This window comes from Archocentrus centrarchus, chromosome 17 (assembly GCF_007364275.1).
Source record: "Archocentrus centrarchus isolate MPI-CPG fArcCen1 chromosome 17, fArcCen1, whole genome shotgun sequence".
Classification (NCBI taxonomy): domain Eukaryota; kingdom Metazoa; phylum Chordata; class Actinopteri; order Cichliformes; family Cichlidae; genus Archocentrus; species Archocentrus centrarchus.
The window spans coordinates 25,596,198-26,172,913 of NC_044362.1; the positions used below are offsets into that span (position 1 = coordinate 25,596,198).

Genomic DNA, 576,716 nt, shown 5'->3' on the forward strand with positions numbered 1-576,716 from the left:
AAGAGCAGTTGCTATTTTGTGCTTGAGTTCTCAGTTTGGTGCAGAGTTAATCAAGAATGACTCATAATGACAGTGGGGAGTTACATGAGTTTTTATGATTAATTATAACTAATGATTCACTAATATATCTCAGCATGTTCCTTAGTGAATAATCTTTAGCTCCAGTTTTCTCATTCCAACATGTTTTCCAGCAGAGACGCTCTCTGTCTCTCTCAATGATGTTTACAGCATCCAAATGTAAAACCTTTAATGAGTGGCACCAACCGTCAAAACAGATTTATTGATGTGGAAAGTTCTTTTTATTGCATTAAACTTTCATCTCTCCAAAGCTCTGCCATAAATAAGGATGTCATCGATGTGTGTGGTTTTCGAAAAAAAAAAAAAATCTTTAAAAAAGTTCCACTAATTTACTAAATCTCCTAAAAATGGTGGCACGGACTTTAAATGTAAATGATGGATGTCTTTTGGGCTCTGTCCACCTTCGAGCGTCAGCCTGATTTGCCATGACTTCTTGCAGTGAGATGTGTGATTTGAGAGCATGCACTGCCATCGTCTTCCTGCCACTTGTGTGCAGGACGTTCTTTGATGCTTGCAGCTGTCGGACACACCGACAAGTTGAACTCTTTGCATGTGGCTTTGAGCCCTCTGCCTTTGTTTAAAAAATGTTGCTATTTTGAATTTCTGGCTATTTTAATCTGCAGAGCTAGAAACAGGTTATAGTTTCTGTGATTTTCTGTAGCCTATGGCCTTTCAACAATAGATGACACTACAACAATAATATTAAAATTGCTCTAGTCCAAGGATTCATATGGTGGGTGTCCACTGGGCATTTGCTTACATATTTAAATCTCTTCAAATTATTACTTACCACCAGAGCCAAATTGCAGCAGGTTATGCAACAGGGCTGAAGCAAACAAGGTTAGAAGTGTTTGGGACTAGAAAAGAGCAAAGTGAGTTGTCCAATTGGACATTGGTAGGCAGATGCACATGGAGTTTACATAATCAAATTACCAAAAAAAATAAATAAATAACTATAACAGATGGTTAATATTTGAAAAACTGTGTAATTAAAGTTGCATTGCCAAGAATTACTTGATTACTTTTTGATGGCTTCAATCAATACTATTGACTCATCCAAACTGCATCAGACATACAGGAATGTGGAAAACTAAGTGCACCCTTACTGCTTCATTAGGAGTTAAGAGGGTAAGCAGCAGCCAGGTGCAGCTAATCAAATGGACTTCATTAACTGATCATCAGCAAATGTGAGCACCTCTGTATAAGCAGATGCTTTGGCAGTTTGCTGGTCTGGAGCATCCAGGTGTGTGTTAACACAATGCCACAATCTTCCCAGTACTGGAGGTCCCAGCAAATTCACTCCAAAGGTCAGACTGTGCAGTGCTCACAGAAACTGCAAAAAAACTCAAGAGCTTCATCTCAGATTCAGTTAGAATGTTAAATGTTAATGTTCAATGTTTGTTTGGAAAGGCTACCTGATGAAAAATTCTTCTCTAAAAAAAAAAGAATATGGCTGCATGGTTTAGGTTTGCAAAGTTGCATCTGAACAAACCACAAGACTTCTGGAACAATGTCCTTTGGATAAATGAGACCAATATTGGCCATAATGCACAGTGCCACGTTTGCTGGAAACTGTGAAGCACGATGATGGAGGGGTGATGTTTTCAGTTTGTTTTACAGCCACAGGACCTGGGCACCTTGCAGTCAGTGAGTTGACCATAAACTCCTCTGTATACCAAAGTGCTCTAGAGTCAAACATGAGGCTATTTGTCTGGGAGGTAAAATTTGGCGGAAAGTGGGTCATCCAATAGGACAATGATCCCAAGCACAGCAACAAATCTACAACAGAATGACTGAAACAGAAAAGAATCAAAGTGCCTGCAAACTTCAATGAACTGGAACAACACTGTACAGCAAAGTGGACCAAAATTCCTCCATAACAAGGTGACAGACTTATGAAATCACACAGAAAACAGTGCTGCTTAGGGTGGTACTACTAGCTACTGAACCATGGGGTAGTTAGTACTCAGTTTTTCATAGGACTGTACAGAGTACTGTGAAAACTTTCTTTATTGCATACTGCAATATGTTTTGATTTTTTTTGTGTTCTTTTCATGTTTAAAGAGAAAAAAGACTGTTTATTATGAGATGTCAAATTTTGTGGCTAGATCCATTTTTGTGTAAAAAAGTGTTTTTGAAGTTATCCAAATGTGTCCGGATTGGATTACATGTTTTATGTAAGCCACTGGATTCCTTTGATATTACAAAAAAATTGCAACGTGAAATGCATTTTGAATTCAGTTACCAATTATATTTGAAAGTAATGTGAGTGATCTGTCACGGAGAGAGGTGTGGCTGACATTTTCAAGCTCTCTCCTCAAAGATATTTCTATCATTTCATTTGATATTGCCAGAAAAGAGACAGGAATAATTATACAACAGATGAAAAAAAAAGCATGTGTGAGATAGGAGTTCAAACCAAGCACATTTTCTGACATTCCCAAAACTGTTCATGCTCAAAACTGAAGCTTTTTCACCAGCCAACATTCACTCTTAATAAAGTGCACTTGTATGTATCTTTTTTCTTTTTTTTTACTTGTGCATCTTCTTTTCAGACATGTTAAAATAATTCATCATCTATGTTACAATCAGACCTTCAGCACAAACCTCTGCAGCTTCCACTGGCTGAAGACCTCTGCTTCATACAGAGCAGGATGGTGCCAAGTCAGCCTGTGTGTTCGCAAGCAGCTGGCACCAGGAAGGACAAACAGTGGCCTGTCAGAGAAGGCCAGAGGCCCCTGGATGGGCCAGAGGCCACAGAAACCACAAGAATCCTGACTCTGGCAAGGCAGAGCAACAGCTTAGACCTCTTTTAGGTCAGTTTAGATGGAGAAACAAGCATGCTGCATCACGGATCTCAGTGAATTTTCAAGAATTTTACCTTTTCATGGCTTGTGCACAGTAATTAAGCTTCTCTCCTGGTTTTGTGTTTTGTTCACATTGAACCTTTTGCTGCAGCTCATTCTTATCCACTGTGAAAAAAAAAAAAACAGCCTCTGCAGCCCTGAAAACCGCCCAAGGTAAACAATCCATCACAGAAAACATGACAGCTCATGGGTTCTGTCAGTTTTTCAGTTTTATCATTATTCCCGTGTGCCGAGCAGAGTGTTTTCATATCAGTGTTGCGTTACAATATGCTCTGCTAACTGTCAGTCACCTTACACCTGCAGAAAAACCTGGAGGTCTCTGGGAGGAAGTTACTGCTCAAAGGCTTGTTGCCTGAGAAATGTACTGTAACATATGGGGTTTTTCTGAGGGAGGGCAGATTATTTCAAGCTTCTGAAGGCTGAAGATGAAAGCCTGGGTTTGGAAATGATAAAATATCTGCTAAATGACTGATGGAAACAAAGCCAGATGAAGTAAATGTGTTTCTTCAGTCTTGGCATGTTCAAACTTGCTTGTTGTCCTTTTATTTTCTCTCAGCCATTTCTGGGTTGTATACATATATACTTTCAGGGACAGTTTATCCTTGGCCCTGCAGGCCGCTTTATTTCAGAGACATTCTACAAAATGGCATCTCTGATTGCACATGGTAGTATTTACCAAGGCAACACAGATGAAAAGACCTCCCTCCCTCCCTCCCCTCGTCTCCTACCTCCTTCTTCCTTTCTGTCTCTGCTTCCCTCTCCCATTCTTGGTTAACTGTCTCTGCAGCAGCATATGTTGGCCATACTGGAACTGTACTCGGAGCCAGGCCTTTTCAGCTGGGCTACCTCACGTGTTTGACTCATTGTCTGACTGGGAGGGTACCACCAGAGATGGTAGAGAATCACTGTTATACCCCTGCATTTGGAGCCAACATGAGTTAAACTGTGTTTTCCAATAGTGTTTGCTACACATTAATAATACTAATACTAGTACATGAATGTGTATATGTCATTTCATAGAGAGAAGGTGGAAGTATCAGACTCTTTAGGCTTCACTTACACAGGTCTAGAGACCACTGGCAACCTCCAGTCACCAGGGAAAATTGCAAAGAGCATGCTGCACCAAAAACCTCCTTCTAATTGCTTTGGTTGCTAGCAGATCGCCATGTCATCTGTAGCTGGCAGTGAAGATGTCGACCTGTTTGCAAACATTCGGCAACTAACCACTGGATAAAGTTTGCCTTCTCAGTAAATGTTGTGCCTTACTGCTTAAATCGACGTGTTTCAAAAAGCAAAGCTTTTCATTTGAAAGCAAATGGTCTCTGTTTCTAGTTTGCATTCCTCTCCACAGTTTCACTACCACTTTGCAAGTAGTTGGCAAGTATTTGCGAACAAGTTAGCATCTTCTATACAAACTATGGGTAATCGCAGCAACCTGCTAAAGACTAAAGCAATCACAAAGAGGTTTTCAGTGCAGCACTGTATACCTCTTTGCAAAAAAAATTATTTAGTGACACTAAGCAAATCCCTGCAAACAATTCAATTCAATTTATTCATATAGCGCCAAATCACAACAACTAGTCGCCTCAAGGCGCTTTATATTGTAAGGTAAAGACCCTACAACTGTTCACCAACCAGTCTCTAGGCCTGTGTGACTGGAGCCTCAGTGTCTTTTAGTATCACCCAATGCTAAACAAGGCAAAATTATACCAAATTGTTGCTCAAAATGGGCAGCAGTCATGTGTAACTTTCATCCTTAATACAATTTAAATGAGTGAGTTATATAAAATAATTCCCCTTGTACAGTGTCATGTTGACATGTTATGAGACTCCAGGTTTAATATAGCTGCACAATTCCACTAGAATTACTCCTTTTCTTGTGAATCCTTTTTTTTTTTAAACACATATCTTCAAAATTCTGAAATTTATATGTACAAGAAACTTATGTGGATGCGTGCAATGTTTGGCTGCACCCCTCTAGTTTTATTGACCCACCACAAAGTTGCTGTCAGTGACTCCTCTGACCTGATATGCAGTAACAAATAATCAACAGTTAAACAATTAATGTCTCATAACTCAACATGAGTTTAATGTTCACTGTGCCACTCCCTTCTCATTCTGCTTTTCACAGCACCCTCCAGAAATGACACAAATGTCTGCAGGGAGACATGAAGAATGAGGCAAACAGAAAACAGCGCAGTCATCCAGTTCTCCAGAACACATGCTTAATCAGAAACAGAGAGAAAGCATCTTTGAAATGTCCCCTCTTACAATTATCTGCTCTGACATGTTTAGCGACACTGATGATACTTAATGCAAAAAACATGTTCGAAAGATCCAGGGTGTTTTAAAGAGCGAATAAGAACTTTTATCATTTGCAGATAAAATCATAATTAAGGCAGAGTTGTTTTTTTTTGTTTTTTTTTAAGATGTAATATCATCTCTTCCTCGAGAAAATAAGACACCAGAATGCCTCAGATACAGGCTTTCAGGGTTTTACTGTCCCACTGAGCCTTTTGACAACCAAAGCAGCTTTATTTCCACTTCTCATAGATCACATTCCTGCAGCAACACAAAGAGGGTGCAGTGATGCTTTGATTAGCCACACAGGACAACACAGGGGTCAACACACCAGAACAAGCCTCCCCAGTTTCACCTCCCTGCCTCCAGCCTCTCCTCTATACAGCCTTCTTATTAATACTCCTTCCAGGCTTCCTCTAAATCCCATCACCTTGTTTGTCCGGATCTTTCTCGACGGCTTTTCCGGATCCTGAGAAAAGAAGAAACTGAGAAAGGGGAGAGAGAGGAGGCCTGGAATCACTCTCCCAGAGCGTAGATCCAGGATTAGAGGAAAAAGAGCAAATACCGTGGAGCGTACTGAGGGGAGGCAGCAGTGAGGGTTAAGACTCCAAACAATAGAAATTAATTAGAACTCCCTCAGTGGACCATTGCTCTACTGATTAAGGATTGAAGGATTACTGGATAAGCAAAAGAAATACTTTTTTTTCAGAAGGTGGGGCCTCCTTCAATAAGCCTACGTTTTAAACTTGAAAGCATGGATATAAGCTTCACACCACAAATCATGTTTTAGCACCTTGCAACACAAACTGCACCTGGTGTCAAAGCTTGTTACACATTTTTAAGGTTGGAGGGAAAAAGCATCAGAATAAAGATTCAAATCAAATAATAGAAAATCAAGCTCTCTGTGAGGATTTGCTACTACTATATATTTATTATCTCTTTAAATTGACTATTATTATCCAACTGATACCTTGAGTTGCTCTTTGATCACAGAGGACAATTTTCTGGAATGATAACTGACTAAAAAATTTGACTTTATGTTTTGCAAGTCTTTGATTTTTCTCCACACAAGAGATATCCTGTAAATGTCCTATACTTTAAATTCTTGGGATCATTGTGCCCTACAGAATTTTAATGTTTTGCCAAGTGGTTTAAAAATAAGGATAGAATAGATGTGATACAGCCACCATTCAGTAGGGAAAAATGTGCATTCCCTAACCAGAAATTGGTGTCAAAGCGGGTGCTGCACCAAAAATCTCTCGGTGATTGCTTTGGTCACTAGCAGATTGAAGCAGTCACCTGTACTTTGCACAGAAGATGCTGACTTGTCTGCAAACACCCTCTAACTGCTTCCCGTGCTGTAATAGAATTTGAAAAAGTGTGACACAAACCAGAAACCACAAAACATGGCAGGTACATATGTGGTTTCACAGGGCGTCCCATAATTTTGAAACACTGCCTGGAGAGGAAAAACAAGGCTCCTGCTGCCTGACAGTTCTTTGTGCCAGCTTTGTTTAGCTAAAATGAAGGGTAGTTGTCAGAATAATTACTTATTTAGGTCAAAAATTCATAGAAACGTGTGCACCTTTGCACGCTTTTCTTCTGGCAGTGGTTTAAGGGAAGGAGTTCCCCACAATGTAAGGGTCAAATCTCACCAACGTGAAGTTTTGGTGATACTTGACCATGCCACTTGAAGCTGGTTTGTCATACCAGGACATCAAATACTATTGTTCAGTTAGGTTCTAAATTGTGTACAAGATGTCCTTTGGTATCAGTGCACCTGTTCCAGTATTGCACACCTTTTATAAAATTGCAGAGTCTACATTTGAATGCTAGAGTGGTGGTGGTGGTGGTGGAATAAGTCAGTTTTTACTTTTTGCTTTTCTCCAATGTTTGGATGTTTGCACCCAAAACTACTTAATTAAGATTATGAAAAGACTGTGGTTTGGGTTAAGATACACTCCTTCACAGCATTAAAATTTAAAAATGTTGGGTTTTGCACTTGGATTGAACTAAAAGGAGAGTTTACGAGTGTCCATATGCGATGAATCATGCGTGAATGTCCTGTTTAACACTGAAGGACACAAAATGCACGAATTGACAAAACCTTCACCCTCCTGCTGCCATTTTGTAAGAAGAAACTGACAAAACAGCAGCAGCTGACACCCTGGGGATGAGACTGGGTTGATCAGTCATGTGCTGCAGTGGAGTGTGTGGTGTAATACCAAATTATTTTATTATTTTGAATATTTAAATAGATTTGGTGATTTTGCACAGATACAATCAAAGTCTGGAAGCAAATATACCACAGGTGGCTCAGCCGCCAACCTTCAGGCTGGGTGAATGACTAGGACCTGGATTGTGGCCTCGGGGTCAAAAGATCAGAGAGACAAAAGAACCGCAAGTTGAAAAGAGAGTCGGAAACTCAAGGCCAATGTTTCTCCCCATCAAACACACATGCACACACAGGCATGTGCACCCACACACAGGCATACACATGCACACACAGGCATGCACACACACACATGACAGGTGTTGTAGAAGAAAAAGGCACTGAAGCTCTGGTGTTGATTCTCCCTCCAGGCAGACAGGATGTGATGAGAAGGCGTATAATTTGAGAGCCATGGTCAAGAAAAATGTGTAGCATCCATCATGAATGATAACAAGGAACAAATGAAAGGAGGAAACAGTAAAAACTAATCTCAAACAGCACAAGAACTTTTTTCTTTTTTTAAATTTATTTACCCCTTCGTGTTCAGTGTGAGGCTTTTATAAACGTTTTTTTTTTTTTTGAGCTTGTGCAAAAAAATAAAGAAATAATAATAAAATAAAATAAAAACAGAAAAATCCCAAATTGTCTCCAATTCTGGACAATAGCTTTCTCTAATGTGGAGTGTGTTTTCTTATGACCTTACAAAGTTATCTCATTCTATACTTTTCCAAGTATCACAATATTTGAATGGCATTTAATTTTCCAGCCACATTTATTTCTAAAAGGAGAAAAATATATTGAAGCCCAAAATAAAGGAAAATGTACTCCTAAGATAGATAGATAGATAGATAGATAGATAGATAGATAGATAGATAGATAGATAGATAGATAGATAGATAGATAGATAGATAGAAAACTTGGGAAAACTGGGAAAACTTGAGCACCCTCTCCACGCCCATAAAATATCTAGATGGGCGGGGTGAGTCCAATCTCTGGACACACGTCCAAACACTCCTCCAGGGCGCAGCACACAGGACGCACAGAGAACGCGCGTAATAGTAAGCAAGCCGAGTCATTTGAACGCTGAACCACAATCTTTGATTGTTTCGGGGTGGCTTGCTGTGAAGTTTAAACTTTGATTTCCAAGTGATTCTTTGTTCTGATGCTCAAGTACCGCCGGCTTCTTATTCTCTCCTGCTTTTCGACGGTATTCTTCATATGATGCTCGGATTTTGCACAAGTGTTTTCTCCACGCCTTGCATCCAAAATGTGAGGACTTCTGTCGGAATAACTAAGGACGCTGAATAAAGGAAAGCTTGAACTCTTCGTTGTGACCAACGTGAAGCTCGTTTCATTCCAACCAAGTCTGAAATGGGGCCGTCATCTCGGCTGCTTCTTGTTTTTCTGGGTAAGAAACTTTTCCATGTGCGGTGGTGTTTGTTATTCTGAGGTTTCGTGTGGTGCAACAAGTGTCGTTTAAAACACGTTTTACTCCATGCGCGCTTCCAAACATGCTTATGTTTTATATTTGTTTTGTTGTACAAGATGTGACACTTGTAGTAAAATTTCATCCGATCATTCAAGTTCATTTATTTGGTTTGTAAACACGATTTATTTTACTAACCGTTTAAAGCACATATATGTAAGACGTGTACCTCGCAGGCCTTAAGTTCACCTCATCACACCTGCTTACATCTTTGCTTCCATTAAGGACTAACGTTGCATTAACTTATGCCTTATGCCACAGTGATGTATAAAGGTTAGGAGACAATAAAAATCTTCCCTGAGGCTGCCGGGCAGATGAAAGCTCTGGGAGAGTTAAGAGCCACTTAAAACATCCAATCCTGATGAAAACCCTGTCAGAGCAGCAGAGGATTATGGGACTGCAGTTGACCCAATCCATCTGTTGCCAGTGACAGTGGAAGGCAACATTTGGCAGCAACTTCAAATAACCTGGTTGAGATAAAAACGACATTTTGGAGTCCACTTATCCTTAAGTGTGTTTAAGTGAATCCGAACGTTCAATTAAGTGGTGCGTTATTGCAGCCTTTCAGAGTGGCAATGAAAATGCACTGTCAAACTAGATTAGAGTGCGCTGTAAATTTACTGGGGGGAGAAAAACCTCAGCATGTCTTCGGAGAGCAAAGCGGAAAGGTTTTTTTTTTTTGTTTTTAAAGGGGGGGGGGGGGGGGGGGGGGGGGGCAAGAATTGGACCCATGGAGGAGCAGCTGCTTATATTTCACCTTTTTACTGAATCTAGTCTACTGCTCGGTGGACCTCCACGGGACCCCTAAAGTTTTTTATTGTATCTGTAAATACTTATTTGCTTAACTGACAGCTTTACAGTTTAATGTTCATCTCAAAGTTGGAATTTATTTTATATCATTTTATTATTTGTGTGTGAGTTACAAACAAAATGTGCACGTTTCTCTCAACTTTCAGTGAAGTCAAAACAATACAGTAGCAATAAAAATAAATTATACCCACATCTGCTATAACCTGACTAATATTGCAACATTAGATGCCAAAACTGGCATCCTGAACTTAAACTCACAGTAAAGTTACAGTAAAAATTTTAAAGTAACTTTAAGGAAAATTAATTAAATTTAGTGGTAATGCACAAATGAAACTTGTGCAAGCATGATCGCAGGTATATTACTGACATATGATGACTGAAATAATTAAAAGGAGTTTCTAATGATAACATGAAGGTTCATAAAAACATCTGTGCAAAATAACTCAAATATAAAACCGTATCTGCTGGTGCTGTCAGTCTGCTGATACGTTGGTCTGGCTCTGCAAAAGCTGCTGTAATTTGGGGTTGCATTGGGTTGGATGCCAGTTACCAGCATTTATCAGCTGTTAAAGCGGTCTGGAAGTCAAAGAAGTTTGAGACTAACGAAACTCCAAAGATGCCAAATAATCATTGCTGTAATTGCATAGCATCAGTCAGACAATTTGCACAATGATTTCATAACAAGAGGGAGAGTTGTGAAAGTCATGCAGGCATAACTAAATGCATCAAAGTGCAGCAGCTGAAAGAAGAAAGCGGGGAAGGACGGAGGAAGTAGGAGGCACAATTTGTAGCCTAGTTTGTCTCACATCTGTATCAGCAGCCAGTGTATGAATGCAGTAAAAGTGCTGGTAGTGAAGTTTGGATCCCTTACAAAACAAACTCATCTCAAGGTCCATTTAATCACTTTTCTGGAGCTTTTATATGTAGCATGGTCTTCATCAGCAGATGGAGGTGTTGTTGTCACTGAAATGCAGATGTTCAAATTTCCTTTTTTCCTCTTGAAGGTTTTTTATTTTTTTTATTTTTTTCATGCATGTGTGTTCTAAGGTTGAGCTGCAGAGTTGTTTTTTTGAAATTCGAATTCGAATCAGATAGCGTCCAAGAAAAACCCCCCAAAAGCTTTAAAGCTTCAGAGCAGCTGCTAAATACTCTAAAATGAGACTGCAGGGGCCCTGAGAAATTCTTGTTCCATTTGTGTGTGGTCCATGTTGGTGTATTTTTTTAGGAATTAAAAAATTGAATAGTAATGATGGTGGTGATTTATTATTATTATTTTTTTTAAATTTCCTCAACATTTTTGAAAACAGTCAAGATTTAGGATTAAGCAGATTGGATAAGTGGAAGAAAATGGATGGATGGATTTATCCCAAAGGTGGAAAAAAATCTGAACTAATATAGAAAATGGAGTTTCAGACTGAAATATCTCATCAGCCTCATTACCTTGAAAATCTGTGCATACAATCATGCCCCCCCCCCCCCCCCCCCCCGAGACTGAGTCCTACTGTTCTTGATAGCTTTTCACTTGGCACCTTCATGATGTTGACAGTCATGGTTTTGAGAGAATTGTCTTGGCAACTGATGGATGAATTGGCTTGAAATTTGTTATCGATAAGCTTATCCCGCTGAGGATGAATTAAAATTGTGCCATCTTCAGGTCTTAAACTTAAGATAGAAGCAGTGACATTCCCACCAGGCTCAGCCTTCTTTGTTTAATGCTCACTGCTAGAATGCATTACACCTGCTAAACATTAGCTTTATCTGTGCCATATTACAGCCTCACAGAGCCATAAGTATGGCTGTAGCCTATTACTCTTATTCTTCTCTGAAGTTTTTATTGTTTCTTTTTTCCCCCCTTCTAAATAACCAATATATCTAAAACACAAAAACAGGGAGTCAAGTTTAGCTCATATCTTCTCTTTTCTTTGACGTTGTGTTGGCACTTCCCCCATGTAAGTGGAGTCTGACAGCTGGCTCTACTTTCTTGTTACTGAACCAAAGCAGTATTTTATGGTTTCTACTTCCTAATCTGTGCAAGTAACTTAGATAAATGTGTACTGGTGTTCAAAAAGTGCTATTTTCCTTCTGATGTCCAAGTAGAAAGTCTTCCAACACAGTCTTTTCAACAGCGTACTCTCTAACTTCCCACCTCTGTTTGTAGGTGCCCCGAAGTTCATGTGTCATTTTCTCTACCCTCTTCAATTCCTGCGTGGTCACTGCCAGACTCTGAGATAACAAGAAGAACAGTCCTTTGTCTGGTCTCTGCTCTGACAATTTAGGATTTTTCTCTTCCCATAAATGCTGTACAGTCTCGCTTCTTGTCAGGGGTCCCAGTGTTCTTACCTCACCAGTGGGATCAGGCCAACTGGAAATGTTCGCCGTGGTTTGGGGCTCTGGGAGTTTTGTGGGTGCTTTGATTTAGATAGAGCGGCAGTTTGGGAAAGTAGCAACATTGAAGGGCCAGAAAGAGTTTGAGTGGAGCCGTTCTGATTACTGCCTTCATGAGGGAAGTTTAAAAAAAAAACTACTGGAAGAAACTCACACATTCAACACTCGAATGTGTAAAGAAGGCGATGCTTGATGCCTCCTCCTTAAAAAGTAATTTTTAACAAGCTACACGTAACCTCCATATAATCATTTCCTCATTCTGAGTCTGTTTTCCATTTTGGGTAGGTTCACATTTGTCTTTGATGTAATGTAAGAAGATTTGTAACTGTGGTGCGAAACTGGTCAAAATGAAGCTCGCATTTCATTATTATCTTGATATTTGCACAGGCTTAGTTATAACACTGCTGACTCTGGATCAGGTCTGTGTAACATCATGACAGAAAGATATCAGAGATGTAATTCAGTCGTATCAAAAACCCTGACTTAAGACAACATTTATGGAGATATCTAATGGTCTTTTAATCTAACGAGTGAGCAGATTTTCACCCAAACAAAGATTTATTTTACTCCTCCTTGTTCCCAGTCTTTTGCGTAAATCAAGTATTAATGTTCGTGTGAAGAAAAGCTTTAGTACCCTTTAGAAACTCGTGAGAGATTCAGGACACTGCCGCTATACTGTTAAGAAAATTTTCCCATAAACTTCCATTCAGGATTCTTCTTAGTGCCATGTTTTTCTTATATAATGTTTCTGAACAGATTCCAAAAAACGTGATCAGATTGGGGCCACCCATTGTAGCAAATGGGCTCAAATCCCCGTTCAGTTTCCGGACTGTTTGCTGCATGTTATTCCTCTGTTTTCCACATGTTCCCTGGTTCCGCTGCTATTATGTAACAAAGGTGTAACATGCACAAAATGTAATGTACTGTTGAACTGTGCGCAAACTTGCAGCTTCCAAAAATAAAATGTTAACAGATTAAAGAGTAAAACTGTTAGAAAAGAATTGTTACAAATAGGATAGTTGTACAGCTTTGTAATAACTTAAGTTTAAGAAAACTAATATAAACTAGAAGGAGGCCCCGCTGCTAAGGCCAGTGATAAATTTTGGCCCACTCGTCTTTACAACATTGTTTCAGTTCATTGGCGTTTCAACACATTTGTTTATGCACAGCTCTCTTAAGGTCCCACCACAGCATTTAAATCTGGTCACTGTCTGGGCTTTAACTGCAACACATCGATTCTTTGTTGTAGATTTGCTGCTGTGCTTGGGGCCGCTGTCCTGTTCCATGACCCACTTTCAGCCAAACTTCAGCTGTCAGACAGATGGCCTCACATTTGACTCTAGAACACTTTGGTATACAGAGGAGTTCATGCTAAACTCAATGATGCAAGGTGCCCAGGTCCTGTGACTGCAAAACAAACCCAAATCATCACCCCTCCACCACCATGCTTGAGGTGTTTGTGCTGTTATGCTGTTTGTTTTTCTCCAAACATAGTGTTGTGCATCCTGGGTCTCATGGTGTATACTTGTGTATTCAATGGCAATAAAGGAATCTTGAATTATGGCCAGACATTTTCAACGTAGTCTCTTCTGTCCAATGGACATTGTTACAGAAGTCTCATGGCTTATTATAATATAGATATAATTTTGCAAACCTAAGCTGTGCTGCCATGTTTTTTTTTTTTTGGTTCTTTTTTTAGAGAGAAGAGGCTTTCTCCAGGCAACCCTTCCAAACAAGTCATACTTGTTCAGTCTTTTTCTAATTGTACTGTCATGAACTTTAACATTTAACATGCTAACTGAGGCCTGCAGAGTCTGAGATGCAACTCTTGGGTTTTTTGCAATTTCTGAGTATTGCACACTCTGACCTTGGGGTGAATTTGCTGGGACGTCCACTCCTGGGAAGATTGGTTGCAGTCTTGAATGTTTTGCACTTGTGAATAAACTTTCCCACTACATAATGATAGACTTCAAATTGTTTGGAACTGGCCCTTCCCAGATTAATGGGCAGCAACAATTGCTTCTCTGAGATCATTGCTGACTTCTTTCCTCCTTGAATGCTTCAGACCAGCAAACTCCCAAACAGTCTGCTTTTAAAGAGGCGCCCACACGTCCTGATCATCAGTTGATCAAGTGCATTTGGTTAGCAGCATCGGGCTGCTTCTTACCCTCTTAATTGAAGCAATAAGGGTATAGCATGGTGTAAAATGTCATGTGTTGATGTCAATTTGAGGTTCTATTTACCTAATACCCTGATACAAAAAAACCTTAGATTTGAACTCTAATCCTGCTGCAAATACTGAGACAGCAATAATCATGTATGTGCACATTCAAGATGAATATTTGTGATTTTAATGCTTCACTTTCAGTATCCAAATGTGTTAGATTCCTGTCTGGATTGCTGTTTTTCATATGTGCTCAATCCTGAACTTCACCTGCTATGAATCCTGAGGGGCTGCATAAAAGTGTTAAGTGTGCTTTGGATTATACAACCACGTCAGGTTTCCTATTTTAAATTCTCACTCACACACTGCTAGATTTTGCTCTCATCATTGTGAAAACAAGCTGTTGGCAGCCACTTGGCTCTTTATTGTGGTCCAAACCGAATACAGGTGCAAAAAACACCCCCAAGATCTTCACATATGTACACGCATTGCATGCTGCACACTGCGAAGTGGCTCGTTTGATTTTAAGGCAGCTATAGTAAAAAAAAAAGAGCGGCGTTACTAATGCCACCAGCTGAGTTGGAGGATCAAGTCTCCTTACTGTCCAGTGTTTCCACTGAGCAGTGCTGTGATGTGGTGATTTACACACAAGCCTGGACTAGCTCTCATAGGAGCTGTCTGGCTGGGTGTAAAACAGCTGGATGTAGCTTTGTTCTTCATGGAGCTTTTGGCTTCTTTTAATCAGATGGGGTTTTTTTGTCCCTCCTTCAGTGTTATTAGTCTCAAATTAAAAGCTCAGAGGCGACCACAGTAGCATTCCTGGGGATTAAATGATATTGCCAGGCAAGTCAGGTCTGATAGAAAGAATTCATGGCAAAGTCTTCATATTTCAAGGTAGATTTTGATGATATCGCAGTATTACATGGCATAAATCCTTGAGGGAATGTGAGCTTCGGGGCTTTTCTTTGGCTGCAGGCTTTTTAAGTACTTTCATTTCCGACATTTTATCCCTTTAAGCTTAATTTATTGTTTTTCCATGTGCTGCGTCAAGGGCACGCAGGCAGTGTGGGAACTGAGAATATGAATCGGTGCAATCTTCTCATTTGTCTTGGTTTGTTTTAAAGTTGTTAAAATCGGTTGTGGGAGCAGAAATTCACTAATTAGACCTTCAACCCATCTTGTGATCTGTTAATTTTCACCCATAAAGCCTCCATTCATGGCAGGTGTTACAGGTTGCTGGAATAACCATGTAATTTCTGGTGATGACATGAGTTAAAATGACGAATTTAAACCCTCTAAGCACTTCAAAGCGGCCTGGCAGATTGAAAGCATGAGGGAGACGGCTGTTTCGTTTGATGTTGGTGTAATTGGCTTTCCCAGTCGTCCTAAAAGCAGTAATTTATTAGGAGGTAAAGATTTGCCAGAATAAACAGATTCCTCGGTGGTTTATCTAGCTTTTCAACCTCAGTGACCCAAACATTTGGTGTTCAAACACTGCTCAAAGGTAAAGGTAAACAACTATTTAAAATGTAATTTTTCTATTTGAGTGTTTCGCATTTATTATTGTACGTAAAGACTCATCATCTTTGTTTGCTCACCATGTTTTCCCCACAGTTTGGGCTGAAGGTTCCTCCCTTCATTACTCAGAGAGCCGCTCAAGTCGTGTCTACCCGGAGAAGACCTTTGGCCGGTCCATCAAAGACTCTCAGTGCCAGCACATGCTGAAACACCTTCACAATGGGGCCCGAATCACTGTGCAGATGCCTCCCACCGTGGAAGGCCACTGGGTGTCCACAAGGTTGGCTTCTTTTCTATGTAACTGCCCCTAACGGTAACTTTTAGAATGACGCATTACTCTCTGGTCATTTCATTATAGTGAAAGTAGCGGTTGATGCTTATGCTAAGAAAATCTTAGCAGGAAATTATTTTTTAAAGGTGTTGCTTGTTGCTGCATTTGTGGCAGTTTGAGGTCAGTGGCAGAATTTTTTTTTTTTTTTTTTTTTTATTTTAGGAGGATAAGACAGTTAAACAAAACAATTCATTATCATTTTCTAACCCCTTCAATTTTACTGATGTCAATATTTTTGACCCATGTACACTTGATTCTTCAATCAGTCAATTCTTGGGAGCTCCATGAGCTTTATTATAACTTTTTTGGTATTAAAGCTTTACTATCACTGTGAGCCAATATGTGTTCACCAACCCCTTGCAAACAACAGGTTTGAACAGCAGGTGGATGGGGCTTTTGCGCTCACTGCTAGAGCTGCGTGGCTGGGATGACTATATTAGGGATGACCACTCTTACAGATATTATACAGAGCCAAGGCAAGGAAAAAACTGCCTGAAACCAAGCACTTAGTAGTTGTTTGAGTGCTCTTGCCTGGTTTGCTCGTACATAAATTGACCTCATAATTTGAAACTTTGGGCATGTTTAACATGAACATCGACTACTGTCACAGTGTGTACATGTATATCACAGTAAAAGGAAAAGTATCATAGGTCCCTTTTAAATTGTTTTGTGATCCTTGGCTAATATCAAGGAAATTAAATCACAACACATGTGAAACTAATGCTTAGTGGCAGCCTCAGGTCTCACATGTCTGAGCTTCTTTGAATGAACCAGCAAAGAGAAATTTTCAAAATTTGTAGAACTAGGTCGTGTAAGGTTTCAAGTCTCTGCAAATTGTTTTTGGTTGATTTTTCCTCTCAGAAGAATGAATGGATTCCTGTAAGATACAGACAAAAAAAAAATATTACTGGTTGACACTAGTCAGCTTTCCACTCGGGTAAATTACTACAGACATGCTGCTGGTTAAAGTCAAGGCAAGGAACAAAAATACTACTCAGCTCTTCACATGAACGTGAATGTTTTGAAACGGCCATCTGTCCTCTTTTGCAGCTGTGAAGTCAGACCAGGCCCAGAGTTCCTGACACGCTCCTACAGGTTTTACCCCAACAACACCTTCCAGGCTCACCAGTTTTACTATGAGGACAACCATTGCACCAAGCCCACTTACACGCTGGTAATTCGGGGCCGACTGCGCTTGCGCCAGGCCTCCTGGATCATCCGCGGTGGCACAGAGGCAGAGTACCACCTCCATCATGTCCAGATGGTGTGTCACACAGCCACCGTGGCCAAAGAGCTGAGCCAGAGGCTCAACCGCAGCTGCCGAGGGGCAGTGAAGGGCGCCTGGGAACCCAACATGATGTACGAGCTGGTGAGCGAGGAGGGTGGCTACGATTGTTCCAGAGAGCTTAACTTTGCCATGCATGAGCTGCAGCTGCTGAGAGTAGAAAAGCAGTACCTGCACCACAACCTGGATCATCTGGTGGAAGCGCTGTTTCTAGGAGACATACACACTGACCCATCACAGAGGTTGTACTACAAGCCATCCAGCTACCAGACCGCCCTGCAGAATGCCAAGGCAAGTGCCTAATGATCCTCTCGCACTTAGAGCTTAGTAGAATGGCGGTAATATGTAGTTTTAGGTTCTCTTATAGAGCAAAGTTTGTCCACCGATGGGTCACAAGATGAAACTTTGAGCAAACTATTGAATGACATGCCCTTATAATTTTGTATAAATCTTCATTCCATAACTTTTCATAGTAACATGGCCTTAAAAGTCTATAACTTTAACTTCTCACCTTGATGTAGGGATATGTAGGTATACTCCTGTACTCCAGCAAAATATGTTGGCTGTGGTTAAATGCACAACATTCATTAGTGATGCTGAACATGGTCAAAGGTTAAAAAGCTTGAATTTTTTTCAATGAAGCCATGGTGAGACTGTATATAAAAGATGGCCATAACCACCATGACAGCACTTATCTTTTCGTGAAGTCCCGTCATGAAGACTCGAGCTGAGCATCATCTCTGTTGACACCTTCGTGTTTTGAAACTGGACATAATGAGGGAGGAGTGGATAGACTGAGAAACGGACATACACTGTACCCTCACATGGTATTTATGTGAGGGTGACCTGTTTTATCCCCTTTTTTGACTCTAGTGGGGACCATAGTTTACAAAATGAATATTATGTTGTATTCAATAAGGTTTGAAAACTAGCAACTGACACCATAGGACAATGTTTGTCATAGAAAAGGGTGCCAAAGGGATCATTTTCCCATGGGTTTCTATGCAACCAGGGTTCTTTTTGAAACCACAAGTCTCCCCCTTCTGGCCACTGGAAAGAATGTCCACATTGGTTTCACATTTCATATCTGGAAGCTGCTTCCATCTTTTATCCACAGTCTGTGGTTAAGTCACCAAATTTCAGCTCATTGTGAGGGGACTGTATTTATTTATTTATTTATTTTAAAGTTGGTAAGTGGGGATTATGTTGAAGTTTGTAGCCGTGCAGAATCTCTGCTAGTAACAACAGCTAATACCTGTAGGGGGCAGCCGACCCACTGTGCAAGACCCCTGACATATGAGTAGGAATCTCTAGTTCAGCGCCAGGGGCGAGAACTCTTCCCACCGAGAAACTTGACGTTTGTGTTTGTTGGAACGTTCGAACAAGCCGAGGTAGGGTTTTGTTTTCTGTCCCGAGCATGGGGGGGGGCTCAGTGTGCAACCTCAGCTGAACTCCACCCCTGCTGTGTTGACCCTCCACACCACAAAGACCACACACGCCAGAAAGATATGAGTTGACCTTAAAAACATACGTTTTAATTGGGGATTTATCCAGTGGAGAGACCTAAGCAAACTGTCTTACTAATTTTGTTTATTGTGTTTTAGAGAGGGAACTAGTGGGTTTTTTTTTTTTTTTTTTTTTTTTTTGGGGGGGGGTTGTTCTTTTAAAAAAGAAAAAAAAAAAGTTGTTATTCTGTTGAGTTATTGTTGTACAATCTGAATTATTCTGAGGTGGTTAAGCCACCTGTCTGTCGTACCCAACCCACATCTATTTAGAAAACCGTAATCCGTGTTAGGATCTCTGTGTAAGTCAATAATCTTGAGCTTAGACCTTTGCACACTAAATATTTGTAGTGATGGAAACCAGAAACTATGTACATACTGATTTCATCTCTGCTCAGCTTACGGGTTGTAATTTCTGTATTTACACTGCTGAACAGGAGTTTCCCGCTGGCTGAAACCCTAGAGTGATGTTTTCACTGTCACCCTCTACAAAGATTACAATGAAATCCTGTTCAGGTCCACTGTCCAAATAAACATTCATTTGTATGGGGATGATGGGTCTTGGTGTTGCTGATCATAATGTAAACAGTGTGTGGAGTGAGGAGCTGTGATCAAACAAGCTCCCCTGTGGCGCTGTAATGACCAGAACTTGCTCTCCTTAAGCCCCTCTGGCCTGCAGAGGTGCAATGTGAAACCAAGCCTATCTCTGGGAGCAATCAACATGTGGTATTCCTAGAATTTGGATTGATGCAGCCATATGAATTATTCCAGCAACCACATACCAGCTCCGATCTCACGCGTGCCTGAGGCTCAGTTCAGTCTGTTGCATGTGCTCGGTTTGTATTCGGTCTTTTAGGAATAAAAAGGAAGTTGGGGTGTTGGTGCAACTTTCAAACTTACAGTTAATCATACAGTTGTAGTCTTGAAGGGGGGAAAAAAAAAGAATTTCTTCAGATAAGTTTTGTTTGTCACTTTGATTTCTGCTACCACTCCAGTTTAGTTAATGTCTGTGGAACTCAGTTTTTAAATAACTTTTGAAAATTCTCTTCCCTAAAACACTGCCAATCTTCTTGTGTACTTTCAAAATGTCATGCTGTCAAGTTTTAACAGGGACCGTTTCTTTGCCAGAAATCAGTTCCAATAAAACGCTTCAGTGTGTTCTTCAGCTTACAGAATAACAAAGATGGTCTTTATTTGGATGTATGTAACATTTTGATTAGTGCAGCTTTTAAGAAATTAAGAATGGTATTTCTGTTGCACAAAGACACCTTTTTAGGGATGAACAGAAGATTGACGATCACTGCAGTTCCACTCATCTTTAAACCATTTTAATCAGATATAAACTGGATGTAACTGAGACTAATGCTTAATTGTGTCCATTTGTGTATATATTTGCCTGTGGAGAGGGGGTTTCAACCAACATAAACAAGCGTCCATCCTCCAAAATCTCAACTGCATGGTGCTCAACGTGGATGACGCTGTACGCTGGTCAAATGCTGACTGGTTGGCAAGCTGGAACAGGGAAGGAAGTGAAAGAACTTCACTCTTCTCTGCGGCTGCCTGATGGACCAGTAACAGCATTAGCAAGAGTAGCCTATAGACTGGTTGTACCACGTATTTTTGACACTGCCCCCATCTGACAACAGACACTCGCTGCAGGTGGATGGGCAGTCCATAGCCGCTAACAGACTGCCAACGCACAGCCACCACTGAGCCATAATTTCCCCTTAAAAGATGAAGCCAGTGTCAAAGTGTGTTAAACCTGCATTCTTTCTAATGGCCAAGAGGGGGCGCTTCCTCTGGTCGCAAATAGAAATCTGATTGCATAGAAATCTATTACAAAATGACCCTAGAACGTAATTGTTTGTTTCCGCTCTTATTGAACATGACATGATGCTTGTCTTGTAAATTATCGTCCCATTTAGAGTCAAATATGACTCCATGATCAAGTGGTAAACGCATTCACCACATACACGAAAGACCCCTGGTTGGAGATCGGGTGGCGACACAAACCCAGCTTCAGGAACTCACAAGCCGATATACTTGTAGCTCCCAAGCCCAAATCAAACGTGCAGCTCCACCTGCTGTGGTGGTCGCTTGGTAAATATGGGAGCAGCTGAAACTACCAGTCCCATTTAGACTAGACTGGACAACGTGCATACTGTAAAGTTTTAATAGTTTAAAAAAAATTGAGAATAAATTCTCGTAAACTCCACTGTATTTAAGTAAAAACCAAAATCTTGAATGTGGATATAACACAAATCTACATTACAAGTATTGTTTTTCAAGTCATTTTACAGCAACATTCAGTTTTGTTTTTTTGTCATCAGTTACAGTAAATTAGGTTTTGAATTGTATATTTTCTTGGTGAAGCAGCAGTACAGAATACCACCCTCCTTTCCTACTCAAAAAGCACTTAACTGGACCATCTCTTGATTTTGTAATGGTTTATTTTCTAGGATTTTTTTTTTTTTTTTAATTGCCATGGTGACGATCCAATCCATTAATCTTGAGTAGTGTACCCAGGGCTGGTCCCAGGCCAGAACATTTGCTGGTGCCAGCACGTTCATTTGTGGTTCCTGGGTGGAACTCAGCAACTCAGCAGTGATGCAAGAACGAAGCAGGGGCCTTTTTTTTTTTTTTTTTTTACATTTCCTGTCGCCCTGGCTCATTGCTGCGTCGCTGAGGCGACGTAATGACCACTTGATAATGATCCTTGTTAGGAAGGGATCTGTGGTTTTACATTGTTGCTTTTTAAGTGTTTTGTTGGTCATTTTGTGTGTCCACTTGCAGATCTGTGCTTTCTCTATCTTGATTTTGTGTTTCTGTCTGTTTTGAGTCTGTAACTATCTTGAAATACACTTAAAACCTGCGCTATAAAGCCAGATAAGTGTTTATTATGAATTTCCAGGAAGTTCCCTTACAGAAGGGATGCTGCTGTAACTAGAAGACACTTTAAAAAAAAAAAAAAAAAGAAGAAAAAAAAACATCAGTGGTGTCTGTTTTGCCGACAGGTCCTTACAGAAGGGTTTTTAAAGTCTGATGTGGTTTCAGTTTCTCATAAAATATTTGCTTCTGGACATCATCTTCCCCTGAACTATGGCGGTAATGCTTAGAAGTCCCAAATGGAAGAATTCAGCTCTAATGCTCCTTTATCTGCCATGGCTTGGATTGCACCTTATTTGTGCTTCACTTCTGTCCAGTATAGTAAAAAATGAAATAAAAAAAAAAAAAAGTCACTTGTGTGCAGCAAGAGTAGTAATATCCCCCCCCAACCCCCCTTCATTTCCCCCTTTTTCTTCATTTCCAGTAAAGTTATAAAATGCTTTGCTTCTAGCAAAAAGTGCATCCAGCTTTTCATGGCAACTCGGACACTGTAGATGCACTGCAGAAAAGAAGCCTGCCTGCTAATGATTTCCTGTTAAATACAAAGTCGTTGTTCATTTACAGCACAGCTGCACTGTCACGGTGAAAATCCAAAATACGCACTCAAAATAGTTTGCAGCAGTTTTTAGTTGAGAATGTGTTTATCCACATGTTTAACAGGGAACTACTCTGAGGTAGTTGCCTATTATTTAATTGTAGTTTTTGACTGAACAAGCTCATTAACTCAGAAATGTTCTCTACTTCCACCTGCTTAGCTGCAAGTAGTATTTAAACATTTAACACATGCTTTATAACACTAGATTATTATATATGCAGAATTAGGGTACAGTATTTATAATTGTAACTAAATTCAGGGTTGGAGAGAAGAAATTGGAGAAAGAGTTGGAAATTTATATTAATTTGGGCGTGGGGGCGTTACAATCTGGACTGTGGCTAAGATGATCCCTGTCAGGTCTGTGCACTGGAGATTTTTTTTTTGTTTGTTTTTACTCAAAAGGTACAACCATTAAATTAGCTTCATCTCCATCTTCTTCATGTTCCCCTTTTCTTCTTATCATTACAGCTCCCTTTAGGAGTTTAGGTGTTGCCACAGTAGCTCATCTGCCACCATCTCTCCCTCTCCTTGACATTCCCCGTCACCAACTCTCTGCATGTCCTCCTTCACTACATCCATAAATCTTTTATGTGGTCTTTGTTTCCTCCTGCCTGGCAGCTCCATGTTCAGCATCCTTTGTCCAGTATATCCACTATCCCTCCTCTGCACATGTTCAAACCATCTCAGCCTTGCATCTGTCTCCAAACCGAGCAGCCTGAGCTGTGTCTCTGATATTCTCATTTCTAATCCTGTACAAACTGGTCACTCCCAACAAAAATCTTCACCTCTGCCTCCTGTCTCTAAACCAAACATCATAGCAGGTCTCACTACCATCTTGTAAACACTCCACTCTGCCTGGACTCTCCTCTTCACCTCTTGTGTACTGTTCGTACTTCTACTCCTTGCAGCTTCACTGGTACACCTGTCTCCCTCTCATTCACACACATTCACACACACACTCATTTCTGCTGACTTTAATTCCTCTTGTCGCTGCCTCTCCAGGCTCTCTTCCACCTGCTCCCCACTCACTACAGATCACAATGTCATCTGTGATCATCGTGGTCCATGTAGCAGCCTGCTGCTCCTGTTAACCGTTTTTACACATTGATAAATATAAAGGAATTTGGAAAAAAAGATTAAAGAACCAAGTAAAATAACTTTCAACTTTCAACTGTAGAGCTGTTTCCACTAATCAAGATAGAAAAAAATCATTAATAGTCCTTTTGTGAATGAGATCATCTGTGATTCGAGCCTCTCCTCCTGGTATGTATAAATTTTACTCTTTATGTGGAGGTGGGAAATAAACTCCCTGAGTGGATTATCTGTCTTTGTCCATTCTCCAATCTGAGCTTTTCATGCCCCCACTGTTTATATTTTTTAATGATCACCATTACAACAGTTAAATATTGCTATATTAATCGCATTTGCCAATTCAAACAGCCTTTTATGGTTGAAGCTCTGGGCTTGTAATGTCATTTTGTTTGATTTGCATTTAGAGATAACGTTATCAGGAAAATAAATGAGAAAATGAAAAAAAACAAAGCACACCCTGCACTGGTTTAAATCATCAGTAGTATCCTGATATATGGGGGGAGATTGGTATCAGTAGGAGGAGGACATGTTCATTGTTAGGCCAGACAGGAAGTCTGTGTTTTATGGGCTTTGAGTCCCTCCAGATACAAAACATTTTCCACACCTGCAACTGAAACTCTCCTGATTCCTGATTTTTCTCATGTCCACACATATATGTGCTAAAACATACACACATGCTGTATTTTTTTTTCTTTCCATATGCATTTCTTACCCATATACATACACACAATAAGTACACAACCTTAAAAGCACACTGTGCTCTCACACACATACACTGGTGGATTCACAGGAGGCCTCCCTTCCAGTCGTCCCATTAACCTCTCGCTCCGAGGCGGTTACAGAGCTGCACTGGGATTATCTCATCTGCAGGATGTAGTGATGCTCCAGCTTTTTCTCCTTGTTTTACCATTCTCCATTTTCTTTCTTTTTTAAATTTCCCATAAATCTCACGCAGGCAAAATGCTGTCCTGGAAAAGAATGATTGAGTTGAGGAGGTCAGGTCTTAAATTTTGACCACCCTCAAATAACACAAACTCAATTGCCTCCCTGGAGTTCAGTCTTTGGAAGAGATTTTGTGGAATATGGGATGTAGATTTCCAACTCTAAGTCCCAGCTGCCCTGTCTGTGGACACATGCTGCTCTACTTGACTAGTGATATTAACTGAATATGATTAAATGTCTTTTATGCATTTATAAACCTGTAAAGGTACGCTGCAGTGATGTTTGTGAGAGGCATTAGAGTTCAGTAGTTCATTAAGTAGTCCAGAAATCTCTCACTGTAACACAATGTGTTCTCTTTGGCTCCAAACACTCCAGAGGTTCGGACTGAATGAAATAGTTTCCTCACTCACCTCTGAACACATTCCAGCCATGCTGTGTGAATTTCACGAAAGCGTGCACTGATGGGTTGAAATGTTTTCAGGACAAACAGTGAATGTGCCTTCCTTTCAGTAGCAGGGTAAACTTTGCTTTTTTTTTGAACGGTCTACACTCTCATAAGATTGATTGATTGCTTCATAAATGTTTTACTGTAAAACTTTCAGAGCCTCTTGCTCTGGAGCCCCAAAATGTTCTCGACATCAACCACCTGTAAAAATGCAAATGTTGGATGCAGTTGGACCATAGACCATGTAAAAGATGGACGTAACCACTGTGTCACCCACTGGTTTGTGAACTCCTTTATGAAGCCTCAAGCTGAGAGTTTTTTGTGGTTTGAACTCAGACATAATTAGTGAGGGATGGTTCTCCGGCAAAGTGTCGTGCGCACTTTGCTGGAGAGTTGTTTGCCAATTTAGACGCAATATAACCACTGACGTGTATTTCCGACTGGTCTTTTTAAGTGTTTTGTTGGTCATTTTGTGTGTCCACTTGCAGATCTGTGCTTTCTCTATCTTGATTTTGTGTTTCTGTCTGTTTTGAGTCTGTAACTATCTTGAAATGTCTTTCATGCATGTCTTAAGCAGTGTCCACTTATGAAATGATTAGCTCATCATCGTTGTCACTGGCATAAGTTTAAGATCTGGAATACATAGGTATCCTCTCATATAGTCCCCGCTTTGCAGTATATTTACACCAATCCTCACAGTCAGAATCAGTTTAACTCAGGACACAGTACCCACCCACTTGGTTCAGCCAACGGTTGTTTGGACTGTCATCATCCATAACATGTCATCAATTGCCAGAATCCATTTTGACATCCCATGACCTCTGGAGGCCACAGTCATTAGTCTCCTCCTGTGTGTACATCCCTTTAATCACATGGTATATCCCACAGAGAGCAATGAAGAGTTTATTGTTCAAGCGATAAGATTATGTTCAGTACTTCCTTTTATATTTGTTTGTATTCTTGATTTCCATCCCCCCTAAAACATTTGCAATGCAGATTTTTTTTTTTTTAAGTGTATTGTTTACTTTTTTTCTTTTTTTTTTTTTTTTTAGTTTTTTAGTTTTGTTTCCTTGAGAGACTTTTTTTTTTTTTTTGTGCTTTCATGTTTATCAGAATCCTTCTTTCACATCTGTACAAATATTTGTCAGAATAAAAATTTAAACTATATTAAAGAAAAACACTAAAACCTAACACAAAATTCAATCCAAAGGGAACTGTTTGTGACTGGTTGGTGATTTCAGTGCGTATTTGAGAGCTGGGTGGTTACGCTGAGCAGCAGCCTCACTTTTATGGACATCTGAGTTGATGTTGGAAAGTCCACGTTAGCAACCATTCATGCATTGTTTTTCTTGGCCTTCATGCCAAGAAAAATAATTATACAGCAGTTTGCGTGGCTTCTCAGGTGGTTGAATACATTAGTTGTGTTGCTTTGGGTTACAGACACACAGCACTCTTTGCATGATTTTTCTTGGTTAACATCACACGCTAAAGCTGAAGTATTTCCATACATGAAATCATGATCCTCTTTGAGGGACAAATTCTTAATGTTTTTGCTTTGCCAGACATCTGATTTCTGCTGTACATCTGTCTTTTAATGCAGTGTTACTCAACCAGAGTAGTCCAGGAAGCTTCAAGCTGAGCTCTGCAGGAAACAGCTGTGATGGCACATGAAAGGCACATCGTCAGGCAGTGATTTAGGGAGCACCTTATTATTTATTTTTGCATTTTAAATAGCAGAAAATAGCATTTTTAATGTTGCTCGCACATGCTCATTTAGTTGTGGGAAGCCACAATTGTGACTGAGATTAAAACTGGATGCATTGTGCAGTCCTAGTTTGCATGTTTTCAGTTTATTTAACTCACCAGTGTTGACATTTCATAATAGCTTTATTTTATTAGTGAGAATATTTGAGTCAGAATCATTTGATAGTTTTGGACTGAGCAGCTGCAAAAAGATCTTTTACTGATTAAGAGTGCTAGTAAAACTTATTATTATTATTATTATTATTATTATTATTATTATTATTATTATTATTATTATTATTATTTTCAGAATCACGACCAAAGCTGCATCGCCTGTCGTATCATTTACCGCTCGGACGAGTTCCACCCTCCCATCCTGCCGCCACGGGCGGACCTGACGGTCGGGCTGTACGGTCAGTGGGTGAGCCAGCACTGTGAAGTTCGCCCAGAGGTCCTCTTCCTGACCCGCCACTTCATCTTCCACGATAACAACCACACCTGGGAGGGCCACTACTACCACTACTCGGACCCCATCTGTAAACACCCCACCTTCACCATCTACGCCCGCGGGCGCTACAGCCGAGGGCTTCACTCCACCCGCGTCATGGGCGGAACAGATTTTATCTTCAAAGGTAATTGACTGGTGTCCTCACATTTTACTGTAATAGTGTTTGTTAAAAATACAAATAGACCCTAATTTGACTGTTTACTGTTGGCTTTAATTAAGTCTGTCAGGAACACTTTCAAACCGAAGGATGTGCTTTAAAATCAAATGTCCCTTTTCTCAAGTACATCTTCCAGCAGAAAAAAAGAGTTTGAATGGCACATCATTTCAAGCCTTCAGGTCTGTATCTACCACTTGGAGACAGTATAAAAGATGGACAGAGCTACTGTGGTGGGTTTGTGAAGTCCTGCTTTGAAGCCTCAAGATTAGCATTTCCATTGTCGCCATCTTGGTGTTTTGAAACCTGATGTGAGTGGGAGAGTGAGGCCCTTCTGTGTTGGCATCACTTTTTAGAAAAAGAAGGTACCAGCACTCTCTGGTGATCAGAGTACTACTTCTCTCCCATGTTTCTTTAAGATGGAACACCCTGTATATCTTCAAAGATTTGGGGTTCAGCACACTGTTACTTTGTATCCTGGACAGGCTTCATTTTTTTAAGACCAAGAAGCAATGCGCATCTTTTATACTGTCTGTGCACAGAGGTTTCAACAAGTAATATCTGTGTGACAAAAGCTCAGGCTGCTTCAAAAGTTGTGTTTCCAAGAATTTGGCTGTGTGTGATGTCAGTTGTATCAGACTCAGAGCTCTGGCTGTGAGAACAGCAGCTCCACCACCTGCTGTTCAGACCTTCTGCTTCAGCAAAGTTGGCTTAAAAAGAGAGGAAATAAAATATTTTGAAAAAGGATGAAATTAGGGGCTCACCACAGACCCAGTGCAAGATAAATATCTATGACTTTGAACTGTGAATCACCCAAAGCTACTCTGGTAGTCTGGGTATAAAAAAAAAAAAATAGAAGTTGGAAAAAGCATAATAAGATCCCTTTTAAAGGTCTTGTGTCTTCTTCTTTTAGTGAACCACATGAGAGTGACTCCCATGGACTTAGCCACCACCTCCCTCCTCAATGTCTTCAACGGTAATGAGTGTGGAGTACAGGGGTCATGGCAGGTCGGGGTGGAGCAGGATGTCACAGTAACCAATGGCTGCGTAGCGTTGGGCATCCGGCTGCCTCACACGGAGTACGAGCTCTTCCGCATGGAGCAAGATGCCCATGGACGCTACCTTCTCTACAATGGCCAGCGCCCCAGCGACGGCTCCAGTCCGGACCGCCCTGAGAAGCGGGCCACCTCCTACCAGATGCCCCTGGTGCAGTGCTCATCAAGCAGCCAGCCATCAGATCCCAACCAAGGAAATGACGCAGACAGGCCTGTGCCGCGCCATAACGACTGCACGGGATGGCACAGAGGCTGCCAGAAATGCATCGCTGTGGCCATTGCCGCGTTTGTTACTGCTCTGCTTCTCTTCAGGCAAAGCTAGAGAGCACAAAGACATGACAGAAGAAGAGTTTGGATTTATGAGAGAACCCTGAGGGGCTCACGGAGACTGCATAAGTAGACTACGTTTACATTTGTTTTAATAGGTAAAGGATCATAAAAACTGGTCCCTGAACCTCTGAACTCTTTACCAAAGACTTGAGACTGCTGCACCGCAGAAACTGCACTTTAGAGTGGAACCAAAGACCGACCTGTGTTTCTACAAGCATACAACGATGTCTTTATATCCACACAGACATGAGAATATGTTTTATATGAGCTATTTACCTACAACTATCAAATCAAGCTTCTTTTTTTTTTTAACTGCATAGAGAACCACACTCATGCATCAAAACATTTCTCTTCCTGACTTTTAGTTTGTCACCATTTACACTAAAATGTACTTAATGTGTAAAAACTTTTTTTTTCCTACATATAGCTTTGAAGTATGGTGATGTCAGCAGCAGGTATCGGCCTTGTGTTCCAAGTAATGATCATGCTGTTGTCTTGAATTAAATAAAAAGCTTTCATGTGCCAACAGTTATCCTCCGTGTAATCTAGAGAGATGTTTTATTCCCTCACCGCTCAAACAGCTGCATCCTCGCTGGCAGACACTCGACCTTGAGTCCAATGAGGCTGTTTATGCAATGCAATACAGGGAATAGTTTTGTTTAATCAGCAGTCAAACATTCAAAGAATTTCAGTCCATATGACTGGGAAACTGGACTGAGGAAATATTTGGCATTTTCTGCTTGAAAAATAACCTTAAAACTGGCAGTATGATGAGGTACCTGTACCTCTATCTATACTTCATCATACTGCCAGTAATTTCTAACAAATCAATACTATAATAATTACCATCAATGTAACTGCAACTTAAATGTTTCATCTACAAGGAAAAATAAATCTAGTTCTCTGATTCACAAATGCCAAAAACAGATTTTTGAAATGGTAATGCTGTTCACAGAACAAACTGAGTGAAACCAAAAGTAACATACTAGAGTTATTTTATGGTCTCAAATGAGCAAGCATTTTCATGCATTTTTAATTCAATTACTTCATAATTAACTCTCGCACATCACTGATGAGGTACCATAATTGCACAGCATTACCCCAGCAGCAAACTGCCGCACTAAAAATTTCGCACATCTGCACATTTCTGTAAAGGAAAAATAACTAGATAGGTCAATATGATTTTTGGACAATGGCAGTTTTTTGTTTGTTTTGCTTTTGAACAGCAATCCAGTGGATTTTTAAATCAAACTAATATCTGACTTTCAGCTTTAATTCAAGGGCTTTAATAAAAACAATTTAACAATTGACAACAGGTTTCATGCTCAGGTGAGGCTTGTTCCTTGTTATTCCATGACAAATAGAGAATTAGAATCAATTCCAAGTACAGAACTTACTTTTGTATCAGTTCACAGGAACTCTCTGAGGTCCAACGAGATGCCAATGTAAGTGAAGGTGGCCATCAGTAGGGTGGGAAAAAAATAAATATAAACAAATAAACCTATCAGAGCTAGAAAAAAGTGTAGGAGTGGCCAGATCAGCAATCTTGTACATTCCTGCCTGTACTGTAAAAGCAACCCAGAGTTTCTCAAGGTAAAGGAATGGGATGTTCCTCAGTGTCCAAATCAGTCACCTGATCTCAACCCAACAAAGCAGCTTTTCAGTTACTGAAGATGAACGTGAAGGCAGAGAGACCCAAAAACAAGCAGCAGCTGTTTTGGGTTTTAGACGTCAGGCAGTGGTCGACATCATATTTTGATCCAAGTATTAAAAAAATACCCTCTTATTTAAAATTGTTTGTCCAATAAATTTTGGGCATGTGTATAAAAACGGCTGTAATTTCTAAACAGTTGCATTTTGTGTTTGTATGTGTGTGCGTTAGTTAAAATCTCTGAACAAAAAAAAGGTAAGTCTTCAGTCACATCTTGATTGTTTGATTTCCACTGTGATGGTGTAAAGAAAAACTGTCATCATTCAAACACTAACAGACCTTACTATACACGAATGATTCTGAACTGAGCCAAAGACTCCCACTCCATCTAACATGATTAACAAAATATTTGTATACTTATAACAAAGGATCAATTGTTATACCTTGCTGTGTAGTCGGCCACATTTCCCATCAATAATGTGGAGCTGACAGCAGTCTTATAGCGAAGAATCTGCAGTACAAAACACATCAACAAAAAGATTAGTGCTTGTTGCTTCTTTCAGGTGGTTTCTGAACTTGAGGGTAGAATAAATTCAAAATACCTTATTGGGATTAAGGTCCTCGTGTGTGGCTCAGTATCAAAACTCCAGTTCTTCAGTCCTAATTAAGATCATGGGGATTCAGTCGTCATTATCATAACTGTCATTACAATCTCCCTCTGGGTCACGCACCAGGATTTGTTCTATCACACAAACTTGACGGCACTGCAGCGACTTAAAATCCAGTGTGATCATTAATAGTGCATCATTTTGTTCAGTGTTCCTAGACTAAAGAAGCCGTAATGGGCTCCAAGAAATGTGTCTATAACTGGATACATTTATGAGATTAAAAAGTTTGATACTCTTGTGTTCAATCCTGTTATTACAAGCAGATTTTGTATTATTGAAGCTTACTGAACATTCAACAGGGAACATATTTTTGTTAATTCATTTGTTACACTTTATGGTTCCCAACAGAGCTTTTAAAGGCCCTCAGTTTTATGGGGTTGCAGAGTGGATGTACGAGGGAGTTGTACATGGAATTTGCCAAGGACAAACTGTCCACCGAGCAGCTTTACAGGAGCAGATGGAGGCAAAATTTGTCCTCATACTGTTAGCATGTTTTTTTTCATCATCATAATAACGTCACATTCTGTACAATTCAGCCGTTTTTGGGAAGGAGCTGTAATTCACGTTTTCAGTGTACAAACTTGTTTTGTACGAGGGAGTTATTTTGATCATATAATTTATTTTGATCATATAATTTGTAGAAAAACAAAAATTAAGGATATAACTGGGGGGTGGGCAGCAGCTGTGCAGTAGATGACAGAAACCTTGGATGGTAGGAATTCTGATATACATGCAATTAGAGTCCGATATTAAACCGTGACATATTTCTAACATTAACCATGTACTCCATCTGTGAGCCAAATATTGTGTGTTCCAACTCACTGCACGCTCATTTAAGCCAGTGTTTATATTAGCATGTTCACATTGCTATAGCAACAAATGAAATACACTCAAACATGACAGGACAAATCATAAATATGGTAGATTTTTGAGATGCTATTCTCATGGAGAAGCCACTCACAGCTTGGAAGAAACTTTTAGCTTTTGGGGGGAAAACATAATTTCCTTTCTCTTTGTGAAATTAATTGGCAGTAACATTTCAAAGGAATAGTTTGTACAAATCATTACCTATTTGGATAAAATGATGAAGCAAGCTGAAATTATGTAGACTGGGCATGTCACAAACCTCACCATACCCATGTTTTGTTTTTGTTTTCTCTCTGCTCATTTCACAATGCACCACACTCAAATTTTTATACATATTCATTATTTAAATCTCTACTTAGTCAAATATTTCTGCTAGAATCCTGGGTTTGGAGACTGATGTTAGGAAAAAAAAAATCTAAGAATCCTCCAACATATCAACCAGTATCTTGTCAAAGGTCCTTTAACTTTTGACATTTAGGAATTTTGCCATAATATGCTGCATGAAGCAGAAAAGTAAAGCTGTCAGTACTCCAGCCAGTTGCACGGAGGCAATTCAGGTAGACACAGTCAAGATGACCTGATGGAGATTACACCAAGCATCAGAATGGGGAAGAAAGGTGGTTTAAGCGACTTTGAATGTGGCGTGGTTGTTGGGAGTATTTCAGAAACTGCTGATTTACTGGGAGTTACCCATTCAACCATCTCTAGGGTTTACAGAGAATGGTCTGAAAAAGAAACTATTCAGTGAGCAGCAGTTCTCTTGGCAAAAATGACTTGCTGATGTCAGAGGAGAATAGCTACACTGCTTTAAGCAGACAGGAAGGCAATAGTAACTCAAATAACTACACCTTACAACCAAGGTATGCAGGAGAGCATCTCTGAATTGCACATGTTGAACCTTGAAGCACAAGCTCACCAAAATTGGACAACAGAAGATTGATAGAACATTGCCTGGTCTGATGGGTCTCAATTTCTAGTTGTGATAATTACATAGTAGGGTCAGAATTTGATGTAAACATGAAAACATTGATCCATCCTGCCTTGTATTAATGGTGGGCCCCTTTGGGCCCGAGTACCAGCTGGTCATCATTTAAATGCCACCGCCTGACCGAGTATTGTTGCAGACCATGTCCATCCCTTTATGGCCAGTTTACAAATTTTCTGATGGCTGCTTCCAGCAGGATAACCCAACATGGCACAAAGCTCAAATCATTTCCAACTGGTTTCTTGAACATGACAATGAGTTCTCCATACTCAAATGGCCTCCACAATAACTAGATCTCAAACCAATAGAGCACCTTTGGGATGTGGGGGGAACAGGAGATTCGTCACAGATGTACAACCAACAAATCTGCAGCAACCGTGTGAGGCTACCATGTCAAAAGGGGATCTAATCCTGTGCTAGCAGGGTTATCTAAGTGTGTGTACATTAAGCACACAATTATGTAACTTTCAGCTCATCTCTTAACACTACAGTCATACAGTCAAAGTCTAACATGTAATTCTCCCACTCTGCCAAACAGAAGAGGGGGAAAAAAAGTGGTCTTTTAGCATGCTCCCATATCCTGCAGTGAATCGCATTACTTCACGCTTTAACAGAATAATTGTAGGCTTCAACTTTGTGCCAAAAAAATAAATAATAAACAGCATCTTGAAAAGAAAGTTTCCTCATTTTACCAATCGTGCTAAAATAAGTTTAGGAACAAGCTTACCACAGATGTTTTTCTCATCCAGAATTCTATAATGTACCAGAAACGCATAAAATTACTTTGGCCTAACCGGCTCACAAACACTGAGTGACAGCGCCTACTTTGTGGAAGCTCAAACCACTAAAAATGTACAACAGTCCCTTCCTTGCTAACAAAAGAAAAAAAAAAAAAAGGCAAAATGTTGGCAGCGGCAGTATGTTCACTGAGGGTGCGCTGTTCAAAAGAGACACAGGATAAGACAGCTATGAAAACCACATTTTTAATTTTTATTTTTCAATGTTGAATACCATGGAACAGGATTTTAAGAATGGAAACCTTACTTCAGTCAATAACTGCCTCAGAGGGATATATGATTTGTATATTAATAGTAGTAGTAATAATAGCAATAATAATAACAATAATAATAAAGTCTGTATGCGTGATGTGAGGAAAGGACAAATGTACAAGGAGGAGGCACCTATATCCCCAGCTGGGCCTGAACATTCCACCACAAGAAGTAGAAATTACAAACTGAACAGGTTTTTATTTCAGAAACAATCCAGCAACAGGTAGAAATGTCTTTTTGAGGGGAGTTTTCCTTTTTTGGTTAAAAGGATTTAAAACAACATTTACAAGACACCTAACATTCAATTCAATTCCTAATAAAAACAGAAGAGAAAAAAAAAAAAAAAAAATTACATTTTTTGAGTGCTTCTTGCCCATGGTTTACTCTGTGTGCATTTCCCCATGTTGACTGATAGTATATAACTTTTATTGTCCCACCACATTTGCCTGTATGAATCAGATCTTCAAAACAAAACAAAACAAAAAAAAAAAAAAAAAAAGGGGGGGGGGGGGGGGGGGGGGGGGGGGGTCGCTTTTTGTTGCCTTTCCTTACTCAACTCTGTGCATACTGTGAGAGACCATAAAAAGCCAGCGCCTTCAAATGATATTGTACAGATGCGTTCACTGTAGGCCACACTACCAATGATATGGCAAAAGTCAACAGAAAGACTTCTCGGTTTTTCCAGGCCTTTTTAATTCCAGAGTCGGGGCGTGGGATACAGCTGGCACGCTTCTCCCAGTCTACAAGATGAACTTCCCTATGAAAAATCCGATGAAGATGGCCGCTATGACAACAAGGAGGGACGGTAGGGAGGCGGCGCTGGTTTCCCGGCCGAGCAGGCTAGTTGAGTTTGAAGTCATGTGATCTGAGCGGGGCATCTTTCTCATTCTCAAAGTATCCTCCTGTTATTTAAAAAAAAAAAAAGGATGAAGTAAAATGGTTAGTAAAGACAGGCATGTTTTTGTAATTAAACTTATGGAGCTCTCGCTGTTCTGTGAGACCGGAGCTTCAAAATGAGCACCCACAATTATTCCAAGATAGCTGTCGAGTTCCAAGATTTGCATCTAGAAGGAAAGTTATGACGTAAGCCATCCATTCATAGTGATACCAAGGAAGGGACCAAGTTGTTCATATAAGCAGAGAGAAATAAAAAAAAAAAAAAAAAAAAAAAAAAAGGTGTCCTGCATCCTGTTGGGTTCCCATAACACAGACTCCAAGGTCAAAAATAGTTGAGGCTGGTGTTGAGCTTGTTCAGCTTTTTTTAACATACGTACTCTAGATAAGCCACACTTTCCAAAACCATTCCCCTTGACCTTATCTCTCCTAGTGGGAAAGCAGATGCTCAAAGTCTGCTCTTATTCCTTGCAAAGCTCTCCGCAGAGCTCTGCTATATGAGAGAGGTCACCACTGACAACTGCATCAAAAACCTCTCAGAAATTTCTCTAAGTACTTTATGACCTCATGGTGAAGACAGAGCTTAATTTTCACACTTAAGTACATGATCATCAAACCCAGATGGACATCCTGTCATACTCTGTACAAATGCCAACAATTCATTCAATAAAGATTCAAATAATTAATAAATAAATAAATAAATAAATAATATATATATACACACATACATATACACACCTCAATCATATCTGGTGGTGGTAAGCTACTAATGTAGCCACAGCTGCCCTGGGGCAGTCTGACAGAGGCGTGGCTGCCAATTTGCAATGTGGGTTAAGTGTCTTGCCCAGGGACACAATGACAGCATGCGATCAGACGGGGACTCGAACCAGCAACCCTCCAGTTGCAAGGTGAGCACCTGCCCGCTGCGCCACTGCCACCCGTAGTGTGGCAGTGTCTAAAACCTTGAAAATGTCCTCTCCCTATTCCAGCTTGTCACAGGAAATTCCTCTTTGATGTCATCACCACTTATCAAACTTGCGCAACTAACAGAAGAATAACATACAAATCTGTGAAATATAATATTTTATTTCAACTGGCCAGAGGTGAGAAGTACCCAACAAAACACACCCACACATGATGACCACAATATGTTGTGTTGCCTCCAAAGATGCTGAAGTCACCAACTTCTACAAAGTTAGAAACAAACACACCCAAAACCACCAGAGAGTAGTATGATGTTTGTGTGTATTCGCCAGTTCGTGCAATTACATTTACTGTAAAACACTGTTCACCCGTTCGCATTTTGTTTTAGTTTTATTCTGTGTGAAATACATTAGAACTAAAAATGAAAAGTATTTGACTACAATTAGCTGCCAGCACATCTAACCTTTAATTGCCGGTTCTCCTCATTCAGCTTGTTCATCTCAGCTTGCAGTCTCTTGCACTTCTCCACCATTTTCTTCATCTCTGTGTCGTCCGCTGCGGCAGCAATGGGCACCGCGGCTGCCGATGGCTCAGTCTTCACAGAGTTCATCACAGGGGCGGATCGGGTCACCTCCACGTCATTCTGCCCAACAAAGAGGATGAGGTGAAATCCAGCTTGCCTTCAGCTAAGCATGGAGGTTAGCCTCTAGACAGAAGCATGAGCCAAAAGAAAGGCAGCCTTGTTTGAGGGCCCAGAGGCTCGTGGTGCCAGATCAAAGAGACAAGGGGGGAAAAAACATGTCTTTCCAAAAGTCATGGTGGATGTGGCTTTGTTTAGTGGCACAGACAGCATGACGACATGAGGGGTGGAAAAAAGGGCTGCATAATAGTAGATGAAAGTTGACAATCAATACAAGGGCAGGAGCAGGGTTTTTCCTGGCTCAAAAATGGACCTTTGGGGTGTGACTATGCTCTTAAGGATGATTGGTCTGCACATACTTAAGGCATTGAGTATTACTTAACAAAAGTTTATCCTAATATATTTGGCCATTTGTTAACCAAAAATGTATTTTAACCACACTGTCAAAGAAGAATGGTATAAAGATTTTTTATAAATCACAGTTCTGGCTATCTTGAGTGCCAAATAAAACCCTGAGGACACGATGGCTTCACTCCCACATCCAAGTCAAGCATTTATATCGAGGCCCATTAAGGCCCAGATTAAGCTTTGAACTAAAGGATACTAAACAAGAAAACAACACGAGGATGACCAGTCGTAAATAAACAGGACCAGACGTGTGAGTGTGTATTCTGAGGTTATCTAGTGGAGACTTTTATAATTAGGCACTACCAAAATTTTTAAAAAAGGTAGCTGTATAAAGATAAAATCTAAACCAATCTTAAGCTAAGGGGACATACAGTGGTTGGAGGGAATGAGTTGCCCTCATGTTATTTCTTTGTTTATTCCATATGGCTTTCATGTCCTTTTCTTCCCGTGAAAAAGTTAGAGGCTGCACTTGTTGTTAACGCTGGGTTTCATGTCAGCATTACAAAGTTAGCTGCTGAAATGCACCAACCAGCCACAGTGTGTATGCATCTCCCATTGATCGGTATTTGGGTAGCTATGTGTAACTATAAAACATATTGCTGTATTCTTTCACTATGAAACCACCTTTGTTCTTACCTGCCAGTGTACCAAGGTTTTATTGTATCTTTTTAAGCCATTAGATTATGGTGGCTGCCACCAAGCGCAGAGCTTTAACATATTTAAACAGGAATTACAATCCAGTTCAGTCCAACCATTTTCTACATTTTCCAAAAGTACCACAAGTGTTGTCATTGCCAACACCTGGAGCTACCAGATGGTCCATTTACATAACACTCAGTAGTTTCAGTGATCTCTGAGCAGATCTTTTTTGGAAAACTGACAACACAGCACGACACAATTAATATATTTTAGGGGAGACTTCAGGTTGTGAAGGTTACTTTTACATAGAGATAAGCAGCACAAGCATTCAGAAATAATTGTCGAGGCATATGGCCTGATTCAAACATATATTCAGAGTCATAAGAGATAAGAGAACAATGAGACCAAAACTAAGTTTAAAACATTTACACTTATCAAACAAGTAGATTATACTAATTATTTAAGCACAGTTTAGGATTAAAAAAAGTCTTTTTTCTATTTGAGAAAACTTTAAAAAAAAAAAAAAAAAAAAAAAAGGAGGTGCCATTTCACTGCCTCTGTCTTTTCTCCATCCAAACGACATCTGACCAGGCCTAAATATAAAACACTACACTACAGTAGAGCGAGACTGATCAAATTAAGGCCAGGTTTTTGATCTGGACAGATTGCTTTTTTAACTGCCAGCACTAAAAAAAGATTTTAAACAAGGTTAAGGTTCAGTGAGACATACTGATGTCCTCACATAAATAAGAGGACAAATACTGGCAAGCTTCCACTCAACAGTCCCCATAACAACCATGAATCCTGCTCATGTTTGCATATCATAGATTAGGGACTTACCCCGTGATCTACATTATGAGGGCTACATTCTACGCAAGGAAAATGTGCTCCAATTTGCACACAGCTCGCATTCATTTAACTCCAGTTGCTGTAAACAACAGCGCACACAAACCTGAAGCACATGAGAACACAGGCAAATCATCCTAAGCAAACACAACACTGTTGCTAAAAAACTTAACTTTTTGTTTAAACAGTTGACACTGATTAGTACAGATGAAAGTCCTAGCCCTACAGGTGAAAGCACATTCATTTCATAAGGTGTTTAAAAGTAAAACTTGGTACCAGTGACTCAATGTAGGGTTTTTTTTGTTTGTTTTTTCAGCGATCAGTTCACTCACGACTTGCTGGCTGTCTGCAGTATTGATCTGATCCAGCTTTTAGCTTTGACCATTTTTACCAACCTGACGTGATTTCACATGTCTATAAACCACTGCTCCATTTGGAGTGTTTCAGGCTGGAAATCATCACCCTGCTATTCTAACTGCATCTAGTCCCTGAACACTGTTTCAGCTGCAAGATGCTGTGTAGACCTTACACTCTGCTTGCAGCATAAGATGACAATCCTAAAACTCTGAAAGAATTGGTAAAATATCCTGCAATTTTCATTTTTTCCAGAGTTTTGAGAAGTAAATGTTGAGTCTAAAACATTCCATGGAAGCGCCCCCCTCTTACCACTTTATCATTTTCAGAAGGCAGCTCAAAAACGCATCTCAGCTTGGAATCCATGAGATCATCTGGTTTTGCATCTTTCCACTGGTGGAGATAAAGAAAGAAAGAAAAAAAAAAAAAGTGTTATCATCCATCAAATTACACTTCTAGTTGCACACGTTAAAACTGTGCCAAGTCATATTATATGCACATGCAATGTAGCCTTAAATCTACAGTACAATAAAGAAACATGCATAGCTTCATGCCCTTATGTTGATTTGACCCATTTTAAACATATTTCCAACAGGCCACCTCCCAACTCTGAATTTGTAAAGAAATTAATTATAAAGTGGAAAGGTATAATACATAACATATAAAGCAATAGCACTGAGCATAGCAACAGAAGAGACTTTTGACTAATTTGTAACATGAGCCTCCAGTCTATTTATCAGCACCAGTCAGACCTTTGTTCCTCTATACTTCCTGAATTTCGAGCCTCATTCAAGACAAGCCAGTTCATGAATACTATGACAAGGAATGTACAGGTTTTACTGGCTGGCCAAGTATTTGCTGTCCTCTGGTGGATACCTAGAGAATGCATCCCCATTTGTTTGACATTAAGCTAAGGCAATTAGCTCAGCACATGGTAATAACTCTTTAACTTAAGGCTAATAAGAGACTTTGTACTATCAAATTTGATATATATATATATATATATATATATATATATATATATATATATATATATATATATATATATATATATATATATATATATATATACACACACACACACATTTTTTTTTCTTCTTTTTTTTCTTCTTTTTATTACATGTAGTGATCACGGCACCAAGAGGAGCCCAGGCACACACACACAAAAAAAGACAAAAAAAAAAAAAAATCATTGTGAACTGTCTCTGTGCAACAGAAAAGATGACATTGGGATATGTTATGAACACATTTAAATAGGGATATTTTAAAATTCATCAGCTCCTTTTTTATGTGAACAAATTCAATAAAACAAATTTAATTACTAAAATGTATTGTTTTAACTAATGTAAACACTGTCATGCTTCCACTTTGACACAATTAAATTACTTAGGAGCTGCAACATTTTAAGCAAAATCTGGGATCAAAAGTAAGTCACTTACCAATGAATCCATGTCGGTGACATTTGGTGGGGCAAAAATAGTCTGCACCATGAATTTGTGTTTACTTTTCTCATTGGGGTCATAGTCAAAGGGCTGTAGCATGACTATAAAACAGAGATGAACAATGAGAAAATGTCTGAATAAAAGCTTCTGTATACACAGAAAACAGACTGCCTAAACAGCCAGCATACTAAACCTCAGACAGCACTGTGCAAACATTTGAGGCACTGCTTTTATTAAAATTCTTTTCTGTCAGTGATTGTTTTTATCCTCTTTACATTTATTAAAAGATCCCTTTGCTTTAAAAACAGGTACATTTTCAGTTTTTTGAGGTACTTTGCAGATCAGCTGTTCCAAGCTCTTGGAGAACTTGCCACTGTTATTTTGTGAATTCAGACCTTGTCAGTGTCCCTTTATACTTCATGAAGTTAAGATCAGGACACTGAGGCCACACCATCTCCTGCAGGAGTCCTTATTGCACTTGTCTTGCTCTTTTGGACTGTAGTTGTGTAAGACCAATGAGGCACCTCCCTGACGACACAGTGACCGATAAGAATCTAACTTCCATAGCTCCTAAAAACTTCTATTTGTAATACACTTGAGTGGTAATGTTTTCAAAGAAGCTGTTCAGTCACTATAAGACCAACAAATGGGAGCAATGCATTTAACCACATTTACCATGGCACATTATAGAATATATTTAAATTAAAAAAAATAAATAACAGCAAATATGAAGGGAACTATACTGCAGAAGTGCTTTAAAAGGTTTCTATAGGCATTCAACTAATACTTTCGCAGAGAGGGAAACTTAACACTTAAATACGCTGCAGCTCAAATAAATTTGACTTGTCTACAGCCACTGCAGGAAAACTGCCACCATTTAAAAAAAAAAAAAAAAAAAAAAAGCAAGCAATTTTTATTTCACTGTAGTCAGTTGAAACAGTGCTGTAGATAATCCCTTTAAAATGACTTAACCAGCCGAATTAAAACTAATCTGGCCACATGAAATACAAAAAAACAAAAAAAACAAATTTACATTTCAAAAAAAATTTTTTTTAATTATAACCACTGATCAAAGTAATGGATTACTTCAATTAAGATACCAACATGTGTTGCTTTCAGAGGCATTCCATTAATATTCCTCATTAAGCACAGTTTTATTTAATCTCAACTTCTGTTAGGCCCCAGTGGCCCCCCTGTACGACTTCTGAAATGCCTCGTTTCCACTAGTACCTACTCAGTGCAGCTCTACTCTGCTTGATTTTGGTCGTTTTATATTACAATTGAGTATCACCTCAATATGGGTGGAGTCGTTCTAGCGAAGCAGCCCAAAAGTCCTGTAACGTCATTTATATATAACACAAACACAAGTGATCACTCTGTCTAACTGCCTCTGGATGCTGCCACCAAGGACAAAAATGTCTGCACAACGTCGTTGGTAGCCATTTCCCTCATTGTCAGGTTTCAAAAACGGGAGGTTTGATTCTAGTGAAGAAGTCGCTTGCATGACTCATTCAGTGATCAACTCCCTGGCCAATCAGTGGCACACAGACTACATCACATTTTCAACTCGACTCAGCTAGCTGAGAGCCCCCCCCAAAAAAAAAAAAAAAAAAAAAAAAAAAAAAAAAAAAAAGGACTTCATGCCAGGTACTACCACCTAATAGAAAACCATAAAAACCCAAGTACAGTCAAGTCAGGTCGGTACTAGTGGAAAACATTTTGGAGCCTAAACACAACAAACTGATAGTACTCATCAGCAATCATAAGCTAAAACAACATGGTAATGTCTGAATTCTTATATTATAAATACCCTCTAATAACCTAAAATTAGAGTACTCTGCATATGCAATTATGGCCATTCTGAATTTAAGATAAGTGTCAAACAATAGTGTTTTTGGACTCTACTCTACTCGACTCACTTTTCAGTCTTATTTGTATTATAACTTCCCAACTGCTGTGTTTAGCGCAAGTTTTCAGTTGTTTTAAACAAAATAAGATTCATTTCAAGTATATTCTAAAATTCAAAATATATAGTCAACAGTATCTCAGACACATGGACTTGTTTAAATGAAAGCTGCTGAAACAGTAGAGGTTGCCAGCACAACTTTGCCTACTCCCAACGTGCACAGAGAAGAGGATAAAGTCTGAAGTTAAAGCTCCAGAGCAACACTATTGATTAATCATGTTTTTGGCTTGTGGCTTTCATTAGGATCATCACAAAACACACATATTACACACATTTTAAACTGGATAGGCATAAATGCACAAGAACATAGCACTTTGATTCCCCCCCCTCCTAACTGAAAACTGAAACTAGGAACGTGGGCTTCTTGATCTACCATTCTTTACCTTTTCCCTCCCACTCAGTCTACAACAACATGTGCAAATCAGGATTTAAAAAGACAGTTAATAAATAAAAACTTACCAGAGATGCTGACACTTGCTCCGGCATCAATGACACCGCTGTTTGGCCGTACGCAGTACCTGCGAGGCGCTGTTGTTTTCACTTTGAAACACACTCTTCTGTCAGAAGGGTTCTTCAGTTTGAGGTTGGTGGTGACGACATCTGTGAAAGGACCTGTTGAACCAAAAAAAAAAAAAAAAAAGAGCAGTGTTAGCTTTGTATGTTAGAGCACACTCTCTGAGACTCTGGTACGATGTAAATCCAAAATTTAACACACTTCAGTGATGACTGAAATTGCAAAAAAAGATGCCATTTTTCCCCCAGTAAGTGAGCTGGATTTACAAAGCCACAATCCTGAGGAAGAAGGCTGCATGTTTACACAGAAGTTCAGAAATTCAATATTTCAGGTTACACCTCCTCCCTGGAAGACAGAGAGGCATGCTGTGTTTTGGTGCCAAGCTTCAAAAAGACATTTAAAAAGATTAGCTGAAACATACTGACAGGTAACTCAATTACAACAATATGATTAAGAAACCTTATTGAATACAAAGTTTCTTGGCTTGAGGCTAAATTGTAACTCAAGCTGTGCCGTAAGTATAAAGACAGAGATTCACCAGCTGTGAAATTCTTGACAGATGTTTGTTTTTAAATCCCTCTTTTCTGCTAGAGAAATTAGCATGTCTTCATCATCATAATACTAGTACATGGCTGTAGGTACCATATCGCCTCTTTAACAGGTGGACCAATCCAAACAAAATTTTGCACAAACACCATCACACATACAGGAATTATTAACGTCTATACATTTTTTAAAATGATTTCTTATAAATCTCAAGGATATCTCGGTGCATTCCTCCTAACAAGGAGGGTGTTTTGAAGACACCCACTTATTACTATGGCTTGCAGTATATTCAAATCATTTTTATAGTGCGTAAAAATATCCCGATATTTTGCTTCACCAATTTCTTCCAGTTTTACCCCCCATCTTGTTTGCACACCTCTTGTAAAATAAGATTCATGTCCTTGTTTAAAAATGAAGTGTTTTGCAATATTAAAATCTTAAATATTTTTAATTCAACTATCCAACTCTGTTGAAGGTGTGCAACGACCGACAAAATCATAGCTTTGCTCAGAATCTCAGATTACTTCAACTTCCTGCGCATCGCTCAAGAAGTGATGGGGCCAAACCATCTGAATCAATTAGGCTTTGTTTTTTCAAAAACAGCTAATTTCATATAGACATCCCATGATGATGCTGATTGGTCACATATCAGGAGATCAGAAGTTGCACAACAGCACTCCATCTTGTGACAGGACTGGCTTTAAATTAGATCCTCAACCACGATCAGCACTATCTAGCTTTGACTAGTCATACCATGTTGAAGGAAAAAAAACAAACAAAACCTCATCCCAAGTCACAGGCACCCCAAACTCAATCAGTGCAGTTAGGCAAGGAGCCTGGACAGTGTCCCATGATGTTTGGTTAGCTGGGAGCACAGCATGGATATTAGGCATCAGCATGGATGTTTATGAAGTTTACCTGCAAGACTATTTGAAGCTGTCATTGTATGATTATTCTGGTGTCACAACTGCCAAACTATCCAAACCTCTGAATGTAGACAGCTACAACTTAATATTTGTGAATGGACTCTTATCATGACTGCAGGTGTACACAGACAGTATAAGAGATGGACGTAACCTCCGTGACATCACCCACTGGTTAGTGAAGTCCCATCATGAAGCATCAAGCCGTGCATTTTCAGCCCCTGACATTTTGGTGTTTTGAATCCAGTCGTGATGATGGAGGGGTGGATCTCACACCGCATGGTCGTTAGCTAACAACTTATACTTAATAAGCTGAAAAGCTGCGTCCACACAGAACGATTCACTTGTCGCACATCACTTTGAAGCTGACCGTGGTTGCGGTTGCCTAGGTAACCCTCACTGGTAGTCGCTTCAATCAAAGTTAGGAAAGTTTACCTCGGGACTCACACACTTTCTGTTGCCAGCATTTCTTTTCACCCGCAGTCACTTAAAGTTACCAGTTGTCACTGACTTTTAAATGCTCTCTGGTCACCACATTGCTGTGCATTACTCCGCGTGTGAAAAAGTTTAGCCTTTGAGTATACCCTGGACGCACAAAAGGAAAGTGTTAACTGAGGTCACAAAGTGAGGGAACTGTGGGCCGTTTTTCCCATAAACTTCTAAACAACCGATACTCTTTTTACAACCAGAAGAATTTCTCCCTGCCCGCCACTGGCTTTAATATCGAGATGAGATTCTGCAACCATAGGCAATCAAATATCTCCACAGTCAGACTAAACTCTATCCTCCAAGAAGACAACATTCACTCCCACAGAGCGGGTTATATCAGAGACTACCTCCAGAATTTGGGAGTGGAAAGGATGGAATGGTCTGCCTGCAGCCCTGACCTCAACCCCATTGAACACTTGTGGGATCAGCTTGGCAGTGCTGTTCGTCCCAGAGTGACCAACACAAGCACATTAGCTGACTTGCAGCAAATGATGGTTGAAGAATAGGATGCCACCCCACAGCAGTGCGTGACCAAGCTGATGACCAGCAAAAGGAGGATGTGCTAGGCTGTTGTGGCTGTGTATGGTTCTTCCACGTTACGGAGGTCACGGTTTGTTAAAAATCAATAAATTTATAAATTGCCCATGTTTTGTTTCTTCAAACTTCAATCAACCAATTCGATGAATGACACCGAACAAGAGTCAATAACAGAATATGCTGTTTGGCACTGGCGGAGAACATTTTGCAAGTTTTCAAGGGTGCAGCCGACATATTCAACTCTGCTGCTCAACCCACAAATGTGTCTTTTGGCACAGAACAAAAGCTCATGGCAGGCATCATTATTTTAGCCTCTCATTCATTTCTGCTCATTTTCACTATTCCTGAAGCTTTTGTAAGTTGGACTATTCAAACTGATGCTGGCAAAAGAAGGTAAAAACCATGAGTTTTTATTTTATAGAAAGATAAGTAATTGCTTCTATAAATTGGAAATTAAGTGAATAAAAGACATTTCTACCTTGCATGTATTTTACACACTGTATTCACCACTAGACTCGAGCCTGAAACAGATGAAACAGTTGTGTGCATCAGATACACCACCCACATACTGTAGCTTGCATCCACTGCCCAACACTGAGATGCCACCTTTGCTTGAGCAGCATTAGCAGCACCTCTCATCTTTTTGCATGTATGCTGCGTTAGGGTCCCCCAGGCCAGTCCTGCTCTAAAAATACCATCCAAGGAAAGGAGGGCTGCCCCCTCTAGCTTGCTGGAGGAGTCCCAGCGGAGCCTCTAAAACAGTCCAGCTCTCTGATACACACAGACCGATTTAGCTCGGTCTCTGTGACAGTAAAGGAGTTATGGTCATCCTCCTCCTCCTAATATTGCTTCTTGACATCAAAAACAGGAGCCACTTCATTTCGTGCGATGTTCCTCCTTAATTACAAAAAAAAAAAAAAAAAAAAAATCCTCCCAAATTTAAGTGATGCAGCCTTTTGGGATTTGATTTTCTCCCAGTTTAAGATTTATGCTGTGATGATGCTGGTTAAACAACAGGTTAAACTGCCAAAGGGCTTAACATGTAGACTTGAGCCTCAAAACATGAGGTTAAAAATATGACAAAAATCTGCTTTGTATGAAAGCAAATGTGCTACTATACAGGAATTTTCATGCATTTTTATTTTTTTATTTTTTTTTAAAGAGGCACCACAAAAAGAGGTTTTAGCTTTACTGATATTTAACCCATTTTTCTAAACTGGCATTTCATTTACTGAAACACAAAAAGCATTTTTGTTTATCAGATAGCCAGAAATAGAAAAGTTCAGACTTCTGGTTAAATAAGGTAATACAAAATTCATACATATGTGCAGTTCCCCCCAAAAAAAGAAAAACCTTGATACACATTTACAATCAGCTTTCAAGTTCTCCTGCTGGGAAAAATATATTTGCATTATAATTTACATTTCACATCAAATCATTAGAATGGGTTTTATAACCGAGGAACTGGGATTTTCTTACGTATGTAATGAATTAGAAATTTTGGCCTCAGTGCCAAACAATAGAATGAGGCAATGATTAGCAATAAATTATTATCAGTATGAACAGCATCACTGTCATACTGATGCTATTTAGCCTTGCATTCAATCCAGAATATAAAAAGGGCAAAAGTTTAATCTGATGAGGGAAAATGCAAACCGTGTGATCAGTAATAGGAATAAGTCAAATTAGAGCAGATTTTCTTAAATCAGGTAAAATACTGGAGGTCCATGATCAGATTATGATGAACCGTGTGTCTGCCATCAGGCTAAATGCCCATGAAAATTCAGGTTCAGCTGAAGAATATTTTTAATTTATGTATTTGGGTTTACCAGATAGAAAGCCAACAGTTGAAATCTAACAAAATGATTAAAAAATGTGATCATAATAGCACCATTAACCTGCTGATTGATGCTGCTATTATGATACAATAAATGTGAGCTTAAATCAGATGTTAACTACCCTTCTTCCAACTGGATTTAAACTTAATCCAGAGCAAGTTTTTACTGATTTTCATCCTTATCCCTGTGCAGTTACAATGTCAGCCTGCTGCAAAAAGGCCCCATTCACCATCACAACTTCTTCTACACCTTGCATGAGAAAAACATTTCCCAATTTAAAAAAAAAAAAAAAACAAAAATTTTGTGAGTATGAGGGTTTTAATATGAGGTTTTCTTATGTTTTTTTCCACCCGTGTCATCATCAGGTACAGGCCATGAACTCTGTATTAATGCAGAAAAAAAATGCTCCCAGTTTCACCCTGAACACCTCATCCCCAAAACATTCTAATTACTGAACCCAACCCAAAGACACTGTTGATCTGGAATTTGAGCTTCTGTCCTTCCTAATGATCCGGTCAAGTCCAGGCTACAACCACTATCCAAATGCACTTTGTCCAAACACGACAAGTGGCCTCTTATAACCTCTTCCAGGACAGTGGTGAATTCAGCAAAAAAAAAAAAAAAAAAAAAAAAAGCTGTCTACTTCGCAAAAATGCCTGCAGCAGACATAGAGCTTAGTAACTGGGACAAATGCAAGAAATGCTGAGCGGAATTCTGGGTCAAAATGAATAATGATGAGGATATATCGTCCCAACTGTGGGGACTGTTGTGTCACCCATGGCCTGGGTGGGCTAGCTTCACTGAAATCAGCACCATTTACTGTCAATTGGTTCACTTTAACACAAGAGCAACAGTTGGATTTTCACAAATGACCAAAACTTACCTTGTATGTAGGACTTAAAAAAAATATGGCTCCAGTCTTAGAGGTCTGTTACAGCCAAAACAACACGGTTATACAACTACACAGCTACACATCAACTTTTGCATTAGCAGGCTAGCTAAGCTATCGTTAGCCAACGGTTAACTGACACATCACTGGACGTTATCACTACCAGGAACAGCAATCAGTGCCACCCGAATGCGTGGATCACTCTCCTTTCCTATGAATGTGTTGTGAAAACAACAATTTTGTCCAGGATGCGAACATACACTCAAAATTGTGGAATATATGGCTAATGGGTTTAGGTCAAACGAACTAACGTTAGCCCGGTGTTGCTAAATAAATGTAATTAAAAAAAAAAAAAGAAGTTCTGCATGTTGTTACAGTTCACCTTAGTTAACCAAGTTTGTCATTCCAACTGTCAGTCACTTTACTGGCGTCCCAAATTCCTGCCACAGGTGCATCAAGCTGGACACTATATTTGTTACTCTCAAGTTAATTTCCGTCCAGGGAATAGCCTGAGCCCCAAGAAACAACAATTTACTGCTCCTAATATAACTAGCAACAGCATAGTAACTGATGTTAAAAGTGAAGATACAAGCAAATATGCTGCGTAATGTGTTGACTTTAACCCTTTGTTTTTAAAAAATAAAAAAAAAAAGTCACTGGCAGCCACATTCTTGCACCGCTTTGCCTGGTAATGTCAGTTAGCTGGTACTGAACAGCAGGCCGCCTGGATGTACGCCTCCCCGGCTATCCACGTCACTACAGCGCGGGGCTGCAGCGGCCGGTCCGGCTCCCTGGCTAACTTAAAATGGCGGTGGATGCTAGCTAGCCTGCTAACAACGAAATTCGCTTGAGGGAGTGTGAAATAATTTCTTCACCACTACTACTTCTCGCTGGACATTTCACACGGCGGCAACAACAACAACAACAGAAAAACAGTAAATAAATAATATTTCATTCACCTACCTTTAAATCTGAGGTCAGACGGAGGGTCGAGGATAAGGACCTGATCCAACTTTGACATGTTGGCTGAAGGGATGCACTTGATTTCGGTATCGCGGAGTTAACTGACAAGTGAAAATCCTGGATCCCCTCTGCCACCACTGAGTCAAAGGCTGACTGAGCTCTGCGAGCGAGCATGTGAGTGCTAATACTTGAACGCGCGAGTGCACAGCCCTCTCTTGCGCGTACTCGTGGTCTAGCAACTGATGCGATTATGATACAGTAAACGAGTTATAATGCGTGGACACTAAAACATACGTACAGGGAAGGAAATATATCTTAAATTGTGCTTTATTGATTTATCAAGAATTTTAATTGTGAAGTTTCATTGAACTCTTAATCGCATTTAGATCCGATGAAACTTATTTCTACAATATATACATGCACAATAACACAGGCAAGTCACGCTATCAGCAGTCTCACATAAACAGTGATCTAGTTAAGCAGTTAAAAGTATCAATCAGTGTCCCACTGGCAGTGTAGTTAACCCTATAAATGTAAGTTACTGTTTATGTGGTTTTAATGGCATTTACACAAAAAAAAGATGCACAGACAAATAAAATGTGGTACTGTCGCTACAATTTAAAAATCGCTTGTTGCCCTGATAACTATATTGGACTGATCACGCTTTAAAACTGTTTGTTTAAAACGTAAACAATGTTTACATTTCAACTAAACCATAGAATACTTAATCAGTAGTCCCCTAGTAGTATCCTTATTTCAAATCTTGTAGAAGAGCATATCAAAATTTATGTGGTGCATATTTTCACAGAAATTGCTTGTTTGTTTGTTTGTTTTTTTCATTCAAAATTTTATGATTCTGGATATGAGTCAATACCTGCATTAATTTGTTAGATTTTTAATCAGGTTCTTTAATCTACAATGCCAATTCCAAAATAATAAAAAAAAAAGTTGGGATGGGACCATGTTTACCACTATATAGCATCCTCTCTTCTTTTAACAACAGTCTGGGAGCTGAGGAGACCCGTTGCTGGACTCTTCTGAAATAGGATTCGAGCTGCTCAACAGTCCAGGTGTCGTATTTTTTTTGTTTCATAATCCTCCAAATTTTTTTCAGTTGATGAAAAGTCTTAACTGAAGACAGGCCAGTTCAGCACCCAGACTCTTCTACTACAAGGCTATGCTGTTGCAATATGCAGATTAGCATTGTCTGCAAAATGCATGGCCTTCCCTGTCTTTTTTTTTAATTTCTTGCATTTATCTGGGGCCTTATCATGGGGGCAGCAGCCTAAGCAGAGAAGCCCAGACCTCCCTCTCCCCAGCCACCTCCTCACCTCATCCATTCCCAGGCCAGCCAAGAGATGTAATCTCTCCAGTGTCTTGGGTCTTCTCCCGGTGGGACATGCACGGAACATCTCACCCAGGAAGTGCAGCAGGCATCCTTTTCAGATGCCCAAACCACCTCAACTGGTTCTTTTCAATGTGGAAGAGTAGCAGCTCTACTCTGAGCCCCTCTTGAATGACTGAAAAACTGTCTCAGTTTAAACATTTGTTTTCTAAGTTCCACTGTGAATGAAATATGGGTTTATTAGATTTGCAAATCACTGCATTCAGCTTTTATTTAGATTTTTATTAATTTAGCTCTTTTATTTTCTTTCACCCTTTTCCATCATTTTTACCTTAATGAGCTATTTTGTTTTGGTTGTGCTTAATGTTTTGGCTGCACACACACATTATTATTATTATTTATTCATTTTTTTGGCAGATACAATTACAGCACCACCAGCAGCAGCTTGACCTGTTGATACAAGGCAGGATGGATGGATCCATGCTTCCATGTTGTTCGCACCAAATTCTGACCCTACTGTCTATGGCCCAATTTTGGTGTCCTGTGCAAATCCCACAATTTCCTGTTCTTAGCTGGCAGGAGTGACTGCTCCTGTAGTCCATCTGCTTTGTTCTGTTGTGATGCTCTTTTGTATTTTTTGTGGTTGTTGGAGTTACTGTTGCCTTCCTAGTAAAAGTGTTAAACAAACGAAAATATGTTTTAGGTTCTTCAAAGTAGGCACCTTTTGCTTTGATTACAGCTTTGCACACTCTTGGCATTCTCTCAGTCAGCTTCAGGAGGTAATCACCTGAAATGATTTTCCAACAGTCTTGAAGGAGCACCTGTTGGCTGCTTTGCCTTCACTCTGTGGTCCAACTTATCCCAAACCATCTCAGTTGGGTTTAGATGAGGTGATTGTGGATGCAACACTCATCGCCCTCTTTCTTGGTCAGATAGCCCTTACATAGCCTGGAGGTATGTTTGGGGTCATTGTCGTGTTGAAAACAAATGATGGTCCAGACCCGTCACTATGGGCGGGCCCTAGGGGGCCGTGCCCGCCCACTGATACCCTTGGGCCCGCCCTGGCCCGCCCACCCAAGCCAGATCACTAATCAAGCTAATAATAGTGGTGCCCCCCCCGTTGGATTTCATAAGCCCCCCTTAAGACTGAGATCTGGCAACGGGACTGTGATGGTCCCACTACCACCCACTGCAGAATGCTGTGGTAGCCATGCTGGATAATGTTGCCTTGGATTTTGAATAAATCTCCAATGTGGGAACTACACATGTAGGAACCATTCGCTTATCTTTTCTGTGTCTTACAAAGAAATGGCATTCGAACCAAAAATCTGAAATTTGGACTCATCAGACCAAAGGACATATTTCCACTGGTCTAATGTCCATTCCTTGTGTTCCTTGGCCCAAGCCATTCTCTTCCTCTTGTTGTTCTTCCTTAGAAGTGGCTTCTTTGCAGCAATTCAGCCATGAAGTCCAGATTCACGCAGTCTTCTCTGAACAGCTCATGTTGAGATGTGTGTGCTACTTGAACTCTGTGAAGCATTTAGGTGGGCTCTTATCTGGGGTGCTGTTAACTTGCGGTTTCTGAGGCTGGTAACTCTGATAAACTTATCCTCTGCAGCAGAGGGAACTCTTGGTCTTTCTTTCCTGGGGCGGTCCTGATGAGAGTCAGTTTCATCGTAACGTCTGATGGTCTTTGCGACTGCACTTGAGGATACTTTCAAAGTTCTTGAAATGTTTCAGACTGACTGACCTTCATTTCTTAAAGTGGACTGTTGTTTTTCTTTACTTAGTTGAGTAGTTTTTGTCATAATATGGATTAGAACATTACTCAAGTAGGACTATACCGACTCTTACCTCTTCACAGCATAATTGATGGTATCAAACACATTGAGAGGGCAGGAAATTCAAGAAATTAACTCTTGACGAGGCACAGCTGTTAACTGAAAGCCATTCCAGGTGACTACCACATAGAGCCGACTGAGAAAATGCCAACATGTGCAAAGCTGTCATCTAAGCAAGAGATGCCTACTTGGAAGAATCTAAAGTATAAAACATATTCAGGTTTAATATTTTTTTGTTTAGTAAATAATTCCATATGTATTTCTTCATAGTTTGGATGACTTTAGTATTGCTCTACAATGCAGACAATTTTTAAATAAAAAAAAAAAAAAACACTGAATAAGAATGTGTGTGCAAACTTTTGAGTGGTACTGAATATGCAGTTAAGATACAAATTATTAAAGATTTTTTGAGGGTATTGTTAAGGCAAATTAAGTTTAATGACTTTCTATCTGTCTATCAGCAGTCCATTATGATTATAAAAATAATGACAATAATTTCCAAAGGTACACATTATGGTAAACTCACAAAAAAAAAAAAAAAATTACATGTAAGTATTTATGTTCAAGCCAGATTCGAAAAGAAGAAAAATTCATTTTGCAACGGTTCTTCATCAGAGATGTAAACATGCAGTGTTCGGGCTGCTGTTGTTAGCCAGCTCAAACTGCAAGATAACCTTAGGATTTGTCTGGATTCTGGTCATTAAGTGTATGAATGGTGAAGTCTGTGCAGAAGAAAGCTTAAGGATACAGGATGTCTCAAAGAAGTCATATAAAAGAGAAAAATTCTTACTCGAGAAATAAAACACATTTTGTACAATCATGTGAGCACAGATGAAAAGGGGAATATTACTTTAGTTATTTGCGAGGAATCCAGAGCGTTTATGCAGTGTGTGTGTGCTCACTGTGCACTATTAATATCCTAAGCTTACCATCTTTGAGACCATTGACAGCTGTGATCTGTCTTCATAATAGGAAATGAGGACCTGCCCTCTGTAAGCTGTACTGAATAGGACACTGTGGAATGCTCCAGTCTACATGTGATTTGAGCTGTTTACAGCTTTTCAAAGGGTCACATTTGTACATGTTCAGAAAAAAGAGCCATTTGTCGGTGTTAAAAATAGGTTTAGACTGATGTAGTTTCTTTAAGTGATATCAGAAAGCTCGGCATTTGTTCCCCCGTAATATAACTTATAATTACTGTACACTGATTATACTGTTAAATCTTTCCCATATGACTCCTGCAAGAAGCTGCATACGCTGTTTTCACAACATCAAGATGTTAATGTGATGTCACAACCCTTTGTTAGTGACCGCCTCGTCTCGCTCATCTACCCACTATCAAAACTTGAACCACGACACACAGCTTCGGTTGTAATCCTTTGACAGTGTTTGAGATCTTTCGCGAACATTTCAAAAACATATTTCATTATTGGAGGGAGTAAAAATGTCACAGTAACAAAACAGAAATTGACTATTTACTTCTTTATTACACTGATTAATATACAGATGTTAATCTGGTCTACAGAGCAAACAGAGAAGCATGACTTCTGCAGCAAACCGTATGAGGGTGACTGTTAGAATGGCAGTTTTATGTATATGTTTAGTCTGATTGAAACTAGTAATTAATGCATTATTCTAACAATATGCACGCTTTAGCCATATCATACATTTTAGTTTAGAAAAAGATATAAGAGCCACTTCTGTAGCTATGAAAAGGCACGTGTGCAGCTGGGAATCTCAACTCCAAAAGGGGGTCATAACAAAGTGCACTGAGAAATCCAATCCGCGATTTTATAAAGGTTGTTTTCAATCATAACTCTTGCAGCTGATTTAACATTCTTTACATCTGGTGACAGGAAGCTCTTATTTCAGTTTTCATTTTAAGTCAATTACTGTTTTATAGTTTAGTGGAAGATTGTAGTCACATGCCTAATTGCTACAAATTAACCTCAGAGGTAAAAACTGCATCACATACCTAAAGGTGTGCACTGTATGTTTTTGTTTGGCATGATTTTACACATAGATATCATTTATCCCATCATACATGTTGGTAAAAACTGTGCACATTTGTAACTTAAGTACAAATGTAAACATGTTTTTAAGCTATGCATATGCAGAACCAATTGTTCACTAAGGTCATTTTCATGTTCATTCAAATATTTTACCATATACTGAAATTAAGGAGAACTGTAATAGTAAACATTTTCACTCTTAAAGTAACTCCTAGCTAATATTGTGTTAAATATATGCAAAAGTGCTGCTATAAACATTGTAACATTTAAATGGTTAGGGCTATGCACCCCACAGTTCTTTTAGAGGTTGGTAAGTATATGCAATCTAACAGCTATACACATGTTTAAAGTCAAATACATGCAGTTCTTTTCTCTAATTAACAATACAAATGTAACCCCCTTTTTAAGGTAAAATATATGGGGGAAAAAAAAAAACACATTTGGCAGTTGTATACAGTCACTCCCTGTAACAAAATCTCAATACATTTCAGCATGTAGAAAACATCTTTAACAAATCACCATGTAAACAATTCTAGCATTGGTCACAGTGTTTCAGCAGGGGGTGTCATGCTGTAATTGCGATTTAGGCCTCTAAGCTGTTCCTTCTGCTGCATTACAGTTAAAACCTTTCTAAAGCGAATGTGCATAAAAACATATGAGGAATGTAAATCCGCCGTGTTTGAGTTACACAGCTAAATGCTCGTCTAAGGGTTGTTCTTAACGACCTCTTATTCAAATGCTTCATGGGTAGAAGAGTTAGACTTGCTAAAGATTAATATTAAGAACTTCGATGTGTGCTGTTTGGAAGTCTACAGAGAATATGAGTCTTGAAATTAACAATCAAATCCTGCCTTTATAAAACAGGTCAGCTTCCACTTGTTCTTAATTTGTGCTCAATTTAAAAGCTACTACAAAAAATGGGGCAAAATTTGAGCTTCTGCATCTATCACACCACACAGTAATTCAGCCAGAACACCACCTGAGGGGGCCAAACCGAAGGCTTTCGGCTTCATGGCTTCAGCAGATCTGAAACTGCTGCAGTTAAATAAATGTGCTTGTTCAAACTGGTGCATTGACCCATATAATACTGCTGGCAGGTTTTTCTGTTTCATGTTGCAATCAACCATACGTGCAGACCAACTTTAGTCTATCCACCGTCTTGTAAGACGCTGTGTGCATTGTGGACTAAGTGCTATGCTGGTGGGGTCTGTAGTGCGGAAGGAAGTGATCTCATCAAACGCTGAGGGTACTAGCAGCACCTCCTGGTGGACGGAGCAGGCTGTCTTGTGAGTTTAAAAGAATCATTGCTGTCCACCTCTGAGTTTTCCAGGGGCGGAATCTGTTTACCTAAAAACACAGGCATTCATAGAGTTTCCACATCAGAGTTACCTATCTTAAGCGTACAGAGTGTTTTATCATTTAACTGTGCTGCATTGGGTACTGATTGCCACATTAAAATACCAAGAACACAGTTTAGCTTAGAATACACCCTCTAAAACCAAACATTATCAGTTATTTAGATGAAATAATAATAAAACTGTCACGGTAAATTTCATTTAAAATGTTTGCTCAATATTATAGCAGAATTTAAATGTAATTAAAACAGAAAGCCTGCATTACAAACAAACTGAATGTTTCATATCATCATTTGGAGTTGCTGTGCTGCAGTATGGGGAAATGCATCCAGGTTTTATTTGCAACTGATCAAATAAAGTGAGAGCCTCTCCATCTCCACTGCTTCTATTCTGAATAGAAAATGCTCTCTGGTCACATTTATCCACTTTCTTAACTGATTATCCAATTCAGGGCATATCCCAGCTGTCATAGGGTGAGTGGCAGTGTATATATCCTGGACAGGTCACCTCTAACACAGGGCCTGTGGTCAATTTAGAATTGCCAGTCAACCTAACAAACATGTTTTGGACTGTGAGAGGAAGCTGGAGTACCCGTAGGCAACCCACACAGGCATAAGAAGAACATGCAGGCTCCATACAGGAAGGCCCCAGCTGGACAGCAGGTTCAAAACCAGAGGTGACAGTGCTAACCCCTTCATCATCATACCGCCCCTCTTTTCATATTTAGTTATCTGTGAACCATCAAGCTGTTATGGTAGGGTTTCTTTCTTGTCTTGTTTTCTTGTTTTTTGACCCTGAACCTTCCCTTAGTTATGCTGCATTAGGCCTAGGCTGCTGGGGATTTCCCATAATGCACTGAGTGTTTCTTATTCATTCACTTGTTTTCACTCTGTGTTTATTATTAATTTCATGCTGTGGAAGAGAGCCAGAGATTAATAATAAACACAGAGTGAAAACTCCCTCCCCTCACCCCCAGATGGCTGCCCCTCCCTGAGCCTGATTCTGCCGGAGGTTTCTTCCTGTTAAAAGGGAGTTTTTCTTCCCACTGTCACCAAGTGCTTGCTCGTAGGGGTAATCTGATTGTTGTTTTTTTTCTGTATTATTGTATGGTCTGTAAAGCACCTTGACTTTCACCGAGACCTGAGAATCTACATTTCATTCACACTATGTCTCACAGTCTGAATGACAATAAAGCTGAGTCTGAGCTTTGAGGCGACTGTTGTTGTGATTTGGCACAGCATAAATAAAATAAAATTGAATTGAATTTAGATTCAATGCAGTACTCTAAATCAAGCTTAGGACAGGGTATACTAGTACTTATTACAGACAAAACTAAAAACCACAAAACCTACTGATTTTCTGAAAGAGCTCCTCAACATTGACAGCATTTCTGGCACTTGTCTCAATGAAAATAGCTGCAATTGATTCAGCAAACTCCTTAGCTTCCTTCATAGGAACTTCCCTGTAAATAAGAAGAACAGGTTTCAGATGGAAAATCTAAGTTTTCATCAATGACTTTCATTCATTCAGTTTCTAACTGGACTGATCTGAGCAACAACTCAAGGGTAACACATAGAATAAGAGGACACAGGTCATTCTTGCTGCTGCATACAGATTCTAAAAAAAGCAATGTGAACAGAGACCTCACTGCCTTTACATGCAGTGCTGTGCAAAAGTATTAAATCAAACTTCATTTCTTCATATTTTGCTCCGAAAATGGGAAATATGTGCATTGCAACTGTAAACATACATGGAAATCCAGTTTATAATGCAAAAACAGTTTGAGCTTGAGAAATACAATTTAAAATTGGTTCTTTGCTAAGTTGTCTGTAATGTGCAGAGTTTATGCCATTGTATGCTTGGCATAAACTCTGCACATTACACTGATTCATAGGTCAGTGTTAAGTGGCTTAACAAACAAACAAAAAAAAATAAAAAAACATTCCTCTGAAAATAGTCAGGTACAAGGACTGGATTGAAAATGAGTGAAAAAGCAGCAAATGTCCAAAGAAAAACTATGAAAGACCTTCAGAAAGCCTGGAGAACTATTGCTCAAGACCATTTTTAAAAATTCCAAGAAAATCCAGCTCCTTGGAAGCAAAATATGAAGAAATGAGGGGTGGTTCAAGACTTTTTCACAGTACTGCACATAAATAGTTGAAGGAAAACAATAAAACAAGAGTTATAAGTGGGACCACAGTGAATAATAAACAATGGCTTTATCACTGATCATAAATGTTATGTTACACTGTACACTTACACATTTGTATTAATCCCACAGACCTTGTACAACAGGGATGTCAGAATTAGTTTAAATCATGGGCTGCATACAGACCATTTTGGTGGGCCAGTAAAAAAAAAAAAAAAAATACTATTTATAAAACATATGATGAAAATCCTCAGAATAAAGGTCTGAGGAAAAATTGACTGAATTAATTCAGTCTACTGTCATTACAAAGAACTTCTACAGTCATAAATTCAACACACTGGCACAGTTTCTTGGCTTAACCACCTTACTTCAGTGTGGTATGACAGGATGTGGGCAGAGAATTTGTAAATGATGAGGATGTAAAATGCTTTCTAGTGCAACAAACACCCTTCTTGTCTGCAGTGTTCTCAACATGAAAAGCCCTGATTGGACCCTTCTGGAGGTCAAGTCTGGACTTTGTAAAGTATGTTTTTCAAATCTCTAGAAGTCTCTAGAAACCTCTCTTCTTTCCCCCTTTTTTTTTTTTTTTAACACCTGTGGAACCAAAGAGAATAAAAATAGCCCACCTGATGTCTCCTAAATCACTCTTATTCCCTGCTATGGCTACAACAATGTCATCTGGACCATGTTCCTTCAGTTCCTTCACCCATTTCTTCAGCGTCTGGAACGAATCCTGGACAACAAGACATTATGATAAATTCTGGGATAGATCCTTAAAGAGAATATGCCCAACAGTTTGTTTTTTCAGCTCCTGTCATATATTCATCGCACAGTTTTTTTTTTCCCCCAGACAAGTTTCCATTAACAAACCAGGAAAGAATGACATTTGTAGGTCATGAAACAGCATCCCAGAGTGACAGAAACGTAGCAAAATTCTTCGGTTACAAATATTCAGGACAGCTGCTACTGATGTTTTTCACTTTTTTTTTCCACAGATCTGACACCAGTGACAATGATAGGAAATGTCATGTTACACTTACCAGTTTAGTTATGTCATAGACAATGACAGCAGCAGCTGATCCTCTGTAGTACATAGGGGCTAGTGAATGAAACTAAAAAAGATAAAATATTTATATTAGTTAGCACGATCATTTTTTTTTGTATATCACACAGAAATATTACCCAAAGTGTTGAGTCTATGACGATTAAATGGGGAAAAAAAGCTTCGAAAAGGCAGCCACAGTCCTATGCCCATACATTCTTACATGATGAGTTGTTTATGGAAAAAATGACTTCCTCAAGTCCCCAGGCCTTCTTAACTCACAGTAACCTTTTAAAGCCTTCACACTGACTTGACAAACTGTGTTCAAAGGTAGCTTGTGAAGAAATGCTGAATATAGAAGTCACCTCTGTAAATGTCAGCCAATTGCAGACAAGTGTTGAGCGAAAACGTCGGCCTATTGACGTGTAATGTGCTAAATTCATCGCAGTTCTCTAACCAAACAGGACTGGCCATTTACATATAAATATCACACTCAGCTTGTATCTTGGTCGCATTTATTAGAAAAATTAATGGTGTCAGTTTTGTACTGAAATTGGTCACAAATTTTCTATCATCCGTCAAGCTACATGTACTTTATCTCAAACTTACAGCAATTCAAATTAAGTTAAGAAACATAAAAAATTCCTTAAATCAGTAGAATATTATGTATTTCAATGAAGTAGAATATAACTTTTCATGAAGTTGACAGATTTCCTCAGGTAGCTCATTGCACCTGTGTATAAGGCGCGTCACCAAATTCAGAAGCTATTTCCTCTGAAACTGCCGGTGATTTAAACCTTTGCCTGTATGTCTGTGTTACGATGCTCGTGTTCTGTCTTCAGGACTTTGCTGCGCAGCGTTTCCTGCTGTGTGACGCAGTGATGCACCAGTGGCGGCTCCAGAAATATTTTTCTGCAGGTGCTAAGAGGGGGCTAAGCATTTTACTGAGGATGCTATGATGTTCTTTCAGTTCTCAACACACAGAGACACAAGCTATTTTCTTGGGGATGCTACGGGGGGTGCTATAACTTTTCCAGGGGGAGCTATAGCACCCCCTAGCGCCCCCCGGCACCACCACTGGGATGCACTGTCAGCTCACCTTTGCATTTTCACCCACATTTGTCCCACCAATCCGCTCTTTTCCCTGTACCTTGCAGGCGAGGAAAAGAGACATATGGTTTTGGAAAATCCCCGTTTTCCACTTTTCATTTGGCCATTTTTGGGGGTCAGGCAGCTTAAATGTCACTGTAAAAAGTGCTGACCGATGTTGTTATCCACTGATCAATGTGTCATTGGCAGCACAGAAAAAGGGTTAGCGCACAGGTCGTGGCCTTCGCGGCAGCTGTTGCGGTGCATTGTGGGATTTGTAGCATAAGTTGTGGAGCTCTATTTACCCACGTGCTGTTAATAATAGCTATATGAAATTATATAAGGCCTATAAAATTATATGGCAGGCTGGATGTTCGCCGCAGGCCTTGAGTCTAATACGTGCTTTAATCACTGATTGACTATTGCGGACGCTAGACGTTGCACAAACGGGTCTCAGTGAACGCAAACCAAGAAAAGATCTATGGACTTATTTTCAATATAACCCATTTGAAAGGAAAACTGAATGCATTGTCCAGGGAGATGGTGGTAACTGTGGATTAAAACTTGGTGGATAAAACACCACAAATCTTAAGCGACTGAAGGCTCACCACCCTGATATTTTGCACTAGCTAAGGATAGCCCAGTGTTGTGTGGTGTCTGCTTTTATATATAATATACAACTGAACTGCCCTGGCAGACAAGGTCAAGTTAAGCATGTGTTCCTCAACAGTTGCTTATATTTTGAGCATATATATGTTCATGCACTTTAGCTAATTCTGAGAAATAAAGCCCCAATTGCCAAAGTGAGAATGTTTTTGTTTACTGCATTTTTGTAGTAATTGATTCCACTGTTACCACTAATTATTCAAATTAATTTGTAAAGACTAATACTTTCTTCTTTTTTTTCCCCACTAAAGCTGACTAAAACTTTTCTGAGTTTTTGTCAACTAAAACTGACTAAAACTAGAAATGACTAAAATTGACTAAAACTAAGAAGCATTTTCATCCAAAAGACTAAAACTAAAACGGTTGCCAAAAACAACAATGCATGACAGTGAGATCAAAATAAAAGGAAGTGCCTTCTTCAGGGTTTTCATTGTTGTATTGTTCACAGACTACCTTCAGTATGACTGGCCATGCAAGATCAGCATCAACCAGTCAAATGTAATAAGAGAACCCTGGTAACAGAGGTCCCAACATACCGTTTTCATACACAAGCAGGAAATACTTGCATTACTTTTTCCATGCAGTAAGCAGGTTTGGCAAGCTTCAGTCTCCTCCCCAGCCATCGAATTAAGCCCTATGATGTCTCACGACCTTGGAAACCTGTGTGAATCATCCTTTTCATACCCTATAAATAACTACATGACATAAGTACCAGCTTTCTGATGCAAAGTGTGATGGAAAATCAACATCACATGTTAACTTAAAGCTAACAGTGAGTGAATGAGGAGTTTCTGTTGTGCACACACTCACCCGTTCCTGTCCAGCTGTGTCCCAGATCAGAAATTTGTGTAGCTCATTTCCACATGGCACTGTCTTGGTCAGGAATGACGCTCTGTGGATAATTTAAAGCATTTCACAACAGTTTTTTTTTTTGGTTTTGTTTTTTAAGTCACTCTTTAAAAATAAAGGAAACAAATATTTGCAAGTCAGCAGGAAACTAAAAACACTGAGAACAAGGAAGTTTGGCACAGAATGCTTATTGCTACAGAGGAATATAAAACTACGCTCAAACAAATATGGAAAAATATAGTCACAAAAATGGGTTCAGAGACTGGTACAGATGACAAAAACTGAAGTTACAGGTAATCATCCAATCTGTTTCGGTTTTTACTGCACTATGAAGGGTATACTAAAAACACACACACATTGTTTTATTTATTTATTTTTGAAAAAAAATGTTAAGACAAAAGTGGTTTTTTTTCTTCTATTTTATATTTTTATGTTGTTTTCAGCAACTATGCTTACCGTGTTAAGAAAAGCTAGTGACACTTAATTAGAATTTGAACTTCAAAAATTTCACCATATAACATGTTTGTCATAAAATGTAAATATCTGTGTATTACAAAAATTAATGGAGTTGTGAATCTGAAAACAGATGGGTCCTGGGTGGTGTTTGTCTTTATTTCGGATGCTGTCAAAATTAGCCCCATAACTAGGGTGGCCCAGAGGTGGCAGGTCAAATACAAAAGCCGCAACACAAATACAAAAACCGCAACAGAAATACAAAAGCTGCAACACAAATACAAAAACCGCAACACAAATACAAAAGCCACAACAGAAATACAAAAACCGCAACACAAATACAAAAGCCACAACAGAAATACAAAAGCTGCAACACAAATACAAAAACCGCAACACAAATACAAAAGCCACAACAGAAATACAAAAGCTGCAACACAAATACAAAAGCTGCAACACAAATACAAAAGCCACAACAGAAATACAAAAGCTGCAACACAAATACAAAAGCCACAACAGAAATACAAAAGCTGCAACACAAATACAAAAGCTGCAACACAAATACAAAAACCGCAACACAAATACAAAAGCCACAACAGAAATACAAAAACCGCAACACAATACAAAAGCCACAACAGAAATACAAAAGCTGCAACACAAATACAAAAGCCACAACACAAATACAAAAGCTGCAACACAAATACAAAAGCTGCAACACAAATACAAAAGCCACAACAGAAATAGAAAACCACAACACAAATACAAAAGCCACAACGGAAATAGAAAACCACAACGGAAGTGACGCAACCTGCAACATAAGTAGCAGTGCCCGTTGAATGAAACAACGCGAAGAGAAGCTTTGCTTACTGACAGAGACGAGAGACGCAGCAGATAGAGCACATGTGTCAGACTCAAGGTCCGCGGGCCACATCCAGGTCGCAATATAATTTTATACGTCCGCAAGATGATTTCATATCGCTATTATTAATGGCCAGCAGGTAAACTGCACTCCCACCATATACTACAAATCTCACAATGCAATGAACAGCTGCCGCGCAGGCCAAGACCTGTGCACTAACTCATTTTCCGTTACCAATGACACAATGATCAGTTATCAGCTGATAAAAACAACAATCATCGCGTTTTACAGTGACATTTAAGCTGGCCTGACACCCCCCCCAACCCCCCACCCCCACCCCCACCCCCAAAAAAAAAGAAAAAAAAAAAAGGGCCAAATAGAGAATGGATCTTTCGAAACAGGCAAGGTAAAGGACCTGATCGCTAACATCGGAGGTAAACCGTGTGTTTCTTTTCCTCGCCTGCTATGTTCGGGGAAAGGATACGGGAGAAGATGCAGAGGGAGACCTGCACAGGTGAGCTGACAGTGCATCACTGTGTCACACACCAGGAAGCGCGCAGCAAAGTCCTGAGGACAAAACACGTCATAAGCACCGAAACACAGGAAGTGAACTTTATAAGAGGCAAAGGTTTAAATCACTGGCAGTTTCGGAGGAAATAGTTTCTGAATTTGGTAATGTTCTTTATCACACAGGTGCCATGAGAAAATCTGTCAAGTTCATGAAAAGTAAAGGCTGAAGTCCCAGCAGGGCTTCGGCATGAAAGGCGGCTGTGTGAGTCGGCTTCTCTCCGCAACACAATGAAGCAATTTCAGATAATTTGCATTGCTTGGCGACAGTATGGTGCAAAAAACGGAGAATTGATCACTCACAAACTCCCGAATTGGAAGCTATAACTTCAAATATATTCTATGCTTTGGCAAAATTGTTTAAATCATCTCCATGGACTCCTTGAGTTGTTCATTACAGTTACCGTCTTTATTGAAAGTTCTGAAAAAAAAAGAAAAAAAAAAAAAAAAGCTTATGTTGCGTCACTTCCGTTGTGGTTTTCTATTTCCGTTGCGGCTTTCGTATTTGTGTTGCGGCTTTTGTATTTGTATTGTGGCTTTTGTATTTGACCTGACACCTCTGGGCCACCGTAGATAACAGACTAACTCTTGGTTAGAATAAGCTACGCGTTACCTTTCCTTACAGGAAGCTGCCCTTCTGGGTAAGCTGTATTTAACTTACATTCACAAAGTTCCTGCTGTTGGAAGTGGGTTTGACATTGCCATGACTGTCACACCTCAGCCCAAATTTTGTGTAAACCAAAGGAATACAAAATAATAAAACTGCTGTTAAGTTTTAACAATCTTCTAATAGGGGTCTGAGCACTTCCTTTAAAACTGATATAAACCATTAGTGCTGAGCTAAAAGAGCCAAAGGAACTGAGGCCCATTCAGTTTTATCTCTTAAGTAATCCGTTTTTCTGCCATTAGGTTTAACTTCTGTGGTTTATAGACAGTTGTTGACATTATCAATTTGCCCATTAGTACAAATGATATGACCTGACATCACTAAAAGACATGAACTTCACTTGACCTTGCACACAGTTTCATTCAGCCACATTACTGATTGACTAACTAAATCTCCCTGTACACAGTTTGAGATACAAACACGTTTTTGTTTCAGCTTCGTGTCCAATCACGATTGATTAGTCTCCTGCTGTTAAGGCCTTCTCGTGGTTAGTACTCACCCTATGGTTGGACTTATGTTGTGATCGAAATGGTCCTGAACAAATCGGCAAACAATGCTGGATTTCCCAACTCCAGTGTCCTGCAAAGAGAATCAGTCACAGAACATGCACACACAGAGTGAGCGGTCACTATTGAACCCATTAGATTATACAACTGTAGCATATACAACAGTATACAACAGCAGCATTTAAGTACTTGAAATTATCTCCAGCTCCAACATCAAAGTGATTTATAACTTTCGCTTTAGATAGTTTAAATATATTTTGACAGTAAAATTTTTATACTGTAATTTTTGATTTATGTAAAGAGTCTAAATATTTATTTCACCACACTGCAAAACAGTTATCGAATAAAAAAATTGTCAGGCGCACAGTCCTAGAGACCGGTCAGTGACACCCTGGAAACCACCAGTCATGTAGGAAAAACATGAACTCCCAACCAGTTGGTAAAAACCTCTGTGCAACTGCTTTAGTCACTAGCAGACTGCCACGATCACCCATAGTTTGCATGAAAGACCCCAACTTGTCTCGCAAGCTACGTTCCAAGCGGTAGAAAAACTGAAAAGTGTGACAAAAACCGTTAACAGTGAATATTTACCTTCAAAGTAGAAGCCGCAACCTCCAGGAACCACTCACCAACCAGTCTGGGAATACACATTTTCCCTTGCAAGCAGTACCTGTATCATATCCAATAGGACTGTGTCACATCATATCATCTGATGCAACACAGTCCTATAAATTTTTAAGTGATGTCATGAAAAATTGTCGTATTGCAGTATCATAGCAATGCCATGCCTTTCCATTCCTCAGTGCACACAATAAGACAAGCCCGGGCATGTCTGAGTGAGAGCTACTTCAAGAGCCTCCAACAAAACCCGCCAAAGGTGGAAACAAAAAAGACTTGTTTCACCACTTGAGGCAAAAACACACCACTGAATACAACCAGACTACAAAGAAGATGCTAGCAGCTGGTGATGTGTAAGCCAAATGTAAACAAATGACTCCACTGAGCGTTTCTGGACCACTCACTAGCTGCACTCCATATGACAGGATGGCAACAGTGGATGCAAATGTAACTGATGTAGTTACATGGTGGGAAAGCAGGATTTTAAGCAGGTGGTTAAAAAGCTTGATCCAAAATACACCATCCCAGGTAGAAAATATTTTTCAATTTTATTTCATCACAATATTGTGCAGGCTCCTGTAGTGTTACAAGATTAAGTTACTTCAGTTATTGTTAAACTAAAGTGCTAAGGAGTTATTTTTAGGTGTGTAATGGTACAAAATACTGCTTCAAAATACTTCATACTGCTGTACAGAAGCCACAGTTCAGTTCATTTGCATATACGAAATAGTTATTTCTGGATCAAATCATGATTTGTGACTAAAACAAACACATTATTTAGAACTTCTTTATTCCTTGCAAACAATAACAAAACAAAAAAAAAAACTGTCAATGAACATAAAAGCCGCATTTGACAAGAAAGCAAATGAAAATTGAGTAAAGAAAATAACTGATGATCAATTTAGCGGTGCCTACTTCATATCACCTGAGAGGTGTGTTATTGTTTTACTACTAAAACACAATGCAACACAAAATTCATCAGAAAATAAAGCAGACAAAATAACCTCTTCTAATGGGGTTCATGAGAATAAAATTAATCAGTATTTACATATCACCTTATTATCACCTCATGCCCATTTATGCAGATTAGACATGCAACCCTTCGTATGCCAGCTAATGGTAGGCTCAATCTCCTAAAAATCACACATTTCCCTCTGATAAAAAGTTTGATTACATTCTCACATCATATGAGTTTATGTGCTAAGTGTCTGAGTCGTCCACAACATCAGATCCACCTCCAAGAAAGTTTTAGCAACCCAGGCTAACAGCAACCAAATCAGCAGCGGATACTGACAGAGAAGTCCTGGAAATCCTCAGTAACCCACCTCAGTATCACTGTCATTGGACAGAAGTGAGCTTCTCTGACTCACTGACTCATTTTGGACTCTTTTCACAAAGTTTTACAGCCTCCTTCAGAGTAAATATACATAGATGCTTTATGAGGTAAACGATGATCTTAGAGTCTGCGCTCACTAGATAAATGCCAGCCAGAGCATTTGAGGGGATTTGAGAGTAAAAACGTAAAATATCATTAATATTTAATTAACACGTCTGTTTTTTACAAACAAAAGTTAAAACACATTGGCACAGACCGAACTCGAATTTATATTAACCGTATGATTCCTTCATGGTTCATCAAAATGCATTTACATTTGACTTATTCTGTGTCACAGCTATTGCACCATAATGCTGCCTCTGCTGGCACCTTGTTTCAATAGATTCACACTTCATCAGTGACAATAGCTCACTGGGGGAAAAAAAAGGATGAAAATACCCTTCATTTACTTACAGTTATAAATAGGCATAAATAAAACTTTGTTCAGTGGTTGTTTTCCCCCCTGTATCATCAGAAATATTGTTTTAACTTTTTTTTTTTTTTCGTGACATAATTTTGAGACTACATCATCTACCTCTAATGTCCAGCAATGTGCACGACTTCTCACAAAAGCCCTTAGCTGTGACACTTTCCTAATGTATTTATGGGCTCACTTGCTTTTTACATGCATTTTTATATGCATGCAATCCACCCCTGACTTATCACACCTGGTTTCAAAACACAAAGACCTCGACAGCTCCCTGTGACTACATCTGTACTGTCTATGGTTTAAACTCATGCAGTGCCCCCTTACACACACACACACACACACACACACACACACACTCCTAGTTCCGCCCCGCTGCCCCCCCCCCCCCCCCCCCCCCCCCCCCCCGTGGCACCCCATTTTTAAAAATCCTGAAAACGCCCCTGTATCGGCTTATATTACTTTAAATATGCATTAAAATCTGCTATAACCGCTTGTTACAAGCATGCAGAGGTGTAACAAAAGATGGGTAAGGTCAGCGTATGGTTGGGCAAACTCAAAAAAATATTTTAGTGAGCGTGTCAGGGGCCTGAGGCGGCATGTACAGGCCTAAAAACGTTATGTAGCTCCGAAAAGTTCCCATCTGCCGCTTTAACATCATTGATAAAGCAGCGGTTTTCAGTCCAAACCGCTCTCACCGTCACTGTCACCGTTTGTACAGACAGACTGGCGCGTTTCGCTAACGCAGCAAGAAATCTAACGGCTCGCTGGCTCCGATGATGACGTAATGGCCGATATAAACTGTCAGAAAGTAAAGGTTAAGACTACAAAGTAAAACATAATCTCTTAAGAACTACAAAATACACGCAAGAAGACATATTCAAAAATGACTGCCGACCCATGAGCGTGGTTTTAAGCCAAGTACTAGCCACCAACATTAGTTAAATTCCCAAGTTATCTCACTAACACGACAAAGTAGTTTAAAAAATAGATAAATACCGTAACTGACAGAATATCCACTCTACCATTCGGCTGTTGATGAGCAGTTAACGACAACATGTTGTCGGCTTTTGCAGTCTCGCAGCAGGCTAAAGGAATTTGCCCCAAAATGGATCAACAAAAACATCAACCACTTACCCCTAAAAGGCAAACCTTGAGCTCCCTTATAGCCATGGTAAGTTTTGGAAAGTTTTTAAATCATCATTTGTCAGTGTATACTCAATGTATTTGTTTCATCATGCTTGAAACTAAATTATTTTCCTCTTCTTGGATAAAATAGAAACCCAGCCCCTGATACAGACAGACATCTCCACTAAGCGATCAACAAGCCGCATTAGTTAAAATTACAGCATCCGGCAGTGACTTTCAAAATAAATGTACTTTACTGCCGTGGTCACAAATGATGGTAAATAGCTGCATAACCAATTTTGTTCGTAATTTTATCGCTGCCTGTTAATTACATCTTTATATTTAAAAATAAAATATGGAAGTGGTGGTGAAAGAAGTATGACTCTGTCATTCAAAACTGTACTCAAGAGTAGATAAAAGTGCATACATTGGCCTTCATTCCCCTAAAACTATAACAGGACCATGAAATTTCAATCTACTCTTAACATACTTTTGCAATTGATTTAACTAATTTAACTAAAGCTAATGAAGACCGTGACCATGAATTACAAGCCATGTTTTTTGTTTTATTCTGTTTTAACTCAAATGCAAATGCCTAAAAGAGGAAAAGCATCACACAGGCCAGCTATGCCCTGGCAGCCAAAAATGAGTCAGCTCCAGCCCAGTAATGGTTACCAGATTTGGGTAGGTTTTTGATATGTGGATTTGAGACTGAGAATTAGCACACTAAATGCACACACACTGCATTTAGACAGACAACTGACCATGGTTGGTGACCTGATTTTGACAAGCTAAAGACCTGGTTCCCTTTCAACACCCAGACTAGTACCACACTTGGGCCAAGCTATTTCTAATAGGCCAGTTTGATTTGGGCTATTAATGTGCCAAACCATTTTGTATAGCCAACTAATCCTGTTAACATACCTTACAAGAGCAAGCACTGTAAATATTTCAAGCAAAAATAATAACAATAATAATTAAAAAGTAACCATTTTGATTATGCACGTAAATGTCTCCCAAAGGGTTACCATGTGTCACACATAATATGGGACTGCACAGCATTTTTTATCCCTTGTCCAGGTGCACCTGGTCACCTGCTTATCAATGCAAATATCTAATCAGCCCATCATATGGTAGCATCTCAGTGCTTTTAGGATTTTCCCACACAACTACCTCTAGAGTTGTACAAAAAAGAGAAAATATCCAATGAGCAGCATGCCACGCCTATCAGCTAAGAACAGGAAACTGAGGCTGCAATTCACACAGGCTCACCAAAACTATGTAAAATGAACACAAAAACAACGCCTCGTCTGATAAGTCTTGATTTCTGGCGTGACATTCAGATGGTAGGGTCAGAATTTGGTACATGGATGCAGCCTGTCTTCTATCAACAATTCAGGCTGCTGCCGGTGGTGTAATAGTGTGGAGGATATTTTCTTGGCACATTTTGGGCCTCTTAGTACCAAGTGAGCATCTTTTAAAGATCACAGCCTACCTGAGGAAGGTTGCTGATTGTGTTAATGTTCATATTAATTTAGAAGAAAATGTGTTGGGCAAAAATCTCCAATATCTCCTGAAATGCTGTAGAGCATGTAAATCTACTCTTTTAAATTACAACAATTATTTCTCTCCAAGAGAAAATCGTCACACTTTGTGAATTAAAGTCAGGCTTTAATTTTGAAAAGACAATTCCTTACATCCCTTCTTTTCGTAGCTGTTTTAGTCCCACTTGACAAGTCTACTTTCCAAATCGGAAACCAGTTAAAGCTCTGACAAAAAAGTTGGGTGGTTCCACTATCTCTTGAATAATTTGTTTTCAGAGTCAAAGTCCATCTTTCACTTCCCTCAAAATGGATGCTCAGGATTTTATTTCTAACATCATAATGCTGGGAGAGAAAACTCTATCCAGATATTGTATAATGGAAAATGGGAAGCACTAAATATGGAATCCATGTCCAGTCATACATAGTTGAGTGAAAAGGTAAACTTAAGGAAAAGAGACATTCAGATAATCATTTTAGATTGACACTTTATTCTTCACAGCATTACTCTGTCTGCAACAATCAGCTACAAAAGCTCAGAACATTATGAAAAATAACCTCACGAGAAGCTTCTGAGCCCAATCTAGCAGTTATCCGTTTCACAGGATTAATGAGACAGAATCATGAGTCGAGATTGCATGAATTTGCCTGTGACTGAAGCAGGGCAGTCGCATTAGCATGAACTCCATACAGGTCATTAATGGTAGAAAAAAAAAACAAAAAAAAAACACCACCACATGACAAAACACAAAGAGCTGAAAATACAGCATGTTTGCAATTTTACAACAATATACAGAAAATTTAAGTAAGTCAGGCCATATCTTTGCCTTTAATATCATAGAACAATGACTTTATTTTGCAGTAGACACGATCAGCTATGAAATGAAATGACTGATGAAGACCTCCATACATGAAGAGTAAAAAAAACCCAAATAAAAAAACAAAACAAGCCTCCTGTGTGTCTCTGCACACATTTGAGGCAAAAATCATCACCAGATATGTTATATTCTCATAAAACTGGATTGAATCTCCCACTCTTCATTTGTGCAGTACAGGCAAAGGTAACAGAGAAGATGACTGCACTATGGAGCAAAGTGTGGCCTCCAACTCTTTGCATTTTGCAGTGATGAATACGCATTTATTGTTTGGCTGTTCATGTTTTCATGCGAGATGCAACACTTTTCTGTGTGGATCTGCCGTTCAAAGAAAAGAAAGCCTCTACAATATATTTGTTCATATATTTATATATTACTAAAAAGCTGTAACTTAAATTTAACGTACTTCTTGAATAGTCATCTGTATTCTTCAGAATATTAATTAAATATATAATATATAGACAGAGCGATCATAAATTCTTCATTATTCAAAAAGCTTTTGTGTCAGTGGTTCTCTGGGGCATCCTCAAGTTATGGCACAGTGGTCTCTATCCAAACAAGTCAAATTTGCATCAAGGTAAGGGACGAAACCGAGTGACAGGGACTGACGTCATCTGTGGTCTAGTAATCATTTCCTGACTCACTCAACAGTGAAAAATAATCTGTAATCTACTCTCTCTTCCTCTCTTCAGAATTCCTTTCATTTCCTACCCCTCTTTCCTTCATACAGGGTTGGCACTGCAGATTTGAAAACGTGGTCCCTCCTCGTCTCTCGGAGTGGTAGTCAGTTACATCCTGAGCCTATGTTTTTTTGAGGGTGATGTTTTGCATGAAGATATGAGAAAGAAGGTCAGGACACCAAAGACAACATGAAAGTTTTTTCCTTGCCTGCCACTTAGTGGACACGGTCACTAATGAACTCTGCAATGTGAAATCTCCAGTGGGGTAGCGAGCAAAGCTACAGGACAGCTGACCAGCGGTAGAAAAGTACACCCGCACAGACAGCCGCCACCAAGCGTCACAGAGATCTCACATGTTGGTGTCTCTCTTGTCTTTGCTCGGTGACGGTTTTGAAGGATCCTTAGCTGCCTTTCCATTGGTGGAGGCAGCAGCTGTGTCGGTGGTAGAAGCCACGGCAGCAACGGAGCGCTTGGTTTGCTCCTCGCTTCGGGCCTCTGGGCTCGGCTGTGTGGGAGGAACCTGCTCAGCTGGCGGCTGGACGGTTAGTTCTTGCTGTAGTTTGTGACTCTGCAGGAGACGAAGCTGGACGCGGAGTTCCAAGATGGCTTCCTGCTCCTCGTGGATGGCCTGGTTCAAGTGGGTGTTTTTGTTCTGCATGGCAACAAAACACAGATTTTACATTTTCAAACTTATATCCTGTAGAACTCCAGTCAATTCTAAAAATAAAAAAAAACTCCAGGAACAAAAAAAAATTCACAATTTTATCAACAAAAGCAGCAGTGTGGCATACTTTCGGACATTACTCTGAATAATAACACTTTTGCCAAACACCACAGGAGCTGTATTCAACAGGTAGTGTAGGCCGAATCCATTCTTACCTCCAGTTCCTCATTTTGCTTCTGCAGATCTTCCAGTATCATCTGCAGCTCTTCCTCATCCTCGCTCTCACTTTCGCTGTCTGACGAATATTCCTCTGTCTCACTGCGACCCTGCTGCCGACTGAGGAGGAACATAACGCTCAGTTAGTGCTTCAACCTAATGTAATGCTTTACTCTTACCTGATCTACCAACATGTGAGGTGTGCCCAAAAAGTCCAGGACCAGCCAATAGAAAAAAAATAAATACTTAACCCCATGTGAATTAGGCACAATTTCACCTCAGACCTCAAGCTCGTGCAGAGAACAAACATCAATTTTGTCTTTCAGACTGGCCAAGATTTTACGAGATGTGTGATTGCTAATGAAGAGAGCCGATCTCAAGCTACAACAGTGCAGTTTTCAGTCAAGAGTCCACAGTGTCCAAGCCCAAAAGAAGCACATCAGGTGAAGAGCATGACCATGAGCATGCTTGTTATGTTTTTTTCACAATTAAACGGTTCCCTGGGGGTGTGACTGTCAACACAGAGTACTGTCCTGGGGCAGGACAGATCTTGTAAAAACAGTCCAAAATGTGGTGCATGCCAGCACACGCAACTTAAGGGACATGACGAGAATTCCACTGAGTGATCTAAAAACATCAGCCACACTGAAAACAAGCTAAACGTGCTCAAGAATTTCATGATGCATTTCTTTTTCATTCACCTCTCTTCGGTCTGTTTATACACCACTCTGCATTTAATCACTAGTAATTATTAATCTCCGGCTCGCTTCCACAGATTGTCTTTTGTCCCATCTCCCTCCCCTCACCCCCAACCGGTCGTGGCAGATGACTGCCCCTCCCTGAGCCTGGTTCTGCTGGAGGTTTCTTCCTGTAAAAGGAAGTTTTTCCTTCCCACTGTTGCCATGTGCTTGCTCATAGGGGGTTGTTTTGATTGTTGCACTTTCTCTGGAATTACTGCATGGTCTTTATCTTACAATATAGGCGACTGTTTGTTGTGATTTGGCACTACATAAATAAAATTGAATTCTTACCTCTGTATGTCTGCAATCTCTGCCCGCAGCCTCTCGATTTCTTCCTTCTCGGTAGCAATCTGTCTACGCAGCACCTGCTCAAGAGAGATCAGCTCCTCCTGTTCTGTCAGGATCTCGTTCTCCTGATTGCAGAGAGAAGGCGGGTAGAACAAGAAGACATTTATACGTTTTTTTGACAATTTTTTTGAGTGAAGCAGATCAATGCATCTGTACGACTGACTCACCTGTGCTAAGAGGAGGTTGATGACTTCCTCTTCATTCTCAGTCATTTCTTCCTTCGAAACATCTTCCTTTGACAGGCTTGCTATCTCCTGGGCTATTTTACTCTCACACTCCTACAGTCCCACAGAGAGCAGACACAAAGTATAGCTGGCAAGTAGTTCTGGTTGAAACAAGACTATGCTTTAATCTTAAATTCTGATAGTCAAGGAGGGGTTGAATAATCTCCATTTGCCTTTTTGATGTTATTGTGTAATACACCCACACGCCAGTTTAAGAACTCCTAGCTAGATCTAATACAGATGAAAGAAACAGTCCTGCAGTAGTTCCCTACCTTAATGAAGGCTACAATTTCTATACTTTAGAAAAGGTGAAAATTCTGGGGTTTATTACTGGGGTGGATGAATAATTATTATAACCATTGGGAGAAACCATTAGGGGAACCTAAGAGAACCCTCTGACTGGCATGGGAAAATTGAGGTAGTGAGGGTGAAGCGTCGCCACCTATCTCCATTCTCATTAGTACCCCTGTGGGCCCTTGAGCAAGGCCCTTAACCCCCCCAGTTGCTCCATGGGCGCTTTCTAGCTGCCCCCTGCTCCACATGTTGTGTACTACGTACTGCATGTGTGATGGGTTAAATGCAGAGACTGAATTTCACTGCATGTATATGTGTATGTGGCAATTAAAGTTGTTCTTCTACTAACAAGAGATACATAAAGAGAGTGATAAAGAGTGATTACCTGCCGTTTGGCCTCCCTCAGTTTGCGTTTCAGAGCAGTTAGGATTCTCTGGACCTCCCAGAGCCGCTCCTCTTTGGACAAGTCCTTCACCCCCGCCTGAAGGTCCCGGTGCAGACAATTCAGGAGGAACTCCTAAACACAAACACTTTCATATTATAGGCTGAAATTTACTTGATGACAATCAGTTTAAAATAAGCGGAGGAGACAAACACATATAATAAGTCAATACAAAACTGTATTGACTGTAATACAAAAAAAATACAAAACTGAAACGTCACAGTATTAAGTGACAAACTAAACCTTATCTTTCAAAAAGCGTGGTCTGAGATTCATGCATATCATTTTAATATTCAAACCATCACACAGAGAGTCACTTATTAGCTACACCAACATTTCAGCATATTGTAATTCAAGTGCTCTAAGAGGGACTGAGATGTGTGAACCTCCACTGGGATTTTTTTTTAATGTTTTAGAAATCCTGGACATGAAGGGACACTTTAACGTTAAAAGACTCAGTTTCACCTGAGAGACTGCGGTTCAAATCAACAGATCAAACCATCTGAAGTTTAGGATTTTGTTTGTACTAAGGTGTACTTCATCTGACAGAAACTAACTAAACTTCTGAATCACATGGTGACTAAATGCTGAGCCCTGGCACACTGAGAAACAACCCTCAAGATAAAAAATGTGCACTGCTGACGAGACACTTTTCTATAAATAGAAAAGGCTTACTTAGCTCAATTACTGCTGCATTACTATGCTTGTATTTTGTAACACTTTAAAACCTGCTCTAAAAGGATAATCATCTGTTTGCAGCAGATATTGAGATATAAAACAAAAAAAACACAAAAAAAAAAACACATTCACATTTAAGAAGCTGCGCTCATTGTTTCAAACACTATTAAACACATTAGCTGCAGTGGGACCAAACCCACCTGCCGTCGAATCTCCTCTTTGATGCTCTCCTGGGTCTCGGGCAGAGCTGGCATCGTTGCCATATTGGACCAGCGGAGTGGCCGCACCACTGGCTTCAAGTTTACATCTCCAAACAGCTCCTTCACGTGGGTGAAGAACATGTAAAGGACACGATTCCCAATCTGAAGAGGAGACACAGCAATCACCAGAGGGAAATGAACACAAAGCTGAATTGTATCTGCACCAGTTTCTCCACAGTACAAATTCCTTCATGTTTATTTAGCCTGATTAAACTGACCCTGGATTCTGCTCATTAATTGGAAGAACTGTTTATTTAACAGTGTTGTGGCAGTGGCTGCTGCTGGTGGTTCAGAATAAGTGGAGCAGCAACAGAGATGTCCCCTATGGGAATAAATTAGCTTTACTAAACTGGGCCAGGGTTTCAGAGATGAACTGACTCTTTGAGCCAATAAAAATTCACTGGTTTGTTGCTAAGGGGAGGGTTAATATATTCTTGGTCTATTTGAGCCTGAGCCAAAATTCCACATTATTATTTGATGTTTAGTTTGCCTGTTGCTGTAAAACTGATGTTCTCTGCACCAGTTCATGAGCTTTTTTTGTATTTCTTCCATCTTTTGCCATCTTACTATAGATTTGCATTTTTACAGGTTGATCTTTTTCTCGCTGACCTGTATGGTGGGGTTAAGGACGATGGAGATATTCTGAATATTCATCTTCGTGTCTGTCTCCCTGGCAATGACGTGGTCCATGTGCGTGATGAGCCAGGAGAGAAGGAGTCGGCTCTCCGGCGGCACTTCGGCCAGCAGCCTCTGGAACTCCATCACCTTTTCAGCCTCCACCTGCCGACCGCAAGCGTCCTCGAACCGCTGGACCAGGTCTCGACCCAGAACGTTGTCGGGCAGCTCACGGAGGTACTGCTTCAACAGGCTGGCGACCGTGTGAGGGTCATACTCCTCCAGGCATGGGCACTCCTCTCGGTCATACGCAGCTTTCAATTCATCTACCTTGGATTTCATACCTGAAAGGGAAAAAAAAACATTGTGAGTAATCAAAGATATTTTGGTTTGTTTAAAGAGTAAAATCAACATGTTTGATACCTGAGACCCGGTAGATGCCCTCACACTTCATTCCATAATTTTCAATGTAGTCCACACACTCTCTGAAGATGGCTGGCAGCTGGATGCCATCATACAGAGCTGTCCTCTTGATAGCTTCAGCCAGCGGGACTCCAAAGATGGGCCTGAAGGTCGGGGTCTCCACTGGGACTGGCTCTGCCTCTGTGGTTGGTTTCTTCTTCTTCTTCTTCTCTTTCCACTGTTTCACCACATCTGCAGCTGTCAGGTCCTTTGACTTTTTATCCTTGGCTTTGTCCTCTTTGGGACCCTTCTCTTTCACCTTAAAATCCTTTTCTTTCTTCTTGGAGAAGCTAGGCTTCTTGAACACGTGGATTCCCTTGGAGCGCTTCATTTTGGATGGGCTCTCTGCTTCGTCTGCAGAACTGTCCTCCTGGAAGGCGGCGTATCCTTCCGCTGTGAAAGTAAATAAAGAGTAAGAAGAGGCAGAAACCAGGTTAGATCTAAAGGGAGTAACACCCCTGTTTTCTAATCTCGTCCTATGACTGAACTATGATAGCAGTAAAACAGAAACAGGAAGAGAGACGGGTGAGAGAGAGAAGATAGCAGAGGAGGAGGAGAATGAGGACTAGGAAAAGAGGTCAGCCACTGATTTAGCATAGCTCCCACTGCACGTTACAATGCTCCTCTCCCAAACAGCTCAGTTTAAGCATTTTTCCTCAGTGGCCTCTTGTCAGTTTAAACCTCCTGTAATTTTATTTGCCCTGGGTTTCCCCAAGAATGGGCTCTGCGTATCACACCGCTGCCTGAGACACACCTTCCCTGGGTTCAGTGGGTGTACACTGAATCTGTCCATCTCTTCCTCTCTCCCACCATATCCTGGTGTAAGAGCTAAATCCAGACATGGAAAAATCATGACACAAAATGGACAACAGTGAAAAACATCCCCAGCAGGGGAACATTTCTCACCACTATGGCCAGCAACAGCCAACAGGACAGAAATGTGGGAGGAATTCTTCTAATTAGTACTGATGTGATCTTTAGCTCCCACGGTAGCTCCCAGATGTTAAAATATAATGTTTGATGTATTGGGCATTTTTCTTCCTTTTAACAAATAACAATGAAAAAGGTGCTAATCCTCAGCTGAATTCAAGGATTTTGTTCAAACTAGATTACAGGTAATGTAAACTTCAGTGATTTCCATTATGTAAAACCTGTGCTCCTGAACCTGTTTGCAAATACATCAATGACTTGCAGAGGTGCAGCGGACTCGTGAGAGCAACATCTTTTCCTCTGACAGTTTTTCATCACCAGACCTCACTTTGATTGAAATTTGTTGCAAAGCTGCAAATTCCCGGTTGTTACATGAACCACCTTATACCCATGTCTGATTTTAAATGTGTGCCCGTTTGTGTCCTGCTGTCTCATAAGAGATGGGTGTTGCATCTGTAAACTCTATGGCGCTCAATAACTATTTTGACTTTATCTAAGTATGTGTACTGTATCAGTTCACTATAAATTATCTCCTTCATATACTGCCCATCAATATAAGCTGGTGTTCAATGCAAGTAAAATTTGCACAACTATAGCAGGGTTGCCATAATGCTATTTCTATTTTACAATTATAATTACCACAGTTTATTACAGTGTGAAACACAGCACAAGCAGGCACGGTGATACTACAATCTATACGGCAGACTCTATACTGCAGAGTCTGGCCACCCTGCTTGCCTGCTGTTACATGAAGACTTACATGAACTCTGGACAACACTGGTCTCATCAGATCTTGATACTGTCTGAAGTTGCCCTTTCCCACATGTAGCACACAGCAGGAGATGATAAAGTCAAGTTCTCACTCATGGTGTTTAGACTAGGATGTCGCCAGGATAAAGTGTTCACTCACTCTCTTTGAAGTCACCAAATAATTACATTCTCTGTTCCCACAACTGGACATCAATCGCACTTTGTACTAGGGAGCTAATAGTTAAATGTCAGATCTAACATTTGTGCTCTCACGTGCACCTTTGTCACGTGCTCCTATTTATAGGTAATATCTAGACTAAAAAATTTTAGTCAAACTTCTATTTCGAAATTCAAAAATAAACCTTTAATCCCAAATAGTTCACTTGTGCTGTACTCCCTTCTCCCTCCCTCAACCCATGTTTCCCAAAAATAAAAAATAAATAACCATCTTACTCCTTTTCTCCTTTTTCTTGAACTTGTTCTTCTTCTTGCTATGCTCTTTATCATCGTCTGAGACGTAGGCGTCAGGGGGCTCGTGGTGATGCCCATCATGAGGCGGCGACGGTTCGCCAGTGCGATACAGCCCGGGGAATTTGGTGGGGCTGATTTCTTCAGAGCTGGGGGTGCGGGCCACGCCCCCGGGGTGCTCGGCCCTGCGCTGCTCTGCAGGGCTGCTGCTGGGGGGCAGGAAGCATTCAGTCATGGCTGCTGTGGCCAGATCACTCCTCCGACTCGCACATCACCTCTCCATCACACCTGCAATGGACAGAAGTATGAGACTCTGACTTACACCAGTGTATAAACTTATTTTCATCTTTTCTACATAACTTCAGTAACTGTGCACCTTTTCAGCCATATAATCAGATTAGAGTGGTACTTAGCTCATTTGTCAATGATTAGGTTTAATCTCAGGACCAATCAGAAAATAGTATTGAATGTTTTAGATGCATCTTGCGTATATTGTATGCTTTAATTGCTTGTATGACTTAACTATGTTTGTGCCACTGTAGGTTAAAGGGTTAGGGATTGCAAGACCTTTAGTTGCCCAATGATAAAAGCTGTCTTTTTAAACCTCTGCAGCATAACAGAAGTTAATTTTCTATGTTACAGCACACTGTAGCAATACAAATATAATTTAGCGACAACACACAAACTCAAAGCAGAATCCAGTCATTGTCAGAGAAGCATGTCCATCACCAAAAGGAACTCCTAATCTTAAGACCAAGTTATTCAAGTGAACAACATAGTTATAACACAATTAACCACTTAAAGCTGAACATGTTCAACATAAGACATGGCAGACAGCTGGGATAATGTGGTCAAAATAATCATAATATGTAACTGATCTGATAGATCCTAAAACTGAGGTAGCAGCACAGTAAAACAAGCTGGAATTATTTCCTGTGTTGTCTTCTTTTGTGTATAAATATTTTGTTGACAATTCCTTGAACAGCATAACTGCACCAGTAATGTCCACCCACCAGATGGGGCTTCTGCCATTTAAACAATCCCATATCTAATATGTCAAATCCAGACAGCCGGAGTCAGCAAAAACCAAATGACCACTTCAACAGTCACAGAGATAGAGACTTATCTGAAGCACATCATCTCTGATTACAGTAAATCATGTGGCAGGCTGCATACAGGCAGCCACCTGAAACAGCCCAATGGGCTACGCAGAAAAAGGAAGTCCTGAGCAGTTCTAAGTGTTTAAGGAAGAGGGTTAATTTTATGTGACTACACCTATTTACTCTGAAACATTTCTCACACTCACAGTAGGCTGAACATCATGATTATGATAGTTAACTAAAACTAGATGTACAAAGTAAACATTTTAGGTACCTGAGATATAAGTATAATAAATGAAACCTATCTTAAACAATTCTGAGCACCTATAAAACGAGCTAAAAGAAAAATAAGCACATACAGGAAATGTCTTTAGGTTTAGTTTTTTCCCCAGTTTGGCCAAGTCTAAATAAATATGATTGCTGTGATTCAATAGTGTTGTGCTTCTATTATCAGAGCTATTACTGACAAATCCCCACCAAATTATATATAATAAAACGGCTATTGTTGAATAAAAACTGCACAATTCAAAAGTAAAGACCAAACTGATACAGGCAAACCCACTCTGGAAGTTAATTAAAACTAAATTGGCTTGAAAAAAATAAGAATTTAAATACAGAAAACTAATGAAAAATATAAAACTCTGAAAACCTTGTTCAACATCTCATTGTACACGGATAATTGACAAAAAGAACTTCATTCAGGTGCGATGAATTCAAGTTTTTCAAAGAAATAAGCTGCCTTGTGTTCTTTTAAAGTGTCCTAAACGAAATCTGGTTACAAACCGATTAATCAAGCTCGGCTCTCTTAATCTTCCTTCGCTTTATGCAAATTACTCTCACCATTTTCTGTTTCCTTAAAAAATAAATTAACAGAGCTGGCTACATATTAACTGCTTGCTTATTTAAATGGTAAGGTCAGTTTCTGTACCTTCGACGAGTTTAAAATGAATGTACAGTCAAACTGTCACAGAGAGCAGCCCTCCTCTGAATGGAGGGCCCTAGATGCTAACGACAATTTAGCTAGCTGCCGTCCTGCTAAGCTAGCTGGTTAGCCAGGGTATCAGTCACGGGGAAAAAAAAACGAACATTCATTCGGACAAAAGTCAACATCAGATATACAGTTATTGAGAGATGGTAAACTACATTCTGCAACCTCTGCAGTATGTTTAAACGGGCAAAACACAGAAGGTAAGAAACTTTACCAAATAATATCCCGTTCCGTTTATTTCACAGTAGAGCTTCCGGTTGCCCGTGTACCAAATAAACCCATCTGCGCTTGCGCTGACGCTCAAGTGCGTGTCGGGAAATTGAGTTAAAGGGAAATGCTTTCAATTCAAGTGAAAGAGAGCGAAACAGTTCTAAATACGACGAAAAAAAATAACAGGAGAGAGATTAGTTTGGATAATATGTCGCAAGTGGATATAAACGGTGGTAGGGAAGTAGTTTTTGAAAGCTGAAATAATTAACTGTACGTATAAGATAGCAATGTAAATAGATTTGCATGTTTCACAGTGTTTGTGTGTGCGGGGGGGGGGGGGGGGGGGGGGGGGGGTGAGAATATAAGCACGGGTTTGTGCAACAAGACATATTACACATTTCAGAATCTTTGTGGAAGAATGGAACTTCTCATCCACTGCAAAGTCCTGTGACTAAAGGATGGATTTGACATCGCCCTTCAATTGGTCAGATCCTGGGTAGGATGACACAAAAATTAGATTGTTTTATTATTTTTTTTTTTTTAATGAAATATCATGGTCTTCTTTTTTTGGGTGCTCCCTTTACGGGTCGCCACAGAGGATCATTTGCCTCCATCTCACCATATTCCTAGGCATTTGGACGGGCTCTCTTCGACCGTAACTGAAACCATCAGTTGATGTATACTACAGCAAAGTTGATCCTTGAGATGCTTGGCTATAAGATGAACAGCCACAAGTAGCAGTACCCCCCATGGAAAAGACGGCTAGAGGCTGAGATCAAGGTAGCGTGAAAGTAAGTTAGCCAGCTATCAGAGCTGCAGAAAGGTGTGATGAAGGAAGGCTTACCTCTTGAGGAGGTATACCAAAGAGATAGAAGCCAGGAGAATAAACCAGATCTTCTCCACTGAACCATTCAATGTGTGCTCTCAGTGGCAAGGGAACAATATGAGAAAAGCACCCCCACCAAGGCTGGAGACAGAGCAGTACTGGAAGAGCATATGGGAGAAGGATGCAACACACAATACCAATGCTCAGTGACTAGTGGACCTAAGAGCAGACCACACGAACCTGAGCGCCACCTGGATTGATTACAAGAAAACCTATGACTCAATGCCACACACATGGATCCTGGCATGCCCAAAACTGTACAAGATCAACAGGACTCAAATCCCGTGTTTCCACCAGTACCTACTCAGCGAAGCTCGACTCCACTTGGCACAGTTTATAGGTTTTTCCATTTTTAGTACCCACTCAGCCGGGGTTCCGAGCGATCCGGTGTTGAAATTCTGTTCCCCCCTGAAAATCTGTTCCCCCTGTCGGGAGCACAAACTGCAGCCAGAGAGGCAGATCCGACTGTCTTCACGGCGCTGTTGATCGATTTCTCTAAAATGACACTGTAAAAGACTTGCTGGTAAATTAATTTATTCCCATGTGATGGAGGGGGAACACAATATTTTGGATGGCTGAAATATTTGCCCCCTGCCCCCTTGTAACTTTGGCAAATAAAGAGCAAATGTTTTCATATTCACAGGAGTTGTTGTTCTTGATGAGAGGAATAAACACTGTAAAATACTTTTACCGAGAAATTGATCAGAAGCGCCGTGAAGATTGTAGGATCCACCACTCTGGCTGCTCTCCCAAAACAGGGAGAACAGATTTTCACAGGGGAACAGAATTTCGTACAACAAAGCTCACATCAGTTCGTGGTGAGATGCAGGCTGAGGATACACATCCAGCTGCTCCTCAGTGAGGCTCGTGAGACGAGGCAGCAAGAGGCTACCTTAAGGAGGGAGGAGATGGCACAGGGTGCTGCCTTCAATCAGGCATTCCTGGGTGTGCTGGGCGACCTTGTGTGGGTGATGAGTGACTGGTATGTGTGATCCACTCCAAGATTCCACATCAAGGATGTGGAAAAATGTATATAGTTTTTTCTAGCACTTTGTTTCAGGAGAAGCGCACAACTGTTTTGATTTTCCACATTGTACATAGTTTGGATTTTGCTTTCTGTAATAAATTATTTTATGACTGCTATATATGTCTCCATGATTTTCTATGCAGTATGTTATTACACTGGTGGAAGAAGAGTCAACAGTGGGAACTAAACATTCATTGGTGACTTTTTGTTGTGACGGTCACTCACATTTAAGAATATGCAGCCAAAACAGTTATTTTCCTACTGTGTCCAGTCATTGCAGAACAGAATGTATTCTGGGACATTCCAGTGCAGAAGATACTTCACACTTTAGCACCAGTATACAAGGAATTCTGGGCCATAATAGCATCTATTTCCTAAAGGGATATAACAAACCACTTCTGGGCTTATATTTCTTATGCATCTGTATTATTGGACAGTTTTTCTAATCTGTTAGCTGGTCTCTAAATATACAAGATCAGTGGAGTCCGGGGTCTACCACACAAGGCAAGACCCCAGGTGCAGGCTGTGCAGAGGTGCCCCTAAGACAATCCAGCAGGGTAACAAGTTGTTAGCAGGCAGGGCATACATGGAGCGCCATAACCAAGTGGCTGGCATAGTATACAGGAACATGGGAAATGGGATATGCTCTCAGGGTTGTATGAGAATGACAGAGCTAAGATCCTGTGGGACAAACTTGTGATGGCTAACCAACTGGACATAGTAGTGATGGACAAGCAGAGGAAGAAAGCCGTAGTGATAGACGTTGCAATACCAAGTGATGGCAACATCAAGAAGAAAGAACACGAGAAGCTTGATAAATACCAAGGGCTCAGAGAAGAGCTAGAGAGGATGGTGAAGGTAACAGTGGTCCCCGTGGTAATCAGATCACTTATGGCAGTGACCCCCAAAACTGGGAGAATGGCTCCAGCAGATTCCAGGAACATTATCTGAGATCTCTGTCCAGTCTAACAGTCTGCCTGTTAGCTTTTAGGTTACATGTTATCCTACTTTGTCACTTTGTGCTGTTTCAAAGTGCAGCTTTTAAAGAAACTGCACTTTGGTACTTTAACTTTAAGTAACACATATTTGCCTCAGCAGGTTTCCTGTTACTCTGCCTGCAGGTTTTTAATCTGAAAATCCTCCAAACAGCGGTCACAGTCCCTCTCTTGTCCACAAGTTATTTTGAAGCACCTCTGGACACTTTCATTTTCCATCTGTCTTTGCTTTTTCTGAATGCAGCACAGAACCCCTGCCAGCTGTTAACACACTGTTATGCTACTTGCATGGTGAGCAATGCCCCAGCATGCAGGCCAAATGTACAATTACACTTAAGTCCATAAGTCTTTGGACAGTGATACATCATTTTTTTTTTTTTTTTTTTTTTTTTAAATGAAGGATTAGGCATCATCTGGTCATGAAACTGCTTGCCAGTTACTTGAAGCTCTAGAAGCTACTAGTCTATTACTAGCACTCTAGGAAAGCAGGTGGCAAAAGTTCACCTAGTTGTTGGTAGGAGGAGTAAATGCTTAATTTATTTGGAGATCCTATTTTCTTTAGTGGTTTCTTGGCTGATAATGGTCTGGAACTAATGGCGTATGTTTAGGCTGCGGTATCATTTTGATCTTAGCCACAAGTTCACGGTTACTCAAGCCAGTACACAAGAGAAACTGTCAAACTGTTTTAAAAAGCAGCTACAATCTAAATTTGGTGAAACCACATGCTATTCTGAATCATGTGTACTTTCCCCAAGTGCTGCGGTTGGACTCAGAAGACTGGTGGTCATCCTCACATATGAAACACATTATCCCTCTGATGATCTTTCTTGGCACTGTCTGCTCCAAACCACACAGCTGCAGTGGTGAAATGAGGTCGTGATTCAATATCAAAAAGGAAAAAAAGAGAGAAGACAAACAAGGTCTCATTGTGTTGCCCGGTGGAGGAGTCTGCGCAAACTGCTGTTGCATGCCAATTGGGAACACAATCAGTGATAGGGCACCCTGCTGCCTTTTGAAAATGCACTGGCATTACAAAGAGCATTTGTGTGTGGCGGTGAGAGATTGGCATCAGTAAATGTTCCCTCCCTCCCCGGCTTTGCTTGCATGAGACGGTCCATGAGCAGTGGAACACCTGTGGACCAGAATGGTATAATAACAACTTTGTTTCCCCAGGAAATGATGCGTTTCCTGACTTGGGCAACACAAGAGTTGGAGACAGGCAACTAAAGACAAATATTTACCATTTCACTCATGCAATAAGCTTTTCACACTTTTTTTTTCCCCACTGCCCAGAAGATAAAAGAAAAAAGGACAAGACTTTCTTAGAGACAAAAACAGTCACCAAAACATATCTTTATTTGGGATCAGACTGGGATTTAGCAGACCATAACTGTAAAAATACATTATTCATATACAACTCTAGTTTTTAAAAAAAAAAAAAAAAAAAAAGCTATTTAGACAGATCTAAAAATATACAGTGAAAAACAGCAGAATAAAAATTTGCAGGGGTAGGAGGAGGGCTGCAGGGGGCATTTTACAAGGTAACTGAGGAATGCTAGCACATAACAGTTTCCTCTGCCCTCAGTCCTGTGGTATGGCACAGACATTTGGTACCAATATGTGCCCACATTTCAGAAGAGACAGTTCATGCACTTCACAAGCTTGCTGCCGTAGTCCACGCACTCCGGTCCGATGCACTGGCAGCAGGCGTTGTGAAACCAGCGGTACTTGGATCCTCCCATTGACTCACAGTATAGTTTACACTGACGAATGGAGACGCAGTCGTCAAAGTAGACCACAGTGCACATGCTCTCTGAAACGAAAGAACAGGCAAGGACGACGGCATAAATCACAGATCCAGTAAACGAAACCTTTAACCTTCAATGAACCTGCCTTGAAGGGTGATGTTAATTTGCTGCATCTAAGTGGGACCATGTGTTCCCGTGAGCTTAATGAGTTAACAGCTCAGCTCTGAGGGATCGCTGCTATTATTGCTTTATAGCTAATAAAGCAATGGCGGTTGAGAGCCAAAACTGGCCTCAAAGGAAAATAAAAAATGGCCACATAACACTTTCAACACAGTTATGATTTCCTTAACTGGAGATCGTCTGGCAGCACAGTCTGACTCCAGTGATGCAAAAATCAGACCTGACCCAAACGGGTTGCCGTTCAACACTTTGTAGCCTTCTTCAGCTATGGGTTGGGTCACATTTTATTACTGCAGCTCTCAGTGAGCGCACAAACGTAGATGAAAAGCATCACTAGAGATGACGGGACCAAAAGTCATGTGATTTATGTGACCTATTCAAAAACTACATGAACTTTACAGCAATATGAGACCAATATGAGCCGACTCATTCCCTCCTCCATTATTCCATCCACTTTGTGCAGTGTACCAGTACCACATAGGCACCACTATGCTTGACAGCTGGTACAGTGTCCTTAGGTCAAAAGGCCTCACCTTTACTGCACATAACATACCCTTTGTCATATGTCATTAAAGAATTTGATCTTTGCTTGTCTGACCATAACACATTTCTCTAGAAAGCCATTTGGCTTGTCCATGTGGTGTTGATGTTGAAACAGGGCTTTTCTAGGTCAGCACCCTCTCGGTCCATAGAGATGTAAAGCTTACGTCACTGGACAGTGACACTGGCGTTCCAGCAGTTTCCAATTCATGGCAGGCTTTAGTCTTGGTGGTTCCTCAACGTCCCAACCAATTTCTTCTCATCTGAGGGTGACAATTTGGGTTGTGGCGACACATCTGAATAATCTGCGTACAATTGTTTGAACTGATGATCTTGGGATTCTGCAGAAATGGCTCCAAGAGACCTTCCCAACTTATAAATCTACAACTCTCCTTAGATCTTCACTGAGTTCCTTGGACTTTCCTATTGTTTTCAGTATTGTATTGAGTGCTGTCAAACAAATCTTTTATGCTGGCAAAGTTAATCTACCAGTTTTAGTCAATCACGATTACACACGAGAAGGTAACAGGCCTCAGCCTTGTCAAGTTAAAGACACTGTGGAACCTTTAGCACCACTCATTAAAAGATTTGAGTATGAATACTTTTGACCCTGTGTGGATCAAAGAAAAAAAAAAAAATTCAAACTTTTGCACCCAATTCTTGCTTTTTAAATGTCGTTAAAGATGTATTCTGTACAATCATTCCACACTGGAAAAAGAACAGTTTAAAGATCATTAAAAGCCCCCAAATTATTATGATGTTCATGTCGATGATAAGTGCATGTAAACCTCTGACCACAACTGTATAATCTGTTATTAAAGTATCAAAAGATGCCACAGAGATAAATATTACAGCTTTATTTACTTTAAATGTGCAGGTCTTTTGCTTTAATTGCTAAAATACATTTTATTGCACAAGCTCGCTTTCAATTTGCAGTTTGTGACAGCAGCACTGAGTGAAAGCATGTCACTGTAACGGTTTTAAAATTATCGATCAGTGATTCAACTTATTTCAGCACCACACGCTTTTGTACTGACTATGAAACCTTTATATTATTATGCAAGCATCTCTAGGCACGAGACAACATTTTCAGTACTCCATGCTTTCTGGTTTTTATTCATAGTCCAAGTTTTATTGAATGAAATGGTTTTACTGAACAATCACATTTGAGTGGGTTTTGCTTGCGTGCAGGTAAACCATCTGTGCAGAGAGGAGGACAGATTACATCTGCAAAAATGTCATTTTTAAAAAAAAAAAAAATCATCTACTTTTGTAAACAATTTGCAGGCAGAAGAGGAAGTCTTGTACTGGATATCAGCTGGCTACACCGGACACCACAAAAAAAAAAAAAAAAAAAAAATTGGCTGTTCCCCATGAGACTAGATGGGTTCGCAGATTGCTGACGCACTGACATGTACACAGCATTTTAACTGGACACTGAGTGTGAGCTGGTTACCAGAGGGCCTAAGAGCAGCTGGAAGCATTGAAATCTTAACACCTACCTCTGCAGCATGATTTACACACATTTTCTTTACCTCATTGTATCTAAATGGTAGTTTTATTCAAATTAATTTTTTTTTTGGGGGGGGGGGGGGGGTATTTTCTTTTAATCTTAACTTTTATCCAGCACTGTTATTTTCCTCAAAAGTTTGAGTTGGTAAGCTCAAATTTTGAGATGCATAACATAACTCCTCCAATGGTGGAATTCTTCCATATTCAAATATGTTTCCACACCAACACAGCAGCGTTACCTTGACTGTCGAGGCTGCCGTGGATGCTGTTCCCAGGCACGGTTACGTTCTCGTGCTGGCTGTTGAGCGTCTCTAGGAAGGACACCAGGTTCTCGTGATGCGACAGCTCCTCAGAGATGGGGAAGGACACGACCATCATGTTGATCTGCACGTCGCCTTCCGTGAGGGCGCGGAACAGCGAGGGGATCGGATTTTGCAGCTCCTCCACGGTGCTCTTCGACGTGGCTGGAGAGTCACTGTAGTTCTTGGGGTTACACATCCCTGACATGAAAAAGATGAACGGTCAGTTCACAGGAATTAGCTAAGAAAACATTAACTACTGGTAGTCCTTGTTTGAGACTCAGGTTTTGGTGGGTTTCCCCAAAGGAATTTCTTTTCTTCAAGTCCTACAAAATTTCCGTTTTACTAAACGGTCAGACTCAAGACTGTTCCAAAAATACTGTTACTCGAGTACCGACTCCTCAAGTGCCCAATTTCTTCTTTAAAAGTTCTCGGGTCCTGTGCACACATGCATGGGTATTTTAGACAGCATAGATTTTGCTATGCATTTTGGTCTTTAGTCCACATGTTGAAAACAGAGCTTCTGAAAAACTCCTTTTAGGGTGAAGATGTTCAGAGTTGGTGTGTAAATATGAAATAAGGAAAAAAAGAGTCCGTCTTGCAACATTAAAAAGGTGTACACCTTTATCTCCTTTTATGACAGACTATGCAGCCGGTTACTGTTTGCAGGCCTCTGATTGGCCAACTTTTCTTCACAGTTATGGTTATGTCACCACCTGCTGCTTTGGGATGCTCAACAGACACCCAAGATCACATTTAAGACAAAAGCTGAATATCCCCATTTTAAGAAATACCCATGTACGCGTGGATGTAGCCTCAGAAAGCCGTTTTAGGATTTCTCAAATGTGTTGTGAAGAACAAATTTTGCCAGATTCCTGTTTTAAAAAAAAAAAAAAAAAAAAAAAAAAAAAAAAATTGGGCTGCATGTAACCCTACTCACTGAGCATTATGCAATTCTATTAAAGAGCTACATTTTTTATTCAGCTATATTATACAATATACAGGTACATGACTGTGGAGGTCACAAATGTACTTTGAGACCTGAGTGAGGTAATGTGTGTGCACGCCCCCCCCCAAAAAAAGCATAAAAGTTTTTTGCCGCTTTTAAACCAGAACAAATCTGTATATTTCAAATTAATAAGGTCACTCAAGATGGTAAAGAAAAGAAGTCTCTCACACACACACACACACACACACACACACACGGTCGTCCCATAAAACCACTGTCATCAAAAAGAAGAAAAAAAAAAAAAAAAAAAAAAAAGTCATCTCAATTAAGGCCTTTTTAACACTTCATTTAATTTCCAAATACAGTAGTAAAAATCACTTGACAAAGTGACCACATCAAGATATGATCTTCCTAACTCTTCAAACGAGTCAAAGTGAATTAGAGTTAATGGCTAAATCATTTAATGGGGAATGGAGTTTGACAGGAATTGGATTACAAAACTGATGCTAAAAGCAGAGCCAGAACAGCTGTTTTAGATAAAATGTACACATGGGTCCTCCCTCCATGTCCTCCCTCCCTCCTTCCTCTAAAATACAAACTGTCCTCTCCCCTCCGCTCCTCCACTGGGCCGCTCTAAACACTCTCAGACACACACTTCAAAGTAGTTGGAATTTGGCAAAGGGAGCATGTTTAGAGTGAAAACGTACTTAAAGTAGACATAAGGCTAGAGGCAAGGAGGAAAAGTAAAAACACAAACGACGAGTATAAACTGCTCAAAGCTAAAAGCCATCCTCGGTGTGTTGTAAAAGGCCCGTCCAGGAGGAAAACAGCACGTAACATCTGTGCAGCAGCAGTAGCAGCGAGTTCAGCGCTCAGTGTCAGAGTCTTGTATTCATGTTCCACATGAAAGAACTTTATTAAAGCTTCCTTGTCAACACAAAGCAATATCTACCTGTCGGAGCTGATCTGAGAGTATACTGGTTTACAATGGCAGGCAGCCGCAACCTGGTGGCCCCCCCCCCCCTCCAGAGTCAGAAGGTCACGGCTTCTTAGTATCGCGAGCATTTTTCACATAAACACCGAACGACATCAGGTCGAAACGTGCCCCCTTTCACGTGTAGCACACAGCTTCAACATTTTAATCAACTGTGTGTGTTATCACTACTGGAAATGAGTTTTATCTAGATGAAGATGCGGCACGCAGTTCCACCGGGTAACGTGAAGAAAAGTCCGGGGCTGCAGTGCAGTGTGTGAAAACAGCCACGGATAAAATTCTTAACAGATGCAGCCACCCTCTGCAGGAGGTCCTGGAGGGGGGGCAACACACACACACACACACACAAAGTGCAAAATACAAATGCACAACAAACAAATCTAAAAGGATTAGGGAGAGCCACAAAACCAAAAAGACAGAAACAAATCTAAAACAAGAGAAATGGAAAATCAAGTACAGAACAGCAAAACAAGAGCACTTAAATCATGAAAGGCAAAACATGCAAAACAACTAAAGAAGAGCAGAATAACAAGGAGTTGACCAAAAAAAAAAAAAGACACCTAGAATAAAACCAAGACATTAAACCTTTGAGATACAAGAACAGCCACAAAGTGACAAATATACCTGCAAAAGTCAGAGGCACAAAATGAGACGAGATAATAACGAGATCCATAGTTACGTGAGTTAAGAAAAGTGATGAGATGTGTTTATAGCATTTTCTCGCCTCTTACAGTCTGGATCTTTTGCTGCCATGTAGCAGGGGTGGGATGCCTTTAACAGTTCTGAGTCAGGGTCTTAAACTTTGACTCTACACCGGTTCTCTTGTTTTACCAATCTGCCTTCAAATCAGTTTTTCAAAGCGCTCCTGCTGGTTTGAAGCGAGTTACAGATCAAGAGAGGATTTAACCAAGAGTCTGAAAGTCAGAGTTCATTTTAGCAGGCTGACCTCTCCGTCCCCTCCTCCTTCATGGCCTCTTCATCCTTTGATCTCCTGGAGCACCTCGAGACTTCCTGTCCATATGTGGAAGTGCTACTTTAATTTCCTGTGCGCTGATAAACAGCCGTCCTCTTTGCTCTGCCTCGCCTCCACGCTGAGGCCGACACGCAGTCGGTATCTGGCTCTGCTCACCTCGCACTCATCTCGTATCAGAGCAGCAACACTCTGAACAAACTGCAGCGGTTTAAACCTGCATGCTGCTCAGCTGTTGAGTGAATTATAGCTTTGGTCTCAAGCTTTTACCGCGAGGAGGACCTCATAGGTGACTTAAATGATGACTGACATTTCTCATGTATGGAAAGAGACCAGTGACAGAATTATTTGAACTACATTAAAAACCAGAATATGAGCAATAGTGCTCAAGTTCTGTGTTTTCACTTGCTGTTGTCTGAGGTATATTCTGCTGTATGTAATGGCTTCTTTTGACCCTGTACACACACACACACACACACACACACACACACACACACACACACACACACACACACACACACTTGTTTATGCTACAGTACACCCTTCATAAAAACACACTGCACTACTAGATACTAGATAAATGAGTAATTTGCTACTGTATTGTAGTTGAAATTTTTTAACTGCTATAACAACTTTACATTTGACTGTGGATAAGCTCTGGCCACCGCCACCACCGTCTCCCCTTCTCTGTTCCAGCCTACTCAGCCAATCAGCATTTAGCAAATGCACAGTGTCGTCCACGTCAAGCACCATGCAGTTGGGGCTTTGGAGGACTGCACGGGGACATGTTTACATAGTTTGAAAGCCCCCTTTTTGTAGGATGTCCGTAGACAAAGACCTCTGCAAATAGATGCACTTGTAGGAACATAAATTAAGGGTTACATGAGGTCTGTTTCTCTGACACTGCATATCCAGCAAATTTTGTTCCATTCTTCTCACACACTCACACTTGAGATCACACCTGGACTGTTACAGATCAGGAGTGTTTGGTCTGCACAGAATTTTTTGCCACTTTTTCCCCTCATGTCAATCCACTCCCTTAAAAAGGACCCAGAGACATTTTTACAACACAGGAGCTTCTGATGGACTCATAAGCAATGTCTTGAGTTGGCAAGATAACAATAAACTCAGTGCATGCCTATGTTTCTGGGTACTTTTCACTGCTACGTAGCCCTCAACATAGGCAGGATTCTTAGCTGAGTGCCATACAGCACCACGTAAAGCTTCCGTGGCATCATCTTAAACCTGAAACACTGAATGAGTGGAGGAATGATAAATGATTAACCATCTGTCACAACAAGGAGGAAAACTGCTTCAGAAAAGGCAGCAAAACAAGAGATTTTGGATGAGGGAGAAAAATAAAATAAAATTAAAAAATGCAGGAGAGTTTGGGTAGGTTTGATGTCCTGCATCACACGTCCCATCAGCATTTTCATGATGAGTGATGGGTTGAGTTATACAGTTCAGATGGTGACCGAATAAAATTTTATGTGCTACTCTGTGTGTCTCTTAACCAATATCCTACACACACACACACACACACACACACACACACACACACACACACACACTGAGCTCAACGGTCATCACCAACCTGAACAGTAAAGTTTTCCAAATCTAAAACAATGCGGACCAACTTTCTGTCAGCTTTAAAATATGTTGATAGTAAAAATCAAGTCCCCTGCACTCACCCACACAGTCGCAGCACTCTTCCCAAAGATTCCCGAGACACAGCATGCACTCTTTACAGCAGGAGCAGTTCCCATCGGACGGACGACACTGGCACAGCTCCTGCGGGAGACAAACAAACGTGCATCAGCAAAGCGGAACGATCAAACCAAACCGACTGCTGAGGAGGACACCACACAGCTCAATACTCTTCTTACCAAAACACTGGACAGTACTGCATGATGTCCTGATTATTGTACTACTGCTTTTTCAAGTATATTTGTTAGTATACTCTGGTTTAGTCACTGATAAAGAGATGTGGGCAGTGAGGGTAGAAGTAGACCATTGCACAGACCTGTGCAGGACCTGGTACATGTCAAATCAACACTGTCTTAACCCATTTCATCCACCTTATGTGTTCTGTTGACGCTGGTATTAAATCAATCATAACCATATTCAAGAAGCATATTGCCACAAACTGGACATATTTTATGAAGGTAAAAAGTAAACTAAAAACTATATTGATAGGTCGTTCATTAGGTGCCAGTATGAGGACTTATTTTTGCCCCAGAACATAATGCAGAAACACTTATGTGAAATGGTATCATCACAGTGTGTCCAGCAGTGATTGACATCATTGTTTTCAACACTATACATACCACAGACTAGCATCACAGCTGTACAATGGTACAGAGTCAAGAGGTGTTCTTGGAGGGTGACTGTACATGAGCATAATTGTTTCACATACAATTAAAGCAATGAGTCTGTGTTACCTTTTGTGACAGGAGTCTATATAGGCATGAAAGTTTCCACAGGACTCTATGCAGTCGTGTGAAAAATTAAGTACACCCCTTGCTGCTTCCATAGGATTTAAGAGGGTAAGTAGCAGCCAGGATAGGCGAATCAAATACACTTGATTAATCAGCAAGATCACCTCTATAAAAGCAGAAGTTTGACAGCATTACTGGTCTGGAGCATTCAGATGTGTTAATCCAATTTCAGTCTTCCCAGGAGTGGACACCCCAACAAATTCACAACTAGGTCAGACCACTCAATGCTGAGAGAAACTGCAAAGCAAGATGCATCACCAATGGGAATATCCTCCCACGATTACTGAAAATATAACAAATGTACAAGTCAGGACAACAAGCAGTCTACAGCTGATGTTACTATAAATAGACTGGCTTTTTACCTCTACTTCAGATAAATACAGCTACTGTACAAAAGGGTACCAAACATCCAGGAATATGATGTGTTGCACATCTTTGTAGAGTAAAGAGCACATATGCCAAATTCCATGGCTCAACTTCTCGTGGTTTTGGAGTCTATAGATTGGAAAGGTAAAACCTCACAGACTGAAGGTAGGATGAAAATAACCTCCCACTTTATGTTAAAAAAAAAAAATGTTAAATGGTTAAAAAAAAAAAAAAAAAAAAACCCAAGAGCTGGATCTCAGACTATACAGTCCTCAGTTACTATGTTAAATGTTAAAGTTCAGCAGAACAAACCACGACAGCAGCAGACCTACAACAGAATGACAAGAGTCAAGGAGCGGCAACGGTCCAGTTAAAGTCCAGACTAAAATGGTCTTAAAAGCCCTGAAGCAATGCTGCAAAGAAGAGCGGAGCAAAATTTCTCCACAACCATGTGAGTCTGAAAGTCATGCAAAAAATGATTACCTCAAGTTATTGCTGTTAAAAGTGGCTCTATAAGCTACTGAACTGGGGTGGACTTGGTCTACACAGGAATGCGCGCATTAAACCTCACTTTAAAATGATTAACTGATTAAACTTTTCAGTCCTGATGAACTTCCTTTGGAAGGTCAAAACTTGGTGGGTGCCAACTGTTTATATGCAGGAAGAAAGAGGAAAAAAAAAAAAATGTTACTGAGTCAAATCTGTAACATTTTCACAGTTTAGGCTTCATGCATCCAGCTTTGAGCATAACAGTAGGGAGGAAAACTGTCCATGTTTAGCTTAGAGAACATGATGGACACTGAAATTAACAATTTGCTCTTTTTTGGGGCCCGGGGGGTCCTGACAGGGACAGTAGATGCTTCAAAAGGTTAAAAGAGCAAAACATACCATTAAATCACTACACAATGCACACACGCAGGCCATTACAAGACTGCTCTGTGTGTGGCATGTGTGGTATCTATCGAAGAATGTGAGATGTTACCGCACACACATAACGGGTAAAAAAAAAAAAAAAAAAAGAAGCAGCAGCGTTTCCTTCATGACCAGAGCAGGTCTGCACACGTTAACCTGTTCAAGAAAATGATTTCAGTGCTGCATTGGTTCATGTCACAGCTCTCAGGTTCTGCCTGAGTGAAGCTTTTTTTTTTTTTTTAAAGAATCACTGCAGTACCAATTTATTTAGTGATAATGTAAATCAATAAAACTATCAAAGATGGACAAGCCTGTTCAAGGCAGGGACCCAAACTGATTTTAGAGCAAATCCAAGTCTTGAAACTCTTTACATGAGAAGTACAGGTTTAAATAAAGCCTACAAGCCGCAAAAGACTGAAGATTTGTTGCATGTCTGATCTGTTTCAGTTGTTCTAAATATTGCCAGATAGCTTAAAGATGAATTCATTTTTTGGCTTGTCCACGGGTAAATGCAGAAAGTTTGACAATCTCCACCTGAAGGTGAAGCATTAAATTGGTGTTTACATGTGGACGAAAGGCCAAAAAACAGGACTTTAACCAAAGCAGCCCTCTACGCATGGACAGGACTATAGTCACATTGAATATTTAGCAATGTACACCAACACAATAAACGCAAGGAGCTTGTTCTTATAGTGAGAGCAAGAAAGAATACTGATAGTCTTTCAAACATAAGTGATATTAAGAAGATTTAATGGTCATTTGTCTTATTTCTAGTTTGTGTATACATGTGGCTCAGCAGAGTTTTGTACTGCTTCGTACAGGAGGCTTGTTAACGCAAAAAAATAAATAAATACAATAAATAGCTTGAGCTGAGTTTCTCACACTGCTTTTTATAGATGGAAGGTAATTTTACAAGCTTCTGCAAACATCCCAAAAAAAAAAAAACAGTACTGATGCAATACCACTGAGCAAACACGAAAACAGCACTCCTGTGCTTCAGTGCAGTTTGTGTTAAAAAGCAGGTGAGACTGCCAGAGGAGCTCCTCTTCCTCCCTTCTGTTCCCTCCTGACACTGAACAGGGAGCACATTCCTCCACGTCAAGGTCACTGGGATGGGGGAGGAACAGGAGGGAGGGAGAAGAAAACACCTGGAGAACAGAACATGGCTGCTCCCTCCTCAACAGCACATTTTACCCTCCGTGACTCCCGTTCTCCTTTGTTTCTTCCTCCCGTTCTATCCCACTTCTTTCCATCTCCCTGCTGCGTCTCCTTCACGGAGTCGCAGAAACCATCTTTTACACGTCGACAGTCTCAGCAACGATAAAAAGACTCCAGTGACTCACCAGTGAGGGACTGCAAAAAACACACACACACACACACACACACACACACACACACAGAGCTCACTTAATCACCAGCCTCACAATCCCCAAACCTCTGATCAACATCAGCTCCCATGAGTAATTATGACTCTCAAGGGTGAAATTATCAAAAACTAAACAGCTGCTCCTGAGAACAAAACATGCAGCTTTATTTCACAAATCAGACAAAACTTAACAATTAGTTATTAATGAACATGGGGCCTGGTTTTAAACTAGAAACAGCTGACCGCTAGAATCCTCTTGTGTTTAAATTTACGTAGCCGCCTTTTCTTTTAAAGGAATATTTCAGTGTTATTACAGAGACATTTTAGCACTTTTTAACCCCGAATCTCAGACGTGAACACTGATACGCCTCAAATCAGTGTATGAAGTATGGCACTAAAGCGAGGAGGCCTTTAATTAGCTTAATTTACTGCTACTATTTTTTACATTTACATTTCTACAGAGCAGCCCCTCCACCTCTTTAGAAATGCTCTTGGAAATTTTGCTTCCAAAATTGTTAAGGTTTTGAAACTTGCGTCAAGTCTGGATCCAAAACTAGGAGACAACTGATTAGCTTACATTTAAAAACTTGAAAATAAACTAAATAAGCTTGAAATCTACACACCTGATTTCACCTGATTTTCAGGAATGTTTTGGAGAAACCTCTACATGAAGACTTTGTTCTGATTGGCCGACTAGCAGAAGCCTGCTGAGAGGTAGCACCTAGCACCTGGTGCAGGTTAGTATTTTTATCCCAGTAAAATAAGGGTCTTATCACTTGTCTAAACCTACCTCAGTTACCTGAACTTGTTTTTTTTGGTCACAGTCCTTTTCCCCCCTTAACTTTATTCCCTTTCATGAGCGTTGGTGGTTTGACGGATACTGAAGGTCTGTGCGGCTCAGCTGGCTGGTATTTTTACCAGCATTTTTAACCAGTCCCTGAGCCAGGCTGCTGTCCCTTCCTGCCTGAAGTCCTCCATTATCGTCCCCATCCCCAAGAAGAACACTATCAGAGGTTTGAATGACTACAGGCCAGTAGCACTCACACCAATTGTTATGAAGTGCTTTGAAAAGCTTGTCCGGGCTCACGTCATCTCCAGTCTCTCTCCCAGACTAGACCCCCACCAGTTTGCCTACAGAGCCAACCGGTCCACAGAGGACGCCATTGCCACGGCCCTCCACTCTGCCTTCTCTCACCTGGAGCAGGGGGGGAACTACGCTCGGCTGCTCTTTGTGGACTTCAGCTCGGCGTTTAACACCATCCTTCCTGGCAGACTGGTGACTAAACTGTCAGATCTGGGGATACCACGCTCCACCTGTCTTTGGATCAAGGACTTCCTGACAGACCGTTCCCAGAGGGTAAGAGTAGGTCCCCACCTCTCTTCAGCCATCAGCCTCAGCACCGGCTCTCCACAGGGCTGTGTGCTGAGTCCCCTACTCTTCACCCTCTACACACATGACTGCACCTCCATACATGCCAGTAACTGCATCATTAAGTTTGCGGATGACACCACTGTGGTGGGGCTCATATCAGGCGGGGATGAGTCAGCATACCGGGACGAGGTGCAGCGGCTGTCAAGGTGGTGCAGTGAGAATAACTTGATCCTGAACACCACTAAGACAAAGGAGATGGTAGTAGACTTTAGGAGGACAACACATGTCATTCAACCTCTGTTCATCGAGGGGGATGAAGTGGAGCTGGTTTCAGATTTTAGGTTCCTGGGAGTACATCTGCAGGATGATTTGACCTGGAGTATCAATACGACCAGCATTGTCAGGAAGGCCCAACAGAGACTGCATTTCCTGAGGGTTCTTAGGAGCAACTATCTGACCCAGAATCTGCTGGTGTCCTTCTACCGTTGCTGTGTAGAGAGCATCCTGACCTACTGTCTGTGCGTGTGGTTCAACAGCTGCACAGCAGCAGACAGGAAAACACTCCAGCGAATCATCAACACGGCTCAAAGATCATAGGCTGTCCCCTGCCCTCCCTCCAGGAACTGTTCAATGCCCGCTGCCAGAGGAGGGCACAGAACATCCTCCAGGACCCCTCACACCCTGGACACTCCTTGTTTCAGCTACTGCCATCAGGCAGACGTTTCAGGACAATGAAGGCCAGAACAAACAGACTGAGGAACAGCTTTTATGCCAGGGCTATCATTGAACTGAACTCTGTGTGGTTTGGACAGTGATGTGGGGTGGTAGTGCTGACTGTGTGCGTGCGTTCGTGTGTGTATTGGGGCTAGATTCGTCTTAATTTACTATTGTGCACTGTATTTTAGTAATCATTTTTATCACTCATATTTTTTATTATTTTATTATTTATTGTCTGAGGCACCTAGAAAGGAATGCATTTTAAATTTCGTTGTGCAACTTCTGTGTACAATGACAATAAAGATTCTGATTCTGATTCTGATTCTTGAGGGACAGCAGCAGTGCTCTTACTATAATAAAGCAACATAATACATTGTTCCCGTTTGAAAATGGCAACTTCTCAAAATCCATCCACACAGGTTTGAAGCCTTAATCTGATCCAGAATATCAGTGGACAACATGAACGATTACAGTGCAGAGTCAGTATCTGTAAGGCAATCAGACCTGCTTACTGTGTGAAACAACAGGATTTATTCTTTAAATCTCAAATCATTTACCAAAAACGGGGTAGATGTAGGAAATGACCTCAAATGCAAACTGAACTGGAAAACCTCTGGAAATACCAAAAGGCGACAGAGCTGGTATGTTAGCTGTACAGCATCTCCCTGACCTGTCAGTTATTTGGATGCTGCAGTACACCGACTGCCTGCAATACTACTGAGGTAGGTCGTTTTGGGGAAAACGGTGTACATGTGGCAACAAGGGTTAGGCTGAACTCTGACAAGCTGTTGGCTCAGGCTGGTGCTGCGCCTGCAGCAGATGACCACAAAGACAAATCAGGTGTTGGCAGACATTTAAAAAAATAAATAAATAAACCAAGCCAAGTCATTTGCCTTTTGACTCCAGCTTTATATTTAAAGCAACAACATTAGTCAGTTAGATCTCATCCAACTACATAGGAAAGTACATGTTCCATTGTTATCATGGGGGGGGGGGGGGGGGGGGGGGGGGTGATCAGATGCATGAGCTTTCTGACAACTACTGTAACCTATTAAAATCCTTCGCCTCTTCCTGACATTTTAGGGAACAGCTTGAAAACTAATGGACAGACTAATCAGCACAAGCGGTAGTTGCAACCCTCCTAACAACAATTCCCCCACTGAGGTGGATGAGGTTATCTTAATGGCTTAAAGAGCTCTTATTAGGCTACCCTTGCTCTCAAGTGGAAACTGCTGCAATCAGTCAGAGCTCAGCTGCAGCGAGACAAAAAGACTCCAGAGAGAAAGTGAACATGCACTGCCTCGTCCTGCAGAGCGACTGCTGTTGTGTGTCAGCTTTGAAATCTGCTGCCCCACCCTGCTAAACAGCCTGGTCTGGAGTCCTGGACAGAGCTGGCTTGTGAATCTTTGCACACTCCTCAGACTCAAAATTGTACATTTCCCTTCAGCCAACCTTCCCCCCACAGACACACACACACACACCCCTCCTCCTCCTCCTGACCTTAACCTTCCCTCCCTCCTCTTCGACCTCCTGCTCTCGTGTTCCCCCACCTCTCGGGGGTTTTCAAGACAAATGACTTGAGATGGCAGCGGAGTGCAAAACCGGGCGTCGGACATCCCACTAATCACAAGCAACATGGAGCGTCTACAGAGGGGCTATAGAGGCAGAAAAGTTTCTCCTTCACAACACACACACACACACACACACACACACACACACACACGAATGAGATTGCTCTCGGCTCTGACAGCTAGCAAGTTAGTGTCGGTGGGGTCGCGGAAGCTACAGAGCCTGTTGTCTGGAGCAGTGATTCATCAGGCGAAATAAGTCACCTGGAAGTAAAGACCAATAGAGGGCCTCAAATGTTCTGGGGAAACGTGAGCCAAAAAGGGGATTTGTTTAGGAGTTTAAGCCAAAAAGAAAGCCACTAGAGGCTTTACTTCCTATGAAGATTTTTGGAAAAGTATGCAATTTTCCTCAGCCATTTTTACATCACTTAGAAAGTTAAGACATTTTTAAAAACAACACTGTCCAGGAATTTCCTGGCTACAGCGTGTGAGGATTTCTCAATTTTCCTGAGGCGTTTTCACACATGAACTCTGGAAGATGTTTGTAGAATTAGTTTGTGACACCGTCTTAAGTTTCCTTTATCCCTCAGCCACGTTGTCTCTACTGGAAATACTCCATCAGGTTTAACTGCGGGTGCTGCCTGACCAGAACTGACAAAGCCAGACACAACGCGACCAATCAGTAGCCGTGTATTCGCCACACCATTACCTGCACTACTATCAGTGCAAATCATCATACAGACTTTGTACCAAGGAGCTGGGTGCTTAAAGACCAGCCTCTTCTGACTGTATCAGATACTCATGTGCACCCTCAGCGGGTCCCTTCTAGAAAAATTCAGCACATAAAATTCTTGTTAAAAAAGAAGTTTTGTGGGTGCCTGGGTGGCTTAGTGGTTAAGCTGGCGACCACATACACACGCCGCGTTGCGGTGCAGGCGGCGCGGGTTCGTGTCCCGGCCCGGCGCCGATTTGCCCGCGTGTCTTCCCCTGTATCGTTCCCCCATTTCCCGTCTCTCTCCACTGTCACGAAAAGCCGCTGTGGCCAAAAATGAAAAAAATAAATAAATAAATAAAAAGTTTTGTTTCTAAAGCTGCACATTTTACATTTATGAATTCATCTCCTGCTTCTAAATTTGTTTTTGAAACCCACTGCTTATGAGTTACATTTAAACATGTCCTGCATGCCTTTTGTTGTACTTTTGGTAGTTTCTGCAAGAAGAGTCTCCATCGAAGCAACATAGTGATCAAATGGGGCAAGGTTGGATTAGCAACACGTGTTTGATAAAGTAAGACATGAAGACCAAACTAAAATGAAAACATCCAAGTCTTATGGAGGAGTTTGGCATTTTGCTTCCCATTCAAAGGCTCAAAACTGAATAGAAAAAACAGCCGATTCAACCTCCTGCAAACAAAATTCTCTTTGCATAGAATGCTTCAAACGTCCCGCTCCAAAAATACAGCTTGGTGCAAAACATACCTGCAGCTCACAAAAGGTCACAAAAGGTCAAACAGGTGGAATAGCCACTGAGGATAATGACAGTACTTTAAAGATCGTAATGGAAGAGGCAGGACGGCTAAACACACAGGGCTGACCTACAGGACAGAGGCTGAGCAAAAATCTAACTTCACAGGAGGAGCAAAGGCAGGCCAACTCTTCGCTTGATTTAGAAAAAAGAAAAAACTCAAAACAAGAATTCATGAAGGAATTTGTGTTCGTTTGTGGGTTGAACCCCTCATCCAAACACTCGCTGGGACGTCACGTGTGAGGAAAAAGTGACACGGAGGAACTGATGTTAAAAAGTCAACAACAGTCAGAGGGTTGTGTTGAATTTTAAAAGAAGAGCCAAAAGAATCTCACTAAAAACAAAAACAAGCAGAACAGAATAAATAAATCCAACTACCCATCAGGCAAAAGCTGGATAACTTCACGTCTGCTCCCTTTCAGGCTCCTCCAGGATTATCTTGGGAATGCATCTGCATTCTTCACAACAGATTCCATCTTTGTTCCCAGGTCCAAATCTTCATCTTGTCCTGGCAGATATTTAGACTTGACTTTGGCTGCTGCAGGATATTTGCAGTTATGAGAACAACTTGTGCAAGACAGGCCGACTGCAGAGGCATTATTTCCCCTCACTGAATTCAGCTACAGCGCCAGTGAACGCCACTGTAAGAGCTTTGCTGCTTTTATGGAAATTTCAGGAAGCAGAACAGCAAAACCGGACTCCCCGTCCACCTACCGCTGTCAGGGTAAACTCCTGACTTGTCTTTTAGCCAAGAGACTGAGCCTTGCCTGTTTACACAAAACAGCTGTAACCCTGGAGGATGAAAAGCTTGAACTTGGCTGCACTTTCCCACGTTAATCTCCAGAGAAGATTGCACATTCATGAGTTAAATGCATCATCCACCTGAGATTATGTGTCTGCAACGACCTCAGCGAGGTCAAGCCTGCTTGCAGAGCAGTCCCTTCATGCAGTTCAAACACTGTCTGACCACAACACCCAGTACTTGGTGCACTATACACTAAATTTAAGGCGGAAAAACTAAAAGCGGCTTGTAGGTTTCACGTCGCTTACCTGGATGAGACATTTGCTGACGTCGCTGGCGCAGAGAGCTTTATTGCAGCCGGAGGTCAGAGATAGTATTGACAGGAGGAAGAGGAGGACGGCGACGGTGGAGAGGACCAGCTCACCAGGCCTCATCCTGACAGCTCACCAGCAAGGCACTGGGAAACTCCTACCTCAGCATGAGACACAGCACAGGAGCTCGGATCAGGGATGGAGAATAAATGCAAACAACAATTAAATTACAGTAAGAGGAAAGTGGAAATCTGATCAACTGGAGATTTCTCCCCTCTACCTTCTACTGCCTTCTACCTGGGGGGGGGGGGGGGGGGGTGTAATAAAGTACATGCAAATGTGTAGAAAACCAGTTTTGCCAAACTGTGAAGTCTTGAGTTTTAACTTTCCTGAAACGCCTGCGTCACATTTCATTCAAAGCCAGCACTGCTTACTTTACTGAAAACACACACACACACACACACACACACACACACACACACACACATCTGGCAACATCAGCTCCGTTTCTCCCCCCTCTCTACTTTTGTAGCGCTTTAACACCCGCTCCCATCTCGCTGCTCCGCTTTTACACTTCAACACATGCTGCACATTGTTCCATTTCACATGACGGTGGGACCAAACATGTGAGGAACATTAGCTCCGAGTCCTCAACGCGTTTCTTCACCACACACACACACACACACACACAGCTCAAAACTTTGTCTCACTCGCACGCAGCCACAAGAGAATCGAGTGAAAAGGGGGGGGGGGGAGCACCGAGACAAATGCAGATATTACAGGTTCTCATACTTACCGCAACGCAGTGAGCGAGCTCGCGATTTTACTTTGTAAGGAGCACCGGAGCCGTTTTCTCTTTGCACCTCTCCAGGATGGTGTTCTACCGCCGCTCAAGTGTCCACTGTGTCCAGAGGGCGTCAGTCTCTCAGCAGCACAAAGCGACAGGCAGTCGGGCGCCTTAAAGGCACACACACACTTTCTTTTCTATCCAGCGGTCTGTGCAGGAAAACACCGGGCCTCGGGTCACACGCTCAGCGGCTCAGCGTGCGCGGGGCGACGTGCATGAATTATCCCGCTCGCCTTTAACAGAAATATAAGCCGAGAGCAAAGTTAGAGGTCCGTGCGCAAAATTCGCCTCGGCCAACGCAGGTGAGTTATGTTTGCCCGTTCTTCAACAAAGGAAGTATTTACTTTTCACTCCACCCCCCATCCAATTAAATACCCCGTTGTCTCCACTCTCATTAGTGGCCTTGTGGGTTGCTCATTAGGTCATCTGAAGCTGCGAAGCTGATCAGGCTTCCTGCGGCGACGCCACCCTTGGCTCGTTTGTTGCCGCCACAGAAACCCTCTGATGGGCCTTTTAACTCCACAGGTGTTTACACGGCTTTTTGTTAAACGCCATCAAAGCCCCAAATGGTCCCACCACCATAGCTGCAGGGGAGGTAGACTTTGATCAGGCAAATTTCAATTTGAATCAGATTTTGGAGAAATTAAAAAGAAACTGAAGGTCAAGTAAACAAAGGTGTTTTTTTTTTTTTTAATTATTATTTCACATTGATCAATTTTTTTTAACTCTTAACACAAGTAAATGAACTATCAGTCTGTGATGAGTTATGTTTTGGGCTGAAATTGTGTTAAAATTCACTTTTTTTTTTCCCCCACATAATTTGAATCAATTATTCAGCAATTACTCAATTTAGTTTTAAAGTGCAAGTCTGATAGAGAATCTGATAGAGCCGTGTTCTGAGTCATTAAGCTGCAGGTTATCTGATGATGAGGCATACACACCCGTCAACCCAATATTTGATCAGCAAAAGTGTAGAAAATGTATGTAATACAGATGTGTTACAAGAAAAGTGTAAAAATCCTATACATTATATTATTGGATCATAATTTGATTCATTGATATGTGTCACTTTAGGGCTACAGCTACAGACAATTTTATATGCCTGATTGTCTATAATAACACTGATATAATATGATTGATTTTTATTTTAAAATCTGCAAAAAGTAACTGAAGCTCCAAAATAAATTATAGAGATGAAAAATATATTTGCATCTAAAATATAGAAGAGTAGAAAAAGTATATAGTGTATATATGATAATGTATCCATACAAGTACACTGAAGTGTCAAGTTTATCATATATTGGGATGAAGTGCAGAGCCAGGATATGTGCAGGAGACCACACAAGATGAAGACAGAACAACACAAGAACAGGGTGAAAAATATTTTAGGGAAGGCTGGTGCCACATTATGCCTTCATTTTGGACAAGCCCCTGTAAAGGCACATCTTATCTTTTTGAAAACATACTGAAGTGATGGGAAAGGTACACACTAATAAAACCTCTGTAGTCCAGTGCAACAGTCCTGCAGTAAATCCTATCTTCATAAAAATGATGAACAGGAATGATGGAAATGACAAATAAAATTCCTCAGTGATTTCTGTTGAGGCCAAATAACACAAAATGACCAAAGCTTCCATTAAAAAAAAAAAAAAAAAAGTTATATCAGTCTACTGCAGTTTTCAGCACATACTGCATATATTTGTGATTAGGTGTGTCTGTCAGTGGTAATGGTGAAACTAGCAGTAGTAATATGTTAAAAAATACTCCTATAAATATCTTACTGGAATAATAACGCTGATGCAATCATGTGTAAGCAGCTTGTTGACATTGTTCCACCCAAAGAGGTTTTTCTTCTTGCTACTTGTCTCAGCAAAGCCTGACATTAATAGAATTTCTTCACCTTCATCTGCCGGAGGAGGAAACTTTGTCTGAGCTGAGTTTAAGGCACGCATGTATGAGCAGGACCTGCCTGACATAAACAGTTTTGAAAGCGGTCACATGAGTTTAATTTTTGAGATAATCATTTTCTATCCTCATTGTGGATGTTTTGGTGATAACTTAAAAAGCTATATTTTTATGATATACACAAGTTACTGTTCCAAGCAGAGTTATTTAATGTAATGTAAAAAACATGCATGCTAACATTAGACAGCATGATAGCTGAGACCTGCCTTGTTGACTGTTGTCTACAAATGACAGAATTTGGCATTTGCCTAAATGAGTATTGTTTACATACCCACCCCTTTATGAACACAGTGTACCCATCTTCTGATGGCTGCTTTCAGCAGGATAACGCACCATGTCACAAACCTCCAATCATCTCAAACCGCTTTCTTGAACATGACTGCTCATCGTTACTTGGTCTCAATCCACTCAAATCAGTTATGCTGGCAGTCCAATGACACTCTTCCTGAATATTTGTAAGGTCAAAGGTTTAAGAAGAGAAACGAAGGCTTCAATAGCCTTTCTTACTCTTAAGACTTATTTTACAGTGGTAGCAAAAAGCTGCTCTTTTGTGGAGATGCTTTTTATTTTATGCTATCTGTAACAGAACAATTTTTTCCAAAATGACAAATTAAGTCGGTTGTGTAACTGCACATAGAGCAGAGTGGAGGTGCAGTGCTGTTTACAGTGACATCTACTGGCTGAACATAGTACCACCTCTAAATACGGTTTAGCCGAGGTGAATGAAAAGAACTTGGATTGTTACAAAGAACGAAGAATTACACCAACAAGAATGTAATTTCACAACAAATAAAATTTATTCAATTATATATTACAAATATCTACAAGTCATGTAACAAGTAAATATTAAAATAGACTTTTTTAGAACCATCGTTCAAAAGGCATTATGTTGAAAAAATAGGATTTGTTGTGATCTCACATTGAAACTGTAAAAGTATGTTTTTTTTTTTGTTTTTTTTTTGTTTCCTTGGAAGCCACAACAGACTTTAATGTGCACAAGACACAATGAACAACACATGAGGAGTGAGGCCACAAAAAGGACATAACACTATGGTGCAAAAAAAAGGGGGAGAAAAAAAAAAAAAAAAAAAAAGTTGAAACACTTAAGTAAACCTCACAATTAAGTCCACAGTACAGCTCTTTAGGAAAAAAGTACAAACAACGCAACGCATGCACAGCATTTAATTGCCAAAGTCAAAGAACACCAGCTGTGGGCGTGGATCTCCAGATGAGGAAGGAACAAACAGTAAAAACAAAACAGAAGAAAAAAAAAAAAAAAAAACAGAAGCCAACACATGCTTAAGATTTTAAGCCAACAACAACGAGAACATCACGGACAAAGAGGACACGCGATATATTAAAAAAAAAAAGAAAAAAAGAAAACTTTGGTCCATTAAAACATCAGACGGAAGAAGTTTACAATCAAAATATCTATCATTTTTTGTTTTTTTACAAGTTTAAAACAATAATTACATGGCTATTTACAAATGCACAATTTATGTATAAAATAAGTTAAAAAAAATTAAGAGCACAATCTGTACACAATGTATGAACACTCAGTTTGAAAACAATTGAAATCTTTCACTTGTGTGACCCTGCTTGATGAGGTGTTGTTGTCCACATGGTGCCTCCTCTTTGCTGCACCACCCGGCCCAGCTTCTGGTCTCGGCTCCCTGGGCTCTGTCTGTGGCCCGGCCGGTGCTCGTTCCCCGTCCTCGTGGGTGGGTGGCCGGCCTGTTTTGGACTCTAAAAGCTCTGGAATAAAATCGTCTCTTTTCTAAGTGCTCTTTTGTATTACTGCCTCCTTCTAAGTGCTTCACATTTTTTCCTTTCCTGCTCCCCCAACTGTGCAGGCTGCCGCTCGCGTCAGTAATTTGGCCGCCGCTGTGGCAAAGCGCGTCTGTCCTACGGCTCATATCGGGGTCAGGTCAAAGTCGTCGTTGACCTCCACGAGCGGGATGTAGAACTCGGGGATCTCAAAGATGCTGGTGGACTTGTAGGTGGCCGGGTCCAGCTCCTGCAGCTTGAGCTGCCATTCCAAACGCTGCACCGCGTTCAGAGCTGCCGCCTCATGCTGCTGCCTCATCAGAAGACACGTCTGTGGAGGGAAGAAAAAAGTTCATTACTTCATCCAACAGCTGTTCTCGTTTATGTTAAATGTCCATTTCCAAGAAGGAACTGGTGGAGTGACTAGGAGAAAAAAACAAAAACAAAATCAAAAGTAACCAGAAAGAAAAAACATTTTTCCCCACCCTGCTGTTAAACCCAGGCCAGACTGCTCCAAGCTGATAGGAAGGCAACAGTAACTCAAAAACACTCACTACGACAAAAGTTTGCAGAAGAGCATCTCTGAATGCAAAGCATATTGAACCCTGAAATAGATGGGCTGCAGCAGCAGAAGACCACACCAGGTGCCACTCCTGGCAGCTAAGAACAGGACACTGAGGCTACAAGTCACACAGGCTCACCAAAAACCGACAACACAAGACTGGAAAAAATGTTGCCTGATCTGATGAGTCTCAATTTCTGCTGTAATATTCAGATGGTAGGATTTTAATTTTGGGTCCCTCAGTACCAATTGAGCATTATTTTAAGTATTTAAACAGCCTACCTGAGTGTTGTTGCTGAACCTGTCCACCCCTTTATGACCACAGGGTATCTGATGGCTGCTTCCAGTAAAATAACGCGCCATATCACAAAGCTAAAATCATCACAAACTGGTTTCTTGAACATGACAATGAGTTCAGTGTACTCAAATGGCCTCCACAGTCGCCAGATCTCAATCCAATAGAGCACCTTTAGGATGTAGTGGAACTGGAGTTTTGCATCATGGATGTGCAGCAACTGTTTGATGCTTTCATGCCAATATGGATCAAAATCTGAGGAATGTTTCCAGCACCCTGTTGAATCTGTGCCATGAAGAATTAATGCTGTTCTGAAGGCAAAAAAGGGGGTCCAACCTGGTACTAGCGAGATGTACCCAACAAAGTGATCGGAAGTATAGCTGGTGACTCCTTTTTGGCATTAACCCCGTCTGCCCACAATCCTTCTCAGAGAACAAAGGCATATGAAATCAATTTGCTGCCTTGCTCTTAATTTGGAAGTTTGCTGCTAAATGATTACCCTGATCCTTCCCATCTTTTAACTTCCTGGCTCACTCCTGGCTTCCTGGGAATGGAAGCCAAGACATCACAAGATAAATCTCAGATGTATGATTTAAAAAAAAAAAAAAAACAAAAAACAAAAAACCCTCCAACATCTTTATCTCAGATGTAAAACGCAACAACCGACTAAAGCAACTGGTACAAAAACCAAGGATTACACTCACTGATGGACAAAAGAAAGTATTCACATATGAGATATTAAGCCCCAGCCAAAAAGTAATTGGCATATTTCTGACAATCTGCTCACGGCTTACCTTTAGTTTATCAAACTTGTCGTCGACATCTTGTAACCAGGACATGAACTGCCTGGCGTTGAATCGATCCCTTACTGAGGTTTTGCCATCATCACTCTGTAAAACAAAAATGATAAACTCAAACACACTCACTCTACCCCCATCACATTAACCAGAGAACATTTTCACCCACGTGAAAGTGATAGTGTTACAAAACTCACCTTAGTGTTCTACAGTTAAGCACACTGAACTGTAAAATACAAAACTCACAGACGTTGCTGAGCGTTACTGACCTGGACGTCCTGTGGCATGTTGTACACTTCAGCATCCAATAAAACTGTGCAGGCACTGAAAGGCAGAGTCTGATTGGCTAGTGTTCTTGCTGCCCGGTAATGGACTCGTAAGACTTCCTGTTCATTTGAAACAATCAGCTTTTCCTAAGAGAAGGAAAGAAGCCCAGTCATAAATCATGTGTGCCAGTGTGAAACATTTATTTAAGAAAAAACAAACAAAAAACAAACAAAAAACAATTGTTATATATATATATATATATATATATATATATATATATATATATATATATATATATATATAGGTCAGTTAAAATATTAGCTCTTAAAATATCTGAAGGTATAACACTGCTGACATTTAACAATGTGAAGATCCAACAGTGGGACTATGTACCCTTTCAATGCTGTGTTGCAGTCGTAGTTTCATACGGACAACCTCCTGCTGTTTGAACATCTCTTTCAGCTGCTCAGGTAACGACGGAGGTGGAGTTATCTGTTCAAACAATTTAAAAAAGGACAGACTGTTAAAAACACCATCAGCATTGCAGTCTGACGTCTGAGAGATGATTAAATAGTATCAGGTAAAGTTTAGTGCTCTAAACTAATTGGGTTTGTAGCAGTGACACTGTATATATGCAGAAAATACAGTGAGCAGCACGTAGACCCCCTTGACGCTTTAAAATGCTTTTGGCTGCTGCAGCTGTGCTGATAAATGACCAGTCCGTCAGGTAAGTGTGACACTCGCTATCAAATGCTTAAAACAGATGACAACACACGTTGAGAATAAACTGGTATGTTGGAGAAACCCTTTTATTTTTTGATATACCAACACTTTAACTTCTACTGCTCTTATTTTCTTGACCCTGTTACAAGTTTACTTATGTCACCACTTTATTTTTTACGTCTTTAACTCTTTTTTATTTTTTAAACTACATTTGTTCTAGGATGGTGCTGTGGTTAGCACTGTAGCCAGCCAGCTGCAGCCTCTGAGTGGAATTTACATGTTCTCCTTGTGCCTGTGTAGGTCCTCTCCAGATACTCTTGCTTCCTCTCACAGACCATAAAAACATCCTGGACAGTTTAACTGGTGATTCTAAATCGGCCCTAGGTGTGAATGTGAGGGAGAATTTTCTGTCTCTCTGTGTTGGCCCTGCGATGAGCCGGCAACCTGTCCAGGGTGTACCCGACCCGATACTGTTGTGGATGGACAGCTGGACAGCTCACCATGGAATGAGCTCATCAGTCCTTTGGCCAGATGAGCCATAAATGGATGGACTGCTCTTTCTCACTGCTCTGTTTCACTAAAATTTTAATCTAAATGTGTGGAGCTTTGAATACTTGCAAATACATGGATACATTTTTTTCTGGTATACATTTTCTGCCTAAGAATGCAAAAAAAAAAAAAAGCAAACGAATAAAGACAAGGCATACACATTGCTGATGACTTTACAGATTTGTTAAAGTGGTGACACTGTTATTCAGACCTGGGTCACGCTCCTCACAGCTTCATTAACACACAACAGTGGCAGGGAGAGCACATGGCCCAAAACACTTTATTCCTTTTGATGTTTTTACATTCCTTAATATTTAACCACAATTTCAGAAGTTTACCCCTGCCAAACACAACATGCAACAATCAAAGTACAGCTACGCAACTGGTCAGAATGTATATTCAACTACAGTTATGGCTCAGCTTATGAAACTTACTGTGATTTGTTCTTTTTAGCATGCGCTCACATTTTTTTTCAGCAGCTTAATTTTGAATCAAATGAGAATTCCTTGATACGGTTTGACTAAAAATCAGAAAAAATGATGACTCACAGTTGGTATACAGAGTTTGCTGAGTGGGTTCCCGTCTAGGAGGTAGGATCCATTAAAAGTCACGTATTCGTCATAATACTGTGGTGGCTGCGGGGTGACACTGCACAACACTTTGCGCTTCTCCTCGATCTTCTTGCGGATGTGCAGGAACTCGTAGTATGGGTTAGCCCTCTCTGTCTGGTAGGGTTCAATCTCCTCCAACTTTACAGAGTCCACAATAGCTGCTAGTGACTGCTGCTCCCTCTCTTGTTGAGTGGTGGAGCACGGCTGGGAGATCGACACCTTCGGCATCTTCCTCTTACGTGGGTGGGGCACGTGGATGTCCACTTCCTCATCTGCTGAACGAACCTTGAGCTTCGCTCCTGAGAATTCAGACTCCTGGTCTCCAGACTGTGGAGATGAACTCCCTGAAGTGTTGCTACTGACGTCTGTCGAAGCTGCCGGCTGGATGGTGCTTTGGCTCTGCTCTTCTAAAGCTGAAGATGACTCTGGTTCCTCCTCGGCAGGTGTGACCTCCATCGGCTCAGAGGAGGCCTCTGCTTTGGATTCAGATGAGCAGTCTGTACTCAGGCTACCTTCAATGGATGTACTCTCAGTTGTAGGAGAGACAGCAACACCGCTGCTGTTCTGCGAGTTTTGTGGTACATCTGTTGTCTCGTCAGCCTTGTGCTCAGGGGTCGTGCAGGACACGCTTTCCTTCTCCATCGGAGCATCGAGACATGGGCCTACAATGTCACTGGAAGGTCGTGATTTCTTGCAGTCTGGGTTATTTACATCCAAATCCTCTTGAGAAGGCTTTGACTCATCAGATTTGCTGAAACCTGGCAAGGACTCCCCTGCAGTGGAGGTGAGAATGTGCGAGCTGGTGGATGGTACAGGACTCCCGACCCCTTCTGTTCTCAAGTTTTCTGAATCCGTTTCCATATTTTCCAGTTCTGTTTTGTGAGCGTTCTCCACAAGTTTGTCTTTATGGTCAGAAACCTGCGTGATACCAGATTCTGTCTGCTGCTGATTCTCAATACCAGAAGACGGGAGTGGTTCTCTCTGCTGGAAGATTTTTGCGTTTGCGAGTGCTGACGGCTCAGCAGCTTGAGAAACTGTAGGTACTAATAGCTGATCAGATTCTTTAGTACCACATTCTATCTGTGAATTTTCCATCTGACAGTGGACATCTTGCACAACAGGGGGATCAGATACAGGAAGAGGTTTCTGTTCCGCAGACCCTGTTTGAGAACTACTGCACTGTAAGCTGCTGCACTGTGGAAGTGTCACGGTTTTACTCGGAAGATCTTTGTTTAACAGCTGTGTTGTCGAGCATCCAGCAGTGCTTCCTTCCCTCTCTATGACTGAATCAGTTACTGAACTTGAATTTTGTTGTGTACTCAGGCTCTCCTCAGTTTCTGAGATCTCCTTTACTCTCAGCTCCTCTCCTGGGATCGCAGTCAGGTTGGATTTTGACAGATTTTCAACAGCTTTACCTTCAGTTGATGAGTTGGCATCCTCATCCAGAATAGCCCTAAGGTAAGGAGATTCATGCCTCCCGGATATCATTCGACTACCTTGTGACACATCTGGAAGACTGTTGCAATCTTTATCGTGAACAGACGGCGACCTGGTAGCTTGAATGACGAGGGAAGACTGGAGAAATGCAGGTTGGGAGTCTGAGGCTTCCATGTTCACGTCAGAATCGTATTCTGCATTTCTGGGCGTTAATGTTGTTGCCTGACATGAATCCTCTGAGCTGGCAACAGAGACTAAAGAAACAGACCTGGACATGACTCCACAGCGGTCGCCCTCAGGGCGGGGTGATCTGGCCAGACAGTTTTCCACAGCTGAAATGACCTTTGCGCTCACAGAGGGCAGACTCTTCCCATCAAGTGACACGGTTCTGGGGCTAGTGCCGTCCTTCAGGGGTTTCTCTCTGCTGTGGATATCAGATGTTTCAGAGCTTTTCGATCGCGTTAGCTCCTTATTCAAGCATGGTTCTGTTTTTGTTCTGTCTTTAGGCTTGGACTTCCCCAGATCTGCCAGAGGCCGCTGTTTAAGCCTTTCCCGCTCTTTCTGTTTGAGTTTTTCTAGGTGCTTCCGATGCCACTGCTCAATCTCTTGGTCCTTCATGCTGAGCATGCGTTCAAAGCTGGTCTGCATCAGGTCATCGTTCACAAGCCTCTTTTCTTTGGGCTTGGCGTCTCGCGTTGCTGGCGGGGCTTTCAGTTTGGCCTTTTCTGCATCAGTCTCATTGGGTTTGGCCTTGCTGATTTTGGCCTGCTGAGAGCGGTCTTTGTGTCGCTCTTTATCCTTGTCTTTGTGTCTATCAGAGTCTCTGTCACGGTCTCGCCTATCGCGATCCTTCTCTGGCGTTCTCACAACTTCCTCCTTTGATTTTGTAGATAAGGACTTGCCGCTCTCAGAGAGATAGCTCTTCTTCTCTTCTAAAAGTAATTTCAGATTGGAGCTTGAGGAGAGAGTTCCATCTTTTATTTTATCTCTTCTTTTCCTGTCACAGTCCTTTTCTTTGGAGCGATCAGATTTACTGTGGTCTGTGGCCTTCTCTAGAGGTTTTCCTTTTCTATCAGAGTTTGTGCGATCCTTTTCTCTGTGATCTCCGACATTATAGTCTCTGTCCTGCCTCTCCTTATCAGACCGTTTGTCAAACTTATCTTTACTTTTCCTGCTGTCTTCATGCTTTTTTGTTGTGGTTAAAGATTTCAGCTTTTCATTTTCTTTGTAGCTTTTCTCTCCAGGCGAAATGGAAGAAATGGATCCTGCTCGCTCTTTTTCCTTCCAACGATCCACTAAATTCTGTGGTTCGGTTTTGTCAGTGTGTTCCGTTTTGACCTTTTTTTCCTTGTCGAGATGCCTTTTCTCCATTTTGTCTGAATCCTTTTCCTTTCCTGGGAGCCTCTTGTCAGTTTTCTCGCGTGAGCCTTTTTCTGAAGGCTCCAGCTGTTCTTGATCAGCTGTGATCCCACTTATGGGTTTATCCTCTGTCTCTTCTTTCATGCTGTTGCTCTGCAGCGACTCCTCAGGAATCCGCCCTGAGCCGTGGCAGTCCACCTTTTCGTCACGCTCGCTCAGCTTTGAATCCTTTACCTTCTCTTCTCTTCCAGCAGCCTCCTTCCGCTCTTTTTTCACGGTTTTGTCTTTTTCTCGCTCCTCTCTTGGCTTCTTTTCCTTGCTGCTGGAGTGTTTCTCCTTTGGGTTTCGCTCATCTTTCACAGGAGAGGAATCAGCAGTCTTCTGAAACGAGCTGTTGTCTTCACTTTCCTTTTTACTGGCAAAGGTTCATCTGTCTCATCACTTTTGAAAAAATTTTCTTTCCAGAACTCTCTGTCAAATTCCAAATTCCTGTGGCTGTCTTTCCTGGCCTCTTTTGCCTGTGGCGGCTCCGCTCTGCCTCGTATTCCCTCCGGTGTTTGTCTTTCTCTTTGTGTTTAAGTTTATGCTTCTTCACGACTTTGCCATCTAAATCCGTCTTCCGCAAGGCACCTTCATTATCTATACTGTTTCCTATGCTGCTGTCTTTGTAGGGGCTCAAATGACTGTCATCTCCATCCACACTGGAGTCTTTTTGTTGATGTTTGCTCTTTTCTTTGTGTTTACACCCCTTCGTGCTGGAGCCTTCAGTGCAGTAGTCTGTGTCTGTGTAGTGGTTGTATTTGACACCGTCCACCGGACATGAGCTGTCGCTGATGGAAACGCACATCTTTGTATTTTCCTGTTTGAGTGGTGTCTGTTTATCTGTCAGGCTGTGATTCAGTTTAGGAGATTTCATGGATGACAAGTGGAAGAGGTGGACGGATGAGTCATCTTTAGGACTGAAGGACATCTTGAAGGAGTCTTCCTCCCGACCCTTTTCTGTGCTTTCGGACACAGTCGCAAGAGAGAGGACTAATGTTTTACTGTTCTCCTTCCCATCCTCTTGGTTTTCCTTGTTTTTATTCTGGCTTTTGCTCTTCCTCTTAACTTTCCCTTTGTCCTTTTGCTCAGCGTTGTCCTTTTTTGACCTTGTGTCCGGCTTGACGCTCTCTGAGCTGTGAGAGCAGGTGGGGGAACTTCTTTTTTCCGAGAGGCTCTCCGTTTCGTCGCTGGACGTATCCGAGCTGCACTGGACGCGAGACGTCTTCTGCTTTTTGGACTTTGACAAGGAATCCCCCTTGCTGCTTTGTTTTACTGCCACGTGATTCCTGTCTTTGTCCTCCTTCTCCGACTGTCGCAGTTCCCTCCTGAGGATGTGTCTGTCATTCAGGGCTTTACTGAGGTCATCCTCCTCTTCTTCATCCTTAAATTCGTACTCATCCATCCCCGGCATGGACGACGATGCTTTTGTGGCTGAGTCCTTTTCAGTATCCGAGTCTTCCATGTTGTCATCTACGCTGGATGGATTGACAGACGGTGGGTCTTCAGATTCTGTGGAGTACAGCAGATCACTTTTAAATTGATACAATAACCAAACCAAACAAAAAAAAGAAAAATCAATGAAACACTTCATACTTTGACATAAATAGAGGCTGTTACTGCAGAGTAAATGGTATCGCAAATACAGAAACTTATTACACTATGTTACTAGTTTGATTTATTTCTACTGGTGAAAAACATGATAGTATAATCCTTCATATTATTCCTTATGTGTATTCATTCTGTGACAGTTAAGGGCTAAGCCTCATCTATGATGGATGTATTACTGGACGTCCTTATAAGGGTGTAAAAACAGAAATATTTTACAGGAAGGACGATCACCTGAAGAGCTGTCATCGTGGTCTGACACTGGCGCTTCTTCCCTTTAAAAGCTGTTCCAGCTCCTGAGAGTCTGCCACATCCACCGGGCGCTCTCCACGCTTGTTGGCTTGGAAAGCGTTACCGCCGTGACGAAGCAGTAGTTTCACAATCTACAGAAAACATAATGACAATTAAACTGATAAACTTTAGACAGTCAGACACACCTCACATAAAAAAAAGGTAAAAAAACAAATGCATATAAGAAAATACTTTACAGTTTAATTTAAAATGTGATAAAATACACTTCACTACAATTCCATACAATGCACTACTTTCAAAAATCAATGTAAAAACAAATTTAATGCCTACTGATTAAGGGTGACTTTATTCTTATTATAACGAGAAAAAGGTACAGATAATTTACAAAGGGATTAATAATACAATGTGCTACATGTGAATGCAATAACTGGCCATGTTTAAAATTTTAAATGAAATTTTCAAGCAAAATATTTATTTCCATTGATTGCATAACATTTAAAAACAAGCAAACATGTATTCAGTGTCGGCTGAGCCAGACAACATCTGAATGTAACAGCACTCTTTGACTCGTACTGTACTGTGATTGACTTGTACACCCATCTCATACATCCTTTATATTGGCAGTGCAATCCAAACAGAATTGGACTGCACGCAAGTATACCCGATTAAAATTTGGCTGATCTTGCTTTAAGGTCATCTTCTTGGGTCCGCTTTCAGTCCTGCTGCTATTTTTAGGTCGTTCACGAAGTCCCATTCTGATCACTTGCATATGCGGTCTACGATTTCACCACAGTCCTCAAACTTGCAGCATCCAAATTCCATGTCAGACTGGCTCTGCTTTCATGGCGGGTGGGGTGGGGTGGTGTACAACCAGCTATGACCAAGCAGTTTTCTGTAGTTTTCAGTTACAGAGTCCACAGTTTCCAAGCCTGAGTGTGTTAGGTCAGGAGTGCAAACAGGAGCATGCTTGTCAACTTTCACAAGGTTGTTATTCACTGTAAATTTATCCCAAGGTGAAACCGTCAACTCGCTCAAGTTCATCTAACATCCTGAGGCGTCTAAGGAAAACATTAAGCAGAAACAACCTGAACTGTGATGCGTGCCATCCTCTGCCGGCACACAGCGCATTAAAAACACAGTATTTCTGGTCACGTTGACATAATCTTGGCTCACCCTCCGCTCTACTTGCCAGATATGCCTCCATGCCAAATCCACAAATTCTACAAAATAAAATCCAAGTTGAAAGGTCGCCGTCTTGAAAAACTGGAGGCGATGCACCACACATCTCAGAGGCAGAAGAGCAAGAAGATAGAACAGGACTTCCGCTGAGTGGCCTTAAAGTAGCAGCTGCCTGGTAGCTGTCCAGGCATGAGCCCCTGAAGGGGTGATCAGCCAAATTTAAATCAAGTCGGGTTTACTTTTATTGTTTTAGGCTGATTTACGGAACTTTGAATCAAACTTTGTAAGTGCACTAAAACAACTTTTTTTTTTTTTTTTTTTTTTAAATATCCTGTAACAATTTTACGTCAGCCCTGGGCAGAGGCCTTAAACCGAGTTTGTAAGTGCAATATACTTTTAAGACCTGCGGTTAGGGACAAACTCAAAGCTCTTACATCTTTGTGCCCACTGCTGGAAGCATCATGAAGTGGTGTGTCGTCATCCAGACCCTGCGTATTCACCTCTGCGCCTGCTGCTATTAAGACCTTGGCCACATCATAATAACCAAGATTACAGGCTTCATGGAGAGGAGTCCAACCTGGTGAGGACAGGAGCAGAGTCGTCAAAAAATTACCAGCCGTTTTCTCCGTTTTGCTACATGAAATACTAACACCTGCATAGGCAGTAGCATTACGCAGACTGATTACAGCTCATCTTGAGAGATTAGCTTTGCATCAGCATCTGTTACTCAGGCTAATGTCATTATTAACAACTGCAGAGACACGATGAAAGCTGTTAAATGATCATCTGCTGCGGCGCCATACCTGCAAAGTCTTTGACATTGACATCAGCCCCCAGGCTAATGAGCTCTTTAACTTGCTTGGCGTCTCCTCGTATGGCTGCCATGTGAAGGGGAGTCTCCCCTCGCTCGTTCCTCTTGTTGACCTTGTCTTTCTGCCGAGACGAGGCACTGCTGGGGACTTTCTTCGGCACAGGGGTTGTTTGTGAGGGGTGACTGGGCGTAGAGTCTGGACATATGGGGAGGAGGAGGAGATAGAGAGGTGGGGAGAGAGATTTAACTGATGTTAATTGGGGTTGGGGTGCTTTCCTTTCTAGACTGAGCAACTACAGTGAATAAAGTTCAACTAAAACAAAATATATCTATTACGCTGCCCTACAATTTCAGGCTGTAGACACTTCAAGCAGCAACGGTTGAAGGGACGACTATGGAAACATGAAACGTGTTGCCACAATATTGGAAAATGAATATCACTAATGGAACCGGCATGGTTGTGCGTTGGTCCTAAACAGAGCCTACGCACAGCTTTGAGGACTGTCATTTATGAGACGTAGCTGTATGCTGTCACATTATTGAACAATGATGTTTTTTGGTGCACCTTTTCTTTGTGGTGAACTCTGCAGTCTCTCCCTTTCCTGTTCAAACCCACTTTTCAACCAATCAGCATTTGACCTATGCATAGCATCATCTTCGTCAGCTGCAGGCTGTTGGTTATTTTGGAGGACTGCCCATAAGCACATTTGCATAGGTTGCATACCCAGAATTCTGCGTAGCCAAATATCTATGCAAATGCACACAAATGCAGTGTCAGAATTTCCATTTAAGCAATACTAATATTTAGAAGAGCTAATTTACTAAGAAATGGAGACGGTCTTCATATGTGCTGTAGGACTATTTAACATCAGATCATCTGACGACTTAGTACAGCACCACAGACAGTATCATACATAGCTCAGGCAGACTGTGTGATGGAGAAAGTATATGTGCATTTCATTGGGATTGCTGGTCTTTTTGCAAAGAACTGTGTTCCCTTCACAACACAGTTTTAACCCCCTTCAAGCCCGGCTGCTTAATTCCCAAATATCCCAACCTGATTCTCTTAAATTCTGAGTTATTTACATAATTTATCAATTTTGAGAAATGCATCTCTTTGCTCTCAGAAACATTGAGAAGGTTATAGGTTTTTGCAGGCCTCACAATGTCAAACAGTTCCTTTAGTGATAAAAATGGAATGACTGGTTTTAACTAGAAAGCTTACACATGGACTTTCAGAAAATATACAGCAACCCTAACCCTTCCCTGAGGCAGCCATTTCCAGATCTAGTCTCCAGCACCAGCACAGTATCACTAACAAACAGCACGGATAAGATTTTTAAGCAGAAATATTAGATTGTTGTCCTACAATGAAAAACAAATGCCATCCTGAAGTATGACTCATCCAGCAGTAAATAAACACTGAGCCTTCTTGAAGAGAAGGTGAGAGGCTGGGTACACAAACCTGGACTGTTGGCTGTCATCTGCATTAGGAGAGCCATCTGTTTGCGCTCTGACAGTGGATACCCAAACAAGAAGTTTGGTGCCTGGGATTTCTTACCCCCAGCTTCCTTTTTCACCTTCTTCTTGTCTGGTCCATCTTTATCTGGAACAAGAATGAGTTTAGAGAAAAGTTTAAAAAAAAAAAAGCTTATCTTTGACAAGCTGCAATTTCATTGTGATTTTTTTCTCCTCTTTTTTTCTCCTCCCCTTGTATCTGTGAGCACGCAGAGAAACAGATGACAAGCATGAGGTTTAAAAAAGGGACGAATTAAAAAAAAAAAAAAAAAGAAGACAGCATTCTCTTAAGCCAGCCAAGTGCAGACGGCACTCCTTGGGCACCCCCCAGTCTCCGCCGATCGGTTGTTACTAAACACAGACATGCGTGAACTATAACAGGGGAAAGATGCAAGGCGAAAACACACACACGTGCATGTGTGTATGTGTGTTTACAGCAGAATAGTAGCGCAAAGTGGATGGACACGGGGGCTGAGGATCGGGCTGCAGCGATTACCTGCATATATCCTGCAGGGAGGCATTAATCTCTCTCCCCAGGTCTCACTCGACTGGCCTGGGTCTGAGTCATCTACAGTGCAAAGCAGAGAGGATGGGGAGGGGGGGTAGAGAGGAGGGAAAGGAGAGCAAGGAAGGGGTGGAAGGGTGGGAAAGCACTGCATTAACGCTCGCTCCCGCTCTCTCACTCTCCTCGTTTCACATGAACTCAAATACAGACAGCCACAAAGGCACACTCGCACTCCACGCATAGATTATGAGTCATGGCAACACAGGAGACAGGAGAGGAGATCCAGTCCGAGGCGGTCACTGAGGTTGCTTCTTTGCTTCGTTCTACAGCTGCCCAACAAAAAGGAACAGGGGAAGCTGCTGGAAAGCAAAGCCACTCTCCGAGCTAGTTTATTACGTGTGCAACATAAATTATACTTCCAAAATTGAGGGTTTTCATCTGTTAGAATGACACAGGACCACACAATGAAAATGATCATGCTGAGCTTTGCTCTACAGAGGAGATGAAGGCAAACCTGCAGGACTTCAAGCAGTCCATAAACATGGACTTTATTTATTATAATTACAGCCTTAGGATACCGTAACCTATTTTTAGGCCTTGAATCTGATAAACATATAGTTAAACTTTAACTAAACGAGGGAGGCAGAACAGTGTTTACACAAGTGAAAGAGAGGAAGAATGAGACATCTAATACTAAGCTGAGCACCTGAGTGAGCATTTTTATCAATAGTGACAGTTATTGGAAAATCTGTACACCATCAGTGAGATTCAAGTGCTTTTTACTGTGATGTTAAAACAAAAACTCAACCAACCAACCAACAAACCCCTAAACAAAAAACAAACTAAAACCTGTGTACAAATATTAAATACAGCAGTTACTGCACTGCATTTTCTTAAAAATTAATAAAAAAATGTCAGGTCTTACACAGTGCATTTGTAGGGGATTTATGTGACATTGGGGACCGAAAAGCTGCACTGCCAGTATTCATAACGAAGGAACGTGTAAACCAGTGCAACACTGTGACCTCTTGGTGGGCTTTTAACAGTTTGGGAGGAACAGTGGATATCACACTCTGGCTACACAGTTTTTGCTGGGCTTGGTCTTTGTTAATGGGTTTTGTAGCTAAGGGCAGAATTAAAGTATTGCCTAAACTATCAGGTGGGCAAGAGACATAAGAAAGAACATACTCATGAGTCTTCTACAGTCTCACAATACACACAACAGGCCACAAGTTCATCAGTGTGATCTGACTTAGACCCGTTTGCTAAACAAGCTTGACCCATTGTTGAGCACCTGAAGGAAGTGTTTAACCGGCCACCAGGGGGCAGTGTGCAGACATGGCATCGAGCCAGCAGCAGGGATGTCAGAAGGGGAAACAGCTACACTCCTTACCCGTGTCTGAGTCTCGCTCCTCTGTCCGGGGCGGACTGGTAGTGAAGGAGAGCTTGCGCTTCATGGAAGACCTTGCTTTCCCTTCCTTCCCCAGCAATTCACTCCGGTCCAACTTTGGAGTTTTGGTGAAAGGCGACAACTTGTCTTTGCTCTGTCAGAGGTGAGGAGGGAAAAAATCAAAACAAAAACAACACACACACAAAGAATAAAAATCAGGCACGTCAAGTGCAGCAGAGGTGTGGCCTCAGCTGAGTGAGTCTGGGTATGTAAACAAAGGAGCGATGGCCGCAAATAAACTCTGGCAGTCTCATTTTAAAAGCTGTGTCAACTAGTCTGACAACAAAAAGAATCGAGCTTAGTATGCAGGTGGTAGTTTCAGCTTCATGTGATTATACTGCAGGCCATGTTATCTCTGCAATATACAGTGCTTAGATGCTGCCTGCATGACTCACTTAAATCTCATTCCCAATGCAAAGTATCAAGGGAAGCCTAAGATCAGTTGACAGTTTATATAAGACTATAAACTGTCAACTGGATTTTAGCCTGTTGGTCAGACAAAACAAGATGATGGCAAATAATCTCAGATGTGTCATAAGTTTCAGACATTTATTAGCTAAACTGAGACAGAGATTAATGGATGTTGCTGTGATAAATAGTTTCTAGTGCAAAACAACATTTTAAATTTAATGGCTACAATAAAGAAAAAGCATAAAGCAAGGTTGGCCATGCATATTCTGAACTGTAAAGCTAAATCAAGAAAATTACCTACACACACAGGATGGCTTCCTATTGAACACAAGTACCACCTCATTTTGGTAATTTGCATTTCTTTAGTTGGCCAAAATCTGAGCCATAATTGAGCAGAAAACCCCCCGACAACACCCACTTCAAAAGACACAAGATGTTAAATATGATCCCTCCCACTTGCATCTGCTAATTGCATCTATGGTTATAATTTTTGGTTTTTGCTGTCTGAATTGAAATTAGTTTTACATGTGCGTAGAGGGACTATCTGATCCTACAGAAAATACACTAAGTCACGATGGAGGAGGGGCAAAACACTCCCGTATCAAACAAAACCTACAGCAATACCACTAATCTCTGCATTATCGCTGTGTCTTTCAGTTATGGGATTATTTTGCACTCTGAGCTGCAGACAAAGGGTTTTTTTTCAGTATCATTACTTTTAGTGTGCCGCACTTTGGTGCAGTAAAATACATTTCTGGCAGAAGGAAAATGTCTGCAGCGTGGTGCTTCTTTGATCTCACTGAAGCAATGTGCCAGCTGTGCAAAGCTGAAGTGTCTGGCACGGCTGAAAGTAGATGAGAGCTAAGATGTGAAGCACCTTTGCCTTAAAAACAAAAGCAGACACAAATTCTCCCCTGCATTTACGCAGAAAAGAGTAATGAAGCCGTGATTGTATAGCAATATAGGGGATAGGTTGTCAGCTGTTTTGCATGCAAATCATTTCAGTGCATCAGCTGGCTTAAAGCAAAAATAAATAAATACTGTGATAAGAATATGCTGTTGATAAACCGCAAGATTTTTCTTGTTCTATAGGTGGTAAACTAAATATGATCAAATAACATAGGCCAAACATGACAGCATCAATATTAACATGTACATGCATGGTAGCTGAAGTGTTTGACATTTACAGAACAAACTGAAATTAAAGAGCAGCTAGGAGGTTTGATGTGCTCCCTGCTGGTGCCCAGATGTTAGTGTTTCCAGTAAGCGGGTGCATTTACACATTGTAGCTCTAAAATCAAGAAATATTCATGCAGATGTTTGTGAAAGAGGGTAAAAAAAAAAAAAAACAGTCACTAATGAAGCAAAGCGATCCACACTTCAGCACTAAAAGAAAGACCGAAGCATAATAAAAGTCAGTTGTGTTGGCCTCTTGTAGGCTAACAGTGACTAAGGAAAACTTAAATTATGGCCACTCTTTACACTGGATTTACCATTTTGCGCCACCATATGACTTGGAATTTAATTTTATTTTATCTAGTTTACTCCCGGATGGTATCTTTAAAAATGCCAAAAAGAAAATGTGAATAAACTAGAACAAACTTCTACAATATCATACAATGTCAACTGAGCAATCGATATTTGCTTGTTCTAATATCATTTTCAGTGATCACGTGATTATTATGAAAAATGCAATTTCTGCTTGAAAAGGAAACTTTCTGCCAGACTCGAAAGTATTTTGTTCTAGTTAAGAGTTTTCTGTGCACAGTTTGGGGATCCAGTTTTGTACAGCATTTCCCCAACATAATTTAAAGGAAAGCAAATTATAATTTTTGTAAAACTTGCACTAAATATTCATTATGTTTAACATAGGATAGAAAAAAGAAGCTTCTATTTGAAGTACAAGAGTCACATACCTTCTTCCCCGCCTGCTTATCCACCATGGCTCCATCTCTGTCGCTCCCAGGTTTTGCCATGGTGAGGCAACCTGACTAGCTTAGAGAGCTACAGCACAGTAGGTTCATCATGCACCTGGAGACAGAAACCACAGCAGCAGTGAGGAGGATTTCAACCCTGCCACATCACTGCCTGAATGAATGCCTGACCTAGTAATTCTTGCTGCAAACAGAGCACGCCTGCACCAGACAGTGGCAAGAACGAGAGATGATTTTAACATGCACGTACAATTAAATGACATTTCTTCAGAAGCTGTTTAGAGGCTTTCAGCAAATGTTTGTGTCATAGAGGAAATGAGCTAAGTAAAGAAACGTAACTTAACCCCACAGAGCAGTGGAGCGGCAGGGTATAAAATCGTGCCCCAACCAAGAGCAACTCAGCTGTGTTTCAGGATGTAGGTTGAGTGGATCGGTAATCAGGGATTTTTAATGAAATTTCCACTGCACCTCTTGAGACTGACCTTAAAGCACAGGCAGGAAAAACTACATGAGACAGCATGAATCACAGCGTTAGGGACTCTTAGGTTTCTGAGAGGAAAACGTCCCCCTCTGCATGTTGTCACTGCGGCATACTCATCAGTGTAACCGAGCTCGTTTCTGATGTGGTTTGTGACAGTGTAGTAACAAGCTGCAGAGTCACTGGGGTGCAGTGTGGGTGCCAGAGCTTTAGAGAAAGTACAACACTGAATCTGAACCTGCAACTGAAGCCAAGATGGCATATGTCAGTTATATTGCCACATGAAGATTGTAGCTTTCAGTCATGAGGCCCCCTGTTATCTAGTACTTTGAATGAACTTTCCCTGCTTCCTTTTTTCACACACATATGCACACACCCAGTATCATGGTGACTGAGCAGAAATAGCCTCTTGCTCTTTATGAAAGTTCCACTTTTACTCTAAATTAAGAAACCTGAGAACCATTGATTAGCTGTTAAGCAGCCTCCAAAATGAATGGGGCAGCCCCATTACTCATAAGCATCCAAATACAACTGAACTATAAATTTCATAGTAGAAGCTTAATTTTCCAAGAAAAGAACAAGTATGATAGTAGTTTTAGTATTGCACTTATTCATAAAACAACCACAGCTTTTATCATTGACCTTTTTTCCTATTTACCATCTCTGTGAATAGCATGGTTCTGGTGTTCCAGGTTGAATAAGTGTCTGGCACTGGCAGGCAAGTTTTTCTGGTATTTACCTAAAGGCAGGCATTTCACAGGAAAAACTAGTCCATATTTACTGGGAACTAGACAAAGATTCTTTAAAGATAACTTCCCAACCACAGACAATATACAAGATGGACATAGCCACCACTATGGCTACTATCACTAAGAAAGAGCATATTTTACAAAAAGAACTTAGTGTTTTATTCAATATGGGCTAAAACCAGTGACTTAGCCCACAAAGATATGAGAAAATTTTTACAGGTTTCCAAGCAAGGGAGTCTTTTTAGTGGCCAAGAATGCAGATTTGTGGTCCTGCTTTGGCTTTACTTTTCAAACACAGAAGTTAAATCCATAATTTTTTTATTGTGTCAAATGACAACACACAGATGTGGAAGACTTGCGAGGGACTAGCTTTACCTGGGTTTGCACTGGACTGCGTGTTTTGCACAGAAAACTTCCTAGCTGCAGTCACCTTTATGCTTTGCATGTTTCTCCTGTATTTATAATATCATGTAATCGCACAAGTGTATTACTGGTCCAAAGCCTGGAAGGTAGTAACAAGTTCTTCTATTTTTGGTGGCCGACAAACAGCTTTTAGGTGCATTACCATCATACTGTGGAGGTAGAAGCGTGTTACATACTAAAGCCTGGATTATTCTTGCTGAGTCTTTGAGTCAGCAAAGGTCCGTGTGACTTAAATTTTATCATTAGATGGTGAGCACAAGGATCATGCATACGTCTGCATGCCTGCCAATTTTTTTGTGACTGCACGGACTTGTCTGGAGACTTGACTTTACAATGCACCTATTATGCATGTGACCCACGCAGCGTACTTTAAGAGGATTTCAAAGAAGTATAACAGGAATGACTGCTCAACCGTGGTGTCTCCAGGTGTTTGTGTCTGTAACAATCAAGGCTTAAGAGGCTGCGGTAATGACCAGAAAAATATCCACTTTTAGACAAGAAATAGCCGAATAAAATGATTGTATAATTTATTTACAATTCGAGTATTTGAATAGCAAGACCATCCTCAGATTTTATGGAAGTATGCATCTTAAAAACAGAGGTTCTACCCTTCAAATGCTTTAACCCTCTGAACTTGTTCGTTTTTACTACCCTTTCAGCTTGTTCGTGGCCAAAAATGGCCACTAACAAACAGAGGGCATAATTTTTTACTTTTTTCTTGTTTTTTGATTTTTTTTTGCATAACGTTCTTAACTAACATCAGTTCTTCACGTAAATGTAAAATGTTCATTCCTTTTTTATTTATTAACCCTTCAAATGCCAGCTTGTTTGAACAATGCACTTGTTGGCAAATTACCTCAAACTGAGTACTTCATATATTCGCAGTGCTATGGGATTCTCTTGTATTATCAAAAGTACAGCCTGAGATATGTAACTGATTAATAAGAACACTGATTATTATGCATTAATATTTTTTTGCAGGGAAGGCAAATTGAAGAAACTCCCTTTCAGCTTGTTCGTGGCAAAAAATTGCCACCTCATGTTTATATTCAAAAAATGTTCTAAAATTAACATTTTTAACCAATTTTCACACTTTCACAACTTGATTTTTTAAATTAGCATCGGTCCTTGTCATTAGAACCAAAATTTGATTCAAACTCTATATTTTAACCTTTTAAATCCCAGTTATATCATGTAGTCCTAATAATTTATAAAATGAGAAAATTATAAATTTACATTTTTTTACCAAATAACACATGCAACCTGATTTATTTTTTTAACCTTCATTGCAGCTAAATGCATGTCAATTATCAGCAGTATCATTGATTTTATGAATCATTACTTTTTGTGCAGTGATGAAAAAACCTAAAAACTCCCTCTCAGCTTGTTCGTGGCCAAAAATGGCCACCTCATGTTTATATTCAAAAAATGTTCTAAAATTAACATTTTTAACCAATTTTCACACTTTCACAACTTGATTTTTTAAATTAGCATCAGTCCTTGTCATTAGAACCAAAATTTGATTCAAACTCTATATTTTAACCTTTTAAATCCCAGTTATATCATGTAGTCCTAATAATTTATAAAATGAGAAAATTATAAATTTACATTTTTTTACCAAATAACACATGCAACCTGATTTATTTTTTTAACCTTCATTGCAGCTAAATGCATGTCAATTATCAGCAGTATCATTGATTTTTATGAATCATTACTTTTTGTGCAGTGATGAAAAAAACCTAAAAACTCCCTTTCAGCTTGTTCGTGGCCAAAATGGCCACCTCCTTTTGTGCTCTAAAATGCTCTAAAATAAATATTTTTTAACTGATTTTCTCACTTTCAAAACTTGAATTTTAAAATTTGCATCAGTCCTTGTCATTAAAACTAAAATTTCATTCAAACGCAGAATTTTAACCCTTTAAATCCCAGTTATATCATATAACTGCTATAGGCTTCCTCTATTCCCCGTCGCTGACCGCTGGTTGCCTGGGGTTTGTGCACAAAAGAAGCACATTCTTCCCTCGCTTGGGCATGTAGGATACTGCCATGTTAGTTTGTGAAAAGAAAGACAGATGACAGAATCTTGTGCTGTCACAGTTGGAGGAGGTGGGGAGGTAGCTCTGGTTTGTTTCTCCTTGATTGTACCAACCAGAGCCAGTTGTCTTCTGAGGAGTTCCAAGAAAAATGAAGTAAAGATGTTTTCACATGTGACAGTGTGTCCTTGTAGCTCCTGTCAGTTGGAATGTGACCCTCATTCCATGGTTAACTTCCCAAATCAGAATTCCAATGTAGGCTCTCATCTCCACTTCATCCACATCCTTCCAAACCTCACACCTTCTCCTCCCATGCAGGTTTGTGTGGGTGCACAGAAGATGAATGATCTCTTCTGTGACAACAGGTCAAAGGCAGACTTCAAGTTGCTGATGTGGGCAATTGCATACAGGGTGGGCCCTGGGGTGAGACCAGCAGATACTGGATTGTAATGCAGGGTCTCTTCAGCAGTGGGAAACCACATAAGTTTCCAATCATGAGACATCCACTGATCCAACTGCTGTGTCTGTATTGTCCTCACACCCTAAAGAAGTAGAATCAGGCACTGGCTGGTACTCTTCATCATCAGTGCTGATGCTGTCAACCTCTGAGGAAGGTGTGCCCTCATCTTCAGGAGTTGATGTGTCTTCAAGTACAGAGGATTTCTCCCCATCTTCGCTCTTTGAGCACATTACATAGTCAAGTGCTTGAAGCAGTGAATATGACCTTCTTGCTGGAGAAAATACGATCTTGAAGCTGCTAAGTTTACTTCTGGCAGCAGTCTTTGCTGCACCTGCACAAACTCCGGGACAGATTTACAAACAGTGCCAGAGGTTGTTGTTGTTTACCCTGCAGCTGCAACTCTGCAAGATGGCCAGTGAATTTTTTTTAAACTTTTTTTAGAGGTTAGATATTTGGGTGTGGTATTTTTTTTAATGAAAAGAACAAAGCTACAAGTGCTTTGAACATGTGCATCAAAGCCAAGTTTACCTGGGAAACTCAAAGCTGAATAGCTGGTAACTTGGAGGTCATAATTTATTTCAGTCTGTCTTTCAAATACATATTTCTGCTAGAATGTCACATAAAGGAATAATTATTTTCATGCACACACACAAAAAATTATGTGACATCACTCCTATGTCAAAATTGTGTGATTTATTTGCTCCACTGGAGTGTAGTAAGCCATCATACGCCCCATTGGAAACTAAGAATATACATAAAATTGCCTGCTCAGCAAAAATTAATAAATTATCTAATCTGGTAGAAACTGTTAAAAATTACAAATTCCATGTCTTGAGTTAGAATGAAAGCAGTTGTGCCCAAAATGCATGCTTTTATGTGCATATAACAAGAGATTTAAAAATGTAGTTTTAATGGGTTTTAATGGGCCAAAAGTTGCCACGATAGAGCCAAGAGGAACAATTTGATGTACACACTACATTATTGACATATTTCAGTAGCTGAAGTGGAAAATTAAAAAATCAGAATGAAATCTAGACCCTTGTGAAATTTATTCCATATGCATTAACACAGTTAAAATGGTTAAAAAAAGAGAGTGAAGTGGCAGCAAATGGCCAGCATAGAGCTCAGAGGGTTAAAAATCTCCTCTGCCTATTAATTACAAGCAAACCAGTTATGCCTTTTCTTGATGAAAATAGATGAACAATTAACTATCTGCATGATGTCAACTTGGGCATTTCTCATCATATTGTGACATTATGGGGGGGGGGGTAATAAAAAAAAGTTCTGATTAACTGGTATGAAGTAACTGCTGTTGTGGATTTCCACTTTATTTCTTGTGGACAAAAAGAAAATGCTACTTTGTCCATCAAAATCATTCCCATTCATTTTTGCTAAAACCACGATCTGATAATGAACACTGACAAGCTCAGCCCCGTGTGTTCTTGTGCGATCCTCTCATGTACAGGGCTAAAATTGGAAGGACACGGACAACCAGTATCCTTGGAAGACTAGCATCGTTTCTACACCGTAGTAGTGAGGAGTCACTGTTTGCAGGCATACAAGTGATGATAATTTCCATTACATTCATTGTCTACAAAATGTCAATCGCAAGTCCAAAACAATATGTTTTCATGAGTTTTCTAAAAGCAATTGGTTATGCTAAAGAGTCTGCTACTGCCAAATGTTCAGCATTTTACCTTAAAAGATAGGCATATCACAACCTACTCAACACAGCAATGTTTCCAGAAACAGCCAGTGTAAATCTGAATGTGCTGTTTATATCTACTTAGACAGCCATCCTGTCATGGATCTCTGACTATCGCAGTGATTACAAAACAATAATCCTGTGGGACTAAGCTACACACTACACTACACTGGCTTAGGTGCACTACACGCAAGATTAGTGAGGGGTTTGCCAGGCTGACCTGCCTAGGATGCAAATGATATCTTTGAAATAAAAGAAAAAGCAAATTTAAGTGTTTGCTTTTTATTTAACACCTTTAGCACCAAACATGCCACTCCTATAAACAGCACACTACTTAAAATGTGCAAAGCAGTCCATCTCCAACATACCAGTGGGGCTAAAGAGACCAGATCAGATACAGACCTTCAATTAAAACATACCATCCAGATGCAAGCTGAACAACAAGCATGTACTGGCATTAGATATGACAACATTTCATGTAATTACCTTTACGAGAGGCCATTTTGTGGCATACTGAGGATGTATGTGAAAACCACAACTCAAAGTTTAATCAGCTACTCCAAGACAAAAGATGTGACTGGCGTAAACAAAGCGACAATGCTGACGTATGTTGAGGAGGAAACTGCTGTTGTCGTAACCTGTTTTGTGGTTGACATTTGTTTAATGTGTTCTACTGTAAACTTTCAGGTTCACAGGACTTATTTGAATATGGCATCATTGTAATGCATAGGAATTGAATATGATGGTTGCTTAGAGTTCAAGTGATTCACGGCTATAAAATATTATATTATTAAATAAGCTTCTCTCTCTTAGACTGTTTTATAAATCAATATCCATTCTTAAAATTTGTGACATTTTTTTTCCAATTATATTTCATCTTAATTTATCATTCAATTAGAAAAAAAAGAGTTAATGTATACTGAATACATTTCTGTCCTCGTCTTGACAAAAAAAAAAAAATGTGCATTTAATCATAATCTTACTACGCGATTCATAAAATGCTATAAAAACCAGCACTGATAAATGGTAAGCAGTGCACATTTAAGCAGTTACACAAGCCATTCACCTTTCCAGAGAGAAACCAGTCATGCTAGTTTTAGCACTAAATCACAATGAATAAGACCTTTAAGGAATCCTACATTCTGTTTCTTCTGATACCTTTTATGACCTTTGCTGATCCTGGTTGATAATGCTGTGTTGACAGGGACCGTTTTTCCAACACATAGCCCTCCTGCACAGTCGAGGCCAGTGAGAGGTCTGTCATTAGTCAGCAGATAGCCAGTATGCAGCAGCATTGTCATTCAGGCAGCTGAAAGGGAGAACTGAGCTGCCTACAGTGAGCATGTTGGTGTAAAGAGGCTGCTGTATTGGGAGGTATTAAAGCAGTGCGGACAGGCCAGGACCAAACCAGAAAACAAACGCTGACAGGACTCCAATCTGGTGCAGAGAACAGGCAAGGAGGGTGGTGACAATTACAGAGGTATTTGGGCACTCGCCAATTTGGCATTCGCATTTACTGCGTTTCATGTGCAGCTCAGGGCTGGATACGCCGCTGCACGCTCTGCCATTAACCTCGGGCTGTTTCAAGTCTAGATCAAACCTTGCCTTGATGACTACTACAGTTCACTGAGACTAAAGCGGAGATTAGTTTGGCATGATATCTTATACTGTGGAAAACAGCGTTAGCAACAATTTTCCAACCCACTTACTATCACTGAACCAGGTTTATCAAACTGCAAAAGATCATGACTGGAAAAAGGTTGAAAGCTGTAACAACAAAGTCCCTCAGGTTGGCTGGTTTTCTTGGTCCCAACAGCTGCAATGGAAAGGACAACTGTTGAGCAACAATAATATATGAGTCGATTTAAAATGTTTCCAGTATTCATTAATCTAATGGATATTGCTCTCAGCTAATATTAAAAAAAAAAAAAAAAAAAGTGTAAAATGTTAGAAAATTATAACCAAAAATTTTACCTATCAGTTTCTTCTTATAACTGAACAGTGCAATAAGTTACAGGGAATATAAAGAGACGAAAATTAAGAGAATTAAAAAACAAAAAACAAAAAAAGCAAAACAAGCAGAAGCGGCAGCAAAACTGTGGGCAATAAGTCTTTGCCATTCAGATATTATTTGCCTCTGTCCCTTTTAAACCAAAAACACCCCAAATTTTTATTAGTTATGAGGATTTTTTGTTCCTTTACATGTTTGCTAATAAACGTAATTAATATCTTTGGATATTAATTACGTTTATTAGCAAACATGTAAAGGAACGTAATTAATATCTTTGGATTTTATACATTTAAAATGTCACATTCAGATAGCAGTGGGGAGATTTTTCCTTTTATGTTGTTTTAGAGAGCAAATTATTATTTCTGAACGATTTAGCCATAATTAAAATGACAACTTTCTGTAAACCTAAAGCGCTATAATATACTGCATCCCAGGCAATAATGGAAATAACCAATATATATTATACACACACACACACACACACACACACACACACACACACACACAATAAGTACATTTAATATTTATTTGTTTTGACTAGTGTTCCTTAATGTGCGCATTTATTGTATAGCTTATGTTATTGCTTTTTTTTCTCCTCTGTATATGTTTTAAATAAACTAGCGTAGGCTCTAACATTCCTATAAAAATAAACTACAACCAAAATGAGACATTTACCATCAGAGCTGAAGATCAAATATTCCATTATTAATATAACCATTTACTTATTAGCAGCATGGTGGTGTGGTGTTAGCACTGAAGCCCCACAGCTAGAAGAACAGAAGGTCTGGGTTCAAATCCACCTTGGCCCGGGCCTTTCTGTGTGGAGTTTGCGTGTTCTCTGTGTCTGCGTAGGTTTCCTCTGGGTACTTCCGGTTTCCCCACAGTCCAAAGACATGCAGTTAGGTTAACTGGTGATTCTAATTGCCCATAGGTGTGAATGGGTTGTCTGTCTCTCCCTGCGACAGGCTGGCGACCTGTACAGTTGTTCTTGTACCCTGCCTCTTGCCCTATGACAGCTGGGATACGCTCCAGATCCTGAACAGGATAAGCGGAAGAGAATGGATGGATGGCATTTACTCTTCTCCCATTAACATGTCAACAACTTGGTGGTTTAAACCCCTTAACTGGCAGCAAAAAAATCACCTGACAAAAACTACATAACGCCTTCTGGTTATTATTGGCTCTGAACAACCCATTTCATAGCCTATTAATCAGCTGCGTCTGGTCCGTGGGCCGAATGAAGTGCATTTATATGGCAGGCTAGACCCGCCCATTTTGACTGACACCTCATTCTGCCAATAATGTTAAGAAATGGGGTTTCCCAGAGCCAATAATACTCAGAGGGCGTCACGTAGCTTTTCAGGTGATTTGGTGCAGCCAGTTACATGATTGGCCGAATGACGTGTCAATAAAAATGGGTGGGTCTAGCCTGCCATATAAAAGGGGACTACAACCGGCCCTCACCGGGCCCTTGCCAGTTAAGGGGTTAAAAAAAAAATAAAATAAAATAATATAATAATCTAAGTATACATCTGATGAAAACCCAGCTGAGTGGTGCCCGCTGCACTGCTGGTCTTGGTCTCCATTTATTTATAACCTAGTACTCCTGCATTTTAACTCCACTGGTTTCCTGACTAACACAATAACAGCCATTTCCCTGTATTGCCGAGGACGTCGCCCTGACAGCAGAGTGGCTACTAGTGCATGTCCTTGCGCAAGGGAGGCGGATTTCTGGTAAAGCAGGGGGTGTTGGGGTATATTCAATTGGGGGTGGGGGTGGAAAAGAGTGTGTGATGGAGATGTAGCCGGGAAGGATGAAGAGCACAGAGTATGGTAACCTGATCCACTGACTGCAAGATGGGACAGGGAGGGAAGAGGGGCTAAGAATAGCATTGAGCCTGACACACAGCATGCAGAGCAGAGTACGCTGCCACCAGCAGCAGCAGAAACATTACTCCGCTACAGCTTCCAGAGTACTGCCTGCTGTGAGCGCTCACACACACACACACCATGTGGAACATACATGTGATTTTTCCCTGGTCTCCCATGTGGCTGCACTTTCGACTGCATGCACACACAACCCAAAAATCTCTACTGAAAAGAAAGCTCCGAGTAAACAACTGGGTTACACAGCAGTAGAAATAAAAGTACCTAAATTACAAATCTAGAGAAGATACATTCAGCTTTCCTTACAATAGGAGGTAGGGAAGTCTGTGACATACTCAAGGAGATGCACTACGCTTGCTGCAAGGGTAAACAGCTGGTCACGTGGTGTGGTCCTACGTGCTATCAGGCTAAATGATGGGGGAGGTCTCTCTCAGCTGCACATTCACTCCCTGCCTTCATCCTCCTCCTCTGACAACGACTCCCTAATAAGTAGCAGGACAAAGGCAACCGCAAAGGCCTGATTCTGGAGGGGCAGGAGAGGTACAATACCCAGCAAAGAGCAAGACATCCCTGACATACATATCTGTATTATAAGCAGAATTATATGCCTGTAAGATACCTTACACAAAATCTATATGAAAAGGACCCTTATATTTTTCTCCTGTTCCACTCCCCATCCTCAAAAAAACAAAACAAAAAAACAGAACAAACAATATATCGGGACGAGTTTATTATTTGTATCTGTAATGGCCTGACTATATAGTTAAATTAGGAATTTGTGATTTCTGGTTAGAGTAAGCAAGCAATTTAAAAACAAAAACAAATGCTGTTAGGTTACTATTATCCATATTACAACTGATATTTCTAAATGGGCTCAAGACTTATTCCAGGAGGAATAACTTATTATTTGCAGCCACAGACTTTAAGCCTGACATCAAAATGTAATCACAACCTGTGTGGGGCATTCCACAGTATTTTGCATGTCATGGAGGAATTTGAAAATTGTAATTCCTGTATCATTTGCAGTAATAAAAGGTTAATAGTGACTATAAGGGACAACAGCCCCAACACCTATTTGAACAAGAAATTTCGGGACAGTGTATCAAAAATATTAGAATATATTCAGGTTTAAGTGGCCTGTTATAGAGGGGACCAAGAAAATCAGAAATTATGAGATACAAAAATTAATTACATACTATTAGACAAGTTAGATTTATAGTTATATTTAATTTATTATTTATATATTTTAAGGCTTTATGAACCCTTCCAACACTCCTATAAACCTTTCCCACTCTCTTACTACAACTTGAATGATGAATTATGTAGCTGTGCAGTACTGATGGCGATGAAGGCGGTGCAGTTTTTCGCCCTCGGCAGTAACTTCTATTTCCGCTAAAGGTGCAACTTATCTCTCCATTCGAGCGATTTTTTAAATTTATTTATTTTTTAATCCACGATACAGTGTAGCCACAATAAGTGAACCGCGATATAGCAAGGGATGACTGTACGTTAAAATGAAAAGGAAAAAAAAAAAAAAAAAGTCTAACGTCACAAGTGAGGTTGTGCTTTAGACAATGACACCAAGCAAGGCAAGGTAAACAGTATTTAACCCTTTAACGGTGGCGATACACCTGTTACCTGTTCTTAATTGCTGTGAACAGTTGGTTAACGAGGAGTGCGTCATCGCTGAGACGTCTGAGACATCAAACGCACTTTGAATTACTGTAATTACACTAACGTTTGTCCTATCGCAAAAATTTGAATGTTTCGGAAAGCTGAGAAACTGCATATGGTTATTACAGTAATTGTTGCCGGAAGTCTGCGAATGGTGGCACTTTTGAAGTTCACGGACCCGCTGGCATGCCTGTGGTAAATAAATGGTTATGGTGAAATATAAAGGTAAAATCAAAAGTAGTTTGTCCCCTCCCTCACATTTAATTTTGTTTACTCAAAGCCAGAAAATTTAAGTATCAAATTTATTTGTTATATCTGGTTGAAATAGCCGCTAAAGTTAATAGTTCACAAGAGGTTAAGAATTTTACTCAAAAAAATGTTTTTGTTTTTACCTCATTTTGTCATGGACATTTTGTACTTGGATATGGTGTTATTTATGTTGTTAGTATATGCAAGGTACATCTTTACCTATTACTGAATGGGAGACTTCAAGAAAAGAAATACTCGAGCCATTTTAACAGTTGTCCTCCTCTGTGACAGTGATTTTTGACTTTTGGCTAAATTTATTAGTTTATAACATAAAAAGAAATGCCATAATCACACACACACACACACAACACACACACACACACACACACACACACACACACACACACACACACACACACACACACACACACACACACACACACACACACACACAGCTAAATATCTGAAATCTCATTTTCAACTTTGTTTGTCCCAGTTACTGTGAAATGACCTGTCTCTTTCTTAAATGCAGAGTCACAAGAACACATTTTATAAGCCTCGTGTCTTTGGGCTCTTAAATCAGTGCCTTGTCATTCTCTTGTCTCAACTATGGACCAAATTCAAAGCAGCATAACATTTCCAGCACAATGCAAGTGCAGCTTTCTTCCTCCTGCCACAGAGTCATCTTAACTGAAGGCGCATTTCGACAAACAGCAAAAGAGACATTGGATGCCTCGAGGAGGCTGTTCACCTCTCACTACCCTAACCCCAGACAGACGAAACACGGCGCCGCCAACCAGAGCGTCTGGCCTTCGTTCCAGTAGTTTTTGGATTGCATAAAATAAGCCAGGCACATTACTGGGAAGAGGCAGAGAGCATTGGTTTAACCTCTCTGGCATAGGAAAAGCATATTAAGTAAAAGTTCAAACCTATACCAGTCAACTGCTGCCAAACCTAAACTGAACTCAATAAATTTTGTCAGTACGATAGCAACTTTTACATGTGTATTTACGTAGCTAAAACTAATGTAAAAATTTTTTTACTGTCAACACCTAAATCTGTAACTTAATACTATTGAAGAAATAAATTAATTAATTTAAGACCAGAAATATTTGTGTCTTATTATGCAAGACTGAGTGCTGAACAATTTCAGTCTTATCCGTCACTTCAAGTTTACATTTAAAAAAAAAAAAAAAAATCCCTCTAAATCTACAAGGAAGAGGCTCAGGGTATGGCTTAGACACAAAGAAAAAGCCTCATAAAAAATATGTTTGTACAGGAAAGGCGTAAATAGGGTTAACTTCACTAGAAGGAGAATAAGGCTCTGCCCCAACTCATGAAACATGTCCATTAAACTGGTCTGAGAGAGTCTGAAAGCATTAAGAAGCCTACTGCCACTGCTCTGAATGTAGGTTAATGATCAGATACCCAAGCAGAGGCCAAGAACAATGAAGCCTTTACTGCTGATTACGGGTTAAAAGGAGGGGGGTGGAGGGGTGGGAGGGATTAGAGCAAAGGTTAGGACCCAGGCGTGGGTCTTGCTCTTATTCCACACATGGCCAAGCTCACATGACTCAACCAAACACTGTAGAACTGTTGCTGCTCAAGGCAATGTCGATATCCACAAGTAGGGTTAGAGAATTTAAAGAATATTAACTTTGAATTAGTAAAAGCCTGGACTTGGCAGAGATGAGTGTGAGCTATAGCTATATATATATATATCTATATATATATATATATATATATATATTATATATATCTATTATATCTCTCTCTCTCCTCTCTCTGCTCTCTCTATCCAGCTCCTCTCTCTATCTCTCTCTCTCTCTCTCTCTCTCTCTCTCTCTCTATCTCTCTCATCTCTCTCCCTCCCCTCTCTCTCCCCTCTCTCTCTCCCTCTCTCTCCCCCTCTCTCATCTCCCCTCTCTCTCCCCCTCACTTCTGGAACCCTCAATGTGCCACGCCACAACCCCTCCATTGACACAACACCATTTCTGCATGCCACATACCACCATTTTTATGACATGCCTCATCACGTTCCCCTCCTTTAAAGCAGCACACCCTCCTTTTCCTTTCACAGAAGTTGTAGGCAATGATTTAAAGCCCCTGGTGGCAAAGACACCACCTACATGACTACGAAACAAAACACCATCTGCAGCTTACAAGGTGTCACAACCACAAACAATCCCATGTACTCAGTTCCATATGAGCAACAAGCTGGCCACACTGAAAAATAAACTGAGGGAAATATTGTGTCAGTTTTCATTATGACATTCAAGATATGACTCTAGCTACACCTGTCACATCCTATTAAGTTTGATGAGCTGTCGATCCGATCACGGGGCTGACACATGCTGCCTGTGCAGTGCCAAAACCACAACTCTTCAGTGCCAGAGTAAGCTTAGATGAGACTAGTGTGTGTGCAAAGGCTGAAAAAGAAACTTCATTTCAGAATATGAGGAATCTGCAGATTACACGGCACACAATCCATTTTACCTTTGATTTAAATCTCTCAAGTCAATGATCAAAAAACCAAATTGCTCTTAAGGCCTGCTTCAGTGTTAACCCTCTGGAGTCAACGGACACGTGGCGCATCCAACTGACATCACTTTTTTAAGATGACATAGCAGCAGGAAGCTCCTTTGCCGAGTCTCTGTTTCAACTTCAATTGAAAGTACAGACTTCAAACTATATACCAGTTTTAAATTGAGTTGACAGGCCAAGTAAAACAAGACTTATAACAAAAAAAAAAAAAAAAAAAACATACGCCATGCTTTTCCTGATTATCATCATGCTTGATGCATGTTTGCAAGCATAAAATTCTTGCGAGCAAAAAAAAAATGATGACATCCCTTTTCCACTTGTGGAAAAATGCACCACATCAACCAATCAAAAAATTATTTGGCAAAGTGCAGGATTTGGTTGGTGAGAAACAGGTTAAAGTTGTGAGAATGAAGGGGTGAAAGAGAGACAGCATTATTGATAGCGAGTTCTGAAATTTGAGAGATTTGTGGCAATTAGTGTATCTGTAGTGTATAATTAGTGTAGTGTAATATGTTTAGTGCGTTGTGTAGTCATGGATAAGGCAGATACTAGCCAAAAAGCCACCAAAGGCAGACTTGAATGTAAACACTGTCTCCGTTGTACAACAGGAGGAGTGACACACCTGAAAGTGTCAGGCCTGTGATGGTCTCCTCTGTTTTGTGGTGGACAGGAAATGTCTTTTTTGGAGTGGCAGAAATAATTTGTGTTGCATCTTATTTTAACGCCTGACTGTTGTGTAAATAGGTGTCCAAAAAACACCAGAGGCATAAACATTTAAACCCATCTTTATTTCACCATTACATTTTTAATGCTTAAGAAGAGTGAAGATGTCTGGAGTCAACAACTCAGTCGCAACAACCATTTTCAGCCAATGCTGGCTTTTTCAGAGTTGGTGTGTTTTTACAGTTAGCCCCACAACAGATCCAGCATATTAATATTTTTATGCCAATTTGTATTCTAAAGTGTTCTCTCTAAAGCACGAGGTTGTGTGGAGCTAAAGGACACTCAAATCCAGCAACATTAGATATTCACTGTAAAGGAGTTAACCATTTACCTTCATTCTTACATTTTACACTGAAAGTAGATGACCTTGGTACTAAAATGCATCAATTAGCTTAACAATTACATGATGTTTAACAGCATTTAGGACAGCTGGTTAGCTTTCTCCACATTTCAGTGCACTCAGTGCTTCATTGTGATTTTCAGTGTTTGATGAGATGGCTGATACTGGAAAACACTACATATATCTATGGTCCATAATACCCAGCAACACCATTAAAACCACTAAGAGGTAAAGTAAATAACACTAATTACCTTGGTTCAATGTAATGTTCTGCACTGAAACCTGAATCCTGGGATTCATGTGCTGGTTATGGGAGACTTAAGATCCTGCACTGGCCTGTTTTCATAGCTCTTCGGCTACACTGATGGTTGACTTCCCACAGTCGCGCTAACACAGAGGCTACAGAGACATACCTTTGTGCAGTCCTCCAAACTAATAACAGCACATAGTTTGATGGGAATTATGCTTTGCTATTGGTTAAAACAGCGTTTTTAACACTGTTTTGCTTCAGTGGGAAGTTCTTTGTTTATTAATACTTCTGTCTTCTCCACAGCAGAGGCTAACATAAGACAACAGCATGATCATAAAATATGAGTAGCCCACATTGTTCCACATATTTATGACACTACCACCTGGTGACAGTTGATATCTGCAATATTTTGAGCTACAGAGCTGTACGTACATTGCATTACCACATTGAGCGCCTGACTTTAACATGTAAACACCAATTCAACACTGTTGCAGATGACTGGTAGCAGCACACTGACTGCAACAGCCTCCCTGTCAGGACACCATGCCCAACCAAACTGCAAAACCTGTGAGAGTATGATCCTCAGAATGTGTAAGAACATATCTTAATGGATATCTTCAACATGTAAAATCTGTTTACAAGGCAAAGAATTTTTAGCACTGCAAGATTTCTGGCTTCTGTTTGCAGTCTGAGCTGTATTATAACTCACTGTGTTGGGGCAGCTGGTGGCTGCATGCAGGTCAAAAGACAAACGCCATACAAATCTTTTGGCAGACTCCAAAAGACACTCCCAAAGGTCCCATATCTACTTTGGTGGCACAAGAGGGACCTACACAGTAGGTTTTTTCAATGTTGTGGCTTATTAGTGTTATCTGTCAGCCTTTCTCAAGTTTGTTTAATCTTTACTAATCTCTGGCACTATTTCACCCTGTGTCTTTTGTCATGTCTCCCTCCAATTACCCCCAACTGGTTGCGGCTGATCACTGCCCCTCCCCTGAGCCTGATTCTCCCAGGGGTTTCTTCCTGTTAAAAAGGGAGTTTTTCCTTCGCACTGTTGCCAAGTGCTTGCTCACAGGGGTTGTCTGATTTTTGGGGTTCTCTCTATATTATTGCAGGGTCCTTTACCTTGCAATATAAAGCGCCTTGAGGCCACTGTTGTTGTGATTTGGCACTATATAAATAAAACTGAACTGAATTTACAGTAATAATATGCAGAACCATATGAGAATTTCAAGATCCTCCAAAACTCCAGTCAACATATCTGACTCTAAACTGTTTGGTATTTAGAAAAAAGGCCCCTGTTGACTTACTTCAAACAAACGAGCTAAACCCATTTTTCTTTGTTTTCATGTTATTTAAATCAATAAATGCTTGTTTCCAATTGTGCCAACAAAAAGCACTATGAAACTTATTATGGCATGAAGGTATGAATTGTGCCACATGTGTGTATTTATCTTAACATCCCCACATTGCCCCCAAAAAGCCAAAACACTGCATTGTCAAATGCTAAATAGACTCCAAATAATGGTTAACAGCTAGTAAGACATAAAATGCATACACAAACCAACCCTAACTTATGTAAAATAGCAATTTTGTTGAAGAATACGTCCTGTATGGATTTAAATGTCATCCGTAGCTTTAAATCCATTTAAAATGGAAACTAGCACAGTTATGGGATAATATCATAGCAGCATGTCAATTATTAACACAATCTGATCACATTTCTCCCCTAAAAAAAAAATAAATAAATAAAGCTCAGTGGTACAGTAATGGCTCGATTTATTCTACAACCAAAAGGAACCCACAGAAATTGTCCTGTGAATGAAACTCTCATTAACCTATTTACAGCAGGAAGGTCCTCAGCCCTCCAAAAGCATGGTCACAAAACAGAGCCAGGGTAAACAGGATATGACTGCTTTCTTTGGCATCAGTGAAGTGAAAGCAGTCCATGAAGAATGCAAAGCACACACCCACTGTCAAATTGTCTTTTTCCACCGTAACTACAACAGACATATCTCCCTCACTGCTCATTCATAAATAAAACTTTAAGGGCTCTTTAATAATTAAAAACCTACAGCATTGTAATATTGCAACCCCATCGCTTCCTTCCTTCCTGTGCACTCGTGGTGCATTCAGAGTCACGTAGGAAGGTCACAAGCTCTCAAACTGTCTGTCCTTAAAGCATACAGTGGATTATCAAGTTGTTACACAGGATACTGCACTCAACGTACCAAACAAAAAAAACAACACACTGCACACATTCAGCTGCTGGCAAAGACCAGCACATGTTGTGAAATCAGGAGGCTCCGCCCTCTTCACACAGATACATGCACAAATCACACGCTTGCCGAGCCTCTCGAAGACGCAGATACTGGGCTGATGGAGCCAACTGCAGATAGGTTCTGGTCTAGCTAGAGGCACGGTGTATCATAAGCAGCACCACTGCTTGCTTTCATGCTCCCTTTTGAACTGCCACTCAGTAAGTGCAATCGACAAGTTGAAGCGAAAGTGATACAGAGCAGAATTGTAAGCTGCCTCAAATAGAGGAAACAGATGATTTCTTTGGCCTATTGTGTTTAGATTTGTTACCCTCACATTTGTTGTAACCCTTTCAAATTCCACTCCATCTTCTAAGCTGATGGACCTTCAATGACACAGCCACAACGCTCTCAATGACCATTAATGGAAGTTTATCAACACTTAACAGGCACTGGTCGTCAATTCGCTGAGGAGAGGAGAGTCAAACAAAAACTGACTGTTTTGGGGGGTTCCCTGATGATATAGCCCCACTGTGAGTGCTCAAAACAAAAAAAGAGGAACTCCAATCAGAGTGTTAGTAGAGTAAAACAGCTTTATTACGGCCATAAGTCTTCTTGCCCTGTGTTGCTGGTAAAATGCTGCAACATGACAAAATTAGACCAAGTAGACAATATATAGGCCAAAAATTCCAAGATAGCCAAGTTAAACCTCTCAGTGTGAAGGAGTCTTGAGCACAAAGGGCACCAGTTTAGTTCTCAAAGACTGCTTATGATTCACATGAAAGGAACCCATACATTTACTAAGTGCAGGCTCATAATGAAGTCATTGTTTTTTCTTCCTTTTACCCTGTGATATCCAAATCATCATCAATGACTAGTACCTCAACCCTAACCCCTAATCTCTAACACTATCAGGACAGGTGATTTGGGGCTTTGAGCTCAAATTTTTTGCAACGAGGGAACCAAAATGCAAAACTGGAACATCAAAAGAAGAAGAAAAAATTTTTCTGTTTCTCAGAATTGCATAGAGTAAGGCCTAACCCTAAACCTGTGAAGGGTCAACACCCCTGTCTTCTTCAAGAGACGATGTCTGCTAAATGCTTAAGACATTTTCCATTCCACTGATCTGCATTTAGATCCCTCTGCCTCAATGTGAAGGTTACTTCTTTAATCTGGTGCCTCTTATTTCCCCCTTAAATTACTTGTCACCCAAAAAAATATGTAATGTACAAAAAAATGATACAGCAGATCAGTTTGTTAGGAAAGCATCAAATTACAAAAACAAAATCTAAAACCAATAAAAGCCAAAAAAAAATATAGTCTTTTCAACCTATGAAAAATAATCCAAATAATCCAAATGAACTAAGTAATGAAAACTAACTTTCTAAAAGGAGCGCACGTAAAGAGGGACTACCTTATGTCCATATAATTGCTCCAGCATTACAGAACCTAGTCAATAGTTCTATTCTCTAAGAAGCTTATAGCCTGTCTGGAAAGGCTTTATACTACAGAAGCCATGGCATGGTTACCCAGCTAAAAAAGAGTCCTTTTCGGTGCTTGCTAAGCGGAAAAATTGGAAGAGTTTAAAAATAATCTAAGAAATGTGAAAAATGTAGCTGGAACCAATAGTATTAACAGTATACTGTGCCCCATTTCTTTTCGTGCATCTGCATGGCTCTAAGCACGTCTCTCTCAGTGCCTGTATGAAGATTTGCCTGGACGGCACGTGTAAAACTGATGTGACTGCAGAGCCTCCCACCATCTGATTCTCATGATCTGGCAGAAATAGGAGGAAAATCTGATTTTTGAGGATCCAGATCTGTCACTGTGTGCATGCGAGTGTGATCAGGAGATGAATGCTGGCATTAAATGTTGCCAAGACAGCCAGAGAAAATATTTCACACTGACCAAATCTACTCCATAATTAATGTCACAACCACAGCAGGATAATAGTATGTGACATATTGCTATAATGTTAAACACAAAAATAAAATGCTATTAAAAATGACAAAAACTGACTACCAGCTAAACCATTCCAAATCATTTAATCTATGCAATTGTAACTATTTTTAACGTGCTTAATGGCATTACTTTTAAATAACATTTTTTTTTCTGTAACTCTCTGTAAATAGCCACTCAGTGGCTAATTTGCACACGCCCACATACAAAAATGATATATACTATGTATAACACATCACATAGAAATATGGCTCAGTACACAGTTGTCACGATTGAATAGCTGTCTAACATGTCCCTCCTTTATGGCTAATTCTCACCAGCAATTAACTGCACCATGAGATGGACTCTGCAAAGGCTTTGTAGATGAGCAATAAAAGCTAATCTAGTGTCAGAAGGAAAGCAGGATGGGTGAAAGAAAAGCTTTGGAAGTGCAACAAAAACAAGATCTAACTGATGAGAAAGAGGAAATTAACATATCCAATGCCAGTTCTTACAAAATACTCTCAGAAAGCAACAGGTCATATTCTCTTGTGGGAAATGGTTGGATTTTAAATAAATAAATAATAAATAAATATAATAATAATAATATAATAATATAATAATAATAATAATAATAATAATAATAATAATAATAATAAAACCTGGCAGCTGGCTTGTGAAATTGACAGTCATGCTCAATGTCAACTAATATTTGGCCACTGGCTGTTCACCCCATACATGTGGTGCACATTGAAATTTGACGATGGCGTCAGCCAGCTGATTGTCACAATTAAAATGCCATTTAAAAGTTATGTTAGTCACCTACTGTGAGTATATACACTGTAATATCACTAGCTATCAATGCAGTTAAAACCACCAGAGTTGGTGCAGTGCAATCATAACGGAAGTCAGATGTTTGTTTTTCTGAACAGCTACACTGGAAAGGATGGACAAACTGGCTGCCATGGGTAAGACAACGAAGCACATTTATAGGTTTCAGAATAATGAGCAACACCTGCTAGGTTAACTGGATAAGGTGTAAATTTTTTGATATAAGCTCCCTATCAATATTGGTAGGCTTTTAATTTCATTTTATCAAGCACACCTATTTGTAATATTGTGCCAAGCTGCTGTTAATCATTTTAACAAAAGCGCAGCAAAACAAAGTAATGCAATCCAACACAGTAGTCCAGTTATATTGCTGCCTTTGTAAAGAGGTGCTGGTTCAAGCTTTTAACGTTAGTGCAGCTCAATTGCTCTGTCATTTGACACCTGTGACCATCTCAGTTCCCACAACAGGACAATTTGGCTTTCGACAATTATGAAAACAATACACTTGGGATAAAAACTACAGTAGAAATCACCTAAGTCGAAGTCGCACAAATTGTTTTCGCTCTAGTTGGATGGATTCTGCAGGTCCGGATTTTTCCTAATGTTAATTCCAATAAAAATCATCCCCTAAATCAGACCATACAAGTTGGATTTTTGCCTACCTTGGATGAAAACTCTGGTCCTATTGTAATGAATTTCATATTAAATGTGATCACATAAATTGGATGAGTTTAGCGCTAAAGCCCTCCACAGCTCCCAACACACCTACACCCCACTAACAATGCCTGGAAGATCACCTGAGTGTCTATACAGTCATGTGATGTCTGGATTGGCTGCACTGGGTTTATCAGTTCATTTCACCGGAGACAATCATGGCAAGCGCAGGAGTCAAGCGTAAGCTACAAACTCACACTTACGAGCAAAAACATGAGATTATAAAATTTGCAGAAGCAGATCCAGGGATGAAGCAGAAAGCTATTGCTGCAAAATTCAATATTAGACCCCAAACTGTCTGATATTTTGAAGAATCGGATTTTATCCGACTTAAAAAATAAGGCTGATTTTTTTTTTTACAAGTCGGATAAAATTCCATGGGCCATCTGAATCCAACTTAGGCAATTTCTACTTTATTAGTCTTTCAGATTAATTTTCACTATGAAGTACTGGTTTCTTTTTGTTTGTTATAAATCATGACATTTCTTTACAGGAATCTGCTTTTAGCCCCTCCCTAAAAGATGAAATTTACTTGCTGTTTCATGCACCACAAACCAAGATGGCTAAAATGGAGCCTTTGGTAGATAAGATCTCTCTCAGTGAATTAAAATTTGTCGAGTTTCCGAAGATCAACATGTGATCCTTCAGTCAGTGACTGTCTTTGTCTCTAGGTTGCTAGGGGTCTCGCCCCTGGTCCACTTACAGCAGCATCCAACAGTTGGCCATTTGCTATGAGTTTCTGCTGCTCCCCCATAGCTAACTTGCATGCCTTGAGAGGCTTGCAAGTCCTCTTTAGCCTGGGGCTCTTTTCGCTACCATATGCAACTGGAAACATCTTGCACTAAGGCTAAAGATGAGCTTTACTGTCAAAAATGCTCACTGGTCTGGACCTACAACTCCTTACCTTCTGAATGTACTACCCCTACCTTTCCCTCTGTCACCGTTTTGTTTGTTTTTTTAAATACAATGCATTTGTTTTAAATTTGAATTACATCTAAAGCTCAATGAAACCCACTGAATAAAAACATTCTTAAGTTCAATTACTATACATGACTTTCAAGTTAATTTACCAATTTAGTTTTACAGTGCTGACCAAAACAATGATTATGATTTTTACTATAACTGAGCTATTAGCCCACCAACAACAAAAGCAGTCAAGGCAGAAACAGAAGAAGGAACATGGTAAATATGCTCCTCTTCTGGAGCTCTAGCACTGCAGACATATCAATAAGGGAAACGTAACACTGGTGTATCCTAATGCGGTTAAGTGTGACGTGCTGAAAATTTGAATGAGATAGTAATATTTACACAGCTTTTGTGTTGTACTGGGGATTCCTGCTTTGGGGTCATTCAGTTCATCCGCAAATCTTTTATTACTATAGCAAAATCCTTGTAGAGGCAAGTCTCACAAGATCCCAAAATGCTTCCAGCCACTTGTTTAGGCAGCTATTTTGAAGCATTAACTAACTTTAATTTCATATGGTTATATAGCAAGAAAGACTCTCTCTCTCAGATATAGAATCAATCAAAAACCGGTCAAATCTGATTTTGGGAAAGAAAAAAAAATGGTTTGCCAAATTTGTGCCAAAATAGGTAAAGTTACTTCTACCACCATTTTTGTTATTGCTGTTCTTCCATAGATTTGAATTCATGATTCTTTGCCAGTCATGAGTTTCTCTTATAATCTCTGACAAATTTAAACAAGGTAATAATATCACCTACCAAACACAACATCAAACCCACTGACAGGTCAACAATGCAATACTTTTCTGGAAAACCTTTTATATTAATTATTTTTAAAATAATATGAAAACACTAACAGCTACCACGCACCTGATCATTGTTACACTTGCACATGGCTGAGACTATACACTAATGCACCTTGGCCCTGATTTCTATCAAACAAAAACAAAAAAAGTTATTGCGGCCCGAGCAACCAAGTGTCTCCAGTAGCACTACCCTCAGGTGCAGTAGTCCAGTGGGACAATGTACCCCACCAACCCACAAATATGCAGAAGAGTTAAAGGCACTGAGTTGGCCTACAAACTCTCTGGACCCCTATGTAATCTATCCTCCATGTGATGCACCACAACAAGCCCAATCCATGAAGCCCTACCCTAGGTGTGCTCAATTATGGCTAAATAAATGAATAAAATCATGATTATTTTGCTCAATACTGAAATCACAAACAAAAACACTGAGCACGAAATGCCAGTACAAAAGTGGACTGACATTCAGTGCTCCTTCCCAGTGGCTCCACAGTGTAGCGGTTTACACATTTGCCTAACAAGCAAAAGCTCCCCGGTTTGATACCAAGAGATGAGACAAATCCCTTTGGGGTTGTGTCAGGAAGGGTATCCGGTGCAAAAAAAATCTGCCAAACCAAACATCTGGAGCTACCAGCTGTGGCAACCCCCCCCCCCCCCCCCCTTTTTTTTTTTTTTTTAAATTTGATGCTGCTTTCTGTACTTGTTGAAACCAAACTGTTTTCAGGCAACCAAAATGGTTTTAATATTACTGCTAACCAAAAGCTGAACTAAATCTGCTATAGCATGTCAAGGAGTGAATTTGGGGTTTTAGAGAAGGGGATAACACTCGATTTATGCTTCTGTGTTGAATCTATGTAAAGCTTAAGATGTAGCTTATGCTGGCTGCGTTGATGGCGAAGTGTAGTTACATTTCTAGGGAGGTGCACGTCAGGTCACAGCATAGCTTTAACACATGAGTATAAATCCCCTCTTTAACACACACTGCAAATGAAAGGGTGCACTGGATTTAAAACATGAGACAAAATGAGAGCACAAATGTGAGAAAGAAGGCAGCACCTTAATAATTTTATCCCATTTAAAAATCACTGGATTAAATATAAATTTAGATTAACTGCAGAGCACTACCTCACCCTGAAACCCATATGACCCAAAGAACTCCCTGTCATTGTCCCAATATTCAACAGCTCCTTTTCTACATTAAATCATCAGTATCTTTATCTTTTGTAGAGAATCATTGCTTGAAACTGAAATTACTTGTTTGTTTGTTTTTTAAGGATTACAATTTAAGTCAAACAATTCAATAAATGCAGCTTATTTAAAAAAACAAAACCAGGTTTGTGGCTTTCTGTTATTCAAAACTAATATGTAACATCAGATCCTAACATTTAATTTACTTAATCAGTATCAAATAGCATAAACTGTCAGAAAACTGAACTAAGCAAAGGCAAACATTTTCAAACACATTCTCTTCAATGGCACCACAAAAAGGTACCTATGATGAACTGCAAGAAAGAGCTTGGTAATATACTGCAGTGTCAATTATCATGTGTCCTACTCGTACTGTCATAACCTTTAGTGCTGCGGGAGGTCCATTCATCCTCAGCAATCATCATCACATGATCCTCAGTTGCCAGAAGAGAGATGTTAGTACAAACTCATTACAGTCACTGTAAGAGTAATATATATATATATATATATATATATATATATATATATATATATATATATATATATTATATATATATATATATATATAAATAAATGTATATATATAAATATATATAAATATATAAATGTTTTTCAAATTGGGTGACACTGGTACACTAACAAAAAACGCATTAATCCCATTGTGTACAATTACCAAAACAGCAATGACTATCAAGCCTGGGAGCAGATACCAACACCTGAGAAATCATTATCTTAATACCAGAGTAATGTGCTCTATTCATAAAAACAGTCCTTCCCATTCAAGGCTATGATTAACATTTTATTTATTGTGCTGTCTATATAAAAAGGGTACACAAAGAAAGAAAACCAGGGAAAAGCAGATTAATGGTCGACCTGGATTAAATAAAACATTAATTTGAACAAATAAACAACCTAAACTTTACCTTACTTATAACCCTTAATACATTGATGAGAAACAATTAATTGAACCTTGGTCATCCTCATTTATCTAAACTGCGATAGAGATTCAGAAGTAGTAAATATGTTAATTTAACAAGATTACTTCTAAAGGACTTTGAATTATAGTGTATAAGCATTTACACATAATTGAGGACCCAAACTTATGGTAATAAAGTGCTGGTCTTTAGAGTAGTAAGATCAAATATGATGTGTCATGGCTGACTGGAAGTATGCTTGTTGTCATTCTGCCGTCTAACACATTCAGTTTAATTGATTAGTTCATGGTTTAAGGTAAGCTAACGAATGAAAATTACTATATTAATTTTAATTGAAATGAAAACCAGCAAAACTCGGTGCCTTCTGTGGTATTTTGAAAACCTGACCACCTTGTCAGAGTATTTTAATGCATTACTGTAAGATTTAGGTGCCTAAAAGGTGATAGACTTATGCTACCATCAAGCCTCAGTAAAATAAGCCACTATTTGTCACAATTCACCTATTGTGCTATCAATTTCTACATAGAAGCTTCTAGAGTGCTAGCAGTATTCATGTCTCCAAAATCAAATAAACAAAAAAGAGACAATAGGAGCATGTATTTCTGACTGATGATTTCTTATGATTTTATTTTTGATGTAAACCTTAAGCAGCTACTTGAAATAATGAGTGATCGTAGCACACTTCATGTGTAGAAGTGGGATGTAAGCCTATAGAGCGTTCATCTTTACAACCCCAAAATTAATATTTCTTGTAGTACTGTTATTTTAAAATGCTACCTTTCTCAATGCACCCAGTTTCTGCATTTGTGTCCTCTTCCTTACAAAGACATAAAATATTTTACATTTAGTGTTGTTGTATTTAAATTACTGTGTGAGTAACAGATTAGTTCCACATAATTTATACCATTACATTGTCTATATATCGCATTTAAGCATATTTTATTAGCAGATAATGAATACACAGTATATGTATGACACAAATGCTACTTAAAATAGTGCTTTCATACTATTTTAGCTTTTTAATCTTCATCTAAGTGTGTATAAACGCTGCAATGCAGCATAACTCTTTAACTTCACCTATGTTTCAATTCAAGGTTGACATTTTGGTTGATTCAGACCGGTCGCTGCACAGACAGCCATGTAAAGACAGGCAGGCTTTTGTATCAGGCAACACACCCCCAAGATGTCACAGTCGCTGTCTGTGAGGCTCAAGCTCCGGGTTTTACAAGCTATGCTAGTTCCTTGTGAGAATTACAAATCATGACTACATTTTACACTACGTTGACTGCTATTGTCCCGTCAAACTGAGCTGGTTGCAAATAAATAAACTGGCATTAGCTCGATCATTGCAGACACCACCACCCACCTCAGAGAAACGTTAATGACGCTCGTGCTTCCAATAAGCAGAAAGTAATATTGCTGAGCGCTAAAATTCGCAACTTGGACATAGACAATAAACACAAGGTGTGGTGTTATTATTTTTGTGGTGAAATTCGTTTGGCGGGTAAATATTTTTGTCTCATGCTACTGCGTGTCCAACGTAAGGTAATTCAAGTTCACGTTTCGCGATTTAACGGCAATAATCAACACAGCAAGCACAGCACAGCCGGAGACAAAAGCCCACTGCAGCTCCTTCACTGCCCTCACAACGTTCCCCCTCCCCAGCGCTTAATCTAAGCTAGCTAGCGAGCTTGTTCCCAGCCCTACACAGCCTCGTTGGCTGGCTGGCTGGCTGAAGCTACCTCAGCTCGCTCTGCTTCGCCCCGACATTTTCCTATCAGCGCTCTGTATCCTTGCTTTGAAAGCACCTACTAAAGGCAGTTACCGGAGTGGAAATTTCAGTTAACGGAGAAGAAAGTCCTCAATGTGTGTAACGCACGTGGCACTCAACTATACCAAGCCCACGCAAACACATAACATTCCCATTTTCGCACGCAGTTTTACGTCAAGTTAGCTTAACGTTAGCCAGCTTGCAGAACAACTTAGCCAGATTGCTAGGATTTTTTATCCATCCTGATCCGAAGGAATCAAAACAACAAACCTCGTTTTGCGCTTACCTTTAAACGGGGTTACACGTTCCCACCGACTCATTCAGGTTCCGCTATATGTGAATATTGCGCAATATTAACAGTTATTTCCTAAATACTGGACGTTAACCGTAGCCTACGGCTGTGTGACGTTCATCGCTGGTTTTGAAAACATCCAAGCCGTTCGTCGCTCGTCCTCTCGGAGAAAAACCTAGCAAAACATGCAAGCGTCGTTGTCATTGGTGGAGAGGAGTCATGTGACCGCCTGAGCCCCACCGAGCTTATAAGGTCTGCGTCTGCTGGATAGACTAGATGGGTATGTGTCAAACGTTTTAACGTTCATTTAACCGAAACTGTGAGTAAATTCGCGTATTTAATTTTAAGAATGCGCTTCTTGCTGTCACCTTTTGTGAGCTAGCGGTGTGTGTAACATCTGAAAGTGGCTTTTAATCGTGTGTGTTTGTACTGAAAGGAATGGAGAGAGAGAGAAAAAAAGAGAGAGAGAGAACAGGAATGGGCACTTGACGTCATCTTTTCCGCCGCTGTGCTGCGGTCAGTAGGAACTTTCTCGAAGATCACGGCTGAGGTTAACAGGAATGGCGTTTCCTTCTTCCTCGTGAGCATGGCCGCGCAGTTAGGCAGCAATTTCAGTAATTAGTCTATCTGGTTAAGTCGCCCTATTAGCCCGCCAATTCTGTGTATGAGCCAGTTTAGAATTGGTTGCGCAGTGACATTTGCATCTGTTGGATGTACTGCGCATGCGTCACCATGCATAACGTTTTATGTTGCAGAGCAGAGATGGGCTGAGGTGGGGGAGGGGCACCGGCTAGACATGAAAACGGCCTCGGGATGGGATGGAAATGAAAGGATAGTTATAGGAAGCGGGCTGTGTTGTTCAAGGCCAGGGGGGTTGTGTTTATCATGTAATGGCTTGAACGAATTCATTTTAATGGTGTTGAACCAGCCATATTCTTAAGGTCAATATGTGGTTCTTTTGTCATTAAAAGCAGCCATATTAATACTACCTATAATCTAATCTAGTTTGGAGTATATTCATTGGCGATCTCCTTGAAATAATTTTTCATTTTATTTCTATCAGAAACATCTATTAGTGTCTAACCAAAGATGCTAATTAATTGCACAACACTCATTTGTGAAATGAATTCAGTAGAGGTAACATGTAATAAAATAACGATTTAATAATAATTTGTTACACCATTTGTAGCATTTCTAACAAGCAGTTATCTGGCTGTACCTGCTGCTTACCAAAGATTTTCATTAAGAATAAACAGTTTAAAATGTTACTTGTACATATATACAAGAAAACCCACACTAGTCGAAAGTCAATTTTTACATCCAGTAACATTCATAACTAAATAGTAAGGGCCAGAAATGCAAATGCAGATATCCATTAAGGACATAAATCTAGCAATGTGTAATTTAAAAAAAAAAAAAAAAAAAAAAAAAAAAAAAAAGCTTAATACTTTTTGTTACATTGTGTAGCACTTCAACAAACATCTATTTGCTGTATTGTGAGTTTTTAATCAGATTATTTTTTATAGGGGAATAAAATAGTAGGAACAGGTATCTTAATGTGGATATGCTCGATTATCATTTTGAGGGGTCATATTTGATTTGAATGTATTATGTATATAGGTTATGATTCTTAGTTAAGTTAAAAACCCTTCAGAAGTTTGCCATAGTCACTTAAGTTAAGTATAGGAATATACACGATATAGTTAGCTTTACATGTAGCTATAATCCATGCGTCACGTTTCCTTGATGTAAGGCATTTAAGTGAGACACTGACACCTTGAGAACATGTACAGGAACATTTTATTTACACAGTATGTTTGAGTTAAACATAACAGTTTCACTGACAGCTTGCCTTTGTGGCACGCAGACAGTGGCCCAGAAATGTCTACAGGTCCGGTCTTACACCAAATCCTGGCCCTTTAGGAGGTTCTGTCAGTGAAGTCAGTCCACCTGCAGGCTCGCAGGAGAAACGGCCCACTCCTGTAGAAAAGAACAAAAGTCTTCATTTACAATCAATTTGCATATGACATTAAAATTATTTAAGAATCTATAATGCAGATTTTGCAGGTACCTGGGTCCTGGTGGAGGGATTCTGCCTGCCTTAAGCTCATCAATAATATCCTCAATGTCCTTAGGTGTAAGGTCCTCCTAGAATAAGAAATGAAAGTAGCATACCTTTAAGTCATCAGATGGTCTAATTTTTAATTTTCACATCCTTCTGTAATCTGTAAGAAGACCTATTAAATTATATTCTTAAGAGAGAGGGAATTGCTCTGAATGCTATCTTTGTAATTAAAAAGGCCTTATGATGATTAATTTAAAAATTAGTGCATGAACGTAAGACTGACCCAGTCAGTCAGTGAGTGACTGGATTTCAACCAACAACTTTTCCCAAATTTCAAAATATTTTGTTAGTGATTTTTAGGCCATGCAGAGCTTTACTGCACCCATATATCAAGAGTTAGATGTATGAATGTACAAATATATGAGCCAGTATCAGCCTTGTTCACTAAAATCAGAATATTGACATCTGTAATGATATTTACAAGTATTGGTGGCTCATATTTATCTGTTGTATCGTATCAGTTTTCCCTGGCTATAAATGTTTGAATACAGCACAACAAAAAGCTAAATAACTTTAAAAGAGTCAAGTATTTTCAAAATGAATATTTCTTGGTTAACCTGCAAGAGGAAACCAAGAAGAGGAAGTAAACAACAGAGAAACCATAACCAGAAAAATCTTTATTTCTTCATTGGCTATAGGTCAAATTCTTATTTTAAACATCTGTATCATCCCAGAGTTTCCTGATCAGTCCATCCCCAGATTTCCAATCTTTTTTTTTTTGATGACCTGTAATCTGTTGTATTTGGCTTATTTTTTAAACACTGACTGTACATGCAAAAGATAATAGCACTTGCTTTAATTGTCAGTTAAGTATAAACCAGCTCAGCTTTTTTTGTTGTTGTTGTTCTAGTAAGCGCTACAAGTGTGTCAAACAGTGGATCTTTTATTTTATTTTCACTTGGGCAACCAAAGCACAGATAATCTGTTTTATGACAGAGCTGAAACATGGTGTTAAAGAAATTACAAATTAATGTAGACTTATCCAACAACATGGCAGAGTTTCAATTCTCATAATGTCAGTATGTACAAAGGCCGAATCTGATGGTCTGTTTAATTAATGCTGCCTCGCTGCTGCTCTGTAGTTGCTTCCGCCTTCATATTTATTTATAAACAACCCGACACAAGTTCAAGCTCTTATTTTCAAACTGTATTATCTCGAGTAAAAAAAATGTGTGTAATTGATGACTGAATTAATCTAATTCCCAAAGGCTATGTGCAATTTCTCAGTATTAATTATGCACATAGAAATGCCAAACTCAGCACAAGGTACTCTTGCTGTTAACACATTGTACCTTTTCTCACTAACGATCACACCTCAGCAGCTTGAGGTGTTGCAGAGAATTCCTCTTTTGTCGTTGTCTTGTCTTTAATTGGGTAATTCACTTACGCTCAGCTTACAATAACTAAATTTCCCATGGTAACTGAGTGCATAGTTAGTTTCATGTGCTTAAGCACAAAAAATCCAAAAAGAAAACTTTAGATCATATTTGGTTCATATTTGTCCAAACTAAGTTTATGAATAAGACAACACTTATGGCCGATTATTTCTCAGTTTTCCCTTTTTAAGTTCTTTGGAACCTTGCATGTGTAGAGTGTGCCGCACCTGCACTGGCTTCCACATGACAAACACTCTAGAAATGGTGCTGAGAGCTGAATTCTCTGTACGCGTTATTCTGAAAACTTGTTTGAGCTTTAACCTAATTTAGTTAACTTAGTTACATTGATCAGAATGGAAGCCATCTGCACAGAGTACTCAAGCACTCACATAATAGTTGTCGTTGATCTGGACCATTGGAGCATTCACACAGGCACCCAGGCATTCCACTTCTATTAGAGGTGAACATCTTGTCTGGCGTAGTCTCCCCAACTTTGATACCTGTGGAGAAGCAAATGGAGAAATGCTTTATATTCATCTACACTCATCTGACACTCTACAGATTGTCTTACTAAAACAACATATTTTTAACTCAAGCAGTAAACCCTGACGTGGCACAGCTGTTAATCACATATGTGAGTTAAAAAAAAACTAAAGTAAAACTTCACTCTTCGGTTGACTTAAAGGACAAACAGTGTCATCTATTAAGTGTAACATGCTCAAGTATGTTTGCAGTTTTCTTGCTTGATTTCAGTCTTCTTGTTTGCTGCTACAGCTTGATGTTGTCAGAATACCACTGTATATTTATACATTTGTTCCCAGTCTCGGTTTATCTCAAACATACACAATAAAAAAGTTTGTTTTCATCTGTTTTCATCTCTTCATTGGTTTCTCAGCATAAAATGGAAAATCAATCTATTACCCAGTTTGTTTTGGATGGCCTCCAGGATGCTGTCCGAGTTGCAGAGCATGCAGGGTGTTGTCGTGCAGATCTGAATGAAGTGTTTTCCCACAGGCTTGCGCAGGAACATAGTATAGAACGTCGCTACTTCATACACTCTCATTGGAGGGATTTCCAGCACCTCAGCAACCTGCAATACAACATTAGCATAAAATGTGTTTGTTCTTATCAGAAAAGCTTGATGGGCTTCACTCTACTGGAAAACAAACCAAAAAATATAATTGTGCCTTGTTCATGGCAGAAATGGGGAGCCATCCATGTTGCCTCTGGGCCACATCCAACACAGGGATGGTGGCTGCTTGCTTGTGTCCTTCTGGGTACATTGAAAGGATCGCCTCAATCCTCTACAGTGAACAACAACAACAAAAAAAAAGACATTTTACCAAAACTGCATTTCTCATTTTAACAATAAGGCCAATTTATACAGTGAAATAATGGAGATATAATTCACATACATACCTGCAGGTATGTACATGAATTTAAGGATACTATAATATTTTAGTGTACAGTACAGTGGTAGGTAGACCGTATAATCTATGAGCTTTGTATGATGAAAAACCACATCAGTGAATCCCTCAAAAATACTGTTCAACACAGACGTGAGCTTCACCTTCTTGTTCTCCTCAGTGAACTCAAAAGGAGTGTCAGGGTTGTTGTCAGGAGTATCTCTGTGCTAAAATAGAAAAAACCCACAATGTTAGCATAAGAATTATTTATAACACACATGATTGTCTTCAGTAAAGATTTAACTACGTATGTATTAAATCCTGTGAAGCTGCTACTGAGGTAGAATTTTTCAAACAGCTACCACTTTCATGTGTGAGTAACAGATCTGTGAGCAGCAAATAGTATCTGATAAAATATTAACAGTTCATCATGTAAGCCCAGAGGGGGAAACAGGTGCTACTACCCAACGATGGAAAAGACTCAACACAGATAACTCTTTTTTTCTGCTTCTGCACACACTGCCCCTTGTGAGTAGCAAGGCTCCTTTGTGCAATTAACAAAAAGTGTGTGTGTGTGTGTGGGGGGGGGGGGGGGGGGGGGGGGGGGGGCTGAAATGTAATGGTTTTTAAATTTAAAGCTGTCAAGCACTATGTCCCCAGTTAAAGAAGAGCACCATAACCATTAAAAAAAATAATAAGCACAGGTTAAAAAAAACAAAAACTACCAAGGGACTATGGAACCAAGGAGAGTTTCCACTGCACTGAAAATATCACAAGATGTTTTTGTGTGGCTGTAACGGTAGCTCCCTGGATAAATTAAGGTCTTGTGGAAAATGGATACCACTGGGATTAATCTTGCACAAACATACTGCAGAGTTATGTCTTGAATTAATGGCTTATGATTTCTTAAATAATTTTAAACAAAGTCTGATGTAAAAGGTAATACAGTGTGTAAAACTCGAGTGAATAAAGTCCACGCTTGTGAAAATTTGGTTTACACATGCACAAAGTAAAGAAAGCTGATATAGCGTTGCTGGTTATTCCTGATTTATGAGACCCAGCAGCAAATATTTTTTTAAACCCTTCTAAAGTATTAAGATGAATAATTTCATCTTAATACATCTCTCCCAGTGTAACTCACAAAAATAACAGTGTGATATAGTAACAGCTGGACTGACTGCACTGAAGAAGGACAATAATAATTAACAGTAACATAAATCTAGACAATATTAGAAATTACAATAAATTGTTTATAGTCATTAATTTCCTTTACAAATTTCGCCATGAGCAGCTGGTTTATTGTAACCCACCATGATGAGATCAACAGTGAAAAACCAAGTCTTCACCATACAGTTAATAAGGAAGCCTGTCTGTACAGCATCAGTGGGTACCCTTTGCTTTTGTCTGTCACCTTCTGTACATTTTGTGCCTCAAGTAACAGAAAGTGCAACTCACCACAAAAATACCACCAGCTCCAGCACGTACAGCAGACTGATGCAGACTTCTGACCTGCCTGGCCTACAAAACAGAAGACAACAGGTAACATATCTACTAACGTCACTGGACTAAACTAAACCAAAACAACCAACATCACTATACAACAAACAGGTCACTGACATGAAATGTATATTTTTTGCACATCATTTCTGTTTAAAAGAATTCATTCAATTCGTGACTTGCAGTTTCTAAAAACCTTTTTAGTTTGAATACATTTTCAGTGGACTCAAATGATACATATTCTTTTACATTCTGGTATCTAAACCCCAAAAATATCAGGTGGTGCAACCATAAACATAAGACTTTTATTATGAAATAAAAAAGTAATAATAGTAAAAAGGATATAGTGGACCACGCTGAAAAGGACTGTAGCTCTCTCTTAAGTATAGTTACACGTAGCTAAACTCAGCTGATGTAAGCTCATATACTTTCAATGTCAGGTAGTACAACTATGAAAATGCTAACTTGAAAATCTTTATTTAATTTTAAAAATTATACGTATAATTTTGGTAAGTTAATACAGGTGTCTGAATAAAAGGCTGTTTAAAGGGAAACAGGAAGTGAGGTTGTGCAACTGCAAAAAATGTCAAATCAATAGTTATTTTAAAACTTAAGATCATCTGTTAGTTTATAGTTTAAACTCCTACAAGTCATGAATTGAATAAATTGTTTTGAAGAGAAATGATGCACTTGGACACAAAAATATGCATCTCACATTAGTGAACCAAACACTGCAGGACTGTGTTCACTTTAAAAGGTGAGACGGATATGCCTTGATTCTCACAATCAGAACTACCTAAAAAAAGTCACAGACGTTAAAACTAATGATGTTGCCACTGATCACCTTCATACCATCAGTGTGAAGCCCTTGAATTACTGTACACAAGAGTTGCAGATCACAACACAAACATCTTTAGGTGAGAGCAAGGTAACACTACAGGGGAACAGATTAAAAAAAAAAAAAAACAACTTATACATATCAACCTAAAAACATGCTCAGCTGATCACTTACATAAGACTTTTTTTCTTTTCTTTTTTTTAGAAATACTAATCAGGTTAGTATAGTTTTCCAGAGCAGAAATCTACCATTAAAACATGCCAGATTTAAAATTCTTGTTTAATTCTGATGATCATTACAGTGAAAAGTTTATACAGAGGAGATTTAAACAAAGCTATAAACTGGCAAATGCCACTGACTCACTGATTTGAAAGCAAATGTACTACTGCCTTTGGGTTAAATCTTTAGCTTCAAATAATTCTGCAGCACTATAATATTAAATACACATCTTGTAATAAATGATGCTTTACTAACAAAGTTTAAGCTACCAAGCTGCATGCAAAGCAATTAAAGTAAGCTCCAACTGCAATGTTGGATTGATGTAGGAATTATTTAATCATTAATTATGCTCTAATAATACTGTACTAAATTGATGGAAAATGGATCTAAAAACCCACGCAAACAATTATTAAACACAAAACAATTTCAAGATTCTTGTGCAGCGCCATCGCAATCAGTGTTACCTGACTTTATTTTATTTTCTAGCTATATTAATATGTGTTGATTCAAATGGCTGTGCTTTGCCACACTGTACATATAGTAGCAAGCAGCTAGATCAGGTGAGCTAAACACAAACTTAGTTGTCATACAGAAATCATAGCGATAGTCAGTGGCATGTAAACGGCCCTGATAAAGCCCATTCTAGTACGCAATTCTTCCTTGCACTGTTCATTTTTCCAGCGATCACCTTTAAAAGTTTGACAGCAGCAAGCTAAGTTAGCTTGCATGCTAGTGTTACCCAACATCAATCCGCTGAGCGGCCTCCACTACGTGCCCTTGTGAAGAGTCATAACATTTTCTCTCCAATTAACCGAAAACTGCAATCAAACGTTTCCCCAGAACCATAGAAAATATCACAACTATACCGCCTGCGACACTGCGGAGCGAACAGCAGCAGACAGAAACATCTCGGGGCTTGAATTTGGTCCCGGTGCGTCAGGAAAGGAACGGGACAGCAGAAGCTAACATCAGCACAGGCGCGTTCAGGCTCGATTCACACTGTCTGACGCACCATGTAACGTCTGTTTGCCGCTGCGCCACTGAATCGAGCCCAGATTCAAGTTTGCACTCGGAAATAGATGGCTGTTAGTTCCCGTTGATCGTTACGAGCGTTTTTCCTGGATTAAAAAAAAACAAAAAAAAAAAACAAGTGCATATTTGTAATCACGCGTATAAAATATTGAAATTATGTAACTATATAAAGAATATTTTAAAATTTAAAATATGATTTGGGCAGTCAAAATGCTGATATAAATTTAGAGGGATTACATCAGGGATCGACCATGAGCCCCCTTTTGGTTGCAGTGGTGATGGACAGGTTGACAGATGGGGTCAGGCAGGAGTCCCGTGGATTATGATGTTGGCACTGAGAGCAGGGAGCAGGTGGAAGAAAGCCTGGAGAGGTGGAAGCATGCGCTGCAGAGAGGAGGAATGCATATTTATGAATGAGAGAGAGACAGGTCTAACACTGAAGCTGGAAGGAGCAGAGGCAGTGAAGGTAGATTAGTATAAATTCCTGAGGTCAACCATCCAACCAAATAACCAATGGACAGCACACAAGAGAGGTGAAGAAGTCCAGGCAGGGTGGAGAGGCGTGTCAGAGGTGAGTTGTGAAAGAAGGATAGCAGTGAGAGTGAAAAGGAAGGTTGTGATGGTAGTTAAACTTGCTATGATGTATGGTTTGGAGACGGTGGCACTGACAAAAAGACAGGAGGTGGAGCTGGAGATGGAAGAGTTGCAGATGCTAAGACTTTCGTGGGGATTGACCATGAGGGACAGGATTAGAAATGAGTACATCAGAGGGCAGTTTGGCAACAAAGTCAAAGAAGCATGGCTGATTTGGTTCGGACATGTGCAGAGGACGGATGGTAGATATATTGGGCAAAGGATGTTGAAGATGGAGCTGCCAGGTATGAGGAAAAGAGGAAGCCCACATGGAAGATTTATGGATGTAGTGAAGGAGGACATGCAGAGGGTTGGTGAGACAGGCTTCATCCAAAAGAATGACAGAGGAGGATGTTGGGGATAGGGTGAGACTGAGGCAGATGATCCGTTATGGTGACCCCTAAAGGGAGCAGCTGAAAGAAGAGAAATTGGAACATTATAAAATTGTGGATAATAACCTAATTTGTCTGAGATTAAATCATGATAATTGAATTTTCAGTGGGTACAAAACATTTTATATTTTATTACTTCTATCTTTTTTCCTTAGTCACTGGAATATGGTTGGCTTTTAGCATGTTTTTTGTCAGTACAAATATTTTTTTTCTCTTCCCTCATGCTATTTTTAAATTTTGCTATTTTTTTAAATGTTTGCCAGGTCAGAGAGTAAAAGTGAAGCAGGGTGACAGCAAGGGTTTTACAGTGAACATGCCTATAAGCAAATAAAAAAAAAAACAATAAAAAACAACAAACTTTAATTGTGTGAAAGATGAATGTAAAACTGATCCAGGAGCTGTAGTCTTCCATACAAAAACTCCTTGAGGATTGGGAAGTTTGCTTGTTCATTCGGACAGTTTTTTTTTTTTCTCTCTTTTACCAAGAGCACCCATCATCATCCTCCTCAAAACAAATGTTTGCCAGCATTCATCTTGCTGTACACTGCCTCATGGTCCTCCTCCTCCACCTACTTGCTTAGAAACATAATGTGATCAGCAGGCCAGGGATGGCACATCCAATGAAAAAGTGGGAGTGCTGCACTCCGTGACCCGATTGGCTGTCCTGACTCTAAGCAGACTGAGCCAGAGCCTGCAGATCGGGGATTAGAGGCGGGGTCTTTCTGCATGCTGAATTGTGTTGGTTCAGTACTAGGCCTTATAGTGTTCTTATCTCACCCAGGAGGCTCCAGACAGATCAGCAGGGACTCCAGATTTCTCCATTTTCTGACTCACTCTCAGGTGATATAGGCCTGTCTGCATCTGTATTCCCACAATGGTTGTTCCTGAGTCTCGGGACAAAATGTACCACCCTCCCAATGACCTGCAGAAGGATGCTCATGTGCCTGACTTTAACTCATACCTGGAATTGTACAGGAAGTCTCTCGAGAATCCAGAAGGTAGGCCAAACTTGCCTGTATTTTTAGTACAGTGCTTGCAGTGCTTCCTTACCATTCATCTCTCTTTGAGCCTGTCTGCATATAGTATCTCTGTGCTAGTCTGCCTTATCTGAAGCCTGTAACACTGAAAAAGTGTAACTCTTTTTTAGCTTTCTGGAAGGAGGTTGCTGATGAGTTCTTTTGGAAGAAGCCTGCAACAGGACCAATGCTGCAGTACAACTTGATGTGACAAAAGGGAGCATATATGTGAAATGCATGGAAGGGGCCAAAACCAACATGTGCTATAATGTCTTGGACAGGCATGTGAGGGAGGGGAGCCTTGGTGAAAAGGTTGCCTATTACTGGTAAGCAGCAGCATGCCCCCAGAGGAAACAATACCTCTGATGGGGGAAATACCGCCTGGAGTTATGCAAGGTATTCCAGACAAAAACAACTGTTGTGTCCCCTGTGCTGACCCCAGAGCACCAAAACAATCCACAATCAACACACAGCACGATAGCAGTGCTTTAGTCTTCTTCCTGTCAGAATCAGATATAACAGTTTCCAGATTTTTGTATGATTTAGGGCCAACAGCTTCTATTTGTTTAATTAATGCAAAAGCCAGTTTCTATTTGAATAATCAAAACTCTAGTTAGAGCAAATAACTTCACTTGATAGATGGACGAACATGCACACAGTATATTTTAAACTTTTTCTAGCCTCTAATTTTTAAGCCCTTTAAATGATTTAAACCTGCTATTGTTTGCTGCTATCCTCACAGCCTTGACAAATTACAATACAGCCTCTACTTTATGATGTTTTACCATCATAGTATGAAAGTTATTGTTTGCTCTGTCACAGTTAAGCTTAGCAAACAAGAAGGTCATTCTGCAGGTTCAGCAGGAAAATGGTTTGATGGAACTTGCCATACTGGAAATCACCCGTATAAGTGTATTAATGCTGTTGCACTAAAACAAAGCACTTCTACAATATACCTGCTTAAGCGTTTGATATAACAATTTTTGCACACTCCATGAGGCAATTATAACTGTCGACTGTGCTGATGTACTACCGGTTTCCACATTCATTTCACTCACATGACTTTAGCTCACGCTTTGTCCAAGCATAATTTGCAATACTGTTTAAAATGGTAGGACAGTGCAAAAAATAGAACAACAAAAAAGTGTAAAAGAGTACCAAGGAGTGCCATTTCAATAAACATATAAAATTCTTACTCTCAAGTAGAAATTAGAGGAACTGGTGTCAGGGGTTTTTACGCTTTAATGCTGCTGTGAAAGTTGAAGTTGAGTGACAAATAAAACCAAAAATATACATGTGTCAGTGTAAGAGTAATCCCTTCTACAGCATTTGTATAAATCAGTATGGATTTAATGTGGGAAATATTGATGATTATCAGGTTTTACATACACAATATAACAATTTTAAGCCTGTAATGTGAAAGGAACAAATGGCTTAGAGTTCACGTATGCTCATCCAGATGTTGAGTGTGCCAGTGGGTGAGTGATTAAATTGAGGAAGCACCAACATCCATGAATGTGTTTTGGTATCAGCTGATTAATAAAAAAAAAAAAAAAAGGACAATCTTCCTCAAATTGCACTGTGGAGTTTTTTTTTTTTTTTTTTTTTTTTTTTTTTGGAGAGAATCTTATCACAATTCAATTTCATGACTTTGCCTAGCTATCATCATATTTCAGTAGTTATTTCTTCTATACATGCTTCTAGAGTCTTTATTATTTATTTATTTATTTTTAGATCTTTGAGTTTTGACACTGAATCATTTTATTTTCTTTTTTTAGAGGAATTTCCCAGTCAGTCTTTGGAGTTTTCAGGAATTATCTAAATGTTGGAATTAAAGAGGTCTGATGATCAGTAGCTGTTGCATTTTGCGATGACAAAGTTCCATCTCTGCAATCATTTATTTCACAATTCCCATCCTGGAGATAAGATTGCAACAACTGCCAGGTTATTGCAGTGTTTTGGCTTGGTACCATGTGTTCTGATGCCTCTTCAAGTGTGCCAGATTGTTTTACAAATAACTATCCTGACAAACATCCAAACCTAATATAGACTCATGAACAACAGGAACAGGTTATCTTTACTGTGAACTCAAAGAACTCACAGGACATCCTACTGAAAGGAAAGTACTTCTGTGTGCAATTGGTTACCAACACAGACATTTAGGCCTCTGCAGAATCAGAGATAAAATTTGTAATCCATTTATAGATTTGTGTGTGCTGTCTATTCAGGGAGGGAAACTCACCTGACCATCATGTGGCCATCACTTACAGCCAGCTGCTGAGCCACGTCTGCCGCTGTGCTAATGTCCTGAAGCAAATGGGTGAGAACCTGAACTCATGGTCAGATAATTAAACATGTAAAGAGTGTTTCTTACACATGTCCATGTAATAGCTCAAATGGACAGAATCATAACTAGTAATTTTAGCCATAGGAAAACAAAAAAGAAAATGAATTATGTATCTTTTAGTCATTACCTTATTAATGCACTTTTACTTTGAGAATTAATAGTATTTGGAGAGAAGCAGAAGCAGTAATCTCCATTATTCACTCCATCCATCATATATATATATATATATATATATATATATATATATATATATATATATATATATATATGACCCATTTCTTTCATTAAGGTGTGAAAAAGGGAGACAAGGTGTCTATCTACCTGCCCATGATCCCAGAGCTTGTCTACACCATGCTGGCCTGTGCCAGGATAGGTGCTGTTCACTCCATTGTGGTAAGTAGTATTATGACTATGCACCATATTCAGAAAACTTTACAGGATTCAAAAAAAGGTGGTGGAAATCCTGCATGTTTGCAAACAGTCGGCATGTGCTATAGGATGCTGGTTCTTGCTGCTCCAGTTTCCACAAGAAAACATCATCTGAAGCCGAACTCTTGCTGCTGTTAGTGCAGACCGCCCTGCTCTGGTAGTTATCAGCCGTCTCCTGTGTGAACACCACACCAGCAGCACCTGTACTTAGTATATAGGTCAGACATTTGCTGGCTGTTTCCACTTTGAGAAGGCGCTAGAGTCACTGCAGTTTTGCAAGCAAGCCAACACTCTTAGTTATTTAACCTTGCTCTTCAATGTAAAGGCTAGTAACTCTGCTAAAAATATCTCCAGATTGTGAGTCCAAGCTAAGCTCTTTTATAACTCACAACTGCCCATCTTTGGCAGACTTAGGGATAAGTGACCTTGTCTTTGCTTAGTCATTGTTGTATATCATTCAAATCTCAGTTTTTATGTTTAATTCATTTTACACAGGAACAACACTTGGCACATAACAATCTCTGAGAGAGTGCCAGCCTGTTACATTCTCCTGTGACTGCTAATATTAATCATGATTTAGCTTGGCATAACATTCAGTCATAAAAGATTGGTGGATGGAGTCTGGCAGGAGAGCCAATGCCACTCATGAAGTGACATTTTGCTGAGTCCAGAGTCCTCAGTGACCCAATTCATAATGCTGTCATCAACACTGAAACTTGATGCTCTGTGAACTATTAACCCTGTCCAGAAATCAAGGCATCTGGCAGGGAATGCAGTGAATGCCACTCGTATAAAAGAGCAATTAATGGCTGTCTGGTTCGTTATGTAAGATTAAACAAGGACAATAAATCTGTAAGTGATGATGAGTGGGAGCAGCATACACCGTAATTTCTGAGAGCCCACAGCTTAATATTAGATTTTTTTTTTAGATTGCACACTTCTTACATCTTCCAACCTTAAAAATAAAACAACTTGGAAATGAACATGTTGGCAGCAACATATGCTAGTCTAGCTCAAAGGGCTACTCTGACTCTTATAAATGATAATTCCTAATAATTGTGACTTATTTTTTATGCTACCATTTACCCCACACTAAACTCTGTGGGCCAAAAAAATAAACAGTTTTACAATCAGACAGGTTTTGAAGCTGCTATAATCATTACTTTTCATATATACTGTGGAAACAACAGAAAATCATCACTTGACTGTAGTTTTTCCAGCTCTATGAAGCATGTCAGCATTTTTTTTCCTCTTATCTCAGTGTTTTGGTTTTGTGAGCATTTCATTTTTTTTTTTTAACAAGAAGTTGCAAAAAAACTCTCAACACCCATCCTTTGCTACCTGGTGGATCCAGTCAACATACACACTCATTGATTAGCTGGTGGGTGGTCAAAGTGGAGCATTTAGAAGATCAAGAGCCAGTGCCTCCATATCACCCTATCCCTAGCATCTTCTTTGGTCATGCCAACCCTCGCCACATCTTCTCTCGTGACACCCATGAACCTCTTCTGTGGCTTCTTTTTTTCCTAATGCCTGGCAGCTCCGTATTCAACATCCTTTGTCTAGCATATCCGCTATTTGTCCTGTCTTTGTGTCAGTAACCGCTGACTTCAAACCATGCATCATAGCAGGTCTCGCTATACCATCTTGTAAACCTTCCTTTTCACTCTTGCTGCTATCCGTCTGTTTCAAATCACCCCCAACACTCGTCTCCACCTGCTACTTTGCTTTAGATGGTTGACCCCAGGTAGTCAAACTCATCTACTTTCACTGCATCTAGTCCTCACATCAGCATTTCCACCTGTCTCCCTCTCATTCACATGCATGTATTCTGTCTTTCTGTCTTGCTTCTACTGACTTTCATTCCTCTTCTCTCCAGAGCATACCTCCATCTCTGCAGGCTCTCTTCCACCTGCTCTGTATTCTCACTAGAGGAATAAGGGTGCAGATTCTCAGTCAATGTTTGATGAGTACATAAACAATAGAAACGATTGTTTCTATATTTAACTTCCTTTGTTTTCTCTTTGCATGTTCAGTTTGCAGGGTTCTCCTGTGAGTCTCTATGTGAACGGATTATGGATGCCCATAGCAGTGTACTAGTGACAGCAGGTAGGTCTTCAGGCAGCCTAGCATTGTCCTGTCCTGGGATTCTCAAAGTGTGGCCCAATGATTCATTTATTAATTCACACAAACTTTGACAGCCCTCGTGCCCGATTATTTAAAACATGTGTGCCAACGTGGCAGCACCAGAATGAGATGTTTTGTAGTGCCAGAGGCTGTAAAGATGACTCCCTGCTGTTTATTTTATTTTCTCATCATGTCTCTATCTCCGCCTGTGCCTCCCTCTGTCTCTTTTTAGATGGTGTGTACAGAGGAGAGAAGTTGATCAACCTGAAGCAGATTGCAACCGAGGCTCTGGAGAAGTGCAGGGAAAGGTAGGCCCTGCTTACAAAGCCAACAGTTTCCCAGATTTCAGTAACCACCCTTATTTACGCTGGCTGCAGCTGGTAATAGGAGTCCGCCCCTGGAATATGAGTCATTATACACACACATAGAGCAATCAGCTGTTATCAGAGATGTTAAAGAAACACACTGCAGGGCTTTTACGTTATAGGGTTGCTGAGCAACATGGAGCACCTAGCAGCTTGGGAGGCCCAAGCTTCTCATCTTCCATAGCAACGTGCCTATGGGGAATGTGAGCTGAGAAGCAAGGCACATTGGGAAGAGTTATTTGGGAGTGTCAGGGGTACAGATGTGTTTAGGGTACCTTTAAGACAAATGGAGGAAAAATATGTTTAAAATCGTTTCACTTTTTATACCAAATGCTTAATCCCTGTTATAATTACTAGCACTTAAATTCAAAGTCAAGTCAAAGTCTCTTTATTCTTAGTACCATATATGTAAGGGGTATACAGAGGATTGAAATTGCACTGCTCTCAGACCCATGGGTGGAACGGTGTAAACATAAATCTGAATTTGCATAGTATATATAAATATAGAGGTATTAAATTTAGCCCTCACAGCCTGGTGTATGAAGCTGTCCCTCAGTCTGCTGGTCCTTAAGAACAAGTATCTGCTGTACTGAATACGCTGATTTTGAGTACAATTGAAATTGCAGTTTAGAACACATAAAAGTTGTCTCAAGATACTGTTTATATATACGTTTTATATTTATATGCAGTAGGTCCCCTATCTATGGAGCTCCTGAAGTCCCATGAAGTAAACTTTTTATCTTGTGCGCAGAGTAACTATCTTAGGTGACCAGACTGGTGATGCATGCAGCAACCAAACAGTAGCAATATTTCCTTCTTTGAGGGGGAAAACAACGTTATTATCTGCATTCTGTATGCATCTGAAGATATATTAAATTATCACGATAAATAACTTGTGCACACGCGATAAAATATGTTATGGAACTTCAGGCGCTTTTATATGCGAAAACCAAGACATGACCCAAATCTAATATTTGTAAATCCCTGGAAATCAGAGCAACACGTGCACACACTCAGTAGCCATTAAGCAAAGCTTTTATGCTTTTACTACCTCTCACTGCATTTTTTTTCCCCTCTTTATAGGGGGTCACCTGGTGTCACCAAATGCCTCGTCATCAAGCACCATGCACTGAGGACAAAAAGTGGAGCTGCATGCAACAAACTGCAGGTTTGTCAGCTTTAAAAATCATCTTCTTGTTTCTTTTTTTACAGCTGAATTCTTAAGATTAAAGGTCTAAATTAATGAAAGCAAATCAAATTTTTCAGCCCCATCTGCTGTGTCATAATTCAATAAAGAAACTAAGGTACTTATTTAGTATCTTACTGAGTTCTTTAATTGTGATACAAATTTCACATTTAAATCCATCACAACAGTGAAATGGAATAGACTTCTTCACTTGCATATATACCCGGCCTAATAAAACCCTATTTTAAATACATAACTGTGTATTGTATATTACTTCATGGTTGTTCTTTCAAATTTGCACTAATTTAGGCCTTTGAAATTGTTGTAATATTGACTAGTCTTATAGTATTTATTACCATAAGCATTTTAAATAATAGCCGACTGGCTGCCTGAAAGTGTATAAAGAAGAAGAGCACACAGCAACAAACACACATTTGTTGCACTGTAAAACCTTACTGTGTAAATATATATTTGTTTTTTATATTATATATAATATAGACACATTATATATCTCTCAGAACCAAAAAATGGTTCTGTCATATTTTTCCAAATATTTAGCCTTCGTCTCCTCAGGGCACACTAAATTAGAGTCAAAAGTGGCATGTCGCACTCCTGCTGGTGGGCTTGGCAAGCAGAATGAGCAGCTGTAATGATCCGGTTTATGAGTTTGATTTGTTTCCCGTTGTTGTGATGCTTTCAGACCCCCTGGGACTCACAGTGTGATGTTGGTGGGATGAGGCGATGAGAGACTCCTCCGAGGAGTGTGAGCCCGAGTGGCTGGATGCCGAGGACCCCGCTCTTCATCCTCTACACCAGCGGCTCCACCGGCAAACCCAAGGCGAGACAGGGGCTCACACAGACACGGGTTTATTCCACAAACACAACAAGAAGCATGAGTGAAATCTTATCTTTTACACAAATCACAGCATCTATTTTCTGCTGTGATAAGCCTGTAATGAACTTTATAACCGGGCCAGCGTTACATAATCTGCCATGAAATAGTGAGAATTAATGGTTTTCTATTGCTCAGAGGTATAAATGTAATCCTTGAAAGTTATCTGTTTTCTGCAAGCTCCACTATTGCGTTTGTGTATTGTGTGTGTTGTTTATATAAAACGCAGTATTTATGGCTTTCTCTTTCAAACATATGTGTTTCTATCATTCAAGACATAAACATAAACCTGAAACTTTAAAATGTACCTTATGGGAGCTTCTTGTCCCCAGAAGGAATAATTTCCCCACTACAAGAATGTGCAAACAAAACATGACTATATGCACACATAAACACACCTGCATACATGTGTTTTCTGCCAGCAGTAACAGATCCCTTATTTTGCTATCTTCTGTCTCTGTGTTGACCGATTTTTCTTCTCGCTCTGCACAGGGTGTTCTCCACACTGTTTCTGGCTATCTGCTCTACACGTCGCTGTCCTTCAGTATGTTTTCGATCATCACCACGATGATGTCTACTGGTGCACGGCCGACATCGGCTGGATCACCGGCCACTCCTACATCACCTATGGCCCACTTGCAAACGGCGCTACGAGTGTGCTAGTGAGTCAATCACTTTAGAGCATATTTAGCAAGAATGAAAAACCTAACCTCAGTGTATATACACGTCTGTATGTTTTTCAGTTTGAAGGGATCCCTGTCCACCCTCATGTTGGCCGTTCTGGGAGATAATTGAGAAGTACAAAGTGACCAAGTTTTACACAGCTCCTACAGCAATCCGTCTGCTGATGACGTACGGGCACGAACCACTGCAGAAGTACGTGATCGCATCTGCCGAAAGTCACCGCGCTCAGTCAAATGCATAATTGCAACAAGATTAATCCAGAGCTGCAGGATCATTTGACTTTAAAACCACAGCTTGACCCTGGCAGGTGGTGCGAGTGATGTGGTGCTTCTCTTGATTTTGAAGACCTCCATCACCTTGCTCCAAACCAAATATTTTCTAACTCGAGTGTTATGCAGAAGGGGTTTTAAGGGTTTTAATGAGAACATTGATGTTGTATTTTAAATAAAAAGCTAATTTTAAACTTTTTTACGTAAGAAATTTCTGTAAAATGTACTAATTATGCAAAAGGCCCCTTTCAGATTATTCATTTATCAAAAATTTGTATTATTAGTGTTATCTATTATCATAAAATAATGTAATATTAAGCATTATTTGAGCACATTAAATACTTTCTAAATGGTGATAAAAATTTTAAACTTTGTTTCAGTTTAGTCCATAAGGGCGAGTAACATTAATAATATATAAAAAATCATGTTTTTAAGCTAATATGTTTTTATTAGTAAAGAATAATCTATATGTTAGACTTGCAGCCGGGTATAGATGGGAGTGTCACTCCACATTATGATGAAATCTAAGGGAAATCTTTCAATTTGTCAGGTATGACGTCTCCAGCCTGAGGATTCTGGGCACCGTGGGCGAGCCCATCAATCCAGAGGCGTGGCAGTGGTACTATGAGGTGGTGGGTCAGAGCAGATGTCCCATTGTTGACACTTCTGGCAAACAGAGACGGTAAGAAACAAACAACTGACCACAGAGGTGTTCCTCTGTCAAGCAGCAGCACCTGGATAACCAACATCTGGATGATGAATTAGGATAGTGCTGCTTAGGATATGTAGATCTTTAGTTTCTAACATGATGCTAGATGTGCTCCAACACAGGTAAAACAAAAGCCATGACTGTGATTTCTGTTTTTTTAACACTGGGTGGAAAACAGCCAGGGAAACAGGGTGCACCCCCGATTATTATAGCCCCTCAATCATGTTTGTTGAGGATTGCATCAAGTTTTTGCTGTTACTGAGATTTTATCTTTTTTATTCCTCTCTCTTTAGGGAGGTCATGTCTTGACTCCTCTACCTGCTGCTACACCACTCAAACCAGGCTCTGCTGTGAGTGATAAACAGTTCTTTCACACTCACTTCTCTAAATCTAAAACATACCTGAGGACCATCATTAGTGCAAGTCATGCTGGTGTGCAGGCGTTTCGCCCGTGCACGTGACACACATGATTACCAAAATCAGGGCAGGAATGCAGCCTGTTTCTCCTTATTATGATCCAGATAATGATCTGGAAGAAACACTGCAGCCGCAGGGGAGTTATTAAATGAAAGAATAGAGTTATCTCACATTAAATCCACAACTCATATTTCAGACCTTTCCTTTCTTCGGGTGGAGCCGACTATCCTCAATGAACACGGAGAGGAGCTGGAAGGTGAAGCTGAGGGTTATCTGGTAAGTTTCAATTCAACACAGCCTCGTTTTACTCTGTCAGGGTGATTGTGTCGAGCAGCATCCCCCCCCCCCCCCCCCCCCCCCCCCCCAACAACAAATACACATGTGGTAGAAAGGAGAGGAAGAAAAAGATGTTGTTTCATTGGCAGATGAATCAGTTTATCTAAATGTAATCAAATTCCTTTAGCTTTTTGTTGTTGTTATGTTTAGTTACATTCTTGACATGTTTCTGCTTTCTGGAATTATTTTTTTCTTATATATGACTTTTATTTGCTTTAAAATCAGTTTACATTAATAGTACATTGGTTATGTGGTGTTTAGCGATAGTAGCAGTAACACCTCTCTTGCAGGTGTTCAGGAGGCCGTGGCCTGGGATAATGCGCACTGTGTTCAAAAACCACGAGCGCTTCGAAAGCACCTACTTCAAGAAATTCCCGGGCTTTTATGTGACTGGAGACGGTGAGGTCCAAAAATCAGCTTTAGCCTGCTGTCACTCGCAGACTGAATGTTACTCAGGATAAGCTAAGAGTTGTTAGTTCTTCATAATGAACACTGATTTCTCACTAAAGCACCAAAGGGCCTCTTTAGGGAGAGCAAAACACACTGTATGAAGTCTTTTGAGGGTAATGCAGCTTGTTTTGTCCTCCTTCAGGCTGCAGGCGAGATAAAGACGGCTATTACTGGATCACCGGGAGAATAGACGACATGCTGAATGTGTCAGGTTTGCCGCTGTCCCTCAGAAACTTCAAACAAAGTTATTACAACGTTGTGTCACTTATGGTTTTATCTGTTTTTTTGGCCCTCAGGCCACCTGATGAGCACAGCGGAGGTTGAGGCGGCTCTGACGGAGCACACGGCTGTGGCGGAGGCTGCGGTGGTGAGTCGACCTCACAAGGTGAAGGGAGAGTGCCTGTACTGCTTTGTCACCCTCAAAGACAGCAGGGAGTTCAGTCACACGCTGGTGGATGAGCTCAAGAGACTGGGTGAGGCTTTTGGTCAGGGTTAAAAAGAAAATCCACCAAAATTCATTTGTTTTTGTGACTTCGAGTCTCAGTGGGCTTTTGTATGACACGTGATCCAAAATAAAGATCACATTAAATACAAATAAAGTTTAAAATACTACTTCTACTGGATATTACATTATTCTATTAAATAGAGTCCTGTGAAAAACTAAATACACCCCATGGTTTATTGTGCATAGAACCACCTTTAGCAGCAATAACTTGAAGTAATAATTTCCTGTATGACTTTATCAGTCTCTCAAATCTGGCCCACTCTTCTTTACAGTGTTGCTTCAGTTCATTGAGGTTTGCAGGGATTTGTTTATGCTTACAGCTCTCTTAAGGTCCTCTTAAGCATTTAATTCGGGTTGAGTTTATGGTCAACTCAGTGAATGCAAGGTCCTGTCGCTGCAAAACAAGCCCAAATCATCACTCCTTGACGGTTGATATGAGGTGTTTGCGCTGATATGCTGTGTTTGGTTTTTGCCTGGTGTGGGGCTGTGATTATGGCCAAACATCTCCACTTTGGTCTCGTCTGTCTAAAGGACTTTCTCTATTCTCTTCTCAGTGAGAGAAAAAATTGGACCAATTGCCACACCAGACTTTATTCAGAATGCCCCAGCGCTCCCAAAAACTCGTTCAGGTAACAGCTCAACACCTCTTTAAACCAGCATCATCCTCCTCTGCTTGCCTCTTGTCTAAAACCTCCTCCTCCTCCACTTCAGGGAAGATCATGAGGCGAATCCTCAGACAGATTGCTTGCAACGACAAGGATCTCGGTGACCTCTCCACCCTGGCCGACCCCAAGGTCGTGGAGGTGCTGTTTAGCCAGAGATGTGAAGCTGCAGCCTGAAGAAGAAGAAGAAAAAAAAACTCTCTCTCTCACCCTCTTCAAACTATGCAATGGTACAGATAAAGACAATCACAAACTGCTGCTTCTGGATCAGCTTCTGAGATTTTATACACATTTTTTGGGATTGAATGATGGAAATGGGATCGCGAAGCACAAAAACCCATAAATTAAAAAAATACAGCTGACATTAAAATGTTTATTTTTTAATGGATAAGAGAAAATGAAGCATAATTGTAAATGCCAAATCAAATCTCAGATGTGCTTTTAAGCAGATTTATCAATATGGGGGGGGGGGGTGTATTGCTTTGTGTTTGGGCCAAAGTGTCTCACATAGTCGTTCTCGTGAAGCCTCTCATGTCCAGTATTGTTGGAGGATGGCATGAATCCTCATTCACAGCTTGTTTCTGACCGGTGTATATTTTCAGTTTGGTACGTGTCTATGAATAAAGTGTTTAATCCAGCTGTTGTTTTTGTTCTTTGCCTTTAAGCACAGCAGCTGATCGACGCCCTCATGTGGCAGGAATCATCCTTTGCAGCTGCTGCCTGGTGGCCTGCTATAACATCCTTTTTTACTCTCACGCAGAGGCTTTCTACCTTTTGTCGTTTATTGATGCACGGAGCACACACACACACACACACGGCTTTGATGATGTGATCTGTGCAGCGGGGAGCAGCAATTATGGGAGGAGAGGGGTGTTTTATCTTAAGAGAAGTGGATTCTTTTGAAACTACAGGCATTTGTTGTTCTAAAAAAAAAAAAAGAAGAAAAGACAAAAAAGGAGCAGTAATCTGTTTCTTTTTCAAAAAGGAGAGATGAGGTTGCAGCGGGTTGTAGCTCAGAGGGACTGCTCTTTAGCGTTAATGGGTCGTGTCCAGTCAGTGGACACAGCCTTTGTCTCTGCGTGTCTCCTCCACGTCGCACGCACGCAGCCATGTGTGAGATGTGTGAGAGCGTAGGTGGGGAGGACAAGGACGAGGAAAATGAGACCCAGCGATGGGCGGTGTTACATCATCACCCCCAGCAGCAGGAGAAGTGGTTACCATGACAACCCTTTCACCACCATCACCACCTCCCCATATCTTCAACTCTCTCCAGCTCGCCCTCCTTTCCTTCCTCCTCCTTTGGTCCCATCAGCGGTCTGCAGATGTTTTGCATCCCAACGTTCAGCAGAATTGTAAATAAATCCACCAAATTTCAGAAATTTAGCAATGATTTCACAAAAAATGTGAGCACACGTGGGATTCGAATGCAGGTTTTAAATGCATGCACTGTATGTTACACCATTAATCCGGTCAGTTAACATGAGTATGAGTAGTAATGAGTATGTGTTACCTTATTTGACACTTATCTTTGCATTTTCTTGTTATTGAGCAAAAATGTGTGCTGTGTATGAGTAAATAAAACTGTTAAAATAGTAACGACTGCAATGCCGCTCCAGCAGGATTCCCCTGTTGGAGCGGTGATGGTAATTTGTAACTCTTGAGCTCTCTTGAAACATATTAGGGGTGGAACAGTTTTCTAAATCCCTGATTTGATTCATACTGTAATTTTTTTGAACTATGTTTCACACCAAAATGTAAAGATATCAACAAACAGAATCCCCCCAAATGCATAAATGTTAAATGTAAAAAGATGAAAAGATGGTGACTGCAATAAGAAAGATTTACTTTATTAAGTTCTGTGGCCCCTCTTGATCTTGTGTTATTGCAGTAGACTATTCCGCCGATAACAATTTTCTAAAGTCTTTATTCTTAATATGGAAACAATTTGATTTGACCTCTAAAATTCAAATATAGCAGTCAGACAGAATGTAATATCCTGGGCCATCTCCAAACGAGCAGCATTCAGTGACATCTGCAATCTGTGCATGCAAAAAAAAAACAGCAAAAAAACCCACCGTCATTTAAGGTGATTAAATTTCACAAACTGTTACTTTAATAGGCAAGTGGAGGAGCTGTTCAGTGCTGACAGAGCACTCTGACAAAGTTGCAGTCAGCCTGACATCGACAGGCAGAAACCCATCAGCCTCCAAACAACAGAGACTGAATTATTAATGAGCTGCTCGTCATCCAAATGTTGTGATGTAGGATATCTGCATTGCTTCCAACACCATCTGTCTCTCCATACTAATTATGATTACTAACCTCCAGAAGGTGTGTTTTACAGTCTTGCATTATTCTTTAAGTTCCTTCTTATATTTAACTGTTCTTAACATTTGAAATGTAACTTGAAACTTTCTGTTCTGTGTAGTTATGAGAACTTTAGGCAGTTTTTTTTAAATATTGTGAATGAATTTATTAATTTTAATTAATTACTGGTATGTATTACTGGAGCACATCTCTGCATTAGCCCTGCAATAGACTGGTGACATTTTTTCTAGAAAAAAATATAAAGAAATGAGGAATTTACAGAAACATGTGCAAACATACATGAGAACACACTATGTGAGGAAAAGTTTGTACAATTCTAACAAGACTGAAAGTCAGTATTTGGTATCACAATCACACCTACAGCCAATTTAAAATGACCAGTTAACCAACCATGTATCTGTCTGAACTGTGGGTGGAAGCTGGAGTACTTGAGAGAACCCACGCAGGCACAAAGAGAACATGAAAACTCCACATAGAAAGTAATAATTTTCATAGCTATTCAAGTTTGTAAAAATATAGAAAATATTGAGAAATACCATCACAGTTCCCAAAGTGACACCACCACAATGCTCAATCAAAAATGATGAATAAATTTTAATGTCATATCAGCATAAAATTAATTGCAGCTCACAATACACATGCAATACATCTATATGGGAAATGGTGAACTGTGCAAAGCCATATTAACATCTAAAATTTGCAGGAATCTTTGTTCCTCTGAGGATTATGGTCCCCAAAACCCGGCGTGATTGTTTCATTTTCTTTTAGTTGGAGAGAGATTCAGCTATCCACACAGTCTGAGAGACACAAAGATTTTACCACCACACATTTCAGCCTGTGTAGAGACAGAGGCCTGCTGAGAGAGACATGAAGTGTATGTGTATGTATGTGCCAATGCCACGAAGAAGGCTGGGCACATGCAAAGCAAATTACAAGGACAAAGGGAGAATCAAGGAGGCACCAACTGAATGGTGTCTTTTTGTTTTTGCTCCTCAAAGACAGACAGATGGTCTAACTGAACTTGAAGCCCGTTGGTTATTTTTTTTTCTCAGTTTGTGGGTGAGGAAGCTTTGGGATAACTTGACTGGGATCAGTAGCAGACTCCTGTGAAGTGCAGCAAATGTGGTATCTGTATATATGTGAAAACAGCTGAATGAGCCCTAAAAATTGAATAAAGTGCTTAAAGTTACAGTAATGTGCAAAAGTACTGAACCACCCCTTATTTCTTTACAAAATATAAAGAAATGAGGGATTTATTGAAACATGTGTGAATGTACAATTTATTGAAAAATACATGAGAATGCACTACAGAAAAGTCAAAGTTTGTACCATTCTAACCAGACTGAAAGTCAGTATTTGGTATAAGCATCTTTATTGTCCAACACAGCCTGAACTCTCTTGGGCAGCTTTCTTGTAATTTCTTTAAGTAGTCTTCAGAAATAGCTCTCCAGGCTTCTTGAAGGAAATTCAAAGTGTTTCTTGAGATTTTGGCTGCCTTTTGTTCAGTTCTTTGTCAAAGTGATCCCACACTGTTTCAATACTGTTGAGGTCTGGGCTCTGGGGAGGCCAATCCATGACTGTTGGTGTTCCATTGTGTGCATTTGCAGTGCGTTTGGCATCACTGTCATGCTGACAGAAATGAAGCTGTTGTCAATCAGATGTTTTCCACATGGTATTGCATTGCAGATCAAAATCTGACTAAATCTGACATAATTCCCACAATTCTGACAAGATGTCGCCCCCTGCTGGGCTTTAGGAAGGGGGGGGGTGGGCAGGTTTAAGGTACTCCATCAGCTGTCTGAGTCTTTCACAAAACAAAAATATGCAGATTTAGCTTGCTGACCTAAAGATGGACCGACCCCCAGGGTTGGTAATCATAATTTTTCATAAGATGCATAATCTTCACTTGAGTCACCTACAACAGTTAAATGTTGCTTATGAAAGCTTTAATAAAAAGCCTATTTAAAACATTTTTCTCCCTAATGAACTCTGATACTTTGTTTTAGTCATAATACTTCTACTTTAGTAGAGCTGTAAATACTTTTATTTTTTAGTAGATTTACATTTGTGTTGACAGTTGTACTAACACTGCGGTCACAGCTGTATCCTTTCATATCTCCTGTAAATGCTTCCTTTGGCAGACATAATGTTTTTGATTCTGTGCCAGCCTGAGCGACAGCCCTGCTGCTTCAGTTCAGGGTTCAAACGGTCGTCACCCTCTTCTGCACAAAGGGTCGGTCTGTTTATTCATACAATGGTGCGTTTCTTGTGGCACTAATACCCCCCCAAAAAACTAGACACCCAGCCTCAGCCATGCCGCTTCCCCAGAATGAACACACTGGTCTGCGGCTCTAGACAGGAACCTCAGGATGAATAATGATGTAACACAGGGGAGGGAGGAGAAAGGAAGGGCCTTCCAGCAGAGGTCTGCTCTCTGAGAATTCTCCTCGGAGCCAAACCTTTCGTCTGTGCTGAGTGTGGGGCTTTTTGTACTGTTGGCATGACAACCTCTCAGCTAATGGCACAGCCAGGCCCATTGTGTCGCTCATTGTCTGTTCGAGGCCTTTGCGCACAGCTGCAGGCATGTGCAATTTAGGGTCCAATTTTTTGACAGATTGCATGCTGAACAAAGCAGCGTGGAGCCCTCAGAAAGGTTAATGCTGTCAGCAGGACACATGGAAAATGGAGGTAGTTTAGTAAAACTGAATAAAGCAGGTCTTTATCAAGATTGTAAATGCTGTCTTAAGTATCTGGAGAGCAGGTCATTTATTAACACATTTAATAATGCTTTTGGTGCATTAAATGTGGATGCATCAATAAGGTTTTAATTTTAAAGTGTTCTTATACAAGTGGCTTAATTTAAAACCATCAGCTCAAACCCTCCAATTGAACAGATTCTTATGAAACAGTAGTACTAAGCAAGAATAATTTAAGTCCTCCAACTTGAAAACAGGAATTTAACAAAAAAAAAAAAAAATTTACAAGTGTTTAGAGGACATGGAGTAATTGGTAACAGGTGTGACTAATAAAACAGGTTAAAATGATTAGGGCAGGGCAGATGATTAAAATTTCTCTCTTGGTGAACAAAAAAAAAATATATATATATAATATACAGAAGTAATCTTCAAAAAAATCACATTATTGCGGTTCTATCTAATAATGTACCTAAAGAAAAGTTTCACTTATTTGGTTTCAAATTTGTTTAGTCGTTGTATCGTTGGCTGTACATTCAAAGCAAAAAATCTCTATTTTTGCAGAAGACTTCATAACTTTTTGAGAGATTTCAGTTCTTTGAATCGAGTTAAAAGTACATCTTACGCAAACACACTGACGATCTGATGAGTGGACAACAATTTCTAATTTACATCGTTATACACAGATATTAACAGATGTTGAGACGTCACCAGATGACATAACAGAGCCTAACAAATTTATTTAGAAGGATCAGAAGGGAAATACATGACATAGTTTTGCATGCGACAAAGCCTTGGGGCCAAATATATATATATATATATATATATATATATATATATATATATATATATATATATATATATATATATATATATATATATATATATAAATGATTGATTATGGATCATAATTATTTATTAATGTGTATATTTTTTATATTATATTTCTGATTAGCTTTATCTATAGTGATACTACAATAATAAAGCTTTTTTTTTTTTTTTCCAACATTATCTTTATTGGGTTTTCAAAAATGCTTCCAATAATATACAAAAATAAGCATGCTCTCTCATCAAAGGAAACATCAAGGGCAACTAAATTATTGTCCAGTTTTCAACTTGCCTTTCCTTGCAAGTCAGGTGCTTATAAGATATCTTAGAGCAGCATTTAAATGACAGTACAGAATGTATGAGAAAAGAGAATTTAAAAAAATAAAAACACAAAATGAGAAAACAGGTGGGTAAACCCCAAAACAAAACAAGACAGAAGGACACGAACCCAACAACCACACCAACAAAGGTTTCTCTATATTATCAAGGGTTAGCCCAAATTATTTCACTATTGTGTATATGATTCAAAAAATACAAACTCGGATATACAGTTCTCACAAAATAAGGAAGTCCAGTATACAAAGAAAACAGATTATTTTTAGAAAAGGATACTGCAGATAATCACTAGTAACTACACCTCATCCACCCCACTCCCCCCGTTCGTTAAATCCACACACTCTAAATATTCCATAAAAGGACCCCAAATGTTTTGAAATTGTGGTAGTTTCCCCTTTATAGTATAAGTAATCTTTTCCATGGGTAAAGTTGTGGAGATTTCATTAATCCAGTTAATGAATTTTGGTTTACTGGTGCTCTTCCATGAGAGTGCTATGACTCTTTTTGCAAGTAGTAAACATAAATCCATGGCAGTAATTATTTTTCTGGACATACGATGTCCATCCGGATATAGACCTAAAATGAACAGTTTAGGGTCAAGAGCTAATTTTATACCTAGTATAATCTCTAAAGCTTGTTTAATTTCTCTCCAGAATTGTTGAATTTTATTGCATTTCCAAACACAATGGAAAAACGTCCCCTTCTCCTCTCCACATCTGTTACACCAGTCTGGGATGGCACCATTATACTTATTAAGCTTTTCTGGTGTCACATATGTCCTCATTAGCCAGTTATATTGCAGTACTTTGAGGCGTGTATTGGTAGTTTGTGTTTGTGCTTCAGCGCATGCCTCTTCCCAGTCCTCAGAGGATAAATTCTCCTGTAAATCTTCCCTCCAGGCTTTAAGTTTACATGAAGAAGACTCGGAGGATCCCTCTGCTAACATGTTATATAATTTGGAAATGATTCTTTTCCCAAAGCAATCTTTATTCATTTCCAAAGTGGACAGTGTGGGAATTGACACACACTGATTTTGAGATGATCTGATAAAGTTTCTCACCTGTAGATATTTAAAATAATGTTTACTTGGGATATCATATCTGGCAATCAACTCTTCAAATTACATCAATAATACAGCTTAATTTAGATTTAGATTTTTTAAATCAGCAAAACAATAAGTAACTAAAGCTTTAAAATCAAAGATATAGAGCACAAAGTACAAGATTTGCATCCAAAATATAATGCAGAAGAACACAAATATTTAGGTAAAGTACAAGTACATTAGAACTGTAAATGACTTCATAGTTCATTGAAATTATTTACTGTCTCGTCCAGTGGAATTGAACATCGTAAGATTCACAGTACCTAACCCAGAGTGTGAGATTTTGGCCACAAAAAGAAAATGAGTGGACCTTGAGTTTTCACTTCTTAAATATGAAATTCTATAAAATGATAAAAAATGGCTTTGATGTTTTAGACTTCCACAGTGAATTTGGAATTGTTTTGCCATTTGAAAGTGGCTGATGTCCCAGTCCCTGTCTCAAAGTGTCCTTGGGCAAGACACCGAGCCCTAATTTGCCCCCAATGCATCTGCTGTCATGTGATCGCTGACTTTATTCTATACTAAAAGGCATTGAGTAAAGTGTGACTTAAAGGAAGTGAATGACACAGAAACTTGATGTCCTTGAGCAGATTGTTCCAGATGTGTGGGGTCCTGACTGCAAACTCTGTCCCCTTTATTTTGCAGCAAGGTGCCTGGAACAGGTAAAAGACCTCCACCTGAGGATCTGAAGGCATGCACTAGTGCTAAGAGGTCAGGGATATGGCTAGGAGCGTGCCCATGAAGGCCTTAACAGTAGTCGATAAAATCATTAAAGCTATTCTAAAACACACTGGGAGCCAGTGTTAAAAGGCTAAAACAGGAGTGATGTGATTCTCTCTTAGTTCTGGTTAAAAACCTTTGAGTTCTGCACAGTTTGCAGTCTTTCAAGAGATTTTCTATTAAGGCAAGTAAAAAGGCTGTTCTTTACTAGGCTTGATAGTATTAGCTCATCTGCCTTCACACGCATATAAACTTATGTGAAAACCCATTCTTAATCCATAGGGTTTAATATGATGTCAGACCACTTTTTGCAGCTATAACAGCTTCAACTCTTCTGGGAAGACTTTCCACAAGGTTTAGGAGTGTGTTTATGGGAATTTTTGACCATTCTTCCAGAAGCACATTTGCAAGGTCAGACACTGATGTTGGATGAGAAGGCCTGGCTTGCAGTCTCCAAACTTCTAATTCATCCCAAAAGTGTTCCATCAAGTTGCGGTCAGGACTCTGTGCAGGCCAGTCAAGTTCTTCCACACCAAATGCACTCATCCATGTCTTTATGGACCTCGCTTTGTGCACTGGTGTGCAGTCATGTTGGAACAGGAAGCGGCCATCCCCAAACTGTTCCCACAAAATTGGAAGCATGAAATTGCCCAAAATGTCTTGGTATGCCGAAGCATTAAGAGTTCCTTTCACTGGAACTAAGGGGACAAGCCCAACTTCTGAAAAACAACCTCACACCATAATCCCCCCTCCACCAAACTTTGCACTGGCACAATGCAGTCGGACAAGTACCGTTGTCCTGGCAAACTGACTCATCCATTGGATTGCCAGAGAGAGAAGCGTGATTTGTCACTCCAGAGAACACGTCTCCACTCCTCTAGAGTCCAGTGGCAGCGTGCTTTACACCACTGCATCCAACACTTTGCATAACATTTGGTGATGTAAGGCTTTGATGCAGCTGCTCGGCCATGGAAACCCATTCCATGAAGCTCTCTAAACACTGATCTGGAGGCCACATGAAGTCTGCAGGTCTGTAGTGACTGACTCTGCAGTAAGTTGGTGATCTCTGCGCACTATACGCCTCAGCATCCATTGACTCCACTCTGTTATTTTACATGGACTACCACTTCGTGGCTGAGTTGCTGTCATTCCCAATTGCTTCCTCTGTGTTATAATATCACTAACAGTCGACTGTGGAATATTTAGTAGTGAGGAAATTTCACGACTGGACTTGTTGCACAGGTGGCATCCTATCACGGTACCATGCTGGAATTCACTGAGCTCCTGAGAGCGACCCATTCTTTCACTAATGTCTGTAGAAGCAGTCTGCATGACCAGGAGCTTGGTTTGAGACACCTGTGGCCATGGAAGTGACTGGAACACCTGAATTCAATGATTTGGATGGGTGAGTGAATACTTTTGGTAATATAGCCTATCATCCAAGAAGGAACCAGCTGATTTGCAGAATTTATTCAGCCATGAGCCAGGAGCCAGCAGTAAAAATTTCAGTTTATGAAGTCTGTTTATAAATTGGTCCTGAAAATGACCCCCGTGGCACACCGTACACTAACAGATGCAAATATAGGGAAATATCTGGCCATTGAGATCGAGGAAGAAAGTTGATAAGACTGTAAAAATAACGGCCAACAAACTGTGTGTGCGCTTCCATCCTTCATGTTTTCATCCACACATTTTTAAGGTTTGCCCTGGCCTCACCTTTACTCCAAAAATTACGTCATAATTTTGGTGGTCTGCTGATAAGTGGTTTACACCTTACAGCTCAACCTCTCTGCTATCTGCAGTCTTTTGCACACTGGGGATTGTGATACTCACACCTGTGCTCTCTGGACTGGCGCTGATCTGACCTTCTGTTGTTTTGAGGTTTTTCTCTCCCAGCTCTAAATATTTTTCCACCATTGGCTGCAGTTGTCTTGTTTTGCTGCATTTCCCACCAGTATTCTTCAGACTTTCCACACTGCTCTGCTTGATATATACACATTCTCTCTGTTTTGGGTTACATTTTTACAAATGAGCTGTTTTTTTGTTCTAGACAGTTGTGTCTTTTTCTGCCGGTGAATAATTTCTGCCTCCAGCAGCCATCTTATTAGACAGTCACTGCTCTCTCATGTGTGACCAATCCATGCAAAAGGAAATACCTGGACAAGTAGTTACACCTGTCAGTCAGTCATTAACTCACTTTTAATATCTGAACAAACAGACACAACATTAAAGTGGCTCCTCTTATACAGGAAGAAATAATCACTGGAAACATGTCTCACCTGCAGATTACTTTGTTATTACTCAGATCGTGCATTTTCTATATAAACGTTCAGCCATCCTCAGGAGCATCTGCACAATCAACACATCTGTCTGTCCTTCCAGCGACATAAGATCAGTTTCATTGTTTCAGCCCTGCACATCAGTCCCCAATGCTCAGACTTCCATAAGCTGTCAGCTGAGTCCTCAGACATCAGCTGCAAAACTCCATAAAACAAGGCAAAAGAGAGAACACGAAGCTCGTCTCATCTGTTCAGTGAGATGTGGAGAGATCTGAGAACTCGGGGGGGGGGGGACTCTAAACAGTCTGACAGAGACGGCCAGACAGCCGCCGCTGCATTATTCATCACAGCCAAAATGGAAAACGTGGATCTTTTTATCTTTTTCAATCACAGCTAAATGTCAGAGCAAACATTCAAAGGTAGCGTCATTTTAAAGAAGTGGCTGAATACACATGCACAGTTTGACTTAGCGGACTTCATAAAACAACTTGAACCCTTTGTCACAGCTGCTGGTTGAAAAATGGATTCTCGTAGAAGTTTCCGAACAAGAATTCCACATTTTAGTCATGGGTCAAAATGCAGTGACCTTTGATACACAATGTACAAACCTGACAATATAGCTCGAACAATGACTTTGGTTTTTGGTGTTACTGGTGTGTCCTGTCTGTGATACATTCACGTCAGCAGATGTTTGTCGCTGAATATCCTAAAAAACATCTAGTGATCTCTTTGATGACTGTTTTTCTTATCAGTTAATTGGAACAATTTCAGGTGACTTTGTAAAGAGGAGTGACATTTAAGAAAGTGAGGGGGATGGGAGACGCAAATGAAAGCAAAAAAAAAAATCCTGTTTTTACACCAACGTGTACTAAATGTTGCACTTCTGGAGCATATTATTGTAGGAGGTGGTGGTATTAAAATTCAAAAAGAATGCTTGAATGAAATTTTTTTGCACAAGCAGTGACGTTTTTTTTTTTTATAAGAGAACAACTAAAGCAAAATGAACCTAACACAATAAAAGACAAGCAAATGTTTACAGAGCTTAACTGCATTCACAAAGGCTGTGAATTAACACGTGTAAACTGATTAGTACGCATGACAAAAATAAATATGCTGCATATACAAACGCACCAAAGATTAAAACATAAATGATTTACGACGCAAAATAAGTTTCCAAGTGACTGAAAAACTGATGAATGCCTGTTGTAGCTTTTGTTTCCTGCAGCTGGCTGAAACTGGCGACCTCTGTACATTAAGAACATTAGTGGTTCCAAACCCAGGATGTCTGGTAAATCCTTCCCTGGAAAACTCATCACAGAGGATGCGATGAGACTAATCAAACCATCGTCCATCAGTCAAATCCTTATTTAGCTTTCTGCGGCATGCAGTAAAACAAGAAAATAAATGTTTACACGCAGCACAAGATGATTCAGCACACACAAGAGGCACTAACAGGCAGAATTCAAGCCAAGAGTGAAATGCACAAATGATGAGACCTGAACAAATAATCTGGCAGAGTAAAGAGGAGGCACAGATAAACAGGTGGGTGTGAATGGTGGCGTAAGGGTTATTTCAGAGGGGAAATAGAGGGATTCATGGTTATTTCATCTGACATAAAGAGTCAGGTAGGATACGCCATGAACAGGTCACCAGGCTTTCAGTGTTAGTCCATCTCAGGGCTAATACAGAGACACAAACAACCCTGCACTCTCACATTTACACCTACAACCAAGTTAGAATCACTTATTAAACAAACAATCACGTCTTTCAACTGTGGGAAAAAGTCTGTATATGGGGCTGTCTCAAGTCATTCCAGCTCAAAAGCCTAATTTCCAAGTGAAGTTACAAGTAACTGTTGTGCTACTAATAAGTGGGCTACTATCCAATCACACACACATTCATACAATGCTTTTATCTATACATAAGCACACTTATCTAACACACATGAATGTTAATAGATCAGGGTCAACCCAGGGTTCAGTGTCTTGCCCGAGGATACTTTGACACACAGGCAGGAACACAGTGACTCCCTTGAACTTATTTATGATGCACAAACATTTATTGTACCAGAAATCATAGAAAGATATTTTCCATGTTTAGTTTTCAGAAACAAGGCACAATGGGTCACTCGCACCACACATTTAAGTCCTGCGGCCCTACATACAAAATAGCACTTAAGATACCGCATGTGTTGATCTGCTGTTCAGTATAGCCCCCAAGGAATAATTATGAGACCTGGCCTGAGTAACAGTTGCTGTAAACTGCAGAGTTCAGCTGTTTTATCTATTGAGCCTGTAATAAAAGGGTATGTTTTGAGGTGTTTTTTTTTTTTTTAAAGATTTCAGTAGCTGGTCATTGCAGGATGAAGTGCTGTTCTATTGGAGCAGTATTGTATGGCTCCACTCAAGCAAATGCGTGGCAGTGGGAAAGATTCCCACTTCATGTATTTCAGAGGTTAAGGGGCTTAATTTGTGTATTTCACTTGCATGTTGGTCAATATTTTGGTTGTTTTGCTTATAAAAGTTATACTAGAGTGTCTAGTAATGTGCACTGGAATTACTCTTACCCACTTCAGAGCTTGAAGCCTTGAACACCATAAAAGATGCTTAAAATCTCAGCTCACTCTGCACAAACATTTTAAATGAAAAGAAGAAACCCAATCAAGGACAAAAATCTAACTGACAGCAGAGAAATTTAGGGGAAAAAACAAAAGAAAACAAACAAACAAAAAGAAAACCCAGAACATTTTCAGCTCCACCAGGTTGTTTCAACAGCTCGAGGATTGAAAGCTAAAAGCTTCCTTTTCAGCCCATGAACGCAACAGCTTGTAATGACTTCAGCATTTAATAGCAGCACCACCTAGACTAACGTTTTTCTCCTGAAAATGTCACATTGACCTCATCTTATGTCCACCTCTGCTGCAGGATATGCATTGTATTTGGGTGCGACTTGTATTTCACAGAGGTCACACCCTGCTTGCTGCAGCTGACAGGCATTAAAGCAGTGGCCGGTGTTTAGCAGCATGTGTGAGTTTCAGCAGGGACTTCAGGGCTGGTGTAAATTATTCAGCAGTGGTGGGTTCCTCTCAGGGCGGATGGAAGTAAAAGCAGAGCATCTTCTTCTTCTTCCCTCCGCTGACCCACTCAGTGCCATCAGCAGCTCCCAGTGTGCAGCCCGGCCACATTAATTATTCATTGTTATAACGCCGTGAAAGGTATACGGAGGCCTTCAGCTCTCTGCTTCTGCCTCTTTATCACTCCCTCTTTCCCTCTGTCCCTCCACCACACATTCTCCCTCAGAGCCAATAAAAACCCAGTGTTTTCCAAAAAACAACAACAACAAAAAAACAATACTTTGTAATTTAGAGATTTAATTCTTTATCCTTGTTTATTACTCAGATGTGAAAACTTGAAAAGTAGTCAAATAAGCAAGAGAAGAAATGAGACATTTGTCTGTATTAGCTGACAGCAAAAGTACTCTACAGAGCCTGCAGCACTGTATCAGGGACCTATTATGCACATTTCCAGCTCCATATTTTTAATTTTGGACTCTGAAGTAGTTTTGCATGCTTCTCAATTCAAATTAATCCTTATTTATACCAATAAAAGGCCTCAGTGCAGCCCCTTAGTTCACCCGCTGTCTGAAAAAAGCCATTTGAGCTCCTCTCCCTTTAAGGCCACTGTCTTGCTGACTGGTTGCTTCTTGCAAACAGAAGGTTTGAAGGGCAGGTGGGTAGGATTTCTTTGCCTACCATCAGAGCTGTGTGCCTGAAATGACCACAATGACATCATGCTGAGTAGAAAAGAGTAGAAAAAAATGTTTTGGCTACGTAAGTGTAATTTTATCATATTTTTGTAACTGGTTTTGAGTTATTGTTTGAGTAACAATTACTATAAACTATAGAGTCTCAAGAAAATTAGTCAAAAACTGAATTTGTTCTTTACTGTTGAGCTCATGAGTTCTCTCTGTCTGTCGTTATACAGATAGTATCAGGCCAGTTCAAAACTACGCTAATTTACAACATTTGAGAAGTGGCTCACACGGCCCTCACCCACCTTGAATGTAAGGACTCTTATGTCTTTATGCTCTATTCTTCACATCAGCCTTCAACACCAGCCTTCACACTTGAACTGAGCTCCTTCCTCTGCAACACGGTTCTGGACTTCCTGACAAACAGGTCGCAATCTGTGAGGATCCACGTCGTCTCCTCCTCTCCCATCATCCTCAGCACTGGCTCCCCACAGGGCTGTGTGCTGAGCCCTCTTCTGTTCACCCTGTTCACATATGACTGCTCAGCAAAACACCCATTGTGAAGTTTGTGGGTGCAGTGGTCAGATGCATCGCTGACAACGATGAGTCCGGCTACAGGCAGGTGGTGGAACACCTGGAGGGTTGGTGCAGAGAGAACAACCTCTGCATAAATGTGACAAAAACAAAGGAGATGATCATGGACTTCAGAAGACGCTCCCCTCACCTGGGGCAACAACACTTCCAGTCTGGTCAGGAAGGCACCACCTTTACTTCCTCAGGAGGCTGAGGTGTGCTGGACTCAGTCCTCTCCTCATTCTACAGATGTGTGCTGAGAGCATCCCGTATCACTGCATGGCACAGAAGCTGCTCTGCGGCAGAGAACAAAGCTCTGCAGAGGATGCTGAAGACTGCAAGACTGTTGGAGTCAGCTTCTCCACCACCACGAGCATTTACACCTCCAGATGCAGGAAAAGGTCCGCCTGCATCCTGAAGGACCCCGCACACCCCGCACACCCAGCACACACACACTTTATGTTCCATTGCCTTAAGGCAGCAGGCTGAGGAGCATTAAAAGCAGGACCACCAGACTGAGGAACAGCTTCTTCTTTTTAGTTGGTTTGTAAAATGGTTGTGAAATAATGAGACTTGTCTTTTCTCATGTGAATTTGTACATTTTGTTTGATGAGATGTGGATTATTGTATCTGCGGTGTATGCAAGCTTGTTTCCACAACTGGAAAAAAGCACTTTTTTTTCCCATTCATTTCAGGTTATTATCTCGAAATTTTGACTTGAAAAAAAACTTGAAATTTCTAGTTATTTTCTCAATTTTGAGTTATTTTCCAAAAATATTTGAGTTAGCAAGTCAAAATTTTGAGATACCTAAGAAGAAAAAAAAAAAAAATCAATGGCAGAAACAAGTTTCCATACTACCAGGCTGTTTTCATGAAACACTGTGGGGGCTTGTTGACGGACACTACTTGTTCTTTAATTTCTCATGTATTAAGGACATACTTGAAGTTTTCAGTATCAAATATTTTTCTTCACAATGCGAGAATCCTCAGAGAGTAAAAATACATGCTGAGAAGGCTGCTAATGCTTAATTCATTGAGCTGAAAGAATCCTCATCAACACATTTATTCACCAACTGCAGTGAAAGGCATCGACACAAGAGAAGAGTGGATCGTTCCGCGTGGGTCCGAAAATGAAGAGTTTAATTAACTCTTTAATTAATTAAGTTTAATTAACATGAAGATTTTTTTCTTCTCAGTTTAATTTTAGGTACTTTCCGCTTTGGGTTTGCTCATTTAAACTTAAAATGTTTAGTTTGAGTTTTACTTTTGAAGATTATGAGTAGCATTGGTCTGGGGCGTGTTTAACACACTCATATAGACGTCACAGTCTCTATTAGCACATGCATCAAAGCCCCCTCAGGTCATTCTGTTGACAAATCTTGTTAAATTTAGAGACGCAAACTGAAGCTTAGTACAAATTACTAAGTGTTGGAAACATGAGCACACAGTGACATCCACCGCTGTTTTCTGGACTCCACATGTAGAAGCCTCGTAGTTTTTGCCCCAGAAGTCAGCAAGTGTGGACATAGTGTTGTAGAGGTGTACTGGAGACCAGGGGTTCTAGTTTCTAATGTTTACTGGAAGCTAAATTCAAATGCACACATTTATTGTTTGAGGATTCTTTATTGAGTTAAACTGGGGGTATTATTTACATGACAGTTTATGGAAGGTGAGGGAAAAGAGGGGGGACTGTGTCGGAAAGAAAACCTTAATCAGAACTGTTCACAACTTATAATTATTTGTCTTGAGAACCTAAATTCTGTGTTGCATAGTTTACAAAAAAGCGAGTGTTAATACAGATGTTAACAGTACTCTGTGATTGTCTCCATAGTGGATGTGTAGCAAAATATGTGTAACTGATTAAAGCACAGTGTTGTTAAATTATTGATTGAAATTTGTGTAAATATTTATTCTTTGTGTTATATTTAGGTTTGGCCCTGGTTTATGTAGATATTTAGCTTTTCATTTGGTTTTGTCCCCCCTTCCGGTCATCCCAGATACTCACCTGAGGCAGGTAGGGTATAAAAGGGAGCCAGCTGCTTTCAGAGGCGTTGGTGTGCGTTGGTGAACTGACTCTAGGTATCCACCAACTCTAACCAGCCTGGTCAGCAAAGTGTATTCGTAAGTCACAGGGATGTAGACACACATATCTGTAAACAAGTGCTAAGTACACTGCTAATAAAATCCTATTAGCCCATTCAGGCACACAAGGATGAGTTATACAAAAAAGAAAAATCTCAATTTGTTGTTATTACCGGGAAAACTACCACAGCGAATCATCTGCCTCCATTTCACCCTATCCCTGACATCCTCCTCTGGCAGACCGGCCCTCTGCATGTCCTCCTGCACTGCATCTTCTCTGCAGTCAGCCTTTTTTCCTCTGGTCTAGCAGCTCCTCTCTACTGTATCCACTATCCCACCTCTTTACAGTCAGTGACTCTGCGAGGGGCAAGTAAAACAGTAGAGTTTATCTTGCATACCTTTATGTAAACTAGTCTGGAGTGATAGCACTGGTCTTTATCTTGCATGAAACAAGAGTAAGGTGGCACATCGTGTGCATGATTGTGATGCAAGAGGATTTGACTTCTGGGAGGACACAATCTTCTTATTCATTCTCTCATTTGTGTGTGTGTGTGTGTGTGTGTGTGTGTGTATGTGTGTGTCCCAACCCACTGTAATCCTGTGGCAGGATGGAGTGACTGCCAAGAATGCAAACTCAGGTCTAATGAAAGCTGCATCTAACCTCTGTCATGAAGAGATGCACGAAATAAGGCAGTTTAGCAAACACACATTCATGTTTATTACCATTTACTATTTACATAAGACTATAACTCATTAGACTTTTTGACATAGACTTTTCATTTAAAACATTCATATGTTTTCCACAATCTCTTTTTCTTGTCAAAAGAAAAAGTTTTTCATATCCAATAGTAACAACTGTACAAAGACAGCCTGATGGGTACAATAATTTAATTAAAAATTTCTTATTTTCATCAATGCAAATCATGTGACCACAAAAACAACAGCTCAAGAGTTCCCATCAGCCCCCCCCCAACAGCTGAACTGAGTGATCACAAATAACTAGAGCTCGTTATGTACATGCACTAAAGTGCTAGTTTTCAAAAGGCATGCAAATATTTGACCGATATTTGTACAACTGCCTTCCAAATATGCATAAGGTTATTCAGTTTGTTCTCATCCAACTTCTACATGTCTACAGAGTCAAACATTCATCCCAATGTACAAATAAAGACAGACACGAGCATCAGAAATGACATCATGTGTCTCCGCTTCAGACCCGGTGAAGCAGATTTTTTTTTTTTTTTTTTTGCTTCCTTGTTTTTGTCTTTTCTCTCCTTGAAAATAAACACAAAAGTAAAGTGAAGCTTTAAAGGCTGACAAAATAAAGACAGGATGTTCTTATTTAAAAAAAAAATGTTTGCATGAATGTGTATGGGACACGGATGAAGACGAAAAACTGGTGTAAAAAATAAAAATGTAAACACAGGAGCAGTTTTCACCTGAAAAAAGGAGCAGAATTGTGGCTAAAATATATGTATGTAATAAATACATACATACATACATATATATATATATATGTATATATATATACACACAAACACACACACACACATGCACAGACACACACATGGGTGATGATTAACTCAAGCACAGGCACCTCTTATGGAAATGTCTTTTTCAATGATTTTACAGTACATTCCAGGTTCCTCTAAAAAGAGGTTCTGGTTCCTCGATGGTCAGCTGGTGCTACTGGGTGGATCCCATCCCCCCCGCCTTCAGGCTCCTCTTGAGGGAGTCCCTAGATTTGGGGGGGGTTTCTGAGGTACTGAGTCTGTTTAGGCAGAGGTGGAGCAGGAGGTAGAGGACAGCCTCACGGTGGCTCCTCGCCCTCCAGGATGGTCTTCCGGTGTCCTGGCGGCGGGAAAGTGAACCTTCTCTTCGATCCCTCGCTCCACTTTGGGGAGGAAGAGGGGGAGCGGGTGGCCCAGCGCGAGGGGGGGCGGCGGTTGGCCGGGCGGGCCGGTCTCAGGAAGCAGGAATCCAGAGGCGGTGCCACCGGAGAGCGAGGCAGATCCTGCCAATGACAAGGAGCTGTCAGAGAGGGAGGAGAGCAACGAGGTGCCTGCAGCTGTTTGCCACCGAGGAAAACAGGAAGCGAAGAGATTCAAACAGAGAAACATGAAGGGGAGAAAGTGAAAGAAAAGCGAGCAAAGGGGCAGATGTATAAATGATGTGCACATAAAATAATAATGAGTATTGTAATGAAAGACTGACAATTTATGAGGAACTTTTATGTCTTCACCTGGCTGTTTTCTTTTAAATCAATGCCAGGTTGTTAGGTACGCCATGGACAATTTGACCCTAGATCTAAAATTGATGAGGACTGTGTCGTAACAGAAGAGGAACAAGATCTTGAGTTCACTGGCAGTACCACAATATACATTTAGGACCTGCTGCACAATAAAAAAAGGCAGCATACACTGTTTCAACAGTGGTTATAAGGACTTCAGCCTTTCACTGTTTGACCTTAATGCAGTTCTTTTAATCTAACCTGTGCCGTCTGCTCCATCTGAAAAGTGCTGACTTAACTTAAAGGTAACTTTGGTGTTTGGTGGTGGTGTTTGGGTGTACGGCGAAGCATTGTTCCTGTCTAAATGCAAATGTCTTTAAGCAGATACTGCACTAATTCACATAAAAAAAAAAATGCTTGAAGCTGGAGATCAAATTACTGCAAATAAGTGACAGACATTTAACGTTCTCCCCCTAACTGTAACGTGCAATCCTGCCAAACAGGCAAGCAAACCAAGAAAAAAAAGATTACATAGTTATTGCAGATGTCGACATTTAGCTATGGAAGCGCACAAGAGTCAATTTGGGCAGCTGTTTTAACCTTCCCTCTCCCACTTAATAGCATTCAGTTACTCAGGGGACACAAGAGCTAATGATGCACACCTGCTACCACTATCACTGGTTGAGTGAGCAGTGCAAGCAGCCCACATCGCTTCATTTGACACATTTTAAACAAAGTTAAACAACCTTGCGTTCAGTGATTTGTGATAACTGACTGATATGCTGGCAAAACATGAAACCTAAATCAGCAGTATAACATACATGATTTAAAAATTCCCTGCAAACAAGCATTATAATGCATTTGGTTTATTTATTTTAGTCTATTTTTGAGAAACTCAAGACTCCAGATACATGGATTGTATATAAAAGATGAGAGTTCTGAAGGTCAGCATCTTGGTATGGTGGTGACCTGTCAATGAGATGGTAATCCCATCTTAATGCACACCCTGCTTAATAGTCCTTTTTGAGTGTAATGAGGACCATAACTTTGAAAATGAAAATTATTTTATATCCGCTAAGACTCAACATTTACTGAGATATTAGAGTAAGGGAACCCAACGCCCATAGACTTCTATTCAAATGGACTACTTTTTACAACTGGAGGAGTCACCCCCTGCTGGACATTAGATAGAATGCAGGATTAAAGGGACCCAGAAGTTCTAACTTTTTTTTTTTTTTTTTACAGACTATGATCAGAAGTCATAGGTATATTTGCTTAATAATGCAGAAAAACATACACAAAAACCTTAAACAGGCCAAGTCCATAGTTCAAAGTAAGAATCACACAGCGACTCTGCAACTGCGGGGGAGGAAAAAAAAAAAGGTGATTGTCTTTTTTTGCATTGAAATACTTTTGGCAACCAACTGGTCGCCCACAGGTTGAGTGCGAAACATGCTCAACCACTATTTTCATGTGTTTGCTGTAGCATAATTAGAAGTTTAAAGGATTCAACTCAGAATTTTTACGCCTCACACAACCAACTCTGAAGTCATCTAGGGTTTTAAATTGCAGCTGAATCATCACTTGACTCCTAGTGTGCTATCAGAGGTCACTGCAGGCATCAGGTGATGGACAAAACTGTTCTATGGCCATAAATACATGCAGTCCATTTGTGTATAATTTTGCGATGACAGTAACATCTAAATATTTAAATTTGTGAAGTGCAAAAAAACATTGGTAAGAAAGCTTTATGCATCTGTCCACTGGATGAAAGCAGAAAGTAAAGAAATGAGGGCCACAGGAAGAAGGAAAAAAAAAAAAACAAGACTGTGAGTGAGTTTGTCTTTCCCCCCTTACAGTGAAGTCAGAGCGTGATTGAGTGAACGATCACACCACTGGCCTGATTTATAAATAGCTCATCTCCAGGCGTTAGATTTCATTTGAAGGATGGAGGACGAGAAGACCGCAAAGCAACAATCTAGTTCTGCTAAAAATACATGTGAGTTAGGCTGCGGTGTGGTGAGAGGGTGAACTGGAGTAAAAATAATTTGGATGGATGGACGCATAGATGAAGCATGAAGAAATGTGCTACACAACCTGCAGGAAGTCCAGATGAAAAACAGGTCACAGAGTTTAACACGACTCGTCTGCACCAAACCATCAATAAATCATTTGGTAATAAATACAACTGATGGGAATAAAGACGAGTCATTTAATGGGCAGCTTGTGGGTTAATGCAAGATTTCCCATGTGATGCCAAAGCATCAGATCAAACAATACCACAAGTCAGGCACCAGTAATATATACAGGAAGTCTGTGTACAGGAGTGGATATTAAAAACATGAACACAACTTCTCAATTATTGGCCTTAAAAGAAAGATCCACCTTAAAACACTTTAGTGAAAGACAACTGGCTTCCACATTTTAGTCAAAGTGAAGGAAAAGCAGAGCTTTATAATAGAAAGAAATAAAAATCTGTTTAGAGCAAACATTTCCGTGTCCGTGAATTACCCTTAATTAAAATATAAATACAGTATGACCAAAAAACATTTTTAGATTTTCACACAAGTTGCAAAAATAGATAAAGAGAGTCCAGATAATCAAATGACATGAAAATATCAAACTCTGTCATTTATTTACTGAGGAAAATAATCAAATATTAAATATATGTGAGGAAGGAGTTAATCAATTGAAATTATAGCTGCGTAGTTCCAATCAGTGGCATGCCAATCAGGTGCTCACACCCTGATCTATCAGAGTCTGGTCTTCACAACACGTTTGTGGAAGTGTATCGTGGCACGAACAAAAGAGCTTTTGCAGCTAATCAGGCTGGAAAAGATTAAAAGAGAGAGAGAGGTCAACCAGCAGCATTAGTCCAAGAGCAATACAGCAGTCAGGGAGGTCACAAATATTCATATACATTTCTCACTCACAGATATCTACTTTTGGGACTTCTGTGAAAATCTGATCATTATTTCTATTCAGAGTTATAGAAACTTCCAAAGATTTTTAACACCCCTGTAAATTTAACCAAATTTTGTTTCCTCCCTTCATGCCAGGCCTGCTCTATTTGAATCCATGAAGGTGTCCTTTGATTGCAGACGCTGATAATGATGCACTTGTTTTTGACTTTGCTAGATGGGTTTTTTTTGGGGGGGGTGGGGTGGGGTGGTTAACCAAAGAAAGAATTCTGTAATCATCCAGTTTGTCTTTGAATGTTGTCAATTTGGCCACTGCTGAAGTCTTTTTTTCTATCTCTCCGATAGTTAATTTTGATTTTTCAGCATAAAGCCTAGTATATGCTCACTGTTTACTGCTCACCACATTCATTTTTGTGCACACCATAAGTAACGGCACACCTGTTGGCACCTGCTGCACTTTGGTGTTGTCACGGCTTGTTATGCACATCTTGATTTTTGTAACCTGACACGCAAAAAAAATTCAATAAAAAATTAAAATAAAATAATCTCCATAGTTTCCTTGATTCCTGTTTCCACTTCCTCTGTTCCTATACCAGTGCAGATGTGGAGGTTTTTTCTAAGTGGTGACAGAAGACTGGAACGAGTCTGACGTACCCTCAAGCACCAGTATAAACGGTGGGCAACACAACCAACGCAGTGACCATGAGCCAAGCTTAATGATAGCCTCCTTCACTTGCATCCACATGTTCCCATGAATAGCTACTAAGTTCATTATTTGGAATCAGCTCCAAACTTTTCATATGCCTGATTTGACACTGAATACTGAAGGGACAGGCCTCACCTGACCATGAAACTGCTTGTCAGTCAATTATTCAGTTACTTTTGAGCCTTTTAAAATGGGCGACTATGTATAAAAATGGCATTAATTTCTAAACAGCTAATGAAAAACTTTTGTTAAAGAAGTAAAGCTGAAAACCTGCACTTCAATCAGAGGCAAAAGAGGCAAAATTGCATCATTATCCAAATACTTATAGAGCTAACTTTAAAGAATTTCTTTTTAAATTTTGGCTTTAGAACCACAGAGCTGTTACTGGCTAATGATGGGGATGTTTTTCAGGAAGACTTTCATTAAACAGTCACATTTGAGAAATATTGGAAGTTGTGACCTGCTAACACTTCCTTCCAATGCAACTTCTGAGATGAACAGTATGACATGGTGAGAATATAAATTGCAAAGAAGTGTATCTAACGGTGGATTTTCCCGTTAAGCATGCACAGTATACCAAAACATTTACTTCATTTCTACCAGAAATGACACAAAACCCAGACAGCGCACAGAACGTGGTGAGTGTTAGCAGCCCGCCTTCACTGGTTAATCTTTGTTAGTCTGAGAGGAAATGGTGAGGGCGAACTGTAAGAAGACGTAAGAAAGTACTGCGTGGACAAATATGTGAAAAAAGAAGTACAATATTACAACAAGACATCACAGTCCATCTAGTGGCACCCATAAAAAAAGAGAACCTGGTAGAAACACAGTGTTAGAATAATCCAGTAAGGCCGTATGTAGTCCAAACAGACAACAATCAACCTGTGAATGTGTGAAATGTCCAAGAGTCGACTTTTATGTCCTGTTCACTGGTAACACTTTGGCAGAAACATCAAAATCCACCAGTGATCAAGACGTAACCTGAAGACTCTTTGAGTCACGTGAATTAAAGGACCATACCAGTGATTTTGCACGATTTTTTTCCAAATCAGTGACAAATAGCATATATTTTATGTTACTACCAAAGTGGTTAGCTTTTTTATATAACTGTGACAAGAAATTCGTTTAAGCTTGAACCTTTCTTTAGATACATATTGCAATAAAAGTTTTAGCAATGCTAAACTTCAGAATTTTGCCTACAAGAAACTTAATTTCACATGATTTTGTTACTGTGCTGTTTGCTTTATGTGGTTATCAACCATCTTCTTAAACAGCATTGTACAATAATGTGACCTCACATTTGTCCAAAGATTGGGGGTTTTTGTTTAAAAAAAAATAAAATAATATTGACTCTGGTCTTATCCCCTTCTCTGTTGGAGGAAAATCTGAGATTCACTGTCACTATTTTCCACATAAGAACTTTACACTATTTCTGGAGAATCAGGTCAGAATAATTTCTTAAGTTTGTCCTTTCTCACATGTAGCACACAGGACAAACAGATGAGTTTTAGCTGCTAGTTCACCTAAAGCTCTATCTGGTCTAAGTGAGGGTGCTGCCTGGACTGAGTGTGCAGAAGGAGGCACACATGATAATTGGACAGCTGTGCTATCCCGAGATCGGCACAATCGGACATTATGCAGATCTAATGTCTAATACAATCTGCCAACTAATGTCAATTCATATGCATCAGAAATCTGTTTTCTCGCATAAACCTCAGTCAAATGTTGTCTAGAAAAGTTTAGGGCTGCAGTGTATGTGTGAAATCGCCTTTATAAATACAAGGGCACCAATAGTTTCAAATTGAGCAGCCAACATGCACGAAGAGCCAGATTGGCTACCAAAACATAAAACAGAGAAACTCAGATTATACACACAGTGGAAGTGGGATTTCATTCTCTGCAAAGATTATTCTTGTGTGCTAAATTTAGAGGTAAACTTAGGAATCTGTGCAGTCAGTTTTATGAAGAGTTATCAAGATAGTTGCTGCTCTCAGTCACAGTGGGCCTCGCTAATTTATGCTATTTAACAAATAAATCACCCTTATGCAAGTCTCTTAAAGTTGTACAGTACAGAGTTTTTTTTTTATTAAAATCTGGTAATTTAAGAACGTATGATTAAAATAGTGGATGTGAGTCACAGGTAATGTTCTGCAACATGCAAAAACACTGGTATGGCCCTTTACAAAAAGTTGATGATCCACCAAAAAATATGAGCATGCACGCATTAACTGGAAGAAACAGATGCATGGCCGTCGCACGACTTTTGACACCACTCCGATGGCTTCACACACTGTCACTGTGCTATCCTGTGAAGCATGCATTAATGAAGAGGGGGGAGGTGGGGGAGGTCTGCAGGGTGTGAGGTGAGAGGTTCCTGTGGTTGGTGAACCCACTGCCAAAGGTCGTAGAGGCAAAGTAGGAGGAGGAAGAGGAACTTACATCACGGAGACAAGCAGATTTAGAGTCCCCAAGGAGTTGTTAGTATGACAGTGTGGTTCTGGATCAGAGCATAGAGGACAGGGAGGAGGAGATAAAGCCCAGAGGGGAGGAAAGAGGTGGGGGAGGACAAGAAGGAAAGATAGAGCAGGAAATGTTAATCGGTAAAAATCAAGCAAAGGGGGAAGAGATCAAAGAAAAGTCAGGTATAATTGAAGGCAGAAATAAGGTGGATGATTTCAGCCTGTGGACCACCCAGCCAGCAGTAAACACACACCCATTCACTTTAAACCTGGAATTTTTAAAGGGGAGGAGGGTAGATACTCATAGGCTAGTCAGGAAGTATTAAAGATAATTTTACAATCAATAAGAAAGGCTGCAAACACAGCAAAATAGGGTTGGGCAATATGATTATGATGTGACTTGACAGGTATTTAATTCATTGCAGTGCTGAGACAATTACTCAGAGAAGGCAAAATATAGATTAGAAATAGGATAACAGTGAGTTTATGTGGTGTTGGAATAAAAAAAAATTGTTCCCGAGTGGGAAAATTTGAGTGGATGCTGCCTAAGCAACTTTGAAAATCTGCAAAACATTTTGAGACATGTTGAGTTGACATCATACAGACAAAAATGCTAATGGGTCCAAATTCACCTGCTGCACATAATTTTTTGGTAATCATTTAATTTGTGCTATGCCATCAGGTTGTGAGCAACACAGGCCTTGAGACTGGTAGGCAACTGGTTGGTGACTGCTTGGCAACCACTTGTTGTTAGGAAACAATGATAATTTCCCCAAGTGGTTGGTGAGTGGCTGTTTGCTGTCATTAGATAAAATTGTTCACATAGTGGTGATTGCACTGTAAACTTCCTTGCAATTGCTTTGGTTGGTAGTAGATTGCCGCAATCGCCCGTTATTTTATGAAAGACACCAACTTGTCTGCAAACACTTGCCCAGTACTTGCTAAGAAGTTGAGCACTGTGAGGAAAGTAAATGTAAAAATTGTACCTTTTGAAATGTGTTTGTGGTCAGGCACAAGTTTTACTTTGAAGGTGAAAGGTCTCCACTTCTGGTCTATGTTTCATTAACCCTCTCTGGGTCCATAGCAAGTGTTTGCAGACAAGTTGGTGCTTTAACGCAAACAACTGAAGCAATTACATGCAGGTTTTGGGTGCAGCACACTCTTTGTGACGGATGGCATCTAGAAAGCACAAGAATGCACAGCAACATTTGGGCTGGGAGCACCTTGTTAGGTTGATAGCATCATAGACACTAGGAGCTCGCTTTTCAAAAACAGAAAGCTGTGTGCCTGAGACAACCACATTAGGGATATTTCTTCACCACAAAGAAAGAAGAACACAAAAAGTGTCTAAAACTGAGCATTAAAGAGCAATCTGGATTACTTGCACACTGACCTCGTTATTTAAAACTCAGCGGCACCCAAATTTAGTGGGTTCACTAAAGCCAAACATTCATATCAGTTTATATACTTTTAAAAAAAATCAAATTTCTGGAAAAAGGCTGCATTATGATACAAGGTTTGAGTCACATTGCCCATCCCTACAATAAATAAACATTTTCATTTACTTTCCCAGTAAAAGATAAAATGATATTTATAGAGATCTTTTCTCACAGCACTTTCTTTGTATTTGTTCATTCAAAGCAAACAGAGACACAAAAACATAATCCATATTCATCTCTGCTCTAAAATATTGCCGCAATGCGTGCTTATGTACATCAAAATCCATTATTTTGCTCCGTTTGTGCTGTAATCGTTATCCACATGAGTCACAGCTTTATTTCATCAATGATTGCATGCTCCAGTGTCATTCATAAAGTCACATATCAGAGTCTAATCTTCATCTTTCCTGCACATCAGTGAACAGCAGCAGGTGAACTCCTGATGTTATTAACCAGCATATGTGGGATTATGTTGCACGCTGTACATACACATGGTGTGATCGGTTTGGGGAACACTGATTTATTGTACAGCTGCATTTATTGTAATGCAGCATGACCCGCTTTTCATAGGTTTCAATCAGTTTATAGAGAGCCAAATATGAGGCGTGCCAGTAGATACAGTAATTACTTAATCCAGTAGATATAGTAATTAATTAATTAAAAGTCTGTCACATGTTTTTTGCACAGGTCAGAGAAATGTGTGGTGAACTGATTTCATCAAGTGAAGTTAGCACTCTCCCCAGATTATTTTGGTACAGAGGGATCCAAGTGGCTTACAAACCAGAACCACTTAAAATTCTGCTTGAACACTTAATTGGAAGGCACTACTAATGATTAATTAAGCAACTGTGTAACAGTGATCCCACTCATATCGCAGTTGTTAGACCATTTATTTCACTTCTCCACTTATCAGAGACATAAATCAGACTTCAGTCAGGCCTCAGTGATAGTTAAAGCACAGAGGTAAAAGCCACACTACAAGGAAGCCACTGCAGCAGAGAAGAAAATACAGAAGAAGAAACCTTAAAGAGTTTCTACATGCAGCAATGAAATAAAGTTCAGTGTTTCAGAGGAGGGTTAGATGTTTTAACATTACCATTGCATCAGTCAGTGCTTTTGATCTGAGGAAAGAGCATGAACAATTTAGTGATTGTGCACATTATAAAGTAGCTGAATTCTTGATCATCTTTTGTCTGATTAAACACAGATGCCTTAAACTTTGGTCTTCAACCATTACACGGGAACTCCGAGGCAGTACCATAAGTATCACTGTGTCATAAAACATGGGCCCCGCATCAAATGAATGATGAAGCGATGAATCCAGTGCGTCTGTGTGTTTACCTCCATGCATCCTGACTGTCCTCTGTCTGAGTCGGACTGCCTGCTGTTGTCTCTGCTGTGGCTGCTCTGTCCTCCGGCCTGCAGCCTCCTCTCCTCTCTAAAGTTCTGCTCCTGCAGCTTCTTGTTGAGGATGCGGGCTGCGTTTTCAGCCAGCGTGTAGCCCGGCGGGGCCGACAGGTCCTGCCGTATGCTCACCACCTCTGGGTTTTTGTCCCCCTGCGTCTCCACTATCAGCTGCACAGGGCTTGGCGAGCGCCCACGAGCAGTCCGCAGGCATTCCTGCGTGTTTCTGGGGTCTGTGGAGAGAGGCCCATGAGCAGGGCTCGGCTCAGTGGTGGAGGGTGGCGTGGGGCGGGAGCGACTGGGAGACTTATTAAATTTCTGCATGGTGTCATAGACCACAGGGGTGTGGTCGATTATGTTAAAGAGGCTGGACAGCCCATCGTTGATGGTGGTGTGCACAGGGCTGTCACGAGTGGTGGTGGATCGGGCCCACGCTGACTCATTGTTCCCTTTCTGGGGCGTTGTGGGCATGGGTGCGCGGCTGTTGTTGGGTAGCTCAGCTTTACTGGATGTGGATGGTTTGCGCTGAAGCTTTGGTGAGCCGTACTTTGGGGAGCAGCAGGGTCGCTCAAACTTGCTCTGGACCACAGGAGAGTACTGAACCTTTCTTGTGTTGCGTGATGGGGATGAGATCGGCGTGTTGCCACCTTTTGGGGTGAGGCAGCGGTGGGGGCTGCTGGTCAGGTTTCTCAGCAGGTCTGTCTGCAGACCTACACTGATGGTTTGGGTGGTCTGAGTCCCTCTTGTGGTGAATCCATTGGTCTGGCAGGCAGTGTCCCGGACAACAGGCCCCGGTGGAGAGCGGATGGCGTTCCTCACAGAGATGGCCACCTCTTTCATGTCGTCACTCATGTTTCTGGAGAGCTGAAGATCCAGAGTAGAGGCATAGCCCACTGTGGGGCAAATAGGAGACTGACTAGGAGAAGTCCTCAGCCCCCCACCCTCCAGAAGGCAGGGCCACCTTGCAGTGCTGAACACCTCATCTGGCCCACTGGCACCTATCCCAGCCTCCACTCCACCCCTTGCTTTGGTCCCCTTTGCATACAGGTAATCTGGGTCCTGGGCAGTAGTGTGCTCAGCTACCCCATGTCTAGTGGGGCTGTGGAGAATGTTGACCCCATAGTGCTCCACTCCCACCCCTGCTGCCCCTGCTCCATTGCCCCTTATCGGGGACTTGTGGCAGTGCTCAGGGCTGCTCAGGGTGCTGGTGGTCAGGGTGGCACTGGTGGTGAGGAACCAAGAAGCAGGCTGGAATGGATCAGGAATGGGCTCTCCTTCCCGAGCCTCAGTTGATTTGTCTGTCCACACTTCCCGTACCAGACCTGGGCCAGAGGTGGCTGACGGAAAGTCCCAGCCCTTACTGTTGAACTCCTCAATGTACTTGAGATCATCCGGGGAAAGAGGCGGGGTGACGTCATCTTGGCCTTGCTCGCCGTGACGCGTTTTATCAGGGAGGAATGGTGAGCTGTCCATTAACCGCTGGAAGTCGCTCATGGAGCACACTGACTTGGCTCTGGACAGGACACACAAACACGCAGCCACACACAGATCATTAACTACACATCGAGTCAAACATCACAATCTGATCTCAATATCATCTCCTTTATATTCCCACTACAGAATAAATTTTTTTTTTTTTATTTTACATGTGCCGGTACATTTTTTGAAAAGCAACCCAGTGCCTTTCAATGTTTTAAAACTTTCTGAATTATTTAATAGTGTAGTGAGCTGGATCTCTGCCCTGCCATAAAAGAAAAATCACCGGGGGGAAACTCCCTGTCACTTCAAGTAACAGTTAATAGAATCAACAGCCGATCTTCTGAGGCCCAATCTGTATGTATGAGCGGGAAAAATGCAGCAGGAGGCTGGATAAGCTGCAGCTAGTCAGACCAGTTGTTGGTTATAAATTCACTGCAGACTTTACAATGTTGCAACTTTTTGCACTCAGTTTAAAATAAGACTCTCTCTGGTGGTTACCTGAGCAGATTCCCACCCTCCCTCATCTTGTCTTCCGAGTAAGCAGCAGCATCTTCTCTCTCTGAAATCTCATTTAGGGCCTGAAAGGCAACAGATATGAAAGTTAAAGCATGTGGCAGGGAGGGGGTTCAGTGCAAAATGCTTTTTACTCTAAGTATTGTGGTATATTGGCTCACTTCTGCACCACAGTTTAGAGAGGTATGCAACTCAGATTAATAATAATAAAAAAAAAAAAATATTCCATTTGCCACCAACCTTTGGAAACAGACATTGAATAATAAATTTGAAAGAATCATGCTTGCTTCTTAGATTTTAATATACTTTTAAATAACTAATGAACATAAAACAAAACAAGAAGAAATGAAACAGATGCATAGTAATGAAGATGTACAGAGTATAAATTTAAATGAGGGTAAAAAGAGTTTATTTTAAACAAAAATTTAGATTTCTATGAATTTTCATTAGTAAGAGCTCATAAGCTAAGGGAGTTTTTTTTTCCTCACAGTGTAGCTATTACACACACACACACACACACACACACACACTTAATCAAGCTGTATTTGAGTCTCCAGATTTACCTCTTTCATGCAGGGGAACCTCTTCTCACTCTCCAGTCTGGAGGGTGGCGGGACCTCTGGTCCGCTCAGGGGGTCCAAAGACAGCGCGTCCAGGAACAGGTTGTCTGCTGCGCCTTTAAGCCTCATCGCAGCCCCCTGCTCCTCCAGAATTGCCTCAGAGTCAGAGTGGGAGCGCGTCGGGGGCATCAGGACAGGAGTAGACGTACAGGGAGAGCGGGGGGTGTGAGGCGACCGGGGACTGTCCTGAGGTGAGAACATGCCTCTGTAGGCTGTGCTGCCATCTTTAATGTCGGTGCCCTCACCTCGCCGAGTGTTAAGTTCTCTCTGCATCTGCATGAAGTATGACACGTGGTGGATATGAGTCGGGGATCTTATTACCTGTATATGCACCATGCATGATTTGACACTGCACTATAAGAGGTCACATTATTATTATTTTTTTCACAATTTTTACTTCCTTTTTGTTTAATTTCGACCGTGTCACATATCTGTATCTTCTCTTTATTTCTTATTGCTGCCAAGGTGGTCAAGACACTCGCGAAAACGATATTTATATTTCACTAAGAGTTCTGAAGATGATAAAGTTGAATTTAAAAAGCCAAATTAAAGTAAGAACATAAGAAAGAATTACTCTGAGGAGTGTCTGCATCATTTCCAGGGAAGAATATATTTCTTTTTAAGGTGTGATCTCCTCAAACACCCGTGGCATTTAAGGGTTAAACACCTCGCTCCTGGCTTGAAGTTTAAGGAAGGAACAGCCATATTACTCCTTCACGTTCACCCTGCCAGTCTGAGCAGTTCAGTGGATGACCTGTGCTTTATACTTTGCTGCAACATTGCTGAATAATACATATCTGCCTCCTGCTCTGCATCTCCATTCAGAGGTGCATCAGCAGTTTTTTAACTCCCCGAGGTGGAAAGCCTGAACTATATTCAGAGACGTGTATTCCTGTCCCCTGGTTTGTATGATAATACGCTCACACTCACATCATGCTAATCAGTGTGTAGCCCTGCTTCCTGCCCTGAACATCAAAACCCAAAAAAGTGCAATGCTACAGCTCGTCTAATTAAATTGCACAAAGGAAATAAATTATTCAGTGATACTCAATTATTGTATCTAGTATAATCGCCCTGAGTCCTTTGTCGGGATTTCTTTCTCTTGCATCTTTTTTTAAAACTGAGGCAGCAAAAGAAAGAAAAATAAAAAATTCTATTAGTCATTATTTTGTTGATTATTTTTCCTTAACACTTTATTTCTAAAAATATGAAAATAGTTCTGTTTTTTTTCCCTCTTTCTCTCTGATGTCTCTGATATGGCGCTCACAGGGATTACTTGATTAAATAAAGATTACACATTGCTGTCTTTGCGTAGTCTCCCCTGCAAAATAGGTTTCCATCCAACGTCAGATGCACTTTAAATGTTTTAAAAATTTCTGTCTAGTCATCCTTGTTGAGCAGAAATGCCAGGACCATGGATAAATGCAACTATATATATATATATATATATATATATATATATATATATATATATATATATATATATATATGTTTTTTCTTTCCTTTTCTGCTGCTAGTACTACTACTACTCTGTCTGTTTGTACCCCTTCCCTCTCTCACCCTCTCCATCTTGCGGTGGAGCTCCCGCATACTGCTGTCCCACTCCTGCCGCTCCCGCTCAAAGTGCTCCAGGAGCTCGGCCCTCTCCCGGTTCCACCTTTTCTCTCCATGCTGCAGCTTCCAGCGGAGGTCCAGCGACGCGCTGTGGCTGTCGGCCAGCAGACGACGATGCTCCTCACGCTCCTGCTTCAGGGCCCACTCAGGGTCAGCAGCTGGCTCCCCCTCACCTCCCTGCGCTTCACCTCGCACCTTGCCTCGCCCCTCCTCCTCCAGCTGGTCAAAGAACAGACACAAGTATTGCAAAGAGATGATAAATACACAACACAGAGAAAGTGAAAATACCAGAGAAAAACAAGTGTCTCTGCAAAGTGAGTTTGTGGTTAAAATTTTAATAGCATTTATATTTAATTTGGCTTTAATGTTATTAATAAGAAGGCAAAACTCTCAAACACTCATTATTACAAATGCAGGTGATTGTTCTGTAATTTCTGTGAAAGTCTGCTTTAAATTTAAGGCACGAAATTTACAAAAAGAAAATTTTACAGACAATAAAGAGAGCTTCATCCAAACTTTCTATCTTATATCTGTATTTCTGCCAGTTCAGGGAGAGGCACAAAGCAATGCAGCCAAACAGATTACTTACCAAACCACAAAATAATAAATCAATTTCAAAACAGAACAGAGAAATGAGTGACAGGGTGTTGACTGAACCAGAGCCTTGTTTTCACACTACAAATGATCGACACGTGTGAACGAGCCAACAATTAAACGGCTCACTGGGACTGATCGGTGTCATTTTGCAAATACTGAAAATCACACCGTCACGCAGCATAAGCTTTGGATGAACAAATAAACACTTTTTTTTCTTCAATTTGTCATAGAAAACGTATGCAAAGTGCAAAGTTTTGATTTTGTGGAGCCAAGATTTACAAATCCCAATAAATAAAAGATGATTTTAGGCACGTTGTTGGTTCAAAGATGAGCTTGGAAAAAAGATTGTACAGAATGCATATGAAATATAGTCTCAAATAAAAGAGTAGTCAATAAAAACCTTTAAGAGGATGGTTTAAGAGAATCATATCTAAGAGAATCAATACCATTCTCAGGGTTGCATGATAAATATTTATGATTAATTACCAGCAATAGCTGAAAACTTGGGTAACGTGTGGTAGTCCTGAGAGCTCATGGCATTTTAACTTCATAAAAAAAAACAAATTCAGAAATCTTTACCACACCTTCCCACGTGACATTTGGAAACAAACAATCATGCAATCACATTTTCAGAGCCCCCTGGAATCATCTAGTAGCGTCTAAAATATGTATCAAAATGCAGCACCTGTTTTGTTAAACTGATGAAGACCTCGTGACTTCATATATGTTCTGTCTGTTTACTAGGCCTTCGGCAATAATCAACAACCTATTATCAAAAGTGCTGACAAATGGGGGGGGGTGAAAGTCAGCAGTCACAAAAGTTAAATAAAATGATCACTCAGAGAGAAAATTAGAAGCAACAGAAGGTCCTTTAGTTTTCTCACACTGCGCACTGCTGCTCTCAGTCCCTCTCTAAAGCCTCGCTGCTCATTCACCCAATGAAGACAGCAAAGCAACACGGCTCCTGCGCCAGGACTGGTCGAGCTTTTTAACTATTTATTGTATACATTTACTGCACAGACATGGGAGCGACAGCGATCGTCTCATTTAATTAGAGAAAAAGAGATTTCAACCATTTAAAAGAGCCCATCTCATCTATCATGGAGCGAGACCGTCTGCCATAGGGCTAACACACAGATACACAGACAACCAAACTAAAGGAAACTAAACTAAACAGTAAAGGAAAGAAGGAAGGAAGCTGGAATACCTAGAGAAACTCCACACCGGGATTTGAACCAGAAACTTCTTGCTGTGAGGTGCAGCGAACTATTGCCTCACTGCTCAGCCTCAACGTAAAACCAATCCAAACTAGCAACTCCTAAATTTCTGCTATACGCAGTGAAATGATGAGAGAGAATCATGAAGGGGTTGTTCTGCAGCAGACAGAGACAGTTAAAACCTGAATTCATATTTCTAACCACACAACAGCGGGGAGGGGGAGGATGAATGAGGGATTCAGACATTCTGCAGATTCTTCAAAGCTGCAGAACAACGAGAGGGAAGCTACTTTGGAAGCTTCTCTTTCTGCAGAGCGGAGCTTTGTAATCTTCAGACAGGCTTTCATCCCAAAGCATAATGGTACAAACCAGAGGCTGCAGCAGGAGAGCTGTGTGCTGTCCTCAAACAGCAGCTTTCTTTCTTTCATTCACAAATTTTTGCCTTGTGGACTTTTGATCTGGTTTAATTGTTTAATTTGACACTGCGGAGGATGATGAGTGTGGTAAGCGCTCCTGAGTGAATGCTGAAAGTCAGGCTTTGCGTTATTGTTAATACAGAGAGTTCTGTATGGGTGAGCAGGAGGCCAGACCAGAGCATGAAACACGAGGCAGCGTAAGCAATAACATAATCACTAGTTATGTCCACAGGTGAGAGCAATTTTCAATTCTACTCTGGTCTACTGGGCCGTATAATAATCCTGAATAAGAAGTATATTTCTAAAATCCTACTAACTGAAGCAAGTAAAGAACTCAACGGAGTGTTATCAGAGCAAACTAAGTACATTAGTTCCCACTGTGGCCTTCAGTGACCTCTCCTCTGTGGAAGGATTGAACCATGTAAGAGCTTTGCAGATTAAAAGCACAAGAGTTAAAAAGATAATCTTCCTTCTATGACTCGAGCCTCTTAATTGGTTCCCAAAGCTGCAGTTTCTTTTTTATCAGATCGGGCTGAGAAGAGGCACACTTCTCCTAACACAGAGGGTTTCAAATTTTTACCTCTCAGCAAAGTGGTCAAAGAGGACATACTCAGAAAGAAAGTTTTGAGTTTCTGCACGGGGACAACGTGGCTCCCATAGCAATGCCTGCAAAACACACTCAGCAAACACTCCCAGACTGCTTTATCTGTCCCCAAAAATTGTGCTGCTTCTCAGTACAAAGCTGGTATTTATTTTGTCTCCTGTGAAATTCAAACACAAACCCAAAAGGCAAGTTTAATTATCTTTACAGCGGCTCACGTTGCCCGCCTGAACTGGCTTAAATGTTTTCCCCCAGTATAATCACCATTTAGGTTAACACATAGTTCCTCATATGCACATGCAGCAGATTTGGAGCACCATTTTCATGCATATTTTTGTCCACATAGTCTGGTACTCACTCTTTTACCTTTGCTCTCCACCAGCTCATGAGGGAAATATGTGGCTCATTAGCTGTTTAATGTTGCAAATAAGTGGTAAAGCTGGTAAAATTATTGCAACACTGAACAGTGAATTTGACACGCTTTTTAAAAAAATAAAACACTAATAACCACCTCCAATAAAGTTTTTTAGTAATCCTCCTAACAGACAGATTTACGTAAAGACAGTTATCAACGATGGTGCTTGGCCCAACTCTGAAGTGATTAACTTTTGGAGTCGATCTGGACCCAGGAAATTTTGGAAGGATTCGTTATTATTGTGAGATAAAAAATTTCGAAGCCTTCGTCTTGACGTTTGCAAGAAATTATAACAATGAATCCAAAGGCAGATATCATTCGGAATCAGCTTACACACAGCCATGTCATTTTAGATGATGATAGCATGCTTCCAAAGTACGGAAGTACTCGCACCTCATTAGCAATATGAACGAGCGCTTCAACAGCTGTTTTCAGTTCAGTAAGAAATGCTCAGAGGCACACTGAACAATTAGGTTCAAAGCTGAATTAATTAGTTTGCACAAAGACAGAATATATCCATTGTGCGGTGCCAAGCATGTGATTCATCATTATTTCCTTGGATGCTGTTCTTTTTTTTAATTTAATCACTGAGGGGAGATTATAAATTGAACTCTGTTCATTTGTTTGTCAGCTGTGATACGGTTTAAGACACTATGTAGGGCTATTACTCATTTCATTGCTGGACTTTCAGAATGAAAAACTGGCCTAAGAGGAGCACTAAGCTTGCAGGCAAAAAAAAAAAAGGTTTGCCCTGAGTGGGATTTCACCCATGCAACAGGCAACATGTTTACTGTCATCCTGCTGCTTACTAAAAGCGCCACTAGTGATTTTTTTTTTAAAAGCCAGATTGTGTTCTGTCCCTTTAAAGGTTGGCGCTGAGACGCCATCTGTACCTGTGCAACCTGGCACTTCATCTCTGCCCACTTGACCTCCCAGGCGGCTTTGTCATTGGCGTAGGATTGCTGCAGTTGGCATCGTCGCACCTCTTCCTCCTGCAGCTCTTCTCGAAAATCCTCCAGCAGCGTCCGCACGACCTGCAGCACTCGGCGGTTCTCACCAAACTGCACACACAGGATTCAGACAAAACAACCATCAGAAACACACATTTAGCAGATTGTGAACCAGCACGCTCGGGTACGTGTGTGTGTGTGTGTGTGTGCACAGTGAGTTTGCTCCTTATCTTGAAAATCTCTTGGTTTTTTTTATCCGCCCGTGTCCTTTTTTCACTTTGAACCACTTTGGGATGAACCTGCTTTGTGAGTGTTTTATAAATCAATCTGACTTTTCTTCTTGTCTCCTGCTCAGTTTTTTTTTTTTTTTATCCTTGTCCCTTTCTTCACCTCTTCCAGGAAAGAACTGAGAGATGGGTGAGAATTAAAAAAAAAAGAATTAAAAGTTCGTTTGGAACTTCTGAGCCATGCACTAATTACAGCTGCAACAAAAAACTTTCATCATCCCGGATCTGGATTTGGATTCATAAGGCTTACGGCTACATGAGCGGCAGCATCCAGTCGAGCACAGAGAAAAGAACAGCACTGCTTTCCTGAGGTGTCTGCTCAGAGAGGTGTTTGCAGAATTGTTCGCCTCTGGTGGTTCTGCTGTGGCAAGGCTTCAGGTCTTGGTAGGAGGCAGTGAATCACAAAAAGTCTGCGATCACCTTGAGGTGTCACTACAGCGCCACCGGCTCTGAGAACAGGATATAAGCTCAGGTATCAAAAGGCCAGAGGAAACTAGCAAACTAGCATAATTATTTCCAAGGCACAAGTGCAACTTGGTTAAATTATTATTGTTTGAGGTTTCTTTGTTTTTTTGAAGGCAGACAAAAATAATTAAAAAAAAAAAAAAATTCCCCTTTCTGAAGACGTTCACATTTAATGAACAACCCGTCTGTGGAGTGGAGCACCTGATGAATAACCTGAGATGAGAACCTGAGATGTTTCTCCCATATTAGCTCCAGAACTGAACTTGAAATCTTGAAGGATTAGCCCCCGTCACATTCTAAAGACCTCATAATATCATATTATCCTACCGGAGCGCTTCGCTCTCAGACTGCAGGCTTACTTGCGGTTCCTGGAGTTTCTAAAAGCAGAATGTGAGGCAGAGCCTTCAGCTTTCAGGACCCAGCTCCCAAGAAAACAGACACCCCTTTTCTACTTTTAAGATTAGACTTAAAAGCTTCCTTTTTGATAAAATTCATAGCCCGGGCTGGATCAGATGACCCTGAATGATCTTTTAGTTATGCTGCTATAGGCTCAGGCTGATGGGGGACTTCCCACGATGCACTGAACATTCATTTTTTTACTCCCCTCTTTTCACTCCCTGTGCATTTAAATGCCACTACTGCACGTCATTTAACAAAAAAGGGACCATTTGACTATTTATATCACTGGCACCACAAGCGATAGTATCTGGCAGGCCTCACGGTCATTCTTCAAATGCAAATTTATTCAGCCTGTTTTTGTTTTCTCATGACTTACTCTTATGCCTCTTCAGACCAGCCACTCCCACCTGCCCTCAGTACAGCTACCAACTGCCTTTGTGGCTCACCTTTACAGCATTCTGTTTTTATGTACTTCTTGCTTGTTTTCTTAACCTTTCCTCATACTCCTCCTGCCTTGGCCCGCTCCTCCCTGTGTTCCCTGTTTGCCTGGCTTTTGTAACCTTGAAGCTGTATTATTGAAGTAAAACTCGCTTTCTGCTTTTACAGCCTGCCTCCTGTTGTGCTCTTGGGCCTCCTCAATAGAACAAATAATCAAGGTTTCACAGGTCTCATTTTTCCATAATTACAACTATGCGCAATCACCTTCATTCAGAAGTTACTATAAAACACACTAAATGTGACTTTAATAGAAATAGTAAGAACCTAAAGCCAAGTAGCTAATAACTTAACACTTCACCCTCTCTTCCAGATATGGTCAATTATGGATAAAAACAAACAAACAAAAATAAAATAGCAAGGCCATAACACTTTCCCAGTGAACTACAGTCAACAGCTCCCCCTCGCTGGACTTCATGAGAAAGTCCAGAATGACTCCTATGAAGCTATAGTTAAAAAAAAAAGACATTTTTTTTTTTAACCTTTCTGTAACTATGAGCAACATTGCAGCACACTGAGCCACTACAGCATCTACCTTTAACCACCGCAAGCAGCTGCTTCTTATACGCATATGTGTTTCTGTTCTTATTTAACATTTTTAATGCCTATTTATTGTTTCTAAGCTGGTGCTATCAAATTAGCGTGTCCTGTTATAAATCTTTAATAGACCAATCAGCATACATTGGCACAGTTCTACCATTTTATGGGAAAAATCCTGTAAGAAAAATCAAAGGATATAAGTTTTTTTTTTTTTTTTTTAAATTCAAATTTGGATACATTACCCATACTGCAAAATAAAATAAAATAAAATAAAAGCTGAACTGCAGCCAAATTATAAGAGATGGAATGGCTCGCTTTCATTGGCTTTTATTCTACTTCACAAGCCAGTGTTGGATTCCATCTTTTATATACAGTCTGTGGTGTAAATAGATAAACACAGGAGCAGGCATTAAAAAAAAAAGCTTCCAGAAACCACTAAAGTATATTAAAACCTTAGATGAATGACTTCTAATTTGTGAGGAAACTGAAGTAAATGGTGGATCCCACCCATGTTTTAGCAAAAAAACCCCACAATCTGGTTCAAACTCCGTTGCCAAGCCAGTGACGTCAATATCCGAGTGCTGTGAAGTCAGCTGTGAGAGGTCTGCATTCATCTGCTAGAATAACACCACTTTCACATACTGCTTAGTCTAATGCAACAAGGAGAGCTCCCTACCCCAAATGTGACGAAAGTTCACAACCACTGCAGAAGAATATCTTAGGCTGTTCATATATACTTAAGCACTTCAAACATATCAGCCATTTGCAGTTCCTGGAAGAATGAATCAGGATTTCTCCATCACCAATCTGACTTCTGCCTACATTCTTCGTCAGTCGTCAGTGAAAACTTTGAATGACCTTTTCACAGCTTAAAATACTATTATCTCGCTCGCTCTGGCTGCAGGACTTATCGTGTGCTTGCTCTGCTCTGCTGCAGTAGCAATGTGTGCAAATGCTTACTATGGCAAGTCTGCATTTCTGCCCTCACATTAGCCCACTGGGCACGCTTGTTCAAAGTGGAAAACTGCTCACACACTGCAGCTCCAATGTCAGATCACTGTACCAACCATTTTTAAGATGTTGGGGAAAAATCAAAACAAGACAAAGTATAGCACTTAAGGCTGCTTAATAATGCATCCCACCCAAAATATCTAGCTACTTTCTTTCCTTTAATGGAGGGGTCAGCTGAAAGCATAGTTCAACACATGTACCATCTAGATGGAAACTAAAAAAAAAACACTTCTTTTGTCTCCTTTGCTGATTTTTGCATTAATGAGAAGCATAAAACTGGGTGGACTCAAAATAATTACTGTCTCTAACCAGTTATGTGGGTCAAAATTCCCATCTGCACACTGTGCCAAACAGCTCCAGTGACTCTTTGCCAAATACTCATTTGCACACAACGAAAAAGAAAAAAGGGTGTAACTTTTTGTGGTGAATGTCCAAACTCCCTCAATTTATAAATTTACATAGATAACAACATTATTTTCTTTTGCAAATAAAGTAAATTTTCTTTTGACTGTACCTGAAGTCTTTGTAACATTTTACTGGCTTTAACATGATCAAATTGGAAATCCTGTGACGTGTAAAGACAATAAAAGTGAACTTTGGTAACCAACATAACACTGCTGTTAAGTCCGGTGCGACTTTGGGTTGCCCCAGGATGAAAGATGATCTGACTAAATGAACTATGGTGATATTGTTGGTCAAATTTCCAAATACGTTTTCAAAGTGGGCCGCTGTAACGGTCTTCCAACCAAGGGTCAAATTTCACACAGTATCAGGAATTTAGGATGACTACCTCACAGTGTAACTGCTGCCACAACCTACATCGACAAATCATATTGACAGGAAGACAGCATGAAAAGGAAATGATGTGCCCATCAACTATACAGACACTTATTAAAAAAAAAAATCCTGAAAAAAATTACATAAATGGAACAGATGGAAGAAAACTGTGCTCCAACAAAGAAAATGCATCATAACTGAACTATGGAGGATGTAGCCTGAAACAAATAGCGGAGGAACTGCAGCAACAGCCCTTATTTCATTAAATAAAATCATTGTATAGTTATCATGCCTCAAACTTGACATCCTACCCAGGTTTATTGCATCTCTGTTGCACGGTGTGCAACAGAGGTGCCGAAATTGTGCTTTTGAAGGTAGTGAGTGAGAGTCGTTATGTGAGGGAGCATTAACAAGCTTTTGCTGTTTAAAAATTATTGACAGTGCCCATTTTACACTAGAAAGACTCCACAGAACTAATGACTCAATTTCAGATCTTTGTCCTAGATGTGCGACAGAAACAGCCGACCTTATTTACACGATTTGGAAATGCAATAAATTAAAACATTACTGGGACTCAACATGGGAGAACTTGCAGGAGAGTGTCGGATTCGAGAGACCCTGTTCACCTCGACTAGCCCTATTAAGCGACATATCTGATGTTCCCCCTGCGAGAAGAAACAAAGCACGATTTATCAAACTAGCCATGACTGCTGGTAAGAAAAGTACAGCCCTATTATGGAAACGTGCAGACAGCCCCATCATTTTTCTTATTTTGCTTTTATTTTTTATGCTTCTTATTGTGTCCTGCTTAACATCATTCTTTTTTACTTAATATCATTGAATACTTATGATGTTCAAGAAACCAATCTGAGATAATTTGAGCTTTACAGCACAGCGCGTTATCCTGCTGGAAGCAGCCATCAGAAGATGGGTACACTGTGGTCATAAAGGGATGGACACGGTCAGCAACAATCCTCAGGTGGGCTGTGGTGTTTAAACAATGCTCAGTTGAAAAATATTCCCCACGTCATTACACCACCAACAGCAGCCTTAACAGTCGATACAAGACGGGACGGATCCATACTTTCATATTCTTTACATCAAATTCTGACCCCACCCTCTGAATGTTGCAGCAGAAATCGAAACTCATCGATTTCTAGAGCAGGTTGTCTTGACTACATGACAAAATGGACTGAGTTGCTGCCGTGTGATTGGCTGATCAAATATTTGTGCGCATATGACTGAAACACAGTGAAGCTGCTCTAAATGGTGCTGTACCTGTCTTTGGTGTTGCAGGTGTCGGTCAGGTGATGGCAGGGGGATGATGGGTGCGGTGTCCGGGACGTCCCCTGGAGTTTGTGGTAAACACAGTCTGTCGTCTCGGTCTGACTCCCCCTCAGCCTGCTCCACGATCACTCCCAACTCTGGGAAGCCCTCCAACTTCTCAAACTGGAACAGATGATACAGCAATGAAAAGCCATGTTTGAATTAGTGCACTCAGTTTTTTTCAGTTTACCAACACATTGTGCTTCAGGCTCACAGTCACTGAGCCTTTCCCAGCATGCAACAGACAGAAGTCAGAGACACACCCGATCTTTTACCAACAAACAAGAAGTCAGGCTCAATTTCTATACCTGCAAGCGGTTACAACCACAGAAATATTCTGTTTGGGTTATTTTGAAATATATGAACACACAGTTAAGTTATGCAAAAATTCATTTTTTTTGCAACTGGATAATCTGCCCCGTCACCCTTTTAATTCCTTAATTTTCCACCTGAAAAACATCCCCAAAATTCAGTCAGTCAAAGCTCCACAACCGTAAGCCCCAAATTTAAATCTCTGGACTCTAAGGATAAGAGACACATGGGGGAATTTTGAACTACAATAAGTCTCTGTCTCCTTATCACCAGGTGACAGTAAGGTTTGCGAAACTCCAGCAAAAAAGTTTTAATAAATGGTAGAGCTGTAGCACTGCAGATACTGATGTTATTGAACCTGTTCTAAAACGTCTCAGCTGCAACTCTAATAAATTTGACGTAACAGATATGAAGCAAAACAAATGATTGACTGAAACCTCTAAAAAAATAGCAGCAAGTTGCAGATTAATAACAGACACACAAATATACTCCATATTTGTCCGTAGGGTTAGACCAGTGTTGATATACTCATACACATACACACTGACACATTACTGTCAGGTTAACTAAAGTGTCAGATTACACTGGTAACAATCAGTGACACCCATTCTGATTAGTGGCCCTAGGGCTGTGGTTTATTACGGAGAGAGAAATGCAAAAGGAAAGAGTTATTAGAGAACGTGGCAGCCCACCAGATATATACAGCAGTGTCACACTGGAAACCTCTTTCAGCTGCTCTCTTATTTGCAAAGGGTCGCCACAACATGTCTGATTGGGCCCAGATTTTTATGAAGCGGGGTAAAGAAATGCCATTAGGCCACACATGTTTGAGCTCTGCAGAGTCGTGAATTATACAGAATGTTTGCAGGAAGAGCAGAAAGCAGCTACAGTTCTGTCTGTATTTGAGACTCTGGACTATAACACACTTAAAATGGCAAAAATTATGATGCCTTCATACAGCAAAGAAGCAGACACAGCGCTCGCTGCTTTGTGCTTTAGACGTTACACATCACAGCCTTCTCGGAAACCCATCATGCAGTGGCATCACTGTTACTTGTTCAGGAGTGAGGTTTGGCCTTCCCTGTCAGTCAGAAGAGCTCAGTTCTCTTTATGCTTTCTCTTTTAGGAAAACAGCCTACAGGCAAAATCATTCATTCAGGTCTTTTGAGTGCATCAATCTGAGCATTCTCAAAAAAAAAAGGGACATTTCAAACGTTTCTTCACACTCTGATAGAATAGAAAACAATAAGCAGCAACTGAAGTAGACTAATTTGATTTCTTCAGGTGTTGTATTCATAAATGTTTAGGCCATATTAATGTGCTCAAATCTTATTTAATGCTTACTAAATGCTCTTAACTGCTATTTAAACTTTTTAACGGTTCACAATGAAAACTGCATTCACCCATGAGGACAATCAAGGGTTCACTATCTTGCTCAAAGAGACTTCAGAGATTCAATCCCCGGCTTCTCTGGTCTGCAGGTTGACCTTCTGATTAAAGGATGACCTACTCCATCCTGTATTTGCTACAATGTAAAGGTTGCATGAATTAAAGTAAACTTGTTCACAACTACAACTACAACTTGTTGCTGCTATACCTGTTTTTAGTGTATTCTTATTCTATTTTTACATAGCCTAGTTTAGTTATGTAATTACTTATTTATTTTTCTGTACTTATTTAAATTTTCGTTTATTTATTACTATAATATAGTATATTACTACTATAATCCTACATTTGACCTACAGCGAGATCTGAGAAACAACCATAAAGCTGAGTCTGAGTGTGAGTCTGAACTACCCCATCTTGTATTTGCTGTGTAAATCTGAATGGCCTTTTATTAAATTGGATTTTATTTTAAATGCCCTAACACAGGACATTATGCAAATGAAAATACTCTGAATATAGAACCCTGAATAAATAAAATTCCCTGAATTCAAGCAAGGTTTCAGGTTTCCTCTCAATCATGTTTAGCATCAACAAACTATAGTACTTCCAGCCACAAAGCCAGCTCAATCACAAAACTATGGAAAGTGTAAAAAAAATAAACGGTGTTCACTGCAAAGTGTAACAGCCGTGGGCCTTTGCAGATTAAAAATCAAAATCAGCTCAGCAGTTTTTTTTTCACCATCTTTTTAAAGGTGACAGGCATTGATTTGCATTTGTAAAACTCTTTGAAACTATAATGGAGATTAAAAGATTTCAAAATGAAGTTAAGTTGACAAAAGGTTCTAGTGAGATTTAAGATTTAAGATATGATAAGGACAATATAAACATACAGGAAAAAAATGTGCCGTTAACTCACTGCTGCACCATCTGTATATACAAATTAGGCTTCACGATAGGAAACCATCAAGTCTGTGTCATAAATAAATGTTCTCAATTTGTCTGTCAATATCACTGATTACATTTGCACCACAAAGAAAGGCGTATTACCATGTATTATGGTACAGCAGTATCAACAGATAAAACGCGACGTGTGGATACGTGTGGATACATGTGGATACGTGTGAGCAGTGATATCTAAAAAGGATCAGGAGAAAATTCAAGCAGAAGGAGTTCTTAGTGCTGGCTGTGGTGGTCAGGGATCTCTGGAGTAATCCAGTGAATGCTTATCATCTAAAAAAAACAAAACAAAACAAAAACACACACACACACACACAAAAAACCCCCACATGAATCTCACAAATTAGGAGTTTAATCAACCAGAGTCTGGAGAAGATAACAGGGAGAAGTGCAACATCGACCGCTGAATCAACGAGGTGAACAACTAATGGAGTCGCTCAATCAGAAGCCGACCAATTAACCATCAGTCCTGCAGGTGGGATGTACACATGAGTAAGAGGAACACAGCTGGAAATGATTCAGGATGAGTCACTCTTTTGCTGTCATTTTCCTCATTTCATTCCTAAAATCGACTCAAACCACAACCAGACATCAGTCACAAAAATGTACTTTAATTTGTACTTTATCTGCAGAATTTTTAAGTGGTTTTGGCTCATAACTTATGAGAATCTGACAGAATATCTGCACTGAATTACAACTTCCTATAACTTTATTTATTATTCAGTATACCTACTGCTACCTTTAATTCTCACTGGGTGACGAGAGCAGTGGAATGAACCTAAAATGCTGACTTTTGTGCAACAGAATACCTGTGTATCTTTATGGATGATGCAAAACTTTACTCTCTCCCAGACTCCCTTTCATTCACTATTTATTAATAAAATAATAATTAGTGAATGAAAGGGAGTGTCTCCCAGACTCCTTTTCATTCACTAATTATTATTTTATTAATAAATATTTCTTTGATTCATCATGACTTGTGTTTGGACTCCGGTGCAATGAAGACCACTCATAAATGAAGAGAATCATTTCATATATCAAAGATTAAGTGAACAGTGAACACATCTGACTCACCTCTGGGTGCACCGTGCCGTCTCCAGAGTCTTCCTTGCGTCCGAGCCTCCAGTGCATAAGGATCCACCTGAGCTTCATGTAGATGATGATGGTGTTGCGTCTGAAGAGGCGGATCTCTTGTTGCAGCATGGCTCTCTCCTGAGCCCAGGGCACCTCGTGAGTCTGAAGGCCGTGCAGCTCCAGACCCTCACGCTGGGCCTCCAGACGTAAACGCTCATCATCCTGCTGCAGAAAAATGTGATTCATACAATCAATAACAAGCTTAGTTCAATATTGTCAATGTCATATACTTATTTTAATGATGTTTTTGTGGGTAGCTCACAGTAATTAAGTTATATATAAATTATATATTTAGTAAATCATTTTTATAACTATTTCATTGGTTCAAAAATTCTAGTAAAAATCTGAAAATTTCCATTACTGTTGGTTGAAGCCAAAGTTGAGATATTGCAAATTTAAAATGGGATAACTAAGAAAATAACCATATTTGTAAAGCAAACAGTGCTTTTTTTTTTGTTTTTTTTTTGCGCATTTTAGCTTTAAAAAACGTATTAAAATAACGGTTTCAGATAAATCACTCAAGGTCAGCATGGAGACTGTTTAAAGTCTTTATTTTTTTATTTTGACTAAATGGATTTTGAAAAATCCTGTTTGGTGAAGCCAAGTTGGCACATTGCAAATACAAAGTGGCTTTAATGGGCCTGAAATGCGCTCATTTCTAGCTCAATTCTGTGATTTTTGGACTCTACTAGAGTAGCTGTGCATGATTCACACCTTAAAATAATACTTACATATATTATACTGGCTATACCTGGCTCATCCACTAATTGAAACAAGCCATTTTAGCTCCTCTCCCCTACCTAAACCAATTTGCTTCTGATTGGTTGCCCCTCTTAAACAGAACATTTCAACTGGTAGTGGGTGGGGCTGCTTTGCTCACAGTCAAAGCAATTGCCAGAGATGACCATATAAGGGTATATGGCCTCACTGACATCATACAGTTCCAAGAGTAGGAAAAAAAAATGTGAGGTTTTGGCTCATATGGATTTTTATGGATTGTACCTACACTGACTTCTTTATATGAAACTTTTGCCCCATTTAGTGTAAGAATACACCACTGTAACATGACAGGAAATAAAGAAAAGCACAATAGGTCCCCTTTTGTCATTAGGGAGAAAGACCCAAATGCAGATTTTGGAGGCAGACGTGAATGAATAAAAAGCAAGCCTTTATCTTAGCTAATAAAAGTCCATAAACAAAATAACTTAGTAGAAATAAAGTCCAAGAAGAGTCCAGGAAAAAACAATCAGGGAACACACTGGGAGGTAACTGGCAGGAACACAGTATGACACACACAGTAAGTACAGCAGGACATACACTATACACAGAAGGCTAATCAGGGAAAAAGGAAACAGGAGGGTAACAAGACACAGCTGAACACAATCTAGACAATGTGACACAAAAAGCAAGACACAGGAGACATCTAACAAAATAAAACAGGAAGTGACTAAACACAAAAGCAGGAAACTAACACTGAGCAGGGGAACACTTGTTAAACAAACAATAAACCAATATACAAGGAAAAAAACAGCTCAAGGAACTAAACTCAGCTAAACCAAGACTAGAACAAAATCTAAAAGACTCGGATACAACTAAGAACAGATACATAAACAAACAGACAACAAAAGAAACACAAGGATGATTACAAAAGTAACTGGAATAAAACTCAAACATGAATAAAACTAAGAGCAGAAATACAGAAACCCTAAACCCTGGGTCCAAGAACCAGAACCATGAAAACACTGTATCACGTCAGTCTTGGTCTAAAACAATTTATTCAATAAGAATATCAAAGCTGAAAATCTCTTTCCTCTCTGATGGTGAGACTTAATTAAAATTCCGCTCAAACTTCAGCAAAGATAGAAAACCCACCGAAGTGTGATGCCGCTGCTCCTGTGCTCATGTTCATTGTCTAAAGGTGTTCAGCCTGAATAACTGTACCTGAGGCAGAGAAGTGACGGCCTCCCGTTCCTCCGTCGCTGCTCGCATCCTTCGCTCGTGATCCAGGCGAAACTGGATGTCAGAAGCAGGCGTATCCCGGAGCTGAACCCACAACAGCACAGCAAACAATTACTTAACCATATCCCTGGATAAGTTTACACGCATATTGATATCTCATGATTGGTCTTGAAGCTACGATTGAAAGGCAAAGAGGGATTTGTGGGCGAGATTATTCTACTTGATTGTATTTGTTCTTTTCAATCCATTGCAAAAAAAATTCACTGACGAGGATGAGGAAAAAAAAAAAAAAACTCAAATGAGATCTGAGTTTCATACAAGTGAAAAATCCATTACAGCTTCTTCTGCAGCATCTCAAGAAATGATTAGACTTTAATGCTGCTCATTTCAGGCTGGACTGTTCCTTTATTTAGCAACATCAAAGCTCTCTGATCAAATTTCATGCACTGAACTATTTAATTTTCTGAATTACCAAAGAGTTACATTTGGTATAACAGCACAGACTGCCTTTTTATAAATGCAGTGTATGAGGACAGGGAGCTGCAGCTGCATGAGTCTGATCAGACAGCTGAAGCATGGTTTCTATCATGAGTAAGCATGAGTAGCATGAGTAAATTGTTAACGCACTAATATAAATAGAGAAATTATAGGTGAATAGGATAAAAATTATAACAAGTATCACTATGAAGCATCCTCATATATTTTTTGAATTACAAGTTTTCTGAAGTTGTATGTTTAATTGTTAAATTTGAACTTATTTGCATACATTGCCAAATGGCAAAGTGTATTAGAATAATTAAATACTTGAAAAAACTGTAGAGTTAAAAAAAATTAAAGCTAAAATCTTACACACCAACTGCAAAAGGAACTTGTGAGGTTTGTTTAACTACAAGTAAGAAAAAAAATGCTCTTAGGGAAATGAGATGCCCATGTTTATGGTGTTGAATGTGATGACTCGCCTTCAGCTCTTTCATAAGACATCCCCGTCTTTCCCTTTAAAAATACCCCAAAGTGCAGACTCTGACAATTTGGAAATTGCAGCAGTTTATAATGCGATTTCTGTTCTCTATCCTATGCCGGGACTATACTGTACTCTCCAACAGCGAGTTGAGCTGTTCAGCGTGTACTGACCCTGGATCGCCTCCCTGTCAGCCCAATGTCAAATTCAAATCACGCAGGCCAACAGTGCAGTGCTAATCCTGCCATATCCAAGCTGCTTTCCCCATTCATTCACTGCACCTCACAGATTGTACTGCAGCGGAAAGCACGGGGACAAAAAGAAATCCACACGAATGTGCTATAACTGTAACTGTAATAGTTGTGTGTCACATCGCCGCCGCTGCCAGTACTCTGCATTACATAACAGCCGGCAATTTCTCTATGAGCACAAGCATGAGGCAGCGATTATGAATCATGGTGTCCTGCGATTACACAGCCGGTTCATTAATCAGCCGAGTTACTGAACGAGCTACCAGATCTGAAATGATGAGTGCCGGTAGCTCTCAGGTCTTTGATCTTCTTAGTGTGTGTGTGTGTGTGTGTGTCTGTGTGTTGTGACTCCCCTGTGTAAGCTGTACTTTTACATACATTAAATATGCTGAGTCACAAAAGTAAAGCTAGTAGTGATGAACCAGTGCCAGAGGGCATCATTTCAGTGCACACTGCTTGCAGACTCAGCTCTAATAAACTGAATACACACATAGGCCTAACAAGTCATTCTAATATACTGCAATTGTACACAACTGCTGTTTCGCACTCTTTAAAAAGGGCAACAAACTGCCCACCCACCTGCAAATGCATACAGGATCAGCAAATCTGCTGCAATAAATGAGCAAAATGTTTGCAAGCTCCTCTTAACTTTTAAGAGTAATAAAATCTACTTCTATCCCACAGCATCAAGTTTTCTTTAAAGGAGTAAATCAATCACACATGGGCCAAAGAAAGAAGAAAATGTGAAACCAAAGGAGAAAAAAAATAAATAAATTAAACATCAGTAGGTGTGGGAGTGGGTTTTAGTGTGAAAGTAGAGTGAGTGAATGAAGTGACATTGTGTTCATCAAAAAAGTGACCGTGGCTGGAGCGTCACTAGACATGCTGGATTTAGAGGCCTTCTGAACAGTTCAAATTTAATCCACTGTCATTTAAAATGAGCCAAATTTCGGAAGAAATATTACATCTCCTCATCAATTTCAGATGCCAACTTTTTTAAATTTGTAAATCGATAAAGCCTAACTCCACACTTGACCCATACCTGCAAGTGTTTGACTCGAGTCAACTTCAAAAATCAACTCCAGACTGTAAATTCCTGTTTATCACCAAACAATGTCACAACTGCATAAGAGCAGAATAATTCCATATTTTTTATCTTATCAGCTAGCATGCACAGATCACTTCCATTCTACCTTAGTGGCAAAGGTAAGCTCTGCCTCCACAGTAAAGGCGAGACTTGTATCAGATTAGTACTTAGTGTTAGAAAAATCTCCTGTGATGGAGAGCTGGAACCATCAGGAGAAGAAATAAAGTACGTCACAAAGCTTTGCATGTATCAATATGTCGATAGCTACATGTTAGAGTTAGTTTTGGAGTTGCTGTTTGGAGTTTCCATTCACCCTGCAGAGCTGAACTTGACAGCTGTTCACCCTGAGGAGCATTTGAATCAGTTGGAGACGGAGGAATATAAAAAAAACAAAACAAACAGTGTCCAGGTCCAAAAAACTGTCCAGATTTATGGTTCAGACTTGGCAGAAGGCCCATACTCATGGTAAGAAGGGAGATGGAGGAGGCACTGACCTCTACTTTTAAAGCCAGGGGCCTGTGGTACCTAGTGAGTCCAGTGGCTCCCCTGCTCTGGGCCTGGCCCCCACCCTGGCTCTGGCTCTGGGGCTCCACGCCTCGCTCCTGTCCTAGACGCCACTCCAGCTCATCCCTCTGACCAGACTGTGAGTGACGTGGGGTGGGGGGAAGGAAGGGAAGGGAGGGAAAGGGGGTGGGGAGTAGTGTGGACGGTGGGTGTAAGGGATTAGGGGAATGGGTGACAGGTGCAGGATACAGGGGTGCAGGTGGTGGTGGTGGTGGTTGTGGTGGTGGTATTGGAGAGGGAAAGATGTGTGAGGTGGATTGTGGACAAAAAAGACAGAAGACCACAAACAAGGTGAGGGGACAAGAAAGCGGGCAGGGATAACAAAAACAAAAACAGAAAATGGGTAAAGAATATAAGCCGTGGGGGGTGGGGAAATAATCAACTAACAGACTACACGGTGTGGAGAAGAACAAACGGACTACAGTACGAAGAAGAGCGCAAAGAGGAAGACCAACTTAAAGATGACGGCGTATGAGAGAGATGAGAAGAGAACAAGAATGAGGATGAACAAAATCATGGGCTGAAACATCTGGCGGGAACACAAAGAGGAACAAAGAGAGGGAATCGGGGAGGAAAAGAATGCAAAACACTTGTTATGAAGCGCATGCAATGAGGGATACATGAGTCCAAACCAACAGCTGAGAGATACCACAGCAAACTGCAGAGTGAGAGCTAGCACGCTAAAGGTTTCCAACACATGCCCGTGCACAGCCGTGTGTGTCGTAGAAGCAGTAAACTAAGGGAAGTTGCATCTTGAGCCTGTATGATGCACATTGTTTTCAGACAATACAGCATTGAAAACACACTGGAGTCATTGGAGGCTTTGGTCGAGCTTTTGTAGCAACATTCTAGCTGCCCCCTTTGTAGCAGTGCCCACATAATTTCTGTAAGTGTAAGACTGCTACTAGCAAGCTAAGTTATACTGAAGAGGTAAGGCATTTATCAAAGGAAAAAAAAAAAAAAGGTAGCTTTATCAGCCACAACAGCGTGACTTGTATTGTTTTCACCTTGTGAATCTGTGTCTTGCTGGCCACAGTACTGTAGCAGGAACTCCCACAAATGCAGTTTTGAGTATTTTCTCATGTGTCTTTCTGCATGTCTGTGGATGGATCTTGTCAACGCAATAATGCCGCAACATTGGAAGTTGCTGTCCCCAAACTTTACAGATGTGTAGCTGGGATTAAAATGAGGGTCCAGCTCAAGAATGGATAGAATCTATCTCGTGATCGCTGAGTAAGGTGCACCAAGGAGCCCATGGTCCCTTCCCTCTTTATGCCCCATAACACAGTCTTTTTACTCTGCATATCGAGTACATTTAACTGGTAGATAAACATCTAATATTTTACACAATGGCAGCAGTGTGAGAGCTAAATGGTGCTGCAGCTGTTTTAATCCTACTGCAGCATGTCCTCTAGTTTCTTATAATTTTTATTTCTATTTCCTGCAATTGTGAATTGATGTTTTTCTATTATATCATGCATATGAGGCTTTTCTCTCTGAGTGACCTGTAGTTTTTAATTTGGTGGGGTCAGGGTTTAAGGATAAAAATATCTTTCATAAACTCTCAAGATAATATAAGAAAACTATATGAGGTTTCTGTCATCATTACATGAACATATTTCAAGGTAAGCTATTGTTATTATTATTGCAACACTTTAATCTTGTAAAAATGTCACGCTCACAAAATCTGCCTTTTTCATTTTCAGGGTTTTGCTCTCAAGATAATTAAGGTTTCATTATTGCATCATTTTTACAAAAGCAAATTTCAGTTATGCCAAACTATTTTAGTAATTTGGGAGTCAGATTTAGAAAAAAAAATATTCTCACACAGAAAAATAGTCATAATTATAACTGAATGAACCAATCAAAATAAGAGTTTTGTAACGAGATAAATTACAAGATGGTGAGTTAAAGTTAACATCAGAGAAAACATTGTTTGGATGAGTGAGTTTATACATGAAAATTTTATAAATAACAACATATCTTAATTCCATAATTTATATCTTATATTTCTTACTGACACAATATACTTATAGATGAAAATTTCCGGGTAAAAATTACAATAAATTACAAGATAATTACATGAAAATGCCTGTTTTCATTCCTCTGGAAATTGCACTTTTATATAGAGTGTCATTTTTTTATTTATTACATATAATTCACTGTCTTGCTGCTACAATTGTAATTTTTGCTCTGCTGTTTATTACATTTCTAAACTGTGAGATTTTCCAGCTTAAGTCATTTTCCGCAGTTCTCGGTGGTCGAAGGCTTTATTTATTTTTTTATTTTTTGGAACAAGTGAAGGTTGTTAGTTTTGTGGTTAGCTTTGACTAACCCACCCAGCTTCACCCAGACTAATCAGTGAGTCCTACAGGCAGAGGAGCAAAACAGAAACAAGTCATTGGACAGAATGAGCATGGAGGCAGCTTCAGACTATTATCTCTACAAAGCACACTGGGTTCTTCAAGGGAGAGATGTTTAAAGAGCTGTTTGTTTTATTCCAGTCTGGCTGATTAGAAATGTCATCCAAGATGTCAGCCTGATCATGCAGCACAGAAATAATGAACCTGCTTTGGTAGAGTTCACAGTATGTTGACATGTCGTCTTACAATAAGCTGCAATAAAACACGGACTAAAAGCAGGATGCCAGCCAGCAAGGTTCTTCCACAGGCAACTCACACTGCCATGCAACTCTGTTTCAGACTCTTTTTTTGTCTAACATGTTATTTTAGTAAGTGCACACATTTTTATGGTTTGTCTCCTTGACAACACCATGGAGTAACCAATCCCACGTGTGTCTGTCTGTGTGCGTGTATGTGTGATGATATGTTGTGCAAACATAACAGCTACACCATTTATGTGTCATAGTGAGTCATACAAATGATAGCATGATGTTGCAGAGGAAAATACCGACTAAACTTCATGCAGCAATTTATAGTGTCAAGAAAGTCGAGTGGAAGAAGCTGCTAAACTCCTTTAGTACTTACTCCATTCACACCAAGCACCTTTTCAAGCACCCTCTTAAGCCACTACTCTCCTTTGACCTCGGCTGACTGAAAGCAGGGCAGCTGCAGACAGTGAGTGCATGGAGAGGGAGGCAGGCAGGCAGGCAGGGCTTCTGGCTATGAGGATGTGCATGAAGATGCAGATGTGAAAGCAGCAGCAGCAGGAAGCGATGGTGGTGGCAGTGGGTCTGGGAAGGGGTGGCGGTGGTGCCAGTATGGTAGAGCTGGGTGGCTTACTGTGAAGTGTGGGACCTGACACTGCATTTTACTAAAGATCTGGGGGTTCATTAAGTCCCTCAGCCTCAGTCTTCTCTTGAGGCTTTAGGTTCGGATCTTTTGGAGTCTGTCTGACCTGTTTTACAATGGCTTAGCCGTAAGCTTGATTCCCTGTTGACCAGTAAATCATAAATGTCTGTCTGCAATAGGCCCATTGCCCCTTAGGTAACTTTTCCACCACATCATGTTTAAATCCAAAGAATGAGAGAGCCTGTTTACACTTTGTTTTAAAATCTATCTCAGCCATTTGTTTATCACGTGCCTCTACAGTGTTTTATTACTAAGTCACTTCCACAAGAAAAGGGACCATTAGGTTTTGATGACTGTGGGCCAGTTTAGGGAGCCAACAGAAGAAATAGAGCTACACAAGAAAAGCATTTACTTTTAGTAAGTTTTTGAAATATGTCATTACACCATAGTGTAGTGGTTTACACATTCACCTGTGTGTAATCCTGGGAGGAGTCGGGAAAGGTATCAGGCGTAAAATTATCTGCCATATCAAACGTCTGGCTCACCCTGCTGTGGTGACCCATTGTTAATAAGGGAGCAGCTAAAAGTAGCGTTTATAAAATTTCAGATTTTTTTTATGTTTGTAATGATCATTTTTGTACAGTTTTATATATATATTTATAAGTGCGATTGCATTCATTTATATCAGCTATATTTGGGTACAAAGGTTGAGTGTGCTATGATGTACAGAACAAATTAGTTCGACTGAAATAAAAATTCTCCCTTTTTAAAATGTTTTGTTGGTAATTAGTTGGTATGACAAGACGCTTGTATACATTTTTTTTCCCTATCTTGATACAGCAGTCAGGTGCTGTCATTGGCCTGCACTTTGAGAATCCTGGCACTATGAGGTTAAAGGTCCCTGCGCACCAGTCAGGTGACCAATTTGTTTCGCAAGTCCTACCATAGAAAATAAAATGGTTAAAGAACTGTTCCTACTATTGAGATCAGCTGGGGAAGCTAATTTGTGACTTGCAAAACCTTGCAGGGCAAGATGAATTAGCATTGATACTACAAAAGATATGTGGCCTAACCAAACCATGAAACACTATTAGATCACAATGCGTCTTGGTGATCTTGTATTAACCACTGCTCACTTGTGATTTGATTGTCCAAGACATTTCAAAATCAAGTGTAAACTGGCCAGAGGGTTCAATAAAACTGAAAATCAACAAGATAAAGACCCAAAGATGGCAGATAAAGGCTTTTGCTTTAGTTACCTCACCTGTACTACCATTTAACCCCAACCCCACTCCCAAAATATAAGAAATGGGGAGCAAAATCTGTGCAAAAAGCGTCAGCGATCAAAGTTAGCAAAGTTAGACTGCGATGGGTCTTGGTAAAACATATTTTTTGACCATTTATCTATAATATAAAAGAGAACGGTCATTTAACATATAAACATGCACTGGGTACTTCACCAGTGGAACACACCAACTCACTTTGAATACTGAAGGCTTATTTTAGCATTTTTTTACCAGACAGTACTCAAACAGTTGCATCAGATTTAGAGATATACAATGTGCACTTGGTGCACTTCCACTTCCACCTAGTAAACTATGTGCACTATGTATACTGTACATGGTTTATTAGGTGGACACTTACTGGACATGACAATAGCAACGTTTGACTACAACTGTCATCTAATATTCATATTTTGTAAATGTCTGCAACTTGTCAAGCTGCACATCACATATTAAATTCTTCTACAGTGAAGACAACAATTTTCAAAATATCGAACAATGTCTAGTTAGCATGGTCATCCCAATCCTCCTCCTATTGTCTGAAAGTTATTTGGTGATTCCTCCCTTTCACGTTACGCTACCAAGATGGTGACTACTGAGGGCAAGATGTTCCACACAAACTTTATGACTGTTATGAGTACTATCCAGGTACTTGTAAAGCACTTCACGTAGCCTCACCTGTCAGTATGAACATATTTATGCACTCAGCATCTTCTCTACAGCAACACTGCTGATAATGTACCTCGACCCTGTCTGATTTGGTCACAGATTCCTCTGTGGTAGGCTTGTGGCAGTTCATTTAGGCTTGAGTAGAGAAGAAGCAGCCACAGTGCCAGCGCAACTCCCCAAATCTTCTATGCACAGTTTCAAAAGCAGATTTTTGCACAGAACAAGGGTTTTCTTTTCTAGATTTTTGCCCTCATTTCTTACTTTGGAGTTGAATAATTATAGTGAGCCTTAACTCCCATAACTCAACATACAAGAATTACATAAAGATAGAAACTGAAAAAGTCTGAACCCATCCTTTGCACCATGTTTCCTTAATGAGATTCCTATTGACAGGCACGGCTGTGCAGTGTGCGTCCTGCTAAAGATGTCCCACCGCTGCCTTTAATTAGAAATTTTTTTTTTTTTGGCACACTCTGCTGACTTAAGACTTTCATTTAGTTTAGTTTGGCCTTAAATGTGTACTAATGACTGCACACTTAGGGGCATTCAATTCAAACCTAACTGAATTTTCACACTTGCACACTGGATATAGCTATCTTAATTCTTACTGCTACTTAACATAATTTTTTGGACAATTAAATTTTTCCTACTGCTTTTCAAGGTAATGTATCCTTGATGTTTTCTTGCCATCAGCTTCTCTCTCCCGCGACATGATATTGTCTGGAAAATCAGGTGGTTCAATGCTAATTGATGTTCTTATGCAAAGTTTTTAGAGAACACAAGATGTTTTTCTTTTTGAAAAAGAAAAAGAAAAAACTGCCACAAACAGAAAACATCCATGCGTACCAAAAAATGTCAACTTATAGTACAGAAAGGCAGAAAAGGTCACATAATGTCTATCCATTGAACTTACCTGGAAGTCAGTCACCAAGTCTCTGCCAAAGGTGCCAATGGGAGAGTCCCGGGACATGGAGGTGACTGTGGACAGGAAGCTGCTGGACTCTGTGAGGTTTGGCATGGGTGACAGATCATCTGTCCTTTCTCTCAGTCCTTCCCCTACGTGGTCTAGCTTCTCCATAAAGATGTGCAGCTCAGTGCGAAAAGCCTTCATACGGGTGTTAATGGTGTCCAGGACTTGAGTATCTGGTTTGGATCCAGAAGCTGCCCCGCCTTCGAGGCTCTCTGTCGTCACCAGGAGCCTGCCCTCAAAGATCAGGCTGTCAGTGTCTGTGATCAAACGGTCCACTGTCTTCCCAAGTCTTTCTGCCTCTCGTTTCACATTAGCAAATGACTCCCGCTCTTCCCTTCTGCGATTTGCTAGTTCAGTGGCACTGAGCTCACTACCATCTGAGGGTTTGATGCTTCCAAACCCTGAGGTGGTTGCTGTTTTCTCAAACAGATCTTCAGAGTCACTCTCACCTCCAACAGGACCTTCTCTCTTGGGTTGGAGGAGGAGAAGTCGCCCTGTCTCCTCATCCTCAGCAGCTTCTCGCCGGCCTGCATCACTTTCTGCATCGCTGTCTCGAGGACTGCCAGTTCGCAGGCCCAGGTGTGCAGCCAGGTCGCAGCGCTGGACATTAGACATGAGAACACGGTTCTCATATTGCAGCTTCATAACCTTTCCACTCAGCTCATTGATCTGCATCCTGGCTGATTTAAGCTCCTCCATCAACATCCCACTACTGGAGCCATTACCCGTCCCCCCATTACCAGGTTTAAACAGTACCCCCTCACTGACTTCCTCGCCAACAGGCCCAGAGCTGCTGCTTGGCCCAAACTTGAAGCGATTGAGTTCAGATGTAAGCTGCCTATTGTGGTCCTCAATCTCTGCGATGGAACGGCGCAACAGCTCAGCCTCCTCCTCGACAAACTGTAAATGGCGACGCAACTCGCTGGCCGACTCCAGTGCATCGCCGCCATACGGGGATGAGGGCATGCTGGAGAAAGGCTCTCGCCCAAAACAGTCTCTTTCATACTGACAGCGAATATCTTCATTCTCTGCTCTTAAGCTGCGGTTCTCCACCTCCAGCTCCACAATCTTTCTACCCAGAATGTTAGCCTCCTCCTCCACCAGCTTGAGGCGTAATCGTAGCTCAGCCTCTCGAGTGGTGTGAGGGCCACCGCCAGAGCACTCCGCAAGGGGAAGGGGGCTGTCCACATCCCCGTAAACTGATTTGTACTTCTGCAGCTCCTGTTCCAGTTCATCTTTTTCACGGCCAAGCTTGGCCATCTTTTTCCTCATAAGGCCAGACTCTTCTTTGGCAAATTGGAGCTGGCACCTGAGGTCTGCACTATCCTCCTATTGAAATAAACACAATGACACAATTAAGTAAAGCTGGTGATGTCCTATACTTCTGTTATTTGCAAACAAATCCAAAAAAAAAAAATCAGTATCAAGCCTGTTTGTTCATAGTAGGTAACAAATACAATATATACTTGCAATTCCCAACCAGGAGTACATACGCAGTTTCCAGCAACTGCACGGATAGATTAACTAAGTCAGAAACAAATTATAAATTATAGTTCATTTAAAAAAGAAAATGTCTACCCTGAGTCATGAAAACAAGTAGCATAAAAACAGAGAGATCTAATCACCAATTTAATAAGTGGTTAAACTAAAAGTGAGAAACAGTCAGCTGAAAGTAACAAATTAGATCATTAAAATATGGCTTTAAATATTGCATTAAAGATCAATATAGATGGCTAGAATAATTACAGCGTTACAACAATGGAAAGTAAAAAGTCTACACAAGTAACTACAAAAACTCATAAGTATAGAAATAAACAATCAAATATTTAGCTAATTGTGATGAACAAATGACTGAAACATGCAGGTTCTGCCTCCATAGGGATGTAAGACTGCAGAATTTACCAAAATGACCTAAGACGATTACATAAAATAAAATAAAATAAAAAAAAAAAAGGTTGGGAATTGCTGCAATATAATTGAACCCAGAAGGAAACAGCACATTTATTGGGGATGGTGTATGAAAGAACTGGATAAAAACGAGGCTACAGTAAGTGTTCTGCCAAAGGCTCAGCTTAAAGGGTGCAGCTGCAGAGTTGTTTTTCTGTTATCTTCAGTTATGGTTTCTCATTTTAAACTTTTGACTTCACAGTTATTTCTATTATTTTTGTCTTGTTTTGATTCCTTTGTTTCCGCCTTCAGAATAATTTTTTCTTTAATTTTGTCAAAGCTGCTTTTTGCTCAAAATATGCTTCTAATCCACGCCTGTAAAGAGCAGCGGGGAATAAAGTATTATTCTATTTTCACAGAGAATAACGCCTTTATCTTTTTGTTATTTACCTGACTTGTGGATTTCTTGTCTTTAAATGTTTCCCTGCTACCTCGTCGCCTCAGTGCAGTCTGTAAGAGAACAACAAAGAAGGAACATCTCATCAGAAACAAACATCTTTGCTGCTGCTGCACAAAAAGGAAGGAAAAAAAGGCCAATGTTAAAGCGGACTGCTAAAAGAAATAAGAAGGCTATTAGTGAGGCTCTATTGATATTTCCATATATCATGATGCCAGTGTTTATACAGACAGCCAGAGTGTTGATGGCTCCTCATGACACCAATGCAGTGGAACAAATGTGTTTGCTAATATGTATGCCAACTCCCTAATGTTACGAAGACTCTGAAAAAGGAAGCACATTAATCTATGTGCATCTGTTATATAACATTAGCATCATCAGGTCAAAGCTTGGTCTGATAAGGAACTCTAATTCTCATTGCACATCATGACATAATTACTGTCAGATACTGTCATGGTAATAACCTGTATTAAAGGCTAACCTCTGGTTAGCATGTCAGTCTTACTGTGGTTTAACGGAGCGGCAGATTGAACAGACAATATGCGCGATTTATATGATTAAACTAAAATGCCCCTATTCTGCTTTTCATTCAACTTAGAAAAGTTGAGAATTCGGATGATGGGGGGTGTTCTGTCTGTCATGTCTGGTGATGTACGATGCACCAGGGTGCTTTAGATCACATTCACAGCTCAGTGTGACAGACGTCTTATCCCGGCTCAGATACAGTGACACATGATGCATCCACAACACTCTGAGGGGAAAGCATCTGCCCGTCCAGCGGGGAAATCTGTCCCGAAGCTAATACAACAGTAGGCATCGCACGCAAAGCCTGGATAAAACAGGGCCTTCTGCACGCCAGCTTAGTCTTACCGACTAATAAAAATCATTCTTTTTTTTTTTTTTATCAAGTCCCTTTCTTACATCAGCTACGGCTCTATCAGACTGGGACAAGATAGATTAGCACAGCGAGAGGAAACAGGAGAGGGGCGAAGAGAAGTGAGAGAGACAGGGAGGAAGAAATCCCCATCTATAAATGCAGAACCTTTTCCAGGAGCAGACTACCGCCCCGGCAGAGTTATTTAAAGGTTTGATGGTCAGCTAAGCTACAGTTGGGTTTCCTTCTAGGAAGCATAGCTTGATATTAATATTTCTGATATCACAGTCACAATCACATATCAGTACTCTCTTACTTATTGAGAAATTGCTTGTGAAAACTGATTTATTTTCTAAGGCTGCACTAAAGATGAATGAGGACCCAGAACCTGCAAATTTTGTATTTTTTCATAAACTCATTTTTTGAACGAATTATTTCTGGATCAATTGTTGGATCTCAAAGTCTACTTTTGAATTGATGACAGAAAATTCAATATTCCAATTATGTTCCAGGACTATACTTAGGTCAGAGGTCTCTGTCTGAGCAAACTCTGTCCACTGAAGCAGATTATGAAAAGTCTAAAGCTAGTAGTAATTTATTTTCAGAGTTTTTGCTTATTTGCCAGCAATCACACAGTTTGAACCTAATTACCAGAAGATGGTCTTCTTTTTCTTTTTCTTCTTTCACTTGCTCCCTTTAAGGGTCACCACAACAAATCATCTGCCTCCATCTCACCCGATCTGTTGCACCCTCCCCTGTCACACCATGAGAGAGGAGGGTGCAGATGATGAATGCCAGATTTGTGGATGTCCTTCCTCACTGCATCCATTAATCTTCTCTGTCGTCTTCCTCTTTTCCTCCAGCCTGGCAGCTCCGTGTTCAACATCCTTTGTTCATTTTATCCACTATCCCTCCTCTGCACATGTCCATACCATCTCAATCTCGCCTCTTTAACTGTCTCCAAACCACTCAACCTGAGCTGTACGTCTGGCATATTCCTTCCTAATCCTGTTCCTCCTGGTTACTCCCACTGAGAATCGTAACATTTTCAGCTCTGCCACGTAAAACTCAGCCTCCCGACTTTTTGTCAGTGCCTCCATCTCCAAACCATATATCATAGCATAGTAAACCTTCCCTTTCACTCCTGCTGCTATCCCCTGCTATCCCTGACATTTGTCTGCACCCGCTCCATCCTGCCTGTACTCTCATGTGCACTGACTGTTGCTTTGGATGGTTGACCCCAGGTATTTATCCACCTTCACTACCTCTTCTTGCAGCTTGTTCCACCCATCTCCCTCTCATTCACACACGTATTCTATCTTGCTTCTACTGATTTTCATTCCTCTTCTCTCCAGAGCATACCTCCACCTCTCTCTTCCGCCTGCTCCCTACTCTCACTACAGATGGCAATGGATTAAAACAAAGCCAAGTGAGATGACCTAATTTTATCTAACAAACCTTTATCTGTTTGTGGGAGAAACTATAGTATATTTTACACCTCTTTTAATTAAAACACTGTCAGTGTTACATCCTTGTTTAAAGGACAAGAACTAACTGTGAGATGTTCATAAGCTGAGCTCTAAAACATTTGTCACAACGAGCCCTTGGAGAGCTTAATACTTATTAGTCTTCTTAGCTGAGACTTCAGAAAGGCAAATATCATTACTGTCATTTGTTCGTTTGCAATTCAGACTCATGTGGAGCTAAGGCAATATTTTTCTCTTTAATTTATAGTCAACACATTAAAAAAAAAGCAACACTTCTTCAGAAACGATATCAGCCTGTTAGATTGACGTAAAAGGTGCTTGCCTTAAAGGACACAATCTCGAAACCATCCGGTTATAACCAGCTATAACTAAAGGTATAGCTAAGATATCCAGTTTTTCTTGAGAGGGTCATACTGACTTAGATAAAGTAACATGAAGATAAATACCACTTAAATGCCATGTAAGCTTAAATTAGACTACATCTTGCCAGTTGTCTTATATAAACCGCTGCACAGGTCACTGATGAAACACGTTGCACTTGAGTCGAGTTAAGCAGCACTGCAGTCAACTGCCTCAAGAGTCTTTAGCATATTACTGCCTCTTATTTGTTTTGGGGTAGTATTGTTTTGTTTTATTTATATTGTAGGCTGGAGCATATTTTCCCCATGTGCAACTTAGCAGATAATAAATTGCATTTTCACAAATGTAATCCCTCCTTTTCTCTCTCCACAGAGAATCCAGAACGTACCAAAAATCCATTTTTTTTTTTTGTTTTTTTTGCCTGCAGATTCTTCTTATTTGCATGTCAGCATGTCTTAATGTTGCATCCAGAATGTGCACCCCTTGGGCCTGCCCCACAGTTTGAGAATCACTGCATTAACCTAAAGAGGTGAGTGTCGAAGAGCGATCAATCTCCGAACCTATTCTGCATATTCATGTCGAATCATATAGTAGAGATCGGAAAGGTGTAAGCCGTGCCACACATTTAAACTTAAACTGGTAGTTTCAACCAGTTCCAATTTTTCTTCACAGTACCACATTATTTGTTATTATATTATTATTATTATACTTTACTGTGACTCTTTTCTTTGTGTGAATGAATCAAATGCATACAATAACTCAATGACCAGAATCAGTGTTTTGGCTGCTCCTCTTTTAGCACACGCTTTTTTTTTTTTAACTTCACTCTTATTTTCACTTGGCATACAGCAGACTCTTCCCTGTTGCCATCCTAAACAGACCAGAAGGACAGTGTGAATCATTCATGGCCAGACGGATGGAAAGTGTGAGGGTGAACCTGTTTTGCCCAGAGCGTGAACGGACCTTGACTCAGTCGCTGGCTCTGCGACAGGAAGGGAGCGCCCGCTTAGAAACGGCAGCATAAAATGAGCATAAGCAAACTGCAGGCGGTGATGGTTACAGAAAGATCTGCTTTGTGAACTCAGCATTGTACAATAGCCTGTGACAAATTTGAACACAAATTCTCTGTTGATTTTGTGCCTTCTTTTATTTTGTAAGGTTTGTGTGCAGAGAAATTCAAACGGGACAGAGTTGAGACAGATTTCTCTGTTGCTGCTCAAAAGAGCTTCATAGGTTTGTTTCATTTCCTAATTGCTCCACTCTTCCTTTTATCAACATGCGTCTTTGTCTACTCCACTGCTCTATCCGCAGTGTCATTCCAAGTTTCGACCTCTGTGCTGCTGTTCTCAAAAAAAAAAAAAAAAGGAGTTCACTATGAGCTGAGTTATCCCTGCCTTGCTGCCTTCACAAGATCTGTTTGAGAGGATGTTTGATCAAACTGTGGCGCCAACTGTCTGGGTTTCTCTTGAAAAAAGAAAGTCAAAAAAAAGACAGAGACTCCTTAAATTTATCCCTAAACTTAATTTGTCAAACAGAATTTTTTTAGACATTGCAAATAGTTAAATGTCAAAATGACTGAAGATGATGACGCAGTTTACCTTGAGGGAAACTGCACGGCTTTCTCATCTTTTCTTATAAGCAGACCTCAGTATCAGCTTCAAACATCCTTTTCCAAGTAATAACTCTTTTTTTTTATTTGACAATTACTGACTGGTTCGTTTACTTTATTTATCAGTTGCATCAAAAGTGTGCAACCACAGCCCCTTGGTCCTGCTTCAGCTTTGTTTTTGTGTATCACCAACACCAGTTGTGGTTTAATTCCCAGTCCTGGTGACAGAGCTAATCTCTCTGGGGAGACAGCGGATTAGACAAAGCTCCTCAGAACCCCAGACTGCCTTTGTCAGGGGGGGTCCCTGCTTATTCTATGCACAAGTCAGTATGTCAGTCAGAGAAACAACAGTGTAATCAAGTAATTGAAAGGACACTCTTTGGATCATTTGTCTGTGATTCACCTCCAAATACAATTCCATAGAATGAGCTTTAAATATTGATTAATATTCAGTAAAATGCCAGATAGCTGTGTGGCATTGTTCTAATCCTAAAAATGTGATTAGAGAATTAAAAAAAAAAAAGCAACTCGCTTGACATGTTTATTATATAATTAATTTTTTTTTTTTTCTCTTCAGCTCTCGGCGGAGACGGTCGCACTTTTCTTCTCTCCCCAGCCCTTCCTTTTTGCCCTGCTTTGCAGCTTTAGAGCCTCTCTTCACACAACTTCCAAACTGGAATTTATAATTATGGATCTGGTCAGCTGGTCTCTCAACGCCATTGTTTTGATCAAACTTTCACCATGAGGAGATTGGGGGTAGGAGAACCCTATTCCCTCTTATCCAGTTGACATGGCTACGTAATGGATTCCTGTGTGGTGTGGAAGATGACGTGCCTGGCCGTATTGTCAATGGAGGACACACACATTTGGCTTATTGACACTGGGATTTCTCCAAATTGGACCGGGAGATACCTGGCTTGTCGTTGCAATTAAAGAAGTCTAGGCAGCTGTCTGGCCTTGGTAAGGCTGCTTATGATGGGAATGCAGGAAGAAGGTACAGACTCAAACTCAGACTCTGTATATCTGGAGCTGATTCGGAGGGGTAAGATCTTGGAGATGTATGTATCTGTTTCTGCACGGCGAAGGAACGAACCAAGAAGATTCGGATGTATTGGATTTTTTCACCACAGAGAGGTGCCAGAAAGACTGAAGGCTGTCAACAAATTAATCAGTACAGTCTGTACCAAAACAAGTCGTAGAATCAGGAATTTGGCTCCCTGGCAGCCTTGGACTGCCGCTTATCAAATTGTCTCCAGGATGTTTTGTAAATAGATGCTCTACGCCCCCGCTGTCCTGTCTTCTTCTGACCTGTGTTGGACTGATCTCCCTGACCTAGCTGCTGATGAACTCTACATCTTATCAGAACTGTTAGCTGAGGAGGGAGTTTGAGTCAGCCCCATAGTAGCCCGAAACTGAAGTAACAGGTTTTTCACATTTTACTGAGAGCTGTTGATCTGGAAGCAGTTTGTTTCAACGCTGGCTTTATGTGGGTCACAGAAGCAGCAACCTTAAGGGCTGAAATATGAAGCCAACATAGAAGAGTCATCTGAGGTTGGCTCCAAAAGCGGGAATTCCCCATGGACCACCTTCTTGAAAAGCCCAACTTTAGAGTGGAAATAAACATGTTTACAGCCTGGTACAAAAAAAGCTTTTAAAATCTTTTTAGCTAATTTTCCCCTTCGTGACAAACATAAATGTTCTTTTTTAAATAACTCACTTATCTGAATTTCATTACAGATTAGGTGATAACTTGGCACTCCACTTATGGCTAATTTTTATGATTTCACATATTCTGCCCACAGTAGCACAGTAAACACTCAAAGTTCCCTTTTGAGATTTGCCAGTTATTAGGGATCAATAACACAAAAGGGACAAGAATATTTCCTGAGATATCTAAACTCGTTCCACACCCAGCTTGGGGTACGCGAACATCACATACCAAATATTTAGCTCCGATAATGACCACATTACTCCATAATGCAAATGATTATTTGCACCTTTTAGCACTGCCTGATATTGTGAATGACTGCTGCGCTCCATATTGAGATTGAATTCATCCACTGAGATTAACTGTGCCTCCTGAAAGCTCCGCCACATTTTTATATTCACTGTGTGATTGCTTTTCTTCCACTTCAACACACATTTGTCCTCCCGCACGCTAAAAAAGCACTAACATCCACACAGGTCCCCCTTCATGATCATCCTCATGTAGTGCTTTCAAAAGCCAGTTAGCCTGGTTTAGTGGCAGCCAGTCATGCAGTCATGCAGTCTGGCAGGCAGATCCAGCTGGGGTGCGAACCGGCTGCAGTACTGGTGCTGCTGGTTTTCACTCCCCTGAACCTCTGCCAGCCTGCAGGATTAGCAGATTGTAGTTACACAGTCGTTACTCTGCTGGGACCGAGTGAGGCAGACCCTGTGGGCCCTGACTGGCTGACTGACTGCCAGTCTGTATTTCGCTGGCCTTCTCATGTACCTCCCTCCTGGATTTCCTAATCCCTTTTTCACTCCCTCCTTCCCTGTCTCTTCTTTTGCTTCTTTCTTTCTTCCTCATCTCCTTACTTTATTACAGCTTCACATAAATCACCCTTGATTGATATCTGAAATGTATGTGGCAAATACTGTTATCTATGTGTGCTTATAGTGGGCTGTTCTATCTTTGAGAACCACCTCGAGTTTTATATCATCAAAGTGAGGTTAATGTAGCCACCGAAAACCTTTTTTTAAAGGCTTCAAGTAGGTAAGGATTATAAATGAGAGATAAGATGAGATTTAGGATTTGTTTTGGCAGTTTGAGGTCAGCTGAAGCTTGGGATTTGATTTTTATTTAAGAATGACAGAGTTAGGATAAAGTTTAGGATGGAATATGGAGTTCCAGGAATCCAGAGGTGACATTTTAGTCACATCAGTGAGGAGTTTAGGGGTTAGGTTCTTAAAAATTCAAACAAAGGAGTAACCTGCTGGCATTTTTTCTTGCATCTGCACTCTAATAAACTATATATAAAATCACTGTGAGTGGCTACATGACAGAGGTTAAGTGAAGTGTTTTTTACTGAAGTTAAAATACAGTCCAGGACGTCCACAGAAATTTTTTTAGGTATGGTAACAAAGTCAACAAAATTCTAGATGATAAAGAGCCATAAAATTTCATCAGAATTAGCTCTTGCATGTTTTAATTGGGCAGCATTGGTGAATAGAGCTGTCTTGGCATGCAACAATCTTGAAACCTGACTATTTTGATAGCCCCAACTAAGATAATGCACTAATGTGTAGGATTACAATTTGAATGAGGGGTTTAGGCAACAGAATGAATTACAATAAGGAATTACTTTTGTTATATCAGTGCAAATGTTTGGGTACAGTTTGGGGGTTTTGGCTTCAGGCAGATATGTTGATTTAGTTAGTGGAGTGGTTAGTATGCTCACATCTGACCAAATTCTCATTCTCAGACAATTTCTGACATTAACATTATAAGAGGAAAAAAAGGCATTACATAATTAGCCTCCCAGGACTGACCCCTGATTTTTTCAGGCGGATAAAGAGGCTTCCACAACTTTGAAATTGCCAATCCAATGGCCTGTTTACTTGGAGCTGGCTCCAAACTAACGGACGACATGTCAAAGAAGTTGTCGATGTATCTGCATGTTTTTAAAACAGACAACAAATCCTAAAGTTCGTGGATGGCAGTTTGCTCAAAGACAAACATGGATTGGGTCAACAAAACAGCATCAGTGCCCGTGGACAATCTCAGTGGACACTGGGGAACAAACCACAGCCCTCACAAACACAACTATAGAAATGTACGTCTGCTACAGTTTGTTACATTACAGAAGTTAAAGAATGTGTGTGACAGTGTGTTTATGTGGAACAAGTGTTTATAGCATTCATTTATAATTAAAAATGTGTCACAAGTTGGCATAGTGATATCTGATTTTTTTGCAGGTGTGGGATTAGATCCTGACAATTCAATTTCCCTGGGAAAATTACATTTTTCATGTTGCTGCTACAGTCTCACTTCAAACAATCTTGGAAGAAGTGTTGCACTGAGAGGAGAAAAAGGAGAATATTGTGTATTCTGACACGCCTGTTTGCGTAATACACTCAGGCATTTTCGGAACAAGTGCCGACTGACATGCACAGTGACATCATCCAAAAATCCCAATGTGGGGTGGGGAAAAAGAAAAACATTTTGGGGGTGGAGGATGAGTAAAAATGGGAACACAGCGAGTGTATTTTCAGCAGCATCTGTACTCAACAGCTTGGCCTATTTATGATTTAGCTCAAAGACCGTAACACATTGCAGAGAGGGGCGTCTGGCTCTGGTAATGGGATTTAACTGGAAGTGTGGTGTGACCAGTGAAAGGGAGGGGGGCAGGATGGAGGGGCTGGCAGGGTGGATGGGTGGGGGAAAGTGGGGTGGCGGAGCACAAAAGCAGCTGCGACGGCCGCTGGATGCAGATAAACCCCTTCTCAGCCCTGACAGAGGCAGCTAAGACTCCAGCACAACAGAATAAATATCGCTCACCCGGCGGGAGAGCTCAGAGAGATAAGTCGCTATGAAATGTTTAGAGGCAGATTATATTACGGAGATCTGGATGAATGAGCCCTCAATCTGGACTGTAATCCATTTCAATAAATTAATTAATACGGCACACACACTTGAATGAACATATTTAAGTGTCAGACGCCCCCTTTTTGTCAGTTGATTTAATTTTTTTCCCCCCATCCAAGGACATTTTTCTGATGCACAAGTGTTTTCTGTTCCTCTTCCTGCTACATCATGATTCATGCAGCCGTTTTATTTTTATACCGGTAATCAATCTGTGACTTGCAGCACCTGCATTAGGCTAAATATACTGCCTCTAGATATGCTCCATCAGCCAAATACGCACCATGTAACCCACTGAAATTCAATTTGCTGCTGAAAATGGTGCACATACCCACACACAGGCTACAGTGAAGTTACTGCAAATGGCAACAGCAGTGATATTTCAAAAAGCCCTGCACCAATCAAAGCTAAATGAATTAAAGTAATCCAGCAGAGTGGGCTCCTAAGATGATGTACATGTGTGTTGGTGTGCACGCGTGTGCTTGTGGGTGCCCGTTTCTGGGCTTTCGTCTGGGCGTCCTGGTGCATCTGTGGGTGTGACTGTGTGTTTGGGGCACCTGCTGGTGTGTCCATATATCTGGCAGCAAGACAGGCTGGGTGCAGCACTCTGAGGTTATTCCAATGTCAGGGCAGCCCCAGCAGATGTGAACATCTTGTAAACAGTTTCTAGCATCTCTATTGCCTCTTTGTCTTCACATGAGTAACTGTGAAGAGATTTCGCTCCACCTCAGAGGTGAATGTGAAGGGGTTATGGTTGGGGTGGGGTGGGGGGTATTGTTAATTGGAAGCCGGTCTTGCTTCTGAATGCAGGAGCAGAACTTGAGATAGGATGTCTGTCATGTGACAGAAAATGCACATATTATATTACAAAACTGGCCAAATTTCAAGTGGGCATGTTTTGAAAGCATGGCACTGGTCTAAATAAGATATCAGCCAAGAATTTAAAGCTGCACTAACCATTGTTTTTATAGTAATGAAGCAAATGAATGTGTGTACTATGAAAGGGATTTCTTGTAGTGGCTACAGATGATATATAACATCACAGTTTGGTTTGTGTGCCTTGAGTTTTTCGGACAAGAGGGTGGAGAAGTTATAGGCTATCTATCCAAATTGTTCAGCCATGTTTTTTGGCATATAAATGCATAAAAAATTCTCCTGCAGGTGCTAAAATTACAAACATAGCCCAGAGGTCTGTGCTCACACATGAACACAGCTCAGTTCAGGCTATGTAGACTCAAATTAGCTGAGGTCCAGCAACACTAAGCTAATTTGAGTCTATATAGTCTCCAGTGACACCATCCACCTGTCACTCAAAGAGTTATATCCTTAATAACTTTAAACCTTAATGCAATTTAAATTGGTGAGTCATGTAAAAATTCACCCCATGCACAATTTTAACAAGTAGGAAAATTAGCTATAGAGCCCAAACTGTTTTTTTCCCACCAGCCTCTATATTGTAAACATTTTTATTTCTGCTCTAAATTTAGACAAGTCTGTGGGCACTGAGTCATTTTTTCAAGCAAGCTGCCAATTGAGGAACTGCCAATTATTGCCACCTTCTGTGTTGCCTTTACTTTTCAGACCCAGAGGTTGCCACTTCACAGTGACAAATTCACTTAGAAGTATCATCATACCCTGCAGTTCCCCTCTGCTCTACAAAGCTTTTTAGCATTTCTGAAGCTGAATGTTTGGGTTTTGGAGCCTTCATCTTCACTGTTTGGTTTGCTCTTTACTCAGTACCATGTTTGGCCACAGCCACAGATGTTCTCAGTGAAAATGCTGATAAACTGCGACTTGCCCATTACCAAAAAACCAGACAGAGAAACTGAAGAAGCATTTCTGGTGAACACACCAGAGCTTTTTGCGGCTACGTTCAGATATTTCCTTGGATACAGAGGTAAAAGGAGAATGAATAGTTTTTTCCTCTGACATGTCGCTGCTATCACACTCTTCCTCTCTGATTTCTATATACACCTTATTTGTCTTCTACATTTCATCCATATATCAATTTCTATTTATTCTTTTCTGAGAAATATGTGAGAGATGACAAAGGTTTATTGTACTAGAGTATGGTGATAATAGATGACTCGTGTTCTAAATATTGAGAGTAAATCTTTCATCTGGTCACACACTCACACAGACACTCACACAGACACACACACACGGCTCAAAATGCTTAAGCATCTCCTTTGTGTCTGCTCACTGTTTAATAAGCAGCTATCTGCTCGCATGATTCACTGTCTTTGTGAAGCAAAATACTGTCCCAAAATATTGATGCTGGCATTAAAGTGAACACATCCATCACCGGGTTTATTACAGGGTGTAAAGCGTTCACCTTTTGATGTGACAATTGAAGCGTCTCTGTGTGCTTTCTAATATTTCTCAGTGGGAGAGTGTTCAAAGAGTATTTACAATCTTGGTAAGTATGTTGGTTTGTGTGTTTTACAACACAAAGTTATATATTTAGAAAAGTTAATAGATTCCAACATTAAAACACCAATTAGAGCACCTAAGGTAGGAATAAAAGAAAATTTCTATTGTGGTTCATTTTATAGAGTAGAAATCATTTTTCACAGCTAGTTTGGAAACCCTGTATGGATGTCACTCAACATTTATAGCTGTAATAGCGATCTAATACTGGAATTTGCAAGTCCCAGCAAAAAAAAATAAATAAATAACAATCAGGGACTTCCTGTCAGTTTCGCAGACAAATCAAAGTATAAATCAAGAAAATATCCTAATATCAGATATAGAAATCTGAAAACATTTTGCTGCCATACATTCAAACTCTTACAGCTTTTGGAATAAGCCTGTGGCCGTAAAAGATGTGAATTATCAGGTGTTTTGTATGAGGCATCAACAGTGCTGCTATTCCTGGTTTGCCCTCCAGAGAGTTTGCAGGTCCTACAGCAGCATGTAGACAAAACAAAAAAGCAGGAATTCTCTACGGAGTCAGCACTGGTTGAGACCTATGCTGGGATGCACAGCTTATACATCATCCTGCAAGCCAGCAGGAATACAATATCCCTACCTGTGTGTGTGTGTGTGTGTGTGTGTGTGTGTGTGTGTGTGTGTGTGTGTGTGTGTGTGTGTGTGTGTGTGTAAATAAATGTTTGTGCACAAATGTCTGCAGGAGGTTGCGTGTGAGCAGCAGAGGGTCACTCCCATACTGCTGCTCTCCACTAAGCAATCCCTGACCTCAGTCTGAGACCCAACATGCAATAAAGAAAAGCACAAAAGAGCTTTTATGGGGCATGTCACTAACGCTTTCGCTCACGCTTTGCAAATCTCCCTGAACAACCCAACGGCCTGGCATGCTGCTCGCGGAAAACACGATGCCACTCTGCCAGCTGGCGCGAACCAAAGACACAAGTCTGACACAACTTATGGGTGCAATAAGAAATTCAGCAGGAGTTTTTCTACTAATCCCTTTTACAGAACAGAGCAGTGTTGTCATTTCACGCTGATTCAAAATAAATCAACAGAAAACAGCAATTAGCTACTAATAATTGCCAAATTATGTCAATCACTGTGCAAGTGCTGAAACAATTTAGCAAAGCAAAACAACTGAGCTATAATAGCAGGAAACCGATTTCCTCAAGTGAATCAGGTTCAGCAATGTAACACAAGATTATTAGTCATTATGTGTGTGCATTTGTGTTGCATGTGTGATACATTAACATGCTGGCAAAGTGGACTTCAAATGGCTCGAGTGCAGCGCTGATGCTGCAGATCCCACGCCAAGAAGAGAACAAGAGAGAGGAGAGGCTTCACTTCAGTGAGTGCTCCCATTAGCAGCGGAAGCTTCTCTCAAATGTATAATTACAATCAGCTCCACCTCAAGATGCCACTATGAAACACAGATAGGCCAGATTCGTTTTAGTATTTTATTAAGCAGTAGAAAAGCTATATATATATATATCAGCTTCAGAGACCAAGTGTGAAAACTTACAGGGTGCAGAAGTACCATGTTACCCAACGCCAATTTATAAGCAGCATTAAAGGAGAAGAAATGTAATACGGCAAAGAGAGAGGCAGCGCGTTATCTTTGTCAAGATAACAGGATATATGACCAGGCAGAGACAGATATGAGTGAGGGAAGAAATGTAGAGTCTTCTTACTGTCAAGCTCAACATGCACACATAACTGATCCTAATAATAATGAAACCAAAAGCAGGACAAGCTGCTTCTGTTGACACTACAGTGTAGTAATAATAATAATAATAATAATAATGAATACATTTCTTAAGATAACTTTTATAGATAAACCGGTAAACCAAAGAAAAAAGTAGTAGTAGTAGTATTATTTTGAGTATACATACATTCACATCCTATACCATTTTTATTTTCTAATGGGCTTTTCTGTTTAGTATTTTACTCTAAGGGTTACAAACCTGCTGTCTAAAAAAAATTAGATTCACACAAATATTTAACTACTAATACTAATACTGATCATCATGGGTTTTTAGCACCACCAAAGTCAGACCTGACACATTCTTTCAAACATGAAATGGTAAAGCTATACAAATTTCACAAAAATATCAGCAACAATTAGAAATGTCTCAAAAGGTTTAAGAAACTCGGGTTTAGCTCGTGATCATGTGGTGAGGTCGAGGCCTCCAGGCTGGAAGCCACCTGATCTACATGAGGTGGTTGACATTTAGACTATTGACTATTTTCATTATCATTTACATTTTCCTTAAGGCGGGCCCATCCATCCATTCACTTCCGCTTATCCTGTTCAGGGTCTTGGAGGGGCTGGAGCCTATCCCAGCTGACATACATGTAGGGCGAAAGGCAGGGTACGCGCTGTACAGGTCGCCGGGCTAACACAGAGAGACAGACAACATCCACACTCACATTCACGCTCTCATTCACACCTATGGACAATTTAGAGTTTTCCAATTAACCTAACCCCAGTAAGTGCATGTCTTTGGACTGTGGGAGGAAACCAGAGTACCTGGAGAAAACCCACGCAGACACGGGGAGAACATGCAAACTCCACACAGAGAGCGAGAGAAGGGCCTGGGCCAAGGTGGAATCAAACCCAGGCCTTCCAGATGGTATCCTAACTGTGAGGCAGCAGTGCTAACCACCGCGCCACCATGCAGCCTAAAGCGGGCCCATTATTGCGTATATATGGTTGCAGGTACAAAATACATTTCACTGTGCGTTGTACTGTGTATAACTGTGCATGTGACGAATAAACACTATCTTATCTTATCTATTCTCATTTTCACCTCCATATTTTCTATTCTTTAACTTTGCTAAAGTAGCTATGCATGTTTAACAGTTCAAAATAATACCTGATTATCTTATACTAAGCCTCAGTATCATCCACTGGCTGACATTAGCTCCTCCCTCTTTAAGACCACGAAAGTCAACTTTCTCCTGATTGGCTGCCCCTCGAAAGGGTTGAACAGCAGGTGGGTGGGGCTTCTGTTCTTTAACAGTCACAGCTGTGTGCCTGAGATAGCCATATTAAGGATCGCCACTCTCATTCAGACATCCAATGAAAAAAAACTGCCTGAGTCTGAGCATTTTTTGTATTCTGAAGCCCGATCTGCACAGGATACTCACACATAAACTGAACTCGCTGTCTGAAACTTTGGCCACGTGTAAGATGAGCGTCCAGCACCGTAATGGTACATACAGTTTATAACAGATATCATGTATTGTTTTATGTCTCACATCAAACACATTTGAGACTACTGTCCATTAAATGTAAACGCTTTTGAACTTCGAGTAACGTGCAGTAAAGATGTCTCTGCTGCCTCACAGTTACAGTCACAGATACACTGCCTGATTGCTCTGTGAACAGCAGCTAGTAAAGCAAGAAAATCTTCTCACAGTAATTAATGACCCATGGCTGGCTGTGCAATCCATCACTGGTTGCTGTGGTAACGGATGGTTCACGACAGCCAAATCGAAAAATCTGACCTGGAAATAGAAGAACTGAGACAAGGAGCAGGAGCTTCTGAACACAGCGGTTCTTATAATTACACTAACAGCTGCTGCTCTTGATGTTCCGAACAGGTGTTTTCCGGCGCGATAACCTGCGCTTTTAAAAGAAGTGCCAACTCAGGGTGCGCTGTTTCGTGTTGTTGTTTTATCTCTGCGGGCACTTTTCCATCCACCTTATTATGTGCATCTTCAATTAAGTCTTTAAAAAGATGAGTGGCTATAGGGCACATTAAAAAGAAACCATATGCACTAAAACCTTTTAAAGGTTGGCGGTAAGGTAAGAAGTTCTATTATATAGTGGAGAGACTATGTGGAGACTAAAGTTCAAATGTAGATAAAGTCAAAATAAGTGCCACCTTTTCCACATTGTTTTGCACAGATGTGTCTCAGGAGGCAGAGTGGGTTGTTTACTAATGAAAAGGTCAGTGGTTCGATCCCTGTATGACACTAAACGTGAATTTGAGGAACTTGGAGCGCACAAATTTAGCAGGGAGACATCAGCAGTCAATATCACCCTGGCACAAAAGATACATAATAAGTAAATAGACAAAAAAGTATGAAAACATAGATATCTGCTTCAGCTATCATCCAAATAGTTATTCGAAACATTGAGATTGGCACAGAATTTCACAGCTTATCCCTATGAGGAACCCAATCACAAGCAGAGGGGCTCCATGTGAGAAATTCAAGCAGTATGCTCTCATTCTGTCATTTTTACCTCTGTTTGAAAGAGCTTGGTGCTATATTTTGCAATTCTTTGTTGTATCTATTGTGAAAATATGTTCATGGTTCAAAGTAAGAAATAAGGAGTGTTTAATTAAGACAAGTTTTAGTTTATTGATTTATTTTGGCACAACAACTCTAAAGAATCCAAACTTTTTTGTGGCAAATATATTTTTTTGACAGTGTGCATCACGCTGTCACGCTGCAAAATTTGTATCTGTGGGATGCCTTAAAATTTCATCAAACAGTGTGGCTTTAAAGAGCGAGCTGACAGACTGGATGCAGCCAGTGATAAAGACTGAGCAACTGCGGGCCTGATTTAGCCCCCACGCTGTTGTGGAAGGATGACAAGTGCAGAACTGGCAACCTCCCCCTGTGGCTCGGTGAGAGAGCTGGTGGTGGAGTCGAACAGGGAGACTACACCCCGACTGCTAAAGGCGAGAAAAGGGAAGTGGTGATTGATATTTCTGTTATGAAAGGCACACAGTCTGGCAAAGTGAACCAGCTTCAGAGAACAAGTGCATTTTGTTCTGAACACATTTCCAGCCTGGAGAACAGTGCCAAGTCCAAACAGCTCTTATTTTCTTTCTTGTAAAATCTACTGCAAAAGTAGGGTTTCTTATATTCTGGCTGACTGCGTCAACACTGGGTTTTGAACATTGTAAGGTCCAAACGATCTCAATTAAAACTACATAGCTGTAGCTACATTTGTTTGTTGTAAGACTGGTAAACTTATGAAAATCATGAAGAAATCATGAAGAAATTATTTAATATTCAACAAAATTAGCTTGTTTGTGCTGACACTAAGATGGTACCGCAGACATGTCAATGTTCAAAGGAGAATTTGGCAGGTGGGGAAACCCTAATGACTCACCTCAGTGGTCTCACTGTGAAGTTCCTACACGATCAGCTGGCCTGCTCTGCTGTGGCTCTGATTCAAATTCATTATATATGCAGAAGTTATATGGGCTATCATACCATCATGGCTGATGTCCAACCCCAAGCCATAAAAATGTTTCTTGGCAAATGATACTAAAGAGCATCATGAGCTTGGGCAGCTAATCGCCTCCTAGCTTTAACTACATAACTCATCACTTTTCTCATTTAAGATGGATTATTCTTTTAAAAGTATTTTAAAGAAAACAATGTGGTATGGATATCCATTCATCCATTTTCTTCTGCTTATCCAATTCAGGGTGGTGTGGGGGGGCTGGAGCATATCCCAGCTGTCATAGGGCGAGAGGCTGGGTACACCATGGATGGGTCACCAATCTGTTGTAGAGAGAGACATTCACACTCACAACTGCTGCTTTAGAACCACCAATTAACCTAACCCCATGCATGTCTTTGGCCTGTGAGAGGAAGCCAGAGAGAACCCATGCAGACATGGGGACGACATGCAAACTCCGCACACAAAGGCCCGAGCCGGTTTCAAACCGAGGACCTTCTCGCTGTGAGGTCTTACTGCCAAAGTCAAAAGCATGAGGACAAAAGCAAAGTGCAAGTAGCAACAATCCCAAAAATATTAGATTACCATTTGTTTGTGATAATTTCTGAATCAAAGAATAATGAATGATCGCCCTCATTCCCCCTTCCAGATTTATAACGTGGCCCTCAGTGAAGTCATGAGACCGTACAGGTCAGCTCCCAGGTGGGACTGTGTGTAACTTAAAATGCGCTGCAGGACAGTTCTTTAAAAAAGCCTGCAGACACAGCAAAACTGTTCCCTAGAGACAGACAGGTGAGAAAAGAGGCCAATATACCTGAAAGGCATTGGCCCTGCTGCTGCTGCTCTGTCTGGAGGTAATCCAAAGCACATCCAGCCTAAAAAGCCTGAACTCTCAAACAACCAAGTCTAAGTCTAATTACACACACACACACACACACACACACACACACACACACACACACACACACACACACACACACACACACACACACACACACACACACACACACACAGTGTCACCTGAAGTCAACCTGTTTGTGAAGCAACACTAACAGCTATTAATGACACTGTGATTCAAACAGGCCAGGAGGAGGGAAGAGCTGCCGTCTCATCTGCCTCCAAACTCTTGAGCAGGTCCGCTGAGTATTCTGGGACAGCAATCTGGCAGCGTTCCAGCGATTTGCAAAGAAAGCGAACCATGTGGAGTGGGCTAAGGAGGCAAATGTCACTCTGCACTCATCATGACGTGCAGAGAGGACGGATAAGATCGGAGAGTTACACTCAACCGGAGCCCCCCCCCAGGCTAAATAATGCTGACAAATCACAAATGGAAAAAGATACTACATTTCTCATGCTGTTCCTGCCACAACAAATTTCTCCAGCGCAGACATGCAAACACAAAGATCCTCTTCTCTTTTTTCTGTAACCTGTCTTGAACCAGTTGGTGCAGCTGAGATTAAGAATTCATCTTTGAGGATAAAGGATAAAGCTGGTATTATTTTACCTTCACATGTATTTGGCAGATGCTTTTGTCCAAAAATGAATCTTTGTTATTATCAACAAATCTGATGAAAAGACCAAAAACAAAAAAAAAAAACAAATGTAGCCCATTGCAGTACTTTGCTTAGCTGACCCACTTCAGCACCATTGATAACTGAGGGGGGATTCTTTTGATAAAATAAAAATATGAAGAAAACTGGTAAGTCTTTGCTTGTCTAGACATCATGGTTGATTTAAAAAAAAAAAAAGAGATCTATTTCAGAGAATACCCTGGACTCCAGTGGGTGTTTTTTCATTAATAAATCAATAACCTGGGTCATTGCTGTATTTCTTAATGGAAAATAGAGGAAAATAGTAAATTGTGCTGGCATATAAATACATTAAAAGTATTGAAAAGTAAGGAAATGTTCTAGAGAGTTGCAATTTTTTATCTTGCAACTGCTCAACTGTAACATCCCAGGGTTGGCACACTTTGGCCACCTTAGTACCAACTAAGCATAATTTAAAAACCACAGCCTCCTTGAATATTTTTGCTGACCATGTCCATCCCTTTATCACCACCCATCTTCTGATAGCTGCTTCCAGCAGGATAACACTCCATGTCACAGAGCTCAGATTATCTCAAAGTGGTTTCTGGAACATGACAGTGAGTTCACTGTACTCATATGGCCTCCACAGTCCCCAGTCCAACATAGCACCTTTGGGATGTGGTGGAGCGAGAGATATGCATCATTGGTGTGCAGCCAACAAATCTGCAGCAATTGCACGAATGTCAACATGGACCAAAATCTCTGAGGATGGTGGTGATAATGTGGATTATAGACTGATTGATATAGACTGATTGATCCCTACTAAATCCTAGAATACAATGCACATCTATACTGTTTTTGTCTATGGCCATGCTCTTTGGTGAGGTTGTGAGAACACATCATCAAAAACAATCAAGTGGATTTTCTTCATTGTTAAAATCCCAAACATTCAGGTTTATTTTGCTTTTTCCACAATGCCACCAGTGTCATGTTGATCATCACACCAGTTCATGCTGTATTCTTAACTGGTTGGTTACAGTAGTAGAAGCAGGTCATAGTAATCTCCATAAACATATTTCTGCATAAAAATATGCAGATTACCAATTTCAAGTGGATACAACAGGAAGTCACTGCCCAGACATGCATCACTTCCACCAGAAGCCCTGATAAATTGCTTTGTCCTGAGACACTAGGTCAGCTGATTAGTTGATGCGTTCCCAAACTGAAATTCCCAGTTAGAGTGGCCAGTTTTTCTCACGCTGACAAAGAACCATCATTTTGGAGCCACCAACACTATCCCCACATATGTTTCATGTAGAGTACAAAATCATACAGTATATACCCAGAATAAATCACTCACTCAAAAGATGAAAATCCTACTACAACCACAATGCTGTACCTTCAAGCTTGCTCAGGCAGCTGTTATTGAGCCTGAGTCTGGATTCAACTAACAGGGAGATCTCACTTCAGGCAAAGTGGAGGGAAGTGAGTGGTAACATACTTTATATAAATATTCTTCCCAGTTTATAATGATAGAAAGCCTGTTGACAATGTGAAGCTGTCCTCAAAATGTGTAAATGCAAAGATATAATGTGCAATGTCAGAACTTCAGACATGTTACAAGAAATTTGAGGTTGTCAAGGCTTCCTGTAAACTGATGAAAAAAAAAAAAAGACTTGGTACAATAAAAAAAAATCAGATACTGCACTCAAATCTTATTCCACTGTAACAGCGCAAAAAGCAATAAGCCCATTTAGACTTTGCTGCATCTGATAGTTTCTGTAAACAGACTTCTCAAGATGGCTTCCGGGCCCCAATTAAGCCTTTATCAGCAGCTTATTATCCTTTAGCCTGTGATTATCATGTAGTGAGGGATTGCAGCCTCTTCTCACATCATCTACTATTCATAATTAGCATGCACCAAGTTATTTTTGAAGACTCTGGGTCTTCATTCTGTTAGCATCAAGCATGTGTCTATGGTAACAAGGCATGGATACATAAAACCTTACAACCCAATGATCATAAACTTGTATCTGTTTATCTGGAGCCTTCCCTCAGGCTCCAGCCATGTCTCTTCTGGTCCCTAATAGGAGCCATACACACAGCATACAACAGAGCACTATTCTAATCTGTGGCAGGAGCCTGAATGAGAGCACAGTCAGAAGAGGGTGCAGATTGCAGGGGGGATGAGGGTCAAAACCGTGTGTACAAGCGTCCAGCTGGCTGATAATGAGGGCGGCCTCACCCCCCCACGCCACTTTCCACCACCCAGCATTTCACTGTGCCCTTGTGTGTATCAAAAGGTTCACAATAGGTTGGTAATAAGAAGGAGGGGCTTTCGCCTCTGCACACATGAGGTCTTTGTGGCCAGAAAATGTTAGGAGGGGAGCCAATAAAGGAGGAAAGTGAGAGGTGAAATACTGAGCAATTATCAAATCCCAACAGACTACCAAGCTGCCACAGGATGTTGTAAAAGATAACGAAGTCTGAGCTCAGGTGGCAGCCAAGGCCCGCAGTGATCTACAGTCATTATTTGGACTTGTTGTTAGCCCAGATGATGGTTTAACTCGGGGAGGTTGCGTCTGTTTGTGTGGTGTCACAGCTCCTAAAGTGGCGTTTTTAACCGTTTCGATGTAATGATCCCTTTCCTCCCTCAGCTGGGCCAGAGCTTTGCCTTTTCTCAGTTTTCTTAGAGGACTTTAAAGCATTGATAAATTTATCTATTCAAAGGTTAATCAAGGTTCATTTATAAATATTGTAGGTTACAGTCAGAACTTGTAACATTTATACATAAAGACTTTATTTTGCTACACTAGTGCTGTACTTTCAAACCAACCAAATGGCCCAGCCAATTCATCAGCCAGTATTAGGTTACTGGCGATATACTGGTCATGAAAAATGCATCTGACAAAATGTTATATAAGCACCAATGCAGTAAAAACTCTTTAAAATCGGTATTTTAAGAATCATGCATTTGCATTTACTTAAAATTGATGACAATCAGTCAACATATAATGTCCTGTTATATCTATGTCTGAATCAAGCTTACTTGCACATTAAAAGAAAAAGAAATGAGCACTGGTCTGGATCTATTTGAGATGGATGTTAATGTGCAATATCGTGATGTGAAGCACTGATAGCTTACAGAGCATAAATATTCCATCCAGTAGTATATATCACAGGATGGCATGAAAATGACAGGTTTGCAGTAGTTCTCTATAAACTACAATACTTTGACCTTTATAATATGTTGGTCCTAGTAAAACAGTGATAATGTTCTTCTCCAGGGCATTGTTAGTGCTGCAAAAATTCAAGGCCAGCAAAGGAGGGCCAGGAAGCTACACGAAAACCCCTAGGTGCTTAACGAACGAAGGATTGATAGCAAACAGATAAGATAATTAGAGGAGGGTTAAGACTCACCAAGATGTCACGACTTGCTGATATAGTCTTCCTCGATCTGTAACAAGCTATGTAGCAGGTCTCTGTCCATATTGCTGAAGTCATTATTTACTTATGGCCGTCTGAATGCAACATTCAACCCCGCAGAGCCAGCAGTGACAGCCTCTCTTTTCTTTCCCCGTCTCCTAGTTTCTTTTATAACAAGCACACTTCACTTCAGATGAAAGCACAAACAGATCTACAGGGTCCCACAATTCTCAGACACATGCAGCCTCATCTACTTCAATGGAGAAACCACTCTGATTTTTTCCTACACTAATATACGGCCTGAAGTAGACCACTTTAAATATGATAGAGAACTCACTTGGATACTTCGAGCTTGACCAAGCACAACTCTACTTTTTCTTCCTGAACTGTAAAAAAAGTCAAAGCATTGTGAGTTTTAGAAAATAATTCTACTGCAGTTAATCTCGATGAAAAGTTTGCACAGTAAAAGGGGCATTGAATCAACTCTTTATTTGAAAGAAATACTGTTTTTTGTTTTTTGTTTTTTAAATCTGCAGCTATAGCTGTGCATTTTCTGTGCAAATGCAATATCCTGAGTTTCATTTTCAATATTGGGGCAATATTTTTTTTTAAACACCCAACAAATCATATTTAATGTTTAAGATTTTGCAAGAGGTAAAGGACACACTGAATAATCAAGGAGTATTACTCAACCTTGCAGTTCCCCTCTGAGCTGCGATGCCTTTTCAAATCTTTGAAATGATCATTTTAATGATAGGACTCACAGGTTTACTGTTCTGGCCACTGTCTGTGCTCTCATCATCCCTGTCAGCTGCAGCAGGCAGCTGTTTTTCTGTGAAAAACACTGTATAAAGTACACGTTAAATAATTTAGCAACTACATATTTCAGGCAGGTATTTCCCTCAGGAGTTCACGGAGACCTGAAGAAGTCAAAAGATGTGTTATTACTGAACCTGCATGCATGCAGTGCCAGAAATAGGACGCCTGATGAGTGATAATGCTTCTCTAGCCTTGCTGTAAATGTTAAAAGTCAACACATTAGCCACATCAATTTGACATTTTCCCAAATGTTAAATGTTATAACAACAACAACAAGCAAAAATAAAAATAACAGTAACACCTGAAAGATGCTTTTGGATGTGAGTGTGTCTTGATGTCCAGTTGCGTTAACTCATTCTGGAAACACAGTCTGGTAATAAAGTAGAGGCCAGGTCAGATCACACACTATGTGCTAAATAACTTACATGTCTGTTCCCTGACATGCTTTTCTAAAGCAGGAAGGCTGCAGAGTCCTCCCATAAGTCACTTTAGTCTCTTGTATTTTACATTTATGTTGACGCAGTCTTGTCTCACCCTGCTGCTATTGGTCAGGACGTGGTGACAGCCCTCTGTGACTCAGGCAATCTCTGACCGCTGCCTCATCAAATGAACTCTTTTAGACTGCAGTGAACCTCACTGACTCCACACAGTACCTGTAGCCTGATCTATAAACATGGGTACACACAGCTTTTGACAGGAGGACTGCAGGCGCACACAGAACATGTAACTGGGCTTATTTTGTAGTGAAAGAAATGGCCAGCATAGAGCTACTGTTAGTGGATTAAATGAAACACTGGGCCACCATTGCATCTAATTTAAAACTAGTTACAGTTAGTTATGAAATGAGTAACTAATTAACCACTTAGTAATAACTGTCACATCACATATGAATAAATAAATAAATAAATAAATGCTGTAACTTTACTTTGTGAAATGTGACAGGAAATTGAATCTTGTTTGGTTCTGACTTGTTCAACTTGGAGAAATTATTTATTTATTTGTGTATTTCTCTAGATAATCTCCTTGTAATGACCGGCAAGCATTCAAGAGTTCCTGCTACATTAGGATCACTCTCCAGAAGGCCCATTCCGATGTTGAGTTCACTCATCTGGAATTTTTTGACCCAGCAACAATATTAATTCATCCGCAACAAACTTAAAGCTGCATTTGTTCATTTTTATGGTCACTACGGGAAAAAAAAAGACCTGTTAGCTGTTTCATAGAGCTGTATAGCAGCTTTGAATAGGACAGGTGGGTGGTGAGGAATTATTCTGTACAATTTACATTTATATCTTAAATAGGATTGTAATGCACGGCCAGAAACCCTGCAGTAAAATGTGTACAATTCTTTTATTCCAGGTTTTTTGCTCTGTCAAAAACATCTGCCTGCTGCTGGAAACGACTGGTGAGAGACTTATTGGCAGGCACACATAAGCAAAACATCAAGTTCAAATGGTCTAAAATGATGATTACAGGAACAGGGGATCCACGTTCAATAAGAAAATCTTATTTTGTTTACCAGTGACCCACTTTGCATTACATATAGTCATTATATATTTGTTACTGTGAAAATACTGATTAGTGGAGCCTTAACAGGATTTCCTCCTTTCCATTTTTTTTAAATAAAAATCTTTATTGTCTGCAAACATCCAAAACAATTCAGCAGCATAACGGAAATCAAAACCTACTTCTTGTCCTCAGGCGAGGCCAAAACTGCTTTTTCTGACTATATTTCACTCAAGGTGATGGCCCTCAACATACTGCTGGGAGCTCCATTTTCCTGATGGCCTGTCTGTTCCTTGTGTTTGGAGGAGAGGTGAGCAACACAGTGAATCAGCCTGAGTTACAGCCTGCCAAGCTGCTGTCAAACCCCCTAAATATAACTGTTAATACCATTTGTTATGGTGAAGAAGAGAAGCATCCATGATACCAACCTTGGATTTCTCCTGCTTTCAGATCTGGGTTAAGCTGAATGAAACACTGTGAGACAATGAGATGATGTTTTTCAGGACGCAGGCTTAAGCATCATTTGCATTTTCAGCTGTTTTATTATATTTAAAACTGTATTAACCAACCACACCTGTATCTCCGCTAAGTCTCTGTTCCACCGCAGCATTGTTTTGGACTTGTCTTCACACTAAATGGGACTTGTTGTTTTCATTTTTTTTTCTTTTTACAATTCATTTATTTAATCATCCTGCAGCATATTAAATGTTCATTCTCCAAAAAAAACCCCGCCAACTGGGCCAGGGTTAACTTATCAGCTCAAAGCAAAACTGCAAGATTAGACTTGCCTTAATAGGGCTTTTTTTTATTTTCAGCTATAAACATCATGATGATGGCGCCTGAAAAGGTGGAAGCATCTCTGAACTTTCATTAGCCGTGGCATCGCTGCTGCAAAGAGAAATGTTTTTGTCCCACAGGCAAGCTGCCAACTTTCGCAAATATACACTTCATTTTGAAAACACTATGAAAACTAAGAAAAAATTTAGTGAAATTTCATCATAAAATATCATAACAATGGTTTAGATGGAGTACTTTAGCAGCTTTGATACATATGGAGGTGCTTCAAATGCAAATTAAATGTGAACTACATGCCACAGAGCCTCACGATTTCCGAAGATTGCGTTTAAGATGGCGACAAATGTGCTTTTGAAATTCTTTCAAATGTCCCTTGATGTGTCTGAAGACATTTACAGACACACTTTGATGCTGGTACAGCGAATGCTTCAGGATGTTTTCCGATTATAAAGTGACAGCTTTAGATACTTCTGCAAATTAAAACACTGGAGAAATACAGTATATCGGTATGCATGAAAAATAAATAAATAAATAAATGAAAATGTCCACATGGAGGAGAAATTCCATTTTTCAAGGGTTTTAACTTCAAAGGGCAGCGCTTGTAACACATGACTCCAGGGTTTCATGCAGTTGTCGAGGTTCCGTTACTTGCTCTGGGTCTGCGATAGCTTGTCTACAGGGCAACAATATCATTTCCTCTAAAATTATTTACTACTTCATAGTTTAGATATTTATGATACACATTACTGCTGTAAAATAAGAAGCTAGGAATCAAGAACAACCTTGATTTCAGACGTGCCCTTATGGTATTGTTTCGATATTGTTCTCGTTAAATCAGTGCTGCAGATGTAGTCGCCACCTAAAAAACCAGCAGCAGTTTGCAAGTAATGGCGTTCTCGTCTCCATTTATGTCCACGGTGAATTTCTGCACATCAAGCAAACTGCACAGCCGCTGCGTGATGATAAGCTTTATATGGATGTGTGTCACTGCAGCAGATTTTGAGTCCCTACGCTGCTCCTCTCCTCACGCCTGTTCTCCTTCCTATTGGTGGAGTCAGACACAAGATACTAACTAGGTCAATGAGATTCCTTTACACTCCTCCAACAGGGGAACCACGGCAAAAAAAAGAGGATAGGAGGAAAATGGGAAACAGAGAGGTGAGAAGATGTAATGAGAGCAGAAGGATCAGGAGATACTTCTTCAAAGCCAGTGCTTTTTCCACTGAGGAAGGAATAAGAGGGGAGTACGATGCAGCAGCTCTGACATGAAACAAATGATGTCTGTGGTGACTCGCTCAGATATTGTTGACGTGACTTATTAACAATGCAGACATTTCCCTCTGAAATCTTTGTAATGGGGAAAACACAGAAACAAAAAACTGAGAGGTTGGAACTTCTCTTGGAGACACCCTCAATCCTTATTTTTAGATACATGCACAAGTGAACCCAGCAACTGTGGCTATGTTATAGTTAAAAACCCACAGGGGTGCTCCTTGCACCAGTTGTGTTGCAGTTTGTTAATGGTCAAAATGGAAAAGAAAAAAAAAGTGCATAAAACTGGAACTGGCTAATGAGCACAGGCAAAGAATCTATGCATCCAGAACTTGAAGAAAAATCAGCTTTTTAGCACAACCTTTAACTGCGTCATATAAGCAGTTTAACCCAAGTATATTCTGGCTGCAATCCTCCTGCGTATACCCTTCCTTTTGATGTATACACTGCTCAAAAAAATTAAAGGAAGACTTTTTAATCAGAGTGTAGCATCAAGTCAGTTAAACTTCTGGGCTATTGATCTGGTCAGTTAAGTAACAGAGGGGGTTGTTAATCAGTTTCATCTTCTTTGGTGTTAACAAAATTAACAACAGGTGCACTAGAAGGGCAACAATGAAACAACCCTGAAAAGAGGAATAATTTTACAAGTAGAGGCCACTGACATTTTCCCCTCCTCCTCCTTTATGACTGTTTTTTCACTAGTGTCACTACCTGAACCCTACAGAGGTTGCACAGGTAGTCCAACTCCTCCAAGATGGCACTTCAATACGTACCATTGCCAGAAGGCATACTCTAGGAGAACTGGACAGGGCCATAGAAGGTCCTTAACCCTTCAGCAGGACCAGTATCTGCTCCTTTGTGCAAGGAGGAACAGGATGAGCACTGCTGGAGCTACAAAATGACTTCCAGCAGAACACTGGTGTGAATGTCTGATCAAACAATCAAAAACAGAGACTTCATGAGGGTGGTCTGAGGGCCCTACATCCTCTACTGGGCCCTCCGCTCACTGCCTGGCACCGTGGAGCCCAATTGGCAGAACAGGCATATCCATGGAGGGACGCACAGACCTCTATAGGCTTGGCAACAGCACTCATTATCAGACCCTATGCTGGTGCACGACAATGCCTGGCCTCATGTGGTGAAAGCATGCAGGCAGTTCCTGGAGGATGAAGGAATTGATACCACTGACTGGGCCCCACACTCACCTAAATCCAACAGAACACCTCTGGGACATTGCGTTTCAGTCCATCCGATGCCACCGGGTTGCACCTTAGACTGTTCAGGAGCTCATTGATGCCCTGGTCCAGATCTGGGAGGACACCGTCCATCCCAACATCAAGCATTCATACAAGCACATGGGGGCTGTACTGAGTACTGTTTTGAGTTGCTGCAATGAAATTTTGGTCAAATGGACTACCCTGCTGCATCATTTTTTTCACTTTGATTTTTAGGGTGTCTTTGAATTCAGCTCTCTCTAGGCTGATAATTTTCATTTCCATAAAACAAATTGGCATCCTTTTATTCCTAACACGTGGCCCAGTCCATTTTAGTATCCAGCATTTTTTCCCCCATTGAGATCTGATGTAAGGGCAGCATGGTGGCGTGGTGGTTAGCGCTGTTGCCTCACAGCAAGAAGGTCTTGGATTTGAATCCACCACCGCCTTTCTGTGTAGAGTTTGTGTGTTCTCCCTGTGTCTGTGTGGGTTCTCTCTGAGTACTCTGGCTTCCTCTCACAGTCCAAAGACATGCACTTAGTGGGGTTAGGATGTGTTTTCAAAGTGTTCCTTTAATTTTTTTTGACCAGTATATTTTTGGGGACATACCCTTTTCCACTTCCCAAAAATGTCAGTTTCCACTCTCAACTGATCTTCAGCAGAGTTTGTTTTTAATAAAAAATTAAGAGTAACACAATAACAGCAAATATTTTGCTGAATAATGATAGATGTTTATACTTAGAGAGCTTCTAAAACACACGTCATATTTATATTCATCAATTTTAAACATTTACAATGGTATAATTTCACCCAAAATCTCCAATGCAGTAATCAATCAGACTGGGAAAACAATGTGAATGTAATTGCAGCCAGTGTGAAATTAATTTAGACTGTTGATCAGACAAAAAAAGCCCATTTTAAAACATCAAGACTTTTGTTTCCAGATATATTCTGCCTTTTTTTAGGGCTTCGCTGGGACTCCTATTAAATCTAAATTAATATAACAAGCCTCATTAACTTTTTTCGGTAACCTTCTTTTTCAGATATTTATTCCACCACTCAAATTCAATAACAATGTAGGTTTCTAAAGGCGATGGATCATCCACAGACACTGCTGTGAACAGTTTTCATTAGAGCTCCTTTATCAGAGGAAACTATAAAACTGTCTGCATGGCTGCGTACCATGAGCCAAATCACATGTGTAAATCCTATCTACCTACCCCAAAAGAAGCATCATCTTACCAGCATATCCCCCACTGACACTTTATTGATTTCTGTTCTCATTACATCTGATGCCAAGTTAATGTTTCAGTATGACATGCGACATACCTGGTAGTCACTGAGGGGGGGGGGAGCACCACACAAAGGATTATCCTTTGGCCTTAATGAAAGATGAGTTTATCACAGCAATCCGGCAACTGCAAATAAATCACCTGATGCTCGTGTTCTGCGTGTTGGCATTTCATTAGTTCCATTTCATTACACATATCAGGGGGCCTTTCTTCAAATGTCAGAGGAGTGAAAAATCTCCTAAATGAACACTGTTCGCCTTCGTGCTGACCAGCAATGAGACCGTGATTTAAGAGAGGAGGATCCTGTCGAGCACCTCTGCTAAACTGTTTGATATCAGGGCTGTAAGCTGTTGTTATAGTGCACGCACATGTGGCCTACGGGCGCCTGATTACAGCCATCCCCTACCTCTCTGTCTCTGTCTTTTTCTCTCTTCTCTCCCCTCCCATCTGAGTGTACGGAAACACGCCAGGCTGTTTTATAACAGCCCTTCTTGTTGGATTAATCCACGCTGGGGTGCCAATCTCTGGGCCAGAGTCACATTGCGCAGCCTCTAATAGCCAAGAACGGCCACGGGGACACGAGGACTTTAAAGGGCAGAGATGCACAGACTATCAGAGATTAGCTGACCTTTAGCAATGTAGTAAAAAAATTCCAACAGAATTTAAAAATTGTTTTTAATTAAGGAATATTGATATAAAATATGTCTGATATCTGAATGATTATTGGCAAATAAGATAACATCTACTGACAGCAGTGGCTGATGTTTATCTGTCGTGCCGTGTTGATTTTAAGCTGCTACATGTGCACAGATGGTGTGATGAAGGAAACAGTTAAGCAGTTAGTTTAACATGTCATTTTATACACAGAATATTGTGATTTTATTGTTTCCCTACTGAGAGAGATTCCTGACGGTCTGTTGATATTTTGGTACAAACATGAAGTTTGTAGCGTCTTAACGAGGAGCAGAATTTAAGAAAAAGCTGTATAAAGCCACATGTAGGCGCACTGCAGTCAGGTACAGGAACAAATGAGTTTACTGTTACCACGATCGGTTAGTTCATTTGTACTGTTGTGTGACTGTGGTGTTTTCAGAGTATCCCAGCAACTACTATTTTCCTAAATACTTGAATACACCAAAGTAAACGATAAATGGACTGTGCTTATATAGAGCTTGTATCCTCACACACACGCTCACACATTCACACTCTGATAGATGCATTGGAGCCAACTTGGGGCTTAGTTTTTTGCCCAAGGACACTTTGACATGCAGGTTAGAGGAGCCAGTGACTGAACCGTCGACTTTCCGATTAGTAGAAGTCATACCTCTACCTCCTGAGCCACAACCGCCCCTATGAAATGAAATTTTCTAGTTCTATATCTCTTTTGAAATTACATCCTTATATTTTACCATCTCTTTGATGTAATGTCCTGGTTTCCCTCAAGAAAAAAAAGACTTTGGTATGTTATTGCTGAGTTTATAATGATTCAAATCCTACACAATTATTATTATTATTAGATTAAATATTAATATTATTATAAAGACTTTATTATTGATTATATACATATTATTATATTATTATAAAATTATCATGTGGATGATTTTATTTGAGGAGTCAAGGTTAAGGTGCTTTGGCCATGAACTGTCTGCCACTGCAGTGGAGCTTGTTTGTATTCAAAATGTATGTTAGCACTCAACTTCAGTATAAAGGAACTCCAAAGAGAAAACAAACAGGGCTGTCTCTGTGGGGTTTATAAAAACTAGACTAAAAATTGAAGCAGTGTTGGATTTTGTGCTTCTTCTTTTTTTTTTTAATTGCATCACTCTACACCTTGGTCATGGTTTACAAGGTGTAATGAAGGGGAAATGAAGAAGTCCTCAATCCAGTTGAGCTACATTCTTATCAGTAAGGGTGTTCCTCCTTTCTCATCCATGACTGATTTTATCTCTGTGACGCCGAGAAACTCTGCGAACAAAGGGCAGTTTCTTAGATTTAGTTATTAAACTGATCACTAAATAAATGCTTTTTAAACATTCTTATCATTTCCTGAAATGGTTATCATCTCTGCACTTTGAATTTCACAGGAATCAAAGACTTTTTAAGCAGGTCCATGGACAAAGAAATGTGGAATCCATATTTGAACACATTTGGGGGGCTGCGTTACGAAAAAGCCATAGACAATTTGTGTTTTTCTGGGACAAACCTCTGGGGGAAAACCCAAAAAAATAAAAATAACAACTTGGAGCAGCCGCTGTCTCAGCCTTTCCACTTACTACTCCCTCCACTCCTCCTCTGTGAACAAGACAGTCTGTGTCATCTTATGCTCACACAAGTATGCATCATTATACCACCACCAAGCATCGGCGAAGTGAGCTGCATAAAACTGCACTCAGCAACAGTAACATAGCACAATGTGGGCTTCAATTCAGCACGCCCGGCATTACAGTGATCTGAAAAATTAAAAAACTCCTCACGTGCGACATCCTCTCACCTCAGTTTTACTGTTGCCCAATAACTTTCTCTTGTAATGTCATCAGTATTACAGCAACAACAAGAGTTGCATTTGCTGCATTGGCGCATCCAGAGGAGACAAGAATTTTGCCTCTTGGTCAGTTGCTGATAAGCCGTCTTTGAAAACAGCAGTGCTGCAGGCACTGACAGTTAAGGTCAGAAACGTCTTCAGAATATAGAGTCTGAACCAGTAGTAGACCTTTCTGAAGAGCACACAGAAGCATGCAAAGTCTTATGGAGACAATGTGGCATGAGCTTAAAATCAAAGCATCCTGAGCAGCGCACATAAAACATAAAGACAGGAAAAGAGAAACGGTGTCATCCAGCTGCCAAAGAAAGCCACATCTCCAGACTGGCTGCTCTGGTATTAGCCTACTTTTTCTTTGTTGACAGACGGCATGTTACCCCCTGTTGTCAGAATCGATTAGTCTAAGCAGCTGAAGTTGAGCAGCACTTAGAATAGCTTCTGTTCATCTTATTACCTGTGAGAAGGCCTTACTTCAAACATACCAAAGCAAATACTGCTCCACTGAGGGAAATGGTCATATGGAAGCCTAAATTATATTGATACAGCAGCAAAAAGCACAGATTAAAGATTTTAAAGAAACAATAGTAAATTGGAAGTGCGCGTGCACTGTAGCTAAAGAGCAAATGAGTGCTCCGTGTACCTAAAGAAGCATGACATTCCGCGATGCAGATTCACAACAGTGTAAACCACTAAACTAGAAAAACAGGACTCAGGTGTGAACTGTAAATTCCTCTCTGACTTCGTAGCTACCTCATACCTTTTGTTTATTTCACCTGACGTATGATAGGAAATACAGTTCCAAAAGTCAAAGCCTGTTCTTAAAAACTGGAAAAAAAAAACCTTACATGACATGTCATTTTTTTAATGAGCTACTTCTCGGGATGTAACTGTATATTACACGCAAATACGTCTAGTGAGAAACAGCATCAAGGTCAAAATTACTAAACTACAAGAAACAGAGATCTTGTTTTGATTAGCTGAACTGATGCGAAGGAATGAACAACAACAACAAAAAAAATGCTGGCTATAAGAAGTTGTTAAACCTTTTCCCTAACACATATTTATGGGAAATGACTTCTTCACACACCTGAGCTGTGAGTGGGAGAGGTGGTTTGGCCTTTAGGTGTTTTCGAGAAGCACAGTGAAAGTAATGCATTCACACAGTCTTAAGAAAGGAAGATCAAAAATGACAAGCAACCAAACCCAAGTGGATCAGATTGCCAGCCCTGCATGAGGCAACTGTTTTGAAAAGGCCGCTGCAGTTTCGACAAAACAATTTCGCTGCAGTGACCCTGCTGATCAGGTCGGCGATTACCATTTATCTGAAGTAGAATCACACTAATCAAGATTTCCCCTTGTCCATATGTGGAAACACATATTTATAGGCAAAGTCACAAACTAAATTCACATCATCATTGGCATTTTCACTGCTGTACTGGGTAGCTGGGTGTGCTTTGATAAAGGTCAAATTATTTTAGTGATTTTGTGTCCTGTGTGTACACAAAGCAGTGGCCTGAAAAAAAAAAAATAACACCATCTTAACATCCAGCATCTCAGCATTACTATTGTCTGACCTCTTTGGTCCTCTCCAGCTCGTTGGTCAGGGCCTGTTTGGCAATCTCCACCTCGATGATCTTTTGTCTGAGCAGCTCGTTCTCGTCCTCGGCTCTGCTGCGTTTGTCCTCCACGATCTCCAGCTCGTTGTGCAAACGTACCGACACATCTTTGGCCACCTGAGGTCACACGGTCCAAAAGGTTCAAGCAAAATGCATGTGTTGATATGCTAACTTAGGTGCTCATCTAGTGACTTACATCTGAAAACATCCACGCTGTTTTATCATATAATTTGCTGTCCTATGGGAAGAACATCCTTTATTAGTACTACGATTAAATTGACAGATTAGCTGATAATGACAATAATTATTAGTTTCTCTCTTAAATCAGTCTTATGAAAACTATCAATCATTTAATTATTTCCATTTCCACTAGGACTTCTTGGAATCAGTTAGTTATTTAGAGTGGTGAATCTCAAACTCTGGGATGAAGGCAGTGAAAATGAAGAAGTGAAACCAAGGTAAGAAATATTGTTTCCTCACCTTTGTAAAATTAAACACAGACTCTTTTTTTTTATTAAGATTAAGATAAGATTAAGATAAGATAGTGTTTATTTGTCTATTATTGCTATTGATTGATAAAAAAATGTGGAGCATGGGGCTGAAACTTTTTTTCAGTTTCCAGAAAAAAGTTAAAGAACCACTGGCTTTGAGTCGCAATGTTTCTCCGCTGAACAGATGCTGTTTTTATTATCTTAAAGATAAAAATGTTTTGATTTAAGGAATTTATCGTAACAGCAACGTTATATCTGAATAATTTGGCATGACAGAAGGTCAGTGTAAAAGTTTTGAGTAATAACAGTTCTGTGCCATCACTGAGAAATATACAGACAAATTCGCAGACCTTAAGATCCTGCTCCAGACTACGCAGCAGCTCGCCGTCCACGTGGCCGGTCTGAGCGACCCGTAGGCTCTTCTGCTCTGCCTTTCGCAGGCGGTATTGTAGAATTCGGCAGTTTTTGTTGGAGCGGTCCAGTTCCCTCCGCAGCTCCTGTACCTGGTAGACCTCCTCCTCCAGATAGCTGTCTCGCACCTCCTCCATCTCAGCCCGCAGCTCGTCCACTTCATCCTGAGAGAGACAGAGGAAAACAGAGGCCAACTGTTAACACGGTTTAATTACAAAAGTCAATAATGATGCTGATATAAAAGGTATTTATTTTTTATATTTATAGGTTGTTTGCACCAATGTGCAGTTGGCTTTTAGTATGACCTGGTCCTGCAACGCATGTAAAACCTAAATTATAAAAACATTAACCTTGTTAAAGGGACAGTTCAACCCCAAATCTAATTTCTATCCAGACAGTTTTGGTGACATCTGCTGCAAAGACACTTGCCTTTACTTAATTATAATGGAAAACGATGGCATTCTTCTCTTCAGCCAAAAGGTGTGTATGAATGAACCCAGGAGCATCATGCTGTGAGGAAAACTGTGCTAATCTCTGCACCGCTGTGATGCCCACAATATCTTCCAGTGTTAGCATACTTGTCCGCAGCTTATTGTAAGGACACAACACAACACAATAATCAAATCGCAATCACAAAAAAATCATTTTGCATATTTTTCTGTTGACCACAGATTTGGAGTAATAAAAAGATCAGTGAGTGGACCACTTGACAAAGCAGCTGATGAAAATGGAAATTGTTGATTTTCTAATTACGCTACAACAAGAAGAAGTTTTATAGCTTTCCTAAGCACTTATTTTAGTACTGCACATTCAATCTGTAATGGTTTGTGATACAAACATATGAGAAAAGAGATACAGTATGCCGCAATATACTGTTGTAGATTATACTAATACTTTTACATGATTACATGAGTTCCAGTAATGCAGGTACTGTTAGAGCTGATGATGTAACATTACTAGTTGGTTCTAAGCATCTTATCTTTGGATTGAATGCATTCACATTCTCCACCTCCTGTCAACATAACATCACAGTCTGGAAAAAAAGGCAGATTTATCTGCAGTGCTGAGTTACTACAGTAGTTGGTCTGGTGACCAGTGAGGTATCTGTTTGCCTCCCATCCTGACAAATCGGTTTGCTCTGTAGATTTCCCCTGAGACGGATACTCCTAGGACTTAACTGGCATTAGATGAAAAGACAACTGGGCACAGAAAAAAAGAGAGGGAGGGAAGAGCGTGTCAATTAATGAAAACTAAATCCATCCTCATTTGGTTCGGGAAAGCACACAGTCCATTGTTATATGAGGAGGGCCCTGGAGGAAGCAGCTAATGACCTCGCACAGGGTCAAGCCAATCGATGATCAGGTTAAAAGAGTCAGAGGCAGAGCAGCATCCTGGAAGCAGGTATATAATCGCTGATGTTTATGCTGGGTCACCACCGCTACTTAGTCCTCTCTTTGAAGGATGTTTTTTTTTTTTCATTAGCAACTGTTTTAAGAGAGCTGAATGATTTTTGTTCTGATTGCAGTGAATACCTGCAACAGATTGTTTTTATTATCTATTTATCTGCCCATTATTCGATCAGTTTATCGATTCACTGCTTAGTTCAGGAAACTGCAGACATATGTGGAAAATGACTAACATCCTTTTTAGCATGTTTTCTCAAATCAAAAATCCAGAAAATCAATATAATGTACCTAAAGATTAGCATGCAAAGAAATAGACAGCCAGTAAATCTTATGATCAATAAACGATCAGTAATTAATATATAATTTCAGCTAATCTAACCTTTTAAAAGCCAGTGCAACTGAAACAACAAGACAACTGTTTCCTTGATTGACAGACCATTCAAACAGCAAAATTTGGATTTTAAATTATAGTAACCTCCATCCATCCATCCATCCATTCGCTTCCGCTTATCCTGTTCAGGGTTGGGGGGGCGGGGGGGAAGGGGGGGCGGGGGGGGGGGGGGGGGGGGGGCTGGAGCCTATCCCAGCTGTCATGGGGCGAGAGGCAGGGTACACCCTGTACAGGTCGCCAGCCTGTCGGAGGGCTAACACAGAGAGACAAGCAACCTTTCACACTCTCATTCACACCTATGGGCAATTTAGAGTAGCAAATTAACCTAACCCCAGTAAGTGTATGTCTTTGGAATGTGGGAGGAAACCGGAGTACCCGGAGAAAACCCACGCAAGCATGGGAAGAACATGCAAACTCCACACAGAGAGAGGGATTCCACAGAGGGAAGTGGAATCGAACCTTTCCTGAAAGACATTTCTTTGTTTCAGCTTCCCAAGTTAGAGGATTTGCTGCTTTTCTTGATTTTTATACTATATAAAATTACATTTTTATGCACTTATGGGGGGGGTAAGAATCTTTTTTTGACCAGATAACATCAGATAATTAAATAATAATAATCTATGAGGTTGCAACTATTATTTTCATAATAGAATTGTTTGATGATTATCTTTGATTAAAAAAGGTCACATAAAGGTCAAAATGAAGAATTTTTATCTTTCCAAAATCAAATAATATGAAACAGGGTAGAAAAAACAAACTGGCGCATTTATGCTTGAACAATAGACCCAAAAAACAACAATCAAAATAGTTACTGATTAATTTGCTGGTTATTAACAGTTTTTTACTGCAGCTCTAAAAAAAAAAAAAAAATCTGTTTTTTGGTAGCAATGTAGTGTAGTCACATATCCACATACTGTATATACACATAACTTTGATCAGATATCACTCCCCATCTCCCCTGTCTCCTTCCACCCCAAGTAAAACACCTGAACTATCAGACATAATAAAACTAAGAGATTCCCAAGAAAAATAAATGCATTAAAAATTTTTTTCCATGAGCATAAGATGCGGCAGAGATGGGAGCTCCCATATATTTTTGGGCCATGGGGGGGGGGGGGGGGGGGTCCTAAAGGTCCTAAAGGCCCTCAGAGACCCAGCTGGCAGGCTGACAGCCAGGCAGGAGGGTGTTTGAACCCCACACACATGGGACATCTGACTGTTATCAAGTCCAGTGGGATAAAGCCATTACAGCGAGAGCCAGTAAAGCTGATTAACTCTCTTGTGTCTCCACTGAGCCAGAGAGAGACACAGACATGCGTGATCAAGTTTGAAATAATACTCTCATCAGTAACATGCAAATAAACATTAAAAAAAAAATAAATAAATAAAGCTGCAAGATTGTATGGCGCATTAGCTGTTTGCCTCCCCTCCCCAAATTATGTGGATAACCTACTTAAAGAGGGGGAGGGGGATCCTGCATATAAAAAAGATCACTGAATTTGCAAACAGTGGTTTACGAGTGCGGTTCAAAGCATTATGAATGCATACCCTCTTAAAAGCTTGTGTGTGTTTCTTTAATCAATCTGGGGTTTGTACATGTTCCCATTAACTTACGTTATGTGCACAACTTCAAAAAGTTAAGAAATAGGAAAAATGAGGTCTGCATTGCATCTGATTGCAACCTCTTCACATCATTATGCACACAGATGTAATTATCTGTGTCCCAAATGGAGCAGAGTGGAAAATAGATGTTGAGACTTTCTGTCAAAACAGACTTTGGTGACTTGACAGCAACAGTATGAAAAGCCTACAAATTTAAAGGGCATACAAGGAAGAAACCTCTATCAATATAATCCCATTGATAAAGGTCGAATCAGCGGGGAATCCCAGGAAGCGTAAAAAAAAAAAAAGACACGATGGATGGAGAGTGGACAGAGAGGGGATGCTTTCAATTAGTGAAAGCATCCTGTAAATGTGGTGGAAGTTGGAAGGTGGAAGTTCAAGGAGACTTAAAAAGAACCTGACAATGTCCTGTGACGGGACGGGTTTTGATTGGACAGCTGCTCTGGATGAAACGTGCACAAAATCTGCTGCTTTTTAAATCCAGGAAGACCAGAGATTTATCGGTGAAATTTCTTGTTGAAATCAAACTATCATACCTTGAGGTAGTCGTTTTCTGATCTCAAGTCCTCAATTTCCCGCAGCAGATCCTCCTCGGTTACATGCTTGGCGCTTGGCAGTTTGAATTGTGCGCTTGTGGAGGGTTTCTCCTGCTTGTGTTTCTCTCCGTGCGAGCCCGGAGCGAGCTGAGCCTGAGACATACTTCCCTTGGCGGCGGAAGCCTCGGTTGTGCGCAGCGGAGTAGCAGCTGTGGCTCCGGCCGCTTCTCCCCGCAGAGGATTATCGGCTCCCAGCTGATCCCGGTCACTGGAGCCGGTACCGGACTCGGCGTCGCTACTAGCGGCTGGTGCCAGCCTCTGCTCATCCGACAGCGGCTCGGACGGGCAGTCTGACAGATCTGAGCTGCTGTCGGTCTGGCTGACTCGGCCGAGAGGCGCTCCGGTCGGTACCCGGATCGGAGATCCATGGCTGAGAGGGCCCGGGGACCCCGAAGCTAGTTTTCCCTTCTTGCCTTTGGCGAGGACCGGACTGCTGGTGCTGTCCGGCTTGATGCTGGCGGCTTTGGGCTCAGCTGCTCCATGCTGTGGCACCTTTGCGGGCTTTTTCGCGACGGCAGACTTGGTGTTACTTTTTGCCGTGGCTGGTTTCTCCTTCGCTCCGGCTGGGTTGCGTCTGGAGCTGCGGTTCAGGTGGGCTAAGGGCACTGTGGCAGACTGCTGCTGCTTGCTTAGTTTGGGGGATTTTGGTACGATGGCAGGTGGTTTGGGGGAGCGGGAGTGCACGTCTTTCAGGAAAGGTCTGGCCGGTGAAGGCGCTCGGTTCAGTCTCTTCTTCTCCAACTGGTGGTTCTGCGGTTTGGTGTCGCTGCCAGAGCCATTGGAGCTCTCCATTATACACCAACACCGGCAGCAGGAGGGTGATGAAGGAAACGATCAATCCACAGCGCCGCGGAAAATCTCTGACATGCAACACCAGAAAAACAGCCAGGTTTCTCTACCTTCTTCTGCTTCGTCGGGTTGGGGATGCGCATCCTGCGTTGCGCTGTGTGTTTTTATTTTACTCCATCCTGAGTGTATTCACCAGGTTGTCATTGTAGTCCCCTCTGCCTGTGGCCCCCTTTGGAGGAAACGCTGCAATAAAAAAGGGATTACTGGGACGGATGGGATGACAGACAGGTTGCATCTGCAGACAGGGCTTGTAAGACTCAAGTTAGAAAGAAGGGAGTCAGTCGGAGTCTCATCAGCCTCTTCTCTTCTTCCACAGACCGGTTTTCCACTCCTGTCTTTCATCGGACTGAGTGCGTTAGACCCCGGTGTCTCTCACCCCTTCTCACTCCTTCCAATCTGACATCAAAAATCTGCAATCGCTGCGGCGAGGCACGACGCCCGTGATTTTCTCATGGGCGCATGCGCCGCTGGTGCTTCACAAGCACCCGAGCACACCCCTTGTTTTCTCTGGGACCAGGCGGGACCAGGTCTGACACGCTCTGGTGCGCATGTCCTAATGGCACGCACAGTATTGGCTTATTGAACATCTTCACACTAGGTGCAAAGACGCGCTCAGGAGGAGCAAATACTCTCCTCCTCAAATCAATAATTCTCCACATATATAATCCCCAATATTAAGTAAAACATCACTTTTTGGAATATCTTGGAAGACACTTGGAAGTCTACAAATCCAAAATAAAATTTAAAAGAAAACAACGTAAAATAAATCAAGACCATAATCTGGTAATAAATATAGACATCTTTAATTCAATTTCATTAGTTCAAGAATGCCACAAGTTATAAATACCACAAATCTGCTTTAAACATGCCAAAACTTTTCAAAAAACAGGTTTAATACAAAGTACAGTCTTCCATCTTAAAGGATACACATTTCAAATAAAAGCATTTTTAATGTATATTTTAAACACTGAGTAGTAAAGTAAGGCTTGGGCTATTAAAACAAAGATCACAGGGTTAGTGCCAAATGCTGGAAGTCAAAGGAGGGGGACAAATGAAAACTTTCCTCCCAAACAAGAGAAGAAATCCTCACGGCTCATGTTGTGATAAATCCCCAGATTTTCAGATAATTTGTATTCAGAGGTCATTTTGCTGGCTGATGATCTTATTGCAAGATGTGCTTTGATGAAAGAGAGTTTCATTAGCAAAGGCATCCCATTTCATCATCTGTTTTTTGATGAACGTCTTCATTTGTTAGAATACACAATGTGCCATTTCATTCCCGCAAAAGCTCGCGTTTAATATAAAAAAAAAAAAATTTAAAATCAGGTCATTTGAATAGTTTTCCTCATCCTTTCCTCAACCTCAGACTCGAGCTTTTACTGCCACATCTAACAAAACACAAACACAGCGCTACATTGCCAGTATCGGATTCATTTAAAAACAAAGAGAAGAAATCAGGCGGACCTATTATGCTTTTCTTGTTATATATATCACAATGCGGTGATACATGGTGCTATATCAAACCTGGCCAAAGTTTAAATGAGAGTCAAAGTTCAGGCTTCAGACTGCTATGAATATTCCCTTTCATATCCAGACCCCAGATCTGTAGTATCTCATTTTTGAGAATTACTTCACCCTCCTGCTGTTCAAGTCTTCTGTTTGTGAGGGACCGCCAATCAGAAGAAATCTAGAAATCTTAAAGGGAGGGGTACGGTAGCCCAAATGACTTGTTTCAGACAGGTTGCATCTGCTAAGGGTTTTCAGGGAAGCCCAGTATAAGATAAATAAGGATTATTTTGAACTGTGAATCATGCAAATTCATTCTAGTAGAGTCCAAGAATACAAATGTGAAAATGAGCATAATAGGTCCCCTTTTAAAGGATTTAATTTTACGCAGGAGGTCTTACATTACATGCACTATATAATATTTCTGAAAATGTGGAAGTAACAGGTTATCCACATACTGGTCCATAAACTGCCAAATCCAAATCAAAAAGGAGCAAACAAAAACAAAAACCCCCCACAAATGTCAACTTTAAGCATTACATTTATTTTGTTAAAGAACTCAAAGCCAATCAAGCCGCTAGTACAACAGAATGCACAGATAGGAACCGACCAAAGTTTCCTGAGTCATTCAAATACTAACCAAACCTTCCTGCGCTTTTCCCTCCAAAAGGGACACACACGCATTTGTTGCTAACCTGTATCTGAATTCAAAGGAAAAACAAAACACAAATATTAGTAACAAAACAAGGGCTGAACCACATATGCCAGTGCACTTTCTTCTCTGATATACCGGCCACACACACAGGGAGAATTCCCTTGTACAAAGACTACATTACCCATCTGTCCTTGCATCCCCATTGGCCATGGAAGAGTTCAGAGTGGCCACTGCTGCGGCGAGATCGATCTTTATTAGTGCTAAACTATATGCCATGTACTTTCCATTTCTGCATGTCAGCTTAACTAGGAAAAATGGATTGTAGTGCAAAAATTACAATTTATACACATTTGAAAGGAGCTGTTCCAGCCACTTTAATACTATTAAGGCAAAGCAATATAAGCTGATATGATATCACCACGACACAGCCCCCCACTGCTGGCCACAACCATCTGCACCATGTCCAGTCATTACAGCAACACACTATATTTACACCATGTGCTTTTGTTTACTTTGTGTCATTCTGAAACCATACATTTTAATAAGCACACAAAACTACACTAAAACTATGTACCTGCAGATTGGGAGTTTAAACTAAGCAGGGGAGCTGTGAGATGCTGCCATCCCTTTTCTGTGAGCTAGAAAATGCAGATAACAGACCCAACTCAGACAATGTTAAACTTGGTGTGATGACAAAAGACAACCAGAAGCAAACAAGCTGTAAGGCCCTCAGTAATCGCCCTCCTCAAAAAAAAAAAAAAAAAAAGTGCAACTGCTACCAGAGGACTCTACTTGGAAGGCACCTGCTGGGCACAGCTAGCCTAACCATCTGAGCAATGAGGTAGTCTGGGTCAAGTGTTGACAGAAAGGTGGAAGGAAGTGGGTGATTCTTCAGGCCTAAGTGTTAGTGTGGTGCAGGTCATAGTGTACAGTTACAAAACAGGAGAATAATCAGGGGAAGATAACACTGGTTGTTTAAAGAGAGTCCACGCTTTTCAGCAGCAGCCGACGATTCCAAAATGCTGCTGTGTGCTGCCCCCTGCCGGCCAGATTGGTATTCTGCATGTGTGAGCTGTGTGCGTGTGTGTATGTATGTATGCGTGTGTGTATAGATAGGGTGGGAAACCACTCTGAATCTCAGCAACAGCGCATGCGAGGAGGGGGCAACTCCGGTGGCACTTCCGGTTCAGGCTGCAGAGACAGGACACTGTTGGAAAGCTCCTTGTTGGGAACTTCCAGAGGCATCTGTTGGATCAGAAAAAAAGTCACATCAGCAGCCACCAACAGAGTGCAACAAGCAAAACCCGTCCATCTAGCCATCCATTTTCTTCCACTTATCCAGACAAAAGAAATACGATGGAAAAGAGCCAGAATTCTGTGATAATTTTCCTGTGACTATATGAGACGAGTAAGTTAGAAGTGTTCTGAAAGAAAAACTATAAAAATAAGAATCCTGAAAGGAAAAGAAGAAGAATGGAAGTAAGGCTTTTAAATAAATCTTCCAGTTAACTTAAATGTAATGTAATAATGTAATAATGTCACTAAGTGAAGGGTGCTTTTCCACACAAGTCACTTCAACGCATGCCAGTACAGACTCAAGCTGGAATTATGCTCTGTTGCAGACACACCTAATATGCAAATGTGTATTTGGCGCTTTGTAACATCTCTGCAGCAGAGTATGTGAGGTCAAAAAAAACAAACAAGCAAACTGGCAGGCACGCAGACGTCTGCACGGAGCCTTGAGACGATTATATAATTTGGACCCAAGCAGATTCCCTCATACTTACGGAAGTGGAAAATATCACACATATCGCATAAAACTGAGAACATAAATATCCAGTGTAGTCAGATCAGAACTTTTTTTTAGCCGCCCATTGTCCAGTAAAAAGTCTACATGATGCCCAGTTGCACCAATAATGATAACAGCACAGATAACAGACTGGTGAATTGGAGTGGACGTCATGTGTGATGACTCCTATATGTGATTTTAGGGACACTGTCTGGAGTTCTTATGTGAAAACAGTCCATTTGGTTCAGAATAAATCAATTTTGGACGCGTTTGTTTCATGCACTTTGGCTCCAACCACACTCTGTGTAATCTTTTTGCGTGATTAAAGCATAACTGTGATCTTAGAGTAGATATAATTTGAGTATAAATGCAAAAGCTGAGGTACAATTAAACCAATGTGATGATGTCATCTATCAAGTCAGTCATCTATATGGGTAATATATTAAATGTGTTCAATATGTTATTGCAATTCACTTAGAATCAAAAGCATAACAAATGTATATTTTACAGAAGAAAATCCTGGGAATTATGACACACCAACCTTGCTAAGAATGTCATCCACAAGTTTCAGGAAGATTTCATCCACATTAAAATTATCCTTTGCACTAGCTTCGCAGAAGCGCATTCCACTTATTCGAGAGGCAAACTGTAAAACAAAGTGGAGTAAAAAAAAAAAAAGGGTTTAGGATTAGGATCAGCATGAAAACTCAAACTCAATCCTCAGGAGCAGAAACGAGATTGAACAAAACTCCAAACACAAGTACACACTTGATGGAAACTTCTCTACAAGTTTTAGATTTGCATACTGCTGTGATGTTAATGTCAACAGCAAAGTCCATTATCAAATTTGATCCACTAATGTATTACAATTAAAAGTAATTCAGTTTTTAGCATCAAGTATCTGTTTACCTGTTAAACAGTTTTTTTCTTCTTGCTATCAGTGCATCTACTGTTTGTTCTACTTTACCTTCTTTTAGATGCTTAGATCTATTCAAATTTATGAAACTGAAGTGTGGTGCAGCAATAAGATTGTGAAGGATTTGGGGGTTGAACCCACCCTCTCTCCTTGTTGCCTGGAGATGATGCGATCAGTCTCACAGTCCAGCTTGTTCCCGACAAGCAGAAGCTCTGCTTCCTCTGAGGCATACTGACCCAAAACAGAGACCAGAGTGGACACAAAGTCAGGAAATCACCAGGGTACCATCTCACAAAAGTCACATCGGATTACTGCAGTTAAATCTTTGTGGTATCATATTACAGGAGGGAAAATTCACAGTAAAATGACATGACATATTCCTACATAGGGATTTTCAACTATTTGTAGTATTATTCAGCACAAATCTGGTAGACTTTTTGGTTATTTGCTACAGCTTCTGAGCAGCAATAAGCTGATGTAAACAAAGAAATTATGCAAGTGTTCCACCAATTAAAAGAGAGCAACACACAAGCATACACAAAAAAAAAAATCTTCAAACGACTGCCAGTGAAGTTTAAAGAGATCCTCTTATGCACTTCCTTATTTTCGCTCATATATATGCATTCTTACAGCCCTCATATTAAACATAGTTTCAAATTATGAGGTCAGCATATGTGCAAGATGAACTGAGGTGGCAGCAAAAAGCTACTTCTACTACTACTGGTTTTTTTTTCTCTATATTGTTGTAGGGTCTTTACCTTACATTACATAGTGCCTTGAGATTATTATATAACTAAAATTGAACCGAATTTTAAAAGAATCCAAAAAAGATATGGAATTGGAATGGGTCCCCTTTATACAAAAGGGCAGAACTGGGATATGACAGGCTAAGTGGAAAATTTACATTTGTGCTTCATTTTATGAGAGAAAAGGTTGAAATTATAATCCAAAAAGAAAAAAAAAAATTCCTGACCCCAACCTGGTCGCCCAATCCTCCACCGGGCTGTCAATTTTTTACCTTGTCTATCATTTTCATCCACTTGGGAAGGTCATCAAAGGTCTCTTGTTTTGTGATATCATACACAAGCACAATTCCCTTGGCTCCTCTGTAGTAGGCTGACGTGATGCTGTTGAACCTCTCCTGGCCTGCAGTATCCCTGAAAGAGAAACATTTAGTCACACATAATAAAAAGTCAGTTGTGTGAGAACATAGTTTTTTGATTGTCTGAGTGTTTTCCATTAATTAAAGATGATTAATAAGTGAATGCCTTTTTTGAGAGACTATAAATTTACATCATAAATTAGTGCAAGAACTTTTCTTCAAATAGTAGACACTATTATTTCAAAACACCGAATCACTCTTTGAGTGGGCTAAATCTGGTATTCAAATCATCATCTGGTATTAGGCAAAACCGAAAAAGACACCACTGAAGAGCTTTGTTCCAAAATGTGACTTACAGACTCTGAAAGAAGATCAGATGCAGTAAAAATTTCAACTGTACCAATATCAGCTATTATGAGTTATTAAACATGTATATATACTATATGTATGCTTCAAAAACAACTGTACTGCATTTTGGAAGGTAACTCTTCAGTTTTATATTCAATTTGAATTATCACAAGACTCAGCTGATCATCCGAGTCTGGACTGGCAGCATGACGAGCAGTTTGAGCTACACTCACAGTGCAGTGTTACTGTACCTTCAGCCAGCTAGTCTCTCCCTTTCCCCCCGTGAGTCACAGTCAGGCTTATGAGCAGAAGAGCAGACAGAGACAGCAGCACAATGGCAGGGTTAGGTAAGGCTGGGCGCGGCAGTGGCAGAGCTTGATGTGAGCAGTGCAACATGAGAGACAACACACAGTGAAACTCCTAATGTGACAGGTGGAGGACAGGCAGATGTGTGAAGGATGTGATGTGGTGATGGGAGCAAGACAGATATGTTTGTGAAACAAGAGATAGAGCTCTCACATTTAAACCAAGCATCGTCACACCCTTGCATATAATAAGTCTAACTGTAGCTGATGCTGATCCTGGACTGAATGTTTTCAAAATGTAATTAGGGCCTAGTTGAAGTCACAAGACAGCAATAATATAACAGATTCAAATAGCATCTTGTCACTAGTTGACTGACTAAGCAACAATAGAAGACTGTTTCAAGATTTCATTGCACACAGCTGTGATTTCTACAGCAAACACCACGTTACAGAGAAAAGAGGCCATTCAATGTGATTATTAAGCTGCAATAGCACTCCATGTATTTGTAAAGTTGCTGTATGGTTAAAGTTAACTTCACTGACATTTAAAATTGTTAAATATGTATCACTAACTGATGAGGATATTATTATTAAGTGAGGTAGTAAGAGGATCTATAGCTTCTGGAATACACATAGATCCCTACAGACACTTTTAGTCCTTGCTCTTTTTGCTTTCTTTTTTCCTTTATTGTTATGAGCTTTAATAGCAATACAACAGCCATGTATTTATTTATTGACTTTATTTTCAACTGGTATTTTCCCCCCTAATATCATAGTTTATTCTTCTTTGTAAAATACACTGTAATATTACCAGAATTCTAGCCAGAAAAAATTCACAGCCTGGTGGAGTATCGGGCGACCGTGTGGGGGTCCTTTTGGTATCTGATGACCACTTGCTAGTGCTAATAGCGGCACCCGGATGCTAACTGCGGCGATAGCAATCAATTCTGGTAGCAAACTGGCAGCGCAGCACCGGGAAATCAACTGCTGGCTTGAGCCCTGATTACCAGTAGTAGCACTCTCCATGTTTGTGATTGGTCATATGAAGCCAACATTGCTTCTTCCTTGTGAACGTACTCATAGCTTAACTGATCAAGTTGATAAACCATCGGGATAGATTGGGGTAGATGAAGCCAGCAAGAGCTTGGTCCGCATAGCCAGCAATAAGTTGGACTTGTTTCCTGTGGGTGTTGGACTTCGCCAAGGCTGCCCTTTGTCAGCGATTCTGTTGATAATTTTTATGGACAGAATTTCTAGGCGTAGCCAAGTGGCGGAAAGCTTCCGCCTTGGGGGCCTCAGAATCTCTCTTCTCTTTGCGGATCATGCAGTCCTGTTGGCTTTATCGGGTGGTGGCCTCCAGCTTGCAGTGGAAAGGTTCACTGCCGAGTGTGAAGTGGCTGGCATGAGAATCAGCACCTCTAAGTCTGAGGCCATGGTTCTCAGCCGGAAAGCAGTGGAATGCTCACTCTGGCTCAGGGACAAGTTGCTGCCCCAAGTGGAGGAGTTTAAGTATCTCTGGGTCTTGTTCACAAGTGATGGGAAAAGGGAATGGGAGATCAACAGACGGAGCTGGGCTGTGTCTGCAGTGATGCGGACGCTGCACCGGTCTGTCGTGGTGAAGAAGGAGCTGAGCGCTGTCGATCTACGTCCCTACACTCACCTATGGTCACAAGCTTCGGGTAGTGACGGAAAGAATAAGATCGCAAATACAAGCGGCAAAACTGAGCTTCCTCCGAAGGGTGGCTGGCCTCTCCCTTAGAGATAGGGTGAGGAGTGCAGCCATTCAGGAGGGGCTCAAAGTAGGACCGCTGCTCCTCCACATCGAAAGGAGCCAGTTGAGGTGGCTTGGGCATCTGACTAGGATGCCTCCTGGGCACCTCTTGGGTGAGGTGTTTCAGGCATGTCCTACCGGGAGGAGGCCCCAGGGTAGACCCAGGGCATGCTGGAGAGATTATATCTCTCAGCTGGCCTGGGAATGCATAGGGGTCCTTCCGGATGAGCTGGTGGAGGTGGCTGGGGAGAGGGAAGTCTGGGCTTCTCTGCTTAGCCTGCTGCCCCCACGACCCGGCCCCAGATAAGCAGAAGAAAATGGATGGATGGATGGATGCTTTGGTTTTATTTGTAACCATACAACTATAATATAAAACTTTAATTAGATGCGGGAATGGGTATGAGACTGGATGAAAAATAATATAAATAATGTAGCAATATGATTAAAATCATGTACCATTTAAACATACCTTAAAATGTAAGTCAGTAATGTAAATTAGGAGGGAAAAAGGTAAATGTAACGTAACAATGAGGGGTGCATTATCAGATAGCAACAGGTGCACAAATGTTCTGCTGGACTACTATTGTTAATTGGTGCTACATAACTAAATCAGAACTGAATCAAAACGAAACGAGACGATTCTCACTACTGGATTTATCCTCCATTTGGATTTGTTGACAGAATCATGACCTGTCCAGAGTGTACCCTGCTCCTCGCCCTGTGACAGCTGGGACAGGTTCCAGCCACGTGAACCCAACAAGCTGTTAAAAGAGGGATGGATGGATGGTGCATGAATAGAGCATGCAGAAGGGTTCAATAAATGATACCCAGGTGCTGTGGATTCACCAGACAATTTCCTGCTTTATTCTCACATGGTCTTTCAGTTGTCCTAGGTTAGATTTGACTGATTCAGATATTTGAACATCACATACAGCTCCACGGAGCCATGACTGAATAAAATCATAGCTCATGTGTACATGTGAGAATGATGTTTTTAGATGAACAAGTTAAGTAAAAGGCATTCAGACAAATTTCATAATAACTACTTAGTTGTTACGGGAAAAGAGCACATCAGCACCAGCAGATATTCAAGGTATCAGTAAAAGCTGGTGATGAACAGCAGCAGTCTCTGATATAAACAAGCAACTGGCAATTTTAGACAACATGGTGAGTAATGATCATGTTCTGTTAACATGATATATGACATGATTTAATACTAAGATTCCCACTGGAGCCACTGGGAGTTTGTATAAAAACATGTTAACGTGAAGAAACGTGCAAAAAAACAAACAAAAAACAGATGGCATACACCCAATAAGCCAAACAGCAGCTTTTGTTAGAGAAGCCTACACTGTGATAGGACAAACAGAGAGACACTGGGCATGCAGCAGGCAGAAGAGCAAAGAAACTGCAAACTCCTGCCTGGTCACTCACCATATCTGTAGTCTAATCTTCTTCCCTCTCAGCTCAACTGTCTTGATTTTGAAGTCAACTCCTATAAGGGAACCGAAAAATGTGAGCACATGTAAATATCAGCACTTCCTGTATTGCTTTGCCTTTATGTGGGCTTATTTTGGTGATTTAATAGATTTAGAACACTGACTGAGGCAAAAATAAAACAATACAAGTCACACTGCATCACGCAGCCTGTCTGTTTTCAACTATTCCCTCTGTGATATCTTAACAACAGAGCATGTTATTAGTGACACAACTCACACAACTTATGAGCTGTCACACGAATTACAGGGTACAAAATATAGCTCTGCAATAGCAGCTGCTTCTGTTAGACTATTTTGGGACTGGACACTATGGCTGGCTGCCGGACTGGTCACAGGACTGTTTACCGACCTCCACGTATAAACAGATCTCGTGTGTATTTTTAATCTGCAAACACGACTGGCAATTTGTCACAAGGCACTGCGACACGCCAATGGTCAAATAATCAGACAATTAAACTGTGTTTTTATGTAGAAATATCCAGTGTGTTAGTTGTTTGTGTAAAAATATGAGAAATGAAAAAAGGTGGCACTCGACTGGATAAGACTTCTCCCTGGTTAACATAAACAAAACAGGCGTACATAAATGAAGTTATTCAGACCTATAATAGCGTTAATATTTTACAAATATTATATTTAAGCAATTAAGTGTAATTATTCATTTGTCGCCCTTTAAGCTGGACATGGACACGTTAAAAAGTTTAATAAACCCCAGCTTTTGTGTTTAAAGCGAAAAGAAAAGCTGTGGTTACCTCATGTCAAACTGGTTAAGATACTATTACCAAAACACGTAGCCAGTTACAGCTAGCATAAGAAATAAAGTTTAGTCATACTGCAAAGTAAACTGAGAGGCACTATGCTCACTGCGCCCACCACATTATAGTTAAGCGAATTTTCATCAGTATATAGCCGGAGCCCTGCTACAAACTGTAGCGGGTTAAATGAAAAGTTGTCAAAAAAAACAAAATCCATAAATGCCTCCTGTCCTCACCTACGGTCGACTTGCAAGCTTCGCAGAAAGTGTCGTCGGTAAATCTCTCCATGAGACTTGTTTTACCAACACCGCGAGAGCCAATTATAATGATCTGAAGTTTGAAATCAGCGGGTCTGGGAGGCATCTTCCTGCGGCGTGACTGAGCCCCCAAAGCGGGGGACGAATTCGCGGAGCCCCCGCCGCCACCGCCGGCGGCGGCCCTCCGCGGAATGTCATACCTCGGATCCATCAGTAATCCCACATTTGTGACTCTAAGACAAACATACAAATAAGCCTAACCGATTATACAACCGAGACAAGTCGGTATCTGTAACTTTCTTTTATCTCTGATGAAGTTTGGGAAAGTTTGTCAGCCGCCGACAGTTGTTGTTGTTCAGCCATTAGCGACCGGGGCCACCGTGATGTCATTTCCGCTTCCGGTGCCTATCGTTTCTGTATATTTTTTTAAATTATAAACAGAAACATTTAAATCTGTTAGGTACGGCTTGTATGTGTTATTTTCGTTTTTTCAGTGTTTTAATTAAAACTAGACACCCAATATTAGGTTTGTATATAAAGACACCACCAGGTCTGCAGCCAGGATATTACAAGAAACATCATCATGAGTTACAGTCATGGTTAAAAGACAGCACACCCTCTTTCAATTATAAGATTTCAGGACATAATAAAAATAATCTGGTCCTTAGCAGATCATAGAACTATGTACAAACAGACTCAGAAGAATTACAAAACCAGTCATATTATACCATGCATATTTAACAAAAACTAGGTCAAAATGCAGAAGCGGCATGTGAAAAACTAAATACACCCTTCCTTCTCTCAAAGAAATGAAGAGGGAAAGTAGCTGCCTGGTGCTGCTAATCAAATACACTTGATTAACTGATCATCAGCAACTGTGAGCACGTCTATAAAATCAGACATTTTGGCAGTTTGCTGAATTCCTCTGTATACCAAAGTATTCTGCAGTCAGACGTGAGGCTATCTGTCCAGCAGCTAAAGCTTGGCAGAAATTGGGTTATGCAGCTACACAGTGAGCTGAAGCACAGCAGCAAATCTGCAACAGAATGACTGAAAAAGAAAAGAATCAAGGTCGTGCAATGGCCAGTCAAAGTCCAGACCTCAGTCTGACTGAAATGCTGCAGTGGGACACTGGGAGAGCTGTGAATAAACAAAATCCCACAGACCTCAATAAACTGAAGCAATGTTGTAAAGAAGAGTAAGCCAAAATTCCTCCACAACAATGCTGCTAAAGGTGGTTCCACAAGCTACTGAATCATGGGATGTACTTAGTTTTTCATACACTGCTTCTGCATTTTGGCTTAGTTTTTCTTGAATAAATAATGACAGTGTAATATGTCATGTTTTGTTGTTTATCAATTTTAAGATCTGCCAAAAATGAAATAATTTTTATTATGTCATGTAAAACCTTAGAATTGAGAGAGGGTGTACTTTCTTGTTATCATTACTGTAAGTTCTCCAACCCAAGCCTAATTAAATACATTAACAAAGTCTCTTTTTTTCCCCTCTTTGTATCACAACTGAGATTCTTGATCTCTTTAAAGCTCCTTGAGACAAATTGGTGATATTTGGCCATATATATAGAAATTTTACTTGACTTTAGATTACAGTCCAAAGCTAAGGATCTCTGTTCCCAAACTGGGTTACTGTAGGCAATATTTTGAAGCTAAAACAGGACCGTGACTATCTGATATAAATGTGAAAAATCAATGCAAGTCACCCCATGTTCTCACAATGAAATAAAACAGCAGACTCTCAGGACTAATGTATTTTTCATTTAAGGTTTGGCAGGGAATAACAGCAAGAACCACAAGAGTAAGAGAAGTTTGACAAAGAGAACAAAAGAGCACTGTCTTGTAAAGTTTGAGGTAGCTCACATAAACATGGCAAACTGACTATCTGGTGCTTTGCCAGTGTTATTAACATTGTATGGGTTCCATACATTGACTCCACACACATCTGGAAAACGTTAAAGAGGCCCACTATGTCAAATTGCTGTAGCCTCCCGTGCCTTCACTTTTTAATCAGCTACAAAAAATCTCATGCAAGAAGAGAAAACACAGAACATGTGACGACAAATTTCTAAATTAATACAAGAGACTTAAATACTAAAAATACTATTAAATACTGAAAACCTAAGCTAGTGAATGCCCCCCAACCCCCCACCTTAGTTTAACAGAACAATGTGTGTTCCCTCTCCGATGGAAAGTTACAGAATTAGCTGTGGATGGTTAGAAGTGTGCTTATGTTTGTTGTGCCTGCAACCTCACCAAACACTGGTGGTAGCACGGTGTCCCGTTAGACCTGTTAGTCAAAGGACGTTGATTGGATTTTGGATTTTGGAATTTATTTTTTAAATATTTACAAAACATGTTATTGGCCAGAGGTTCACAAAGCAGTTAACACACAATAAGACTGGAGCTTTGAGGCTCCTGGATATCTGAAACCACACAGTAGACGCCCGCTTCACCAAACGTTCTTGTGATTGTTTCCAAATTCATAATCATACCTGGAGCAAAGGATATTGTTGTTTTTAAATTAACTTATAAACAACTGAAATGATTTTAAAGCAAGTGAGGTCCTCAGAATTACATTGTTTTTACACCCTAGATAGCAAACACACCTGGACTTCATCTGGTCTACTTTTTGACACTTAATTCTAATTTATGTCACTGGCAAATGTTCAGTGGGACAGATGTATCTTAAAAGTCATGAGCTGAACTGTCATAACCTGTGGCTCACTAGACACAGCCAAGCTCACCCTATCATGTTATTCAAAGCCAAGTGTTGCTTACGCTAAACAGCAAATGTGGGCCGCATTTGAGCCACAACATTCATGGCTATGTACAACAGATCAGCCACAACATTATAACAGATGCCTGTAGTGAATAAAATGAATCATCTTGTATGCAGTCGTTTACTTGGAAGCTTTGGGTGCTACCCCAATTGCAAGGGCATTCCCCAGTTGCACTCCCCAGTGGCAGTGACCTCTTCCAGCAAGGTAATGCATCCAGTACTGCTCAGAATAGCTTGAATAGGGAAAATTGTTCCAAACTCCCCAGAGCACAATCTAAACCTCCAACCCTTGGGATGGGAATTAAAGCTGAAAGTCTGCGCTTCAATCACATCTTGCACAGAGGCAAAATTACAAAAAAAAAAAAAAAAAAAAAATCTCATTAAACTATTGTGGACCGGACTGTTAGTCTTTCATTTTCAAAAGCAAATTTTCCTGCTGCACCATTACAATCCAGCCAGAATTTCGCATTCCCGGCTGGATTTTTGTCCTACGCGGTATCCGTAACCTGCGACAGCTGCTGACGTTGCGGCCGAGGAGGAGTTCCTTTTAATCCAAACATCGACGAAACAACATTCACAGCAATTTATCAATAACAAATTCCTTATAACCCAATCGATTGATTAATAGTATGGCTGCTCAGAAGATAAACGAAGCTCATGAGCACATAGCTAAAGCGGAGAAATGGTGAGCAAGGACAAAAATGATCGCTTATTTCCTTGTCTGTAGTTTTACTACTCATGTTAGCTAGCTGTAAGGCCACTGTGTATTCTCTGTTGAAAGGTTATGCGGCATAACCTGACTGTATGGTTATTTCGCCACTGCTTTATAGTTGTATTAATCCGTTTATAATTTGCTCCTCGTGGTGTGTTTGCAGCTTAAAGACTAGTCTGACAAAGTGGAAGCCTGACTTTGACAGTGCTGCATCAGAGTACGCCAAAGCAGGTAAAACATGAATCCAAATTAATGCTTAAAACTGGAGTTTGTTTTTTTTTTAATAGAAAAAGATATTTTAGGGTGAGGTAACCACTGTGCATTGTTTCTAGCTGTGTGCTTCAAGAATGCCAAGCAGTATGAGCAAGCAAAGGATGCTTATCTTAAGGAAGCTGAGTACCACACAGAAAACAAAACGTATCCTTTCCTGAAAAAAAGAAAGTCATAAATCTGCATATATATTGTACGTTATTAGCTGTTCTTTATAGCATACATCTAATCAGACAACAGAAGCAGAAAATATGAAGGTTTAAGGGTATAACAATCCTAAATCCTGGGCCTTTTTTCACAGCTGAGTCCAGGGTACCTGTCTATTGCTGATTTAATAGTGTATTATTCTCATTAGGGGTGTAACAAATCTTATATATTGTAATTTTGTTGTCCCATACCATGTTACCCATGTTGATCTGTTATTGCCTACCTGGTTTAGTAAAGATTGTAATATTTAAATATCATCTGTTTATAATTAAGTGAAAAGGTTTGTGGCAAACTGATTTTTCCCCTGCTTTTTGGTATTTATCTTTTGTAAAGGAAGACTAAGATTTGTGCTTAAACCACAGCCCGCAATTCCAGGTGTGAAATAAAACCTGGTTTTGAAGGATTGTTACACCCCTGATGTGTTTTCATTTCATTTGTTATCCGAGCACTCTAGGCATTGACAGGCTTTCGTCTTGGTTTGCATCAAGAATTAAAGCAGGATTTAATCCAACAGAGCACCTTTGGGATGCAGTGGAACAGTAGAATCACACCTCAAAGGTGCTGCCCAGAATTTTGTAGCAACTGTGATGCTGTCTTTTCTAGAAGGACCCAAACTGCTGAGGAAGATTTCCTGCACCTTGTTGATTTTTGCTACGAAGAGTGACCTTCCTTTCTTCATCATATATTATTGTGTTTGGTTATTTCTTTTTGCACCGTTGCTTCTTCGCAATAAATCTTATACTGTTGGAAAGCCTGTTTATTTTCCCCTTAAATGGTGCCACATTTGTAAGGAAAATGCATTTGTGGGTTGAGCAGCAGAGTTGAGTATGTGGGTTGCTTTCATGAAAAAACTTGCCAAATCTTCTCTGCCAATGCCAAACAGCTTATTCTGCTATTGACTCTTGTTTGGTGTTTTTTATTGGATTGGATAATTGAAGCGTGAAGAAAAAGATATATAAACGGAGGTCTCAGTAGCATTGTTACAAGAAAGTAATAATCGACCAAACAAAAATTTCCTTACTTTTTTGTGCTAAATTTATGATTTTTTTCCAATCTCATTTTACATTCTGGATAATAAAAGCATTCTATTTTATATGTTTGTGTTTTGGAGGAATGGGGAAACTATCTGAACTATCACCTTAGACCATGGGACGTTTGTACTGGGGGATTAACATTTTATTGACTGACTGATTACTTTATTAATACAGAAAATAATCTGATGATTTATTGATAATCAATATAATCATTAGTTGCAGTAGTTCTGAATTCTCACAACAACTGTAGGACGTCACTATTGTTTGGCTGTTTCCTTAACTTGTCCTTCAGGCTTTTTCATGCTGCAAAGTAAGTACCTTGTTTAATAACAATATTGAAGCAGATGCAAACATGAAAACCCCTGAATTCTAACTCTCTTCTTCCTCAGGGCTATTGAACAGGCTGGTATGATGATGAAGGTGAGTGCAGCCACTCTAAAAACACACACTAAAGTCATAATGAAGCAGATGGAGGAAATGAGTCAGTAGCCCATTTGTAACTGCTGTGTTTGCACTGCGTCAGGAACAAAAGAAAATGCCAGAGGCTATCCAGTACATAGAGAAAGCCTGCATGATGTACATAGAGAATGGGACTCCGGACACTGCTGCCATGGCTCTGGACCGGGCTGGAAAGTAAAAAAAACACATAATTTACTCTGCTGAACAGTGTTGACTGATTAATCACAAATTTTTGTTGCCATTAGGACTTAAATGTATGCGATAAACACTGTGTAGAAGTCTGCCTGAGAAGCAATAAATGAGGAAAAAATTATTTTATGTACAAACATCGTCCATTCATCCCAGTTTTCTGTGGCTCACTGCTCACTTTTTGTGATGAGAATTCATGTTTACGTTGTTACTCTCGTGCTGCGTATTTAGGTGCTGTTTATTATACTTACAGTAACTTTTTATTCTTGGAAACTGATGTTAAATTGCAATGAAAATTCTGACTGGAAAGAGCACTCGAGAGCATTTCCTGCCTACTAAAACATGTTTTTCCTCAGACTGATAGAACCTATAAACCTGGAGAAAGCTGTGGACTTGTATCAGAAAGCAGCAGGTGTATTTGAGGTAATGATATTTACAAAGACTTAATAATTTAGTGCTTGTGTGTGTGTGTGTGTGTGATTTAAATTTTAGTCAGCTGTTTTATCCCTGTTTTGTGTTTGTAGAATGAGGACCGCCTACGTCAGGCAGTAGAGCTGTTGGGAAAAGCCTCCAGACTTCTGGTCAGGTTAAAAAGGTAAAGGAAATAATGGTGGATGGGATGTTAACACTCATCTTTGGTGTCTCACACACACACACACATATACACACAATAACAATATTTATACAGTATATCATAGAAGGCTCGACTTGTTCAGTGAATTTCTTTTGATTTCTCTTTTTGCCTGTTTGTTATCATTCACGTCTGGAATGTGTTTGTAAACCTGCTCCTCATCAGCCTTTTCTCTGGCCATTCTAACCAGGCTGGATGAAGCAGCAGCCGCCCTGCAGAAGGAGAAGAACATGTACAAAGAGATTGAGAACTTCCCTATGTGCTTCAAGGTAGGTCAGCCTGCTGTTTTTATGTCATTTACATCTTTTTTGCACCTTAAATAAAACCCAGTTTATCAGCGCTGTAACAGGTATCAGGTTTGGATTGTAAGCAATCGTGTGATGTTTCTCTGAAATTTAATGAACTACAGCAGTGTAGACACAAGACCTTAAAGGGGGACCTGTTGTGCTAAATTTAATTCTCCATATTTTTATTCTTGAAATTGACTTAGCTAGTTTTGAAAATCTGTATTTATCTTATATTAGGCCTTGATGCAGGCCCTCAGTTCATCCTCCATCCTGAACAAGCTGTTTGTCTGACATTTCATCGTTAAGCCAACTTTCTTCTTATTGGCTGGTCCTTGTAAAGAGATGGTTTGAAGAGCAGCTGGTGGGACAGCCAGTGCTGCACATCTGAGATAATCATATTAGGGGTTTCCCTTTTTTTTTGAAATATCATTCAAAGCCAAAAGTAGAGCAGTCCTGAAGCCTGAGCTTTTGGCCCTCAGGGAATACTTGCATTTCTACCTCTACTTGACACTGAGCAACTGACCAGAGATTGCATTTGTAGTGTAGTAAAGAACCCTGGACATGTTTGTTGTAATGAAAAACAAGCCACCTGATGCAAGAGCTTTTATGTGTGTTCTAATAAAATGAATTTCAGTGGAGTTGTGGTCTCTTTATGAAAATTGTTGTGCTTTTTTTTTTTTTTTTTTTTTTTTTTTAATTTCTAAGAAAACAACTGCTCAAGTACTGGTTCATCTTCACAGAGGCGACTACGTAGCAGCTGATAAATGTGTCAGAGAAAGTTACAGGTAACCAGATTATCATATGTTTCATTGCCATCTGTAATATGAAATTACAAGAGGCTAACATTTCCTCGAGCCAGCCTGCTAGGAAAATGTCCTACATCCTTGTCAAGAATTGATCCAGAATAAGAAGCAGGCAAAAGCATCTCAGCTCGGTTTTGACTTGTCACCCTTGGTGTTGCCTCACGTTCATGGTGTAACACTGCTGCCACTTAAACTGAGGATGGTTACACGATGTGCTGCTTGATCTCTTCCAGTCTGCCCGGGTACAGTGGAAGTGAAGATTGTGTTGCCATGGAGACGCTACTGCAGGGCTACGATGAGCAGGATGAGGACCAGGTCTATCGCGTGTGCAACTCACCTTTGCTGAAGTACATGGACAATGACGTGAGTACACAAGATTTCATTGTCATAGTTTTTTTTTGGGGGGGGGGGGGGGGGGGGGGGGGGGTGTTTCTAATCAAGCTGGGATCACGTCAGACTTCTGGTCCCGATGTGATACTGAAAGTAAAGTTTGATGCATCTATTATTGCTATGACAGTATAGGCAATTTTTTTAGTTATTGCAGGCTGAATTGATTTTTTTTCATCAATCTGATTTTTTTTTTCCTTCTTCTGCATTTCTTTTATTTTGTTAAGTGCAAAAATAATCTTGAAATAATCTGAACAATAAAATAATTTTATTTGTTGTATTTATTTCATTTTTTTCCCCCTTACTTTACCTTATCTTAATTAGTATTAAAAAAAAGAAAAAAAAAGAAAAAGAAACAAAAGCAGTTCAAGGCTTCATACCTCTCTCAAGGCTGAAAATTGAGCTCCTAGATCCAGATTAGTTTGAGATATTTTCTTGAGAACATCAAAATTATGTCTCCCAATTTTTCTTATTTCAATAATATGTCAAATTTTGCCCTATATGTTACTGTGCAGAATGCTTCCAAAAATTCCTTCCACCAGCTTCAGAGCCCAGTCAACGCCAAACTACTACTAATGGGATTTATACTTGTTATACTGTTACATCAATGACGTAGATACGCCATATTCACAAACCTTTCTGAAACCCTGTGCCATAGCCTCAGTTGCACCTCCCTAGTGGGGAGGCCAGTACAGCTGTGATTGGCACATTTGGTTCCATCATTTCCAGCTACTTCTTCTGCCATTATTCTAATCAACTGAGTCAACTTGAAGAGAGGACCCACACCTCCAGCTGGTGTTTCTGTGGTGAAATTGCAGAGGAGTGCAGCCGTACACACAAGTATAAATGCTCTCACCAGCATCAGCAACTTGCATAGGCTGTGTGAGACAGGCTCTACAAAGATTCAAAGCAGGAGTATAAATTACACTTAAGCAGGGTCACGCCTCACCTCTGGAAAAAAAAAAAATGAATAAGACAGACCAATCAGATAACCTCCTTGGTGGAGTTAATTATGTTATTGGTTCATAACACACGCACATAACATTCAGCTAACTATTTATCAGCGTTTAACTGTTTTAAATCCGTCATCCACAACTTCTAGCTTACTGTTGCAACCATTCATACAAGACTTTTGGCTACTGCCTCATACTCCAACAATTACTCACTGTTTCAAGAGACATGTCATGCTGTAAGGTAGAAATTTCATCTGTTTATATAGTATATTTAGCTATACTTTAATCTAGCTGTTTTAACGATTGTTACCTTTCTATTTGAATCATTTATGCAATCTTGTTGGTCTGTTTCTGCTGCTTGTCCATCCATGTATGCATTCATCTATTACTTTTAATTAACCTTTCAACTAAAATCTGGAGAAATACATCCTTTTCAATTTGGGCTGTAGTTATTATATACCGACAGCTTTATTAGGACTGTGTTGATTTGGTGTGGGCAGATTTGATTAACAGCTGTCATTGGATTTTGATTTAAATGATGCCAAATTCCAACAATGCCAAAAGAGAAAAATCTATTAATGTGATTTGCCATTCATGAAAAAAGCTGATTAAAGAAATAAATCTGACAACTAATAACATATTTTCTTCCCTTCACAGTATGCCAAACTGGCCATTTCCCTCAGGGTACCTGGAGGAGGAGGAAAGAAGAAGAAGGCTGCTGCTGCTCCACAGGGTGGTGCTAGTGGGGCACCAGCTGCAGAGGAGGAGGAGGATGACTATGAGGGCGGGCTGTGTTAGCCTTCAGCCTCCAGAGTGCTGATTCTACACATCTGCTGCCATCAGTACACCCTCCCCGTGCAAGTTAAAAGCCCTCTGAGCTCCAAAGCCCCCGACGAGCGGCTTTTTGATCTTTAATGTGCAAAAAAGTATCCGAAAAAATAAATTTTAAAACCCCAAACAGTTCAGTAAGTGTTGGCGTCAACCTGAGTTTCAACAGCCTTTTATTTTGTGTAATCTCTTGAGGTGGATCCTCAGCCTGTTGTATGCACATGTTCTATTGTTTCTTGTCTCTTGTGAAGCTGTAAATTTTGCTGTTATTGTTTGTGGGTAGAGTGTAAAATTACTATAGGTATATTCAAATCAGAAATATTCTATGTCTAAAGAGTTGATCGGTGTATAGGTGTTTATTTGTACAGAGTTAATTTATTCAGTATTCATGACTGCAGCCTGAAAAATGTTACCGGAGCAATATGCAATCAGATTGTTATAATGCATGTTTGCAATAACGAAATGATCAAATAAAACAAAAAAAACTCAGATAAATCTGTCGATATTAATGCTTAAGAATGAGTCACACTGTCATTTTCAGCATCAGCTCTTTTTTTTTTTCTTTTCAAAATAAGACATGATGCAGCTTGTATCCAGTCGTGGGCTCTTTTGTCTACCTCCTCTGTTACCTTTTGTTTCTAATTTCCACTCACAGATAGTATCTGAATAAAAAGGGACCATTCAATGAGGATTTCAGTGCTGTAAATGTGCAAAACGCACTATAACTACAATATCACCTAAATGCCAATAATATAAAAAGATTAATAGCACTACTAAAGGGATTGTTTACATTTTTTTTTTTAATTTGTGCTGTTGCTCACTTATTGTATAATCCTCAAAGGCATATCTTTAAACTGCACATGCATCAATAAACATTTCCGTTGTGTGGCATTTTATGGCCTCTGTACATTTTCTTAAATGACTTAGCAAACAGAGTTTCCACATCAGTAAGTCTAACAGTGGCTGCAGATGTCTGCACCACAATGGCTTACAGACATGTAATGACTGTGTAGCTTCCTAAGACATATTTATCTTTGATGAGGCTAATGCTTTCTCCCTGTTAAGTGATATTTAATGTATATACATTCATGCTACTTCTGTGATGCCTTATACTGAATGACTCAAGTGCATCTGTGCATTAGGTAGATCAGAGCTGGACTTGAGGGGAAAATAAATTATCAGGGAAAAAAAAAAAGTTGGTTCACATGAGTTATTAATCCAGAACAGCATAAGTCTTGTAGACTGGATTTGCAGAATACTTAATTAAATTGAGGATTATAAAAAAACATTAGGCAGCACGGTGGAGCAGTGGATAGCACTGCTGCCTCACAGTTAGAATACCATCTGGAAGGCCTGGGTTCGATTCCACCTTGGCCCAGGCCTCTCCCTCTCTCTGTGTGGAGTTTGCATGTTCTCCCCGTGCTTGCGTGGGTTTCCTCCGGGTACTCCGGTTTCCTCCCACATTCCAAAAGACATGCACTTACTGGGGTTAGGTTAATTGGCTAATCTAAATTGCCCATAGGTGTGACTGAGTGCATGAATGTGAGTGTGAAAGGTTGTCTGTCACTCTGTGTTGGCCCTGCAACAGGCTGGCGACCTGTTCAGGGTGTACCCTGCCTCTCGCCCTATGACAGCTGGGATAGGCTCCAGCCCCCCCGCGACCCTTAACAGGATGTGCGGAAGCGAATGGATGGATGGATAAAAAAACATTGCCTTTTATCAAGATATGACTTCCTTAATGAGTTTTGAACTGATACACACAGGTTCACAATATGATGATTAAATAAAGTTGAGGAGTCTTTTCTAGGGTTTAGTTCTTCCAAACTTCTAGGTCTTTTTTTTAATTTTAAATTTCGTTTACCATCTTTCCTGCAAATAATGGATTCCAAAAGCGTCAGCACATGATGAAATGGAGCAAAACCTCAAATTTAAAAAGAGACTCAAGGAATTTTTCCATGAATGTCACTATTTCTACACTCAGACCACAGTACGTTTTAAATAAAACAATCAATATGCGATTGAAATGCAACCTTTTGACTTCAATTCAAGGGGTTTAAAAAAAGTCTTAACTGTTTAGGAACTGTTCCCCGTGGTACCAATGTAAAAGATTTTTTTTTTTTTTGCATTCATCTTGATATACGATTTCAGCTGTGTTCCCAACAGTTTAAGACTTCCTTTGTTCTTGTTTCCATTCCACAATATGCCGACTGCTTTTAATGAGTGGCAGGTCTGGACTGAGAGAAGACTCCTTTAATATAGTGCCATAATGTTGTACTAAGTGCAGAATGTAGTTTGGCACTCTTGCTTAAATAAGGAAGGCCTTCCATATTAAGGACAGGATGGCAGCACTTACTCCATAACCTGCTTATGTCATTCAGCATTAATGGGGCCTTCACAGATGTTCAAATTACTCATGTCGTGTACACTAATGTACCTCAAATCATTGCTGCTGCTTTCTTCTGAACTGGCTGCTGATAACAAGCTGGATGTTTCATTTCCCCCTGATCCTACTGTATGTAAAGCACATAATTTTCAAGGAATTTTGATTGGTCAGTCCACATCAGTGCTACATTAACATCCCAGACAAATAAGTGGTGTTTCTGGATCTTGTTCAGAGTTGTAATTTTTGGATGCAGCAACAAATTGTGTTTACTGACAATGGAGTTTGGCAGTAAACTCTCATACAGTGATTCCCAGTACATAACTGTGAAAACTCAGTTGTATGTTAACAGCAGGTTGATAGCATATTTCTGCAAGGTACTGTGTATACATACGGTGCCCTCCATAATGTTGGGACAGAGACACAATTTTTGTCCTTTTGCCTCTGTACACTACCACAGCAGACTGTAAATCAATGAATATGATTGAAGTACAGACTTTCAGCTTTAATTCAAGGAGTTTTGCAAAAATTTTGCAGGAACGATTTAAGAATGAATCAAAGTCCCCCATTTTCACAGTTTCAAAATTAATGGGACAAAATAACATACATTTAATTAATTAATGTAATACTTGGATGAAAAAAAAACATTGCAACCAGTGTCTGCCTAAAGTCTAGATCTCATGGACATCACCAAATGTTTCCTCCCTTGAGGCCTTTACTGCAGCCACCTTCTGCTGTACAGAGGCAAAACTAAAGAAATCATCGTCCCAAACATCACAGAGGGCACTGTAAACTTACCTCTAACTACATTCCAACTTATATCCTATTATTTATTTATCTTCACACTATCTCTCACGCTACCATTTCAAAAACAAACTAGAAAAAATAAAAAGAGAGAAACTGATATGGGAAAATGAAGTCAAGAAAATACAAGTTAAAGGAGGGAAAAAAGGGAGGCCATTGTTAAGCCACATATGCTGCAGCTGTTTTCCATCACAGTCCTTTTAAAACCCACTGAGCTGACCCACGGATTTACAGACGTTCTCTCCACACGCAAACAGCAGCTGAATGCATAAACTCCACACCTTTCCAGATGTTTTATTTGCAGATTTTTGGACATTGCCTTAATATACAAGTACAATTTCACATTTCATTCCCCCACAACCTGTCCCTTTAATGTAACCCCTATGTCCAAGTATTGCAAATTAGTCATGGCAATAATAAAGGTTTTCACTCATGCTAAATGTCCTCTAATGCATAGTTTGGACCAAAGGGCTCCAAGTCTCAGCCCTTTGTGTGTTTCTTCTTTGATGACTGGATGCACAGCTGTGGGTGCCACAATGTTCTCGAGTGTGGCTGTTAAAAACAGCGAGGTCCACAAGTCAGAGTCTACCATTCAACGCACTTTACCCTGATAAAGAAAACCAGCCCTCTGCTGTTATCAACTCTAGCCAGCTTGTAGATGATTCAAAATCTTGATGAATGGCAAAAATCTCATTCTCTGTGGGGAACAAAAGTCCTTCTATAATACAGCTTTTAACTGTCACAGTGCAGTAAATCTCCCAACAATTTCCACATTTTATTTCATGCCATTTAAATAGTTCTCATCGTCTCTACAATATCATGTTTTTTTAAGATCCACCAAAGCCTACATGTTACTGTAACATACAACTCATACAATGATTATCTGTGAAAACAGCTCTTCCTGAGAAAGGTGTGTAGTTCGTAAAAGTTTCAGTTCTTCTCATACAAACAAAATAAGGCAAGTAAAGACTGTCTGTTTTGTTTTGCATTTTGTTTCCAGAGTGGCCTCTGATATTTTAAAAAAGTTATGGTGATGTTTGTAAGTGAAATTCCCCTTCGCTCCACATTCTTAAAAATCTTAAAGGAACGGCAGGTCAGCATTGCACAGTCCCAAAATCCAAACGTTCCAGTTGGAGAAAACGTGTGATTGTGCTTGTGTGGTCGTCGTTGTGCACTTATTTGTCAGTGGGAAGCCCTTAAAGAGTAATGTTACAGCCAGTTGGTGTTTCTCTCCACCTACCATGCAATTTTGACAATATTAGGGACAGATGTGAAGAGCAATGAGGGATTTTTTTTTTCTTTTAATTTTAGGAAAATTGCGCCTAAAGACCTCCAACTGAAGAACAGCTGCTTATTTTATCCACTAGAGGCCAAACTTTCGCAAGATAAATACAGCACCTGGAAATTTGTGCTCAAATTTAGTAATGTGACAGTCAAGGTTGTCAATTAGTAAAAAATATCCTAGTTTATAAGTTAAAAAAAAAAACAGTTTTTCCATTTGGAGCTAACACTGTAACACTGCCGTCCAAGCTCAGCTGAACAGGATAAAGTTGGCCTTCATTTTGCTTTGAAGGCTGAAATAGCTGCTCACACCAGCAGAGCGACCATCCAGTGTCTCTGAAAAGATCTGATTCAACTTCATTCATTAATGTCCCCCCTCACTGAGTTTTCTCCCGAGTCCACTTGATCATAGTCTCTGGCGAGCGGTAAAGGAAGATGAGTTTGGAGTACATGTCCTCCTCCAGGTCCAACTCCCCCGTCTCTCGCACCAGGAAGATGTCGGTGCACAGCTTGAGGATGCGGTCCACATTGGGCAGCTCCTCAAACATGATGGTATGGGAAATGCCACTGAAGAACTCACGCACAAACTTGCCGATGACCAAAACCACAGAGGCGTACAGGCCCATGATACTGGGCAGGAAGGAGAAGAAGGAAACATTCAGTTTTTAGATTCTTTTGAATTCTTATTTCTCTGGCTACTAGGTGTAAACATGATGTGGCGAAAAGGTAAAAGATATGACATTTGACAAAAGCTGTAGACGGTGTACATTTAATTGTTCTCATAGCTCCCAGAACATGAACATAATACATTTCACTGTGCATTGTACTGTGTATAACTGTGCATGTGACAAATAAACACTATCTTATCTTATCTTATCTTATGAACTTATTTTGCTGTGAAAAAAGTGCTCGAATTTTGACTTTGTTTTAGGTGATCCTAATTTTCCTAATCAGCTTTATCGGCATCTATCTGACACTCCATTTTCAGTCATTTGCCTTTATGTTTTGTTTCTTTTGTGATACACCCGTCAGTCACAGCATTAAAACTACAGACAGCTAAAGTGAATAATATTGATCATGTCACAAAAATGCTGCATTCTGTTAGGGAAACCCTTGTTTCTGACACATAAAACCCACCAAAACATTGCTGCAAACCAAGCACACCCCACAATGTTAAAGGTACTATCCAGCAACCTATCCCATCATGACAATGTGACCCACCACTCAGCTCAGTAATGGCTAGAGAAGCACCTGAGCTATTGCTTAAGCCTATAAACTCACCAGATTGCAATACGATTGAGTATCCACAGGAATTACGTGAAGAAGCCATGAAGGCCCAAACCCCCAGCCCACGGGACCTGAAAGATCCACTACCAGAGCCTGCATTACCATAGTGGTCAGAGCTCTTTCAGCGCTATAAGGGTGGCCAACACTATATTAGACAGGTAATTTTTATGTTGTGACTGATCATTTAAGGAGTGTGTAACCTAGAATCTCTTTTGATCAGAAAGAATAGAAATCAACAGCAGGGTTCCAGATGACTGCCTCTTCCTGAGCCTGGTTCTGCTGGAGGGTTCTACCTGTTAAAAGGGAGTTTTTCCTTCCCGCTGTCGCCAAGTGCTTGCTCATAGGGGGTCGTTTTGACTGTTGGGTTTTCTCTGTATTATTGTAGGGTTTTTACTTTACAATATAAAGTGCCTTGAAGCAGCTGTTTGTTGTAATTTGGTGCTATATAAATTAAAGTGAACTGAATTGAACAGTTCACTGCTTTTTGTGTTCCTGCAACAACATTAGGTGGGTTATACATGTCAAAGTAACATCCACATGAATCTCAGGACCCAGTGCTGCATACAGTAGCAGCACACAGCACTCTAATCAAATGGGCCATGTTCTTCACTTAACCTGCAAGTGGTTTTAATATTGTGGTTGATAAGTGTATACCTAGTATGACAAAAAATAATAATAACATTTCATAATATACTTTTCTTCATATAAATATAGAGATATTTAACTGAAAAACACAGCACAATATCACAAACCACATACCCATATCCAGCTAGAAAGCCCAGACTGGGCGGGCTGACTTGGTCGCTGAATACATACAATTCCAGGCCTTCAAACTTCGTATCGGCTGGTTCGCCAACCTGTGTTTGAGTGACGATCCACCATTCTTGATCCAAGGAATTCTCAGATCGACTCAATTTTAGCTTTATGTCAAAAAATTCTCGGTGACCATCTTTTTCTACGATAAAGAAATAAAGAAATTATTTCAGAAAATGTAAATAAAGTCAGATTTGTCAATTTACTAAATCAAATAAGTACGAAAAAGTCACATCACTCTAATAACATGTACACAATAACTTTTGGTCACCTTTATAAAGTTGTTCGGCAGGTTTGGACTCTGCATCGCTGGGGGCTCGAATATAGCGAGGGAAGATATTTGTTATTGTCCTGCAGGAAAATAAAAGCTGTTACTGCAGTCTAATTTCTCAACAATTTATATTATGTTATGGTGTTGTATGTTATGGTGGTGTGCCATACTAATTGTAAAATTGTTTCTTTATTAGCGGAGTTGAAAATTCACTTCAGATCAAGGGCATAGGAATGAGTTTACTATTGGGGGGGCACATATTGGAAACTGACAGATCCGTAAATACTCTGAGGTGGGGCAAATGCGCCTGTCTCCAACATTGTCCCCCCCGGTTCCTACGCCTATGCTTCAGATGAACAAAGCAAACATATCAAACATCATATTCAATTTTCAATTATTTAATTACAATTTTCTATTTTTCTATTTTTTTCTTCCAAATTTATTTGCTTACTGTATAACCAAATCACACCAAACTGTCTATGGATCAGCATGCACACACGCGCACGCACACACATAGGTGTTGCATATCGTAATTCTTATATGACTAATAATCTCCAAACACACTAATCCTGTCTCAAAGTTTGTGTACACCCATAAAATTTAAATTACTCCCTTAAATAATAAGAGAAAAAAAAAATTATTTAACATGGGAGGAATGTATATCTTACCTGTGGGGCAATTTAGCTCATGGTTATCAGAGCACACTGACAAAAAGTAAAGAGAGAATGAGCAGCTAATATACTCACACTTCTGTAATGTTTCCTGTCCCTTTTATCAGGTGTATAAGTTTGCGTTTTATGTCTTTGTCTTCTTTGTTTTTAAGAAATCTTACTACTTTTCCAGATGCTGTTTCAGCCTTGGCACCCAGGCTGACGCTTCTGAAAGGAAAAACCATTCAAATTCCTTAAACATAATTTGAGTATCTCTGTATCTTTACATTTTGCTTCAAAATGTTGTTTGGCTTCAAAGCTAGACAATGGTAGACTACAGAAACAACAAAAGTATGATGGCAGAATTATTTTCATTGTTAAGAGAAACATTTAACCAAGTCAAGAACAAATAAGTCTACAATAAAGAGATGCCTTCATGAATGTAAATACAGGTGCAAACCATTGGTTAAACTCAAGAACAAGAAGGTCAGATTAAACTTTGGCAGAAAACATCTAAAAGAGCCAGCACAGGTTTAGAAAAAACAATCCTTGGAGAGATAAAACTAAGACTAACTTGTACCAGAATGATGGGGGAAAAGGGAGAGAAACAGCTTGTGAGCCAAAAAATGTCAAGCATGGTCGAGGCAGTGCTATGGCATGGGCATGTGTGGCTGCCAGTGGAACCAAGCCACTATACTGATGGTTGCTGATAGAAGAAGCATGATGAATTCTAAGGTATACAGGGCTATGCTTTCAGCTCAGATTCAGCCAAATACTGAAAAACTGATGAGACAGGAAATCAAGGGACCAGTTTACCCTGTCAGGGAGTAAAGGGAGTTTCCCTACGCTCAGGGAGGGAGAAGGGTAGTTTCTAAAGGATTGCATGTTGAGAGTTGCTGATGTGCACACACTGCTTGTAGTAAGGTGCGGGTGCTCTTTAATTATCAATTTACCCTTTATTAATAATGATTTCTGATGATGGTAAAAAAGGTTTTACCACTTTGGAAAACATTTGTCACTGCGTACCTTTGCACAGACCAGGACAAAGTGATGGAGAAATCATCTGTAGAGTTCAACATTTCTATCAAGTTAGATCTGCTGGGAGGACTGATGGTCCACAGAGAGTTGGAGCTGCCTTTCAGCTCAGCAATGGTCAGGTCCTTTGAAATGTAGCTCTCCAGCCACTGCATGGCGTCCTAATCAAAATCAAACAATTGAAACCAATATAATTCTGACACACTAAGCCAATTTACATTCATTAGTCAATTAAGCAAGTCTAAATTAAAGTGAGGATGTATACACTTGCAGAGTGGCTGCATGGGACAGTTGTGATATATTTGTGACTCCCTCAAGAAAAATTGAAAAAATTTTGGTGATACCCCTGACTTTCACTCTAGCGCCACCGTAATACAGTATAAACCAATCAGGCACAACATTATGACCGCATGCCTAATATTGTGTTGGTCTGTCCCCCTTTTGCTGCCAAAACAGCCCTGATTTGTCAAGGCATGGACTCCACTGGGACCCTGATGGTGTGCTGTGGTATCTAGTGCCACAATGTTAGCAACAGAGCCTGTAAGTTGCAAGGTAGCGTTTTGGAGCATTTTTAATGCAATCATCTGAACAAGAAGTCCAGTTTTACTGAGTGAAATTCTATATTTTATTTGAATCTTACTTATAGTAGCACATCTATGTCTTCATCTTGCTAGCCTTGGCCTTCTCATCTAAAGCTGAGACGTGAAGCCAACGTGCCAAATCAAATGCCAAAAACTGCAGTTTTACTAGTGCCTCTTGAGTCTGGCTCCAATTGTAGGTCCAGGGCCTCTAATGTTAAATTGGCCAACTCTAAATTGAAAACATATTTACAGTCTAGTACTAAAAAAGGGTTCGGCCTCTATGACTAGTTTTCACCTTGCACCTATTGAGGAGGGTGAATTTTATCCACTGGATAGTGGACTTAGGGACATGGTTGATTACAAGCTGACTGGCGTCAGCTGCTCCAGTACTCTAAGCCATTGATCTGGACCTCTCCATTGTTTCTGTGTTCTTGCAGCCTTTTGGCCAAAAGGCCAATACACAATAAAGCAAACCAATACAAGTGCTCTATGGAGTTGCTGTGTTGAACAGACCATCCAACAAGCTTGTGTTTCAGTTTTGGTGGATGTTTTATTAGTCTGTTACTTAGCACTAATTTACACATATGTGTGTCTGTGTGTTGCACCTATATAGTCTATAGATGCAGCTTGCTAGCATTAGCTAACAGCTTAGGACAACTTCTGACTGCCAAAAACTAACACTGATGCTTCAGACTCCAGAGTCCAAAACCAGCGAGCGACATTATGGCAGTTATGTCCATCCTTTAAACTGTCTATGGTACTATGGTAGAGAAAGAGCTACTTGCATTATATAAGAATTACTGTACATCAGAGAAAAAAAACACATTTGTCAAATTTGCTAATTATTGTCTTATATTTGTATTTAATTATTTATACTTACATTGTTCTTGAAAAATTTGTCTTTAAAGTCTTTAAATTTATCTTCTGACACATCCCGCAGTTGCTTCTGCTGAGCGCTCATGGTGAAGATAGGCTGTGGAAAGGGAATTTCTTTTTTAAATAAGTCTAGTTAAAGTTGAATACACATCTAATGACTTTAAATTAAGCATTTCTTTATCGAATCCTGGATTTGTTCATGCAGAATAAGGGACAGAAACTGTTCTGAAACTATGCCCGATTCACACACATACAAACACACTACATTAAATCCTGCATCCTAAATACACTAAAATATATCCCATAGACCACAGGTAACCCACAGGTCGACATTTGAATGAGGATCTGTGGAAAGAGAAACTGTGTCCACACCTGAAAGCCTGCCAGTGTGATTTCAAATGAGACATCCAGTGGAGTATTGACGACTCCAGCAACAGATTTCACGAGGGACATGAAGAGCAGAGGAAACCATACTATACAGATCAGCAGCACCACAATCATTCCTCCCATTCCATACTTCACCACTTTCTTCTTCTTCTGGCCTCGCGGCTGGGGATACCTCTGTAGAAGGATGACATAAAGGGAAGTGAGATTAGTGACTTGTAGTAGATGGCGAATTTCTCTGAGGTGAAGACCTCCTGTTCCTTTGCTTTATATACAAAGTAATGAAGTCAACACGTTTTTATATTTTCTAAGGAAATTATTTTGACAAAGTTATAAAAGTAGAAATGGGCAAAAAGTGTCATGAGGGGTGCACTTCTGACTGGTTAACAGCTGCAAGACAGTATTATTTAATGCACTGAATAAAGATATTTTTAGTTTACTTACTGAGACATTCAAAAGGTATTCACAGCTATCACCTGACCATGCATCAAGTGTATGAAAAAAAAAAGATTTACATTCATAAATCACAAAAGTACACTTCAGCTTGAATTCCAACAAGACAGACACTGGCCCTGAAATCGATTTTTTTTTTTTTCACACTACACTGGTGCCACGATGATAAACACCTTCTCCGACTCTCTCCAGCATTTCAGAATAAAGATGTGAGCGTAGATGTCCTCCACACAGATCCAGCTGGATAGAGACAGCGAGGTGTCGGTCCAAACCCAGTCCATCACGGCTCGGAGCTCCGTCAGGAAAGGAACCAGGCGGAAACTGAAAACCACATACCCTTTTTATTAATCTGGCATAAAGCAAGAATAAAATACAAACAGATTCCAAAGCTTAAGCTAGAAAATCCTGCTCATGATATTATGGTTTCTATATTAATAAGGTATGGCTTTAGTCTCCAGTATACACACGTCAGACTTCTTTTACTTCTTGGGCCACATACGGCGAAATTTGTTCCAAGTGAGCACAAATTTGGCTGTATGAGTATGTAACTGAATGTAACTCTCGTATCCACAGACCAGTGAAACCAGAGCACATTAAGCTTGATAAAACAGCTAAAGAAGGAAACTGAATTTAGAACCACAGATTTACAAAACAGCCTGAGATGTCTTAAGAAAAATTAGCACAATATCAACAAGATATTATCTTACATGTACATTAAAGTTTCCAAATCATGATGGATCCAACATAACCATTTGTAAGGAAAATGCATTTGTGGGTTGAGCCCATAAAAAAACAGCTTATTCCGTGTCTCTGGAGCCTATGACATAGGGCGAGAGGCAGGGTACACCCTGTAACCTAACCCCAGTAACTGCATGTCTTTAGACTGTGGGAGGAAACCAGAGTACCCGGATGAAACCCACGCAGGCACGAGGAGAACATGCAAACTCCAAGGGGGAATCAAACCCAGACTTTCTAGATGTCATTCTAGCTGTGAGGCAGTAGTGCTAACCACCATGCCCTGTCGATCCAATCCAATGAACAACACCAAACAAGAGTCAATAGAAGAATAAGGTGTTTGGCATTGGCAGAGAAGATCTCACAAGTTTTCCATGGATGAACCCACATACTCAACTCTACTGTTCAACCCACAAATGCATTTTCCTTACAAATGTGGCACCATTTAAAGGGAAATGAACAGGCTTTGCAAGGGTATAAGATTTAATGCCAATAAGCATCGCTACAACAAAGAAATAACTGCCCAGACACTTCCCTTATAATTTAATTACTTGTTCTAGGTTAAGTTAAAGTAGCAGTACACCATTTTAGCTATTGTTACACATATATTTAAAAAGATGAATTAAATTGCTATTAAATTAGTAAAACAACATTTTGTGGGTTTATTTTATTTATTACCAATTACAGATGTAAAACTATTAGGAGGCAAAATATTGTGTTTACTCATTTCACACCCCTTCCTGCATAGCTTGGCCTTCATATTTTAAGTTTACACATAGTCTGAAGGAGGCCACTGGGACATTTTCCAGTGTCCTGAGGGTCATTTGGAGCTGGTGGTAAACAGTTAACTTAATCAGGAAACAGGATCATGCCAAATCCACACATCAGGCACATCTCTCCCAGCCACAGACTGTGGGCTCTCTCTTTCGCTCTGCAGCTTCCATGGCACACAAAAGGAAATAATGCTGCAGAGATTAAACATAACAGAACTAGAGCTACAGCCAATGCTTATTGTTTCGATAAAATTTAAAACGTAATGTCTGATAACAGTAAAAGTTTCCAGAGTCATGTTTACAAAAGAAGATGAATAAAATAATACTACTGTCGATGTGTTTTTTTTTTTCTTCTTTAGCAAATATTTTGTTTACAATTTTTGATACGTAATCTTCTCCTTGCAATTCTGCTGCACCATCTAGCAAGCTTTGGATGTGTTTGTCCAGCTGGAAGAAATGAAACTCTCTCTGCATAACTCACCCCTGAAACAGGAAGAGGTTGACATAATTGTAGCTCTTTGTGAGGAAGTTTCCCAGAACACGGGTGGGATAACCACATCGAATCTGATAGGCTGACAGCCCGAAGTAGATACACTTGACAAAATACCACATCTGAGCGACTGTGTTCTCACTGAAACGTCTATGCAAGGAAGAAAAGAAAGACGGCCATTAAACTGGATAAAGAATGCAGTTGTTTTTTTGTTTTTGTTTTTTGAACAGCAACAATATATATATATAAAAAAAAAAACCATAAATGCAAAAATATATTTGAAAGTTTCTCAAATTAAATTCACAACACGGTAAACTAAGAGGAATCTGTCAGTTAATCAATAACCATAAATCCTCTAATAAAGTTATATGCTTTTGGGCATGTTCTTTGTTCTATCAACAGCAAGAAAAAGAAATAAGAGAAATGAATATAGGATTATCACACAGCCAAAATCCCACCAGTTCATAAATTTAATCTTGGATGTGGTCAGACGTATTTTATAATTTGAATTAATCAGGATTATTAATCTTCGCTCTCATGTGAGCTAGGATTAAGTTCTTACTTTTCAGTGACGTTTGGCAAGATGAAGAACATCCAGAAGTGGATGCCAAAGACTAGGATGACCTGGAAGATAACCTTGCCCATAACAGACTTTCGGAGGTAGAGGGCCCGGTCCACCACCATGGTGCCAAACTGGATCAACACCATGACGAGAAAGGCTCCCGGCACCTGATCCTCTGACAGAGATGAAGTGATGTCTGCTGCTGAGTGTTTCTACATGAAAAGGTACACATGAAGGTTAATTCTGTCATATGAAAAAATTTGCACTGTTACTGTCACTTAAGGTGAATATTGCGATCTTCTTTTACAGCTAAATTCAAAACTTACACCAAATGCCCAGAATCCAAACACGATGATGATGAAGTCAACCGTGTCAGCGAGGAACATCAACACATAGACGTCCGTGACTGCGCTGTACTCTGGATGAATCAAGTTATAGAAAAACTGCTTCATGGGAAGGTAGATATCCAAAACCCTACAGAGAGCAGAACCAGTGTTATTAATGTGCGATCAAACAGATGGTTGATGCTGTTTGTAGTCACAGTTCATTTGTGCCTTTTCTTAAGCTTTGCCATTTTATAAGGTATCTTTTATAGGGCACACTCAGTTCAAAATGAAATGGGATTATTTTGAACTGTGAATCATGCAAAACTACTCTAGTAGGGCCCCAAAATAAAAAAAATATTTAGTTGGAAATTAGCATAATAAGTCCCCTCTATGTCTCAAAACCTTTTTTTATGAATGACACTTGGAGTTTTTTTTTTGTTATGTAAATTCAGACAAAATCACATCAAAGTCCATATAACAGCACCTATTTCAGATAAACAGCTGAACCTATTTTGAGCAAAATGCTGGGTTTCAATTATTGTTCTACACATTATATTTCTGGGAAATCAAATTTAGAACAATAACATGTTTGGAGTGTCTGTTGCAGCACTTACAAAAATGACACTGAATGGTCTGACGGGAATGCTGTAATTAAAGATCTAAATTTAGACCTCTGAAAGGTTTAAGCTGCTGTATCACCAAGACGGTTTTCCACAGTGCATCTTACATCACTCATCAAGAATACTTGCTGAGCGCACTTCTCAGTATTGCTCTCATAACTTTACAAACACACTTTATAGCCAGTAAGCAGCTGTGGGTGGGATTAAAGAGACAAGAAAAAAATACAGCTGCTTCAACTTTTATGAACCAGCTATGCTTTATGGTACCGCTTTATGATGAAAGCTTTTGCTTTGAAGAGCTGCTCCCTCAGTTTCTCTATGATCATCTGTTTGCGGGTCTTCTGATGGACGCTGGCCTCGCTGCCGTCCTTGCGGCTGCTGTTGCGGGAAGTTGTACTTCCTGTAGAAACAATTTACATTTTCAGTTTTAAATGACCTGTGGCGAAGCTCCGAGTAGCTGATAAACACAACGCCAATCGTTGTTGCTTTTATTATAAAGCAACAATTTATTATAAAGACTAATGGCTATATGGTTATGCAAAATATCATATCATATCAAAATATCAGCACTGGAGCAGTGGATTTTTTTTATCGTCACCATCCAACAACTATTTAGTAGCAGGAAATAGCCAAAAGGAAACAACAACAAAAAAAAAAGCCTTCACCTCTTTTAGACCTTGCAGAAGAGCGGAGAGATGGATGGGAAATGTGTGAGCCTCCGCTGGAGCTCCTGCGCCGCTGGTAGGTCTGCTGCTGCGAGTGAGGCACCTGGACATGTCCTGAATCTATGGAGGTCCCAAAGTTTATGGACCTCAGGGTCTGATTGGAGCCTCTCCTTTCGCTGCTTAGTGATGAGGCAGCTTCCGAGTCTTTCTCACTCTCCTCCTCGTCTTTTCTGTCGTCTTCAGACTCAGACTGACTTCTGACATCTTCAAACTGAGAAGGCGCCTCTTTCTTCTCCTTGGGGTCATCCTCATCCCACAGACCATGGCACTAGTAATAAAAGGCAGAGGTAGTGTTATTTCCATACCAAATATGCTTTTTTAAAATTTATATCAGCATTCTTTCAACAACAACAGAAATACATCTTTTTTGTTATTTTTTTTTTAACTTCACAGATACCACTCAAATGATATTCTCTTCTGCACTGAAAATAAGCTTTTGTGCGCAGTGTGGGGGATGCAACACATCTCAAAAAAAGTTGGGACGGGAGAAACAAATTGCTGGAAGAGTAAGTGGTATAAAGAAGAAAAGGTTGGAGGAACATTTTGCAACTAATTAGGTTAACTGGCAACAGGTCAGTAATGACTGGATATATTAAGAGCATCTTGCCAAGCCAAGCCAACTTTATTTATAAAGCACTTTAAAAACAGCAACCAAAGAGCGAAATGCTGAACACAGTAATAAAAATACATTATTAGAGGGGCAGAGTTTCTTAGACTCAGTAAAGATGGACAGAGATTCACCAGTCTGCAAAAAACTCTGAAAATTGTGGAGCTATTTCAGAATAATATTCCTCAGTGTAAAATTGTGAAGACTATCTTATCATGTACAGTGCATAATATCATTAAAAGGTTTAGAGAATCTGGAGAAATTTCTGCATGCAAGGAACAAGGCTGAAAATCACATTAAAAAGAAGCCACATGTGAACAAATCTTCACCAGCCTATCACAGGGCTATATTAAAATGTCTCATAAGTAAAATGATCATAGAAAACATTTGATATGTTTTCTATGACCCGCTGTGAATAAAATATGGGTCTATGAGATTTGCAAATCATTGCATTCCATTTTTCTTTACATTTTACACAGTGTCCCAACTTTTTTGGAAATCGGGCTGTAATATATTCCTTGTTTCACACAGAGCTTTGAAATTTTTCTTTTAATGTAGTCAGTGGGTTTTTTCCATGTCATTTTATGATCAATCACAGTAAAATAGAGGGAAAGTGCAAACAATCTTTTATACCATCTAAACCAAATCAGATGGAGAGCATCTCTCTCAGGAGGTCTAACATTGATTCCTCATATCTTAATACCTAACAGGAGGTATTAGTTTGTTCTGAATGGATTTGGAAGAAAATTATATGAGAGGTGTGGTTTGGAATATTTGGAAAGAATCCAAAGTATTAAAAACTGAAAGACACTATCTTCATATTATCCAGATCCAGGTATCATTGGGTATCCCGAAGGATACCTTAATTCGTGTTTACAGCCTTGGGGGAGGTATGCAGTCATAGACTGCTCGTTTCATTGGGTGCAAATATCAGAGGAACTGTGAGGAACAGCCCAGCACGGGCACCTAAATTGCTCAGATACTGGCTCATTTATTCAGTACTACAAATCAGTCAGCCCGAGTTGCCAAAATCTAATATAATACTGGCCCTCCCAGATACATAAATCAGTCCATAAAATGTGCAAAGGAATTTTATTTTGTCTGCTGATATCTGAAACATATTTTCAGTCTCTCTGAAAATTAATTCCTCATGAAATATCAAGTCAGTAACATCATGAATAAAGAGCCATATACAAACCAGCATTTCATCATATGATAGTTCAGCTGAAAACAACTAAAAATGTAATTGTAGAAACATATGTTTCTAATGGAAAGTATGTATTGACTGTCTGTAAGCTTATATTTTCATATGAGGAAGATGTTTAGATAATTCTGTGTTTGCCCACACCTTCAGGATGGACCTGTGAAAGAAGAGAGCCAATAACTGGACCAGGTCATAGTGGACGTAACCATCTTTCTTCTCCACACCAATGATGTTGGGAGGGTGAAGGGGTTTATTCTTATCAAAGTGCTTGTGGAAGGGGAAGAAGCCAAACTGGAAGAAGTATTTGATGACGATGGTGACCTGGAAGGAAAACATCAACAAATATTAAGGACGCTGTTTGAAATACATACATACATCATTGGCACTCTCACGTTGATGTTTAGTTACTGTAGACTGTATTTTTTCTTGCTGCTGTAACACAATAATTTCCCTTGTAGGATCAATAAAGTATCTGTCTCTCTCTCTCTCGCTCTATCTATCTACACACCAAGCCAGACCATCTGTTAGATGAAATGCAGATATGTTCTTTTTTGCACTTTTTCTTTTGCTTTATTATCAATCAGTGATTTAAATTGTTAAAGTTATTTTGTACTCTTACCTCTTACCTGATACCAGACTGTCAAAAATTGATTCAGAGATAATAAAAATTGTATTTGTCTTAACGGTCTTAAAGGATATATATGAATATATAAGTACGTATCCTTTTATTTAATTTCATTTCCAAAAAAAGACATCTGCAATTTGAAAATTACATTAATACTAAAAATAAAATTACTTAATTATTGCTAGTAGGTTTTAGTTATTTATTTTGCATTTATCTTTATGTATGTCTGCACCTCAGTATAGACGATGGCAGTCATCCAGTAGCGTTTGCTGGGCCGTGGAACGGACAGCATCGCCCACAGAAAGATGGTGATGGGAAGGACCAGGGTAACACAAGACGCCGAAACCAAGTGGTTTATAATGATGACCAGGTAGCACACCAACTCTGAGTGAGCCACTAGTACGTTGTAGAGGGCATAGCAAAGCTGGAGAAACAAAGGCTGGCTATGGTAGAATTTATCTGACTGATCCAGCTCCTCGTCATAAAACATCCTGGACAGATAGAAGAGGCATTAATGAACGCTGTAACAGTTAAAAAAAAAAAAAAAAAAAAAAAAAATATATATATATATATATATATATATATATATATGTATATATATATATATATATATATATATATGTATATATATATATATATATATATATATATATATATGTATATATATATATATATATATATATATATATATATATATATATATATATATATATATATATATATATATATATATGTATATATATATAATAAAACATTACAGAACTGACAATTGAATTCCACCTGAGACAGACAGTTTACTCACATATGCGGCGTTAAGGCTTTAAGATCTAAAACTTTAAGTCTTAGACCTGTGGACAGCATTAAATTAAACTATGGCCTTAACTTGATTTTAAGGTAAACCAGCAGAAAATCTCAGATAAGTAGCTGTTTACCCCTTTTTGGTTGTAGTCTTTCAGGAGTTTTTTTTAAACTTACTTGTTGAGCAACAGTTCGCTGGCCGTCAGCTCAGTAGTCATAGAGGGCAACATGATGTCTGACCTGCTGTCTGAGTGGCTGTCTGAGGTCATAGCCATGCACCTCTTCCTATCTGTGTCACTCTCATCATCACTCACTTCCAAACGGTCAAAGCTGACGGCCTTGCTGTAGCTGGGAGGCACATCAGCATCAGATGTTTTGGAGGCATCTGTATCGGGAGTGTAGAGCAACCCTGTTTGACCCTCTGTCTGCATGAGATCCTGCTGTCCTCCCCCATCTTCACTCTCAGTGATGAAGTCGCTCTCCTGGGCAGAAGGAGCAGCTTGTGTCTCCTCCACCCTTAAGGAGGGGCCCTCATCTGGACCGAAGGACTCCCAGGGAGCCTCCTCTCTTTCCTGGTCCTCTGGCACCTCCTTGTCCTGCAGTCCCTCCTCACCCTCCAATCCTTTCTGCCCTTCCTCCGCCTCCGCCTCCGCCTCCGCCTCTGCCTCTGCCTCCACCTCCACCTCCACCTCTTCTTTTTTTTCTTTCTCTCTGGGCTCTCCATCACTCCATGCCACACCCTCACTCTCCTGAATCTCATGAAACTGTTGAGATTCCCAGGGAACCTGCTGCTTGTCTTCCCCTTGATCCTGCTCATCCTCCACTTCTTCTATGGTGTCAGCAGTTCCCTGTCTGGAATAAATCATGACACACTGGGTTGGCTCGCTGTGGGGGAAAAAACAGAGACTGCGTCAGAGATATCTACTTATTTACTCTTTCTAAATATTTATTTGGGTTCCCAGTTTATATGAAATAAATTTTAAAAAATTGGCATTAAAAAAGCAAGTGTGTAGATACACTGATACATTTTTATGACGAATTAGCTCATGACATAATGTCAACATTAATAATTGGTTAGCAAAAAAGACTAAGATGCAACAGGATTCAACCAATATTTTGTTTTGGTTTTTTTGTAACTGCCAAAAGAATAATACAGCAGAAATCTCATGTCCACGAAAGAAATCAAGTACACTGTCATTTTGAACTGTTTTTCAAACATGTCACCATGTCAGCAAACAACATATAGCAAACTGTTTGCTGAGAAAGCATCAGAAAGAAACTCTCCCTGTCAAAGTAAAATTATTGTTTATTCCAACCAAAGCGTTAAGACAGAGGCAGGTGTTTAAAAGAAGCAGGTCAGAATTTACAAAACCATTTCTTATTGTACTGTTACTGAGCAAAATTTTGTATTTCAAAAAGAAAAAATGGGTTTGTGACAGAATGAAATACACAGAGGTGTGACATAAAAGCCATGCAGTGATTCAACTGAAGTTAAAAATCAGTGCAAAACACAAGAAAGCCTGAAGGGATGCAGTGATATTTTTTGCGTGAGTGAATCAGGTATGTGCATGCAAAGGCCCAGCACCTGGATATGAAGCTGCTGCCACTGTCCATTGATGAGCTGGACATATCCAGCCTGGGCGATCTTTTAAGTTTGGGCCTGGCACGCTCACTGGTTTTGGGAATGCACTCTGGCATTGCATCCATGTCTTCCAAGGTGGATTGGCGAGAAAACAGTGTGGTGGCATCAGTGCAGCCACTGATAGGTTGTGAGAGTGACAGATGGGATGATCATTGGTAAGAAGGATGAATTGGAATCTATGTTATGTTACACAAAATAGATGATATAAAACAAAAAGCACATATCCAGATCATACGTCGATAAAACCAAAAATACGGTAAAGAATTTGGATGAAATGGCTCGGTGTGATGATCATGTGTTCATGGGAGCCACTGAGAGAAAACTTTGATAAGTAGAAAGCATTTAAGTGTTAAATGTATACAAGTTTCCACTGAAACATTTCATGATAGGGACTCATTTAGCCTCCATATTGCACTGCTGATCCATACCTGGACATGCTCTCTCTGGAGGCTGTGGAATCCTGGCTCTCCATCCGGTAGTCTTCTCGCCTCCTGCGTACTCTGGTGGAGCCCGAGACTGACTCATCACTCAGCACATCCAGGCTTGCCTGTCTGGACATGTTAAGCCTCATGGCTTTGTGGTAGTAAACGTGGATGCTCTCTCTGGATGGCACGTTGCCCTGGTAGGAGGAGAAGAATTTTGCTCACATGTGTGCCACTGAACGAGCTTCTAAATGTTTCACTCGAAGCGCATTTTAACTAATTCTGCTTCTACGTTTTTAAAATCGGTGCAGACAGTTGCATACCTTCTTGACCTCTCGTGTCAACATACAGCGCTCTAAACGCAGCACAGTGGAGATGTCAATGTACTCTCTGCACATTTCATTCATCCATTTAGTGAAACTTTTTACGGTCGTCTTGAAGAGCATCCAAGTGACCTTTATGATGTTGAACACTCGCTTGATGATGTTGTCTGAGGAAGGGCATACACCAGAAAATGTATTAAAGTATATTAATACATTTAATAACTAATTAAAAAACTAATACTTAAATAAACTTTGTCATTAAATAATTTACTATTTAGTATCTCTGAATGGCAGCACCACTCATTTTTTGCATCAATTCCTTGACATAACGCACAACTGATTTCACATTATGGTATTTTCACGTAAAATTCAGTGAAAAAAAACAAAAAAAAAAACAAAATCTGCTGATCCTGAAGTTATGGTTGAACTTTTTTCAGAACTGGAACTTTTTTCCCCAAATAGGACTCATAGGTGTGGTTAGGTTTACAAAAATCTTGGAGATCCCACTTCTTCCATGCAATCTTGTCACTGCGTTCTCTTTGTAAATAAAGTAATTTTTTTTTTTCTTTTTACACCAAAACCCAGTTTGTGCTGGAGCAAAGCATCAGAAAATCTGGCCCAAGCTTGGTTTTTTATGGAATGACCCAGCAATCTCATAACTATTATGAGATCTACAGGGAAAAGAGTGTCAAAATCAACATCAGTTTTTCTCAGGATGGAGAATTTGGCCGCTGTATATTGAAGAGTTGTAAAATAACAAAATAAACAAACTGTCATAAAACAGCTTTCTTAAGGAGAAACCAACCTGGACCACCAGATTTCTTGTTCTCATCTTCTTTTTCTTGCCCATCAGACAGCTCCCCGAGCTCGATAGTCACGTGACCTGCTGATGTACAGTACAGAAATCTCACTATAAATTCACAGTCTGTTTTATGTCAGTTTTTTTTTATGTCTAGAATTGACTTACCATCTTTCTTGCTTTTCCTGTGCCTTACTCCTTTGGTGTATTTCTTCCAAAATTTGCGTTTTGCTTTGCTCCGCGCCCTGAGAGCAGCTTTGGGGTCTGTGATCCAGGTTTGGTACACAAACTGGAGAAACGAGGGCAGCAGTCAAGTTTTAATAAAAGGTGCTTGTGAAAACAGAGGAAAACTTGATTTAATAAATGACATCCAAATCCGTTTATTATATTAGCATGCTGAATTTCATGTTTGTGCAGCATATCCTTGCATATCTTTTGTCCAACTTTCACACAAGTGCGAGTGCATCATCACCTTAACTTAAACCAAATCTTTACAAACAATAATTGGAAAAAATTATGGGGTTATTTTTCCAAGCATGTTTTTAAACTCTGCAATTTGATTTCCAAAACTTGTGGGACAGCCTGTGTTGCCTATTTAACACAAAAATATCCTGTACCAGGAATAGGGCCCAAAAATCAAATGCTAAATACTATGTTGTATGTTACGTATGTGATCATTCCTCAGAGCAGCAGAACACACAAAACTGTCAAAACACACATGCAAAACACCAATCAGTCAGACAATAACAATACATTTTACAAAAGCATTCCCATTCCAGGTGGAATTTGCTGATTTATGTCAGTTTAGTGTTTTGGGACTGCATGAATAAACACCTCTATTAATTTACAAAATGTTCACCAAACATGAAGTGGAAAGGCAGTTCTCTGTGGTGTTAGTTGTTATTTGAGCTGGCAGATGTTCACACAGAGAGCCAGCTGTGCTAGATGGGGGTGAGTACCTTGCCTGTCTTCACTACATACTGCAGCACAGTTTTAGGCAGCTTAATGATAGACTTGGGTAAAGCCAGAACAGCGGAGACAAACTTCCCAATAGCTCTCTGAAGAGAGGGAACAGAGTGAGAGAGGGTTAGTAGAAAACAACTTGATAGTGTTAGAAACAACAGAGGTTAATTGTGTTAGGAGGCAGTGAGCAAAAGAGGATTTCAAAGCAAAAATATGTGTTTATTGAAAGGTTTATGCCCATGCCAAGAAAGTTAATGTTTCATTAAAAAAAAATATATGGAAAAGCAGCAATATCACAATTCACATACAGTACTGTGCAAAAGTCTTGAACGCCCCCCCCAATCTTTATATTTTCTAGGAAAATGGGAAATAGGTGCAGAAATGTGCAAATATACATGTAAATACAGTATCTCCAATAAGGTAGAAACAGAGTTTGCGCTATTCTAATGAGCTTGAAAGTCAATATTTGGTATGGCCATGTTTATTCTTCAACGCAGCCTGACTAAGCTTCAGGAACAGTTCTCTTTGAAGGAGATTCAAAGCTGTTCTATGGATGTTAGGCTGCCTTTTGATCCATTCTCTGTCAAGACTGCTTCAGTAATAATGAGCTATGGGCTCTGAGGCCAATCCATGACTGATAGTATTCCATTGTGTGGTTTTCTATCCAGGTATGCTTTTACTGCATTGGCAGTGTGTCTGGGATCAATGTCCTGCTGAAAAATGGAGCCACTGCCAATCAGATGCTTTCCAGATGGTACTGCACGGTGGATCAAAATCTGATGGTACTTGTCTGTGTTCATAATTTCATCAGATCCCCAACACCACTGGCTGAAATGCAGCCCCAAGCCATGACATAGCCTTGACCATGTTTTACAGGTAGCTGCAGACACTCACTGCTTTACCTCTCGCCTGACCTCCTCTGGACGTATTAATGGCTATTTGAAGCAAAATTTTCAAATTTGCATACATCATTCCACAAGACCTGTTGCCACTGATTTTCAGTCCAGTTCTTGTGTAATGTGGCATACCTCAGCCTTTTCTCCCTGCTTCCCTTCCTTAAGAATGACTTCTTGGCAGCCACTCTTCCACTGAGACCATTTCTGATGAGGCTTCAGTGAACAGCAGATGGATCAACAGTAGATGATCAACAGTAGACGAAGGGCAAGATGAAACTCTCAGGTCCTGTGTCAGGTCTTTGCTGGATTTTCCCCGTTTCTTAAGAACATGACTTTCGGATACTGTTCATCTGCTGTAGATAGTGTTTTTAGGCCTGTCACTTCTTTTGTCTTCCATCCAGCCAGTTTACTCCAAATGTTTAAGGACACACTGCACACCATGCCGAGAGACACCACTTTCAGCTAACATCTCTTTGGGAATCACCTTGTTGGTGCAAAAATACTATTTTATGCCTGTCAAACTGTGTTTTTTGGAACAAGCTGGTAGTAGCAAAGTGCTTAAACATAAAATGGGTTCTTTGCTAAACTCTTATGTGTAGTCACAACATTCATCCCCTGATTTAGGCGCCTTTTTATACTTGAATGATTTGTAGGTCAGTGTTAAGTGGCTTAACAAACAAAAAAAGCATTCCTCAAAGAATGGTCAGGTAAAAGGACTAGTGAAAAAGCAGCCAATGTCCAAAGTAAACCTTTGGGACAGCTTCAGAAGGCATGGAGAACTATTGCTAAAGACCACTTAAAAAAATTACAAGAAAGTCTGGCTCTTTGGAAACAAAATATGACGAAATAGGGGTGGTTTGAGACTTTTGCACAGTACCGTACATCCCAAATTCTATATTTAACCCTGGAAAAGAAGAATGAAGAGTACTCTATGAGTAAAACTCTCACCCTAACAAAATGCTGTTATACTTTTTATGGGTGATATCTACATTTTCTTCTATTGTTTCATTTTCATTCATCAGTGGTTGTGTTTGAGGTAGTGGGAGGGTTATAGAGATGAGTTGAGGAAGAGGTCAGAGAAACAGGCTATAGTTGTGGTTACAACATGATGATATAAAGTCCTCCACTATGCTTATATTGTACACACAAGTGAAGTGTTATGAAGTGTTATGTCTACCTGTGGATGTGAGAACTCAGTAGAAAAACAAACTAAACATCTGCTCACTTACAAAAAGAGGTACACAGTACTGCATAGTAAGGGACTATCCCTCAATGTATTCACTCTTTCCAGAATAGCACCTTTGTGTTTTGCTTTTTCACTTCTACTATAAACATAATATGACATAAAATGACTGTGACATCACTCACTGGTTTGGACCCCCTGACTTGTGTATTTTGGCTGCTGCTGTACTGTTTTTTTTTTTTTTTTTAAGTGACTGAGAAATGGAGGAACATGCAAACTCATATGGTAGCAAGTTATCAATCACAAAGCATACCCTGCTTTACCACCTATTTTATACTTAAGGGGGGCATAACTTAAAAAAAGAGCACCACATTGTATTCAGTAAGAGTTGAAACTAGTGACTGAGACCATAAACTATTTAGGAAAGTGTTACAGAGTCCATAAATCAAGTGAGAAATTGGGTCGTTTCCCCATAGACTTCCGTACAATCAGACATCCTTTTGTTACAATGAGAGGAGCTGCCCCCTGCTGACCACTTGACATAATGTGACCTACATTATGTATTCGCTTTGCTTTTTATACCCAAGGCTAGGCCCACCTTTTGCATCCAGTTTATGGGTTCTACTGAAAAAGACTAGCTCAGAGCAGCTCATTAAAACTATTATTTACAAAATAAATACATAACCATATTCTTCTCCTCAGACTCTCTCTGGGAGTAACACATTATTTCCCACTGAAACCAAAATTTAGCCACCTGAAATGCTGACTTCTTTGGTGGATCTTCATCTTTTTTCTCTTCTTCCTCCTCTGCTTCTTCTTCGCTGTCAGTTTCAAATAAGTAGTAGTCTCCACTTCTAACCACTGAGGAGCATAGCGTAAAGCACTGTTACATTCAGTCAAACATAGACTGTAAGTAATTTATTGCTTTTATAAAAAAAAAAAAAAAGAACAGATGATTCTCTTGCTGTAAGGAAGAAATACAAACACATTAAATTCTACATATCTCACTGAGTATCAAACATTTATATTTATCTATGGCTGGTCATGATATAGACACACTTTCAAGAAGGTGAAACTACATGTTAGTAAAATTAATGTAACTATGAGCAGAAAACACAATGAAGAATGTCCGTTATTCTCATATTTCAGTCGCCCTGGAGTGACTCCAGTCTACAGTACTTAAGTGTTAGAAGCAATGGGATAGACAAGGCTGACTTATGTCCTTGAACAGAACCGCAGTGGGCAGGAGTTGAGGGAGGATGCTGGGAAATGGAGATGAAACATCAAATGACAAAGAGATAAAATGGAGAAATAATTTTAAAATGTCATGTGGGGGTGGAGTATGATATGAGACATGAGTTCAAGACAAACAGGCAACCGCTGTATTGACTGAGGAAAATGCTGGTACTTTTTTTTTTTATTTACCACAAACTGACTGTAAAGGCCATTATTTGACATATTTGAGCACTGGTCTGATTGCTGTTCTATTTTCTCCCAGGTAATGCCTGTTTGGTGATCATGTCTGCAGGCAAAGAATGAACTTAACCTTCACCCTTTATCCCAGTGCTGAGAACAAAGGCAAGTCAGCTTCATGTCTTTGCTTGAAAATATTTTGCAATAGAGTGATTCTCTACTGTAGGCTCTTTAGGTGAGACCAGTGATGAAGTTTATGTTTTAAACAACATCAAGTACAAAACCTCCAGCCGTTAGTCATTTTCTCTTTTTTCATCGCTTCTATTTAAGGCAACCCTGTTCTGCACTCATGCTGTTCTGTCGCTCGCCTTAAAACTTAGGAGCCTCTCCACACGTGCTGTGTAAAGTTAAGCAGGAGCTACAGGTAACAAGGACCCCTAAATAGAGACAGAAAAAGATTAAAGTCTGGAGGGGTTACTATATGATGGTGCCTTCAGAGCCCATGGGCAGTATGGGAATCCTCAGCGTTCTGGTCAAGGACACAAGGGCCAATCAGAGTGGAGGAAGAGAAAAAAGGGGTTTGGGGGGGGTCAACCTACTGGAAGCATGGTCAACCCACGGCCTCCACCACTGCTTTTTTTTGGTCTTGGCTTTCGTTGGCTGTGCTCCTAAAATTTCACAAATACATCAATGCAACATTTCATAAGAAATTCAGTTCTGTAAACTTCAAGACATAAATCTACTATGTGAAGGTATTTATTTAGCGCCATTGCTAATAGAAATGACACTTATAGAAATTCTGTTCTTCTTATTATCTAGCATGAATTACACTCATGCCCAGCTTCCTTGAGCAATACTAGAAATCCTAGTTATTCTACACCTGGCAGGCTTTGTCATACCATCATCATCATCCTCCTCAGGCTGGACTATTGTCTGTCCTTCTCCAGACTGTTGCGCCAGGCTCAGCATCTTCTCCTTGCCCCGCTTAAACTTTTGCTGCCTCACCTTAATGCGCTCCATCCTGATTAGATCAAAGAGATGGTGAGGAGACACGAAGTATTGACACAGAGGAACAGTGTAACAGACTGACCATAAACATATCCAGGCTTCATGTGGAAATTACTGTATGTTACATAACAGTGGAGTGCTCATTGGAGAGGGCGAGTGGATATCATCAGAGCTTGTGAGTAACTCCTGAGTTACTATAAATGGTGGAAATACTTTGGCTTTATGAAGTAGAGCAGGTTTCCAGGAAACAAGAGTAATCCAGGATAAATCAAGCTTTTCTGGATCATGTTTACCTAATTGCAGCTAAATCAGGCTTAGGCTGAGCCTAATCAAATATACTCAAAATCATGAAATGGACATGATTTAACATGACATTTTCAGTGATTTTTGATTTCTGTATTGTCAATAAACGCAACATGAAGTGATGGCACAGCCTGTGTCTCAACTAAATTTTATTCTCATCTAAAAAAGAATTAAAACCCACTGTGTTGCACTGGGAGACATGTTCCTCCATTACCATCATTCACCGGGCACTTTATTAGTTACATCTTTCTAGTACTGGGCTGGACTCCCTCATGTCTTCAGAACTGCCTTAATTTTTCATGTCAGATTCAACAAGGTGCTGGAAATATTCCTCAGATTTTGGTCCATGCTGACGTGACAGCATCACACAGCTGCTGCAGATTTGTTGGCTGCACATCCATGAATCTCGCATTTCACCACACCCCAAAGGTGCTCTACTGGATTGAGATCTGGTGACTGTGGAAGCCATTTTGAGCTGACGTGAGCTTTATGACATAGTGTGTTATCCTCTTGAAAGTGGCCAGGATGATGCATACACCGTGGTCACAAAGGGATGGGCATGGTCCGCAACAATATTCAGGCAGGCTGTGGCATTTCAACGATGCTCAGTTGGTACTAAGGGGCCCAAAATATGCCAAGAAAATATCCACCACAACCATTACACCATCACCACCAGCCTGAAATACTGAAATATGGATACAAAGCAAGATGGATCCATACTTTCACGTTTACGCCAAATTCTGACCCTGATACGTGAATGTTGCAGCAGAAATTGAGATGCGAGTCCAATTGCTTCAAGGTTTGACATGTTGTGCATATGGACATGTTTTTTTCAGCATACCTTATTCGTAATTATTTGTATTATTTATAATTATTTGAGTTACTGTTAACGAAAAGGTGTACCTAATAAAGTGACCAGCATATACTTGCACCCAAGTGCTGCGATGAAGAGAGTCAGCAATGAGAAAGATTTAAACAAACATATTTTTGTTTTTTGATATTTGATAAATATCAGATAACACCTATTAGTTTAGCATGAAAGAAAAGCAGCCAATCATAGCAATTACCGGGCAGCTTGAAAAAAAAAATCATCCTGAAAATTGAAAGTATATTACAAAGCGTAGATTTTTAATTTCATGATCAATAAAAATCCTTCATATATTTTTGGGTTCTCCTTGCACATAACTGGAGAACAGTTTATTCAAAAAGTAATAATTTTTAAATCCAATGTTGGGACACATGACAGTAACATCACAAACACATCATTTCATCATATGAAGGTTAAATGTTTAGGGTCTCACTGTCTCTTCAGCTGCTCCACTGATTTGCGCTCCTCTTCCAGTCTGGCTCTCACTGCCTTCACTATAGTTGCCTGGAAAAGTTCTGCACCTCTGAAACACACAAAGAGACATTAGTAAAACATTTTGTTTGGTACACCTGTACCAAACAAAATGTGTACCTGTAAAAAAATGTGACCTCTTAAAAAGCATATGTTTGCCAAGGAGTTTCAATATGCAAGTGCACTGGTCTTGAATAAAATGAGTCCAGGATCAAATCTGTAACCTTTTTTTTAAAATGTCTCCATGCAACTGTCTCCGTTAAATACCTGGATGCGAGAATCTGTGATGCTCTGATATCTGCCACCACATGGAGAAAGTAGTAACTCATGAAGACTCGTCTCTGCAACAGCAGGAAAGCAAAGCAGATACTGTCCCAGATGATGCCAGCCTCATTGCTGGGCGGGTCACAAAAATTTTTAGCAACTGGAATTCACAGACAAGACAGCCATTTTTTTTCTTTAGGATTTATTCCAAAGACATTTAATTAATTAACATCTTCACAATAAATTTCCAGTTGACACAATACAATGATATGCTCAGCATTCTCAGTTAGTAAAATCTGACTGAATTCAGGGGGGCTGGAGTCTATCCCAGCTATCATAGAACAAAAGGCAGGTACAGGTCACCAGCCTGTCACAGGGCTAACACAGAGAGACAGACACCCATTCACACTCACATTCACACCTGTGGGCAATTTAGAATCACCAATTAACCTAACCTCAGTAAGTGCATGTCTTGGACTGTGGGAGAAACCGGAGAACCAGGAGAAAACCCATGCAGACACGGGGAGAACATGCAAACTCCACACAGAAAGGTGGATTCAAACCCAGACCGTGCTGTGAGGCAACAGTGCTAACCACCACGCCACCGTGCTGCCCCCAAAATAGGAATTTATTTATCCATTTATCTATTTATTTGTTTATTATAAACCAACACTGATAGGAATATTTCTCCATGTTGTACATGAAATGTAAAACTATATTTTAATAATCAAAGTTGAATTTTGAGTCCACTCACCTACACCCTTTTGGCTTGTGTCTATGTTGTAGCCCTTGATGGTGCACGCCAGACTGAACAACTGGATTAACCAGCAGTTGTTCTTCAGCAGATCCTCGATGTAGCCACAAGCCAGGATCTACAAACAGTGTTGCTTCATTACATACTATAAATATTGCATTTTAACTTTTAACATATGAGTTAAAATTTCATATATATATTGCTATGTAAATTCTGTACCATAAATCACATCATAGTATTCCTTTGAACATATTTATGCAGATATTATATATATATATCTTTTTTGCCCTCCAAGCTTGGGTCTTCTACCAGAGGCCTGGGAGCTTGCGGGTTATATATATATAATTTGTCATAGATTACTTACAGACAAAATATTTTTCATAGTAATAACAAAGATGTTGTAGGCAATCAGGAAGTCCCAGTAGTGCAAGATCTTTTTGATTGGTTTCAGCAACAGGTCTCCACCAAAGAGCAGGAAGTAGAAGCAGGCCACCAGGTAACCCATACAGAAGATGCTGATACGTGTGGTTCCAGTGATGAAGATAATAGTGAGCACAAACCAGAACAGGTAGCTGAACATGACGACCTTTAACATGTCCAAGTAGGATCTAGAGATACAGAAAGCTGTGTGTGAATGGAAACAGAAACAAGTGTGTGGTATTTGTGAGGGTAAGAATCCAAATTTAAATAAAATGTTGCAAAAGTTTGAACAGGCAATATCGCAAACTAGTACAGTGGCAGCCCCACATGTGCAGGAACAGTCAGAATTGAAAAAGAAAGTACACCCCCTTTCATACCCAGGTTTTATGTATCAGGACATAGTCAAAAAGCATCGGATCCCTGTCAGGTTCTAAAATTAGGCAAAGGCAACCTCAGATGAAAAGCAACACAAGACATATTACAGTGTCATTATTTAAGAGCTACATCTCAGACTGTACAGGTCAACATGTTAAATGTAAAGGTTCATCTATAGGAAGGCTTTCCAGGATAAAGCCACTTCCCTTTAAAAAGAACATGGCAGCACTGCTTAGGTTTGTGCTTAACATCTGGAGTTTATCTGGATCTGGATTTGGACCTATGAATTTTCAGAAGTCTTTACCAGCGTAAGTTCTCAAAACTCATGGATCCAAGAGATACTGAACCATTAGAAACGCTGGTAGACATAATCTTGATGTTCTTAAGAAAATATCACAAACCAATTTAGTTACAGATATTTTTAAAGATCCAGGGACTTTTAATTTCAACTTATCGGTAAAAATTTGTTTTTCCTCTCTCCTTCCGCTTTTCTCCTTTTTGTTGAGCAATTCAATTAAATTGACAAAATGATTATAAGTCTATGTTCAACAAGTAGTTTTTTTTTTTGTTGTTGTTTTTTTAACAAATTTCAACCATCTCTCATAATATCAACTTGTGTTCTTCTATCCTTATGTGGACTTCTTTGAGAACTTTAATTCTTAAATAAGTCAAGAGCATCAGATGTATATTTACATGAGGTCTACTGCTACCAATATATAGCAATAGGAATAATAATGTAGGACATGGTTATAGTTAATGAGCATGATTTTAATCCCATGAAGCTGAAAGAGGACACCATGAACCCCAGCTAGCTGCTAATACAGGTGAGGGGACATGTTTAGCATATAGCAAAAATCAAAAGTGAATGATCTGTTCATCAGTCACAATTAGCGTATCACTTAGTGTCACTTAGAATCTGATCGTAAATACGAATAAGAGCTGTAACCTGATCCTGTTGCTCAGCACAGGTACAGCTGCTTGTTTTGTGTGTCTTTAGCATGTTAAGAGCATGTGTATGGCTCCATGTGAGAGGCTGTCGATATGATGTGTAGAGTGGAAACATGAGATGCAGTGTGCATTAATTTCATAAACATGGGACAGCTTCAACTCTTTAGAAAGCAGCTCTGATGAAGTGGGTTTGGACAGGACAATGCATTGAAGGGCCGGAACAGCTGAGTGAGTGTCCTTCTTCATCAGGGGGAGAAAATACCTTTTCCATACTTAAAAGCTATTTATTGAGTTAGAGTACAAGGAAAAAGCGTCTGAGTCGGGGAGTGACGGACAGAGTGTTTTTGTGGATTATGGATTTCTCCACCCCCACCCCGTATCCGTAATTCGATCCTGGAGGGAAACGATGGAATAAGTGCAGAGCTGCTGTGGCGTGGACAGACGGGCTGTACAGCGCTCTCTCTTGCACTACTAGTGCTTGTTGATGGACACAGAGTGCGTTAATAAAAGACTTGTCCACTTTGCACACCAAAACAGTGGAATCTGAAGAGCACATAATCAATGAGTGTGGACAGGTCAGGATACTCTTGCTGTCTTTTTAAACTCGCGCCCTCTTTCCCTCAAGATCCTCTGTTCACTCTTTATGTGCAAAGTCAGTATCTAGATCAGGCAAATTTTAAAATTATGTATACTGCAGGTATTCAATAACATCCCCCACTAATATGAGCTATTGTCAGCTGTCATTTTTTATACCTTATTCTTCTAGGATAAGGCATTTGCTGAATGAGTAGTTCTTATTCAGCACCACCCCACTTAAGATCTAGCAGCCAAACACAACGGCATTTTTTTTTTCAGAGCACACCTCTGACAACACAAATAGAGGAAAGGGGGCGTGCAGAAAGGGTTTCAGTCAGTGGCACAACAGTGTCTGTTTGTTATTCCATATTAATTTTTGAAATCCAAATTTACCTGATAGGTAAGACAACAATTTCTTACAATTTGCAACGACTTGTTACTAGTCTGCCTCTCTAGATCTGCTTTGATTTTAAACCTCTGTGGCAGTGGTTCTCAAACCACTTGGAAAATATGAATCGAAATTAATATGAATGAAAATGTTTTTAATGTCTTAATTTAAAGTTCAGCGTGGCTCCTTCTTTGTTCTTGTTGCTGATCCATAAAACAAAATTGGGGGGTACTTTCAGGATGATGAATACATAGAAAAAGACACACAAGGTAACAAAATGAAACAAACAAACAACAACAGCAGCTACTGTAAACAACTGTAAAATGTCATGATACTGGATCACACAGAAAAGAGGCAAAGAGAATCAGAGACAAGGGAAGGAAAAATACTGAGAACACATAAAAGAAATAAAAGTAAAACTTCAAACATGCAGTGCAACAAATTAACAAATACATTAGACCACCACCCGGTGTAAGGTTTATGTCAGAGCTGCCCTAAATTAACAGGAATTAACAAAATAATTTTTTATGTTTCTGTAACGGATAATCCATCAGTATGTGCAAGCTCCTTTAAACAAAAAATTATGTTTTTAATGCTTAAATATAATTGTCATCCATTAATTTTCAGATTTACAATTTTAAAAATAGTAAAGCACATATTTATTTTTTAATTAAGATGCCAAATTAGTTATTTACATGCATTCCTGAACAGAAAAATTTGTTTCAGTGGTTGAATATTATGTTTGATTAATTTGAGACCCGCTCTGTGCCCGCTCAAATCTGAGTGTAAAAGCACAAATTTAGTTTATTTGCTTAATTAATAACAATTTTTAGTTTTACAAGTTTTTGACAGATTTCTAAAATATTTGTATTTCCTTGTTTTTATGACAGCTGGTCTAGTGAATTCGTTAAACACTGCAGCAGTGATACATTAATGTTTGTTAGTGTTTAAAGTTCAAAGTTTGTGTTAACGGTCTGAGTCATTTAGAAGGTAAGTGTTCTATTAAACTATTTACTTAACACTATTTATAAATCAATCAATCAATCAATCTACTTTCTTATCCCCGCAGGGCAATTTGTTTTGCAGCCAACAGCAAAATAAATCAATCAATCAATAAATCAGTCAAACAATCAAACATACAATCAGCGACACAGAATCACCTAAAATAATTTTTAGGTGATTTTACAATATGTGCAATTAATCACTCATTCATACACACAGTCACATATATAACTGCAAGCAGACATGCAACATGCTGGACTGCAAACACTTTAAATTTAGTGTCTTGCTGAAACAGAGATATTTAAGCTTTATTGCTTTTTTGCATTTTTCCTTTTTTGACCTCACAACAGAGATACAGAAGGGCAAATAGGTAAGAGACAAAGACAAAAAGTCCTGGGTAGATTAAAATTAGGGACACTAAAACAATCAAAATGTTTTTTTTCTTTATTGTTAAATCCTGTTATAAATTTCTGAAGCTAATATTTGACTGTAAAATACTTTTGAAAATCTCCAAATATATATATACTTAGCTTTTAACAACTTCACTTGTATGGAGCACATTTCAGTTTTGTATCCAACATCATATATAGACACACAACATCATTAAGCATCAATTAGACTGGCTACTTCACTTCCTTTCCATTTCAGTATGTTGACCTCTGTGTTAATGGTGGCTGAGCTGAGCAATGGTCCCAAAATGATGAAAACTGTTTCAAGAGAATCTAATGTAAAATCTATTTCAAAAGTTGTAAATAATTTAAAATGTTACATATGGTAATAAACTTTATCTGTGCAGAACTAATACAAATACACAAGGCCAGCCACTGCAGTGAGCACAGCTTTGAATCACGGAGTATGTTCCAGCACCAGTACTGCCATACCAACTGATATTCCAGAAAATGATTGAAATGTCCCAATACATACATCTTAAATAAAGTATCAAAACAATACCAATATGTTCTCCTGCATTCAGTTGCATTTTGTAGTATGCAAGCCAGCATGTTTTCTGGCCTATCTGACCTACAATCCTCTGCTTCAGCTGCATGTATAGTAGTGCTGAAAGTAAAAAGTAAGTATATGCAATTCAGAGAGCAGGGAGTAGCAGCTGCTGTACCTGCAGTGGATGAAGTCAGGCACAGGGTTGTGGACACTGAAAGAAGCCGCATCCAGGTCTCTGCAGATCTCTACATTGTCACCGGCCATGAGGCGGACAGCTGCCTTGTTCTCATCATCAAAGATCTGCCTCTGGAGGGAGGCGCAGAGCAGCAACATGAAGTCATCTGAAAGAGGAGAGGAATGGTAAGGAGAGTGTTTCTAATGGTGAAACCACTGTTAAAACGTCATAATAAAAACACAATTGTTTCTTTTTGCCTGTGCGAGGGCATTTGCTTTATTGTACTCAAGTCACAAATTTAAATTAGTTACTTACATGTCAGACTGCTTTATACTTCTAGTTCACTGCAAGCCAAAAGTTTATTTGTATTCGTTTGTAATCCTCTAGATGTGTTTGAGTGCTTTATTCACTAGTTACTTTCACTAGTTACTATCATAATTTTAAGTACAAAGTTACATACTGGGGTTAAAACTACAAATTATTGTAATAATAGAATAATTCTGACAAACTAATGCATTAGTAACAATAACCCACTAATATAATTCATCCCAGCTTAACGCTCAGAGGAAGCCTTTATTTTAAATTGGAAACACACATGAAGCTTTACGTGCATTTTTCTAACTTATAAAGGAGGATTTTTATTTATTCTTCCACTTTAACTACAAAACGTACAGATGAGGAACGAAGGATTGGGTCTGCTGTGGAAATCTGGAATATAGAGCCACTTGACCACATTGCGATTTGACGTCCAGGGATAAGCTGAAAAGGAAACATAATCATCAGACAAATGTATGAACATCATAAAAAATATCATGTTTTACTTTGAAGAGCTGTTAAAGGATGGAGCCATGACATGGTAACAAATGAAAAAAGAAAAAAAGCAGATCATGAAGACAAGGAGACAACAGCTTTATTTATCATTTATGTGGAAAAAAGGCCTCAGTTTATCTCTGAACCAATAATAAACAGGCTTTGAACCTACACTATAGGCATTCCAGCACCTTCATTTAATGAGCAATTAAATCTGATAGGCAGGTTAATGCATAATGCTGTAGAGTGAGTTCATTTTTCATGTGCTGCAGCCCAGAATTGCTTCCAGCTGATGGCATGGAGACCCATGCACAGTAATAAAATAATGATATTTTATGGTCCACTTACACCCTCAACACATCCCTTTTTCCTTCTCAGCCCTGTGATGCATTCATGCTGCAGATGTCAATAAAGTTGTGGCCGTAGGATTTCAGCATTTAGATAACACTACTGAAGACGAGCAAGCATAAACGAAGTAGCGTTTTTTTTTAGTGCAAAGTAATTTCAAATGCAACTTTTCATTCAGCTCAACAAATATCACCAAACACACAAACTGTTTCTGTGTTGTTTGTCACCCAGTGTGTCTGCTAGCTACAGAGCTCCTGGTTTTCCCAGTAAGACAGAGAGAGAAAAAAAAACATGTTCATCTCTTAGAGATGGAGAAGATGTCAGACAGGACAGGAGAGGAGACAAAGATGAGAGATTATTTTCAAAATTAAGAACTGTTCAGCAAGTAATATACGATAAACTGGAAATTTAAAGCTTACTTGTAATGTCTGAATTTATTTAATAAAAAAAAAAAAAAACTGATATGGGAGCTGCTGAAGTTTTGTTTTTTTCATATTATGAAATGTGTAAAGCAAATTAGAATATACTAATATTGTGGTATTTACAGACTGCATGAAAATACTAGGTAGTTTATTACATTTTAGTGCAGACTAAACTGGTTAGTTTGAAGTACTGTGGTGAATTTTAAGGTAATGCACTCTGTTGGACTGGTGCAGAGCAGACTGTGGTGTTCGTGATCAATGGTAGGGTTTGTCAGATGCTGATTAGATTCAATCACCAAATTATACATTTTATACTAGCGTTATACTGTCAAGAGCTTGGAAATCAGCCACATACATCATGTAACATCTGCTTAGATCTTGTTGATTTCAGCTGGAGCCCTAAATCCACAAAGAGCAGTGAATTTCAACTCAGGTGATCACAGCCTGTACACAAAGAAAACAAATTTGCTTGAGCTAACATGTAACTAATATCTAAGTGATTCTTTTCAACACACTGCACTACTACACCTGATCTTGCCAAATCCCACTGCTACACTAACTACTGAATACAAACAAAGAAAAAGTGAAATGGAACTGAGTGGAAATATATTTCTAAAACTAAATTAATTATATATAAACTCAACGTGCTTTTAATGTGTGTCTTTGGATTAGTGAAAACAATTTGAATAATGTAATGACAGACACACTGGATTCATACCTGCGTGGGAAAATTGACTGTCTTCCTGGTGGATGAAAAGATTTTGTTCGCCTACTTTACCGTGGTGATATGGTGAAAAGACAGGCCTGATACTGCACTGCCCAGTTTAACGATCTTGGAGAACACAGTTTTGAGGATGCTTTCTATGAGGAAAGCATTCTCAGCAGTTAACTCACCAAGTGTCTGGTTATTGTGAGTGCAATCTGGCATATTTGATTAAACCAACCTTTACAGGCTGCAGGTGGGATCCCAATGCAGATGAAGTACTGAACAGTGAGCATGCATGCCAGGAAGCAGCAGTACTTGGGCCAAATCTCAGCGATGGCTTTCCTTCTACGTCTGTACAGGACTGCTATTAAGGCAAAGGCATGAAGCATGGCGTAGAAGTCCATACGTTGTCCTATGACATTGACCACCAACAGCAGGCATGTCTAAAACACAAGAGGAGCACATACATGAAGCAATGATGCATGGTACACATTTGAAGCATTTCTACTTCATTATGCCCTCTACCTCAAGTCCAAACTTGTAAAAGAAATAGTTGATGAAGTATTTGATGAAGCAAACGATGCTGATGTCCAAGTGCTGCCGTGTGATATCATGAAAGATAATCCTGGCAGCGGGTGGTGACAGTTTGTTCCTCAGTCTGAAGTATTTCTGATGCCGGTAGATGGTTACCTCCAGTGCTAAGAGAGCCAGCATCCAGAAGTTGTTCTGCACAGATGGTCAGATGAAAATTCATAAAATACTTAGATTTGAAAGTTTTTGTTTTAAAAACAGTTTTTTTCATAATCTATTTTTTTTTTTTTTTTTTTTGTATTTGAAACGAGATTAAATGGGGAGGGGTTTCAGAGAAACGGTCAGGGAGTATTGACACATCAATTTGTAGAGGGGGGTGTTGGGGGCTGACAGTCACTCCCTGCATCCCCTGCTTAGGTCTACACGACCCTGCTTATCCCCAGTGGCTGACTTCAATACTGCACCTTGAAACAGCAATAGAATGAGAAATTCACTTTTAGTGCTCATGCTGTGAGGCAATACAGATGAAACTGCACAGAGGGATGATCCAAATCCCATTCCAGTCTGACTTTTCATTATGCTGCCAAGCAGCACTGCTTCAGTATGAAAACTACAGCTAAATAGAAGAGAGATTAAAAGGACAGAGCGTGAGATTTCACAGAACACTCACAAAAGAATCCTACTTCCTACTAATTCCTACTTCCTACTAATACTTCTTAACTACTAATCCTAATTCCTCTGGAGTGTCAAAAATATACCTGATCATCTACATTAGAAATCCCTACAAAGGTGAGTTCTACAACTTTTTATTTTAAACTGTTGAATTGCAGTTAAGCACAAGGTCTACTGTCTGTGACATCCTGTAGTTAGATACCCTTGTTATGAAGGGCTCTGTTAGGAGCTCGGCTTGTTGGCTTTGCACCTGATGGTGTAGCTGCTGTGATGAGTCGATAGAGAGGAAAAGATCAACCCTAAGCTGACTGTCACTTGCTGCATTTTTCACACATTAGAACTTGCGGTCAAGCTGAGTAATTTTCATATATTTATTGACTCTCAGACTTCAAAAGTTTGCTATTTATCTCAGTAAATGGAACAGGGATTCTTCTTCCCTGTACGGAGATTTGTGTGGATAAAACGGGTGTCACAGGAAAGCAGAAAAAAATCCAACATCAACACAGATTGTCTGTCTTCTTCTCATCTATTGTAGTGGAACATTTATTCAGACTTATTCTTTTTTCAGCTGACAGCATTTTGTGGAATTGAATTTTGATATTATTTCAAATTAAATATTGAAGTTAAATGGCACAGCTGGCGTATTAAAGCATTTGTATTTTTATGGTTCACTGGATCATTTCTGCAGGAATAAACATAAGATTGAGATTATTGCTCACATAAAATTTCATTGAAAAAAAACACACACACACTACAATATTCTTGTAAACACAGCAGTTATACGTTTAAGTTCTGAACACACACACACACACACACACACACACACACACACACACACTACAATATTCTTGTAAACACCGCAGTTATACGTTTAAGTTCTGAACACACACACACACACATGTGCGCGCGCACACACACACGAATTTTTCACAACTCACACCCTGGCTGTATTGTTTGAGGCGACGAACATTTCCACGTCTTACCCTGAGGTAGCCCAGCAGGTCATCAGACTTCCTGAGGCCCACCCAGTTGGCTGGATCCACTGTTCCGTTATACAGCAGAGAATCTGGCAATTTTAAACTCTCATCTGTTCCGTTAATGCCTGGCTGTGGACAAAAACACAATGGCTCAGTTTCCCAGACATGGATTAAGGCTAGCTGTAGATTGAAAGACTTTTTTCTACATGGATCTTTATTACATTTTTCTCTTTTTCCAGGACTAGGCTTGAAGTAGGAATTATGATTTTTCATTAATTTATATTTATATGTATAGGATCTACTGTTACAGTGGTGGGCATTCTTATTAAACATGGCCAAAGTTTAAAATAATCTGGTCAGTGTATGCCAAAGTAATCCCTACCAGCCAAAATTTCAGACTTCAAGCTGGACTAAATGTTAGTTTATTTTTTTCTACTCTTAGCTCTATATGATGTCATTGAGGGCAGATATCCTTATATGGCCATTTCAGACAAATTGCTTCAGTTGTAAGCATAAAAGTCCCAAATTTTCTGTTTTTAAGGGCCAGCCAATCAGACAATAATTAACTCAAAGACAGAGGATCTAAAATAACTAATTTCAGACAATGGATGTGGCTCAACTAAGGGAAAGTATAAGACAAACGTTGATTATAGGATCTGTAAATCATGCAAAACCTTACTAGCAGAGTCCAATAATAAAAATATGGAAATATGGACCTTCAAATAAGCATAGTACTTCACTTGTCTTTAATTCAAGTCATCAAAGCTAGCAGTAAAGGTTTTTGTTTCTCTTGGAATGCAAACATTTTATTGCAGTGTTTTCCTGCAAAACGCCAACAAAAATCAATATATAGAAAAAGTGTACATGAAAAATCTGACTTTGATTAAAGATAATAGTGACAATGCAAAAGAACAGTATTCTATACAACTTTGGTTGGCTGTTAATATTTACCTCAGTGCAGTTCTTGGAGTACTTGCTGGGGTCTATTAAGTCCAGCTGGTAAAACATTTTACATACGGTGACGACACACGTCCAGACAGTGCAAACACTAGAGGCAAGGGGCCGGTACTGGCTGTATGGCAGTGCAAAAGCCCAGGATGCAAGGAACACATAGTTGAACAAAGACACCTGCACAAGAGACAATACAGGGGATGAGGACAAAGAAAACAGCACCTTTTTCCACTCATCTCCCTTTTCCATGTCCTCCAATAACAACTGCTATGAATCGTTTTTCATATCACAAGATTCAAAAGACATTCGCACTGTCCTCTGAAAAGAAAAGAGGAAAAAGGCGATGATATTGTGAGGGTAAAGAGGGTACATGCCACATTATACTGTGTCCTTATTTATCAAAAACTAAGTCAAAATTGAAAAGAATTGAAAGAGGGTGTACTTTTTTCTTTTTACTATGACTGTAAACTCTATTAAATGATCTTTCCAGCTGACCAGTCAAATTAAATGAAATATGAATTTCAGTGAGGTTTGACTTCCTCTTGCTGCAGACACAAAAGTAAGCCACATCTCCTGCTTTCATACCTCACTGATAGAAACCAGGACAATGTAGCAGGACACAATCTTGATAATATGGATCTCCAGTAACCACCAAATGAACAGCTGCAGTTTGTGGAAATACTCCAGGAACTTGAGGAAGAGCACTGTCAGCCGGTCAACCACCAGGTGCCATTTATTCTTAAGATCTAAGAAAAAGAGACAAAAACCAGACACATTTAAACGGAACAGCAACAAGACTGAAGAGGTGTAAATGGAAAGTGTTTATAAACTAATATCCCTATTTCTTCCCTTTTGGATCAGTAAGTTTGCCAATTTAAGCTGGAAGATTGCATGAATCTTTATACTGCAGGACTATGTTAGGTGATGCTCCATATGTTTGTAATTTTCTACAGTTCGCTCCAAAATTAAAGCCAGATATACTGTTACATCTTTGTATTCCTTTCATATTTGTTAGAATTTACATAACCACTGCAGTTTTAGAGTTAACCCCTCATACAAATTCATGTAAGATTAAAATATATATAATATAAATTCTTAAATTGTGTTAGGAATGTTTGATTGTATAGATATGTATTTTATCAAAATAAAACAGTAAAGGCAGAAAAGGCTGCCTTTACTCGCTGATGCCTTGTTATAAATATTTAATTACTCCATTAATTCATTAGTCTGTCTACAGAAGCAGAATAAACTTTTAAAGGAAAAATGCCAGAAATTCAATTCCAGTTCTTGTTTATTTTGTCTTCTGTGGTAGCAAACTAAGTTTTAATGTGTACCATTTCAAACCCAGGAGTAAACATGTGTTTTACAGAAATCCCGAAGCTGTTACAGGATTGTTAACATCATTTTTTCCAGTATGCAAAATGTGAAGTTTAATGAGAACGAGCTCAAAATATGTATTAACAAGCGAATTGCAAACTGCTGTTTTAGTTACCTGAGAAACGGGACTTAATAATTTGTTTTATATTCCCATAAAGGATATATATATATATATAAAAAAAAACTACAGCCACAATGTGGTAGTGGGTGTATACTTTTACAAAATCCATATTATCTCAGGGTTTAATAGAGGCCTCATTGTTTGGATAAGAAACTCTTGAGAGAATACAGCTTGTGTAGCCCACAACTCATTATAAAGTAAGAGGTCCTGCAGGGCCGCAGCGGTGTGTTTTATCACCTCTTTTATTTTTTGTGCATGTAAACAAAATTTTCATTCAAGACTGCCTCTGTAAATATGCTAGCAATGCAGCTTTAGTTGGCCTTAGCAGGAGGGTAAAAGTGAGTACTTGATCTACATGCAGTGTCTTAGCACAAAACTCAAGATAAATCTACTGAAACCTGCAGTATAACCAATTTTTACAACTTCTGTAGCAATGATTAATGACAGGCTAGTGTCAGTGCAGGCAGCAGATACCAGGGCAGCAGCACAGAGCTTTGACCTTTACGGACTACAACAAATTTGAGAGCAGACTGAAAAACTACAGGCGTAGCATTAAATTAGTGATTAATGACTCACATGCACTGGCCAGTTTCTTTTTTTATTGTCACTAAGCGTATGTGTGTGACAGCTATATGCAATCAGCAGGCTATTAAGGTCCCGTTTCGCTTCATAAAAAAGAAAAATGGGGCTTTGACAGCAATGTTGCGTCTCCTGAGACTTGTAGCTCAGACACAAAAAGTAGTTTTGACATTAAAGTTAATGTGGAAAAAAATAAACCGTAAGAACAAGAAGGAAGCAAAGGAAGAACAAGGATCAACTATGTAACTGTGGACATATGAGGGTGAGAGTAGAGATGTCCAGCAGGGATGAAACTTCATCAACTTTAGAATTATTCAAAACAATGCATCAGTAAATCATCTGTATTATTATAAATTAAAATTTAAAATAAAAACATTAAATGCTGTATTTTTGGCTTGCTTGTATTTTCTAAAAAGAATTAACTCTATTTAATGTTGTATAGCCACCACATCATTCTTTATAAAGAGCTTAACTTATGATTTATTATTATTTAGATCACACCTCTGACAGCACAAATGGAGGAAAGCTTTTGTCAGCTTGTGAATTAGGAAATGACAGAAAAAGTTTGAGAACCAGTGATCTGGACTGTGTTATTGTAATGTGAATAACCCTAACCCAAACTTGAATCTGTGGGGTTTTTGCATCCATTATTTAATAATTCCATGATTGTCCCAAATCATGTACTTCCAGGATGATAAATACACACAGACAGACACACAAGAGACACACAAGGTAACAAAATGAAAGTAAAATGTCATGAGACTGGATCGCACAAAAAAACCAACAAGGTGAATTAGAGACAAGGAAAGGAAAAACACTGAAAATATATGTATGCATGTAAAGAAACAATACACACGCCAACAGAGCAAACTTCCAACAAGGCAGCTCACAGTCTGGGGACTATTTACTTTTAAGGGAACAGCATTGCATTTTGTATGTATTCATTTTGTTTTCTTTGTTCTTTTTAAACATACTTTAAGAAGTTTGTAGTGCAGTAAAAATCACATAAGGGCAGCATGACAGATGTTTGCTTTATTCACGCAAACTTTACGCAGCAGCAGGTACTGGATAATAGGTACTGACATGTAAATAACTGGACATGCATAAGTTTATTATATAATATTATACTACAGTATATTTCTAACCAACAAGGCAGCTCATTCTCTTGATGATACTTTCTTTAAAGCTTTAACACATTTTGGGGCCAACTTGAAAGAAAGGCAGATGTGAAATGTAAAAGTGAGGTCAGAGGTCAAATGTGAAATGATGTACAAAAAGGCAGAAAACCAAATAGATCCTATTTCAAGCTTTACGCTCAAACAATGGTTCCACATTATAAGAGAATATAAGATCCAGAAGGATGCTAACCTATTAAAATGGGTAGCAAATGACAGTAATTTTATACGCCTAAATATGACAACGGATTTAAACAGTGGACAAATAAGGGAGAAAGAGATCAGGACAGATCCATCCAGGGAAGTATACCAAATAATCCAAATAATAAACGTCCATAAAGAAAGTAAAGTTAGAGTCATATCCAGGCTATATAAAAACTTGCTCATAAACAGATCCTCCACCAAATACATAAAAATTAAAATGGGAATCAGATTTTAACATAAAAATCACAGATGAAGAATGGCTAAACATGTGGAAGTTCCATACCACAACCACAAATTCAAGGAGGGAATTCTCCTGGAAAAATCTAATACATTTTTTTTATCTCACCCAAAAAGTAAACAGTTAAACAAAAGTATACCCTGCTGGTGAGACTGTGGAAAATTAGAGGCAGATCTGGCACACATCTTTTGGAAATGCGATAAAATAACGCAATTTTGGAAGATGTTAAGTAATTCGCTCCTGAAAATACTTGGTTACAAGGTTCCTATGACCTGTACCTCACTATACCTGTGTAATTTTCCTGAAGAACGTATACAAAAAAGGGACAGATATTTGGTTAAAATACTACTAGTAGGTGGTAAAAAGGCAATTACAAGGAAATGGGGAAAAAGACACCCCCTACTATGGACCAGTGGATATAGACGATAGAAGAAATTCAACTTATGGAAAAGATAACACACCACCTAAAGCTACAAGAAGACCAACACCAAAAGAAATGGTCAAAATGGACATTATACGGAACAGCGACAAAGAAGAAGAAGAAGAAGAAGAAGAAGAAACAGCCTTTATTGTCCCACAGAGGGGAAATTTGGGTGTAACAGCAGCCAGAATCCAGGACAATCTTGATTGAATAAACGAAAAGAGGAACATGGACTTTGGCTTGGACTGCTGCTCCCAACTGCCGACTATGGTTATATGTATATGGATGTTTTATTTGTAAAAGTTTGTTCTAACTGATTATAAAAATATGATTATAAAAATAAAGTGGAAAAAAAAATGTGAAATGATATTTGGGTGCAAAGTATAATGTGATATTTCGAATCCCCATATACCTGTATAATTTCCTAAACGTTGCCAGTATAAAAAAAAAGGCAGTAAAATTTTCAGGATAGTTTTAAAAGACAAAAGGCATTTTATGAAAGTTTGACCTTATTTGACCTTAAAGAAGAAGTCAGCGGTCAAATGTGACATGATATTTTAAATCTTTATACTTTCTATATGTTGACGATACACATCACAGTTGTAAGAATCATAGTTTCTAAGTTATAAGGATTTTTGTTCATTTTTGACCAATAAATCATTAAGTTGACCTTGAAGACCTTGATGGATGTAAGCCAAATATGAATGGATTGTTAACCCACCCTACACACGTACAAAACTTTTTGAGCTATCATGTTTACAGACAGAATGGTACGCACACATTTTTAACAAAAAAGCAGAAAAACATAGTAAAGAACATGATTACTTTTTGAAAAAGATGAAAAGCTACAGTTATTTACTGCATTTTGGTCAGAAAATTTAGTTTCAGTGGTTGAATATTATGCTGATTAATTTCTGACTTCTCAGGGAAGTCCAGTGTGTCGGCTCAAATTTGGGTAAAAAAAAAAAAAAAAAAAGTGAATTGAGTTTGTTATTATATTTGTAAATGCCAATATAACTTTTAGTTTTAAACAGGTTTCTGACAGATTTCTAAAATATTTGTGTTTTCTTGTTTTTATGACAGCCAGTCTAATAAATTTGTTAAGCACTATATCTAGAACCATACTGTACCTACTACTGCTTTTATTTTGCTTACTTTATTTGTAATGAGTGTTTTCTTCTGTCTTTTTCATTTTCTAATTTTGTTTTTTTCCTATTTTTCACACACACACAACACACACACACACACACACACACACACACACACACACACACACACACACACACACACACACACACACACACCTACCGGAAGAAAATTTCTATTTATAGAGCAGTGGTCACAAGAGGCTTTTTAAGGTGGAGTTGTCCATAAAACATTTGTATCCTTAGTTTAAGCACATGCACTGTTTGTGAATGAGGCCCGATATGAGGTGTAAATATGACAAGCAGTCTAGAAAGTTATTATCAACTTAAATTTTGTTTGGATATCAGCCTGAGGGAAACTGAAAGAAATAATGATGGGACACAACACCCAAGTAAACCTTCAAGGTCATCTACTGTAGGAATAAAGAGCACATTTCTTAAATTGAGACAGAAACATTTTATCCAGTATGTGACGACTGCACAGCACACAGAGAATTTACACAGTGCACAAATTTATTAGACCACCACCCAATGTAATATGCCCTAAATTAAGATGCTAAATTGCAGTTATTTACTTGCATTCTTTAACAGATGGAAATGTTTTAGTGGTTGAATGTTATGCTTGATTAGATTAAATGAAAGTAGATAAAATGAAGCTCAAACAAAAAATATTCAGGCCTAAAATATTTCTCTGTATTTTTCATATCACATATAAGGTCATGGATCTGCTGCGCTGCTCTGTACCTGAGCTCTGCTCCGTGCTCGGCTCTGGCTCGGTCTTCGCACTGCACTGTTGGCTCTCCTCAATGCTGGACTGCTGTGGGTCAGACAGGCTCCTGGGCTTCTCATCAGCCATGTCAGTGTCATCCATCACCACCACCAGGGCCTGTTCCTTCTCTTTCTCCATATCCCAGCCCCCCTGCGTATTCTGCTTTTCCTGCGTTTCGCCATCCTCTCTGAGAAGCATTGCATTCACCGAGCTGGCACTGAGCATGCTGAGGTCTGGTAGGCTGCCATCTGGGTCCACCAGTCTGAGGACATGGCAGAAGTTGTTACACAAAAACACACACTCGGGCACACATCTGTATTAATATACATATGAGGACTTTCAGTGACTTTTGAATTTTAAGTTAGTGTTATTAGGGTAATTAGGGTGTGTTTTCAGGGCAAATTTTAGAACTATAAAGTAAAACATAAAAAAAATATATTTGGGCCTTTCAATCATAAAACATTTTAATGTTTTCTAAGCTATCATGGAACTGTAAACTTCCATTTTTGTGAGAACTTTTTGTCCTGAATGTAAGACAGACATTTACAAATTTGCATATCAACTATCCAACAGCCAATCTGTTGCAATTTGTTGTTGCTGTCGCAGCTCCTGATCTCCTTATGTGCTCTTATTGTTGAGCTCTAAGCTATTTTGTTCTATTCTACTGATTGTGTAGTGATTAGATGTGATATCTGCTTGTTAAAAACTCATAAAAACACACACACACATTTAAATCTCCTTCATTGTTCTCTTAATGTATCCTGTCCTCATAAGTATATAAATACTACAAACACTCATACACAAGGTCCACATGATCATCAAATGGCTCTGATGCAGGATAGAACTCTGCAGCTCGGCCTGCTAACTGAACAGCAGTGCAGCGCTTCATCAGGCATTTTAAACAAAAAGCAGTGCGCATTCCCGCTGCATTATTTCACACAATCTGTGCTTTCATGTGTTTGATCTTCGAGCAGCAGATAAATAATAGCTAAAGGGAGGCATTAACCCTTTAAAGTCTTCTCAGGCAATAATGGAGCCATGTCAAAGTTCAGGTTTGGTTTGCACGAACTGGCTGCATGTCAAGGCGAGCATTGTGCTGTTTGGTGGTCACACTTACTTGCTCGGTCGAGTGGAAATTTTTTCTTTGATGCTGCTCAGGACAATATAGTTACACAGAAGTCGTTATAAACAGTGAGGAGAAAAACTGACAAAAACAGACTAAAACTTGACTTGCACAAAAACTGGCTGTAGGACTCCAGTGGTTTAGAGGAGGCAAGCTTTTTTGGGAAGGGGGTAATTTTCTGGGGTTCAGTGCATAGATCAGGGTGTGGATCATTGGAAAGCTACTGAAAGGGAGGAAGAAAGTCTTCCAGATTGAAACATGCATGAGAAAGAAGTTTCCTGTCAGAAGTGTAAAAAAAATTTATTTGAGAAATGGTTAAAAGACAAGATAAGAGAGCCAGAAAGCTAACAGGAAACCCAAACAAGAGTAGGCTACAGGCAAAATATATAAACACAAAGCCCCAAAAAAGAAACCCAATCATGTCATGAAAAATACCTGATTTTCAGGATTAACATATTTCACATTCTCCATGTAAAGTACCATCAGAAACAAGGTAATAGGGACACATCAGTGTGGGAGGTGAGGATGTTTTGCAAAAGGAAGAAAACGCTAAGATTCAGAGGTGACACGGGATGGTGATGGATGCCACAGAAAGCGAGCAGATACCCACCTATTCATGATTAAATAGACACGCCCATTGACTTTGGCGTGGCTGTGAGTGAAACAGGGGAAGAAGACAGATAGCAGCAGGTCACAGAGAGAAGCAGAGGGAAGAAGAGCTGAGCAAGTGGCAGCAGAACAATGGAGAATCCACAAAAACAGCACTAAAGTTAAATGGCCCATGCCACAGACTGTGAAATGTGGATGTTATGACACACAGCTGCATGACACAGCACGCAATGACTGATGAGAACAGAGGCTATAACAGGCATTTAACAGGCTGTGACAAAAATGGGGACAAACATTTGCTGGATTTTATGTGTATGAATTTGTATTCTTCAGTACTGAAAATTCTTTGTAATAATTAAGTATTATTTACTAATCAATTTTCATGGGAATTGTGAACTAAAAAACAAAAGAAGCAGAAGCAGGGATGGGACAGTACAGCAAACTAAAGCCTTACTGATATATCACACGACTGATATATTGGCCGGCCGATATTATTGGCCAATATTTCTGATACATCAGTATGGGCGTATAATTTTCATTTATTGGCTGATAAATGAAAATTTTAAAAATGCAAAGAAGAGACAGGAGAAACACCCTTCAGCCATATTAGAAGTGTTGACCAGTATAGTGGCTTTAAGATTACCAAATATCCGCACTGGTGTTGGTCTGGCTCTACAGCCAACTAAAAGCCTCCAGGTTACATGGAGGAAAATTACTTAGTTTCAAAGCAAACAAAAACATAATAATTCTGAATAACCTCTTAGAACCAAAATTCCTACTGTTTCCATATATATATATGAATGTTTCTCAAACTGTGGGGCGCACCCACTTGTGGGGCGACTAGCAAACCTCTCCACATCACTGTCTGCTGTGTACATAGAGCCGTCATGCTGCCACTTTGGCAAAGTGGGGCAACGGAAAAAGTTTGAGAACCATATATGGTTATATATGAACAACTTCACAGAGGTATCATCTTACTGTTGTCCTAAGTTTGTCACTTTTTTTTTTTAAATTAATTATGAACTTAGCAAATATTGCACATAAAGAGGACAAAGAAAGAGATATTTTCAATAAGGCCTGAAAAAACAGCATGTGTCTCACCTGTAGATAGTGCTCTCTTCTTTAGCCACCACAGCCTGGAGGTCAGTGAGGTGGAGAAAGCGGTCATGGAAATAGTGGAGGTGGAGAATACACGCCAGCAAGAAGGATGTGGGAATGAAAATCCTGATGAACAGCTCACCCAGCTCGAACTGCTTCAAGCCCAGGGCTTCTAGGCTGCATTCACAAACATTTAGAGGAAATAGAGCACAGAGAAGCTGATTTTTTTTTAACTATTTGCATATAAAATGTCATTGATTCATCATTTTATCCTATTAGAAATATATAAGAAATTTTGTAATAATTAAAAAACAATGTGTTTGTTTTGTAACACCTGTTATAAACTCTTTAATATTTCCCTGACAAACACTGTAAGTTACAAATTATAAAACCTAAACTAAATCTTAATGAACTCAAACTAAACTGAACTAAAAATTAAACTGAAAACACCGGCAGCTGCCAGTGCCGCCCCTCAGCCTCCTGGCAGCAGAACCTTTAGGTGGCACAAATGGAAGCACAAGTCCTCGAACACAAGTAGATCTTAATGGGGTGCATGTGAGCCTTCATGACTTTATTCACCATATCAATTAAAAAAACAAATGGCTAAGTAAGAACCAGGAATAAGAAATGCTACATTTATAATAAATATAAACCACTGAGAATACTGCCACTTCATGCGATTGGGATTATTAAGGTAAGAACTACTTGCACACCTATGCTACCAAATCTACAATTCTCTGTGACATCGCCATCGAGTTATCATGTTCACAAGATTGTCGGAAAAATTGATCTCTGACCTTGACCTTGAGGTAAAAGTTGCTGTGATTCAAACTCATCTGAGAGTTTTATTAGATGCATCTATGGTGTGAATTTGAACATACTGGGTCATATCGAGTTATCGCATTCACGAGATTTTTCTTATTCTTATTTTTGCATTGTTTTAACTTTGTACTGATATATTGCTTAAACAACAAACAATAGTTTCAGAGGTCTTGGAACTGTGTGTATTCCCATATTTCAAACTTTAACTTTACTGCTGCTTTTTTCACTACCTAAAATATCCAGATTCCTCAGGAAGACACATGAGACAAATATGCTATGTGAATTGGGTTAGAAGAACAGGCAGATACCAATGTAGTTGTGCTCTGGCCAGCTAGAACTTGACTGCTACAATTTATTTATTTTTTAGGTACAATCATGAATGAGCATTTTATATATATATAAATATATACACACACACACACACACACACACACACACACACACACACACACACAGAAAATCAAATAAAATAAGACATCTATGAATTATGTTTTCAAATTTTTAAATTTTCAGTTCCCCCAAAACAAAAAGCTACTTAACAGGGCCCTGTTACTGAAAAAACAAACAAACCCCAAAACAAAACAATGACTCAGGACAGTTTGATGACTAAGCTGCTTCTCCAAATGCAGCTGTCTTTGGGAAATGAAGTGCGCAGTGAGTCAGTATCCTGCTTCTCAGACTGGTAGTTGCTCAGTGGCACTCACCCAGTTTTATCCAGGCCCGTCATGTTACCCCAGGTGTGTATCGACTCAGGAAACTGGAAGGTGTAGACCACTGTGAGGACCAGCATGGTGTACATCACCACCGACATCCAGAAGTACTTCAGTATCCTTCGCCACCACTCATAGTGCACCTAGATGAGAAGAATTAGAAGAAGACATCTGGATTTAGGTGACTTCTCAATCTGCCACAGGCTGCTGTTGGGAGTTAGGAAAACAAAATGTGCTACAGCCCAGCAATGCACAAACTTTATCACTGCAGTTAAAATATGAGAGAGAGAGAGCATATTCTGTCAGTGGAGAATTAAATCTGGGAAGTTTATAGCATTGTATTCATATTTATACTCTGAATAATATGAACAATAAAGATCCTTTTTTTTCGGGTCACCTCGTTTGGTTTCAGAAGGCTTTGAAAATTATACAGATCATAATTTTAAATATCCCACATGTTCCCCAAATGTTATTAATAAACCTGTCCAAAATTGATAGAAATATGAACACATGGTATAATGTAATTATGAAGTGTAATTCTTTATAATAACCACTGTTTACATCCTTAGCCCTGTAAAATTTTCCCCATTAATGTGTATGTATCATAGTTTTATATCATCGTTGTTTTTATCAGAATGAAAACTGTAACTTGTGAAGGGACGCTTGTTTGGAAATAGTTATAAACTCTCTGGATCACTTTCATCCTCATACTGGAATTATGATAAATGGAATCATTTCTATCAAATAAAAAATAAATAAATAAAACAGCAAGCTATAAACTGAAATGTAATCTTTAGTTATGAATTATATCTTGTATTATGTATTGTATCGTAGCCGATCAATACACAATTACCATCATATTCTGATGAGAGCTGATGAGATTGGCACACATGCCATTTTATGTCCTACATTATGTATTTGTTAAGGGTTACAAAGTGTTATTGTCATTTTGCAATCAAGAAATCGTTACTGATCCTCGTTCCCAAAATACCGGTGCTTTGTCAGAGCTGCTGGCACCTTGAAGATACACAAATTGACATTTGGCCTCAGGGCCATAATATACTTGATATACCACCACAAGTGTTCTTTTTGTTGGCTCACCTAATATTGCATCTAGTGCATTTACCCTCCTTATGGAGGGTGTCGATGACCCGTCATCTAGAAAGCTGTCAAGTCAGCAGTCTTCTCCATGATTTTGGTTGCATGTACTGAACTAGACCAGGAGATACACCCCATTTATATTGTTCATAAAGTGATTTACTCAAACTTGAAATTATTATCTTCTAATTTTAGATACTGAATTTCTGATTTTCATGAGCTGTAAGTCATAATTATCAAAATTGTTAAAAAAGAAGCTTGAAATATTTAATTTTACATGTTATGAATATACTGTAGATTATGTCATAGTTTACCTTTTGAATTAAATTACCAAAAGAAACTTTTCATGACATTTTTTCATTTTTTAGATGTCAGATACGAATGTAAACATGTTCACTTTACTGTCAATCATCTTGTGTGCTTTGGTACCTGGTACAGCGCCACACAAGAGAGGAACATCATCATGTAGATGATCTTATACATGACGATATCTCCCTCGAAGGTGACAATGAAGAACATGCCGCCGCAGATGTAGATCCAGTATTTGACCATCAAAGCCATCACCATATTTCCAAGAACGTGCATGAGGTCCTGTTCCCCTCCCTCCTCAGACTCATCTTCCTCTGTAAAAGCAATGGTGCATTTTTCAGTCTATTACAACATATCTGTTTCTAGCTTTTAATGTCTAACCATACACCCAAATTCCTAGAATTTGCCGTGGATAAAGGCATATTTTTTTCTTCTTTAAAATTCTTTCGGGCCCATAGATCTCCAGTGGCAGTGGTATTGTTGATCAGTGTTAAAAGCTTTCCAGCCCCATTATGTGCTAGTTGTGATACCTGCAAGTGATATTTGGTTATTAACAAAGTTTACAAATTTTCTAACTATATTAAAAATGCTCAAAATATAAGTTTATGGTAACATACTGCCACAATTTCATCTTCCAATCACCTGTGTTAAACAGTTGATATGCTATTGTAAGCTAAACAAAATAAGATCATAGTTCTTACCCTCCATCTTCATCTGATCCTCTACATGAACGTCTGAGAGACCAGTGCTGTCTTCCTGTTGTTTTTCTTGTCTCTCTGTAAGCGTCTGTCTCAGCAGTAACCAGAAGGTCATCATACACAGGACCTACACACCATCAATATGATGTTTAGAAACAGATGAGAACAAAAAGAAAAGCTTACAACAAATCACACACTGTTTACTTTACCTTTGTGGAAGCAAAATAGTGATGGTCAACAGGTGATATTCTGCATATATAGTAAATCAGTTTGTAAACTATAATTAGATTGTTTCAACTTGTGTGTCCGTTTGGCCCAGGTGTGTAATCCAATTGCATCTCCACCCTTTATATCAATAAACACTGTACTAAAACAGAAATATGTTTTTTTTTTTTAAAATATATTAAGGCAATTCCAAGTTTGTGTGTTGCATAAAATCTCACTCTAGACATAATCAGGTCAAGTTCAGTAGCTGGAAATATGAAAGCCTGAGAGTTATTCCAACACATGTCAAAACACTAAAACTTGACCTTCTTCAGGAGCACATTACAGAACTACACTGTCTTATTTTATTAACTGACTTCTGGGGAGACACAATATGTTAGTGAAATTGTTTCAGAATCTAAAAAATACAATTTTGTGCAGCATTTACTGAATACATCTGAATCCTTGTACATATTAAACCACACTGTGTTGTCAGATTACAGATTGTCGAGCTACATGTAAATGTCAGGTTTAGCGGCTGCATGGATGTTTAGTTGGGCGAAACATGTGGAAATCAAGAAAATTATTTGGCTAATTTTAACTCCCAAACCTTAGATGAGAGTGAGTGGAATGGGTTCTTCTTCTCGACAAAGAAGCCTTTGACTTTGCTGTAGTCCATGTCCTGAAAAGTCCAAATGTATTGCAGAACTATCAGCAGGTTGCCATAGGCCACCATGAAAGGAGAAGACAGCATGGCGTAGCGCCTCCGGTCGCGCACCATCCACAGCAGGCAGGACCAGATGAGGAAGACGAATGTCAGCCAGCTGACGTATGTGATGCTCCACGCCTGGAGAGAACAAATCAGAGAGATATTTTACAATAAATGCTGCAGTCATGAATGCCTAATGAAGGTCAAATATGACCACTGCTCAGAAACAGTGAGCAGTGGTCATACTCGGAAATAGCCAGAAATCACGCATAATATTATACTCATGTTTGCACAGGAATAAGACTACACAATCCACCCGTACTACATAATCTGCTGATATCAATGCATTATGTATAACATCACTATAATCATAAGGACACTACATATAAAACATAATGTAAGCATGTTGTTTACATTTGAGCAATATTGCTGAGCAGTAGGTATGGCTTAGTCTGTACTATTTATAGCCATGAGTGATCTCTGACCAAAACATTAGACAATTCTCGGCCAATCAGAAGTTGGCATAACAAGATAATCAATAAGGCTGAAGCACTGATGTTACAATAAATAGACTGTTTACCTAGAAATTTGGGATTCCCCAGTTTTTCATTATCTAGCTCCTGCCAGCTGTTCAGGGACCTAGGGTTAGTTGCTAGATATGGGGAATCCCCACTTTCTCCATTTCAGCAAACAATGGTATGTATAAAGTAGGTATAGCCAATCACACAGCATAATATGATCACATGACTAGGCTAAGTCAATCAGGCATGAGAAAGAGGCCACATATCATTAGCCTATATTATCACAGCATTAGCGGCCTGAAATCGTCCATGTTGTTTACTCCCCACTTCAGATAAATACAGCCAAAATGAGCAAAGGGTACAAAGGGTGCTGCATATCTTTGAAGAACAAATAACAAATATGTCAAATTTCATGGCTCAAATGCTTGTGATTTTGGGATCTATTGATCGGAAAGGTAAAACTTCACAGACAAATGCCCGGGCTGACAGATGGACATCTGTTTATGAGGTCTGTCTGAGAGAAAGGTATGACAACAATATCCTCCCGCTTTATTTAAAGGTGGAACAATTGCTTGACTTCAGTTAAGGGTGGAAGAAAGTATAAAAATGCCAGAGCAATCTACAACTTTTAAAGGACTGTGACATGCACATTATTTTGAATTTGCTGCTCAAACATGATGATAAAATGCACAGGGTTATAAAACAATATTCTTCAAAGAATGGTAGGAAGACTTTTGGATATTAAAATTTTCTTGGCAAAAAACATAATTCAAAGATTTAAGGGATTTAGGATTCTGAAGGAATATATTTACATTAAAGGCAAAGGTGCAGGCATACGGCACCGCATCATGAACAGTCAGTTATCTATAAGCGATTTAACAGAATTCTAATCTTTAAGCTAAAATGTGTTGGAAAAATACAAATTTACACTCATAAATGTACAAAAAGGAATTGCAGCTTCTTTGGGCTCTGAGGCTCAGATTGATGGACGTCACATAGTGATAACTTTTATCGTGGTTAGACAAATCAATATTTCTGGTCTCAATTTCTCTCTGGTAAAATTGAGGCTCTGCTCTCCAGACCAAAGAAGAAAAGAGTTACGAGCAACATATCGAGTTATATGGAGTCACTGCCCTTGGAAAGGGTAACTAGCACTTCTGTGAAGGCACCATTAATTCTGAGCTTTTGAGGAAACATACACTGCCTTCAACATGACAACAATTTAATAACACAGTAGTGCTACTTGTATTTCTGTAAAAAATAAATAAAAAAAATCATCAATCCAGGAATGTGTAAACTGAGAACAGATGCTCACTTCTGGTTGCATTCTGCCACACATGCAGCCGTAGAAGCTGCCCAGTAAAACCACAGTTTCCTTCTGCTAGTCAGCCAGTAGTTCCACTGGGGCAGAAAGGGGTTTGGTGCCTTGCTCAAGGGCATTGATGTTGCTCAAGCAGGCAGGAGTGTTTTGAAAACAACATTTTTCCACCAGGTTTGTGGGTTTGAGCCTGTTACTCTCTGGTTTTAATTTTGTGTTTATGGAATGTTAAATTAATCTGTTAATATAAACAGCAAATGTAGTTTAAGAGCAAAAGCAGGAATGACAAAATAAGTAAGATATAAGCAAAAAAAAGACCCTGATTGTCAACATTACTCACCATCATGGCTATGAGAGCACCGATGTAGCTTTGTTTCATGATGAAGTGGAAGATTTTGACCATCGCACTGACTCCTTTTTTCTTTATGGCATTCTCTTCACCCTCAGTCTCCTTCACAGATGAGTCTTCCGGGGGTAAACACACTTCATACACACACTCTTCTTTCTTCTCTGTTTGGACAAAGGAACACAACACATTGCTACAATATTTCTGTCGTGGAACTGTATGGATTTATTATTCCTTCCATAAAGTTGGAAATGATTGCAAGAGTCTGATTTAATAAAGGAAAGAAGAAAACATATCTTGACTTTTAATTCCTAGTTTGGAAAAGCGCTAAAACCCTCAGATTTTACACAGTAAAGTAACTCAACAGATTCCTGTATAAGACCTTCCCTATCTTGCAGAGACCTCACTCCTTTGATGTCCCTTGAATACTTTTTTGCCTTCACAAACTCCTCGGGACATTAAAAGGCCATATTCACAGGCTATTAAATACTCCCCCTCATAACTACTATATTGACTAAAATCAGTGAAGGACTCCTTTAAAACAATTCAGTGAACTCAGCTGCAAAGAAGTGCAACATTAAAGCAATACGGAAGAAAGGAGGAGTGAAGTAGCAGATGTATTTAGTACACTTATTATCCACAATAATCCTCATTATTACTATATGAAGTCAAAGTCTTGTAACTGTTGATCATTTAGCTAATTTACTGCTTTTATGTACGGTTAAAAGGTACAGTTTAATTCACTGCATAAGATCTATTCTACTTTATTTAAATGTTCGTGGTAGAAATACCACAAACATGTATTTAGTAAATACTTAAGTAAATCACTTTGAAAAATCACTTAGAATTAAAGCCAAGGAACTGACTTCAAGACTATGACAAATAAATGGCTTTATTCCTCATACAGTTAACTTATAAAAAGCAATAAAATTATATCATATGAAAGTTTTTTAATCTGTAAAAAAATTTTTTTGTCATATTCAGCCTATGTAACTAAATGAATGAGCCTTATTTAAACAATTGTAAACATGTTTAGAATTCAACTACCTATTTTTTAATACATTTTTCCTACAAAGAACAATAATATTCTTTCAATTAAGCAAAAAAAAAATGTTGAAGTGACAATTTTGAATAGGTTTTACATGGTAGCAGCACTAGTTTAATTAGAGACTAGAACACTTCATAGCAGAATGAACTAGAAAGACACTAAGTAGAACGATACTACGCTGCAATAGATATTACCCAATGTTGTCATACTCCATCAGGTTCAGCTATATTTTCCCTATAATTTTCAGCATTCATTAGATCCAGAATCCTCCTTAAATCATGAACAAACTTTGATATATGGCAGAACTTATGGTCACGTTCTTTTCAGAGGATTCTGACTTATCCTCATCAGGTTAGATGCAAATTTGTGAGTACTGTCCCTATCTCACAACGGTAAAGAATCCTTTTAAAAATTCTTGGATCCATATCGTTATCCGAGTTATCCTGCTAACAGACAAACAGACAAAGAGACCAACATGACTGAAAACATAACCTCCTCCACCTATCGGTGGACGAGGTAATAAACAACTCACCTGTACCATCACTGGGCTGGTCCATTTTGTACTGAGGGGTGGAGTACAAGTCCAGACACACTGGCCCATTCTCAGTTGTGGCAAAGTCAAAGGACGTCCCGTTTGAGGTGGGCACAGCCTGCAGATCATCATTAAATAAATAACAAATAAATCGATGAGGAATATGAGAATAGTAGAGGAACGTTTTTGTTATGGCCTCACACAACTGTACAGCACGCCCCACAAAGGCAAAGAGGAGTAACTAATGCTGTGTGATACTGGTGTTTTTTTTTCCCCACCAGAAAATAATAACTAAGAAGGACTTTTTTTGTGGTTGTTTAGTTACCACACTTTGGCTTTGTTGGGCAATAGAGGGACATTTTCTACTTTTCACACTGCATGTTTTTTTGGTCTAAGCCAATACAACCCCCTTCTTAAACCTGGGGTAAAAAAAATTCACAAAAAAAATCAAATTCAAATGACTTTGATCTAGGGCTGTCATGATATCAGATTTTATTTTACATATTAGATTTTTAATGGATAATTATTAGCAGAAATCTTAAAAAATGGATGTGATATCAGTCAAAATCCCTTTAGTTTTATTTATTGAACTTTATTAAATTTTTTTAGCTAGCTATAAAATGTGTAAATGAGCTATCACTGCAGTAGTTAGTGGTAGTTAATGAAAGAAAAGGGACCTGTGATGAGAGTTCTATTCTCTTTGCATTGGCTTCCTGTCCGTTTTAGAATTGAGTTTAAGATCTTAATGTTTGTTTTTAAAGCATTAAATGGGCTAGCCCCTCCATATTTATCTGAGCTTTTAAGTTTTCCTGTACATGGGAGATCTCTGAGGTCATCCAGTTACCTTTTATTAGACGTTCCAAGAACTAGGTTAAAACACTGGGGTGATCGGGCCTTTTCAGTGGCAGCACCCCGACTCTGGAACAACCTCCCGTTAGATCTTCGATTAACCTCTGGCCAGATAAATTTTAAATTTAAGCTAAAGACTTATCTTTTTAGACAGGCTTTTAATACCATGTAGTGGAATGGCATTTTTTTTGGTGTTTTTGTTTTTGTTTTTGTTTGTTTCGGTGTTTTGTTCTTTGTGTATTTTTTTTAGTGATGTAATTTTTATTGTATTTTTCTTTGACGCAATTTTTACTGTAAAGTGCTTTGGTCACCTTAGTTGGTTGTTGTTGAGCGCTATATAAATTAATAAATCAATCAATCAATCAATCATATACAACAAAGTGAGTCTGCACTGCCAAGTATGCTGGTGCTGGATAGCATACTTGCACTAGCATTCATGCACTTTGAATCTTTCATTCAAAGTATTTCAATATGAATGTTTCATTTTGAATCTCAATTATCAACTATACCAGTACAATGTGATGCCGGTAGTTTGATCTCTACTTTTCTTTTTGTTGTTTTGTTGTTTGTTGTTTTCTTTTTGGTTTGTAAAATTACAGCATGGGTTCATCTCAATGAATCAAATAAAAAAAATAAACAAACAAAAAAAACTTCCCATTTAATCAGCACAGATTTGCCTGAAAAAAGTTCCATGGAAAAGATACACTTCTTAAGAAGAATTAGGCAAAAATTCAAGTCCCTGCTTTCATTTTTAAAGGATATTATGCGCCATGTATATGAGAAGCCGTAAACAAATCAGAACCATACCTGCAAAACTGTGGTGTCTATAGGCCTCCAAATCTGCTGTCAGAGATCAGACATCCAAGTATTCAAGTATCTATCATTCTGTGTTAATTTAAACTACAATACAAAATCCACATTCATGAAATTATAGTAAGATATTTACCAGACAAAGTTTGAAAGACGTTGCTCAAGTAGTTTTCTAGATAAAAGAATTTCAAAATGGCTAGTAAAAAAAATGACCCTAGAATAACATCTAAAAACAGCCCTACCTTCATCCCTTGAAAAACAATGGCAGCAAAGACCTGAAATGTTACAGTACATACTTCAAATAAAGAAGTCTGTCTTTCCCATGGAAATTTTTTTCAGGGGCACCTGGGTGGCTTAGTGGTGAAGCCGGCGACCACATACATATGCCGCATTGCGGTGCGGGCGGCGCGGGTCCCGGCCTGCCGCCAATTTGCCTGCGTGTCTTCCCCTGTATCTTTCCCCCATTTCCTGTCTCTCTCCACTGCCCATAAAAGCCGCTGTGGCCAAAAATGCAAAAAAAACAAAAAAAGAAACAAAAAGGAATTTTTTTCAGTCATATCTGAGATCGTAAGGTAGAAGGTATTTGACAACCTCACGTGAAATGACCCTTATAGGAAAGGTTTACATTCTTAAAACTGTCAAACATGTATATATATATGCAAAATTATTACAATAGCACATATCGCCTAATGTACACACAAAGCCCTTCATTAACAGAACCAATCAGGAAATATAAATTAAAGGTAACCCCGTTCAATGAGGATGCAGTGTGAAAAGTGCTTTGCAGTGATTCCCTTTCTTGCAGCAAGACTAAAAGGGGTGAAAATGCACAGATTTAAGACACAGCCAGAGCAGCCCGCACCTCAGTTGTACTGATTCCATCCTGGGTGGAGAGGAGCTAGGAGGAGAAAAAGAGCATACAAGGTAAGGTGCGTTATCGATGAGCTGCTGAAGTCAAAGGCCTCCGTGTTCTTTATAGTCGTTCAAAAGCAAGAACAAAGTCGAGCGCTGCTAATCGGTAAATCGAGACCATCATTCATCTGCATCTGCACACCCTGAAAGCATTTAAATCTCAAGAGGTGGCCGGTGGAGACAGACTGCAGACCTTGATTTAGGAGCAAGGTCACAATAAGTGTGCGCGTGTGAGAGAGGCAACGAGTGTTCATCTGAAATCTTTCCAGGGATGAGTTTATTATTATGAAGATGAAGCAAATGTGAGTTTATGGAAACAATCAACAGCTGTAGCTCGACCTTAGAGTTTAACAGAGAGGGGATTTCCTTGTTATTTGAAAGTTTGATTGCCTTAAAATATTACTGATTTATTCCACTCCACTTCATTATTGTTTAATAGTAAAACCAAATCAAAGCGCTTTCAGGAAAACATTTGTTACCAGCTCTAACAAAAGTAACAAGCCTTCTCTGACTTTTGCACTTAAAAATTGAAAAGAAAATTTGTTTTTTAATGAGTCTTAAACTTTATCCAACCTGTTTTAGAGGGATGGTAATAATAGTGAAAATGATGATAATAATCAGTACTTTGTTAGCTGTGTGCGTTAACCTCAACGTACATTTTTCTCATCTGTTCCCTGGCGTGATTCCCACCACAGCAGCCTCTTCCTGTTGGCTGAGATAAATGATCTTCCCAGCTTCTCCTCCTCGCACACATCATCATCCTTGTCATCCTGAAAAAACACAAACAGACAGTTTTGTGTTTGATGGGACTCTTTCCACCACCGAGCAACGGAGACGATGCTCTCAAGAGTTATAGTTTTAATCTGCTTGTAGTAAACTGTGTTTTACAGCCTGTGATGGAAGAATCTGGAGGATTTGGGTGAAATGAGTCAGAGTCAATGAGGAGGAATGTCACAACTGCTGATTATGAACCCCTAGTGTTCTCAGGTGGTCCTGAGGGTTGTTAACCCACTACTGATCATGTGAATGGTCACATGAGCAGGTGAAACCTCTGTGAGACATTGGCTCACCACACCATGATGTGAGCTGTTAAGGTCACATGAGGCTAGATGTAAATGGGGGTTAAAATTCCTGGCAAAGGATTTCAGGACTGCATTATAGGTGGGCGGCTGATAGCCGGTGTCATAAGTCACCATCTCTGTTCAACTGCCAGTTGCTTTAGAACGGAAGAATCCTCTTGGATGAGTTGAGTTTCTATGTTTATTGTGTTGGAGTTCCATTTGAGCTTTTTCATGTAGCAGATATTTCCTGGTTGGTTTCTTTATGATCATATTCTCAGTTTTAGTTATTGCTACCTTTGAAATGTAGTTTGTTTGTGGTTAGGATTGTAGTTTATATTTAATTCTGTGTTTCAGTTTATCATGCCCGCCCTGCGCTCCCTTGTAGCTTGTTAAGTTTCTGTGTACTGTCATGGAACGGGCTGTGTGCCAGGCAAAGAGTGGATCCCAACGCAGACTCGGAAGGCTTTCATAGACTCGACTTGACTACTTGGTTCTTAAGCAAAACAATACAAATTCCCTCCAGAGGGAACATAATCCATAAACAGAAGGCACTTCAGGCAGCCAGGAAAAAGCAAAAACACACAACCTTCTGACAACACCACGAAAAATAACAGGAGGAAACAAGGACTATAAATACATAAGGGTTAACGAGGAGGGAGTGGAAACGCCAGGGAACACAGGTGAACAGAATAAGACTAACAAGACAAAGGAAGCAAAACAAAATATAATGCACAGGGAACGGAGACTAGCAAAATAAAACAGGAAGTAAATAACAGGAACACAGAATGCAGACATGACACATGAGGAGGCAGGCACACTGAGGGAGTCAAACATAACTAAACAAGGAACAAGGCTCACTAAGAAGGCCTGAAGACACAAATAAACAAAACTAAAAACTTGACTCAGGACACACGACCCAGGATCATGACATGTTTCCCTGTCATGTTACTTCCTGTTTTATTTTGATAATCATTTTTGGTGATTTTCTTCAATAATCATCTAACTTTTTAACATCAAAAAAAAAAAAAGAATTTGTAAAAGACCTTCAGAGGTAATGCCAGAAGAGTTTATCAGAAACAGATTCCTTATGGCTCACTCCTTTGGATCATTATTCCACTTTCAGAATTTGATGAACTGCTGCTGAATGAACACAGATGAACAACTACAAATCAACCTTTAAAATGATTTATAATCAGTCTTATCTTTTTGGCAAACATGAGGTCCATCATCATCTGGCACCTCCACCATCGAACAAACCTGTCAACTGCTGATTTAAGCCGCAATCATTTTTTATTATCTAAAGTGTAAGAGTGGGTGAAAACACACAGACACAAACACAAACCGCTCTGTGGAGTGATCAATAATGTATACAGCCCCACCAGTTTACAGGCCGGTATTGATTCCTCTATAAAAACACTAATCTATAACTCCATTACAGGGCAATGGAGCTGAGCTTTGAGCTCTGAGGTTAAGGAAGGCAGCTTGAATTCAGGAGCGAGGCGGTCTCCTTGAATATGAACATATTACACAACATTTCACTGAGGACTGTAGTTTCGACTCAGTGGTGGGAACAGGGCAAAAATACAGTCAGGGCCAGTTCACCTAAACTATTAAAATAAAATGCTTTTCTTACCATCCTGTCACTGCAGACCAGTGTTAATTTTGACAGCAAAATTTGATTTAGTTTTAGTCATAATTTAGTCATCTGAATAGTTTTATTTTTGTCTAGTTTTAGTTTTAGCATAAGAATATAGTCGACTAAATCTACAGTTGATTCAGTCGACTAAAATATAAAGGGTGTAAAATGTAAATCTTTTTCTTTGTTTCCCTTGAATTTGTCATTATACACACTTACACAAAATTAAACATTTATTAAGTTTTGGAATATTATTAATGCTTGAAAGACCAATACACACACAAGCATATTGAACAAACAACATCTTTATTTACCTGACCTTGTTCATTGAGCATAACAATAAAATATTGATGAGTAGGCCTGCTCTGCCTGAAAAATTCACAGGCTAGTGTGGCCTTCCTGGGTTTAGATCAAATTTGTGCAGCTGTGCGTTTGATTGGATGTTTTCCTAACTTGTCCCACCCTGTCACAAAATTAAATCAGCTCTGATTGGATGTTTTCCAGACTTGTCCCGCCCTGTCACAAAATGAAATAAGTTCTGATTGGATGGTGTCCCCGCCAAGCATTTTTGTCTCATTTTCATTTGTTGGCGAAAGTGTCAATTTCATCATCATTTTTAATCCTTTTAGGTAGTTTTTATTTAGTTATCGTCTCGTTTTCGGCATGAAAAAAAGGGTCGTTGACGAAAACTATGACAAAAATAGTTCGTCAACAAAATTAACACTGCTGCAGACAGTCTGGGTTCTACAGGAGTTATGAGTTATCCATCACTGGGACTTGTGCCTTCACCCCAATACAATGGTAATTACCCTGCCCATGGGGGTGATGTGGTGTTTGTTAACATTATTACAGCAAAACTACCAGTCCAATTCATACCAAATTTGCATGAAGGATGGCCAGTGACCCTTAGATCACCTGATTCAAATTCTGGATTTGCAGGCTACTTGAATTTAACCTAATAAACTCCCTTTAATGCATATTTTTGGCCATATCGCTGCTGAAAAAAGATACATCATCCTTATTTGTTACAACAAGAAGCATATCACTACTGTCCATGGACATGTAACATTTGATTGGGATATGATCCGGATATGCCAATATATGGCACACCTTTTGTCTCAATATCAGTCAGATCAGTCAGTTCAACTATTATCACCCACCCAAAAGAAATCACCTATTTTACAACAAAATGAAAATTACCATAAAATTAAAGATATTTTAGATCAAATTTTTAAACTTTTGAAAATCATGGGCATGGACAATAAGACCAATGTGTTATCTTGATAATTCGGTGTTTGAAGAGTGACATGTTTGTGAGACAGGCAATGTTCCGGTCAGCTAAATGTCTGCTGGGGGTGGGGTTTGTTGTGACTGGCACCACTTGTTCATATATTTAATGTGCATTTCTAGATGTTTGTGTCCACCTGATGAAACTGAGTCTAATATTAAGCTTCCTTTTACCTTTATTTTACACTCAAACATCCTATAAATGTCTATCTCGTCACCTAAATTATTATTCTCTGCTCTTTTGATCATCTAGCTGCTGGGTGCCTTCAATAGGCTTTTGGAGCTGTTTTGCTGAATATAGCTGTATACATAACAGTACCTATGTAAAAGGGTGTTTTATCAAATTAGAAACTTTGAACCTTAAAGTCCAAGGAGTCAAAAAGATGTGACTTTAACAAGAATCTTTTATGGCCTTTGTCAGGATGTGTGAAAACAGAAAACGTGTTAAAACAAAGCGAGTAAAAGTGCATTGTATTCTTTGCTCATTTATTCTCAGACTGAACTGACAAACCTGTAAATTTATCTCTCTAGTAAAAACCTCTACCACCTCTTATCTCCCACAAAGCGTGATTCCATGATCATTCAACAATGTGGATTCTGTTATTACATAAGAGCTACATTTGTGTCTCCTACAGAGCACCGTAACACAGGAACATGTCGCCGAGACCTGTCCTCCTTTCACGCTTTGTCAAAATTAGACCAGCAGTGTCTCAGATAACACCTAAGCTGTGTACGGCGGACAGATTCAGCCAGCGATCGATCGGCCTGAAATCTTCCATCAGTACAGTTTCTCTGATCACGAGGCCACCTGGCTGCCCATTTAATTCAATCTGGATCTATTTCAGTTCACTGTCTGGAATTTACTATGGAGCTGTCATGGAGGCATTGAGTACTGAATTTAAATTGTGTCTCTGAAACCCACTGACTTTTTGTACCTGCTTTTAGTCCAAAATTTTAGTCCAAAATTCACATTTCTAATATATTTCTCCCGCTGTGGTTATTAACCAGAAGGGAAGCCCTGCCTCTTGGGTTATTTCACTCAAAATCAGTCAAATCTAGGAAAAGTTCATTTCTGAACCCCTTGGAACCAGCTGATTTTGTTTTATTGTAAATTAACTTAAGCATTTTTAATGAAACCATGCAAAATTTTACCTAAAAAAATGCTGTCACAGTTACAGGCTCTTGAAGTGGGGTGGTTCAAAATTTGGCGCTTTTTAAGGTTATCCCACATAACTTTATAAGTACAGGAGTTAGCCACAGGAAATTGTCACGGGGCTTGAAAAACACATTTATGTTCCATTAAAACAAAGTTTTGTACTAAGTCCAAGTTTTATAATCTAAAGCCAAAATGTGCTTTTTATCCCCAGAATGATTTCTATGGGCCACTTTAAGCAATATCACTGAATCAACATCACTGAATAGTCCAGAATACAAAGTAACTTTGTGCTCAAATCTTGTAGAAAAGGAAAAAAAAAAATAGCACTCTCTGTTTTAAAAAAAAGTGTAAAAAAAAATGCATCAGCAATAAGCTGTCTTCAGCTTCATTTAAGACAAACAACACATGAGTGAGCTTCCCAAACCACGCCCATACTGGTAAAAAAATTTTAAATGAAAAACTAGATTTCTTGTAGAACCAAATTTGTGGCCTATTTGTTGAAATGCACTTATGAGCTAGCAAATGTAGGTAAAACTATTAAAAAAAAAAAAAAAAAAACAAAAATCTGGATTTCCGAGCACAAAAATAATACAAGTAATAAGGATGAAAAATCCCCCGTTTTAATAGCTTTCCAGGGATTCATGCTTCCCCTCTGTAGCATGAATCTAATATCCTACATATTGTGACTACACACGGAAATATATGTATGTATATTTTTCAGTGTTTATTTTGTGTATTGTATAATTATTGATACAATTCTTGAATAAGTATATTTTGATTTTGGCTGTTCTTTGGCTGCAGTTATTGGCACATCTCTTTTTCTTTTGTGATTTGTAAAATTATGTAATTAGAGTTCTGGTTTTTGATTGGTAAGGGAATCTCCCTTGACTTTTATATTGTGACTACTGTTTGACTCAAATGCATCTCTCATTTTGGCCTTTAACAAATCCAGATATTTTTTTCAGTTAGCTCCAGTGTGGTTTTTTCCTTTTCTTTTCTCTTTCCATTTCTTCAACAGAAAAAAACATGACCTAATTAGTACTATAGGTCAAAAATGAGCAGACCCAATGAGGGAGTGCATTATCTATTAACCCAAATATCGTAGTACAAGGATAGCTTTTACACCTGTGTTTCTCTCCCAAAACAACGTGGCACTTTAGATCAATAAGAGGTAGCTGAAGGAAATCGATTGGAGGTAGTAGGATTTGAAGTAGGATTTATCCAGCTTTATCCAGGGCAGCTTTATCACAAACGATAGCCTGCCATATAAACCTGAAACCTGTTTATCATTGATCGTCAAATTCTGACCCAAACACATGTTAATGAAGTTACTGTTACTGTGCTCATGAATAAATGTACAGATTGCTGTTTTTATTCTGCAAAGCTAACCCTCTATGGCAGGGGTGGCAAACTCCAGGCCTCGAGGGCCGGTGTCCTGCAGGTTTTAGATGTGTCCCTGATCCAACACACCTGAATCACATAGACGTCATTAGCAGGAATCTGGAGAACTTGACTGCATACTGAGGAGGTAATTCAACCATTTGATTCAGGTGTGTTGGATCAGGGACACATCTAAAACCTGCAGGACACCAGCTCAGTTAGACCACTTTTGTTTGTGTGCTTATGGATGGAGTTGTGCTGGGATACATAGTTATCAACATAATAATTTTTTTTGCTGTATTGGTATTATGCACAGGAAATGGATGCACAAAAATTCTGTGGATGTAAGGAACATGATCAAGCAGTTAGGCTATGACCAGTTCTAATTTTACACTTCCTAATTTTGAAAACAGATGTCCTGTCTGATGACAATGAGTCTGTGGATGAAGAGGAAAATTAAGATGAAGGTCAAGGTTCCCAGTGGTTCTCTTGTGGTTCTTGTGGATCTAATTTTTCTAGGTGACAGTGACCCAGTCAAGGAGACCCTGCTAGGATATTGGGCGGCAATTTTCCCAGGCAACAGTGAACCAGTCAAGGGGATTGTGCTGGGACACCATGGTGGCATGGTCTGTTTTAACCCTGTGCATGCAGCCCATTAAAGGGATAAACCAGACCAAACCATGGTCTTCGGAATCTTTGGAAAATGGGTGTCTGGAAATATGGGCCTTGGAACTCGGCCCCCGTGCCAGCGCCTTCAGGCGGTTGGCTCCTGCTTCCTGCAGGCTTGCCTCTAGTTGGGGTCCTACAAGGAGGGTGGAGGTGGCACTTCCCCCTGGGCACGACCGTTCAATAGTGAGACCAAGATGCCCCGTCTGTCCTACCCGTACTATGTCGGATCCCCTGTCGCAGGATGGTGGTCCACAGCACAGCCAATGGGGGCCTTCCGGCAAAATGCAGCTTCTCAAACCCTCCCACCCTCAGGACCAGGTGTCCTCCAGCCACTCAGGCTTTGGGGCAGGTCTGGTTTTACACCAGAAAGCCTCACCCTAGTCAGTGTCAGACACCCTAGTCAGACAAATCTGGTACTGTAGGGAGGCTGGGGGGTGGGGTGTTATGATCTATATATTATCAGGGACCCCAAGCTCCAAAAAACTAAGGTGAAATATTTTTTCCTCCCAAGATAAAAATTCATGCCATAGAGGGCTAAGACACAAATTTAACACACATCTGAGTTCCATTAAAAGCTATATGACATACTTATGTAATAGTTCCAATGCTGCAGAGACACAAAAATTCAAGCCATATGAAAGTTGATTTCTGATGTTGCAGAGCTCTGTGTGTGCACTGAGAAAAGACATGCAGAGGCTCCTGTGTTCCCTGAAGTTTTCATCGTGGATGTATCTCTAAATATAAATGTGGCTAAAAGCTGAAACTCTGAAAACCTCTCAGCTCAGTGTAAATAGTGAGACTGTTATTAAAGCTGACCCATAATATCTAAATTTAGCCACATCACAAATGCACTTGTGGGACTTATTTCACAACAGAAACAACTGCTATAGTGCAACTGATGAGCAAAATTATCGCTCTACAAAATATGTAACAATGTTTTGACTAAAAACATGCGCTCATTCTGTCCTCACCATCAGCTGGTCGATGGGTTCCTGCAGCCAGAGGCGGATGAGAGTAGCCAGGGTGTAATAGAGGATCAGCAGCATGATGGGACTGACAAAGTGGTACCACTTACGCCGCGGGTGCACAGTGAGCTTCCATGTGCAGGAGCAGTTGCTCTGGACAATTGGGGAGATGCCAAACACACTGCAGAGATAGACAGAAAGGTAAATGAAAATAGAAACAAGCGGTGTTAAGCAGAAAAAAAACAGCAGAAAAATAAGATTTTATTTTTTTGTCTTCTGCAGTTTTACTTTGTATTTTAACTAGCAAAATTTCTTTACACTTTAGACATGAAAAAGATTAGAATAATTTTCTCCTTAAATTCTTCCTTGGAGGTCACTTTACAATTTACTAAACAATTTTTAAATCAAGTTTGCATGTTCTCCCTGTGTCTGCGTGGGTGTTCTCCGGTACTCCGGTTTCCTCCCACAGTCCAAAGACACGCACTTTGTGGGGTTAGGTTAATTGGTCACTCTAAATTGCTCATAGGTGTGAATGTGAGTGTGAATGGTTGTCTGTCTCTCTCTGTGTTAGCCCTGCTGCAATCTGGTGACCTGTACAGGGTGTAGCCTGTCTCCCACCCTGTGACAGCTGGGATAGGCTCCAGCCCCCCTGCTTAAATCTTCTGTTAACTGCAGTTTCCAGGGTAGACACAGAACAAGTCAGAGAGACTCTATAACTCGTTTAGCTTCAGTTCACCTTGAGATCTGGACTGCTTTGCTCAGATGCTGATGGACTAAGGGTAAGTCTAGTTCAGTTTAGTGTTGTGTGTTTAATGACTTAAAGGAACATTATTAAGGGTAAAGCTAATTTGGTAAATTAGATTTACTTTTAAAATGAATTTGGTTTGGTAATTATGAATATTAAATATTACAGAGTAGAATTTAAAAGAATTATCCTCACATACAAAGACCTGAATGATCATGCTTAATCATATCTTAGGCACCAAATTGTACCATATCATCTCAGTAAAGCATTTCACTCAGAGTGGAGGCTTACTTATGTTTTGAAAAGTAAAAGTTTGGGAAGCAAAGCCTTCAGCTATCAGGCGATCCTCTCCTGCTGAAACAGAAGCATCCCTTAGTTATGCTGCTACAGGCTCAGGCAGCTGGGGGACTTGTAAAAAGATGCACTGAGCACTTCTCCTCTACTTCTCTCTTTGACTCACAATGCATTTATTTCCCTCTACTGCTTGTCATTAACCTTTGTCTGATCTCTCCCATAAATAGTGCTTTATCCTGTTTGTTGTTTGTCATGGTCCCATTTATCATCACTTCTGTCATCTATTCTTGCTGCAGCAGAGGGCTCCCTTCCTGAGCCTCAGCCTGGTTCTGCTGGACATGTCTTTTTTATAAAAGGTCAGCCCTGCCTCTGTTCTGGCAGTTCATAAAATTATTACATGGGAAATAAACTGAACTCACTGTGTAACTATTTACTTTGCAGGTTTTTGTGTGATCAGGTGGTGCTTTTCATTAACATCTGCATTTGCACGTGTTCATGCACAGGTGGCTTTTCACATATAGCCGTACAAGGGCCGGACAGACCAGAGCATGTATGACAACATCAAATATATTACTGTCAAGTAAGCTGATTTTGTATGTGTCCCCTTACCTCTGTGTTGCCTTTCACTGCCCAAACGGGTCAAGCTCTGCTGTCTGTATCAACTGCTGCTAACATGAAAAGTCTACAGATCTGGTGGAACATGAAGCCCGATAAGGGAAGATGAGGAGCGGGTAGTTAAATATAGATGCCCAGCCTGTGATCCTGCTGAAACAGATCAGCTGCTCTAAATATGACTAAAATGAACCTTTGTTTTACAATTTGATAATACTCAGCTGAGTCCATAACTCGAGCACTGTATAAAATAGTTTTCAAATTGTCATATAAGATATTTAGTAGAAATCTTGATTTTTAAAAAACCCCATGATGTCACGCTGTGACTAAGGAAAAAGATTCTTAATGATGTTGTTTTCATAATGATTTAAAACTGGATGCAAATCAAAGTCAGGGCTTTGTTGATTGCCTTGAGTTGAATCTGATTTCTGGACTCGATATTGCTGCCAATATTTCTGGGAACCCCACTGTAATGACCATCTGTATTATATGACACAAAAATATGAGTCAGAAAAGGGCATGATAGTTGAAATAAAAACAGAGATATTTTCAAATTGCCTGTTTCAAAGGTGCTACATTTAGCATCATTACATTTTAAATGCTTGTGTAGTTAATAATAGATAAATAAGACCACAAATACAAGGACTGGAAGAACAGGCCTCTACCCTGGCTGATGCACTGAACCTGGATCAGTGTGGCCTACTTTGTGACAATACAGTTTAACCTTAAGGTTTACCATTACTGGCACGTAGTTTAATTTTCTTGTTCTTTCTCAGGAAACAAGATGCAGAAATTAATACGATGCTTTAACTCCTCAAATACAAGCTTATAAAACATTTATTGATTATATCATTCTAGAATCATAATATGGTAACACTAATATGTTAAAAATTGAGAAAATTTAATGCTTAGACGTTACCATTTTATTGCTAATGGTTTTGTGATTAATATGGGTTTATGACTACAAAAAAAAAGTGGCTATGTGCATTAACTCTGTGAGGTTTGTTTTTTTGTCGTATTTTCCAATGCTTCAAACTTTTTTCCTGTCTTTCCATAGTGACAAATTGCTCAGGTGGGCTGTGGCATTTAAATTATACTCAAGTGATACTAAGGAGCCCAGAGTGTACCTAGAAAATAACAGCCTGCACTATTACACCAGCAGCAGCCTTAACTGTTGATACAAGGCAGGGTGGAGCCATGCTTTCATGTTGTTTATGCCAAATTCTGATCCTACCATCCAAAAGTTGCAGCAGAAATCAACACTCATCAAACCAGACAATATTTTTCCAATCTTCTGTTGTCCAAAGCCTGTGCCTGTGCAAACTATAGCCTCAGTTGTTGCACATCAACGAACATATATCTTTCCTGTGACACTGGACAAGCTAATCAATATTCATATGTTAATTTTGTGTCAGTGCAGGATACGTGCTTTTGCAAAATTATGTTGGAGAGAAAAGACTGATGAAACAAGGAGATAGGTGGAAGATTGGGGGTTGAGAAGTCCCCTGTATGTTAATTATGCCGATCTGACATTGTTAAAAGCATCTTACAGGGTGAACGTTGACTTCATGGAGAAAGGGTGACACAAGTGATTAAGTGTAACAAGAGGTGGAGGACAGCAATAGGAAGCTCAAAGGAAAAAAAGAATATAGCAGTGACAAGGGTCTAAGGAGAAAGGTGAGAAGTAGAAACTTTAAGCTTATGTTGCAAAAAATATCATGCACATGAAGTGGAAGAGGAGTGGATTTGGAATATTAAAAATGTGGAGTGTGGGGCTGTCGGTGTGAATTTTAATAATCCTCCTTTCATGACAACTCATTGGTGTAGTATGAGAAATTGTTTAAATACTAACTATAAAAACACCTGAATTCACAAAATTCAGAGCAGATTTTCATAGATTACAGAGATGGAGTAAAGGTAGTGACACGAGGTGCCACAGCAGTGATTTGTGCAAATGACAGCAGCAGCATGAGTGTGTGTGTGCACAATTGTGCAAGAGCAGTGCAGCTCCACAGCCCCACCACAGTTCAACAGTCTTACAGCTTCAGGGAAGAACTTGTTCCTCAGTCTGGCCGTCCAGAGTGGTAATTTCAGAGTGCTACCTTAACCAACTTTAAAAATACTCTGCTCACTTGTGTGTCAGGATCGGCCTAAACATCCTCTGTCACTTCAATCATGCTCACACATCATCTCATTTGCTAAATCTACAAACAAGTTAGAAGCTAACAGCTACAGAGCACGTCATGGAGTTTGGCCGTGCAAGAGCTCAATACAAGCACATCAACGCTACCACACTGACAGTGTCTTTGATCAACTGCGCTAACAACTAAGTAAGTGACTGACTCAGTGAGTGACTGACTGAGTCCGCCCTTTCAATGCCGCCCGGCCAGACACTACGCCACACCCACCTGCTGTCCAAAATTATGATTATGATTATGAAAAGCAGCCAATCAGAAGTAGGATTAGGGGGGCAGGAGCTACAACAGCTTGTGTCTGACAGTGCATGAACTGAGGGAGCGCAAGTCACTGTAAGATAAATAATTTTTTTTTTTGAAGTATGACTCAGCTCCTCTAGTAGAACCATGAATAAAATTATGGAGCAGGAAAATAAAACCAGTGTTACAGTGGCTTCCAATTTACGGCTCCTTCTATAAAGAACTTTGGAAATTAAATATACTTTCTGATTGTGATAGCAACTCTCTTCTAGATGTCATTTTGGCAAGAAAACCTCTAACCCTGGATTCTGTATAAAGCAGCGAGGCTAAAAATGTGTTCATAAAACAAAGGATGTCATACATTTCACTCCTTTTCCTTCTGAGCAGAATAAAGGTCATCTACTCAGGAACTGCACTGACGTACTGCAGTGACAAACACTCAGATTTAGAAGTCTCCAGAGTCTTTTCTTTTACGCCATGTGGAGGAGTGAACACCCCCAGAACCCAGCACATTTCCTGAACAGTTTCTTGTTACAGCTGGTCACATGACTGGGGACTTCCACTGTAAGGCAGGGAGGCAGGAAGTGAAGTAGAAGTCAGGCCTCTCAACAGTCTCATTCAGCACCAGGTCCACAGCAAGGCCGAGTCACTGTCAACAGGGACAATTAGGACAGGCACTGAGGTGGCCTATTGTCCAATCGAGGCTGCACATGTTTATGGCCCAACAGTTTCCCTCTGACTGTCTGAAGTGTGAACTAAACAGACCAGAGCAGAGGAGAACGTGCCTCAATTTTCACACAGCAGCAGACAGAAATGCTTCAGAGATGTGGAAAGTCAACATGAAGGCGTGAGAAGATGGCAGGCAGATGATGAAAAAGATGGTCTCTTTGTGATTGAACATTCAGTAGCAACCTTTCCAAATGCTGGCCTTTACACAGATAAATTAGGGCCTTCTTTCTTTTGGAAATGAGAAGATCACTGTTTTAAAGACAAACATAACACATCAATTAAAGATCTGAAAAAAGGGGAATTTAAAAGGTGAGTAAAGAGCGCTTTCTTTGGTAATATTTATGTTTTGTACCAGGGACAACGAGTTCACAACCATTTTGTCTCAAGCCCCATTAAAATGTGTATTCACCTTTGACCTTCACAGGTTTACTGCCTCAGTGATGGGTTAACAGCAGTGATTTTTTTTTTTCCTTTTATGTGTCAATTAAAAGATTTCTGGGCACACTTCCTTTTAAGTGTTTTACTTTCCTGCATCCAGCATTTAATAAAGTATTTCAGGGAACCAAAGGGGTGAAAGCATCAAGAGTTCGATTAACTTTAAGGATCTTTAGCCAACCTAAGAAGTAAAAGTACCGTACTGAATACCAGAGTGATGACCCCTGAAATTTATCATTTACTTAGATGGCAGTCCTTCTGCATGGTCACTAAAGGTGGACGATTTAAAGAGATTATCTTGTGTAGATGGTGTGAGGGCGAGTGGTCCATTCATTCTAATGACTTTGTTTCCTAATGAAAAACCTGTCAGTGGAACACTATCTGCCATCTGAGGCAGGAGTGGGATGGAGAAGACGCACAGCTTTATCGAGGCAGTTTCAGCTATACATAGCTGTAAACAGCCTCACTCCCGACACACAGCACCACAGCTTTCAAATGAGAAAGTCTGAGATCAATAAAACCCAAGGACAATGAGACATCAGCTACACTGAGACAGCTGCAATGCTGCTTGTGAGGTATGGAAGACACAACATTATTACTAGAAGTTAAAGGACCTACTGAACAGCAGTGGGTGTATATCAACTTTAGAGGGTGGCTCTACTTTATATTCAGACATTTTTTAACTGAATCTTTCTGAGTTATTGTTACGCAGATGCAGAAGATATCTTTAGTGAACATAAGCATTATATCTGCATGTATTTTTTAGTTTACTGTGAATTAACTTTACTGTTGCAGCTTGACTGTATTTCATCTTCTAGTACAATATTAATTGTGTATTTAATGTTCTAGTCATCATTCATCAAAATGAAAGCAAAGAAAGATTTGAAATACTTCACTTCATATGCAATAAATACAAAATATAAGAAAGCTTACATTTGTTTAATTACAAAAAAAACTTTTTCTTTATATTCTAATTTTTCTGAGATGCAGAATTCCATCCATCCATCCATCCATCCATCCATATAGGTAAAGTGGTCTAAGCAGAAACACCCAGACCTCCCTTTCCGCAGTCATGTCATGCTCTTCTGAAGAAACACTGGGACATTCCCAAGCCAACTGAGAAAAATACTCTCCCACATGTCCCAGGCCTGCCCAGGGGCCTCTTCTTGGATGTACAATGTCCAAAACACCTCACCAAGAACGTATCCAGGATGTATCCTAATCTGATGCCTAAACCACCTCAGATGTATTGGTTCAGCATCTGCACCAATCAATTTGTCAATCTCTCACCCCTTTCTTCCCTTGCTCATGAACAATAGCCCAAGATACTTCCACTCTTCCACTTGGAGCCTGACCTCATCGCCAACCCAGATGTCCACGATGGGTAAAAAAAACAAAGCAGAGAATCTCCTTGTCAGGTGAAGTAAACAATTAAAAGAAGGACTGATTAACATCAATGAAAGGCAAGATGATCACAGACACCCAGGTCAATAGAGGACACATTTAGAGAGCATTATAGCTGATTTTACATGTACATTTTTTTTTTGCAGTTATTAAATAAACAGCATAATTATCATTCCAAGCTGCCAGACTAAAAATTAAAAACAAAGAACTTACTGAGCTGACAGACCGCCTGTTACGAAGTCAGCTCATTGAACAACTGTGACTAACATATATTGGCAAGATGTTCAACAGTGTGGCTTTAGTCCAACCACAGCGCTTCACCACAGCAGCCACAGACAGCTGATTGCCTCCTTTCTCATGCATAATAAAACAGCACTGGTTGTAGTGAAGAGCTTAAAAGCTTTGCATCTGACACTGATGTGGTATGAGTAGGAGTCTGATAAATCTACCCTCCAGCTAAGTTTGTCTTTTCCATTTCTTTCTTCCTTGTAACAATAGTAAATATCTATTGTTTAAACAAACTTGCCTCGGGTGCAATAAATATTGTTGAGTCGAAAGAGCTCCGGCTGCTGAGCCCTGTCATCACATCATTTATTTTCACACAGTAAAAGGGCGTTAGTATCGGCTTGTGATGTTTGACTACGGAAATACATTTCATCAAAATAACAAGAGGGAAAGAAAATCTAATGCTACAGTTAAACTTTCACTCTGCTTTGTTTGTATAACAGTTTGTTCTTGATTTGGCTTCCTCTCCTTCTGTGTGCAGAGTGAAAGCCAAGTGCACCAACCAGGTACTCTACATCACTTAACCTTAATTCTATGTTTGAGGATAAAAAAAGCTTTTTTGGAAAGAAATAGTTTTTAAGCCATGTTGATTTATTTATTTATCATTGGACCCTGATTGCCAAGATTTTGGAGAGGGCCAAAAAAAAGTCACACAACACAGAGTTAGGATACTTGTCATGATCAATGGCCAATTTTGCCTAAAAGGGTTAAATAATAATTACCTCACAAAGCATTTTTAAAAAGTTTTGTTTCAGACTGGCAAAAAAAAAGGTAATCCAATATATGAACCTTATTCTGAAGTCAATTTAAACTGATTTAAAGCCTACTGTGTAAAGCAGTGTAATGTCTGAATTCTGAACTCCACATTTCTGACCTGATGTAGCTGTCATTAGTCAAGACGGACTCCTGGAAGAACTGGAACTGGTAGAGGTAGAGGACGATGAGATGTCCAGCGCTGAAGATGGCCATCAAAACACACAAGCAGCTGAACATGAGCGTGTTCAAGGTCCGGCGGAGGGACCACCAGGTGCACAGGAAGAGGAAGATGAAGAAGTAAACGGCCGAGGTCAACGAGGGCAGCATGATTCCTGCAAACACAAAACCAGTGTATTCAAAGACATCTGCCAGGATAGTATATAAATTCAAACCCTTTGTTTAACTCACAACGAGCCTCAGATTGGCTGGATTTACCACATCAAGTCTCAGAGGATCTACAGCATTCTGAGAAATATTGTTACCATAATTTAATAAACATTTTGACATGCATAATATGTTGAAAGTGGCAAAGCTTTCATATCATACATGCTGTTCAATAATGGCTGAGAGTTATTTCCAAATATGGGTTAACATAGTTATCATGCAGATAGTTTTATGTCTTGGCTGTCTAGCTACAGTTCAAATACACTATATATTATTGCAACATTTATCTAACCATTTTTTTTTAAGCACAGCTTGAAGTGTTATTTTCCATTGTCATGAATGTGAGTAGTGACAAAGAGTGGTGCAGTGGTTAGCCTCACAGCAAGAATGTTCCTAGTTTGAACCCCAGCTGGGGTCTTTCTGTGTGGAGTTTGCATGTTCTCCCTGAACATTTGTGGGTTTCTTCCAGGTACTCCAACCTCCTCCCATATCCAGAGATATGCATGTTAGGTTAACTGGTGATTAGCAATGAATGAGCAGTAGTGTACGGAATAAAACACTATATGGATAAATATTTGTAGTATAGGGTCCTGATATTTTTTTTTCTATGAGAATCAATGAATCGTATATACAACAATTCAATAATTTTCTGGCCTCTAAAGTCTTGAATAAAAGTACTTTCTTCGTTTTCACTGTTATAACACAGACATACAGTACCATACCATAACACCTTAATACAGTACGCTACCTTTTTATTGCAGGGACTGCGAGATAAAAAAAAGTGCTTTAAAGCACACTTTTCTTCATTATTATAATGCCATAGCTAGGCAATTGAGGTTTTAAAAACACATTCTTCAAGCTGAGTTCAACAAAATGTGTTAAACTGTGTAATAACAGATTTTACCAGTACCAGTGAAGTTAGACCCAGTCACACTAAATAGATGGTGTTAAGATTACAACTTGATGTTGGCCATTTCTTTTTATTTTTACCTCATAAAGCAATTTTTCAGGACTTGCTTCTCATACTTCAACAGAATTTAAAAAAACATCAGTACATTAGCACAGATTAAGAAGACAGAGCAAAACTATACATAAAATCTTCCACCACTCAGTAGAATAAAAGAGATCTACAGTTGTAACCACACTGGATTTTTTTTTTTAGCTTCACTGCTTTACACGGCAGCCACATCTCCTCCATAAACATACTAAAGCATGATTATGAAGGCAGCAGGCTTTTTTTTAACAATTAAAATCATTGCAAATCATTGAATTTTCAGCCAGTTTTCAAGTTTTTTGGTTTGACATTAAGACAATTTTCTGATTGTAACGAGACCCCGAAATGGTTCTTGGCCCCCATTTAAAAATTCTATAAAAGCCACTGAGATGAGTTTAAAAAGCTCAAAACTGCTAAAATGCCAGCTGCTCTTAGCTACAGAGGCACAAAGACTGGTGGAATTATAGAGCAAACATCACCCAAGTTAACTGAAGTGGTCCAACTTGTACAGATAAGCAAACAGACTGTACGTTTCATAACAATGTGCCCAACTTTCAACAGCTTCTGATCTCTGAAATGAATTGCCACTCTCATGGAAAGGTTTTCCAAAGAAAATTAAACACAAACAATCTCACCTGTCATGCCCAACAAGATGGTGATCACCACCTTCCCTGCAGTGGTTATCAAGTTTCCAATGATCTCCTTCACTTTGGAAGCAACTTCCGCCACCATCCGTAGAATCTTCATCTTTGTGCTCTCTTTTGTTTCTTCTTCCTCCTCCTCCTCTTCCTCCTCTTCATCTTCCTCCAGCACCTCATCTTCCTCATCCTCCTCAGCTTCGTACCCTGCTTCATAGTCTTCCTCCAAAAGGATGTTGTCATCCAGGCTCAGCTTCTCGTCTTCCTCCTTGGAAGTAGATAATAGCGACACATTTACGGTGCACATAATGGTGCAGTTTGGAGGTCAGAGCTCTCCATGGTGCTGAAAACAATTTCCTACAGGTAATGTTTACTACTACTAAAAAAATTTATGAAAGAAAAGTATGTCATGTGTGTCCTGTGAGTGTCATTCAGCACAGTTAGCATGTGACACAGCATATCGGAGCATATATGTGGTCTTTGTGGCTGCTTGATGCCCTTAGCAGATGTTTTCCTCTGGAACCACATGTTGGCTTGACATCTAATCCAGTCAGTTCTTCCTTGGCTGCTGAATCTAATCAACTATGTGTCCCTGTTTTCCTAAAGACTCAGTAAAAGAGAAACATTATAGCAAACAGGCCACTCACTTCAACACGTAAAGCACAAGACAAAGAAAGAAGCAGGTGGCAAATCCTGTTTTAAATCGAGCAATAATTTCAGCTCAGATGGTTCACTGACAGAAATAAAAGCCTGAACGCAACACAGGCTCTGTAGATTAATTTCTGGTGTTTCTCAGTAATAAAGGAGCCATGCCATCTGTGCCAACCCAAGCAGCATAGTTGAAGTGAAAGTGAATGTGGATTTAATTAACACCGAGTCATAAAGAGAAGGGACGACTTGCCAGGAGATGTTGGAAGTTCTCCAAGTCACCAACACTAAGAGGGAAGTTTACTTGAGTTCTGCTGCTCCCAGCTTACAGAGCTCAGGTTAGACAAATTGTTGTGTATACACTGGCTGGCTGAGGTATTTATCAATTTTGGAGATAAAAATGTAAATCTGTGAATATATTTGTAAATCTGATCAGTCACAAGGTAAAATCATAAAGTTCAGATCTCCATTAAAAACACAAAAACCTTTCGCTTTTTAAATTTGGTAAGTCTTTCTTTCAAGGTCACTTTCTTGTGCAACTCGGGTCTACTGCTATTTCTAGAGGGCTCCTTGGAAGTGCAAGCTCAATCTCAATTGTATCAGAAATGTGGATTTAAATTTTTTCAATGTGAATTTCATTTTGGGGAACTGTGTCCACTTTTAATGTGAGTGTGCCCGCATTTTTAGGTCATTTGTGCTGAATGTTTTCCCTCGTAAGCCTCAGGACATTACAGCTGTGATCTGATCCCCGGGGGATAAATCTACACTGAACAACACCATGAATGTGGAAATACATGACATGTATGTTCCTGGCATCACTCCTAACCTGATGCACCACCTATGGGCTTATACATGGTGGACCGAACTGCTAAATACCACTGCTTGGTCTCTTAGTCTAGCTAGAGATGCAGTTCTCATCAGCAGCTATTCTTACTCAGTTCTCCTTCTCTATTATTTAAGTTGTAGGTCCACTGCGAAATTATGAATGCGCATGAATGTGTTTTCAGAAAGGGGAGCCCTCTGAGCTGTGTCGAGGTGCATGAGATAATGGCCTTAAAGGGGAGCTCAGCCAAATTTGTTTTTGTATTTTTAATAAACAGAGTCATGAATTTTTTTGTCTCACCTCATATATGTTGATAGCAATAATTTTGCTTGCAGACATCAAATGGTAAGAAGTGCAGTTAATTTTGACATTGTGAATTATACTGAGCTACCGTCTGGAGATGCTGACAAGCTCATAACCTGAAAAAACACCTTACCATTTCCTCAGTGCTGAAATCTACAGTCAGTTTGTGTAAAATTGTTTACATTGGGGTTTATGGTCAACTGAAGTGTTTGGAGAAAGTTCCTCCAACCAGACTAAGACATTTCCACTTCATATTCTCTCTTTCTTAAAACCAACCAATAGTTTTTCTTTCACTGTGGGCATATTTTCAGTATTTATTTCTGCCACCTAATTCAGTTTTAAATATCACATGAATAACAAATGTTGCTGAGTTTTCATGTGGCAAAAAAATATTAAAGTGGGCCAAAAAAAATAAAAAATTATAAAACCTTATGAACATTTTGGTCTATCTTTAGGCAAAACATAGAACTCCAGATTGATAGAGACAGACTTCATTTCAGCTCAAATGAAACCTACCTGTTCCTCTGGTTGGAAGTCTACATTGTACTGGGCCATGTCCTCAGGTGGCCTCTTGTGGACCAGACTGCGACACAGCAGCCAGATGCCCAAGCCGGCCATAAACATGCCGATGTCAGGGATGAACACTCGGATGCCATTCCCTGCATCTGCACCTCTCACACTGGGGACAAGCAGAAAAAAGAGGGGACAGAGATGTTGACAAAAAGCAGACACTTGGTTCCTCGAAGTACAGATGAATCCCAAAAAAATGTGATTTGGATCAATCTTGCAGGCTAGTATCACAACCAAATGATGGACATTGGGATGAGATACAACACACTAAACTGTCCACGGGCGATGATGTCTAATATGAAAGTTTTTCTGAGACTTGTGTTTGCTTGTTTAGTTTACTTTGACCCATAAATAAAGGTGCTGTTTAAACCTTGCTGGGCTGCCCTTCGAAAAAAAGAAAAAAGGGGAAAAAAGGGTTTAACACTTTAAAAACACACCAGTTTTTTATTATTTTTTGCTAATCTGGATGCATGAAGTCTGGTACTGCTCTGAGAATCATGAGAACAGGTATTACTGCAGCAATTATATCTTTCAGAAAGCACTACCTGTTCACATGAATGCATGGGAATCTGTATTTTTTCCCTTACTCAACTGTTCTTTTAATATGTGTTGTGTTCAGATTTTATATGCAGTACCACCCTCTTTAATGAAATTGGGCTTTAAACATATTGCTGTTAACAAGTGAGTTAAATTCCATTCAAACAAAAAGGCCATGAGAGTGTGTGTTCTTTTCTGTTTTTAACTAAACTGTGAAAAACATGTTTACTCCCCTAAAAACTGCATCCTTTGTTCATAACCAGGCAGCTGGCACGATTAGCCCTATTTTTTCCTCTTTCATCTGCATGAAGTAAGAAAAGTAAGGACTAAAAAAATAGATCATTTTGAGATGTCTCTCTATCTGAATTCTCTTTACAACGCTTAAAAAACAAATCATATTTACTCCAGGTCGAGTCCAGGCAACTTGTGTTCTTCATTGATACATTAAAACACGACACTGTTTGAACTCTTGCAGTTACATCGCTGTGAACAAACACAGCCTTTGCAACATTTGTTATTTGATTAGTCTGCTCACCTCTAATTAAATACAAAAAGGTTTGTTCAAACAGGAAGCTAAACAGTGGTGGTGGACAGTTGCCATGACTGCTACAGTAATCTCAGGCTTCAAATAATCCAGAGAGATGCATTTATGCCGCCCGAGGACGCATTTTATGAGGTGTCATGATTGCATGTTCTATTAAAACAAATAAAAATTGTCCCTGAAATGACTAACAGGTTTCAGAAGCTTTAAAACTCTCTTTTAATCATCCAAACCAATTTCTATTTCGGTTTTACAGCAATAGTGCTGCATCCTGTGTTTGGCCAGTGAAGTGTTTTCTTTACATTTCATGCTGGGCTCCATGTGTAATTAAACAGTTTACAATAAACACACCATACTGGTGATTCTGCGGCTCAGGCTGTGGAGAAAAAGCTGACCGAATGCTTAGATCTTGTTATAAAAGAAAGAAGTGGTCATTTGAAAAAGAACGGTCTCATTCAGGCCTTGAGCTTATACAAAGCTTATAAAAGTTAACAAGTTGAAAACAGAGTGCTAATCGTCTTGATGGAAAACGTACACCCAGATAAACAGATGCACCTCTCGCTTCTGTTGTGGAGTTTAATCTACCCAAGGACGCCTGTTTCCATTTGCTTCATTGTTGTGAAGCTTCGTGCATCCTCACACAGATGAAAGAGATGGAAACCATCAGAGCCAAAAACAAGGCTGAGCCAGTAACTTTCCCATAGTTATCATATGAGGGAATTACAAAAACATTACTAGTGCTACCATAAGACCTGTCCTCACTGCCCAGAGCTGCAGCTGGAATTAGTCACGCCGCTTCAGTGAAAAACTTTAAATATAGACCAAACAAAATATGCCCTCTATATAAATATTTGGTATTTATAAAGGATTTGTAAAGGTCAATCCTGAGTAAACTGAAGGATCAGTGTGAATCCTCTTTAGACTCCCAAACATCTGACCTGAGATCCATACAGGCAGTAAAATGCACCAAATGCAGCTGTAAACATCATGCATATACTATATATGACCCGCAACACAAACAGGTAAATGCATGTGAGATAAAATGTTTATGGCTCTACTTCCGCCACTTACAGTCCAGTATCCACTGAGGGCTGTTGAGTACTGGAAAAAGGACGTGGCTGAGTTAGGACATTCCCGTACTCAGGAAACCACATCTAATATGATCACGGGGGTGTGAGGAGGCAGACACAACAGCATAAGCTTTGAAAAATAGGCCCCGTTAACTGACTGTCAAGCATAAGTGGGTTTAGCGTTCATCAAGAATCTACACAGGGACAGGTTTGGAGCTTTTATGAAAATGATCAGATGACGAGCCACTGAAGCTACTACAAAAAGTCATATTTAATGTTGATGTGGAGTTGTCATATTTAAGACACAGTCAATGCCACCTCCTGCAAATACAGTGGAGATAAAAACTCGGATTATTGCAATCAGAGCTGTAATTAACATATTTAGTCTTTTCATAACTCAGCTGAGTTTGTTAATTTTGGTTTTGTTTTTATTTTATAGAAATATTTAGTTTTAGTTTGTTTTTAATTAATTTCAGTGTTAGTTTAATTTTTTTTTTTTATTATCCTTTTACAAGTTCAGAACAATAATTAAATACTTAATATATCAAATATGTATCTTCTCATGTTCTCAGTATATTTTTTTTAGTTTCTTTTCTAAAGTCTAGTTTTTAGTCTTATTTCAATTAAAAAAAAAATCTTTTGTTCTATTTTAGTTAAGCATAAGAATTTACAGGTACCTGTACAGAAACAGATGAAGTAATTTAGTGAGTACAGATAAAGTTTGGCAAAGAAATGAACCTTCAAAGTTAAGTCATTAAAAACAAATAACAAAATATACAAATTTTAAAAAGAAATGATCAATGCGCATGGTGGTGCAGTGATTAGCACTGCTGTCTCACAGCTAGAAGGAAGAGCTAAAAGGTCTCGGTTCAAATCCACCTTGGCCTGGGCCTTTCTGTGTGGAGTTTGGAGTTGGTCTCCCCTGTGTGGGTTTCCTCCCACAGTCCAAAGACATCCAGTTACTGGGGTTAGGATAATTGATTCTAAATTGCCCGTGAGTATCTCTGTGCTGGCCCTGCAACAGGTTGGCAAAATGTACAGGGTGTACCCTGCCTCTTGCCGTATGACAAGTGGGATAAGCTCTAGCCCCCCATGACCGTGAAGAAGATAAGAGGAAGGATGGACACTGTGCCTGCGTAGAGCTCAGTCCATATTGTCCCATCTGCAGCTGGTGCAAAATGCACAGAATTGACTTTAAGGTCTTATATTTGTCTAAAAGACAAGCCATGAATAAAATACACAATGTATCTGTCTCTGCTGTATATTTAGATATCTTGATTTATCAGAACAACTGTTCCACAATCAAGGTTAGCGGGAAAGGTCGATTTTATTTCTGTGGTGGCAGCCTCAAAGCTTTGGAATAGCTTCCTGTAGATGATGCATTTTCCCTCTCGTACAGCCACTTTCTAATTATCTTTTTCAGAATCCGTTTGCCAATAAATGTATTTTCACATGTAACACCGTGTACTGGACTCTGATCATATTTTTTGTTAATTCTGTTACTTTTAATGTTGCCTGTGTACAGCCCTTTTTTTTAATGTGCTATATAAATAATTTTAGATTATGTTTATTATGAATACATAAACCCTATAATATAAAAAAAAACCTTTTCTTGGAAATTGTTGAAAATCCAGAAACTGATGTCCCAATGTGGATACGTCTCAGGGGGCTAAAAATGTAACAGCATCATTATTATTTGGTTTAATTATTATCTTACCTTTCAAAGCCAATTTGTCTTATGGATTTCTCCCATGAAGAACCTGTACAGAAACATATGAAGTGAGTACAGATATCGTTTGGCAAAGAAATGCACCTGCAAAGTTAACAATTATTATATAATAGTCATTAAAAACAAACAGCAAAATATACAAATTCAAAAAAGAAGAGATCACTTCTATTTACTGTATCCAATGATAGTGATGTAACATTACTATTCACTATTACAAATAAATAATCACAATCTAGCCTGTAAAACTATAGCAAGCATTGTTTGAGGCTCAAACAACAGATAAATAAATAAATAAATAAAATTTAAATTTGATTAAAACTTTTTTTTTAAGTTTAACACATATATAATTCAGGTGAACGGACAGGATCAGTCTCTGTGCTCACATTAATATGAAAACAAGAAAATAAAAACAAAAGCTCTGTTTCCACACTTTGCATTGGCTGAAGTGTTCCTGAGCGTCACTCCAGCACACAGAGGGAGATTTCCAGGTATTCAATTCATGAGGCGACGGGAGCAAAATTAACGACGGCTTTTTGGCCTTTGTTCTACTGCCACAGAAAACACAACACCAGAGTGTGACTCAACCAGATGACATATCAGTATAGCCCATCTGATTTGTCGGTGTAGTTGGTAATAATTGTGTGCTGAGCTGCTCCAGGGCCAAATTTAGCTCAACACAGATAATACACATAAATACTTCATCTTCATCTTATCTGCCATATCACCACTATGCAAGCCAGCTACTTACAGCTTGCTACACTTCAAAAATATATATATATTTTTTTCACAGCAACGTATGTTACAGCTTTTCTCAGAATTTACAATTCCTAATAAAATTTTTAACATTTACAAATGTTTTACCACATTTAGGAAAACAACCAAGCACAATTATCTTTTGAACAGTGAATTGGTTACATGTCTTAGTGATCAGAAGAGACTGTCTTTCTTCTCATTCAAATAGTTATAATCTCCAAAATAAAATGACCATTATTACATCGTGCAAGTCATCACATGCGGGATGGTCCGTGTAATTGTGAAAATCTGCTGAGCCCACAGAAGTAAATTTCTTATTTTAAATCAAATGAATCTAAAAAATAAAAATAAAAAAAAATCACACCACAGGTGTAAGAAATGTGAAAAAAGAAGAGAGGTCAGTGTGTATGATAAAAGAGGAATTGCCAAGAAATTAAAAAAGTTAAAAAAAAAAAAAGGGGAGGAGGCAACATGACATAACCTCTGACATCAAACACTTCATTCATGGCTGAACTTTTAAGACTCATCCGTCCACCTCCCCTCAGTTACTCCCATGTGGAAGAGCTCACTGATGGAGGAAACAAACTAAGCTGGGAGGACCGAGTGTTTAGAACCACTTCCTCTGTAACAGCTAAACAGCCAAAAGAACAAAAGGAAATCAGTTATTATTATCTCTGTGGTACTTAACAGCACTGTAATACATTTTCCAGTGACAAGCAACCATTTTACCTTGTGTGGAGCAGAGAATTGAAACATCAAAAAAACTATTTGCAGGCTGATAATAAAGCTAAATATATTTTTCCAACGGAATAAAAAACAAAATTCTATACAGCTCTCATCAGCTTTCAGCCACCTTTAGCTCATTGTTTTGTTTTTTTTCACTTTCCACATGACTGTATGGCTCTGATTATCAGTACCCCATAAAACTGTGTCACACAAACTCAGAAAAGCAGGGAGCCAAACATCAACCTTAAAAGCTAAAGACACAGATGTCTTTATTTGGAGTTAAAGGACCAAACCTGAGTTTAAAATCTGCAGATTCCACTGACCTGACACATCAGTCCAACAGATGCCTTGTTGATCTGTGTCCACTGGATTTGTTAGTAACCACAACAAACTTACAAGGCGACGGTTTATCATGTACGTGTTTTCCTTTGGAATCTTTTTGCCTCCAAAGCTCCAAAATTATTTAACCCAGCTTTAATCATGAGATTAAACCACAGGGAAAACACCAATCACAATAACATAATCAGAATTTGACTTTAAAGAGAGTCTAAGCATCAGTTTCACATCTCTAGCACACTCTTCAATGCAGCTTTTGTTCCTTTGCTTTTGCTCGCTGCTTTGCTGTTTGTGTCATTTACAAGTAGCTTAAGTGGTCAGGAAAGAGGGGAGTGACAGAAACTTGCACAGACGGAGATAAGCCCCACTGATGTTGTTCTGATCCCTAAAAAAAAAAAAAAAAAAAATCACCCAGAGCTTAATAAAGTTCATAGATTACTTAATGCCACGATTAAGTCTTAAAATAGAAACCCAGTGATGCATTAAGCACATGCAGTAGGTTTTAGTGAGTGACAAAACCTGCAACATGCAACTTCACGCACCCCAAACCAAACCTACAGATGTAAGAGGAAATCCATCCTGTGTGTGACATCATGCCCAAGGAATGTCAGAGGTAAAGCAAGGCCAGACTGATGCACAGGATGACTTAGGGATACTTTGTAATGCAGACTGAACTCAGCATAGAGACTTCTAGAAGAGAGACTTTCTGCCTGCCGAGGCGAGGCCGCATTTCACCCCAGCTGGGCACCAAAAATACCTGTCCTCACATTTTATGTGAACACCATAAAACACCCTTTGTACTTGCTGGGCCGTTAACCTCCCAGTGCTGCATTTCTTTGCACTCTCTCTTCTATCTCTGGAACCTAATGCCAGCTGCCCCTTTTTGCGCAGAGGCCAGTAATATACACAGTCAAAATTTCAGCACATCATAATTAATATCAGAGAATCTAAGGCTTTCATAAGTGTTACAGATTTAAGAAACAGCAGAAATGATATATCTGGATACAAAAGGCAACAATAGTGGGACTTTATGAAGACAATCCCTGAGAAGTTTGTCACTACAGAGCCATGGATTTTTAGGTTGTTTAGCTCTTACAGACTGCTGAAATACCTACTGACATCAGAAAAAATTGAACATGCAAATCCTTAATTATGCTTAAAAAAGATCCAGATTACCGCTAAGGACTACCATAAAGTTTATACAATCCCAGAAAAGTAAATGGAAGTGAGAGGAGCATGTTTTTTTCTAGTCACAAACTGACAATTTAGATCTGAAATGTACTGAACTCCACCCATCTGGAATACAAATGTTTTCAATTGTTTGTAAATGCAGTGTCGAGTCAGCACACAGGAATGACTGATGACTCCAAAGGAAGCCGTCCCCCCAGTTCATCTGGTGACCAGTCGGTGACCTGCTCTAACAGATGGAGGTGTCAGCTTTTTTGGAAGGTTTTCTCATTCATACTCATACTCATGCTCATTTTACTGCCCTAATGGCATATTTGGCTGCAGCGAATGGAGGAAATTATATGAAGTTATCCAGAGAGAGGATAACCACCTAACTGTGAAGGAGGACTCCTTGTTTATACACGACTGCCAAAAGGAAAAGGGTGTCAAGGAGGATAAATACTAGATATAGCAAACCTGAGATAAGGCTATATCTGAGGTAGCAGAACGAGAGGACAAATATATCTAACTTCCCGGTGTATAGAAATAACACAAAAATATCAATATTAATAGGCTGACATTAACTTGAAGAAGGAAATGCTGGCAATATGTATACAAATTATCACAGTGAGCCAAAAACATTAGATTCCACTATTGTGCAATATTGGGTACAGATTGTTTAAAAGAAGGGTGCTGCAAAATGTTGTTTTGACTCCTAAGATGTTGTACATCTACTCAGCGTGGTTATTACTGAAATCCCAGTGAGGCTTTGTGAGATACAGTGTATAATAAACCCTAAATAATCTGACTTCAGATAACCTGAATCCATACCTTGCATGTTTAAAATGCCAGGACCAATATCAAGGCAGGGCAGTAAGTCATGTAGACTAATATCTTTGCGCGGGTGGAGCAACAGAGCAGAGGAGCTGATCACAGATTATTCTTAATGGCAGTTTCTTTCAGTTTTAATATGTTCACTGTTCCTGCTAACACAATTATCATGGGTATTTATTTGGAGTGACGGCCTCTATTGACGTAATCAGTCTTAACAAGTAAATGCTGATATTCTTTACTTTCTTATTTTCAGCTTATCTCATAAAATCAACAACCCCAAAAATGTGCTCGTCAGTCTCGGTACATTCTGATTTCCCCAGTGTGTCAACATCCACTGCTTCTTGCATGAATCTTAAAAACCACTGACACGTATTTATTTTAATTTCTTTTTCAAAAGGTTCCACAATGTTCTAACATGCAATTTGAGTATTTAGAGACAGGATATCTATTGACTCAAAATAAACCACTCTGGGTCCATGTTGTAATCAAAGAACAGGTCATCTAGAATAGCAGTGTTTCACTAATGCGTTACTAACAGTGTCTGAGCAACAATCAGCCTCTATAGCAGGGCTCTTCAACTCTCGTGCCTGTCCTGCAGGTTTTAGATGTGTCTCTGCTTCAACACACCTGAGTCAAATATAGAAGTCATTAGTAGGACTCTGGAGAACTTGACTGCATACTGAGGAGGTAATTCAGCCATTTGATTCAGGTGTGCTGGATCAGGGACACATCTAAAACCTGCAGGACACCGGCCCTCGAGGCCTGGAGTTGAAGAGCCCTGCTCTATAGCAAAGAGATAAAAACTAAGACATACTAAACTGCAAAGACAACATTTGACAGCAGGACAAGTTCTACAGTGCCATTTGACCCAGGAGCTTCTTCCTGTGACACAACAGTGCTAACTCCTGCATGGCGGAGCTGCATTTCCTCGTCGCCTCACAGGAAATAGATCCTGGGACTGAGTACACCAGCTGGCTGGGGCCTTTCTGTGTGGGGTTTACACGTTCTTTCCAGATACTCCAGCTTTCTCCAACATCCCAAAGACACGCATGTCAGGTTAACTGGCAATTCTAAAATGTCCATACGTGTGAATGTGAGTATGAATGGTTCTGTCTCTGTGTTAGCCCTGCGACTGATTGGCAGCCTGTCCAGGATGTACCTTAGATTAGGATTTATTATAAACAAAAAAATACATATAAAGTATGACAGACTTTTTTATTTAAAGCTACCCATTGTGCTTTTCTACAAGTTGCTTGGTTGTGGTTACCATAGATGTTTATATCAAATTTTATTTACATTTGGTAAAATGTTTTTCACTGGATTACCCAATTTGTTGCCTAAAAAAAGAGCTTCACTGTGGAAAAATATACTCATTTCCCAGATACACTGAATACCTGTTGGCTGACATCTACTGTTGACTTTTAAAAAATAAGTTCTCCTGACGTTCACGGCGCCATCTGCTCAGTGTCCTTCATAAACATTCCCTCCACGTCCTTATTGAATTTTCTAGCAAGGAAAGTTTATGAATAAGACTTACTGTATGCTATAATTTTATCAGCTGAAGAAAATAAATTAATGCATTTGATTTCTTTATTGCAGTAATCAATATTTCTTGCTTTACAACAGAAGGTTTGGGCTACTATTGCACATAGAAACGTTAACATCTGGCTGTTTATGGTGCAGTTTTTACTGTCATACCGAGCGCAACTCGTTTTGAATAGAGAGAAAGTTGCTGGTTCAGCCGTGTTTGCTGGGTTGTTTCAATTCTTTTACAATATATTTTTTACATGGATGGATAACACAAAGTTATATAAAATAACTGGATATAATTAATAATGTCACTCCAGTGTTTGATCTGCCAAAAACCGGAGCCCCTGAGACTTCAGTAATAAGGATTTCCTTGACAGAATATTTAGTCTACCCTCTCTGAGAGGTGCTGTGTGTTTCTGCCTGAGGCGATAAGGTTCGTTCTGCCTTCTCAGTTGGCCGTTTCTCGGCGGAGAACGGCGTTAGAGTGAACAAGTCATTATAACATAAGGTCAGGGTCTGTCCCGTCTAGACACATTCAAATTTTACAGTTTGATACAGAGTTTCATGAGAAACCCAAGGCCAGCTATTAACACCTTCCCAACACTGAGTCAGTAACTTACAGTGTTTGCTTTACTGGCACCAAGTATCTCTTTTTTTCTACGTTGCCATATGGCACAAGGAAGCTAATTACATTGAGGAATGTGTCAGATCCATAAATCTTCATCATGTGACAAAATGCAATAAGAGTAAGGGTATTTCTAAAAAAGAAAAATTTAATTATTATTCAGAGCATATTTTACTCACTCCTGCAAACGATGCATGTCTTCACTTAGTGTTTTGGATGGAAACTTTCTCTCAGGCTGTGAAAAAGCTACAACTTTTCTGGTGATCTATAACTTTCAGACCTTGTATCAATGGCTGGTCAGAGTTCAGGCACAGAGGGGTCCGTGGGACTGACGGGACAAACGTGTGCACACAGTCAGTCATGAACAGGAAGAGAATTCACCTACTCTGGTCTTCCATGAATATTCATAGTAAAAGCATTGTTCTGGAAAAAAAAAAAAAATCTTTGAGAATGTCACTAAATACTAACTTTTAATGAATACATATCTAAAACATTGGCGCACAGAATCTAGATTCCCCACCCCGTTCTACTGCCATTTATTGCAAGTAAAGTGTGTTAATGTATTTACAGTCACTTCTGCTTTACACCATAACTCCAGCAGATACGTGCAGCTGCAGGAGTACTGAGGCTACATCACAGCTTGTATGTGTACTCCTCTTAAAAAAGTGTAATCAGACACTGGAGCTATTTTGGCCTTGTGGGAATGAAAAAAAATCTGTGATTGATCAGAGTAAACTGCTTATGTGTTCTCGGCCTGTGACTGAGGCCTTAAAAATTCTTCAGATACAAACATTTGATTCAACTTAATATCTTAAGCTTATTCAATTTGTTTTATTGGGTTAATTGAGTAATAGGGTAAGTAATAGAGCTCTCTGCAGCTAATTTGTATTTTTTTTAAGCCCACCTACACACTGAGGAAAGAATATAGAGCAGGATTTCCATTAACAACTTGCAACAAGTGTAAATGAGGGTTAAGCTCTTACTGGTTAGGAAAAGATGGAGGTCGTGTTTAAATATCAAAACAAAAGATTGTTCCCATATTTTTTAACATATTTGATTTGCCAGTGAATACAACCAAGGCAATAAATTCCCTGCAAAAAAAGATTTTATTTTATATAAAAAAAATGCTTCCAAGGAGCACTCAGAGACTGCATCCTCTGCCAAGGTCAATGCCCTGTTGCACATTTCTAATGAAATGAATCCAGATCTACACCAGAAATAAATGGGTTCTTCTTTTGCCCATACTCCACCTCTCCACCCAAGGTTCATGAACTCCAGCTTGCTACTTTTCATGTAATTGTGCAAAGAAACAAAATGCAGTGATCACATACCTCTGCCTTGACTCACACTTTGGCAGAAAAAGACGTTAAAGGATTTAATACAGCTTTATTAGTCTATTGACCTTTCTACAAACTAATAAGATGCTTCCTGTGTGTCTTTTTAAATGTTTCCAGAAGGCAAGAACAACAGAAGAAGAGTCAATCAATCATCTCCATTCTTGGATTCTTGACCTGTGAGTGATTTTGTGATTTCTGTATACAGAACAAACCTCACTACTCTTAGAGCGTTTACTACAAAGGCTGCAGTGTACTCACAGTTGAAGTTAGAGGCGATGGAGTTCCCAGCCACGAGGCTGTGGACGGTAATCTGATAGATGATGTGGAGTAGCAGGAAGGACATACTGGTGAAGCAGAGCGACTGCAGCAGACGCCCTGTGTGGCCTAAAGGAGGAGAGCAGCTACAGTGAGTTCAACACCACTCAGTTTAAGGATTCCCACATGTTCTTTCTGACAGTCATGCACTGAAACACAGAAAAGTCTCTTTGTTGGTTTGTTTTTGTACTGAGAGCTTTATCAAACACAAAAGTGAAGTTTTCCTTCTTTTTAGCTGCGCAAAATTTAAAAAGTGCCTTTTCATTTAGTTTCCTTAGGACTTCAGTTTAGGACTGAATGGTTTGGAAAACAGACAGCTGTTTCTCATAGAAAAACCCAGCGTCTGGAGTCTGGAGCTGTTCTGAATGAATTAGTAAAGAAGGTGAGGGGAACTGGGACAGCACCCAAGGGGGATTTTCAGTGGATCACGATACATATCCTGGTCAAGAACTGGCAACGCTACAATTGAGCAAAACTTATTTTTACTGACAAGTCAAATAAACATTCTGGTGGACCACAAGACCTCTAAGTCTCCAATTTATCGTTCAGCAGAACAAGTTTTTGAACCTAATTCCGCTCTTTAGTTTCGGTGGCTGCTGGTGTTCACAATTAAGGACTTGGCCATCCAAGGCCATGCAGACATGTAGGTGTTGACTGTGAAGAATACAGCTGTCGATGGACATGACCGATCCTGGGAGGGGAGGATGAGAGCAGGCAGGGGAGCTGCCACAGCTGTTCAACACATGGCCGCTTTATAGTGCACCTACAGGTATTTGGGATAATTTCAGGAGTTGTTATGGTGCAAATTCTCAACAGCAGGTTTACTACTAATTATGAAAAGAAAAATTTTCATCACGAAGCAACACACGAGCATGATGAAGGTCTCGTACTTTAATTAATAAATAACAGTAATGTCTCTTGTTGGGCTGTTAGCTCCGGTTTTATCAAATTGTTTTATTTATCTGCACTGTTTGGTTCTTCACTGGGCAACAGCTCCATCTCATTAAATTTACTGCATCCTTGTGGGGAAGGCACAACGGTTTTACTATAGTGTGGCAATATCCTGGCTGAGGTGAGGTGCTACTGCTGAGCCTCTGGCCACTGAGGGCTAACCTTATCAAATGTGTGCAAGAACACACCACGTCTGACTTACTGCAGTAAATGTGAAGTAAAAACAATTTGTGTTAATTTCCCTTTGCAATTCCCACTGCTTTCACAATGGGGGAAAAGAATGCTTGTAAATATGACGTATGAGGAGTTTTTGCGAGCTTCTGCATCCAAACTGGTACAAAGGCTCAGGACATTGCAACTGGTTTGGCTTTACCCCCCGTTTTTCCTATCTGTAATAGAACATTTTTGTTGCATGACAGCCATCGGTCTTGTTTGCCAATGCTCATCCTGAAACAGTATTCCGCTTCACTTTTCAGTTTCAAAATACTATCCCAAGAGTACTTTTTAACTACTTTCAAAACAGAGGGCATTGTTTGGATTTAACAGTTCCTTCTTTTTCCTAACCAGTCAAAGAACTAGATCCATTTGACAACATTAAGATCTGATGAAACACATTGTCCTGCCAAAAAAGAAAAAAAAAAAAAAAAAAAAAAAAAAAAAGGCTAATTAAATCTTTTAAAGACCAATGCAATTTGGCCACTATGAGGAAGCCTGTTATCTGACTTAACAATAGGAGAAAAAGCATCTGAGGTCATAAAAAGGCACCAGAAAGATTATTTCTAAAAAAAAAAAAAAAAAAAGAAAGAAAAAGAAAGAAAGCAAAGCAAGAAGATGCAGATGTTTTTTTACTCCAGACACCCTCTGTTGGAAGTCTACAAGCTAAAACATAAACCTGATAAATCACCTATAACATCAAATATTTATATGAACTCATGTAAGAATGCTAAAAGACTCCCCTAAGGAAAACTGTCATGTCAGTTCCCATTTAACAAGGCATACAGCACCAACTGCTAAAGCCCTTAAAATGTTTGCTGCTCTTATGAGACCAATTGTACAGATTTTGTTCACCTCCACTGAGAATATCCTCAAAGGCACAAAGAGCCAAATACTTCAATTATGACATTAGAGAGTAAATCACAAAAACAATAACAACAAGTTGTGTAAGACAACTCTGTCTCTATGCTCGCGTATCCTTGGGCGCACAGTCGCGCTGCAGCTATTTTAAAGCAAAATACACCTAATGAATTATTCATGTCAGACATTTGGTTTAAATTAACGTTAAAGATTTAACTGCTGCACGTGCTTAAAGATGAAAAGACAAAATGAAACAGACCATCAAAACAAAGTAGCGAATTTAACTCAATTTCCTAACTCCCTCTAAAATGATTTTAAAAGAGCAGAACATGTGAGTCTCTTCAGCAAAATAAAATGTTTTATAAGTTTGTGCTGTCAGTGTCTAATTGGCATCTAGTATCTAGAGTTTGTAATATATGAATTAATAGGAATGTTGTGCTCAGCGAGAACCATGTTTGTTAGTAGACATTTTCATTATCTGGTCAAAAAATAACTAGAGATAAAATTAATTTCATTAAATGTTTCCACAGTAATTACTTTAAGCCACCCTGCATCTTAAAGGTATCGAACTGCACTGTAAATGGTAGAAATATGAGAAGCCTCTCTCATTCAACTATCTAACCAATATCTACCTAAAATCAGCTGTTTGTGCAATGATAACATCATAAGTGTTCCAGATGTTTTGTACATATTATATTATCCTATTATTAAGATCCTTTTTATTGCAACATCCTCACAGTGAGTCTGTCACCCTGCAGCCCCCTCCCTGATGACAGACAGCGGAGGCAGACAGATGGGATGCATGTTCTGACAGGTCACAGTGGAAGGATATGTCATACTTTGTGATGCCGATGACTTTACTCCTCGTGTTTTGGATAGTCCGACAATGTGTGGTGAAAGGTCACATAAACATAAGCTACTAAAAACGTCATCAACTTGCCGTTAAGGCTAAACAAAAGAACTGACATTTTGTTTTGCTATGAGTTGGGGTGGCGGTATACAAAATACTAATAATATCTAATATTTAAATTACCTTTCGATCAGCACTTCCTCGCTCCTGCTTTAAATGTTGCTACATCGCCATCATTTTGTGGATTAGCTCTTTTGGTTTGTATCCACCCCCCACCCCCTCCCTGCTACTTTAACGCAGTGGTTCTCAAACCTTTTGTGGCATGCGCCGCTACCCACAAATGTCATCAAACAAACCTGCTTCAGTGTTGAGATTTTATGGGTGGATTTGTTTCATATCATTGAAAAAATATCTTTGGGTTTCGTACTACATAAAAGTGGGTTGTTTAAAAAAAAATGTCTGAAATTAATTAATTATTAGTGGCTGGAATACTTTTTTTTTTATTGTTTTGTTTCTGTTTGTTAGTGTTGATGTGTGTCATTTAGGAAAAACTGTAAATATGTCAATGAGTGCATCCAGACATATCAGGCATGGGCCCAGGTTTTGTTTAAAACTAATAAGACAAAATTTTTCATATTAAATCATACATTATGACAGGAAAACAAAATAATAAATAATAGCAATAATGCACATCAGTCAAATTCATCTATGTTTTTTTTTTTGCAATTTTAATTGACTCAATATATGTTTAAGGTGGTGAAACACTCTGTAAAAAGCATACAAAAATTATTAACAATATTATGACGTGTACTACTGACACAGTACTGATGTAGTCTTTTTATGTATCACAGCTATCATTATCCCTAATGTATATCCTAGTATAACTGTTAAATGACTCTTGAAATCAGCAGCTATCAGCTGCATGAACATTCAGCTTTACTAGAAGTCTCTGCTCTTTAACTATTGATGAGATTGTAAGTGGTCCACTTTCTCTGCTCCCTCTTCTCCTCTCACTCTCTTCCTCCTTTACTTCCTGATTGTTATTTCAGCTGGAGACGTGCAGAGACAAATCTCGCACTGGACGCCGTTACGTCCAACAAAATGGGTTTATGTATTATTAAACACTGCATGTGGTCTCCTACAGAGGTCTGGGAGGTGTTCTGTTTAGTGTTTTGTGGTGGATGAAGTGCATAAAAGCGAGGCTGAAGTTGGCAGCTGAAATCCCACATTCATCACCCGTAAGGAGAACAGTCACCTCAGTCACTTCTCATAAACCACAGAGGTCCATTGTGATTCATATTTCTTTACAGGATTAATGGCTTCTGCATAGCTGTCAAAAGGTGATATGGAAGCTTGTTTACCAGCTTTAAAAGTGGCTTTCATTTGCTACATTCTTCTTTAAACCAAAACTCCAGAAAGGTTAAAGGTCACCTCCACCTTCGAATTGGATGAATTAATAAACAGCACACAGGCTGTGGTATTATGGCCTGAAAAGAGCAGCATTTCAGTTTCCTTTTCAGTAAATAAAATGGTTAGCCATTATAAAAAACAGCCCTCATCCCAATTTTCTTTTTTTTTTTCTCTACAAGAGACATTTTACAAGCTCTTTTGTGTTTTTCTTCTCAACAGTACAACTCATGTGTTTAGTTTCGTATCATTTATATGGATATTATATGAGTAAATAAACTAAACCTGAGCCTAAAATGGCAATTTTCATCAAGAACTCCTTAGATGTGGTCCTAATGGATCACATCTTTTTATCTCAGACCCGGCTAATCATGGATCATTTTTATTATTACAGATGGACTCAAGCCTGCGCTAACAGATATTACCTTTCATGGACTAAACTATGTGCCAAATCCACGCTTATCTCCAGGAAATTCAACTCTCCTGGAGAAGAGCTGGTTTGTTTTACAGAGAACAACAATTTAATTCAAAATCTGGGAAACAGTCAAGATTCTTGTCATGGGCAAAGCCACTGAATGCGTACAGCTTCAGAGTGGCACCGTAGATCTTACCTTGCATTGTTGTGCTTGTAGGCTCTGGGAAGAGTGGAATAAGCAGGAGATAGATGAGGTAGACGAAGGACAGGACATTGTACCTGAACAGGCAAGCTGCAGAAACAAAGACCCAAATCCAGTGTGAACACATGCAACTTTTGATTCTAAAAATAAAAAAAATTCAGCCATTCAATAGTGTGTTTATAAGCTTTGAGTCCATTACATAATGTGTAAGCGTAAATAAAGTGTAGAAGCTGGCAGTCAGATCGTCACTGAAAAGATATTTGAGAGAAACATGTGGGGAAAATCATTAAAATGTTCCTGCTGGCTCGTAGTAGTAAAACATCAAACGTTCCTCAAACTAAACTTAACACTCACAAACCTCATTATCTGTTCAACTGGCCTGCACCACAAAAACACGTTTGTTTTGAAGTACAGTAAAGACCTGATAGTCCTCGGACGTTAAAAGGGACAATTACTTGACTGAGCGGCCTGCAGTTATATCTGCCTCCACGCTATAAAATGCCTCAGTAAGCACAGCTTTATATCACGTGCAGATTTCAGAGTTTTTCATTGTGGACATTATTGAAACCAGATCATTTTTCAAGATTAAACTCTACAAAATGAAATCTTTGAATGTTTTGCAGCAGTGCAGCTAGCGCCATGCACCAGATGCCCTTAAGATACACAATGTACCTCAGAGTTTTCAAAACAGGAAAATAACTCCTGGTTGCCAAAACTTTAAATGAAATGCAGCCATGTGGCTGGAGCATGAAGAATATGTGATCCATGACAAAAGTGTGAAAATACAGTGTTTGATTTTAACCAAAGACCAAAATAAAGTTTAACTGATGTGGACTATTTTTAACTGTAAGGAATATTTGCAATTCCAGTTCCAGTTTTCATTTTATTTCATTTATCTATTACAGGGGCTCAAATCAGAATGAAATGAGTCAAATGAAAGACCAGCGATGGCTTTTGTTTACTTTACTGTGTCAGTGTTTGCTCATTTTTATCCATTTAATGGTTCAACAGCAATTAGTTGGCAACTACCGAAAATGAATCAACTGTTTTGGCAAAACGTTGACTGTTATAATTTTTCAAATATGCAGATTTTCCACACACAAAAAAAAAAAAGTAAAGTGGTCATCATTGGTTTGGACATTTTCTCTCTCTGCCTTTTCAAAATCACTTAGATGAAAAAAAAAAAAAAAAAAACAATTGGGAGATCGATTTAGAACAAAAATAAAAGCTGCAGTCCAGCTTCCACTGTGAATTTAGTCACTGTTTCGGTATTTATTATACATGACACTGGATTATATAACACCTTCCTGAACATTGCACACACAAATATATATGCACATCCCACCCAGGCACGTGATGCAGGTCTCATGATGAAAGTTAAAATGGTCTTGAGTGCAAGCATGACTTCCAAAATGCATTAATTGATGTATTGACCCATGATGCTCCTCATTTCCTGAGTCAGACTGACCCATCTGCCCTGACAGTCAATTTTTAACCATACTCTGGGGCATCAGCTTAATATTTAAAGCTTTTCAAGTTTTTCTTAAATTTGTGCAAAAAAAAAGAACAAAAAAACAAAAAAAACACTTTGAGCTACATAACTACTTATATTTTGTTGAACCTTTTTAGGTCAGGAGAGGGGAGGTGGGGAGGAAAGCACACACTGACTTAGTATAAAATGTGGACACACAGTCTGACCTCCTAAATTTCTCATTGCGGTTATATCAACAAGCTCAGAGTTTACAACCTGGTCGGCTGCACGAGTTATCGTCTCAGTCACGGACATCGGCAGCTACTGCTCTTGAACTACTGAGAAATTACACTTAAATGCTGAAAATGGTGCTTTTATTTATCTTTGCGTGCTCAATGGACCCATTCATTGACATTTAACTTGGCTCTGACTTTTCCCTCGCTCAAGCCCTGAAGTAAGTGTACCTTCTGGTTTTCTCAGTGCTCAGATGCAGACCAATGAAAACTAACAAAAGTTAATAAATGTTGCTCAGGTTGTCGTCTTTGGGCAGATCACAAACGTCTGTGATTAGTTACGAGTATGCATGAACGCTTGGCCTGCCGCACATTGAAACCACAAATATAATAATGACACAAATAGCACATTGTCATTATTGTTCTTTTTTTATTTTCTTTTTCAAAGGTTTTCACCAAGTCGGTGAGTTTTTGGGGTGATTGAGGAGAGAATGACTCACAATCTTTAATTTTTGGTCTTACACTATTTCTATCCACCCACTTCATTTTTATCTATATTAAATGTGGCATTGAATAATTTCTAAACCTGCAAATTTTCATGCTACCGCCATTAATCATCTGCCCTGAGTTTTAAATCTGAACTGGTCTCTAACCATACTTGATGTATAGATAATCTATCTATATGGCTCTGTTCCCACTGCTAGCCTGCAGACACTTGACCGCAGCCTTCCTGACCATTTGCCTTTGCTGCATGACTCACCATCTAAAGATTTTAACACAAGGAATGAAAATAAACTGCCCCTGTTTTAAGACATCAGATTACTGCAAAAATCCCCATTCATGGTTGAATCAAGCTTTTGTCTCTCCCAGTTAAACCTACTATTACAAACACACAAAGCCTAAACAAAGGAGAACCAAAACAACCGTTTGCAACCAACTAATTTCACAGTTTGAGCCCTCAAAAATGATGAAACGTGGCAGCAGATAAGACGGTGCAGTGCCAAGCTAAACCAAGCACTGGGAGATAAAGGAGTAAAATGAAACCGTTCAGGAGAAAGTAATAAAGAGCATACCACATCAACTGTTTTCATCTGAGCATGAAATATCTTCTGAGTGGATGTCTATCATGATACCATGATAGATAGCCACAATTTCCTAGTACTGCTTTCCAGATAAAATATATTCAAAGAGCAAATGATTTTAGCTAGTCTTCAGACTAACAGCTACCTTCATTATTAAACTATATTTTATTTCCTGGACTATTTGTTTGACCTATTGTCAACTTGTGACAAAGTTTCCACAGTTTAAAGTGATAACTTTACATGCATTTGGCCATTTTTTTCAGCTCAAAGCCAAAAGCGTTCCATTTACTATCAAAGAAAATGTTTTTGGAATATTTTATTGATTATTTAAGGCTATTTAAGGATGTTAGGGATAACCATTAACACTATTAACAATAAATAGTACAGCTCCAGGTGAAATATTAGTGTTTAGGTTAGTGTCAGATATAGTGGTGTGAAAAGCATTTGCTCCCTTCCTGATTTCTTAGTTTTTTTGTATATTTTTCATACTTACATATTTTAGATCAAACGAATATTAGACAAAGATAACCCAAGTAAATACAAAATGCAGTTTTTAAATGATGATTTCAATTATTAAAGGAAAAAGTTATCCAAACATACCTGGCCCGATGTGAAAAAGTAATTGCCCCCTAAACCTAATAACTGGTTGTGCCACCTTTGGCAGAAAGAACTGCAATCAAGCGTTTGTGATAAATGGCAATGAATACTTCACATCAGGGCGTGAACTGATGGCCGGATATTCTCCATCAGGATTTTCTGGTAGAAAGCAGAATTTGTGGTTCCATTAGTCGTCCAGGTCCAGAAGCAGCAAAGACAGCCCGAGACCCCCATCACACTACCTCCGCCATGTTTGGCTGTTGGTATGATGTTCTTTTTATGAAATGCTGTGTTAGTTTTACACCAGGTGTAACAAGACTCAAACAGTCCAACAAGTTCCACGTTTGTCTCGTCAGTCCAAGTCTTGGGGATCAGCAAGATGTTTTTTGGCAAATGTGAGATGAGTCTTTGTGTTCTTTTTGCCCAGTCTTTATTGTTGAATCATGAACTCTGACCTTAACTGAGTTAAAAAAAAACTGGCCTGCAGTTTTTTTAGATGTTGTTCTGGGTTCTTTTGAGGCCTCCTGGATGAGTCGTCGAGCCGCTCTCAGAGTAATTTTGGTAGGCCGGCCACTTCTGGGAATGTTCTGTTCCAAGTTTTCTCCATTTGTGGACAATGGTTCTCACTGTGGATAGCTGGAGTATCAAAGCCTTAGAAATGGCTTTGTAACCCTTTCCAGATTGACTTCATTCACTTCATGATTTCAGCGACTTTGTTTCTCAGTTGTTTCTTTAGATCGTGGCATGATGTGTTGCTTTTTGAGATCTTTTAGCCTGCTTCACTTTGTCAGTGAGGATCTGTTTAAGTGATTTCTTGAGTCAACAGGTCTGGCAGTACTCAGGCCTGGGTGTGGTTAGTGAAACTGAACTCAGCTTTCCAAAAAATGTGGTTAAACACAGTTGATTTTAAAATGGGAGCAATTACTTTTTCACACAAGACCAGGTAGGTTTGGAAAGCTTTTTTCCCTTAATAAATACAATCATCGTTTAAAAACTGGATTTTGTATTTACTCACATTTTTGTTGTCTGATATTTGTAACAATGATGATCTCAAACATTTAAGTGTGACAAATATGCAAAGAATGAAGAAATCAAGAAGGGGGCAAATACTTTTTCACAGGACTGCATGCAAGTCTTCCCATATGAGAAGCTGAAACCAGAAAAAAAAATGTATAATTTAGAAAAATTAAAGTGAATTAGTTTGACTGCACTACATCAAACAATTTAAAAACTGTTGTGAACTCAAACATGTATACACTGAATTTTCATGCAGAGTTTATCTGCTGAAGAACTTGTCTGATCTAAAATTAATCAAATTATTGCTGAATTATTTCCAGCCTGTTTTTACCCACGACAGAAGGATTTTATTTTATCTTTGCCTCCTGAAAGAACTTAGCTTAATATCTGGCTTTGGTGCTATCTTTGAACTCATTTTATTTTTAAGAATGATATTTTAATTGTGAAATAGCTTTTGTTTGTCTTTATGATCCTTGGCTTTAAACAGAACACTTTTGCCCCTGTTTCAAAGACTCAGAGTCAGCATATGTAATTCAGCAGCAGAGCATTTCTATATTAAAATACAACCTAAAGCATCGTGATTCCAGTGATGGTCCCTGCAGCATCTGCATGTTGCACAGCACAGCTGGCTAGCTGCTGCTTCTGTACAGTCACACCACAGGTTCAATACCAGATCAGACATTTGGAAAAGTGCACGCTCACAATTAAGTCTGCACTCCAAACTCTGCCAGTAAACACATAAACAGCGGCCTGTTTGATCAGCAAAACTCGAGCTGTGTGCAGATGCCTGTGTGTGTGTGTGTGTGTGTGTGTGTGTGTGTGTGTGTGTGTGTGTGTGTGTGTGTGTGTGTGTGTGTGTGTGTGTGTGTGTGTGTGGTGGTTGAGGGGATTGTGTACACATGGGCCCAGCAGTTCTGCGGGATTCAATAGAGGTGCTGTCAGATGGGCAACAGGAAACACAGACTATGCAACGTCAGTAGGCAAGTCTTTCACTAGGACATGAGAAAAGTGTCCGTCTCTGCATATAGCGTACTACTAACCATATGGTGTAATTGCAATGTAGGTGGTTGGGTTCAGATAACATCTGCAGTTTACTTCCTCTTGGTTCATTTAGCCATGGGAAGCCATTAATTTTACTTTTATATTTTATTTCTCAAAGCCAAAAACCTACACCGTCTGTCAGCTGATAGCTTCAGGTTTGATGGTTTACAAGTCCTCTGACTCTCAAACACAAGCAAAGAGAGAAAATCAGCTGATCAAGTGATTTTGATGACAAAAACAGCATCTGTTATCCCTGATGCTGTCTGATTCTATATGTTCCCTTCTTTCCACATACATTTCCTCCATCCTGACAGTTAATGATGCGTACAGCCGTAGTGAACGTTTATTTGCACTTTGAAAAAACATAAAATATTAAAGGTATGTTTACGATAAAAGGGAAGGCAAATATTCTCTCCCTCAGAACCGCATTATTAATTCATACTGTTAAAACGACTTTCCACGAATTAATGGAGACAATGCATGGACTCACAATTGCTTTTGGAAATAAAAGGGGCATCAGGCTGTCAAATGATACATTATAGTTGTACTGAGTGGGGCTTATCTATAGAAAGCATGCTGTTAGCTTTAAAAGTACGTTGGCCTCGTAAGTCTTACACAGACACCACATTGGAACCTCAATGGCAGTTAGACACTAATCACTTTTCACTTGTGGTCTACCACAGGATTAGAGCTGAAAATGCAAAGCAAACTGCATTCAACTGAAAGAGTCTGCATCCAAGGTGAGACAATATAAATAAGCATCTAATAATATTTCATCTTCAGTGAAATCAATCAGCTTTTTTAGGCTGGTTAAAGCTGCAAAAAGTCACAAAATAAGACGCTCCCAAGTTTGACAGTATGAGTCATCCTCCACGTCGGCATAGCAAATAAGTGAATCAGCCTGAAACTTTCAGTAACACAACAAACAGCTTCTTCCTCAGTGCAGAACACTTTTCTTAACAGAGTAACAAATTCAGTAAATGAACCAAAACCCAGCAGAAAAGAAAGAAAAAAAAAAAAAAGCACAGCTGACTGCAGTTCAGAGGAATGTGAAACAGCTGAAGACATGAAGTTCAAACACTGTCACGGTAATGTAAATGATAATGAATAACAATTACACTGTCAGCAGCCAAACTGTTCAATAACAACCCTGATGGTTCATTAATAACTACGAAGTAAAACTACAGTGAAGACCAAATATATAAATTACCAATAATGCAAAGGCTTTGTGTTGTAGAGCTGCCACAGTACACATTATTTTATTAAGCTATAAATGTTTCATCTTCAGACAAATAAAAATGATCAAATTGAAAGGAAATAGTAAACTTTAATAGTAATCTTGTAATACTAATGTTGCTATTTTATAGTCAGAAATGAATAACATACATTAATTAATATGGATCCATTTTTACCGTCAGACTTTTGTGTCTGAAACACAGACACCATGCCTTTGGGGTGCACTCTGCAGTCACTGTTGCCGGCTGTGTTTCCTTCATTAACTCCAATAAAAGGTGACAAGTGGAGGACAGTGCTGGTAAATGACGGCTCTGATTTGTAATGTGTGTATAATAGCTGGTGTATGACTCAGTGCAGGCTGACTTTTTTGGTTTTGTTTGGATGCACTTTAAGAGGAAAAGACCTCAGCAGTGATGAGGGATGATCTGTGACCTCCATCATCATGGCGTCAGTCATAAATGATATAAAAAAAAAAAAATCAATGACATTTTGACACAATCATAAATTCGAATGCTGCTCTTAAAATCCTATACAAATATACTAGGACTGTCACAGCTGATTTATATCAGTGTAGGAAGGGGAGAAAACACAAACAGAGTTCAGTTATTCAGTAAAATTACATCTAAAATTACAGGTAACATGCTGGATATAGGATAAGATCAGTAAATTAACTTTTTGGTATTTACTTATCTTATCCCATATACTGTATTAAACTGATTATCAATTACCCTCCCTTATTTGGCGCATAGTTAATAACACAAAAAGCCAACAAATATGTAAAAAGTGGGTATACGTGAGAAAACTCACCAGCTGCAAGAAATACTGGCAGCAGTAACCTGAAGAGCAGCCCGCACACCACTTCAGAGGCCATGACTCTGGGCAGGCCGTGTTGAATCCAGGTAAAAGAAGCCGAGAGCTGTCTCTCTAAGGTTTCTCTTGCATCCCAAACTCCTGCGCTCTGTCAAATCCCAGCTGGCTCCTCCAGACGGCCACATCGGCTCTCCCCTGGTGACACCTGGTCTCCGGTTATTCCACAATGAGACGCTGCGCACTCACCAAGGTTCACCACACCAGCTCCGTCGCCAGTAAATAGTATCACCATGATAGTTTAGAGGCACAGATGCTGTAAAGTCATGTTGACGCTGCCCAAGCTGCGCAGCGGACTCAGGTGCGTAAACAGCTGCGCTCGAACGGTGCGTAAAAAAGCCGGACAAAGGAGCCAACAAGTCCTCAAGTCCAATTAACCCCCCTTTTTACTACAAAATCGCATTAACGAGGAAGCTTTGGAGTATTATATAGTCTGCCTACACTTCTTAATTGTTGAGCACTGAAAGAAGACGCAAGTATAACCGGATAAAGCTACCCTTCTTCTTTAGCCCCCGTGGTGAAATTTGACTTTCTGACTTCTGGTTCGGATTGTATTCGCCAACAGGAGGCTACAGGATAAGCCTGGGATTGGCATCAGGTTCAGCCAATCAAAAGTGCGCTACTGGTAGCGGATCCAGCCCCTTGCGATAATTGGAAGCAAGAGGTGGGACAGGGAGATGGATGAAAATACCACAAGTATGAAACGATAACGTGAAACACACACAGCCTTTTTTAATCTTAGAATTTAATTCAATAAGTGCATGGTTTTCTATTTAATCATCATCTTTAAAGTTATAAACACCAAATACGCATGGCCACGTCGAGAAAGATTTTATGAATATGAGGAGGAGGTTTTTCCTTATGACCTGAGCCCTTCAGGTCCAGCTGTTTATTAGAGAGAAACAGCGACGCTTACCGGTGCAATATAACCACTCCAGTCTAATTCAGAGAAAAAAACAAAACAAAACAAAAAAAAAAAACAGGCTTGTGCTTTTTCTCCTTGCAGGCAGGAAAATTAATTTTACCAAAATGTTTTTAGTTTTCGGACCAATTCTAAACAATGTACGAAAACATCTTCTCTAGTAACATGTAATTTAATTGTTGACTGTGTAAACAAGCATGACTCAAATCTCAGTTCTAAGCCCCCAGATGCTTTTTAATTTCCAAATACTCAAACAAGAAGCTGGAAGCATATGAACTGTTTTAGTGGGATGGCGTGCAGATGCAGCTGCAGAGGTGTCCCTTTCAGATGGATGACCCCTGCTCTTCACCTAAACTTATCAGCTTATGGTTAACATTAAGAATATAAATGAATGTCCACTATTTTAATAGAATAACTTGCAAAGCTTTTTTTTTTTTTTTTTGGAAACAGGCTTATTTGTTTTATTTCACTTTTGAAGAACAAAATGTCTGTGGAGCCAGAAAAATAGTTATCTGCAAACAGCCTACCTAACTGGGCTCAGGAATTCACTTTTTTGTATCTCATTTGTTGCATCTGCACAGAAACTGAAATGTGTGAGTGAGTGTGAGGGGCTGCACAGATGGATAAACTGTTGTTCATGTAGAAAAATCCTCTGACACTTCACATTTCTGTTTGTGTGTACAGAATAAATAACAGTGTTAATTCATGAGAGGTGTTAGCTAGCAGATTTTGTAACCCTGGAAAAAGCCAAGCTATCTGGCTAGCTTCCAGTATTTAACTTCTATCTTAATTTATAACACAGACACAAAAGTGTGGTCTCATCTAACCAAAACAAGAATGCAATTACTAATATTACCCACCAAGGGTCCTTGAGAACATATTTGACACTCTTTGCCATATATTCACAAAGTCTGTGGTGAAAGTGATGCCATTATGAGAGCATTCATTTCCAGGAAAAGTCACTGCAGTGACTGTAAAGGCATTTTTCCACAGTGAAGTTTAGATGATGGTGGTTGTAAAAGCGTGAAGAACTGATCTGGATGGATGCAATGCAGAGTGGAAGTTCGGATGAGTTCAGCTGAAAAACACATGGATGCCGGTTCTGACTAAAAGGCAGCCAAAGTGAATGGTGCACATTGATCTGACACTGAAATGACAGCTCACAGCAGCAGAAAAAGTAGCATTTCTAAAAGTTTGCAGATGATGGGATGCTGGGCTCAAACAGGCTGAGTCAAAATGTGATTGGTTGGTCTGAATAGTGTCAGCTGAAAGAGCCAGAAAAGAAACAGAAAGTTATTTACTGACTGAACTTTCATCCACTGGGCTGATGTCTGCTAACTATGAGCGCTGCCAAATCAGTCAGTGAGCCATCCTGTGGATGTGGGCACTGTCATCATGGAGGACTCCCATCCAGGCTGAAATGTTTCATCAGCCCCCTAAATGTTCTTCTTTTCCTCAGAAAACATCCAATTTAATATCTTTTTAATAGTGATACCTGCATTCATTATGTTTCTCCATTCATTTATTCAGGTTTAAGTCATCATTGAGTCATAAAATCTCCATGGATGGCAAAATATCATTAAGAAAGCTGCCTGGAGCTTCTCCAATGCTCCGAGCATGATGTACTGAAAGCTGGTGTTGACTCATTCGCTTGAATCTAATTTTGAAATAACAGTGAGGATTTTGTATCAGCAAACTGATAAATTTCTGATGTTAAATGTTAGAGCTTTTTGTTAGCATAACACCACAGATATATTTTGTGCAGTTGTTTTTCTATTGAAACACAAATGAATCTTTCTACTTCCAAAATGCTGTAACTGTGGAACAATTATATTAAAAAATTCTTTGAAATGGTTTGATAACCCTGGACACTCTGAAAAAGTATCAATTTGGACTAAAACCAATGAACCAAAACACAGGAATGCTTTTTATTTATTGTTTTTTCCTCATTTTAAAAAACGTTCACTTAAGGTTATTTATCACCACAGTAAAGCAAAGGCCTTAAAGGAGAGGAGTGCTGACATCATGTTTACCTGTGTGTTAAACAGAGAAGAGCGTCCAAGTTTAAACTCTGAAGTGCATTAACTTCAGAATAAAACCAATCAATAAAGCATGCTTTGATATATTTAACAACTTTTATTGACAAGGAAATGATCAACACTGCTGTTTTCCCCTGAAGTGCATTATGCAGGAGGAGAGCAAGGTATGATGGGAGTCATCGACACTGAGCCAAGTCACCCTCCACGTGGAAAAGGCAGGGCACTTAAAGAAGCAAAGTTTCCGCGTATGATGTGATGAATCATCATTTGGCCTAATAACCAAAATGGATTCAGTTTATGAAAATAAGAAAAATAAACAGCTGAACGCCACTGAGGGAAAAACTGCTCCCTGCCAACCTCTGACCAGAAGCTTCACTTTTCACTGGAGATCGAGACCGGCTGGAAGCTCTGCAGTCAGAGTCACCCACGACGCCCCTGAACTGCAGCCAGCAATAATCAATAATCAACCTCAAAACATGTCAGCGAGCCCTTGATTTGTGTCTGCTGTTTGAAGTGCGGACCTGCTGCTCTAATCCCTCAGATGGATGTGAATCTTAAGTAATGTTTGTCTTTGATCCATTATTTACCAGATCCTTGAGAGGGACTTATTGACAAGCTCTCAGTTAAAATGGAATCAACAGTTTTACGCTGTGGAGCTTCGGGTCAAGTTGTTCTCGACTCATCCGCCTGACATTTTAGGTCAGGATTATTTCAAGAGCAACAAGAATCATTTCTCTGTCTTTAAACAGAAGCTCTGAGCTTTTGAGACCACCAAATGGACACTGTGTAGCTTGAAGGCAGCGAAAGTAAGTCTTAAATACAGAATGATATTTTTTTAGCTAGACTAAAAACCAGCTATAAGGCTGCACTTTTGCATTACTTTGAATGTAATGCCAATATGCAGATGTTTAGCAGGCGGAAGGTTTTTAATTTTCACCATCTTAGTTTTGCATGTAGCTGATTTGCAGTGTACACCATCCATCCATCCATCCATTCACTTCCGCTTATCCTGGTCAGGGTCGCGGGGGGGCTGGAGCCTATCCCAGCTGTCATAGGGCGAGAGGCAGGGTACACCCTGAACAGGTCGCCAGCCTGTCACAGGGCCAACACAGAGAGACGAACAACCTTTCACACTCACATTCACGCTCTCATTCACACCTATGGGCAATTTAGATTAGCCAATTACCCTAACCCCAGTAAGTGCATGTCTTTGGAATGTGGGAGGAAACCGGAGTACCCGGAGGAAACCCACGCAAGCACGGGGAGAACATGCAAACTCCACACAGAGAGAGGGAGAGGCCTGGGCCAAGGTGGAATCGAACCCAGGCCTTCCAGATGGTATTCTATCTGTGAGGCAACAGTGCTAACCACTGCGCCACCGTGCTGCCCTGCAGTGTACACAGTACACCTTAAAGCAATGAATGATGAATGTTGGCACTTTAATTATTACAATTCAACCTGAGGGAGACGAAATATCTCTCTGATGTTCTGGCAATCTCTTTGGTAGTTTTCAAGTCATTTCCCTTGAAATCAAAGTCAACTTTGTGGTTGTGCTAAAGAGGAAAAGTCAGGGGATCAATAAAATCATTAGAGTTCATTCTCTGGGGACCATCAAGAGCAGTACAAACAGGACAAATTTTCATCACTGCATCCAAACCACCTCCCCTGTCCGTGGGAGGAAAAATGTGTTATCTCATTAAAGTATGACGATTCAGTAATATTGAACATAGAAACACATAAAGAAAAGCAGCAAATGAATGTGGATTATATTCATAACGGAGACATGTTAATGTAAAGGTTTATTTATTTTCTTTATTTACATAATATAACAATCAGGGCTTTTTCCAGATGACCCAAGAGCATGACTGAGAAGGCAGGTTATAAAAAGCAAAAAAAAAAAAAAAAAGTGAGCATTACTCCCAAAATGTAGGCTCAAGGTTACAAAAACCAAGAAGATAAACAAAGCACAGGGAGCAGTCTGAGGCTGAATCCAAAATACAGGAAAATGTAAAAAAGTAATATAAACAAGCAGGAACTGCTCGCAGGACAGTAAAATACAACATTTCTTCTTCTAACCTATATGTCTTAAAATGACTGACCTCAATTCAACATCAATATGAGACTTTTACCATTTTTTCATACCACTTCAATTTAGCTCGTGAGACACAGCCTTCCTCTCATCAAAGCCTGATGTTGGGGTAAGATACTGAAACGTTAATTTTCTTGTATTGCTACACTAATTTTTAGCAGTCTGACAGGCAAAGTTCTTCTGATAACAGTAAGACTTATAAATGAGCCTAACAAAAAACATTTTTTCACAGGCCTGTGGTCAAATTCACATCTCAGCGCTCAGAAATTTTATCTTTATTCTTTTCCTCCTTTACTCTCCAGGATCTGCCCATGTCCAAATTAGGGGATGATTTAACAGTGGTTCTCAAACAGCGGTTCCCTGATTGGTGGAGCAAGGAGCTCTTGCAGGTGGGAAAGATATGAAGTGAGCGTTCTGATCTTTATTTGAATAACTTTAACTTTTATCATTGTTACCTGTAAGATTTGACTGAAGAAAAAAAAACTGTGCTGTGAACTTTTTTTTTTTTTTAACTTCTGAAGTAGTAAAGCATAAAGACCTAATGTTCTCGTAAAAGTATCATATCATTTGGGGTTTTTTATTTTCAGATTTTAACAGCTTTTGTACAGCCAAAAACAGTCCTATCGGGTCAGTCTTTCAGAAAGATGCCGAAAGGGCATCACTTATCAGAACTAAAATCATGAAAAAACATAGCATTAAAAAAAACCATCACAATAACAAATTCTAAATGCTGAATATCTTTTGATTTTGCTAGAGATCCCACCGCTGCCAGTCTGCAGTAACATTTGCCAAGAAGAAAACACAAGTGAAAATGAGATTAACATCCAGATTGCTTCAGTATTGATCCACTAGTGAAATTCAACCTGTGAGCATGTTCAATATTTACATGGATGCACTTTGCATGCACTTTAAAGGTACCTCAGCTTAAGTGGGCTTTTTAGTGTCTTTCTGTGGTGGCTGAGTCTAGAGAGTCTCTTCAGGAATTAAGATTTGTATGAAAACCGCTTTGGATTCTGTCCATATTTTAGTGTACTCTGTTAATTTCCTGATGGTTTGGTTCAAAGCACATAAGTTTTGAACCACATCTCAAGGATGCTCTACTAGACATTTTCTCTTTTTTGGACCATTCTTTTTAAACTTTGAGATAGTTGTGTGGGGAAAATCTCAGTAGGTCAGCAGTTTCTGAAACACTCAGACCAACTGAACTCTTTTTACTCTACATTAGTCCTACATTTTTGCAATACTCTTTCCAAACTCAGTAAGTTTTAGTAAGAAAAAAGCTATTTGATATCTAACTCTTAAAATGGTGGCGAGAGTGTTTTTATTCACTGTTCACAGGGTTGAACTGATTCGCTGACTTTTTATGTCTATATGTGAAAAAGGTTTTGACTGTTGTACTGTTTTTTTACACAAGTGAGTCTGTGTTATGAAAAATGCCTTAACTGTTTTGCAGTAACTGCAACTGCACTAAGAGCGGAGAGAATGTTGTTCCTGATGTGAGAATTGCACCAAAGTGATTGAGAAAAACTGTATTGATTAATTGAAGGTCTGTTCAGTGTGTAATAAGGCTTCTATGGCCTCAACATTTGAAAGCAAGAAGATGTTCTTGTTAATGCATATATACAGGAAGTTGGAGTCATCATAAAGAACTTGTGTGTTGACTGAACATCACATTACATTCTAAAATACTTACAGCCCTCACACTGACACAGCAGCTGGCATGATGAAGGCTATCATCATGCTGCAAGGCTATGCATTATTGAGGACTGTACGTGCTTTTAAAGGAATCCCAAAGCAGGGAAGAGTTCAGCTTTAAACAACTATGATCTAAGAGGTCAAAGGTCACTGGGACTACATTCCTCTGGTTCTGCTGCACACAACAGTGTCTGTGTTTCATGACACAATGGAAGTCTTTGGAAGGGTGGAGTGTCAGAAAAAACATGAAAAAAGTTTCTTCATGAGGAGGAGGAATGTTGAATGGGTCTGCAATTCGTTTTTCTCGATTACTTTGATGCAATTCTCACATCAGGAACGTCATCCATCCATTTTCTTCCTCTTCTCTTCTTCTGGGCTGCAGGAGGTCTTGAGCCTATCCCAGCTGTAATAGGGCAAGAAGACCACTCTTGATAAAGTTCTCAAAACAGTTAAGGCATTTGTCATAACACAGAAAGGTTTAGATTTTGTAGTACAAAAGGCACTTAATCAAAATCTTTTTCAAATATGTCAAAACAGGACGAGTCAGTCAGTCACTTCAACTCTGTGGCTAATAAACAAAACCTTTCACCACTGTTTAAAGACTTAGACATCAAATGGTTTTTATGAACACTTTGCTGACCTAGAAAAGACTAATGCAACAAATGTGGCCTAACGTAGAGTAAAAAGTGTTCAGGCACAAAAATGAGATGTTAGTGAGCAGGCATCCTCATCTGACACACCAACCCTCTGCATGTCCTTCGCTGCATCCATGAATCTTCTCTGTGGTCTTCTTCTTTTCCTCCTGCCTTGCAGGTCCATCTTCAGTATCCTTTGTCTAATATATCTACTGTCCCTACTCTGCACATGTCCAAACCATCTCAGCCTTGCTTCTCTGACTTTGTCTCCAAACTGCTCAACCCAAACTGTCCCTCTGATGTACTCATTTCTAATCCCATCCATTCTGGTCACTCTCAAAATCTTAATATCTTAGTATCTTCAACTCTTTGTCACCATCTCCAAACCATACGTCATAGCAGGTCTCACTACTGGCTTCTAAATCTTTCCTTTCACTCTTGCTGCTATCCTCCTGTCACAAATCACTCCTGACACTATACACATCAGAGAAAGGACAACGAAAAAATATATCAACTTAGAAAATAGCACCAACTACAGTATAGTACAGCACAATCACAGTGCTTCATGTTTGTTAAAAGTTTCAGATCATCAAACACATTTTAATAATAGACATAGATAACCCAAATAAATACAAAATGCAGTTTTTAAATGATGATTTTATTTATAGATGGAAAAAGTTATCCAAGCCTACCTGGCCCTGTGTGAAAAAATAATTGCCTTGTTAAATAATGAATTAACTGTGATCAGCCACATTTTTTGGAAATAATATGAGATAACTGGCAGTGTGTCTTTCACATCACTGCAGAGGAATTTTGGTCCACTCGGCTTTGGGTAATTGTTTAAATTCAGCAACATTGGAGGGTTTTCCAGCCTGAGTAGTCATTTTAAGGTCAAACCAAAGCATCTCAATCTGATTTAGGTCCAGACTTTGACGAGGTTGCTCCAAAACCTTCATTTTGTGTTTTTTGAAAAATTCAGAAGTGGACTTGCTGTGTGTTTCGGATCATTGTCCTGCTGCATAACCAAAGTGTGCTTGAGCTTCAGGGTAAAACCTCCTTCAGAATATTCTGGTAGAGAGCAGAATTCATGGTTTCATCAATTATGGCAAGTTGTCCGGGGCCTGAGTCACACTATCACCGCATGTGACTCTTGGTATTATGCTCTTGTTCTGAAATGCTGTGTTAGCTTTACACCAGATGTAACGGGATTCAGGCCTTCCATAAAGTTCATTTTGTGTCTCATCAGTCCACAGAATATTTTCTCAAAAGTCTCGAGGATCATGAAGATGTTTTTGGCAAATGTGAGATGAGCCTTTGTTTGCTTTTTTGGTCAGTGGTGGTTTTAGTCTTGGAACTCTCCCATTGAGGCCAATTTTGGTCAGTCTCTTTCTTATTGTTGAATCATGAGCACTGACATTAACTGAGGCAAGTGCAGTCTCCAGTTCTTTAGATGTTGTTCTGGGTTCTTCCATGACCTCCTGGATGAGTCCTCAATGTGCTCTTGGACTCATATTGGTGGGGCAGCAACTGCTGGGAAGGGTCACCACTGTTTTCTCCATTTGTTGATAATGCCACTCGCTGTGGGTCACTGGAGTGCAAAAGCTTTACAAATGGCTTTGTAACCGTTTCCAGGCTGATGGATGTCAGTAACTTTCTTTCTCAGCTGTTCTTGAGTTTCTTTAGATTGAACATGACGAGTTGCTTTTTGATCTTTTAACTTACTTTACTTTGTCAGACAGGTTCGATTTGCAATTTTTCCTCAATCGCAGGAATATCATTCTCCCCACTCTTAGTGCAGTTCTCAAAACAGTCAAGGCATTTTTCATAAGACAGACTCACCTGTGCAAAAAACACTTAATCAAAACCTGCAAAGTCGCTTCAACTCTGTAACCAATGAAGAAAACCCTTTCACCACCATTCAGAGACACAAAAATAAAATGCAAAGGATTTATTTGAAACTTTACAAAATTGCTGAAATTGAGAAAAGCAAAATGATACATGAGAAACTATGAGCATCAGAAAACAAAAAATATGCGAATATAGCACCAACTACTGTACTATATATTTCAGTAAAGTCATGCCACATAGATTCAGCAGCCACTTTAATAGGTACATCTGTTCAACTGCTCATATCTAATCAACCAATCACATGTTAGCAGCTCAAAGTATTTAGGCATGTAGACAAGGTTCAATCAAGTTCAATCGAGCATCATAATTGTCACAGGACAGCTGTATGCACAACTCAGAGGACAGGAACTGAACTTTCAGTGCTGGTACACACAAGGAAAATATACTGAACACAGACTACTGGAGCTAGACAGACACAAACTAGGAAACAAGGAGGAAACTCAGAATATGCAGAGCACACAATGTGAGTTGGAGGTCAACAAGGAACAGAAGAAAACTCAGACAGTATATACAGTATATTGATCGGGGAGAGTGGAGGCAGCAGGGGAGAACAGGTGAACTGAATCTAACTAATGATACAAGGGACAGGCAAAGTAAAACAGGGAGTAAACATGGAAACAGCCTAAACTGATTTTTGAATCAAACTGGCCAAACCTTAAATAATGCAATGTTGTACAATGTTCAGGAAAGTGAGAGATCTAAAGTTCTGACTGACAAAAGTAGAAACTGTTTTGATGAGTTGTGAAATTCAGATAAGACTCAAACACAATAACAAACATCTTTAGCAGTGAAGTATGCATAGAAACTATTGCAGTCTGTACAAAAACAATGAGAAAGGGCTAATGTGAGTGGGGAAATGTATTACTGACTTGAGAACTGCATTGAGAGCAGTGAGAATGAAGTTTCTGAGAACTGCACCAAAGCAATTGAGAAAAACTGTAACACATACTGTAGGGCCAGGTAGGTTTAATAATTTTTTAAATAATCATTTAATAATCATTAAAATTACATATTATATTTACTCAGGTCTAATATTAAAATTAGCTTGATCTGAAACATAAGTATGACAAATGTATAGATATGTTGCTCTGACTGAAAAAAGTACAAACTATTTTGATGTGAGAAATGCATCAACACAATGACAAAAGTGTGTATAAACACAATGAGAAAGGCTGATGTGGGTGGGGAAATGCAATCCTCATTTGAGAACTGCATTAAGAGCGGTGAGAATGATGTTCAGGATGTGAGAACTGCACCAAAGTGATAGAGAAAAACTGTAAAATAGTGGCATTTAGGAATTTAAATGTCTTTTCAGTCTAGATTTATTCATGTTTTTTTTTTTGTCTTTACTTTGCATCTAACGACTGAAGTTAAATTGGTTTGGTACATGTTTCAGAACCTTTAAACCCACAGCAATAAATCATTTGAGGTTGGTGACTCCTTCTGGGAACACACAACCTCCCTGTTCTTACTGTCACATGTATCATCATTTTCTGATGCTCAGAGTCATGAGACAGTGGTGAAGTGCTGTTTGCATTTCTGTGCTACCAACTGTACCCAAGCCTCTCTCAGAGACGTTTAGTGTGTTTGCCTGCATTTCCCAGAATCAATTTAAACAATCATCTGAAAGACAGAAATTTAAAAAGGCATTTGCTTATAATTAAAGCAGCGATAACAGGTCTGCCATACTGTGCCGGCTGGCCTACCAGCCTTTTCTTAATGTCAAGAGGTTCCACCTATGAGTGTGTTTATGAACTCTTTCCAGTGTACCATACCATTTGCTATTAAAATGCAGCTGCAGCAAATGAATGCCGGAAAACATAAGATCATCTGTTACATAGGCTTAGTGCCAATTTGTGTAGCAAGTTAATGTAGTTATGGCAAAACAACAATCAGAATGTCAACATCAGAGGCAAATGAGTTCTGGTCATTTTGATGTCTATTCATTATATCTAATAAATATTCTTGTTTGTTAACTTGCTCCTGCCCTCCCGCCATAGTCCCCTTCAGATTGTGCATTACTATATGTCTCATACAGTTTTAAAAAAAAAATTTAAAAAACAAACACATTTAAAAAACATTTATGTACATATTTATATATATGTATGAACCATGCCATGAACCTCCTGGCGCACAGTTTTTGTGCTGATGTTAAAGCCGGAGGAGGTTTGGAGCTCTCTCAAGCAGCAGAGCTTCAGCTGCTTTTATGCACCATGTGGACCATGTGCCTCAGCTCTTGGTGACCCCACTTTGTGACTTGGTGACACCCTTTAGGTGGCCTGCCACATCGTGGCTGTGATGCTGTGGTTCCTAAATGCTTTCAGTTTGCAATAATACTACTTAAAGTTGATGGTGCAATAGGAAGGGTGAAATTAAAAAAAAAATTGGTAACAGTTGCAATGGTGACAGCCTATTACAGTCCCATGTTTGAATTCACTGATCTCTTTAGAATGACCAAATCCTTCTCATATGTTTGCAAAGTGTTTGTTAGGTGCTTGATTTTGTGCACCTGTGGCAATTGGATTAAAAAAGATTAAGAAGTGTAGCCCAATATTGTTTCCCTTACAGTGTACACATTTGCCTGTTCCCCTATTTGTATTATTAGTATTTTCCTGGGGACACTTATTTTTTCTTTTAATACATTTTATTTACTTATTTATTATCTTTTCTCTTGTGTGACAGCAAGTGTTTGCATTTCTGTGTCATCTGGGATAAAATTCACACTGAGATTAATTCTGGACAGGTTGTCAGTCTATCACTGGGACTTTCTGAATTTAAGTCTATCATTGTACATTTCTTTTCTATTCTATTTTTCAAGAAAAATATTTTCATAACTGTAAATTAAAAAAAAAAAATCACTGAACAGCTGACCCAGACACGTATTTAACGTAAAAATTGCAAGTTGAAACTTGTAGAAGTGAATCTCTCTGTAAACAGAGATGTGAAGTTATGTTCTCAATCTGATTTGCCTTTTTGAGCTTTGCATTAATAAAAGTTCAGCCTTGGTTCGGCCCAGCAGCAATTATTTCATTCATTTCCAGAGCCCATCTCCTTCGTTTAACACCACAAGCACCTCTTTCTGAGAGCAGAAAGAGGCGCTTGTGGTGTCTACTTTCACATGAGTTGTTCAGCGCCATGAGGAGGACCACAAACTGAAGATTGATCAGGCAGCAAATAACATGCTGAATTATAGACTTCCTGTTGACGGTTCATCAGGTGCCTAATGCACATCTAATCTTTAAGCATTTACAGTACAAACAATTGTGCACCCCATCCCCCACACACAAAAACAGACCCCACTGAAGTTCAGCATCATCCTGTAACATAATAATCTTGTTAAGAGCTGCATATTATCCACTATAAGCCAACCAATCATCTGCACTGCATTAGGTGTAATGTAATTGTAACTGGGAGCTGAGTGCGTTATTTAAAAGTTTCCTGCTGAGCATACAAAATGCACACTGCCCCAAATGCTTGTTTCTATTTTGAAGATGTTCATTTATTGAAAATTCAGGGAAAAGTAAAGAAGAAATTCATAATGAAAGCAGCAAACTAATGAAATTAGTAATTTTAATGTTTGACCAGCAATCAAATTCCTTAATCTATATGTCATTATTTATTTGCACATCAAAAATGCTTTGACTTAGAACATCAGCTTTGTACTCTGGAAGAGTGGGGTCCCTCCGGATGAGCTGGAGGAGGTGGCTGGGGAGAGGGAAGCCTGGGCTTCTCTGCTTAGGCTTCTGCCCCCGCGACCCGGCCCCGGATAAGCGGAAGAAAATGGATGGATGGATGGAAGAGAAGGCCTCTGAGCTACTGCTGTACACCTGTATTTGTTGTGTGGTTTCAGGTGGTGCCATCATAAGTGTTTTTCATATTTATAACTCAAATGGGTGGGACTATCATACCCATCAAAAGTATTTACTTTTAAGGGAACAGTGTTGTGTTTTGTAAATATTCATTTTTTGTTTTCTTCTTTTTAAACATACAGTTTGAAGTTTGTAGTGCAGTAAAAACAAATGCAAAGTGCAGGCTTTAGCTTGCCTTGTTAAATCCCATTTGAATATACTTGACATAATTTTGAGTATAAGTATATTCTTTATTTATTTATTTATTTATTTTAATTTATGTGGATTTCTTTTGACAATAGTTTCTTTAAAGATACAATGCATTTTAGGGTCACCATGAACGAAAGGCAGATGTGAAATCTAAATGTGAGATCAGAGGTCAAATGTGACAGGCTAACTGTAATGTGATATTTAGAATTCCCATATACCAGTATCATTTCCTAAATGTTGCCCATACAAATAAAGGCAGTACAATTTTAAGCATAATTTTAAAGACTCAAAGATCTGTACAGTCCCCAAGTTTAGGAAACTTTAACCTAACAAAAGTTTGACCTTATTTGACCCTGATGAAGAATGTCAAAGAATGGTGCCTTTATAACTGGCAGAGCAGTCAAAGACACCACACAGTTTTTCAGGCTTTCTGGGTGATAAATGCTGTGGTGTGGTATATACCATTTCTCACCTGGAGGTCCATCATCCAGAGCTTTCTCTGTCTCACCTCTTTTAGTGATGTCATTCATGTGCTAAACATAATGTCCTTAATAATTTCTTTTTCTGACTTCCTTAAATTTGTCAATTGTTCTTCAGACACTGTTTTATCATTTTCTAATATACAGATTGCGTCCAGTGGAGTTACCGGTAACCAAAGAGCCCAGAACAAGGATAATGACCCAAAACACACAGCTAAAAAGAAGAACCTGATCTAAATTCTATTGAACATCTGTGGAAGGAGCTGGAACGTGCAGTCTGGAGCAGCTGGAGCAGTTTGCTCATGAGGAATGGGCCAAAAATACCTGTTGACAGGTGCAGAAGTCTCACTGAGAGTTACAGAAATCACTTGCCTTAAAGGTTGTGGGTTTTTCTTTCTTTAAAAGAAGAGTACCAATAATTTTGTCAATGTCTGTATCTTACATTATTAAACAGATGTCATACTGGTATAATGATTAAACTCAAGAAATATGGATGGAATGAAATGCAGAGAGTGGACCAGAGTGGACTCGAACCCAGGACTGCACATGATGAACCAGGCAAGCTATAAGAGCACATATGAAATATTCTTAAAGTAATTTAACAAATCTTTGTTTGTTATGCTATAATAAACAAGAAGTCAATAAGCCATTTCAACATACAGTGATTTATTATAATGATTAAAATAACAGATTACACTTTAGGAATTTGCAAGTTTACAGATCTGACATTAACCACTTTATAGGAACATTGTAAAATCTTCTTTAGTAAAGAGAATGCAGTGCGCCCATTTCTGGTATGCAGGCTTATTGTGGGGACATGAGGAGACGTCTCTGGAGGGGAAGGTATGCAGTCACTCAGATGTGCAAGTTTGTGTGTATGAGAGATGTGAGAGAATGGTCTTTAGGATGTTCTGAAGAACTGTGGAAATAACACAGAAGACTGTCCATTTTTTGAATTATTCCTTCTTGCACTAGATGATAAGTCACCAAGAAGAAGTTTTCTTAGTTCTTTTTAGGTCTTGCAATTAAAACACAGCCTTCTTTTTCAGTCATCTTATTGCAGCCTCACTAAGATAGTTGCAGTCCTCCCAAATTCCTCAGCAATTCGACTTTGACAGTTAGATGGCTCTCTGAGCAGAGGGAGAAACTCCCCCCAGTCTATCCAGTGTCCGGTTTGTCAGTTTTATAGTCAGAACTTGAGGTTTTGTGGTATGTTAGTTTGCAAGATGAACATGTTTTGACATTATTCCAATATATAATTATGTCATATGTGTGCTACAGACTTGAATAGAATTAGTCCATGATCAAACCTGTGAACTTTCTGCATAAAGTGTCTACATGTGGCTGCCAAGCTGGGTCGAGTACGAGGAAACGAGGATCTGTGATGCTTTTTGATGTGATACCCCACCACACTGAGAAAGTAGCAGCTCATGAAAACTTGTCTCTGCAAGAGCAGGAAAGCAAAGCAGATAGAAGTCATCGCAAGCTGGAACACAGCCACATGAGTCTTTTTCATTAAAATTCATTTGATAAAATTAAACTGATAATATCTTCACATGATAAATTACCAGGCAACACAATACAAATAATATGCAGCATTCTCAGCTATTAAAAACTGATTCAGTTTCTCTCCATGAGTGAGAAGCAGTGCAGCTGGTGTGAAATTATTATTGCCCAAACAAAATCACTTGAAAGAGTCAATCCGACAATTATTAGTTGTAATGACAGGTGAAATTGAGATGATTTCTGGATGCAAATTCTAAAGTATAATCATGCATTTTTGATTCACTGTGGAATGTCTGTGGGGTGAAGATAAAGACCACACTGAGCTAAATTGGCCTGAAAAATGAAACAAAACAAAAAAAACATTTTAGGGAGGTTTTATTATTAGTAGTTTTGATAAGACTGAAAGGAATATTTTACCATGCTGCACAGATCATGTAAGAAAGAAAGAAAGAATGAATGAATTTTGACTCCACTCACCTACATGCTTCTGGCTTGTATGTGTGTTGTAGCCCTTGATGGTGCACACCAGTCTGAACAACTGGATTAGCAGCTTTTTCAGGTCTTTAGCAGATCCTCCATGTAGCCACAAGCCAGGATCTAAAAATGTCATATATGTATTGTTATGTAAATTCTGAAAGCTGTGTGTGAATGAAAACAGAAATAAGTAGGTGCTGTTCGTGAGGGCAGCACCCACTTGTTTCAGCAAATTTAAATGAAAGTCGTAACATGCAGCCTTACAAGCTAGTACAGGTTCAGCCCCAAACTGCAAAACTCATGTCTGTGTGGTTACAGTGATGTGCTAAATAAAGCTCCAGTGTGCATAAAAGTTGCATTTAGAATATGCAAAAAGATGAGTGGACATCCTTTGAAATAACACAGAGCTGTTTTAATTTAACCACGTGCACAGCAAAATACTACAAATTTGGAGTTTTATTTGCAGGCCTAAAAATTTTGTTTGACAATGCAGGTTGTGCAGACGCTGTGCTGCTTGGTTGTATTTTTAAGAGTCACTAGTTCTCAATGATGCTTTAGACAATATGTAAACATACAGGGGTTGGAAACTGAAACACCTGTTATTTTAGTGTGGGAGGTTTCATGGCTAAATTGGACCAGCCTGGTGGCCAATCTTCATTAATTCCACATTGCACCAGTAAGAGCAGAGTGTGAAGGTTCAATTAGCAGGGTAAGAGCACAGTTTTGCTCAAAATATTGCAATGCACACAACATTATGGGTGACATACCAGAGTTCAAAAGAGGACAAATTGTTGGTGCACGTCTTGCTGGCGCATCTGTGACCAAGACAGCAAGTCTTTGTGATGTATCAAGAGCCACGGTATCCAGGGTAATGTCAGCATACCACCAAGAAGGACGAACCACATCCAACAGGATTAACTGTGGACGCAAGAGGAAGCTGTCTGAAAGGGATGTTCGGGTGCTAACCCGGATTGTATCCAAAAAACATAAAACCACGGCTGCCCAAATCACGGCAGAATTAAATGTGCACCTCAGCTCTCCTGTTTCCACCAAAACTGTCCATCGGGAGCTCCACGGGATCAATATACACGGCCGGACTGCTATAGCCAAACCTTTGGTCACTTGTGCCAATGCCAAATGTCGGTTTCAATGGTGCAAGGAGCGCAAATCTTGGGCTGTGGACAATGTGAAACGAGTTCACCTTTACTGTTTTCCCCACATCCGGGAGAGTTACAGTGTGGAGAAGCCCCAAAGAAGCGTACCACCCAGACTGTTGCATGCCCAGAGTGAAGCATGAGGGTGGATCAGTGATGGTTTGGGCTGCCATATCATGGCATTCCCTTGGCCCAATACTTGTGCTAGATGGGCGCGTCAATGCCAAGGACTACCGAACCATTCTGGAGGACCATTTGCATCCAATGGTTCAAACATTGTATCCTGAAGGCGGTGCCGTGTATCAGGATGACAATGCACCAATACACACAGCAAGACTGGTGAAAGATTGGTTTGATGAGCATGAAAGTGAAGTTGAACATCTCCCATGGCCTGCACAGTCACCAGATCTAAATATTATTGAGCCACTTTGGGGTGTTTTGGAGGAGCGAGTCAGGAAACGTTTTCCTCCACCAGCATCAGGTCGTGACCTGGCCACTATCCTGCAAGAGGAATGGCTTAAAATCCCTCTGACCACTGTGCAGGACTTGTATATGTCATTCCCAAGACGAAATGACGCTGTATTGGCCGCAAAAGGAGGCCGTACACCATACTAATAAATTATTGTGGTCTAAAACCAGGTGTTTCAGTTTCATTGTCCAACCTCTGTATTTAAAACCCGTATGCCTACAGTTCAATAGCTTTTGGCAACTAAATCCTTCCAGTATAAGTGACTTTCATCCTTTTTGGTGCTGAGTTTAATCTGTGTTTTTGTGTTTAATGCTGATGTACATTTTCACTGAGAACTGCAAGAAGACTAGCTATGCTTAAGGGTAGTCTAATTTCTAATTTCCTAATAAGTCAACAAATAAACTTTACACATAGCATACATTTTCTGAATCTGATCTTAAAGCTTAATATGAAAAGCACAATTCAAAGAAATGAGCAAAAGAAAAATTGATATATTTATTTTTTTCTTATTTTCTTAAGATATTCTGTCCTCATCAGAGCAGCGTTTCATCAGGCATTTTAAGCAAAAAGCAATGCACATTCCTTAAAATAATCTGTGTTGTCTTCATGGTGAGCATATTGCTATTCGGTGGTCACACTTACTTGCTTATTTGAATGGAATTTTTTCTTTGATGCTGCTCAGGACAACATAGTTACATGGAAGTCATGATAAACATTGAGGAGAAAAACTGTCAAAAACAGGCTGAAGCTCAACCTGAAAATATCCAGAGAGATTTGTCAAAATGCACACAAACTGGCCACAGGACTTCAGTGGTTTGGGGGAAGCGAGCTTTTTCAGGAAGGGGGTAATTTTCTGGAGTTCAGTACATAGATTGGATTGGAAAGCCACAAGATGATAAAATCCTTGCAGATTCAAACATGCATGAGAAAGAAGTTGTCTGTCATAAATACAATATTTTTATTTGAAAAGGGTTGAAAGAAAGTGTAAGTGATAAAGAAAATCCAACAAGAATTAGGTTACAGGTGACAATAAATATATATATACAAAAGGAAAAACAATCTTGTAATGTAAAATACCTGAACTTTAGAAGCAAGATCATTTCTGAGTGTTAAGTACTATCAAAAAGAAGGTAACAGGGACAATTCAGTGGCAGAGAGGAGGATGTATTGCAACAGAAGACAGATGCGGAGATTCAGATGTGAACTGGGGTGATGATTAAACAGACATGCCTATTTACTGTGAGTGAAAGAGATGACAGAAGAGCGATGACAGCAGGTCACAGAGAGACGCAGAGGGAAGATGCACTGAAAATACACAAAAACACAAGTGACGTTAAATGGCCTATGCCACAGACTGTGGATGTTATCACACACAGCTGCACGACACGGCACTGAATGATGAGAACAGAGGTTATAATGGGCATTTAACGGGCTGTGTCAAAAAGGGGATGCGTAATTTCATATTCAAAGTTTGCTGGGTTTTACGTACATACATTAATATTCTTGAGTAATGGCATTTCTGAGTGATTCAGCAGTATTTATTAATGAATTTTCAGTGGAGATATGAAGTAAAAAATGTAAAAAGTGGAAGCAGGTGTGGGACAGTAAAACAAACCAAAGGCCTCTGAGTTACAAGGAGAAAAGTCAGTTTGTTTGAAAGCAAACAAAAACATTGATGATGATTTGGAAGCATAAGATCGCCACAGAATCTCATAAAACCCACATTTCTAGTATATATATATATATATATATATATAAAATTTCAAAGATACCCATCTTTTCAATAACGACAAGGAAAACAAGCGGTCATGGAAGCAATGCAGGTGGAGAGTACAAAGCAACAAGAATGTGGAAAAACAACTTGCTACAATCCCAGGTCTTCTAGGCTGCACGGATTGTTGATCGGTGCTAAAAGTCACTCTCAGAAGGTTTTCCAGCCCCATCACGTGCTAGTTCTGATTCCTGCAGGTGATATTTGTTCATATCTTTCATTTTCATTAACAGAATTAATATATTTTCTAAGCATAATAAAAATGTTCACAATATAAGTTTATAGTAACATACAGTTTACTACTGGAAGCTAAACAAAATAAGATCATAGGGCTTCCCCTGATTCTTCTTCTGAGCCTTCACATGAACATCAGAGAGGATCTTTCTTTTGTTTTTCTTGTCTCTGTAAGCATTTGTCTCAGCGGTAACCAGAGGGTCATCATACACAGGTGTAGGCCACACACCATCAATATGATGTTTAGAAACAGATGAGCAAAAAAATAAATTAATTAAAAAAATCAACTACCATTTATATTAACTTTTTTGGGAGCAAAATATTGGAGATCAAAATAACACTTATTGTTATTCTGTATATGTAGCAAATCAGAATTCAGTTTATAAAATTATCAATTGTCTACACATGTGTGCATGTATTGCATTTATTTGGCCATTTAATAAACATAAAAAAAAACTATTTGACAGAGGCGTGAGATATAATTGCATCTCCACTCTTTAAATTGATACGCATACACACTGTTTAAAAAAAAAAAAAGGGCAGAACTCTAGGTGATTAAAAAAAAATCATATTAAGGCAATTCCAGGTTTGTGGTGAATAGCTGTCATAAAATCTTAATCTAGACATAATCAGGTCAAGTTCAGTAGCTGGAAATATGAAAGCCTGAGAGTTATTCCAACACATGTCAAAACACTAAAACCTGACCTTCAGGAGCACATTGCAGAACTACACTGTCCTGTTTCATTAACTGACTCTTGGAGAAATTCAGTTTGGTTGCAAAATTTTGTCAGAAACTAAAAAAATATAATTCTGTGCAGCACAGTGAGTGCATTTGAAATCCTTGCACATATTTAATCCACAGTGTTTTCAAACAGATTGTCAGACTAAATATCAGGTTTAGTGGATGTTTAGTTAGGAGAAATACGTGGAAATCTTAAGTTTAAGAAGATTATTTGGTATTGAATTTTAACTCCAAAAGCCTAGATGAAAGTGAGAAGAACGGATTTTCTTCTTGACAAAGAAGCCTTTGACTCTGATGCAGCCCATGTCCTGAAAAGTCCAAATGTACAGCAGAACTATCAGCATGCTGTCACAGGCCACGAGGACTGGCGAAGACAGCGTGGCATAGCACCTCAGGTTGCGCTCCAGGCACAGCAAGCAGGACCAGATGAGGAAGACGAATGTCAGCCAGCTGACGTATTTGATGCTCCACGCCTGGAGAGAACCAATTAGAGAGGAAATTTAAAACAAATGCTGCAGCTCTGCTGTTGATGAATGACTAATGAGTGCCAAACATGACCGCAGCTTGGAAAATGTTTGGACAGCATGGAAACCGCAAATACACAAAAGAAAGCAGCGATTTCTAGATTCTACATCAAATTATATTTTATTGAAGACAGAATGAAGACAAGACTGTTTTGTTATTTTGTGGGATCAACTTTATTCATGTGGGATTTTTTTGTATCCATTTCTGTCATTGAGGCCTACAACACATCCAAAAAGCAGATGAGATGTGGGCAAGGTAGGCTGTGTAATGCATTATTGTAATCACATTACATTTTTCTGCATGTAACACTGTACTTAACTTCAGAAATCATTTTACAATACTTATTCAAACAATGGACAGCACAGTGGTACGGTGGTCAGCACTGTCGCCTTACAGCAAAAAGGTCCTGGATTTGAATCCAGCCCGGGGTCTTTCTGTGTGGAGTTTGCATGTTCTCCCTGTGTCTGTGTGGGTTCTCTCTGGGTACTCCAGATCCCTCCCACAGTCCAAAGGGTTAGGTTAAGTTGGAGTTCTAAATTGGCCATAGGTTTTTTTTTTTTGAGCTTGCAGAGCATAAATTGTACCAATTTGCTGGACATATCAAACAGTTCAGTATTTCATTATGTCACCTACTGTAGCTAGCAAAGGGTCAGGCAACCAAAATTAGACTGAAACACCATGGAAACTAAACTAACACAAACAGCGCAACAATATTAAACAAATGATTATATACAGTAATCAGGTGGATCCGCAGTCTTTTGTGCACTTTTTGGAGAGTTTCTCTTCCAGTTTCTCTTAATTCAGTTCAATTCCATTCAGTTTTATTTATATAGCACCTGTCCAGGGTGTACCCTGCCTCTCGCCCTATGACAGCTGGGCTAGGCCCCATGCACTAAAGTGACTGGTGAATTCATTCTAAGACTTTGCTTCCCAATGAAAAACCTGTCAATCCAACGCTGTGATAACCCCCTTATCTGCCATCTAAGGCAGCAGTGGGATGGAGAGGACACAGGGCATTATCAAGGCAGTTTCGGCTATACATAGCTGTAAATGGCATCGCTCCTGACACACAGCAGCACAGCTTTCAAATGAGGAAGCGTGAGATCAATAAAGCCCTGCAACGCTGAGGGCACTGAGACAGCTGCAGTGTTAGAGATGAGGTCTAGAAGACATAATATCATTATGATAATTTAATGGAGCCACTGAAAAGTAATTGGCATATAACAACTTTAGAGAGTGGTCCTAATTTATAGTCAAGGGCTTTATATGTTTGCATTTATGGTGAATCTTTGTATTTTTAATTGGGTAAAACTATTTGTGATTCACTTGTCATGCAGATAGAGAATTTAAGCTTTATATTTGCATTTGTTTTTGTTTCAGTTTGTGTTGTGAGGAGGAGACGGATAAATCTACCCTCCAGCTACGTTGGTCTTTTCCATTGCTTTCTTGCTAGTAAATATTTATTGTTCAAACAAACTTGCCTTAGGTGCAATAAATATGGATGAGTCATTGAGGAGGTCTGGCTGCTGAGCCCTGTCATGTCATGATAAAAGAGCATAAGCATGGGTTTGTTATGTTTAACTATGGAAACAGATGTCAGGAATCCATCAAATTAACAAGAGAGAAAGAAAATGCAACACTGACAGTTGGACAACAGTTTGCTTTTGTTCTTGGTTTGAGTCCTCTCCTTTTGTGTACAAAGCGAAGCTCAAATGCACCAAAAAGTTTAACCTTTTGAGGTCAGAGTATCCTACATTCCCGAACCCTAAGCTTTTGAGAATAAAATACATACATTTTTGAAAAAGTTCTACAAAATCCTAAAAACAAATTCTAATATTAGACAAAGATAACCCAAATAAGTACAAAGCTGTCTAAACCTATCTGGTCCTGTGTGAAAAAGCAACTGTCCCCTAACCCTAATAGCTTTGGCAGCAAGAACAGTGATCAAGTTTTTTGCAGTAGCTGGCAATGAGTCTTTCACATCACTATGGAGGAATTATGGCTCTCAATCTGATTTAAGTCCAGATTTTGACTCGGCCACTCCAAAACCTTTTTTTTTGAGCCATTTGGAGGTGGAATTGCTGGTGTGTTTCAGATCATTGTCCTGCTGCATAATCCAAGTAAGCTTGAGCTTCAGGACATGAACTGATGGCCGGACATTCTCCTTCAGAATTTTCTGGAAAAGAGCAGAATTAATGGTTTCATCAATTACAACAAGTTATCCAGGTCCATCACACTACCACCACCATAGCACCAAATTACAAAAACAGTCACCTCAAGGTGCTTAATGTACTGTACACTGTTTGAAAAAAAATAAATAAAGGAACACTTTTATCAGAGTATAGCATCAAGCCAAAAAAACTGAATTTGTTATCTTTATTTGTGATTCACACACAGATGAGCCCAAGGTTCATCCATGCCAGAATGATGGGAAGACAAAAATATGGAGACGGAGAGAAGCAGCTCATGATCCAAAGTATACCACCTGTCAAACATGTTGGAGGCAGTTCTGTTGGCATGGGCGTGTATGGCTGTCAGTGGCACTAGTGTTTATTGATGATGTGACTACTGACAGAAGTAGCAGGATGAACTGTGAAGTGTACAGGGCTCTACTTTCTGCTCAGGTTCAGTCAAATGCTGCAAAACTGTTTAGATGGAGTGCCACAGTGCAAATGGATAGTGACCCAAAGCATACTGCAAAAGCACCTCACTTTTCTCGGTTTTCTTCAATGGTCAAGACAGTCACCTGATCTCAACCCAGTAGAGCAACCTTTCAGTTACTGACAACACAGCTGAATGCAGAGACCCACAAACACCCAGAAACTCAAGGTGGTCGCAGTAAAGGCCTGTCAGAGCATCTCAGGGGAGGAAACACAGTGTTTGGTGATGTCCATGGGTTCTAGACTTCAGGCAGTCATTGACTGTAAAGGATTTTCATCAAAGTATTAAAAACTACCCTTCTATTTAAAATTCTGTTAGGTTTTCTAATTACTTTTGAGCCTCTGAAAATGGGGGACTCTGTATAAAAATGTCTAGAATTCCTAAAGAGTTTAACAGTTAATACTTTTGATAAATCCCTTGACTTAAAGCTGAAGGTCTGCACTCCAATCACATATTGATTGTTTGATTTAGAATCCACTGTGGTGGTGTACAGAGCCAAAACTACAAAATAATGCATCACTGTTGAAAAACGTATGGACCTAAGAACAGACAGACCAGTTCCTCTAGTTGGAAATCTGCATTGTACTGGGCCGTGTCCTCATGCGCCCTCTTCTGGACCAGATGGCAACAGATGGCCAAACCGAGAACAAACATGCCGATGTCAGGGATGAACACTCGGATGCCGTTTCCTGCATCTGCACCTCTCACTCTGGGGACAAAAAAGAAAAAAGAGAGGTCTGACCCATTGACAGAAAGCAGATGCTTGGTTCCTCAAAGTATAGATAAATCCCAAAGTTGTGATGTGGAGCAATCTTGCAGACTAGAATCACAACCAAATGATGGAAACTGGGACGACATACAACACACTTAACTGTCCGTGGACAATGAGATCTAATACGAAGCAGATTTTCTGAGAAATCCAGGGACTTGTGGTTGCTTGTTTAGTTTACTTTGGCCCGTAAATAAAGGTGCTGTCCTGTGTTTGGACCTAGCTGGGCTCTTTGTCACATGTCCCTTTGTCTGACTTTTTAAAAATCAAAAATGCATACAAGTTTTCACCTTGTATTATATTTGTCTAATCTCTGTTCATGAAGACTGGAACTGCTCCCAAATCTATGAGAACATATATCACTGCAGCAATTACATCTTTCAGAAAACACAACCTGCTCACTTGAATGCTTGGGAATCAATTTTTCCCTTAATTTATGTATTCCTACTTTTATATGCAGTAACATCCTCTTTAATGAAGCCAGGCTTTAAACATATTGTTGTTAAAAAGTGAGTTAAATTCCATTCAAAAAAAAAAGAAGGCCACGAGAGACGGTGTTATTTTCTGCTTTTTACTAAACTGTGAAAAACATGTTTACACCTTTGAAATTGCATCTTTTGTTCATAATGAGGTGGCCAACACAATTAGCCCTATTTCTCCTCTTTCATCCAGTTTAAAAAGTAGCAATTTTTTTTAAAAAACTCCAGTTGTTTTAAAATGTGCAATATAATTTTTAGACTTAGCTGATTCTGATTATAAAAGACACGGTCCTTTTAAGAAAGGGTGACTGATTGTTTGTTTCATAGTGTAAAAGCTGTCATATTCAAGACCCTCCCTTTCAACCATCAGTAACTAGAGTAACTTTAACCTGGATGACTGAGAACCTACACAGACCTTCAGTAATAATAGATATATTATAATCTTTAAAAACAAACGGCAGGTGGTCAGGCAAACAGCACTGCTGCAATATATATTCAGTTTGTCTAATAAAGAATCAAGATCTAGGGCCAGATTTGCAGTCTTCTCCAGCTCAAAGTCCTCCTTTGGTATTAAAGAGCTACTGTCAGTATTTACTGAAGAGGTGCAGTGTCAGTTTTGAAATGAGAGTATGTAAATGAATCACAGAAACACGATTTACTAAGGTTTGCTGAACTTAATTTGCTGCAAATTGCACTGACTTTCATACCAACGAAAAGCATGTCTTATTCTGCACCTAATGTGATTACAATATTTAATAACTCCACTAGGAGTTTTGATTTATTTGGAATGAGACAGGAGGAGTGTGCAACTGGAGCAAGTGGATGGCCCAATGCTGTGAGCATAGATAGTACCTAAGCTTTGGCTGGGTCCTTTAACTCTTCCCTGAGTCCTCACACATCGTGTTTACAGCCGAGTCCCACATTTTTCTGCTAAACCGGTGGTTTGATGAAACAGAAGAGAGCAGGAGGGAGGAATGAGAATCCCAATACAAGACGCACACAAGGATGCATTTTATTTTATAGCCGTTACTTATCAGAGTGAGCTGTTTGTGTTGCAGTTTCAGATTTCAGGCATAAACACAGACAGCTGGAGACACGGCTGTCAAATAGACATTCCTGAATGACAATCTGATAGGTGATGTGGAGCAACAGGAAGAATATACAGGTGAAGCAGAGGGACAGCAGCAGCATTGTTGAAAGCAATTCAGTTTAAGGGTCTCCGCGAGTTCTTTCTGACATCTTAATTGAGGGTTACCAGGAGAGCACCTAAGGGGGATTTTCAGTGGATCAACTGAGCAAAGCTTATTTCTACTAGCAAGTCAAATAGATGTTCTGGTGGAGCAGAAAACCTCTAAGTCACTAAGTTATTATTCAAGTTTTTGAACAGTTTTTTTGTTTATCTTCAGTTTTGGTGGCTGTTGGTGTTCACAATTAAGGACTTGGCTGTTCGAGGCCATAAGAACATGTAGGTGTTGACTGATCCTGGGAGGGGAGGATGGGAGGAGGCAGGGGGAGCTGCCACAGCTGTTCAACACTTTCTACACTTTATAGTGCACCTACAGGTATTTGGGATCATTTCAGGAGTTGTTAAGGCTCAACAGCAGGTTTTCTACTAATTATGGAAATAAATTAGGAAAATTAAAATCTTCATCCTCAAGGGAAGTTGAATGAAGCTTGATGAAGCTGTTATTCTTTGATTAATAAATAACAGTAATGTCTCTTGCTGGGCTATCAGCCCTATTTTATTTATTTATTTTTTTTACTTATCTGCACTATTTAATTGTTCACTGGGCAACATCTTCATCTAATTAAATTTACTGCTTCCTTGTGGGGAATGCGCAATGGTTTTACTATAGTGTGGCAATATCCTGAGCCTCAGGCCACTGAGGGCTAACTGTATCAAATGTGCACAACACAACACGACAAGCTTATTAAAAGTTTAAATACAAACTAATTTCCCATTGCAATCCTCTCTGCTTTCACAATGGGGGGAAAGAATGCTTGTAAATGTGAGGTATGAGGAGCTTTAGCCAGTTTCTGGATCCAAACTGGTACTAAGGCGCCGAACATTGCAAGTGTTTTACTTTGTCCCCTCGTTTTCCTACTTGTAAAAAACATTTTTGTTGTCTGACGGCCATCTGACTTGGCTGCCGACAGTCATGCAGTATTTTGCTCCTCTTTTCAGTTTAAAATATTGTCCCAAGAGTACTTTTTAAATACTTTCAAAACAGAGGGCATTGTTTGGATTTAACAGTTCCTTCTTTTTCCTAATAAGGTAAAGAACTGGATCCATTTAACAGCATTAAACCCTGATGAAACACATTGTCCTGCCAAATCACATGTTTGGAAAAGGCTAATTAAATGTTTTAGGCCCAGGTTTGGTTTATTTACTCATACGATACCTATGCAAAGGGACTATAGTGTTGACAAGAAAAACCAAAAAGAGCTGGTAAAAATGTCCCTTAGATCCAATCTGAAGGTGGAGGTGACCTTTAACCTTTCTGGAGTTTTGGTTTAAAGAAGAATGCAGCAAATGAAAGCCACTTTTAAAGCTGGTAAACAAGCTTCCATATCATCTTTTGAAAGCTATGTAGAAGCCATTAATCCTGCAAAGAAATATGAATCACCATGGACCTCTGTGGTTTATGAGAAGTGACTGAGGTGACTGTTCTCCTTACGGGTGATGAATGTGGCAGCTGCCAACTTCAGCCTTGCTTTTATGCACTTCATCCACCACAAAACACTAAACAGAACACCTCCCAGACCTCTGTAGGAGACCACATGCAGTGTTTAATAATACATAAACCCATTTTGTTGGGGGTAACGACGTCCAGTGCGAGATTTGTCTCTGCACGTCTCCAGCTGAAATAACAATCAGGAAGTAAAGCAGGAAGAGAGTGAGAGGAGAAGAGGGAGCAGAGAAAATGGACCACTTACAATCTCATCAATAGTTAAAGAGCAGAGACTTCTAGTAAAGCTGAATGTTCTTGGAGCTGATAGCTGCTGATTCTTCAGTCATTTAACAGTTATACTAGGATATACATTAGGTATAATGTTAGCTGTGATATTTAAAAAGAATACATCAGTTCTGTGCCAATAATACACACAATGTTATTAAGAATTGTGTAATCACTGTTTTTATACACTTATTCACCAACTCCATGCAGCATATATTGAGTTTAATTAATTTTCCATAAGACAACACACAACAAACAAACTTATATCCTCCTTCATTTTCATAAATTGTAATGAGCACAAGACTCTTAATTTTTGCAAACTTACTGTGGATATTAGATACTGACAGCACAAACTTATAAAACACTCTTTATAAGTCTTTAATTAAATAGGACACACATACACTACTCTTTTAGTCACCCATCCATCCATCCATCCATCCATCCAACTTCTTCCACTTATCCAGTTTTTGGAGGGAATTAGGAGGGAACTGAGCTAAATTCACTGCTTTATTTTGATGGTCTGTTTCATTTTGTCTTTTAATCTCTAAGGATGTGCAGCACTTAAATCCATTCATTAATTTTCTTAACCACTTGCCTAACTCAGGATCTCCAGGTGGGGGCTGGAGCCTATCCCAACTGCCATAGGGTGAAAGGTGGAGTACACCCTGGACAGGTCGGAGTCCATCGCAGGACTCAGTTAAATCTGTGAAATAAACTTCAACCAAATGTGTGACATGAATAATTCATTAGGTGTTTTTGCTTTAAAAAGCTGTGGTGCGGCTGTGCGCCCAAGGATACATTACTATAGAGACAAACAATACCTTATGCAACTTGCTGTTGTGGTTTTTGTGATTTACTCTCTAATGTCATTAATTGCAGTATTTGGCTTTTCATCCCTTTGAAGTCATTTAATTCTCAGTGGAGGAGAACAAAATCTAAACTGTTGCTCTCATAAAGGCAACAAGCATTTTACAGTAACACTGTTGTGCTCGTAGGCTCTGGGAAGAGTGGAAATAAACAGAAGATGGATGAGGTAGACGAAGAACAGGATGTTGTACCGGAACAGGTATGCTGCAGAAACAAAGAAACAAATCCAGCCTGAACACGTGTGACTTTTGATTATAATAAACAAAAAAATCACCAGTTCAATAGTGTTTGGAGCTTTGACCACATTACATAATGTGTAACAGTAAACAAAGTGTAGAAGCTGGCAGTCAGATCGTCACTGAACAGATACCTGAGAGAAACGTGGTGAAAATCATTAAAATGCTCCTGCTGGCTCGTGGTAGTAAAACATCAAACATTCCTCTAACTAAACTTCACACTCACAAACCTCATTATCTGTTCAACTGGCCTGCATCACAAAAACACCCTGTGTATAAGTCAGCCAATGAACTGATATTAGGTTTTAACTGTACTTCAAAACAGATAGTCCTTGTGTTTTCAAAGGGACAATTAGCTGACTGAACAGCCTGCGGTTATATCTGCCTCCATGCTATAAAATGCCTCACTAAACACAGCTTTATATCATGTGCTGATTTCAGTTTGCAGGAACTGAAAGATATTTCAGGGATTCTGGAAATTATAGAAAGCATTTTTTTTTTTTAAGTTTACACTCTATAAAATGAAATCTTTGAATGCAGCAGTGCATCCAGCATTATGCACCAGATGCCCTTAAAAGACATAATGTACTGCAGAAAAATAACTGTGTGCAATCTCATGCCAAAAGTCTGAAAATATAGTTTTTGATTTTAACTTGGCGCCAAAATAAAGTTTAATCTTCATAACCAAAGTAGATAAATTCAGTAGATACTAAGGCAGGGCTCAACACACACAGCATGCAAGTTTATTTGGTACAAGTACACAGGTTTAAGCAAAGAAATTTGCAACAGAGATCCACAGGTGAGTTTCTGTTCATGGAGCTGCAACAGGCTTTTGTCAAAGAGTAGAAGTAGATTAGTCCTTGTTGCAGTGCAATATTGGAGATTTGTGAGTTAATACCTTGGGATTCTTACTTGGATTCCCTTGTGAAGCAGATGGCAGAGAGAGCAACTAGCCAGATTTTACTCAGAAGATAAGGAGCCTGTGGAGGATGGAAATGCAGGTGAGTGTTTGGTAAATGAAAACACAATTCCTCTTTTGCAGGAACAGCCCAACTTGGGATTGCAGAGTGAGCTCTTCAGCCAGCAAAGAAGGATTCTGAAAAGCAACATTAGTACAGAAATGTCACTATGAATTTCAACTAGTCTCAGAGAGCCTGATTACCACCACAACCACAAAGAGTGAGAGGCTGAGTTGGTTCCTAAATACTGGCAGGTAATGACCTGATGAGGAAAAGGTGAAGCGCGGAAAACTGGCACGCTCTGTCAGCAGGTGGAGGCCAAGGCGGGACCTTCCAACCTCTACCCAAAAGTGAAAAAAAAAAAAAAGTAGGAGGCGAGACGGAGAGAAAAGATACATCCCACACCAGCTCTACACCAAGACATTATTTTTTGTAATTTTTGCTATCCCAATTCCAATTTTGTCTCGTTTCTCTTTTGCAAGAGTTAAAATCATAATGAAATGAGTCAAAGAAAACAGCAGGGCTGACTTTTCTTCAGTTTACTGTGTCAGTAAATTAAAGAAATCTAAATCAGTTTTTATTCATTTGGTGCTTTAACAGTAATTAATGAGCAACTATAGATAATTACCCCACCCCTGGGGGAACGGGGTATTGTTTTTGGTCTGTTTTTCTGGTTGTTAACAGTATTAAACCACCAGTCTGATTCATGCCAAATTTGCATGAAAGATGGCCAGTGACCCCTGGATCACCTAATTAGTTTTGCCATAATTGGATCAAAGTCAACGTTAAAAAAAAAAAAAAAAAAAAAAATCCAGAAAAATTTAATAAAAATCTCTCGTTAACAATAATAATAATTTCTCCCTCAAAATTTATCAGATTCATCTGATATTCACATACACAGGTGTGGAGGGCCAAGAACTAGTGCCAAACCGAATGCGATGTGGATCCAGATTCTGGATTTGTAGGCTACTTGATTTTAACATGGGAAACCCCATTTAACACACATTTTTGGCCATATCTCAGCTGGAAAAAAAAGGCATATAATCCTCCTTTGTTGGAGTAAGAAGCATATCACTATTGTCCATGGAGATGTAACATTTGATCGGGGTATGATCCGGACATGCAAATATACGACACAACTTTTGACTCTCTATCAATCTGATCACTCAATTCCCCTATTATCACCCACCTTATATAAACCCTATCCCAGCTGACATAGGGTGAGAGGCAGGTTACACCCTGTACAAGCCACCAGACTGTCGCAGGGCTAACACAGAGACACAGACAACCATTCACACTCACATTCACACCTATGGGCAATTTAAAATCACCAATTAACCCAGCCCCAGTAACTGCATGTCTTTGCACTGTGGAAATTCAATTTTATTTATATAGCACCAAATCACAGGAAACAGTCACCTCAAGGCACTTTATATTGTAAGGTAAAGACCCTACAGTAATTGCAGAGAAAATCCAACAGTCAAAACAACCCCCTATGAGCAAGCACTTGGCAACAGTGGGAAGGAAAAACTCCATTTTAACAGGAAGAAACCTCTGGCAGATCCAGGCTCAGGGAGGGGCAGTCATCTGCTGCGATCGGTAGCAGATGGCTACCCCCCCAGCAGCCTAGAGCTATATTGTAGCAGCATGGTTCAGGGTCACCTGATCCAGCCCTAACTATAAGCTTTATCAAAAAGGAAAGTTTTAAGCTTAATCCTAAAAATAGAGAGGGTGTCTGTCTCCTGAATCCAAACTGGGAGCTGGTTCCATAGAAGAGGGGCCTCGAAGCTGAAGGCTCTGCCTCCCATTCTACTTTTCAGTATCCTAGGAACCACAAGTAAGCCAAAGAGCTCTATTGGGGTAATAGGGTCTTCAAGATAAGGTGGGGCCTGATTATTTAAAGCCTTGTAAATATATAAAGAAAACTAAGTCTGAATGTATTGATCCACTGCTGGACTGCAGGCACTTAACTGCAGTCTTCCTGACCATTGGCCTTTGCTGCATGACTCACCATCTGAAGATCTTTACACGGGGAATAAAAATAAACTGGCCTTGTAATAAATCAAATTACTGCAAAAGTCCTCATATATGGTTGAATCAGGTTTCTTCCAGTTAAACCTACTGTTACAGACACACAATGCCTAAACATGCAAAAACCAAACCAGCCTTTCACAACCAATTAATTTCACAGTTTGAGCCCACAAACATGATGAAATGTAGCAGAACATAACAATGCAGTGCCAAGCTAAACTGAGCACAGGAAAATGAGAGTGAAATGAAATCATTCAGATATGCATGTCTTCCTATTTGAGAAGCTGAAACCAGAAATTGCAACTGAGAAATGAATAACATGATTAATTCACTATCAAAATTGTTAGTTTGTTTGGTATGACACAAACGCACGGGTTGCAATTTTTGTATTATCGACACCACTGACTGACAACCAATATTTGTCTGGGGCTTCTTCACCATGAATTACTGCATCAATGCAGCGTGGCATGGAGGCGATTAGCGAGTGGGCCTGCTGAGGTGTTATTTGATAGCGGCCTTCAGCTCATCTCTGTTTTGGGGTGTTTCTCATCTTCCTTTTGACAATAACCCATAAATTCTTTATTAGGTTCAGGTTCTACGTCCTTCTGGAAAAGCTTGTCAGCAGATGGAAGTATGAAGTGCCCTAAAATCTCCTGGGAGATGGCTGTGCTGGCTTTGGACTTGATAAAATACAGCGGAGCACCCAGCACTAATAGCAGATGAACCTGACACCCCAAATCATCACAAACAGTGGAAACTTCACACTGGACTTCAAACACCTTGGATTCTGTGTCTCTCCACTCTTCCTCCAGACTCTAGGACCTCGATTTCCAAATTAAATGCAAAATTTAGTTTAATCTGAAAATAAGTCTTTGGACCACTGATCAGCAGTCCAGTTCTTTTTCTCCTTAGCTCAGGTACGACACTTCTAATGTTGTCTCAGCACTGGCTCGATATTAGGAATACAACAGATGTAGTTGTAGCTCCTTTCCTGAAGCCTTCCATTTCTGTGCGTGGTGGCTCTTGATGAACTCGCACAAGCTTCAGTCCACTCTTTGTGAAGCTCTCCGAAGTTCTTCGCTTGAATTTTCTTGACAATCCTCTCAAGGCTGCAGTCATCCCTGTTGCTTGTGCATCTCTTCCTACCACACTTTTCCCTCCCAGTCTATTTTACATTAATATGCAGTACTCTGACAGCCAGCTTTTTCATCAGTGACCTTCAAACTTTTTAACTCAAATTTACTCAAATTTGAAAGTAAATATTCTAATAATCTGAGAGGTTTTATTTTAGCTGTAAGTTGTGATTAAGTTCAAAGAGAAAAAAAATGCATAAAACATTGTAGTTTCTGTGTAATGACTCTATATTTCAGTTTGACTTTCTTAATAACTGACTCAAAAACACTGAGCTTTTTCATGATATTCTAATTTTTTTGAGATGCAACTGTATGTATCCACACTCCAGACTCTGCCAGTAAACACATAAACAGCACCCTGTTTCATCAGCAAAACTCAAGCTGTGTGCATGTGGTGGTTGAGGGGATTGTGTACACATGGTCTCAGCAGTTCTGTATGATTCAATAGAGGTGCTGTCAGATGTCCAACAGGAAACACAGATTATGTAACATCAGCAAACAAGTCTTTTACTAGGACATGAGAAAGGTGACGGTTCTGCATACAGCATATAGTAAGTGGACTGGTACTTACAGTGCTTCTCTACTCAATATGAGCAGTACTACAAGTCTCATTCACACACATAATCATACAAGTGCTTTTTTCTATGCCTAAGCACTTGCAACCTAACTTTTACACACTCACACATCGATGGATGCATCGTGGGAACTCAGGGTTTAGATCCAGGGATCGAACTCACTCCACCTCCTGAGCAACAGCCACCCCATGTAATGGTAGGGTAGGTGTTTGGGGTCAGGGAACATCGGCTGCGCTGCAGTTTAATTCCTCTTGGTTCATTTGGCCCTGGGAAGCCATAAAATTTAATTTTATATTTTATTTCCTCAAAGCTGAAAACTCTTGTCAGCTGATACCACTGGGTTTGATTATCAGAGGCAATGAAAGCAAATAAGCTGATCAGGTGATTTTGATGACATAAACAGCATCTGTCACTCACCACCGCCACCACTTTATTAAGTATGTCTATTCAACTGCCTGTTAAAACAAATATCTAATCAACCAATCACATTCCCACCTTTCTGTCCCTCTGGGTGTCATCAGTTAGGTCCACTTGTGAACTATACCACACAGATGAAAACTTATCCTTTCTTTCCTTCAGCTGTCACCTGAGGAAAGTGTGATATCATTTGATAAACGATTATAAAAAGTTTATTTAAATGTAGTTCACGCTGCACAGGCCCAGACAAACTCTGCAAAAACCAATGTTTAAAGTCACCACACTTCCTGTTAGCACTCTGCTAAAACCAGATTAACATGTATTTAGTGTATAATGGCTATGCTTGGTAGTGATGCTGCTCATTACAGTACACCTGTTCAGCTGCTGGCTAAAGTAAATGTGTTTCATTCAGAGTAAAATAAAGGGACTGAATTAAAGGTAATAATAAAGTGTAAGTCTGTATTTCTGTAATTTTATTATTACATATAAATAAAGATAAGATATACATAATATCCAATTTTGCCGTCAGACTTTTGTGTCTGAAACACAGAGACCATGCCTTTGGGGAATACTCTGCAGTCACTGCAGTGGGCTGTGTTTCCTTAACTCCAATAAAAGGTGACAGGTGGAGGACAGTGCTGGTAAATGATGGCTCTGCTCTGTAATCTGTGTATAATAGCTGGTGCATGACTCTGTGCAGGATGTCGTATCTAATTTGAATTCACTTTTAGAGGAAAAGACCTCAGCAGTGATGAGGGATGAGCTGTGACCTCCATCATCATGGGGTCGGTCACAAATCATAAAAAAAAAAAAAAAAAAAAATCAATGACATTTTCACACAATCATAAATTTGAATGCTGCTCTTAAAATCCTATACAAATATACTAGGACTGCACTGTAATATATATGAGACTTTGAATTAATGTCACAGCTGATTTAATGTAGGAAGGGGAGAAAACACAAATAGAGTTCATTTATTCAGTATAATTACATGTAAATTAAAGTATAAGATATAGGATCAGTAAATTAACTTTTTTGTATGTACTTGTATGTATCTTATCCTATATACTGTATTATACTGATTATCAATTACCTTCCCTTACTTTTATATTATACTATATTTATATTTAATATATTAGAGGGAAAACTCACCAGCTGCAAGACATACTGGCAGCAGTAACACTTCAGAGGCCATGACTCAGTTGAATCCAGGTAAAAGAGGCCGAGAGCTGTCTCTCTAAGTTTTCTCTTGCATCCCAAACTCCTGCGCTCTGTCAAATCCCAGCTGGCTCCTCCAGACGGCCACCTTGACTCTTTCCTTGTGACACCTGGACTCCGGTTATTCCACAGTGAGACACTGCGCATTCACCAAGGTTCACAACAAATAATAAATAGGATCTCCATGATAGTTTAGTGACTCAGATGATGTAAAGTCATGTTAAGGCTGCATAAGCTGAGCAGCGGACTCAGGTGCGCAAACGGCTGCGCTGGCGCGACGCGTAAAAAAGCCGGACAAAGGAGCCAACAATCCTCAAGTCCAATTTTATACTACAAAACCGCATTAACGCGGAACCTTTAAAGTGTTATGTAGTCTGCCTACACTTCTTAACTGAAGAAGTGAAATTATGGGTCTAGACACACAAGTTCCTTTATCCTCTGGTTAAATTTGACTCTTAACTATTCGCAAACAGGAGGCTACCGGACAAGCCTGGAATTGGCATCAGGTTCAGCCAATCAGGAGTGCGCCACTGGTAGCGGATCCAGCCCTCTGCGATAATTAGAAGCAAGAGGTGGGACATGTAACAAGCGCAGCCTTTTCTGTTTTATAATTATATAAGGGTATAGTTTGCTATTTAATCACAATCTTCAAAACTATAAACGCCAAATGAACAAGACCCCTACGAGGAGGATTTTATGAATTTCAGGACGAGACTTTTCCCTTTGACCTGATCTTGAGAGAAACAGCGACCCCTACCGATACAGCATAGCCACTCCGGTCTGATCCAGTTTCTCACAAAAACAGGCCCGTGTCTTTTCTCCTTGCAGACAGGAAAATTAATTTTACCAAAATGTTTCCAGTTCTCAAACTAATTCTAAAACAACATGTAATTAAATTGTTTACTGGGTAAACAAGCATGATTCAGAGCTCAATTTTGGAGGCATATGAACGGTTTTGCTGGGATGACATGCAGAGGCAGGACCCCTGCTCTTCACCTAAACTGATCTGCTTAAATTTTAGCTTTGAGTCATGAAGTTATTCTTTTTTAATGCATCCTCATTAGAAATTAAAAATGTAAATGAATATCCAGTACTTTATATAAAAATAACCTTTTTTACATTTCTGTAAACACTTTTATTTATTTTCATTTTTTAAATAAGATAACTGCAATGTCTGTGGAGCCAGAGCTTAGCAGAGACTGAAAATAAGATGAACCAGCTGCCCTAACTCTCCCCCAAATCAAAATGCAGCTACTAGCACCTCCAAAGTTCAATAATTAACTTTTTACAGTTCACTTCTTAAATATGTACAGACACGTAATGTAGAAATGAAATGCAGAAAATCAGACTTCTCTCAGTGAGTGACTGTGAGAGGATGCACAGATGGATAAATTGCTGTTCATCAAGAAAAATGCTTTGACATTTAACATTTCTGTTTGTGTACTGAATAAATAGCTGTGTTAATTCTTGAGATGTGTTAGCAGATTTTGGAATAAAGGACAGAGCCAAGCTATCCAGCTACCTTGCAGTATTTAAGCTCAGTCTTAATATATCTTCATTTTTGACCAGGATATGTCCTTTAGCGAGCACATTAAATAAATATGTAGGACTGCCTTTATTCTTTTGCATAATATCACTCCAATCAGAAACATCTTGTCTCAGAGTGAGGCTGGAAAGCTAGTTCATACATTTATTACTTCTAGGCTGGACTATTGTAATTCATTATTACCACAACTGTTGTTGTGAACATAAATAAAATTGAATTGATTTTATACCACACAGACAAAAGAGTGGTCTCATCTAACTGAAAAATACACAAGTGGCAAATTAAAGGAAAATCTGTGATGAAAGTGATGAAAATCATTTTTTAAGACACCATGAAAGAACCATACCATTCGCTAATTTTTTTGACAGTAATTGTAGAGGTGTGTGACACGTTTTTGGTGAGTAGACCATCTTGTGACAGCATTATTTTGCAGGTTTAGCCACTTCAGTGGCTCTGAATGAATGTTTCCACAAGAAGATGAAGAATAAGATTATCGTCATATGTGCAGTAAAAAAAAAAAAAAAAAAAATGAACAGTTTACACCATGCAATGAAATTCTTATTTTTTCAGTCTTCCTTTTCACAAATATAAAATATATCAATAGAGTAAAAATTCAACTAAAAATGTAAATATAATAATTGTGATGTGAACAATTGTTTTTAAAAAAAAAAAGCTGTGCAGTGTGTAAATATTGCAAACAGATCTGTAGTGCAGTAGCTGACAATCATAATTGCTGCACAGATGACGTAACAATCAGCAGGGGCAATATAGTGGGAGGGGGTCAGTGCTAATTGCCCTACTGAGGAGTCTGTTGGCCTGTGTGTCTTTTTGTCCTTGATTTCATACTTCTATACCTACAATAAGGGCAGATGGTTTTCAGCCCCTCTACCTTGGTTTTACTGATTTATATTGAAGTGTGCTTCTGCTTCTCCTTCCACGGATCAATGATCATCTCCTTGGTCTTGTCTGCATTTGGGGAGATACTATTTTCCAGGCCACCAGTCCTGCCACTTCTCTTCTGCGTGGATTCTCTTCCCTGTCAGTCATCAACCCAGTGTCATGACTGCAGTGTCATCTGATAAATTTATAATGCTGGTATTGGTCTGGGATACCACACAATCACATGTGAAGAAGGTGTACAGCAGTAAACTCAGTGTGCAAACCTGAGGGGGTTCCAGTGCTTACAGTTCTGAAATTTGATTTCCAATTCTGACTGACTGGGGTGTGTCTGACAGGAGGTTCAGCACCCAGTTACAGAGGGAAGGTGTCAGTCCAAGCGTGAGCAGCTCCTCAGAGATTGAAGTCTAGATGCTGGTGAACATAAAAGTGCAAAGGCACCACCAAGATCTATAATCCATCTGGATGGATGTGAAGCAGAGTGGGAGTTCTGATGAGTTCAGCTGAAAAACACATGGACGCCGGTCCAGACTAAGAATGGAGTCGAAGTGAATGGTGCGCGCTGATCTGACACTGAAATGACAGATCACAGTGGCAGAAAAAGAAATATTTCTAAAAGTTTGCAGATGATGGGAGGTTTGGCTCAAAGAGGCTGAATCAAAACGTAATTGGCTGATCTGAATAGCGTGAACATTCTCAGTCAGCTGAACGAGCCGGAAAAGAAACAGAAACAGAAAGTTGTTTAACTGACTGAACTGTCAAATCAGTCAGTGAGCCATCCTGTGGATGTGGGCGCTGTCATCATGGAGGACTCCCATCCAGGCTGAAATGTTTCATCAGCTCATTGATCAAACATTTCAGCCTGTTCTCTTCTTCCTCAGAAAACAAGTTCATCTGATTTAATGTCTTTTTAATGGCGATACCTGTATTCATCATGTTTCTACATTAATTTATTCAGGTTTAAGTCATTAATGAGTCATAAAAATCACCATGGCAAAATATCATTAAGAGCTTCTCCAGTGCTCTGAGCACAGAAAGCTGGTGTTGACTCATTCACTTGAATTTTAAAATATCAGTAAGACTTTTGTATCAGCATACTGAGAAATGACTCAGTCTGATGTGAAATGTTAGAGCTCTTTGTTAGCATAAAACCACAGACATATTTTGTGTAATTTATTTTCTGTTGAAACACAAATGAATCTTACTGCTTCCAAAAGACTGTAATTATGGAACAAATATATTCAAAAGAAAAATTAGAAATGGCTCGATAGCCCTGAATACTGTGAAAAAAATACTAATTCAGACTAAAAATAATGAAACAAGAAATGTTAAGGACTCATTTATGTTGGTTTTGCCCTAATTTCAAAGATATAAAAATTATACTCAGGGTTATTTATCACCACATTAAAGCATAAAGAATACAACCTACAGTCATGAAAAAGAAAGCACACCCTCTTTCACTTCTAAGGTTTTATGTATCAGGACATAAAGTAAATCATCTGGTCCTCACCAGGTTCTACAATTAGGAAAATACAACCTCAGATGAACTACAAAACATGACATATTACCCTTCGTCACTATTTATTTAACAAAAACTGAGTCAAAATGCAAAAGCAGTGGGAAAAAATTCAGTACACCCTATGATTTAGTCGTTTGTTGAACCACCTTTAGAAACAATAACTTGACATAATAATTTTCTTTATGGCTTTATCAGTCTCTAGAATCTTGGCCCACTCTTCTTTCCAGTGTTGCTTCAGTTCATTGCAGACATTCGTTCATGCACAGCTCTCCTGCCACAGTAGTTCAGTCAGGCTGAGGTCTGGACTTTGACTGGTCTACTGTAGCACCTTGATTCTTTCCCTTTTCAGCCATTCTACTGGAGATTTGTTGCTGTGCTTGGGATCATCGTCCTATTGCGTGACCCAGTTTTGGCCAATATTTAGCTGTCAGACAGATGGCATCACATTTGACTGTGTCCAGGTCCTGTGGTGGCAAAACAAGCCTCAAATCATCAGTGCTGTATTTGTGCAAATATGCTGTGTTTGGATTTTTCCAAATGTGCATTAAAGCCAAACATCTCCACTTTGGTCTCATATATCCAGAGGACATTGTTTCACACGTCTTGTGGTTGGTCAGATGCAACTTTGCAAAGTTAAGCCATGCTGCCATGTTATTTTTAGAGAGAAGTTCTCTTGGCAGCCTTTCCAAACAAATACTTCTTCAGTCTTTTTCTAACCAAACTGTCATGAACGTTAACATTTTACATGCCAGCTGAGGCCTGTAGAGTCTGAGATGTAAATCTTGGGTTTTTTGCAGTTTCTCTGAGTTTTGCATGTCTGACCTTGCGATGAATAGGACGTCCACTCCTGGGAAGATTGAAGACTGTCTTGAATATTTTCCATTTTTGAATAGTCTTTCTCACTGTAGAATGATGACCTTGATGTTGGATTGTTTGGAAATGACTTCATAAACCTCTCCAGATTGATGGGCAGTAACAATTGCTGATGTCTTTCCTTCTTGGCATGGTGTTACACACACACACACACACACACACACACACACACACACACACACACACACACACACACACACACACACACACACACACACACACACACACACACACGAACGCTCTCAACCAGCAAACTGCCAAAACCTCTACTTTTATAGAGGTGTTCCCACTTCCTTTCCTTCCTTTCCTTCCTTTCCTTTCATTAATTAAGTGGATTTGGTTAGTAGCACCTGGCTGCTGCTTACCCTCTTAATTCCTATAGAAGGATGTTCTATAACATAAATGTGTCATGTGCTGTTCGTCAACTGAGGTTGCATTTAAATAATTTTAGAACCTGCTAAGTATCAGCAAATGGATTCAGTTTATGAAAATAAGAAAAATAAACAGCTGAACCCCGCTGAGGGAAAAACTGCTCCCTGCCAACCTCTGACCAGAAGCTTCAATTTTCACTGGAGATCGAAACCGACTGGAAGCTCTGCAGTCAGAGTCACCCACGACGCCCCTGAACTGCAGCCAGCAATAATCAATAACAACCTCAAAACATGTCAGCGAGCGCTTGATTTGTTTCTGCTGTTTGAAGTCCGAACCTGCTGATCTAATCCCTCAGATGGATGTGAATCTTAAGTAATGTTTGTCTTTGATCCATTATTTATCAGATTCTTGAGAGGGACTTATTGATAAACTCTTGGTTAAAATGAAATCAACAGTTTTACGCTGTGGAGCTCCGGGTCAAGTTGTTTTCAAATTTCCTGCCTCACATCTTAGGTCAGGATTAAAAACTAAGCATTTCCAGCCACACTTTTATGAGACTGCACTTTAACACAGTGATGCCTTGAATGCAATGCCAACATGCAGATGTTTAGCAGGTGGTGGTGCAGGTCCTAGACATTACTGTCCTCAGTGTATTAATATTTTGACAATTGTCTATTAGAAATTGTTGCTTTGTTTTTCAAACTGCAGAGTGCCTGACCGGTGGGGCGTGGAAAAATGGAAAACACTCAAAACTGCAGCTTAGAGTGATCATTTTAACGGGAAAGCTTTGGAATGCATACATATAAAGCCAAAAGTGTGTGGAAACACCACATTTTTAATGGCTTGAGCCCTTTTTTTCAAGTGAAGCAATTTTAGTTCTCCACTCTTTTTGTTTAGATGTCTGGAAACTTTCAGTTAAATGTACTACTTTGTATTAACTATTGTCCTCATGTCTTAAAGTTAGGGGAATTCATTTAATTGGTCAGAAACAGATGATTTATACCAAATGGGCACATCATACCATACTAATGAGTGTAACTCCAGTGCACATATGCAAAGTGCACTCAAAGTCTTTTTCCTGCGGCTTTTAGCTATTTTACAGCCAAAAAAAGTCTTTTCTGAAAGTCTTTCAGAAGGATGCTTGCAAAAGTAGAGAATTACCTTGATAAACAGTGAGTGGGTTAGCTTTTCTAAAATCTAATAACACAGAAACCCCACACAATAATAAAATATTCATGAGAAAATCCGTCTAAATGCTCATAACTTTTGATTTCACTGGAGATCCCATGCTGCCAGTCTAGAGCAGCATCTGCCAAGAAGAAAACACAAGTGAAAATGAGATTAAGGTGCAGATTGTTTCAATATTGATCCATACATGAAATCCAAACTGTGAGCAAGTTCAATATTTACATGAAGGCACTTTGCACGCACTTTAAACTTACCTCAGCTTAAGTGGGCTTTTTAGCATATTTCTGTGGTGGCTGAGGCCAGACGGTCTCTTCAGGAATTGAGCCTCAGATGTGAAAACCAGGTGACTGCAGTTTGGATTCTGTTTATATTTTAATGTTGTTGGTAATCTTCCTGTTGGTTTAATGATCATAGAAATCAGGCTGCTGAAAAGGAAGGTTAAAAACAAACCGTATCAAAGTTTTTTTTCTGTCAGTAGCCTTTATGATAAAACTAAGTTTACAACCACCCTATGAAAACAAAAACAGCTGATTCTGCTGGGACTGTCATAACGTTTGCAGGTATTTAATTTCCAAAGTATGGAACAACATGAAATTTTTACCTGATGATGACCCTGCAAGAATAAACCTGAGGGAAACTGGGATTTTATATTTGCTCAAAACCACAAGTTTGCGGTGGTGCAAGAGGAGCACTCAACTCACTTGGATTAACATCTGGAGATGATGACCATGTGTATCCATCTTTTTATCCAGTGTCAATCCACCTTTTAGATGATAATATAATTCAAAAGAGGAAAGAAGTCAAGATATTAGCAAAGTCACCTGGATTTGTCATGAAGAAATTGTGACTGTACAGAAATGAATCGCTGTTCATTCAGTACACTCTCAGACATCAGAGTAAACACTAAAGTCCATTTCTCTACAGTGCCAGTTATCGCAAGCATGTACTGCCAAAAAGTGACACAACCAGTTATTAGGTTTAGGGAGGCAATTACTTTTTCACACTGGTCCAGGTAGGTCTGGATAGCTTTTTTCCCTTAATAAATTAAATCATCATTTAAAAACTGCATTTTAGACTTAGACTTAGACAGACTTTATTGTCATTCAAATTTACACAGTACAGTGCGCATAAGAACGAGATTTCGTTGCTATGGCTCGACATAGTCTAAAATTCTAAAATTTAAAATGTTAATGTTGTGTATAAAATATAATACAAAAATTTAGCAATAAAATATATAGACAATATATACAGTAGCAGCAAGCTCACAGCAACAATATATTTCACAAAAGAAGTAGCATGAGGTAGTTAAGAGGAATGAGGAATGAGCAGCGTCTTATCTAGTGTTCAGCAGTCTTACGGCATATGGAAAAAAGCTGTTTCTGAATCTGGCTGTTCTGCATCTAAGTTGTAAGGGTGGGAGGGGTCTTTGTAGATGTTTTGAGCTCTGTTCAGACAGCGACTCTTTGCCGTGACCTGAATTGGTGGAAGTGAGATTCCTATTATTCGCTCAACTGTCTTTACCACCCTCTGTAATTGCCTCCAATCAGAGGCGCTGCAGGCTCCTGCCCAGACTGAGATACCACTGCACAGCACGCTCTCTATGGTGCCCCTGTAGAAGATGGTAAGAATCGAAGGGGGGGAGGTGTGCTCTTTTCATCCGTCTCAAGAAGAGCATGCGCTGCTGGGCTCTTTTAACCAAAGCTTCAATGTGAGTAGCCCAGGTTTGAGTGTTTGTTAACTGTACCCCCAGGAACTTTGTTTTGCTGACAATCTCCACTGCTGTGTCATTAATAAGGAGTGGTGTGTGGATGGGTTTGCTCCTCCTGAAGACGATAATGAGCTCTTTGGTTTTCTCGACGTTCAGGGCCAGGTTGTTGATCTCGCACCATTTGACCAGATGGTTCACCTCATCCCTGTCATTGACATTGGAGACGGTGTCACCCACCCTCACCGACTGAGGTCTGTTTGTTAGGAAATTCAACAGCCAGTTACACAGGTAGGTGCCGAAGCCAAGGGAGGACAGTTTGCATATCAGGTGTTGAGGGATGATGGTATTGAACGCAGAGCTAAAGTCCAGAAACAGCATGCGCACATGAGTATTCTTTTCTTCCAGATGTTCTAAGCTCAGATGCAATACAGATGATATGGCATCATCCACTGAGCGGTTTGGGCGATAAGCAAACTGGTTCGGGTCGAATTTGGGAGGAAGTTTGGAGGTGATGTAGTCCTTAACCAGCCTCTCGAAGCACTTTATCATGACAGGGGTGAGTGCTACAGGGCGGTAATCATTAAGGGAGGAGACTGTGTGTTTTTTGGGTTATCTTAGTCTAATATTAAAATTTGTTTGAGGATCAAAATAAATAATGGCCTAAGTCATTTTTTTTAAGGTTTTTCAGAAAAGGCAAAAAACTGAACCAAATATTTTAGGTATTTTAGGCAAAAATAAAATCTTTGTTAAAAAATGACTTAGGCCATTATTTTAAGAGGGTCATGTGATGAAACATTCAAGTGTGACAAATATGCAAAAAAAACCAAAGAAATCAGGAAGAGGGTAAATATTTTTGATAGCACTGTACTCAGAAATATAAATATCAGTATGTACATACTGATATTTATATTAATAGTGCAAATAGGCAGAAAGTGGCACAGTGTTAACAGTATTAATGCTATTGGGAAATGTGGTAAGTGATAACAGATAATAAATTACAAGTGATACTATTGTAGTAATAATAATAATCCTCCCATCTGATAAAGAACAGATGGGATGGTGTAAAAGTGTGTTACTACAGTGTGTTGGTGTGCATGTGTAGATTTTTATGTCAGAACAGGGAGGAATTACAGAGTCTTACAGCCACAGGTAGAAAGGAACTCCTGTAGCACTCAGTCCTGCACCTTGGGGCAATGAGCTGCATGTGCTGCAGGGATCAATCAGGGAGGCATGCATGGGGTGGGATGGATTACCCATGATGCTGAGGAGTTTCTTCAGCATCCTCCTCTCAGACACCTCTTGAATCTCGCCCTTCTTTGAGACAACATCTGTGTTCCTTCACAGTACAGTTTGCTGTCTACCTCAGCCACCTCAACACCTTCTGTATTCATCCTCCTGCCCATCAGTGACGCAGCCAACAAAAGCAGAGTTGTTGAACATTGATCTTAGATTTTAAGGTTGCTCCTTTTTTTTTTTTTTTAAGGTGTCCTTTTCTGGAAAAGGTCTGAGTTCAGACTTGCCTTTAATCTCCGTTGTAGGCTGTAGGTGCTGTTATGAGATGGATAAAGGTTTAAGTGGTAAAGCTGTTGTGTAATATTTAGTTTATTGAGCTTTTAATATTATCTATTATTTTTTGGGGATATTCTACTTTATTTAAGCTTTTTTTATAGGATGTAATTAAGATTTTTAAATAGGGTATTTTTTTTCTGTGGGTGCAGTTCTTCAGATATTTCAGTCATACTGAATAATTTCAGATGAAGCAGTGATGTTCTCATAGCAATTTGAGTACATCATTGAGTTCAGCATTAGAGAGCAGGCCCCATCAGAGCTTTTTATTACCACTTGTACAATACAGCTTATTTCTTCATTTTTTTATTTTTTTATTTTTTTTTTTGTATTTTAAGTATCATTTTACTGGCATCATATTTTCTGAAAATATCACACTGTAAATTTTATATGTAAAATGTTAATCTGCAGCTTGGAAATAACAATCAATGTGATAGAATAATGGAGCATCATTGCCACCCCTTTTAAAATTCAAGCTATAGGAGACCAGTATTATACCCATGTTATTACTGCAAATGGAGTCAATCAGTTTTTCCTGCATTTTCTGATATTTTGTATCTAAGCTGTCAGTGTTTTCACTCTGTTAAGTTCTTATTTTTGTTTTTCTGTTATGATACTGTTCATTTCCTGTTTTACTTTGATAGCTGTCTCTTGTACATTGTTGTGAGTGTCGCATCATTTCCTCTCTCATTACCTTGATTTTACAAATTTGTCATTTTCCCATATAATGTCAGTTACTAGTGATTTTATTGAAGTTTTAAACCTTTTTTTTTCAAGCTGTTTTCTCTTCATATATTACCTATAAAAATGGTAAAAATGTTCAATTAAAGGAAAAAATAACAAATGAATGCAACAGAAATTCAAATTGATCAAATCTTTAACAAATCAAACACAAAATTTCAAGAATTTAGAAGAATTTGCTGAGGTCTCAAGAATCTTCTCAAATTTAAATGACATATATGGTTGTTTGGGGGCAAAAAAAAAAAATCATTCTAAAATTCACAAAATCAAAGTTTGACAGAAGTAATGGACACTTTCTATTGTTTTATAGTAAAAAGAGTTAGAAAATAAAACTTGCTTGTCAACAAACATTGTGTTATTTGAGGTTTGCAACTCCTTCTGGGAACACACAATCTGTGTCCTCACTGTCACATGGATCGTCATTTCCGGATGCTCAGAGTCATGAGTCAGTTTGCTTTGTGATAAAGAACTGTTTACATTTCTGTACCACCAACTCTCCCCTAGCCTCTCTAAGATGTTTAGTGTTTGCATTTCCCAGCAATGAATTCAAACATTTGTCTGAACTCATCGTTTTCAGCTGTGGGTTTTACTGTATGTGACAATAGAAACACTAGCAAAGGAAGGGGACACTATTCTGAAAAGGCATTCTTAGTGATACACAACTTGGCCAAATTAGGTCCGAAATACAGCACAACCTGGCTCGTACCAAATAAATTATTTTTAAGAATAATTTATGTCACAGTCTTTAAAGTGTAGCTTAAGCATCTGCAATATAAAAGCAGTTGCAGCAACAGTGTCTGGAATTTCTTTGCCTATCTGTAATAGCCTGACGACCTCTCAAGGCTGTACCCTGCTTCTTGTCTTGTGACAGCTGTAATATGCAACAACCCCACTGCAACCCTGAAGTGGATAAGCAGTTAAGAAAACAGTTGGATGGATGGCATATACACTGCTCAAACTGTCTCAAATTACCCATGCACGGGTAAAAAGCTGCCCTTGTTTCATACTCCTGCAAACACAAACTCAATTTTTTTTCCTATGACTGTTGTTAAAGTTGAGATTTTTCACTGCAGGCACTGACAAAACCACAGCTGTAGCATAAAAATGATAGGTAGCAAACCCCTTATGATGGTTTACCATCAATACATTCTTACAGTGATGAGTGCTCATATTAAACATGGTCAGAGTCCCACCCACCTGATATTTGAAGTTTTTGTTTATAAGGGGTATCCACTCAGGGAGAGGAGATAAAATGTCTTGTTTTAGGGTAGATTAGGGGGCTGCACCAAGGCTCAGTATAACATAAATAAAGATTATTTTGAGATGTTAAAACATGAAAAGCTACTCTAGTTGCATCACAGACTAAAAATGGGAAGCTGAAAAGAGCAGAATAGGTCCCCAGAATAGTTTAATGATGTTGATGATGCTGCAGTATTATGCTTGCTGCAAAGAGAACAGCCATTTTGTGATTTTTTTTTTTTTTTATTATGAAAAATCCAAATATATCGGCTGTGAAATGGGGCTTTTTAGGAATTGGATGTGGATCCACTTAAAGGCACTTTAGTGCTTAAGTGTGTTTTTATGTCTTAATGAGAAAACTGAATTATGAATTCATGTCTCCTAAAACTCAAAGATTATCTGATAGAAGAGCATCTGAAATAAAAGTAAGCAAATGTTTTCCAGTTTATTAAAAAAGAGGGATACAGAAGTACACAGAATAAAAAAAAAAGAAAGAAAGAACTACATATGATGAAAAGGCTCAAAAACATGTTGGGAGCACAATCCAGGATTGTAACAGTCACTCTTGTACCTGTAAAAAACATTGCATAAGAATTTCATTAGAAGTTCATTAAAGAATACTTATGCTTTTCTTTATTGTGTGTTGTGTGTGTGCACGTTTAAGTTAGATATAACCAAAATTTCAAACTACAGACACAAAGAGTGTCTCACACAAACACTCCTTGTCCCACATTTACACTTAGGTCTGGAAATTTTTTGGACAACAAAAAAACTGAAGGTAAGTAGACCCACAAACAAGCAGCAATTGACCGGGGCTGCAGTAAATTCCTGGCAGAACATTTCAAGGGAAATGTCACTGACTGCCCGAAGTCCTCCAAGTATTAAAAACAACCCTTGTATTTACTTTTCTGCCTCTGAAAATGAGGCACTGTGTATAAAAATGACTGTAATTCCTGAACAGTTAACACAATACCCCTTGAATTAAAGCTGAATGCCTGCATTTCAGATTGTTTGATTAAAAATCCACTGTGGTGGTGCACGGAGGAAATCCCTGTTAAACTGGATCCCGTTGGTGTGTTTACAGGGCGCTGCAGTGCTCTGCCGGGCCGACTGGGGGCGGTCTGTGATTGCGTCACTGCGTCAGAGGAAAGGGGAGGAGCAAAGATGGCGCTTGCAAATCTTGCGTTCCTGTTGTTTTGTTTAGCTTTATTTTGGCAGCAAATTACCGCCTCCAGGCTTGTTTCTGAGCCGTGTTATAAACCCATCAGAGACCACAGACCGGACTCTGTCAAGTAGGTGAACATTTTGACCTCCAGCTTGTTTCCCTCAGAGAGGAGGAGAGTGAGGAAATGTGTCAGCCTTCGGTATCTTATCCAAAAGTTGGAGACAGTATCTGTTAATAATATGGAAATAACTTGGTGTAGTAATATCACGTTAACTTATTAGTTAAATGAAAGCTTATTTGCACAATAAGTGAGTTTTCTGTACTTTGCTGCTCTATTGCATTTTTAAAAATAGGTGTTTTTGCAGTATCCTGTATTGTTTTGTGTACTTAGGTCTTCAGGTTACTTTTTCTATTTATATGCATCACGATTATTATAGTTAACTAAAGCTACACTAAAAACTAAAACTAGAAGGAAAAAAAAAAGCATTTTAGTCAACCGAAATAAAAATTGAAGCTAGACTTTGGAAAAAAATTGAAAAAATAAAATGATATACATACACCTGTGTTTAGGAACTGTCTTGTGGTTTTTTTTGTAATTTTGTCAGATTTGTCTGCACAACCTGAGGCTTTGGCGAATATGACTTTCCACAACGTGGTGTAAGTAAGAAAGAAAGAAAGAAACCCCTTTATTAGTGACAGGATGGGGAAATTCAGCGTAGCAGTGGCAAAGGTATTGTACAGAGGAGAAACAGTAACTAGGATACAGTAAAATAAAGTATAAGAGGTAAAATAAAAATTTTAAAGTAGAAAGAATGATAAAAATCCGTATAACCAGTATGTACAGTATAGACAATACCTATTATGGATTTATTAAATTTGGCTCCTAACAAATACCCTCCATATTTTAATAATAAAGACAGCAAAACTGAAACTAATGAAAACCAAACTAATTAAACTGAAATGAGCAATCTGAACCTAGTAATAAATAAAAACTAATTAGATTCAGTTTTAGTTCAGTTTTATCTATAGGACACCAAATCACATCATTCACCTCAAGGGGCTTTATATTGTAGGGTAAAGACCCTACAATAATACAGAGAAAACCCCAACAATCAGGCAACTTGGCAACAGTGGGAAGAAAAAACTTCTTTTTAATGTGAAGAACTAGGCTCAGGGAGGGGCAGCCATCTGCCACGACCGGTTGAGGGTGAGGGGAGGGTGAAAAGAGGTGAATAGAGAAGAAACAGTGCATCATGGGAAGCTCCCCAGCAGCCTAAGCCTATTGCAGCATAACGAAGGGAGGGTTCAGCGTTACCTGATCCAGCCCTAACTATAGGTAGTTAGAAATTATAAAACTGTATGTAGTCAAAAGCGGGAAGGAAAAACTGAGAATTTGTAAGTGAGATAAATCTGGGGTGGCCATGTGTTCCACTTCCTTTTTATCACCACACAGACAGTGTCCCACATTTTGATTGGCTCCAGTTACCTCAACTCACAAGAAACCTTAAAAAGTTTATCCAAGTATTTATCGCTACAGAAACAGCAAGATGAAATTCAGGCAGAACAGCAGGTGAAATAACAGTTAAAGTTTTAACAGTTGTTAAAGTATGTGTACACACATTTGAATACACAAAGAATATTTAATAAGACCATAAAACAAACTTTACCTAATGAGGGCAATGGAAAGGTGTAATTTAAGTCTATTTGGTCTTCACATTATCAGTTCCAGACCTGTAACCCGCACAGATTGTATGTGTTTAAATTTTAAAATTAAAATACATACGTGTCTGCGTGGGTTTTCTCTGGGTACTCCGGTTTCCTCCCACAGTCCAAAGACATGCAGTTACCTAGGTTAGGTTAATTGGTGATTCTAAATTGCCCATAGGTGTGAATGTGAGTGTGAATGGTTGTCTGTGTCTCTGTGTTGGCCCTGCGACAGGCTGGAAACCTGTACGGGGTGTCTCCTGCCTCCCGCCCTATGACAGCTAGCATAGGCTCCGACCCTGAAAATTATAAGCGGAAGAGAATGGATGGACATGCATCACATTACAGCACATGCTTGTACGATGTATCTAGTGGTGGAAAACTATTTCCTTAAGTAAATAAGTAAACCAACAGACATTCACAATCCTGAACTAATTATTGTCAGAAAAGAGAGCTGGAGGTGGCAGAGTTGAAGATGTTAAGATTTTCACTGGGAGTGACCGGAATGAACACGATTTAGAAATGAGTATATCAGCGGGACAGCTCAGGTAAAGAGGCAAGGCTGAGATGGCTTAGACATGTGCAGGGGAGGGATAGTAGATATACTGGACAAACAATGTTGAAATGGAGCTCCCAGGCAGGTAAAGAGGAAGACCACAGAGAAGGTTCATGGATGGAGTGAAGGAGAACATGCAGAGGGTTGGTATGAAAGGACGATGCCAGGGATAGGGTGAGATGGAGGCAGATGATCTGCTGTGGCGACCCCTAAAGGGAGCGGCCAAAAGAACAAAAAGATCAGAAGTACTAATTCTGCTGACTAATTTAATTTTTCCTAGAAGACATTACGACACATTTCTTACAATGTTATTAGATGCAATTTGCTGCTGTAGGTGAGAAAGGTGGTGCTTCATTATGTAAATAAGACAGATAAACAGAACAGTTTTCATTTAAGGTTTTTCTCTTTACCTGAAAAAAAACCTGGATAAGTTTGGTAGCTTCACAGTTAATAAAAGAAACAACTCAGCAGATTGAGGGGGGAAAGATTTAGTGAGTGTGCAAGCAAACTGAATAAAAAGTGCTGCTTTAATCTTTACCAATTTCTTGTTTTACCAGATCATTATGTAAAGTTTTAATTTGAGATGTAGTGGGAATAGTTCAATATTTCCTTTCAAATTATGACAGTTTAAATTGTGCCTTAAAGCTTTAATTTAGTATTTTTCAGCACAGACATTATAATAATGAACAAAGACACAGTAGGATATCCATTTCTATTAAGTCCTCCATTAAATAGTCAGCGGGACTAGTTAATAAAAAAAGTTCACAGCATCACAAACTGAGGAGCATCATTGAGAGTATGAATACATTTCTTGATTCACAGAGGCGACAAATTAACGCATTTTTTGGCCACGAATGGAAAAACTAATTAAACCGATCAGAAGCCCTTTACACAATCCATGTCTGATTATCTGTAATTGCACAAAATTTGACAACTGATGATAATCAGCTAAAGTAAGATAATATACTTGCTGAAGTTCACTGCTCAGCGGTGACGGATATCACCACACAGACATGCAAGTATCCTGTCCGGTTATTAGCACCCACAGGAACTGACAGTCAGTCACAGCAGTTACACTACCCACACACTCCAGAGAGGGGATGATATTAGTCAGACGAGTGAAAACATCTGTGCTTGCTTTAGTAGCAATAATTGCAGCTGATCATCATTTCCCTTTGTTTAGGACACAGGCCCGGCCGCATGTAAAGGTGTCAGAGCTTCCTCCGTCATGGGACTGGAGGAACATTGACGGGAAGAATTATGTGAGCATCACAAGGAACCAACACATCCCCCAGTACTGTGGCTCCTGCTGGGCCATGGGAGCCACCAGTGCGCTAGCTGGTAACCATGACAACAAAGGGATGGAGGAAAATTATAATAGAGAAATGGATAGAGGGCATATTGTCATGTGAATTGAAAATGACTAAATTTAGTGGTCTATGGAGGAGCAGCCACTCCACTGCCTCCTACTAATGTGTGTTGTTCTTGTCCCTTTTTGTCCAAGACCGCATCAACATCAAGCGTGGAGGAGCGTGGCCGTCAGCGTACCTGTCCGTACAGAACGTGATAGACTGCGGCAGGGCGGGTTCCTGTTATGGAGGCGACCACCTGAGAGTCTACGCTTACGCACACGAAAGAGGCATTCCTGATGAAACCTGCAACAACTATCAAGCCAAAAACCAAAGTAAAGAAATATTATGTTTCTATTGTATTTGATCACTGTTAAGTTATCAAAAGTATGTAGGCCATCTTCCCTTTTATTGATTAGTTCCAATCATTGATGGATAATGTTCCTTAAGATTACTGACATAAAAAAATAATCCATTACAGCATTACATACTGAGAAATTTAACACAAAACATTATAGGTTAATTTGTGATGCTAAGTTACACTGTAGGTCTGTCAGAGTCTGTGGTTTTCTGTCTCTCTGTGTTAGCCCTATGATGGACTGGCAGTCTATCCAGGCCATACCCCACCTTTCACCCAGTGTCAGCTACATTTGATTAACCACTTATCAAACTCAGGGTTGGGAGCTGGAGCCTAATCCAGCTGGCACACCATGGACAGGTTGCCAGTCCTGCAAGGCAGACAACCAGAACACACTATCACATTCATTTGGAATCATCAGTTAACCTAGCAAGCATGTCTTTGGACTGTGGCAGGAAGCCATGCCACTTCATACGGTGTGCAGAAAAAGCCCAAGCTGCCTGCTAGATTTGAAATCAGGACCTCCTTGCTGTGAAATGATGGTGCTAATCACTGCGCCTCTGTACCATCCTAGAGTAGGCTGCAGCCCTGAAACTCTTCAGTGAAATCATCACAATTAAGTTTGACCCTTTTTAATGTTTCATAGCAGCAGGAAAAGTTTGTGGATTTCCTCAGCATTACTGAAACATTTGTGGGTGTAAGCTGATGAGGACAGACAGTTGCAAAGGAAGGAAATGAGCAGCAAGGGAAAACTAAAACTAAAACTTCAAACTGAAGCAGAAAGTAACAAAAGCCAGTTATAGTTAGCGTTACTCTTCCCTGAGACATGAAGAGTAACGCTAACCATGACTACCGAGACAGCAGGAAATGGAGAAAGTGAAAGCACAAAGCGGTACAGCAGAACCAGCAGAAAACCAGGACCATGACTCTATCACCCTGGCGGAGGGTGCAAATACAATTCTCTTCTCTGTGACCACGCTAGCTCACCTGACTGACACAAAATATTCCACATGCTGATTTGAGCCTTGAAAGTTTACCCAAAATGCACTTTTTGTAGGTTCCCTTATGAAAATTCACTATGGTTTCCTATGGTTTTTATGCAGTAACAAACCATGGTTTCTCCACTGAATTATCAGAAAACAGGATGTTTCTGGTTACTTTAGATCACTGATGTTAAGTTGATAGTACTTTGTTGTGCTATATCTCATGATGTTCAGAGTTGTTTCTATGGGGACACTTGGGTGTAAAATAGATTTGGTTGTAGTTTATAATAGAGCTGGCCTGTTGCCAGTTTGCCCACGTGTCCTCCCCTGTATCTTCCCCCATTTCCTGTCTCTCTTCACTTTCAACAAAAAACCTCTGTGGCCAAAAAAGTACATGGATGCACTGCTGCTACATAATTACATGCTGGGTATTCACAATTCTATCTTAGTGCAAAAAAAACAGCAGAATATTATCACCACATTTGAGGCTTTCATATTTCTCCCATATTAGCTTCTCTTCACTGGCCCCCCGTTATATTCAGAATTGAATTTAAAATCCTTCTTATATACAAAATCTTGAATAATCAGGTCCTGTCATGTTGTTGTGGTGGAAACGGGAGAACCCAAATGCAGGACGTGATACAATAGAGCTAAAGCTCAAACAAGATTTATTTACTGGAGGCTCACAAGTCAAAAAATAACAAAATCTCAACCAGGGCAAGAACAAAGAACAGAAGGAAGCCTGGGAGAAACCAAGGGGGCCAAAACGCTAGACAGGGAATACACAGCTAGGGGGAAACGCAGACGACACCACAACAAAGAACAGAGAAAACCTGAGGGCTTAAATACACACAAGGAAATCAGGGAGAGTGGAAACAACAGGTGAACCAAATGAAACTAATAACACAGTGGAAGCAAAACTAAACACAAAGCACAGGGAACACGAGGCTGTCAAACTGGAAGTGACTCACCACGATGCACACGCAGACTTAACAGAACACGAGGACTAGGATACACAGAGGGAACCTAAACACCACATAAGGAACCACCCAAAGGGAGACTAAACATGAGGACAAAAGGTCAGGACACAGGGACACAGGAACACAGGGAAGACCAGAGCAAAGGGAAACCAGAAAAACATACAAATAACTAATAACAGAACACTTAACAAAAACAAACTAAGGATCTAAACTGTGAGAAAAGCCAAGAAACACAACCCAAACAATACAACAAAACAGAACTTCACAAAAGAACTCAAAACACTGGGCCACCGGCCCAGGACATGACATAAAGACTTCATGGAAACCTCCTATTTTTGTCCATGATATGCAGTACACATTTGGAATTACACTCAATTCAATTTTATTTATATAGCACCAATAGACAACAACAGTCGCCTCCAGACACTTTATATTGTGAGGTAAAGATTCTGCAATATTAGAAAGAAACTCCGACAATTAGACGACCCCCTGTGAACAAGCATTTGGCAGCAGTGAAGAAGAAACACTCAGTGCATCATGAGAAGCCCCAGCAGCCTAGGGCTATTGCACCATAATTAAGGGACAGTCCGGGGGTCACTTGATCCAGCCCTATCGGCTTCATCAAAAAGGAAATCTTTATACCTAAACTTTAAAAATAGAGAGGGTGTCTGTCTCCCAAATCCAAACTGGGAGTTGCTTCAACAGAAGAGGGGCCTGAAAGCTGAAGGCTCTGCTTCAACTCCAACGAGCCACAAAGTTCTATCAGAATTTATTCAAAAAATTTCAAGTTTACAGACAGAATGACACACATGCACACAAACACTACCAACAGCATAATCTCCTTGGATGAGGTAATTGCATCTCTCCACAACCTGTAAATAAAAAAAAAAAAGTAGCACACATATTTGTGCAAACACAAGACTTAATTTACAATAACTGAATTCACCTATAAAAGCATGACAGCAACCACAGCTACATTATGGTATCATATACAAATACTTTTAAAGCAGCAGTCCTATTGCTGTTGAAGCTCATGTTCAAGTATTTCATAAGTGAGCTATTTAAAGTGTTGCTACCATAGTTACAGTTCGACATTAAAAGTCACAAATGTGATTCTGGTCGAGATTTAATATTTTTTCAGAGATCCTGCTGCTTGAGCCGATGTCTGGCATGGTGAGATGTCTCAGTCACTCTCATCAGGAAAGAAGATCACATCTGATGACAGGCCATACTGCATGATGTCTCAGTCGATGGATGTAGTGCACATTTTTGGTGCACTACTTTTATGGTGGGCGTGTGATGGTGTTCTAGGAGTGATTTTTAACAGTGCGGCAAAGCAGCAAAAACGAGATTAAATCTCAACAAGTGGTGTTAGTTTAAATTTTCCACTGTAAAGAGATAAGGATAAGTAAATTGTTGTGCAAGAGAAGTGTAAACTCCCCTTTCCAGAACTGCAGCCCCATGCAGGGGAGAAAGGGAGAGCAGACAGCTGCGTGATCAGGTGGGAAAATGAGAGGAGACAAAGAGAGCAAACAAGAGCCAATCAGTGATGATTAAAGAAAGGAAAGAGATGGGCTTTTCACTGCAAAGCCCATCCCACACTTATGAAGTGTAGCCAATTCTTACTGCCAGCGTACGTGGCCGATCTCACTGATGCTCCGGTACCTGAACAGGAGCAAGAATCTGTACAACCAGACTCCAAAATATGGGGGGGGGGGGGGGGGGGGGGGGGGGGAATTAGAGGCGATTAAAGCAGCAAATTACCATCCATGAGTTTGGAGTGAGATATTCAGCTCTCATGGATGAATGTGACAATTTGGTGTCCACAATTTTGGCCCTTTAGAATAATTGTCAGACTGGTTGTGGGAAGCTGTAGTTCTAGGCTGTATTTTAAATTGCTAGTTTTAACATCATATGTTTTGGCAGGTTTGCTACTTTGAAGAGAAAAGTAACTGACATTGCCTCCAACTAAGTAAATTTCTAATATTAATTTTAAAAGTTACGTTCCTTACCTGTAACACTGCATTAAAAAAACAAGGCATACATTCACTGGCCACTGGGTTGTTCCCCTTTTTGCTTCAAGAGCTGCTTTAATTCTTCGTGACATAAATTCTGCTGGAAGATGCTGGAAGTATTCTTCAGAAATTTTGGTCCATATTGACATGACAGAATCACACAGTTACTGCAGATTTGATGGCTGCACAACAATGGGTGTGATTACACTGTGGCCATGAAGGGATGGACATGGTCAGCAACAGTACTCGGGTAGGCTGTGACATTTTAAAAATGCACAGTTGGTACCCAAGGATCCAAAATGTGCCAAGAAAGTATGCTTCACAACTACTGATACAAAGCAGGATGGCTCTATGCTTTCATGTTGTTTACACCAAATTCTGACTATACCATTCAAGTTACTGTTGCCTTCCTATCAGCTCAAAGTAGTCTTTCTCCTGTGACAGACATTTTCACTCAGAGAACTGCTGTTTATTGGATATTTTCTCTTTTCTGTACCATTTGCTATAAACCCTAGAGATGGTTGTGTGAGAAATTCCCAGTAGATCAGTAGTTTCTGAAATCAGGCCAGCCCATCTGGCACCAACAACCATGCCACGTTCACCGTCACTTAAATCACTTTTCTTCCACATTCTTCAACTTCAGCTGGTCTCTATGACCATGTCTACATGTCTAAATTCGTTGAGCTGCTGGCATATGATTATATACCTGTTTTAACAAACAGTTGAATAGGTTTACCTAATAAAGTGACCAGGCAACTGTAAATGAGTAGGGAACTAAGCAGTCGCTGAACTGTAAATCATCTACTTCATTTGTTGTAGAGTGTGAGCTGTTTAACCAGTGTGGGACATGCTCCTTCTTTGAGTCGTGCGCTGTTGTGAAGAATTACACCGTGTGGAAAGTTGGAGACTACGGAGAAGTTTCTGGCAGAGACGAGATGAAAGCTGAAATTTTTACCAACGGGCCCATCAGGTAGAGTAAGTCATCCTCCGAAGTCATTTCTCACTTTTCATCCACCTACATCTTCTGCTTGAAGGAGGATATTCTGCCTGAGATTTTCACAGAGCAGCTCTTCTCTTAGGGAAGTTTTTTTTTTTATCAGTGAATGAATATTTAATGATTCTTAAAACCTTGGAGAAAGATAACAGCTCTGAGTGTCATTTTATTCCACTCAGAGAAAGCTTACACTCAAATTTAAAGCCTTTATGTATTGAAAACATCAGACTATATATATATATATATATATATATATATATATATATATATATATATATATATTACACCTTGAATCCCCTTTTCTAAACACAGCTGAGCTTTTTGTCTTTTTGTGTGCTTTTATATTTTACATTAGCTGTTAGTCTTTTAGTGAAGGTTTGGTTTTGACAGCTTTATATTATCTTTAAATTAATTCATGCCGTATTAACAAGGTCTGTAAAAGTTTCATTGTGCTCTTGTAATACCTGCAGATAAGGAATATTAACCTTTTTTTAAACAGTTGAAATGTAAGAGCACTAATAAAATTAAAACAAGATTTGGGGCCTGTGTGTATATATATCACTGTCATGTCTTCGCTCAGCTGGGGCAAAGAGAGTGGGTTTAGTAAAGGTATTTATTGCTTAGCATAATGGTTCAGATAACAAGTTAATAATATGGAGATGGATTCATTCAGCCATTTTCAGCTGAACTGACCACTCAAAGCTCTACATCCTGCCAGCCACATTTACCCATTCACATTGTTTAATGATATTTAAGGATGTGATCGATGTCACATCCACATCTAAGGTCAGTCTACAATCAACAAATAATGTGACATGCATATTTTTGGACCATAACCAGTAGGTTTGGAAATCTGTCTAGGATGATTTCCAGTTGCCTCCTGGGTGAGGTGTTGCAGGAAGACTGGGAGGAGACCTTGAGGCATACATTGGAGAGATTATGTCATGGAAGCGACTCAGTTTCCCCCTGAATGAGCTGGAGGCTGTGACTGGAAAGAGGGAGGTCTGAGTATCTCTGCTGACTGCTGCTAACAGCTAAAGAGCTGCTCTCTATCCAAATAGTATTCCATGTCTTAACAGAATAAGATAACTAACTGTGAGGGTGTGAGTGAGCAGTGCAGAGTTTTTAGGCACCAGAACAAGTGCCTCAGAAAAAACAGTACTTGCTTAAGGCTTTAATATTAACTTTAAATTACTTGCTTATAACTGTGACCCAAGAGGCAGACTGCTCATATTAAAATCACTGTTTAACATCGATACTGCATTTAAATAAGGTGACAGCAACGAGGTGAGTTTGCTAAATGGTCAGCCAGACTGGGGGCTGGGTACTTGAATCACAGGGACTGCAGGATCTACACATGATGAAAAGGCTCAAAAGATTGGACACACTGTGAGCACAAGCCAGGATTGTAAGTCATTTTTGTACCTGTAAAAACATTGCATAAGAATTTCAAGTTCATTAAAAGGATACTTATTATGCTTTTCTTTATTTTCTGTCGTGTCTGTACCTACCTGTGTGTACGTGTCTATATGTGTCTATACGTGTGTGTGTGTGTCTAAATGCAGGACAAACTGGCACGTTGAAAAAAGTCAAAGCAAAACAAAAATTCAAAAACCAGAAAGTCAAAAATAAATCAGTCGAAACAACTTATTCAGCAGTTGAATCTGACAAAGGGAGAAATAGGAATGCAATCACTATTCACGTTATTAATGTAGGTACACATTTAGCTGCTCATTAAAATTATTATTAAGCAATCATGTGATAGCAACTCAGTGCATTTAGTCATGTAGACATCGTCAAGATGATGTGCTGAAGTTCAAATTGAGCATCAGAATGAGGAAGAAAGGTGATTTAAAATGACTGAACATGGCATGGTTGTTGGTACCTGATGTGCTGGTTTGCTGTGATTGTTTCCGGTGCAACCATCTCAGGGTTTATGGGCAATAGTCCAAAAAAGATTTTTAAAAATTCAGTGAGCGACAATTTTCTGGGTGAAAATGCCTTGTTGTTGTCAGACTACTTTGAGCTGTTATTTGACAATAAATCAAATAACCACTCATTACAACCCAGTTATGCAGAAGAGCATCTCTGAATGCATAACACATCAAACCTTGAAGCTGGTCTTCTGTGGCTGCAGCAGCAGAAGACCACACTGGGTGCCCCTCCTAAAAGCAGGAACCCAAGGCTACAGTTTGCACAGGCAAAATTGGACAATAGAAGATTGAAAAATGTTGCAGTCTCAATTTTTGCTGCAACATTTGGATGGTAGTAAACAACATGAAAGCACTGGCCCATCCTACCTTCTGTCACCAGGTCAGGCCTGCGATGGTAGTGTAATGCAGTGGGAGATACAGCAACTGAAGTGCTACAGCCGACCTGAGTATTGTTGCCAATACTGTCCATTATTTTATGACCACAGTGTGCCCATCTTCTGATGGCTGCTTCCAGTAGGATAACACACTATGCCACAAAACTAACATCATTGGTTTCTTGAACATAACAGTGGATTCAAATGGCCTCCATAGTCATCAGACCTCAATCCAATAGAGCACTACTGGGATGTGGTGGAATGGGAGATTGATGGATGTGAAACCATCAAATCTGGATCAACTATGTGATGCTGTCATGTCACATGTCATACATGCCACAAAGAATGAAGGCAGTTCTGAAGGCAAAAGGTGGTTGAAGCCAGTAATAACAAAGTGTACCTAATTAAGTGACCGGAAAGCGTGTGTATACACACAGAAGTCTAATTGAAAAACAGGACACAGGTGCGTGTAGAACAAAGGCGGAAACATTGGGCCTTATTCACAAACAGTGTGCACCCACAATCCTGTGCATAAAGTGATTCATATTTACTAACATATGCACAGTGATAACAACAAAATATGCTGGTGTGCACGTTTCATGAATCCAACTGTAATTTGGCATAGGCACTTATTTTTTGCACCGGGTAAGAACGTTTCCACGCACACATTACTGTAGTAAATGAGGCCCAATAAACAGCAGGTGAAAGCAATCAGGGAGGTGTAGACCATCACAAAGGAGGGAAAAGGCATGAAGTAAAACTGGACACTACAGTGAAGTAGACTTGACAGTAAAACAGGAAATAATCAAAGACAACTAATATTAAGACATGAATGGTCAAAGAAATCAGGGACAAGGATACATAGAAGGCACAAGCACATAAATGAGAGAGTGGGAGACAGTGGGGAGACTAGAATAAGAATAAAATCAGGGCACGAACTGAAATGCAGTAATATATATATATATATATATATATATATATTTAAAAAAAAAGGAACATATACAGAATAACTGTAATGTCAAAACAGAAAAAAACTCACCCACAAGAAGCAAAACTAGAACAGCAGTGAATCCAAACAGGAGCCAAAAATAAAAAAAATAGAAGAACTGAAGGTCAGCATAACAGTTTAAATGCAATCAAAACAAGAATCCAAAATTCACAGGCCACAAAAACAGCTCGTTTCAGACAGCGGATGACCCGAGAAGCTGCACCAAGGACCACTTTAAGAAAAATAAGGATTTTTTTTTTTTTAACCATCGAGTCTAAGAATAAAAATATGGAACTGGAGATAAGCATAATGCGTCCACTTCAATGTGTCAAAAGGATGCAATAATATCTATGTAAGACAATCAAGTTTCACAAAGGTCCATCAGTAAAAATTGTATTTATTAACATCTGACTGCAGATTCAAAGTAGAAGACTGCGAGCAAAACTTTGCACTTAAAGTTCCCACACTACATTATAGACATTTATGATGCAAGTACAAATTTTGAGCCTGCTGTAAAAGCCAACGCATAGCTAAAAATGACCGCAATTTGAGCCCACATAAATGCTCTAAGATTTAGCATTACATTTTAGTAATGAAGGAAAATGGCAACATAAATTTTCTTGTCTTTCAGTTGTGCGTTGATGGCGACTGATGGCCTGGAGCGATACGCTGGAGGGATTTTCTCCGAGTTTCACCCTCTCTCTCTGCCAAATCACATTGTGTCTGTAGCTGGGTGGGGCGTGGGCGAAGATGGGATTGAGTACTGGATCGTCAGGAACTCCTGGGGAGAGTTCTGGGTTGGTTTTTCACGACAGCCTGTGCTCACTCTGTGCTTAATCAGCTCTGTAAACTAAATTCACAAGTTCTTATTAATTTTGTTTTTGGCTGAGCTGAAGCAGAAAATGTTTTTAGGAATTTTTTTTTTTTTCATACCTTTTAATTTCTCAGACTTACAGGCAGAGTAAATAATATTGTTTTGTTTGTTTTCTCCTTTTCAGGGGGAACACGGCTGGGCGAGAATTGTCACCAGTGCCTTTAAAGGAGGAAAAGGCAACTGGTTCAACCTGGGCATTGAGAAAAACTGTGCATATGGAGACCCTGTTGTAACATAGATGCTTAATTGAATTGATCAAGCTTCATCATTTTTTGCTTATTGATATAACTGTGGACAGTTTGGAAAGTTCAACGCTTGAGAGAAAAACTCTTTCTGTGCACTATGCATGAACAACAATTTGCTGTTTTATGTGGGTTTATTTTTTTTAAAGTGCTTCTTGGCTGAGAGCAGTAATGTCCTGAAGGCAGTTCAATCCAAGAAATTGTTTAGTACACATCCCCCTGTAAAAGCCTCAGTCATAACATGTTATTTATGGACTTTGGTTTTTGCATGAAATAAACAGTAATACAAAGTAACAGTGCACTCAGCTCAGAATCTTAAACATCTACAGAGTGTCTGATCTTAATAATAATTAAAAAAATTAAATACCAGCTCTCACTAAAGTATACTTAGTGTTTATTAAAGAGCAGGAAGAACGTGTTTCTGCTGTAAGCTGTCATCAGCACCATCAGCTTAAAGAAGTGCCTTGCATTTGGGATTTGCAGTATTTACAGGTTATCTGAGGATCAAGCTCAGAATATGTGTGTTCAATTCAGAGGAAGGGGCTGTAGCAATAAGATATTTGTAGATGGTTTAGATAGAGCAAACAATGTAGAAAAAGATTTATTAAAAATAATTTGTTAGCCCCTAAACCTCCCTCTAAGAGGGACTTCAAATGCTCTTAAACATCACCTTTAAGAAATAATAAAAAAAAATAAAATAAAGATTCACATCACTAAATTGTGACTAAAAGGGATTGTTTTTGCATCCTCACATTGGAAAGAAGTTCAAAGTTAAAAATACTCTTGTAGAACCAAATATGTGATCTACTTGTTGAAATCAACATATGGGTTAGTATACAACTAAAAAAAGATTTTAAAATGTGCTAGATACCAAGACCCTGACTGCTGTTAGGTACAGGGAGTCACTGTCAAGTCAATTTTATTTATATAGCACGTTTTAAAACAACAGAGGTTGACCGAAAGTGCAGGTCCAGACCTCATACTGGTGCAGTGGGCCCTGGATTCCTCCTGGTGCAGGACTGTGCCCAGCCTCATGTGGGCAGAGTGTGTAAACAAATCATGGCTTTTGATATCACTGACTGGCCCTCACATTCTCCAGACCTGAATCCAATCAAAAACCTCTGGGACATTATAGAACAGTGCATCCGACCCCACCACATAGTGCCACACACTGCCGAGTTTACTGATTCCGTGATCCAGATTTGGGAGGAGATCTCCCAGGACAGCGTCCAATTTTTGTTGAGACTTATTTGGAACAAATCCAGGATATTCAATTCAATTCAATTTTATTTATATAGCACCAAACCACAACAAACAGTCGCCTCAAGGTGCTTTGTATTGTGGGTAAAGACCCTACAATAATATCTGGAATATTTTTACATTTTGGACTAAATTATAGCATGCCAATAAATACATGTGTGTCTAATGATGTGTCCCAATTCTCAGTGTGGCCTCTGGGAAACTGAGTTTGACACCCTTGAGTTACACCTTGAAAACAAGGTTCAGTTGCCGTGCAGGGTGGAAATCAGTCCAAGCAGAAATCGTTCCTTTATTAATGGACTAATTAAGTGACTTTCAGTGTATTCATTAAATGATTCTTCAAGGTTAAAAACATTTACTATAAAATTGCTACATAATTTTCAATTCACAGAACTTTGCATTTATAATACTGAACCTGTGTGAATATTAATAATAGTGATTTAAGTAAGCAGCAAGACTAAGAATAGGAAAAATATTCTGATAGAAAAACATTTCATTTAATAGTCATTTAGTTGTAACAATGCCTGTATTTTGATATACATTCATTAGGTATTATTAGGTTTTGTATTATGGGACTTACATCTTATACACCCAGGTAAAACATACTAAGCTTGTACGTCATGTCATTTTCAACAACTCCTAGGGCCTAGAAGGAAGCTTCTGTTCATTGACTCAATTTTAAATCCAAAATGGAATTTAAAATATTTCTCCTCACATACAAAATTCTGAGTGATCAGACCACATTATCTTAAAGGCCTAAGAACACCATACTGTCCTAGCAGAGCACTTTGCTTTCTAGAGTTTCTCCACTCACCTCCTTTCGCTCCCGATGCCACTCTCACATGTCACTCATTTCTGTCTCCTGTAGTTCGTGTTTTGAGCTGTTTTTTGTTCTAGTCTCTTTCTTGTCTCTTTCCTTTTTTGCATCATGATGCATCAAATGTTTTCTACTGGTAAAAAGTCTGGACTGCAGGCAGGCCTGATCTGTCGCCGCCTTACCATCAGAGAAGCAGGCTTTTGAATTGAATGCTGATAACAAGCTGGATGGTCCCTCTCCTCTTTAGAGGAGGACGCAGCATCCGTGTTTCCCAAAAAGAATTTCGAATTTCAATTTGTCTGATTATAAAACAGTTTTCCACTTTGCCTCAGTCCATTTTAAATGAGCTTTGGCCCAAACAAGATGGCAGCGTTTCTGGATCATGCTCACATCTGGCTTCTTCTTTGCATGACAAAACATTAACCTGCATGTGTGGATGGCACATTCACTGACAATGATTCCTGGAAGTGTTCCTGAGCCCATGCATTGATTTCCATGATGGAATCATGCTTGTTTTTAATGCTGTGCCATTCAGAGGTCTGAAGATCACGGACATCCAGCATTGATTGTAAGCCTTGTACCTTAAACACAAAGATTTGTCCAGTTTCTCTGAATCTTTGGATGATATTGTAGATGATGAGATATCCAAAGTCTTTGCAATTTCACTCTGAGGAACATTATTTTGAAATTGTAGATGCAGTTTTTTGCAGATTGGTGAACCTCTGCCTATCTTTACTTATAAGAAACTGAGGTGTTCTCTTTGTACCCAATCATGTTGCTGACTTGTTGCCAGTTAATCTAATTAGTTATAAAATGTTCCTCCAGCTGTTTAGTAGCACTTACTTTTCCAGCTTTTTGTTCCCCCCATCCCAACTTTTTTGAGACACGTTGTTGCTGTCAAATTCAAAACGATCCAGCATTTTTCATGGCATAGAAAATGTCTGTTTAAACATTTGATATGTATAATATGTATAACTTAATGAAACAAGATGTATAACATGTTAATCTGTGAGATGTGCTGGCTAATGGATTTTGTTACTATGGCAATAGTATCTGTCTTGTAATTAAACTCAGCTAATTACTGTTCCTTTTAGTCATTCATTTTTCATATTTTAGAAAAAAAACTAATGAAAAAATGTTTTTACCGTAGACATTTAGATCGATATGTGGTACAGTTTGCTTATTGTGACCTTTGAGCTTAACCACATTCAGACCTTTTCATTTAAATAAATATTCTAACACAGAATTAGAGAAAAGTTTTAACCTGGACAGATGACCTTCTCCTGAATTCAATTTTGAGCTTGAAATAACTCAATCTGCAAAAACCTGCTGTTCAGAAGCATTATCACACATTTCTGAGGAACCTGTTTATTCCCTCCAACAGCAGGCGAGCTGAGTCACTCACATTTAAATTCACGTTTGGTGAACAAGAATTGGCAGGTCTGTTGAGAGGGGAGTTTACAATTACATTTTTTTCCTCTGCCACACCACCTAACATCTGCATAAATGGCTTCTAATTAGCATCTGAAGCCTGACCAGCCAGACTAATTTAACACGAATCAAATCTGATTGGAGACAGTTCTGTAACTGCATCCCGTTAAGCAATTGTGTTACTTTTTACTTAACATGTGACTGCAATTCACATGGAAATTGTCCTTGCTGTCATCATTTGTTAAGCTAATGTATAATCAGTGTTTTTGCTGCAGGTTTGTTAAGTAAACAGGGCCATTACCATTATTCTCTGGGTTTTGGGATTTAGGTGTTTTCAACCACTTAAATTGGTACCATTACAATGAACAACTGGATGTTTTATAGGCTGTTTCCAGTGGTTTGAACTCAGTGTTTTTTAATTAAACAACTTCCAGACCAAAAAAGAAAAAATGTGAATTAAGTATTAAAGGAATTAATAGTGTCATGGCCTGACAGCCAGCAAGGTTGGTGTAGTCTCACTTTCTCTTTTCTTGTTGCTCTCTCTTTCGCTCTTCTGTCTCTGTGCATGTATGTGCATGTTATCCACACCTCTGTGTTTCAGTGGGCGGGTCATCCTGGGTTCCCACTCTGCTGTTCAGAACACCTGGAGCTGATGAGCACACCTGTGTGCCATCAGCTTGTTTGGCTGATACTTAAAGGGAGGCGTGACCTTCAGTTGGTGGTTAATTGTTGAGCTACCCACATTAGTGACATCGGCTCTTTATTGTATCTGTTTGAACCACTTTTGGCAAAAACCTGTATTATTATCTATGTAGATTTTCCTGGTATCTGCAGAGAGGGGAGTTGTGAGTGAAGAGAAAGCATGACTTTTGCTTTGGCTCAATCTGTTCTGTGGCCCTGCCTCTATCTGAGATGTGTATGGACTTACCTTCTTGTGGATTTGGACTTCATTGTCTGGAAGCTCACATTATGCGTTGGTTGATTATCCTAATTGTAAATAAACCTTTTAATCACAAGTTTGAGTCCACCTGCTATCTGAGCCATGACAAATAGAGCATTTAAAACTGAGTTCTTTGTCTGGGAAACAAAAAGCCTCTGTTGATTCCAAAATTTCCACAAATTTATTTAAAAGAACAGGGTTTTGATTCCACATGGTTCTTGAAACAAGTTTAAAACTTGTTTCCCATGCCAGTAAATATAGTTCTTCTGACATCAGGTTGACATCTTGTACAATATGGGTTTCATGATGGCAAGAATGGTTAAAGGGGAGCCTTTTAAGCCATTCCAGCCTTTTAACAATTTCATAACATTCTGTAAGTCTGGAGGAAAGTGTCCAGTTTGTAGTTTTTGCTAGTTTTGGTTTTTGCTGCTAGTGAATTGTCCACAGAATACAAGTCTGGATATGTCAGCTTCTGCTGAGCAGATTCAACTGCTTTTTTGAAAAAAAAAAAATCTCTTGCTCCTCTTTTCTCTTCTTTTTCCTTTCACCTCCCAACCAGTTGCAACAGAAGGCTGCCTCTCCCTGAGCCTGATTCTTCTGTAGGTCTCTTCCTCTTAAACAGGAGTTCTTCCTCTCCACCATCACTTGCTCATAGGGGAGGGATTTGGGGGATTCATGCTTAAATATTGTAAACTTGAGATGTTGTGAATTGGCACCATAGACACAGATTCCAAAGGAGGATGTAACTATTTTTAGACCCTCCACCCCTTTTTGTGGTAAATTTAGTTCCCCACACATCACCCATACACACACACACACACACACTGTGCACACAAAGCACAGCATCTCCTCTGATGTTATGCTGACGCTGGTAGGTTGATAACATGGATGATCCAGAGGGAAAAAGAAAAGAGGAGGTCCAATTATTTTTGAAGCTTTTTTCCAGACGTCTGACAGCCAATTAAGTTCTGAGACTTTTTTTTTTCTCTGAATCTTAGGTGTGGTTGCTATTTTGCTAAATAATCTTATGATAATGTTGCCTGTCCTTCTTGTTCTCAGTTAGCCTCAATAACATGACTGATATGAACACGATTCCTAAAATGTATCACATGATCTGAATGTGTAACAGAAATCATGATCATGTTTTAAGTCAGTAGATTCATGAATCAATTCATCATTGCTGTGACCAGAGCATCCACATTTATTCAAATTACTTCCTCAAACAAAAGCTGCCTGATATCAGAAACCATATCAGCTTTGACTCTTATGTTTAAAAATCATTACTGGATGCCCATGATCTTTAAGCCCTCAGACGGCATCACACTTTTTTTGTTTGTATGCTGACTTGCTGGGTCAGCGTACAAACGGAGACTCTCATTGCATTATTTTCCAGTTTACCGGTATGTTGAATCATTACCAGGTGTCTGAATTTGTACGTTTCATTTGTTTGTGTTTGATATGATCAGCTTCCAGGGTAAGAGCTTTTTTAATTCTTGTACAGAGGAGATAGTTTCTTCCTGTTTGACAGGTTGCAAGTGCCTACCCAAGGAAGTGTTTCACAGTATTTTATACCTTATATGGCAGTAAGCAGTGTAGGCATAAGAGGAAGTAAAGCCACACAATGGCATTTGATAAAGTTTCACTTTGCTTTGTAGCTACAAGAACAAAAAACACATGAGCTACAACCTGACATTAACTTAGACATGAGTCAGAGGGTGATTTCAGGCTGTGGTCAGATGTAGGCATCTTTCTATTCATAACTAATGCAATTCATACAAATAATGCAGATAATTGTGATATTTATAACTCACATAATTTGACTTTTTTAATTAGAGATTTCCATTATTTCTTGATACCAATGAGGTACAAAATCCTACATAGAAATTCACCAGAATTTAAAAAAAAAAATCTGATACTTAAAATTCCCCCTGTGCTTAATGATGCCCTGCCAATGGTTAAATTGTTAAATTCATGACTGGCCCTATATGAATATCATTCAACTGAATCATTATTAAACCAGAGTCCTCCCTTGTAATCCACCCCCCCTCCGGGTGATAACAAAACAAGTCCAGAAAGAAAAGTAACAGTAAAAGCTTTCTGTTCCATGGGAAGGAGGGATGGAAGCGGCCTTTGAGGGGGGAAAAAAAAAGACAGGGATCGTGACCTTATAGCTGAGTGCTATAAGAGATAAAGGGTGGTCAGCTGTCTGCTACCCGGTCAAAGTTGGCTGCAGGGGATTTAAAAGAGCACCCACCCAGCGCTTCCTGAGGAGTATGGGTGTCACTGGCCCCAAATTCAGAAAGGCTTTCAAAGATCAAGGAAGCTTCTGGCTTTGGCTAAGAAGGAAAGACCAGGTGTGGGGAAAGCAAGGGTCCTTGGGTTAGCTGCAGGGGTGGCAGTGAGACGTCCCTGCCGTTGCACCACCACCACCGTGAGATTTTCTGGGATTACTGGAGTGAAGCTTCAATGAAGGGTGGCTCCTGGCTGCTGACCCTGCTTACTTGCCTGTACTACCACCTATTTTCCCACCAGAAGGTCTAAATCAGGTGTGGGCAACTCCAAGCCTTGAGGGCCACTGTCCTGCAGGTTTTAGATGTGTCCCTGATCCAACACACCTGAATCACGTATAGAAGTCATTAGCAGGACTCTGGAGAACTTGACTGCATACTGAGGAGGTAATTCAACACACCTGAATCAAATGGCTGAATTACCTCCTCAGTATGCAGTCAAGTTCTCCAGAGTCCTGCTAATGACTTCTATAAAGCTGAGTTCTTTGAAGCTGGTAACACTGATGTCTGATGTCCCTCTGAAACTGCACAAGTTAGTAGGCAGAATTTAAACTCATTCAAGGTTGCTAAACTCTTCAAATCCTCAGAAAGTGTTCTGTAGAAATGACCCCCATAGTGTGAGACCTTCACTCGAATGAGTTTTAACAAAAAAAGAAAAGTCACAGGTTAGAAGTTAGACTCAGCAGTGTACATTTGTTAGTATAAGAGACTCTGAGTGACTGAGACTTGAGCATTTCCTTTATTCAGAATGAAGGCAAATACTCTTAAAAATAAAGGTATTTTAGTAGCCAAATGTAGCAAGAATCTGACACTTTATTTAAGTAAAATGTGATGGAGTACACTTACAACACTTTTTTTTTTTTTTTTTTTTTTTTTTTTTTACCTTCAATCTGAAAAAAAGGTCAAGCAGAAAACTTTGGCCTTAATGCCAACAAATCTGCACAGCTGCTCTTCTTTCAGAGGAACCAAATCCCAACTTTTCATGCTACAATTCCCCCCTTTCATTCACTGTTGAGATCTAATTCCAACAGAGTCAACACTGAGGTCATGTCCTTAGATGAACTTCTGAGAAGTTTTTTTAGGGATTTCCCAAGCTTGATGAAGTATTTGGTTGGCAACAGTATCGTGGCTATTAACTATTTTCTTCCTGGAAGACAAGTAAAGAAAAATTTGTGGCATTCATGACCAGCAGTAACTGCTTCTCAGAAGGGTGAAGTAAAAGTATCCCTTTTCTAACAGGGCTGCAGCCAGATTTTAAAATCCAGTTAACTGTTGAATTATACTTCCTAAGATTTTAATTATAAAGGTCATTTAGATGCAAAGCCACAGAAAATCCAAAAATTACAAGTGCAGAAGCACTTAATGCATCAAAAATATGTAATTTATTTGTATGGTGACAGCCCTGCAAAGTCCCAACAATAAAGCACACTATTGTTAGTTTATATTAAGAGGGAAGAGATTTTTTTCCTTTGTCATGTACAATGCTTCACTGATTTCCTTTAATGTACCTTTAAACTGTTTATAATTTTGATATATTAGCACTTTTAACCAAGTATTTATTGCATACAACTCAAAACCTTATTCGCAAAAAAAGGCTAGGACACTAAAATGTATAGTGTAAACAGGAACAATGATTTGACCCTATATTTTTTAAGAAATAGTACAAAGACAGCGTTTCAAATGTTTAAAGTGAGTTTGTCTTTCACATCTGTGAGGGAGTTATCTTATATTCTGAGAGCTATTTTTGAAGGTAAAATGTTTTCTCATTCTTCCTTTATAGCTGAACAACAATTTGGGCCCCTTTTGTCATAATTTTTATTTCATAATGTTCCAGATTTTTCAGTGAGTCAGACGCTGATAAGCAAGGAGGCCAGTTTACCCCAGAGCTGTTGAAATGTGTGCAGAATTTCGTTTAGCATTTTTTCTCTGAAAAAGATTGTCAAGACTGCATCATAAGTTCCTCAAAAACCTGCATATGTCACTAAGCATCAATACATCCACATTCTGTTGACTAATGCACCATTATAGTCTCACAGATTTGGACTTTTTGAATTGTTGATTAATCAGCGCTGATTAATCAGCAAATAGTCCCACTCCTCTTTTTCAAAAAGGATTTTAGACAGTTTTCCACTTCACCTCAGTCCATCTTAAATGTGGTGGTGTCTCTGGGTTATTGTTTATATAAAAGTTTGTATCTGCATAGTGGAGTTTTGAATTTGTGGTTGCAGCAAGGAGTTGTTCACTGGAGGATTTTCAAAAGTGATGACACACACAAACAGATAAAAAATGGCTCATCTTCAGTATCTGATGTGTTGTTTTTGCTCTATTTTCAAGTTCAAATAATACGTGTATTGGATTACATTTTTTTTTCTTTTTTTTACACAGTGTCCCGACTATTTTAGAAAAGGGGTTGCCTAGTTTGAGAGGAAAATGCTAAAGAAGTACTCCAGTTTTTTTTTGTTTGTTTGTTTTTTTTACTCTGTTTCACAGCTACACATGAAATTTAAAAATAATTTAATAGAAAGGAGATTCAGTACTTTCTCTTTGATACTGAGATGAGTAGTCACAAGAGACTGATTTATCAATTTCAGAATTTAACCTTCTAAGACCCAAGGTCCTGTTTGGGATGCATTTTCAATTTCTCCTAGATATTTGTGAGTAGATGGACCTAAAATGTATATAAACTAAGCTTCCTCCTTGAACAAGAAGTTGTATTTTGTTACATGGTTGTTACATACTTTTGTGAGAAAAAAAGATGACCTCATATGAGGACACTGGGATTATTTTATAGCATAACACAACAAAAAACAACATGACATAACAAAGTATAAAATACTCTTGAGCAGAATGAAAGAATAAGGTGCAGCAAAGCCAAAATGTAATGTCCCCATATGTGGACACAGGGTGTCAGGCGGTTAAACAAAGTTATGCAACTTAAGGGCAGTTTGAGATACTCCCTAGAAGCTGCACATCTGGAGGGGAGCAGAATTTAGAGTCCCCACCCAGTTGGTGTCTAGAGACAAAAATAGTCATTCACCATCACAAACCAATCACAAGTCTGAAAACTGAGAAGGACTTTTCTTCAGTCACACTATCATTGCTCAGTTTGCCTTTGCTCGTCTCCCCCCTAAGCTCCCTCACCAGTCAGATCTTGCACTGAATGTCGGCTGGAGGAAGAGTTCTCAGGGTCAAATGAAGGGTTTAAATCGTTTTCATCATATGTGTGAACAGTTCTGCAGCGCTCCTCCAAAGCAGCTAGTTGAGCAGGTAACAGCAGCACTGTTGGAGTATTTCCCTGTGTGAAATAAACTCCTCGCTGCTTCAAGTTTCGGGGGTGATTGGGAGCTGCACACATAAGCAGTCTCCTGCTGATTAGATTTCTGCTCTTAATCACTTAATCTTATTTGTCCCTTAGTCGTTGGCTCGTTTCCACCTATTTGTATGGCGAGCTTTACTGATCACTGATCAGATTAGAATTTATCAACTCAATAGTTTTATTGTTTCCAGATGGACGACTTAGTTTTTTTATAATAACTTTTTGTTCATGTGGTTTTCAGCCTCTCTCGCTCTCGCCAGTCTCCTGAAAACATAGTCAAGCTCGCAGGTGGAAGTAGAAAAAATGCCGGAAGTTGGTGGCATTTTCTAAATAAAAGATCCCATTAGCGCTTTAAATTTTTCATTAAAATAACAAAAGCATGCACAACATGTAGAATTTACTTCCTTTTTTTTGCTTCAATAGTAATTAGAATTTGTAAGCTGCATTTACGGATCAGCTTTTCAAATGACAAACTCGCAAAGCACAAATGCATTCAGTTGTTAGCATCTGTACATAATCGATATTACATAATGAACAGTATCATCTCCCTCTTCCACTGCCCATGGCAGTTCTTCTTGGTTTAAGTGCTTTTCACATGTTGGATATTCTCTTATAGGTCATGATTTTTGTGGTTTTCTGTTAAATGTGCCCAGCTTAGTAAAACTGAAAAAAGTCTTGCTTACAATTCCCAATAATTATGGAAACTTACTTTTTCAGCTCAGTGTTTTTATATTTAAGTACAGCTGCTTTGACTTAAAAAGTAACCTGAATATTTACCAAAACCTCACACACTGATGAAATTATTAATGGGCTGTAATTTTAGGTGGTTTTATGCAAAATTTGGGTCTTTTATTTATATATATATATATTACTGCTAAAACCCCCTGATAAGTAGAACACAACTTTATGATTAAATGACTATAGACTAAAAAAAGGACTGGCACTACTAAATAAAAGAAAGAAGATTGGTTTTTGCTGATGTTTATTATTTGTAACTGATAAGAATAGCCTGAAACAACCTTGACTGAACCTGGAGAATTTGGTAACCAGCCTTTACAGTTGTTAAGGAAATAGTTCAGTAAAAAGCACAAATTTTTGTTTTTCAAATTCAGTGTTATCTGCATAGCAGTCGTGACAACAGCTGTCTCAAGGTGCTTTAATTTGTGAGGTAAACACTCCATAATATTACAGAGACCTACCAAAGGACCTGGTGACAGTGTGGAGGAAAAATCCCTTTTTAAGAAGAGACCTCCCCTAAACCAGCAGCCAATAGCTGTGAATGGTTGGGGGGGAAAGATAAGAGAAAAGGAGAGCCCAGAAATATAAGAATAAAGAACAAGTTCAGGGTCACCTGATCCAGTCATGCTATAACTATAAGACAGAAAGTCTTAATCTCAATCTTAAGAGTAGAGAAGGTGTCTGTCTCCTGAAACCAAACTGAGTGCCGATTCCACAGGAGAGGAGCCTGAAAGCTGAAGACACCCCGGACAGATCACCAATCAATGGCAATGGACTCTAAGCAAATGCAAAATCCCACAGACTGGAGAAGGAGATAACTCAGAAAACCTCATTCACACAGATCAACAACAACAACGACCCCCACACATACACAAATCCTACCAACACCAATAGTAGTCCACCTGTTCTAACATCTCCCATCACACCCCCAACAGACCAACGACACCACTTCTCCCCCACATCACCCCATGTCAGCAGTCTAATGTTTACTTTTGTAGTAGTGGCTAAACTATGTTTTTAACACACAGTATAACCACATGGATTATTCTACTCATGAATGGATCTATAACAACTTTTCTTCACTACAGACTATACCCAAAGAAATATGTTTCTCTCCACTAAACCCAAAAGCTTTATAGGAATGAAAGGCTTATGAATTTACCACTGTTTTAATTCCTTTCACGCCAACCCATCATGAGCTATGATTGACTAAATTAGCCACGTATTTTCAGGGCCTACATCAGTTGTAAGTGGATTCTGAAACTAAGTTAAATAAAAATAATGCAGATGCACGAGGGTTGCAGGCTTCACACTTACTTCATACCTGCTAGAGGAATACCAGGCTCATGTAGTTTGAAGAAACAATTTTAAAACATTTATTTAACAAGATACATTCACACGTATTTTGTTGTAATTAAAGGGGTCTCTTACACTTAGTTTGTAACCACAAATTTATTCTGTAGTAAACATCATGAATTTTTACGTGTGCGACAGTTTTTAATGATCAGATACACATGACCAGATGTGTTTAATGTCTCTCTGACAAGAAAAGAATCGTTAGTTTTGGACATTTTGTAGCTGGGAAAAAGATCAGTAAGCACAGAAAAGTGGAACACAAAACTTTAGCTTTTAAGCGTACGCTTGTGTGTATAAATCATTTGATGCCTCACGTTGTTTTTGTTTTTTTGTTTTTTTATGATATGTGATGGAATAATCGTTCATAAAGCAGGAGTGATACAGCGCTTTGCGTACGCTTAAAAGCTAAAGTTTTGTGTTCCACTTTTCTGTCTGCTAAAGTGTGCATTGTCTTATAGTTAAAACAGATGATACAATTGCCTGTGGAGAATTACAGTCTTTGATGCTCAGGTATCAGCTGTTAAAGAAAGAGTTTATTTAAGCATCTTCACAACAGTATGAATGGGATAGCCCTTTTTCCAGACACCACATCCACTCACACACACATGCAGCCGATAGTCATAAATCATTGGAACACGCACGATCCCACGCACGCGCACGAGGACGCTCATGTACCCGCACCTGTTAGCTGTCAATCATAAAAAGTGCCATTATATACTACTAGCCTCCACAGAGTCCAGCTGACCAGAAGGTTTGAACCAGGAACTGATTTTAGTTTTGGAAACTTTCTGAACCAAAAGAAAACCTACTGAGAAAATTAAATACTTAAACACTCTAGTAATTGTACTACTCCGAAAGGCACACTATTTTTGCGTGCGCCAGATTTTGTTTTAACTGTTTTATGTTGAAAACCCAAGCCGGATGTGTTGTTTCGAGCATGAGAGGCTTAGAAGATGTGATTTGGAAATAGCGGCTGGATGCTTCTCTCTCTCTTTCCCTTTCTCTCGCTCTCTGCTGTCTCTGAAATCGGGGCGTATTTTTAAACTTTTTTTCTTTATCTTATATTCTGACTCGATCGGACTCCATACGAAGTCGGTTTTTATCCAGAGGAGCTTGCCATGTGCATCACGCGGCTAGAGACCTAAACCGTGGGGTCTGGAAGAGGTGAAGATGCCTCATGGACCGCTCCATCACCGCCAGTGCGCCAGTTCAGGGCATCCCAAACGCCGAATAACAAAGAAATGCCGAGGTTTAGCGTCAAATGGGTGGTTGCGGTGGTGTTGATTGTGGTGGTCGGCGGCGCCTTCCTCTTCTGCGAGTATCTCATCTACTTTCCGACCATCCTCAAGTGTGCCTGGCCGAAGATCAGCCATGCTCGCGGCGGAGAGGGCATCGACGGCCACCCGATGGACTCCACGGTCCGCGCTATGGTGCTGTCGGACACGCATCTTCTCGGAGCCGTCGGAGGACACTGGTTTGACAAGCTGAGAAGGTAATAATATATATAATTTATTCTCATATATTTTGCCCTCCATCCGTCCGTCTGTGCCCGGGGCTCTGCAGGAGTGATTTGTAAACAAAAACATCCGATAACGCTGACTTGTGTCCAAACGCGCAGGGAATGGCAGATGGAGAGGGCTTTCCAGACCGCTCTGTGGCTTCTCAGGCCCGAAATAGTGTTTATTCTCGGGGATATCTTCGACGAAGGCAAGTGGAGCTCGCAGAAGGTAACGTAGAGCTCCCTGTTTTCCTTCTTATTTCTTTGCTCCCCACCACCACCACCACTGTTTATGATAATTATGATGATGTTCAAGTATGTGGATGCAGAGCAGAGGCCGGGGTTCTCCGGTCATAATAGTCAACATCTTGTACCATCCGGGCCCGAGAGGCTGCAGGTTTTGAGGAAAACAGCTGCAGCAGGTATCCTCTTAGCCCTCCATGGTACATCCATCCTGGTGTAAAGGGGGAGAAAGCCTCTGGGAAATCTCAGAAATCTATTACTGGGTTATAAAATGGGATCTGTCAAGACAGATAGAAGAAAGGGGAGCGAGGGAAACACAAAAGAAAGCCTCAGACAGTAAAATCTCCTCTAATCTACTCTCAACCCCTTCAGCTTCCTCGTTCCTTTTCACTCTTGGCTGGTAACTCTTTTAATTTGTATTGTGTTAAAAGCGGGAGGAAGTGCATATTCACACAAAGCATATTCACACAAAGAGCAGTACTAATAGCAGGTCTGCAACATGTGAATAGATCAGTGTGTCATTTATTTAATTGACTTTATTTGTGTATGAAGAGACCCCACCACCACCCCATTAACATTTGTGGTTAAGTCACTACTTGTTTGCCTTCCTTTTGAAGGATTCTGAGATGATAGCTTGCACACAGAAAAAATAATACTAGAAGATTAATAAATGGTAGAAAATTGTCCCAATAAGATTTTGGACTCTTACAACAGTCCAAAATCCAACCATCTTTAATTAAATTATTACAAAGTGTGATAAAGAAGCAAATCTGTATATCCCAGACTTCAAATTGAGGAAATGTTTAGGATGTTCGCGTGATACATGCCCAACAGTATCATATTCATTCATTCTACCAGCTAATTGATCAAATAATTGTTTTGGTTGTAGTCTTGAAAAATTGTCACAGTTTTTCAAACATGAGAAACTTGAAATAATTGGTGTTGTACTTGATTTGTGAGCTTTGTGTTTGCAGAGAAAACTTAGAATAAAAAAGTGGAGCTGTGACCAAATATTTTCCGTTTCTTTCCTTTTCCATAAATATTCCAAAGATTGTCCATGTTTTGTTCTATCAGCGGTGTAAAACCCAAGCATCCTAAAATATTATAAAGTAGAACAAAGATGCAAAATTACACATTTCAGATGCTAAACTAGTCAAAGGTTACATATTTGCCTGATAATTGACTTTAAAGATCACTCAGTTAGCCAACTAGTCTCCTATTCACTCATTATGTAAATCTACTAATTGATGAACAACTAATTATTTTGGTTCTAATCTCAAAAATTGTCCAAAACCCAAAAAATATTCAATGCAGTGTTAAAGAAAACAAGATAAGCAGCTTATTATCAAACAGGAGAACTTGAAACACACAGTAATTGGTGCTGTGTGCTTGATTTATGACTTGTTTCAGGCATCTTTGCAGAAACAATAAATACTTAAAAGCAGAGCAACAGACCAAGATATATTTGCAGTTTCTTCTCTTTTCCTTTGATTCTTTGATCTGTAAATGTTAGGAAAAACTGCCTGCTTTGTTCAACCAGCAGTCAGAAAATCTTGTTTAATTTAAAATAGTATAAAAGTTAAAAAAAAAGTCAAATCTTCACAATTTTCACATGCAACTGCTATTTTCTCCCAAATACTTTGCCATTCACTCATTAATCCCCTAAATTGTCAAACTGATTAATCCATAAATTGTTTTATTTCAAGTTTGAATTGTGTAAAAAAAAAAAAAGATGACAAGCATTCCAAATTCTCACATTTTCTATAAATAAGTCATGTCGTATGAAACAAACACTTCAAATCCACAGCACTGATGCAATTAAAGGCTTTTTCTGTGTGCAGCTTCAGCCCTCGTAGAAGCAAAACTGAATCTGAATCAAAGCAGCTCATCTCAGTCACCCGTGGGGGCTGCTGGGCGACCCTCAGAGATCCCATTAACGCTCATGAGCTTCTCCGGGGAGTTTTTCTTCTTAAAGGCCTGAAACCTACTTCAGCTGTGATCGTGTTGTTCTCTCTGCAGCACTGGGAGGATGACGTGCGTCGCTTCAACAGAATGTTCAGGCACTCCACTGACACAGAACTGGTTGTACTGGTTGGGAATCATGACATCGGTTTCCATTATGAGTAAGCATGTTCTTTATGCTCTCAATGTCTTCATTGTTTTCAGTGCACTTCCTTTAATTTACAACCAGTTTAGCAGGTTTACTTGGCCTTTGAAAAAGGTGTGGAGGGTGCCAGGATAATAAGGGCCTCTGACTTTTCTCTATTTGTCACATTTTACCTCAGAGTGACTCAGTATGAGCGATTTTCAGCGCTGTTCTTTGTTGCCCTAGTTACAGAAATACCTGCCTCCTTGAAAAGTTTTTATAGCAAGAGAAAGCATTAAACATGGCACTCAAAAAAAAAGTCAATAAATGTCTCCTACTACTACACCACACAGCCAGCAAATAAATCGAGCAAGAGGAGCCTGTCTACATTACATAACCTGCGAGGAAGCGATTGAATATTTCCATGAGGCAGTTTTAATAAGACCAAACAGGGGCGGGATACAGTGCATACAGTCAGGTCTGAAACCATCACTGGAGGCATTGAGGTCCTTTGCGTTGTGTTGTTGCTGTAGCAGCAATGTGATGCTTTTGTCGCAGTCGTTCCATCTCAAATCAGCAAATTGTGTTTCAGTGAGAACTGTGAAATTTTAGTTTCATATATCAAATACCTTTCAGGATATATTTTCATACACTAAAATCTGAGGGAATGTTTGAACGCAAATATCTAAAAGATGAAAGCCTGAAATGTTTCACTGGACTTTCTTACCATCCAAATGAGTCAGGATCTGTAATTTGGGACAGATACATAAAAAATGTGAGTATTGACCAGTTAAAATATGAAAAAATAAATAAATTTTATTTATTCCAAAAGACAACTAGTGACAGTGTCTGAATGGTGTATAGTCGTATTTCACAATAATGCAAAATAAAGCTTGTAGAATACTTTTCAAAAAGTACACAAACGTGAAGAAAATCCTGTTTTCATTTCACATGTAGTCTTACAAGGTCAAGCTGACATGTCCACGTGGTGCGATCGGTGAAACTGGCTTGCAACATTCCAAAACATTTTTGTGATACAACTTGTTGTATTTGCTCGATTCAGCATGAAAGTTGAATGAAAATAAAAATTTCTTTATTTTTTATAACTAAGAATTTCAACTTGTACCATTAAAACAAAAATATCAGCAGCTAGTCTCATCTGGAGTTTCCAGATGAGACTCAAATGATAACTAAAAAAAAAATGTTTTGGAATGTTGCAAGCTAGTTTCACCGATCGTGCCATGTGGGCATGTCAACTTGACCTTGTAAGGTTACGTATATGAAACAAAAATAGCATTTTCTTCATTACAAATTACAGATCCAGATTCGTTTTGATGTTTGTTTGATTTGAGGCTTTTATCTTTAATAGTTTTTGAAATATTCATGTTCAAATATTGCCTCAGATTTCAATGTGCAACAAAAAGGACCTGAAAGTCAGTTGGACCTTTAAAAAAAAAAAAAAATCTTGAAAAGTATTTGATGTATTAGTATGTAATGATATTTGATGAAGCTAAAATGTCATAGCAATCACTATATATGTCCAAACTTTGGATCTTGTAAGTTCTTATGCAAATGGAAGACAGTCGAGCAGAAGGCCCACGTTGATTTGAGATGGAATGACCCTGTTTTATTTTCAACAAGTCACATTATAAAACACCCACCAGGTTCTTGTAGGCAGTTCCACATTGTCATTATGCTGCTCAGTAATGCACCAAGTGTGTGTTAATCCACAGAGGAAAATAGTCCCTAACAAATCCACTGTTTGTGTAACGTTTACTGGAAGCTACAGCTGTACCCGGCTGTTTCAGGACATTACTGAGCTCCTTTAAAAAAATAATGTCTCTTACAGAGCGAGGTTTGGATGCTGTATGTTAAATATTGGCAGACTAGTGAACTGCTGGTTTTGGTCTTTTTGTGGTGTTTGAAGAATACTGCATACTGCACTGACGTCAATCACATTCTTCGCAGACCAATGTTTAATTCCACAGTTACATATAAACTTGACTTTGTGGACTTTTTATGACAAATTTTTATATTTTTGAGGCCAGTCATCTTTAAATCTCACTTCTTATAATTCAGATTCTTTTGACAGGGATAAAAAAGCAGAAAGCCAGAAATGTACCTCTTAACACCCACCGGGTTCTTGGTGACCTGGTTAGGGTTAGGTTCGCATCTACCCATTTGTACAGAATTTTCACCTGTTTTGACACCTGAATAGAAATCTTAAAACAGGAAAAACTATAAGGCCACAATGCGTGTAAGAGAGAGGTAGCATCTTTTACTTTCTGAAACTGTGGCATTCTATTCTTCAACCAGCATTTGTCACAAGTCAGTCAATGTGGTTGTGTTGGTCACTCTGGCACACCCAAGCTGATCCCACAAGTGTTCTGTGGGGTTGAGGTAGAGAGCCATTAGCCGTATCGTCCTGCAAACCTGACTGCAGATCTGTAGAAGACTGCCTTCAGTTTGTAAGTGTTGACATGGTGAGGAAATGGTCTGCTTGCGGTGTCGTCTTTTTTGGGACACCCGACCTGTCTTTAACACCCCCCCTTATATGGAACTTGGCCTTCAAAGGGCTCACTCCCAATAATGCTGCAGTTTGGGTTTGCAGAACACCAGCATGAAGTTGCCCTATCCAGATCAGTCAAACATGGCATGCTTGGAGCAGACACCAACTAACCGCTGTAGCAGGGTCCATGCTCACAGGTGCTGCTAATCAGGTGCCAATCAGACACCTAATTGTCAGCATCTGGGGTATCAGAAGTTCAAAACAAGAGTCAATAGCAGAATAAGCTGTTTGGCATTGGTAGAGAAGATTTTGGGTTTTTCAACTCTGCTGCTCAACCCACAAATTCCTTACAAATGTAGCTCCATTTGAGGGGAAATAAACAGGTTTTTCAACAGTATAAAATTTATTGACATGAAGTATTGTTACAACAAAGAAATAATCGACCAAACACAAATTTCCTTACTTTATGTGTTAAGTTTATAAAGAAGTGTTTTCAGAAATTATTTGAAGGATGATCCTGACTCTCTGAGTCTTATCTTCCAAGACAAGTAATTTCAGAGGCTATACAGATACAGCAAACCAATTGTCATCTCAAGGCTCTGTGTACTATAAGATAAAGACCCTTCAATATTAGAGAGAAACCCAGCAATTCCTTATGGAGAAAGCACAGTGGGGATGAAGAGAAAGAACTACAACATAGAGAGACCGCAAACAATAAAGAGGACAAAACGCAAACTATGGCAGAAGGAAGACAAAAGTTTATGACATCATTAATAATCATTCATAATAATTAAATAATAATAATAGCAGCACATTAACCAACGCCATAGGGAGTGAAAAAGTGCTCAGTGCGTCACGGGGAGTCCCCCAGCAGCCTGAGCCTATACAGTAACAGCATAAGTAAGGGATGATACTGGCTCACTGGATCCAGCCCTAACTGTAGAATAAAATAAAGGATGTCAATAACACAGTCATTGCTTTGTACTAAATAAGTCATAACGTGCCACTTATCAAATGTGCTGATCACTTTAAGATATTCCTTCAGAAGAAGAGCAAGTTTTTTTACATCCAGGAAAAATTTTTAAGATGTGAGATACACACACAAAAAAAGGAAAGGGACACATGTCCAAAGAAGGTCCTGCAGCCTCTGTAAAAAGGGTTCAGTTGTTAAACTGGAGCCAAATAGTTTGCAAACCTTTCCCATTTTTTCACCATGCAGATCATAAACAGATCATTTTTGTGTGTGTGATGAGTGTCCATTCATGAACTAGGAAGTAGGCGTTTGTACATAATCTTAAAACACCGAAAAGCTGATTAACTGTCCCCGCATCATCCCTTCAACACACTTATGAAACGATTGTTTTTCTTTTCTTTTTGCTGTTTGGATAGAAGTGTCTGACAAACACTGCTTCTCCTCCCGTATGCAGCGTGTTTGAGACTGTTCAAAGACATAACTCTGGACAACAGAAGGACATCAAGCTGTCTCAAGTCCAAGTCATGGAAAAAGCTTTGAAACTGATTTCAGACTCCCAACCTTTTCTTTTTTTAATCTTGTGACCCATTCAAACAGTGAAAAAACTCACAACCCTTCATCAGAGGTTACACATCCCCATTCGCACTTGAAAGCCAAGTTTTACCTTTTTAAAGTGTTTAATTTCAGCCATTTTATCACCCTGATGAGGAGGAAGTGTCAAATATTTTTACGAGACAAAAGCAGAGTTAAATGCCCTTAAAATTAAAGGGAACCCCCCCCCCCCCCCCCCCTTTCATTTTTCTCTTTAATTGTTAATTATCATGCAGCCCCTCACATTCAACTATGGCCAGTTATGAAAGATCCCACTGATTTCAAAGGCCATTAAGAAATTATGTAAATATGTGCTTTTTTTGTTGGCTGGTACAACCTTTTCAGGAAGGAGATTTAATGAAATGATAATATTTCAAGTAAAAAAAAAGATGTGCAATAAAGTGATTTATTTATTTCATTTTATTTGCCATTTTTATTGAGATGCCAAATAGAAAACATTGGCCAAAAAGGCTACAGGCTTTACTTTTTAATAAGATTATGTCACACAGGTTTTATTGTCTTTCTAGTAATTTTTTTTTAACCTGTATTTTTTATAGCGGTGTTGGATGGCATGAAATTGCAGAGATGTTGTGTTCATTGTGTCTAGTATGTAACAGCCTTCTTATATGAGACTATTTTTCCTAATTTCTCAGGGGAAGAAAACACAATGTGATGCATTAAAAAAAAATCCTTCTGCTGTTTGGTATTTGACATGTGTGGCTCAGAAATGCGAGCTTTTGTAGACATGCTCCTGTGTGGTTTGATTCTATCCGAGTAGCTGGAAGTATGCTGGCACAGCTGTTATGTAATGGTGCATGATAGACAGGCGGACACGGCAGACTGAGCAGCAGGTTTTTGTGCTGTGTGATGAGCGTGTTTGTGTCTCCCTGCAGGATGGACTGGTTCAAGCTGCAGCGCTTTGAGAAGGTCTTCAACGCTTCTTCCACCAGGATCGTCACCAAAAAGGGCGTCAAGTGAGTGGCAGCAGGGTGAAACATAAACATAAAAAACCTGTGACACGACTGCAGGACAAACATGTGAGTCAGCAGGCAGGAAGGTTGGCGGCTTAATCCCCTGAGTCAGCCACAGAGGTGCTCTTGAACAAGCCAGGCGACTGTTCCGGAGGTCTTAATTGTGTGCCAGGAGATTGCATTCAGTTTTGCACACTGTGTGATAAAGAACATACAGTCATGTGAAAAACTAAGTGCCTGATCATAAGATGAAGATACTTCAGCTGAAACTTTAAGCACAACCAGTTATAAGAGAGCCTAAATAAAGTAGAAGTGCTCAGTAAGATAAGACACAATAGTCATGTGAAAAACAATATTATACCATATCATTTAACAAAAACTAAGATTCAGCAGCTTGTTTAATCACCTTTAGCAACAACAACTTGAAGTAATTGTTTTTGTATGACAATATCAGTTTCTCATATTATTGTGGAGGAATTTTGGCGATTCATTGAGGTTAGTTTATGCACAGCTCTCTTAAGGTCTCACCACAGCATTTCAATCAGGTCGAGGTCTGGACTTTGACTGGGAGTCATTGTTCTGTTGCATGACCCAGTTTCAGCCAAGCTTTAGCTGTCAGACAGATGGCCTCACCTTTGACTCTATAATTCTTTGTTATACAGAAGATTTCATGGTCAACTCAATTACTGCAAGGTGTCCAGGTCCTGTGGCTGCAAAACAAGGTCAAATCAGCCCTCCACCACTGTGCTTGACAGTTGGTGTGAGGTGTTTGTGGTGATATGCTGTGGTTGGTTTCTGCCAAACGTGCATTGTACATTATGACACTCCACTTTGGTCTCAAAATCACAAAACTTCTGGAGCATTGGTCCTGAAGTTTTGTGATTTGTTCAAATGCAACTTTCCAAACCTAAGCAATGCTGCAAAGTTCATTTTAGAGAGATGAGGCTTTCTCCTGGTAACCCTTCCAAACAAACCACACTTGTTCCGTTTTTTTCTAACCATACTGTCACAAGCTTTACCATTTAACATGCTGAGGCCTGTAAACTAAATGATGTTTTAAAAAATAGATGATGTTTTATTACCCTGCTTTAAAGGAACACTTTGAAAAAAAATCATGCTGGATATCTATGCTGATATGGACCGGGTAATGTTTTAGGAATGAACGGAAGCCACAACATTTGATGAAAATGAAAATTATCAACCTACAGAGGGCTGAATTAAAAGACACCCCAAAAATCAAAGTGAAAAAATGATGCAGGCTAGTCCATTTTGTTAAAATTTCATTGCAGCAACTTAAAATGGTGCTCAGTAGTTTGGATGTTCCCCACATGCTTGTATGCATACCTACCAATGGCAGGGCATGCTCCTAACAAGACAACGGATGGTGTCCTGAGGGATCTCCTACCAAATCTGGACCAGGGAATCTCTGAGCTCCTGGACAGTCTGAGGTGCAACCTGGTAGCGTCGGATGGACTGAAACATAATGTCCCAGAAGTGTTCTATTGGATTTAAGTCAGGCGAGCGTGGGGGCCAGTCAATGGTATCAGTTCCTTCATCTTCCAGGAACTGCCTGCTTACTCTTGCCACACAAGGCCAGGTATTGTGGTGCACCAGGAGGAACCCAGGACCCACTGCACCAGCACAGCATCTGAAAGTGGGTCCAAGGATTTCATCCTGATACCTGATGGCAGTCAGGGTGCTGTTGCTTAGCCTGTAGAGGTCTATGTGTCCCTCCATAGATATGCCTCCCCAGACCATCACTGATCCACCACCAAACCAGTCATGCTGAATGATGTTACAGGAAGCATAACATTCTCCACGGCTTCTCCAGACGTTTTCACGTCTGTCACATGTCCTCAGGGTGAACCTGCCCTCATCTGTGAAAAGTACAGGGCACCAGTGGTGGACCTGCCAATTCTGGTATTTTATAGCAAATGCTAAAAGGAGTCCACCGTGCCGGGTAGTGAGCACAGGGCTCACTTGAGGACATCAGGTCCTCAGGCCGCCCTCATGAAGTTTGTTTCTGATTATTTGGTCAGAGACATTCACACCAGTGGCCTACTAGAGGTCATTTTGTAGGGTTCTGGTAGTGCTCATCTTGTTCCTCCTTGCACAGAGGAGCAGATACTGGTCCTGCTGATTAAGGACCTTCTACGACCTTGTCCAACTCTGCTACAGTAACTTCCTGTCTCCTGGAATCTCCTCCATGCTCTTGAGACTGGGCTGGAAAACTTTCTGCCAATGACATGTATTGATGTGCCATCCTGGGTTTGGGCTACCTGTGCAACCTCTGTAGGGCCCAGGTATCACCTCGTGCTTCCAGCATAGCCAAATGAAAAACTAGAGACAAAAAAAAACAAAAGATAAGGAGGGAAAAATGCAAATGGCCTCCACCTATAAAACCATTCCTGTTTGGGGAGTTGTCTCATTGTTGTGCACCTGTTATTCATTTCATTAACACCAAAGTAGCTGAAACTGATTAACAACCCCCTCTTCTACTTAACTGACTAGATCAGTATCCCTGAAGTTTAACTGACTTGATGTTAAACTCTGATTACAAAGTGTTCCTTTCATTTTCTGAGCTGTGTACTTCCTGATACATAAAACCTCAGAACTGAAAGAGGATGTTCTCTCTTTTTCACATGATTGTATGACAAAACAAAATGGATCAATAACAGTAAACGAGCTCATTAAATAGAAAAAGTAAAATGGATAAAAGGATCTCAGTAAGTAAAAATCTATATAAAATGCAGCAGAATCTCATGTGAAAGTTGAATATAATGCAATAAAGTGGCTCTATAACGTAAAATACCTGAATAATACAGATTAAAATGTTGTATTAAATATAAATTTATTGGTAAATTCAATGTATTTGTTAAATTTATTATTATGTTATTAGTATGTGGGAAAGACTTCCTCTGTCACTGTAGGGGAGTCGAATCAATGTATGTTAATTAAACGTATTTGAAACAGTGACTGTTAATAATGATGATAAAACAAATTACTCCTAAAATGGACTTTTAGTGGTTAACATGATAATTTGTAACATAAATAAAGCAGATCAGTCACATGGAAAAAGTATGGTTTAGCTTTAATGGTTTAGGTTAGGTGCTGATGATCAGAACCTCCAGAGTGAGTGGCAGATGTTTTATTTTCACATCTAGTACCTGCTGTTCTTTCTGCCACTGAAGCCATTAGACCAAGATCTAAAGAGCTCCCTGAGCTCTTCAGGAAAAAGACCGTGGAGTCTGTAATAATTTGAAATAAAGCATTACACCATAAGAAAAATTATGTATAAGTGTTGTAGATTTCAAACTGACTGCTCAGGACTCCCAGGAGCAGACTGTTTGACTCAGAAAGAAAATTCCAGGAACACAAATGTCAGAAAGGAATCTGCAGGTAACTCACAACCGAGTGTGTCAGACTGCATCTGCAGTCAAATATTTGATCTGAATGGGAGGCGTGCCAGGAAAAGAGCCTTTGCTGTCTACAAACCTTTGAGCAAACAATAGTTTTTGTGTGAATATGTCGACAAAGAGCAGTCCCTGTGGAAGAATGTGTGAGTTGCTGGTCACAGACCAAAGACAGCCTTCAGGAGAGGCTCATACCAGCTGTGAAATGTTATGATTTGAGGTCCCTTGAGCACCTCGGGAACTGGGCAGCTTGCGGTCAGTGTGAATCCTGCATCATATAAAGGACAGCTTGAAGATAACGTGAGGCTATCTATCTGAAGGTTTAAGCTGAAATGGAAGTGCATTTCAACCTAAGCACACCAGCAAATCCATCAAAACAGTGGCTAAAGAAAAAAGAAGGAAGGTGCTACAGGGTGGCCAGAGTCAGAGCCAAGATGTGATATATTGAAACAGGATGTAAATGCAAGAAAGCCACTTCAAAGTCAAAGATTGGTGGATATTATTTAAAACATAGTTTAAACAGAACAATATTTTTGTTGTAGGACTGTGATTTAGTCTAGCTTTCATTTATGTTACAATTGACCCACTGAGGTGACAAAGATGATGTACTTTTAAACAGTATAGGCTTTGATTCAGATTTTTACACTTCTCATCAACACATAAAGATGTTTACAGTGAGCCATAGCTAACAGCACCTTCTGCTGCAGAAACCCTGATTTAAAATGGCTCTGCACAGAAGATTTCAGATATTACACATCTGCAAAAAAGATGTCTATAAATTTTATTTTAAAGAGAAGCATGGAAGTAAAAAAGGATTATAATGATTCATTGTAATGAAGCGTCACCAGCTCATCAACATTTTGATGTTAAAACAATGATGGCATACAGAAGTACTCGATATGGACAACAGTACTGGGCCACCTACATATCACACCTACAGGAGCTTCTTGGCCATGAAGCTCCTGGTGCACAGTTTTTGTGCTGATGTTAATGCCAGAGGAGGTTTGGAGCAACTGCTGGCCTGCTGCTTTGGGGCTTACAGCTGACTGCAGAATATCTAGGAGTGAATACATTTCACAAACAGACTTGTTGCAGCAGTGGCATCATGATACCACACACAAATTCAGTGAGTTCTTTAGAACGGCCTAGTCTTTCACAAAAGTTTATCCCCCTCAGGGGTTGTGTCAGGAAGGGCATTCAGCGTAAACCTCTGCCATATCAAATAAGTGGCACTACCCACTGTGGCAACCCCCTGTGACAAAGTAGCTTTCCTGTTCTTTCACAAATGTTTGCAAAGACAGACTGCATGGATGGGTGCTTAATTTTACACCTGTGGCAACGGGACAAAAACACCTGAATTCAAGGTGAGGTTTTGTCCAATACTTTGTCCAAATAGTGTTTGTAATTCACTCAAATATACATTCGGGTTTGAATTTTGCTTTCTGCATTAAAAAAATGCTTGAATGATGATTGAAAACCAGAATTAATTACATTAGAACACATTAGAATATCTCACATAGATAGTGATAGTATAGAGTGTTTTTGTATGAAATTTAATGGGGTCATAAATGATGTCACTTGCTCATTTGACTGGCTGAAATAGCTTGGTCACTTTAGGGTTAAAACATCCAGTAAGTACTTGTTGTGCTCCCTGCAGTAGTGCATTTGTTGCATTACATTTACATGAAAACAGGCCTATTGTTGTGTTGTAATTTATTATAAGAGGAGCCACACAAACAGCCCTATTTGTGCTGACAAAAAAAATGATGTGCTTTTCCCTCGTTTAGAGGCGCTGATGTAAAACGCCCACAGTGCAGCAGTGTTTGTCCTCCATGTGAGCTGTAGTTGTAGGAACTATTTAAAGCAGCTTTAAGCAATAATTTCATAATAATGTATCAAAGGTGATGTGAACACATTGTGGCAGTACAAAAAAGAGGGGGGGCCACACATACTGATGAACCTACACCTGGATCTGCAACCCCGCCGCCGCCGCTGCCACCTTTACGGGCCCAGTTCATTGTTTTACTCTTCTGGTTTACTCTCATCACACGTTTTCAGCTCACAGCACGCACAGCACGCTACCTGCTCAGCATCAGACAGCAGACACACACAGTTATTCGCAAGCTGGCAAACAACAGAGCCAGATATTTCCCTCAGGAGTTGGTAAAAAAAAAACAGAGACTGAGTATTGGACTTAGATTTGTCAGGTGGCCAGAAACATAACGCCAAACAAATGCAAATGCGGCTGTGAAACTGACAGATGTGTAAATAAGCAACTGTTTGCTAACAGGTTCATCGTCCACTTAAAGCCAGTGATATCTGGATGTTGTTTGTTGATAACGACGCTTTTCTAGATCTCCTGCCAGACTAACTGAGAATCTCCTTCCCTCTTCAGTTTTCTGCTGGTGAACAGCGTGGCCCTGCACGGAGACGGCTGTCCCATCTGTCAGTCAGTGGAAAAAGAGCTGATCAAGCTCTCCAGGGACCTCAACTGTTCTCTTCAGGTAGAGGGAAATTTATAGAAGTCTTTTGCACACTTTTTCACTCTGTATACTCTGTCCCTGGCACTCGAGGTGTGCGAGCTGAAAATTAAGACGTACCCAGAGTGGGTGTTTTGTTCTTCTTACACATCTAGTGTTAAAGCACATTAGAAGTTGTGGCTTTTTACTCCTTTTTTTGTTTTGTTTTGTTTTTTTATTCCTGCAGACAGCACCAGAAACAGGAGCGTAGAGATATGAAATAAAAAATGTTACCTGATGCTTGAGGATGCTTTGTTAGCTTGTGGACAAGACAGCTGATGAATTCTTTATGTTTTCTCCTCTGCAGAGCGCACAGTCAGGGAGCGGAGTGATGGACGGCTGCGAAGGCTCGCAGCTCTACCCTCCAACCCCTCCCATCATGTTACAGGTAAACTTGATGACTCCACTCGGTCTTCATCAGAAGCTGAAAACATTTAGCAGTGGAAGACACTCGCATACCCAAGTGTAACACTGAAAGTGTTATTGGTCTCTGTTATGATTCCTCTTGTTCGTACCGGCGTACTGCGAAATAAAAAAAAAAAAAAAAATCCACAGACCTAATTTGGTGCAAACTTCAGCTTCCTGAGCTGGCCAAAAACCAAAAAAGTTATTTTCCAAAGCTGCAGTCTTTTTTGTTTTCCTTAGGGCAGAATCTCCTTGCTGATCTCCAACAGAAGAAAAACAACACAAAGACCTTCACAAAATTTCTTTTTTATTAAGTAGTACTTCTGGAAAGTATCCACTTGGTTGAAGTTAGTTTGCTAAAGTTTCCACATCAGCTGTTATAATAATCTCCACTGTGCAGACTGGTGCATATCTCTCAAATTCAAGTCATGAAGGTGTTGCTTCCTGACCGTATGGATGACAATGTCCAATGTGTTTTTCAACATACACGTAACAGTGAGTGAGAAAACTCATACCGACTGTCATAGCCCTTGTTGTTGTGCCCCTTTGTGTTTCTACTTTTTCCATTTCCTTCCTGTGTCTGTCTTCATAGCGGGACTTTGTTTTACCCTGGAGGTTGTTTTTTTTGTGTCTCGTTGTTTTTACTTCCCGTTTTTGCCCTATTTAATCAGCACACTGTGTATATTTGGTCATGTCTTTCTCTAAGTCTTTGCTGGACTGTCAGTTTTCCCTCCTGAGCTTCTTGCCTTCATCCTCAATGCCTTCTGGCATTCCTGGTTACTGTTATTTTGTCTTTTGTGCCTTCATTGTTTTCCTGTTTGGAATGTGGTTAATCAGCCTTTTACTTAAAGATCTTTGTCAGTTTCTTCATTAAGCCTTTCTGTCTGCATTTGGCTCCTCCTTTCAGCTGACCCTGTAATAAATTCATAAATCAGATTGAAATTCACTTTATTGTCATTCAGACACCACATCAAGATCCAGAGCAGAATGAAATTCACAGAGAAAACAAACAAAAACACCAGATAAATAAATAAATAGAAACACCATGATCTATGGCATTACACTATATTGCACCATATTACACTATAGGTTGCACTGTAGTTGTATACAACTATTTTACAGTAAGTAGTAGATATTGTATAAAAGATTGTCTTAAGATTTTGTAGTGTGTAACAGTCTGATGGTGGCTGATTAAAAGCTATCAAGAAACCTTGTGGTTCTACATGTCAGGTTGTGGTTTCTTCTACCTGAGGGCAGGAGAGAAAACAGCCCATGATAGGGGTGGATGGGGTCCTTTCTCCTGACAGGCAACATTGTTTTGCCAGATCTCCAAGGGGTGTCAGCGTGACCCCAGTGATCCTCTTTATCACTCTCTTCTAGACTCTAGAACTTAATTCTTTATTGCTGATTCTGTAAACACAAGGTCGACTTACAAAATTTTATACTTAACAGGGACCTGTTATCCTCTTTTCCATCTCTGTATTTCTATTCTTGCTTTCCAAATCTCACATAATAATCCCACAAAATAAATGCTATTTATCCAATACTGGGCCTTGGCACAGCCCCCAGTTCAACCTCTGCCTGAAACCACCTGTTTTAGTTCCTTTCACTTTAAGCTAGCTTTCTTCTGATTGGCTGCATGTAACAAACAGAGGCTTTGAACAGCAGGTGGGAGAGGCTTCGGTGCTCACAGCAGGAGTTGTCTCAGATTTCCATCCATCCATCCATCCATACCTTCAACCATCCATACATCCATTTTTTTCTGCTTATCCAATTCAGATTACCGTAATGTGGGTAATATCACAGAGTCAAAAATAATAAAAAAAACACTGTCTGAAGCCTGAGCTTTTGGCGCACAGGGATTATTTAATTATATGCTGACCGCAATTTTTTAAACTGGCCATCTTAAACTGATCATTGTAAAAATAACAGACAGATAGAAAAAAGTACAGGTGGCCCAAAAGGAAGAAGAACTAAAGAAGGAGCAGGACACTCTTCTTCTGCAACACCTCTGCAAACTCCTCAGAGAGGCAGCAGACTCGACCTGAACCTTCTTAACTTATCAATTTTAACCAGAGCTCCACTGTGCTGAGGTACAGACAAGCTCAGCATGCATCACACAATGACCCCATGACGAATATAACTTACATCTCTGATATATTAATGGAATAAATGTGTGTGTTTTTTTAATTTAAAAAAAAAATCTTTTTATTAATAATATTTGAGTACCCCGAGTGGATTTTATATTGCTATGAACCATTTAGATCTTTTAGACCTCAAATGAACAGGAAATGTCTCAGTGGGATATCAGTGAATGGTTGAAATGAGGCTGAATTTAAGTGTTTGTATCAGCCTGAAAAGATGATTTTTCTCTTCCACTGTGAATGTCTTTTTAAATGCTAGCAACAGATCGACAAGATTTAACCTAGTGGTGAATTAAGTTCAACTCTATGAACTGACTAATCATTATGCACTTTACAACAGGTCTGCATTCTTGTTTGAAAAATCAAGAACTTTCTGTTGAAAATATTGACTTTTTTGTGTCACTATGGTGTGGTTGACATACAAAAAAACCACTTAAGTGCTCTGTCAGCTTCTGTATATGTACTATTAGAGAACAAGCCTGCATTAAATAATAAATAGACTATTTTACAAATACACGATTTTAACCATAACTGAATGAACTTCAGTAATGTTCAGCTCACTTATAGTTTAGCTAACTCAGATTTTAATACCATTGCAGTACAGAGCTGTGTTATGGTTCTGGGTCTTTGACCCAGCATTTTGTGTTTTGGCTGCAGATTATCGGTGATCTTCAGTTTGTTTCCCAGTTTATTTTTGTGTTTTTCAGCTTTGCGCTTTTGTTCCAGTTACTGTTATGTTTATGATATTCCTTCTTTCAGTTTTAGTTTTTGCTTCCCTGGTGTTCCCTGTGTATTGACAAATCTCTGTCAGTGATGTTCCCTTATCTAGTTTTTCTTGTGTTATTTTGTTAGTCATGTGTCCTCTTGCCTTGATCCCTATGTCAGATTTAATTCAGCTGTGTGAAATTCCCAAGCGTCTCCCATTTTGCCTTCGTCACCTCGTGTATAAATTCACTCGGTTTGTCTTAGTTCTTTGTCACGTTATCCTGTTTACCGTGCATCCTGTTCTGTAGGTTTCCTGTGTTTACCTTTGTTTCCTAGCTCCCAGTGTTTCCCCAGCATTTCTGTTTGTTTTTATGGATTTGGGTTCACCTTCAATAAAAAATCGCTTTCACTGGTTACCTGCCTGCCTAAAAGGCTGCATTTGAGGTCCTCAGTCTTCATTAAACCTGACAACCTGCAGACTGAATCAAGCAAAAAATTTTGGGAATACTTACTATTTATGAACACACTGTGTGTTATATGAATGCATTAATTCATTATAATGATGTTCTATGTTATAAAACTGTGTGATAGTCATCTCTCTCTAGGGCCATCAAATTATGGTATCTGATGGTAGAATATACCGATCAGGTACAACATTACGACCACTGACAGGTGAAGTGAATAACACTGATTATCTCTTCATCTTGGCATCTGTTAGTGGGTGGGATATATTAGAGCAAGTGAACCTTTTTTTCCTCAAAGTTGATGTTAGAAAGAGGAAAAATGGGCAAGCGTAAGGATCTGAGTGAGTCTGACGAGGGCTAAATTGTGATGACTGGGCCAGAGCATCTCCAGAACTGCAGCTCTTGTGGGTTTTTCTGGTCTGCAGTGGTCAGTATCAAAGTGGTCCAAGGAAGGAACAGTGGTGAACCAGGGACAGGATCTTGAGTAGCCAAGGCTTATTAATGCATGTGGGGAGTAAAAGCTGGCCTGTGTGATTCAATCCAACAGACGAGCTACTGTAGTTGAAACTGCTGAAAAAGGGGCATTTAACTGTTTGAGTTTCTGGATGCAGATTAGTATCCAAACCATATCACGAAGAAAAAAGCAACAAAAAAGACTCAATAAAAGCACAGCAAAATAAAATCATCTTGGCTTTGATAATGAAACGAGGCAGTTTCCTCAGACATGACAGATACTGCCGTTCCTTTGTGCTCACAGCCCAAAGCTCAGGTTTGAGTCAGTAAATGTTTGCGATATCATTAAGTCTAGTTCAATGCACTGTCCCAGTATGTTTATCTGTGGTGATAAACTATAAATGAGAACTTCAGCACTCACATGCATAAAGTATTTTATATTATAAGGCAGTAAGAACAAAACGGATGGGTTTCAGCACATCTTTCCTCAGCAGTTCAGATTCAGATCTGACCTGATATAGAAACACTGAAGAAAGCCATGCGCTGAAACCCGTCCGTTTTGACATGATAGTTTCTGCACATTTGTCAGCTGATGCAAATCCATGATGCAAATCTCCTGTTCCACCACGTCCAGATCTGCATCCATTTCAATTCCAAGAAAATCTTGAGATTGTGAGCGTGTCCTGGGCTGACAAAGGCCACATTAAACCAAACCAGGACCTCACAGTTCGGTTTTGAGTGAGTAATTGTTCCAACATGCAGTATTTGAGAGAGAAACTTCTCATCCTGTTTCCTGTTTCTTCTTTCAAAAATCCAGAAGTCACAAAATCCTGATTACAGGTGAGGACGAGTCCCTGACTGTCTGCTGTTTTCACATTTTATCTTCTTTACATAGTGAGCGATGCCAGCTCCACAGGGGAGGACACGATTGATTACTGGTCCCAAATTTGTTGATCTGGTTTAAACCCTGAGGATGTGCTGAATTGTGTCTGCTTGTTTTTGTTTTGTTTTTTTGCTTGTAATATTAAATACTTTATACATGTAATTGTGAGTGCTGAAGTTCTCATTTATAGTTTGACATTTACACAGTTCAGCACCCATTGAACGGTTTATTTGTTTGGAGTCGAGCACGCTGATTTTTCTTGTTTGACATCTGTGGTGATAAACTAAAATTGAATACTCAACAGTGAGAAGGAAGCACCTGCGCAAGCCTTGAGAAACTTTACAAGGCTCAAATTTTCTGGCTATTTAAATAAACAAAGCAGAGCTTGATTGAAAATTTTTCATTTCTCACTTTGTACATCCGCAATTCTTCCTTCGCTCCTTAGTCCCTCCCATCAGAGATGCGAGACGGACACATGAGAAGAGAAGAGCCGAGGCAGCAGTCATTTGACACAATGAGGCATCCTTGGAGCTTCATTTTAAAGTGATGCCAATTAAATCTGATGTTTGGCACAACTGCACCATAAATTGCTTTATATATAGCCTGACTGCTGCTGTATTTTATGATCTTAGGTGTAGCAGTGTGACAAGATATTATACATTTTTTTCTTAATCACACAGAATCTATGAAGGGCAAAAGGTTTGATCAGCTTTCTTTCATACGGTGAAGGTAATGAAACACTTCGGCAAAGGATACAGATGTACATCCCTGATTATAACTCCTCCGGCAAGCCTCCTCTGGCCCTCCAATGCATTTTAGGAAAGGAGACATCCTTCATCAAGGCGTACCAAGATTGATTTCTGAATCACAGGACAGAAGAGACAAGGAGGCACCAATTAGTTAAATGAGAAAAGCCTCATGTAATTTATATGCAAGATTTTAGTACAGGATTGGCTTAAATAAGCACATGGTAATTCAGCCATGACACAGATTGAAAATAAAGTTGTGTAAGTCTGACTGACATTACACCACACACTCTGCTTCCATATTTTATACAAATGTATTCAGAGGAAGCATCATTCAGTCCAGAAGGTGTCATAGTGTTGAGTGTTACAATCCAATACATCTCTCTCTCTCTGTGACAGCAACGTTGATGGATTGCCCTCTCTGGCTAGAAGAGTTGCACGTTCAAGTCCAGTGAAATGCAGAGTGGCAGGACAACCATGTCTGGCATCATGATGGGCCAGGGAATGTGGTTATATTCCATGTTTCCTGTGCAAACGCTTCTTTTGTGTCCTGAAACGTGTTTCTTTAAACATGTAGATCATTGCTTATATGTTTACAGATTGTTTGATGGGAAAGTTATGATTACAGATGTGCATGTTTCCCTGACTGTCTCCTGTGTTCTGCAGCACTACCCTCTGTACAGAGTGAGTGACGCTGGCTGCACAGGACAGGACGCTGCACCGCCTGAAGAGCGACACCTGCTGTTCAGAGAGAAGTATGACGTGCTGTCTAAGGAAGCCTCACAGAGGGTGAGTACTCTGCAGTCTCATCACACCGCCTCTGCTGTCTGTCTTTTTTTTTCTTCTCTCTCAAAGCGCAGATCTGTTCTGATCTCTTCATCCAATTAAAATATGGAACAACAGCCCGCCGTCAGAAATAGTCTCATATGGAAACAGTAGAAAATGGTGATGATGGTGATGATGAAACTGGTGATGTAAGGAAGCAGCAACCAGCCTCTCAAGCAGATATGGGTTTCTCTCCTCAGCTGCTGCAGTGGTTTAAGCCCCGCCTTATCCTCAGCGGACACACCCACAGCGGATGTGAGGTTCTCCACGACAACAAGTACCCAGAAATCAGCGTGCCATCCTTCAGCTGGAGGAACAGAAACAACCCCAGCTTCATCCTAGTGAGTGAGAGCGCAGCCACGAGAATATATCTGAGGCAGCAGACTCTGAGATTAACAGACTTTTACAGTCTGAAGTTTAAAATCAGCATTTTTTTAAAACAGCAGCACATGAAAAAAAAAATACTTGAAAATTACCAAATGAATCTTTATAAAGAGATATTATTGTGGTTCAAACTTTGCTTTTCTCACTGCTCAGCTGTGCAGCGTACAACCTTACTGTTACTGCTCCGTCTCAGTGCTTGTAGAGTAGTTTTTGGGCCCAGAAGATGCACTGCTCAGCACCCAAGCACAGTTAGCAACTAGCTGGTGAACACAGCAGAGCATTTTGCAGCTAAAGTGCCAGATGTTCCCCTCGGGAGTGATATGGAGACCAAAAACAGTCAAGAGAATCAGCAGTCGGTTACAAACTACAGCTGTCACGCTATCAGTTTTTACGTCACAGTAAATTCAGCTTATATTGCCATTCATCCATTTTCTTCTGCTTATCTAGTTCAGGGTTGCAGAGGGCCTATAGGCAACATACACAGATGAAGCATAACATTATGACCGCTGACTGGTAAAGTGGATAACACTGATTGCCTCTTCATCATGGCACCTGTCAGTGGGTGGGATATATTAGGGAGCAAGTGAATACTTTGTTCTCAGTGTTGATGTCTTAAAAACAGGAAAAATGGGCACATGGCGATGGCTAGATGAGTGGGTCATCTAGCCATCAAAACTGCAGCTCTTGTGGGGTGTTCCTGGTCTGCAGTAGTCAGGGTGCCTATGGAGGCCCCTGCCCACCACCCAAAGCGCCAACAATTGATGTGTAAGCATCAGAGCCAGACCAGAGCGATGAAAGAAGGTAGCCTGGTCTGATCATGTTTTCTTTTACATCACATGGATAGTGGGGTCTGTGTGTGTGGCTTACCTGGGGGTCCACCTGGCACCAGGATGCACTATGGGAAGAAGACAAGCCAGCGGAGGCAGTGTGATGCTTTGGGCAATGTTCTCCTGGGAAACTTTGGCATCCATGTGGATGTTACTTTGACACGTACCACCTACCTAAGTATTGCTGCAGGCCATTTGCACCCTTTCATGGAAATGGTGTTCACTGATGGCTGTGGCCTCTTTCAGCAGGATAAAGCATCCTGCCACAAAGCAAAAATGGTTCAGGAATGGTTTGAGGAATACAACGAGCTTGAGGTGTTGACTTGGCCTCCAATTTTCCCAGATCTCAATCCAATGAAGCATCTGTGGGATGTGCTGGACAAACAAGTCTGATCCATGGATGCCCCACCTCGCAACTTACAGGACTCAAAGGACCTGTTGCTAACATCTTGGTACCAAATACCACAGGACACCTTTAGGGGTCTGGTGGAGTCCATGCTTTGACTGGCCATCGCTGTTTTGACTGCAAAAGTGGGACCAATATAGCATTAGGCAGGTGGTCATAATGTTATGCCTGATCGGTGTGTATTAAATGTATAGTACTGTGCAAAAGTCTTGAGCCACCCCTCACTTATTTATAATTTATTTTAAACAGTAAGTCTCAAACTTTCAAATGACTACCTCACTGAAACTGAAAATAATCCACAACTACAAATAAGCTGTGTCTGGGGTTTTTTTTAGTGTTTTTCTCAGACCTGGTCTCTGTCTGCCACTTATTTTTCAGCCTTTATCATCTTCCTTAGCAAACACCTTTCCTGCAACTGACCACAAAAGCGAGTCAGAGGGGTGCAGGCTGCGCTGAGACCATTATGATTTCTACAAGAGCATGAGAGAGTCGCACCTGATTTGTGGATTCTGAGAGTTTGGACAATTTATTCTTGCTTTTGTGATGTCACAGCTCAAATTCATAGCAGGTCAAAATGACCCTCAGGTCATGTCCCAGTGCTCCCAGCAGCCAGTCTGCCACTAGTTAGATTTAGTGAGCATAAACTGCTTGTCTTCGTGTGTTATCCCCTGTGCTAAATTGGCAACCTGTCCAGGGTGTACAGGTCACTGGTAGTACCAGTTTGGACACCCTTAATTCTTCGTGGCACAGATTCAACAAGGTGCTGGAAACATTCCTCAGAGATTTTGGTCCATACTGACACGATAGCATCACACAGTTGCTGCAGATTTATCAGCTGTGCTGACAAAGTCCTCATTAAACCAAACCGGGGGCCTCAAACTTCCGTTTTGAGTGAGTTATTGTTCCAACATATTTGAGAGAGAAACCTCTCATCTTGTTTCGCGTTTCTCCTTCCAAAAATCCAAAATCCAGAAGTCACAAAATCCTGATTACAGGTGAGGATGTGTCCCTAAATATCTGCAGTGTTTCACTGTTTCCTCTTCCTTACATAGTGAGCAGTGCCATCTGCATAGGAGAGGACATGATTGGTTTGCTGCTCTGAAGATTTTGTTGTTGTTGTTGTTGTTGTTCAAACCTTTATTTAACCAGAAACTCTTAAAATTCAGAGAGTTTGGGATGACAAAGGCAGCATTAAGCTAACATAACTGTTCCAGTATCTCTGCAAAAGAAAACCCACACAAGCACACAGAGAACATGCAAATTCCCAGGACCCTCTTTATGTGACGCAGCAATAGTTACTACTGAGCTAAAAATGAGTCACGGGTGGCCTAAATGAGATGTTTTGCTTTTATACAAACAATTAGTTTTTACTGAGGTGAGATTATGTTGAATTTGTCATTACTGTTGTTTACAGGGTACAAAAAAAATAGATGCGTTCAGATAAAAAAAATAGGAAGAAAGGAACTTAAAATGAGCTCCTATTTTTAATCTTTGGAGGCCCTCTGGTGGCTGAGGAGCTCTAAGCAGCCACCTCTGCCGGTATAAACATTATTCATGACCTCTAACTCACATTATTTCTCACTTCTCCCCCGTTCTCCTCCCAGGCGACGCTGTCCCCCGGCAGTTACACGCTGTCCAAGTGTTTCCTGCCGGAGGAGAGCACGGTGATCAGCGTTTACTGCTCGGCCGGCGCCTGCCTGCTGCTGCTGTTCCTCGCTCACTGCCTGTGGATGAAAGGTCTGCTGCAGTGTCTCAGCCTCTGCCTGCTGGGCAAGCACAAGTCTCTGTGAACTACATTACCCAGAGCGCACCAGGACAGAGCCATGAGCTAGTAATTTACTGTAGTTGATGTGAGGATGTTTGCAAGTGTGGTGTTCCTCCTCTGTGTGGACCAAAAAAAAAAAAAAAATCTGTTTGCACAACCTTGATTCGTTTGTCCAGATGTTTAGGGGCACTGTGAAGGTCATGTTTGGTATTTAAATGTTTTTAAAGAACTCATCACTGCTGGTACTGATGACGGTGATGGTGAAGTTAGAGCCTGTGTCCAGGGCCAAATTGTTCTTACAAATCATCAGTGGCATTTGTTTTAACTTCCTTGGAGGAAAAGTAACTGTCGCTGACTTCACCGCTGGGCGAGAAAGTACGCACACAGAGTAGGACAAATCAAATGAGTACATATGTAAATACTAACTGTCCCTGGTCTGGTTTAAGGTGGTAAAGTTAGAGGTGCTTTATGTCTCTTATCTCTGATGTTACCTGTGAGCCGATGTGAACGCACTGATCATCTCACTCAACTCTGAACACTCTTCATTTCTGTCGTTGATGTCAGATAATCCATCCAGGTTCCTTGTTGTTTTTATGATGCATATCAGAAAAAAAAAAAATATTTGTTGCTGACTTTCTGTGCCAAATGTTTGTGAAGGTTTTTTGCCAAATTGTTGGAACATTTCTGATGAACTGTACATAATAAATAATCAGAATCTTAAAGCCTGTTTCAGAGTTTTCTGGTGGATGGAGGATGTTACCTCTTGACAGATGAAATCCTTAATATATAGATACAAATATTTTATGTTTGCTAGTGCAGATTCATGTGAAATAAAATATAAGCACAACAACATTTGTTCCAAATTTGTTTTTGTTTTGTTTATATTTAGTTTGGTTTCTGTGATATTTTTTAGTAATTTTACAAACCAGGGAAAATGACAGTATGATAAAGTACCTTCATTTACTGATAATTTGCAGGATTAATCAAGAATAGGCCTTTAATAAGCAATTATCTTTATTTATTGGTTGGCTGAATTAGTCTACAGAACATATTGTAAAAATGCCTCTCAAAACTTCTGAAATAGTTTTGTCTGAACAGTATAAAACACAAAGATACACAATTTAAAATTAGAGGCAGGTGGAACAGAAAATTATCACAAGACTTAAGATGTCCTGTAAAAATGAGTTACACCCTGTGATTCGACAGCTTGTAGAACCACCTTTAGCAGTAACGACCTGAAGTAATTGTTTTCTGTGTGACTTTATCAGTCTCCCGCATCATTGTGGAGCAATTTTGTCCCACTCTGCTTTACGACGACGGTCCAGTTCATTGAGGTTTGTGGGCATTTATTTATGCACGGCTCTCTTAAGGTCCCATCCCAGCATTTCAATCAGGTTGATGTTTGGACTTTGGACTGTTGCAACACCTTCATTCTTTTCTTTTTCAGCCATTCTGTTGCAGATTTCTGCTGTGCTTGGGATCATCGTCCTGTTGCATGACACAATTTGAACCAAGCTTTAGCTATTGGACGGATGGCTTCACATTTGACTCCAGAATACTTTGGTATACAGAGGAGTTTATGATTACAAGGTGTCACAACAAGCACAAATCATCACCCCTCCACCTGAGCTGTTTGTGCCGATATGCTGTGTTTGTTTTTCTCCAAACATCGTACCGTGCATCATGGCCGGAGATCTCCACTTTGGTCTTGTCTGTCTTGTGGTTTGTTCAGATGCAACTTTGCAAACCTAAGCTGTGCTCATCTTTTCTGCTTGTTGGTATTTTGTTTTTGGAGAAAGGAGGCTTTCTCCTGGCAACACTTCCAAACCATACTTGCTCTGTCTTTTTCTAATTGTACTGTCATGATCTTTAACATTTAACATGCTAACTGAGGCCTGTAGAGTCTGAGATTTTGAGATTTAGCTTTTGTGTTTTTTGCAGTTTCTCTGAGCATTGCAGAGTCTGACCTTGGGGTGAATTCACTGGGACATTCACTCCTGGGAAGATTGGCAACTGTTTTAAATATTTTCCACTTGTGAATAAGCTTAATGGACTTCAAACTGTTTGGAAATGGCCTTATGTCTGTCAAGGCTCTGGGTCATCCAGGTCATGGTAGTCTTGACAGGTTGAAAAGAAAGCAACTGGAATTCTTTATGTTGGTGAAGACATTTTGTCCCCTTGGAGGTTGTCCTGAGGGTTGCTGACCCACTATTAATCGTGTGTGTCATCACATGGGCCAAGGTGTGAAAAAAGGCATGTGCGATTACTGTCACTGGGTCCAAGTTGTGTAACCTTGATAAGACATTGCCCCACCCCATCATCATGTGAGCCATGTGAGGTCATGTGGGTCACCTGAGGCAAGGTGTGAGTGGCAGTTCCTGGGAAGGAATGTCAAAACCTTATTGCCTACTTCTAATCTCTGACCTGAACTGAGCAGAGGCAATCACATGTTGATTAGTGCAGGAAGGAATTTTCATATGCATGACTTGTGCAATAAATTTACCTTTAATTATTGTATTTAAAAATATTACCTTATTTGTTATCACACCTCATGTCCAGGATCTAAATCAGTATTTGTAATCTGCTTCTCTCCACAGTGTTCATACCAGGTGATACAGTATGTATAATCAATTGTTGCAGTTTTTGAATGTGTTACTTCAAAGTTTTATGCTAAATTTAACTTTTAAAATGTCACATGAAAACACAGAAGCAGCACATTGTGGTGTTCTAATTATATACTTAATGACTTAACTACACAGATTGAGACATGGTCTTGTAGTATATGAACCACCTGCACAGGTCCAACCACTTTAAACTTGATCATCCAGAAACAAAAAAAACCATGCAGGGTCTTTTATAATTTAGGCTAAAAACCTTTTCACTGGACACCTTTGATTTTATTTTCTTTTAGTTTAAAACCAGGTTTAACCCATGTCTGTGAAACTGGATTGAAGTGTCCAGATGTCTCTGAATTTGAGACCCGAACATGTGTGCTATTCCTGCTGCGAGACACAAAATTTCAGTCTATTCCAAGCATGCCTTTGATGTTAATGCTATTTATATAACATTTCATTACACATAAACACAAAATGTGTTTATCATAAAAGTTATGTGCAATGCTTTTCTACACTTTTTATCCAAAAAAATAAAAATCACTCGCTGTATTAGAAAAAGGCAATGTAATGCTCCCATTAACCTCCCCATTTCTTTCTCAGAACTCATTTTATACATAAAGTGTTTGTTCACCATTCCTGCATTTTTTTTTTTTTTTCTCAGCAGACATGTTACCCTCATAGGTGCTGCAGTAAAAAGTTACTAATAATATTAATAATGGCTCAGGAATAAGTCCCAGAAAGTCATGAGAGCACAATGGCGAGACAGCAGGTACAACAGAATCCAGCCATTATTAATTTTATTAGATTAGCCTGTTCTTTTATGCTTTATTACAGTAAAATGTCTTCTGTAGAGAGAGCATGAGGTTTAATCAACCAGAACTTTAAATCCAGATAAAATACCCAGCTCCGCCACCCTCACATTAGTATCGCTGCAGTAGAGGACCAAGACTGCAAAAATAAACAAAGAAGTAACTAAGTAACCCCAATATGTCTTTAAATGCATGAAAATGATTTTCAAAATGAATGTAGGTATTAATGAATCCATAAAATGTGACAAATCAATATTTATGTTAAATTTAGCATTTATACTTTGAAATGCAAAATAGAGTACAGAAAATAATACAGAAGTAAACAGATTTCAAAACTAAATGGGATAATTCAGTGTGAAAGTAAAACTGTAGAGGTGATATAATTGTAAATAACTACAGAACCACATGAAAACATTTTCACATAACTGCCTACACATATCAATTCTTTTTGGTGCATTGATTTGCATATTTATCATTTATTTTTATCTAAAGAATTAAAATGTGTCAAATATTCATTTGTAAACTCTGACAAATTCATATTTCTGCCTTATTTGCTTCTGTATTTAAAAAAAGGAAAATAAGTAAAATATATTAAAAGTAAATTGGGTATAAAGGGAAAATTCAGTGGGAAATTACATAAACTGGGAAGGTAATACAAGGGTAAATATACACAGAAGCAAATTAAAACATACTTGAATAAGTTTTTTTTTATTATTATTAATTTCACATTTTATAAGTGCTAGAATTTATTTACTAATTTTGGTGGACTGAATTTATTTATCCATTTATTTCTTTGTTTTTGATTTTGGCAGTTTTGGTCCTCCATATAGAGAAAACACCAATAAATGAATCCGGACACAACTGGACACCAAGATGGAAATAAAGCAAAGTCCTCTAATGTGCCTCTTTATTTAAAGAAAATAAAAATGTCATTTAATCATCCTCCCAGGCCAAACAAGGTTTTTGCACCTCCAGTCAGTTCACTCTCTGTTCGGGATAGACGTGTACTGTAGCAGAAGAAAAGGCTGATGCTGTTTGTACAAGGAGAAGAGCTCGTCTTGTTGGGTGCTGCTCACACATTCATAGTGCCTGTGCCATCAGGTATGGCTCCAAAGGACCAAAGAATTACTAATATTGCACGCTCTCATTTATTCATCTCCATTCTAAACATGCTTTCCTATGTGTGTATGTATACATATTTACCGTATACATACATAGGTATGTACACCTAGGCACACACATAATTAAACATGTATAATTGTACATATATATTTATATAGACCTATAAATTTACATGTACATACATTTATAAAATTTTTTTTACACACACAACACGCACTCGCCGACCCACACGCGCGCGCACGCACACACACAATGCGTCTGTGAGTCTGTTTTATGTACACATGCGCACAGGCACGCACATCAGTACGGATGTCTCTCACGCACACGCAGACACGCACACGCGCTTCATATCGAAAAAACGTTGGTTCCTATTAAAACAACACCAGGTTGCAATTTGGACACTTTCAATGGAATTCAAATGTTTGTTTAAAGCTGTGAAATTCAAAAAAAAATATATATAATAAAAGGAGGGAGAACAAACAAAACAAAAAACAAAAAAAAATAAAAATAAAAGGCATGGCGCTGCAACATCTGGTCTTCACTGCAGGTAAGTGGTTAATTTGCATAATGTATACAGGTTTTTAGGATTTTTTCCCTATTTTTTATTTTTTACTAAACAGCATTTCCTTTTTTTTTTTTTTTTATAAACCAGAAAAAACTAAACTCTACAGAGAAAGTCCCCTACCTGCAGTCTTTCGCTGCCGATAGAGTTTGACATCAAGCTGTACAGCGCAGTTGAAAACATACTTACATCTGAGCTCATTTACAGGTACAGCCATAATCAAGGCACAAAGATCTACAAGTAGATTTGTTTTTCTTTCAATTAAGTTGTACAAAATAATATTACATTTTACAGTCTGTACAGGATAATTCAACCTTGCACAGTGTACAAGTTAACAAAACGAAAAAAAAAAAAAGAATACATTTTTTTTTCTCTCCCATCCCACCCACCCTCCTCCCCATCAGTATCTCTATGCTAAAAGGAGGGTTTGTGTGGAAAAAGGAGGCAGGTCCGAGTCCGTGGAGGCAACAGGGCTAAGTTGCAGAGAGCTCAGTCCCTTTTCCTTCATTTAAATCCGTCTTCAACGTAATTCCTGCCCCCTCCCACCTTTAATCTTTCGCTCCACACGTCTTCTCGGCTGCTCGGTCCGCCCTGCAGCTCGGCAAGCAGGGTGACAGGGTAATAAATATTGTGATGCTACATTGTGTGTATGCTTCCTCTGGAGAAAAAAAAAAAAAATCAACAACAAAAAGTTAAGGAACCTGATGCAAAGTGCATTTATCTCTTCAGCCATTCGGTTCCCCTCTGTCCAGTCGTCTTCAACGCGGGGAGAAGAAGGCGGTCAGAGAGGGTGGAGGCAGGGTGACGGGGAAAAAAAAAAGGGGGGGGGGCACATACACTCGTTCACATGGCATTCCTCCTTCTCTTCATTAGTCACACGCACACACACACACAGCCTCTTCATTGAGGTCCTCTAGGTGTGTTTTATGTGTCCACACCCACCAGTCCAAGTCCAATGACGAAGCCAAAAACAGGACACGAAGGGGCAAAAAAAATAAAATAAAATAAAAAGGAGGTAGCCCAAGGCTTAGTGGAATGACAAAAATCAAGGCATTCAAAAAGGAAGGATTAAAAGAAGAAAAAAAAAAAAAAAAAAAAAGAAGCGGCACACAACTTTGTTCCCCAGCTTTCCTTTTAAATCTGTGAAATGGGGATGAGTCTCAGAGAGAAAAAAAACAAAACAAAAAAAAAAGGTAGTACAAAAAAAAGCTAAGAAGTTAAAAAGAGGAAGAGGATTTGACACACTTCAGTAGTACTTTATAGTCCTCGACAGGAGGGGCGGTCAGGGTAGGTTTCTTCTGGAGGCGCAGGGTGAAGAGTCAGGGAGGAGGAGGAGGAAAGGTTCGTCAAGGATGCAGAATGGTGGAGGGAAAAAAAAAAACAAAAATAAACAGAAGGTTGACAGAGTCAGTCTCCCATCACAAGAGTTCGTACTGCCGCAGGTGCATTCTCTGGATGATGTCCCGGCAGTCGTTGAACACCCGCCGGATGTTCTCTGTGTCAACGGCGCAGGTGAAGTGGGGGTAGCAGTAGTGTCTGCCGTCGCCGCTCGCAGTGCTGATCCGCTGAGGAGGAGACAGACATGAGACGTCACATCCCCCATGATACGAGTACAACTTCAGCCTCCCTGATGCTCCCTCAGTTTTCGAATGTGCTGCTCTGTATTTATTCCCTTACCCTTTATTTTATTTTATTTTTTTTTTAAACCCATTCTTCGGTTCATACCTCAGTTTCTCTTTAGACGTGATGAGTCACAAAAAATGTAAGTAAAAGAAATATTTTACCACAGGTCTGGTCATTTGATCCTGCGTGTGTCACTTTATTTTAGTTGAAACATTGTTAACTTTTTTCCTTGCTCTTCTATTATCGAGTATTATCATCTTGGAGATTAACTTGCTAAAACCCACTGTTATTATGAATATTTTTACACTTTCATACTTTGACACATAAGGGTTCTTGCCTGCTTACTTTTAGTGCCCTCTGTGGGTTAGACATCATGCCACAGGTGTTAGTGGATTGCCGCCCACGGTTTAAATTCTGGTAAGCATGTCAGACCCCGATGAAGACTTGAAGTTGGTCTTTTTTTTTTTCCCCTGCTAATTTGTTTTTAAATTATAATTTTACCATAAGAGTGTGCCTTAGTAGTTTTGTATGGTTATAGATGCACCACATGAAACACTGCAGATTTCTCTCGATTTTGCTCTTTGGACTTCTATCACAGCCATGCAGCACTCCCGCTCTCCTTTATTTTTGCGAACGGTTCACTCCTTACCTGAACGATCTTTAATGCAAAATGAAGTTGTGACACAATATAGAGGACTTTCGTGTAGTGTTTAATTCCTCCTAATTCACATCATTCAGGCCTGCTGTCATTACTAGAAACTGAGGTAAGTGGTCTCAGTGATCAGTGCCTGGGCAAATAACTACATTAGATCCATAGTTGTTATATCCACTATAACACATAAGAACAGTGTTGGTCATTATTGAACTGCATCACTGGAGTCATCCTTTTAATGTGAAAGAAATGTTTCAGCCACTGGAGAACTCCTTTTCAAACATTAAGAACAGTTATTGCTGGAGTGTTAAAAGTCTACTAATTAGTTATAAACTGTATAATAATGCTATTTGAATCTTAAAGATTATCTGTGACCACAGAACCACTATCGACATGCATTGATTGTTAAAACAGCTTCATAACAGCCCTATCCACTGAAGAGGCTGTTTATGGTAAAACTAGCATAACTGAATGTAATTCTTAACCCTATAAAATGTGCTTTACAATCACCGGCAAGACTTACAGCAACAGTACTAAGCTGCTGAAATCAAAGTTGCTTATCTGTGGACAACTTGTCCCCACAAAAAGATTGGCACCAATAGAAACGGTTCATCAGGTTTAAAGCAACATAATCGGCACAGCTGGGATTAAAAGGTACGCGTGTAAAATGCTAAGTTATGAAATAACAGGACGAGTATATTCGTGGCTGGACACTGGTTGACTTCAGCTCACTTTAAGCAGTCCAGACAGGCACTGAGATATACGTACAAGAAACTCATCTCGGATGAAAAATTTCGCTCTCGTCACTCTCGGGTCTTCACCAGGTTCAGGAGTTGCTAAAAAAGAAAAAACAAATTCACAATTAATACAGCACGAGACAAGGAATTACAAAGCATGCCAGTACATGAAGAACTCAGCTGTACTTAGAAGGGAGCAAACCTTCATTTGGTATGGTGTAGCGAGCATATTCAGGGAAGTAGTCTTCAATTTTGGATTTTCCAGCTAGTACTTTCTCAGCCAGCATGTCCTGCTTGTTCAGGAATAATATGACAGATATAGTGCGTAACCATCTGAAAAACAAACAACAACACCATCAAAGAAACGGCACCAGCTTACAGAGACTCACAACCTTCAGCAGTGTAAAAAAAAAAAAAAAAAAAAACTAAAACAGAATGTGATATTTCCAAATTAGTGATTTCCAAAGATAATTTTGAAATTGAGTAATCATACTACTACTAGTTTGACTTTAATGCCAGCCACATGCTGCACTAAAGGCTGATAAAAGCAGGTTTATTTACTTTTACAGCCTTATGTAGCCTCTCTCCTGAACTGAGCTACTGCTTGTGTTCGTCCGAGCAGACCCTCCGAACTTTTCCCACAATCGGACTCATTACAAAAGGAAACCCAGCATTTTCTGTTAAAGAAAGCCCTCCCAGAGACAAATTAGAGCCTTCTTACTCACCTGTTGTTCCAAATACTGCGGAAGAGGTCCAGGGCTTCCCGTAGCCTGTTGGTGTTATTGTCTTCCTTATTACCATGTTGTAGCTGCTGCTGGCCACCACGAAGATGATCGCAGTGACATCTGAAAGAAAAAAAAGGGGACAGATTTAACGTCACCCGTGTTAAGGAATATAGTCGAGTCAAGTTAAATCATTCATTATATGGCACGTTTAAGACAACAGGAGTGGACCCAATGTGCTTTCCAGTTAAGGCAAATGTATTAACAATCAAAGTCCAAATACATAAACAAGATCGCAGTGAAAAGGAAAGCAAATTTTATACTAATATGTAGAAAAAAAATGTTTTTTAATCTAAAAGCAGAAGCAACAACTGACTAAAAGAGTGCTAAGGAAGACTTGGGGAAAAAATAAAAATAAAAACAATGAGGCACCTCAGACTTGACTAAAAGCAAGTGAAATCAGGTGGGTCTTAAGTGCTGATTTAAGATTTGGACTGTTGGGACAGGTCTTGATGCAGCTGATGGGATGCTGGAGCTGACAGAAAATACCTTAAGGCGGGCAGGATGTAATGGGAGAAGAATGAGCTGCAGGTCGAGGATGTACAGTGTGGTTATTTGAAGGAAAACAAGGAGGAAAAGGCTAAAAGTCTCACCGTTAAAGCACTGAATCCATTTTCTCCTTTCATCTCTCTGGCCCCCAACATCAAACATGCTGTGGAGGAGACGGAGTAATGGGTCAGATACAGACACAACACCACCACCACACTCGCTGCTGCCCTCTTCTGATCAAAGAGTACATATCACTCAGGCCCGGGGGGGCTTCAGGTGCACATTGTATGGCATTTACATACCAGTGTTGTTTTAGATATTATCCTGATTTTTTTATTATTCGGTACATCATTACAAAGACGTGTTTCTGTCTTGAGTTACATGTGCTTATCTGGTTCGCAAAAAGATATCCTTGATACTTGTGGAACATCTGTAGATGCATGAATAATCCATTAATGAATAACGTTACCAAAAGCAGAATTATTTGTAATGTCTGTGTGTCCCTGGCTGGATGTTTGGAAGTCATCAAAGCTGAATAATGACAAACGCACACCCAAAGGGAAGTCATGACCCAGACCTTTTTTAAACCAAATCATTTAGGATGATATAATGTGATACAAAGGGCCCAGTTCAGATGGAAGAATAAGACTGTTGTGTCTGTGACTGCGGAAATGGGTCACCTCATCTGACATCATCAAAGCAGTTACAAAACATTTACTCTAACCTTTATCGCTGCTCTAATAACTGTAACCAACAGTAAATAACTTGCAAAAGGTTCAGAAATCACACTGGCCAACCGCAGGGGAAAAATTTTACTTTTTAGTCACTCGATGACGTGGTTTTCTACCTCATCTTCCAGCTGCTGAGCAAGTTGTGGGCTCAGGGTTTTGTTAAAGGAACAAACTTATGACATCTAAGGCTCTTAACACGAGGCCAAACAAAATATAGCAATAACACCCAAGAGGGCAGTGCTCCAACAAGGAGGCACACAGTCCAATGTTTTTAAAAAAGAAAAATTACTGGAAAACCAGAAAACACCTAGACAGTCCTGTTTTTCATGATTCCGTGAAGTTTGGAAAATTTGCTGCATAAGAAAGAATATTATATAAACGAATGTTAGAAGGAATAGTTCCCAACGTGGCTCATGATTAGTTTGTTCACAGGCATGTACATAACCAATGAACGAGCTGGAAACACACCAATACTGATTTCCTTCCAATAAGTACCAATAAGTACAAATAATTTTTTCCACTTTATTTTTCAAAATCAACCACTAAAAATTGTGTTCAACTTCTCTTTAAAAAAAAAAAAAAACATAAAACAACAAAAAAGAGAAATATGTCAGCCATCCTCAAATTAAAGTTAGTTCAGTTGTGGCGTCAGTGTGTAGAAACCAAACGGAGAAGAGAAAAGTACATGCAGATCTGGGTATAGAGAAATATTTCATATGAATTGTGTTTTTTTTTCCCTCCTGTATATAAAACATTTGGTGCTCAAAATAAAAATCACCAGGAATAAAAAATATATATATATATATAAAATCATAATTTCATTTTTTCCCCCCTATTTACTCATGGATAAAATACATTTTGCTTATCAAATGGACAGAAATCCACAAACATCAGTTAAATAAGGTAACATTGACTCTTTGGATCAACTATATGCAGAACTGTTGCACAAATGTGCAGTCAACCTGAAAGGCCCATTTTGAGCCAAAATACCCCAGTGATCCACCTTATCTAATTTTCATGCCAAATAGGAGAATATTTATAAAAAATAAAATAAAAAAAAAAGAAAGAAATACCCTCATTAATCCTGGCTACACATCTTTTTTTTATAGTCTTAAACCCATATAAAGTTGCTAACAATGTACTGTTTACCAAAGGTGGCAAACAATAAGGATAAATGAGGCCAAACTTGTCTTCAACGTATGAATTTATGCCCTTGTTAAAGCTGAGCAGAGACTTACTGAAAGTTCACTTTATCTACTTGGAACCTCGTCTCGAAAATCCCTGAAGTTAACACTCGGCAGCGTAGCAGGTCCTACACATGGTGGACACAAGAGAGATCCAGATCAAGGAATGGAAAAAGGAAAAGGGTTTTGCAGGTGATTTATACTTTTAATACTGAGCAAACTGGCAGGTGCGCACTGACCTGGTCCGTTGGTGTGTAGTCGCTCTGTCTACAGAATCAATTCTGTCCAGGAAACTGCAAAAGGAGAAACAGAAGAGCAGTTAAATTTTGTACACTGTCCATACATTTCTATGTGCTGTAGGAAGATTTATCCACATTTAAAATGTAAAGTCACTAAATTAATATAAAACAAATGGCAGTTATCTCTATAAATACTGAGTCTTCACTGAACAAAGCCAAATCATAAGCAGTGAGCCATGGTTCATCTTGGTGGGGGATGGGTCACAAAGTCTCATATTCAACCAACACAAAAACATAACTGCAGGTCTGATCAACCATAAACTACAAATGTGACATAATGTATTTTATTATATTTGTGTCGTACATGAAAATATTTACATGTCCACGTGATCTACACTGAATGCTGCAGGAGGCAGGCCTGTTAGGCCGGTGTTAAGGCAGCTGCATGCCACAAGATGGCAGGCCTGCTCAGTCTGGGCTATTTTGGTCTGTCTCTAGCCAGAGTGATTACATAAGGCGGTTACTGTGGAGGTTAGCTTGCTGTTGCCATCTCTTCACTACTGAGAGAGCATGTGCAGCAGTAGCAGCGGCAGCAGCAGCAGCAGCTGGGCCTCTCTGCAGCACAGCAGGCAGGATGAGGACACCGAGGCTGGGGACACATGGTCACACAGGCCCCTGGATGGTCTGGATCACATCATGAAAAGGCTCCAACAAGGCCAGTCCAAGGGTCATGATACATATAAACTCACTTCATGCACATTTGAAGAGAAATGGTGCGATGTTCTATAGAATAAGTCCATGACATAAATATACAGATCATTTCTTAGCATTTCAACATTTAGTCTCAGAACAGTTCACTGATATTTAGCTCGCTATTGCTTTAACTGCTTTACTATGGAAGCAACAGTGGATAACAGGGTTAGAAATTAACTAACTCTGGGGCCCAAAGCAAAAATGCCCTTGGGGAAAAAAAAGAAAAAAAAACCTAGCAGTACAAATGTGCTTGCCAGCAAAAAAAATGCAAATGTTACTCTGAAAAAAAAAGGACATACACAGCCTTAAAAGGAATTATAAACTGCTCTCTCTCCCTCTCTCTCTCTGGAAGAGTTTATATGATTTTATGATTATTTACTTTCCTAAAGTGACAAACATTTGAAAAAGGTTGTTTTCTTCTGTCTTTTCTCTGTCACAAAATGACATCTGAGAAATTAGTGGGTTTCTTGGTATTATTCATATGATTATTTTAGAGTTTTGGACTGTTAGTTGAACAATTAAAATGTCATTTTTCCCAATGACACTTGACTGTGTGGGTAATTGTGGTATCTTTTTTGGTGGTGGTAGACCAAAAATAAATATTCATCAACCCTGCTTTATTTCCTTTTACATCCAAATTAACTCCAGGTGACAGCCCGGCCATACAGCTGACACTAAACTATAGAGAATGGTACAAAGTGCATATGGGAACAGAAGAGATAAAGGTGCTACATCTTGAGGAGTTTCGCCATCTACTGCTGAAGCTTGTGAGTGATTCTAAGTGGGACACAGATGTGGACCAAACAGGCTCACCCTCACATCCTTCATTTTCTACCCAAACATTCACCGGCTTCACATCACAAGACAGCCAACATGGCTGCAGCGAACAGGAAACCCGATGCATAGCAGGGGGCTGGAGTTTATGTAGTCAGTTCATTTTCATTTCAGCCCTAAAAGTAGCACACCTAACACACCCAACAAGAATTAAATAACCGAGAATGAATGCTCCATTATGAACCATTAGATAACAGCTGCTCATGTGCTCCGACAACAATGTTTTCATCTCACCAACTGTTTGCTGCCCACAAAAAGGAGAAGTAAGGCTATTTTTGAAAGCGCACTTGACTTTCTCACACTAAATTCATACACATAAACAATAAACACATCTACTGTATTACCACATGTAACATAGCTATCAATTAATCTATCAATTCATTTGGAAAGCAAAGATGCCATCATTTTAGAAGAAATGCTGTCCAAAATCATCTAGTTACACATCGCATTTGATGTCCAGAGAACATGTCCTTCTCGTTCAGCGTGAACGTTCGGTTTTATTAATGCAATCATCTGATTTAAAAATAAAAGTAACAGATGATAAACTGCTCATGACACATTACCACAACCTAATCTAAAAATTGTCCTTTATTATTTTATACCTTACTGGCACTATTTATTAACCAGGGTGATTGCAGGGCTAGTCCAGTATGTAAAATTCACCCAATTCTTTTCTGTTTTTAACTTCCAACCTGTCACCTTTGAACAGGTCGACTCTTTGGCCATACTGCAAACCTCAATAGACGTTTTAGACATACAGACCTCAAATATCTAAATCTGACGTGCAGATATCTGAGGTGATGTGTGTAACTTGTCTCTTTTGTGCCATCACAATAATACATACATGTTTATATGTCTCCCTGCATCTCCTATTTGTTTGTCTATAATTGTATTATGTGAATAATTTGAGGGGTTTGAGTCCTGAAGGGACAAAACTTTCCTGAGTTATTCTCAGGAAACTACATACATTTGGGGAATGTAAACAATAAAATGCACATCTTATGTTAGGCAGCACGGTGGCATGGTGGTTAACACTGCTGCCTCACAGCAAGAAGGTCCTAGGTTTGATTCTACCTTGGCCGGGGTCTTTGTGTGGAGTTTGCATGTTCTCTCTGTGTTTGCGTGGGTTTTCTCCGGGTACTCCGGTTTTCTTCTGCAGTCCAAAGACATGCAGTTACTGGGGTTAGGCTAATTGGTGATTCTAAATTGCCCATGAGTGTGAATGGTTGTCTGTCTCTCTGTGTTAGCACTGCGACAGGCTCGCAACCTGTACAGGGTGTACCTTGCCTCTCGCCCTATGACAGCTGGGATAGGCTCCAGCACCCCTGCGACCCTGAACAGGATACGCGAGGGAGGGAGGGATGGATGGATGGATGGATAGATGGATGGATCACATGTTCAGTTTTGAGTTAGTGAAGTTAAGAATAGGTCTTTTGTTAATTTTGTTATATAGTTTTAGCAGGAAGCTGAAAATAATTTCAGGTAAGCGTCTCTTTTACTTATAATGGGTTATTTTTTAGCAGCTCTCGTGGGCCTCAGCTCTCCCATTTTTATGCTCTGTTTGGCTACATTATTTGTGAAGTCTATAATTTTTTACTGAGTTGAAAAAGAAAAATTTTGCCCAGACCCATTTTCAAGTGGTTGTTAATATTTCCTTTCCCATAGAGAGCTGGGATCACAACAGTGAGAATCTAATCTTAAGTTATTTCTGCCGACCATAGAGCTTAATAATGCATATGGGTAATTACAGACAAGTGGGCAGCAAAACATGTAGAACGACTGAGCTAGCTGTGTAAACAATGTAGGTTTCTGAAAATGTTTCATCAGGCAAGAAACAAATTCAACATGTCTGAAAAGTTCATGAGATTAAGTCTCAGACTGGCACTTTTCTATTCTAATTATTGGTTAGTTCACTGCATTAATTATTTCTTCTATGAAATGTCAGAATATGGTTTAAAAAAAAAAAAAAAAGTCCTAAAATCTGAGGTGATGTCACAAAAGTGTCTTCTATATCAGACAAAATCTCAAGACATTCAAACTTAACTAGCATCCTCTTGATATAAGGTGTCAATTTGACTGGTATCAATGTTTTTTAAATGCATTACCTTTATGGCTCTGATGTTTTAAGCTCTCTGATTGGACCGAGTTACCTTTAAACAGCCACTCCTCCTGTCATCTTTACATTTATTTAAACATGTTTGTTTTGTCATCTGAAACCAGAATATTTAAGTTTTCCCTAAGTCTATTACTGTTCCTTTATTACACTTTATTTCCTGAATGGTGGTAATTTGAGGGTTTCTTTGTTCACCTTTTTGGTTGACGCATTTATTTGCGTTACATATTATCCATTTTATCACCACTTGCATAAAACATGAAGTTACATCAAGGAGTTTATCACATACATTAATGTTTTCAACTGTCATCAAATAAGGCAAATTAAAAACATAGGCTCAACATCAAATTCTCATATTTAAGACCACTCAGTTACCAATATAACTGCAGATTAGCCATCAAGCAAATAATCAAATCCAGTCTGAGTTCAACAAAGCATAGAGACAAAAAGCATAATTTTAGGGAAAAGCTGAAAGACCTGATGAATAAATAAAAATAAAACAAGCAGAGAGCGAAACCATAAACCTAAGATGATTCAGAGTATGGTGTTTACTTATGTCTTGGCTCTGAAGTCACACAACATGAAGCACACCCATCATCTCACAATTAATTGCATTTATTTACCAATTAGCGCTTCTCTGGAAACAAGAAACAACCAGTAAACCCCTCTGCACTGCCGTGTTATTTGAAACGGCACAGTGTACAGTGAAGTATTTCTCTCACACACACACACACACACACACACACGCACACACTCATGTCCCCTGAGCAGACAGACACATATTCACGAAAACACAGGCAAAACCTCTTAAAATTCTCTAGCTTTTTGCCCCATCGCTGCAACAATGTGGGAGTATTTTTAGTCAGCCTTCCTTGCAGAAACCCAGCTAGGTTATAATTACTGAGTGCTTTGTGACTGCCATGTGACAGAAGTACTATTGGTAGAGCACTGGAGATCCAAATATAGTTGCTGTACCAGGCAAGAGGGGGGAAGGAAGAGAAAGAAAAAGAAAGAAAGAGAAAAAAAGAGAGAGAGAGAAAAAAAAACAACAAAAAAAAAAAAAACAAGAGTCCTGGATCCAGGAAAAAGGCCGAAAAGATAACATTGATCATCGAGTGGCTGTCCAGATAATGTCTTATCAAAAGGTCTGTGTGCAGTTTACAGTGACTACGGCTGTTCTGGTTGAGTGCTACAAATAGACGAGCTGGGGTTTAGGGTCCAGGGAAATCTGTGGTTTGTGCCGCTTTCTTCAATTTCCTCCAAGAACTGCTCAACGCTGGCATTGGAGATCTGTGTGTGATGTGGTCATTTTGTCATATTTGTGGCATTGGAGGGATAGCAGGCCGCCATTTTACCACTTTGTTTTTAGCATGTGTATAATATATGCACAGAAAACTATGCTTGGCATTTATGAATTAGTTTTATGACTTTAAACTTTGTTCACAACCATCAAACCACATTAAATGAGATGTAATTTCTAATTTGTTTGTAGCCTAACATAGTAGCGTGCTTTTTTTTATGAACTTAGTTATGGACAATATCAATTTGCCTTAATGTGAGAAGTAAACTACACAGCAAGTTCAATATAGCCAGACTTTCTTTGCGTTAGCTGGTTTAACAAAACCTAACACACTAATAATAATGGACATCATCACAGTTATCAACCTTTTTTTTTGCTGCCTTCTTCCCCAGGCTCTGTGCACCAGGGATGTAACAGTCCCTAAACCTTGATTGAAGTCATGACACAAACATATGCAGCATCCTAGCACATTTCACTGTTTCAGGTGAGCGATCATGGTGAGGTCTTTGGGTTAAAAAGAGCTACCTTTGTGACAGTAAAACTGACTAAGCTGTTCATCTCCCTTCGTAATACACTCTCTCTGGGTCTTCTGTGTCATTTGCCTCGTCTTTCCATAAAACACAGACACAAGCATTATAACACTCACTCAGCCTGAGCTTCACCCAAACACACCAATATATTGAAGGACAGTTGATGCAGAGTGCCGCAGGCCCCAACGTGGGCCACATGTTGCTGCCCATTTAGCAGAAAAGAGGGTGGAGGAAAGATGGTGGTGGTGGGTAATGAAACACTGCATACAGGAGCTCGGGGTCATGGGCCACCCAGCTGCACAGCACCTTCTTCAAAAACCAAAAGGTCAGTTCTTGCACCATTTCTACCACCATGCCTTGCAAGAGCCACAATAAACAACTACCAAATTTGGAGAAGAAGTGACCCAGATCAGCTTTTTGAATTTGTGCTAAAAATCAAATTATATGCATCAAAACAGCATATGCACAAAAGCAAAAATGAACATGAAGATATCAAAAAGATACAGGAATAAATGCTAAATAAATACCCCGTAACACACTGGAAACTTCACACGGACTGACAGCACCCAGCCTCATGTGCTCATTTGATAATTGGGTTGACTTTTTACAAATAGCAGACCATCTTTAATTAGGAGTTCAGAGGATCCAATCAATAGTTTCCATATTTTGAGCGCTCAGCCAGCATAATGGACTTTCACTTTAGTCTCCAACGGGCTGGTGACAGCTCTTGAAACTCACTGCTGGGCACAGCGGCACCACCACACTGTTCTTCTAACTGGTAATGTTTCCATTTAACTGCTTTCAATTTGGAATGCGCTTTTTCCTGTAATGTATGTTTACCCCAGTTATGTTTCACATTCACTTTGTATAGGCCAAAAACAAAAATCTATTTGGAATAAATGGAAGGACAGCTTTTCTTAAGTTGGGTTTAATTCAATCAAGCCTGATACATTTGTTGTTTAGAAAGTAGCCAAAAATAACAGTAAAAGTCACAGACTTTTGTTAAGTCAGGTAACAGACCTCTTAACCTTAATTATCTGCAGACTAATTGTGGTAACGTGCGTGGTCACCCTCTACAACCCAGTCTGTTTTGAGCAGGAAATAAACTTGCTTTCATGCATGAAAACCAGCACAACTTGGCTGTCAACATGAGTAGTTTGCCTCTTAAGACTTTTTTCACAACATTTTTCCAAGGGCATTATGGGTAATTAGGCCTTTGAATATAAACATTTGGCCTCCAAACTACAAACACTTTTTGAATTTACTTCTTTAAAATCAAATACTGAAATTTAACATTTAATCCTCCTCCTTACACTCAGTATTTCCCCACATTAACTGATTTTAAGTTGATTACTACCACTTTCTAATTATTTCCTGCTTCTGTTAACAACTGGGGCTATCAAATGTCAGAAATGAAATACAATTTCCAACAGCCAAAGATAACAGATTCACATCCCTACTTTTTCTCCAACTAGCAGTCCTGGGTTTTTCCTACTTTGAGGATTTTTTGCTGTCCCCCTGCAAAGAGCTTTTTACCAGAGGAAAAGGGAAGGAAAACTACCAAAATTTACTTGAGCATAATAATCAGTCAGTAAGGTTGATTATCTTTGCTTGACTATTTTAAGTAGAGCTACTACTTGAATCATACCCAAAAGTATAATCTAAACTAGTATCTATATAGCGATCTTAAATGTAAAGGAGAATTTCCCCTCCACGCTTCATCTGTCTCCTCTTACAAAACACACCCAGTATCCTAACAAAACTGGCAGCACTGCACAGCTCATCACATAACAGCCTCATCCCAGCCTGTCCGATGTATTGAGCTGGTATAGCACACAGGGCCACGTGCGGCGGGACACAGTGAAGGTGGAGCTGTGCAGGATCCCGGTCACCTGCTGGAAAGATCCGAGCCCAGGGTTCAACTCATCCATCCAAGCAGGAACACTGTGCAGTTTGGGAGATGGATCTGAAACTAGACAAATCCATCAACGGCTCAGTGGGGTACTTCCTAAATAGGAGCAAGAACGGAGACACTCCTGAAAGTCAAACCAAATCTTGTGTAAACAAAAGTGCCTGCTTTATCTCAAGGCCTCCATTTCGCCTTCCAGGGCCGCATCAAGTCATGGTTTTGAAAGGTGTTTGTATAAAAATGTAAAATAGACTGTAATGCCCTTTTGTCTCTGCTTAGTGTCCACGTGGACCATTACATTACCTCCGTTTAAAATAGACTCAAGCCCCTGAATTGAAGCTACATGGGAATATTGGGACTGAACTTTGTCCCATGTGGAGCTCCCAAATACAGTTCTCACTGTGAAATTGACTTATGGGTTTCTCTAATAATACTGAAGCCCAACATCGATGCACTGTCAGTAAGCTACTGAATGAGTCTGTGCCAGAAATAGAAAACCTAGTAAAAATAGTCTAAATCAACAATATTGAGCAGGTTTCAAATATCTTGCCTGTAAACAACAGCAGCCTCTATGTCAAATTAGTTGTTCCGCTTGGAAGTCAACCAGTGACCCAGTGAAAATGAGCTTTCCTCTTTTCCCCTAATCAAAAGTCAATAACCAATGACTAATATTAGACAGGGGCATCTACAGTGTGCAGATTGCATAAGCCTGAACTAAGTCTACATGGCTGGACAACCTGGTGATAGGAAATAATCCATAATGACACAGATGAAAGAAATTCCAAAATAAATACAGAATTAATTTCCTTTTTTGATTTTATTATTTGAAAGATGAATTCAGCCTGAAGTCCAGTGTGTGTGATGTTTGTGTAGTTCATGAACTGGGCCTCCGGGTGGCATCCCTTCCTCGCGCTGCGTGCAGCCTCACTTCCACACTGACCCTGCCTGGTTTTAGCAGCTGGGTTCCCATGGCAACCCCAGTCCGGGTCCATACCACTTCCTCTCCCTCTCTTCCTAAGCCAGGCTGCACTTGTATCCTTCCATTCCCAGACACACTCATACATCAACACACAGCAGAGCCGTGGCCTGCGCTGGCTTTCTATTACTGTATTTGTGTCACTGTATACTGCGTTTGTTTGGTGGGTGGGCCAAGCAAATTCACAGCTTGTGAAGACAATGTTTTAGAGATCCACCTTCTCAAGCACATGAGTAAAATATATCACAAGCTCTGGGTGAATGCTTACAGAGTGAAGTGACCAGGAAGTATCTGCGTGGCAGCCTTAAGGGAGCTGATCATCTTCTCTAAATACTCAGGAAAGGTGCTTCAAATGCTTCCTTTACTTAGGATACAGTGGAGCATCCTTTATGAAAGTACCCCCCATAATTCATAGCAACGCACTACTCACCGTCATTAGAAACAAACTGACCAGTGACACATCATGGAAATGTGGAAACAACCGTTTTCCATTTCATGTCATAACCTGCTGATGTGTTTTATGAACTATGAACATTACGCTGCTGTAATAAAATCCTGCCTTGCCTTGCAATAAACAACCTGGAAGGGCTTTGAAGTATCAAAGATGCACTTTTTGTAGTCCATCATTGTAGTTTCAACACTGCAGAACCGTGTCAACAACATCCACCATCACATTATTAATGAGGCTAATCCAAGTGCAGCCAGAGTCTCTGCACACTACAGGTCATTTTTACTATATCCTTATTAAATCTCCTTTTCAGCTTTCCTTTTCCATAACATTTTCCATCAATGTCAAGATAAAGTTATTAACTTACTTTGGATGACTCAACTACAGCCACATTTTAAGTAAAAGGCAGGAACGTAACATGTAGTGTGAGGCATGCAAAGAAACCAGAAAGTTAGTAAACTGTGGCAGAATTTAGAACACACTGTCAGTTTGTGGGGGGGGGGGGCTAATAACTGGGTAAGTCAAACAAGTCTGTCGAAGGTAATACACATGAAAATGAAAATTATGCTTTATGACCAAGTGGTAAATGCAAACCATTGGTGATACTGAGGCAGCTTTGTTTTCAGCTCTACACAGAGGGAGCGACAACATCTCACCTACTAAAATCATCTTTCGCTAGCTGCAGCTGAAATACTTGCATGTAAAACGAGCTCATATTTCATTAGTGTCCAATGCCAGTTAATGCCAGTTGGTTCTAAGATGAAACACAGCCACCAGCCCCCAGCGTAGACAGTGGAAATAAAATGGATACAGCATTCGTGAGGCTACCCACTGATTTGTGAAGTTCCATTCTGAGGCCTTGGATCTGGCTGTGAAATCACATACTCACTGGTTAATGACTTGTGATTGGCAAATTGTTAGCCAATGAGCATACCCTGGATAATCCTCCTTTTTGACTCCAATAATGACCATAATTTACAAATTGGACTTATTGTTTTATTCAGTATGACCTAAAAAGTAGCATTCGAGCCCACTGACTCATCAGAAAGTTGTTTATTGCAGTCACAGCAAGAGAACCAAGGGTTGTTTTCCTCATAGACTTCTATACGAAAGCCCTCTTTATGCAATCAGACAAGTTGGTTTAAGACGCTTCCGCACAGGTTTCACTTTTCAGACCGTACGCTATGCTCGTCTTTTATTCTGTCTGTGACCCCAATAAATGGCAGCACTCCTCTGTCTCTCAATATGAGATGGAAAGCCCAAAGACAGAAAGTAAGATGAATGAAATCTGAGCAAACCAGCACAGTTCTGGAGGATTTTGATCCAGTAAGTGACCGGTCTCTAGGCTGTGTCAGAGTAAACGTCCATAAAACCCAACAGGTGTGCAGACATGAACATGCAGGGTAAGAAAGTCTACTGTTGCCGGCATTGCATTAGCTGCACTCTACAAACTAATCTGCCAACATGTACGTGAGTGTAACATTATGCTTCCCGCAATCCGCCACACATTTCAGCAGCACTGAAAATGATTAAAGTGAATATTTTAAAAAAGAAAGTGTAATTAAACAGTCTCAAACAACTCAAACAAAATATGCAATATTGTACAGTCAACATTTAGTATATGAACTCTCTTTTTTTTGTAGTATTTTCTTACTTTTGGCTGATATTCTTTGACTAATAAATCAGTCACCAAGAACATACCTCATACAAATTAGTTTCCTCTGTCAGTCCTGTGATACAAGCAGATCAGGGGAATAGAAGTGACATGATTTGCTGTGTTGCGTGATTAGTGGGATGAGCACATTGTGTCACTACTTTCCCAATGAACAAGTGCAAACAGGGTCAGAGAACTCAAACAGGTATCACAGATTACTGCAGCAGGGAAAAAGAAACCCTTACTCAAGTCAGTAAATTAGATCAGGATAAATAAAGAATGAATAAACAATGATTTTTGACAGACCTCATTTCTACACACCTACAATTTAGCCAATACCTGCATTAAGCCAGACAGAAATTTATACCTGAAATTAAAAAAAAAAAAAAAAAAAAAAAGAGCAACCTTGGGCTCTATGGATGAGAGCCACTTAAAAGAGTTTTCAAGCACAATAAGTCTCCTTTTGCTTATCATTAGGCCAATATATTTGGAAAAATATCTATCAAAGTTGTGGAATTAAAAAGTAAATAATGGCCATAAATAATCGGTGACACCCATGTCCCATGTTCCTGAAACTGTTCTAAAAACTTTTAACTGCAGTTCTGCCATTTCAGTCATAGCAACAGCAGCAGGAGCAGCCGTAGTAATAGCAGTCCTCTTCTGTGAATGTATCATGCCTGGTAACCTTTGAAAATTGGCACCAAATGTGCTTTTAAAATAAATACAAGTGGCTCTAAAGAGGAAAATACTAAACCAACTATACATGTTAAATGATAGATATTACTAAAAGTAATTGCAATCATGTAGCATTTAGTAAAATGTACCCCAAAATGCAAATATATTCAAGCCTACAATAAAGTGAATCTCAAAACCCACACGATCGAGAAAATGAAACAAGGAAATGTAAATTAATTGATTAATTTGTATCAGCATTATATTCCAGTGTTCACACAGAGGGCCGTTTCATAACATGCACATGCAAGTACATTTGCCATTGTTTAACCTGTAGCAGCTGTGAGAGCACATCAGGAGAAGAATTACATTTCTGAATAAATATTGCTTTAGCGGAGAGTATCACTCACCGAAAAACCACAACAGGAAAAGAAGAAGAGGAAGAACCGGATGTTCGCTGGTATAGCATATTCTCTTTCATGACCCTCTTAGACTGTTTGGGCGGGGGGGGTGGGGGTATTTTCTACTTGGTTACTTTCAGTATAATAAAGCTGTAAATCTCAGGTTACGAATGCCTACAACAATAAATCACCCAACTAGGTGTTTACTTAAGTTAGTCTCTAAGCTACCTCTTTTAGCTCAGCCTGACAAAACACCCCACAGCTCAAATTGTCAACAAAACCAGTTTGAGACGCACACACACACACACACACACAACACACACACACACACACACCGAAAGAGTGTGTGTGTGTGTGTATAAAAATAAAAAATAAAAAAATAGCTTTGTGCCCATTCTGACCACATTCCACAGTAGGTGAAAGGTTAAGCTTGTTTGACTAGTGGCTGAGGTGGAGGGAGACCTTTTGCCTGGGTGTGGCTGGACACAACTACCCTTTAGCCTCACTGATAGCTGGGCCTGCATGCTACAGCAAACACTAAGGCCAAACTTGGAGCAGTGCTCTGAGGGTTTGAAATCCCCACGTGAGACAAAACATGCTAAACACACATGGTCATGTGCTCCTTGATAGATTTTGTATGGCTCCAAGTCTGCTGTTGCTCACTCTGCTAGGCTGGGGGAGTGTGTGTGGAGCTGGCGAGGAACACTGGTCATGATTAGGCAGCAAAATGTATCCTCGCGTGTCAAACCTCACTTTGATCCATTCAGCTTCCCTTCTCTCTGTCTCAGCAGTGAAAGAAATGGTTGAGCTCTGTGTGTCTGTGTGTGTATGTGTGGTAGGGGGAGAGAGAACACAGGGAAGCATATGAGTGCATTCATACACTTACAATGATTTGTTTTATGTCAGGGCATTAAGAGAAAGTATAGTCAGGCAGTGTATAGTCTCTCACACGCACGCACATACACAGAAACACACAAAACCAACAAAGAGGCGTTTTGTGTCTCACCTTCTGCTACTGACCTTCCCTTTGTTTACAGCGCATTGCCGGGATACTCCCTTTGATTCGGCTTTGCACACGTGACCCTAGCCAGTTTCTGCTCTGCAGTGCTGCTGCTAAAAATAGCCTCAGCTTGCCCTGGCTCCACAGCTAGTTTACATAAGCTCTAAGGGGGGTGGGGGGAGAAATGGGAGCGACAGAGGGGGAGTCTCAGAGAGAGAGCAAGAGAGAGAGCGCGGGGGGGGGGGGGGGGGGGGGGGGGGGGGGGGGGGGGGGGGGGGGGGGGGGGGGGGGGGGGGGGGGGGGGGGGGGGGGGGGGTGGGGGGGGGGGGGGGGGGGGGGGGGGGGGGGGGGGGGGGGGGGGGGGGGGGGGGGGGGGGGGGGGGGGGGGGGGGGGGTGGGGGGGGGGGGGGGGGGGGGGGGGGGGGGGGGGGGTGTGTCTATGGCACCATTCCACAATCTCTGAGCAGGAACCTGCAGCGCCACCGCTGTCCTCAAGCAGACTGTGCCTTTACACTCCTGGTCAACAGCAGGTGTGTGAGAGTGGTGTGAGAGAAAGGTGTGTGTGTGGTCGGCACACAGTAACAGACTCACAGATATCCGCCATTCATGAGCCTCGCTCTGTCTCTCTGCTGGACGTGCATTTTAACCCAAAAATAAAATCTATTTATAGCCACAACCCCCCCCCTCCCTTTCTTTAAGTGGAACGTAAATTCTCATCATCCTTTGTAGCACTGCTCATACTGAACTAAAAACCTCCATTATTCCTTTTGTTTATACACACACACACACACACACACACACACACACACACACACACACACACACACACACACTATAGATTTAAACTTTAGATACTTTAGTCAAAGTATTTCGGGTGCTACGGAGCGGTGTGGTGTTTCTATGTGATTCCTCTCAGGCTAAAAGAAGCTGTCAGGAGCCTCTGGTCTCTAGAAACAAAATAAAAACACATTGGCAGTGTAGCTAATCTTGTGACATGTAGCATGCAATGGTGGGCAGCTTTAGGCTCTCTTAACTCTTTTCAAATGTCCACGCAGGCTGAGTGTTTGAATCTATAACTCACAGAAGAGGCAAAACAATTACGTTACAGGAAAAACTAAATCCCAGGCGCACATAGGCGACGTTAAAGTGATGCCCTAAGTGAAAAGGGTTTACACACACACATACACATAGGAAAAAGGCTTGGCATGTGTTCTCATGTGCTCTGCAACATCCTCTCTGCTATCGCTTTCTGGCCTCAAGAGACGACTGAAAAGAGAGAGAAAGACTGAGTCCCACAGGGGGCTCTAACAACCTTAAGGACAGTGGGTTTAGTAGATGGTGTCCCACTGAAGTTCTAGCAGATCTGATCCTACATTTTAGTGCAAAACCCCTCCTTCCTTTTCCTCAAAAAACTCAGATATATTCAAGCACACACACACACACACACACACACACACACACACACACACACACACACACACAGAGTTCCATAGTGCTCTCTTTGATTATTCCTCAGTCAGCTGACAGGAGGGTCATCTGATTTAACAAGTGACACAAAGGTTTTTGTTAATATGGATTAAGGTCTTATATGATTCATTTTATGTATAAAATATTTAATTGTTATTATTAGTGTGGTGAAAATGTGAATTAAGCTATAGCAAAAACAGAGATAGAAAAGATTTAATAAACGGATTAGAAACCATTAGGCTTTTCTTTTGTTTATTAAGCAAATTCACTTGCCTGAACAACAACTTGTGTTGTTTCTATGCCATCTTCAGTGGCTGAATCTAATATAATAAGGGCACACTTGTCTGGTTGTTTACAACTTTTGAGCTGGGGAAAAATAAATAAATAAAAGCTCACCATAACCCTACCAAAATGTTCCTCTTCCTCATTCATTTCTTCCTCCAGCCCACTTCCTACCTGCCAACAAATACTTCTCCATTTTTCACTACAAGAAAAACTAGTGTGGGATAGGGATGGCAAGACTGAAATTCTGGCCTGATACGGTACTTGAAATTAAAATTAGGCCGGTGACTACTAAATATGATATCCATAGACATGATTTTTTTCGATACTTGCAAGTGAGGAACTACATTTTAAAGAACACAACAGTACTCAGTAACCAAACTATCTCTGATTGCGAAAAACAATTATTTAAACCAAAACTTTTCTATTCTATTACTATACTATTCTATACAAGTTCTATTAAGACTTGTTATAAGCTTATTAAAAGAACTGGATGTTACGAAACTGACTTTCTTAAAGGAGACATGGGAAAAAGAACTAGTGATGGAGATTAGTGACGAGGCTTGGAGTGAAGCCTGGAAAATGCTAAATATTTGAGTGTTTGTAATAGGGTTAAAGCTATTCAACTCAAAATTCTGCATCGAGCTCATATATCCCACCTATCTACGTCATCGATTTAACCCAGATCTCTCTCTGCTTTGCCCTAAGTGTAAGACAGAAGTGGGAGATTTAACTCACTGTCTTTGGTCATGTAGGAAAATACAACAATCTGGTTTTGTATAAAAAGAACTGGACAAGATCTTTTCCATTAGTATCAAATGTAATCCAATGCATATGTTACTGGGAGTTATGAATAAGAGCTTTAAGGAGAACTGTGGAAAACAACTATATAGGTGCTTACATTCTGTGCCAGGAAATGTATCCTTCTGAACTGGATAACAGATAAGATCCCATCCAAAACACAATGGGAACGGACTGTCCTTGATATGTGTCGTTGGACTTTCTAACAAGCAGGGTTATAATAGTTTTGGATTTTACATTATAGTTTAGTTTTAGTTAGTTTTTTACTTTTTTTTCTTTAATTCAGTTAGTTTTAATTAGTTTTCAGAGTGGATTTCTCGTTTTTATTAGTTTTATTTTTGGTTTCATGCTTAGTTTTAGTTAGTTTTCAGTTAGTTTCAGTATTAGTTTTAGTATTTTCATACCTAATCAGGTGCAAGATTCAAGGCGCAAAAGTGACTGTTGTGTAATGAAAACTTGACAAAAGATACAGTTTAAAGAAATATATTCAACAACCAACTGTTCACAAGACATGCTAAATGTGTGTAATATTAAGGACACACATGAACATCACAGGGAGAAACAAAGAAAAACATGAACTCCCAAACTCAATAAATTCTACAATAAACTCCACAATAAAGTTCAGCATCAGTGCAGTAGATTAACAACAGCTACATGTGGTGTTTGACAAAAACAAACTCTTTGAAGGAGTCAAAGCTCAATCCAGCTGCATCCTGAGTTCTCACCACCTGAAGCTGCTTCTGTTTTGGAGCTAGCTTGGTTAGATGCTCGCTAATTAAACCTGCAGGGTCTTTGCGGCCTCTGTACACAACCTACAGAAGTTGCCGACCTCATGTCCACATTTATGCTTGTGTAGCTGGATTGTGTGTGTTATTACCTTGTGGTCGTGTGCAGGTGTTTGTACTCAAAGAACCTCCATACGGGACGCTGCCCGCTTTCTCGGCAGACCGCAGCCATTACTTTGCGGACCAGCGCGGTGAGCGCACGCACATGCGCACTCACACAGTTGTCCTGTGGCGCTCCCAGCTTAAACTCGGAGAGCGGAAAAAATGATTTCATATCAATCCACAAGGCTTAAAAAAAAAAACAAACAAGTAAATGAAAGTCAGCTTATCGATAATTTCAGTTAGTTTTAGTTAGTTTTGTAAACTCACAATTCAGTTTTAATTAGTTATCGTTTTTTTCCTTTTAATTATAGTTTTTATTTATTTCAGTTAACGACAATGTTTTTCAATTTCAGTTTTCGTTATTTCGTTCGTTTTCGTTAACTATAATAACCCTGCTAACAAGTAAACTGCACAATAGACAAAACATGTTTTACAATATTTGGGACCCTTTTATGTTGTATATTGGTTTGATATTTCAGTTATTTTTCACAGAGCTTACATAATGTGATAATGTTTTCTTTTTTCTTTTTTTTTGAGCCGGCGTAAGGTTAAGGTTAATGTCGATGTTAATGCTGTTGTCGTTGTACTTTACTTTTTATGTTTGTTTGTGTTAATACATGGAAACATTCAATAAACATATGTATTACAAAAAAAAATTAGGCCAATATTTTTCCTGTTTGTTTAAATATATTTGAATATTTCTGTCTGGCTCTGAGTACAGGGCTATAAAAAAATCATACAAAAAAAATATTAAAATTGGAGTGTATCACACACACAAAAAGTTTAAAGTTTTCTCAAATATCAAACATGCATGCAATACAAGGTTTGGAAATACAGGTTTAACTCCCACACTGCAGGTGACTTAAGAGTACCCTCCCAGAAGGAACAATGAACAATCTCATGTGACTGGACAGGATCAGAAATGGGAACAAAACTGTAAACTACAATGTGTCTAATTTCTTGTAGCCACACCGTGCAGTGAGAAAAAAAAAAAAAAAAAAAAAGGGTAGAGAGCTAAATCCAAACACATGTGGATGAGATGTGGAGGAGATTAACTTGCAGTAATATCTGTCAGTAGTAGTACAGTAGTTGACATTAGCCTCAAAGGCAAGAATATTTACCATTGCCTAACACTGCTAATCCTCTCCTCAACAGTCTATCCAACTGTAGTAGCTTGTTGTTTCAAGGCTGCCATTTTGAACATTAATTTTTGTTTTTTTTCCCAGACTTACTTCTCTCTTTAAGGTTTAGGTTAAAAAGTGGTTCTATAAACGCTTCACACTGAGATTATCTGGGTTTAACATCAGTACCGACAAAAGGTTCCAGACCAGGATGACAAGAGAGGTTAAAGTGACCCAAAAGTCTTGGAGCCAAGTCGAGAGAAAGGCTCCAACGATACAGCCAAATATTGGCATTGGCCAACCTATCATGCAAAAAGAAGGTGACGTTGAGCAAAGAAAAGCTTAAAGACTTCAAAAGAAGCTGGCTATATTTTTGTCGAGATTATTCATTTCTTTGGCAGAAAGCAGAAAATGTATAATATAAAATAAACACCTGTATCAGCCAGAACTTCACACATTTGCCAAAATACAAAAGTCAAAATTTATGTGCCACCACAGATAAACTGCCACTGGCTTGTCTCATTTGCTGATAGGCCCATATCAATCAATAAGACCAACACCAGATGGTGTCCTGGTGCATCTTTAGTATGAAATCTTCTGAACAGGCATCAAGCTGACATCACCACTCAACTTATGCGAGCAATAATTTGTAAAAATCAGGAGTCCATAAAGGTTTAACAGCTTCCAGTGGGACAAACATTTCTTAAGTATTAAAAATAACTGATCAGAATAAAAGCTCTTACACTGAAATATCAACAAACGTCAGCAGAGACATTCACACCATTATAGCCGGTACATCAAATCAACTAAAACATTAAGAATTCAAGCAACTTATTGGTGACACAAAAAAGCAGCAGTGACATGCAGCCAGTGTATAAATATCGCTCTCTTTTGCTCTTCCGTGAACAGAACAGCCTCCTTATTGAGGAGAGTTACTGTTTGTGAAGCCTAACCCCTCTGTTTCTGTAGGCCCTTCAGGGGCCGGGGATAGCTGACAATGCCAACCATTCTTAGCACTTTACAGCCCCAGATGACTGTGTCAGTGGCCCGCAGGCTGGTGGCAGAGTCCCGTGACCAGCACTAAACCCCAGCCCCAACCTCAGCCCCAGCCTAGACCAAGAATAAGATCGGGCCTTAGACTTATCCACCAGCAGCCAAGCCCCATCTCCAGGACTCTGCAGGACAGCTGGATATCCCAGACATATCCCAGCTGTGCCTCTCTGCTGCGGGCACTTTTGCAGCACAACATCCAAACCACATTCTCCTTACATTAATACATTGCATTTCGCTCACTATTAAAACCTTAATCTTTTAAGCTTAACCTGACAATTCCTAGTTTTAAAGCCACAAACCTGAAGCTGAGGTCTGAAATGTGGTTTAAATGAAAATAGATGTCTTTACATGTTTTACTTTAAAGTTTTATAAATATCGCTCTCTTTTTGCTCTTTTCTGTTTCAATTAATCAATTAATCAATCAGCCAATAACTCATTGAACATGATGAATAACAGCCTTTAAAGCTAAATTTAAATTTATTGTCTACTCGCTAGTGTGAAAGATTTGCTGCTTTTTTCTGTTTTTGGACTTCTAACTTGATTGTTGGTCACATTAACATTACATAAACTGTCCTTCCGTTGAAACAGTGATGGACTTAAAAACAATCAAGCAGGTTAACTGAGCAACTTGTGATCTGTGCATATTCCAACAGACAGGCATGATGTTGTGAATAACATCTGTAACAGCTGGAGCATGAAGGGCAAATCAGAGGCAAGTCTCTGACTGTTGTACAAAGTTGGGCTATATTGTCACCTTATGTTACTAGCTCATTATACATTGAGATAAAGTTAAACAATGATGCCATCATTTTCCATATACAGTATAACTAACATGTATTTTTACAAAATATCAACTAGCAATATATTTTTTTTTAATTTTAATCTACTTTTGTCCCCAACAAGCAAAAAAAGAAAGAATAAAATCTTAACTGCACCGTAACTATGCAAACTGTATCTTTACTAACTTTTTTTGTTGTTAAACTGTCTAAAAGCTTCAAATTCCTTTTCATTTGGTCAAAGAACAGTTTGTATTGTTATCCCTATGCTGAATCTCTTAACTCTTTCCCCAACAATATCACATTATGATAATTTAAAAGACTAAAAATAACAACCTCATAAAAAAATAAACCAAAAGTAAACATTTTGGCATTAAAAACTAAACTCAGAAGAAAAGAAAATTACAAAAAAAAAAAAATTACAAAAACTCTGTTAATCTAAATTTGTTAACTATATTAAACACACAAATCTTAATGTTAAATTTTCAGCTTCCTGTTGACACAAAGTCACCAGGGGAAGGCTGTGGTTGGCTGCTCTCTGAGCATTAAAACTAAGCTATGTCAGGCCTCGTCCTCATTGCAGGAAAAAGCCCCAACTTGTCCTTAGCTAATTTCCTCAGTACCATCACAGCCAAGGCAGCTCTCCTTTGGCCCAGTCCAGTTCCAGGCATCACCAGGCACACTAACACAAGAGAGTTTCATACAAGCCTAAACAGCATCTAACACTGGTATGATAAATCCCAGCATATCATTTGTGCCATGTTTTGTGTCATATTTGCTGCAGGAACATTCACCACAGCAACAGGCCTGGGAGTTCAGATTTGCGTGTGAAAAAGTGTTTGATTTTGCCATTGACACATCCAAGGCATTGCAATGGAACCAGCCTGCCGCAGCTGAAAATAGCTCATAATCAATCAGCTGGCAGACACATATCTGTGCTCTTAAAACGTATAAATGTGCAATGCAGAAGGCAGATCGATGGGTGACAGGATTCCAAAAACATCGATATGGACATGCTCTTTGGCATAACAAGCGCCTGCCATCGGCTCGTACTTATTTCCTGTGCCTCTGTCCAATGGGCCATCCAGCGTTAGGCTGGCTGGAAAAAATATCTGCCAGTGGTGCAAGGTCTGTGAAGGACAACACAGATGAAATGGAAGAGGTATATCATCCGCCCTCGCAAAATCTAAATATGCCATCCATCTATATCTAGCCAAAAATTTGCTCTGGTGTGGTTGCTCTTTGTGGTTTTACAACAATGAGTGACAATCTGTTCTTCTCACAAACAGCTACACATAGGTTATTTCCTCTTTAAGATACTCTCAGTGACTGAAAGCACTAATTGCATTCAAGATCCAAGACAGAGCCTAACACAAATTAGTAAGTGTTTGAATACAAATAAAAAGAGAGGCCAATAAAGTTTCATTTCATATTTTACTCCAAGTCATGAAAACGTGTCTCTATAATATTATGAAATTGTTATAAACTTCAAGGTTTAAATTGAGAACTGTGAAAAAATAAAAACCTGACAGCACTTTCTACCAGCATTTTTCTAGACCTCTGGTAACAAAACTGCCTCCCACCTTTGCAAGCCTCTTTTGGCGTAAAAAGTAGGTAACCAACAGACAGTGAGCTAAAAGTCATCTGTAGTCCTGTCCCTCACTTCTTCCAGGGTGATCGCAAAGGGGAGAATCTTAGCATGCTGCTAACACTAAATGTAATTACATGAACCACCAGCAGAAAAACCCATTTTGTGCTACAGCCAGCCTAATGAAAACTGTGGGTGGAGACATGCGGCAAAACCAAAATTATTGTGACCTTGGTGCAATGAACTTCTGATCTCATTGCTACTGAAATGATTGCTTCAACCAGGTCTGCAACCACTCGCAGCCAGCTGCTGTCTTCACAGCGACTTTGGTGTGTCAAGACAGCAATAAAACGGCAGTAAGACGGAATCAGTCTCATCAGTTTGCGACTGAATGGGGTCAAGTTGCCAATTACATGCAATCTGTTTGTGATAAATCACAAATCTGTTGCAAATCTACGTACACGGAAATTCACATCAGCTACTTACATCAGAGTCCAGTCAGAACCTGATGAAATTATTCTACAAATAACCAAAGGAACAAGTTTATGTTCAGGCTGGGATCGTTGTGTTCGTGCAGGGCTAATGCGGCTAGCGTAATTGTTAGCTTTGATTGTATGCACAGGTCAGAGCTCAGTGGGGCTGGGGTGTAAAGCTGATGGTCGACCAGGAACTGTGGAAACTCCTGAAACAAATCTCCTTCGGGTTTGTGTCAGGAAGGACATCTGGCGTAAAACTGCCAAATCAAACATGGTCCCAACCACTGTGGTGGTTGGGACCATGTAACAAGGGATCAGCAGAAGTTCTTTTTATAACCAATACAGCGGCACTGGATTTGTTCATACCAGTGTATATGCTTCAGTGCAGCTAAAGTCAGTCTGTTAGCCTATTATTCTAAACATTTATTTGCACTGCATTTTAAAAACAGCCAAAATCATAATAAATCTCTTCTCACTTACATATTTTTCTTTTCCTAGTGTCAGACAACAAAACAAGGCAGCCATTTCCAGCAATATTTCGACCACTCGAGCCATTTACCAAACCACTGGATTTCATCATTGCAACGCCGCCTGACAAAACTCTAACAATGTGCTGAGAATTAAACTGTATTTAAATGTAAACTGAATGCTCACAGAGAGATTTAGAAGCCACAGAGTGTCTCAGCTCTGTATAATGCTTCAATTAGCGACTTCTCTTGGTCACTAATTCCTCTTTCTGAAAGGGGTGGGGCCAGCAGCGGTTCCGGTTCAATTTACCCTCAAAGTTGAAATATCTATTGTGGGATATTGTGAGGCTAACATTAATGTCCCATAGTGGTAGATTATGGGACCTTTAAAAAGTAAAGCCTAAACAACACGAGACTTTCCCCAAACAATACTGATATCAAAACACAAACATCTGATTGAATACACCCAGCCTCCACCAGAAGGACCTATGGTCCCTTTCTTTTAACCCAGTTGGCAGCTGAAGCCGTCTGCCACAACTTCCAGGATGGTTTCTCAGAACATTTTGTGATCATAACAACAATAGGTGTGCATGTGTATAAGTGTGGTCCCTTACACACACGTCTGTTGCCATGCAGGACAATATCTATGAGAGTTCATATAGAGGTTAGAATTGAGCGAGGAAGTAAGTGAGAGGCTTTGCAGTCTGACAATTTCCAGCCTTCAATCAAAACGCATGGTTCAGGCAATACAGGGATATGGTGATGTTTCTGCTGAATACTAAGATTTAGGAATTTAGTGCAAAAGCCTGGCAGTTATCAAGGTAGTTAGATCAATTCATTATATTTTTAAGATTTTAGATGCAGCAGCAGGTAACATAGCAAATGGCCTGAGGCAGACACAAACCCATGCTGCTGCAGCCTTCAGTACATGGGGCATGTGCTACAAGGGCGCCCCAATAATGATTTGTTGGCCAAACATGCATACAACTGCCCAAACAGGAGCAGAGAAGGCAGAGCTAGGAGGATAAAATGAAAGGCAGAGGAGAGCAGAAACAATGAATGATATTTTTGTGGAGGAGGATGATGGAAATAGAGAGAGGGAAAAAAAAAAAAACTGACTTCAATCATTTGGCAGTATTTTTTTTTCCCCCTCATTCAGAACAGTAGATGTAGGACAGAAAGAAGCATAGCAACCAAGTTCAAAAATCAATACACACACCAGAGAAGTCACACATGAAGCACTGAAACACTGTATGCTTTTCATTGTCTTCATTTTACTGTGTTAATGTTTGCTCATGTCACAGAACAGCTGTATTATCAATGCTCTGGCTAGCTGCAAGCCTCAGTGGTTTTAGTTATGACAATATTCCTGGAGATTTCAACATTCAGAAGCATTTGCAGCATTTGTGACGAGGAAGTAATAAAGATCTGAAATGTTTATGGTACCACAATATTAAATGATGTCACCATGACACTGGGATATGGACTAAAATAAACACGACATGCTCTTTTTCTTTTAAAAAAAAACAAAAAAAACCTAAAAACAAAACACATTGTGCTGCCCTACAACACGCACACTGACTCAGAGCAGCAAAACCAAACACAGACCGTGGACTGTGGCAGCTCCACCTTACAGATTCATGTGACTCTCCAACCATCACCTGACTTTCTGTCTCCTTTCTATGGAAGCTGCTTACAGGCAGGCAAACAACCAGAGGAGTTAAATTTATGTCCAAGGGACAGAAGATATTTAGGAAACAGTTTATAGAGACCATTAGTCTACGTGCTACATCATCATTAAAACATCTCTACACTCCAAACACATAAACACACCAACAACCAGTCACTGTTGTAGCACGATTGTGACCCAGAATTATTAGTTTTCTATCTTCTAGCTTTTAGCTTTCAGTGGATCCAGTTAGCTTGCTTGCTCTAGTTTAGTTTTCCCATTACAACACAACACTGCAATAGGCAAGTTATGACAACTAAAAACACTTTGTAAGTTTGGGCTTTTTTTTTTTTAAGCCTAGTTTTTATTTTTAATTTCAGTTAACTAACATGTTTTACCATGCCTTTTCAGTTTGTAGTTTAACTTTAGCTTACTATAATGACCTTGCTGTGATCGAACCCTCAGAGATAAAAGGAGCCAACCTTTGGGATGGGAGGGGACTCCGGAGCCCACACCATGTACATATCCTCTTATTTACATGTGAATCCAGAGGTGAGTCAGAGGGGAAGCAGAAAGAGAGGATTGTAATCAGTGAATCACTTTGTATATCCAAACTTCCTTTCAAAGAGAACAGAGGGGCCCTGCTTAGTGCACAACCAGTACCCTATGGTGGCCCAAAGTGCTTTGGGAGCCTTAAAAATAATCTGGGGCCCTCTTCAAAGTGGCATCAGTTTCAGCACCTTGCCATGCTGCAGTATCAGCATGGCAAGTACAGCTGGACTAAGATGGTAGCTGCTACAATTTATACTGTGCTGTAGTGAGCCACTTAAATGTCATCTGATATTTGCTGTGCTGTTTTGACTACAATTAGTAAGACATTTTTATTCTGTTTTAATTTGCTTTGTTGAATATTTTACTTTCTTCCACAAGTATGTTAGGACTTCACATTTTACTTAAATTTTACTTAAATTTGTCACTTTTATTATAGATTACTGAGCTTATATTATTCTGCTTATTTAAGTCATTTTTAAAACTTAAATCTATTGTTTTAAACTGGTTTTACAAAGTAATTTCACAACCTTTAGAATAAATAAAGTACATATTCAATCAAATTTAAAATCAGAGCCAATCCAATTTCTCTCCTCCAGCCTCACCTTCACTAAAACTGTAAATCCACAGGTAAATTTTGCCATCCCCATCAAGGATACAAAAAGTACTAGCTTTAACTAGGGCGGGGATGTTGGCCTGACAGAGTCCATTCTACCCCAGTTAATGACTCAAAAATATGAAAACAGCTATGAAACATTACTTTAGGTTTGGACTGTATTTTGCCCTTAAGAATCGATCACTTCATGAGAACCAAAGTAGTTAAGCCGAAGGAATCGTACTGACAGATTTCTTTGATTTTTTTACATTCAGGATTTCTTTATAAAGTGGTGGGATAGTTTAACTTATTTTTCTTAAGACATCTCAGTTTGCATATCAGTTTTGCAATAACATCAACAACAAGAACTAAGAGTTTTCTAAATGCACGTAAACAACTTTAGGCAAAAAAAGAAAGAACTGCTTTCGAGGTGTTTAATAGGTTATAGATTACAAGAAACAGTTGTCACTCAAGACCAAACTGGACTGTATGTGGCTTATGAGCTAAACTGGGTTTGACCCTCCTGAACTAGAAGATTACACCATCCTTACCTTATTACAGTTTTCAATAGAACAGGTCCAATAAATTTAACACTGGGGCATTTTAATATAGGTCAGACCATGCTTTGCATATTGCCATGGAGAAAAGCCAAACACACAGACCTAAGGAGAGATCTGTAGAATTTTCCAATGGACAGCTACAACTCTTGCTCAATTTGCCACACCCAGAGTAAACATATCTCCGCCATGTTCACAGACGACATGATACCAGCACACATACTGCAGCGCTTTCACCTCAAAGGTGACAAAAAAAACAAAAAAAAAGGGGCAGATGAAGCAGTGATTATAATTTATCCTTATCCTTCTCATTTACAGCTCCACAAACAACTGCATATATAAAGCATGTGTTCATGAAGCGATTTCTGCAAAATGTATTTAAAAGTCTGAACTCACTATTGTGCACAGTCGATGAGCTGGTATTCATTGGACCTCTCAAAGCATGCTTTCACTCCTTCATCGTCCCACAGTTTCTTTGCGTGATCAAAGAACTCCTGAGGGGAGGAAAAGAAAAAAGAAAAACATTTTAAGAAAATGAACATTTATATACAGGTACTTAAATACAGTTACATGAAAAAAGTAAAAATCATCTTGTCTTTAGCAGGTCTTAAAATTAGGTACACTAGCCCTATGGGCATTTTTTGCCAGGTCTGGGGTACTTCACACATGTTGCCGTTCGTTTTGAGATCAGCTACTGCACATAATATATATAATTTAAAAGGATTTGAGTAGAAATAATACCCAAAATCTATATAGATGTTAATAATCCTGGTAACCTAAGAAGTTTATATAGTAAGTTTTATCCAGATTGATAATGTGTCTAGGAGGAACTAGGGAAAAGACATACATATAAACAGTCGTATGAAAAAGAAAGTAAAAATCAAAACTAAGTACACCCTCACTTCTTCCATAGTAATTAAGAGAGTAAGTAGCAGTAGGTGCTGCTAATCAAATGCATTTGATTAACTAATCATCAATAAGCGTGACCACGTCTATGAAAGCAGAGGTTTGGGCAGTTCGATGGTCTTGACTATTCAGGTCAGGCCATCAACAATTCAGCACTTTTCAACAGTTAGGAAGATTATTCACAAGTGGAAAACATTCAAGTCAGCTGCCAATCTTCCCAGGAGTGGAGGTCCCAGAAAATTCACCCCAAGGTCGACCATACAATGCTCAGAGAAACTGCAAGAAACCCAGGAGCTAAATCTCAGACTCTACAGGCCTCAGTTAGCAGGTTAACTGTTAAAGTTCACTAAAGTACAATTAGAAAAAGACTGAACAAGTATGGCTTTATTGGAGGGGATGCCAGGAGAAAGCCTCTTCTCTGAAGAAAAAAAAACAAAACAAAAAAAAGATATAGCAACATGGCTTAGGTTTGCAAATTTGCATCTGAACAAACCAAAGGACAGACAAGACCAAAGTGGAGATGTCTGGCCATAAGGCACAGCACAGTGAAAACTAAACAGCTTATCAACGCAAACACCTCATGCCAACTGTCAAACACAGTGGTGGTTAACAGGGGTGAAAGGGTGATGATTTGAGGCTTGTTTTGCAGCCAGAGGACTTGGGCACCTCACATTCATTAAATGGACCATGAACTTCTCTGCATATCAAAGTATTCTACAGTCAAACATGAGGCCATCTGTCCAATGGCTAAAGCTCAATTCAAACTGCTTCATGCAACAGGACAATGAGTCCAAGCACAGCAGCAAATCAACAACAGAATGAAATAAGGTGTTGCAATGGTCCAGTCAAAGTCCAGACCCCTACCTGACTGAAATGCTGTGGTGGGACCTTAAGAGAGCTGTGCATGAATTAATAGCTGCAAACCTCAATGAACAGAAGCAATGTTGTAAAGAGTGGGCCAAAATTCCTCCACAACAAAGTGAGACACTTTTAAAGTCTTGCAGAAAATTATTACTTCAAGTTATTGCTGTATTTAAATAATTTTAGAACTTGTTAATGATTCATGTGTCCTATGTAAAACCTTAACTTTGCACTGAGAACAGATATAGAATCCATTTCTGCTGCTACACAGCAAAAACTTATCACAGATTTTACTCACCCCTAACTTGAACCTTGTTCGCTAAAGTAGAAAAAAAATGCAAACATTTTTTGAAGTGTTTGAATTAGAAATATTTTTTTAATCCCATAATCATCAAGACTTGGGGGATTAAAAAAACAAACAAAAAAAAAACAAAAAAAACCACACACACATTGGACTGGTCTGCTGTGTCTAATGTGCCATTTATGCAGATGTAGGATTACAGTGCTGTACTTTTACCAAAACTGACATTTAAATGTTTTATTATCAAAGTCCAAGACAGTCCTAATGCTGTTGTGTCACACTCTAGGATATGATGTGACAATTTATGACATCGGAGAATAGAATTAAAATTGAAATAACATTGCACTGATGCAATCATTTACTGTAAATCATTTCATTATTGGTATTATTTAACTGTTAAAAACCCACACCATCTGACTCTGGCTGCATATTTGAGGTGTGAGAGTTCATTTTATTCCACTTGGCAGCATCAACACAACAATATGACTTCCGGGAGAAGCTACAGCCATCATGTAGCCATCAAGCTAATTCTGTGAAATGACAACAGTGATGCTACTGGCTGAGGGTGTATTTACTGATCGCCTTGTCCTCCAACATTATTCTACTTTGGCCATCCATTGCACTTTGAGTGCATCTCCACGCACAACTGCTCTTTTGGTTCATGTGGGTACAGCAGCACAAAGCCAGGGCTTCAAAGACTTGACCTGCATATTTAAAAATGGGACACTTATTGCAACTCTATCAGGAACCACACAAATCACTAAACTTTACACTACATACACACTTTAGCCAGCCCAAATAACTTTTTTTCTGCTGCTGGAGACAGGTTCCCGAGAATATACGTTCTCTAGTAACCACAACATGAAGGAGCAGAAAAGGTAGGAGAACGTGTCACTCAACGAGTACCATTTCCCACACACCTATTAGACATGACGAACAAGCCTCCTAGTTTGTCAGATTTAACCCCGCCTATATTAAGGGGTGCACTATAATATTGTGGTTATATGCATAACTGTCCCCTATTTAAAGCTAAAGCTCCTGCTTTGGTTTCATGTACCATCTTACAACCTGCTGCACCACAAAGCACAAAACTGTAAACTAAGATTGGGGATTAGACTCTCACAATGAAGACTACACAGTTTCCTAGTTCCATACTGTCACCCTGAAAGCACCGACGTGGTATCTCAAGTTTTAGTTTTTAAATTACTAAACTAGAAGATGGCCTTTAAAGGGAGGAGAGGGTCAGAGTGAACTTAACTGTTATGTCTTTCTCCATTTCATTAAGTCTGCATGGCCTTATCAATGTCCTACCTTTTTAAAGTCTGAATGCAAGACTACAGCATATATTTTGTATGTATGCAATTTAGGTTTCTCAATCACTTCCTTGACACAGATTTATCCAGGAATGTGTGAACTTAAAAATGTATTGCTTTCTGGTCGCAACCTCTTTTCTCTGAACTCTAGCTAAAGCGAAAACCAAAGAAAAACGGGTACAACTGGATGCTATAGTTTAATTATATAAAAAGTAAACATTCTCTAAAGTATATAAATAGAACCTGAACTTCTGCTATGTGAAATCCATCCATAAGCACAACATTGTAAATACATAGTTTCAGTGATTCGGCTGATGACGATGGAAGCTCATCTCATCAATGACTTTAAAGATATACTTTCAAAGACTCTGTATGGTCTAGACAGAGGTGATTGGGCTACTACTCCTCATTGCCTCCTGTCTTTGATAGGCTCCTCCTCTAGTATGTAGCCACCACATGACTCTGCGCTCAGCACTGGCTCTGTGCTCTGACTGGGGAGAGGGTTTAAGTAGCCCCAAACCACAGAGAGAGAGAGAGAGAGCGAGAGAGCAGGGAAAGAGAGAGGGAGAAAGGAGGCTGATAAATGATCACATGCTCTGGGAGATCTCCTCACGGCAGATCCGGTGATTCAGTTCAACATGAAGGGAGGAAAAAAAAATAAATACTTAAAAATAAAAAAAATAAAAAAAATTCACTGATCTAGTCTTGACATGTCTCACAAGAGACAAAGAAATTAACATTTATTTGTTGTTGTTGGGGGTTTTTTTGTGTTACACATATTTATGGCCTTACACTTTAGGTTCTTCCTGACTTGTGCCTAAAGACTTTGATGCTAATTTGTTAGCTGTTATATCAAAGTACGCTCCATAATACAATATACAACTATGGATCTGCTTCCTGCAGAACAGCATTTACCTCTTGGGGAGGTAGAGCCATATTTGCTTTTTTTTTTTTCTGTATTTGCTTCCACCTCAGTATCAGCCAAAATGTAACCCCCATTTGAACCAGTAGCAGTAAGATTTAATACTGTTGCTGGTGCAACTCTCATAGGACAAGCATTAAGGGGGGGTGGGGGGGGGGGGGGTCTGAGACCCTAAAGAAGGGCTCAGCAAGGCTGGCAAGCGCTGAAACTTGATGGAGGGAGGATAAGGGGTGGAAGGGACAATAAGAGGGGGAAAAAAAAAGAAAGAAAAAAAGCAGAATATGGTCCTCGGGGCTCTTTTCCACAGAGACGTGTGACACTAGGCCTTTGAATAAATGCAGTGTGTGCTACAGTGCCCTACAGAGGAACTGATAACACAGAAAGAGACCAGGAGGGAATCTGCTTAAACAAGTTTCTTTTTAACCCTTTCCTATGCTCTTCTTCGCAGTCCACTTCCACTTCCCCCCACTCCATCACAAGCCTCGAGACACTGATACTCTGGTTTCTCAGGCTCAATGTTAATAAATTTGCAGTTTTTGTGACGTAATCCGTCCCTTGAATCACGTGGGCCAGGAAGACGGAGAACAAAATGGCCTACATCTCACTTAACTCACCAAAATAAAGTTGCAGAGCAAATGGCTTGCATCTTCAGTCCCAGGGGAACACTTAAATTTATTCGGGTTACTTCATACATAGACCTTTGACCTCAGAGGGGGAACCAAAAAAAAAAGTACTGTAATGGCCAATAACCTCAAACTCCTTCATACATAGCCAGCCAGACATCCAACTGGCTCCTCAGTCAGCCATCATCATCCCATTTATTGAATCTGTATATCAATGTTAGATAACTAGAGGCATGGCTTTCATGGGTTACCTCAGTTAAAGAGTACAGACAAATTTAGCTTTTAAAAAAAATAAATAAATAAATAATAATAAGAGGCAAAGGAGAGGGCAGCAACCGTTAAAGACTATTCATCTTTTTCCGGGGCCCAACTCAAAACTGAAAAAGGGATGGACTGTTTGTAGTCCGGGCCCCAAGGCTCTGAAACAACCTGCCTGGTGAAATCAGGTTGTTGGGAATCAGTCACCTCCTTTAAGTCACATCTTTTATAGGATCCCTTTTCTCAGCTTTGCTTGAGTTTTTAATTCCTATTGAACTTTGTTCCCTAAATTTCCCAAACTCTGTTATTATAGGTCTCAAACTGTAGTAACAATTACTATTGCCCAGTGTTTGCTTTATTTTGTTGCTCCTGCGAAGCATGTTATAACATGGATTTTTTTTTGGTTTTTGGTTTAAAGAATGCTATATAAAATTTATTATTTATAGAAGACTTTTCCAAAAAAAGTGAACAGACCTACAAGCCACCCTTTACCTCTCTGTAAGGATCCTCGAGTGATCAATTAGAGAAACTTCTAGAACTCCGAATGTTCCCCTATAAAGCTAACAACAAGGGAAACTGCCCTTGATGTCTGTAATGGGAAAAGAAAGCACAACGCAGTTCCAATTAGTTTGGGAGTAATAATCACGGGTTTGGCCTGTAAACTGATATCAGAAATATTAAATCATGTTACACACTCACTGACAGTCAGTGTTGCACAAGATATGAACAGTTCATCAGTACAGTAACACTGCTCCAGCGTAAATAACAATAAAGCTCACCTTTAACAACAGACTGCAACATATAAACTAGAATTTTTTAAGGTCTAATGTTTTTTTTTTTTGTTTTTTTTTTGCTCAGAGTGTAAATAAATAATATTAATATATTTCAACATGTTAACCAGAAATAAACTACATGGTGCTAAACAGAGGCCGGGGCCCATTTGAATGTACTTCACTTCAGCTGACAGACACTGTTGTGCTGCTAATGTTGCCACCGCAGTGGCATTTGTTTCCATTTGCATAGATGACCGTTTGTATCCGTGCTTTCCTTTCCATGGGTCTACTGTTATCCCGGGCTACAGTCGGAAAAAGTTTTCCCTCCTGCTTTGATTATTAAAAGTAAAGGCCACGAGGGCTGAGCACGCCAGCTGAAATATGGGATAAATAAAATGTGTCACAGTTTTACATCAACATGCAACATGCAAGATATTTATCAGTTAAAGGAAGCAATGTCAAAATTTCCACCAGCAACCTGTTCAGGAGATAGTGACACAATGCAGCCACAGCTCTGTAGTTCATTGTCTTACATGAGATTAGACACATCCCATCACAACACTGTTCTCACTAATCTTACTAAGCCATGTCTATAATATCAATGTATGACACCCAATGTAACTGTACAACTTGATAAACATAACATAAAAAACAAACAAACAAAAAAACAATCTAGACACAGTCTACAGTACTGAGTGTCAATGGTTAAAACACAAAGAGAACTTTGGTGTCACTTCAGCTTGTAATGCATCCACCAATTGGAAACAGGTTGATCTTTACCAGCATGTCAATAAATTAATGCAGGATTTCCAAATGACAGAGAGGAAAGCTGGAAAAGATAAGGTGTTCTGGAGAAAGACTGAAGAAGCCTCTGATCCTGTTTCGACGACTTCTACTCCTGTACAAACACTCCGATTAATCATCTATCGTCTAGAAGATGGCGTTTGTGACAAGCCCATCAACCATAACCGAAGCATTAGATGGAGAAAAGACAATCGTGTCATCCTGGGTTTTGGAAAAGACAAAAATTTGCAATATGAAAATTAGCAGGTTTATTGATGATTAAAGTAGTTTGTAGCCAAGGAGAAGACATCATTTGGTGCATGTGATTAATTACCATCATGCTACACCTTTATTTATTCACTCAGAATTGTAAGAAGTCAAAGATTATTGCCTACTACTTCTCCTCGTGTCAAAACACGACATCATCTGTCCAAAAATATGCTTCCACATTTCAAAACGGCGCCAACAGATGAAAGCCACAGGTTGCCGATTGGCCGTGTTCCTGCACTGCTGTATTAGATATCACGCCTAGTGGCACTAAGTGACAATGTAGTGGTGACACTGACGGCACAAGTGAAGCCTGAGACCGATGACAAGCACAGACGCTCCAAACAGAGCCATGTTGTTCCCCTTGGCTTGGCTGGGCCTGGGAACTCAACGCCGACTCTCCCAACGGCCCCAGCCCTCACACAACACGACACCAAGACTACTGCAGCCACTCTCACTGTGGGCCCCAAGTGCCTTTAATGGCGATTCTTGTAATGTTTGAGCTCCGGACAGCTCCAAGATCCAAAAAAAGAGCACATTATTCCACAAAGCCTCAACGTTAGCCATGAAATTCAATATAAGCCAAAAGAGATCAAGACCACAAATAAACTTAATTGGTAAATGGTAAATGGTAAATGGACTAGTTCTTATATAGCGCTTTTCTACTCAGTATGAGCACTCAAAGCGCTTATACAACCTGTTTGCATTCACCCATGCACTCCCATTCATACAAGCACTTCCATTTTTACAAAGCTAAGTGCTTTTAATTAACTAACATTCACACGCATACATACTCCGACAGAATGGTCGGAGAGCAACTTGGGGTTAAGTATCTTGCCAAGGATACATTGGCACGTAGCCTGGAGTAGCCAGGATTCGAACCGCTGACCTTCCGATCAGTAGGTGTCCTGCTCTACCTACTGAGCTACAGCCACCCCGTGGCACCCCATGTCTATAATCTTTTTTTCCCCTTTCAATATAACTGGTAACATCTTCAAAGGTTTTATATGGCCTAAGACCCAAAAATATTCAATTTGATATCATACAAAAATAGAATAAGTAGTAAAGTTTTACAGTGGAGAAGCTGGAAGTAATTTTTCCAAAAAGATCTTAAAACAATGAACCAATTATTAACTTTGCAGCAGTTTTATTTTTACTCCTAGCAAAACAAATAATAATAATAATAATAATTCAAATTAACTTTTTAAATAAATAAAATGCTGATAATTCACAAACCAAAAAATTAACTCCATAATTCTAACACATTTCCACAGTTCAGTGTTTGCACAAAAGATCTTTGCAGCTTTCACCAGACTAGCTTCTTATAAGCAGGCATTAACAGTGTATAAAGATACAGGAAGGTGGAACTGCAGTACAATACTGCAGTGGTTTTGCATTTCCAGGGTTCCTGCACACTTTTCAAAGTAATTTTAAGACCTTTTAACACTTCCTAAAGACCTAAATAAGGACAAATTAATACCACTTCCATAGGAAAACAATACCAACTCTAGCAGTGTTTTATCTCCTTATATAACAACTGAATGGCTATAATGTGAAGGGTTGCCTTAACCTAATGCTTAACAATAACACTGTGGGCAGTTTATCATGCAGTGTCACCAGTCTTTGGTCCAGAAGGAGCTGTAAAAGTGAAACACTCAACGGACAATGAAGTTTTCCAAATTTGAGCATAGAGTTTTTTTTTTATTTTTGTACGTAACTCGACTGCCTTAAATCCCGTTGTTCTAAGTTTAAGTTTTTCAGCACATCATGAAATTACATGAAAAAAAAAAAAAAAAAAACTTAACACCACCAACAACAACTAGAGCTATAGTGCTTTATTATTCCCACATTTTCTCATCTCTCTAGTGCTTCTGCAGATGTGAACGCAAGATACAAATACAAAAAAAAAAATTTACATTTAAAAAAAGGCATCAATTAAAACAATATATAGGTTTTAAAAATAACTATTTCTGACCAGATACAGTAGCATGTTTGATAATGTATTAGAACTATGGACGTATGCTTAGATCAGAAATCAGTCCGATTGTGACTCGATAACGATGACATCCTGTGCCAGTCTCTTCAGTTCAGCTCTATGTTGCTCAGTGTTTTCTTCACCACGCCATAGCAGCAGCTAGCAGGAGCGCTAACGTAGTATGGAAGAGGCCAACAGCGAAGCGGCAGTAATTTGGAGGTATTTCATGCCTGCTACAGCTTCTATTTGTATGTCTGCAAGCATTTTTTACTTAACTGCTAACTGTGGTCGAGTGAGTCGGCACAACTGAAAAGCTCAAACGACAAATTTGACTCCTCTAGCGTGTTTACTTTCACATTATATAAAAAGGTATGAGCTATGAGAATTTCTGCTTCTTGTCAGCTCCACAAATGAACCCCCTAACCCACAAACAAAGCAGAAAAAGGAGAAACTAGTGTGACTTTTAATGACTCTCACTTAGAGCTGAAATGAGACTATAAATTACATGAACAGCCACAGCTTTATTAATTTTTCCACTGTATTTATACCAGACTTGTTATTTTTTATTTCACTAATAGATATCAATGCTGTAAATGTATATTCAAGATTGCATTGGATTTCACAAAGTTAGCAAATGAGTGCGCAATCCAGAATCACTTACAAACAGCTCCTCTAGATGTCTCCTTTTTAGGGTACCCTGGGTTTTTTCAGAACTTGGAAGAACAGCGAGCCTTGCTAAATTGAAACTTTTAAAGCTCTAATAAGGATTCTGTAACTGAAGGGTGCAAGTGGTATTTCCTAAACTTTGTATTAGGTTACTTGTTTCCAGTTCGCTTTAATTTTGTCCTATGTCTGTAATGTAACATTTTTTATTTTTTTTTTTGGTGTGCTTTTTTGGCCAGATCTACAGATTTTAATCTTAAAAAAAAAAAAAAAAAAAAAAAAAGACTTCCAGGTTAAATAAAGGTTCAATTTAAAAAAAAAAAAAAAAAAAAAAGTTGTGACGTGATGTTGCAATACAGAACTCTTCCTCACAGTGAGAATTTCAGCTTATTTCGACACCAATATCATATTGACATTCAGTATCAGCAGATAATCAAAGCCAAGGTATCAAATCAGAAATGGAAATACAAAAAGTTGGATCAGACTTACCCCAATCCCAACATACGTAAAATTTAAGACCTTTCACAAGTAAGTATAACACTTTAAGAGAGATTATGACCTTAAATTTTTTAAAATGTAAACAAAACTTCTAAAGACCCCCCCAGGAACCCCAATTCCTGAAATTTTACACTGCTGAACAGCTGAAACAGAAACTGCAATCAAATTCACCAGATATAGCATGTCAGTACTTTGTCTTTCCTGTTAAACAGCAGTTATAAAAATAATATTCAAAAACATCCCTGTGTATATCTGCAGCTCTGTATCAGTTTGCCATTCCTGTTCTGTGGCGCTGCACACCCAGTGTCAAACAAGGAACACTTTGAGAATTATGTAAAACATTATCAACATTTCCAACACATGACCTCGTGCTATCGAATGGCTGATCGCACACTGAAAAGATGTGCTCCGACTAGTTATCACTTCCACACTTAAATTCATATCCTCCACAGTAAACACTATGCCATAGAAATGGGTAGTTGTGAAGGGGGTCCGGGGGGGGGGGGGGGGGGGGGGGGGGGCATATTATCATAAAAAACAGGAGATTATATAATAAATACAGCATTGGGTGTCACAACTTTGAGCGATATCAGTAAGATAAGCACATCTGGAGAGAGACAACGTATACCTTCATATGCCATCCAACACACAAGACAAAAGCTGTAACTGCTCTCAAGTATATTCACACAAGTGCAAACGTCTTACCTGTGAATAGTCAAAGTCAGAGAGGGGTGCTATGCTTTTGATGTACTCGATTCTGAATTGGTCCTCTGGGTTGGCTAGTGGGACTGGGGGTATTAAAGTGCTCATCGCAGACACTATAGTCTAAGGAAGGAGAAAAAAACCAAAAAAAAAAACAACAAGCATTAGGCAGGATGAACACGAGGGGAAAAACCTCAAATCTGATCGTAAGCCTGTATAATAATCAGTAAAATGGGATTGCAGGGGGATTCGGTGTATCAACAGAGACACTGAGCACATTTGGGAGGTGATGCAGAATGAAACTCACCACTATGGCATCTTTCACGTTTTTCCGAATATCTTGGATTTTCTGTTTCTTTTCCCTGCATGGGGAGGACAGAGCAGAGGCATCACAACACATTAGACGAGTATGTTTAATTATTTTAAAATAATTAAACATACAGGATAGGTTCTGCATTTGAATATATGTCCCAGAACCTGCAGGTATTAGAGGCAATAAGACTGTGTTACCTTGCTAACCAGAAGTCTGTGCATTTTCCCCGTTATTTTTTTTTTTTGGCCATTTGAGAAATAAAGTTGCATTTAATGCTTGAGTAAATTAAACCCCACTCAAACCCTCTTTGGTGGGCACTAATTATTTGTATATGGAGGAGAAAAAAAGACTGCATATGACCATTTTTCCCCCCCAATCTTGAAACTGCAAGATCATGCCTCCATTTGGGCAAAACAAAATTAAATGCACACACAAAAAAAGAGGGATTTCATACAGTTACATGACTCTGACATAAACTGGGCCTGTTTAAAATAGTCACTGTTAAGATCAATGCCATGCAAGGCCTTGCAGCAAAACAAATCATCAATAATAGGCCTGTGTCGATCACAACCTTTCACCCTCTCACATAAAACAGGAAACGGCAAATTATTTACCATCTGTGTAACACTGACATTCTCACATATGTATGATAACTGTGCACGAAAAGGAGTGTGTATATGTGTGTGTGTGTGGAGAGAGAGAAGGGGGTGGGGGGTAGTGGAGGACGATATTAGCTGCTTTGCATGGGAAACTGGGCCCAACAGGCGCTGCAGTGCCTGGGGAAAATCCATTCACAGGCTATCTTCTGGCCTCGACAATGTTATTCATTAGGAGGGGAGCCATGAAAATAAGCATTAATATGATTTTAAGCCGCTGATGTTGGCGTTTAACAGGCGTATTGAGCAGCACTCACTCTGCGTTGAAGCCGTTGACGTGTAGAATCCTCATCTGCTTCACAATGGTGCTTTTTCCGGACTCTCCCGCACCTTCGAAAATACACCCAAAAAAATACACAAAAACATCACAAAATGACCACAAATACGGACATCCTGATTAGCATAAACCCCCCCACGCAAAAGCAAAAAACCAAACAAAAATAATCTGGAAATGAAGCCAGCTAATTGCAGGCTCTGGAGCTTCGCTTCCATCAATATCCACCCCCATGACATATTATTGCAAGCGCTGTCAAATGGGGCTACGTGTTCGGTAAACGAAAGGGATTACGGTTAGCTCACATTTCAGACAGCCATCACATATAAAGCAGCCTTACCCAGTAATAAGAGCCTGTGTGTGGCTTTGTACGCTTGTCTTTCCTTTTGCAACTGTTTTTCTATCTTTTTATTAGCCTCTCGTTGTGCCTTTTCGTCGATGCGTTGATCTTCAGTCTTGCTGTTGCCCAAACAACCCATCTTCCGTCGCCCTAACCCTTCCTTGTGAAACCGTAAAAAATATATATATTTTTAAAAAATGACACCTGGGATTATATTGCGGGTTGAAATACCACAAGAATAGGTCTGGTGTGAAATAAAAAAGGGAAAAAAAAAAATCACAGCGAGGCTTCTCCGTCGGAGGGAGGAATATGTTCCCCGTTACAATTCCGCTTTAGCCGCAGCCAACCGTCATCCAAACGTTTGCTAGTTTACAAGCCAAACGAAGAATAGCGACTCGCTTCAACGGAGAAATCTAAAAAAAATAGACATAAATAAGAAGAAAGAGGGGGGATTCAGTTTCTGGGAATCCAGTCAACTGTTCCTATCGCGTTTCCAACCCCTCTCTTCTCAGTGTTTTTTTTTTTTTTTTCTATCTGAATTTCTATCAGTATTTCTGTCTCTTTAACTCAGCACTGCCTCTCTCTGTAGCACCAGGAAGTAGCCGTGCACCGCGGAGGTGGAAAACAAACCTGCGTTAAACTGTAACATTAACAACCCGCACTGATAGAGCATTTTATAACTTCTGTGCCAAAAGGAGACGAGCCGTTCCCGATTTAGTCCTTTTGCTGCCCTGCTATCAAAGTAATCAGCAGAGGAGTGGAAACCCGGACGCGTCTCTCTCGGTTGCTTTGCGAGAGGGGTTGGGTCTCTTCTCGTTGGCTTTCAGTCAGTGAGACAGCCCTGACCCTAAACTGGCAACCCATTTACACCGACTTTCTGCGTGCGCACTGGGTTTTTACCTGGCTCAGGTATTTACAGTAGGCTACAGGTCTGGCAACATATCAGAGCGGTCCTGAGCAGGGGCGTTTCTACGAATTGTACGACTGAGAACAAGCCAGGGCCCCACAGGAAATCAGAATATTTGAGGAATTAAAAGAAAAAAAAAAAAAAAAAAAAATATATATATATATATATATATATATATATATATATATATATATATATATATATATATATATATATATATATATATATATATATATATATATATATATATATATATATATAATTTTTTATTTATTTATTTATTTTTTTACAAATTACTGTGAAACCAAGCTTTTATATATAAAGGCTTGGCTTCAGCTCCATTAAGACAGACTGAAATGAAGTGGCAATCTGTCCTGTGATCTGACGAATAAAAAATTTAAATATGAAAATACTTTTGGAAATCATGGACACTGCTTTCTCTGGACTAAAGGGGAGGGATTACGTCTTTTTGGGGAAGGCTTTACACATTTCAGCAAGACTATGCCAGCATTTCCAGTATTATAACAGTAAGAGTCCAGGTGCTAAATTGGCCTGCCTCCAGCACAGATCTGTCACCCACTTTGATAGTGAGCTTTTTGTTGTTAATAAATAACTGGCGCTGCAGCATTTACTTACTTAAAGGATCTGAGTACCTAAAGCTTCACCGTCTTTGACAGTTCAAGAGATACATTTGAGAAATCCTTGTTTTCCTAGATTTTGTATAATTGTTCTCATTTTAGTTTTGATTACTGGATAACTTTAACTGTTTAACTTTAACTGAGAACCAAGAATTGTGTGCACTCAGCAGCCACTTTGTAAGGTATACCTTTTCAACTGTCCAGCCAATCACGTAACAACTCAATGCATTTAGGCATGTAGGTCAGGACAACATGCTAAGGTTCAAAGTGAGCATCAGACTGGGGAAGAAAGGTGATTTAAGGGACTTTAAATGTGGCGTGGTTGTTGGTGCCAGATGGGCAGGTCTGAGTATTTCAGATGATGAGATGAGATTTTCCTCATATAACCATCTCTGGGGTTTGCAGGGAGTGGTAGTGGTCTAATGGTGTATGGGATATTTTCTTGGCACACTTTAGGCCCCTGAGCATCATTTAAACACCACAGCCTACCTGAGTATTGTTACTGCCATGTCACAAAGCTCAAATAATCTCAAACTGGTTTATTGAACATGACTGAGTTCACTGCATTCAATTGGCCTCCACAGCCACTAGATCTCAATCCAAAAGAGCACTTTTGGGATGTGATGGAACAGGGACAAATCTGCAGCAACTCTGTGATGCTATCATGTCAATACAGACCAAAATCTCTGAGCAATGTTTCCACCACCATGTTGAATCTATGGCATGGAACATACTGCAGCTGCGGAGGCAAAAGGGAGCTCAACCCAGTACTAGCACGGTATACCTAATAAAGTGGCCATGAGCCTATATACTGAAACTTAGGAGCATACACAAACTGTCAGCCTTATTTAAGGAAGTGTTACAAGCTAAACTTGAGTCAGGGACAAGTGCTATAGGCATTTGTTTATATCAATCAAGATATAGCAACATGATGATCTAGATCTAGTAAATCATCCTGCTGTAAAATTGCACTGATACCAACAGGAGATAAAATGCTATTTAGGTCTGTTAACATCAGTATAAAAGTTATCACCAACCCCGCCACAAAATGCAAAGTCCAACTGGTGCAGCACAAGAATATTTTAATTATATGTTAAGTAACGATAAAAGAAATGCCTCAGAATTTCGTCATTTATGAAACTCTATACTCAGCAGGCATTAAAGTTAAGTTTGCCTGTGACACAGTGTACACGCCCACCCTCTGTACTGCAGGGCTCACTGTAGAAAGAGATGTTAAGGATGTTAAATAAGTGCTTAGTGCAACATCTTCTTCTACTCATAAATGTTTACCTGCCAGAGGCTAAACCAATAAACCAACCATAAACCATGGACCACCACAGGATGAAGGATTTATCCCACAGACCATCCATCTGAGAGTTAGTCTGGAGCTTACACTTACTGTAGATCTACAACCAAATGAACAGTACTTAATTCAGATCAGTTAATGGCATTTGATAAAGTTTGATAATGAGTGCCGTCTGGTATTTCTGTTTAGCTTGTGATGGCTTCTTCTCTACCAGAATGAGGTGTAGGTTTTGCTAAAGTCAAGCTTTAATATAACCAACACCAGCTTTTACATTTAGGCTTGCATTGTGTTATTTGTCAAAGCAGTATTCATGAAAAGTTTAAATTCACATCATCGAATTACAAAATGTATTGTACATATGTGTTATTATCATCACTCATATATCACTGAACAGCAAGGCAGAGAGCAAACACGGGGAGTTATTTTTTGTAACATATCCCAAGGAATTTGCAATTATTCTCTCCAAAATGCAAATACTAGTTTTCTGTAGTGAAATTAGTACAACAAAGTTGTGCAGCATTAATATCAAGTCTGAAACTCTCACTTCACCTATAGTGGTGCGTGGCAGTATTACCACCATAAATACTCCATCACCAAAAGAGGAAAAAAAAATCCGACTCCCGGCCTTAGAAAGCAAGGTCAAAACAAGGGGGTGGCAAACACCACCCTCTAGTGGTTATAATGAAGCATTGCATGCATGCTGTCAGCTTCTTATGAATGATGCAGAAGTAGGTTTTGCTGCATAAATTATTGTCCTTTTTAGGAAGTACCGTCTGATATTTATATTTAGCTTACCGCTGCTTCCTCTTAACTAGACTAAAAGTGTGTGCCAATGCTCATTTTTCTTTTAAGTCTCTCTCCAAACAGAAATTGCTCTCATTTATCTGTCCTTCACCTGTTTTTCCCTTTTTTTTTTTTCTTTTTAAAATTTGTCCACGATTTGACACAAGTCACATACAGCTGGCGAAGAAGAGAGGTTTCTCTATGTTCCACATAAATTCAAGATGCATTTACATGATTACAAAATTTAAGCATGAAAACTTGTTTTTGATATCAAGTGCAAAAACATGCAACCGAAGGCAAAAGAGAGGCCGACCCAGCACGAGCAAGGTGCACCTAATAAAGTGTCCATGAGTATATATACTGAAAGTGCCACAAGTTAAAATTTAGTCAGGGATACGTGCTATAGGCTTGACATCATTCGGGATATAGCAACATGATATTTGAGCATAAATTTGACTGTGCAAAAGACACAAAAAAGGGAAGGAAATCTTTTTTATATCTTACTTTAGGGCGAACTTTTGAAGCAAATTTCATCAGATTTGACTGGAAATTCTATTCGTACATTTTTTTAGGTCTAAGTGACCATTGAAGTTAAAGTTAATGTTCATAAATCTTCAAAGTAACAAGCCAAATAAATGCCCAAAGCGCTTTGAAGATGGCAGTGAGAACTGGCTTTTTGGTAATGTACAAGGCTCTCTATCCAGAAGTTTAACCTTTGAACTGAAAAATAATACATGGAAGAGTTTGAATCTACCAGTATGCCATCTGTAAGGGTCACTCCATAAAAAAAGGATTTGATTTTGTTTTGTATAAGAACTTCAGTACATTTAATGAAGCCATGCAAAAGTTTACTGTCACCGGGAATTTTTTGAGTTACAGGCCCCTGAAGAACAAGGGGTGGGTTAAAATTTGGTACTTTGAGCACTCAAAACATTTTTTCCCAGATGTTTTGAGCGCTCATTACTTTATAATTACAGGAAATATCCACATTAAATTTTCAGGGCTGAAAAATGCATTTAAGCTCTGTTAAAGCCTGAAACCAAATCAATTTTACACCCACTCTAAGTGTCACAATCTAAAGCCAAAAATCATGGGATATATTATAGTCTGAACAGTAAAACTGCACCAATTTAATGTCTATGACATAGAGTTACAGAAACTAGCATTGTTGCCCTGGTTCTGTTATCTGGAGAAAACATAAAAAAGTGTTGGTTTTTTTTCCTCTTTTTTTTAATCCCCCAAGGGTCATATCATCATGTGGGATCACTGACTCGTCAAAACAATTTAAAGGCTAAAAAATGTCCCATTTCAATATCAAGCTCATCTTCTAGCCTGTGTCTGTGCCAAAATAATTCCCCAACATAGTCATATTTTGACTGTTTCACGGGCAGTAGAATATACAGTATGAAGGTAAAATTTTGCATGCCTTCATTAAATAGACTGAGGTTATTAGATCAGCTGATTCTGAGGGGTCAGGTGGGACCTTATTTCAGATTTGGTTGATTTTATATGGAATGCAGTAGAAGGCATACTTCCTAATTAAAGTCTATGTCAGTGTATGTGCATATGCAGCCTTGGAAGCAGCTGTAAGATCCCTTACTCTATAACAAGTAAATTTGGTTTTTCAAAGTCTGACATTAATGGGTTTTTTTGCCATTTTCCCACCAAACACATTTAAGCACACCTTGAGTGACTGGGGTATAATTCCCACACCCTATTAGCCCCTTAAACATAGTTGCAAATGATACACAACTGCACTGTGGAAGTATAACACAGGCTTTACAAAAACCATTGCACTTTATTTTTTAATATAATCAAATATTAGGCTTTCTGGCTAGGAAAAGATTAAAACTGCCGGTGGGCTGAGACAAAAACAAATCTAATAATAACTGACACTTGAAAGAGTTCTTTTTTCCACATAAATCTTCTACACTTATTTACTGGCCCAGCTAAACTGAAGCATGTATTGTATAAACGAGGCACGCTTCCAAATGATATCCAGCTAAAATTAGCCTCCTTGAATTTTTTTTTTTTTTTCTGAGGCTGGAAAGAATTTTACAGCACTCTCTGTGGGGACAGAGGTTCTTCATAAAGCATAAATTGTACTGCAAGCATAACGTGAAGAACAACTACGGTCCAATGTCCTTCAAATGTGGCGTGGTTAACTCCAATGAAGCAATCACAACTATCATGACAACTCACACTGCGACCTTGCTATCAGTATCATAAACACGACTGTAATTCATATTCCAGTACCTGCTGTTGCTCATTACATTAACGCTGAGCAATGAGTAGCAAAGTTCAGCAATGGTCAATGATAAAACCCACTTAGACAGAAGCAAAGTTCAGCTGCCTCTGCTTGTATTCGAAAGGGGTGGGGCCTCTGCGAATGAGTAAGATTTTCCAAAGTGTGTGTGTGTGTGTGTGTGTGTGAGAGAGATTTCACATGGAGGATAGCTGCTCAAAAACCAAAAAATAAATAAATAAAACACAGCCATTAATAACTTCCAGTGAGACTCATGTTCAGCCTGCCTCCCTCGTTTCGGTGAATGTTTCTGTCAAACGCGCCACATTGTTAGCAGCCTGTTGTTCAGGCTCATGAAGGTGATAAGGCTGAGATATGAAAGAGCCAGTTAAGGACATCTAGGAAAGCTGTAACAGATATTATCACAGGCCTGTGCCGAATCTGAGCCAAGAGGACAAACAATGAAGTAACTTCCTCTCCAAGAAATCATAGGAACTTTCCTTCCACTTCCCATCCCTGTATTCCTGTGCTGCAAGTATTTAAGAAAAAAAAAAGTCCTGTAAAAGGATTTCAGATTTTCCGAATTTTCTTTTATTTGAACATCTTTAATAGGGAGAGGTTTTTTTTATTGTAAGTTTTGGGAGAATATAAGATCACTGTGCTGTGAGAAGTCATTTTGATAACTGCACACTGATTTCTGGGTCTAAATAGATCAATTACAGGGCCCATTTTTGATTAAAATGAGCCATCTCGATCTGTTCTACATGTAAAGAGCATGCATCACATGTATAGCTCTTAAAGCCTTTAATAAAGGGATTGTTCTAAATTTAGAGAAGTTATCACTAAATAGATTTCTATGCGTATATAATTCTGTGTAACCAAATCAGCAGTGCAGTCTACACAAACAAGCCTTTAACCTCCTGGGACCCTGCATCCTGATATGGAGACATTACGTTTTGACTTTTCTGCACCTTATCTTTATTTTGCTCACCATGTTTTATACTTTGTTAAGCAATGTTGAATTTATTGTCTTATGCTGTAAAATTAACCGACATATTTCCTATTCTTTTTAAAAAGAATTATGTAACAATTATGTAACAACGTAACAACTTCCTGTTCAAAGATGAAGCTTAGTTTTTATACTTATCAGGTATCCGAATAATCCTACATAGCTTGGAGAAAAAAAAAAAAAAAGCATCCCAAACAAGAGGTCGGGTCTCTTAAAATGCTGCCACTTTTGAACTTTAAAAAAGAAAAATATTATCTTATAGAATTTTATAGATTCTTTTTATATGTGTGAACAGACTTGACAGATCTGGTCAGTAAAATTATTCCCACTATGAGGGAAGCAGTGAGCAGGAACTATGATCCAACGTGCCCAGGGTTTTTGACAAATTGGTGGAAAACAGTGTTTCCATATTACACACATTGGATATTAACACTTTGCAGAAAGATCAACACTTAAACACACTTATGCCTACTGTTGAATTCAAAGGCACTATAAAGAAATTGGTTGTTTTGTGGCTTTATGCTGCAGGTATTTGTATATGTTGCACTTTTACACCATCATCTGCTACCTTAGCCATGGTCTCTCCTGTGAAAGATTTGCTCTCAATGGGACTTCCTAAATAAATAAAAGATCATTTTAAAATGCATTTTAGCAGTCCTCTTTCAAACCTAAAGGTCCAGAGAGCTGGAAACCCTTCCACAAAAAATGTGACTGATTTTACAACTGAGGCAAAACTAATGCTTAAATCTCTGGTCACTGCTCTTATTTTGTTCTTCACTGTTATTCTCAGTCACTATCTATTCTGTTTTATTTGTTCATGTTCATTTTAAACCTTAACCCACCGTTTAATATGCAAATTATTTGTGGTTAGAAGTCCTACATTCATTTCTACAGATGCATTTTGCTTAAATATAATGCTGTTTACATGCAGGGTCCCTGCTATATATATAAATCAATACAAATCAGTTCTATATGCATTCTGCATGATATTTTTCACCTGATTAATTGACAAATGGAGTCTTTTCTAAAATGTGAGGAAATGTTGCTAAATGTTTATCAGTTTCATAGAGCCAAAGATGAAACTGTCAATTTTTGTTGGTCTTGCAGTCCAAAATCCAAAGATATTCAACCTGCTGTCTCAGCAGACTAACAAATGGATCTCGTAAATATCTATAATTGAAAAAGCTTGAACCAGTGAAGCTTTGCTAAAATACTTTTTAAAACTGATAAATTGTCTCAGCTCTACAATAAATTATAGTTGGTATTAATAACCTGCTGTATTACCAAATAATATCTTACAAAATAACAGAGGGGAAAAAAAAACTTAACTTTTAGTTTAAAAAGAAAAACAGTTCAGCAGGTTTACTTCATATTAACTGAGATGCAGGCAGTACATCTCCAGTACAGTACTGATCTGCTTTTCAAAAGTTATGTAGTTCCAGATTTTAACCAAATCTGATCAATGTCCAAATTAATGCTTATTTACACCTAAAAAACACTAAACAATGAGTACTGTAATATCAATCATTTTATGCAGGATTTTCCATAAAACCTACTCAAGGTTCTGCACATTTTTTTCCAGTGGCTGTAACAATGTCCAAAATATTACCCATCAGCTTTTTCTGAATATTTGAACATTAATGTGATTGTATAAATATCACCAAAATGAGCTCAGACCTAGCACGGCAGCCCCCTTCAGGATCAGCATTCGTTCCTCATAGCCATCGTAATTGAACTAAATTACTGCAGCAAATATATACTGAAAAAAGTGACCTAGATTAGCTGCCATACATTGCCTTGAAATGTAACACTATTTGAAAGGTGTCCACTTTCAGAGGAACACAAACCACCTCGGTCCTCTGCAACAGGAGTCCTGCTGGAGACTGGCAGGCTATAAAGCCCCGAAGGCCTCTCGGGAAAACCCAGAGGTGGCCCGTGAGGCTGCTGGGTGTACCAGGACAGCCAGTCGGCTCCCAGAATAACTGTGATCCTAAGGAGGCAGCTACTGAAGTAACACAGGTCAAACATGCTGTAAGCTTCCATGGAAGAATGTATGACAGAAGCCTGTGCAGCTTCATTAGGATGAGCCATTTCTTCCTGTGTGTAATTAGTGAGAGCTGTTTACTCAGGAAATTAAACTGGCAGCCATTTATAATAATTGAGGAAAGAAGCAGTGCACTTTTTGAAGTAAAGCAAATGCATGCGATACAGCACCAAGCCTGACATAAGACTGTGAAAAACAACAGTGCACCAGTTCTGTTATTGCAAATGTGTCAACATCCGAGTCTTTTATAGTCCGGTTAGCTCTGGTGACTCTTAAACATCTGCTCCTGGTCAAGATTTTCTCTTTTGAAAAATTAAGTACTGTGCAAGTTTTATTTTAAATTAGTGGGGTGAAATAACACGACTTACAAGCTAAATCTATGTCAAATATGACTGTATTAATGAAACTGTAATCTCAAAAGCAGCCGGAAGAGAAAACTCAAAGATGGGTGTTAAATTTTAGTTTGTCTGCTAAGGTTCTGAGGCGGTTAAAACAAGCCTTTACTCACATCTGTTGGTGAAGCGGTCCAGCCTGACATCTCCATCATTCTGAGTATAACACTGAGATACTGCTGATATATTTGAATTGTATAAACAAACCATCACTGGGAGCCAGTAATAGTCTGGTCAAGTATAGAAGTCTTGTACTTTATATAAAGTACAAGACGATACTATGAATTCACTGGTTATATTTAAGGTTATAAGGGACACATTACACATGGCCAAACCCCCAATTAATGGGTTAAAACCAATCAGTTATAAAAGCTGAATAACCTATTTGAAGTCATAAATGAAGGTGTAATAAGCAAACTGAAGGTTAGAACTTGAATCACTCTAGAAGTCTGGACTCTGAGGGGATTGATTCACCATATTTGCTTATTAAACCCCACTATGCATACAGTTATTGAAGACCCCTACTCTAAATGTGCAACAGCTAGCTATCCGTTTTAAACCTATTATAATATACTGTATCACACATGCTTTCAGAGCTTATAGGCAAAAGCTAAGTGGTTTCAATGCATCTTAATGAAACTCTTTAACCATTTTTTTTATTTATTTAACTCTTTTGTTTTTTTAACAGACTATTTTTGGTATCTCCAGACAGATAACACACTTAAAAATAAACCTTTAAAGATCCACAAGAGCCAAATTTAGCACATAGTGTATGATACAAATAACCTCATCCCTATCCATTTTCTACAGTTATTCCATTTGTCAGTGTTGTTCAAGCTGTTTTATTGGTAATCCCTAAAATGAGATCACAGGCTTCTATACATTCAACTATGCTGTTTATTAAAGTGCACTGCATTTATTTATTGAAACCCCTTACTGTAAATGTGCAACAGTTTCACCAATCATCCATTTGTAACCTATAATAATGTAATATATCATACATAACTTCTGGAGCCTTTTTTTGCCCTGAAGCCAAAAGTTAGTAGGGTTGTTTTTTTGTTGGGGGTTTTTTTTTGTTTGTTTTTTTGTTTTTTTTACAAGAGCCCAACTGATACATTGGTATCTGCGTGTATCTTCGTGTAAGTTGTGCAATTAACTTTGGGGTTTTTTGTGGTGGTGGTGGTGGGGGGCAACTTTAAAATGGTGTTGATTAGCATTATAGTACTCTCAGCAATGTCTATAGAACATGCAGCAGAGCAGCCTCACAGATGAGCAGGCAAAATCAAGTTCCTGCAAAGTTAAACAATGACCCATAATGGAACTCTAACATACTGAATGTACAAATACATGTATGTAAAATATATCACATAAATCTCGGCCTGCCTTGGCTCCCGTATCAGACAGGCTCCAATTGTTATAACACATCTTTGCATATTATAGCCTTTCACAAGCAGCCTACACTATACCCTATATTGCAGAGTGGAACATTTAACCATACTGTACCGCACAACACAGTTCACTTATTTATTGAAAAAACACATTTATAAACATTTAAGAGCTAACCAGAGAGCTGTTTTCTGTGTGTAAACTAAACGGGCGTGAGGCACAACAGCAATAAGCTAAATGATCTCTATGCAGTACATATTTGTACACTAAGGTCACCTTACACTTTTTATGGATTCATTAACTGGAAAAAAAAAGATTACTGTATAACTAGATGTACCTGTTGTCACTGGATATACAATTACACAAGTGGTTCACAGATTATGTGCCTTTCGATTTCATGCCAAACTCACAATATTATTTCAGCTCCACAAGAAGTAATGAACGAGATGTAAATGTACTGCAATAGTACACAAAGGGTCTGATTGACGGTGAGGAGGTAGAAACAGACTGCTTCCTTGTGTGGACCAAACTACAACCATCTAAATTGTAGCTGTCGTTTAGGTCGAGATGCTGCACATGTGCTATCCAAAGCGGCTTCACCCGACAACATATAATTCAAAAGAAGAATTAACAATGTTTCAAATTACAAGTAAGCTATTTCCTGCAAATACAAATTGAGGCACGCCTTGAAATTCTGGCATGCCCTTCAAGTGTGCCTTGAGCACAAAATGTGTGAAAGCCACTGATTTATGCTAGAACCTCTAAATTATCATTTAAATTATACTAGAGCATTACTAGTGTAGCCTATATTAAAGTCTATTTGTTGGGGGGGTAAATGATTTTAAAGCTCATGAGAGCTGGATAGAAATGACCAAACAGCCAAATCTAAGGCACCTCTAGATACCTTTACGCAGCAAGCCTACTACACTGTGCTCTATATGACACTACAGAGTTGTAAATGTGCCAGTTAATGAAAAAAAAAATAATTAAGAAATCTTTGGTTTCTGTTGTCCTGGACAGATGCCACACTCATACTACAATATACTACACAAGGCAATTATGGCCCAATAGCCTCCAGCTAAGAGGTCTCTGTGTACCCATGTATGTTGATCCCTGTTTATCACAGTCTACATTACGCTTAATTGGCTATTCAGAAATCCCTATAACCCTAACTGTAACTGGAAAGGAAGGATCCGATAGTCTAAATGTCCATCTTCATCATTTGTCATTGACAGCCGCGGGGAGTTTAGTCTTCACAGTCAAGCCAACAGATGTGGCAACAGGCCTCGCCAGAGCAGTGACATAATTTCTGGAAAGGCCAGTGCGTTTTTTGGTTTCTAATAATAAAACTGAGGTACAAAACCTACCGAGCAGCAGCAGCCGATGCGTCTGTTTGTACTCCCGTTTGAGCTCCTTCAGCACCCTGTCAATATTCTTACTGACTTTCTTCGCCTCCTTCTCGGCCTCCTTCTCCTCCACCAGCAATTTGTCACAGTTTTTCTGCTTTTGGGTGCTTGTTTTTTGCAGCAGCTGTAAGCGTCGGCCGCGGTCCTTCCCCGTCCCTTTACCGCTGCCTCCACCTCCGCCACCTCCGTTTTGTATGAGCACACCGTCTGTACCTGTGTCTCCACGGCGGTGCTCCCCGCCCGGGAGCCTGGCAGGGTCCCCGGGGCGCACCAGGCCGCCGCGTAGCGACGAAGTCTCCCCGCATCCCCCGGTATCTTCCTGGCGAGCTCCCCCGGCGCGTGTAGGCACGGCGGCGTCCGGAGGCTGGTCCGAGTCCGAGGTAGCGTTGGAGATAGAGCCGCTCAGGTCCCCGAAGAGCCGGGGACGCAAACTGTAGCACAGCCCCATGTTGAAACCAATATCTGTCTGTGAATGTGATTTTTCATAAATTAAAATATCAAAAAAATCGCCGTTGTGCCACCAGCCCTAACGAGCCATCGTCACATTGGAGCTCCAGCGGTGCGATTCAGGTCCGAATTTGAGCCGAAAATGTGAATGAATAATGCTCCGACATTTGCTATATGTCATTTTGCATTTTCCCCAGTCAGCCTTCGCTTCGTAGTTAGTGGATCACCTGATCCTTTAGTGGACACTGCGGGTCCACCTTACCGTAAGTAACCAAAAGCACAACCTTAGAGAAAAACGCGTCTATGCGCCGCGCAGACAGTCAACAATCTCACTGCACAGTTGTTAGGTGCAATGTACGGCACGTCACATTACTACAGTATGGCCATTTCGAGAATGCTGGTCATGATTTTCATTCCTCACACTTCATCCCTGCATCTTTAAATCGGCCGGTGTCTCCTGCTCTGTAGACCGTAATCTCTATTTTAACAACAAATGCATCAAAGCATTTCTTTCTTGGGCCCTGCAAGCATTTCCTTGAAACGATCTATGGCGCACACAAGAATGTTAAATAGATAAATTCAAAATGGAATTTTAACTTCTATCACTGTTTCTATGATAAACTAAATATATTTTAGGCATTGCTGTGTGCCTTAACAATGGGATCGACTGTCTTAGGCAGGGGCGTGTCAACAAGTTAGAGTATGGGGTGGCACCATCCCTTCTGTGTCTGCTCAGCTGGTAGTACAAATCACACGCAAATGCTTTGAGTACATTTATCTGTTTTAATATAAACTATAACTGCATACACAACTGGTATAAATTATATTTGTATAATAAATTATAGCAGGTTAAAATAAGCCAGCATTGATGCTCTTGGGAATATTATGAGTTCATTTTATAAGATATATAACCTTATGAAAATGAACTCCATTCTTGCCAGCTGCAACACTAAACTGATGTGCATGTCTGTGCATCTGTTATTAAATACACTGATTAACCCTCTGGGGTCCGGGGTATATTTGGCCATTTTTGATTAATTTTGTTTTTACCTTTATAGTTGACCTTAGAAACTGTTTACCTTACCTTGTTTGGTATCATTCTTTTCAGCACCACCTCATGTGTGTGACTGTATACTTATTCTTTCATTTTGACATACTGTATTAACACACTGGACTTAAAATCACAGAAAAACATAAAATCCGAGTAGAAAAAAGTTACATTTTTTTACTGTAAAAATCACAAACATGCTTAACAAATTATTTTTACAACTTAAAATGCAAATATAAGTTGTAAATTTTCAAAATTTGTGTAAAAATATAGTAAATAATAAAGTTATATACAACTATTCACATTAAAATGCAGGAAAAGATTAAGGCATTTTTCTGTACAACTATTTGCAGAGCAATCAGGACTCACATTAAGATGCTACACAAATTATTTATGCCACCTTAAAAAACAGTTTCTGTCCTCCACAAGACTGAGGGGCCCATCACAGGCAAAACCTGCCATCAATATTGTCTCTTTTACCACTTTTTCACCTGTTCCACAATAGCCAAATGCAGCCAAAGGGGGGAAAAAAGAAACACGTCGAGCATACTGGCAGCAAAAGCAACCAAACCCAAACCTCCAGAACCCCTGAGCACATCTGTGGTCAGCCCACAGACAAGCCACTCTCCACCACAGGAGTAACACTACAACTGCTCAAGCCAACAAAACGCAGACTGCTTCACCACCACTCTCTTCTCTCTCCGGCGCCGCCTCCTATCCGACCTCCTTATATCCTGTGGCTTTGATTTGGGAGGAGACGCCCCTGCTGTAGAGAGAGAGAGAGATCCCGACACAGACAAAACTGCACGCAGCCCTAACAGGCTTAAAACTTTCCTTTTTGATCAAGCTTATATTTAGGGCTGGATCAGGTGACCCTGAACCATCCCTTAGTTATGCTGCAATAGGCCTAGGCAGCTGGGGGTTCCCATGATGCACTTTTTTATTCACCTCATTTCACTCTCTATGTGCTTATACACCACTCTGGATTTAATCATTATTTATTATAATTCTCTGGCTCTCTTCCACAGCATGTCTTTGTCCCATCTCCCTCCCCCCACCCCCAACCCATCACAACAGATGACTGCCCCTCCCTGAGCCTGGTTCTGCCGGAGGTTTCTTCCTGTTAAAAGGGAGCGTTTCCTTCCCACTGTCACCAAGTGCTTGCTCTTGGGGGGGTTATTTTGATTGTTGGGTTTTCTCTGCAATCGTTGTATGGTCTTTAACTTACAATATAAAGCGCCTTGAGGCTTTATATTGTTGTGATTTGATGCTATATAAATAAATTTGAATTGAATTTCACCCAGTGGCAGTCAACAACCTCCAGTGACCACTGACCAACTGGTCAAGGAATATACATTTTTCCTCATGCCTGGAGGTTGCCAGGGATTTGCCAGCCAGTCTCTGGGCCTCTACCAGGGATTGGGTAGCAACATTTAAATGACAGACATATGAATGAATGAATGTGCCACACTGGACCCATTTTAAAACTTCCTATCAGGGGTCATCAGGATATTTGGGGCTGGTGAATGATTTGTTCTTAAATAGGGATTCCCCAAAACACACAAAAACCTTTAATTTATCTGTTTACTGCCAAAGTAATTAAACTTAACTGTAACTGTTTGGAATTTTGATTTATTTTTCCAAGTAATTTTCTGTATTATTCTGTAATTCTTTGTCTCTTTACACGTCAATAGCTTTGCTTCCTGTCTTTGTTTTCCCTCCTTTGTGATTGTCACCCTGTGCTGAATCTGTTTCACCTGTGCTAAATTAACCAGTCAGCCACCTCCTGTCTTTGACTTTCCACTTACCAGATTGTCCTTTTTTTTCTGTGCATAGTGTTTCTTCTGTTTCTCCCTGTGTTTATAATTGATTCCCTTGTGTATGATTTTTTGATCTGTTCATGGATTTTGCCTTTTGGCTGGATTTTGATTACCTGTGACCTGGGTCTTCTGGGTCCCTTTCCCCATGGTTCATTACATCACAAAAGTATGTAAACTGTTTTTTAATGTTATGAATTCTCTTATAAACTGTTCTCATTTATATTGTGAATACAAACAACATCACATTGATCATGTTGCATCAATCCACATAAAATCAGTCAAATATATAAAAAAAAAAAAAAAAAGATTGCACCTAACTCCCTCAGAATCAGGTGATTTTATATATATATATATATATATATATATATATATATATATATATATATATATATATATATATATATATACCTTTTGCCCATATATAAAGCTATAGCAAATTTAATGACGCCATGCAAAATTTGACTTTTCACTACAATAATTTTCTGAGCTATGGGCCCTCCAAGTACACAGGGCTGGCTTGAAATTCACTACTTTTTAAGTCACCTTTTCTGCATTTTTTTTATTAAATTATGGCTCTATTTAAAAAAAAAAAAATCATTTTGACCCAGAAGGAACCACAGCTAGAAAATGAGCCAAAATGTAGGTAAAATTTTATAACTTGTTTTTCTCCAGTGAATTCTTGGAAAACTGTTAAAAACATCCAGCATCACTCTGTCATAGAAATTAAATTGGTGCAGTTTTGCTATCAAAACTATGATATATTCCTTGATTTTTGGTTTTATATTGCAACACCCACCCTTTTGTACTTCAAGGTTCTTTAACTGAAAATCTTCATAGTGTGGTGGTAAAGTTTGTGCATTGCTTCAGCAGCACTGGAGTCATTGATGATCACTTTAATGAAGCATCTGATACTCAGGAAGCTTTGTGACATGAATAATTGTAAGGATCAGAAAACTTTTTGCCTACCTGCTGCCAAAATCACAAACAGGTCCAGAAAGCAAAATAAACCACTAGATGGAGCACTTGTGAAAGAGTAAGTCTGTGGCGGAAGCGTTTCCTCCTCTGGGAGGCTGTTTCTGCAACAACATGTAATGTATTAGTAAAGAATACATTATGAATCTTGCAGGCACCATGTTGCTATTTTTTCTTTTATATTGTGTGGACTTTAGGATGGTCCCAAATCCAGTAATTATGTGGGAGGGGTGCAGAGGTCAATCCAGCGTCATGGTGCGTGAGGCGGGTCACATTTTATGTTTGTACCATAGTTAACATATCTGAGTTTGGAGTTTAATTTAAGTATTTGAAGAGTTGAAGATTGTTGTTTTAGGGGGGTTGGATTATTGTGTGGTTTTATTTTGAGTCCCTGTCTTGGTTTCATTATTTCTTGAATCAGTTCTCTCCATATATAGTTTTCTTGTTATTTTTTTGATTTCCTTTGATAGTCGGAGTCTTGTGATTGTCTTGATTATGTTCAGCTCATACCCCTCCTGTTTCCACTTCCCGAATCAGCCCTCTGTGTATAAATAGTCCTGTCTTTTCTTTGTCATATAGTGTCTGTGTACTTTTCCCAGTTTTTTTTTTTTTTTTTTCTGGCTGTGAGTTATTACTTGTGGATTTCTGTTTGGTTTTCCTTTGTGGATTTTGGAACATGGGATTTTACCCAACAACCTTTTATTTGTTTTTTGTCACTCTGTCAGCCTTGGGTCATGTATTCAGGTCCTGTGCTCTGTAAACCTTAACACTGCAGTCCTGCCCTTTTGAGTAAAAGGTCAAGATTGGCAGCATATAAATGTGAGGGACACATTAAGCAAAGATCTGGATGTTCTCCAACAGGAAATTTTGAAGAGGGGGGGGGGGGGGTACTTACATGAAGAAAAACAAAATTGAAGCACCAGTTGACAATTCAATGTATACTTTTTCTCAGTAGGTCTTTCACCTCTTTTTCTTTTGTCATTGGTGGGGATAAATGCATGTGTTTGAAACATTGTGGACATGTTTCTTTCTGAACTCTGGACCTTTGTATAAATTTATAACTCTACACTGATCTGTAATTTTTTTTTATAAAGATAAGCTGATCTTTTCATTGAGGAGGGTTAATTCTTGGTGGTCAAAACATCTTCTGGAAAGGCTTCTTTCTTCTTTCCTTTCCAGAGCTTTTTGCTACATCACATGAGCTTCATCAGACCATGTTTGTTTTACGCTTTATTACTTTTTATTCACTGATCAGGCTGACGTTCCTCCTGAATGGACCCTGCTGTGAAACTGTTTTCTCATCAACTGTTTCTGTAAGTTGCTCATGGAAAAATAATGGAAATATAAACTCTCACTCAACAGAGCAGCATGTTCCATGAAGATCGTATCATGTAAGTGAACTAAAAGTTCTTAAGTTGTTTTGTCACCCCCAAAACAAAATGTATTCAATGTCTGTTACAAAATAATTTAAAATATTTATAGCAAAATCCAAATTTAAGAGTATTATCTTTTAATTCCTGTTTTTCTTTTTAAATATTCACATTATATCACAACATCTAGTGAGATATGATAGATGTCTTTTACTTGTCCCAGAGATAGAAAATCCTTTCATTATTGCAGTTAAACATAAGTATATAATAAAATGGTTAAAAGAAGAATAGCAGGAAGCTTAGTAAAATAAATGTAAGTTTTTATTAAGCTATCTAAGTTGAAATCAAATAATACAATAAGATAGAAAAAATACATTTTAACAAGAATATGAAGTAAAATATAACAAACTAAAACGTAAGTAAAATTCAGCAAAGGTAAATGAAACCATATTAACAAGAAATTTAATTTGTCTATCATAACATCAATAATGTTTTCCCTATATATTGCAATAACTTTGACAACACATAAGACAAATTAACAGGCAGATGTACAAAATAGTTTTTAGTTGTATTGCAGATGGTTCCTAAAACTAAATACAAAAACTGTAGTATAAATTTAACAGGTGTCATTTAGGCTATTTTTAAAGCACACTAATTTTGAAAGCTAAATCAGGCAGAAAAAGTCCAAATATCAAGTTTTTTGCTGAGGTTTTTAGAGCATGTGCAGGTTTTATTCACCAGAGATCTGCATGAGATTCAAATCAGAACATTTAAAGTTTTTTTTTTTTTTTATAGGAAATCAGTCACAGAGTAACAATAGACTTACTGATGACTGATAAGCCAATAAGTGGACCATCCCTACTACAAAAGAATAGGTGCATTTCTCTCCACCATGCTGGTGTTTGCTTATAATTTGGTGATACTGGCTAATGCATCAACAATGTAATGTTAGCAGAAAATACAAGGTGTGATCAAAAGGTTCTGAGCACCATAAAAAATCAAATCCATAAAAATCAAAAGCTTTACCTGATTGGCTGGTTTCCAGTTCAAGGTCACCTTCTTAGACACATCCAGACAACTCACTAAGCAGTAATACAGTAACACAGTGATATTTGAGGAGTGAAATGAAGTTTATAGGATTTACGGAAAATGTGCAATAATTAGGTAGGTGCATAAGTTTGGGCACCCCAACAGAAAAATGGCGTCAATATTTAGTAGATCCTCCTTTTGCAGAAATAACAACCTCTAAACGCTTCCTATAGCTTCCAATGAGAGTCTGGATTCTGGTAGAAGGTATTTTGGATCATTCTTCTTTCCAAAACATCTCCAGTTCAGTCAGGTTTGATGGTTTCTGAGCATGGACAGCCCGCTTTAAATCACACCACAGATTTTCAGTAATATTCAGGTCTGAGGACTGAGGTGGCCATTCCAGAACATTGTACTTGTTCCTCTGCATGAATGCTTTAGTAGATTTAGAGCAGTGTTTGGGGTCGTTGTCTTGTTGAAGTATCCAGCCCCGGCGCAACTTCAACTTTGTCACTGATTCTTAAACATTGTTCTCAAGAATCTGCTGATATTGACTGGAATCCTTCACCTCTGCCTATTTTTCTTGGCCTGCCACTTCAGGCCTTAACTTGAACTGTGCCTGTGGTCTTCCATTTCCTCACTATGTTCCTCACAGTGGAAACTGACAGCTGAAATCTCTGAGAGAGCTGTTTGGATCCTTCCCCTAAACCATGATGTTGAACAATCTTTGTTTTCTGGTCATTTGAGAGTCGTTTTGAGGCTCCCATGTTGCCGCTCTTTTAAGAAGATGCAAAGAGGAGAAACGCTTGCAATTGGCCACCTCTACCTCTTTCTCATAATTGGATTCACCTGTGTATGTGGGTCACGGGTCAATGAGCCTGCAAAACAAATTTTGTGTTCCAATAATTAGTGCTAAAGGTATTCAAATCAATAAAACGACAAGGGTGCCCAAACTTATGCACCTGCCTAATTTTGTTTAAATAATTATTGCACACTTTCTGTAAATCCTATAAACTTCATTTCACTTCTCAAATATCACTGTGTTCATCTGCTATATGATATATTTAACTGAAATTGCTGATCCAAACAACCAATGATTTATAAAGGAAAATCACGAAAATGATCAGGGGTGCCCAAACTTTTTCATACCACTGTATGTTATGTTTATAAAGTGTAGAGTATTAAACCATGGGGCTATCAGTACTTAAACCATGGGGCTATCAGTACTACAGACACTAATCTGACTCTAACTTTGTCTTATGTTAGTTATAAATACACTGGCCTTAATTTGTTAAACCATGACCAACGTCCTGCTGCTTCCCACTGTGAAATGTAGGTTAAGGGAGTTTCAAATTAAATCTGGGGTACTGTAGGTGAAGGAGTGCTCCAAATGGTAGATGATTTGTTCTTGTTGTTGTTGTTGGGTTAGGATATCTTTAAGTGTGTGCGTGCATGTAAGTGTGTGCAACAAATCATGATTTCATCTTGCTGAAAAATACTAATGAAGGCTACCAAATTAAAGTTAATTTAATCACTTTCTTCCAGTTTAATGAAATGATTAAATGATATTGGTTGGTTGGTTGGTGTTGCTGTAAGCTTAAAAAATTGACACCAAAAACAACCATACAAAACACAAATGTGTGACTCCTCATTGAAGCAGGATTCTCCTGTTAGTATACTTCGTGGCAGACTTTCTTAATCGCATGACAACTTTAATCCACTTCCTCTCGCCCTTCCTCTACCACTCTAAAGGCTTAGTCAAAGGATAAGTGAGAGTGCAACAGGCAGGACTTTTCCAGTCTTCCTCGCCAGGTAAACCTTACCCCTACATCACCAGTCTGCAGAGAGGAAAACTAAAGGATGAATGGATCTTTTATGTCTGTGTCTCTGCAGTGAAAGCCTTGGAGCAGCCTCACAGTAGCAGGACACATCAGTGCAGGGGTTGTTAACCTGTGGACGGATGTTAATGGACTTACAATGACCAATGTTGGCAATGTCTGGGACTGTCAGGGCTCCTCGCTGAAGGAGAGCCAGGTCTCTTTATGGACGATTAACCGCTACACCACGCTCAAGCAGCTGGGGGACGGCACGTATGGCAGTGTGCTCCTGGGCAAGAGCAATGAGACTGGTGAGCTGGTAGCCATAAAGAGGTGAGTGTGTGGAGCGCCAGTAAACATGTCAGGGATTCCCGTGTTGTTTAGTCTCAACGGGTTAAGCTGATTAAGGCCTGCATGAGTGCTACAAGGCACTTCAAGGATTTATATTCAAACATACTGCATCCTCACATAATTAAAAAAAAAGTTACCATTTAGATTTTTTTTTTCCTTCGTTTGGGTTATTGAAAAGATCAACAAATTAACAGATTAACTTTTGCTATCAGGGCAGCGGTCAAGGAAACCATGGACCATGACAGCAGTTCTGCTAAAGCTCAATTCAATGGACAAGAAATGCTCCACCAAGCATGTGACTGTGAGGTTTTAGTGCAAGCTGGTTACAGTGTAAGGAGTGAAAGTACAAATGCACTAAAACAGGGTACACGTTTAAATATAACAAAGTTTCCCAAGATGTTAAACTATTTTAATGATTACAACAGCGATGTAATCGTTTCCATATTGTTGCCCATGATCACTCTTTGATTCAAGAAAATTTTATTGTCACTGTACTGCAATGCAGATACAACAGAATTGGGTAGATATCCCTTCTTCTTCTTCATTTATTAAAAAAACAAAACACCCAATAGACCAAAATAAAAACAGACATAAGTTATAAATAGTAATACAAGAATTGATACAAACAGTAGTAGAGTGCAACATTAGCAGAGTGTCATTGATTCAGGAGTCTAACAGCTTGGAGGAGGAAGCATTTTAGCATCCTTATGGTGTGTGAGTGGAAAGTCCTGTAACATCTGCCAGAATCGGGAGCAGTTCAGAGGTGTTGAGTTGGGTCTCAGTAATCTTAGAGGCCCTGCTCACACATCTAGACAAGTAGCTGTCCTCAGCTGCAGGCAGATGTGCACCAAAAATGTTTTCTGCAGTCTTTGCAATGCGCTGCAAAGCCCTCCGGTCCACACTAATAATGTTGTAAATTAGAACACTTTCCACAGTGCACTGGTAGACGCTGAAGAGGAGAACTTCTGAAAGTCTGATTCTCCTCAAACTTCTCAAAAATTAGAGGCATTGTTTTGTTTTGATGATCATGATGGTGGAAATATGTGCAGACCAGGAGACAGTCTCAGTGATTTGACGATGGGAGTTCTTGTCTTCCTGAAATCTGCCACAATCCCCTTGGTCTTCTGGGTGTTGTGGATGAGACTGCTGGTGGAGCACAAAGATCTTATAAATATTTCTGTTACTTCTGTTTCCAAACATCTGTGCCATGAAGCAGGTTTAAAGGCTGTATATGTAAGATTTTGGTTCAGTGTGAGTGTTTTGCTGCTCTTTGTGACATGGTGAAACAGAGACCAGAGGGGAGGAGAGCAGCAAAACAGAAGTAAAGCGTGTGTGTGCATGTGTGTATTTTTTTTTGTTTTCTTTGTAAATGCAATGTGAACTGAAAAGGGGAGGAGTTTGAGATACAGGTGTTATTTTGGGGGGCCAGGGACCCCTTAAGGGGAGAAAATTAAAGATTACCTCAAAATCCTAACACAGATTTAGCTTGTTTGGGCTTAGCATTAGTTGATCTTGTAGACTGGTAAATATTTATATATGTTCCACTAGCAAGCAGAGCTTATTTCTCATAGAAATCTGATTTTTTTTTTTTTTTTTTTTCCTGCCCCAACAGGATGAAGAGAAAGTTTTTTTCCTGGGATGAATGCTTAAATCTAAGAGAGGTGAAGGTAATAATCTAATTCAGTTGTTAAGATAAAACATAATTATAAAATTCACAATAGAGGTAATAACTGGTAAATATGGCAATAAAACCAGTTTTTCTTTCTGGCTTTTTTCTGCACCTCTCTGGATAAAACCTGAACTCACTGATACTTCAATCAGTTATAAATCATATTTTGTAGCCAATAATATTTTAATTTTGAGGTTTTGTCAATATGTAAAAGCCTAATCAATGTTTTTTGTAAGCCTTTGCTGCAAATGAGGAGTTATAGTCACATTTTATTGAACAGTTTGAGTTATAAATTAGAAATGAGCATTAGTCATATTTCTGTCACCTTCAAATTTTTCTCTTGATCTTTTTAATTGTATTAACTTTTCTTTTTTTGCATACGTGAATGAGAACTTTATATTAACACAACATATCTGGCAGCTTGAACTGTACTTGTAATAGCAGCGGGAGCAGCGTTACAGAGCTAATTCAGATACTGTGTCTGAAGTTGATTCACTTTCAAAATGAGCTGAAGACTCTCCTGCATGTGTTTCCTAAATATCTGGTGCTGCCAGTCACTGAAGAAGCTGAACCATCCAAATGTGGTAAAACTGAAGGAAGTTATCAGAGAAAATGATTGCCTCTACTTTGTCTTTGAATACATGAAGCAAAATCTCTATCAGCTCATGAAAGAAAGGTAAGAAAAGATCAAAATTATTATTATTTTTCAGTCCCATGTGAATTTATGTGAAAGCAAAATCGCAGCATGTGTGATGTGTTAGCCTCATAGTTATTTCTGAACTTTTTTTTATCACCACTGGGAATGTGAGAAATATTTGGGTCAGCTTGAGTCATCGAGTGTCAGTCTCGGTTTTTACAGAAACAACTCGTTCCCTGAGTCAGTCGTCAGAAACGTGACTTTTGAGATATTACAGGGACTGTCGTTCATTCATAAACATGGTCGGTGCCTTCAGAGAGGTATTTTAATGCAAGTAAAATTAAAAAAGAACTCCACTTGTCAAATGCTGTATCAGCTTGATGTACATAGGTTAATTATTAAGGAAATGATACATTAAACCTGAAAAGTATATGCATGCTGGACAGTTTATAGGCCATCACGGGATTTTCTCCAACCAAAAATTACTCACTCCTTCTGTGCTGCAGTGAGGAGAGGAGGTGTGACTGGTAACAAAGCTTAAATCAGCAGAAATTAAAAAAAATAAATAAAAATCAGCTCTGTGTTTACTACTTGTGGGTGTTAATGTCATAAACGCTTGCATTGTGTTCTTTCTTCTTTATCCCTTCTTTCTTTCTTTTGTCTTTTAACGCTTTGCTGCTGCCAGAGAAGATAAGATGTTTTCAGAAAATGAGATAAGGAACATTTTGTTCCAGATATTATCTGGATTAGCATTTGTGCATAAGCACGGTAAGAGACTCCTCATGTCGTTTTCATTACATTTCCTTTTAATTTAAAGGTTGTTTGGTTAAGGCTTCCTTTTTTGGGAGAGCTACTGTATTTAAGTTTGTGTTTCACTCAAAAAACTGTGACCTGCTTCATTAAGGGGTTATGCCGTGTAGTGGTTGTTATAGTAGTAGAAGCTAATGCAGAAAATAATACAAATCTATACACACATGAACATCAGCAGGGGCTAATTTAACTGGCTCTTGGTTTTTAGGATATTTCCATCGTGATCTGAAGCCGGAGAACTTGCTGTGCATGGGGTCGGAGCTTGTGAAGATTGCAGATTTTGGCCTAGCAAGAGAAATCCGCTCGCAACCACCTTACACAGATTATGTGTCCACGAGATGGTGAGGTGTTTTTTTTGTTTCTTTCTCTTGTTTTTGTTTTGTTTTTTTATTTAATAAAAATCCAGAGGGTCTGAAGTAATTCTTGAAGATAAAGCAAAACCTGCACTGCTGTAAAATCACTTATCATATAATTTAAGAGAATCTTGGATTAAACTGATACAGACAACAGAAAAGGAAAAATGTTCAGGAGATTTAAAGGAAGACACACGGACTCGACAGAAGCATGCTGAGATTATGAGGCCTCAGTCGCCTGGTGTCCTGTATCTGCAGCTGTGGTCAGAAGTTCACATACACTCGTCATGGGCATGAATGTCATAGTAACTTGGGCCACTGATTTCTTTGAATTAAATTGTTCTTTTTCCAGGGTCGAATGATTATATAGCATACATCTTTAATTACCTAAAAAAAACAAAACAATTTAGTTTGAATTTATTTTGTATTTTCTCAGGGTCAAAAGTATACATACAGACTCAAATATATACATTCACCCCCACTAACATTTTGTTAAATGTCCCTTAGGAAGTTATACCTTGACCAGACACTTCCCTCAACAAGCTTCTGGCATAATTCTGGCATAATTTGAATGCTTTCCTCAGCAGAATTGGTAGAGTTAATTTAAATTGGTTGGTTTCCTGGCACTGACCCAGCTTTTAAGTATAGTCCACAAATTTTCAATAGGGTTAAGGTCGGGGCTTTAGGAAGGCTATTCCAGAAGCTTAATGTTAGTCTGTTTCATCTATTCCAACACCAGTTTTGATGTAAGTTTGGGATCACTGTCCTGTTGAAGCACCCAACCTCTCCTTCATTATTCCATCCACTTTGTGCAATGCACCAGTACCACTGGCAGCAAAACGGCCCCAGAGCATGACGCTACCACCACCATGCTTGACAGCTGGTACCGTGTTCTTTGGTTTGACAGCCTCACCTTTACTCCTCACAACATACCTCTTGTCATTGTGGCCAAACAGTTCAATCTTGTCTCGTCTGACTATCAACTTGTCTCCAAAAGACATTTGGCTTGTCAATGTGGGCAGCTGCAAATTTCAGTCGAGTTTGAAGATGTTGATTTTGGGGGGGGGGTGTCTTTCTTGATCGCCACCCTCTCAGTCCATGGTGATGTAAAACTCATTTCACTGTGAAGAGTGATGCTGGTGTCCCAGCATCAAGAAAGCATCTCGCCTTGTGTAAATCTGCAATTCTCCTTCTTAGAGCTTCACTGAAACTGAGCACATAAATGTTTCACGCACAAACCGGTAATGAGCATTATTTTCTTGCCAGGATTTGTTTGTGCTCTGCAAATTAATTTAGAACTGCCTCAGACTGTGCATATGAACAAATAATGAAGCCCAGGCGGTCATAAAAAATGCAATCACACATTTTTAAACTGAGTGCAAGTACCACTATAAGGAACTGAATTGTACGTAAAGACCCCAAAATATTAACTGAAGAGTTTTAAGCAACCATTTCTACATAACACAAAGATCAAATAAAACAGAGGACGTGAAGAGTTCAAGACATTTTTTAGACAGTGTTGATTATGTAGTTAAAACAATCCAACATATTCACCTTATTTATTTTGAGCACAGATTAGGAACATTTTATTAGTGAATAAGGCTCAGTGAGTCTTCACTACATTAGTTAACAGAACATCTTTGCATTTTCCATTGCTCCTGGGCACGTAATAAAGGTTTTCTGCTTGAGGAAATTAAACCCTCAAGCAGAAAACAATGTCAGCCATGGTGAGTTATGCTTGGTGGAAGGGCAAACACTCTTTCGGGGGGGCACAATATTGTTTTTTTTTTTTTTTCCTTTTTAAGAAAAACCTTTGACTGCTCTCTATAAATTCTTTGGTGCTGTTACTTCAGGTACCGTGCTCCTGAGGTTCTGCTCAGGTCCAGCTCTTACAGTTCTCCCATCGACATCTGGGCCATAGGCTGTATCATGGCGGAGTTATACACCCTCACACCCCTGTTCCCAGGCAACAGCGAGGTGGACGAGATCTTAAAGATCTGTCAGGTGCTGGGAACGCTGAAGAAGGTGAGGAACCATCAAACCACTGCTTCTGCCTTTTTCTGTAATGCTTTTATTACTATACAGCTGTTTTCAGACTCCAGGCTCTGCAGCAGCATCAGCATTATGGATGGGCCTTGGGGGTCTAGGCCCACCCAATAAAGTCCCTGTGCCCCCTTCTATTGATACACTTCAACTATAAGTTATACTAATTCGTACAATTTGGTAATGAAAAACACCCATATCACCAATAAGTTATTGCATCTCCTGTTCTGTCTCTACAGTCTAACATGGATATTTTTGCACTTTTATATAACTATGGTTGCATTTCTCTGAGAGTGTACTATGCTTATATCTTTAATATGCACAGCATGCATGTTTTTTGGGGGTTTTTTTGTTTTGTTTATGGTTTGTTGCCAACCATGCTCTGCAGCCTTGAACTTCTCTTGTCATCACTCAGATGTGTATTTCGAACACAAACAATGTGATGCAGTTGTTTTTTTTGTTTTTTTTTAAATTAGCCACTCTTTAACCTGCAAGGTCTCTCTTACAAAGTTTGGTAGATTATGGATTGTAGCACTGCTAAATGCCTGAATTCTTATCTGGAAAGTGGTGGCCTTGTGCCCTGTCTCCTGTACTCTGCATTGAAGGGCATCCCTCACCTAAACCAAACCGATTAGTGAGAAAGGACAACTGTGGAAAATAATTGATTCTCCAAAAATTGTTTAAAGATCATGTGTGAAAACGTTTTAACTATTTAATAACATCTCTTTGAAGTTTTCCAAGTAAAACATTAACTTTGACTCTCGCCCCAACATCAGTCGGACTGGCTTGGGGGCTACAACCTCGCTGTCTCGATGAACTTCCGCTTCCCAAGGTGTGTCCCCACCAGCCTCAGGTCCCTGATTCCCAACGCCAGTGACGAAGCAGTCGCACTGATGAAAGACATGCTGCAGTGGGACCCCGAGAAAAGACCAAGTGCTGCTCAGGTACATTTAAAGGGAATTTATTCTGCTTATTTTCAGCTCCATATTTTTATTCTTGGACTCTACTAGAGTAGCTTTGCATTGCTATTCAAAATAATCCTTATTATCCTTGGTGTATCCCCTCAGGTCATCCCCTGTCTGAAACAAGTTGTTGTAAAGAGAGAGAGAGAGAGAGAGAGAGAGAGAGAGATTTGGTTTACTTTAGCTTTGGGACAAGTGTTCATTATTTTTCATGTAGGATTAGGATTCATTAAGTATTTTATAAACTAGAGCATGTTCCCCTGATTCTGTATTTTTCTGAATGAAGACAGAGTGTGACGCATCATACTCAGAAAACTACACCCACAGGAGAAAACAATCTGCACCACAATATCACCTGAGGGCTGAAATTGCAGCCTTTAGCAAGATAAAAATTATTACATTTTGTATGTTTAGCACCTTGAAATGTTAGAAAACTAATGTTAACTAATAGTAAGATAAAAGACTTACGTTTATGGCTTTTTGAATTATGCACAGTCTAGTATAATACAAGTTGCACACTGTGAACCCAAATACAGTATTGTGTATTTTTGTAATTGTATAAATTTAAAATGCCGGCACATACCTGTTCGTGCATGGATGCAAATGTATAGAGAGACAAATACGATATCCCAAAAGTTGGGAAAATCTCGTTAAAGCAGTCAAAAAAATTAAACACAACCTTTAACAAAACAGCTTAAGAAGAGTATCTCCATCAAATAAAAATGAAAAATAAGAAATAAATAAGTTCAGTGAGTAAAAATCTGTATAAAATACAATTAAAGGAAAAAATATAATACAAAGCTGGGTGGCTCTATTGAGCAAAATAGCTCAAACTCAGTATAGCTAATAAAACATAACACAAAATTCTTACTAAAAGTAGTAATAAAAACAGATAAGATGGTTCAGTATAACAGGATATTTTGTGCAGTGGAGAGAGCAATAAAGTAGCTCAAATGAGTCTGTATTCAATATACAGTATGTGTGTGTGTGCAGTGTCTATTTTACCTGAGATACTGTACCTCTTCATGGTGGTTTTATTCAGATGTTTGATCATATGTGGTTGTTGCTGTCCTGCTTTGTTTTCTTTATGTGACTTAAATGACCATAAGTTATAGTTTTGGAGGCAGTTAAACATGTTTATAAGAGTAGCTTTGGAAAAGATGTCCCTGGGGAAAAAAAAAAAAAATTGAAACGATGACCTAAAACTGACATTTGGACATTTCAACACTGACTAACACTGACTCTGTGACAAAATGTTTGTTGTTGTTGATGTTGCACACACAGACATGCAGAGCATCAGGATCCATTTTTACAACTTCTAATTCTGTTTTTGAGAGTGCAGCTTTTAGGAATTTTTCAGTTCATTTGTCTGTACACTCCTCTTGTATTTAATGCATTGTTGGGTTCCATGTCACAACCTAGAACATTAAATAAAATCAGAATTGCTGATGTTTTCCAGGCCCTGAGGTATCCATACTTCCATGTAGGACAGGCACTCGGTGCCCCTCTAAAGAACTCTGAACAGAGCAAGGGCCAAAAGAAGAAGCTGTCAGAGGCAGCTGCAGAACTGAAGCCTCTGTCCCTCTGTAAGACTGATCTGGACTCCTGCGAGCTTGGCAAGGCCCACATAGAGGTTCAGACCTGCAGCCAGTCTCCCCATCAGCCTCTGCAGCAGATCCCTCTTCCTCAGGAGAACATGGAGCAGAGCACACTTCAACCAGTGAGTCCCAGCACAGTGACAGAGGAGCAGCAGGAGCCTCTCAGCCTGGTGAAAAACAGGCAACCAGCATGCTGTCCAGCTGTAAACATCACTGAGGTGAAGAGTATGAATATCAGGGAACTCTATTATGTCCACCCTGTATGCTTGCACCAAAACATTCATTCAACAACTATATAGTGATCCCAGTCATGACAGGATGATATTAATATTCATCTTTGGTTAAACTATTACTATTTTTTTTTTATATGCTTCCACAGTGGCCACAGCTTTGATTTTTAACAAACACAATATTTTTGTTTTGTTTACGTTTGCAAGAATGACAAAAATTATCTCCTTACATCAGCGAGGAGCTGCCACAGGCACAGAGAACGGTGCGTGTGGACCCCGGACGGCACGTCGACGGTGGGGCCAAACGTCCTTCAAATCAGTGGACAGCTGGGACGACGGTGACGATGCAGACCCCGGAGTTTCCATCTCCAAAAAACCCACCATCACTTCTCTGAAGAACAGTTTTCGGTGAGAGACCCTCATTATTGGGTAAAATATCTTCAGAGTTTTAGGAAGCGTTAACTATACAGTTTTAATGCAGATTTTCAGAATCAAAGAACAACGCAGGAACAAAGCTGCAGAGCAACGCTGGACTGAACCGAGCTGACTCCAACCTCACGTCTGCCAAGCAGCACTACCTCCGCCAGTCCAGATACATGCCTGGTGAGAAAAGCATCATAATTACAATAATAATGAACCAAACTTACACAGTGAGCATAATCCAAAAACAAAGTAATAATCTGACATTTAAATATTGTTCAGTTCAATTCAATTTTATTTACATAGCATCAATTCACAAGTCGCCTCAAGGTGCTTTATATTGTAAGGTAAAGGCCCTACAATAATAGAAAGAAGCCCTAATAATCAGAGGAGCCCTATGAGCAAGCACTTGCTGACAGTGGGAAGGAAAAACGTCCTTTTACAGGTACAAAGCTTAGGTCCAGACCCCAGTGTGTGTTTAAAAGTGATCAGCAAAATCTTAAGGATCAGTAAAATGTACTGGTAGCTAGTGGGGAGAAGCCAGGATTTTATGCCAGAAAGAAGGGAACTGCAGCAGGTGAAAGATAAGCAGTACATTATACATATTGTGTGTATACACTGAGAAGACTGATTAGTTGATTTGGGAACAGATGTGGCAGATTAAACCCAGGTGACACTAATCAGGGTGGAGCAGACAATTACAAAGACATGAAGTAAAACTAAAATAGTGTAAAGAGACTGATGATCTCAGAATTAAACAGGAAATGACTTCAAAAATAAACCCAACAAAAATATGAGATTGGCCTAATTGCAGCTTGCTATTAGGTTAAGGGGTCCAGTTTCTTAGTGTGCAGGCTCAGGTACAAAAATTCACCCTGAACTGTTTTTCAGGCATAAATCCAAAAAACAGCTCCTCAGTAAGAGGCCAGGTGTCAGGCAGAAAGCTGGGGGTGGCCTCGTGTTTATCCAGAGGACACTGCCCGGAGATTCCTCTCAGTAAAGGTAAGAGAAATTAATCAATGCATATTAGAAGTTTTATTGTCACATCTTTGAAAAAAGAGCATTTCTCTACCTGCCCTTCTCTGTACTCTTGGTGAATATAACAGTTACTCACCCACACAGTGGTTTAATTGAGTGTTTGATACTTTTAGGGGCATTGATTTCAAATGCATGACTAAATTTTCTAATCTGATTTGATCTAATGCAGCAAACTAACCCAGTCTGGTACTTTCTGGTCATTAAAGATGAATTAAGTCCTATTTGATAGTTTTATTGACAAACTCTTTTCTGTGCATAAAAAGCAACTAGATTAATTATACTGAATGTCCACCTAAAACTTCAGCTTGTGTTAACTTTTTCTCCTCTGCTTTCTCCTACTTTTGGCTTTCTCTGATGTGGTTTTAGATATTAGTCTTCCTAAAATAACAGATAAGAAGCCTGTAAAAGAAAAGACCTCAGAGGATCTTGATCTTTTGAAAGGTACCTCTCAAAGTGTACTAGGGCTTCAATGTCAGAGACTCAAGCACATTTACTCTAACCTGTCATGATTTTTATCCTCCCCTTCAGATTCCTTCATCAGCAACTCCAACGCCAAGACGTTTGTGCCACCTTTACAGGAAACGGGAGCAGCCCGGCAGCGGATTTTACTGGCACCCATAGGTGGCGCCTCTGCTGGTGAGACGCTTTCATTACTTTTCTCTCAGTCACAAAAATGGTTCACTCACATTTTATTGGTTCAGTGTCTCCTTGTGCAAATCACATACACTAAAAAATTAACTTTTCAGGTTTGCAGTCTGTTAAAGCCAAAGGCGCTCTTTCCTCTCTAACATCATGGCTTCTCTCTTCAGATCCTTCGTGCTCCGAAATAACAGCGGAAATCCCTTTTTAAAATCTTCTTTAATTTCCCCCTGCAGTAAACTTTAGCAGAGTTATAAATAAAAATAAATCATTTCTTTTTTTTTTTTATTTAGTAGCAGTTTAGATTAGTTCCACTATCAGTTTAAGTGTTTTTACTAAATTATGGAGGGGAATTTGTGTCTGACTCATAGATATGTGAAGTACTGTGCAAAGGTCTTGAACCACCACTTATATTTTTTAAAATAAGAAACAAACTTTCTTGCAATGTTTAAGTGGTCTTGAGCACAGTGGTGTGGTGGGCAGCACTGTTGCCTCACAGCAAGAAGGTCCTGGGTTCAAATCCACTGTTTGGCTGTACCAATGGGGGTACATTTGAAATGGATCCAAATAAACATGTACATAGGAGGTCTGGAGGGAGAGGTACGAGTGTTCCCATCTGTAAAACACAGTGGAGGCTAAGTCATGGTTTGGGGCTGCATTTCAGCCAGTGGTGTTTGGGATCTTGTCAAAATTTAAATTATGAATGCAGGAAGAGTACAGATTTTGATCTACGGTGCAATATGATCTGATTGGCAGTGGCTTCGTTTTTCAGCATGACACTGATCCCAAACATACAGTTGGTGCACACAATGGATGCCTATAGTCATGGACTGGCCTCCCCAGAGCCTGGACTTCAACATTACTGAAGCAGCGTGGGATCATCTTGGCAGAAAAAAAAGCTGCCAAAGAAGAGCTTTGAATGTCCTTCAAGAAGCCTGGAGAACTGTTCCTGAGACTATTTAAAAGAAATGACAAATCTTACCTGAGAGAGTTCAGGCTGTGTTGAAGAATAAAGGTGGTCACACCAATTATTGACTTTCAATCTGGACTCTCAGCTGGAATGAACTTTCAAGCTCATTAGAATTGTAATGACTGTTTTTGCCTCATATACTGTATTTCCATTTGTTTGCACATATTTTAAATTGCTGCATCTGTTTTCCATTTTCTTACCAAAATATAAAGAAATGAGGGGGTTGCCTTAAGATTTTTGCACAGTACTGTAGATAATGCAGTCTCAATTTGTGCTAAACCCTCAAACCTGATGTGTAAATTGTATCCCAACACGTTATGTTCCTAAATGTGAAGAAATGGGAGGTGTTCTCATAAGGCATTGAGGCATATCTGTTCTCCAGTCTTCAGCGTTTTCACACAGGGTCTTTCTCCAAATCTTTCAGTCGATCTATCATCTGCCACTGATCTGAGAGTGGAGCCGAAAATCAAACCATCAAAAAGCAAGACTGCCTTGAAAAAGCTGGCACCCTCAAATCAAGGTAAGACAAAAAGAGACACACACACTGACTGGGACTAAATTTTTTTCACTTTGTTTTTTGTGTTGATTTCAGAGTATGAAGGATGGCGAAGCAAACCCATGAATTCTCAGGTGCTTGGAATCAACACCAACACTGCAGGGAAGACCACCCTCTCCAGGAGCTCAAACGTTCAGCCAGTGAACGGACGAGTAGACTGGACCGCCAAGTACAGCGGCCACCGCTAGCACAGCAGTCTGCCCGGCGGTGCAGAGGAATCCTGGGAAAGGTTCCCAAAGCAGGAAATGTTTCCTGCTGCTATTGAATATCATTCAGTGTTGTATGAGTCAAGACTTTTATCTCCAGTATGGTTTAAATAATAGTAATTGGAATAAAAGTTATTTTTTCATATTTGAAAGAATCATGTGTGTCATGGCATTTCCTCATTTTGGTTTAAAAAAAAAAAAAAAGAAAAAGAAAATCACACTTAAGCACAATCATCAACGATATTTTATTTAAAAACATTTTTCATACAAAGAAACTATGAGGGCCATGTAATCTCAGGCAGGACAGCCTCCAGGAACCCCTTCTTCTACATTCCTGTTTCACAAGAGGGGCGGTGCAGTGGTTAGCACCATTGCCTCACAGCAAGAAGGTCCTGTGTTTGAATCCACCTTGGACGGGACCTTTCTGTATGGTGTTTGCAGGTTTTGCCCATGTTTTTGTGGGTTTTCTCCAGGTACCAGGCACTTAGTGGGGTTAGGTTAATTGGTGATTCTAAATTGGCCGCAGGTGCGAGTGAAAAATGTCTGTCTCTCTGTGTTAGTCCTGCAACAGGCTGATGGCCTGTTCAGGGTGTACCCTGCCTCTTGCCCTCTGACAGCTGGAACAGGTTCAAGTCCCCTCTTGTGACCCTTGTGATAAGTGGAAGAGGATGGATGGATAAAACAAGACTAGTAGGAAAAAAAAAACTAGAATGCTGTAAGATTTATTTAAATTATTTAGACTCACTGAAAAGGTTTATTTTAGCTCAAGATTTGTGTGATTCCATCTTTCCCATTCCCGCAAAGATCTTCACCAATATCAGCAAACTGAAAAATATGACAATATGTATAACAGTGAATGTTTGAAGGCAGCCTACATGATGCAGAATGTTATAAAATATATTATCAGTAAGCAGGGAAACCAGTACAGTTTGAGTAAAACTGCAGATTTACCTCACTAACGTCATTAAACCAGCTGGAATGAACTTCCAGGAGGCGAGAAATCTCAGTCCCATCACCACACACAGAGTTCCTGCAGTAACTGCATTCAACAAGGAACAATTTGCTGAGTTTGTGAAGCTGAACTTGTTTAAGCTCTTGAACATCTGAACTCACTCACCTACTGAAAGCCACACATTCCTGGGATTTTTAGATATCAGATAAGCGCCGACTGCAGCCAGCATGCCAAACAGGAGCCCTGAGACCAGAGAGGTGACACTGCCTGTGGAGGACATGCTGTTAGCTGTCATCCAAACACTCCGCCCCCCCTTATGTTAAACACTACATTTCCCAGAATGCCTTGTAAGGGTTAAACAATAAATATGTTTCAATGAAAGTCTTAGCTGAATGTCTTTCACCTACCTGCTTTCGCATAACCTACGACCCCTCCTGCTGACACCAGAGCAGCATAGCTGAACCCAATCCAGTCGACAGCCATGACCAGAAACCAGCAGCCTGCAGGAGCTTCTGCTGCGATAAACCAGATTTGAATTAATACACAGTTCAATGTAACCTCAGTCTGTACCAGAACGAGCCGACGGTTGGAGATAAAACATGGCGATAAAAAAGGTCTGATAAACGTTTACAGTATTCACTATAATAATAATAAAAGAGCTACAGATAAAACAACACACCTGATTTAAAAACACGCTAAAACTTCACTGATTGTCACTCAACAACTTCCCGAATGTAAACTGACACTTTCACTTCCGGCGTCTTTTTTATGCACTTTCAAATTAAAAGGTCCAACTTTTTTGTTTGTTTGTACAATACATAAACTCCAAATATTACACTGTCAATGTATAAAACTAAATTTAAGTTTAAGAGCAACTTCATTTTAAAAGTAATGCACTAGCAGGGGTGGGTTTTTTTTCCCCACGGAGTTCCATAGAACAAAGCAGAGAAATGCACAAGAAAATCAGCCTATTGCGTCTGAAATAAATACGGTGCATTGAAAACATGGTTTTCAATCTCATGAGCAGCCTTGTGTTAATACTAAAGGTTCAATTTTAATAACAAACTGTCTTTAAAAATAGCATTACTTGTTTTCTGTTTGCTCATCTCCCTCTTACTCTATCCCTACAATCCTCCTGTCGCACCAACCCTCTCCATGTCTCCACTGCATCCATGAACCTCCTCTGTGGTCTTCCTCTTTTCCTCCTGCGCCATATTCAGTATCCTTTGTCCACTTTTATCCACTATCCCTCCTCTGCCCAAACCAGCTCAGCCTTGCCTCTCTTTGTCTCCAGACTACACAACTTGAGCTGTCCCTCTGATGTACTAATTTCTAATCCTGTCCATCCTGGTCACTCCCAGATCAGTTTATGCTGTTGGTGTCACCAGTGCCAATGCTGCTCTCCCAGCAGACCACAGCAAAGTACACTGCACTTACCAGTTCAGCCTCTTGTCGATGTGGACACACCCATGTATTTGTACTGCTCCATCACATCAACATCCTGTCCCAGGATAGACACAGACCATGTAGTCATCTCCCTCATCTTATAGACAAAGAACCACATTTACCCCCTTTTTTCCTGATAGTAGGCAACCACTATCAGGAAAATAAATGAGGGGTAACAAAATACATCTCATAGAAATCACAATTATCTTTAATTTAGTTATTCACATATTTCCTAAAAGCTTGAACTTGACACCCTAATGAAACGGTAATAAAAAAAATAATCCTAATGGAGCTTTGATCATATAGATTCAATATATGACACCACCTCCCCTGCTATATGAATGTGGACGCATATATGAAAAAACTTACATATCACAGTTTGCAGTTTTTCAGAACCTAAATTTGCAAAAGGCCAGAATGCTGCTGGGCCTTGAGATTTAGACCAGTGCATTAATGTGCAGATCACTTTAAAGCTGCAACTGGAGATGACATACCTACATGTATTTGTACTGTAAAATGCAATATTTGCATTCAGAATATTGAGAAGTAGAAATAAGCATAGCACACTTGAAGTACCTTCAAGTTGTACTTCAGTAGAGTATTTTAATAAATGTACATTTAAGCACTGGTATTATCCATGCTCTTACCCAGCATCGCTGGGCATTGCAACAGTACTCTAGTCCGACAGGACTGGTGGAGGGCATGCCTCCGAATCCTATGCAGGAGGAAAAGAAATGGCTCACGAAGAGGCTCCCGCAAAGACAGTATATATAGATATTTTTTTTTTTTTTTTTAAATAAATAAACACTCAGCAGCTGTGCTTTATCTTGCCTATGTGGCAACTATAACAATCTGTTTGGTACAACTTCAATTTGCACGACATTACGAGGCAGAGAACATTTCTGACTAAAATTGCTCTGGCACATGAAATCATTTGGTAGCTTCAGACTCGAGGTACTTCTTTTGTCTTTACTGGAGTCTGTGTTTTGTGTTGTCCACATATGTACACAAGAGCTGTTTGTGTGCAGCCTGGGTAAAACTAATGGACATAGGTCTATTGTGCTCCCTTTTTCCTTTGATTTGTTATTGTTATTATTTGTCTTTTGAATGTTCTGAAATATTATAACATCTATTTTGCTCTGCTGTTCTTTTGCAAACATGTTTGATCAAAATCAGTGCAGGCCATTAGAATCAAAGATCAAATAATTAAAAAAAAAATCCATATGTGCATGGGCAATAAAATATTTTATTCTATTTTCCACTATTCTTTTTCTTCTTCTTCTTGGGTCTGCTCTCCTCCTCCAGGACAACTTCTTCTGTTGCAATCTGGACTCTCTTCCTCCTTGGAACTTCAGGAACGGGTTCTGTGGACAG

At 39.6% G+C, this 576,716-nt stretch overlaps 18 protein-coding genes and 1 long non-coding RNA gene across 25 annotated transcripts in view; 6 read left to right on the forward strand and 13 right to left on the reverse strand.

Annotated features, from left to right (window-relative positions):
• Nucleotides 1-8,475: 8,475 nt before the first annotated feature.
• Nucleotides 8,476-29,174, forward strand: LOC115795985 (protein APCDD1). Its single transcript, XM_030752154.1, has 5 exons — nucleotides 8,476-8,866; nucleotides 15,918-16,101; nucleotides 17,203-17,728; nucleotides 26,953-27,274; nucleotides 28,218-29,174. The coding sequence occupies exons 1-5, from the start codon at nucleotides 8,830-8,832 to the stop codon at nucleotides 28,679-28,681; spliced, it is 1,533 nt and encodes a 510-aa protein (XP_030608014.1). The 5' UTR covers nucleotides 8,476-8,829; the 3' UTR covers nucleotides 28,682-29,174.
• A 5,253-nt stretch (nucleotides 29,175-34,427) lies between these two features.
• On the reverse strand, nucleotides 34,428-48,918 carry vapal (VAMP (vesicle-associated membrane protein)-associated protein A, like). Its single transcript, XM_030752155.1, has 6 exons — nucleotides 48,722-48,918; nucleotides 42,482-42,634; nucleotides 40,054-40,157; nucleotides 38,927-39,007; nucleotides 36,191-36,370; nucleotides 34,428-34,811 (listed from the first exon to the last, which is right to left on the reverse strand). Exons 1-6 carry the CDS (start codon nucleotides 48,777-48,779, stop codon nucleotides 34,650-34,652), a joined length of 738 nt encoding a protein of 245 aa, XP_030608015.1. The 5' UTR covers nucleotides 48,780-48,918; the 3' UTR covers nucleotides 34,428-34,649.
• Nucleotides 48,919-53,242: 4,324 nt separating this feature from the next.
• On the reverse strand, nucleotides 53,243-67,879 carry rab31 (RAB31, member RAS oncogene family). Its single transcript, XM_030751324.1, has 7 exons — nucleotides 67,676-67,879; nucleotides 64,112-64,191; nucleotides 61,031-61,112; nucleotides 58,464-58,535; nucleotides 58,050-58,156; nucleotides 56,627-56,736; nucleotides 53,243-55,266 (listed from the first exon to the last, which is right to left on the reverse strand). Exons 1-7 carry the CDS (start codon nucleotides 67,709-67,711, stop codon nucleotides 55,169-55,171), a joined length of 585 nt encoding a protein of 194 aa, XP_030607184.1. The 5' UTR covers nucleotides 67,712-67,879; the 3' UTR covers nucleotides 53,243-55,168.
• A 1,799-nt stretch (nucleotides 67,880-69,678) lies between these two features.
• ralbp1 (ralA binding protein 1) lies at nucleotides 69,679-80,219 on the reverse strand. Of its 2 annotated transcripts, XM_030751322.1 has the most exons (10): nucleotides 80,156-80,219; nucleotides 77,839-78,141; nucleotides 75,667-76,098; nucleotides 75,238-75,587; nucleotides 74,569-74,730; nucleotides 73,634-73,765; nucleotides 72,898-73,008; nucleotides 72,674-72,795; nucleotides 71,642-71,762; nucleotides 71,112-71,414 (listed from the first exon to the last, which is right to left on the reverse strand). In XM_030751322.1, the coding sequence occupies exons 2-10, from the start codon at nucleotides 78,086-78,088 to the stop codon at nucleotides 71,112-71,114; spliced, it is 1,983 nt and encodes a 660-aa protein (XP_030607182.1). In that variant the 5' UTR covers nucleotides 78,089-78,141; nucleotides 80,156-80,219. The 2 variants fall into 2 exon arrangements, with proteins under 2 accessions (XP_030607183.1, XP_030607182.1); XM_030751323.1 differs by lacking the exon at nucleotides 80,156-80,219 and having other exon boundaries at nucleotides 69,679-71,414; nucleotides 77,839-78,088.
• A 4,262-nt stretch (nucleotides 80,220-84,481) lies between these two features.
• Nucleotides 84,482-102,875, reverse strand: twsg1a (twisted gastrulation BMP signaling modulator 1a). The gene is made up of 6 exons (XM_030752264.1): nucleotides 102,849-102,875; nucleotides 102,423-102,706; nucleotides 101,624-101,783; nucleotides 91,943-92,042; nucleotides 87,279-87,539; nucleotides 84,482-84,872 (listed from the first exon to the last, which is right to left on the reverse strand). The coding sequence occupies exons 3-6, from the start codon at nucleotides 101,747-101,749 to the stop codon at nucleotides 84,691-84,693; spliced, it is 669 nt and encodes a 222-aa protein (XP_030608124.1). The 5' UTR covers nucleotides 101,750-101,783; nucleotides 102,423-102,706; nucleotides 102,849-102,875; the 3' UTR covers nucleotides 84,482-84,690.
• Nucleotides 102,876-105,322: 2,447 nt separating this feature from the next.
• ankrd12 (ankyrin repeat domain 12) lies at nucleotides 105,323-149,915 on the reverse strand. The gene is given in 16 exon segments (XM_030751472.1): nucleotides 105,323-106,536; nucleotides 107,857-107,952; nucleotides 108,129-108,272; nucleotides 108,520-108,618; nucleotides 109,947-113,230; nucleotides 113,233-113,322; nucleotides 113,325-114,356; nucleotides 114,687-114,726; nucleotides 114,728-114,835; nucleotides 116,318-116,460; nucleotides 116,687-116,890; nucleotides 118,160-118,300; nucleotides 118,709-118,780; nucleotides 120,111-120,261; nucleotides 122,495-122,609; nucleotides 149,729-149,915. Coding segments are annotated over 15 exon segments (5,850 nt in total). The 5' UTR covers nucleotides 122,555-122,609; nucleotides 149,729-149,915; the 3' UTR covers nucleotides 105,323-106,350.
• Nucleotides 149,916-151,515: 1,600 nt separating this feature from the next.
• ndufv2 (NADH:ubiquinone oxidoreductase core subunit V2) lies at nucleotides 151,516-158,138 on the reverse strand. The gene is given in 9 exon segments (XM_030751475.1): nucleotides 151,516-151,734; nucleotides 151,806-151,882; nucleotides 153,625-153,693; nucleotides 153,695-153,735; nucleotides 154,157-154,325; nucleotides 154,423-154,539; nucleotides 154,806-154,868; nucleotides 156,097-156,159; nucleotides 158,062-158,138. Coding segments are annotated over 9 exon segments (756 nt in total). The 5' UTR covers nucleotides 158,104-158,138; the 3' UTR covers nucleotides 151,516-151,619.
• On the forward strand, nucleotides 155,360-172,284 carry acss2l (acyl-CoA synthetase short chain family member 2 like). The gene is given in 26 exon segments (XM_030751474.1): nucleotides 155,360-156,180; nucleotides 160,034-160,250; nucleotides 160,400-160,468; nucleotides 160,471-160,594; nucleotides 162,497-162,588; nucleotides 162,905-163,008; nucleotides 165,081-165,153; nucleotides 165,404-165,479; nucleotides 166,620-166,704; nucleotides 167,423-167,444; nucleotides 167,447-167,514; nucleotides 167,516-167,560; nucleotides 168,107-168,155; nucleotides 168,158-168,276; nucleotides 168,358-168,391; nucleotides 168,394-168,490; nucleotides 169,118-169,227; nucleotides 169,230-169,249; nucleotides 169,570-169,626; nucleotides 169,890-169,905; nucleotides 169,908-169,969; nucleotides 170,320-170,428; nucleotides 170,622-170,690; nucleotides 170,776-170,952; nucleotides 171,539-171,613; nucleotides 171,696-172,284. Coding segments are annotated over 25 exon segments (2,004 nt in total). The 5' UTR covers nucleotides 155,360-156,180; nucleotides 160,034-160,126; the 3' UTR covers nucleotides 171,824-172,284.
• A 17,255-nt stretch (nucleotides 172,285-189,539) lies between these two features.
• Nucleotides 189,540-269,100, reverse strand: mtcl1 (microtubule crosslinking factor 1). 2 transcript variants are annotated; one of them, XM_030751507.1, is made up of 15 exons: nucleotides 267,782-269,100; nucleotides 263,765-263,989; nucleotides 262,882-263,040; nucleotides 230,337-230,396; nucleotides 227,943-229,328; nucleotides 221,757-221,903; nucleotides 218,949-219,050; nucleotides 216,948-217,172; nucleotides 213,171-213,341; nucleotides 207,862-208,029; nucleotides 203,669-203,941; nucleotides 202,052-202,381; nucleotides 201,474-201,553; nucleotides 199,434-201,009; nucleotides 189,540-190,351 (listed from the first exon to the last, which is right to left on the reverse strand). In XM_030751507.1, exons 1-15 carry the CDS (start codon nucleotides 268,631-268,633, stop codon nucleotides 190,148-190,150), a joined length of 5,958 nt encoding a protein of 1,985 aa, XP_030607367.1. In that variant the 5' UTR covers nucleotides 268,634-269,100; the 3' UTR covers nucleotides 189,540-190,147. The 2 variants fall into 2 exon arrangements, with proteins under 2 accessions (XP_030607367.1, XP_030607368.1); XM_030751508.1 differs by lacking the exon at nucleotides 221,757-221,903.
• A 369-nt stretch (nucleotides 269,101-269,469) lies between these two features.
• Nucleotides 269,470-279,801, reverse strand: rab12 (RAB12, member RAS oncogene family). The gene is made up of 6 exons (XM_030752603.1): nucleotides 279,570-279,801; nucleotides 278,517-278,577; nucleotides 274,575-274,713; nucleotides 273,698-273,787; nucleotides 273,182-273,286; nucleotides 269,470-272,096 (listed from the first exon to the last, which is right to left on the reverse strand). The coding sequence occupies exons 1-6, from the start codon at nucleotides 279,799-279,801 to the stop codon at nucleotides 271,989-271,991; spliced, it is 735 nt and encodes a 244-aa protein (XP_030608463.1). The 3' UTR covers nucleotides 269,470-271,988.
• Nucleotides 279,802-282,907: 3,106 nt separating this feature from the next.
• Nucleotides 282,908-290,037, forward strand: napgb (N-ethylmaleimide-sensitive factor attachment protein, gamma b). Its single transcript, XM_030752470.1, has 12 exons — nucleotides 282,908-283,071; nucleotides 283,262-283,329; nucleotides 283,431-283,515; nucleotides 284,902-284,919; nucleotides 284,999-285,029; nucleotides 285,133-285,242; nucleotides 285,614-285,680; nucleotides 285,782-285,852; nucleotides 286,079-286,157; nucleotides 286,881-286,960; nucleotides 287,212-287,341; nucleotides 288,976-290,037. The coding sequence occupies exons 1-12, from the start codon at nucleotides 283,016-283,018 to the stop codon at nucleotides 289,114-289,116; spliced, it is 936 nt and encodes a 311-aa protein (XP_030608330.1). The 5' UTR covers nucleotides 282,908-283,015; the 3' UTR covers nucleotides 289,117-290,037.
• Nucleotides 290,038-292,620: 2,583 nt separating this feature from the next.
• Nucleotides 292,621-393,395, reverse strand: piezo2b (piezo-type mechanosensitive ion channel component 2b). The gene is made up of 55 exons (XM_030752225.1): nucleotides 392,813-393,395; nucleotides 385,323-385,418; nucleotides 380,373-380,498; nucleotides 372,795-372,837; nucleotides 368,876-369,038; nucleotides 366,583-366,853; nucleotides 364,688-364,901; nucleotides 356,881-357,055; nucleotides 349,377-349,490; nucleotides 348,671-348,706; nucleotides 346,150-346,267; nucleotides 344,564-344,733; nucleotides 342,286-342,522; nucleotides 341,475-341,598; nucleotides 340,894-341,087; nucleotides 339,361-339,509; nucleotides 337,838-338,011; nucleotides 334,980-335,266; nucleotides 329,561-329,721; nucleotides 328,976-329,152; nucleotides 328,031-328,153; nucleotides 326,370-326,570; nucleotides 326,083-326,287; nucleotides 324,231-324,317; nucleotides 323,559-323,724; nucleotides 319,100-319,343; nucleotides 318,736-318,853; nucleotides 317,985-318,141; nucleotides 317,680-317,769; nucleotides 315,967-316,088; nucleotides 315,667-315,735; nucleotides 314,409-314,515; nucleotides 311,572-311,670; nucleotides 310,781-310,901; nucleotides 310,619-310,699; nucleotides 309,814-309,980; nucleotides 309,497-309,687; nucleotides 309,012-309,185; nucleotides 308,116-308,311; nucleotides 307,604-308,079; nucleotides 306,861-307,119; nucleotides 306,148-306,324; nucleotides 304,133-304,460; nucleotides 303,735-303,867; nucleotides 302,848-302,995; nucleotides 302,522-302,733; nucleotides 301,951-302,109; nucleotides 300,135-300,282; nucleotides 299,497-299,685; nucleotides 299,129-299,221; nucleotides 297,659-297,828; nucleotides 296,729-296,860; nucleotides 295,983-296,062; nucleotides 295,658-295,853; nucleotides 292,621-294,241 (listed from the first exon to the last, which is right to left on the reverse strand). The coding sequence occupies exons 1-55, from the start codon at nucleotides 392,874-392,876 to the stop codon at nucleotides 293,989-293,991; spliced, it is 8,964 nt and encodes a 2,987-aa protein (XP_030608085.1). The 5' UTR covers nucleotides 392,877-393,395; the 3' UTR covers nucleotides 292,621-293,988.
• Nucleotides 393,396-415,700: 22,305 nt separating this feature from the next.
• LOC115796280 (uncharacterized) lies at nucleotides 415,701-428,300 on the reverse strand. 2 transcript variants are annotated; one of them, XR_004021294.1, is made up of 3 exons: nucleotides 427,809-428,300; nucleotides 416,789-416,942; nucleotides 415,701-415,748 (listed from the first exon to the last, which is right to left on the reverse strand). It is a non-coding gene; the product is annotated as an uncharacterized LOC115796280 (long non-coding RNA). The 2 variants fall into 2 exon arrangements; XR_004021295.1 differs by lacking the exons at nucleotides 415,701-415,748; nucleotides 416,789-416,942 and adding exons at nucleotides 420,653-421,509; nucleotides 422,440-422,521.
• Nucleotides 428,301-440,675: 12,375 nt separating this feature from the next.
• LOC115796250 (cathepsin Z) lies at nucleotides 440,676-457,171 on the forward strand. The gene is made up of 6 exons (XM_030752566.1): nucleotides 440,676-440,815; nucleotides 444,132-444,289; nucleotides 444,453-444,632; nucleotides 449,453-449,603; nucleotides 453,555-453,720; nucleotides 453,922-457,171. Exons 1-6 carry the CDS (start codon nucleotides 440,688-440,690, stop codon nucleotides 454,033-454,035), a joined length of 897 nt encoding a protein of 298 aa, XP_030608426.1. The 5' UTR covers nucleotides 440,676-440,687; the 3' UTR covers nucleotides 454,036-457,171.
• A 9,904-nt stretch (nucleotides 457,172-467,075) lies between these two features.
• Nucleotides 467,076-491,717, forward strand: mppe1 (metallophosphoesterase 1). The gene is made up of 9 exons (XM_030752888.1): nucleotides 467,076-467,677; nucleotides 467,804-467,912; nucleotides 469,946-470,049; nucleotides 474,979-475,059; nucleotides 480,865-480,973; nucleotides 481,296-481,376; nucleotides 487,455-487,577; nucleotides 487,814-487,954; nucleotides 490,835-491,717. Exons 1-9 carry the CDS (start codon nucleotides 467,427-467,429, stop codon nucleotides 491,018-491,020), a joined length of 1,185 nt encoding a protein of 394 aa, XP_030608748.1. The 5' UTR covers nucleotides 467,076-467,426; the 3' UTR covers nucleotides 491,021-491,717.
• A 4,398-nt stretch (nucleotides 491,718-496,115) lies between these two features.
• On the reverse strand, nucleotides 496,116-552,600 carry LOC115795906 (guanine nucleotide-binding protein G(olf) subunit alpha). Its single transcript, XM_030752037.1, is given in 14 exon segments — nucleotides 496,116-497,668; nucleotides 499,147-499,214; nucleotides 499,318-499,448; nucleotides 499,841-499,907; nucleotides 499,910-499,960; nucleotides 500,491-500,549; nucleotides 502,356-502,429; nucleotides 502,541-502,572; nucleotides 502,575-502,594; nucleotides 527,815-527,912; nucleotides 538,267-538,386; nucleotides 538,571-538,625; nucleotides 539,490-539,562; nucleotides 551,924-552,600. Coding segments are annotated over 14 exon segments (1,482 nt in total). The 5' UTR covers nucleotides 552,411-552,600; the 3' UTR covers nucleotides 496,116-497,521.
• Nucleotides 552,601-560,426: 7,826 nt separating this feature from the next.
• On the forward strand, nucleotides 560,427-573,099 carry LOC115796217 (serine/threonine-protein kinase MAK-like). Of its 2 annotated transcripts, XM_030752512.1 has the most exons (16): nucleotides 560,427-560,457; nucleotides 560,539-560,795; nucleotides 562,426-562,480; nucleotides 563,037-563,158; nucleotides 563,805-563,887; nucleotides 564,138-564,270; nucleotides 566,136-566,307; nucleotides 567,102-567,269; nucleotides 568,747-569,103; nucleotides 569,351-569,523; nucleotides 569,597-569,718; nucleotides 570,427-570,537; nucleotides 570,940-571,014; nucleotides 571,102-571,209; nucleotides 572,607-572,702; nucleotides 572,775-573,099. In XM_030752512.1, exons 2-16 carry the CDS (start codon nucleotides 560,623-560,625, stop codon nucleotides 572,924-572,926), a joined length of 2,100 nt encoding a protein of 699 aa, XP_030608372.1. In that variant the 5' UTR covers nucleotides 560,427-560,457; nucleotides 560,539-560,622; the 3' UTR covers nucleotides 572,927-573,099. The 2 variants fall into 2 exon arrangements, with proteins under 2 accessions (XP_030608372.1, XP_030608373.1); XM_030752513.1 differs by lacking the exons at nucleotides 560,427-560,457; nucleotides 562,426-562,480 and having other exon boundaries at nucleotides 560,721-560,795.
• Nucleotides 573,100-573,182: 83 nt separating this feature from the next.
• On the reverse strand, nucleotides 573,183-574,662 carry LOC115796098 (transmembrane protein 14C-like). 2 transcript variants are annotated; one of them, XM_030752348.1, is made up of 5 exons: nucleotides 574,576-574,662; nucleotides 574,304-574,408; nucleotides 574,062-574,163; nucleotides 573,896-573,983; nucleotides 573,183-573,769 (listed from the first exon to the last, which is right to left on the reverse strand). In XM_030752348.1, exons 2-5 carry the CDS (start codon nucleotides 574,377-574,379, stop codon nucleotides 573,709-573,711), a joined length of 327 nt encoding a protein of 108 aa, XP_030608208.1. In that variant the 5' UTR covers nucleotides 574,380-574,408; nucleotides 574,576-574,662; the 3' UTR covers nucleotides 573,183-573,708. The 2 variants fall into 2 exon arrangements, with proteins under 2 accessions (XP_030608208.1, XP_030608207.1); XM_030752347.1 differs by having other exon boundaries at nucleotides 574,304-574,411; nucleotides 574,576-574,655.
• A 1,907-nt stretch (nucleotides 574,663-576,569) lies between these two features.
• The window catches only part of pak1ip1 (PAK1 interacting protein 1), a 6,703-nt gene continuing 6,556 nt past the window's right edge, over nucleotides 576,570-576,716 (reverse strand). For both annotated transcript variants that reach the window (XM_030752151.1, XM_030752150.1), the window contains exon 10: nucleotides 576,570-576,706. In XM_030752151.1, coding sequence (XP_030608011.1) covers nucleotides 576,594-576,706 — 113 coding nt within the window. In that variant the 3' untranslated portion in view covers nucleotides 576,570-576,593. The remainder of the gene's footprint in view (nucleotides 576,707-576,716) is intronic.

What these genes read in the sequence shown, in the direction of transcription:
- LOC115795985 (XM_030752154.1), top strand. Translation starts at nt 8,830, where the DNA reads ATGGGGCCGTCATCTCGGCTGCTTCTTGTTTTTCTGG. An exon ending in CCGCCCTGCAGAATGCCAAG is followed by an intron (nt 17,729 to 26,952) that starts GCAAGTGCCTAA and finishes TATTATTTTCAG; the next exon opens with AATCACGACCAAAGCTGCAT. An exon ending in AACAGATTTTATCTTCAAAG is followed by an intron (nt 27,275 to 28,217) that starts GTAATTGACTGG and finishes TTCTTCTTTTAG; the next exon opens with TGAACCACATGAGAGTGACT.
- vapal (XM_030752155.1), bottom strand. Translation starts at nt 48,779, where the DNA reads ATGTCAAAGTTGGATCAGGTCCTTATCCTCGACCCTCCGTCTGACCTC. An exon ending in GTCTGACCTCAGATTTAAAG is followed by an intron (nt 42,635 to 48,721) that starts GTAGGTGAATGA and finishes TTGGTTCAACAG; the next exon opens with GTCCTTTCACAGATGTCGTC. An exon ending in AGGAGAACCGGCAATTAAAG is followed by an intron (nt 34,812 to 36,190) that starts GTTAGATGTGCT and finishes TTTAAATAACAG; the next exon opens with GAGGATACTTTGAGAATGAG.
- rab31 (XM_030751324.1), bottom strand. Translation starts at nt 67,711, where the DNA reads ATGGCTATAAGGGAGCTCAAGGTTTGCCTTTTAGGG. An exon ending in TCAAGGTTTGCCTTTTAGGG is followed by an intron (nt 64,192 to 67,675) that starts GTAAGTGGTTGA and finishes TTCTCTTTGCAG; the next exon opens with GACACTGGAGTTGGGAAATC. An exon ending in AACATAAGTCCAACCATAGG is followed by an intron (nt 61,113 to 64,111) that starts GTGAGTACTAAC and finishes AATTATCCACAG; the next exon opens with AGCGTCATTCCTGACCAAGA.
- ralbp1 (XM_030751323.1), bottom strand. Translation starts at nt 78,088, where the DNA reads ATGACTGAATGCTTCCTGCCCCCCAGCAGCAGCCCTGCAGAGCAGCGC. An exon ending in GGGCATCTACCGGGTCTCAG is followed by an intron (nt 75,588 to 75,666) that starts GTATCAAACATG and finishes TTTCCCTTTCAG; the next exon opens with GTATGAAATCCAAGGTAGAT. An exon ending in TCCTTAACCCCACCATACAG is followed by an intron (nt 74,731 to 75,237) that starts GTCAGCGAGAAA and finishes TCTCCTCTTCAG; the next exon opens with ATTGGGAATCGTGTCCTTTA.
- twsg1a (XM_030752264.1), bottom strand. Translation starts at nt 101,749, where the DNA reads ATGAGGCCTGGTGAGCTGGTCCTCTCCACCGTCGCCGTCCTCCTCTTC. An exon ending in TCAGCAAATGTCTCATCCAG is followed by an intron (nt 92,043 to 101,623) that starts GTAAGCGACGTG and finishes TGTCTCCCGCAG; the next exon opens with GAGCTGTGCCAGTGTCGTCC. An exon ending in CGGCAGCCTCGACAGTCAAG is followed by an intron (nt 84,873 to 87,278) that starts GTAACGCTGCTG and finishes CTTTCGTTTCAG; the next exon opens with AGAGCATGTGCACTGTGGTC.
- mtcl1 (XM_030751507.1), bottom strand. Translation starts at nt 268,633, where the DNA reads ATGGAGAGCTCCAATGGCTCTGGCAGCGACACCAAACCGCAGAACCAC. An exon ending in ACTTGGTGACTGACTTCCAG is followed by an intron (nt 221,904 to 227,942) that starts GTAAGTTCAATG and finishes CGTCACTCACAG; the next exon opens with TCTGGTCAGAGGGATGAGCT. An exon ending in CCGTCACTTCTCTGCCTCAG is followed by an intron (nt 217,173 to 218,948) that starts GTACAGTTATTC and finishes ATTTTTCTGCAG; the next exon opens with CAGGATGATGAGCGTTTACG.
- rab12 (XM_030752603.1), bottom strand. Translation starts at nt 279,801, where the DNA reads ATGGATCCGAGGTATGACATTCCGCGGAGGGCCGCCGCCGGCGGTGGC. An exon ending in GGATGAAAATGATAGACAAG is followed by an intron (nt 273,788 to 274,574) that starts GTAAAAAATTGA and finishes GTTTTGGGTCAG; the next exon opens with TATGCCTCAGAGGAAGCAGA. An exon ending in TGGATGACATTCTTAGCAAG is followed by an intron (nt 272,097 to 273,181) that starts GTTGGTGTGTCA and finishes CTGATCCAACAG; the next exon opens with ATGCCTCTGGAAGTTCCCAA.
- napgb (XM_030752470.1), top strand. Translation starts at nt 283,016, where the DNA reads ATGGCTGCTCAGAAGATAAACGAAGCTCATGAGCACATAGCTAAAGCG. An exon ending in TGTGTCAGAGAAAGTTACAG is followed by an intron (nt 286,961 to 287,211) that starts GTAACCAGATTA and finishes GATCTCTTCCAG; the next exon opens with TCTGCCCGGGTACAGTGGAA. An exon ending in TGAAGTACATGGACAATGAC is followed by an intron (nt 287,342 to 288,975) that starts GTGAGTACACAA and finishes TTCCCTTCACAG; the next exon opens with TATGCCAAACTGGCCATTTC.
- piezo2b (XM_030752225.1), bottom strand. Translation starts at nt 392,876, where the DNA reads ATGGCCTCTGAAGTGGTGTGCGGGCTGCTCTTCAGGTTACTGCTGCCA. An exon ending in CAGGAAAAGCAAGAAAGATG is followed by an intron (nt 310,700 to 310,780) that starts GTAAGTCAATTC and finishes ACTGTACATCAG; the next exon opens with CAGGTCACGTGACTATCGAG. An exon ending in TCCAGAGAGAGCATGTCCAG is followed by an intron (nt 309,186 to 309,496) that starts GTATGGATCAGC and finishes ACAACCTATCAG; the next exon opens with TGGCTGCACTGATGCCACCA.
- LOC115796250 (XM_030752566.1), top strand. Translation starts at nt 440,688, where the DNA reads ATGGCGCTTGCAAATCTTGCGTTCCTGTTGTTTTGTTTAGCTTTATTT. An exon ending in CACAGACCGGACTCTGTCAA is followed by an intron (nt 440,816 to 444,131) that starts GTAGGTGAACAT and finishes CCCTTTGTTTAG; the next exon opens with GACACAGGCCCGGCCGCATG. An exon ending in ACTCCTGGGGAGAGTTCTGG is followed by an intron (nt 453,721 to 453,921) that starts GTTGGTTTTTCA and finishes TCTCCTTTTCAG; the next exon opens with GGGGAACACGGCTGGGCGAG.
- mppe1 (XM_030752888.1), top strand. Translation starts at nt 467,427, where the DNA reads ATGCCGAGGTTTAGCGTCAAATGGGTGGTTGCGGTGGTGTTGATTGTG. An exon ending in TGGTTTGACAAGCTGAGAAG is followed by an intron (nt 467,678 to 467,803) that starts GTAATAATATAT and finishes CCAAACGCGCAG; the next exon opens with GGAATGGCAGATGGAGAGGG. An exon ending in GTCACCAAAAAGGGCGTCAA is followed by an intron (nt 475,060 to 480,864) that starts GTGAGTGGCAGC and finishes TTCCCTCTTCAG; the next exon opens with TTTTCTGCTGGTGAACAGCG.
- LOC115796217 (XM_030752512.1), top strand. Translation starts at nt 560,623, where the DNA reads ATGACCAATGTTGGCAATGTCTGGGACTGTCAGGGCTCCTCGCTGAAG. An exon ending in GAGCTGGTAGCCATAAAGAG is followed by an intron (nt 560,796 to 562,425) that starts GTGAGTGTGTGG and finishes CTGCCCCAACAG; the next exon opens with GATGAAGAGAAAGTTTTTTT. An exon ending in AGCATTTGTGCATAAGCACG is followed by an intron (nt 563,888 to 564,137) that starts GTAAGAGACTCC and finishes CTTGGTTTTTAG; the next exon opens with GATATTTCCATCGTGATCTG.
- LOC115796098 (XM_030752348.1), bottom strand. Translation starts at nt 574,379, where the DNA reads ATGGCTGTCGACTGGATTGGGTTCAGCTATGCTGCTCTGGTGTCAGCA. An exon ending in CGTAGGTTATGCGAAAGCAG is followed by an intron (nt 574,164 to 574,303) that starts GTAGGTGAAAGA and finishes TGTCCTCCACAG; the next exon opens with GCAGTGTCACCTCTCTGGTC. An exon ending in GGTTTAATGACGTTAGTGAG is followed by an intron (nt 573,770 to 573,895) that starts GTAAATCTGCAG and finishes CATATTTTTCAG; the next exon opens with TTTGCTGATATTGGTGAAGA.